The sequence below is a fragment of the Oncorhynchus keta genome, chromosome 13 (assembly GCF_023373465.1).
Source record: "Oncorhynchus keta strain PuntledgeMale-10-30-2019 chromosome 13, Oket_V2, whole genome shotgun sequence".
Taxonomy (NCBI): Eukaryota; Metazoa; Chordata; class Actinopteri; order Salmoniformes; family Salmonidae; genus Oncorhynchus; species Oncorhynchus keta.
Genome location: NC_068433.1, coordinates 19,337,135 through 19,895,049, shown reverse-complemented (window position 1 = coordinate 19,895,049; position 557,915 = coordinate 19,337,135). Strand labels below are relative to the sequence as shown.

General features: G+C 42.7%; 4 protein-coding genes across 21 annotated transcripts; 1 reads left to right on the top strand and 3 right to left on the bottom strand.

The window, feature by feature from the left end:
• Positions 1-80,666: 80,666 nt before the first annotated feature.
• LOC118392710 (adhesion G protein-coupled receptor L3-like) lies at positions 80,667-404,927 on the bottom strand. Of its 14 annotated transcripts, none has more exons than XM_052459521.1 (25): positions 404,803-404,927; positions 363,231-363,311; positions 305,096-305,295; positions 286,782-286,995; positions 246,791-246,900; positions 233,535-233,548; positions 224,408-225,218; positions 184,311-184,661; positions 180,753-180,856; positions 173,735-173,920; positions 171,141-171,179; positions 151,544-151,727; positions 139,766-139,888; positions 137,239-137,444; positions 134,824-135,000; positions 119,992-120,201; positions 117,397-117,617; positions 105,918-105,984; positions 104,648-104,739; positions 95,573-95,741; positions 95,126-95,251; positions 93,341-93,437; positions 86,482-86,610; positions 84,954-84,971; positions 80,667-83,140 (listed from the first exon to the last, which is right to left on the bottom strand). In XM_052459521.1, exons 3-25 carry the CDS (start codon positions 305,148-305,150, stop codon positions 82,152-82,154), a joined length of 4,692 nt encoding a protein of 1,563 aa, XP_052315481.1. In that variant the 5' UTR covers positions 305,151-305,295; positions 363,231-363,311; positions 404,803-404,927; the 3' UTR covers positions 80,667-82,151. The 14 variants fall into 14 exon arrangements, with proteins under 14 accessions (XP_052315481.1, XP_052315480.1, XP_052315482.1 ...); XM_052459520.1 differs by lacking the exon at positions 404,803-404,927 and adding an exon at positions 395,331-395,960; XM_052459522.1 differs by lacking the exon at positions 404,803-404,927 and adding an exon at positions 394,934-394,955.
• A 4-nt stretch (positions 404,928-404,931) lies between these two features.
• Positions 404,932-474,157, top strand: LOC118392709 (multiple PDZ domain protein-like). 5 transcript variants are annotated; one of them, XM_052459515.1, is made up of 50 exons: positions 404,932-405,073; positions 407,032-407,105; positions 409,541-409,710; positions 415,112-415,273; positions 417,717-417,856; positions 418,287-418,500; positions 419,498-419,626; positions 419,752-419,835; positions 420,012-420,116; positions 420,661-420,763; positions 420,903-420,991; positions 422,978-423,194; positions 425,438-425,518; positions 426,885-426,964; positions 427,301-427,447; positions 429,739-429,909; positions 430,382-430,558; positions 432,205-432,414; positions 433,419-433,550; positions 434,040-434,201; positions 436,393-436,740; positions 437,253-437,361; positions 437,770-437,968; positions 440,720-440,761; positions 443,404-443,499; positions 443,695-443,790; positions 444,473-444,650; positions 444,773-444,883; positions 447,354-447,437; positions 450,526-450,579; positions 452,461-452,617; positions 454,328-454,524; positions 454,831-454,922; positions 455,961-456,036; positions 456,314-456,394; positions 457,297-457,386; positions 458,122-458,196; positions 461,125-461,290; positions 462,142-462,290; positions 463,394-463,477; positions 464,699-464,892; positions 465,973-466,120; positions 466,452-466,538; positions 466,837-466,939; positions 467,025-467,065; positions 467,283-467,405; positions 471,798-471,902; positions 472,201-472,310; positions 472,517-472,640; positions 472,922-474,157. In XM_052459515.1, exons 2-50 carry the CDS (start codon positions 407,090-407,092, stop codon positions 473,066-473,068), a joined length of 6,255 nt encoding a protein of 2,084 aa, XP_052315475.1. In that variant the 5' UTR covers positions 404,932-405,073; positions 407,032-407,089; the 3' UTR covers positions 473,069-474,157. The 5 variants fall into 5 exon arrangements, with proteins under 5 accessions (XP_052315475.1, XP_052315478.1, XP_052315476.1 ...); XM_052459518.1 differs by lacking the exon at positions 433,419-433,550; XM_052459516.1 differs by lacking the exon at positions 440,720-440,761.
• Positions 474,158-518,206: 44,049 nt separating this feature from the next.
• Positions 518,207-523,414, bottom strand: LOC118391987 (leucine rich adaptor protein 1-like). The gene is made up of 2 exons (XM_035783545.2): positions 522,774-523,414; positions 518,207-520,173 (listed from the first exon to the last, which is right to left on the bottom strand). The coding sequence occupies exons 1-2, from the start codon at positions 522,981-522,983 to the stop codon at positions 519,775-519,777; spliced, it is 609 nt and encodes a 202-aa protein (XP_035639438.1). The 5' UTR covers positions 522,984-523,414; the 3' UTR covers positions 518,207-519,774.
• Positions 523,415-524,115: 701 nt separating this feature from the next.
• LOC118391986 (5,6-dihydroxyindole-2-carboxylic acid oxidase-like) lies at positions 524,116-530,029 on the bottom strand. Its single transcript, XM_035783544.2, has 7 exons — positions 529,475-530,029; positions 528,514-528,836; positions 527,586-527,790; positions 526,748-526,915; positions 526,190-526,369; positions 525,754-525,900; positions 524,116-524,853 (listed from the first exon to the last, which is right to left on the bottom strand). The coding sequence occupies exons 1-7, from the start codon at positions 529,827-529,829 to the stop codon at positions 524,663-524,665; spliced, it is 1,569 nt and encodes a 522-aa protein (XP_035639437.1). The 5' UTR covers positions 529,830-530,029; the 3' UTR covers positions 524,116-524,662.
• Between the last annotated feature and the right edge of the window lie 27,886 nt (positions 530,030-557,915).

Genomic DNA, 557,915 nt, shown 5'->3' with positions numbered 1-557,915 from the left:
AACATTCTCATGACTCAAGTCTTAAAATACATTGTAACTGCATCAGAATACATTATACCTGTGGGCTTTAGGTCATCATTCAATCTAAGCTAAACAGAGATACGACTCATTTGAATATATTTCTGAGGGTTGATGACTAGGTGTGGAAATAAAGTTCAATGATGTGTCAGGTCTTTCATTACAGAATGGTCCTGGTCTTGAATTTCTAGGATCAGGGCTGTCACGTTGGCATGAAAGATCGGGAGACAGATGCAGGAATGCGTAATAGTTTTTTTTATTAAGCCCCAAATTACGGCGTACCGTGTAAAGGCACGGGGACAAAGACCAAACAAACACGTAAGAAAAACACAGGGTTGAATCCCAAACAAAAGAGCAAGGAGTACATCGAATAAATAGCACCCATGCACAATGATTGTCACACGGGACGAGACCTGTAATAATCTGCACAATCCACAAGGGCACGAAAGCCCAAAACACACAGCACAGGTACTCACACGCAGCAACGGACATTGGAAAAAGAATCGACCCCCCCAATGGAAACCAAAGGGTGCATATATACAAATACTAATCAGTGGGAATAGGGGACAGGTGTGCGTGATGAAAGTTCCGGAGGGATCCATGACAAGGACCTGTCCATAATCTGATTCATTAAACTGATCCGGTATCAGCATTCCTACTTTGAGACGCTTGATACATTTGGCCCCTGGACTTCAAAAGTATTCTCTTACGAGACTAGCTGTACACTGAATGACATCCTGTGCTCACCAGTAGACAGATCTTCAATAAATCATGAGAACATTCAACCTAAAAAGATGTCTATTTTATTTATTATTCAAATACTATGTATTAGAAAATGAAGGGAACAGGTGGGAACCCTAAAGCATATTTTGTAACAGCCAAGTTGTTGATATTGATGATGCTGTTGATTATCAACTTGTGGCTGCATCACAGGAGGGCCGGATAAGTGTATTTTCTGTTGAGTTTTATGGCGACTATATAATTTGGTAACAACGGGACTAAGGGTTTACTGGATTCAGCGATAAATTATAATACCGGTGGTGCATTGGAGGAACATAATTATGTATATCAGCGGGATGTTTACTGAGCAGCCAGGAAACAAACAGGACTCGCATCATTGCAGCCATATGAGAGTGTTTAGTATTTGGTAAGCATTGCCTAAAACGTTTTATTCCATATTCTAGCTCGGGGGGTTGCAGAGGCTAGTCCTAGCAGTGTTTAAGTGCAGTATAAAACATGTGTATTCTCACCTATACCACCTAGGTGAGACCTCTGCTGCCCAAAAAATAGCTTCAATCAATTAAGTGTTGGGGCTCAATCCCAAGCTAGTAACCCAGTGTTAGACTTGGTGCGAGTCCCAAAAGGTACCCTGTTCCCTTTTTAGTGCAGTACTTTTGACCAGGAACCATAGGGCTCTGGTGAAAATTAGCACACTATAAAGCAAATAGGGTGATATTTGAAAACAGCCTGGATATTAGTGAAAATGCTAATGAATCTACTTCACGTTGGACCCCGACCGGTTGCACTGTTTATACAGCTGTAGGATCTTAATTTGTTCATATTCGTTGCACTTTGACCTTGTAAGTTACCCAGTGGAAATTTTAGCATGTGAATCTTGGTGGGGCAAATAAAAAATATAAAAAATTGGATGCATGCCTGCAAAGCCACTACACAACACTACACTAAACAATACATGAATTGCACTATAACGGTGACAAACGGTGCGCACAAACCGTTAGGGCCAACATAAAGCTGTCCCAACAGCAGTCCCAACACCTTACCACTGCTACACCTGGTTATCACCGGAACCTTGTCTGGCAGCGAAACATTTAGCCTCATTTACTGCCTTTAAAAAAACATAGATGATATGGCTGACGTGCTTAAACAACTGTGGTTTCTACTAACAATTGACATGTACAAACTATGGCATAATAAGGGGACGACAATATAAGACGCTATGGGTGATTTTGATTAAGACATTAATGAGCAAGCTAGGATGGATATAGTCAATATAACTATTTGTTCAGCAAATGTACAGCGCCAGAATTCAGAACATGGGCCACTCTTACAGTGTTCTCCCTGTACACAAAGTCAGAACAGTAGGATAAATAAAATAGGCATTTTAGCAGAAAATTTAAGTTCTTACAATATTCATTGATTACATTTCTCTAAAACAGGTTATAGGCTACATGTGTACCACCAAGTCAGAACAGTAAGTGAAATTAAGAGCGGAAAAGGGACCAAATGATTAGGGTGAGGCACATGGGCTACTAGCAGCTTACTACACAGCTTACTTTCTTACCTAAAGTATACAGTTGAAGTTGGAAGTTTACATACATTTAAGTTGGAGTCCTTAAAACCCGTTTTTCAACAACCCCACGTGATTTGACTTAATTTTATCTGTGGCCAATGACCTTGAGCCTTCTCGAACAGGCACTTCTAATGTAACTCTATGGCAGCACCCAAGGGACTTTAATTTTTTAGGTCTACCCTTAGATTTGGCGGTGGCGTAGTGTCCCAATGAGTGTCAGCACACTGAGCCAATCACGGCGCAACTAGAGAACATTACCAACCCCAACGCTCCGTATTTTCCACTGGCTGCCCCACCACCACAGAAAGCACTGAGCTAGGCTGAAACACCTGCATTTTAGAGCTGCCTTACTCAAGAAAGCAAAAAAGAGGCCATGTTTGTATGCGGCTTTATTAACTCAATTATTGTATAAAAAAAAAAAGATTTTTCGCAAATTGATATGTGACACGTATTAATGCCAACATAACATGCAAAACAGGCAACCTCCCCAAAAAAGAGCAGTTCTGGATGAAACTGATGCGGCATCAAAAATGAGCTAAGATGCCTGAGGACTGAGTTGCTTATTAATGAGCAAGAGGCATTCAAAAGTCAAGAAAAAATTCAAAGTGCATAATTTATGACCGCTCTCTTTACCCAGTTGATTAGTTCTAACAAATAAATGATTTACTTTCCTCGGGATACTGGTACAGGACAACTGGCACTTGTTCTCTCATCCTTAAGAGACTATGAGAGTGAGTAAGAATTGCTTAGCACCCAAGCAAGTCCTATAAACCACCTGACTAACAAGGTAATGAAGTCTCCCCTACTGCACTGCTACACCTATAGAACACACAATTAACTGGAGATCCAGACAGCAAGTTTGGTTCTCTCTCTACGCCAATCACAGAAAATTATTCTGAATTAGTCAAAAGGTGGAAAATTTGGGACAGAATTGGTAATGTAACATCTAATATTCTTTCTCTTGTTTAATAAAAATGTTTGTTAGAATTCATCCTCACACCTTCCATGCGACCGCCATTACTCTAATAACACTACAGTGGTAAAACAGTGCAGTCTAATGCCTAATTTGGATCTTTTTTTTTTATTTTTTTTATTTCACCTTTATTTAACCAGGTAGGCTAGTTGAGAACAAGTTCTCATTTGCAACTGCGACCTGGCCAAGATAAAGCATAGCAGTGTGAACAGACAACACAGAGTTACACATGGAGTAAACAATTAGCAAGTCAATAACACAGTAGAAAAAAATGGGCAGTCTATATACAATGTGTGCAAAAGGCATGAGGAGGTAGGCGAATAATACAATTTTGCAGATTAACACTGGAGTGATAAATGATCAGATGGGCATGTACAGGTAGAGATATTGGTGTGCAAAAGAGCAGAAAAGTAAATAAATAAAAACAGTATAAAAACAGTATGGGAATGAGGTAGGTGAAAAAGGGTGAGCTATTTACCTATAGACTATGTACAGCTGCAGCGATCGGTTAGCTGCTCGGATAGCTGATGTTTGAAGTTGGAGAGGGAGATAAAAGTCTCCAACTTCAGCGATTTTTGCAATTCGTTCCAGTCACAGGCAGCAGAGTACTGGAACGAAAGGCGGCCAAATGAGGTGTTGGCTTTAGGGATGATCAGTGAGATACACCTGCTGGAGCGCGTGCTACGGATGGGTGTTGCCATCGTGACCAGTGAACTGAGATAAGGCGGAGCTTTACCTAGCATGGACTTGTAGATGACCTGGAGCCAGTGGGTCTGGCGACGAATATGTAGTGAGGGCCAGATCTTGTGCTTCATTCGAGCATCTACTCTCGTCTGCATAAGGTTTCAATATTGCCACTTTTTTTTTGCGGACCTCACAGATGTTGTGGAAGCGGAAGGTGTAAATTAAGCTTCGTTTATAAGAATGTATTACATTTCTAGAGTGATTTTCATAGAATCTCAAAGCGCATCAAGTGCAAAAAAAGCAATCAAGCATTATATCATGACAGGTCAACCTTGCGTTATGGGCTCCCGAGTGGGGCAGCGGTCTAAGGCACTGCATCTCAGTACAAGAGGTGACACTACAGTCCCTGGTTTGAATCCAGGCTGAATCAGATCTGGCTGTGATTGGGAGTCCAATGGGTGGCGCACAATTGGCCCAGCGTCATCCAGGTTTGGCCAGGGTAGCCCTTCATTGGAAATACGAATTTCTTCTCAACTGACTTGCCGAGTTAAAATAATTTTTAAGAGCTAGGTTGGGGTTTTTGCAGCGAAGGTGCCTAGTCCGGTACCCGCAACGAGGGTGCCCAGTCCGGGGCCCGCAGAGAGGGTCCCCAGTCCGGGGTCGGCGGCGAGGGTCCCCACACCAGTAGTGCTACCAAAATGGGGTGAGCCAGAGGTGGAGCGGGGTCAACGTCCTGCACCAGAGCCGCCACCGTGGATAGATGCCCACCCAGACCCTCCCCCATAGGTTCAGATTTTGTGGCTGGAGTCCGCACCTTTGGGGGGGGTACTGCCACGCCCTGACCTGAGAGAGCCTTTTTATGTCCCTATTTTGGTTTGGTCAGGGTGTGATTTGGGTGGGCATTCTATGTTTTTTATTTCTATGTTTTGGCCGGGTATGGTTCTCAATCAGGGACAGCTGTCTATCGTTGTCTCTGATTGGGAACCATACTTAGGTAACCCTTTTTCCCTCCTTTCGTTGTGGGTAGTTCCCTTTGTTAGAGGCACAATATCCCTGTTAAGCGTCACGGTCATTTTGTATTGTTTATTGTTTTTGTTGGCGACATTCTAATTAAAAGGTATATGTACGCTCACAACGCTACACCTTGGTCCACTTCTTACGATGCCCGTGACACCAGAAACAGGCAATACCAAAACAAATGGTCTATTGATTCTGTATCCTCACAACAAAATCTTCAGAGCTGTAATGATTTCATGCCCCAAATATTTAAAAAAAAATTGGTGGCAAGAATTCTGTACAATAATTTTAGCTAAAAAGCACGAAGTCTTGAATCTTGCGTCATTTTATATATTAACTCATACATCCTACAACAATGCTTTCTTAGTGTCCAACAATAATTCTCTGCCCTTACCCTTGTTCTGAACACTGTCATAGCAATGGTCATGTGTTTTGGGTGGAAGAATGCCCCTCACCCCTCCGGTGTGTTTACTACCTCTGAGGGTTTAGAGCTTGAGGTAGTCACCTCATACAAGTACTTCAGAGAATGGCTAGACGGTACACTGTCCTTCTATCAGTTGTCGTGACTTTACTTTCATTAATTGGATGACTGTAATTTATTTAATCCACTAACTACATTTAATTGTTACCCGATTAAATTAATCATGCAACAATTAACTCATTAGGATTTGGGGCACCATGGAAGAAATTGTTTACCATCTCCCGAATTAAACCCTATAAGGTCTTTACCTATTTCATCGATAAACAGTAATCTTATTAATCATTACCTCTTATCAAATCATCATTCTGACCAGTCATAACCTTCTTGGATCTGCAAAAACCCCAACCTCGCTCAGTATTCAGAACTTCACAAATTTGCTAAATTATTTATATAGTAACTAACTAAATAATAACACAAAACATACACCCTTTACATGAGACAAGGGTCCCTAGTGGACTGACACAATATGATGGCTTATTACACAGAGCTGGAGAGAGGGAAGAAGAGAGAGACAGAGAAAAGGGGACACATTCTGTAACTATATTCACAAAAACCTCTTAAGGATCGGACACTTTTCTTCAATTTTCGCCTAAAATGACATACCCAAATCTAACTGCCTGTAGTTCAGTACCAGAAGCAAGGATATACATATTATTGATACCATTTGAAAGGAATACTTTGAAGTTTGTGGAAATGTGAAATTAATGTAGGAGAATATAACACATTAGATCTGGTAAAATATAATACAAAGAAAAAAAACATGTTATTTTGGTTTTTGTTTGTACCATCATCTTTGAAATTCAAGAAAAAGGCCATAATGTATTATTCCAGCCCAGGCACAATTTAGATTTTGGCAACTAGATGGCAGCAGTGAATGTGCAACGTTTTAGACTGATCCAATGAACCATTTGATATTTATTCAAAATGTTGTATCATGACAGCCCAGATGTGCCTAATTGGTTTATTAATACATTTTCAAGTTCATAATTGTGCACTCTCCTCAAACAATGATATTATTTAACTGTAATAGCTACTGTACATTGGACAGTGCAGGTAGATTAACAAGAATTTAAGATTTCTTCCCATATCAGATATGTCTATGTCCTGGGAAATGTTCTTGTTACTTACAACCTCATGCTAATCCCATGAACCTAAGTTAGGTCAACCGTCCCGCGTGGGGGGCACCGATCCTTTAGCCTTTATTCACTCTTGGTCAAAAAGAGGGTTCCCTCATGCTGACAAGCTCTCTGACCTCACTCAGGGCATGGCTTCTTAATGTGCAAAGGATATCGAAAACTATTATCTCATTAAAAAACTAAAATCACATGCCTATCTTAACATAAATTCCTTCATCACTTTTGATATTGTATTCACAACATATTGGATAAAAACTTGACAGATAAGGGGGTATCCTTTCCAAGTTACAGTATTTGGTCCACACAGTTTTTAATAACATCACAATATGACATTAGTCTTCCATAGTTCCCCACTGACCACTTCTGACATTATTTTAGAAATATTGTTCCATTATAACTTTTTGAACATTAGAGTTTTGGGCAGGAAAAAGTGTCTGTGAACAAAGACATTCCTTTGGTTGATACTAAAGAGCAAGAGAGAGAGTCTCCCTCTCTTGTAATTTACGATCAAGTGTGAACGGTCGACCATCCAGCAGCTCCCCCTCTCCCCTCTGTGGGAGAGCGAGAGGCCTGGTTATTGTCACAATCTCGCCAGTCTGATCTGACCCATTCTGATCCTCACAGGGCAGTCATTACACAGCACATATCAAAGCTGCAGGCTAAGGTTAAATCTAGACTTGGTTTCCTCTTTCACCACAGCTGCCAAACTAACCCTGATTCAGATGACCATCCTACCAATGCTAGATTATGGAGACGTAATTTATAGATTGGCAGGTAAGGGTGCTCTCAAGAGGCTTGATATTCTTTACAATTCGGCCATCAGATTTGCCACCAATGCTCCTATAGGACACATTACTGCACTCTATTCTACTCTGTAAACTGGTCATCTCTGTATACCCGTCACAAGATCCACCGGTTGATGCTTATTTAGGCCTCAGTCCCATCTATCAGCGATACCTACTGCAGCCCTCATCCTCCACATATAACACCCGTTCTGCCAGTCACATTCTGTTAAAGGTCCCCAAAGCACACACATCCCTGGGTCACTCCTCTTTTCAGTTCGCTGCAGCTAGCGACTGGAACGAGCTGCAAAAAACACTCAAACTGGACAGTTTTATCTCCATGTCTTCATTCAAAGACTCAATCATGGACACTCTTACTGACAGTTGTGGCTGCTTCAAATGATGTATTGTTGTCTCTACCTTCTTGCCCTTTGTGCTGTTGTCTGTGCCCAATAATGTTTGTACTATGTTTTGTGCTGCTACCATGTTGTGCTGCTACCATGTTGAGTTGCTACCATACTGTGTTGTCATATGTTGCTGCCATGCTATGTTGTTGTCTTAGGTCCTTCTTTATGTAGCGTTGTGGTGTCTCTATTGTCGTGATGTGTGTTTGTCCTATATATATATAGATATATAGATATATACACATACAGTTGAAGTCTGAAGTTTATATACACCTTAGCCAAATACATTTAAACTTAGTTTTTCACAATTCCTGACATTTAATCCAAGTAACAATTCCCTGTCTTAGGTCAGTTAGGATCACCACTTTATTTTAAGAATGTGAAATGTCAGAATAATAGCACAGAGAATTATTTATTTCAGCTTTTATTCCTTTCATCACATTCCCAGTGGATCAGAAGTTTACATACATTCAATTAGTATTTGGTAGCTTTGCCTATAACTTGTGTAACTTTTTTCAAACGTTTCGGGTAGCCTTCCACAACCTTCCCACAATAAGTTGGGTGAATTTTGGCCCATTCCTGCTGACAGAGCTGGTGTAACTCAGTCAGGTTTGTAGGCCTCCTTGCTCGCACACACTCTTTCAGTTCTGACCACACATTTTCTATAGGCTTGAGGTCAGAGCTTTGTGATGGCCACTCCAATACCTTGACTTTGTTGTCCTTAAGCCATTTTGCCACAACTTTTGAAGTATGCTTAGGGTCACTGTCCATTTGGAAGACCCATTTGCGACCAAGCATTAACTTCCTGACTGATGGCTTGATATGTTGCTTCAATATATCCACATAATTTTCCTCCCTCATGTGAAGTGCACCAGTCCCTCCAGCAGCAAAGCACCCCCACAACATGATGCTGCCGGCCCCCTGCTTCATGGTTGGGATGGTATTCTTCAGCTTGCAAACCTCCCCCTTTGTCCTCCAAACATAACGATGGTCATTATGGCCAAACTGTTCTATTTTTGTTTCATCAGGCCAGAGGAAATTTCTCCAAAAACATGATCTTTGTCCCCATGTGCAGTTGCAAACCGTAGTCTGGCTTTTTTATGGTGGTTTTGGAGCATTGACTTCTTCCTTGCTGAGCGACCGTTCAGGTTATGTCGATGTCCACACTATTAGGCCATGCTCACTGCATTTCCCCTCACCCTCAAAGGTCAAACTGTCAGAGTCCACACCCAGCAAAACTCAAGTCCACATTTTTTAAAAACCTTTATTTAACTTGGCAAGTCGGTTAAGAACAAATTCTAGCTCTAGGCAGGACCTCCTACAGTATATGCGAGGAGAGAGAGGAGCCTGGAATTAGCTAAAATGCAGGAGTGAAGAGTGAGTATTGTCAAAATGTCAGAAGACATAGCCACCAATCAGGATATGGAGAGCTAGGATGGAAAGCCTGAAGGACCTGACCTTGTGATTTAAAGCAATGCTGTTGGTCCCCCCCCCCTCTCTCCAAATATATCTCCATGTTTCCTTCTCTTTCTGTGGTGATGAAGTAAGGTGCTTGCACACAGGTGCTTGTTAGCAGCACTCATCCACGAGAGGAGTGTGGACAGTTGATGGACACTCTGAAGGACATAAATCGGGAGTGCAGTTGGCTCCGGTTTACACCTTTCAGTTTCTGTTCTGTCTTTCTCTCTGGATGAAAAAAAAAGAAAGACAGGACAGAAGTGGAAGAAACAAAAGCTTTCCAATAGTTGCAGTGCTTTTCTTGACTGCTGAACGGAGGAACAACATCATTGGTCTGACTCTGGAAGATGTACTCTGCCACGGCAGGGGTGAACCTGATACTGTGTGGGAGAGAGAGCAGACTTTTTCTTATTTGATATTGTATTGTATTTCTCTTCAGCACGGCTGTACACTATGGGAGAAAAGGGTATTGTATTCATAACAAAAGGTAAGAAAGGTAAGAAAGCCAGTGAAGCTTTCCAGGGAATAGTCAGGCAGTGATCTATAAATTATAGTAATGTCTTAGATATTCTACACTCTAAAAAGAAAAGGTTCTTGGAGTATCCTTCAGGGGTTCTTAAAATGTAATCTGTGGGGGAACCCCTAAAAGTTCAGAGAAGAACCCTTTAAAAGGGTTTTTCAAAGAACCCCTTTTAAGAACCCCTTTGAATGGTTCCTCGAATATCCTTTTAGGGTTCATTTTTTAACTACCATCCCCCCTATTATTATTTAATAATAATAAGCATTGTCAAAAACATAATATTTTTGCGGCAAAGCACAATAAAAAAAATCTAAATATGAGGTAAACTCCCAGCAGAGCCCCAAGTATAATGGATATATCCTCTGGCGTGTTGATGTCAGTGTTGATGTTCTCCATATCCACAGCCCAGAATGATTTTGCAGTGCATGGTGATCTAACAGGTTTCCTGTTATATTCATCAGAGGTGTAGCGAGGGTGAAGTCTGTGAATCCACTTATTTTTTTATACAAATGATTCAAAATGTACATGACAGTATTCATACCTTGGTTTTTGTGGTAAATGTGAATGAAAAAAGCTGTTTTTATAATGGTTTTCATACACATACCTTCTGCATAACGTGGAGGCCTATGGGACATTCTTTGAAGAGGAAAGGGAGGAGGATGCTAAATGTGCTCTGTATAACATAACAATACCAATTGACATTCCTTTGTACGCCTCCTCGTCTGTATACCTGCAGACATACACACAAGTGAGCAGTTCAGTCATCTGCATCCAATACAGCTTGCCTTCAACATATTCTTATAGCATACATATTCTGATAGCATACATATTCTTATAGCATACATATTCTGATAGCATTCATATTCTTATAGCATACATATTTGTATAGTCTACATATTCTTATAGCTTACATATTCTTATAGCATACATATTCTTATAGCATACATATTCTTATAGCTTACATATTCTTATAGCCTACATATTCTTATAGCTTACATATTCTTATAGCCTACATATTCTTATAGCATACATATCCTTATAGCTTACATATTCTGATAGCTTACATATTCTTATAGCTTACATATTCTTATAGCATACATATTCTGATAGCATACATATTCTTATAGCATACATATTCTTATAGCATACATATTCTGATAGCATACATATTCTTATAGCTTACATATTCTTATAGCATACATATTCTGATAGCATACATATCCTTATAGCTTACATATTCTTATAGCATACATATTCTGATAGCATACATATTCTTATAGCATACATATTCTGATAGCATACATATTCTTATAGCATACATATTCTGATAGCATACATATTCTTATAGCATACATATTCTGATAGCATACATATTATTATAGCATACATATTCTTATAGCATACATATTCTTATAGCATACATATTCTTATAGCATACATATTCTTATAGCATACATATTCTTATAGCATACATATTCTTATAGCATACATATTCTTATAGCATACATATTCTGATAGCATACATATTATTATAGCATACATATTCTTATAGCATACATATTCTTATAGCATACATATTCTTATAGCATACATATTCTTATAGCATACATATTCTGATAGCATACATATTCTTATAGCCTACATATTCTTATAGCTTACATATTCTTATAGCATACATATTCTTATATCATACATATTCTTATAGCATACATATTCTTATAGCCTACATATTCTTATAGCTTACATATTCTTATAGCCTACATATTCTTATAGCTTACATATTCTTATAGCCTACATATTCTTATAGCTTACATATTCTTATAGCATACATATTCTTATATCATACATATTCTTAAAGCATACATATTCTTATAGCCTACATATTCTTATAGCATACATATTCTTATAGCCTACATATTCTTATAGCATACATATTCTTATAGCCTACATATTCTTATAGCTTACATATTCTTATAGCATACATATTCTTATAGCTTACATATTCTTATAGCTTACATATTCTGATAGCATACATATTCTTATAGCCTACATATTCTTATAGCATACATATTCTTGTAGCCTACATATTCTTATAGCATAAATATTCTTATAGCTTACATATTCTTATAGCATACATATTCTTATAGCATACATATTCTTATAGCCTACATATTCTTATAGCTTACATATTCTTATAGCATATACATATTCTTATAGCATACATATTCTTATAGCTTACATATTCTTATAGCTTACATATTCTGATAGCATACATATTCTTATAGCCTACATATTCTTATAGCATACATATTCTTATAGCTTACATATTCTTATAGCATACATATTCTTATAGCATACATATTCTTATAGCATACATATTCTTATAGCCTACATATTCTTATAGCTTACATATTCTTATAGCATACATATTCTGATAGCATACATATTCTTATAGCCTACATATTCTTATAGCATACATATTCTGATAGCATACATATTCTTATAGCATACATATTCTGATAGCATACATATTCTTATAGCATACATATTCTTATAGCATACATATTCTTATAGCCTACATATTCGTATAGCCTACATATTCTTATAGCATACATATTCTTATAGCATACATATTCTTATAGCATACATATTCTTATAGCATACATATTCTTATAGCATACATATTCTTATAGCATACATATTCTTATAGCTTACATATTCTTATAGCATACATATTCTGATAGCATATATTATTATAGCATACATATTCTTATAGCTTACATATTCTTATAGCATACATATTCTGATAGCATATATATTATTATAGCCTACATATTCTTATATACATATTCTTATAGCATACATATTCTTATAGCATACATATTCTTATAGCATACATATTCTTATAGCCTACATATTCTTGTAGCTTACATATTCTTATAGCATACATATTCTGATAGCATACATATTCTTATAGCCTACATATTCTTATAGCATACATATTCTGATAGCATACATATTCTGATAGCATACATATTCTTATAGCATACATATTCTGATAGCATACATATTCTTATAGCATACATATTCTTATAGCATACATATTCTTATAGCATACATATTCTTATAGCCTACATATTCTTATAGCATACATATTCTTATAGCTAGCCTACATATTCTTATAGCATACATATTCTATAGCATACATAGTATAGCCTACATATTCTTATCTTATAGCATACATATTCTTATAGCTTACATATTCTTATAGCATACATATTCTTATAGCATACATATTCTTATAGCATACATATTCTTATAGCTTATACATATTCTTATAGCATACATATTCTGATAGCATACATATTCTTATAGCATACATATTCTTATAGCATACATATTCTTATAGCATACATATTCTTATAGCCTACATATTCTTATAGCATACATATTCTTATAGCATACATATTCTTATAGCTTACATATTCTTATAGCATACATATTCTGATAGCATACATATTATTATAGCATACATATTCTTTCATATTCATATTCTTATATACATATTCTTATAGCATACATATTCTTATAGCATACATATTCTTATAGCATACATATTCTTATAGCCTACATATTCTTATAGCATACATATTCTTATAGCCTACATATTCTTATAGCATACATATTCTTATAGCATACATATTCTTATAGCCTACATATTCTTATAGCATACATATTCTTATAGCATACATATTCTTATAGCATACATATTCTTATAGCATACATATTCTTATAGCTTACATATTCTTATAGCATACATATTCTTATAGCATACATATTCTTATAGCCTACATATTCTTATAGCCTACATATTCTTATAGCATACATATTCTTATAGCCTACATATTCTTATAGCATACATATTCGTATAGCATACATATTCTTATAGCATACATATTCTTAAAGCATACATATTCTTAAAGCATACATATTCTTATAGCCTACATATTCTTATAGCATACATATTCTTATAGCCTACATATTCTTATAGTTTACATATTCTTATAGCATACATATTCTTATAGCATTCATATTCTTATAGCATACATATTCTTATAGCATACATATTCTTATAGCATACATATTCTTATAGCATACATATTCTTATAGCCTACATATTCTTATAGCATACATATTCTTATAGCCTACATATTCTTATAGCATACATATTCTTATAGCATACATATTCTTATAGCATACATATTCTTATAGCTTACATATTCTTATAGCATACATATTCTTATAGCATACATATTCTTATAGCATACATATTCTTATAGCATACATATTCTTATAGCATACATATTCTTATAGCCTACATATTCTTATAGCATACATATTCTTATAGCATACATATTCTTATAGCTTACATATTCTTATAGCATACATATTCTGATAGCATACATATTATTATAGCATACATATTCTTATAGCATACATATTCTTATAGCCTACATATTCTTATAGCATACATATTCTTATAGCATACATATTCTTATAGCATACATATTCTTATAGCATACATATTCTGATAGCATACATATTCTTATAGCATACATATTCTTATAGCATACATATTCTTATAGCATACATATTCTGATAGCATACATATTCTTATAGCATACATATTCTTATAGCATACATATTCTTATAGCATACATATTCTGATAGCATACATATTATTATAGCATACATATTCTTATAGCATACATATTCTGATAGCATACATATTATTATATTCTTATAGCATACATATTCTTATAGCATACATATTCTGATAGCATACATATTCTGATAGCATACATATTATTATAGCATACATATTCTTATAGCATACATATTCTGATAGAATACATATTCTTATAGCATACATATTCTTATAGCATACATATTCTGATAGCATACATATTATTATAGCATACATATTCTTATAGCATACATATTCTTATAGCATACATATTCTTATAGCATACATATTATTATAGCATACATATTCTTATAGCATACATATTCTTATAGCATACATATTCTATAGCATACATATTCTGATAGCATACAAATTCTTATAGCATACATATTCTGATAGCATACATATTATTATAGCATACATATTCTTATAGCATACATATTCTGATAGCATACATATTCTTATAGCATACATATTCTTATAGCATACATATTCTTATAGCATACATATTCTGATAGCATACATATTCTTATAGCATACATATTCTGATAGCATACATATTATTATAGCATACATATTCTTATAGCATACATATTCTTATAGCATACATATTCTTATAGCATACATATTATTATAGCATACATATTATTATAGCATACATATTCTTATAGCATACATATTCTTATAGCATACATATTCTTACATCTTTGTTGATTGATATCCATTCAATTGTGTCCATTTTCTTTTCTAGAATGATCTGCACAAATATGAAAAGATAGATGGTATCATCATAAAACAATGTCAATTTAGATCATACAAGGGTCAAACCTTCAACATTTTTCAGTTAAGTGCCTGCACCTGCACCTGCTGTCCTTTCAAATTAAAATCAAAATGTTTCAGTTGGGTAGTTAGGTTCCTGCAAGAACCCCCAACTCAGGAGGTTCCTCGATTAACCCCACCTCCTATGGGGTTCTTGGAAGAACCTTTTGGGGGAAATGTTTAGTGCAAAGAACCCTATGGTTATTAGAAGAACCCTTGTTGAACCCCTAAATATTAGAGTGTATAGAAAGAACCTATACCAATAACAGAAATGCACACAGTCCCTTCAACAAACCAACAAGTATGAGTATACTCTGAAACACACAGGCTGTACACACACACAAGCACACACGCAACTACACACACTTGATGTATTGTCCAGGTGGATAACTGTACACAAGGGACTGACAGCTGCTGATAGGCTGGTTGTGGGCAGCACCCGGAACATGGAAGCCAAGTGCAGCATTGTCCAGGATACCGACTGGGCCAATGTTAGCATTGCTTCCATCTGTAGTGTGTGGAGCAGCTCCAAGAGCTTGGCAGTACAGAAAATACCCTCTTTGATATGAGAGGGCCCATGTTTGAAAGAGATGGTGTTAACAAGTCTCCTGGGATAGACACATGCTATAGTGTGAGTACATCTGGATGAATTATTGAAAGCAGTATTGTTTTTTTCACCATATGTGCCATACAGACCTTATTTCTGTGCTATGTCTTCATTCAAACCCCTATTCTGTACTGAGGACCTGAAATGAGTTTAGATTGGTCTATCAATTATTTAATGAGTCCATTTTTCTCATATATTTTGTCTTGGTCAATAGCTAAAACAAGGTTAACATAACTACATACCCAATTTGCCAATATTTGATGACAAAAACTGTTTTAAAAACAGTGGAAAGACTTGTTTAAGAAGTCTGTTTAAAATGTCTGTTTGAACAGTGTACAGACCTGACTTCCCACAAAGAAACATACTTTTTATTCTAAAAGCTTTAACAAGAGCAAAGTGAAGTGGGGGGATGCATATACAGTACCAGTCAAAAGTTTGGACACACCCCCTCATTCAAGGGTTTTTCTTAATTTTTACTATTTTCTACATTGTAGAATAATAGTGAAGACATCAACATTATATAATAACACATATATATTTGAGATTCTTCAAAGTAGCCACCCTTTGCCTTGATGACAGCTTTGCACACTCTTGGCATTCTCTCAACCAGCTTCATGAGTTAGTCACCTGGAATGCATTTCAATTAAGCCACAAAAACCATCAAGCGGGCTCTCATGAGGATCGCCACAGGAAAGGAAGACCCAGAGTTACATCCGCTGCAGAGGATAAGTTCATTAGAGTTAACTGCACATCAGATTGCAGCCCAAATGAATGCTTTGCAGAGTTCAAGTAACAGACACATATCAAAATCAACTGTTCAGAGGAGACTGCGTGAATCAGGCCTTCACGGTCAAATTGCTGCAAAGAAACCACTACTAAAGACCACCAATAAGAAGAAGAGACTTACTTTGGGCCAAGAAACATGAGCAATGGACATTCAACCGGTGGAAATCTGTACTTTGGTCTGATGAGGCCAAATTATAGATGTTTGGTTCCAAACGCCGTTTCTTTGTGAGACGCAGAGTAGGTTAATCAGTGGATAATCTCCACCTGTGTGGTTCCCACCATGAAGCATGGAGGAGGAGGTGTGATGGTGTGGGGATGCTTTGCTGGTGACACTGTCTGTGATTAATTTAGAATTCAAGGAACACTTAACCAGCATGGATACCACAGCATTCTGCAGCGATACGCCATCCCCTCTGGTTTGCGCTTAGCGGGACTATCATTTATGTTTCAACAGGACAATGACCCAACACACACGCTGTAAGGGCTATTTGACGAAGGAGAGTGTTGGAGGGCTGCATCAGATGACCTGGCCTCCACAATCACCTGACAACCCAATTGATGATAAATAACCTAGCTATGGCAACTATTCGTCTACTGTAGCTCATGTCGGCTTGGTTGGTTGGTGTCTCTCGTCTCTCCCTACCTCAACCTTTTGGACCTGTGATGACCTTTAATTTAGTCTGCCTTTCTTACTTTTGAAAGAGAAAAATAAAACCTTGAAGGGCTGTGAGATTATGGAGATAAGTACAGTATGTGACAAGGTGTATCACTGTCTTACTGGACACTGGATGCGAACCAGCAAACCCAACAACACAATGCATTCTTGAAGCTGTTGACATAACCACTAGCCCAACGAAACCAATGCACTTTAAATCAAATCGAATCAAACTTTATTTGCCACATGCATCGAATACAACAAGTGTAGACTTTATAGTGAAATGCTTACTTACAAGCCCTTAACCGACAGTGCAGTTCAAGAAGAAGAACATATTTACCAAGTAGGCTAAAATAAAAAGTAAGAACAAAAATGAACACAATAAGAGTAACAATAATGAGGCTTTATACAGGGGCCACCGGTACCAAGTCAGTGTGCAGGGGTACAGGCTAGTTGAGGTAATCTGTACATGTAGGTGGTGGCGAAGTGACTATACTGTACATCTAGGATAGTCTAATCGGGATAGCCTAATGTCAGCATGATTGACATATCCATTTAATAGAGATATACAACATATGAATACTGAACATACAGTATAGGCGCCGTATATATCAAGTGTCTCAGAGTAGCTGAGGCTCATTTTGGACTTTTAGATCACAATAACTAAGGCGACATGGACTGAGGGGCATTTGATCCAAGATCCACACTCATACTCTGAGATGCTTGATACATACGACCCCTTGTATTTCTGTTTGACACGTTAAAGACGACACAAGCAATGAATCTAACAGAGAAAAATTCTATAACCCGCTGGAAGGCATGTCATTGTAATCATACATCCTAATATTTGTGAACTCGGCAATGCTTTTGAGGGTTAAAATACCATGACAAGAAGTCTCGACAAGGTACACAAAACCAACTAGTCCTTATCACTATGTTAGCAGAAGTGTGTATACCACAGGTCATTTCTTCATAGTTTTTTTTTTGCATAGATGGTCTACCTGTCTGTCAACCTTAGAACTGTTTCAATGGAAACATCGATCTGTCACGTCTGGGAGTCACAAGATCTAGTGTTTATGGCGTCCATATTAGGACAGCCTCCCCCATTGAGACTTAATCTGTCCTAATATGGACACAGTATGTGTTTACTACATGACCAATACAGCCTGTACCTTGGGCTCATACACCAACTGGTTTACTGGTCTAGTACAGTTGTTCCCAAACGTTTTATAGTCCTGTACCCCTTCAAGCATTCCACCTCCAGCTGCGTACCCCCTCTAGCACCAGGGTCAGCGCACTCTCAAATGTTGTTTTTTGCCATCATTGTAAGCCTGCAACACACATACTATATGATACATTTAATAAACATAAAAATGAGTGAGAGTTTATGTCACAAACCTGCTCGTGGGACGTGACAAGGAGCTATTATAGGACCAGGGCACAAATAATGATATTATAATAATCAAAAATTTTGCTCTTTATTTAGCCATCTTACATAAAAAATTGTGGATAACTCAGCACAGGTTAATGAGAAGGGTGTGCTTGAAAGGATGCACATAACTTTCCAATGTTGGGTTGTATTGGAGAGAGTCTCAGTCTTAAATCATTTTCCACACACAGTCTATGCCTGTATTTAGTTGTCATGCTAGTGAGGGCCGAGAATCCACTCTCCCATAGGTACGTGGTAGCAAAGGGCATCAGTGTCTTAACAGTGCAATTTTCCAAGGCAAGAAACTCTGAGCGCAGTCCTATCCAGAAATCTGTCAGTGGCATCTGATTCAATTCAATTTTCACAGAACCGGTTGTTGCAATTTCGATGAGGCTCTCTTGTTCAGATATATGTAAGTGGACTGGAGGCAAGTGTTACATTGCCTCCTGCCAATCCCGCTAGCGCTCATCCTGTGTCTCTTTGACCTGGCACCACTCCCCCAGTGCTCTCTCCCTCTCCCTCTGTGTGTGTGATTGTGTGGGCGGAGACAGGTAGAGGAGATCCCCACCAGTTGCAACCTGTTCCATAATCAAGGCCTCTACTTCCACACTGACAGATCGTAATCTCTGCTCAGTCAGTCCATGTTTCTAGCTGTTTGTTCCTGTTGTGCCTGTTTTCGCTTGCTTAACCCTGTTTTCATCTCCGCTACAGTTCTGCAACTCTGACTCTGGTCCCTGTCTCCAGTCCGACTTCTCATCAGTCCTGCTACTCCATCCTGGATTCCCCACTCTATTCTCCCTTGGATTCCCCTCCGGACCTGCTTACCCTGCCCCAACACCTTGTCAATACTTTGCCCCTTGATAACCAGCGCACTTCTGAATGTAGTAAAAGCGTTACATGGTTGCTGCCCATATTATTGCATAATGCAGAAAATACACAAGAGTTCAACAAAGTAAACCATTTTCACTGTCATGTCCAAAACGCCTTTCAAGCTGTCAGGCATTCCCTTGGCAGCAAGAGCCTCTCGATGGATGCTGCAGTGTACCCAAGTGGCGTCGGTAGCAACTGCTTGCACGTGTGTTACCACTCCACTATGTCTCCCTGTCATGGCTTTTGCGCCATCAGTACAGATACCAACACATCTTGACCATCAAAGTCCATTTGATGTCACAACGCTGTCCAGTACTTAATATCCTCTCATGTTGTCCTGGTTTCTAGTGGTTTGCAGAAGAGGATGTCAGGCCCGCCACATCTATTGACTCATCCAGCTGTAACGCATATAAATCACTGGCTTGTATGCAAAGCAGTAATTGTTTCAAAACGTCTCCCTGTCACTGATGCGTCATGAAACAGTGTTGTTTGATGAAGGCATTGTCTGTGTAGTTTTTTTTTGCCTTTCCCCCCAGCATTGTCCCAGCCATATCCCCGGCAACAGGAAGAATTAAGTCCTCCACAATAGTATGGTGCTTTCCTGTCCGAGCCACTCCGTAGCTCACCATATAAGATGCTTCTAGCCCCCTCTTATTAATGGTATCTGTTGCTTTTATACATGTCGTACTACTTGAAAGACGTCTTTATTCACACTCAAAAAACTCCTGTGGCTCCACATGTCTGATTCATCCTTAGGAGCAATTTCCAAATACCTGAAGGTACCATGTTCCTCTGTACAAACAATAGTATGCAAGTATAAACACTATGGGACCACGCAGCCATTAAACCGCTCAGGAAGGAGATGTGTTCTGTCTCCTAGAGATGAACGTACTTTGGTGCGAAAAGTGCAAATCAATCCCAGAAGAACAGCAATGGACCTTGTGAAGATGCTGGAGGAAACAGGCACACTATATCCACAGTAAAATTAGTCATATATCAACATAACCTGAAAGGCTGCTCAGTAAGGAAGAAGCCAATGCTCAAAAACCGCACATGGGGATAAATGTCCTCTGGTCTGATGAAACAAAAATAGAACTGTTTGGCAATAATGACCATCATTATGTTTGGAGGAAAAAGGGGAGGCTTGCAAGCTGAAGAACACCATCCCAACCGTGAAGCACTGGGCCGGCAGCATCATGTTGTGGGGTGCTTTGCTGCAGGAGGGACTGGTGCACTTCACAAAATAGATGGCATCATGAGGTAGGAAAATGATGTGGATATATTGAAGCAACATCTCAAGACATACATCAGGAAGTTTAAGCTTGGTCGCAAATGGGTCTTCCAAATGGACAATGACTGCAAGCATACTTCCAAAGTTGTGGCAAACTGGCTTATGGACAACAAAGTCAAGTTATTGGAGTTGCCATCATAAAGCCCTGACCTCAGAATTGATAAGCTTGTGTGAGCAAGGAGGCATTCCATCCTGACTCAGTTACACCAGCTCTGTCTGGAGGAATGGGACAAAATTCACCCAACTTATTGTGGGAAGGTTGTGGAAGGCTACCGAAACATTTGACCCAATTTAAACAATTTAAAGGCAATGTTACCAATTTAAACAATTTAAAGGCAATGCTACCAAATACTAATTGAGTGTATGTAAACTTCTGACCCACTGGGAATGTGATGAAAGAAATAAAAGCTGAAATAAATGGTTCTTTCTACTATTATTCTGACGTTTCACTTTCTTAAAATAAACTGACCTAAGACAGGGAATTTTTACTAGGATTAAATGCCAGTAATTGTGAAAAACTGAGTTTAAATGTATTTGGCTAAGGTGTATGTAAACTTCCGACTTCAACTGTATAGCTCCGTTGGAAAATAAAAATGTATTGTTTGAAATGTACTGGTTTTTTTTTCAAATGTGAATCACATTTTTATTTGGCATACCCCCAAAATAGCTTAAAATGTTTGTATTGATTTGGGGAACACAGTCAATCAACAACCACAACCATATGGCCTTTGTTTTCTTCTTTATGATTGCAACAATGATGAAAACCCATCAGAAATTGCAGTAACTTTTTAATATTTTCAAAGTGGGCTATTAAATGCAAAGTTACATTTAACATTCTAAAAATATCATTGTGTTTATTTGATAGCTACCTACACAAATAGCTAGCTAGAACAAAGTGTTAATTAGATAAATTCATATCATTGTGTTTACTTGATAGCTGCCTACACAAATAGCTATCTAGAACAAAGTGTTAATTAGATAAATTCATTAAAAAGATTAAAAGAAATACAAACAAAAGATGTCCATTAAGATATAAGTCATCCCTTAAGTCTACTGGTTACAATGATTATATACTGTGTAATTTTTAAGGAATGTGACAGGAAACCTGCCCTGTACATACCACTCCAGGTAAAATCCCATAGGAATGTGTCCAACAGGGAGAGAGGTAACCCATTTGAACAAAATGCATTTATGGTGTTGTTTGGTGATTGCTTGTGTTCCCCCAAACCGATACAAACATGTTAAGCTATTTTGGGGAAATGTAGAACCAACACAGGGGAAGCAGGTAAATACATTTTCATCGTTTTTCTATAGGGTGCGTTAGGGGGATGCTACAGGCCGACCCGAGATTTTGTCAGGTTTTGTACAGCGTGAATAATTACACAACTATGCCAATTTTCACATTTCTATACCAAATCAAACAATATGGTATTTTGGGGGAGTTTATTTACTGGACGATATACAGAAGCTCAATGTACTTTCTTTAAAAGCAAAAAAAAAAAACGTTGTTTCTGGGAGGCGCTGTCCAAGGTTCTGATTTCTCTTGGCTAATCATATCCACTCTCCCCCAGTGGGATGTCTACAGTGCACACAGCAGGTGAAATCTAATAGGCCTCTACAAGACAACTAAAAGAAAATGTACCAAATATATCTGGGTTTGCTTAAAATAGTTTTAAAGATTTCATTTAACAACCACCTGGTTGTCATGCAACCTAGCTCACTTGCATTGAGTTGCCGAATTTGTTTCAAGTCTATTGTGTTCCGTCAAGTGATGACCACACTTTGATGGCTACCAATTAGAAAACAAGCAGCAGGGTTGTGAATGTAAATGTAAATTGATTAATTTATCATGTTACAAGCATGTTTTATGTTTATGTATTCGTCACTGAGTGCTCATGCTGTCAAATTCTCATCCTATTGAATGCTGTGTGTGTGTGTGTGTGTGTGTGTGTGTGTGTGTGTGTGTGTGTGTGTGTGTGTGTGTGTGTGTGTGTGTGTGTGTGTGTGTGTGTGTGTGTGTGCGTGTGTGCGTGCGTGCGTGCGTGCGTGCGTGCGTGCGTGCGTGCGTGCGTGCGTGCGTGCGTACGTGCGTGCGCGTGCGTATGTGTGTGTGTGTGTGCGTGGAGAGTTCAAAACATTTATTTAAGTGTCACTCCATAATGACACAATAATAGAACATACAGATGAAAAGAAACACATTGTGGCCCCCTCAAATTGACTTTTGAGACACTAAAAACAATCAAACACGGTGCTGGAATTACATCATCTATACACATGTATGCATAAACAAATCAGAGTACAGAGGATAGAAAGGCAGTTAGGCACTTATAAAGAAACGTCTCCATTGAAGGATTAAGTGACAGGCTTTGGCGCAGGCATTTACCTTATTGTTACCTGATAAAATTTCACAAATTTCACAAAATGTATTAGTTTTATTTTATTGTGTGTCGTGCATGTTTATCAGAATAGAATTGTATAGGATTGTAACATGTTTTTGAAAAACAACCAAAATCATTAGAACCATCAATCTGATCTGCAATCTGTTTGTAAAATCATGGATGTAATCCCATGTATTATAAACACATAGGTATTATGAACCTCAAAGGGTGGCAAGCTATCAAATGGCTAACATTTGCAACACTGCTTTGCCACAAAACTGCACCTGGGGCAGGGAACAATAATTTGTTACTAATAGCCCCATATATATGAGCCTCGCTGAAAGAAGAAAGAAAGCCTTGAGTGATAACCAGACCATGTGTCTCACTCTGATCAACGGACATATCTCCCAAATAAATCCCATCACAAGGAAACTGGCCAAACACATCGTCATGGGTCACCCAAGGTAAGTTTGCGGAGATGGGTGCTGGCTGAAGGAGCAAAATGTCACCCTCGAAATTGAAAATCTATATCTAGTGTTCACATTAGGAGACGGAATCAGATAATGGAATCTCACTCTTCTGTTGGTGAGGGACATGCCACGAATCCAGTCATTTAGGTTTTTTCTCTTTCAATTCTTTATCTTATTTTCGCCCTTCTATTTTGGTGTGAGTGCCATGGCTCAATATCTAATTATGGTACCTAAACTGATAAAAGAGGGAAGTGCACTTTGCATTGAAGAGTTGAAAGAGAGGAACACGAGGTATGATTGTCATTGTCGAAGTTTTGAAACAAAAGCATTGCGCTTTCTTTTCCCATATCATATAAAATAGTTAAGAAATTGTTGTATTTGAGAGAAATCTCTAGACCCTTTACAAATTATTCAAAATGATTCCATTTGCAATCGCAGACCTTCTAGAAGGGAACCTTGAAATGGATTACCACCCTATTTTGTTTCTACATTAAACATGTTGTACATCTAGCAATGTTCCTTGCAAACGCTACGTTGATGTCGCTATATTTGAGTGCATTAGATTAGAAAATCCATCAAGTGGCTTAGCATCATTTTCTGTATGTATTCCCTCGATATACATCTGGCTTTATATTTGAGTAAAGCTTTCAGGTTGAGTTAGTGACTTAACTTGGTACTTTACTGTACTGTGTCCTTTGTTTTGGGTACACATCAAAGGAAATAGCAGTGTGTTAATGAAGGGGCCTGTTCTCAGCGTAAGCACTCAGCGAACCCAGACACAAATGGACGTGTATTAATGTCAATTAGAATAATTGTTTAATCAATTGTTTGCCCACTTCTTCACACTTTTCCAAGGCGAGTGGTTAGATGGTGATTAGATGGTGCCTTTGATTAATTAAATTGTTTGACCTTCTAAGTTTTGTTTTATTTAAAGGGGAACTGTTCATGTTTCAGAGAAATGGTCAAATATCCAGAACAGTGAGTTTGAATAGCTATATTCTATATTAATGAAACATTATGATCAGGCAGTATAATTTCTTATGAAGCGAAGTGTTATAATGCATTATGCACCATGAAGAGAGTATTCATAATTAGTGTTACTGGTGCAACTCTGCCAGCAGGTGTTTTGAGGCCTAAGAGGGCACACAGAGGTAAAGGAGAGGTGAAAACACACGGATCTCCTGCTGTTTCATTTTTTGGCTGACAGTTGTTTGTTTTTAACAACAAAGTTTAAAAGGTGAATAAACAGTTCAAGTTTTACAATGACTAATCCACGTACAGTTTGCTCTACACATGACCGAAAACAACCTTTGCGGGAAACAATAAATCAGCGTGTGGACCGGATTTGGCACGCATTCCTCCAGTTGAAGACCCCTGAACTTGACTGTCTACACTCAACACACACCTAACCTCTGAATATAGCACTACATTTCAATATAGAAGTATAGTGAGTTTAGACCACTGAGGATTGTCACACTGTCACACTCATGTTACAGGGGGCCCAAAAGAACACTTCTGTATGTGATAGGGGTCCTTTAAAAAGAGAAATGTGTGTCAGTTTGATACATGTCTCAGTGACAGCATGGAAATTTGATCGACTGTCAGCTACAATAGTTTTTCTCCTCTTTCAAGGCAACACACACACACATGCAGAAATGTGTGTGGGCACACACACACATACACACACACACACAGGGATGCTTACAATTGTTTGCCCACGTCTTCACACTTTTCCAAGGCCAGTGCATAGATGGTGATTAGATGGTGCCTTTGATTAATTCAATCGCTTGACCTTCTCAGTTTTGTTTTATTAAAGAAGAACTTTTAATGTTTTAGAGAAATTGTCAAATATCATTAATAAGAGTGAATGTGTCTGAAAAGTTGATGAAAGATCAACGCAGGTGTGTTGCATGTAATGAGTCTTGTGAAAGAAATGTGATGAGAATATGTTATTAACTTTCCAACTCCTATTTTAAAGACAAAATAGGAAAGTAAAATCAAATAGTTTATGTTAAAATAAGGATTAGTGAAGTAAATTAAGCTACTCATGTAACAAAATGTTTTAACTACGATACATCTTCAAAATAATAGAAAATAAATCAAACAAAAGCTGAACAAACACTCAGAGAACCTGCTACACATTTTGTCCAATCAGTTTTCCTCAGGCAAAATCAAAAGCAAACCTCAACCGGGAATGAAAGATATAGGGTGCACTGTAACACTTCCCATGAATACCTCTTAATAATGCATTATAATGTAATATAAGTACATTCTGAATGCCTAATGAGGTATGCATAAGTAAGTGATAATCAACGAGTGTCACTTCCTGACCATAGAAAGCCTTTATTTTCTATGGTAAAGTAGGTCAGGGCGTGACGAGGGGTTTAGTCTAGTTTATATTTTCTATGTGGGGTTCTAGTTTGTTTTTTCTATGTTGGTGTTTTAGTATGATTCCCAATTAGAGGCAGCTGGCTATCGTTGTCTCCAATTGGGGATCATACTTAAGTAGCGTTTTTCCACCTGTGTGTTATGGGATATTGTTTTGAGTTTTTGCACATAGCATCGCTGTAGTAACGTTTCGTTTGCTATATATTTGTTGTTTTGTGAGTTTCATTTATTAAACATGTGGAACTCTATGCACGCTGCGCCTTGGTCCGACATTCATGATAACGAACGTGACAACGAGGGGCTATGTATTCTATGGAAGATAATGAACAACGTAGAAGGTGTGTTCCACGACACGCTAGTGGGGTTGATTATGTATTTTATACCATGGCTATAATTGAACACATTTGCAGGTAGCAATTTGTTCAACATCCACGGAAGTAACTCGACAAGACTTGCTAGTTTAGCTAATCAAACCATCAGTCCTAGGTTGCCATTATGAAAATCAAATTCAACAATGCCAATGTTTTCAATTTGACTTTTGCTTTAAAAAGCAGCTCAAACATAGAACATGTGAGAATGAACGATAGGGACTAAATTCTACCATGCAAATATACTGTGCGTTATAGGGAAATAATGCACGCTCTAGAATGCCCCTTCAAGTCAATCAGAAACAAGTATTCAACAATGCCATGTTAAAAAGTAGTCCTGAATGAATCGTGAATAACGATAATGAGTGAGAACGTTACATACACAGAAATATCATACCCCCAAGACCTGCCCCAACCAAAACAAACATCAAATGCATCCAACAAGTGTGTAGAGTCACAAGCTTGTTGTAGTCATTATGTGCAAGGAATACGGAACCAATTACTTAACTTTTTACAACTTTAATACAGATATAGTATAAGGAAATTCGGAACCAATTACTTAACTTTTTACAACTTTAATACAGATATAGCATAAGGAAATTTGTCCAAATACCTTTGGTCCCCTAAAATGTGGGGGACTATGTCCAAAAAGTTTTTTCTGAACAGTTCACCCGATATGGAGGAAAATACCCTCAAATTAAAGCTGACAGTCTGCAAAAAAAACACACCACAAGGATTCTTCCAGAGAAAGGGGGGATATTGCAGTGTATGTAGTATATGTGAGAGTACTACTGCCACTGCCCAAGGGCCCAGGCTTTTGTGTTGCAAGTAGTACTACTCTCACCTCTGCACTGCAGGAACCATGAATTAAGCCCTCGTTCTCGCTCTCTCCACATTGGTCTGTAATGGAAAAGCTTTGGATAGAGATCACTTCCCTCTTCCATATATGAATGATAACCATATCCGATAGAGCTTCACAGAAATCAGCTATAACAGTGGGGTGGTGTAGAGGTAGTATATCCCGATGGGGGATTTTATTGAATAATAGAATGCTATTGATTCACCAGTAAGGTATAAGGAAGGACCCATAAGAACCAGATGTACTATACGGCAGTGGTGTAAAATAATTAAGTAGAAATACTTGAAAGTACTATTTACGTCCTTTTCTGGGGTATCTGTACTTTACTATTGATATTTTTTACTTTTACTTCACTACATTGCTAAAGAAAATAATGTACTTTTCACTATATCGTTTTCCCTGACACCCAAAAGTACTCGTTATATTTTGAATGCTTAGTGGGACAGGACAGTTGTGTAATTTAGACACTTATCAAGAGAAAATCCCTGGTCATTCCTACAGCCTCTGATCTGGCAGACTCACTAAAACACTAAAACACATGCTTAGTTTGTAAATGATGTATACGTGTTGGACTGTGCACCTGGCTATCCATAAATAAATAAATAAAACAAGGAAATGGTGCCATCTGGTTTGCTTAAAATAAGGAATTTGAAATTATTTGTACTTTTACTTTTTATTTTGATACTTAAGTATATTTTAGCAAGTATATTTACTTTTCATTTTTAAGTATATTTAAAACCAAATACTTCTAGACTTTTACTCAAGTAGGATTTTACTGGATGACTTTCATTTTTACTTCAGTCATTTTCTATTAAGTTATCTTTACTTTTACTTATGACAATTGCTTACTTTTCCCACCACTGATTGATACCAGACTGACAAACACTTTGATTTCCACCGGTGGCCTTCCATCAAAGCCCATTCCTTGTTCTCTTGACAAGAGAGCTCCAGCATCTACCTGCCTCTCTCAGGTTAATATGGCTGCAGGCTAATATTACATCACTTAGCACCGCAATGCTAAAATAATCCATGCTTTGTTCTACTGTTGCGCACTCACTAAATGTTTTCCTAACACCACACACACAAGTTGCATTTGGATGTCTATAAATTCATGCAGGTTTGAAGCAGCACATATTTATGTCAAAGAGGTTTGGAACAAGAAAAGACAACAACCATACTTTTGAAGATGTTTTTTTATGGTCAATGTCTTGTACACTTCTTAGGCCAACACACAGTTAGAATTACACCTTTCTCCTTATTAGAACACTCAATAGCCAGTGGTGTAAAGTACTTAAGTAAAAATACTTTAAAGTACTACTTAAGTAGTTTTTTTTAGTATCTGTACTTTATTATTTATATTTTTGACAACTTTTATTTTTACTTCCATACATTCCTAATGAAAATAATGTACTTTTTACTCCATACATTTTCCCTGGCACCCAAAAGTACACTTTACATTTTGAATGCTTAGCAGGACAGGAAAATTGTCTAATTCAAATCGAATCAAACTTTATTTGTCACATGCGCCGAATACAACAAGTAGACCTTATCGTGAAATGCTTACTTACAAGCCCAGAACCAACAGTGCAGTTCAAGAAGAGTTAAGAAAATATTTACCAAATAGACTAAAGTAAAAAATGATAATAAAACATACACAATAAGAATAACGAGGCTATATACAGGGGGTAATGGTACTGAGTCAGTGTGCGGGGGTACAGGTTAGTTGAGGTAATTTGTACATGTAGGTGGGGGTGAAGTGACTATGCATAGATAATAAACAGCGAGTAGCAGCAGTGTACAAAAGGGATATAAACTGTCTTATGGCTTGGGGGTAGAAGCTGTTGAGGAGCCTTTTGGTCCTAGACTGGTTCGTCTGAGGGCATAGCAGGATTTCTTAAAAGCATCCGGATTAGTCTCCCGCTCCTTGAAAGTGACCGCTCTAACCTTTACCTCGATGCGGATGTTGCCTGTAATCGATGGCTTCTGGTTGGGATATGTACGTATGGTCACTGTGGGGACAACATCGTTGATGCACTTATTGATGAAGCCCGATGACTGAGGTGGTGTATTCCTCAATGCCATTGGATGCTAGTCTGTGCTAGCAAAACAGTCCTTTAGTGTGGCATCCGCGTCATCTGACCACTTCCGTACTGAGCGAGTCACTGGTACTTCCTGCATTAGTTATTGTAAGCAGGAATCTTGTGAGCAGGAATCAGCAGGATAGAATTCCTTTCAGATTTGCCAAATGGAGGGCAGGGGAGAGCTTTGTATGCATCTCTGTGTGTGGAGTAAATGTGTCCAGGATTGTTTTTCCTCTGGTTGCACATGTTACATGCTGGTAAAGATTTGGTAAAACTGATTTAAGTTTGCCTGCATTAACGTCCCCGGGCACTAGGAGTGCCGCTTCTGGGTGAGCATTTTCTTCTTTGCTTATGGCCTTATAGAGTTGGTTGAGAGTGGTCTTAGTGCCAGCTTCCTTCTGTGGTGGTAAATCGACGGCTACGAATAATATAGATGAGAACTCTCTTGGTAGACAGTGTGGTCTACAGCGTTTCATAAGGTACTCTACCTCAGGCGAGCAATACCTTGAGACTTCTTTAATATTAGACATTGCACACCAGCTGTTATTGACAAATAGAAACACAAGACCCCTCGTCTTAACAGATGTAGCTTCTCTGCTCTGCCGGTGCATGGAAAATCCCACCAGCTCTATATTATCCGTATCGTCGTTCAGCCACATCTCGGTGAAACATAAGATATTACAGTTTTGAATGTCCCTTTGGTAGGATAATCTTAATCGTAGGTCATCAATGTTATTTTCCAATGATTGCATGTTAACAAGAAGATCGGGTGGCAGTGGGAGTTTACTCGCTCTGCTACAGATTCTCAGAAGGCGATCTTTTCTTCAAGCAAATTACGGGGATCTGGGCCTGTTCCAGTGGAAGCAGGATATCCTTCTCGTCAGACTCGTTAAAGGAAATAGTTTGTTCCAGTCCGCGGTGAGTAATCGCTGTTCTGATGTCCAGAAGTTTTTTTTCGGTCATAGGAGACGCTAGCAGCAACATTATGCACAAAATACGTTTAAAAATAATTTAGACAAATTAACTAACAAAATAGCAAAATTGGTTGGGAGAATGTAAAACGTCAGCCATGTTCTTCGGTGCCATCTTATCAAGAGAACATCCCTGGTCATCCCTACTGCCTCTGATCTGGAAGGCTCACTAAACACTTGTATCATTTGTAAGAGTCTGAGTGTTGGGGCGTGCCACTGGCTATCCGTAAATTTAAATAAATCGAAAATGGGGCCGTATGGTTTGATTAATATAAGGAATTTGAAATGATTTATACTTTCACTTCTACTTTTGATACTTAAGTGTCACGTTCTGATCTTTATTTCCTTTGTTTTGTCTTTATTTAGTATGGTCAGGGCGTGAGTTGGGGTGGGCAGTCTATGTGTGTTTTTCTATGATGGGGTTTTGAGTTCAGCCGAGTACGGTTCTCAATCAGAGGCAGGTGTTGTTAGGTGTCTCTAATTGAGAATCATACTTAGGTAGCCTGGGTTTCACTGTTGGTTTGTGGGTGTTTGTTTTCCGTGTGAGTGTTTGTTGCCACACGGTACTGTTTCGGTTTCATTCATGTTCACGTTTAGTGTTTTGTATTTTCATAGTGTTCAGTTTATATCTTAAAATAAAACGTTATGGACACTCAGAAGAGGAGGAGGAATGCCGTTACACTTAAGTATGTTTTAGCAATTACATTTACTTTTTATTCTGAAGAAGATTTAAAACCAAATGCTTCTGAACTTTTACTCAAGTAGGATTGTACTGGGCAACTTTCACTTTTTTTTGTGTAGTTCACACACTTATCAAGAGAACATCCCTGGTCGTCCCTATTGCCTCTGATCATTTGTATATTATGTCTGACTGTTGGAGTGTGCCCCGAGCTATCTGTATATTTTAAAAAAAACAAGAAGATCATGCTGTCTGGTTTGCTTGATATAAGGAATTGGAAATGTTTTATACTGTTACTTTTGAAACTTAAGTATATTTTAGCAATTACATTTACATTTGATACTTTAAGTATATTTAAACCAAATACTTTTACTCAAGTAATATTTCACTGGGTGACTTTTACTTGAGTCATTTCCTATTAAGGTATCTTTACTTTTACTCAAGTATGACAATTGGGGACTCTTGCAGTCAAACTTCAATCCAAATCATTTGAGAGTATGGTGTCCATATTAACACAGCCTCGGTGGCACAAGGAGTGACTATACCAACAGGACAAGAGTAGTCAAACAACTCTGAGAATAAAATATCTTTGTCTCTCTCCGGGGGGACTTGTTTATCGGCCTGGTGCTGGCTTCAAGTCCTGGTCCCTGTTACTTCCCAAGCGTGACATTCTGGGGACGCTGGACTGGGCTGCTCATGCTCATTACCATCACCCGGACGACGTCGGAGCCACAAGCCATGGAGATCGTCACCCCGGAGACCATCACTGTCTTTCTTCAGCCACTGAGAAAACAAAAACTCCCAACTGAGTGAGATTCAGCACTTTTGTGAGGGATGAAGACATCCGTTTGCATCTATAAAATATAAAATACACAGATAGTATTTGTTGTTTAATTTCAAGCTACTTTTTATTTCTATGCATACTTGGTTAACTCCCCAGGGCATAAGAAAGTTATACAGCATGTGCTTATTACACAATAATTATTTGTTTATTGATATGTAAATAAAATGCATCAGTATGTTTCATTATTCAATGTGATTTGTATTCTAAATAAAAAATGTGGGATAATCTTTTGCTACAATGTCTCAACAATGTCTCAAGCGTTTCACTTTCATACCCTTGTCAATGTATTTTGAAACGTTTACCCTTGCATTCAGATATCTCTTTAGAGACGACACAGGCTGATCCAAATTGCTCGAGATTTAAAGTGTGATTGACATTTCAAAAACAGTCTATCGATTTGCCCAGGCTATTTCCTCTGGCATGACACGCTGTCGGTCCTGTTTGTCCCAGCAGGTAGTTGACCCATGCTACAGCATAATTGCTTATTGCCATGATCAAAGAATAACAACAGACACACTGCACATCTGAAAGTCTCATAACATTTTGCCAACACCAACAGAACCTAGGAGATACAGAGTGAACAGGATGTAAGTATTGACGTGTTGTTCATCCTGAAAGACCAGTATTTGTTTACCTTGTGTCCTGGGATATGCATACATCCATTTACAATTGCAACTCACACCATTGTGTCTCCCTCCATGCACGGAACCTTGGCGTCATCCTGAACTCAACCCTCTCATTTTCCACCACATAAGACAAGACTGTCAAATCCTAAATCTTCCACCTCCGCAACATTGCAAAGTCAAGTCCTCCCTCTCCCATCCTGCCGCTGAAACCCTCAGACATGCATTAATCTCCTCCGGTCTTGACTACTGCAACTCACTACTCTCCGGCATCAACTCACACTCCCTCCAAAAGCTCCAAATGGTTCAAATCTCTGTAGCCCAACTTCTCACCCACACTGTCCTGGCAGCACATCACCCCTGTCCTCTGTGAACTCCACTGGCTCCCTGACTCCCAACGTACTGCTTACAAGATCCTTCTTCTGACCTACAAAGCCCTTCACCACCTTGCCCCCCATAGCTCTCAGACATTCTTCTCCCCCACCAACCCACACACCCACTCTGTTCCGCCACAGCGGGCTACCTTGTCATCCTCCAGAGCTTCAGTGACAGGGCCTTCCCCAGTGTTGCTCCTAAGCTCTGGAACCACCTCCAGCCCCACGTCAAGACCAAGCCCCCCCACACACACACTCAAGCAAAGAAATACTACTAAGACACTCCCCTCTTCACCATGCTGAGCAGCACTTAACCCTTACCCTACCCTTAACCGAGTTCATATCTAAATCCCAACCCTCCCCATACACTGATACATCACAGTTATTCCCTTCATTGAGCCCACCCCTCTCTTTAGTCATGTCTTGTTTGGTCTGATGTTTTGTTTTGACTCCTGTTTTGTTGTTTTTCTTTTTCATTATTATGCATTATTATTATTATTATTTGATTATTAACTCTTAAAGGGATAGTTTGGGATTTTGACATAAAAGCCCTTTATCCACTTAACCCAGAGTCGGATGAACTCATGGACACCATTTTTTCTATTTGCGTCCAGTATGAAGGAAGGTCGAGGTAGTTTTGCGAGCCAATGCTAACTAGCATTAGCACAATGATTGTTAGCCGTTCCCGTACACTTCCAGTCATTGCACCAGCACAAGTTAGCAGTTGCGCTAGCACTAGTTAGCAACTTCCTTCAAACAGCAAGTAGATACATAAAAATGGTATCCACGAGTTAATCTGACTCTGGGGAAGTAGATAAAGGGCTTCATTGTCAAAACCCAAAGAATTCCTTTAACACCAAAAGATCAAGGATACAAAACTTACACTAAAGCACATTACATCCTTCATTTAAATATTTGATTAACATGAATGTCTTACAATACATTTCTGAGTGCCTAGAATTCTCACGTCTACCACCTTCATAATAGTACTACCTGAGCCAAGCCGGCTGTCTGTTGTCTAGTTTTTTTGTCTTATTAGGAGGTTAAATAGAATCCTTGATTGATAGTGTCTCTGTTTGTGCCATATTATACACAGGAGGATCCCACAGTGAGTAATGACAGTGCGATATCTTCCCATACCAGAGAATTCCAGCTCTGCTTTAGCCAAAACGGCTGAGTTCTGTAGTCTGAGCAGTCCCAGTACCCTGTCACGATCAAACAGAGAGATGTAGTACAGGTTATGTAAGCATGAAGCATCCTCATGAACACAGTGGTGGAATATGCTTTCAGCCTACTAGGCTTTTGTTAGAATGCGTTGCATCCCTATATCCAGGCTGTATCACAACTGGCCGTGATTGGGAGTCCCATAGGGCGGCGCACAATTGGTCCAGCGCCGTCTGGGTTTGGCCGGTGTAAGCCGTCATTGTAAATAAGAATTTGTTCTTAACTGACTTGCCTAGTTAAATAAAGGTTATATTTTAATAATAAATATCAAGCTAAAATTGGTCAAGTATTAGGGCAACACCTTGCCACCGGCAACATCTTCTGCATACATTTTTTTGTGACATATTTGATGTGATACATTTTTGGACATTTAACTCTTCGGTTTTATATTTAATGTTATGTGTTATCAAACAGTGCTATACAGGTGAACGTCAGGATGGATTTCCATACACTAGCCCAGGGGTACTCAACTCATACACTACGAGGTCCAGAGCCTGATTGTTTTCTGTTGTACCTGATAATGAATTGCACACACCTGATGTCCCAGGTCTAAATCAGTCCCTGATGAGAAGGGAACGATGTAAAAAGACAGTGGAGCTTTGAGGTCCAGAGTTGAGTTTGAGGGCAGTAGCCTATAAGCCCATTTTTAAATGCTTTAAAATACAGTCCATTGGTGTTATCTTCTATTGTTCAATTATATTTTTATTTAACCAGGCAAGGCCTAGCCCAGGCCAAAGCCAGACACCACCCTATGGGACTCCCAATCACAGCCAGATGTGACGCAGCCTGGATTTGAACCAGGTACACTGAGATGCAGTGTCTTAGACCACTGCGCCACTCCAGGACTCTTAGTTTGTCCTTCACCTCTAAGATGTACTGCTATATTTAATTCCACAAGAGGGAATGCCACCAACCCCTCTTCCTCAATTTTACCTGCATTCGGGTTTCAAAATTAGCTGTGTTCAAATCCTGCCTCAAATGAACCCTTTATCCACCTCACTTCACAGTAAAGCCGCTGGCCTGACAAAAATATTTTGCACTGCCACTCTCCAGATATTGGATATGTCACCCTCCATTGCCTGTGCCGTGGACCAATGTCAAACTCATTTTGCCCATGGTTATTTTCAGTACAGCGAGCCACACAATGGCTTTGAAATGGATGATGCTTTTCATGAGAGGAATACTGAGAGGAGTCCATATGCAGTGGCCTCAAAGGCCTGTGTTTCAAATGAAGAAAAGTCCATCTGGGCCACCGAGAATGAGAGTCACTATGTTCATCTTCTGTCAAGCAGGTTAGCATTTTTCGTCATGAATCTTTTTCTGGAGGCAGCTCTGCAGAGTGGTCATTACCTGGGACAGCTACAAAGTTATAACATCTGATTTTAAAGCGAAACCTAACCTTGCTGGTAACCCTAACCATAACCCTAACCTTAAATTTAGACCAAAATATTTTATGTTGGCTATCCTACTTCTTGCACATTGTCTCTCATGTTCTTGTTTCATTCTTGTCTCTTTGCCTGTCTGTTATATGTCTGAAGCACGTACATAACTTTATTACGATTTCCCCAAGAGGGCAAAGTTTTTTGAATGTAATTTAATACATTTATTTTTACTTCTTTTTTTTTTCTTTATGGCATTTCGAATTTCTTATAACATACAGTTTACCAAACTGACTCTGCAATGTTTATTCATCTTTGGAGACGGGACATAAGTAGAGTACACCAATAGTAAAGTAGAAACAATGCAATTAATTTTTTGTGACTTTTTCACAGTGCACTATATTTTGAGTGCTTGGGACTATATGGTTCTATCTGCAAAAAAAGATGATTCTGAGATAATTGGCTATACAGTTCAGAATCTTGTATTCTTTTGAATTTAACAACATGACAGGTATTTAGAGTACTTTATACAACGGATGGGTCTTATCCTGAATGCTGATTGGTTTAAACCACATTCCAGCTGTTATCTATTCCACAAGTTACCACTGGCTAAATCTATGACGTTAAAATTTACTCTGTTCCGCCTGACTGCGTAATCCACTGTCTCATCAGCCCAGCCAGTCAATTTTTAAACTTTATCTCACCTATAAAAACCATCTAGACATTTTCTCCCATTTCTTTTAGACTAACATTTAGTTTTCAACAGTTGAGATTTGTATAAACCTTGCTGTCTGTCTCTCCGACATTTGCAACATTGTTTCAATATCCAAATTTGATCCACAGCTGTCCGATAGTAATGAAAGTGTCTGGAGTCAGGACGAGGCAGACAGGCAGGCAGCGTTTCTCATCCAGTCTAAATCATGAATCACACTACTTTCCCCTGCAAATTTAAGGCATTATCCTGGCACCAGAGTTGCCTGCTTAATACTGTAAGTTTGTTTATTACATTTACATTTAAGTCATTTAGCAGACGCTCTTATCCAGAGCGACTTACAAATTGGTGCATTCACCTTATGACATCCAGTGGAACAGCCACTTTACAATAGTGCATCTAAATCATGAGAAAGATTACTTCTGTAAATAGAGCATTTTACGCCAGGGGGGGTTCGATTCCGGGAAGGATTGACTGTAAGTTTAGCGTCCATATATTATATTATATTATTTATCCTATCCTAGGTATTCCTTAAAGAGGTGGGGTTTCAGGTGTCTCCGGAAGGTGGTGATTGACTCCGATGTCCTGGCGTCGTGAGGGAGTTTGTTCCACCATTGGGGGGCCAGAGCAGCGAACAGTTTTGACTGGGCTGAGCGGGAACTGTACTTCCTCAGTGGTAGGGAGGCGAGCAGGCCAGAGGTGGATGAACGCAGTGCCCTTGTTTGGGTGTAGGGCCTGATCAGAGCCTGGAGGTACTGAGGTGCCGTTCCCCTCACAGCTCCGTAGGCAAGCACCATGGTCTTGTAGCGGATGCGAGCTTCAACTGGAAGCCAGTGGAGAGAGCGGAGGAGCGGGGTTTATTAGTATTATTTTCCTTACTGTGAAGACATATTACAGCATACTTTCTTTACATTTACAGGGACACAATAATGTTTTACAGTAAGGAAAATTGTACTGTAAAGCAAACTTACAAGCATTAACCAGGCAACTGGTGCCAGGATAATGCTGTAAATGTACAGTGAAATTCTACCTGAAATCGAAATGTAAGGAAAAACAATAGATGTGTACATAAAATACATTTATTCAAATTGGTAACATTAAAAAAACTAATTAACAACAGAATTGACAACAGAAGTAACAAAAAGTTAACACATATGTAACCAAATAACATAATCATTACAACACTAATGTAAAAACTATATTGTATGCCTGTGCGTGTGGGTTGTGGGGGAGAGAGAGACAAAGAGAGAGAGGGAGAAGGAGTTTAAATTGGGATGGGGTACAATCCTAAATCTTCCGATTCAGAGCTCCAACATGCAAGAAGACTTAAGTGAAATAAAAAAATGAAAACTGTAATAAGAAACATAGAAATAGTACTATATACATAATAATTGTAGCAGGGATGAATAAATTAATATCCATTGAGGTGGACATTGACCATAGGGGGAGCAGCAATCAGACTAAATTACCATTGAGGGGTGTGGAGACAAAATGAAATAAAACAATACAAATAATAATACAAAAATAAATAATTATTATTAACAACTGAAGCAGTGATGAATGTCATTGGGGTGGGAGCAGAGTAAAAGTCAGTTGAGGTGGGGGGGGGCTATTCAGCAGGGCAACTCTGTTTGGGGTAAGGTGGTCCAGAGGAGGTGAAACACACAACAGGCCAGTTTGGGCTGGAGAGCATCCAGGAGAGAGAAGTCATTGCAGCATCAGGTGTTCCTCGTGGGGCTCCGTAACAAACCTCCTCAATTCTGATTTGTCAGCTCTTCTCACTCCTAGGATAAGCATAGCAAGAGAAAGAATAGAATGAGAGACAGAGAGGACCAGGGCTGTTACAGGGAACAAGGGACATATCAAACTGGTGTCGTGTGTATGTTTACATACCTCACTAGAGGTCAAACTCAGTGAGCTCTTGGAAGAATGGGGCACGGTAGGGATTGAGGACAAACAGCTGGCTTCCTCTGGGGCGCCTTGTCATGCACTTTCTACCATCTTCAGGATTCATCATCTTGGGTTGATTCGAACCTAGAGCATCTATCCAATATAGTTTATGAAATCAATTGAAGCATTGAACAAATACCAATAAGACAGCTAGATACACCTTCTTCAAACCCGAGTAAACAAATACAACATTGCTATGGTCTACACAATATCACATATTATTTTACCGGACTCACAACATTTTCTTTTCTAGCTATGCCACCAAATGTTTGCAAACTACTGTTAAAGTGAACAGGTTAAGCTAATACTGTAACATTATGGAACAATATTTTTTTAATTAAACAAATGGTTAGCGGGAGAGGCTACAAGAAAAGCAGGACCGAGCACTCCCCCATTCTCATCGACGAGGCTGTACTGGCGTCCACATCACCAACAAACTGACATGGTCCAAGCACACCAAGACAGTCGTGAAGAGGGCACGACAAAACCTATTCCCCTTCAGGAGACTGAAAAGATTTGTTATGGGTCCTCAGATCCTCAAAAGGTTTTACAGCTGCACCATCGAGAGCATCCTGATGGGTTGCATCACTGTCTGGTATGGCAACTACTCGGTCTCTGACCGCAAGGCACTACAGAGGGTAGTGTGTATGGCCCTGCCATCCAGGACCTCTATACCAGGCGGCATCAGAGGAAGGCCCTACAAATTGTCAAAGACTCCAGCCACCCTTGTCATAGACTGTTCTCTCTGCTACCGCACAGCAAGCGGTACCGGAGCGCCAAGTCTAGGTTCAAGAGGCTCCTGAACAACTAATCAAATGGCTACCCAGACTATTTGCATTGAGTATGATATATCACGGTGACAGCTAGATGCCTAACAATATTAGTTATTTATTGTGTAGGCTGCTATCCTACTTGAAATATGGTATAATCCTGGGAGGGGAAAACTCGCCAAATTACTAGTTTCCACCGCCAACACTATCTTAGGCTAAAGGTGACCAGTGGCACTGCGCCTTATGTCCGCAAGCACCGCGATACAATATGGTGCACTGGTCATTCGCATTAGCGGTTTGCGAGTACAGCCCACAATGTGATTTATGTGTTAAATGCGGCCCGTCAATCCGAAAAAATATGCGCCATAACGGTCACGAATCTGTGATACAGCCTATAATCACAATAGTCTCTCAGTGATGTTTTTCTAGGTTGCACAGCTAGTTATCTACGAGCAATTTAGACCAGACCGTAATGGCTTTTGTCAACTTGAGTTCGCTAGCTAGCAAATGTTAGATAACCTAGTTAGATACCTGGCTAAGGAAACATGCAGTAATTCAACTTTGGCTAGCAATAAATATAATTATAAACAAGGCAATGTACCTACCCAGGCTTCTGAATTCCAGTTAATAACAGTATTTTCAGCATTTTACCCATGATGCATTGCAATCTACAGCGTGAATGCTGTGAAACACATTTATGGTATTACACTGTTTAAATGTTGAATTTAAAGAAAGGTCTTACAATGCAGCTGGCATAATTATTATGGATATATAGACCCATATATGGATATATAGACCATAGAAATCTCAATTGAAAAAAGCTACAACGAAACGAAGTGCAGCTAGTTTGCAGTCTTTCCAGTTTATGTTTGAAGTGCTTGTGTATGTCAATAACTCACCAAAAAAAATGTACCCCCCTTTTTCTCCCCAATTTCGTGGTTTCCAATTGTTAGTAGTTACTATATTGTCTCATCGCTACAACTCCCGCATGGGCTCCGGAGAGACGAAGGTCGAAAGCCATACATCCTCTGAAACACAACCCAACCAATCTGCACTGCTTCTTAACACAGCGCGCATCCAACCCGGAAGCCAGCCGCACCAATGTGTCAGAGGAAACACTGTACACCTGGCGACCTGGTTAGCGTGCACTGCGCCCTACCCGCCACAGGAGTCGCTAGTGTGCGATGAGACAAGGATATCCCTACCGGCCAAACCCTCACGACGCTAGGCCAATTGTGCGTCGCCCCATGGACCTCCCGGTCACGGCCGGCTGCGACAGAACCTGCGACAGAACCTTAGACCACTGCGCCACCCGGGAGGCCAATAACTCTGACAATATGTGAAGATTCTGTGTATCCGGAAACCACTCATTTAAAATAAATGTTTTTTTTTACTTCTGAACCCCAGAAAAGTATTTATGCCTATTCTCACTTTTGGGTTTTTAATAATTCAGATAATTCCAGGAGAACATGACCCTCAGCATTATATTTGATATATTTCAAACCCTCAATATAACCCTAACCACACTGCTAAGCATAATGTCTAACCCTAACCTTGAATTAAGACCAAGAAGTCATGTTTTCATAAACTTTTACAATATAGCCAATTTTGACTTTTCAGCTGGCCTATCTAAGGTGGGAACAGATTTCCTCTAGCCCAGCATTAACACCTTATTCAACTGATAAATAGATATCCAATCCCCTAATGAGTGGAATCGGGTGTTTTTAGTGCTGGGCCAGAAATTACTAGCCTATATACAGTGAAAACTAGTGCCGGAACAGGATCTGGCGCCTCTCAGTTTTTGACTTTATCGTTCCGGAACCTAGTTGGCCAGATCCGGTACATCTCGTGGCATGAAAAATAATTGTTACTTTTTCCAATGTAAAAATTATAATTAAATGTGATCAAAGTTCATTCGAGTTGCCTCTTTCTTACCCCCCTGGCCGTGTCTCACACAGAACTAGAACGAGATTAAGTTTCTATGATCTCTCTCCCTCTCCCTCTCTCTGCTCTGATAGACATGAGCCTGCAACCCTCATCTCTCCAGCATTGCACTTCATCATTTATTTCCTTATAGAGCCGCACAAAGGGTTCTGGAGGAGCCGTGGCACGCCTGTTAAATTGAAATAAATTTGCCAAAGTTATAGAGTTACTGCTGTCTGTTCAGAAATAAGTGAAATAATTCAGAATACCCTACTATACCACAAGAAAGCCTAAAATGTAGCCAGAGGATAAATAGCTTATTTTTAAAATAGCCTCGCTGTGGAGTGTAGCCCGATAACAAGGCATAACATACAGTCGTGAACTCGCTGAAAATCTGTCAGTGAACAAACAGCATGCAGACAAAACCAGCCTTTTGCAATATTTCAAATAGTCTACAATCACAGGGAACACATAGTTTGGAACGCAAATGGCTCCTGCTGAAAAGAGAAGACTAATCTGTCAGCTGTAGGTTACCAAAATATTTCATCAACTTCCAGATGTTGTTTTACAAAGTAAAACAAGAGAGAGAGGCTTTTGCCACGAGCATATGCCATCACCAGCAAGTGAGTTGCGCATCATTGGGTGAGTAAGTGAAACTGGAAGGCATTTTTAGGACTATAATTTCCTCCTCATAGTGTAGCATACAATGTGTCTCCACACACCTAGGCTTTTGATAGATTTAAGACAAGGTCATTTTCATTGATCTCAGATTCCCAGTTTGTTAGTGTCAAAGTAGCCTGTCATTTTGATAATTTGTGAGGTATTATGGTGCTTTCAAGACAATTGGGAACTAAGGGGGAAAAAAGGAGGTCGAAACATGACATCAGTGAGTATCTAGAAAGAGGCCAGAGTTCCCCACTTGAAATTCTGAGATGGATGACAGTTCAAAACTAATTTTCCCAATCGGAGCTTGTTTTTTCCCGATTTCCCAGTTGTCTTGAAAGCACTGAAGTCAAAGATTTCCTAGCTCCAAGTTCCCAGTTGTCTTGAAAGCACTGAAGTCAAAGATTTCCTAGCTCCAAGTTCCCAGTTGTCTTGAAAGCACTGAAGTCAAAGATTTCCTAGCTCCAAGTTCCCAGTTGTCTTGAAAGCACTGAAGTCAAAGATTTCCTAGCTCCAAGTTCCCAGTTGTCTTGAAAGCACTGAAGTCAAAGATTTCCTAGCTCCAAGTTCCCAGTTGTTTTGAACGCAACATTAAAACAAATTATGTCAATATGTAAAGTGATGAATAATTGCATGAAATGCATTTCTAAAAGGCCAAAATATTATTGGAGGGGCCTCCCGAGTGGCGCAATGGTCTAAGGCACTGCACCACAGTGCTAGTTGTGCCACTAGAGATCCTGGTTTGAGTCCAGGCTCTGTTGCAGCTGGGCTCGAACAGGAGACCCATGGGGCGACGCACAATTGGCCCAGCGTCGTCCAGTTTGACGGCAGGGATGTTCTTGTCCCATCATGCTCTTGTCCCATCACGCTCTACCCCTGTGGCGTGCCGGGCGCAGTGCACGTTGACACGGTGTACGGTGTTTCCTCCTACACGTTGGTGTGGCTGGCTTCCGGGTGAAGCGGGCATTGTGTCAAGAAGCTGGGTTGTGTTTCGTAGGACGCACGGCTCTCAACCTTCACCTCTCCTGAGTCCATACAGGAGTTGCAGCGATTGGATAAGACTGTAACTACCAATTGGGGAGAAAAATGGGGTATAAAAATAAATAATTTTAATTAATAACTATTAACAATGTAAATTAAATAATTGCTGACCCTAGACAACACATGTTTTGATTCCCTTGTGTGCAACTTCTGTAAGTGTCTCTACTCTACTGCTCTTTGCCACTACACAAATGTGATTATATGCATGCGATGCTTTATTATGAAGGTGATTTCTTTTCATCCGCAGAGCTCCCCAGGTCATCTCCCTCTAGCGCTCACTTTTTGTTTCGGGCACCTATTGATTTACAAACGGGTGAAAACTGGTGAGAACCCCCTATATATTTATACATTTTTATGTCTTTAAGGTAGAAGTTCCAATCCGAGGTCCCTGTCATCTAGTACCTAAATATAATTAATTCACTGGTGCTGTGTTCTGGATAATGTCAGTTAGTTCGTCAGGGAGTTCTGACGAAAGAGAGGGACTGAAATGCAAGCATCCAGCCATTAAAAGCGAAGCCATATTGAACCCTAATTTGTCATTTCTCCGCTAATGTGACCATTAGAAGAAATGGATAGCTATTTAATTGTCTGGCTGTAGCTATTCTTCACTGAGCCAGCTGACAGGAGTGTCAGTATCAGCTGAAGCCTTGTTGGATTGTCTCCTCTCTAGGTTATTTTGGTTTGACACTAAATGTAATTCCTCAGGTTTTCCAAACTCTGTCTCTCACTTTGGATTATATTTAGAAAGCTATGAATCATGTGAGTAGCATAATAGTGTAGCCTGACACCTGTCTCTCTGGCCATCTAAAAGGTACAGTACTTTAACCAGTTTGTTTTACTTCTCTTTCATGGACATGTTTAAAGGTCCCTATTTCTTTTTTAAGGACTCCAACTGCCAATCAAATGGCGAACGGAGAGAAGTATGTCATGTATAATCTTGTATTGACGATGCTACGTCATCTCGTCGGTTTTAACCCGCCCAGGGACCACAGATGTAAATAGCTACCTCACAATTGTGTTGTGTAAATTGGCATGTTGGATAATGTGCACTTTATCTATCTATTTACATTTTTATTCATGTAAATTGCATGAATAAAAACAGACAATGAATGAGTGAATGGCTATTGCACAAGTCTCATGTGTGATGTTATAAGAACAAATCTATAAGGACATTGAAGTATCCTAACGTCAGAATTTTGCATCAAACTGCTTGAGACATACATTTTTTTTTGGCCATTTCTGTATTCATTTGAAGTTTGTAAAGGTAATGATCTTCAGGCGAGACCTGTCAAACATGTAATCTATACATCACTTTGCCTTTGAGCAAATATTGTAATATTCTATCCATTAAAAGTTGTATTGAATATACAGTAATATCTAATTTATATGCTCTACCATGTAGATATCATGTCTTTGTGGAGCTGTGAATGCAATCATGACAAACCAGCATGCTCTTAATTATTAAAAGGCACATATTCTTTATTAGCCCCAATTATTCTCGCCGTTATACACCCTCACAGGGTGGTTCTCTCCCCAACACATGGAACCAATGAGCCGTTCATCATGTGGCCCAATCTGGACAAGAAAATGGCATTTACTGGCTTGATTAATGGGGTCGATATGGTGCTAACGGGGGGTGCTAAAACATGTCATTTTAATCATGGCAACCGCTTGTGGGAGAGATGGTGGAAATGATTTCATTACCATTCGAACAATCTAGCCACACTGCGTAAAACCCCTTGGGCCATACAGCTATGCTATGCAGACAGACATCCCAATGCATAGATGCCACAGACAAAGGAGAGAATGTGTTGAGGGAGAGCACACTGGGAACGTCTACTTTTGGTTTACATTTGGCTGAGTTGTCAGCTAACATGAATTATACGCTAATTCAACAAAAGAATTCACCATGTCATTGGATTTAGGTTCAAACAAATGGTGTGAAAAATATATAAAATCCCTTACGTTGATCACTTTTTTCAAATCCATTCAGTTTTCCACGTTGATTCAACGTCATCACAAACATTTTTAGGGGTTGAAATGACGTGGAATCAATGTTGAGTCAACCCATTTTTGCCCAGTGGGAGAGAGAGAGAGAGAAAGGGAATGAAAAGGAGAGAGAGAGAGAGAGACAGACAAAAACCCAGAGAGAGAGAGAGCTCGAATAACATAATATCCGTCATCACAGAGGTGTGTTCAGGAGAGATTAGACGGGAAATGGACAGAATGATTTTATGTTATGCTGTAGATTCAACACAGAGTTGGGGTCAAGGCCTATGCATGTTTATTGTGTGTGTGTGTGCATGTGTTTATTCCCTTTGTGTGGTGTGTGTACATCTAGATTGTTGATCAGGTGAGGTCATGGGTAACACACCCACATTAGAAAAATGTTTTTGTTCATAGGCCATACCGCAGAAATGGCTTCCCGTCCAAGCTCCATTGTATTTGTCACAAGTAATTAATTTTTATATATAAAAAACGTTATCTGGCGTGATGGAATAGGTAGGTTCATTAACCCAGGCTTTCAGGGCACTTTACAGTGTAATGGTAGATGGCCCCTCAACCGCAGAATATGCACAGGAGTGAAATGGTTCCTTTGAGATGATTGCTCCGCCAGGGGGAATAGTTTAACCCCCCCACACAAAAAAAGACAAAAGAAGTGGAATGACTGCTTTACCAGCTAAAGTCTTGGAATCCCTAAATACTTTAGCTTACCCTCCCTGCCTTTGCCTCTGCCCAGGCTGCCCAACGAGCACATCTGCAGACATGTGTGAACACCCTCTTCTTTCTCTCCTCCCCCCATCCCCTCGTCCTCTCATACCTATCCCCTCTCTTTTATACAACACCTCAATGCAACTATTTCCTATAGCCTGAACCTGTTACTTTATTCACAGTTTATTTCAAATTGACATTTCATAGACTTTAATCTCCTAGGGGACAATGGCACATTCCATCACATGGCTAGATACTGTATGAAAAGCTCAGCCCTTTTGAATGGAAGTGAGAATTAAATAAATAAATATCTAGGAGTGACAATGGAGACAGTGGATCTCTCTCTCTCTCTCTCTCTCTCTCTCTCTCTCTCTCTCTCTCTCTCTCTCTCTCTCTCTCTCTCTCTCTCTCTCTCTCTCTCTCTCTCTCTCTCTCTCTCTCTCTCTCTCTCTCTCTCTCTCTCTCTCTCTCTCTCTCTCTCTCTCTCTCTCTCTCTCTCTCTCTCTCTCTCTCTCTCTCTCTCTCTCTCTCTCTCTCTCTCTCTCTCTCTCTCTCTCTCTCTCTCTCTCTCTCTCTCTCTCTCTCTCTCTCTCTCGAGCAATTGGTTAAACAAAGGGACTTGAACTCCAGTCCCTTCACCTGTCATGGCGCAGCCCTACTGTAGGCACCTCCAGAGAGTACTTTGAGCACAACTTGTCACGCCTTGGTCATTGTATTTTGTGTTTTCGTTATATGTTTGGTCAGGCCAGGGTGTGACATGGGTTTATGTTGTTGTATTTCGTATAGGGGTTTTTGTATTATTGGGATTGCGGCTGAGTAGGGGTGTTGTATGGGCTTGGCTGCCTGAGGCGGTTCTCAATCAGAGTCAGGTGATTCTCGTTGTCTCTGATTGGGAACCGTATTTAGGTAGCCTGTTTTCGCTTTGTATTTTGTGGGTGATTGTTCCTGTCTCTGTGTAGTTTCACCAGATAGGCTGTAATTAGGTTTCACGTTCCGTTTGTTGTTTTGTATTTTGTATCGTTATTTCATGTGTCTCTTTTTCTATTAAAGTCATGAGTAACCACCACACTGCATTTCGGTCTGACTCTCTTTCCACAAACGAAGAACGCCGTTACACAACTCCCCGTTTCCTAAGTTCTCCTGAAGGCCAGCACTGCCAACCCCTGCAATCTATGGTTGCCCATGACAACCTTTATTGTTATCATTGCCAGATCGAGACCATTAGCACCTCGGTGACTAAGAAGAGATATTCATAAGTTGTTACTTGACTGGAAGATAACGGGCTGTTGTTGAGTAACACTGTTGTCTTTCAGTTGCCTGAGGCACAGGACGTCTGGCGGTTTGCTTACAGCTGATCAGCAATTATGTATTTTGTTTTGCTGCAAACAGACCTCAATCGGGTATTCTTGATGCTGACTGCTCATGATGTGCTCATTCTACTAGAATTCATACAATTTTAATGATCATCTATATCAAATGAGGAGTTGACTTCACTTGGCCTCGGAGCAAAATAGCATATTATCTTCCTGCTCGGAAAACACACAAAAAGATGCATAAAACCAGTAGAAATAAAATCAGTTCAATGTGATCCTTGAAATATATTTTTAATCCAAAAAAGTCAATTAAAATTAATTAACTCAAATGGATACCAAAAATGTTTTTAATTGTATGGCAATGACTCACACATTTCACTAACTGTGGGTCACATTTGGATAGTTTCCTGATGAAATGTCTTACTATCATGATACTTAGTTTGTTTTTAACACCCTGATCCCACAGCTTTGCTGAGGGCAAACTACCTATATTTCAGAGGTGGAATCTAAGCAGATGCTACATCAACCTAAGCTTTGACCACACTGTTGCACTTGCAATGTCATGCAGTCAGTGTTTCAAGTATCACTTTGGATGTACTGTACGTTTTATTCTTTTGTTTCTAGCTGGGTGTTACCCACGTATTACTCTCACGTAAACCTTCAAACCTTTTCCCAGATTCATACCCTGGTTTACAGTACACACTACAGAGTAAAAACGTAGCATTTCCACCTCTGCTTTTACTGCCAGAAGCTTGGCCAATCTTGGTGAAAATATAAAAATTGCCCGCTACTTTAGATAAAACCTTCAGCCCCAGATAAATCATTGATGCCGGTATATCCCTCCCCGTTGCTAATGGAGATACCTGTGGGTATAATTGTCATTATACTCTACGAGTGGCATCTCAACCATAAATTGTACACCGTGGTCTCTTGACCTTTAAGAATCCTTCGCTGTTTCACCGCAGTGATCGTCTCTGCCTGACATATGGTCGTCTGTGTGTCTGCACTGTGGGTCGGTGGACTTTTGAATGAATGAGGGAAATTTGGGGATTTTTCATCCTATGAAAGGCATGGAATCATGGAGGTTTTACCAATTAGCCCTTGAACAAATTCCAAGGAGAATGCATATTAAGTTATTCATTGTGATAGGACTGCTCAGGTTTTTCAAGTGTGCCTTTCTTTGATGCTATAATATACAAAGCCATACATGGTTTGAGCACTTAACTTGCTCGCTTTCACTTTCAATGCAATGGATTCTTTCCTTATCCTGAAACATGGCTACGCTGAAACATATGAGGGCCCACCCTTACGATGGAGAATTGTTGTCAACATTGTTTTCAGCAAGAGGCTATGGAGACATCTTCCATCTTTCAGTGACATCCTCAACTGTCCGTATGTACAGCAATTCGCTAGTGTAGAAGGCAGTTGGACTCCCAACCCATACACACAGCGGGGGGGGTCCAAAAATGATTGACGCCCTTGATAAAGAGCAACAATGACTGTTTAAAATAAAGAATTAAAACACTGTGCTATATTGTATGCCAAAAAAAGGGAAATTGTTTTATTTTATAATAAAGAGATGTTGTTTAACAAGTTGTATATATTTTTTTTAAGGTAGGGATCAAAATGATTGACACCCCTAAAAATAGTTTTAAGTAAAGTAGTCAAAAGTGTAGTATTTGGTCCCATTCTCATAGCACGCAATAACTACATCAAGCTTCTGACTCTATAAACTTGTTGGATGCATTTTCAGATTGTTTTGCTTTTGTTTTAGATTCTTTCGTGCACAATAGTAATGAATGGTCAATAATGTATTGTGTTATTTTGGAGTCACTTTTGTTGTAAATGAGAATATAATATGTTTCGAAACAATTCTACATTCATGTGGATGCTACCATGATTACGGATAATCCTGAATGAATCACGAATAATGAAGAGTGAGAAAGTTACAGAGGGTCATACCCCCAAGACATGCTAACCTGCCCTGTTATCGGTCATGGTGAAAGGGTATAATTAATTATATATTTTATACAGTCATTATTGCTCATCTTTATCAAGGGCGTGAAACATTTTGGGACCCCACTGTATTTTACACATGTCCACGTTGGTCATCCACTAAAATCAATGACGACAGATGAGGCTGGGAAAGTGAGCATGTACAGTAGCTTGCTCCCAGTGAGATGTCAGCCATATCAATACTGTCTGGATGGATCAAGTTCTTTCTATTTTCAGTTCTGAAATTTGAGGATTTTTAAGTGAAACACAGTATGAGTTCACTGTCAAAGTGGGGTTTTCATCCATACTCCTCTTCACATTGAATCTCACTGGTTCTTCATACCATGTGTTATTCACGGTGTATTTAGTTCTCATGTCACTATTGATTGTCATACCCTGGTCTGTTTCACCTGCCTTTGTGCTCGTCTCCACCCCCCTCCAGGTGTCACCCATCTTCCCCATTATCCCCTGTGTATTTATACCTGTGTTCTCCGTTTGTCTGTTGCTAGTTCGTTTTGTTCCATGAAACCTGCCAGCGTTTGTTCCCCTGCTCCTGTCTGTTCTTGCTCCTGTTTTCTAGTCCTTCCCGGTTTTGACCTTTCTGCCTGCCCTGACCCTGAACCTTCCTGCCGTTCTATCCCTTGCTCCACCTCACTGGTTTATTGACCCCTTCCTGCCCTGACCCTGAGACTGCGTGCCGTCCTGGACCTATTGCACACCCTCTCTGGATTACTGACCTCTGCCTGCCTTTGACCTGTCGTTTGCCTGCCCCTGGACTATAAATACATTTTTTTTCTTCACCACTGTCTACATCTGGATCATACCTGAAACCTGATAATTTATATTTCATTTATTACATTGTTTTATCTTCATCTTTAACACTGTCTTGTTGTAAAAATGACCCATGAGTAAGCTAGTCTGCACCTGTTGTTTACGAAGCGTGTGAATTATATTTGATACCACAATGATTACACATGCACAACACAGTAATAAGCACAACACAGATTTCGGCTTCAAGGGTTTGCAATAATACTGAGCCTTCTTGGCATATTAGTGGATGTACATGAGAGGTGTAGGTGCGAGACATATTTGAACATTCAGTATTAGTCTCTGAGCAAGGCAGCTGTGGCGGCTGAGACTTGGCTAGACTATCAGCCATTCATCTTCCCTTATCACTCTGAGTCTTCCCAGGGGTTTCAGAAATGGACAGAGAGCAATGCCTCAGGAAGGAAAGCCCAATATGGGACCATTATCTGAGCCAGTAGTGGATCACCTCAACAAACTGTCACGGTCAATGTTTGGTTCTGACATTTCATGTAAAGTTGTCCTCCCTTGTGAAATATCGTATCGCGACGGGCACAGTGGCTGTTGTTTCGCCAAATTGGTTGTCAGTGTTTTTTGTTTTGCACCACAGCGATGCTATTTTAGCTATTCTATTTTGGACACAGTTTTTCTACTCTTATTTACTAATTATATAATATACATGCACAGATTGAAACTATATGAGGTAATGTTAGACAAAATTGTATTACTAGTTTGATTTTTTTGGTACTGGGATGTTATCGACATATATTTGTATTTTTCTGTACCTCCAGGACACAGACACACACACGCACACAAACACACAGACAGAGGTTGGAGCACCTGACTTCTATAGGCTACCTGCCACCTTTAATCTTACTCTGAAACTGACTGGACAAACGACTGTACTGTGACGATGGTAAGGGATCACTTGGATAGGTGCTATCTGGCAATTCAGAGGAAAGGGATTAGATTAATCTGCTTGGAAACTATAACAACCATGTACTGTCACGTTGTATTAAAAACCAATCATTATGTCCATAGTAGTCACGTGTATGGGTATACCATTGCATAATTATGTTGCCAGAAGCTTTGAGGAGAGAAAATCATATCCAAGATTTAAATCAGTGCTAATCCCCATCCTATCTCTCACATTATTCCCCATCGTGGTTCCGCTATCTTCTCTCAACCAGCATTTCAGAAATATAAATCTCTGAAATTAATCTATGAGCGTATTGAACTGGGTGGTCTTCATTAGGACACACAACAAAAACAAGTTATATATTTTGCAACAGAACATGAGTTTCTTATTGGACAAGTCCAGGTAGTCACTCCTTGTTTCACTCACGTTTCTTCCGTTTGGTGCCAAGTGAACATCACTCTGATGTCTGGCTCAGCCCAGTGTCACAGAGAGAGTTTGTAATAGTTCTTGTTACAGCATCTAAACTTGACAGCTGTAAGATGTAAGTATTCCTCCCTAATGTGTTTCCTGTTTCTAATGTGTGTTTCAATGGAGTGTGAAACTGAAATTGATATAAATGAGACCCTGTTAAATTACATAAGTAAGAAAATATTAGTGTTTTTGCCAACGTCCCAAAAAGAGGGAGAGCAAAAACGCATCACATGTGAAACTGTCTAAATAACAATGGGTCATGGAGGTGTGGAAAGGTCCCTTTGAGCATGATCACCAGCTACTAATGAAGGTCAAGTATGCCTGCCTTTAATTCAGTGTTAGCCTAAAACCACTATTAGCATAGATCCATTATGGCAAAACAAGTATATGGACAATTATATATCAATTTCAAAACATTGCAGTTTAAGTACACATATTGCTTTCATAGCACTCACTTCAAGCTGCCCACGAGCAAAAAAATAAATTAAAAAAGGAATCATTTCCATCTAATGCCCGAAGGATTCATTATTTTTCTAACGCTTCAACTCTGCATAAACCAGCTTTGATATATATATAGTATCAGTCAAAATTTTGGACACACCTACTCATTCAAGGGTTTTTCATTAATTGTACTATTTTCTACATTGTAGAATAGTAGTGGGAACATCAAAACTATGAAATAACACCTATGGAATCATGTAGTAACCAAAAAAGTGTTAAACAAATCAAAATATATTTTAGATTTTAGAATCTTTAAAGTAGCCACCCTTTGCCTTGATGAAAGCTTTGCACATGTTTGGCATTCTCTCAACCAGCTTCACCTGGAATGCTTTTCCAAAAGTCTTGAAGGAGTTACCACATATGCTGAGCACTTTTTGGCTGCTTTTCCTTCACTCTGCGGTCAACTCATTCCAAACCAACTCAATTGGGTTGAGGTCGGGTGATTGCGGAGGCTAGATGCTGCTCTCCGTCACTCTCCGTTTTGGTCAAATAGCCCTTACACAGGCTGGAGGTGTATTGGGTCATTTTCCTTTTGAAAACATATGAAAGTCCCACGAAGCGCAAACCAAATGGGATGGCGTATCGCTGCAGCCATGCTGGTTAAGTGTGTATTGAATTCTAAATAAATCACCAACAGTGTCACCAGCAAAGCACCCTACACCATCACACCACCTCCTCCGTGCTTCACGGTGGGAACCACACATGCGGAGATCCTCCAATCACCTACTCTGCATCTCACAAAGACACGGCGGTTGGAACTAAAAATCTTAAATTTGGATCCATCAGACCAATGTACAGATTTCCACCAGTCTAATGCCCATTGCTTGTGTTTCTTGGCCCAAGCAAGTCTCTTCTTCTTATTGGTGTCCTTTAGTAGTAGTTTCTGTGCAGCAATTCTACCATGAAGGCCTGATTCACACAGTCTCCTCTGAACAGTTGATTTTGAGATGTGTCTGTTTCTCGCATGGAATAGACTTCATTTCTCAGAACAAGAATAGACTGTCAGGTTTCAGAAGAAAGTGCTTTGTTTCTGGCCATTTTGTGTATTTTTTTTGTCTACAATGACTCAGTCTGTGATCGAACCCACAAATGGTGATGCTCTAGATTCTCAACTAGTCTAAAGAAGGCCAGTTTTCTTGCTTCTGTAATCAGAACAACAGTTTTCAGCTGTGCTAACATAATTGCAATTAGCCTTTTAAAATGATAAACTTGGATAAGCTTATACAACGTGCCATTAGAAAGCAGGAGTGATGGTTGCTGATAAGGGGCCTCTGTACGCCTATGTAGATAGTCCATAAAAAATATGCAGTTTCCAGCTACAATAGTCATTTTGTTACGACAAATTAGTGAGGAGGTGTGGAGTCAGGCGCAGAGAGCAAAAGATGTGGGAAAAAACACGCTTTAATGTCCCGTAAAAATAACATGAACAAAAGTAGGAAAACAAATTATCAGAAATATAAACGGACAGCGTGAAACCCAAATACAAACAAAAATACACTCAAACAAAGAACAGACGAACAAGCCCGCACGAAACAGAAGAACAGACGAACAAGCCCTCACGAAACAGAAGAACAGACGAACAAGACCTCACGAAACAGAAGAACAGACGAACAAGCCCTCACGAAACAGAAGAACAGACGAACAAGCCCGCACGAAACAGAAGAACAGACGAACAAGCCCTCACGAAACAGAAGAACAGACGAACAAGCCTGCACGAAACAGAAGAACAGACGAACAAGCCCTCACGAAACAGAAGAACAGACGAACAAGCCCTCACGAAACAGAAGAACAGACGAACAAGCCCGCACGAAACAGAAGAACAGACGAACAAGCCCGCACGAAACAGAAGAACAGACGAACAAGCCCGCACGAAACAGAAGAACAGACGAACAAGCCCTCACGAAACAGAAGAACAGACGAACAAGCCCGCACGAAACAGAAGAACAGACGAACAAGCCCTCACGAAACAAAAGAACAGACGAACAAGCCCGCACAAAACAAGAACAGAGAACAAGCCCTCACAAAACAGAAGAACAGACGAACAAGCCCTCACGAAACAGAAGAACAGAGAACAAGCCCTCACGAAACAGAAGAACAGACGAACAAGCCCTCACGAAACAGAAGAACAGACGAACAAGCCCTCACGAAACAGAAGAACAGACGAACAAAGAAACAGAAGAACCGAACAAGCCCTCACGAAACAGAAGAACAGACGAACAAGCCCTCACGAAACAGAAGAACAGACGAACAAGCCCTCACGAAACAGAAGAACAGACGAACAAGCCCTCACGAAACAGAAGAACAGACGAACAAGCCCTCACGAAACAGAAGAACAGACGAACAAGCCCTCACGAAACAGAAGCGGGCTGAACAAACTATATATAACCCTACCCTAACAACCAAACAAGAAACAGGTGATACCAATCAGACAAAACCAAAGGAACACAGAACAACGGATCGGTGATAGCTAGTAGACCGGCGACGACGACCGCCGAGCGCCACCCGAACAAGAAGGGGAGTCACCTTCGGTAATATTCGTGACACATTTACAACATTAACAATATCTACACTGTTTTCTGATCAATTATATGTTATTTTAATGGACAAAAATGACATTTCTAAGTGACCCCTAACTATTGAACAGTAGTGTGAATCTTTTTTGTGTATTTGTATTTACTGAGTATTCAAAACATTAAGAACACCTGCTCTTTCCATGACACAAACTGTCCAGGTGAATCAAGGTCAAAGCTACACTAAATACACAAAAGTATGTATACCTCTTCAAAGTAGTGGATTCTGCTATTTCATTCACACCCTTTGCTGACAGGTGTATAAAATCAAGCACACAACCATGCAATCTCCATAGACAAACATTGACAGTAGAATGGCCTTACTGAAGAGCTCAGTGACTTTCAACATGGCACTCTCATAGGATGCCACCTTTCCATCAAGTCAGTTAGTAAAATGGCTGCCCTGCTAAAGCAGCCCCGGTCAACTCTAAGTGCTGTTATTGTGACATGGAAATGTCTACAATGACTCCACCGCAAAGCCACACAAACTCACAGAACCGCTGAGTGCTGAAGCAGATGGAAGCAAAAATCATCTGTCCTCAGTTGCAACACTCACTACCGAGTTCCAAACTGCCCCTGGAAGCAAAGTCAGCACAATAACTCTTCCTCGGGAGGTTCATGAAATGAGTTTCCATGGCCGAGCAGCCACACACAAGCCTAAGATCACCAAGCACAATGCCAAGCGTCAGCTGGAGTGGTGTAAAGCTTGCCACCATTGGACTCTGGAGCAGTGGTAATGCATTCCCTGGAGTGATGGACCACACTTCACCATCTGTCAGTCTGACAGACAAATCTGGGTTTGGCACATGCCAGGAGAACACTCCCTGTCCCAATGCATAGTGCCAACTGTAAAGTTTGGTGCAGGAAGTATAATCGTCTGGGGCTATTTTTCATGGAAATCTTAACACTACAGCATACATTGTAGACTATTCTGTGCTTCCAACTTGTCAAGATCGATATGGAAGAACTTGACAGGCCTGCACAGAGGCCTGACCTCAACCCCATTGAACATATTTGGATGAATTAGTATGGCAACTGCGAGCCAGGCTTTATCACCCAACATCAGTGCCCGATCTCACTAATATTCTTGTGGCTAAATGGAAGCAAGTCCCCGTAGCAATGTTCCAACATCTAGTGGATAGCCTTCCAAAAAGAGTGGAGGCTTTTATAGCAGCAAAGCGGGGACCAACTCCATATTAATGCCCAGGATATTGGAATGAGATGTTCGATGAGCAGGTGTCTCCATACTGTTGGTAATTTTGTTTATTTTGACGTTATGTGTATAGTGAAGCGGAAGCAGTGATATACCAAATGTTTTTCCAATGGGCACTAAAGGCGAAGTATATTATGTTGGATCCCCCAAATGGACAAAATTACTCATGTCAATTTGAAATCATGGTGGTAGTGGGTCTCTGTCCCTGCAAAGTCAATTAAGTGGATTTTCATAATTCTGACCACTAAGTACATATGTAGGATTTTAATTTGAGCCAGTTTGCGACAGCAGGAAGATAATCCTGCAGCTACAGGAAATGTGAACTAGTATGTGGAGCTGATACATTTTTCGTTAGTGCACGTCAAGTCTGAAATATCAAAGTGGAAATTAATAACTTTAGAAACATTTTCTAAAACTCAAGTACACAGTAAATTTGCATTCCCTGCTATGCAGGAAAATTCTCAGCAACAAAAGAGTGACCAAATTAAGATCCTAAATTATCACAATATTGACAACCTCGCTCCACAGCATTTGAAAGTCTAAATTAATAAGTAAACAAACTAATATTCTGGAGTTATAATTTTCTCAGCTTCCTCAGTCTGCATCCAGACTGCACTGATATGCAACAGAGCTAGATGCCAAAGCACAAAACTAGGTTATATTTTTAGCAGTTTATGAAAGAATATTTTTGGCAGTTTATGAAAGAAATCCCACATTAAAGCATGTCCACAATGATTTAATTACCTTCTAGTTGGCCTATGGGGAGCGCCATTTAATTGAAGATATTAGAGTATGAATACTAAATAAGTAGTGGCATAAATTGCCATTAAAACAAAATTAGACAGATGCTGTAGATGATATGATGGCAGCAGAGGACTCAGTTGATTTAGCACAGTCACAGATCGTCCCTCCTCTGGGGTTTGTACAGTACATGTAGGGTTTATGGAGACTAATTTCTGCCATCAGACAGATTAAAGGCCCTGCATCACAGAATCTGACTGCGGAAGTGGTTCAAAAGGCTGCTTTAGGTCGAAAACATCAGATTCAATTTCCTTCAAAATGGACAGAGGGCATAAGTAATGTTCTTGATGTGAAGATATTTTCTAAATGAGTCTCCTAAACTCGAAGGTCATCGGATTAAGTCTAACGTTTCCTCTGATGTCTGTGCTCTGTCTATGTTTTGCAAGGTTACCTCTCCGAGAGACATTGACTTCCCGCCTGTTGGACAATTCGTTGCATTGAATTAGTACCATGACAGGCCATTTTGGTTAAGCCACGTATGAACTCACAGAAGTGGGATGTTGTCAAAGGCTCAAAAACTTGTCTCGGGTTAGTATCGTCTGGAAAGAGAAGAGCATGTCCGTCCAGGAAATCGATTATAAATGAATACAAGGCATTTGAATTGAAGAAATGGCTCCCTGTGAGCTTCACTGCCATTACTTCAGGTTAGAGAGGAGAAAGACTTTTGACTGGGAACCATACCTCACGTGAACACTTTCAGACAAGACTGACGGAATTACGACACCATTAATGTTGAGAAGAGCAAAAGGTATTGCACTCAATGACGGAGGGTCAGTGTGGTTTTGATAGCCTGTGTACTAAGAAACTAGATCCACTATAAAATCAAATTCAGAAACACAGTGTCAATGATAAACCAAAACATCTATCTTCCTGCACTGCACAAACACATGTTTGGATCCACATACTCAACAAAACACGTTTATAGTTTGAAACAAACTGAACAGGTTCACAGAAAACTTTGTAGATAACTTGGTACTAGAAAAATAGAACTAAAATGAAAGCAAAATGGAAGATGTTATCCACCCTTACTCATCAAGTCTGCAAACTTAATTTTAAAGGTCTGAATTGGTTACTCGTTTTGTTATACTTTATTATTCTTTATTTTTATTAGGACCAAAGATATGATGCTCAAGAGATTTCAAATGTAAGGCTGCCACTGGCCTTTATGCTACAACCCTGTAATTATAGTGCAGGGTAGAGGGAACCCGGGAGGGAGGGCTGGGGACTAGGGAGGTGGGGGGCAGGGAGAGAGAGGGTCCTCTGGGTGGAGAGCGACCAACGGGTGGGTTTCCCTGTGGGTCCTACTTTTTATTTTTCATCCATGGGCTTACAACACTAAAGATAACAATTACATCTTAGAAAAACAATGGAAACACGAGAAATGCTCCCATGGAATTTGAAAGGCCTTAATAGTATTTCTATCAAGAGTTACAGCTGTCTTGATGTTCTAGCAAGAAAACATATTGATATAGCAATGTTCTGTCACGCCCTGGCCTTAGCTATCTTTGTTTTCTTTATTATTTTGGTTAGACCAGGGTGTGACATGGGTCATTTATTGTGTTTTTATCTTGTCTAGGGGTTTTATTAGATTAATGGGGTTGTGTTCAGTTTAGTTGTCTAGGTAAGTCTATGGTTGCCTAGAGTGGTTCTCAATCAGAGGCAGGTGTTTATCGTTGTCTCTGATTGGGAACCATATTTAGGCAGCCATATTCTTTGGGTATTTTGTGGGTGATTGTTTCCTGTCTGTGTTTACTGCACCAGATAGGACTGTTTTGGTTTTCACGGTTCTTGTTTTGTAGTTGTGTTCATGTTTGAGTTTTCCTATTAAAACCATGGACACTTACCACGCCGCATATTGGTCCTCCGATCCTTCTCGCCTCTCTTCTTCAGACGAAGAGGAGGAAAACCATGACATGTTCCAAGAAACACACCAGCTTCAAAACGACACCCATAGAATAGAGAACCATTTGTCCAAACTGGCGGCTTTTTCATCAGCCCGAAACAAAATTAAGAAACTCAATCACCATCCTTGGCGCCGACAGAGATGGCCGCCTCGCTTCGCGTTCTTAGGAAACTATGCAGTTTTTATTTTTTTTACGTGTTATTTCTTACATTAGTACCCCAGGTCATCTTAGGTTTCATTACATACAGTCGAGAAGAACTACTGAATATAAGATCAGTGTCAACTCACCATCAGTACGACCAAGAATATGTTTTTCGCGACGCGAATCCTGTGTTCTGCCTTTCAAACAGGACAACGGAATGGATCCCATGCAGCGACCCAAAAAAACGACTCCGAAAAAGAGGGAAACGAGGCGGTCTTCTGGTCAGACTCCGGAGACGGGCACATCGTGCACCACTCCCTAGCATTCTTCTCGCCAATGTCCAGTCTCTTGACAACAAGGTTGATGAAATCCGAGCAAGGGTAGCATTCCAGAGGGACATCAGAGACTGTAACGTTCTTTGCTTCACGGAAACATGGCTCACTGGAGAGACGCTATCCGAGGCGGTGCAGCCAGCGGGTTTCTCCACGCATCGCGCCGACAGAAACAAACATCTTTCTGGTAAGAAGAGGGGCGGGGGCGTATGCCTTATGGCTAACGAGACATGGTGTGATGAAAGAAACATACAGGAACTCAAATCCTTCTGTTCACCTGATTTAGAATTCCTCACAATCAAATGTAGACCGCATTATCTACCAAGAGAATTCTCTTCGATTATAATCCAAGCCGTATATATCCCGCCCCAAGCAGACACATCGATGGCTCTGAACGAACTTTATTTGACTCTTTGCAAACTGGAATCCATTTATCCGGAGGCTGCATTCATTGTAGCTGGGGATTTTAACAAGGCTAATCTGAAAACAAGACTCCCTAAATTTTATCAGCATATCGATTGCGCAACCAGGGGTGGAAAAACCTTGGATCACTGTTACTCTAACTTCCGCTACGCATATAAGGCCCTGCCCCGCCCCCCTTTCGGAAAAGCTGACCACGACTCCATTTTGTTGATCCCTGCCTACAGACAGAAACTAAAACAAGAGGCTCCCACGCTGAGGTCTGTCCAACGCTGGTCCGACCAAGCTGATTCCACACTCCAAGACTGCTTCCATCACGTGGACTGGGATATGTTTCGTATTGCGTCAGATAACAATATTGACGAATACGCTGATTCGGTGTGCGAGTTCATTAGGACGTGCGTTGAAGATGTCGTTCCCATAGCAACGATTAAAACATTCCCTAACCAGAAACCGTGGATTGATGGCAGCATTCGCGTGAAACTGAAAGCGCGAACCACTGCTTTTAATCAGGGCAAGGTGACTGGTAACATGACCGAATACAAACAGTGCAGCTATTCCCTCCGCAATGCTATCAAACAAGCTAAGCGTCAGTACAGAGACAAAGTAGAATCTCAGACACAAGAGGCATGTCGCAGGGTCTACAGTCAATCACGGACTACAAGAAGAAATCCAGCCCAGTCACGGACTAGGATGTCTTGCTCCCAGGCAGACGAACTAACTTTTTTGCCCGCTTTGAGGACAATGCAGTGCCACTGACACGGCCTGCAACGAAAACATGCGGACTCTCCTTCACTGCAGCCGAGGTGAGTAAAACATTTAGACGTGTTAACCCTCGCAAGGCTGCAGGCCCAGACGGCATCCCCAGCCGCACCCTCAGAGCATGCGCAGACCAGCTGGCCGGTGTGTTTACGGACATATTCAATCAATCCCTATACCAGTCTGCTGTTCCCACATGCTTCAAGAGGGCCACCATTGTTCCTGTTCCCAAGAAAGCTAAGGTAACTGAGCTAAACGACTACCGCCCCGTAGCACTCACTTCCGTCATCATGAAGTGCTTTGAGAGACTAGTCAAGGACCATATCACCTCCACTCTACCTGACACCCTAGACCCACTCAAATTTGCTTACCGCCCAAATAGGTCCACAGATGATGCAATCTCAACCACACTGCACACTGCCCTAACCCATCTGGACAAGAGGAATACCTATGTGAGAATGCTGTTCATCGACTACAGTTCAGCATTCAACACCATAGTACCCTCCAAGCTCGTCATCAAGCTCGAGACCCTGGGTCTCGACCCCGCCCTGTGCAACTGGGTACTGGACTTCCTGACGGGCCGTCCCCAGGTGGTGAGGGTAGGCAACAACATCTCCTCCCCGCTGATCCTCAACACTGGGGCCCCACAAGGGTGCGTTCTGAGCCCTCTCCTGTACTCCCTGTTCACCCACGACTGCGTGGCCACGCACGCCTCCAACTCAATCATCAAGTTTGCGGACGACACAACAGTGGTAGGCTTGATTACCAACAACGACGAGACGGCCTACAGGGAGGAGGTGAGGGCCCTCGGAGTGTGGTGTCAGGAAAATAACCTCACACTCAACGTCAACAAAACTAAGGAGATGATTGTGGACTTCAGGAAACAGCAGAGGGAACACCCCCCTATCCACATCGATGGAACAGTAGTGGAGAGGGTAGCAAGTTTTAAGTTCCTCGGCATACACATCACAGACGACCTGAATTGGTCCACTCACACAGACTGCATCGTGAAGAAGGCGCAGCAGCGCCTCTTCAACCTCAGAAGGCTGAAGAAATTCGGCTTGTCACCAAAAGCACTCACAAACTTCTACAGATGCACAATCGAGAGCATCCTGGCGGGCTGTATCACCGCCTGGTACGGCAACTGCTCCGCCCTCAACCGTAAGGCTCTCCAGAGGGTAGTGAGGTCTGCACAACGTATCACCGGGGGCAAACTACCTGCCCTCCAGGACACCTACACCACCCAATGTTACAGGAAGGCCATAAAGATCATCAAGGACAACCCGAGCCACTGCCTGTTTACCCCGCTATCATCCAGAAGGCGAGGTCAGTACAGGTGCATCAAAGCTGGGACCGAGAGACTGAAATACAGCTTCTATCTCAAGGCCATCAGACTGTTAAACAGCCACCACTAACATTGAGTGGCTGCTGCCAACACACTGACACTGACACTGACTCAACTCCAGCCACTTTAATAATGGGAATTGATGGGAAATGATGTAAATATATCACTAGCCACTTTAAACAATGCTACCTTATATAATGTTACTTACCCTACATTATTAATCTCATATGCATACGTATATACTGTACTCTATATCATTGACTGCATCCTTATGTAATACATGTATCACTAGCCACTTTAACTATGCCACTTTGTTTACATACTCATCTCATATGTATATACTGTACTCGATACCATCTACTGTATCTTGCCTATGCTGCTCTGTACCATCACTCATTCATATATCCTTATGTACATATTCTTTATCCTCTTACACTGTGTATAAGACAGTAGTTTTGGAATTGTTCGTTAGATTACTTGTTTGTTATTACTGCATTGTCGGAACTAGAAGCACAAGCATTTCGCTACACTCGCATTAACATCTGCTAACCATGTGTATGTGACAAATAAAATTGGATTTGATTTGATTTGTAATTCCATGTTAATCAACCCAGTCATCTACTGGCTAACAAGCTTCACAGTAATGATCAAGTACAGGATATTGAAATGATTGAATCTGAATCAGGTGAATTACTATCAGAACACAAATTAATCAGCCAACGAGTCTCCAGTCTCTATAAAGAATTGTACACCTCTGATTGTAAATCCACACCAAGCCAGATCGAGTCCTTTTAAAAAAATATAAGAACTCCTCTTCTCTCAACTGAAGAAGCGGGCATGCTAGGAGCCCAAATCTCTCTCCATGAACTCAAAACGGCATTGGATAACATGAATAAAGGCAAATCACCTGGTGGTGACATTCCTCCTGAGGTCTATTAAAAATGTTGGAACAAAGCAGGGTTGTTAAAAAACAATTATCCACGGATAACCTCTGTCATCTATTACATATCTTACATGCATCAGAAACCAAAGCTCCTCCTCGACGATGTTCCAATCCCTCAGCCATAGTAATAACAGTCAATACCTGTTATGTTCCATTCAGAATAACTATAAGTAGCAGGCAAGGTGATCCCATCTCATCACTGCTATGTTTATTGTCTATGGAGCCCCTGGCCCAGGCAAATTGACAATTGAAAGAAATTCACCAATATCTCTCAATTCTATGGATTACGTGATCTCATTATACGCCGACCATGTCTTACTTTATCTTGACAATGTATCTCAATACCTCCCAAAAGCTTTGAAGATCATACACAAATTCAGCTCCATCTCAAATCATAAAATAACATGTAAATTAACAAACTTGTAAAAAGGGAAAGATGTAGGAGGACTATCCATACCAAACTTTAAATTGTATTTCCAGTCACTAGCATCTCGTCCCATGATTCTTCCACCCCCTAACTGGTTATAGAGAGAAATATGATGTCTCCTATTGCCCTGAAAGAGGTGGTCTTTACTAATATAACTCTTAAACAAGGGGAACTATGCTTTGGTCCTATTCTTGCTCACAATTTCTATTTGGCATACAATTGAAAAACAAAGTAACTGGTACTTAAAATGGCATGCCCACACTCCAATATTTCACATTAATGCCTTGCGATCTGGAGGGCAGCCTTTTGCATTCCCCCAATGGTCCAAATCTAGAAGCCCTACCCTTGACGTACAATTGAAAATGGACAGTAATGGTTCGAGAACATTCCAACATTTGAAAAACTCATACACATTACCAGACAATGTCACGTCGGTATGAATGATTCGGGAGACAGGCGCAGGAATGCGTAATTAGATTTTTTATTACCCCAAATTACAGTGTGCCATGTAAAGGCACGTGGATGAAGACCAAACAAACACGTATACAACACACAGGTTAGAAACCCAAACAAAAGAGCGAGGAGTACCTCAAATAAATACACACACTCGCAATGATTAACACACAGAACGAGACCCGTAATCATCTGCGCAATCCACAAGGGCACAAAAGCCCAAAACACACAGCACAGGTACTCACACACACACCAAAGGACATCGTAACAATAATCGACAAGACTGTGGTGAACAAAGGGCACATATATACAAGTACAATCAGTGGGAATAGGGGCCAGGTGTGTGAGGTGAATATTCCAGAGGGTTCCGTGACAGGCAACTCCGTTTTTCTATATTTACAACTTTAATGGAGTCCCTTCGGAAACCCAACAACCAAACTATCCGATGATGGGATTTGTAAATACATGATATGGGCCCCTGAAAGGACTGATCTCTATAATATATAAACTACTTTTGGAAAGCTCATATACTGAGCAGGCAATTAAAACGTATGGTCCACAGATCTAAGTGAATCTGAACAACCCTTTAATTGGAACAGAATATGGAAAAATATGACCTTGGCATCCTGTAGTCCGAATCATCAATTTATAAGTTTGTTCACAGACTGTATTTAACACCAAGGAAAAGTTTTATGAGGAAATTGGCCCCAACTCTCAACTGTTCACTGTGTCCCCTAAATCAGGTAGGCACATTCCTTCATATGATGTGGGAGTGCCCTGCAGTTAAATGCTTCTGAGACAAAGTAACAACATTCTTTTCGAAGTGCTTTAATGTAAATATTCCATGCGTTGCATGGAATATGTTACTTAATGATGACCGCTCCGTAAATCTCTCAATCAATCAGAGACGATTATAGCTGGCTGGCAGTACTGTCACAAAAAAATATGTTGGCTCTTAGATGGCAATCGCCCCACTCTCATCCAATTCACCATGGATGCCGTTACTATTAGAAGTTAACATTGAAATGATCGACAGCGAGAATGAACGGTGCTATTGAAGGAACAATTGAGGCCTGGATAAATATACCTCACTAAAAAAAGAATGATCTCAGCTAAAGCCCAACACATGCAAATAAATAATATATAAAGCCCACATACAGTGCCTTCACAAAGTATTCACACCCCTTGATTTAAATGTCGATTTTTCTTTTGCCACTGGCCTACAAACAATAATTCATTTGTAAAATAAAAAGAATTTTTAAAGATCATAATTTCACTTTGACATTTGAGGTTATAGTGTGTAGGCCAGTTACACACAATCTGAATTTAATCAATTTTAAATAACATAACACAATGTGGAAAAGGGTTGTGAATAAGGCACTGTCCATCCCCCAAAACAGAGGCTTATCCTCTGTGATGATGAGGTATTTTCTTTGGTCAAAACATGAATTATTTGGTGAATAATGTGTCTCACAGTACTATACGGTATACTGAGCCATGTGAACGGCAGGATATTAGTACATCCATAGATATAGAACTCCTGTCTATGTATGAGTACACCACTGTTACAATTGATGCAGTTTTACTGGTCACTTGATATTACATTTAAATTCCTTATGTAATATACAGTGCATTCAGAAAGTATTCAGACCTCTTGGTTTTTCCAAATTGTGTTACGTTGCAGCCTTATTCTAAAATGTATTAAATTGTTTTTCAATCTACACACAATACCTCAAAATGACAAAGTAAATCAGGTTTTTTCAAATGTAAAATAAAATAAAATAAAAAAACACTTTTGCAAATTTGTTTAAAAAATGAATAATAATAATATTACATTCACATAAAGTATTCACACCCTTTAATCCCTTTAAGTACCCTTTAAGTACTTTGTTGAAACACCTTTGGCAACGATTACAGCCTTAAGGCTTCTTGGGTATGACGCTACAAGCTTGGCACACCTGAATTTGGGGAGTTTCTACCATTCTTCTCTGCTGATCCTCTAGAACTCTGTCAGGTTGGATGGGGAGCGTCGCTGCACAGCTATTTTCATGTCTCTCCAGAGATGTTCGATCGAGTTCAAGTCCATGCTCTGACTGGGCCACTCACGGACATTCAGAGACTTGTCCTGAAGCAACTCCTGCATTTTCTTGGCTGTGTGCTTAGGGTTGTTGTCCTGTTTGAAGGTGAACCTTCCACCCAGTCTGAGTTCCTGAGCGCTCTGGAGCAGGTTTTCATCAAGGATCTCTCTGTACTCTGCTCTGTTCATATTTCCCTCAATCCTGACTAGTCTCTCAGTCCCTGCTGCTGAAAAACATCCCCACAGCATGATGCTGACACCATCGTGATTCACTGTAGGGATTGTGCCAGGTTTCCTCCAGACCTGACACTTGGCAATCAGGCCAAGAGTTCAATCTCGGTTTCCTCAGACCAGAATCTTGTTTCTCATGGTCTGAGAGTCCTTTAGGGGCATTTTGGGACACTCCAAGTGGGCTGTCATGTGCCTTTCACAGAGAAATGGCTTCCGTCTCTACCGTAAAGACCTGATTGGTTGTGTGCTGTAGAGATGGTTTTCCTTCTGGAAGGTGCTCCCATCTCCACAGAGAAACTCTGAAGCTCTGTCAGAGTGACCATCGGGTTCTTGGTCACCTCCGTGATCAAGGCCCTTCTCCCCCATTTACTCTGTTTGGCCGGGCAGTCTCCAAACTTCTTCCATTTAAGAATGATCGAGGCCACTGTGTTCTTGGTGACTTTCAATGCTGCAGACATTTTTAAGTACCCTTCCCCGGATCTGTACATCGACACAATCCTGTCTCGGAGCTCTACGAACAAATCCTCTGACCTCATGGCTTGGTTTTTGCTATGACATGCACTGTCAACTGTGGGACCTTATATGGACAGGGGTTTGCCTTTCCAAATCATTTGAATTTACCGCAGGTGGACTCCAATCAAGTTGTAGAAATATTTCAAGGAAGATCAACGGAAACCGGATGCACCTGAGCTCAATTGAGTCTCAAAGTAAAGGGTCTGAATACTTCTGTAAATAAGGTATTTCAGTTATTTTAAATAATTTTGCAAAAGTCAAATAAATAATTGTTTTCGCTTTGTCATAATGGGGTGTAGGTTGATGAGGAATTGTTTTTAATCTAATCAATTTTAGAATAAGTCTGTAATGTAACAAAATGGGGTCCGAATACTTTCTGGGTATAAGGGCACAGGGTGAGACCCAGATGCAGACACGGGAGGTAGATGGTTCGAGTCTCTAATATTTATTATAATCCAAGGGGCAGGCAAGAGAATGGTCGTGGACAGGCAAATGATCATAACAAGGTCAGAGTCCAGGAGGTACAGGATGGCAGGCAGGCTCGAGGTCAGGACAGGCAGTATGGTCAGTCAGGCGGGTTCAGAGTAGAGGCAGGCAGGGGTGAAAACCGGGAGGACTAGCAAAAACAGAGAAAAGGGAAAAACAAGCTGGTTGACAAGACGAACTGGCAACAGACAAACAGGGAACACAGGAATAAATACCTAGGGACTAATGTGGAAAACAGGTGACACCTGGAGGTGGATGGAGACAAAAATAAAGGTGAAACAGATCAGAGCGTGACACCGGGGGTCTGAATACTTTCCGAATGCACAGTACAACTTCTTCAGACTGTATTGCTGCCAGGTTTAATTACTGGGGGAACTCGTTGAGGGATTTCCTGTTTGAAAATGTGTGAATCATTAGGCCAATCACTGTGTAGGCCTACTTCAGAGCGTATTGTAGTTTGTCTTTGACAAACCAAAGGATATATTGTAATCAATCAGTTCTAAAGCCTGATGTGGAGAGTTGATCACAACAATGATTTAAACCAACAAAAAGTCACTATTGTTATAGTCAACACTCACATATTCCGCACTGTATAATCGCTGTTATGGCATGTCGTGAATAAAACCAACTATACTACAAACTGGCCTCCCCTATTCTCTAGTCATTGGACCATTCATTTTCCTGAATCTGTAATTTGGACCTTTCACTATATCGAGCATTTATATCTTCCAAAGTCATTGGCGATGCACAGAATAAAGGGCCACCCAGCTAGATGTTAATCTGCAAAGTAAGTCTTATTTGATTCTTTTACCTCCGCAGACCTGTTACGAGGCACTAGACCAACGCACGTTAGCAGTCTTACTATTGTCTGTATTTTCTTAAAGAGCCCATTGAGCAGCTGGTATTGACTGGATGCCTGGAGAGTAGCACAGGTAAACACACACAAAGACTGTGTACACTACAACTATTTCACTGAAGCAGTCAAGGCCAAAGCCTGCTTGCTACACCCCTTTAACAGCAGTATTGCTGTTTAAACTGCTGTAACCGGTATTTTGTTGACAGCTGCTGCTACTGCATAGATCTGCAGAGAGGACATTGACAATAGGGGAGGACTATTACAGGGTGCTTGTCGGGAATTGTTATTTTTGTGTTGCTATGATAAAGCTCTTTGTCAGTGTTCAGATGCCTAGATATCTTGGTCAGTGGTGTGTTCCCAAAAAAGCGTCTCACAGACATTGTTTGTGGAGTGTTATATAAAAGGGGAAAAATATCGACATCAAAAGGAAAATGGATGCTTAGCAATTGGGAGACTAAATTACCTCAATGTTGTCCATTGATCAAATAGTCAGCAATGATCAAGTGATCATAAATGCCAGAGGGCAGTTCATCTTCCTGAATAAACTGTTTTTGTTGCTGTTGAAGTACAGATTGACTGCTTTCTGAGTCATTCGGCTTGAATGAATGACTCCCAGATGACATTTTGATGCACAAGGAGGAGAACTAGGGCAGTTACAGATAAACATTATCTATCTGTTGTCCTCTTCCATAACAAATGTCTAGCTTGAAGACAATCTGTTGTCTGATGTTTTCTTTTCAAATCTCTCTCTCTGGTGGTTCAACATCCATCTTTTTTTTTTTTTTTTTTTTTTGGGGGGGGGGGGGTATAGAGACAAATACAGCACTGTGTACATTCAGAGGGTAGCTGCTTTCTGTATTACACTTCTACCAAGTATTCATACCACTGACATACTTTTAGGATTGCAACTAAGCATCTATTTAAAATCATTTAGATTTTGTACACAGTCATTCCTAGTTATAGTCAGTTATACCCATATGCGAGTACATAAGGCAGAGGTGGGCCAACTGGTTAAATTCGGCCCGGGAGAGATAACGATTATTTTTATTATAAATGATAAAAACGTCCAGGCCACACTTGAATGTCTAAAACTAGATAGAACGTATGTAGAAATGATAATGGACTTATATTTTCAAACTGACATTTTTCTGGCCCGCAAATACATTTTTTCTGAACAAATCCAAATCTGTAGAATTTTTTTATTCTGATGTGGTACTTGAGCCTAAACGTTTGACCATCCCTGACATAAGGTGGTCCATCTCTGCAGGTAATCTGTTTATCAGGCCAAGATCACTGCAACAGGTACCCTTCCACCCTCTGATGATACTGTATGTATAACGTAATATGTCTGCAGAAAAACATGGATTCAAAAGATACCTTTTTTATTTTTTTTACATTTGCCCTAGAATAACTACTTTTGGATAATACACACCAATACAGTGTTCTGTGTAGATTCAGAGTGTATCGGAGTTCTGTTTTGCAGTTCTATCAAGTATTTCTACTTCTTGTATTCCATTGGCAGATTTCTATATGCACAAAAATAAGGTCATTTTGGTTTTGTACACAGTCATACAATACGTGGTGTAGAAAAGCACAGTCTTAGGTGAGTGAGTACATGGGGAGCTATATTTATGCAGATTTGTCTGTCTGGTCAAAATCACTGATACAGATTCCCTTCCACCCTCTGGTGGTATGGATAACTCGTTATTATGTATCCAAAGAAACCTGGAGTCAAATAAAGGTCCTATTTATCAAATGACTATAGGCGGAATTAGGTGTTTTTGGTTGGGGTCAAAATGACCCAAAATTACTTAAACACATTTTTTAAGTCCATATTGGTACAGAACCACTAAACAATTATTTAGATTTATTAAGAACAAGTTGATTGACAAAGTAATGAAAACATTAGAAGAATTTAATCATGATCAAAAATATGTCTCTGGGGTCAAAAAGAGGGTAGCTTGAGGGTTAAGAAATTCATTAATATGATATAATGTGGGAAACATAGAGCCAACATTCAAGCCAACATTTGATTTAAACAATTAACAACTGAACTTCCATAGTATACCTTAAATGAAATAAACACATTTTGCATAGCCTTTCATTTTAGACTACCCACAATGCATTACCTCAAGGTGCAATACCACCGCACAGAAATGTGTGGCAGTGGCAGCACACAAGCATGAGGAGCATCAGTTCATTTCTCTGTCTGTGTGTTTTAGCTTTAGTTCTACTTTCTCCAGAGTTGAGGAGAGAATAATGGCTTCTTACTTATTGGCGACATGGCCTGCCTCTTTCACACAGAGAGCTCTTGTTATTGAACAGATCCCGGTTGTCAGGGAGGGCCAAAGCCCTCTTCTGTGCACCAGCTCACTGACTCTGTGAGGTGACTACTGATTAGGTGCAGGAAGTGTGTCTCCTTTGTGCCGGAATGTGTGGCGCTTCAACTGGTTGTCGAGTACAAACCCAGAGGCTTTTCATTCGACAAGAATGCAAAAGAAACCGCTTGCTTTTCCAGCCTATGCCATTATGTTAAATTCCCCTTTTATTTTCAGTATGCAAGGGGCAAGACTGTGTCACAGTAAGCTTAGCTTTTAGATACATGGAAAATGCTACAAAGTATGGTTTCCAGACAATCCATGAATGTTGCAGTGTTCCCTTAAGAATTCCTTTGAAGTTCAAACAGGTGGCTGGTGTGTGTGCGCATTTGTTAATTAGGCATATGCACGTTGACATGTTGCATAATGCATGCATATAAGTCAGAGAATGGACAAACTGTCTTGTTACACCAGTTCTTGCCTCAGTTTATGGTTAACCTGTAAGGTTAAATATGATGGATTTCACCACATTATCACATCTAGTCACAGATGCCAAGCATAAGTAGTTGCATAATAAATAAAAGAAGATCAAATTACTAAAGAGCTACTGAATGGGAATCCTTCAATAACTGGATATCCTGTTAACACTATATCCTCTACACACAGCGTTTTGCACAGTTTTGACCTCGTGAATTTGTTCTGCTCCAAAAAAAAACACAAAAATACAAACTACCTACATCGTCAACATCTGAATATCTTCAAGGATGCTCTCAGATCATTGACTTCAAGCCAACAAGTCCTGTTGACTTGAAGGACAGCTCCGTATGGAGTTAAATGTGTGATGACTTAATGTATCATGCAAAGTAACAGAGCTTTGTCTAGCTTTGTCATGTTGGCATTCTGCATGTTTTTCATTTTGTATTCCAAGATAGGTGAGGCAATAATTTGATGAAAGTAAAGAGACAGAAAGAGATTTTTTTTGTTCTGATGAATTGTCTTCAATATGTCACGGGTCCAAATAACACAACCTTCCTAAAACAATTGAAATAGTACGAGGCTATATAACCTTACAGAAAAGTAATTAACCTAAACCTAACCCAGAGTGTAAGGTAGAGAGGCTAAGAACGACTCGAAAGAGTAGGCTTTCCCTTTCTTTCTCACTCTCTCGCTTTCTTTCTTTCTTTCTATGCAAACCTACTGTCTCATATTTTACACAATCTAATATAATTTACACATTCATTAATTAATCATTCACACTAGTCCAATATAGGTCTGTCTATTGGTGGCTACATTTGCAAAACAGTTTCTACCACACTGCAAAGGATTTCCAATTGAAATGAACACAATCAACGTGAAAATTACACAAGGACATGCAACCAATTAATAATTTAACGGCATTGTTCAAACGTTGATATTCAGCCTACGTGCAGATGAATCATTCCAGAAAAGCTCTGAACTGAAAGATATGGTACAATTCATATTATAACACGCACATCTCACTTGAATGCCCTTCGTTGAACTTTGAATGGCATTGAACCTTTGATCAAAATGCCACATTGTTTGCCAGACATTGTGGATTCAGAAACAAATCCCCCACTGACTTATTGATGATTAGATGAATATGAAAAATAACAAAACCAATCAATATCATACAATCTCATATCATGTTTTTTGACTCCATATACATCCTTGTAAATATGAGCAGCAGCTTAGACACAGACAAACAATGACATCTCATCTGCCCAGACACGTATGCTCACACCCCCATTCCTAGTGCCTGCATTATTGTTTGCCACTTGGTCTTAAATTGTATTAATTGTAATCGTCCACGCTATTTCAATATTGAAATTAATATTTGGGTTATTCCATTGTGTTAAGGATGGCAGACTGATTGTTTTGCGGGTTTTTAGTATATATTTTTGTCAAGATGAGTGATGAGAAGAGAATCGTCCAGCCTATTGGGTATCTCACTACAGCCCCATATGCAATGTCTTGAAATATGCAGACGGATGGATTAAAAGTTAGTTTACATTGTTTTACTTCTGACAGCCAACTTCCTAGCTCTGTTCACAACAGTCTGCCCTGTTTATTAAAGGAAATTATCAAACATTAATGAGAAGGCATTGAGATGTCAAATATTTTGACAGGAGGAAATGAGAGGTTGCGGTCCTGGATGATATTATGCAACTTCCTCCTCAGATTTCCCAGTGCAACTCTCCGAGAGGAAAATCAAATCCAGATTTAAGCAGGCTGCCGAGTGATCCAATTACAAACATGGCACAGTATGACTTCATCCTCTGCAATAGACTCTGCAGCATGCTAACATTGGCATCCGTACATCTCCAGTCCCTGTCACAAAACCAGATGTACACACATTAGCGATAGCAATGATGATCCCTTCGCAGTGGTAACCAATCAACAGAGCTCCTTGGAGAGTTCCATGAGATGTACCAATTTTGTTATCGGTCTGTTTGTGTGTGCTGTTTGGGTGCAATATATTTATTTATAGATTGAGATGGTCTGCTTGGAGTGAATATTCACATTAGTTGAAATGTGTGGTGAAACATGCATGGCATCCATTTTGTTTATGACACGGGTAATTGCTTGCTGTTGGGGTAGGTGGTAGCTTACTTGGCAAGCTTAGCACAGTTGATTCAATAATTACTTACCAGACACCTTGATTGGACTGGAAGAGGCAAGAGATCTTGAAGGTTAAAAGCAACTCTATGAAATGTCAAAGACAATATGGTGGATTTGTAAGCATGTAAAATAGGGACTGTCTCTTCGGTGACCTCTCTGGTTCTTCCTAGTTAACTGCTTGTTGTTTGATTGGATAGAGACAGAGATTTTCTGACAGAAGTGGTGTTCAACACAATTCAGCTGTGGAATACAGTTCAGTTCAACAGTATTAAAATGCTAGCTACCCTGCCATTTGTGGTTAATTCAGTCAGCTAATCCTAACCCTAAACTTTACTTTAATTTACAGGAACACTGATCATTATCAAGCAAGGTCAGCAGATTCATTTATCAGTTAATATAGTCTTTTTTTACAATGTTCTTATTAAACTGTGTGCTCTTCCATTGCATAGGCTATTGTTTGTGCTTTCTTAAAGAACACAGAAAGAACACAACCTTTTCCAAATATCTGGCAGATCATCAAGAAAATGTGGCCAATGTCTGCAGGCTGGACATTAGGAAGACTTAGAGGACACAGATGAGAGACTGCTGCTCCAGGTTTCAAGGTTTTAGAGTGCTGGCGGGGTTTCTGGACCCATCGCACCTAGCCCACTGTGACACTATCTACCGATCCAATCTACAATACGCTGAAGAAAATTGTCTAAATCCTTGGGGGGGGGGGCTTTAACAGAAAATAATTCTGCCCTTGAAACACTCAGGGCCGTCTTTTGATTAGATGATGCTATCTTTGTTTAGACTTCAGCATCTAGGGCAGGGCCTTGTGTTCATAAATTTAATAAAAATACAATTGCCCGGCCCCAGCCCCAATAAAGGCTAGTTATCTCGTCATCTTTAATTCAAAGATTATCAGTGTTGATTGGCACTTGAAACAGAGGTGGAACCACCAAAAAAAAAAAAAAATGGGCCAGTGACAATGTCAAGAATCCATCCACTTGTCAAAGCTCAGGTGTTTCGGGTCAGATTTCTTCCTATTACCTTGACTTAAGGCCAGACACCGGGTGAATACCATTAGGCTTCCAGCTAAAAATGTCTGGCCATATACCTCTATTCTTCTTTTCATTTAACTGGACTAGACAATATAACAAATGGGTAAGGTTCCCTTATTGTAAAGTGGTGCTCATTATATACACTCTATTCCAGTCCTCCAGTACCCCCAACCACAAACATTTTTGTTGTAGCCACGGACAAGCAGACCTGATTCAACTTATCAACTAACCATCAAGTCCTTAGTTGAATCAGGTGAGTTTGTCTGGGGCTACAACAAAAATGTGTGCTGTTGGGGATACTGGAGGACTGGCATTGGGAAACACTGCTTATTGTAACCATATTGATATTGCCAACAGATGTGACATATGCAATGAACACCATAATCACCACCATTAATATCTTTGATGATTAATTCATGCTATATTTTCTCTGGAAGTTAACCAGTCACTTTCTACCAAAAGAGCTAATACACGCTGCTACAAACAAGATTTTATCAAATAGCACAGTTTTATAAGTGCCTCGAATCAATGTCTGGCCTGATTTCATATACAGGGCAGCAAGTTTGTCATTGCACAAGTGGGATCCTGTTATATGCTGTTCACCCCCATGTTGTAAACTACAGTACATTCTGCAGGTCCCTGAACAGTCATTACCGGGCTGCTGGCCTGCTGGCCTGCATCTATTGTGGCCTGTACACAGTAAGAATGATCTTCCAAATTAACTGGTTGTGGGCTTCAAGGGAACGTCAGACGACCTGTTTGCCCATGGCATCGGAATCAAGCCGACTCCCAGATGACGTCGTTCTTCAACACGGCAAACATGTAAGGGTCGCACAGGACTGTGTTCGCCACCCTCAACAGTCATAAACAGGGGCGACGCAATGGTATCCTAAGGCATATTTATGGGTGAAATATGTGATAGAGGTGCCTTGGTGTACAGTTAAAAACACTTTTTTTTTTTTTTTTTTTTTTACCTAGGCAAGTCCAGTTAAAGCTACAGGATGATGCATGCCAGGAGTAGAGACTTGCGATTGAAATCCACAAGATATATTCTGGATGATTGATGTAAAACTGCATAGTAGCAGTTTAGTGTAACATAACTCCTTGCACTGAACTGAAGACATTTCCAAGTAAGCCACCGGCCTCTAAAACAGAAATGAACTTTCAGTTAGAGGACCACTAGACCAACTGGTAGAACACACCAGGTGTAGCCAAGTGGAGTGATGTTTCATCGTCAATTTAGAAATGTGTTCTCCTAAATCAACCTCACAACATTGTTGACCTGCAGTTGTTTACCCCAACTTTTTAAAAGCTCGCCAAGATAAACTGTAGCCTTGGTCATGTCTCCTTTTACAAGATGGACCAGAGGGTAGCAAACATTGACAAAATCCCCTTAAATCAATGTTATCTCAACAGAAAAGGGTAGGGAGGCAGTTTCTTTTATTTGCAAGGACTGTCAGGTCGTACCAATACACAAAACCAAGAGATGACATTGATTCATCTTTCATTTGGAATTCTGCAGAGCATTCGCTCATTGATTTTACAGGGAGGGTCAGATACGAAAATGTGCCATTTGATATATATGTCACAGCTGACCTACTCATTCACTCGTATTCATACATGACGACATACAAGTGTTCCCGAACACACACACGCACACAATGGTTTTCCCAAAACAATCTCTTCAACTGAACAGCCCGCAATCCCTACAAGTTGAACACTTCACCTTATCAACACATCTACATTGAAGCCCTATAAGCCAGGGATCATCAACTAGATTGGGTCGCAGGCTGAGTTTTTCTTGAATGGATGGTCAGGAACATAATTAAAAATCATTTGTAGACTGCAAATTGATCGCAAGAAGCCCAAACAGATATGATATTTGACTAAAACAATCGTTTCAATTATTGCTTACATTTGTATACGATCACATATTATGTGTGGGAATCGTTTGAAACAGATTTCCAAAATTAAAATCCCTTGGAACTGATTTGCTGGTGTTTTTACAGTCTTATGTATAAAAAAACACACAAAAAAAACATTTTGCTCAAATAAAATCACCCGCGGGCTGAAGTTGGTCCACGGGCCGCCAGTTATTGTCCTTCTCCTTAAGTACTTAACCAATGTCATATCTGTTTCTCACTATTCACTATAAACAACTTTATATCATATCAGCCATATATTAACGACAAGACCAACCAGAAAGTTCAAATGGTATTTTGCAAAAATATACTTATGTGACCCTCATAACACCACCAATGTCTTACTGTACTTAGAAGATAATGCATATAAAATTAGGTTCCAAACAGTGATACTCTTAAGTGCCTTTTTCTTGATTTTCTGTATATGTTCCCTCAAACCAACATAGGACAGCGGGCATCCTTTCAAGCTGCAAATTGCAATAACAAAGAGTGGTCCCACTCCCTATAGAATGTGTCTCAATTACTGACAGATATGTAATTTAGCTGTCAGACCAAGCATTGATAACTTTTTTTTATTTTTCTACAGACAACCTTGTTGTTCATTTAGTCACAGGATGCTTTGTGAACATTCACAACCAAACATGCAATATGACATTACAAAATTATAAAGTCAAATCTCGTTTGTTTCGATATGGAAGGATTTTAAGTTCTTGTTCTTAATTTTAAAGGAGAGCGAAGTTATTTTTTTCTAATGGCCGACAGGATGGGTGGCACGGACAGGCGATGGAGAGGAAGGAGGGATGAGGGGATAGACAACGTCCTTCCTTGTCAGGACCAAGGATATCTACAGTTACATGGACTGTCTTGGGGATGTGTTGTCTGAAAGGATTTTCAAGGGGGATTTTAAAGTTTGAAATTAATAATTGTGTACTTTTGCCCTCTACCAGTGGGGGACAAAAAAAAAGCTTTAATTGAATACATAAGGAGAGTTGTGTTGCCTGTATGAAGTTGTTTTTATACTAGGAAACCATTTAAAACAAGTGAATGTATGATTTATTGATTGCATAATAAGTGAAGTGGTTCCTTTGCATTTCTTTAATATTTTCATTCGAAATTGTGCACCAATATTTCAAATCCTGTCATATTAAATGAAGTGCCCTTTAATATAGACCACATGGAACAGTCAATACATATGACGTTTAATATGAATGAAGACTCACTACTAAAGTGCCAAAATTCTGTATTTTGACACACCCCTCTGTGCACACTCTAAATTCCAGGAGGATTTAACCCACTTAACCTCAAGTTATACCATCGTTGTAAAGCCCTAGTTATTTTGTTGCTTTGACAAAGTCCAAACTGTTCAGGGAAGTCAGGAACCAATACACGCAGTCAGTCAGGAAAGCTAAGGCCAGCTTCTTCAGGCAGAAGTTTGCATCCTGTAGCTCCAACTCCAAAAAGTTCTGGGACACTGTGAAGTCCATGGAGAACAAGAGCACCTCCTCCCAGCTGCCCACTGCACTGAGGCTAGGAAACACGGTCTCCACCGATAAATCCATGATTATCGAAAACTTCAATAAGCACTTCTCAACGGCTGGCCATGCCTTCCGCCTGGCTACTCCAACCTCGGCCAACAGCTCCCCCCCCGTAGTTCCTCACCCAAGCCTCTCCAGGTTCTCCTTTACCCAAATCCAGATAGCAGATGTTCTGAAAGAGCTGCAAAACCTGGACCCGTACAAATCAGCTGGGCTTGACAATCTGGACCCGCTATTTCTGAAACTATCTGCCGCCATTGTCGCAACCCCTATTTACCAGCCTGTTCAACCTCTCTTTCATATCGTCTGAGATCCCCAAGGATTGAAAGCTGCCGCAGTCATCCCCCTCTTCAAAGGGGAGACACCCTGGACCCAAACTGCTATAGACCTATATCCATCCTGCCCTGCCTATCTAAGGTCTTCGAAAGCCAAGTCAACAAACAGGTCACTGACCATCTCGAATCCCACCGTACCTTCTCCGCTGTGCAATCTGGTTTCCGAGCCGGTCACGGGTGCACCTCAGCCGCACTCAAGGTACTAAACGATATCATAACCGCCATCGATAAAAGACAGTACTGTGCAGCCGTCTTCATCGACCTCGCCAAGGCTTTCGACTCTGTCAATCACCATATTCTTATTGGCAGACTCAACAGCCTCAGTTTTTCGGATGACTGCCTTGCCTGGTTCACCAATTACTTTGCAGACAGAGTTCAGTGTGTCAAATCGGAGGGCATGCTGTCCGGTCCTCTGGCAGTCTCTATGGGGGTGCCACAGGGTTCAATTCTCGGGCCGACTCTTTTCTCTGTATATATCAATGATGTTGCTCTTGCTGCGGGCGATTCCCTGATCCACCTCTACGCAGACGACACCATTCTATATACTTTCGGCCCGTCATTGGACACTGTGCTATCAAACCTCCAAACGAGCTTCAATGCCATACAGCACTCCTTCCGTGGCCTCCAACTGCTCTTAAACGCGAGTAAAACCAAATGCATGCTTTTCAACCGATCGCTGCCTGCACCCGCATGCCCGACTAGCATCACCACCCTGGATGGTTCCGACCTTGAGTATGTGGACATCTATAAGTACCTAGGTGTCTGGCTAGACTGCAAACTCTCCTTCCAGACTCACATCAAACATCTCCAATCAAAAATCAAATCAAGAGTCGGCTTTCTATTCCGCAACAAAGCCTCCTTCACTCACGCTGCCAAGCTTACCCTAGTAAAACTGACTATCCTACCGATCCTCGACTTCGGCGATGTCATCTACAAAATGGCTTCCAACACTCTACTCAGCAAACTGGATGCAGTCTATCACAGTGCCATCCGTTTTGTCACTAAAGCACCTTATACCACCCACCACTGCGACTTGTATGCTCTAGTCGGCTGGCCCTCACTACATATTCGTCGCCAGACCCACTGGCTCCAGGTCATCTACAAGTCCATGCTAGGTAAAGCTCCGCCTTATCTCAGTTCACTGGTCACGATGGCAACACCCATCCATAGCACGCGCTCCAGCAGGTGTATCTCACTGATCATCCCTAAAGCCAACACCTCATTTGGCCGCCTTTCGTTCCAGTACTCTGCTGCCTGTGACTGGAGCAATTGCAAAAATCGCTGAAGTTGGAGACTTTTATCTCCCTCACCAACTTCAAACATCAGCTATCCGAGCAGCTAACCGATCGCTGCAGCTGTACATAGTCTATAGGTAAATAGCTCACCCATTTTCACCTACCTCATTCCCATACTGTTTTTATACTGTTTTTATTTATTTACTTTTCTGCTCTTTTGCACACCAATATCTCTACCTGTACATGACCATCTGATCATTTATCACTCCAGTGTTAATCTGCAAAATTGTATTATTCGCCTACCTCCTCATGCCTTTTGCACACATTGTATATAGACTGCCCATTTTTTTCTACTGTGTTATTGACTTGCTAATTGTTTACTCCATGTGTAACTCTGTGTTGTCTGTTCACACTGCTATGCTTTATCTTGGCCAGGTCGCAGTTGCAAATGAGAACTTGTTCTCAACTAGCCTACCTGGTTAAATAAAGGTGAAATAAAAAAAAATAAAATAAAATAAAAAGTCATTTCTGAAGATGATTATTTATTTCATGTGATTAGTGATTCATTTTAGGGTGAACAAAAAAAACAACAACCTGTCCCTCATTTTAAGGTCACCCTGTTACGTGAACTGAACTCTCGTTTTAATATGATGAGACGACTCGATTTGAAGTTGTTTAAAAAAGAAAAAAAAAGAAACAACTGAACATCTAATAATCAGATCGTAGTGTGAAAGCAGGTTCTATACATTTTCAGATTTTTTTGTGGTGGAAAACCGAGTGGGCCAGGCATAACCCGTCAACCCTGTTACCCATAGATAAGAGAGGCTAGAAATGTTTTAACAATTCACATTTTTAGCGAAACTTGCATTCAATTGCCCCATTTGCACACTTGCTTCCATTCCCCGTCACAAAGGGATTTATGGCTGATTTAAGATGTAAATTGTCATTCAGTCATCCCTGTTACTTTATTTGGCACTTATAATAGCATTACTCTAGTCATTGTATTTAAACTCTTGACATGGGAAAACATGTATTTTATTATGTTGAACGTGCTCTTCATGACAGACTGTAAAAATTGTGAAATAAAAAGTGTTTTGTTTCCACCAAGTTACACTACCTAAAAGGGACTATTCATTTGAATGCTCTTTCTTGAAACGGATAAAAGGAAAGTTATTTTCTCTTTTCCCCTGGGACCAACAGTATGAATACTGATTCAATTATTTAAGGCCCTTAGTGAGATGCCACACACTGCAGTCTCAAAATATTTAGAGCCTTCCCCCTCACAGAACGACTCATCTACAAATGAAGACTAATTTGACATTTTCTCACATTTCCAGTGAATGTGATTGATCTACCGACCCCCAAAAAGTTAATTAAAGCATCCTCCACACGAGCTAACATGCATCAGCATTAGATCATAGCCATCAACACACAAGCACACACACACAAGGCTCAGCGGTTGAGTAGTTGTGTCGATTCCAGACCTGTTTACTCATGACGGGGTCGTTTTGTGCAGCATGGCAGAGGCGGCGAGGGCCCGGGGCCCACTTATGAGCCAGTGTAATGACTCATTAATAAAGTGAATGGAGGCCAGAGTCCCTTTTTTCAACATGTTTCATTAACTCACCCACTTTGTAAAACGCCAGTCAAACTGACACGCGGCGAGGGCCATAGCTCTTCACTGCTACCCGAGAGAGATCTAAGAGGGGATCCAGCCTCATGCATATCCATGGGGAGGAAGGAAGTGTCCCTTTAGTGGCGGCGGGCTGCGAGCGGTGATGAGACGAGCCTCACACCCCCTTGTCATCTTTCACTAGGACTCGGCCATCAATCACATCTGCGACTCCATGAATACAGGATTGGAGGCGGACATTTTCTTTTTTTGTCCTACTGCTTTGAATGCATAACATGCAAAAACCAATAAAGCAAAGTAATAAGGAGAGAAGTGCAGAGTTTCAGAAACAATATATTTGATTGGGGGATATGTTACTGCTTCATATGAACTGTCAAATGCAACAGCCTACACAGCATGGAGCATATTTTATGTACAGTACAACACTGGCATGACATTCACTGTTCCAATCCAATGGCTCTTCACTATAAGCATCTTTGACACACAGTACATGTAGCTACAGCTTGCACAACATTTTATGACGCATGTCATGTCATATTGGGTCATTACCACCATCAAATAGCTGACCTTGGTCCTGTCATCAAGCATGGGAAAAGTTAAAACATCTGGAAAAGAGAAAAATGTTCAAGGGACAGTTCACCCAAATTTGAAAATGACATTGGTTTCCTTAGCCTATAAGAAGTCTATGGACAAGGTAAGACATCTATGCTGTTATTATTATTTTTTTTACATGGCCACTATAACTGCAGCAGTCTCCATACCCATTCAGTTGAGAAAGTCAATCATTTTGAAAAAAAAAAAAAAAAACATGGTCATGACAGATACTCAAGTAATAATCAATGCAAATGTTAATACAACAAAAAAAAAATGAATGATTGCTTACCCGCCTGTCTTCATAGCTCATGTCAGGGTAAACTGATGGATGTGTACTCTCTTGTTCACCCACTTGTTATCCTCCATGTTCAGAGTAAATATTATACCAGCAGTGACACATTTGCATGTATTGTGTTCACGAAATAGCTATTGAAACAGAGCTCATACAACACCTTTATATGCAAGGCCTTGCTTTGCCTTTTGGAGTGATAGCAATGTAAAAACCCAGAGAAAAACACAACCTTTGTGATAACTATGTGGTGAATCTTAATCAGTCATTTATTTGTTGGCAAACAAGTTTCACTTTTACAACAAATATTAGTTACGAGGTCATTCAACTTGGAAACCAATACAAAAATGAATAAATAAAAAAAAAGCCATAACCATAACTCACAATAAAAATGAATCTGTGCTACTGAATTCTTTACCTCCATTTTTCACTTTATTTTGTAGTTTGAACTAATAAATAAATAATCTTTTTCCCTTGAGGAAGAAAAGAAAATACATTTCCAGTTGTTTTTCTCACTAGAAACGTTCACTCTTCAAAAAAGTAAATTTGCCGAGTGCTTATTGATATTCAACGTGCTCTTTCTCTCCAGTCTCTTATAACTGATGCAGGCCAACTCATGGCTAACTTTTCAGACACTTGTAATTGTGTTCCTTCTATGGTGTGTGTGAACCATCATTCTCTTTGTATCTACACAGTGAAGAAATAATCAAACTGTGAACTAAAAATGGCTTGGAAAACATTGGTGGTTTACATTGCTGGAGAGAGAAAAATCATTTATGGTAAGTGTTGTGTTCTGTGATTTTTTGGGGGGGGTGTTATTTCGTTTTGTTGCATTGTTTTGTCGTTTCTTGAAAAAAAATGCTCATACTGGTGTCAAGACCAGCACAACAGAAAGGAAATGCTCCTAACCAACTACATTTACAGAGACAAAGGGTTGGGTGGAACAAAAATCATACTATTATGTGCAACGCTAGTATCTGTACATTTACATAGAAATATCTCATAATTCTGTTATTTGTTTTTTTTTCTCTCCCTCTTTCTCGACAATTGTTATTGTTACAGCAAAAGAAGGGGAAAAAATTAAAGGAAAAAAATGCTGTAAAGCACATGGGATTTAAAGAGGTCCTTCATGATATTGTTCAAAATCAGTTTAGTCGAACTTGCAGGAACACTTCAGCAAAAAGTGTGCTGCAATATCACTAGAGAGGAAGAAAACCCCTTAAAAAGCCATTATGGATACAGAAGTATAATAAAATAGTCTTTCTTGATTTGAACTCTACACATCTACTAGTAGCAGAATGTTTTTTGTGGCTGTTTGTAGTTCCCTTGGACTGTCAAATCGCATTTCAGAGCACGAGATTCCACCGTCCCGAGTGCTCATCTCCCCTCACACTAAGGGGAAAACATCAATCCACACAGGGTTCGGGCATCTCAACCAAAAAAAAAGAAAAGTGAAATGCACATCAATAGACTTCTCCAACATCCAACCCTGACTAGATGTATTATCCACAAAACATAACAGTTTCAATATTCTATCTGCGGTCAGTACTGGGACAGGCATCAGTTTCGATTACAGTCTTCGGGACACAGAGTAAAAAAAAAAGGCTACCACTGCCGACAATTGATCAGCACAAAGGGAACGCGTAGGGCGAAGTGGGGGGGTGGGTCAGAAAAGAAGGGGAACCACAGCGAGAAGGGATTGGGGCGGATGGGTCAGGGGAGTTGGTTTTGTAGGCCTATAGGCTGGTGACCAGGTGCGAGGGCTCCTGGGGGGACTCTTCAGGGGACAGATCCTCCTTATTGGGGGGCACGATGAACCCATCACTGCTGCCCCTCCCTAGTTGGTAGTAGGAGTGCAGCTGGTTGCGTGAGCCCAGGTTAGGCATGCTCTTGTAGTAGACATCGTCCTGGCTGGCCTCGGGGCTCTTGCCCCCTTCCGGGTGGCCCTCTCCGGCATCTTTATCGGCGAGGACGGCGGTAGTGGTGGTGGTGGTACCGGTGTCTGTGGTATCCGGTAGACCTGCCAGCACGGGCATGCTGGTGTAGAGGGAGTCCCTGGGATGGTGCAGGTGGTGGGGGTGGTGGCTGGGGGAAGTGGGCTCCACATCCAGGGTATGCTCGTTGGTGAGCAGGGGGAAGAAACTCTCGCTGTTCTCCTGCGGGATCCGCCGGCGGGACGAGGACGAGGTGGTGGTGGCCGAGGAGAAGGCTGGGTGGTGGTGGTGGGGGAGCGGAGGCTGATGTGGCGGGCCCTGGTTGTGGAGGTGGTTATGATGGAGGTTGTCTACGGGTGGCAGCAATGGGGGTCTCTGGGGCAGAAGGGGGGCGTTGGACTCTTCCCGAATCAACTCCAGGCCCAGACCCTCATCATGGAGGTGCGGAGGGAAGGAAGAATGCTCATCCAAGTCCAACGCCACATTCATCCCCATCCCCCCCAGGCCAACATCCTTGCCTCCGTTGCTCATGTTGTTCACCAGCTTGTTCATGAGGTTGCGGTTTTGCTCGGCAGAGCGGTCGTGGTTGTTCAGGTAGGAGGGGATGTAGTTAGACGTCAGCTCTTTCAGGATCTTCTTCTCCAGCGTAGTCTCCTTGTGGTTGTAGCCCCGGTCGATGATCTGGACGCAGTCGCTCATGTAGTCGGCGCTGGCAATGCTGTAGCCGTGGTTACCATTCAGTGGTAGAGTATCCATGACACTTGTATCCCGGGCATTGTTCAGGATTCCCTCTGGAGAGAAGAGAGGGATAGAGGGGAGAAGCTCATATGAGAGGGATGGAAGTAGCGGTTGCTCATTAGAATGGCCAAATGTCATCCGCTTGGACGTGTTCACACACACATTAAGCCCGGCAAAACTCTGCTTTCTTTTAAATGTGAGGCGCAACCTTCAGGGTGGCACACAGATTGTGCTATTTAGTTGAACCGTTTCACTATAACTTTGTGTTGGGTATATATGGTATGTCTACAAATGGCAGGATTCTCTAAATGGTTTAACATAGTCAGTCGATTCTAGATACACTTACCTTTTTACACACACACAAAACACAAATTCAGAGTAAAATGATATATTCAAATCGTACTTGTAATGCAATTACATTTCTGTCATGATTCTATATGTTCGGCTTGTGTTGTAGTTGGGAATAACTTTGTCCAAAGATGAGAACACTTATACATGTGTGACAATCGACAACATGTAAAGCTTTATGCACATACACTCAACGACAACAAACCACAGCCATGCATTTCATTTTAAGAGCGAGATACACAACCTACATCTCTGGACCCCAGTCATATAGGCCCCGATTTAAAAGGTTCACTCAGCAATATGCCATAATCATCTAGTGCGGGGCAACTTCCTGCAAATCAACAAAAACGGCATTTAAATCCGCCACAATGTGGGCAATGGAGATGGTGCAAATTGGGAAGAGCCAATAGTAGCAGTCTTGATAGATTTGACTGTGGTTGTTGAGATCTGTAAGCATGATGTCATACTGCTGAGTCTACCTTTCAGAAAGCGGCATCTTAAATTTAGTCGGCTATGGAATAACATAGAAAGACATAGAAAGAAAGTCCATGGTAAACTTACAGACTATGCAATGATAAATATACTGTAGACCACAGAGCAGGGTTTCCCAAATGTGGTCCTGGGGACCCAAATGGGTGCACATTTGAGCTTTTTGCCCTTAGCACTACACAGCAAATAATAACTCATCACCAAGCTTTGATTATTTCAACCAGCTGTGGAGTGCTAGGGCAAAACAACAAAACGTGCTGCCCTCAGGCGCCCCCAGGACCGCGTTTGGGAAACACTGCCATAGAGGGTAAACTTGACAATTATACATTAGGAAAGGACTTTCTGTTCTCTCATGCAGAGAAAGTTATGGATTCCCGATTGTAAAAATGTTTACGGAGATGTCAACATTCAGCCAGCCTCACACAAGGTCATCAGGATAGTTTAAATGTGTCTAAAGATAAGCCTCTTCCTCTACCTTTTTCTTTGCAGTTCAAATATTCATGTACAACGTAAAACTATGCTGGTGATGACCGAGTTCCAAGATTGGCCGACATCTGAGATGAATCCGATATCTGAGGACCATGAGCACGTCGGCTACTTTGGCCAATTTAATCTTAAATTATGGGATTACAATTATGTCAACCATAAGTGACAATGACATCTTATGAAATCAAATGGATGCACCTTGGGCTGGTCATTTTGAAGAGCATATTAAGATCTTTCAAGGCATCTCCTTTGTGAATATAGTTGACGGATATTCTCCAGAAGAGGTTAATCATTTCGGAGGAACGCCTGACACTTTGAACAGTTCATTGAACATTGTTCAATGAACAATAGTATTCACACATGAATTTAGATTGACTCGCACATTTCTATTTTGTCAGAGGAAGACCTGTGTTTTTGAAATTGGATTTCTACTTCCAAATAAGATGACTGTATTCGCATTCCCCTTCGTCAGCATAGAGTGAAAAGAAAGTAAAGCTAAGGTCAATTACATTTGGTAAGCAATGTTTAGTTTGACTCCCATACTTGTCTCTCTGTAGGGCACTTTTAGGGACAGCATGAGGAAGAGGAAAGACAAAAAGAAAAAAACACAAGTAAGCATAACAGTGACAGGTAGAAGAGACGTGCACACAGGGTTGATGATGCTTCCAGAAATGACCTCCCGTGTGTCATGTCACCATGGATACTTGGTAAACCTTTCTAAGAAACTATGATCACAGTATATTCAAAGGGGGGAATGAGTTTACATATATGATGCATTAATCTCGCTATAACATGTTAGTGATCTCCATTGCCAACAAACACTTGAGCACATGCCCCTATCACTCGTAGATGTGTTTTGCATAGACCTTTGCATAGACGTTGTAGTGGCAGTTAAGATCAAACCAAACCAAGGATTACAGTTTCTGTTCTCTTGGCCCATAGACTACTTCCCAGGTGAGCAACCACCTGACCACAAGTTGGAAAATCCTAAATGTCCCCTTTAACTTTACAGCTCAGGTGTTAAAAAAAAAATCACACCTACATGTATTTCCTGTGGTAACATTTGGGCAAAACCGTTATATTCAACTGACATGCACCAAGTCACGATAGACTTGTAGAATGTGTAAGATATGAGCAAGATTTTAACAAATGGATTAGTTCACATGCATCACTTTATTGATATTGTCATAATGATCCAGTGAGTACTATGTGAGTACCACGGTATGTAGTACTATTGAGTACTACTGTATGTAGTACTATTGAGTACTATTTTGGATTGGTTATACTCATTCATACAGTATAGTCTCTGCTGGAGTTACCGATCTGATTAAATAAAATTGAGTCCCATTTTCAGATGTGACACATTTGAAGTACTTTTAATATAATGGGCAGCAAGAATGTATTGTCTTGTCGTAGCGCCTTGATGTTGTTTTTTTGTTGGTTGTACAAACAGACTTTGAGGCACATAAGTACCAATGCAATACTGGCCATTTACATCATTGAGAATGTTCAGTCGGATTATATATAGAGTCATAAACATTCCAACATTATAACATCATGTTGTCTTATTGGAACGGGGCCCAGAGGCAGAACAGTTATGTTGTTTATACTAGTTCATCAGTAGCTCAACTTTGTATTTTTCATATTAGAATCATAGATTGGGAGGACTAACAGAAAGCTCATTTAACCAACTACCAGCAACACTTAGAAGTTAACAGACATAGGAATGTAGACGCACAGGACAACAGTGCAGCAAAACCTTAACAAGTGACTGGTGGTGTGTTCGGCTCCCAATAGGCGCACCGACGTCCCTTCCCAATTGTTTTGTGTTTGTCGCACCATTTCCCCACACTGAATTATGCATGCAGGCACATGAATAAGTTTGGAGTGTGACAAAATGATCCCCAAATGGGAAGCCACCATACACCCCCTCCCACCAAAAGCATCCAGCGGGGGGAGAAAAAAAAAACAAGAAAAGGTGATAAAGCATTTTTGTTGTTGTAGCAAACAAGTAAGCTCTAGCGACATTCTAGCGACATTTTTTGAAGGAATGAAAAGAAGGCTGGCACACCTTGCGTGTTGTACATGCCCACTGACGGGTTGTTATAGACGGCCGAATCCCCGAGCAATGTGTTATAGGGATTGTTAGTGCCATGGGGACGGAGGAGAGCGTTAGTTATAAGATGGTTAGCCATAGCCCCTGGAGCAGCCAGATAGAGACAGAGGGAGGGAGAGAGAGATGAGACATAGAGGGAGAAAGAAAAAAGAGAGACATGTCAGTCAGGCAGATGCAGCCGAGGCAATGGCAGCAATAAACATTCACACGATCATTAGGGCGAGTTGATAAACAGTTGGGCTACAGACGTGGCAAAGCTTGAAACAGGCTGACATGACCATGGTTTATCAAGACGGCAGCAGTGAGGTAGGTCATTAATGGGTTTTTTCTTTTTTCTTAATGGGATAAATGGACATTTAGCATTGTTAGCTTTGGTGTGCTCACATTCAAGACAGGATCAGCTGAGTGTGCAACAGTACAGTACGTTTAAGCATAGACCCATTCAAAGACATGACACTTCAGTAACGGACCTGAACACAACATGATCAAATCACCACCGTTGACAGATTAAGACATGTTAATACAAAAGTAGACCAGGTTTTTCTACTTTACTCTAATTTGATTTGAATACGCTATGAAAGCTTTTGGCAGGTGCCATTTCAAGGTTACTGTATTACGTTGTGTAAATGTTCTAGATCTCCCATGCATTTTGTCCAGTGAAATTCTTTGCATTCAACTTTCCCGCAAAGAAACGCCCTTAAATGAAACATCCTCATGGATGGTAGGCCCAGTTACAACGCTCATTGTAAGTCCCTTCGCACTATACCGGGCTCTTTATGCTTGACTGCCTTTGAACATAACCAGAGGTTTCTGATTCTATTTGTCCAAATGTCACCCCTGGACTATGTGGCAGTGACTGATGTCTTGGTTTGTGTGACTAATCTGCTCCCAGATCAATTCTAAACAAACTTTTTGACTTTGAGCAATGTAACTAAGTGTAGCTAGACAATAAGAATATTTGTATGAAGGAGCAGGAGGTACTGTAGTTTGGATGTGGGTTGGATTCTGCACAGCCGTTAGTGAGGAACATCTGACTGACTTTTTTTTTTTTTTTTTTGGGGGGTTGCTTCATTTTGTGAAATATTGAGAGTTACGGTATCCAGTTGCGAACATATCTGCAATAAGCTACTGTTTATATGTTATGTTCGCAAACGCCTAAGAGTTTTCTCTCTTCAGATTCAGAGCACATATCCAGATCCTAACATGTGCTCTGTGACATGCCCGATTCGACTGTGCAGTCTACCAATACCAGAGTGCGTAAATATCTTCGGAAAACATCTTTCATCTGAGGTGGAAATGCACGCCAATTAGTTCTGCCGACGCAGTATCCTACACTGTTCTCTTGCAGTGCTCTGAATCTGTCAGAGTGAGGAAGAGAGAGAGAGAGAGAGAGAGAGAGAGAGAGAGAGAGAGAGAGAGAGAGAGAGAGAGAGAGAGAGAGAGAGAGAGAGGGAAAGAAAGAAAGCAGGGGAGATAAACCACTTCTCTAACGACATATGACTCTCGTTCTTTGACAAACAGTTTCGAGGAACGACTGTCTCAATTACACATCTGAAAACGAACCGCAACCAACTCTGAATGGAGAGGTATACGTAGGACTTAAGGAAATGGCAGGAGTTGGATGATGTATGACTAATTATGATAGCTAACGTTGAGGATTGAGCACAGCTCTGTTATGCATCCTGTACTAAGTGCATCACGCACTGCGCTAATGATGACATGTTGGGAATGGGCTAACACTTACAGTATGTGTTATGTGTTGTATGCTAATTGGCCAGCAAGGGCATGATGGGAATGATACGGAGGAGATATATCGGTGCTATTGTCTTACCACATTTATTAATGACTAGAACTATAATCTACATCAGGTTCCTGCTGGGTTTTTTCTACTCCTCTGAGCGTACAGGGAACAAAAAGAGCCGACATCATAATTGCCTGAAAGACAACCTTAAGCTTAAAACACATCTTTAAGTCCAGTTGAATATCAGTTATCCAGTTGAATAACTTCACGAAGATAGTTTCAACAGGCAATCTTTCTATGAATGCATCATTGCCAGAGTATCTTCAACTCCAACACTATCTATCCCAGTGGTCATTTCAATTAAAATGGTAAAAATGGAACAAATAAAAATCTTCTTAGCAAAGAGCAATTTCTCAAGCAAGAATTTTTCCTGGCCTGTCTGGGAGTGGTCTGAGTAGGGAGGGGAACACTAAAAACTAGCTGTTATTGGCAGAAAGGTTTGGAACTGTCTTTCTTATTGATCTGTAACTAATTTACCGCCTGGTGCATCCCACCAAATCAGGCTAAAATTTCAGACGGTCTCAGACAAAAAGGGCATGATCATCATTTTCACAATTTCACAATTGTATTTTTTATTCTGAGCGGTAGAGCTTGGTCTGCATTTTGACTGTGATCTCGGCAGAGAAAAGGTTGGTGACCATGTTGATGCAACGAAGCAAAATCCTGATTTCCTCAAGCAAATTCCTTTTTTAGACATAATTTACATATGTTGTTTGATGTGTCAATTAACATGGACGTTTCCATTAGGTTATTGCTTCTGTTTGATATAATGACTATGTGCTCCTTTCTTGTTGCTGTTGGTTCTCTAATTACGAAGCCTTCCAAAAATACCAGCCTCTTTTGATATGATAAACAGCTCCTCCCCACCCCCAGGCTGCTCGCCCACTTGTGTCTGTGTTTGATAAATTGGACCATTTCCAAACCGTACCGATTGTGTAGCAATAATCGTGAATGTGGGGATAAATTAAACATGTGAGGCTATCAAGATGATTGCACGCTTCCCTCTCGAGAGGAGAGAAGTATGGAGTCAGCTGCAGTTATGTAGAGACTATGAGGCGGGGTACTGAATACCGATTCAAAAAGGACTAGCAGGGAGAGAGGCATGCTCATACACATCATTCCATAATAACATTGCTGAGAAGAGCAAGGGGGAGGTGGGATTCTATTCCCATCTGTTTGTGATGCTTTTGACGCTTCAGAAAATGATGCGTTATCCTGTGCCAGACGGAAAATGCATCCGGGCAGACTTTGTGTTTATTCGAACACTTCATACATCAGACCCGATGCGTTTCAACGCCTCGAGCGAAAACGTGTTAATTAATTTACTCCTCTCTTCCTGGTCTTCATGATAGATCTATGGCAGTGTCTTCTGGGCCTGTCCACCCCACCACGCCCCAACCCTTTCTTTCTCTCTCTCTCTCTCTCTCTCTCGCTCTCTACCCCTCCCTCCCTCCGCTAAAAGCAAATGTCTTAGGATGACGCTCGTTGCGGAGTGCCTAATTATTGAGACGGCCACACTTCCTTTCGCCGTCTAACATCAATCCGTCATCATAACTGGGCATTAGTGTCTGAGGGCAAGGGAGCGACGAGCAGATTTAGAGAGTGAGGTAGCGACATGGACTCAACCCCTCCATCAAGGGACCCCGCGACTGGAGAAGAGTCATCCCTGAGAGATGTCAGGGTGGTGGCATCATCATCTAGTGCAGATAGGATCTAGGAACCTATGATAGATGAGCACTTGACAAGTTATTCATTTGGACAGCCATCCAATATGCTATGATGTATTTCTTTATTCATTAAAAGGAGATCATTTTCACAATATTGGGAGATAAGCCTTTGTTGATGGTTTTATATATATATATATATATATATATTTAGGTGACAATTGTGTAAAATAAAGCAATTACTATTACTTTTCTGGTTTCAAACTAGTTTGGTTGACAGTTCTCATGAAGATGTGTAGAACATTAACAAACATGCTCTTGTCTAACTGTTTGTTCGGTTAGGCAAATTACATTATGCTTTAAGCATTTCATATTGACATTTACTTTGGTTCTAGGTTCCATCAGGTGCAAAATTGACCCTTTTCAAATTAATTAAAAGTGTTGTCTTAATTTAATAAATTAACAAAAACTTTGACTGCATTGTCATATTTAAAAGCTTAGCTGTTTTACAAAAGTCAAGGTCATTTAGGAAGGTGTTGAGTGTCTTTCGAGGGCCTTTTATATTTCAAGTAGAAATTGTGCAAAAATATTGGATTTTAAAAGCCCTTTAATATACAGTGACTTGCCAAAGTATCCCCCCCTGGCATTTTTCCTATTTTGTTGCCTTACAACCTGGAATTAAAATAGGTTTTTGGGGGATTTGTATATTTTGATTTACACAACATGACTACCACTTTGAAGATGGGAAATATGTTTTATTGTGAAACAAACAAGATAAAAGACAAAAAAACAGGTGAACCTCCATCCCAGGCTCAAATCTCTAGAAGACAAACAGGTTTCCCTCAAGCATTTCCCTGTATTTAGCACCATCCAGCATCCCTTCAATTCTGACCAGTTTCCCAGTCCCTGCCGATGAAAAACATTCCCACAGCATGATGCTGCCACCACCATGCTTCACTGTGGTGAAGATGTTTTCGGGGTGATGAGAGGTGTTGGGTTTGTGCCAGACATAGCATTTTCCTTGATGACGAACACCAAACGTGTTTGCTTATTTTTTCTTTAAGCACTGGCCTTTTTCTGGCCACTTTTCCGTAAAGCCCAGCTCTGTGGAGTGTACAGCTTAAAGTGGTCCTATGGGCAGATACTCCAATCACCGCTGTGGAGCTTTTTACAGCTCCTTCAGGGTTATCTTTGGTCTCTTTGTTGCCTTTCTGATTAATGCCCTCCTTACCTGGTCTGTGAGTTTTGGTGGGGGCGTTCGTCTCTTGGCAGGTTTCTTGTGGTACCATATTCTTTATATTTTTTAATAATGGATTTAATGGTGCTCTGTGGGATTTTCAAAGTTTTGGATATTGTTTTATAACCCAGCCCTGATTTGTACTTCCCCAAAACCTTGTCCCTGACCTGTTTGGAGAGTTCCTTGGTCTTCATTGTGCCGCTTGCTTGGTGGTGCCCCTTGCTGGGGCCTTTCAGAACAGGTGTATATATACTGAGATCATGTGGCAGATCATGTGACACTCAGATTGCACACAGGAGGACTTTATTTATGTAAAGTAATTATGTGACTTCTGAAGGTAATTGGTGGCACCAGATTTTATTTAGGGGCTTCATGGCAAAGGGGGTGAATACATATGCACGCACCACTTTTCAGTTTTTTATAATTTAAAAAATATTTTTCCATTTCACTTCAGCAATTTGGAATTGTGTATGTCCATAATTGTGTATGTCCATAACATGAAATCCAAATAAAAATCATTTTAAATTACAGGAAAAACGCCAAAGGGGGTGAATACTTCTGTAAGGCACTGTAGACCACATGGACTATTCTATAAATCAGATAAATAAAAATAAAAACTGAATGAAAACATACTAAAGAGCCAAAATGCAGCATCTTCTGTGACTTCTAGAAAGATTTTAACCAACTTAACCTCAAAATGTCTCCAAGTTTTCACCATCATTGTAAAGTCATTTCTGAAGAGTATCATTTATTTCATGTTATTATTGATTCATTTTAAGGTAAAAAAAACAACAACAACCTGTCCCTCATTTGAAGGTTACGTGAATTTAACTTATTTTAATATGGTGAGACTACTCTTAAAAAAACACACACAAAAACCAGTCAAATCAGCGTCAAACCAGGTGAGTTGGTTTTACTCTTTTCTGACATTTTCTGGTGTTTTGTGAAGGAAAAGTGAGCGGGTCGAGCATAACACGTTAACCCTGTTATCCATAGGTAGACAGGCTAGAAATGTTTTAATAAATATTTTTTTGGGGGGTGAAGCTTGCATACAATTGTCCCTACCTGTTGCACACAAGCAGCGTCCATTGCCCATGTCACAAGGGGGTTTATGACTGATTTAAAATGAAATCGTCAACACGGTCAGTCCTGTTACGCTCAATCCTGTTACTTTATTTGGAATTGAATAGGCACTTACTATAGTCCTTTTTTTATTTAACTTCTTGAGATGGTGTATTTTATTAAGTTGAACATGTCTATGACATATGTAAAAAATGTGTGTAGTTACACTACTCAAAAAGGTACCTAATTGGTGGAATGACCCAGCTACTAATTTTATAAAGTGATTCATAATTATTTTAGAAACAACATGACCCCTTATATATATAGTACAGGTCAAAGGTTTGGACACACCAACTGGTTTGTTCTTAGTGGGACTATCCAGGTGACAACCTCATAAAGCTGGTTGAGAGAACACCAAGAGTGCACAAAGCCGTCATCAAGGAAAAGGATGGCTATTTAAAGAATCGAAAATCTAAAATATATTTTGATTTGTTTAACACTTTTTTGGTTACTACATGCTTCCATATGTTATTTCATAGTTTTGATGTCTTCAGTATTATTTTACAATGTAGAAAATAGTCCAAATAAAAATAAAGAAAAACCCTGGAATGTGTAGGTGTGTCCAAACTTTTGACTGGTACTGTACATATAAATATGAGAAGGTGAGTTGGAGACAAAAACTTTTGTTCTGTGCACAAAACACAAAGTGGACCACCTTTTGTCGAGCAACCATGCCACGATCAAGTGTGAAAACCACCCACACTATGCTGACTTGATGGATAGCATATTTCACTGTCAGGACACTGGATGAGCATTTTGTCCCAGCACTAACACACCTGATTCAGACAATCACGGTCCAGACAGAAGACCATTATTCGTCAATCCAGACAAAAGAAAACGGCGTCTTTGTGCTTTGGCAGAACAAAAGCCGGCATATGCAATTCCTCCCTTCTTCCTTGACATCACACAAACCTGAAAACCTAAAAGTGAGGCTGGTGGGTTGCAGGGCCTTCAAGCATGCGTGGTGACTAACGGACTAATTATTATTACCTCGGTTCAACGACGCTGAGCTGTTGATGTCGCCGGTTATGAAAGATGACTCCGACTGTTTCCTGACTGTGTCGTTCCACATCCGACGGATCCGGCTCTGCAGAGGGGGAACAACACAACTAACACATCAGTGGGGTTTTGTAACGGTAATGTGAATCAGCGCTCAAAGACTAGATGGCCTCCAGTTAGAAAGTACAGCGCCTTTAGAAAGTCACATTTTGTGTCGTTGGATTTCATTGGCATTTTATGTCAACGATCTACACAACATACTCAAAGTAATGTCCAAGTGGAAGAAAAATTATCTTTATAAAAAAAAAGATGAAAAATAAAACACTAATATAACTTGATTAGATAAGTATTCCTTTTTATTCTTCTTTTCAATGTGTCATTTAGGTCATTATTGTCGAGTCAATACAATGTTGTTGATCCATCCTCAGTTCTCCCATCACAGCCATTAAACTCTATAGCTGTTTTAAAATCCCCAATGGTCTCATGGTAAAATCCCTGAACAGTTTCCTTCCTGCTCAGTTCAGAAGGATGACTCCATATTTGATGTGTCTGGGTGGTTTAATACATCATCCATAGCATAATTATTAACTAGACTATGCTTAAAGATATAGTCAATGTCAGATGTGTTATTGTTACCCATCTACCAATCAATGCCCTTCTTTGTGAGGCTTACGAAAAGCTCCCTGGTCTTTGTAGTTGAATCTGTGCTTGAAATTCAATTATTGACTGATGGGGGACAGAGAAGAAAAAAAATGTCAACCCCTATTATTTCAGTGAGTCCATGTAACTTATTATGTGATTTGCTAAGCCAAATGTTACTTCTGAACTAATTTAGGCTTGCCTAAACCAAGGGGGTGAATACTTATGCAACAACTAAATTGTAGAAATTGTAGTTGTACAACAACAAAAAACTACTGACATTATGGACTATTTTGTGTAGATCAATGACAAAAAGCTACAACGATATCTATTTCAACTTTAAAAACGCAACAAAATGTGAAAGAAGTTCAACGTGTACACTTTCTATAGGCACTGTTTTGGGTGGGCGAAGCATTGTTCACTGGCCATATAAACACACACGTCACTCTATCCAAATCTCACTTTCACGCCTTCCAACTTTTATTTTCGAGAGAGAGAACCCTACCATTGTAAGCACCCAGAGCACACCTGTTTACGATGTACTTTGCTAATTACACGTTAATTTAAAAGTCTCAGAGTTGCCGATAAATTACAGCGTGTTTACGAGCGCTTCCATTCACACGTGGTTCACAGGGACAGAAATAGGGGTAGTGGTAGGTTGTCAATGTGCTGCTGTATGTAATTCAAGGGTTAGGGATGCTGAAATCAGTTTTCATCGTGACAGGGGCTGATGGTGTACTGTTGACTATTTGTACTGTGTACTGTTAACTATTACGTAACAATGTACTATTTGATCAAGTAAATACAAATAACATAATAAAATGAATTCTCTGGTCTACACCAGGAGGTAGAATCAAGAAACAAATACATATCAGATACGCTTGGGGCGGCAGGGTAGGTTAGAGCGTTGGACTAGTGACCGGAAGTTTGCAAGTTCAAACCCCCGAGCTGACAAGGTACAAATCTGTCGTTCTGCCCCTGAACAGGCAGTTAACCCACTGTTCCTAGGCCGTCATTGAAAATAAGAATTTGTTCTTAACTGACTTGCCTGGTTAAATAAAGGTAAAATAAATAAAATAAAAAAATCAACAGAATACACTGACAGCTGAAAGAGTTGAGAAGAAAGGCGCCACCTACCTGTGACCCTGTGGAATAGCGCCCTGGTGGGCGGGAGGCTGAGCTCTTCCCAGAGCCAATGGAACTCTCCACACTCTTGCCACTGCAGCAGTGGGTACGCAGACACTTTCCGTACTCCTTACGCACCTGTGAACCACACACATTCCCATTCAGATGTAGTTAAATAACTACAATACTTTTGATTGTGAGATTGTGAGTTAACAACTTCACTTCTTTATGATGGTACGGGCAGTGAAATTAGCCTGCTCCCCATCTGAAAGTGCTTTGACCAACTCTTCTTAGTAAGAGGAGCTAAATTGTATCAAGCTTCTCAGAGTAAGAGTGCTGATTTAGGATCGGTTTTTGCTTTTAGATCCCAATTAATACGATTCCCAGATCAGCACTCCTTCTCTGAGATACTTTCTGAATACGGGCACTGGACCACAAAGGTTAGAGGGAAACACGTACCTTCTTCTGGAGGACACAATGGAAGATGAAGATGAACATGCCCTGCAGGGAGTTAAAGATGGTGAAGAGGTAGGCCATGATGACCGTGCTCTCGTTGACGTACATCAGGCCGAAGGCCCAGGTCAAGCCCAGCAGACAGAGCAAAGCGATGGCCCCAATCACCCACGACCTGGAAACACACCGTCGAGACAATGTCAACATTCTGGACGTCCTCAGAACTGACACAGGAGTACCAAATGAACTCAATGACTTTTAAGTTGCGTGCCCTCACCTTTTGTTGGCTGTAATTTCCTAAATAAATTAATGTGAATTATGCTCCTCACCATACTTATAGCTGGTTAAACTATGAATTGACAGTACAGTCTGAAATTACGTAAATATGTCATTGTCCCATGAAGCAAAAGGTGGAAATGCACAAAGTGTAAAGGTTTTGTTGAAGCTCAATAATAAAGGTCTTCGTCTGGTTCTACATTCCGAGACCAGATGCAGGAAGTGGTGACTGTTCTTAGACTTGCCACTTAGCATTCTGTCAGTAGTACACAACTCAGAAGGAACATCGTGACTAGGTGTTCACTGAAGCACAATGCAAAGAAAGATTTCAAAGCAAACTTTCAGGTTGAAAAAGTACATATTGCAAGAATTAGTTTGCAGACTTCCCCCAATCTATTTGCAACCTTGGTCTGTGAACATAGTGATGAATAATAAAGGCAAACAACAGGTGGAAATAAAATGCCCACCAGACAGACAAAAGTTCTGGACGAAGGGACGGCGGGAGGTAGGAGAGAAATGAAGTGGAAAATCGACAGAGGAAACAAATCGACTCGATATAAAATAAAAAAAGGAGTGAAATTGAATTGAATCTTGTTTTTGTCTTTTGTTATCGTCTGCTCCTCGGGGACACCTAGGATTTTTCTCTCGCTCACCTTCTTTCATGTGTTGCATCCATTACGTGTTTGAAAAGTAACCGAGAAATAGTCTTTAAAAAAAATTGAAAATGAGAGACACACTATTATTATCATCTCAGGAGTAGTAGCAGTGGAAAACTCTGTTGAAAAGTCAAGGTAACTCTCCAATATCAAATGAGTACTTGGTGTATAATGAATGTGTAAATAATAGGCGATACAGCCTGTATGACCTCAGGGCTAGCATATAAGGCATAATCACTGGAAGGCACATTGCATATGAACACATGTGAACACAGTATTTTGAATGTGGTGCCCGAGGGTTGTGCCAAAGGCCTTGACAGGTAATTAAGCTCTGAATACTTGTGCTTGTATAATCAGAAATACCTGTGCATTCAAAATCAAGGAATTTATGAAAACATAATTACTTTCTTCAAAGCTTAAATTGCACAGTACATGAGTGCGTCCCTCGTGACGAACCGGGAGATTTGGTTCTGGGTTCGGAGATGACTTCCAAGAGAAGTGCTCCTACTGTAGAGAATATTGATGTGTGCTACTATGTCTGTATGCATTCCCTACGACTTGACCCGAGAGCGTCACTTAACATTTAGTAAAGGCAGGAGGTGATATCAACATTACTCATTACTTCGTTGTGAGAAAATGAATGGTTAATGAACGGTGTGTCATAAATATGATGGTCCATTTTACTTACTTGATCTCAGGTTCGTAATCCTCATAGCTGACCGGAATAATCAAAATAAATGAAAAACATCCAATTAAATCAATAATCAAACAAAACACCAAAGCAAATCATAAAATAAAAATGATTTTGAAAGCTACATGCTTACATTTACACCCGTTGCCAAAAGTATGTGGACACCTGGTTGTCGAACATCTTTATTCAAAATTATGGACATTAATATGGAGTTGTTCCCCCCCTTTTCAGCTATAACAGCCTCCACTCTTCTGGGAAGGCTTTCCACTAGATGTTGGAACATTACTGAAGGGAACTTGCTTCCATTCAGCCACAAGAGCATTAGTGCGGTCAGGCACTGATGTTGGGCGATTGGGCCTGGCTCGCAGTCGGCGTTCCAATTCATCCCAAAGGTGTTAGATGGGGTTGAGGTCAAGGCTCTGCGCAGGCCAGTCAAGTTCTTCCACAACGATCTCAACAACCAATTCTGTATGGACCTCGCTTTGTGCACGGGGGCATTGTTATCCTGAAACAGGAAAGGGCCATCCCCAAACTGTTGCCACAAAGTTGGAAGCACATAATCGTCTAGAATCTTGTTGTATGCTGTAGCGTTAAGATTTCCCTTCACTGAAACTAAGGGGTCTAGCCCGAACCATGAAAATCAACCCCAGACCATTATTCCCCCTCCATCAAACTTTACAGTTGGCACTGTGCATTCAGGCAGGTAGCATTCTTCCTGGCATCCGCCAAATCCAGATAGGTCCGTCGGACTGCCAGATAGTGAAGAGTGACTCTTCACTCCAGAGAACGCATTTCCAGAGTCCAATGGCAGCGAGCTGTACACCACTCCAGCCGACGCTTGGCATTGCGCATGGTGATATTGTGTGAAATTGATATTGTGTGATATTTCATGAAATTCCCAACGAACAGTTATCGCGCTGACGTTGCTTCCAGAGGCAGTTTGGAACGTGGTAGTGAGTGTTGTAACCGAGGACAGTCGATTTTTCAGCGGCCCCATTCTGTGAGCTTGAGGGGCCTACCAGCTCTAGCTCTTGTCTATGGAGAACGCATGGCTGTGTGCTCAATTTTATACACCTGTCAGCAACAGGTGTGGCTGAAATAGCCAAATCCACTAATTTGAAGGGGTGTCCACATACTTTTGTATATATAGTGTAGTTAAAGGAGAGAGCTCAGGGGGACTACCACAGACACAGACAAAGACCAACAGGAAATATTTAAAAAATGGCTGATCAAATAAAACACTATACTGATTACATCCAACGTATCTCCAGCCAGAATCCTCTTGCTCTCACTCGTATTTTGTGAGTGAGTTGCAGGTGCTCAACCTAATTATCTCGGGCGTTTCCACTCCTCAATAAATACAGGTGGGTCTCGGCCTCAATCGTAATAAATGGTCCAGGTGCGATGGCAAAAATAAATGTATGAAATTACTGGGGCCCACCATTAAACATAATTTTCCCAGTTCTATCTTAATGACCTGTTGGGGGAGGCACTTCATCAAGCTGCTTTACCCCTAGACGGTCAGAGAGACAAGGGTGCAGAAAAAAAAGAGGGAAATATTGACCTGGAACTATGGACATTTTGAAAAAGGGATGGACGACTCGAACAGTGGAAATTGGATAGAGATGCCAGAGGACATAATAAAAGTAGTAGGGAGGACATGAACAGGACATAAATAGAATATTTATCATATCTTTCCTAGTTTGTATATTTCAACGTAATGAGTAGTGGATCTGGACACCGTTGCTTTTCACATCTGCAACTAAGAATTGATGATGATTGTCATTTTCCCGTGAGGGCTGTCTTGGAAGAACATGGTTCAAGGAAGTAGATGTCCCCAACAACCAGTATGTCCTCCTGCTTTCACTCTGGAAAAGTTCAAAATATGTACTTCATATGACGCCTTTCTGCATTGTTATTTAAAAACGTCTTTCAAAAGTGCATAATTTATTCCTGCATTTGATTATTTATTTAAGTTGAGAAACTCTCCTAATTAATCCCGTACCACTTTCAGTCCTACAGACCTGGGCCCAGTGCCAAAATAGCTTAAGTAGCTCCCGCTGAGCCAGTGAATACCCTCGCAATGATGCCACTCGAGTGACACGCTCAATGGTTCCACCGCCGCAAAAAGAGCACTTGTGCGCATTCACCGGAAAACGAGGGAAAAGCGTTCATTGTGTTAATAGTCGGGTATAAATATCAAAAATGAAAAGAAGCTGAGGAGTAAAGTGTTCTAATACAACAACCACATTAAATTGGCACCAATTTCCTTTTTAGAAAAGAGACAAAAGAGACAATTCTGAGAGGTGATATGCATTTCAAAGCTGATCGCAATTGGTCAATTGAGTCGCCTTTCACCTGGGCATAAAAGAGTCTCATTGGCGAGTTGAAAGGAAAGAAGAAATGCTGTGATCTACTCAGCGGGATGCTAATTGTTTAACTAAAGCCATGCATCTGAAAAATGTTAATTACCTGAAATTGTTTACTTCAGATATAAATTTAGAGCATTTGACGCAGGAACAGGATCATGTTTAAAGCAACGATACCATCTTAATTTGCATATTCTTTCAGGGTCTATTGTAGGGGGATTCCTCAACATGTAACGAACTCCTCAATTTATTTGCCATGAGGCATATACAGCACATCTACTCCCTGTGCTTTAAACAGTCATGAAAGAGTCGTGTCATGAAAAAGCGCACATTTCTCAGCATCTTGTGGACTGCAGTCATGAACGCTCAGCCATTTCCCAGACATAGGGTTCGACAAAAGTTTAGTAAAAGTTTGAGTCAGAGAGGAGAACGGCATCCAATTTGTGCCAAAGGAACAACGAAGCTAAATCTTACAGTACCAATACCAGTGGGGGCGAAAATACAACGGGTTACGCCAACACAGCACACCACAAACGGATGAGGAATTGCTAAACTACTGCCACATGGGAAAGAGTACTATGTTTAAAGGGAAGGGTAATGGGGTCCACACGCAATACAGTATATGTGAAGACATAATAGTGCAGTCCTCTGTAGAAATACGTTACATCTTACCAGTGCCATTCCACAATAATGATTCCATCATAATAACGATAGCTACCACGAGGAAGAAAATATGAAAGAAAAATAATAAGGGGTTAAAAACAAAACCAAAAATGATTCAATAAGACAGAAAGGGTACCATGCAGTAGTAATCAAAAGAAAAGAGAGTGTGAGTGAGTGAGTGAGTGAGTGAGCATGGAACATTCATTACAAAACAAAGCAACGTGATGAAATTAATGAAGTTTAACATCAAAATATAAAGAGCACAAAATATAAGAGAAAGATCCTACTTAATTACCAACTAGCAGGAGTCGAAACTTAAAAATACTAAAACATCTCCCTCAATTTTACATTGTTAGTAGCAGCCCACGTTGTTAGTCGCAGCCCATGTTGTTAGTAGCAGCCCACGTTGTTAGTAGCAGCCCACGTTGTTAGTAGCAGCCCACATTGTTAGTAGCAGCCCACATTGTTAGTAGCAGCCTAAATCGTATCGAACCTGATGATTTGGAACTGATGTGCTACAGTCCATTCAAAAGTAACCAAGAGTGTAGCCATATTTTGACAAACTGTCAGGGCAGAGGGGAAGCATTGGACACACTGACCATGTCTGCATCCCAAATTCCCTTTATAGTGCAGGGCTTTTGCCCAGGGCTCATAAGGCTCTGCGCAATAATAGGGTGCTATTTGGGACGTAGTCCTGGTGAATGAGATACATAAATCTAGAGGTAGGTCTATCAGACGCCAGAGCTGGGAGAGAAGGGGTCGTGACATTTATGGTTTGGTCTGAGAGACAGTCCGCAGGTGAGGTTTCTGATTGGCCATGGTAGACTAGTGTGATAAATCCTATGATGCAGAGAACGAACGCAGGTCAATATTCTCTCCACAGACAAACAAGGCAATGCATCTAAAAGGAACCATCTATAACTCATTCACAGTATTCTTAGACGAAATCGTAACACTTGCTTGATAAACGGCCTGGGGGAGTTCAAAAATCTTGTCTTTACTAAACTTTAAAATGTAAACATTTAAAAAAAAATGGTTGGCTTAAATTTCTCCAGTCGCCTTTAAAAACACTCAGTTGATGATGATTATCTACTCAATAACCCGTTAGGTTCAAAATCAGGTCACAGTATCAACAGCTGTTGTCAAACGTGTTAGCACTAAGATGGTTGACCTACTGTACAGGAAAACAGTGCATTCGGAAAGTATTCAAACCTCTTGCCCTTTTCCACATTTTGTTACGTTACAGCCTTATTCTATAATTGATTAAATATTTACATTTTTGTATCAATCTACACATAATACGCCATATTGACAAAGCGAAAACAGTTGTTTATTAAAGTTTTTGCTAATATTTTAAATCATTTTCTTACATAAGTATTCAGACCCTTTGCTATGAGACTCCTGTTTCCATTGATCATCCTTGATGATCTTGATTGGAGTCAACCTGTGGTAAATTTAATTGATTGGACATGATTTGGAAAGAGACACACCTTTCTATATAAGTTCCCACAGTTGACAGTGCATGTTAGAGAAAAAAAAACAACCCATGAGGTCGAAGGAATTGTCCGTAGAGCTCCGAGGCAGGATAATTCAGTTTTTCTAGAAACCCGTTTTTGAATTGTCATTATGGGGTATTGTGTGTAGATTGATGAGGTAAAAAACACAATTAATTTTATAATCAGGCTGTAACATAGGCTCTCAATAATCCTGCAACAAGAGGAAATGTGAATTATTATGTGGATTATAATATTGGACATTTTTGTAAGGAAAAATCAGTGGAAGTGGAAATGACAAACTTCAGAAGCCTTTTTAAATCTCAAACACACTAGAAGTGTAATAAGGAGAGTACTCCTGCAACAGGGCGCTCACATTAAGATCCTAGAATGAAACAAAAGCAAGCTAAACTGATGGTCATTCTTGCTATAATAAGAGTCCATAGTCGCAGAGGCACGACAGTATTCATGGCCCATTATTACATATAATCATATTTACTAACCTGGTTTTAACTGGTTGTTATTGAGTCGCGGATGTATGCACAGCTCTGGGCTTTAAACTTTGTCACACCAACATGTCTCAGACTGCTATCAATGGTATCCAACAGATTACTATTGATTCTGATACAGACGGTCCTGTCCAGTCGAGTGTTTACCCAGCTCTCCCATCAGCTCGGGATTACAATTTAGACAGGGATGTCACTCGGAGTTCACAGAGCAGGCATCCTCTGGAAAACTGGCCTCAACACCTGCTAGAATGCGAACTATATAATGTGTGTGTGTGTGGGTGCGCATAGGAATAAAGCGAGAAAGAGTGTGAGTGTGTGGCGGGTTGTGTAAAGTTTGTGTGTGTGTGTGTGTGTATGTGCACACTTGCTGAGAGTACAAGGCCAGCAGAGGCTCACTCCACTCTGACAAAAGCAGTGACAAGACGCTCGAGATGGTGCCACTAGTATCACTGCCTTAAAACACACCGATGCCACCAGTGTCTTCAAACAGGAGGACAGGTAAAATATAGAAAACAACTGGAGGATTTAGGACTGGTAGAGGCAGAGAAATGACTTTAGCCTAGCCACAAAATAAGTCTACCCTGACACCTGGTTGTAATCACACCAAGTCAACACCACAAAAATGCTGTGTCATTGTATTGACACGGCTCCGAGAGGAGAAAAGGCCCCACTGTGTCATTATGCACTAATGTTAAAAGACACGACCAACAAATTACCTTGAATTACACCACATAATGAACACTTAACACCAGCAAAGATGGGCATAAAACACAGATATGATTCAAATTTAAATGAACTAAGTCTAGGATTGACCAAACCTTCAACATTCTATCCAATTGTTATTGTGGTGATATCACAATAGATGGTTATTTTGTTTCCCAAAGCACAGTGAGTCACAAGTCATAGGCTGTTCTCTCTGCTACTGCATGGTAAGCGGTACCGGAGCGCCGAAGTCTAGGTCCAAAAAGCTCCCTAACAGCTTCTACCCCCAAGCCATAAGACTGCTGAACAATTAATCAAATGGCCACCTGGACTATTTGCATTGACATCCCCCTTGTTTTTACACTGCTGCTACTCGCTGTTTATTATCTAGACGTAGTCACTTTAGCCCTACCTACATGTACAAATTACCTTGATTAACCTATGCCCCCGCACGTTGACTCTGTATTGGTACCCCCTGTATATAGCCTCGTTATTTTATTGTGTTACTTTAGTTATTTTAGTAAATATTTTCTTAACTATTTCTTGAACAGCATTGTTGTTTAAGGGCTTGTAAGTAAGCATTTCACTGTAAGTTCTACCTGTTATGTTACAAATAACATTTGATATTAAAACACATGTATTTATACTTATTAATTGTCACTCATAAATTGCAACGCCAGTTAATCTTTTACTGCGGTGCGCTCAATCAGAGTCACACAGAGTATTTCTTGGTGTTCATACACAAATCTACTTTGAAACAAAAGTATACACCTCACACACATGGTTATGGGCTTAATAAGGAGACACCTGTATCGTGTCAGATATAGAGTTGAAATCTATTACATTGAGTTTGCATCCCAATATTACACTTTTTATGCATCACAGACTGAAATATAACAACATCTTTTGACATAGAAACACCACATTTTCAGGGTTTGAAAAAAATGATTAATTATGAAAAAAATATGAAAAACATTCCACCCTTGAGGCCAAGAGAGGGTGAATTTGGTCAATTGACTGCAGGGAAGGGCTACCAGTAGGATTTCTAATGTCATTCATATTTTCATATCCTGAGTGGCAGGGTGTGAGCAATCACGCGAGCGCACATGTACAGCACACATGCAGGCGTGCACACAAACAAACACCTCCTTTTATGAATATTCATCTGCGTGGTAACCGATGACGACAGGTCAGGTTAATTCCACCAGATTGTCTCTTGCTTGGCCTCTCCTGCAGCCGACAAGCGTGCACTTCAGATAATGAAGGACGCCTGCCGTAAGACCCGTCTCATTTGAACCCTTGCCTCCACAGCCTTTAGTGAAACTGAGAGGTTATGAACCTGGAGGACTGCGCTTCCTGCATGGCCATTCTCACCCATCTTTATGTGTTTTGAGAGGTTCACAAATAACACAGGAGTTTTTCTAAGCAGCCACACATCTCATAACTATACAGCTTCCATCTCAAAGTCTCGGCTTATTTTTATGTACATGAGATCAATCGTTCCTTATAATACCTTTGTTTTTGTTCAATTTTATTCAAATATGACTTACAGTTAACATATGTTTTGTATATGTGGCCCGGGTGGGAATTGAACCCACAAGCACCATGCTCTAACACACTGAGCCATCGGAACCTGGTTTGCCATATTAGGTTACCACTGGGATGTACAGTCCAAGCGTCGTGTGTGGAAGGTCCCAATGCCTGGAAGGACACGTGACTTACTTGATGTTGTCGAGGCAACCCGAGTCGGGTTTGAGGATGGCGGTGTGGTGGAACATCTTGTACAGCGCGATGCCTAGGAAAATCACGTTGAGCTGGGAGAATGGAGTGAAAGAAAGGAGAGAGCATAGCTTGAGATGGAGTTTGTGTGTCGTAAATGATGTTTTCATTTATTTTTAAGTCGGGGAGACATTGTTAGAGCTGGTTGAGTATGAAGTGTAGGAACAAGATGCGGTTTTCCCACTTTGCCAAATAGAGCACAACATTATATGAACGTTGTATACAGTATCACTACCACCTAGGCACTGAGTGGTGCACTGAGCTCTTTCCATGAGAGACTGGCCAGGTGAATCCAGGTGAAATATATGATCCCTTACTGATGTCACTTGTTAAATCCACTTAAATCAGTTTAGATGAAATGGTAATAGACCAGTGGTAGCGCCATCTCAAAATAGTATGGCCCCCTCGAAATGACACCAATTGAATTGTAACTCATAACACACTGTGCTGGGGAAGTGACTAGCCCTTTTCTACATCTCTTCTACTTATCCCCCCCCCCCTCCGTCCGTCCGTCCGTCCCCCCCGTTCTAGAGGGACTACGATTCCAGAAGGAGTCAGCCTTTCTTAGTGGAAGTATTCTGGCTGTTACAGAGAAAAAGCATGAGTCATGAAGTGGAAATAATAGTGTTTTGTGATTTCAGAACATTGGGGCGTGTAGAAAGAGCATTAGACATGCATTTTGGGTTTTGAAAATATCTAAGTTAGGAATTAACCCGTGTGTGTGTGTGTGTGTGTGTGTGTGTGTGTGTGTGTGTGTGTGTGTGTGTGTGTGTGTGTGTGTGTGTGTATTTTACCTCAGCCTATGTGGCTTCGAAGTGCCTGCTTGTGTGCCTGTGTCGGATTGTGTGTCCTCTCTCTGTGCCTCAAGGTACAAAGTAATAGTAAACCTAGTGTACGATTCTAGGTGGATGTTCTGGGTGAAAATCAATCATAAATCGTAGAGAGGCATCACTTGGTGACTGAATTCTAAGTGGAGATCCTCTCTCCCTCAGCAAAGACATCTCTGTCAGTTGTGCGGCAAAGCGACTAACCGCAATACTTCACAGTTCACCTCCTCATCCATTTCCCACCATGACACATGACCAGCAGTGGCTCATACCCAACGGTGTTACAGAGGAAAGTGGATGTTCTCTCTGGACCATTGAAGCAGTGACCTGGGGGGCTAAATGGGGTTAATGAGATAGTACGGGAGTGGGGAAGAAGGGACGCTTACCATAATTATCAAGGTTGCCGGTCCTATGAAACTCCAAATGAAGTAAGTGTCCAGACGAAGCCAGCACCTGGAGGGGAGAAGAAAAGAGAGAGAGTACATCATTTATGGAATATCATCATCATCATCATCATCATCATCATCATCATCATCATCATCATCATCTTGTCTTGTTTGACCATCTCTGCTACATGAATACAGAGAATGTGTGAGAGGATAGTACAGTGGAGAAAGAGGGGGGAGGGAGGGAGAGAGAGAAGGGGTTGGTGAAGAGGGAGGGAGGGAGAGAGAGAGAGAGAGAGAAGGGGTTGGTGAAGAGGGAGGGAGAAATGGAGAGAGAGAGAGAAGGGGTTGGTGAAGAGGGAGGGAGAGAGAGAGAGAGAGAGAAGGGGTTGGTGAAGAGGGAGGGAGGGAGAAATGGAGAGAGAGAGAGAAGGGGTTGGTGAAGAGGGAGGGAGGGAGAGAGAGAGAGAGAGAGAGAGAGAGAGAGAAGGGGGTGGGGCAGGGTAGAGAGAGGGCGAGAGAGAGAGAGCGAGCGGTATAAGGTGAGGCCAGCACACAGGACATACATCAACATGGAGGCTGGAATGACAAAGAGAAATGAGCACTTCAAAAACACAGTGCCGCAAGGGGGTAGGAGAGTTATGACCATTGCATGAGGGTTTGGAGGGTGGGATTTTGGAGTTTCAGTGCCATAACTGCTTAAAGGGTGTGATGGTCACAACAGAGTTATCAAAGGACAGAGTAACAAAACTGTAAAGGTGGTTCGGGGGGGTGACGTTTCCCCTAGGTACAGGTCCCCTCCCCAATCCTAAATTTAAAGCTAGAATCCTTAAAGTGCTACATCCATTTTTGGCCGAATAAATGTATGATATACCCCCCATTGATTCTTACAACTTGAGTTTAGCTCAAACCAAAATATACACTTTTCACTTTTATTTAACTTTTTTACTTTTTTTTGTTTGTAAACAGAGTAAATGTAAACAAACACTGTACAGCCTCAAAACATGGTTCAAACTATACATTTCATACCATGGATGGTCAGTCCTTCACTCTACGTCTCTGATATGATCCTGTCTGCAATACCTCCAGGCTGGTATGTTAACATGCTTATTAGGCTTGAGATCCATTCCATATCAGGAGTTGAATAGGGACACAGAAATACAGTTCATGCTTGGAAAGGTTTGCACAGAAAACAATGGAATAAATTCCATGCCCTCAACTGAATTCCATTCCCTTAATTGAATTCCATTTCCCACTCATTCCCTCATTAAGTAAAATGAAATTGAACTATCACAACCATTAACCATATGCACACTTTTACCTTTTTTTACACCATTGTGCCGACCCAAACCATACTATGCTGGCTTTCGGGTGCATTTCCTTTCACGTTGTCCTTTCCAGCAACTATGGGGGGATGTGTCAGCAGGCCAATGCAGTATGGCTCAGCTCAACTAGTGTGAAAAGGCCTATAGAGACCTAGAAGAACTGTTCAACCTCATCATGCTAAAGCTAGACTCAGCGAAATGACGTTGCAACGAGCAGCACTGGAGATATTGAGATGAGCGAGATGCTGCACTGAACCCCTCTTTACAGTCCATTACCACATCAACACATGCGCTTGCTTCACTTCTCCGGCAGGTAGTCTAGGGTTTAAGAGCTTTGGGCCAGTAACTGAAAGGTCGCTGGTTCAAATCCCTGAGCTTACAAAAGGTGAAGAGGGTATTGGGTTAAATGGGGAAGACACATTTTGGTTGAATGCATTAATTTGTGCAACTGACTATGTATCCCCTTTCCCATCACACCAATACAAGACAGTTACAATACATTATTTGGCTGATTGAACTCGAATGGGCCCAGATATGATCACACAGGGCTGGATGAACTCGAATGGGCCCAGATATGATCACACAGGGCTGGATGAACTCGAATGGGCCCAGATATGATCACACAGGGCTGGATGAACTCAAATGGGCCCAGATATGATCACACAGGGCTGGATGAACTCGAATGGGCCCAGATATGATCACACAGGGCTGGATGAACTCGAATGGGCCCAGATATGATCACACAGGGCTGGATGCCGGATGAAGGCAATACTGGAACGACAAAAATGAAGCTGATACATGACCTGCTAGCTAAATTATTAATCGTTTCATCTCCGCCACTGCTAGGTAGACCTCCATTTTTGGCCATCTGAAATGACAGCTTCTTACTCTGTCGTCATTCAGACTGACAAATAGGCAAAATGGAAGGGGCAACACTTTTTCTGTAATTCAACAGCATTTCAAGGCAGATTGAGAGGACAGAACTTGGCTTCGGACAGTGCGGGCCGTACTCGAACATTGGAAGGAAACGCAACAATGCAACTGGAGGTTTAATAATACTGTAACGTGCCACCAGTGTTCCCTCTAAGCTGCTCAATAACTGCCAGCCGGCATGAGATTGAACTTTACTAAAAATGTACACCATCTTTCCTGGTTTTAAACAGATACATTTTCACATCTACTGTGGAGACTGGGATTGAATCAACTTAATAACACTCCCTTTTAATGCAACAAACCAAATCTAACTTCAAGACTAAGTTGGTGGTTTTGATTTAGGCTGAGCCTGCTGAGGAGCCCATTGGCGTACCCTTGATCTATTTCATGGGCATCACCCTCTGTCAGTGTAGCTAGCCTAGATGCACATTTGAGATCACAGAGCAGAGCCGTGTGTAGCTGCGTGTGCACATTAGTTAGTGAGTTTCTAGCCCGGTTATAGCTAATTTGGGTCAGCAATGAGGGAGCGATTGCTTCCTGCAAGAGCATGGAACGTGTAGATATCTAGCAGTCTTTAACAAGCGAGTCAGATTTTTTGTCTTAAAGGGGCAGTGTCCTGGCTTGAATATGCAAATAAGCCAAAAGGAAGAGAGTATGAATTTAATTTTGTAAAGTGGTTTCTTGCATCATATAACACAATACAATGTAATTTTCAGTCACCTACTTGGCCAATTGTGTTACAGATCATTTCTTAAATGTTATGAAGTGATTTGAGCTTTTAGACGAAAACATCAGCCCTAAAATGGTTAATGTCAAGCCATGCATACATTTTTTTAAAAAGCCTCATGGAATGTAGGCCGACATTGAACACCACATATTGGCTATTGTAGACAATATCATAGAAGACAACAGCTATATGTGGACATGTTTTGTTGATAGGTCTACATTATTCTCAAATAGCCGCAATAGCCTATGGCCACTGTCTGAAACTGTAACTTAACACTAGAACCACCTGGCCCTACAGCCTATAAGAAGTACCTTATAGAGAAGGTTGAGAAAGTCCTACTGAAAAAGTCTATAGCCTATTTTCGACACCACTTCCAGATTATGACGCATCAACATTCTAACAGTTTAATCAACACATTTGATATATGCTATTGGAACAATAATCATTAGGTCTTGTTTAAGGATGTCTTTGGTAACATTAGAATACTAAAAAAATATTATTTAAAAATAACAATAATTGCATTTTCATTAGTTTCGGTTACTCTAGGCCCCTCAAACTCAACTCTGGACATTGAAGTCAGTCTCACTGCATTTTTCCCCCTGTACCCTTCTAATCAAGGATGATTTTTAAATCTGGGATACCAGGTGGGTGAATTGAATGATCAGGTAGAACAACAGCAGGCTGGTAAGAGCGGAATATACCTGCTCTATCCTATAAGTAAAAAACGAAATCACAAAGAAATCCTTATAATTTTGTTTTGGAAGGTCTAAAGAAACATTGTGGAAATAAGAAAATCTATTTGAAAAATCAGGATAGCATATTATGTTACCAATCTTTGCTTAGTAGCCAGAGCAATGCTGTCGTGCAAGTGCTGAATGGTAAGCGCTGATATTCTTCGAAAAAGTGATATTTAAAAATAGAGACAACATAATATTTTCACTCATCAGACTATTGTAACATCTAATTGGGTCTTTAGGCTAACTGTTATTATGTGTGAAATTCGTTTAGGTGTTGTTTAGTTTCTGTGTTGTTTAGGAGTAGTTTCGATGGGCCGGCTGTGCAGGCTGACTGGCAGCGTTTGCTTCCGCTAGCTCATCAACATGGATAGAGTAAAATACATGTTTTGCAATTTTCGTTTGCCTCACAATAAATATGATAAGTAATAGAGTTATAGTAAATAAAACAATCCCTTAACACCATCTATTTACAAAGTAAAATGTAAAAGAAAATATCAACCCACAAAGTGCACGATGAAATGATTTGCTAGAAACATGGGCGCCAACTCTGATAAATAGGCTTAACACACACTCATCATTACACTATTGTTGTTCTAAATTAAAATCAACCTCTTCACTCTCTTTGCCATTCAATAAGGCCTAATTTAATTTCAATTGTGAAGTTAAGTGCACAATTATTTCCTATTCAACTATTTATCATCCATTCAGCGAGGAGAGAGAGACTCATTAGCGCCTGGCCGGGTACCAACGTCCTACAGCACGTTGTCTTGGCGGGTTAAGTTTGGGAATAGGTGTGAGAAAATAAAACTGGTAAAAAGGCTCTAAATACTTTTCTGTTTGTGATTTTACAAGTCTGACAAATGAGCAATGTAAAATACAAACATTTAGGAAAAGTCAGGGAAGAGACAGGAAGTTGCTTTTCTTGGGGGGTGGGCGATTTTTTTATTTACAAAATCACAATGTCAGTGGCCGTTGGTCTATTGCAGTTCTCATGTTAAAGTGGGTACAGCTCAGCATTCACAGGTAATGCACGCCAGACTTTGCACAAAATGCATGCAAAATTAATGTTTCCACTCACAAGACTTGAAATCTGCTCAGTGCCGAACATTCTGTGTCACCTCGAACACGGACTACAATAGTGAGTGTTCAGAAATACATACTGAGTCCTGAAAAATATATTTATTTTCTTACATGAAATGGCCCTAGTGCAATATTCGCTCGTGTTTCAACCATATTAGGTGTCAGTAGTGTTATTAGACTACAGTCGCAGCTACAAGCTTAAATGCCTTGGCCGAGTATGTGCAATTACATCACACACCAACACTCTCTAGCACAGTTATGGTGCCAAAAGAGGCTTTGAAAGAAAATAAATACAGATGGGTTAGCTGACGTTGTCACGGAAACGATGCCCACGCTTCAATGGGGCAGAAGTCCATGAGTTGTTTTGATTCTGGATGGCCAGATAGCTAACAACACTACTTTCCATTCACAGTTTCTATGCGAGTAAAGTCATACTGTATATTTGAAGAAAATCCAGACTATTGTGATGGAAACAGGATGTTTTGGTCCAATTTAGCATTTGAGCTAACCCTAACCCTTTTCCTAACATTAACCTAATTCTCCTAACCTGCCACGTTAATTACCCTAACCCGATGCATAGGTTCTCCTAACCTGCTATGAAATGTAAAATCTGATGTTAATTTGACAAAAGCTTGATCCCTTCTAGCTATTAATGGCTACAAATGATAAGTTATGAAGAACTTCACAGGGTGGTGAAAGTGCACGGTATGAGCTTGATGCTCCTTTCCCCAAAAATTTGAGGGTGTAATTCTGGTGACATGATGATCGATGCTTGACTGACATTTGACAAATAAAATCAAAATAAACATTTTGGTTCAGACCTCAAAAGTGGTCTCCTGGTTTAAGTATTGGTGTAGAATTAAACCATCCAATTGTGTTATTTTCTATTTAAAAAGTGTGATTTTTAAGAGGAAAAAAATGGAAAGCTCACGAAAATTACATCATTTGGGAGAAATAAATGACTGAAAACGGCAACAACAAAATAATCCCGATTTTATAGAGCACTACAAATGGCACCGCTCTATGGGCCCTGGTCAAAAGTAGTGCACCATATAGGGAATAGAGTGCCATTTGGGAAACAACCAGTGAGTGTTACTTTGGTGTTACTGAGACTTGACAATTCTCCCCGTGGCTCTTATCAAGGGATAAGAGGAGATGTTGCTCTTATCACGGGATAAGAGGAGATGTGGCTCTTATCAAGTGATAAGAGGAGATGTGGCTCTTATCAAGTGATAAGAGGAGATGTGGCTCTTATCAAGGGATAAGAGATGTGGCTCTTATCAAGGGATAAGAGGAGATGTGGCTCTTATCAAGGGATAAGAGGAGATGTGGCTCTTATCAAGGGATAAGAGGAGATGTGGCTCTTATCAAGGGATAAGAGGAGACGATGTAAACGTATGCACATATCAAAATCTTCCTAAGTAGTCATTATGAAATATGCTGAAAGCGGATATTTTTTTTTTTTAAGGGAAAGGGCTGTCATTTCTGGAGAATACTCAAGCCAGCAATCCTCCGACTATCTGCATGTTCTCCTCTCCAGTCATGTCAGGGTTCTGTTTTGCTTTTTGAGCGTATCCATTTTTTCCATGTGCCGGCCTGACACTGCGTTGGTTACGACGCAAAGAGAATAGAAACCCAGGTAGCGTTTTGTCTCCCAACGGCTAGTGTTGCATACCCACATCAGTGACACTGATACACAGCAACTTGGCACATTAGTTTACCTCAGAGACACTTTGGAGAGAGGGGGAGAGACGTTTAGGTTTTCTCGAGACAAGAGAACCTAAAGAGACTTAAAGTCACGTGTGAGGACATGAGGGGCTCCACGTATGCCAAGGTGTCTAAAAGCAGTTTATCTGTAGCAAAATGGACAGAGATGCTCTCAAAGTTATAACAAACTGTCATTATTAAATGTCAGCTAAATGATCAAGTGAATTATTTAGGGTGAAATGTGAGCTATGCTGCTTTTTGGTAAGGCATTATATGAGTTCACCTCATGGTATATAATTTACAGTAGAATAGTATATTCCCCAAACCTAGGGCTTTTAAAAAAATGAATAAATTCACTGTTCATACAGAGATATTGTCCCTAACAGCTAACACAATCTAACATTAGTCTAAGAATACTCTGGCAACGTAGACTAGACTAATTTCGGTAAACAGTTGAAAATAACAGATTGTGGAATCAATTGGAACATGCTGCTATTCAAGGAACAGAAACACTTATAACACACTTACTGTTTAACTCCTGAGCGAATTAGCCCCATAACAGCCTAAATGGAACTACGCGAGGGCATGTAACAAAAAACAATGCTTTTCATTATGTTCTCTGTCACTGGACTCACTTAGAGATGTGACTAAGCAAAATCTCAGTGGCCATTTTGAATTTGTAAAGTGTGACATTTTCTCTCTTCAGTTAACAGGACAACCCATGGTCATGTTTTTATTGCTCAAATGATTATCTTCCGATTCTAGGTGGAATATTGAGCTGTGTGATGCCCAAACCCCTCCATCTCTAGCTGAGCATGTCACGCCCTGTCCGTCCCCCCCATCTCTCACAGCTGCGTATAATTGTTCCACCGGTGGCTAGAATTTTATTATTCACATGGTGCTGTGGCGACAGGCAATGGCAGCTATCGTCTCAATCCATCACCAAGAAATGTGGCTCCTGCTACACACAAATGTCTCGTGTGTGTGTGTAAGTATACACTACCATCCAAAAGTTTGGGGTCACTTAGAAATGTCATTATTTTCCATGAAAACATACATGAAATGAGTTGCAAAATGAATAGGAAATATAGTCAAGATGTTGACAAAGTTAGAAATAATGATTCTTAATTGAAATAATAATTGTGTCTACAAATCCTCCATTTGAAGAAATTACAGCCTTGCAGAACATTGGCATTCTAGTTTGCCAATTTGTTGAGGTAATTTGTTGAGATTTCACCCCATGCTTTCTGAAGCAAGTTGGATTGGCTTTAATGTTTTAATTTGACCTTTGTTTAACTAGGCAAGTCAGTTAAGAACAAATTCTTATTTTCAATGACGGCCTAGGAACAGTGGGTTAACTGCCTTGTTCAGGTGCAGAACAACAGATTTTATTTTACCTTGTCAGCTCAGGGATTCGATCTTGCAACCTTTCGGTTACTAGTCCAACGCTCTAGCATCCTGGAGTCGATTCTTCACTGTTGACATTGAGACTGATATTTTGCGGGTACTATTTAATGAAGCTGTCGGTTGAGGACTTGTGAGGCGTCTGTTTCTCAAACTAGACACACTAATGTACTTGTCCTCTTGCTCAGTTGTTCACCAGGGCCTCCCACTCCTCTTTCTACTCTGGTTAGGGACAGTTTGCGCTATTCTGTGAAGGGAGTAGTACACAGCGTTGTGAGATCTTCAGTTTCTTAGCAATTTCTCACATGCAATAGCCTTAATTTCTCAGAATAGACTGACGAGTTTCAGAAGAAAGTCCATAGTTTCTGGCCATTTTGAGCCTGTAATCGAACCCACAAATGCTGATGCTCCAGATACTCAACTAGTCTAAAGAAGGCCAGTTTTATTGCTTCTTTAATCAGAACTGTTTTCAGCTGTGCTAACTTAATTGCAAAATGGTTTTCTAATGACCAATTAGCCTTTTAAAATGATAACCTTGGATTAGCTAAAACAAAGTGCCATTGGAACACAGGAGTGATGGTTGCTGATAATGGGCCTCTGAACACCTATGTAGATATTCCATATTTCCACCTACAATAGTCATTTACAACATCAACAATGTCTACACTGTATTTCTGATAAATGTTATGTTATTTTAAATGGACAAAAAAAATTGCTTTTCTTTCAAAATCAAACACATAAGTGGCCCCAAACCTTTGAATGGTAGTGTATATGTTGTTACTCTAGGGGGTCACAGGATCACATTCCCATGGCGTGACTCTCCATGTTCACCCCCACAGACCATCTTCGCCCAACAGGCAAAACCTTTAGGAACTGACTTATAGTATTTCTTCCTGCTCTAAGGAGATAGCTGACCAGTCACACCAGATCGAAGGAAAAGGTTGAACTCTGACCTCTCAGGAGACACAACCAAGGTCATGTGGTGTGTCTATTAAAGGTTTCCCCATGATGTTGGGCGGGAAAACGCCCAACTCTTCTGTAACACAGGCAAACGATAAAGTATAGACATTTATCCCTACTCTTAAATACATTTGAAATGACGACGTGTTACGTGAAGGTATTGTCAATAAATGTGTACTTTTATACATCTACTCTGTAAAATGTGTACTTTTATATATCTACTCTTCTAAATACACGTTAGTACATATTACATATCTGGTATCATTGTGTTCTAGAATGTAAGACAAACACTTTGGAAACAATTTCATATGTACAATAAGGGCCTAAGAGTATTTTTTTTATTGTCTTATTTACAAGTCACTCTGACTCAAAGCGGGATGGGGAACTCCCCATCTCCCTTGATGTCTGAGGCCATCGGATAAAGTGTCACACCCACCCTAATAAAAACTGCACTCTGGCAGTTGGAAATTCAGTTGAAAACTCAGCCAAAAGACAGACGAATGGAGAATTGAATCGATTTGGAGGAGAAAGAGACTTGTCTTGCAGGAGGGAGAGAGAGAGGAAAGTAGGCATGACAAAGAATTGTCATTCTTGGACTGATACAGAACTCTAGGAAACGGCCTCTGAACTCAGAGGCACGTCTTCCTCACGAAGAATCGGAGATGGAACGCTTACCAGGAATTAAGAACAATGGACAGACTTTGCTGAAGAACGAATGGCCCACAAGAGTTGGTTCTTGGGCAACTTCATAGCTTGTGTGCAACACAAAGCTGACTGCGCCAATAGACAGTACCGACGCAGGTCGATGAGAAAGACAGAGAGAGGAATCTGACCATTGATTCAGTAAATTACATTCTCTGAGTTTCCTTCTTGAATATTCGTCATTGCAAAATTATAATCTTAATAGATGAATCAGTCTTTGTTTCTTTTCATTGTGTGTTTGTTTCTCTGGCGTAACAATAAATCCTAGATTTATTAAATGTGGTTCTCTCTTGCTTTGACAAATGCTGGCTCTAATACAATTAAAGACCTTATGTATCCTTTAAGATTGTTGATATGAGACTTGATGAACGAAGGCTAAACTACTAATCAGAGTTTCAAGTTAATTGTTCCCTTTGAATTAAAACGATTAATGGTGCCCTTATACCACATTTTTAATTTGAAACAGTAGGCAAATTAATGATTTAATGAAGTCAATTATCACCAATTATTAGACCACTAAGGTTCCTACAGTGACATGTACGATAAACATTTTGTGAAAACCTCTGATGCTGTTTTTTTGTTGTGTTTCTTTCCCCTCCAGATTGGCTACATATTTAGTGAGAGAGGAACAGTTTCTCTCTACTTCTGCTCTGTGTCATTGTTAGGACCGCTGGTTTATATTTCAGAGAGAAGTGCGAGAGCAAATCAAATCATTTCTCCAGTGTCTTCAGCGGGGAAACATAAGAACGCATGACAATTACATTCCCGGCGGCTCCCTTTCTCGCTCCGGCTCCGTCTAGTGCCTCATCTCTCAGTTGTACAGGAGTTACGTAAATGCTGAAGACGCTAACCACAATGGCTTGACATTCACACAGCTATGGCTTGCATTTGCCACCGTCAGGCATTTTGTTCAGGTCGGCAGAAGTTCTGCGTTAGAATAACCGTTCGGGAGTGACGAGGAGCATTAGTTATTGCAGCAGTTATTGCAATTATAACGACCACCGCAAACTGTTTTTATTCAATGAAATTAGTCAGCTGATTCAGTGCGGTTGTGTGAATTAACCTGAACAAATACATTTGGAAATAAACCAAGTTTAGTGTCAAGATAGTTGTCCCTGGTCAGAAGAAAAACTCCTACGTGCCCTTGTTTAAGTCTACCAGATGTTTCTCACTCAGGTCAGGTGTTCAGGAAACCCCTCTATCATGGGGTCATCCGGGCCAGAGTGCTGATCTAGGATCAGTTTTGCATGGAGAAGGAGGGCACCTGATCCTAGATCAGAACTCCTAATCTGAGATGCTGAGATGAATACAGACTCTGATTTAGAACGGCAGAAGAACTTCCACCATGCTCTCAAAAACCAAACAGAACGGCACAGCAGAACGTCACTACGTCTAGACAGCCGGTAAACAAAGAAACACTAACAGCAGTGGACCACCCTGCCTACACAACAGCCATAGTGAACATATCACAACCATATTGGAATAGTTCAGATATGGCCGTCAGCCTGGTATTGTGTGCCATCAGAAGGTGCTGGTCGTATGGACGACAACATGTTTGAACGAGCCATTATATCAATACGTTGACTACAATAAGTTAACACGTTATTGTTTCCCCAGTTACCGATTCTCGAGAATTGCTTCCCAAACTCGTCCTTAGGACGACCACCCTGACGTTTCACACATTTGTTCAATTGCAACCCCATTTGAATCCGGTGTGCCAGTACTGGAAAATATCAAATAAAGGAACACGCAGTGCTTGAGGAGAGATTTGAGCAACACTGCTTTAGAATGTACACCTTAGGAATGGGTTAATGGTGGGCATGGTTTAAATAACGGGGTTCTTACGGTCAGCGTTATAATGGTATGGTTCTAAAGCCGTGGTTCCATTTCCGGTAAATACTCACACTCGGTCCGTGCCATAGCTGCGGTAGTCCACGGCGGCAGACACGGCCACGATGAGCGCTGGCACACCATAACCCACCAGGTAAAAGTAGCGTTTGCGCGAGTGCTCGCTCTCGAACACCTCCACCAGCATAATGTAGAGCTGCACGCCCTCCAAGAACATCCAGGTGAAGGCCGCCAGGAAGAAGAAGTGGAGCAGGGCAGCGAACACAGCACAGGCAATCTGAGGGGAAAGGTGACACGGTACAAGGTCAAAGGTCAAATTCAAAACTTGAATGGGTTTGGCTTAGACACAGCAGAGCAAAAACCATATGCAGAACGCACACAAATGGGCACACACACACACACAGACACACACTACTTGTAACGACTGTAATGGATCAGATTATTGAAGCAACCCGGGGTGCTTTGTTCAGCGGTCATTGAAATTGGTTCAATTAAACGACTGTCAGGACCAGTGGCCATCAATGCAATTCAGGAGAGAAGTGATCTTTAAAACTGCCCACTGAATCAAAACCATCACATCTTATGAGTAGAGGGCAAAAGCAGTGTGAAAACTCTAAGATAATATACACGTTGCTTAGTCATCCATACTCTAGGGTTCACATTTATGACAACAAGTGTGTGTGTGTCTGCCACTGTTCTTATTGTGCAACATTCCTTACCTTGGAAACTACAGCTCTCACACTCACACAAACACACATTCATTAACACAAAGTGAGAACCTCAAACAACTCCCCCCCCCTGTTGATAATGACGGTGTCCTTAGTGCAGAGCTCTAGCAGGTCAGCTCAGCTCTCTAAGTGACAATCCAGCGGCGGCCATTAAATGCAGGGGGTTGACATATTGATCGCCTAATCCAGATTACCCACAGCATTTAGAGATCAGTCTACTGCTCCACGACGGGAGGGCTATTTCAGTGGGGGGGGGTGGAAAGGGGAGGCTGGGGTGAGGGTGTGTGTGGTTCTTTGATAGAAACATTGGAGCTTGAGTTGTGTCAGGTGAAGTAACAGGGTAGAACTGGGGAGAACCAAGAGAACCATGGGGAGAACTGAGAGAACCAGGGGGACCGAGAGAATCAGGGGGAGAACCAGGGGGACTGAGGGGAGAGGCTAGATGAGGGCAAAGGTCAGGGTTTACTAGCAAAGGTATCCCATGGTGTTGATTATCATTGCTAGTTGAAAGGATACATGAAAGATGTTTGTTCGCTGAGCACATTTCATATGTCTCTCCTTTATACACGTGATTGACCTATACCATCAATACATTCTATACATTACATTCCAATAAATTGATGAACAACATTGTAATGAGTGGCTCACACACATCAACGTGGATACTTAAAGCTTCAAAGCACTCATGTTCTCATGTTCAGATGAGGCATTCGAATCGGAACAGACAAAGGGGTAATTAAATTGGTTTTAAACTCTAGAGGAAACAGATACATTCAACTACCTGCAACCTTCACTTCTTTAAATTATGATAGCAGACAATTTTCCATGAACCTGGGATCCTTGCTAATGTTGACTAGCACAAATATGATATAGCATCTACAGATGCATTGTACTTGAGCGGTTCACCCTTCAAAATACACAGATGCCCTAGGAAGTGCATCGAGGTACACTCAAACCTTAATGTTCTGCTCAGACTACTGAATTGCTTTCTCGAGTGGAGCTGGCCCTCAAGAGACGAGAGAGCCACGGTGAAGCGCACGCTGAATCCTCAAGTATCCGACATGCTTTTGAAATATTCAACTGCAATAGGAAGATGTGAGCAAAACAGTTCATAAGGGTTAAGGTCAAAAGCTGATGGATTTCCTAAATTCCTGTCTCAGCTTATGCTGGTTTTCTACTATAATTTCTAGAGTCTTACTAGGGTTGTTGTGTGAACAGAATAACTTGGAAGCAAAAGTTAAACATAAGAAATGAAACTGGTTATATGGTTAACTATCTAACCGTTACCAGTGGGCCACCTCTTTTGAAGCCCTGGTTACCATAGTGGGACTCATTCGTATAACAGGCAATTGGGCACAGAACCATGTCGAATTTAGACCTGAGGAACCAGGTGTGAAACCTCTCTGGCCAATCAGTAACACTAATGAATCAAACGCCAGGTTGAAATGAAAACATGTGGGCACTTTGGCCCTTCAAGCACTAGAGAGCTGATACCCTGGATGCATTTCAATAGTCTAACGTGGCTCCCTCTCCTCGCCTCTTTTCCCTGATCAGAACTGATTTGGGAGACAGGTGACAGATCCCAAATAGACTTTGTTGCCTTCACCTATCCTGCATGTTCAGAATAGAGCATATAAAGATGACAAGAAAAGGGAGCAACTTTAGACTACTGAGATGAAGCCCCCTGACACGCCTCCCTCTGTCAACCACTGGGACCTTCGGGGCCTTAAATACCAAAATGCATGAGACATGCTTGATGCAGGTGTGTGGTGGAGTCTATCACAAGTAGAAACCTCCCCAAATGGTCAGACAAACAGAGCAACGTCACCCTAGACCCGCCACTAACACACTGCTGCCATTGAAAACAGATAGAGTCGGCTGTGTTTGTTGAGCATCATCTGTCCGGCTTTGGAGTGTTCTTACCGGTTGGTCAGCTCGGTTGATCCCCACCAGGAAGAGGGACTCTGCAATGAAGAGGCTGATGCAGAGGTTCTTGTGGATGGTGTTGCGGTCGCTCTGGAGGCCCCGGAAGAAGCAGAAGGTGAACAGGCTGATGAGCAGGCAGACCAGGGAGAGCAGAATGCCAACCCATGTGATCACATCCAACAGCAGGTCATGGACCGGGTCAGTATTCTGGGAAAGGGTCAAAAAAAGAGGAAAGAAAGATTTGAAGTATTTTATTTGACATATTTAAAATACATATAGGAGTTGCCTCAACCATTTAAGTACCACAATAGATGCATTAAAATGACCAAGGCACAATCAAATCCACTGATTTATTTCCATTGTGGTACTCGTTATTATCGAGGAAATGCATTAGATGAGATTACTGTAATTTCTCACAATTCTTCAGGGTATTTGTGTTGCAACATTCTAACGAAACTGTATTGAATCAAGATATCACTGGCCAAAATGATTGTTCAGATGACAATATGATTCCAATCTGTTTTAGTTAGACTAAATCACTCATAACCTGTCTATAGCCTCATTTTTTAGTTTTTTTATTGTATAACTTTAATTTGTTCATTACTTTAGTATATTTATAAAACATTTGACTAACTCTATTTCTTGAATTGCATTATTGGTTAAGAGCTTGTAAGTAAACACTTGTATTAGGTGCATGTGACAAATACAATTTAATTTGATATGTTATATTCACTAATACACTCAAAACTAGATGAAACTGCCGTTCGGTAGGGCCACCTCTCAACCTCTTCAGGAAATTACCTAGCTGTCACAGACAGGACCACAGATGGTGATGTGGAAATGGCATGAAAATGTGTCACCAATGTTTTTTGGCAAGGTAACAAAATGAGCCATGTCATAGAAAGGGTCACAGGTGGCTGTGAAAGGCACTATAGGTAATTTATTCAACCGCACTACAGTCAATCAATGTCATCACTGCTTTTAGTCAATGGTTTTTTTAAAGGATAAATTCCCTAGCAATTTTAAAAAAGCACCCTAAATACAGGTACAGGAAATAAGCAGGCACTATGTGGCAACAACAACAATCAAAGGGAATGTACAGTAAACCACAAGTCTGTGCACTAAAGGACAACTTAAATGAAACACAAAAAAAGTAACACATTCTTTCAATGGCAATTCTTTCAGTGTGGCGTGTTCCATTTTCCATGCATCATGCCCTCTCAAATACATTCATATTGGTGCACGATCCCAACTGTATACCTGCCTAGACCATATGTGATCTGACTATGTATATTGTACTACATTCAGAAAGTATTCAGACCCCTTGACTTTTTCCACATTTTGTTCCGTTACAGATTACATTGTTTTTCGCATCAATCGACACACAATACCCCAAAATTGCAAAGAGAAAACAGGTTTAGACATTTTTGCAGATGTATTACAAAAAAAAAAAAAGTAAATAAAACCTTATTTACATGTATTCACACTTTACTATGAGACTCGAAATTGAGCTCAGGTGTATCCCGTTTCCATTTATCATCCTGATTGGAGTCCACCTGTGGTAAATTCAATTGATTTGACATGATTTGGAAAGGCACACACCTGTCTATATAAGGTCCCGCAGTGCATGACTGAGCAAAAACCAAGTCAATTCGAAGTTATTGTCCGTAGAGCTCAGAGACAGGATTCTGTTGAGGCACAGATCTGGGGAAGGGTACCAAAACATGTCTGCAGCATTGAAGGTCCCCAAGAACACAGTGACCACCATCATTCTTAAATGGAAGAAGTTTGGAACAACAAAAACTCTTCCTAGAGCTGGCCGTCCGGCCAAACTGAGCAATCGGGGGAGAAGGGCCTTGGTCAGCGAGGTGACCAAGAACCCGATGGTCACTCTGCCAGACCTCCAGAGTTCCTCTGTGGAGATGGTTGTCCTTATGGAAGGTTGTCCCATCTCTGCAGCACTCCACCAATCAGGCCTTTATGGTAGAGTGGCCAGATGGAAACCACTCCTCAGTAAAAGGCACAAAACAGCCCACTTGGAGTTTGCGAAAAGCCATTTAAAGAACTCACACCATCAGAAACAAGATTCTCTGGTTTGACGAAACCAAGATTGAACTCTTTGGCCTGAATGCCAACCGTCAGATCTGGAGGAAAACTTGCACCATCCCTATGATGATGCATGGTGGTGGCAGCATCATGCTGTGGGGATGTTTTTCAGTGGCAGGGACTGGGAGACTAGTCAGGATTGAGGGAAAGATGATCGGAGCAAAGTACAGAGAGATCCTTGATGGAAACTTGCTCCAGAGCACTCAGGACCTCAGCCTGTGGTGAAGGTTCACCTTCCAACAGGACAACAACCCTAAGCACATAGCCAAGACAAGGCAGGAGTGGCTTCGGGACAAGTCTCTGAAGAGCCCAGACCTGAACCCGATTGAACATCTCTGGAGAGACCTGAAAATAGCTGTGCAGTGATACTCCCCATCCAACCTGACAGAGCTTGAGAGGATCTGCAGAGAAGAATGGGGGAAACTCCCCAAATACAGGTGTGCCAAGCTTGTAGCGTCACTCAAGAAGACTTGAGGATGTATTCGTTGCCAAAGGTGCTTCAACAGAGTACTGAGTAAAAGGTCTGAATACCTATGTAAATGTCATATTTCTGTTTTGTTTTGTTATACATTTGAAAAAAAAATGTAAAAACCTGTTTTTACTTTGTCATTATGGGGTATTGTGTGTAGATTGATGAGGGGAAAAAAAAGTTCAGACATTTTCGAATAAGGCTGTAACGTAACACAAAATGAGGAAAACGTCAAGGGGTCTGAATACTTTCAGAATGCACTGTATACTGTATATAGTGATGCTGTGCTATTTGAGATGAGATGCAAGACACATTTCCAGAAAGAGACAAAAAATAAAAAAATACATGTGTGTAGAGATTTGCGCTTACAACCTCATAAGGATAACATCCACACACAGAAGACACACCAAATTGATTTAAACACAATGTCCAAAAGCACGCAGTGCTTCTTGATTACCATAAAATTCCCTTCTGGCACCGTTTTTTGCCCTCATCAATCAATTATGGCCTAATCAATACCACGCAGACCCTTGTTTCATTAAGATGCAATACCCACGTCCTGCATAGTCAGCACGTTTAGATGAGGACCTCATCCAAGTTATATTGGTTATTAGTTTTTAAGGAATGCTGTGGATAGTTGGAAACTCATGTACCAACCAAATACACACATGGATCTTGAAAACCACCTGCTCTGGAGGGGTGAAAGCTGATCTAGGATCAACTTCCTCTCCCTCAATCCTAACCATTAGTTGGTGGAAATGCAAAACTCACCCACGATCAGCATCTAGGGGAAACTTCACCCTTCACCATTCGGCTCTAACATCATCATTTGTCACTAAAGTCATCATAACTCTCCAGGACACACACCTAAAATATATTCAAGATAACTGTGAAAACGTGATGCGGTCCCAAGAAACTAAGTCTCTTATGTCTAGAAAACCAGCCAATTAAGCATCCGAGACATCGTGATTTATTAACATAACGTATTTACTGCCAACCAAACACTGGTCAGCTTCAGACACTCCTCATTTCCCCACATAATTATCTTCATTCTCCAACCAGTAAGCATTCACTTCAAGGCTTTGTTCAAAATACTTCAAAGAAAACTGGTATCCGTGGTATCCGCCGTCAAAACTGACTGCTGTCCCTGCTGGGCTCGACGTTTCCGGACTCGACTACGCATGAGTAGTAATGAGGATCACAGAGGTAACACAATAGGAATAGAAACAGCTTTTCTTCTCCATAGCCTTTAGCTGTGATGAACATGATTGCACATTTGATTTACTTGCAGTGTTTCCTGAGGATGTACGTTTTGCAGAGCAGGTATTCAATCACTAGAAACGTGTGTGTGTGTGTGTGTGTGTGTGTGTGTGTGTGTGTGTGTGCAATTCTAAAGGCTTACACAATATTCCTCAAGGACAATATCGCAAATAGAGGATGCGCTCATCACTGTTTCCTTACAGAAAACACACAGTATATATTTTCACCCAAACGAGCACAGCCTTTAAATCAAACTTCCACCCGAGTCAGCAGTAGGATTCTCCACAGGGGGCGGGGTGAAAGGCTAGAGCAACCAGGGGGGATTTTTTTGCAGCAAGGGGATCTTGGTAGGAAACGACACACAAAAGGCCTGTTTAACGGGTGCGTGGAGGATGGGCTAACGCTAGCGGGGAGAGAGAAGAGAACAGATGCTGATCATTAAGGGGCTGCTGTACAATAACAGTCGACCCGCTACCCTGAGCCTCTTGATTCTCATGCCTGATGAGCCGTAGTGTATACATCAGGGGGGGGGTGAGCTGTGTGTGTGTGTGTGTGTTTCTGTCTCTGTCGGTCTCAAAGGCATCTCATGCGCTGGGTGGTGGCAGATGCAGATTGTTTGGAAAAGGGGGCCTCGGGTAGGTTGAGCTAGCGAGAGGGGGTGCTGGGTAAAAAGGAGAGGGAGGTCTAGGACGCATCCACACCTGTGTGATGGATCTACTGCAGTGACATCTCTTTGTTCTGGAAGGGTGGATGATCGCTAAGGCGCCACCGGCCACAAATATATCCTTACGATGAAGGCCCTTTTCTGGGGTCTCGCCCGGGATGGCAGCTGGCTGTCGCACACTACCGCCACAGAGCCACGGTGGCTCAACCTCAACGCTCCTCTCCTTTAACAGGCGTCCGTGGCGGGAAGGGGCACGGGGTCCCCAAAGCAGCGGACTAACTCGCTCCAAAATTCACTCTGTGTCGTGGGTGGCCTCCGAGTCATACCAGTGGATATGTTACTTACTAGGGCGGTACGCGCCTTGTGCACATTCGATTTCTCTTCCAATCTCTCCCGTCACACTTTTTTATTTCTTGAACACACATATTTTTCATTCCAGACAGATGCCGGGGGAGATTGGGTTTGTCCCTGATCTGTTACCGCGAGGCACAACATATGGCCTGCTGTTACCAGGAAATCAGACAGTGGACAAAACACTAAGAACACCTTCCTTATTATTGAGTTGCACCCCCTTTTTTGCCCTCAGAACAGCCTCAATTCGGCAGGGCGTGGACTCTACAAGTTGTCGAAAACGTTCCACAGGGATGCTGGCACATGTTGACTCCAATGCTTCCCACAGTTGTTGTCAAATTAGCTGGATGTCCTTTGGGTTGTGGACGATTCTTGATATACACGGGAAACAGTTGAGCGTAAAAAACGCAGCAGCGTTGCAGTTCTTGACACACTCAAACCAGGAATGGCACACATACCACATGTCTCAATTGTCTCAAGGATCAAAAAAAAAATCCTTCTTTAACCCGTCTCCTCCCCTTAATCTACACAGATTTTAATTGGATTTAACAAGTGACATCAATAATGTCATGGAAAGAGCAGGTGTTCCTAATGTTTTGTGCACTCAGTGTACATGTCAACTGCATTCCCTGTTGCGCTATATCCTAACACCTCCAATCAAGTCCATCCAATCAGATATCAAACTATAACAAATGAATTGCCGTTGAGACCCTTCATCCTAACAGGGGTGCCTCCACTGGGCTCTGGACGTGTCAAGATCATGTGGGCCAATGGGAGAGAGAAGATAAGCCTTCCTTCCTTGATATTCCTCAAAGAACAGCTCACAGCATGATGCCAATCCAATTAAAATGCATAAATCTACCTGGATGACACAGAGAGAGAGAGAGAGAGAGAGCATGCTTCAGTCATAAAATATGGTGGGGCAGGGCAAATGTTGTAGTAAGGGTATCAGTAGTCCTACTGAGGGGTGTCGCGCGGCGCTTTCACGTATGGGCAAGGATTTACGATCTGTATGGGACGAAGAGAGGGTAGCAAAGAGGGCACATGAATCAGGGATCTCAAACCATTTATCAGGTTTAAAGGGCCAGGAGGAGACCTTGACGTTTCTATTCAGTGCATGTGCCTAATAGAAACGTACAATGTCCTCAGCGACAATAACCGTGATATAATGCCGGCAGTAGACTATGTATGCGGCCTCCTAAGGTGGAATGCGTTCATATAGCAGTCGGGACGTGGATCTATCCAACGTCATTTTTTCCTTATGTGATGAGATGGCGTTTGACCCCAAATCTGTCGGTGACCAAGTGCTTGTCCACAATCTCAACATAGCACAGTTTAGTTCGTATAATTATCTGGGTGTAAATATGGACAATGTGGTGAGCTGGAAGATCGAAGTGGAGAGTGTCTGCTGCAGACTGCAACGCCTCTATTTCCTACATAGACTCAGTGTAATTGGAGTTGACCAGAAACGAAAGCTCCTGTTCTACTATGTGGTCATAGAGAGTATCCTGAGATGTCGTTAACAGATCGTTATCAGATTATTATTTCAGACCCCTCCCATGTCCCTCCTCCGACTCAGGCAGACGCTATAGGGTCCCTCCTTCGTCTCAGGCAGACGCTATAGGGTCCCTCCTCCGACTCAGGCAGACGCTATAGGGTCCCTCCTCCGACTCAGGCAGACGCTATAGGGTCCCTCCTCCGACTCAGGCAGAAGCTATAGGGTCCCTCCTCCGACTCAGGCAGAAGCTATAGGGTCCCTCCTCCGACTCAGGCAGACGCTATAGGGTCCCTCCTCCGACTCAGGCAGATGCTATAGGGTCCCTCCTCCGACTCAGGCAGACGCTATAGGGTCCCTCCTCCGACTCAGGCAGACGCTATAGGGTCCCCACATGTAAGCTGAACAGGTATAAGCACTCCTTCACTCCCATGGCCATCAAATACCTGAACAGCAACAAGTAAAGCTGAAGGAATATGCTAAGGATTATGTATGTGGCTGTATGAGAAGTGTATGGTGATATGGGTAATGTATGTATTAAGTTGAGAGTGTAACGTACAGTCTCAATTTTGTATACAGCAGTATTTAACCTTTAGTTAACCAGGGAAGTCAGTTAAGAACAAATTCTTATTTACAATGTAGGCCTACCCCAGCCAAACCCTAAACCGGATGACGCTGGGCCAATTGTGCGCCGCCCTATGGGACTCCCAATCACGGCCGGTTGGGATACAGCCCAGGATTGAACCAGGGTACGTGTCTGAGACAATTTCCCCCATGGAACATTAAAGTTCATCCTATACTAAATAAACAGACAGAAAAGCACATGGATGACCTCTTTTTATGAACATCAAGACACTGAGACCACAACAGGTTATCATGCCACATTAAGATTTAGAAGGTTCGAAAGCTACTCTACATAGGTGGATGGAAGTTACAAGTTATAATAGGTTCTAAGTTAACATCGTGGGAACCGTGCACACATTGACTGTGCCATCTATACTGTCCAAAGCCTAGAATGTATCACGGTATCTTCATCATTTCCAATTCAGACACCCCACCAGGACACTGATATATGGGTTTACCACCACCACCACCATCATCCTATTGAGAGGAACCATTGATTTATACCCCGGTGGTCCCTAGGGAATGGTGCTACTTACAGGTGGCTCGATATTACCTCCAGCCCAATCCCGGCCTACACGCTCACTACCTAAGTAATGGCCTGTATGTGGAGGGACAACAGGTCTATCTTTCTAAGTCTCGGCTGGGGGGGTTGTAGCTGCTATTTAAACAGTGCCTCCTCCACCCCGGGGCTGTCTTGGAAATAGAAGCTTAAATTCAAAAGGAGGGTGGTTCGATGAAGAGTGGACTGTTGATGCCTTGGAGTAGCTGGCTGGGTGGTGGGTCTGGACTATTAAGGTACTGAACCAGGAAGTCTAAAGCAGGCTTTTCCAAATGTTGGTCCTTTAGTAACACTGGTGTTATATTTGATCAACCGCTTAAATGGCATTACTGGAATGAATACGACATCACTCTGTAGAAATCAAAGGGGCCTTTGAATCTGGGGTAGCCAGGCGCTAAAATAGACCTTGGTTCTATTTGTGAAGCATGATGCGCTGCAAGTCACACCTCTCCCATCTCCTCATTGGTTTTTCCGAGCACATACCCACGTGGGTGATTGAAAGATGAATGAGGTCCACACTTGGTTGCCAACCGCTATGGAGTAGAAGGGAAAAGGAGGAGGAGACGAAGAAGGAGAAGAGGAGGAAGAAGGAGGAAGAAGAACGCGGAGAGTTTACAAGAAACTAATTAGGTTTCCCCTTTAATCTGTGGAGTGTCACAAAACTTTGTGGGTCAAAATTCTACAAAGATCCAGCATAAAAAATTGACCTTGTGCACTTCAGGTAAAATAAGAACCCAATGTTTATATCTCAGGACAAATTAGTTAGCAACAGACAGCTAGTTAGCTAAATGTCCAAGAATGTTTCGATCTTTCCCCAAATTAATATAGTTGGTGTAACGATCGCCGTAGGTGGAAGAAGAGGAGGAACAATGCGCAGCGTGGTAAGTGACCATGTTTTTAATGAAATAACTGAACACTGAACAAAAATACGACAAACAAACAGTCCTGTACGGTGAATGGAAAAACACTGAACAGAAAATAAATCACCCACAAAACACAGGTGGGAAAAGGCTACCTAAGTATGATACTCAATCACAGACAACGAACAACACCTGCCTCTGATTGAGAACCATACCAGGCCAAACACATAAACGCAACATAGAAAAACAAACATAGACGACCCACCCCAACACACACCCTGACCAAACTAAAACAAAGACATAACAAAGGAACTAAGGTCAGAACGTGACAGTTGGTTCAGAGTTAGTTTTGATATTTCAACCTGTCTGTCTGGCGGGGATAGACAAACTCAACATGTGCACGATGGCATTGAGAGGCCGGTTAGGTCGTCATGTTTGCCGCACACCACTAGTATACAAAAGATATCATTTTTTATTCTTCCATATAAACACAAAAAAACATGGTAAATTGTGGGGGGTATTGTCAGTAAGTAGTTGCTTGAAAAAGTCCAAGATTTCAGGATCAAAAACAGGATATCGAAATAATGACATGTACTGTATCACCCCTTGAGACCAAAATGGACCCGTTGGCACTTTTAGGGTTAAAAGAGATCATGTTGGATATTGACAGGAATGACGACCTGCTGGGACAAGTTGAAGCAATTCCCAACAGCCGTTGGAAACCTTAGTTCAAACAACAACCAAATGTTCTCTTTGTGAAACTTCCAGCTGGATAGAGGAGCTTATCAATAGACTTAAACAACCCTTTAAAATATTCGTTATTATTATCATAATATTTCTATGTTTGATGAGAGAGCAATTGGAGTTGACTGATTAGAGGAGATATCATACTGTACTTTGACAGACCGCTTAAGCAAACCCTCTCGAAACTCGCAATCACTTCCCTTCCCGGAGACACAAAAGCGACGTAATCTCTGACTAACACACAGCTGGTGATGGGCCATTTAGTTTCATTTGTTTACGTGGCCGACGGGTGTACTTCAGTGCGTCGGCAGGAACAGCTCACGTTGGTGCACAAAAGGCCTGAGAGGTGAGACAGACGAAAGTGACGGCACTTAATCCCTTCCCGATTGTTTTGGATGGCAGCTACCTCATTCCCTGTCGTTGACAGACACGGTGTGAGCCTTTGCCTATTGGGATATGATAGTGAGTCACACTGTCGATGGCCTTCAGGACTGTGGTGACTTTTTAATGTTGACAATGCTTCAGTCAGTACAACACTTCAATTTGCATTTGTTTTTTATTTCACCTTTATTAAACCAGGTCGGCTTGTTGAGAACAAGTTCTCATTTGTAACGGCAACCTGGCCAAGATAAAGCATAGGAATTCGACACATACAACAACACAGAGTTACACATAGAATAAACAAAACATAGTCAATAATACAGTAGAACAAAAGACAACAAAAAGTCTATATACAGTGAGTGCAAATGAGGTAAGATAAGGGACTTAAGGCAATAAATAGGCCATGGTGGCAAAGTAATTAGAGGATGAATGTGCAAGTAGAGATACTGGGGTGCAAAGGAGCAAGATAAATAAATAAATACTGTATGGGGATGAGGTAGGTAGATAGCCCATCTGTAAACTGTGAGCTGCTCTGACAGCTGGTGCTTAAAGCTAGTGAGGGAGATATGAGTCTCCAGCATCAGAGATTTTTGCAGTTTGTTCTAGTCATTGGCAGCAGAGAACTGGAAGGAAAGACGACCAAAGGACGAATTGATTTTGGGGGTGACCAGTGAGATATACCTGCTGGAGCGCGTGCTACGAGTGGGTGCTGCTATGGTGGCCAGTGAGCTGAGATAAGGCGGGGCTTTACCTAGCAGAGACTTGTAGATAACCTGTAGCCAGTGCGTTTGGCGACGAGTATGAAGCGAGGGCCAACCAATGAGAGCGTACAGTTCGCAATGGTGGGTAGTGTATGGGGCTTTGGTGACAATACGGATGGCACTGTGATAGACTGCATCCAGTTTGTTGAGTAGAGTGTTGGAGGCTATTTTATAGATGACATCACCGAAGTCGAGGAACGGTAGAATGGTCAGTTTTACGAGGGTATGTTTGGCAGCATGAGTGAAGGATGCTTTGTTGCGATATAGGAAGCCAATTCTAGATTTAATTTTGGATTGGAGATGCTTAATGTGAGTCTGGAAGGAGAGTTTACAGTCTAACCAGACACCTAGGTATTTGTAGTTGTCCACCTATTATAAATCAGAGTAGTGATGCTGGACGGGCGAGCAGGTGCGGGCAGTGATCGGTTGAATAGCATGCGTTTAGTTTTACTTACATTTAAGAGCAGTTGGAGGCCCCGGAAGGAGAGTTGTATGCCATTGAAGCTCGTCTGGAGGTTAGTTAACACAAAGAGGGGCCAAAAGTATACATAATGGTGTCGTCTGCATAGAGGTGTACCAGAGTCACCAGCAGCAAGAGCAACATCATTGATGTATACAGAGAAGAGAGTCGGCCCGAGGATTGAACCCTGTGGCACCCCCATAGAGACTGCCAGAGGTCCAGACAACAGGCCCTCCGATTTGACATACTGAACTCTATCAGAGAAGTAGTTGGTAAACCAGGCAAGGCAATCATTTGAGAAACCTGTCGAGCTTGCCAACAAGAATGTGGTGATTGACAGAGTCGAAGAGGGGGAAGAGGGGGATGACCGCGGCAGCTTTCCAATCTTTGGGAATCTCAGACGATACGAAAGAGGTTGAACAGGCTAGTAATAGGGGTTGAAACAATTGTTGCAGATTTTTAGAAAGAGAGGGTCCAGATTGTCTAGCCCGGCTGATTTGTATTTTTGCAGCTCTTTCAGAACATCAGCTATCTGGATTTGGGTAAAGGAGAAATAGTGGGGGCAATGGTGGGTTGCTGTGGAAGTTGCCGGGCAGTTGACCGGGGTAGGGGTAGCCAGGTGGAAAGCATGGCCAGCCGTAGAGAAATGCTTATTGAAATTCTCAATTATGGTGGATTTATCGGTGGTGACAGTGTTTCCCAGCCTCAGAGCAGTGGGCAACTGGGAGGAGGTGCTCTTATTCTCCATGGACTTTACAGTGTCCCAGAACTTTTTTGGAGTTCGTACTACAGGATGCAAATTTCTGTTTGAAAAACCTAGCCTTAGCTTTCCTAACTGCCTGTGTATATTTGAAAAGTTACATATCACAGGGGCTATTCAATGTTAATTCAGAACGCCACAGGATGTTTTTGTGCTGGTCAAGGGCAGACAGGTCTGGAGTGAACCAAGGACTATATCTATTCCCAGTTCTACATTTTTTGAATGGGGCATGCTTATTTAAGATGGTGAGGAAGGCACTTTTAAAGAATAGCCAGGCATCATCTACTGACGGGATGAGGTCAATGTCATTCCAGGATACCCCGGCCATGTCAATTAGAAAAGCCTGCTCGCAGAAGTGTTTTAGGGAGCGTTTGACAGTGATGAGGGGTGGTCGTTTGGTCGCAGACCCATTACGGATGCAGGCAATGAGGCAGTGATCGCTGAGATCTTGATTGAAAACAGCAGAGGTGTATTTGGAGGGCGAGTTAGTTAGGATGACATCTATGAGAGTGCCCATGTTTACGGATTTGGAGTTGTACCTGGTAGGTTCATTGATAATTTGTGTGAGATTGAGGGCATCAAGCTTGGATTGTAGGATGGCCGGGGTGTTAAGCATGTCCCAGTTTAGGTCACCTAGTAGCACGAGCTCAGAAGATAGATGGGGGGCAATCATTCACATATGGTATCGAGGGCACAGCTGGGGGCAGAGGGAGGTCTATAGCAAGCAGCAACAGTGAGAGATTTGTTTCTGGAAAGGTGCATTTTTAGAAGTAGAAGCTCAAATAATAAGTGCAAGTCCACAGATAATCAAAAAGTACATAACCATTTTCAATAGACAAAGATGGATCTTTTTTCACCTCCTTTGGCAGAGATCAAAGTTACATAATTAATTCCTCAGAGAGTCAGAGTCCGTGGATTCAAGATACACATATCTACAATACCGAGCTAGCGCAATAATCACCCATATGCTTTAAGTTCAAAGGTAAAATACAAACATGAAAGTTAAGACTGGGCAGCGTGGTGCAATCAAGAACGAGATGAGGGCCGTTATTGATGAAAGGCACCACATTAGCTGGTCTATGTTGTCTTAATAGAATTAAGAAAAAGCTCACATCATTAAATAACCAAGTTCATGCTTTTAATACAGGTTTATGTACTCGCATTTGGTCAGCTTTCAAAATGTCCAGCAGGTACAGTTCTGGTTGAAAACGGGTTGTAGAGACATCACTTCAGCCAACTACTACAGCCTTATAACGATACCTCAACTTAGTAATATCTCTCTCTAGGACTAAGTAATATCTATAATAATAAGCTGTGCATGAACAACTGAACGTATCAAACAACGTCTTATCATGAAAGCCCAAACACTTCCCGAACTTTAAAGTAGAGTAGTATTATTGTCACTTATAACTGGAACACCCTGTCTATCTGCCGGAATACAGCAAAACGAAAGATGACGGCGACAGCGGGCCTCTGCCCGCTCAAAGTGAAGATGGTAATTGCGGCATGCCAATCTGCAATCTCTCACTCAGAGGGTAATGTGTAATAACAATGCCTAGACAGAACAGCGCGATATGTTTAGTTACCATGGAGACAAAATATGGTCACTCCAATTTACGGCATTTTTGTGCTCTTTCTTCACCATTCATTAGTGCTTCCGGATTGGAATACCTTGGCAGTGTGTCAATGGATGCCTGCGTTTCCTCAGAACCAAAATGTCTTTCGAGTAGAAAAATGCAGCAATTTTGGAATTGGGGTGTAACGACTTTCCACTTTCCCCCTGAATGAACACCAGCATCCTGGAGTTTCCAAAAGGTGAGTGAATCATATGACAAAGTGCTTCTTTCACACCCATTTTGCCCTATTTTTCATCCGTTTTCTTTTATTCTGTTAAGGCCCCTAGATTATTCGCAGCTTCCCTCTGCATTCATGGCCCGGTTTGACACCAAGGCTTGAGCACACTGGCTCCCCCAAGCCAAGCGGCTTAGTGACAAACAGTAACTCCTCCTCACTGGGGGTGACCCCCTTTGGACCAAAGGGGCTGGTTGGCTGGAGCGGGGTGGGAGCTCGGGTAGAAGGGAGGTCTGTGGTTACATGGCCTTGGGCAAACTGGGAGAGACATTATAGAGTCATCCTTCCCTGCTGATTAAGGTTCACTGCCTTGGGGGGAGAGAGAAAGAGAAAGTGCAAGAAAGATGGGAGAGAGAGAGTGAGAGGGAGTGAGAAAGAGGGGGGAGAGAGTGAGAGGGAGGGAGAGAGAGAAAGAGGGGAGAGTGAGGGAGGGAGAGGGAGAGAGAAAGAGGGGAGAGAGAGTGTGAGAGAGAGGGAGAGAGCGAGGGAGAAAGAGGGAGAGAGAAAAAAGAGGAGATCTCTCCTATTATATGTTTCCTCTCTTTATCCCTCCTCTCCCTCCTCGCTTTTCCTGTGTCTGTGAAACAGCTCTGTATTTCTCTTCACTTTCTGTTGTTTTCCCAGAAGACGAAAGCGGACAATGAAGCATCCAACAGTGCAAAGAAAGAACTTCTCCCAGATCTTTTCTCCCAGGTAAAAGAGCACACACAACATATCAATTCATGCTTTTAAAATAAAATGCACCCTTTCGCTAAATCTCTTTCATACGAGTCTTTGTATCAGACAGCAACAAATAAAAGTCAAAGTAAAAAATAAAAAATGGAGTTGCAATATATTTGCTTCAATGTAACGAAATAACATTAATTGAAAAGTAAACTTGGATTTAAGCATCGCAATGAGACACTTAAAAGCACAATAACAAACACCAGCAACCCCAAATATTTTAGGAGGCGCATAAATACCATTTTTATCGTGATTGGTCTATTATACACAGAAAATGTAAATGTGTTAATTTATGCTTTCCCAGTACCAGGCTCCAACAACTTAAAGAGATGCTGATTCTCCTTCAATTCATCAACACGCGACTATCGGAACTATCGAAACATTGAATTGTGCGTTCACGTGTTCTAAATGCTTTCAAACATAGTATGTATCAAGACGACTGAACGGCAGCCTCTTAGAACTCCTGAAGGTCCAAATGCATTTTCCTTTTTTCCCCTCCATTTTCTGGCCACTCTCTCCAACTATTCACACAAGGCCTAGCACAAGGCAAGGGGACAATTACTACACAAAACACTAAAGATGCTTTCGGCACAAAAAAAAAAGCTCTTAGATTTCGATCTTAACTCTGCCATTTTGTAGAATGTGCTATGAAGGTTGCAAAACAGAGCTCTCCATCGTCTACTACTTGTGGAATGTGTATTGCTTCTACGGGATCTGAGCTGAAAGCAAACGGAATGAGGAGCCGGTGGAACAGGCCTTACCTTGACCTCCACGTGAGCCATGAGGACGGCAAAGTTAGTCAGGTGGGTACAAGAGCACGTGGTGTGAGTCCTGTTGGTGCCTAGCAACCGGCAATCCTGCGTCGACCAGTACCCCGTCATGGTCCTCTTGGAATAACTCCAGAAAGAACAGTTGGGGTTAAAGCTTTCCTTGGATTGCTGTGGGGGACAAACCACATAACAATTAGCCTATGGGCCCCTGCACAATGGAGCTAATGGGAGGAAAAACACACACATTGATTGCAGGTTGAGTCATGTTTCTTTTCTAAACGGCTCTGGCTGGGTTAAATGGAAACGCATGGGGCTAATTCCAGGTAAGCTCTCATAACCTCGACACAATGCCATAACTCCAGATCCGGACAAAATATTTCTGAAAAAAGCCCCTTAATTCCCTTTTCCCGGTGGCAGTGCAGGTTTAGTTTAATGGCGGCGGCGGGCAGCCTTTCATTGTGCTTTTCAACCTTTCACTTTAACCTTCACTGTGCGACAATAGACTGCCCCGCTGCTCTCTGCAAGGTGGCGGGCCTTAACGGCTGCCATCTCGCTGGCCCGTTTCAAAACAGTCACTTAAGAGCTTAATGCAGGTAAAGCTCGAGAGGAGAGACGTGCCGATGCATAGGAATGCCTCAAATAGTTTTCAACAGGTAAAGTTTCCTTGATGTGGGGAACCACCGTCTCTTGCAGCTAGATATTGCCGGGCCACTTCAACTGCACCTTAAATCCTGGGTGCATTTAAAGGAATTGTCCACAGCAGAAGACAATCTGGCTGCTACTGACAATGCAATCAAAACTGTGACTGTGGAACATGGGGCTGTGTCCCAAACGGCACCATAAACAGCTCTGGTCAAAAGTAGTGCACTGTATAGGGAATAGGATTCCATTTGTGACACATTCATAATCAGCAGATCCTCTCAGAGATAAACGTCCCACCTTATTCAGTTATCCTCCACACAGCCAACCAATGGCTAGTTGGATACAGTGCAGCACGGCCGTGGAATAACCAGACCAGGTGACCTTCTGTCCCATTCACGACTTTAATTAGTCCATTAAGTGCTGAGGCAAGGAAGTGAAACAATAACTAGAGGACGACCACAGTCCCCTGGGACCAGTGATCCAACACCATCTGATCTAAAGACTTTTCCTTGTAGAGCGATGGAACAAAAGACTAACTAGAGTGGAGAGCAGTACAGCCTGATCCTAGATCTGTTTATGGTGTATAGCCAAGTACTATGGTGGTGTTTGGTATGACAGTCAGTGGTGTAGTGGGGGGTAAACACAAGTAAACGCAGTTTACCCACCTTTTGCGGAAGAACGCATTGAAAGTATAAGGAGCGTTACTTTATTCACTGCAACCAAGTTTAACCACCTAGTTTCTTTACCACTACATCACTGATGACAATTAACATAGTAGTTGCCAAGATGACACAAATAGATCTGAACCCAGGCTATCCTTATCCTAGTTTTTGCCACGATTGGCATGACAATGACCATAGTAGTTGGCAAGACAGACTATGAGAAGTACGTCCTCCTATCCATTCATACTCTAGTGTACCTGCAGTTATATAACCATCCATCATCTTTTTTCAATACTCTCTAGACGAATCTTAGAATACTCTTTAAAATAACCAACTTTTCAGAAGACAGAGCAAACAGCCGTTCAGAAAAAAAGACATGTCATCACTGACAGAAGTGCGGTGGAGGGAAGCACAAACGTACTTCATAGAAGAGCACTGTTTTACTGAGATTAGAGCAGTGGGGCAAGAAGAACGTAGGGAAGTGGCAGCGGACTCCAGTTGGTCCCCATAATAACTGCATTGGCCCCAAGTGTTTGTTTGTTTCTCTCTCTCTCTCTCTCTCTCTCTCTCTCTCTCTCTCTCTCTCTCTCTCTCTCTCTCTCTCTCTCTCTCTCTCTCTCTCTCTCTCTCTCTCTCTCTCTCTCTCTCTCTCTCTCTCTCTCTCTCTCTCTCTCTCTCTCTCTCTCTCTCTCTCTCTCTCTCTCTCTCTCTCTCTCTCTCTCTCTCTCTCTCTCTCTCTCTCTCTCTCTCTCTCTGCTTTGGGCGCCGTTGGGAGACAAACCGGGGCTGTTTCGATGGAGTCGTGCGAGGGGAAGATAATGCAGCCGGGGAGGAAGATAATGCTCCGCCTATGACTAACCAGCCTTCAAGGAAGAACAATAGAACCCTCATATTAGCTCAGCCTTCCAGGTTAGACTGTTCTGTTGTAAAAATAATAGGGAGAAAATGAATGAAAACAACGTTTTGCACCGTCAATATGTTATGATAGATAAAATTGCCCCTTGAAGAAACTCAGTGAATTTCATGATAATCCCAGTGTGTGTGAGTGTGTGTGTGTGTGTGTGTGTGTGTGTGTGTGTGTGTGTGTGTGTACACGTTCTACCTGCAGGTGTTTCAAGGTAAATATGACCGGTTCAGACAGGTAGACTTTGTTGTTCTCTTTGTTGATGGCTGCGGTGATGACGGGAGAGTTGACAATGACAGAGTAGTTGGTGGCCATGGCTTCCCTGCCGAGCTTCATGCTGGCATTCTCTGTAGACAGATAGGCTCCGATGTGTTTGTACAGGACGAAGGCCATCCGGATCTCTCCTAGGAAAAATAACACATCATGGCTTTGTCTCAATTTCTTGAAAATCCATCCTCTGCTCATCTCCTCCCCTTTGTCTGTAGTGACAGGTGAAAAGAATATGGCGTAAGCTCATCATTAGGCTGGCTTTCACCAGGTCAGTTCTTTCAGATCAGAGTGATGAAGGAAAGTAGAATGAAGGAAAGGCAATTGAGACTTGAGACAGAGCCACCACTGACGAACTGAACGTGTGTGGTTAAAATGCTTTACCAAACAGTATAATGTTATTAACAGCGCAAATCAATGTTAAAGTAGCAGAGACATTAGCGCTTGAAAACCAAAAAAAATCCAAAAGTGAAAAATTACTATCTGGTCAACATATGTTTCTGTCCATAAATTAAAAAGGTTTGTAAAACCTAGACTAGGTGTGCCAAGGTTTTATATGCCTACGAGAAAACCACACACACATTGAAGAGCACAGAGTCAGCCGGAGTGCAGCCGGCCTTTGGAACCATTTTTGGGGTTAAGTGCCTGCTCCAGGGCATAACGGTGTTGGACCACCACAGTTCAATCTACAGGTGTCAAACGTTACAGTTCCACAAAGTCTTGGAGCACACAATAACCTAACCTATTAAAATTCACAACACTTAAAAATAAGGATGCATTCTGGGGTACGGTAAAAACTGCATTCATTCTTTTTTAGATTCCCAAGGATTAGAGTTTAAACTATTTTGGACAAAATACAGGGAAAATTCTTCAAACACTTTCGCTGCTCCGAGCATGTTATCAAGAGCAACAACGGTGTCGAGGCTGGAAAAAAAGACCTCTGTCGGTATGATAGGTCCATTTAATTCAACTTCAATGAAATGTCATTATTACTTTATTCCACTGACAAAGGCAACAGATACTCCTCCTAGTTTCTTCCCCCACTCCCATCGCACTACCGTATCCCTTTCCCGGCGTCTTTCTTTGGACGGTGGATGTGAACGCACACCCCTCCCACAGCGACTTGGATCACTCACTCGAGACGAAAATTCCGTGTTACCTCTCCATGAACGGGAAATAAAAGCAAATGAAGATATAATAAAGCATCGGGCACCGCTGGACATTCATCGAGAGCCAAGAGCGGTGAGCACGTGCTAACAGCCTAACTCATTTGCATGAACAAGTAATCAAGTCCAAATACGGGCCGCGGAGCTCCCGTAGGTAGCCCCGCATTGCGTATAATAGCCTCATTAAAGTTTGAAGCAGCTCTTGAACACAACTAATTCCGCAACCAGGGAGCCTCTTTTGTCCATTTGAAGTCGAGTAAAAAAAAGGCGCTTTACTTAATCAGAGGTTGTATCAGGGGTGGCCAACCCTCCTCCTGGACAACTTCCCTTCTGCTAGGCTTTCTCTCCAGCTCTTATCTAGCACACCTCATTCTACTAATTAGCTGCTTTCCATGACCTTGATACTATGCAGAATCAACTGTGTTATAACAAGATTGGAAGAAAACCCTGGTAAATCCAGTATCTCTTTCCTGGAAGAGGGTTGGTCACCTCTGCCTGAAACCAAGTGTAAGTCCTCCACCTGCTTCTAACATTTTGGCACACTTGGAATTATATTGATGTTATTCCAGGGAAACTATTCAATTACCGTGTAGCGGGTCTGTAAGTACAAGTGGTTACACTTGTACTTACAATAGCAACAACGTATCTGTCAACCAATTGAAAACGTAGAATAATTTGCAGCGTCGAACCTGCGTTTTGGTTTGAAGGCACCCCTAACTCTGCACACACAAAACACATGTTACTGGTAAGCAACCCATGCTCTTAACAGCCTGTTCGAAGCAGGTGGTAAGCAAGTATAATTAGCTGCAGGGAAGTTATATTTCTCATTCGCACCAAGCCCTGCAAAGGGACACGTTTTAAACTCCCAAGCCCCTCCTCGTAACCGTCATCGCATTTCAAAGCAGCTTACACTTTTGTTCCTATTGAATTGACCTACTTTTTCAAAATATTAGCTATAGCTAGCTAATATGCTAATAGCTAATATGAGCAAAAACAGGGTGCCACCTTTGTTGTTGTTTGAGACACGGTTTGCCCTTTTAAGATATTAGAGCCCTTCTCTCCTTTACATTTCCTATAATCTTATGGCATCAGAAAAAGAAGCAAACTATGCATGGAATTATCAATGGCAGACTTATCTCAGACAGGGATGTTCAGTCCAGAAGAGCTACTGGGTATGCAGGCACTAACTGATGGAATGGAACAAAAGCCTGCACATCTAATAGCTGTTCAGGACTGGAGTTGGCGAGCCCTGATATATATATATTTTTAATTAAAAAGGCAAAGCCATTTACCGTTTCTCCCATGTTGTTTCAAGGTGCTTGATGACAGGGAGATGGAGTTACCATGGCCGCCACTTTGTGGGAATTTCAGGTCGGGCAGATTTCCTTCCGTACTCATCCGGGCCACCTCCAGCTCTGGACAGAAGCAAATGAGAGAAAAAAAAAGGACCATTTAAAGAACATTTTTATGAGGGGTGAGAGTGTCGACAGTGATGCAAGAGAATTCCATCTGGGGTAACATTTGCAGTATATGAACGGAAACCCATGCCCCTGTCGAAACGTGTTAGCATTGAACAATAGCTTTACATTGTAACGCGAAACTCAGTTCTGCTCTGACTATATGCATCACAGCACTGGAGTTTGTTTCAGATCAGAGACAAAGCAGACAAAGGGGGAACAACAAAGTTTAAGAAACACTTGATCAAAAGATGCTCTCTTCCCCAACATCAGCTATTATGCATTACTTGATGCATTTTACAAACTTCAAATGGATTTTCAAGGAGATACCTTGTCAGATTTTTTCTCAGAAGCCTTTTACTCTGATATAATTGATTCCATTCATCAGTGGTTTCAGGGTGTGTTGAATGAAGTACATCATCCTCTGAATTCGGCAGGCTTTGAAGAGTAGAGTCCCACTGAAGCCTTCCGATCAACACTGGGCTATACACGTCTCGCAACACTTTCTTCATCGAGTTAGGAGTAACTGAGGGAGCCTGGTTGCATACTACCTTGATTCGTGTTGAAGTCCACTAACTTTTGCCAACTGAGAAAATTGGCCCTCACTTTAAGGAAGCTATCGATGTTGGGGGTGAGCTGAGAGGAAAGCGATGGGTAGATGAGATAGAGACAAATGGTGAAGACAGCCAGGTTTTGGAGAACTGGCACAACAGCTGTTGTATCTGAGGGGAGATCATAATTTGTGGTTTTAAAACTGCTGCATTGTACAGCAGAGGAAAATGAGGAGTCAATAGGAGATTGGCAGAAAAAAATCTGTTTCTAAGAGAAACTTTTCATGTGCTTGAATTTAGTTTGAGAATACAGAACAAGACCCATCTTAAAAGAGTATGTTGTCTTTTAAATTCTTCATTTGAGCTTGCCGAGTGCAATGGACCTAATGGAATAGTCCCCAAAGTGCAAACCCTGCCCACCTGTCACTCCAGACAGGCCCAATCAAACATGATAAGTATTTTAAGGAAAACCAATACTATTTGAACACAGACCTGGATAGTACTCTGCTAATTGGGAGAGATGGCATCAAATATTTCAAACTTCTTTCAACTTCTGGCTTCAAGGCCACCTCTCGAATGCTCGCACAAAACACCCACAGAGGGAAGGCAAAATCTTCTTATTGTGGCTACCCCTGAAAAAAAAAAGTTGTTGCCATGCCATGCCATGCTCTCACTTTAAGAAAGAGAACCTAGGTATTAACATTCCGAGGCACCCTCGCAACTGCAACACAATGGTGCAAGGGATTCTTTTGGAGATGGCGAGATGTATTCCTATTCAACTGGAAAGCGACAATGGCCGATATGCCGAACAATCCCAGATCAGAGCTAACTGAGTCAGTTGCAATGTTTTTCATCCCGCTGGATGAGCCATGAAAAAAAGGCTTAAGACTGGCTTTAGGCATCACACACACCCACAATAGGTGTTGATGTGTATGCCGGTTGAAATAAGACGGCAGAAATCTGTTCATAAGATCAGCGATGAGCGGGAGTGGTACACAGACACGCATGCAAACAAACAAAAGGTGGAGAGGAGATTAACACATTAGTGCATTCGGAAAGTATTTCAACCCCTTGACTTTTTCCGCATTTTCCTCATCAATTCCCACACAATACCCCATAATGACAAAACAGATGGGTTTTTTTCTTACATTCTTGCACATTTCTAAAATAAAATAACAATACCATATTTACATAAGTATTCAGACACTTTGCTATGAGACTCGAAATTGAGCTCCGGTGCATCCTGTTTCCATTGATCGTCCCTGTGATGTTTCTACAACTTGATTGGAGTCCACCTGTGGTAAATTCAATTTATTGATTTGGAAAGGCACACACCTGTTGAGACACAGATCTTGCAGCATTGAAGGTAACCAAGAACACAGTGGACTCCATCATTCTTATATGGAAGGAGTTCGGAAACACCTAGGCACTTCCTAGAGCTGGCCACATGGCTAAACTGAGCCAACGTGGGAAGAGGGCTTTGGTCAGGGAGGTGACCAAGAACCAGATGGTCACTCTGACAGAGCTCCAGAGTTCCTGTGTGGAGATGGGAGAACCTTCCAGAAGGACAACCATCACTTCAGCAATCCACCAATCAGGCTTTTATAGTGGAGTGGCCAGACGGAAGCCACACCTCAGTAAATGGCACGTGACAGCCTGCTTGGAGTTGCCAAAAGGCACTTAAAGGACTCTCAGCCCATGAGAAACAAGATTCTCTGGTCTAATGAAACCAAGATTGAACTCTTATCAGTGGCAGGAAGACCAGACAGGATCGAGGGAAAGATAAACATAGCAAAGTACATAGAGATTCTTGATGAAAAGCTCTCAGGAGCAGGTTCGGACCTCAGACAGACGAAGGTTAATCTTCCAACAGGACAACGACCCTAAGCACATAGATAGGACAACACAAGAGTGGCTTCAGGATAAGTCTAAATATCCTTGAGTGGCCCAGCAAGAGACTGGACTTGAACCCGTTCGAACATCTCTGGCGAGACCTGAAAATACCTGTGCAGCGATGCTCCCCATCCATCCTGACAGAGCTTGAGAGGATCTGCAGAGAAGAACTCCTACCCAAGAAGACGTGAGGCTGTAATCGCTGCTAAAGGTGCTTCAACAAAGTACTACGTAAAAGGTCTGAATACCTATGTAAATGTCCTATTTCAGTCTTTTAGTTTAAAAATAATTATTTTTTGCTTTGTCATTATGGGGTATTGTGTGTAGATTGATGAGGAAACAAATTATTTAATACATTTTAGAATAAGGCTGTAACGTAACAAAATGTGGAAAAAGTCAAGGGGTCTGAATACTTTCCGAATACACACACGCACGCACGCACAGATTTAGGATCTTAATTTGAGCCAGTTTGCAACAGCAGGAAAATAATCCTGCAGCACAGAAAATTATGTGGATTATAAGGAATTTATATTTGTGTAGGAGTTGATACATTTTTTATAATGGAAAATTAAGTATGAAATTTCTAAGTGAAAATGACTTTTTATCCTCAGATACACTACAACTTGTATATTTTGTGCATTGTAGGAACGTTTTCCTGCAACAGAGTGATCAAATCTGTACCTTATGAAATTATCTTCTTTCAACGCCTCATTTTCCGATGCCGCAGTCTTTAAACCACAAATGATGATCTCCCCTCAGACACAACAGCTGTTGTGCCGGCACTCCAAAACGGGGCTGTGTTCACCATTCATCTCGATCTCGTCTACCCATCGCTTTCCTCTTAGCTCACACCCAAAAATGTTCGCCAGCTTCAACCAGTCTTTAACCGCACAAAGCGAGAAAGTGTACATCAAGGCTCCCCCTGTTACACATGAACTACTCCTCACTCAATAAAGAAAGTTATCCTGCAGCAACAGGGTGATCAAATGAAGATAATACATCTGTAGGTACACACACACACAGGCTAACTAACGTTATTAGGATCTTGTTTAGTGAGGAGTACATACACTCAGTCAGTTTATTAGGCACACCACCCCTTTCAAGAAAACGGTTCACTCCTACAGACAGTGAGTCACATGGCCATGGCTTGCTAAATAAAGCAGGCAGACAGGCATCAAGACCTTCAGTTACTGTTCGATTGAACGTTAGAATGGGCAACATGAGTGACCTAAGCTACTTTAAGCGTGGTATGATCTGTGCTTGGAGCGCCGGTTCCAGTACCTCAGAAACATCCGTCATCCTGGGGTTTCCACGCACGACAGTGTCTAGGGTTTATTGGGAATGGTGCAACAAACAAAAAACATTCAGTCAGCGGCAGTCTTGTGGGCAAAAACAGCTCGTTGAGAAAAGGTCGAAGGAGAATGGCAAGAATCGTGAAAGCTAACAGGCAGACCACATACAGAAAAATAATGGTGCAGTACAACAGAGGTGTGCAGAACGACATCTCGGGAATGCACAACTTGTCGGTCCTTGTCTGGATGGGCTATTGCAGCAGACGACCACACCGGGTTCCACTCCTATCAGCTAAAAACAAGAAAAAGTGACTCCAGTGGGCACATGATCACCACACTGGACAATTGAGGTGCAAAAAAACATTGCCTGGTCCAACGAATCCCAGTTCCTGTGGCATCATGCTGATGGCAGAGTCTGGATTTGATAAAGCAGCATGAGTCCATCCTGCCGGTTGTCAACGGTACAAGCTGGTGGCAGTGGTGTAATGGTGTGGGGAATGTTTTCCTGGCACACGTTAGGGCCCTTGAAACCAATTGAGCAATGTGTCCATGCCCAGAATAATTCCGGCAGTTCTGGAGGCAAAGGAGGGTCTTACCCGGTACACCTAATAAACTGGCCATGTATTTCTGGCAACAAGAGCATGAAAACAGGAATAATATATCCTGGGTAAGCTTTTGTATTGCTTGTGAGTACTGCACGTAAAAATGTAAATGTTTCACGCACAAACAAAGGCTACAGGTACATACATTATTCAGCCGTTGCCTAGGAGAGAGCAATCGGAGCAGTGGACATGAGAGCACCAGCTGTTCTGGACGACTATATGGTCCCGCTCTTTGTAGCCAAATGTAAGTAAGTCCTTTAAACAGGTTAACATTAACAAGGTCGCAGGGCCAGACGGATTACCAGGATGCGTACTCGGTGCATGCGCTGACCAACTGGAAAGTGTCTTCAATTACATTTTCAACCTCTCCCTGACCCAGTCTGTAATACCTACATGTTTCAAGCAGACCACCATAACCCTGTGCCCAAGAACGCCAAGGTAACCTGTCTAAATGACTATCGCCCTGGAGAACATCTGTAGCCAAAAAATGCTTTGAAAGGCTGGTCATGGCTCACATCAACAGCATCATTTCAGACATTGTGGACACACAAATTTGAATACCGCCCCAACAGATCTGCAGATGATGCAATCTCTATTGCACTCCAGACTGCCCTTTCCTACCTGGACAAAAGAAAAGTCTACTGTATGTGAGAATGCTGTTTATTGACTACAGCTGGGCGTTCAATACCATAATGCCCTCAAAACTCATCACTAAAGACCCTGCGACTGAACACTCTGCAACTAGATAAGGGACTTCCAGACATGGCGACATGGGTAAGCAACAAATCTGCCAAGGTGACCCTCAACATGGGAGCCCCTCAGGGCTGCATGCTTAGTCCCCTCCTTTTCTACCTGTTCTCCCTCGACTGTGCATGACTCCAACATCATCATTAAGTTTGCTGACGACATAATGGTGGTAGAACTGATCACCAACAATGATGAGAGAATGGTCGTCAGAAACTTGGCAGCGTAGTGCAAGGACAACAACTTCTCCCTTAACGTCAGCAAGACAAAGGAGCTGATTGTGGACTACAGGAAAGGAAGGGCCGAGCACATCCAGAGCTTAAAAGTTCCTCAGATCCTTAGTGATGTGGACCCCAGCATGGTACAAACACACCAAGACAGTCGTAAAAAGGGCATGATAATGCCTCTTCCCCTTCAGAAGGCTAGAAAGATTTGGCATGGGACCTCAGATCCTAAAAAAGTTACAAAGCTACACCATTGAGATCATCTTGACTGGCTGCATCACCACTTGGTATGGCAACTGCTTGGCATCTGACCATAAGGCGCTACAGATGGTAGGCCCAGTACATCACTGGGGCCGAGCTCTCTCCACCTAGGACGTCTATACGAGGCGGTGTCAGAGGAAGGCCCTATAAACTGTCAAAGACTCCAGCCACACAAGTCATAGACTGACAAGCGGTGCAGCACAGCAAAGGCCCCTGAACAGCTACTACCCCAAACGATAAGACTGCTGAACATTTAACCAAATGGCTACTTGGACCACATGCATTGACCCCCTTTTGTTTGTCACACTGGCTCTATGCGCACTCACTGGACTCTACCCACACATACTACAGGGGCGGCAGGTAGCCTAGTGGTTAGAGCATTGGACTTGTAACCGAAATGTTGCAAGATCGAATCCCCGATGCTGACAAGGTAAAAATCTGTTGTTCTGCCCCTGAACAAGGCAGTTAACCCACTGTTCCTAGGCCGTCATTAAAAATAAGAATTTGTTCTTAACTGACTTGCCTAGTTAAATAAAGGTAAAATAAACACTGCAACACACAGACACTTTCTTCTGAGAAATGAAGGCTGTTCCATGCGAGAAATTTCCAAGAAACTGAAGATCTCGTGCAATGCTGTGTACTACTCCTTTCACAGAACAGTGCAAACTGGCCCTAACCAGAATAGAAAGAGGAGTGGGAGGCCCTGGTGCACAACTGAGACAGAGGACAAGTACATTAGTGTGTATAGTTTGAAATACAGACCCCTCACAAGTCCTCAACTGGCAGCTTCATTAAATAGTACCCGCAAAACAACAGTCTCAACGTGAAGAGGGGATTCCGGGATGCTGGCCTTCTAGGCAGAGTTTTTATAAAAAAAGCCATCTCTCAGACTGGCCAATAAAAAGAACACAGACACTGGACAGAGGAAGATTGTGAAAAAAGTGAAACCGTCATACCGCTCAGGATGGAGACGCGTTCTGTCTCCTAGAGATGAACGCACTTTGGTGCGTAAAGTGAAAATCAATCCCAGGACAACAGCAAAGGACCTTGTGAAGAAAGAAGTCACTACTCTAGAACCGACATAAAAAAAAAGCCAAACTACGGTTTGCAACTGCTCATGGGGACAAAGATCATACTTTTTGGAGAAATGTCCTCTGGTCTGATGAAACAAAATAAGAACTGTTTGGCCACAATGACCATCGTTATGTTTGGAGGAAAAAGGGGGAGGCTTACAAGCCGAACCGTGAAGCACGGGGGTGGCAACATTTTAAGGGATTTGTTTTAATCAATAATGACTAATTATGTATACATTTCAATCAGGACTGACTAATCAGAATACTATTATGTTACTGTATAGATGTATGAATTGTCTTTTAATCCTAGTACTGAATATAATGTGTGTAAATATAATCAAGAATTAGAACAATGACTGTCTGTTCCTTGGTGGAAATGAATGAACATATCGTCAGACTGGCTAGAATGCTTATCTACACAGGAAGACCTTGGCTCGGTCATAAATTATATTAAATTGGTGTGGGACGATGTGGGAAGGCATGAGATACTGCCTTTGTACCAGGGTGAAGAAGAGACGGGACAGTTCGAAAACTCATGAAGTCATTTTCAGTTTATAACCTGTGGTAAACTGTATCGTGTTCAGTACTCTGGAGAATAAACGCTGCTGATTGATTTTGAGACTGGTCTCTGTCCATTTTATGCAAATAAGAGTCTTACTCTTGGGTATTAAAACATGTAGGAATTTAATTCCTCTAACACAGCATCATGTTGTGCGGGTGGTTAGCTGCAGGATGGACTGGTGCACTTCACAAAATAGATGGCATCATGAGGGGGGAAAATTGCGTGGATATTTTGAAGCAACATCTCAAGACATCAGTCAGGAAGTTAAAGCTTCGTTGCAAATGGGTCTTCCAAATGGACAATTACCCCAAGCATACTTTCAAAGTTGTGGCAAAATGGCTTAAGTAAAACAAAGTCAAGGTATTGGAGTGGCCATTACAAAGCCCTGACCTCAATCCCATAGAACATTTGTTCGCAGAAATGGAAAAGCGTGTGAGAGCAAGGAGGCCTACAAACCTGACTCAGTTACACCAGCTCTGTCAGGAGGAATGGGCCAAAATTCACCCAAATTATTGTGGGAAGCTAGTGGAAGGCTCCACAAAATGTGTGACCCAAGTTAGGCAATGCTACCAAATACTAACTGAGTGTAAAAATAAATAAATGCTGAAATAAATCACTCCCTCTGCCATTATTCAGACATTTCACGTTCTTAAAATAAAGTGATGATCCTAACTGACCTAAGACAGGGAATCTTTACTAGGATTAAATGTCAGGAATTTTGAAAAACTGAGTTTAAATGTATTTGGCTAAGGTGTATGTAAACTTCCGACATGAACTGTATATATACACACATACAAATTGATGCCAGACACACTCACACTGCTACTACTCTTGTTAATTATCTATCCTGATTGCCTAGTCACTTTTACCCCTACCTACATGTACATATTACCTCACCTACCTCGTACCTCTGCACATTGCATCGGTACCGGTACTCATTGCATATAGCATCATTATTGTTATTATTTCCTTTTTTTATTTAGCAAATGTAACTATGCATTGTTGAGAAAGGGCTTGTAAGTAAGCATTTTAAGGTAAAGTCTACACCTGCTGTATTCGGCGCATGTAACAAATACAATTTGATTTGACATGGTTATTTTGTGGTGTCTAAATACTTCTGTATGTACATGACGGTGTGAGCACTTGGGACAGCGGGGGACAAACAAACCTCATTGGCTGGCAGACTCAACAGAGCAAACTGAAAGTGAAGGCCTAGTAAACATGTCACTGTGCACAATTAACCAGACTACCTCGATGAAGGAGAAAAAAAACACTGGTAGTTCGCCATGAGGGGATTGTTTAGTTTCCTTCCAAACAGGGCTAGGATCCCTTAATACCCAGATAAATTGAGTACCATAGACAATAAATTCCCATTTGATTTATTACCCAACGTAGGCTGCTTCATTCGACTTGTCAGACCTACATGTTAAGGTTGCCATGGCAGCAGGAGCCTAAAGAAATCCCCTTTATGCTAAGGGCGCTATATAATAACATTATCTTTCCCTAATGCTCGATACACGCTGGTCGTTTCTTCAGCTCGCAAACACGTTTCATTCACTCGCCTCCTTGCCCTCGTCATTCCCTCATTCCTTACAACTGTGTTCAACAACCGTTTGAAATGTAAACTGTTGATTTATTAAGTCCACAATTCAACAACAGTTGTTCAAAGCCTCACTGTATCTTCCCGTTTCATCCCGCAGGGGCATAGGCCAGAACATTGATATGTTTTAAGCATTTAATTTCTGTGTACATGGACGTTTTCTGCAAAAACTGACAGCTAAGGGCAATTAGGGGAGAGTGTAAACAAATCCATTATCACCCCACTGCTTTTAATATATATATATATATCAATACATATCCCCAGAAGACCCTCAGGCCTTGACCATTGATTCATTATGCACAGAACTGGGGCTTAAAAGTTACGGTATTCATATGGATATAAAGACAGTGATTTAAGATAATTAAGTCAACTTATAGGTGACCACCGACAGAAAGGTCACCCATTCCTAACCGGGCTGAACATGACCTCCATGTTTACTGGTTGACCTTTGATCTCATTTGGAATCTTCAAGAGCCCATTGGTGAATATTAGAGCACACAGGATCAATAGCCAGAAGGTTCTCTGTGTAATCTGAACTATGGATGTGTCACAAATTGCATCCTATTCCAAATATAGTGCAATAAAAATGACCAGGGCCCATAGGGTTCTGGTCCAAACATGATGCATCATACCATTTTGGTAATCTAAATAGCTATGCAATATAGACTGAACAAAAATATAAATGCAACATGTAAAGTGTTGGTCCCATGTTTCATGAGCTGAAATAAAAGATCCCAGAAATGTATGTTGCATATGCACAAAAAGCTTATTTCTCTCAAATTTTGTACACAAATTTGTTTACATCACTTAGTGAGTATTTATCCTCTGCCAAGATAATCCATCCACTTGACAGGTGTGGCATATAAATAAGATGATTAAACAACATGATTATTACACAAGTGCACCTTGTGCTGGGCCACTTAAAAGTGCAGTTTTGCCACAACACAATGCCACAGATGTCTCAAGTTTTGTGGGAGCATGCAATTGGTATCCTGACTGCAGGAATGCCTACCAGAACTGTTACCAGGAAATGTAATGTTAATTTCTCTACAATAAGCCGCCTCCTAAAGTTCTTTTTGAGAATCTGGCAGTATGTCCAACTGGCCTCACAGCCGCAAACCACGTGTAACCAAGCCAGCCCAAGACCTCCACATCCGGCTTCTTTACCTACGGGATCCTCTGATACCAGCCACCTGGACAGCGGATGAAACTGAGGAGTCTTTCTTTGGAATAAAGCACTTTTGTGGGGAAAAACTCATTCTGATTGGCTGGGCCTGGCTCCCAAGTGAAAACCATCTTGCCTCCATGGAACAATCATTGGATAACTCGTTTTACAATATATCCCAATATCTAAATTATCACATTCAGGTTCTGAAAAAACTTGAATACACTAGCTTAGATTTGGCCTAAACTCAAACACCTCAGCCACGAGCTGTTCTCTCCCTTACTGTCGGGCAGACGGTATCAGAGCATGAGGTCTGATACTAACAGGCTCAGAGACAGAAGCCATCAGACTGCTGAACACTGGAACTGGACTGACCACCTGCTCTGATTCTCCACAAATTAGCACACATGCACTCACTCATGCACCCAACCACACAGACACACACACACACACACACACATATATATACATTAATGCTACACACACACACACATATCACAACTGCTGCTCCCAGACTCTTATTATACTGCTCAGTTGAAAACTGCCCCTCATCCCCAATACATGTATAAACACTGGACTATAAATTGTGCCTTAATTATGCTAAAATGTTTATTCTATTCTACTGAGCCATTCACTTTATGTTGGTATTCAAAATACTTATTATGCAAGTTTCGTTTTGATGGTGTCCATGCGACTAATAAAACGTGAAACTTGAAACTAAACTCAAACAATGACTAAGACTCTGGATGCGTCTCAAATGGCACCCTATTCCTTATGTGGTGCCCATAGGGCTCGGGTCACAAGTAGTGCACTATATCGGTAACAAGGTGCCATTTGGGACGCAGGGGCTGCACGACTGTGCAGGAACTTAGTTTGTCCAAATTGATTTCCTTCGACGACCAAAACAAATCACATTAGGATGGCTTAAAGCTCATATTACTGGCAAACGTAGTAATCTGTTTAATCAGACGTGATTGGACAACAGCCACTGCTCTTTCAGACGAGACACTTTCCCTGCTCGTTTAGCCAGGTAAAATGTTCTAATCTTTGTGTGCACAGTATATCGTAATACAATAATACAATAATATAACATTCAGCAGACACTTTTATCTGAAGCGACTTAGAGGGGTGCGTGCATACATTTTCATATTGGTGGCCACAGCGGGAATCAAACCCACAATCCTGGCAGTGCAAGGGGTCATGCTCTACCAACTGAGCCACACAGGAAGAAGCTTGTATATTCCAGAAGTATATATATACAGTACGTCAAGAGATGACAGTGTTTGCGATCACACTGTCCTATGACGACTATGAAAAGGTTTGTAAAACATTCAGTCAATCGTGTCTCTTACACATTCCAGAAATCATGTTCTGGCAGGTTGACAGCTCCTCTTGTGTTCACCAGTGTACAAAACAGTGTCTGAAGAGTTATTTTTGCCACATCAGTAAGTTCTAACACTGTGTGTGTGTGTGTGTGTGTGTGTGTGTGTGTGTGTGTGTGTGTGTGTGTGTGTGTGTGTGTGTGTGTGTGTGTACACGACCACCTGCCTTCATGCATGTGTGTGATCAGATCGAATTGAATGTTTGTGCTTGTGAGTGGGTATTATGCCTCTGTGTGTGTACATGGGGTCTCGGTCTGTACTCACGAATGTTGTCTGTGTTCTCCTGCACGATGTCCGTCTTGAGCAGGTTGTCGGCCAGGACGAAGGCTCCTTGCTCCACCGTGTCCAGTAGCATGGTGGCTGCTCTCAGCTGCTCCCCAGTGCTCAGGTCCCTCCACGCCGACTGGGCCTGGGGCTGAAGCAGGTTGTTCACAGTCTCCACCATGGCCTGCACCAGACAACAAGGAGGGTTAGCGACATGATAGTGGAGGGGGATAACCAACCAGAACATCAGTAGGGAGTTAGCAAAGGGAAGATAACAATGGCACCAGTATGGGATAAGGAGGGACTTTAGACTGTAGAATCACCAATTGACTTGAATCATGTGTCATTTAAAAAGGGTTCGTTAACAAGGTTATGCCAGGACTTTCTAGAGGGAGAAATATCAAGTAAGGTTAGTCAAATGTATATTTATACTTCTGGAATATACAAGCTTGGTCCTGTGTGGCTCAGTTGGTAGAGCATGGCCCCTTTTCTCCTCGTCTGGAGATTGCTCTCTTTTCTTTCTCCCTGGTTTATTGGTTTCGGATTGTTCATTTGTGGGATTAGGGGAAACATAATTGAGGTTAAACTATATTAACATACAGTGTTCCTCAACGAGTGGTCGTCCTGAATAGCCGACAACAAATATTGTGTTCCACCACTGGCTTCGGAACTAAATAATGTTATATTATGATGAATGAATGGTATTCTGTTTCAGTGTGTTAATGTCGCATGGAGGATTATTGGGGGTGAATACATTCATGGAACATTCATGGAAATGCATCAGCTTGGCCTACACCTGTCCTGTGATGTATATATTGGTACGATTTACCACTGACTGTCTCCACACATTCACCACGGCTCAATGTTGCTATGAATTATGCCAGATGTTTATCTTGAAGGGGTCTGCTCATATCTAACGTCGCCCACGTTACAACATGCATACATTTGTGATTACCTTTACCTGATGTTTCTCCCTCTGAAAAGTCCTGGCGTAACATTATTAACTACCCCTTTTAAAATACCCATTATTCATGTCAAACAGTCAATGGTAAATCGTACCAGAAGAAACAATGACATTATATACAGTGCATTCGGAAAGTATTTAGACCCCATTACTTTTTCCACATTTTGGTTCATCACAGCCTTATTCTAAAATGTATTAAATTGTTTTCCCCCCTCAATCTACAGACAATACCCCATGATGACAAAGCAAAAACAGAAATATCACATTTACATAAGTAGTCAGACCCTTTACTCAGTACTTTGTTGAAGCACCTTTGGCAGCGATTGTAGCCTCGAGTTTTCTTGGGTATGATGCTTGAACCTGTTTGGGGAGGTTCTCCCATTATTTTCCGCAGATCGTCTCAAGCTTTGTCAGGTTGGATGGGGAGAGACGCTGCACAGCTATTTTCAGGTCTCTCCAGAAATGTTCGACAGATTAAAGTCCGGGCTCTGGCTGGGCCACTCAAGGACATCAAATCCAATTGTATTGGTCACATACAACATGGTTAGCAGATGTTATTGCGAGTGAAGCGAAATGACATTGAGACTTGATCGAAGCCACTCCTGCGTTGTATTGGCTGTGTGCTTAGGGTCATTGTCCTGATTATCATCAAGGATCTCTCTGTACTTTGCTACGTTCATCTTTCCCTCAATCCTGACTAGTCTCCCAGTCCCTGCCGCAGAAAAACATCCCCACAGCATGATACTGCCACCACACTTCACCGTAGGGATTGTGGCAGGTTTCCTCCAGATGTGACACTTGGTATTCAGGCCAAAGAGTTCAATCTTGGCTTCAACAGACCAGAGAATCTTGTTTCTCATGGTAAGAGTCCTTTAGGTGCCTTTTGGCAAACTCCAAGTAGGCTGTCATATGCATTTTACTGAGGAGTGGCTTCCACCTGCCCTCTCTACCATAAAGGCCTGGTTTGTGGACTGCAGCAGAGATAGGAGAACCTTCCAGAAGGACAACCATCTCCACAGAGGAACTCTGGAGCTCTGTCAGAGTGACCATTGGGTTCTTGGTCACCTCCCTGACCAAGGCCCTTCTCCCCCGATTGCTCAGTTTGGCCGGGAGGCCAGCTCTAGGAAGAGTCTTGCTGGTTCCAAACTTCTTCCATTTAAGAATGATGGAGGCCACTGTGTTCTTGGGGACCTTCAATGCTGCAGACATTTTTTGGTACCTTTCTCCAGATCTGTGCTTCGACACAATCCTGTCTCGGAGCTCTACGGACAATTCATTTAGCTCTGACATGCACTATCAACTGTGGGAACTTATATAGACAGGTGTGTGCCTTTCCAAATCATGTCCAATCAATTGAATGTACCACAGGTGAACACCAATCAAGTAGTAGGAACATCTCAAGGATGATCAATGGAAGCAGGATGCACCTGAGCTCAATTTCAAGTCTCATTGCAAAGGGTCTGAATACTTATGTAAATAAGGGCATTTCTGTTTCATTTTGAATAAATTAGCAAAATAAATAAAATGTATTTTCGCTTTGTCATTATGGGGTATTGTGTGTCGATTGATAAGGATTTAAAAATATATATATTTTAGAACAAAACTATAACGTAACAAAATGTGGAAAAAGACTAGGGATCTGAATATCTTCCGAATGCACTGTACATCACAGAACAGGTGTAGGCCAAGCTGATGCATGTAGGCCAGGCTGATGCATGTAGGCCAGGCTGATGCACCCCCAAAAATCCCTATACTCCATGCTACATTAACACATGCATGTAAACACACTGAAACAGAATACCATTTATTAATCATAATATAATATAATTTAGTACAGAAGCGAATGGTGGTACACAATTTTTGTTGTCGGCTACTCAGGACTACCACTCGTTGAGGAACACTGTCTATTAATATTGTTTAACCTGAATGATATTTTCCCTAATCCCACAATAATTTAACACAATAATCTGAAACCAATAAACCAGGGAAAACGAAAAGGGAGAAATCTCCAGACAAGAGGAGAAATTGTGAGCAACTGAGGGCAAGAGATTTGAATAGAAAACTAATTGGTCAATCTAAACTATTCCATCCCTCTGATGCAACAGAAGAAAATGCATTATAAAATCAGAAAATTCTGTACATGAATAGGTGTTCGCACAGAATTCACAGGTGCTTTTTCATTTTTTAAATCGAATAATCAAACATGAGTACTATTGAACAAAGGGTTTCACAGAACAGACTGAGAAAAATAATAATGAATCATTTGAAAGAAATCATCACAGACTCTCTGATATCCCACAGCTTCAAAGGCCAATTTAGGCCTCTGCGTTTGCAAAGACGGACGCCGCGCTTGATCGTAAATGCTCATTGGCGAGAATCTAAGGGAGAAACATCAAGCTTTTTAAGAGGGGGGGAAGATAGCTCCTCCAACATTGCACAGGGCAATACCTTGGTGTTATCCCGATGGCTACAGTTGGTTCCGTTTTGATCAATAGACTATGAAAGAGAATAGGAGTTTCAGAGTTGATTCCAGAACAGCGGGATCCAAAACCGCGGGGGTTACGAAACCTCAGGCAATGCAATGACAAAACAGCCCATTGGAGCTGCCCTACATGAATCAAACTGATTGAGATATATATAAAAAAGAAACCTGATACTATAAACATTATAAACGACATAACTCATACACATAAGAGTTATCAGCTTCCAATTAATTATGTAGATCCTTAAGACGAGTGTCTTTGTTGTGGACACAGCGGCAGCTAATCTAGACTATATCTGGTACAGAATAGACAAGAGCATGAGGAAAAGAGGTGGTTGTATTCAACTCACTAGTGCGCTGAGATGAAGGGAACATTAAATAGCACCAGCTGGCTATTCCACACTTCCCGGCGCACAAACACAGTCTTTAAACCAGGCAAGCGCCCAACTTTGATGCAATTATTCATTATCTTCAGCCAAACTCAAATCGTACCTTTTGACATTAACAGAGACGCCGAGGTTGATTGGCTCTCAATTAAGGAGCTGTTTCTCTGCAGCACTGGAATATTTTCCCCTTCGCCAGTTTAAATATGATGAAGTCTGAAACTGCAATCTACTAAGCAATCTGTCCTTCCAGAGAGTACATGCTGGAGCCATCAAAAACGTGATAAACTCAATTTTGAGTAAAGTGCAGTCTTTGGGTATGGTACCGATTAGGGTTGCATTTGCAAATCAATGCGACACAAAGCCGTATTTTGGATAGGGGTGCTCGGAAATGATAGGGCATTGATTAGTGTGCGGATTCAAGTATAAAGCCCCTCATTTTGAATCAGGAAGTCAAATGATGATGGGTTTAGCTGCTTAATATGGGGTTATGATGCTTATCTGTGGACCTAACAGAGAACAAATCAATTATGAATATAAATCTGGGTGTATTATTGGCTTCAAAATGCCGGTTTGAGGATATGGATCATCTCTGTTACATGTGCTTTGACCGAGCTACAAACCATGGAAATAAAACAGAACCATTACCGGAAGCATTATTGAGTGACATGACATCTGCGTCAATCATCTTCATGGACTTACAGCAAATGTATAAAGGGCGTAAATAAGGATATAAACGGACGTTAAAATGTGTATACAGGAAAGAGCTGTATTGTTCTACGGTTTGTTGAATGTCATTTGCCAGCATAATCAAGCAAATGGGAAAACAATATGAGAAAGCTGTATAAACCCATCTCTTCTGCCATGTATAAATGTATTATGCAATGCGTTTCTATGGGGTAACAGCAGTAAGGCCAAATACATACACACATACAGAGGGGCAAAAAAGTATTTAGTCAGCCACCAATTGTGCAAGTTCTCCCACTTAAAAAGATGAGAGGCCTGTAATTTTCATCATAGGTACACTTCAACTATGACTTACAAAATGAGAGAAAAAAAATCCAGAAAATCACATTGTAGGATTTTTAATGAATTTATTTCCAAATTATGGTGGAACCTGTAACTTCTTCTTTAAGAGACTCCTCTTTCCTCCACTCGTTACCTGTATTAATGGCACCTGTTTGAACTTGTTATCAGTATAAAAGACACATGTCCACAACCTCAGTCAAAGGACACCAGCAACAGAATTGTAGACCTGCACCAGGCTGGGAAGATTGAATCTGCAATAAGAAATCAACTGTGGGAGCAATTATTAGGAAATGGAAGACATACAAGACTGATAATCTCCCTCAATCTGGGGCTCCACGCAAAATCTCACCCCGTGGGGTCAAAATGATCACAAGAATGGTGAGCAAGAATCCCAGAACCACACGGGGGGACCTAGTGAATGACCTGCAGAAAACTGGGACCAAAGTAACAAAGCCTACCATCAGTAACACACTACGCCGCCAGGGACTCAAATCCTGCAGTGCCAGACGTGTCCCCCTGCTTAAGCCAGTACATGTCCAGGCCCGTCTGAAGTTTGCTAGAGAGCATTTGGATGATGCAGAAGAAGATTGGGAGAATGTCATATGGTCAGATGAAACCAAAATATAACTTTTTGGTAAAAATCATCTCGTTGTGTTTGGAGGACAAAGAATGCTGAGTTGCATCCAAAGAACACCATACCTACTGTGAAGCATGGGGGTGGAAACATCATTCTTTAGGGCTGTTTTTCTGCAAAGGGACCAGGACGACTGATCCGTGTAAAGGAAAGAATTAATGGGGCCATGTATCGTGAGATTTTTAGTGAAAACCTCCTTCCATCAGCAAGGGCATTGAAGATGAAACGTGGCTGAGTCTTTCAGCATGACAATGATCCCAAACACACCGCCCGGGCAACGAAGGAGAGGCTTCGTAAGAAGCATTTCAAGGTCCTGGAGTGGCCTAGCCAGTCTCCAGATCTCAACCCCATAGAAAATCTTTGGAGGGAGTTGAAAGTCCATGTTGCCCAGCAACAGCCCCAAAACATCACTGCTCTAGAGGAGATCTGCATGGAGGAATGGATCAAAATACCAGTAACAGTGTGTGAAAACCTTGAACACTTACAGAAAACGTTTCACCTGTCATTGCCAACAAAGGGTATATCACAAAGTATTGAGATAAACATTTGTTATTGACCAAATACTTATTTTCCACCATAATTTGCAAATAAATTCATTAAAAATCCTACAATGTGATTTTCTGGATATTTTTTCCTAATTTTGTCTGTCATAGTTGAAGTATACCTATGATGAAAATTACAGGCCTCTCATCTTTTTTAAGTGGCAGAACGTGCACAATTGGTGGCTGACTAAATACTTTTTTGCCCCACTGTACATACATACAGTTGAAGTCGGAAGTTTACATACACCTTAGCCAACTACATTTAAACTCAGTTTTTCACAATTCCTGACAATCCTAGTTCAAATTCCTTGTATTAGTGTCAGTTAGGATAACCACTTTATTTTAAGAATGTGAAATATCAGAATAATAGCAGAGAGAATGATTTATTTCAGCTTTTATTTCTTTATCACATTCCCAGTGGGTCAGAAGATTACATACACTCAATTAGTATTTGGTAACATTGCCTTTAAATTGTTTAACTTGGGGCAAACGTTTCGGGTAGCCTTCCACAAGCTTACCACAATAAGGTGGGTGAATTTTGGCCCATTCCTCCTGACAGACATGGTGTAACTGAGTCAGGTTTGTAGGCCTCCTTGCACACACATTCTTTTTCAGTTCTGCCCACAAATTTGCTATAGGATTGAGGTCAGGGCCTTGTGATGGCCACTCCAATACCTTGACTTTGTTCTCCTTAAGCCATTTCGCCACAACTTTGGAAGGATGCTTGGGGTCATTGTCCATTTGGAAGACCCATTTCTGACTGATGTCTTGAGATGTTGCTTCAATATTTCCACATCATTTCCCCGCCTCATGATGCCATCTATTTTGTGAAGTGCACCAGTCCCTCCTGCAGCAAAGCAACACCACAACATGATGCTTCCACCCCCGTGCTTCACGGTTGTGATGGTGTTCTTAGGCTTGCAAGCCTCCCCCTTTTTCCTCCAAACATAAAGGTGGTCATTATGGCCAAACAGTTCTGTTTCATCAGACCAGAGGACATTTCTCCAAAAAGTATGATCTTTGTCCCCTTAGGCAAACCATAGTCTGGCTTTTTTATGGCGGTTTTGGAGCAGTGGCTTCTTCCTTGCTGAGTTGCCTTTCAGGTTATGTCGATATAGGGCTCGTTTTACTGTGGATATAGATACTTTTGATACTTTTTTGTATAGATACCTGTTTCCTCCAGCATCTTCACAATGTCCTTTGCTGTTGTTCTGGGATTGATTTCTTTTCGCACCAAAGTGCGTTCATCTGTAGGAGACAGAACGCATCTCCTTCCTGAGCGGTATGACGGCTTTGTGGTCCCATGGTGTTTATACTTGCGCAGTATTGTTTGTACAGATGAATGGGGTACCTTCAAGCGTTTGGAAATTGCTCCCAAGGTTAACCAGACTTGTGGAGGTCTACAATTGTTTTTCCTGAGGTCTTGACTGGTTTCTTTTGATTTCCCCATGATGTCAAGCAAAGAGGCACTGAGTTTGAAGGTAGGCCTTGAAATACATCCACAGGTAAGGCCATAAGCAAACAAGAAAATTCTCATCCAAGGCAAACGTTAATCTCTTTTACCTCATTTCTACCAGCATGTTAAATGTGCAATCAGAGAGAAAACAATTTGTTTTATATAAAAATGTAGACCACCTTTACTCCACACAAAGAGATGCGTACAAAGCTCTCCCTCACCCTCCATTTGGGAAATCTGACCATAACTCTATCCTCCTACTTCCTGCTTACAACTCAATAAGGAAGTGGTCAGATGACGTAGATGCTAAGCAAAGGACCGTTTTGCTAGCACAGACTGGAATATGTTCCGGGATTCTTCCGATGGCATTGAAGAGTACACCACATCAGTCACAGGCTTCATCAATAAGTACATTGATAATGTCATCCCCAGAGTGACCGTACGTACATACTCCAATCAGAAGCCAGGGATTACAGGCAACATCCGCACTGAGCTAAAGGGTAGAGCTGCCACTTTCAAGGAGCGGGACTCTAACCAGGACGCTTATAAGAAATCCCGCCTGGACAAAAGGAACACCTATGTGAGGATGCTATCAGCGTTCAACACCATAGTGCCATAAAAGCTCATCGCTAAGCTAACAAATCTGGGACTAAACACCTCCCTTTGCAACTGGATCCTGGACTTCAGCACTAGGGCCCCTCAGGGGTGCGTGCTCAGTCCCCTCCTGTACTCCCTGTTCACCTATGACTGCATGGCCAAGCATGACTCCAACACCATCATTAAGTTTGCCGACAACACGACAGTGGTAGGCCTGATCACCGACAACGACGAGACTGACCTCTCTGTAGGCTGTCACCTGGCAGTATGGTGCCAGGATGACAACCTCTCCCTCAATGTGATCAAGACATAGGAGATGATTACGGACTACAGGAAAAGGCCAGCCGAGCATGACCCCATTCTCATCGACAGGGTTCTAGTGGAGCAGGTTGAGAGCTTCAAGTTCCTTGATGTCTACATCATCAACAAACTATTATGGTACAAACACACCAAGACAGTCATGAAGAGGGCACGACAACACCTATTCCCCCTCAGGAGACTGAAAAGATTTGCATGGGTTCTCAGAACCTCAAAAGTTCTACAGCTGCACCATTGAGAGCTGGTTGCATCACTGCCTGGTATGGCAACTGCTCGGCCTCCGACTACAAGGCACTACAAAGGGTAGTGCGTACAACCCAGTACATCACTGGGGCCAAGCTTCCTGCCATCCAAGACCTTTAAACCAGGTGGTGACAGAGGAAGGCCCAAACAATTGCCAAGGACTCTAGTCACCCAAGTCATAGACAGTTCTCAATGCTACCGCAAGGCAAGCGGTACCGGAGCGCAAAGTGTAGGTCCAAAAGGCATCTTAACATCTTCTACCCCCAAGCCATAAGACTCCTGAACAGCTAATCAAATGGCTTCCCAGACTATTTGCATTGCCCCCCCACTCCCATTTTTACGCTATTCTCTGTTTATTAACCATGCATAGTCACTTTACCTCTACATACATGTACATATTACCTCAGTTACTTCGACTAACCGGTGCCCCCGCACATTGACTCTGTACCGGTACCCCTGCTGTATATAGCTTGCTACTGTTATTTCTTTGTTGCTTCTTAATTAGTTAACCTCCACAGGATCGGTGGGTCCCCCGCGGGACGGTTGAGCTAACGGAGGCTAATGCGATTAGCATGAGGTTTATGTAACAAGAACATTTCCCAGGACATAGACATTTCTGATATTGGCAGAAAGCTTAAATTCTTGTTAATCTAACCGCACTCTCCAATTTACAGTAGCTATTACAGTGAAATAAACCATGCTATTGTTTGAGGAGAGTGCACAGTTATGAACTTGAAAATGTATTAATAAACCAATTAGGCACATTTGGGCATTCTTGATACACAATTTTGAACATAAATGCAATGGTTCATTGGATCAGTCTAACACTTTGCACATACACTGCTGCCATCTGGTGGCCAAAATCTAAATTGCACCTGGGCTGGAATAATACATTATGGGCTTTCTCTTGCATTTCAGAGATGGTCCAAAAAAACACAAAAAAATGCATGTTTTTTTACTTTGTATTATCTATTCCAGATGTAATGTGTCGGAGCAAACACCGTGCACCTGGCGACCTTGGTTAGCGCGCACTGCGCCCGGCCCGCCACAGGAGTCGCTGGTGCGCGATGAGACAAGGATATCCCTACTGGCCCAGCCCTCCCTAACCCGGACGACGCTAGGCCAATTGTGTGTTGCCCCACGGACCACCCAGTCACGGCTGGCTGCGACAGAGACTGGGTGCAAACACAGGGTCTCTGGTGGCACAGCTAGCGCTGCGATGCAGTGCCCTAGACCACTGCGCCACCTGGGAGGCCCCTGTGTACTTTCTGAAGACTGTGGCAAGCATGTTTAAGGATTCTAGGCAAGTAATATATAAGTCGGAGTAATTAAGCTTAGCGCCGAGTCTACAAGTCTAGCAGGCAACCTTCACAGACAAATGAGATCTACGGTTTACCCCTGGGGACAACAAACTCTTTTCACAAGAGCCTCTTATTTCCAAAGGGGGAGAGAGAGCGAGGGAGCGAAAGAGGGATAGAGAGAGCCGAGAGGGATGTACTCAAGCAGCACAACACACTCAGTGTAGCGGAGTAGAGGAGTGTGGATGCCTTACTGCAGACAGACTGCTTCTCCATCTGTCAGAAGCAGTGGTTCGGCTCAGAGAGCTCCAAACTTTCAACCACTGTTATGTTTCTGCCCCCTCCCGCCCACCCACCCACCCATCCAGTTTCCTCTGCTCTCTTGAAAGATCCAAGACACCCAGGAAACCAGCACTTCCTGGTTCTTGGCTGGTCTGGAAATGTTAATCATCAACTAGCTAGCCTACACCCCTGAATGCTATGGTTGTAACAAGCTGATGACTGGGCAAAAAAAATACCCTGTTCTAATATTTGTGAATTACATCCTTCTGTACCAACTCCCTTCTTTGAGTACTTACTGATTTGATTTTTACTTGGTTAAAGCTTCCAATACTTTGCTTTAACCAATCCGGATATCAGATCAGTGATCATTCCAGATAAGGGGTAAAGAAAGGATGCAATCTAGAAGAATCCGAACAGGGCCAACTTATCTTGCTGCAGTCATTTCAAATGAAATCAAGCTTTATTTATGCAGCACATTTCAGACATGGAATGCAACACAATATGATTCACAGGAAAAAAACAAATAAAAACTATGAAAATAACAACTGAAACATTTACTACACATCAAGAGGATAAAAAAAAAAGAATAACAATAAAAACTGAGCGACTAAAAAGCACCCCAAGGAAAAGCAGAGCTAAAAAGGTGTGTTTTACGATCTCTTTTAAAAATGTCCACAGTTTCGGTTCCCCTCAGGTTCTCTGGCAGGCTATTCGAGAGGCAGGGTGCACAGAAACTAATGGCTGCCTCTCCATGCCTCTTGGTCCTTGGCTTTGGGATAGTTAAAAGGCCAGTGCCAGAGGACCTGAGGGACCTACTGGGTTCATAACTTAAAAGCATGTCTGACATGTATTGGGGTGCACAATCATGGATTGATTTAAAAACCAATAGAATAATCTTAAAATGTATTCTAAAACTCACAGGCAACCAGTACAGAGACCGTACAACCAGTGTAATGTGTGCTCTCTGTCTGGTCTTGGTCAGTACCCATGCTGCACGATTCTGTTTGTTTTGCAGTTGACCAATGGCTTTCTTGGATAGATCAGACAGGAGAGCATTACAGTAGTCAAGCCTGCTTGTAATAAAAGCATGGATGAGTCTCTCTGTATCAGCCTTAGAGCAAAACGACCGCACCTTGGCAACGTTCATCTGGTGGTAAAAAGCTATTTTGGTCACAATCCTAATGAGTGATTCGAAATTGAGTTTAGAATCTAAAATAACACCTAGGATTCTTACCTGCTGTTTTATCCTTATTGCCTGTAAATTAAAATGTGTGGCCATATTCTCTAGCTGTGCTTTGGCTCCAACAATAATTACCTCCGTCTTTTCATGATTTAGCTGGAGGAAATTGTGAGCCATCCAAGTATTTAAATCACTAATAAAGTCTAATAATTTATCCGTGGCTCTAAAATCCTCTGGTGACACAGAAATGTTAAGTTGTGTATTGTCGGCGTCGTAGTGAAAATTAATGCTGTGGTTTCTGATAACGCTGCCAAGGGGTAACATACAGTATATAAACTGAATAGTACTAGGCTCAAAAATCAAACCTTCTGGAACACCACATGAGATATGAATTTTCTCAGAGTTATGCTCACAAATGACGACAAAAAAATGGAATAGGTCCTAAAACAATTTGAACTGGGCCATAGAGGCCAACCCACATCTCCAGTCTGTCCAGAAGGACATCATGGTCAACAGTGTTGAACGCAGTACTTAAATCCAAGAGTACAAGGACAGAGAGCTGTTTGGCATCTGTGGTGGCTCTATGATAATTTAACACTTTAACTAAGGCTGCCCACGAAAACCAGACTGGAATTTTTCAAAAATACAGTTGGCACATTTGTTATTTAGCTGTTTGAACACCAATTTCTCCAGAATTTTGCTGAAGAATGGCAGGTTGGAGATTGGCCGAAAATTGCTAATAATTGAAGAATCTAAATTACTTTTCCTCAGAAGGCGTTTTACCATAGCAGTTTTTAGTGCAGTGGGGAAAGTGTCTATGAACAGAGAGTGATTAACAATAGCTTACACTTATTCAGATTTTCTTTTTTTGAAGAAGGCGGCGGTGGGCATAGGATCGAGAAGGCAGGAAGGAGGCTTAGGTTGTGATATCACTTATCTGAGCATGTATGTCAACCAGGGAAAATAAATCCATAGTGCCTTTGCGTAGTAGTCTAGGGCAGTGGTTCCCAACCATTTACGGTTACTGTACCGCTAAGTACATTTTGCTCTGCCCAGATTACCCTTCAAGTACCCCTTCATATGCATTTTACCAGTAAGCCTATCATGAGTCTTCTGAAATACCCCCTGTGGATAGGCCAAGTACCCCCAATCTTAGCACCCCTGGTTGGGAAACACTGGGCTAGCGTACATACAGTATCAAACTTCTCATCAGGTATTGCTTGACCGATACCCAGCCTAATGTTTGTTATCTTATCTCTGAAATACACCATAAACTCATCACTTTTAGATGTGGGGGAAAGTGCACATAGGTTTGCGGTGGTAGGATTTATCACACCATCAATGGTCGAGAAGAGCACTCTCAAATGATTCTGATCATTAGTGATCAACTTAGGAAAATGAAGTTGCTTTCTCGGAAAATCATAACGGACCTGCAATTTCTCTTCCATTTATTAGTTTCCTCACTTATCCAAGGGGCTCTCAGTTTGGATGTGTCCTTTCTCAACGTTATTGGAGCTATGGCATCAATGGTTTCCCTTAATTTGCTACTTAAGTTATCAACTAAATCATCACAAGAGAAAGGCAGAATAGGTGATGGAGTATTGTTCATACGCTCAATAAAATCTGTAGCAACTTCAGAGGTAATATAGCGTTTCTTAATAATTCATTCAGTATTACCCTGTGGTATGGGCAACAAGGCAGCAAAAACACACAGTGGTGATCAGATAAAGCAACATCAACTATTGAGGATATGTCAATAGAAAGCCCCTTGGTAATAACCAGGTCCAGATTATACATGCAGGTTAGGGTGGGCCCAATAACATGTTGTATATAGTCCATAGAACTCAAAAGATTAAAATCACCTGGAGCACTACCAGACCCTGTCCGTCAGTCTCTAAAACAGTTTGCGATGTTGCTGGAAATAATCCTGGAACCCCATGCGGTTAGGGTGAATCCAGTCTCTTTTTTAAAAAAGTGTTTGTTGCTCCCACAGCAAATCAAAGTTGTCACAAAAAGAGACATTCCTGTTGTTGCAAAGTTTCTATAGGTACTCATTTAGGGCAAAAAGTCAGCTGAAATGTTCAGAACCCCTTCTGTAGCATGGGAGATAATTCATTATTCTTCCCTGTGCTAGTGAGGGTCTTTAATAAAATTGATTGTAGTCCTCCCTCAGATCGCCTAAAACCAGGGTTGTTATAACCTACGTGAGTGATGGTGTCAATACTGTGGTCACCACAGGCTCCTGGGTGACAGTGGACCGTGGTCAGTCCACAGACCGTAGGCAGGCCAAAATCTCTCACCATCGAGCTGCCCACACTGATAGTGATGGAATCCTATGGGGAAACGACCTGGTTAACTGTGGTGGCCATGGGGGAGGGTGCCACTGGGCAGCCGCCAGCTGTTGGTATACACCAAGGATCCGTGTTGACTCCCGGGGATGGTTGGTCCGTCTCATGCGGGGCAAAGCTGTTTGATAGCTGGATCTGATTTTCTTGGAAAGATGGGTGGCCACACTGCCTCATGATCTCCTGCGCCTTGCGAGTGCCCAGTCTCCCACAGGTCGCGGAGTTGAGCTGAACATCTGTCAGTTGGATTGGGACAGATCAGACCGCCCGAGTCATCGACAGCTTTGCTATAGGAGGCATTTAAAACAGATTTGGTTTGCCTGGGTTACAGCAAGGTCGGTGTACTTAGAAAACAGATTTCCTTTCCTCTCAGCCGAGCTAACAGCAGGAGGATCTCTTAAATGCTTGATGGTGGTGAATTGAGGGCAGACAAATCCTCGTCCATTTTGCAGTTAGACCTTATCTTCATCTTGTGATTGTGTGAAAATAATCCCACACCTGAAGCATTTGTGCCCAGCTGTGGATAGAAACACTGGTGGGCTAGCACTGCTAGCGTTAGCTTGCTCTATTTTCATGATGGCTAGCAGCTAACTGCTACTTAACAGGAATCTGGGACAAACTTACGGTCCCAGCCGTAAAGGCTGACCGCATCGAGGAATCCATAGCAATACAAACTTTAGCTATGATTAAAAACTATTTAATGAAAACAATTTCAGAAAAACAACAAACCGAATGTAGACAGTACACGGTTCTGTTGCACGCTCTGATTGCTATACACCAATGAAGGGGATGGAAGGGGTGGGATATTAGACTGGTGCCTGGAACTGGTCCAAGTCAGCCTGTGTGGTGTGTGTGTGTGTGTGTGTGTGTGTGTGCGCGCTGATTGATGAAATGAACTCCAGGTCGGGGAAATTGATTCTGGCTGAGCCTGAACTCCCGTCAACGGCTTAGCGGAACGGAAGAGGGATGGAGCGCAAGTCCGACTCGCACTTCCTCACTTTCCACTTCCCTTTTCCACTCATCCCCTATCTTTTTCTGGAACATGTTCGTTTGGAAAATATTATCTGCTCCTTCACTCCAATTCTGCCTCACACTGCTGGTGCCTATGGGTCTTTTACCATCATTCTTTCTATTCCCCCTCTTTTGCTCTCGCTCTCTACAATATACTCTGCAATATCATGTGGTCATGCCACAATATCAGTAGAGTATTCTCAGTGTGCTTGACCCTTCAACCCTGCTCACTCAATGGTCCTCAGTACGCGACTGCCAGCATATGCATGACCAATCTCAACAAGACACTCCAATGCTTCCTGCTTATCAATAAAGTGGACTGTGACATTTAAAAAATGCTCCAGAAATGTCCACAGCTGCGCTACATGATCCAATTGTAAATTGGTGACCAATTCAATCTACGGCTGCGCACTACCAATAAACGCAATTACTACTAATATATCCGCATTTGATAGTTCTGTTGAGGAGTGTGCGGGGCATACAACATGAAAAGAAGCAGATACACTCAAGAAAGCTAATGCAAAGGTGTGTCAATATGAAGATTGTGAAGGGAGAGTAAAACAGACAGCACCTTGTCGCAAAGTCAACTACGACCCCAAATCAAGTCTATTCACCATGCAAATTCCTAGAAATGAACTCAATAGGAAGACACTTCACGAGAAGTTCCATGGTGTCTATTAGTAGATAGATAGATAGATAGACAAAATATTGTACAGTTCTGAGGCGGAGGTACTTTTTCATTGAATGACCTTAGTTTACCGCTGTCGAACTCTGACCGTGAACAGACACGGCCCATATAACATAGCGAGGGTGGAGTCTGTAGACAGTAAACCGCAGGACAGAATGGTTGTCGGGGGTAGATAGACGGGGTAGTCTTTATGAGTATGTGGTCATTTTAACAAACCTCATCTTTTAACAAATTGGCCGCCGATAAAATGTTATAATCTCATTACGCTCTTGGACAAGGCGCCCCCCCCCCCTTCCATTCCGGTCTTTCTGAGGTCGCCTTCTACGGTGACACAATCACTAGTTACCACAATATACGAGGAAGAAGGGGAGAGGGAGTTGCGGTGAACAAGGGATCAGTACCCAATATCCTCTCTATATCCCGGAATTTATTGGTTTACGACCTTCACTCGCGCCAGGAGATACAATTCCCATTTTTAATACTCAACTCGGAGTTACTGGAGCTAGGAAAGTCATACCATGTGATAAATCCCTTAACTCCACATACACTTGGCTGAAAATCGTATCCCTTTGGAAATATTGTGTGTCGCAGCCATTTTAAATAAGGGCGTTTGACCTTAGTTTGACGCAAAGGGGATGTAATCACTGTAATTGGCCAACCATGGTGTCAAAGCACCTAAACAAGATAGTAGTTAATACACCAAAGAGGATAGAAAGCTGGGTGCCATTTTGATTATGTTTGTTCGAAATCACAGACCACAGGCCTTTTATGTATCTGATAGGGACATAATCCTTTAGGGTGAACATAGAGAGGCTGGTTTGTACTGAATGTTTGTAGTAAATGAAGGTTTAGATATTATTTTCAAAAAAGGGAGCAAAGAAAAGCTACCGACAATTCCCATGATGCTCTAGGCTATTTACAGTATATGTAGTCACTGAATACTACAATTCCTCACGCATCCACATAGACCTTATGAAGGGTTTATGTAGGCTTCATTAAGCTTTAAAAATACATGTTTAGCTTAATGTGGGACCCAATATTCTCAACACTTTCAACTAAGGTGTCTCTAGAACATGACATGTTGAATTATCTATAAATATTGGCCTACTACTGATAACCTCAAATCTCTTCCTAAGATGTTATTCAATAATGGTCTCGGGTAGATCCGGTGGCATGCAAATGGATTTGTCAAGCACCCCACATAAAACAAGATGGATTCCCTAAATCAAGATGGTGAACCAGGCTCCTCTCATCTCCATTAGAGAGCAAACACCTGCTCCATCCTCCTAACCAGCAATTAGGGGGCTAACGAGCGGTTGGGACTGCATACCTGATCACCAATCTTAATAACATCCACGCCCTCCGACGTGCACTGGTCGTCAATTCACCCAAGCCCATCATTCGCACTGCTATAATCTGTTTGAATTTTTCAAGGTATTTTTGACCCTGAGAAGACTGTGTTTAACATAACGCCTCTACCTCATTGCCAGCAATGATTGTGCATGGCGTGCTCAGCCCGGTACCAAAACAGAGGATGTGTGTGAGCCTGTCTATTTGTGTGCATGCATTCAAGTGCGTGCGTCTAGGTCTGTGCAGGCAGGTGCGGCACAAAGCCATCTGCCCTGGTTTGTTTTGTATGCTTCCACTAATCTCACTTACGTGAACCACCAGGGGCCTAGTTGGAGAAAACACTGCTCAATTTCCCTAATCAATGAAAGTCCCTCAAAGCCATGACACAGCGCAATCGATGTCTGCGTTTACAGAAGACCAGCAGATGTTGTTCCATTATTCTGGTTCGTCGAATGAGATTCCATCCCCGTTTGTTTGTCACTGTCAAGCTCAGGGAAGGTATCGAGTCGACGCCAGTGCACGGTTCAACTGTTGCCCATGTAAATTACCAGTCAAAAGTTTGGACACACCTACTCATTCCAGGGTGTTTTTTATTTTATTTTTAACATTCTACATTGTAGAACAATAGTTAGTTTTGATGTATTCACCATTATTGTAGAATTATGTAGAAAATAGTACAAATAAAGACCCTTGTAGGTGTGTCCAAACGTTTGACTGGTACTGCACACACATACAATCATGTAGACACTTGTGTGCATACACACACAAACCCACAGGTATCCATAATTAATACATTTCTTAGTCAGTGCATATAAAACAATACGTGGCCCATGTGGCTCTGTAGGTAGAGCATGGCGCTTGCAACGTCAGGGTTGTGGGTTTGATTCCCACGGGTGGGACCAGTACAAACATGTATGCACTCACTACTGTAAGTCGCTCTGTTTGGGGTTTTAGGCTGGGTTTGTGTACAGCACTTTGAGATATCAGCTGATGTACGAAGTGCTATGTAAATACATTTGATTTGATTTTGACTTGATAAGCGCATCCTCTTAATGACTCAAATGTAGAATTTGCAAAACGCCAACTGATATTCAAATGCTGTGCACACTTATACATGGTCCATAGTCTGTTTCGTACACACACACTTTCATCCACTGGAAGATGCTCAATCAAACAACCCATACGTATTCAAGTGAGTTCAGACATGCCGCAAAATAATATAATAATAATAATATATGCCATTTAGCAGACGCTTTTATCCAAAGCGACTTACAGTCATGTGTGCATACATTCTACGTATGGGTGGTCCCGGGGATCGAACCCACTACCCTGGCGTTACAAGCGCCATGCTCTACCAACTGAGCTACAGAAGGACCATATTTGAAACAATCAAATTTATGTTGCCTGACAGATGTGATACTACCGCAGACAATGTAGGACAGCATCTGTAAGCTATAGGAACCTTCTGCGGTGGGAAGCATGCATGTCACCTCATCCGGTAGCACTTAAGGTAGAACAGATTTTGATGACATTTTACCGACGAGCCGGGACATCAAATCCACACTGGAGCTCAATAAATAGCTGTGGAGGCCCTACAAATTGGGACACAAATGCTTTATGAAGAGTCATAACACCCCCCCCCCCTGTGAGTCTTGCCTGTCAGGGAAGTATTGGTGGACGGCGGGTTTTCACTTTCTTTGGTTAAAATGAGGTCACTTTTGGCTCTTAACCATATCTACTTATTACACAAAAATGTGGAAGTCGGATTTACATTTCTGGGGGGAAAAAAAAATCTTTGGGGCATTGAAATGAAATTACTTGATGGTGGCTTTGAGCGAGTGCATATCCACTGACGGTTATAACAACGTGAAAGCTGTGAGTATATGCTAGAATGACATAATCAGGTTATTGTGGTGTTGTGAACAAGTATATTGCTATAGATGATTATATATGGCTCCCTTTATTTCATCTAAGGAAACAACTTAAACGTATTGTATAGTCAGTCGGTCGTCTTGTTGGCGTCTCCAGCAGGGAAAACATACGTGACATTTCCTTCAAGCAAAAAACCTGATATCTTGTTTGACATTTATATGTAGACCATTACCTATTCAACCACGACCAGCCGAGGATCTTATAATATAGTATGCATTACATACAGTATTTATACAGTTTCTCCTATGGAGTGTTGTTTTACCATCAACAACCATCACGGCACAAACACAGTGGCATGAAGACAGCATTAACAAGCAAAACATGCTGGGAAACGGTGGCTATGTGAATTGGTTGCAGGGGTTGGGGTTTGGTGGGAGGATTAGGACATTGGGATGTGGTTAAGAGAAAGTGAGATGAGCAACAACTTGGATTTAAAAAAATGGCAACTAGCAATAGTTGCATCCACACTGATACGTTTTTTTCTTTTTTATTATTTATTATTTAACAAGGCCGGTCAAGGAACAGTCGGTTAACTGCCTTGTTCAAGGGCAGAACGACATATTTTTACCTTGTCAGCTCGGGGATTTGATCTCACAACCTTTTGGTTACTGGCCCAACACTCTAACCACTAGGATATCTGCTGCCCAAAGTGGTATGTTTAGATCCAAGTTTTCAGACACAATTTTACAAGATCAAAGTTTACTTTGATTGAGCAACAAATGCCTTCACAGCCAGGACTATCATTAGCACAAAGCGTGACATTATGGTGGGGCAACAAGTCACAAATGATGGTTACACCAAAACACAGCACCATGGCGGATGGGAAGGGTAGGCAGCTGGGTGAAAGATAAGAGTCAAAATACCTGCACGTAAAACCGGCAAGAGCGCTCTCTTTTCTGCAGCTGCAAACCACCAGAAAAAATAATCGTTAGCAAAGGGTTGACACGACATACAAGTTCCATTAGTATGAAATAAAGTGTGAAAAGAGAGAAAATAAATATATAACAAAAAGTCACCTCTTGACTTTGGCTAATTAAGACTTTCTCATTTTACATAAACTGTGTGAAAAACGGCATGCACATTAATTATTCCCTCTCATAGAAAACATCACAAAGAATCTTAGTCAATTAGAGCAGAAACAAGCCACACAGCCCAAGTGGGGATTGTGGCTGAGACATTGTTCAGCTTTCAAGTTGGAGTTTCAAGGTTACTGCTTGTACCTGTGGCTAAGTGGAGGGGAAAAAAGGAACTAAAGAAGAACTATTTAACTTGGAACCCTTGTCCCAGCAGGAGTAAAGCTAAACCTGAAGGAGTTTCGCATACCTGGGACTGATGTTAGCAGGTCAACACAGTATGTAGAGATTTCAAATTAGCACTGGAGTACTGACAGCTAGCTAGACTAGCACGTAGCATTGGGCTGGGAACAGACTAAATAAACAGAAGCCTACTTTGTTAGCCTAGCCTTGCTGTAGCGCGTAGCATAGAGGGAATGCTGATGCGCTCCTGCTTTTCTGTGATGGGTGGCATCTTCCTCATAAAGGAAAGCTCTCACTCCTTCACATCAGTCAGCCCATTTTCCTGGAAATGGTCCAGTTAGTGCCTTTCGCATGACACTTTGATCATAAAAGTGCCACAGATCTTGGTGTTTGCTAACTCAATCGGCTCCTTGTCTGCCGGCGGAGAAGCATTGTGCTCACTATCAAGGGGATCTTTAATTCTGTTAGCTCTTAGCAGATTGTGTCAAAATGATTGAACTCAGAGGTAAACACGTGCGAGAGAGAGAGAGGTGGAGCACCAGCGCTAGGGTCTGCTATGTCAGCTGGGATTAAAGGGGAAAGGATGTAGGACAGAGCGGAGAGGACAACCTTGAATGGTATAGAGAGAGTGTTAGGGGAGATTTGTCATAAGTCCTTGGTGTACCAGGTAGTTAGTGTATTTATCTAAGAGATAATGATCAAATGGGAAAAATTATATTCTCCCAGTAGTAGCTTTCCTTGTTCTAGACATTATCCTTTTTGGCATCATCATAAGAGAAGACGTAAGTAAAAAACAATATACATTAAAATGTTTTGTCATTTAGCAGACACTCTTATCCAGAGCAATTTACAGAAGCAATTAGGGTGTGCTCAAGGGCACATTGGCATTTTGTTTTTACCTAGTCGGCTCGGAGATTCAAACCAACAACCTTTCGGTTACCTGCCCAACGATCTTATCCACTAGGCTACCTGCAGCCCCTGTAGTCTAGGCTAATGTTTATTTTGACATACTGTATATTCATAGAACATTGGCTCCAGTTTTACGACAAGATTATAACAATAAAAATCAAGGATCCTCTCCCATAAAACGTAGTTTGAATTGTAACTGTTCTTAACTTTTTATTTTCAAGATGGCTACCTCGTAAAAGCCATAGATAAAGAGATCAGAAGTGCAAGCCGTCAGATTTCTCCTCGGCCCGTTGGCTATCACCATCGCCTCGCTCTCCAAGGAGGGAATGACACTTAAATCTCAATGGAGGCATCTGGCTGCATGCGGCAATTAAATAAAGTCTGTGAAAAAAAGCTATTGGGAAACAGGTGTTATTGTTCCACTACAAGTGAAGCCGCTAAAACAAATTAACGGCTGACATTTTGAATTTCACTGATGTTTGCTTTTCCATTGGTTGCGTCACATTGCCTGAGTGCCCCTATGTGTACCCAACTGTGAATTTGGGAATAATTGCATTAGGTTGGGGCTACAAAAAAACTCAGGCACTCTTGGGTTTAGAAAACAGCTATGTTTAATACATTTCCTCTGTCATTAGAAAGAAACGAGCATGGCATGAGAACCGCTTCAGACGTGCCTGGAATATCCCTATGACCTCTTTAAAAAGTCTACCTACTTTGGAATCATCCTACCCACGCGCTTGCTGTTATAATTAGTTATAACCCCAACGGACTTTTGGTAATATAAAGCAGAAAAGCCTATGCGGTGATGCTGTTAAGATATCCCCCTGCGTTTGGCTGCTTGTAGATTATGATTTTTTTTGAGGGCCCGGGCAGATCGCTAGATGCGAGAAATAATGCAGGAGATAATTTGGTATGACAGTGTTGTGGCCGGAGTACAGATCATTAAAACAATGCCCACAGTTCAGGTTTGACTGGCTTGAAATCCTTGTCTGGCCTCCACCGGTGGAAAAGAAAGTTTCAGAGATTGAAGGAAACAAAGAAAGGTGAATAAAGTCAGTTCTTCCTTCGGCTATGAATCAATTCTCATATATATCCTCCTTTCTTCATCCTGTGTCCTTGGTGGACCATTGAGCTGAACAATCTGGATAGGCGAAGCGAAAGGTTGGAAACCCTACTGTTTATGTTGCTCTCGCCTGTCACAATCTGTCAAATCAACGAGTCCCGAAGGGAAGGAGACGAGGAAAGGAAATGACACGGCCATTGCTTTTCCCAGACTGGAGGTAGAAACCTACCTTGTTGAGGCTGCGGGCTGCACTATCTTTGCCTCCAGGGGTAAGGTTCCTCAGCTGCACGTCAAGTAGGTCCACAAGCTGACCCATGGCCTTGACTGTGTAGGTGATGTCCCCTGCCTGAAGGTTACTCTTAGTTTGCTCCGATAGCTCCCTGGCAATCATGGCTGCAGTCTCTCCTGCTTTGAGCTGGAAAAACAACATACACATATTTAACCAATCATGATGGCAGACACATATTCACATTGACACATACACAGTATGCAATTAACCACTGACTATCATGCTATGTAGATATAGTACCAACGGACTGGCCATAGGGCAGTTTGGGCAAATGCAGATGGGCTGGCCAAACATGAACCCAGTTGTCCCGGTCTAAATTTGAGGTTTTGCGCAGAATTATCACTATTTGGCTTAATAATGGGGTCCTCGAGGGGAAGAAAATATGATTGGTTCAAATCTATAATATGAGGATTCAATATTTCATTCAATGTTGCTGAATGAGAGGGAATGTATAAGAATGAATGTATAAGTATATACTATTTTATGCTATTTGATTTGATTTAAAGTGGCTAGAACCAAATCTATTCCAGTCTCAAATTTGTGACAAAGTCAAACACTATTACATCATAAATAAATACAATCCTACAGTCATCCGTCTCCCTGTATCTAAACACATACTCTGCATTAAACATATTATTTTCAATATACACATTTCAAACATGACAAACGGCATTATACAAAATGTTTGAAGTTAGAAAATAATGTTTAGCATGTACAGATTTCCTGATTATATCACTATCGCCTGCAATTGAATAGTGAGGAAACGAGGAAATGTTTAATTGAATGCACACGGGGGCTAATAGACTATCAGGAAACAATTATGAAGTCAACTATCGAGACAAGTCTCCCCTAAAAGTCTATAGGCAGCGTGAAACTAACGGCTGCTAGCTTTAGGGGGAAGACATGTCACACACGGAGGATGACGCCTGTTTGAAATGAACTTTGTCTAGAGAACTTCTGTGATTGTCGTGACTGTGCTTTGGCGAGATCTTTTGGCAAAAAAACAACAACATTGATCATTCCAGTCTTTCACTTTGGCGGTCTTTAGGTATGAAATAAGTTTTTTTTTCTGCTTATCCTCAATAATCCCCCCTCTCGAGCTCAGATTGTCTGGCCCAATCCCAAATCATCCCCTAAACCCCCACGCCCTTATGCACCTGTGGAGATCTGAGATGATTTGACATTTGTAATCAATCTGATAATAGCTCGACCTTGCCTCACTAGGTGGAAGTTACACCATATTGCTTAAACCAATCAACTTATCCCCCCCCCTTCTCTTTCTCTCTCAGTCTGTTGTTGTATTGCATGCAGCAGCTCTTTATTTAGACTCCGGAGGAAGAGAAACAAATGTTTTCAAAGCACAACCACGAATCATTCCCTATGTACGCCACTTGGTTGGAGAGAGTACCTATTTACATTTTCTGAGGGAAACAATTTAATAAAACATCCCCTCAAGCCATGGATGAGACTGTCTCCGAAGAGTCTCCATTTGCCCACAAACTAGCAACCGCTTTGTAGTCGTCGTGTCTCTTGGTTTTTAAATTACAACATATAAATCTGCCAACCAGAGAGGCCTAATGATGTCTAGAGGAGTCTCATTTCATAGTGCAATGTGTTTCTGTGCTTTTAATTTATCTTGAATTGGATTACGAAAAAAATAACTTTGTGTTTCGCTTTCTTTGTTTCTACTACCCAGACATTTAATTGAATAACACCTGTTCCATTCAAATGGGAAATGTTTTCATTTGCAGGAGATTTGACTACCGTTCAGAAAGAACATTTAATCTGGTCAAAATTAGAGTGCTAAACACAGTTTGAAGACATTTCAAATCTGGATATACAGTAAAATCAACAGGGACATTGAAGAGGTGAGGTTGGATCTGATTTGGAGCACGGTTCCGAAGGTCTGCTATTCTTCCTAAGGTCCCTCTATTTTTAGAACACTTATAGCTTCCTGCATTCGATTAGCCTCGGGTTTAGTGAAGACCAAGAGAGAGCATTTGGGCTACATATATTTTGGGCCATGTTAAGGAGTCTAACCAAGTCAGACATCTGTGTTTAGTCGGCTGTGTTCGCGGATGATGCACTTCTTTCCTCTGATATTTCATACATACAGTACATTCGGAAAGTATTCACACCCATGGGCTTTTTCGCCATTTTGTTGTGTTACAGCCTTATTCGAAAATGGATTCAATTTAAAAAAAATCCTCAATCTACAAACAATACCCCATAATGACAAAGCAATGATTTTTTTTGCAAATGTATAAAAAATGTTTTTAAAATTAAATACCTTATTTACATAAGTATTCACACACATTGCTATGAGACTAAATTCAGCTCAGGTGTATCCTGTTTCCATTGATCATCCTTGAGCTGTTTCTACAACTTGATTGGACTACACCTGTTGTAAACTCAATTGATTGGACATCATTTTGAAAAAGGCACACACCTATCTATATAAGTTCCCACAGTTGACAGTGCATGTCAGAGCAAAAACCAAGCCATGAGGTCAAAGGAATTGTCCGTAGAGTTCCGAGACAGGATTGTGTCGAGGTACAGATCTGGGGAAGGGTACCAAAAAATGTCTGCAGCATTGAAAGTCCAAGAACACAGTGGCCTCCATCATTCTTACATCGAAGAAGTTTGGAACCACCAAGACTCTTCCTAGAGCTGGCCTCCCGACCAAACTGAGCAATCAGGGGAGAAGGGCCTTGGTCAGGGAGGTGAACAAGAACCCGAGTCACATTTACAGATCTCCTGACAACCATCTCTGCAGCACTCCACCAATCATGCCTTTATGGTAGTGGCCAGACGGAAGCCACTCCTCAGTAAAAGGCACATGACATCCCACTTGGAGTTTGCCAAAAGGCACCTGAAGACTCTCAGACCATGAGAAACAAGATTTTCAGGTCTGATGAAACCAAGATTGAACTCTTTGGCCTGAATGCCAAGTGTCACGTATAGAGGAAACTTAGACCATCTCTACGGTGAAGAACAGTGATGGAGGTATTATGCTTTGGGGATGTTTTTCAGTGGCAGGGAATGGGAGACTAGTCCGGATCGAGGGAAATATGAACGGAGCAAAGTACAGAATTCTTGATGAAAACCTGCTCCAGAGCACTCATGACCTCAGACTGGGGCAAAAGTTCACCTTCTAACAAGGCAACAACCCTAAGCACACAGCCAAGACAACGCAGGAGTGGCTTCGGGACAAGTCTCTGAATGTCCTTGAGTGGCCCAGCCAGGGCCCGGACTTGAACCCAATCAAACATATCTGGAGAGATCTGAAAATAACTGCACAGCGAAGCTCCCCATCCATACTTATGTAAATGTGATATTTCAGGGGGGGTTTTCTATACATTTTCTAACATTTCTTAAACCTGTTTTTGCTTTCCCATTATGGGGTATTGTGTGTGTATTGATGACATAAAAATAAATTTAAATCAATATCAGAATAAGGCTGAGTGTCTGAATAATTTCCAAATGCACTGTAGGAGTCAAAGTCTGGGACTATGTCCCAAATGACACCCTATTTCCTAGGTAGTGTACAACTTTTTAACAGATTTCGTAGGGCTCTGGTTAAAAGTAGTGTACTATAAAAGGAATGAATAGAAGCATTATGGAGAGACTGCGGTGTCCACGGCAAAGGGTCTCACATGATTTACTTGGCCATCCCTTGCAATCATTGCCTCTTGTGTTTATTAGCAGATCCAATTACACCGGCTTAATTTGCCTTTCTTCGAGAACCTCGACCCTGTGTGGACAGTGTGTGGAGTGAAGAGAAGCTCTCTTCTTCTCTCCCCCTTCTCTTCCTCTCGGTTTCTCTCTCCATCTTAATAAGAACAGCTATGGCCAAAGTAAGAAAAAGTGAGGTCTGTCACCGCTATCTCAGCCTCCCCATCTCTATCCCAATCACTCCTTCTCTCTCAGCCTCTCTCCCTCCATTCCAGTCTCTTTCTCTCCGAGTTCATCTCTCTGCGTCTTTCTGTTAATGAGAAGAACCAGGGACAGTGGTGTGAAAATAAGCGCCAGACGGAATTCTGGGACGCCTGACAGGTTGATCTCCATTTAAATTCCCTGTCGCCACAGCGACAACGAGGGATGACAGGCACATCGCTCATGCCTAATTTGCGTAATAAAGATTAATAACACTTTTGTTAAAAATGTATCCATATTCCGATAGTCACTCCCACCAAGTATGTACATAGGGGAAAAGTGTATAGGTGTCAAGTTTTGTGCTGCTTTGCGTGCGAGATGCATTCTATAATAGACTAAGAATTTGAGTCAGGAAACAGAGCGACATTATGGTAGAGGATAGAACAGAAGAGTGGAATCATCTCCATATCGATTTCAACAGAATGAAACTGAGCTGTAGTTGACACCCAAAACATCAGCCCATTCCCTCTTTACCTCACTCTCTCTTTACCTCCCTCCCTCTCTCGTCACCTCCCTCTTTCTCTTTACTCCCTCTTACCTCCCTCTCTCTTTTTACCTCTACCTCCCTCTCTTTACCTCTCCCTCTTGCTCTTTACCTCTCCCTCTCGCTCTTTACCTCCCCCTCTCGCTCTTTACCTCCCCCTCTCGCTCTTTACCTCCCCCTCTCGCTCTTTACCTCCCCCTCTCGCTCTTTACCTCCCCCTCTTTACCTCCACCTCTCTCTCGCTCTTTACCTCCCCCTCTCTCTACTTCTCCCTCCCTCCCTACCTCCCCCTCTCTCTCTACCTCCACCTCTCTCTCTACCCCCTCTCTCTCGCTACCCCCTCTCTCTCGCTACCCCCCTCTGACTCGCTATACCTCACCCTCTCTCTACCTCCCCCTCTCACTAGCTCTCTCTCTACCTCCCTGTCGCTCCCTCTAACTCTCTCCCTACCTCCCTCTCTCTTTACCTCTCATTCTCTCTTTACCTCTCATTCTCACTTTACCTCTCACTCTCTCTTTACCTCTCACTCTCTCTTTACCTCTCTCTCTCTTTTACATCCCACTCTCTTACCAACCTCTCTCTCTCTCTCTCTCTCTCTCTCTCTCTCTCTCTCTCTCTCTCTCTCTCTCTCTCTCTCTCTCTCTCTCTCTCTCTCTCTCTCTCTTTACCTCCCTCTCTCTCTCTTTACCTCCCCCTCTCTCTCTTTACCTCCCCCTCTCTCTCTTTACCTCCCCTCTCTATCTTTACCTCCCCTCTCTATCTTTACCTCCCCCTCTCTCTTGACCTCCCCCTCTCTCTCTTGACCTCCCCCTCTCTCCACCTCCCCCTCTCTCCACCTCCCCCTCTCTCTCTTTACCTCTCTCTCTACATCCCTCTCTCTCCCTACCTCCCTCTCTCTCTTTACATCTCACTCCCTCTCTACATCCCTCTCCCTCTCTTTACCTCCACCTCCCTCTCTTTACCTCCATCTCCCTCTCTCTACCTCCCTCTCTCTTTTACCTCTCTCTTTACATCCCCATCTCCCGCTCTTTACCTCTACCTCCCTCTCTCGCTCTACCTCCCTCTCCTTATCTTTACCTCCCTCTCTACCTGCCTCTCTCTCGCTCCCTCTTTACCTCCCTCTTTACCTCTCTCGCTACCTCTTTACTTCTCTCTCGCTCCCTCTACCTCCCTCTCTCGCTCCCTCTTTACCTCCCTCTCCCTCTCTTTGCCTCCCTCTCTCCCTCTTTACCTCCCTACCTCCCTCTCGTTTCCTCCCTCTCTCCCTACCTCCCTCTCTCGACCTCCCTCCTACTCTCTTTATCCACCATCTCTTTACCTCCTTCTCTACCTCCCTCTCGCTCTCTCTTTACCTCCCTCTCTACCTCCCTCTCTAGCTTTTACCTCCCTCTCTCTCTTTACCTCCCTCTCTCTGTTTACCTCCCTCCCTCTCTCGTTTCCTCCCTCTCTCCCTACCTCTCTCTCTCGACCTCCCTCCTACTCTCTTTATCCACCTCTTTTCCCCCATCTCTCTTTACCTCCCTCTCGCTCTCTCTTTACCTCCCTCTTTACCTCTCGCTCTCTCGCTCTTTACCTCTCGCTCTCTCGCTCTTTACCTCTCGCTCTCTCGCTCTTTACCTCTCGCTCTCTCGCTCTTTACCTCTCGCTCTCTCTCTTTACCTCTCGCTCTCTCTCTTTACCTCTCGCTCTCTCTCTTTACCTCTCGCTCTCTCTCTTTACCTCTCGCTCTCTCTCTTTACCTCTCGCTCTCTCTCTTTACCTCTCGCTCTCTCTCTTTACCTCTCGCTCTCTCTCTTTACCTCTCGCTCTCTCTCTTTACCTCTCGCTCTCTCTCTACCTCCCTCGCTCCCTCTCTTTACCTCCCCCTCTCTCACTCCCTCTTTACCTCTCTCTCTCTTTACCTCTGCCACCTGTGAATCCATATCCACAAAGCACTTTTTGGTTAAGGGGCTGCGATTTGCCGCTCTGGAGTGGATTATAAGTGTTATTGCCCGCATGCCTCGGGCTCCTGCGAGTTTTTTGAGATCCGATGCATTTCATAAACAGGGATAGTGATGCTACTAGTACTACTAGTGCTACTGCTGTAGCTGCAATAACCACATATTCTGTGAGTGCCTCTCCATTATAGATTTAAACACAGAATGCGTGGAGCTCTTTGAGTAACTCTTGTCCGGGGAATGAGATAGACCCCTCTGGGCCTAAAGAAAATGGCACAATTGGGTAGTGGGTGTATTGGCCAACATTGTGAACTCAATGCAGTAGGGAGGAGTGTTCTAAGGAGTGTTCTAAGACAGCTGCTTTCAACTGTGGTTCTTGGGTCTATAGTGAGTGGACATTAATTGACTATGTTCTTCTCAGCAGCGACAAAGAAAACCAGTGGAACACAGTGGCCCTGTCCTAGAGGATGGGAGGATGGGCGTCGTATCCCCTTGGTCGAAGAAGTTTCCATTGTTGCCAAGTGAACAAGTGTGAATTGCCAAGCGCGAAGTGTGTGGCCATGCGCGAGTGTGCGTGCGTCTGTAAGTAGGGACTCGTTACCTTCTGGGTGATGACATTGACCCACGGGGACGTACAGTTTCTGAGGTCGGGCCCTTGGGGGTCCCAGTATCCTCCGGGCCCCATACACAGATACATGGCCACGCCTGTGGAAGAAAACAACACTCAGAGTTAGAGGCAATAGTGCATATATCAAAGCTGTCCCTGGAGATTAACGCTATGCTACCAATGACAATTACCATGTTGGTAAGAAAACAAAAGGTTGGTCCCCTGAACGTATGTCTGGAGGGGGAGAGTTGAGGGCAGAATTGGGGTTCAACACTAATCTGAAGACCATGCTTCAGTTACCCAACAATCCCCCAGGGTAAAAAAAAAACTATTCCACTGTGAGACACGTGCTTCGAAACGACTGTTTCTCGCAACTGCTTCGTCTGTATTTTCATTGTTCATCCTCATACAATCTGTTGGTGTTTGTCCGTATGAATGTGCATGTCACGACTTTACCCCTGAAATATCACTTTCCCAATCAAACTACCATGTCCTTAAAACCAATTCAACTTAAATGTTAAAATAAAATAAATATATTTGGGGATGTTAAAAATGAATGTAATCGACTGGTTTTATCATCTACACGTTAAATTAAATAATCTACATGTTAAATTAAGTCATCTACATGTTAAATTAAGTCATCTACGTGTTAAATGAAGTCATTTCTTTTTGTGGTAGCACTTCAGGGCCTACAGAGGTATATTGGATAGTGTGTGAATCTAGTAATTAAGAGTCAGCGCACCTCCGCGTGTGTTAAACGGGTGCGACAGTTGAACCCCTGGCAAAAATACACCAAACTGTGTTCCAATTAAGTCGGAAATCCTGGAGTTCGTTACGAAAGGTCAATTAATGCTGCCTGAGGGAGACGACTGGTACGGACGGGGATGTGGAGCGACGTGTGTGTGTGTGTGGCCTTTGGGTCACACAGGGCTACTGAAAAAGGGTCCGTTAAAAATGGGACTACGCCCCTATCAGTGCTTTTACTAACTCTGCGTATAAGCGGTGATTGCGTCTATATAAACTCACACTCCCCTATGGGCCCTAGTCAAAAGTAGTGCACTATGAAGGGAATAGGGTGCCATTTGGGATGCACAGCATTTCAAAGGGGTACAGATAGAGGAAAACAGGACAAGTCCATGTGGGCTATGCCATTGATAGTGTTTATATTCAATCTGTGTATAAACTGCAATTGGGTATTTTTTTTAAACTATCAACTCCATGACAGGGGAAGAAAAACACTAGTCTCCAATTGGTACATGTCCATGGGATATAGAGAGGAGGGGGAGACAGACTGCTAACATTAACTGATATCAACTTTGACTGACACACAATTTCCTTCCCAGTCCTCCTTGGACTTCCTAACGTTTGATGGGTTTATCAGATGGGCCTCAACCTGACAGAGTGAGAGATAAAGATGGAGAGACAACAATAGAGTGAGAGAGACAGAGGGAGAAAAAGATGGAGAGAGAATGATAGAGAGAGAAAACAGAGGGAGAGAGACAGAGGGAGAAAAAGATGGAGAGAGAATGATAGAGAGAAAACAGAGGGAGAGAGACAGAGGGAGAAAAAGATGGAGAGAGAATGATAGAGAGAGAGAAAACAGAGGGAGAGAAAGACAGAAAAGATGGAGAGAGGGAGAGAATGTTGGAGAGAAAGAGATATGGTAGGGATTCAAGGAACTTTCAAAGACAGCCTGTGAGGAAACTCAAAGCCGTCCTCTACTTCGGTGGTTTTGTGTCCCTCTTGTTGTGCCGTACGCCAGAGGCGTTCAAGAGGCCACGTCGCGGGGGATGGTGTCGCCAGGTAATGAGCGTCCCCAAACCTGGTTTTAATACTTCTGGGCTTGTGATCAAAACGTATCTTAAAAATAGTAGCGCTGATCTAGGATCAGGACCCACTCCTTTCCATATAATCTTATTCATTATGATCTAAACAGCAAAACTGACCCTATTTCAGCACTTCAATGTTGATACTTTGTGAATACGGGCCCTGAGCAGCACTGGGACACAACCACTGACACCCTTGCCAACGTGGGCGCCATGTTACAACACAAATCTTATAATACATTGATACGGATTCTAATGGCAACATTCACATGCATTTCTTCCATCTCTGTTTGATATCACTCTCTCCATGTAGATCAATGCTTACTATTGACTTCAAAACTATTTCACTTAATGTCAGAGGCGCTTGACCTTCTTGGATCTTAATATGTTGGTACCAATTCATTTTGACCTGAGCTGATACCAGTTGGCACAGGAGGAGACGAAGAAACGAGTGACGTGGCGCCTTACGAACTACAGTAAGCGCCTGGTCCTCGTTAAAGAGCACACACACAACAACACTTTAGTGTTCATTAATTTGTTTCCTGGGATTGCAGAAGCGTAGGGGAGGATTCCACGTCTTGGTTCCATACGTCCTGTACCGTTGCCATCTTTAGCTTCTCTACTCTCAGCGAGTCGAACATAAGGCATATGGGAGGATACATACAAACAACAGAACATTCCTGTAAATAACCTTCAGGAAAACATTCAGGGAAACATTCAGGGAAACATTCAGGGAAACATTCAGGGAAACATTCAGGCGAGCCAAACGTCACACTTCAATATGCTTTCATAAGGAGTTGAATATTGGTAGCCGTACAGAGCTGAGGAAATCAAGGGCAGAATGTGTTTGACGACAAATTACGGGGAAACTGAAGGGGGGGGTGTTCAGGATTAATTGAGTTAACTGCATGACTACGTTTGGAGATTTACCCCCAGTGAGAAAGATCAGATTTAAGGGGAAAGCTCTGTCTTTTATTATCAGCTTCATTCCTGGGGGGCCAATTCAGGAGCTCGAAGAGGATTCTGGTTTGTCTCTGAGAGCCAGACTCATGGCCATTAGCATCCTTATCCATAATGTTCAATATTCCATACAGTGGGTTCAGTTGGTAAAACCATGGCGATAGAAAGGTTGTGGGTTTGATTCCCGCAGGGATCACTAATCCATGTTGGTGATGTTTCAGACATTCCCTACGTTGCCTGTACTACAGAGTGCTTTAGGCATTTGTTTGATGCCATAATTCACGTAAACATATGACAACACATATGACAATTAAACTGACATGTTTGTTGCACTGTCAGATAATTCCACCCCAGATAGTGAGTTGCTATATTTGACAACTACCAACTGTACACGACCATGGCGTAGGCCTATAGTGGTCTATGTACTTTTACCAGGTCCCAGTGAATATGTCATTTCAGACGCAGGGTAGCAGGTTGACGTTTATTGTCATGAATCTTGTCCTGGAGGCAGAACTGAGCGATTTCCGCTAGATGGGCAAAGTCAAAATTGGCTATATCATAAAAATGAATGAAAACAAAAAAATGACATTTTGGTCTTAAAGTTAGAGTTAAGCATTAGGGCTAGCAGTCTGGTTAAGGTTAGATTGATTTTACAACTTTGTGGGTGTGCTAGCTAGTCACCATTCTGCAGAGATGCATCCAGGTCAAGATTCATGACAATAAATGCCATCCTGCTGCACAGTATTAAGTAGAACAAACCCATTACCTATTGTTCCAGTTGGGCATGGTTGCCTGGCCACCAGTCCCTGTCTGGTCTTGGGCCAGGACACGTCTGACATGATCATGGGGTTACAGTACTCAATGCCGACGTTGGGGAGCTTGGAGGACGGGGACGACCTTGTGTTGCCCTCTGGGATATTGCCCTCTGCTGGCGGCAATGGCGGCGGCAGAGTAGTCGAGGTGGTGCGCGGTCGCTGGGCAACGGGGGACGTCGCAGAGGCCCTGGTGGTTGTGGTGGAGCTGGTTGTTGGCGTGGTCGTCATGGAAACCGTCGCCGGGCGCGTTGTAGTCCGCGTTGTCGTGGTATCCATAAAAACGATCACAGACGATGACGATTCTGTAGCAAGAGAGATGAAAGAAAGAGAATCAGTAAACCGAGAAAAAAAAAAGAGTTGCGGGAGAAATAACAGCCTTCAAAATGGAATAGGGATAGAGAAAGAGAAAAAAATAGATTCTGAGCAATGCATTGTCTTTGTTTATTCAGTCACACTACATTTAAGTCTGAGAGGCTAATTTATTTCAGGGTCAGCGCAAAAACACTCAGAGGGGTTCAATCGTTCCTATCTCCAGTGTCAGTTTAGGAGGAGATAGTTCAAACTGGATCAATTGGATCTGGCAGGCGTGGCTTGGTTGTGCAGGCTCAGTTTCTACTGAGGAGCTGGCAGACTCCCACAGCTAGGAACTCCCACAGCTAAGTACACAGGCATCCATTTCCAGCTGTGTGTGTGACTGTATGTGCGCGACTGCCTCTGATGCAGTTGTTGCAGACCCCTTGTGTTGTTGTGGAGGCTTCTGTCACCCATGATGGACCATCTCATCCTAAATCGAGGACTACACCCCTCGGTATCAGATGGATGTAGCTACAGCAGCACTGGACTGGCCTGAGGCTGCAGAGGAAACTTGGTGCTCTGCACTGGGCTGACCACTTTGTCTCCCATTCCATGTACCAGAATGTTGCCACTGGTGAGGACATGCTCACCTTTACTGTTAAGGTGAGGCTGCAAGTTCTACCAACAAAATACAACCTTATACTCTGGTACCCTGAAAACCATGATCCCTTCTGTTTTTTACACCCAGAGTTAAATGTAATGGAGTCTGTTGCACATGTTGTTAATGGTTGCAGTTCAGATTGCAGGCCTGCCTAAGAGTGGTGCATAACAACTGACTAGGTACCCTAATGCAGGAGGATAGCTGTGTGGAGGAGAAGGTACTGCTGTGTTTCAGCCGTTATGGAGGAGACTAGCTGTGTGGAGGAGAAGACACTGCTGTGTTTCAGCCGTTATGGAGGAGACTAGCTGTGTGGAGGAGAAGGTACTGCTGTGTTTCAGCCATTATGGAGGAGACTAGCTGTGTGGAGGAGAAGACACTGCTGTGTTTCAGCCGTTATGGAGGAGACTAGCTGTGTGGAGGAGAAGGTACTGCTGTGTTTCAGCCGTTATGGAGGAGACTAGCTGTGTGGAGGAGAAGGTACTGCTGTGTTTCAGCCGTTATGGGGGAGCCTAGCTGTGTGGAGGATAAGGTACTGCTGTGTTTCAGCCGTTATGGAGGAGACTAGCTGTGTGGAGAAGGTACTGCTGTGTTTCAGCCGTTATGGAGGAGACTAGCTGTGTGGAGGAGAAGGTACTGCTGTGTTTCAGCCGTTATGGGGGAGCCTAGCTGTGTGGAGGAGAAGGTACTGCTGTGTTTCAGCCGTTATGGAGGAGACTAGCTGTGTGGAGGAGAAGGTACTGCTGTGTTTCAGCCGTTATGGGGGAGCCTAGCTGTGTGGAGGATAAGGTACTGCCGTGTTTCAGCCGTTATGGAGGAGACTAGCTGTGTGGAGAAGGTACTGCTGTGTTTCAGCCGTTATGGAGGAGACTAGCTGTGTGGAGAAGGTACTGCTGTGTTTCAGCCGTTATGGAGGGGGACTAGCTGTGTGGAGGAGAGGGACTAGCTGTGTGGAGGAGAAGGTACTGCTGTGTTTCAGCCGTTATGGAGGGGGACTAGCTGTGTGGAGGAGAAGGTACTGCTGTGTTTCAGCCGTTATGGAGGAGACTAGCTGTGTGGAGGAGAAGGTACTGCTGTGTTTCAGCAGTTATGGGGGAGACTAGCTGTGTGGAGGAGAAGGTACTGCTGTGTTTCAGCCGTTATGGAGGAGACTAGCTGTGTGGAGGAGAAGGTACTGCTGTGTTTCAGCTGTTATGGGGGAGCCTAGCTGTGTGGAGGAGAAGGTACTGCTGTGTTTCAGCCGTTATGGGGGAGCCTAGCTGTGTGGAGGAGAAGGTACTGCTGTGTTTCAGCCGTTACGGGGGAGCCTAGCTGTGTGGAGGATAAGGTACTGCCGTGTTTCAGCCGTTATGGAGGAGACTAGCTGTGTGGAGAAGGTACTGCTGTGTTTCAGCCGTTATGGAGGAGACTAGCTGTGTGGAGAAGGTACTGCTGTGTTTCAGCCGTTATGGAGGGGGACTAGCTGTGTGGAGGAGGGGGACTAGCTGTGTGGAGGAGAAGGTACTGCTGTGTTTCAGCCGTTATGGATGGGGACTAGCTGTGTGGAGGAGAAGGTACTGCTGTGTTTCAGCCGTTATGGAGGAGACTAGCTGTGTGGAGGAGAAGGTACTGCTGTGTTTCAGCAGTTATGGGGGAGACTAGCTGTGTGGAGGAGAAGGTACTGCTGTGTTTCAGCCGTTATCGAGGAGACTAGCTGTGTGGAGGAGAAGGTACTGCTGTGTTTCAGCCGTTATGGGAGAGCCTAGCTGTGTGGAGAAGGTACTGCTGTGTTTCAGCCGTTATGGAGGGGGACTAGCTGTGTGGAGGAGGGGGACTAGCTGTGTGGAGGAGAAGGTACTGCTGTGTTTCAGCCGTTATGGATGGGGACTAGCTGTGTGGAGGAGAAGGTACTGCTGTGTTTCAGCCGTTATGGAGGAGACTAGCTGTGTGGAGGAGAAGGTACTGCTGTGTTTCAGCAGTTATGGGGGAGACTAGCTGTGTGGAGGAGAAGGTACTGCTGTGTTTCAGCCGTTATGGAGGAGACTAGCTGTGTGGAGGAGAAGGTACTGCTGTGTTTCAGCCGTTATGGGGGAGCCTAGCTGTGTGGAGGAGAAGGTACTGCTGTGTTTCAGCCGTTATGGGGGAGCCTAGCTGTGTGGAGGAGAAGGTACTGCTGTGTTTCAGCCGTTACGGGGGAGCCTAGCTGTGTGGTAGAGAATGTGCTTTTTGTTTCATTAAGTGTCATTGCATCAACAACCTTTAAAAATCATTTATGATGTAATGTGATTTGTGGATTCAAAAAAGTATTTAAAATGTCTAAGCATTTCTGCATAGCAAGTCAATAACATAATTGTAGCTGTGTGATTCCAAGAGGGGGAGGAGGAAGACAATGGTGTTGTAAATATGACATTGTTTTTCTTTGTCTCCCCGAGAAGCGGATTAGTGATGTGTGGGTTCAACCCGCAGTCCCTATGGTTATATCTGTGGGGCAGGCGGGTTTATAGTCATGAAATATTGTGTGGATGAAGGTCAGGTGAGTGCCAGGTGGGTTGAATAAAGAGAAAACAATACATCATTTTTTTTATAAATGTATAGTTCGTGTACAACTTATTTATTTATAGGCTACATTGATGTTTTTTCATTATTTGTAGGCTATCTAGCATTAGTGTGTAAGCCTATAAGCTTTAGGGCCTAAGTGTACGCGTGCCAAACAGCCTACACGCTAATCGCCAAATGCTTTTGGGAATGGGCAGAAAAAGTACATGTCAATCTACAGAGGCAAAAAGGACAATGTCAGTGTTTTTCAATAAAAGAAAAGCTGCGAAATAGAGAGTTTAAAATAAAGATAAGGGAGGGACAGTAATGTTTGCTCCGCAAAAGAAGCAGAGATGACAGAAAACTTTACTGATGTCAACTATACTGAACAAAAAATATAAAACGCAACATGCTAAAATATCAAAGATTTGACTGAGTTACAGTTCATATGATGAAATCTGTCCAAACAAAAAAAGCCCTAATCTATGGATTTGGTTGGTCCTAGTCAGTCCCTGGATGGGAGACCAGATGCTGCTGGAAGTGGTGTTGGAGGGCCATTAGGAGGCACTCTTTCCTCTGGTCTAAAAAATATCCCAATGCCCCAGGGCAGTGATTGGGGACACTGCCCTGTGTAGGGTGCCGTCTTTCGGATGGGACATTAAACGGGTGTCCTGACTCTCTGAGGTCATTAGAGATCCCATGGCACTTATCGGAAGAGTAGGGGTGTTAACCCCAGTGTCCTGGCTAAATTCCCAATCTGGCCCTCAAACAATCACGGTCACCTAATTAATCCCTAGTTTACAATTGGCTCAATCATCCCCCTCCTCTCCCCTGTAACTATTCCCCAGGTTGTTGCTGTAAAAGAGAATGTGTTCTCAGTCAACTTACCTGGTAAAATAACAGATAAATAAAAAATAAATAAAAATGTCACGACTGCAGAAAAAAAAGGCCTTACAATGGGCCTCAGGATCTCCTCACAGTATTTCTGTACATTCAAATCGCCATCGATAAAATGCAATTGTGTTTGTTGTCCGTAGCTTTTGCCTGCCGATACCATAACCACACTGCCACCATGGGGCACTCTGTTCACAACGTTGACATCAGCCAACCCCTTGCCAACACGACCCAATATACATGGTCTGCATTTGAGACTGGTTGGTTGTCCTGCCACATTTTCTAAAACGATGCTTGGCTTATGGTAGAGAAATGAACATTCTGGCAACAGCTCTGGTGGACATTCCCGGCAGTCAGCATGCCAATTGTGCACTCCCTCAAAACTTGAGACATCTGTGGAAATGTGTTGAGTGACAAAACTGCACATTTTAGATTGACATTTTATTGTCCCCAGCACAAGGTGCACCTGTGTAATTATCATGTTTTGTGCTTATGGAAAGTTTCTGGGATCTTTTATTTCAGTTCAAGAAACATGGGACCAACACTTTACATGTTACGTTTATATTTTTGTTCCGTGAAGATTGAAGCATTCATTTCATTCTATCGATTTAGGAAAGACAAACCCACACTGCTCTTACCAGTTTCACTGTTCTTTATTAAGCTTTACGTATTGTCCTCAAGGCCTTTGTCAAAGCTTTTGTCGATTTTGTTGAATATTGTCGATTTATGACATTCTGGTGAGCAAGGGTTTATTTAATCTTCTAGGGCAACATAATCACAGAAGATATGCTGCATGTATCTAATTATAGACAAGTTGACTAACAAATAATCTACCAAAATGGCGGAAATTATAAGCAGAAACATTTAGGCAAAAGAAAATCCTGCACCCCGACAACAAATCATCACAAAGTCGGGCAGTTATGGATGGGTTATTAGCAATTGCAGGGGTGGGTGACCAAACAGCTGACCTGTACACCACGAGCGCAGATACACATTAAAGATTCTCTTATGATCTTGTTTCCCTGAGGTCTTGGGTTAAGGGTTTGATTCTACACACAGCCCCCCACTTACACCTTAGCTATCACAAAGGCAAACACACCGTAGGCAGATCTACAAACACACACCCCTACCCCCACCACACACACACAAACAAACACACCCCCCTACATCATTACAATCCCCCATGATATGCTCATCAATCATTTCAGCTAAAGCCCACCTCCACTCTCCTCCCTCCCCTGCCCTCCCTGATTGCATTTATAAACAAGCATCTTATGAATGTGTGGTCTAAGCTTAGCTGTAAATGGTTAGGGCCAGGATGGAAAGGTCAGGCCTCATAACACTCCAGCACACAGTGGGAGGGCAGGCAAATCAATGACCCCCCCCACACACACACACACACACACACACACACACACAGAGGAAGACAACAATAACACACACTTCCTCTTATAAAGGGAGCTGTCCCTTTAAGTCTCACCTCTGTGGCCATTATCTTGTGTCTTAGTGGGCCCCAGGATATAGGAGGTAGAACCCTAGGGAAACCTGGCTCTCTGGAGAATAGAGGTTAGTTCCCATATCCACTCTGATGCGGCAATCCATTCCAAATGCAATCATGAAGCAGGCGTTTGCTCGTCTACAAATAGTTAAGTGCAGCAAAAGTGACAAGCATGATCGACGATGCTGATACCATCCTACAATAAAGGGGGATAATACAGGATGAAAACAGGGTCCTTTGTGTGGCCTGGCTGGTCTAGCGGTAATGCTGCAGCCTCTGTCTACAGTGACAACCTACTACCATTTGACACAATCTCTCTGTATCGTTTCCCACTGCCATCCTCTCTCTCTAGCTGTTCCATAAAGTTAGAAAATACCTTAAAAAGTAAATGAAGTAGTGCAGGGGCTTTTGTGTAAGTGTGAAGCATGTTACATTGACAATGTGTAAGCCTATGGTAGGGGTATTTATATCCAGCCTGGAGGTCCAGAGGTCTGGACTACTGCTGCTTTTCTGTTCTACCTGATAATTAACACCCACCTGGTGTCCCAGGTCTAAATAAGTCCTTGATTAAAGGGTAAGAATTACAAATCAGCAGTGAAACACATTCAGTGGCATTCAACAACAAACTAAAGCATCCCGCTATTATAATATACATTTTTTCTTTCTAGTGGTAAAAAAAAAAAAACAGTTTCAAGGCTTTATTCTCTCCAACAAACAGTGTGTTGAAGTGTTTTTAAGATCCTAGGTATCCGTCGACTGCTGTGGGGCTACTCCATCAATAAAGACTACATTGACAAGCATCCTATTTAATCAAACTAACAGGAGGCACAGAGGCATCGTTTCCCCTAATCGTAATGAACATTTAATGACGCCCTATAGCACTTTTTCCTGCTCACAAAACATACGTGCACATCATACTTACACGTATACAGCCACTGTTAATAACATACATTGTGTACATGTGCGCCCGCCCACACACCCGCCCTAATGTGTCACATAACGCTCTTCTTCTACCCGCCGATCAAAAGAGAACGAACGCAGAAAGAGGTCTAACGTGTCTCCCTTCGTCAAAGACTTTACCTTCGCCATCAGCAATGACAGTAACGCGTTAATGTTAATCTGTGCTACAATGCACAACGGCTCCTTGCCTCCTTCCGCAGAAATCATCACATGGAGTGATGGAGGGGAACATATCCCAGAGCACAACGTTACATCTACCTCACTTGTTCATGACGCTTTCTATTTATTCATCCATTTTTAAAGGGATAGCGATGAGCATCTCTCTAGGGTTATGTCCCAAATGGCGTTCTATTCCCTATATAGTGCACAACTTTTAACCAGAGCCCTATAGGCCTACAGTGCCTTCAGAAAGCATCCATCCCTTGACTTATTCTACATTTAGAAAATGTAATTAAAATATTAAAATCACCCATCTACACACAATAGCCCAATTTGAAAATATTTTAGCACATTTTTTGAAAGTGAAATTCCGAAACAGCTCATTTACATAAGCATTCACACACCTTTGCTATGAAACTCCAAATTGAGCTCAGGTGCATCCAATTTCCTTTGATCATCCTTGAGATGTCACTACAACTTGACTGGAGGGCACTTCCGGCCAATTCAATTGTTTGGACATGTCTATATAAGGTCGCACAGTCAACAGTGCATGTCAGAGCAGAAACTATAACATGAAGTCTAAGAAACTGTCTGTGGTACTTGTTTTGGTCACATGTCCAGGAATGGCTGAAGAATTAGCAATAACTTACCTGGTGATTTGAAAAGTCATAGTCAAATCGCTCAATAATATAATAGTTATAGCCAAAAAAATGTATTTAATTTACAATCTGTAGAAACTATGAGAATAGAAATGTTCAGAAATTTTATGAAGCATCACAGCACAGTTGAAAAAAATGGCAAACAGAAATCCAATATGGATGGTGTTAAGGGAATAATAACAACAAGAGAACAAAATATACTGTGTCTGTAAAATGTATATAGGTTCAGAACATTTGTGAAACAGCACAGTTAAAATATATGGCAAATAGAACTGGATGGACATCAGAAATAGATGGGAGAGGTTAAAGGTAGAGGAAGGGCAGCACTAAAAACAATGTATATATCATGTAACAGCTGGAAGAAGAAGCCTACGTGTTGTTGTTCATTAGTTTACTCCAATTAGGGGAGGGGTGGTAGGGTTAATGAAACACAATAAAGGAAAATATATTATAAAAATATATGCACAGTACCAGTCAAAGGTTTGGACACACCTACTCAGTCAAGGTCTTTTCTTAATTTTTTACTATTTTCTACATTATACATTAATAGTGGATTCATAAAAACTACATATATGGACTCATGTAGTAACCAAAAATGTGTTAAAAAAATTAATGAGGAATGATTTTCCAACAGTTTTGAAGGAGTTCCTACATATACTGAGCTCTTGTTGGCTGCTTTTCCTTCACTCTGCCGTCCAACTCTTCTCAAACCTTCTCGATTGGGTTGAGATCGGAGGGTTTTTGTGGAGGCCAGGTCATCTGATGCAGGACTACATCACTCTCCTTCTTGGTCAAACAGCCCATACACAGCTTGGAAGTGTTTGGGTTATTGTCGTGTTGAAAAACAAATGATAGTCCCATTAAGCGCAAACCAGATGGGAAGGCGTATCGCTGCAGAATTCTGTGGTAGCCATGCTGGTTAAGTAGGCCTTGAATTCTAAATAAATCACAGACAGTGTCACCAGCAAAGCATCCCAACACCATCACACCTCCTCCTCCATGACTCACGGAGGGAACCACACATGCAGAGATCATCCATTCACCTATTCTGCATCTCACAAAGACATGGCAGTTGGAACCAAAAATTCCATCGGTCTAATGTCCATTGCTAATGTTTCTTGGCCCAAGCATGTCTCGTCTTCAATTCGACCATGAAGGCCCGATTCAGTCTCCTCTGAACAGTTGATGTTGAGATGTGTCTGTTACTTGAACTCTGTGAAGCATTTATTTGGGCTGTAATTTCTGAGGATGGTAACTAATGAACGTATCCTCTGCAACAGAGGTAACTCTGGGTCTTCCATTCATGTGGCGGTCCTCATGAGAGCCAGTTTCATCATAACGCTAGATGGTTTTTGTGACTACACTTGAAGAAACGGTCTTTTTCCAAATAGGGCTATCTTCTGTATACCACCACTACCTTTTCACAACACAACCGATTGGCTCAAACGCATTAAGAAGGAAAGAAATTGCACAAATGTACCTTTAAGAAGGCACACCTGTGAATTGAAATGTATTCCACCTCATGAAGCTGGTTGAGAGAAGGCCAAGAGTGTGCAAAGCTGTCATCAAGGCAAAGGGTGGCTATTTTGAAGAATCTCAAATATAAAATGTATTTTTATTTGTTTAACACTTTTTTGGTTACTACATGATTCCATAAGCGTCATTCCATAGTTTTGACGTCTTCACTATTATTCTACCATGTAGAAAAAAGATTTAAAAAAATAAATAAATAAAAACCCTTGAATGAGTAGATGTGTCCAAACTTTGGACTGGTACTGTGTAAACTCAAATGTCCTCTCATTTTCAACTGTGTTTATTTTCAGCAAACTCAACATGTGTAAATATTTGTGTGAACACGGTTCAACAATTGAGACATAAACTGAACAAATTCCACAGACATGTGACAAACAGAAATTGAATAATGTGTCCCTGAACAAAGGCGGGGTCAAAATCAAAAGTAACAGTCAGTATCTGTTGTGGCCACCAGCTGCATTAAGTACTGCAGTGCATCTCCTTCTCATAGACTGCACCAGATTTGCCAGTTCTTGCTGTGAGATGTTACCCTACTCTTCCACCAAGGCACCGGCAAGTTCACAGACATTTCTGAGGGGAATGGCCAAGCCCTCACCCTCTGATCCAACAGGTCCCAGACGTGCTCAATAGGATTGAGGTCCGGGCTCTTCGCTGGCCATGGCAGGACACTGACATTCCTGTCTTGCAGGAAATCACACACAAAAAGAGCAGTATGGCTGGTGGCATTGTCATGTCAGGATCAGCCTGCATGAAGGGTACCACATGAGGGAGGAGGATGTCTCCCCTGTAACGCAAAGCGTTGAGATTGCCTGCAATGACAATAAGCTCAGTCCGATGATGCTGTGACACACCGCCCCCAGACCATGGCGGACCCTCCAACTTCAATTCGATCCCGCTCCAGAGTACAGGCCTCAGTGTAACGCTCATTCCTTAGACGATAAACACGAATCCGAACATCACCCCTGGCGAGACAAAACCGCGACTCGTCAGTGAAGAACACTTTTTGCCAGTCCTGTCTGGTCCAGCGACGGTGGGTTTGTGCCCACAGACGATATTGTTGCCAGTAATTTCTGGTGAGGAATGCCTTACAACAGGCTTACAAGCCCTCAGTCCAGCCTCTCTCAACCTATTGTGGATAGTCTGAGCACTGATGGAGGGATTGTGCGTTCCTGGTGTAACTCGGGCAGTTGTTGATGCCATCCTGTACCTGTCCCGCAGGTGTGATGTTCGGATGTACCGATCCTGTGCAGGTGTTACTGCGAGGACGATGCGAGGACGATCAGCTGTCCGTCCTGTCTCCCTATAGCTCTGTCTTAGGCATCTCACAGTACGGACATTGCAATTTATTGCCCTGGCCACATCTGCAGTCCTCACGCCTCATTGCAGCATGCCTAAGGCACATTCACGCAGATGAGCAGGGACCCTGGGCATCTTTCTTTTGGTGTTTTTCAGAGTCAGTAGAAAGGCCTCTTTAGTGTCCTAAGTTTTCATAACTGTGACGTTAATTGCGTAACGTCTGGAAGCTGTTAGTGTCTTAACGACAATTCCACAGGTGCATGTTCATTAATTGTTTATGGTTCACTGAACAATCATGGGAAACAGTGTTTAACCTGTCTTGGGCAGGGGGCGGTATTTTCACCTCCGGATGAAAAGCGTGCCCAAATTAAACTGCCTGCTACTCAGGCCCATAAGCTAGGATATGCATATAATTAGTATATTTGGGTAGAAAACACTCTAAAGATTACAAAACCGTTAAAATAATGTCTGAGTATAACAGAACTGATATGGCAGGCGAAAACCAGAGGAAAATCCAACCAGAAAGTACAATCATTTTGAAAGGCTGTTTTTCCATTGAAAGCCTATCCACCATACAAAGACTTAGGACCCAGTTCACAAGCTCTATGGCTTCCTCTACATGAGACCAGTCATTAGGCATTGTTTCAGGCTTTTACTGTGAAAAATGAAGGAGATGCGCTACTTTCAATGAGTGGACAGTGGACATTTCCAGACATGAGACATGCGTGTGATCGGGAGCGAGCCTTTCTTGTTTCTCCTTTTCTATTGACAAAGCTTTTGTCCGGTTGAAATATCATTGATTATTTATGACAAAAACAACCTGAGGATTGATTTTAAACATCGTTTGACATGTTTCTACAAACTTTTATAGTACTATTCTTTTTACTTTTCGTCTGGACTTAGTGCCCGCGCCTTGCACATTCGGATTACTGGACTAAACACGCAAACAAAAATGAGGTTTTTGGTCATAAAGAGGGACATTATCGAACAAAACTAACATTTATTGTCTAACACGGAGACCTGAGAGTGCCAACAGATGAAGATCAACAAAGGTAAGTGATTCATTTGAATGGTATTTCTGACTTTTATGACACCTCTTCTTGATTGGAAAATGGCTGTTTGTTTATCTGTGGCTTGGCGCTGATCTAACATAATCGCAAAGTGTGCTTTCGATGTAAAGCCTTTTTGAAATCTGACACAGCGGTTGCATTAAGGAGAAGTTTGTCTTTATTCGTATGTTTAACACTTGTATCTTTTATCAATGTTTATGATGAGTATTTCTGTAATTTCATGTGGCTCTCTGCACTTTCACCGGATGTTTGTTTGAGACAATGAATTTCTGGCCATAACACACCAATTTCAAATGAGGTTTTTGGACGTAAAGATGAACTTTATCGAACAAAACACACATTTCGTTCTGTCACATGAAGTCCCGTGAGTGCCCTCTGATGAAGATCATGAAAGGTTAGTGATTCATTTAAATAGCTACAGTGCCTTGCGAAAGTATTCGGACCCCTTGAACTTTGCGACCTTTCGCCACATTTCAAGCTTCAAACATAAAGATATAAAACTGTATTTTTTTTGTGAAGAATCAACAACAAGTGGGACACAATCATGAAGTGGAATGACATTTATTGGATATTTCAAACTTTTTTAACAAATCAAAAAGTGAAAAATTGGGCATGCAAAATTATTCAGCCCCCTTAAGTTAATACTTTGTAGCGCCACCTTTTGCTGCAATTACAGCTGTAAGTCGCTTGGGGTATGTCTCTATCAGTTTTGCACACCTTGCAAAACAGCTCGAGCTCAGTGAGGTTGGATGGAGAGCATTTGTGAACAGCAGTTTTCAGTTCTTTCCACAGATTCTCGATTGGATTCAGGTCTGGACTTTGACTTGGCCATTCTAACACCTGGATATGTTTATTTTTGAACCATTACATTGTAGATTTTGCCACCATGTTTGACAGTGGGGATGGTGTGTTCAGGGTGATGAGCTATGTTGCTTTTACGCCGAACATAACGTTTTGCATTAATGTCAAAAAGTTCAATTTTGGTTTCATCTGACCAGAGCACCTTCTTCCACATGTTTGGTGTGTCTCCCAGGTGGCTTGTGGCAAACTTTAAACAACACTTTTTATGGATATCTTTAAGAAACGGCTTTCTTCTTGCCACTCTTCCATAAAGGCCAGATTTGTGCAATATACGACTGATTGTTGTCCTATGGACAGAGTCTCCCACCTCAGCTGTAGATCTCTGCAGTTCATCCAGAGTGATCATGGGCCTCTTGGCTGCATCTCTGATCAGTCTTCTCCTTGTATGAGCTGAAAGTTTAGAGGGACGGCCAGGTCTTGGTAGATTTGCAGTGGTCTGATACTCCTTCCATTTCAATATTATCGCTTGCACAGTGCTCCTTGGGATGTTTAAAGCTTGGGAAATCTTTTTGTATCCAAATCCGGCTTTAAACTTCTTCACAACAGTATCTCGGACCTGCCTGGTGTGTTCCTTGTTCTTCATGATGCTCTCTGCGCTTTTAACGGACCTCAGACTATCACAGTGCAGGTGCATTTATACGGAGACTTGATTACACACAGGTGGATTGTATTTATCATCATTAGTCATTTAGGTCAACATTGGATCATTCAGAGATCCTCACTGAACTTCTGGAGAGAGTTTGCTGCACTGAAAGTAAAGGGGCTGAATAATTTTGCAAGCTGGATTTACAAGCTGTTTATCTTAAAAATGGTGTATAATACGTTTGAGGAATTTTAATTATGGAATTTCTGTTGTTTTTAATGTGGCGCCCTGCAATTTCACTGGCTGTTGTCGAGGGGGGAGACCAGAGAGGTTAAACCCTTTACAATTTAGATCTGTGAAGTTATTTGAATTTTTACGAATTATCTTTGAAAGACAGGGTCTGGAAGTTTCTTTTTCTGCTGAGATATATAGACACTGCTCAAAAAAATAAAGGGAACACTTAAATAACACAATGTAACTCCAAGTCAATCACACTTCTGTGAAAACTGTCCACTTAGGAACCAACACTGATTGACAATAAATTTCACATGCTGTTGTGCAAATGGAATAGACAACAGGTGGAAATATAGGCAATTAGCAAGACACCCCCAATAAAGGAGTGGTTCTGCAGGTGGTGACCACAGACCACTTCTCAGTTCCAATGCTTCCGGGCTGATGTTTTGGTCACTTTTGAATGCTGGCTTTCACTCTAGTGGTAGCATGAGACGGAGTCTACAACCCACACAAGTGGCTCAGGTAGTGCAGCTCATCCAGGATGGAACATCAATGCGAGCTGTGGCAAGAAGGTTTGCTGTGTCTGTCAGCGTAGTGTCCAGAGCATGGAGGCGCTACCAGGAGACAGGCCAGTACATCAGGAGACGTGAAGGAGGCCGTAGGAGGGCAACAGCCCAGCAGTAGGATGTTTGGCATTTGCCAGAGAACAACAAGGTTGGCAAATTCGCCACTGGCGCCCTGTGCTCTTCACAGATGAAAGCAGGTTCACACTGAGCACATGTGACAGACGTGACAGAGTTTGGAGACACCGTGGAGAACGTTCTGCTGCCTGCAACATCCTCCAGCAAGACCGGTTTGGCGGTGGGTCAGTCATGGTGTGGGGTAGCATTTCTTTGGGGGGCCGCACAGCCCTCCATGTGCTCGCCAGAGGTAGCCTGACTGCCATTAGGTACCGAGATGAGATGCGGTTGGCCCTGGGTTCCTCCTAATGCAAGACAATGCTAGACCTCATGTGGCTGGAGTGTGTCAGCAGTTCCTGCAAGAGGAAGGCATTGATGCTATGGACTGGCCCGCCCGTTCCCCAGACCTGAATCCAATTGAGCACATCTGGGACATCATGTCTCGCTCCATCCACCAACCACCAATCTGGGACATCATGTCTCGCTCCATCCACCAACGCCACGTTGCACCACAGACTGTCCAGGAGTTGGCGTATGCTTTTGTCCAGGTATGGCAGGAGATCCCTCAGGAGACCATCCGCCACCTCACCAGGAGCATGCCCAGGCGTTGTAGGGAGGTCATACAGGCACGTGGAGGCCACACACACAGCCTCATTTTGACTTGTTTTAAGGACATTACATCAAAGTTGGATCAGCCTATAGTGTGGTTTTCCACTTTAATTTTGAGTGTGACTCCAAATCCAGACCACCATGGGTTGATATATTTGATTTCCATTGATAATTTTTGTGTGATGTTGTTGTCAGCACATTCAACTATGTAAAGAAAAAAGTTAAGAAGAAGATTACATTCATTCAGATCTAGGATGTGTTATCTGAGTGTTCCCTTTATTTTTTTGAGCAGTATTGATGGAATATACAGTACAATCTATCTGCAATATTAAAGCTGATCTACCCCCCAATAAACAATAACAAAATTACATTGGTCAGGGATGTGACCAAGAACCCAATGACCACTTTGACAGAACTACAGTTCCTTGGCTGAGATGGGAGAACCTGCCAGAAGGAGAACAGTCTCAGCAGTTTACCAATCTTGGCTTTATGGGGTAGTGGACAGATGGAAGCCACTCCTGAGAAAAAAGGCACATGACAGCACGCCTGGAGTTTGCAAAAAGGAATGTGAAAGACTCGAGAGCATTAGGCAATAGATTATGTGGTTTCATGAGACAAAACTGTAACTCTTTGGCCTGAATGCAAAGCACTGTCTGGAGAAAAATAGGCAAACTATTCTGTCGATGTGCCCTTGAGCAAGGCACTTTTCCAGAGCCAGGTGCACAGTGTTTCCTCCGACACATTGGTGCGGCTGGCTTCCGGGTTGGATGCGTGCCGGGTTAAGAAGCAGTGCGGCTTGGTTGGGTTGTGTATCGGAGGACGCAGGACTTTCAACCTTCGTCTCTCCTGAGCCCGTACGGGAGTTGTAGAGATGAGACAAGATAGTAGCTACTAACAATTGGATACCACGAAATTGGGGAGTAAAGGGGTAAAATAAAAAATATATAAAAAATTAAAAAGTCAGTATTTGTGATACCGTATTACGCTATCCCTTCCCCATTTTTTATTTACAGGCCAAATACTTAAAGGGCCAATCTGCAGTGGAAAGAAAGTAGACACCCCATCTCGGTTTTGGTATAAAAAAAAGCGGAGGGGTGGGCCTGGAGAAATGTATCACCTCAATTTCATAGACAGAGCTATGGATGCAATTACTGACCATCCATGATATCAACATTATTGTTTTAACCATGTTAAGTGTTTCTTTATATGTACAATGTTTACAAACATTGGAGTATTACAAGCTTATCTTCTGGGTTCTGACAGGGTGTCACAGTTAGCTCATGAGGAATTAAGTTATATTATTCAAGAATCCATGGGCAAATCATTAATTTATAAGTCCAAAAATGGATGTAGCAACTACAGATTGCCCCTTTAATATTTCAGAGATATTTGCAAAGAGGAAGCAGGCAGCACAACCCAGGTCAATGTTGACCAATGAACAGACCCTCAAATATTAGCGTTTTCAAATTGCACAATGAGACTATTGCTACCATGACCATACAAAGATGAGTTCACCACATAGTATACTAACAAGGCTCCAATAGCAGATCTACATCTACATTTCGAATAAGAAGTAGGCCTAATGCTCTTTTAATATCATGCAATGCTCCAAGTTGCCGATTCTTGTATAAGAGCGTTGAATTATAAAAACCCCTTTACGGGAAAAGGATGAAATTAAGTGGTTGAAAATCTATCAGCTATTCACAAAATTATGAAAGATTTAGTTGTCCTCTTTCCCCTAGTTATAGGGCAATACTGACATCACAGGCGGCAGGTAGCCTAGTAGTTAGAGCGTGGGCCAGTAACCGATAGGTTGCTCGATCGAATACCCGAGCTGCCAATGTAAAAATCTGTCGTTCTGCCCCTGAACAAGGCAGTTAAGCTACTGTTCCTAGTCCGTCATTGTAAATAAGAATTTGTTCTTAACTGACTTGCCAAGTTAAAATAAAATAAATAAAACACAGTCACTACAGTAGGTTGTCTGAGAGCCAGGAATTATGGGTAGAAAATTATTGGGCGCCTGGAATTATTACGCGGCATGTAGACTAGTGGTTAGAGTGTTGGGCCAGTAACCGAAATGTTGCTGGTTTGAATACCCGAGCCGACAAAGTGAAAAATATGCCGATGTGTTCTTGAGCAAGGAACTTAACCCTACATTTGCTCAAGGGGCACCGTACTACTATGGCTGAACCTGTAAAACAACACATTTCACTGTGACAATAAAACATATTTTATTTATATATATATATATATATATATTTATAAAAACCAGCACAACACCTAGTGAGTCATGAAATAAAATAATGGTTACATGATGACCAGCAAACTGCTTGGCTATTGGCTAACAAACTGCTTGGCTATTGGTTAATAAACTGCTTGGCTATTCTAAGTAATGTTGTTAGGGATACGCTTATTCTAAAGCCTGTTCCCACAGTCTGCTTTAAGAGGCAGAGGAGGGCAGAGAAATAAAGAAAGCTCGACTATGTCCTTGAGCAAAGTTGTGTATTTTGCATGAAGCAATTACAGAAGGACAAACGGGTCAGTAGACACTCATGTTTTGGGAGAAGTCTCGTCTCACCACCTTTATTTACAAGGACATTTTGTTGTGCTCCGTTGGTTCCTCATTTTATCTAGGAGCAAAAAAATTAAGATCAGGGTTCAAGTTCAGCGGCTATGTGAATAGAACTGTTGTCTTCACTTTTTATTCTTAGAGGGAGTCATCCTTAACCTTATACATGGTTGCCTTGAATGCCTAAAACGTTCTGCTCAGAACAAAGAAACCAAAAAATGGCCTGGGAGATATGAGTGTGGTGCAGGGCTTGAGTGACCCATTTACTTTTGCTATGTCAGTTTAGTGTTCCTATTTCAAGCTTCACTAGGTCGGTAAAACCTCAGAATGTTATGATTCAATTGGCCAAAAGACAAGTACACTTGGAGAGGAGAAAAATATTTGGAGAGATTTTTGTTTCAAAAGTAATGTAGGATTAAAAGTAGGTTTGATCATCTCCACGTTCCCAAGTGGAACGGATCTGTGTCTGCACTACATACTCTCATTACTGGTGTCCCCCAGGGCTCAGTCCTAGGCCCTTTCCTCTTCTCTCTATACACCAAGTCACTCAGCTCTGTCATATCCTCACATGGTCTCTCCTATCATTGCTATGAGGACAACACTCCAATACACTCCTTCCCCCCTTCTGACACCCAAGTATTTCTACATGCCAGGCTGATATATCAACTTGGATGTCGACCCACCACCTCAAGCTCAACAAGACGGAGCCGTTCTTCCTCCCGGGGAAGGCCTGCCCACTCAAATAAATCTCAATCATGGTTGATAACTCCACAGTGTTGCCCTCCCAGAGTGCAAAGAACTTTGGCGTGACCCTGGACAACACCCTGTCGTTCTCTGCAAACATCAAATCAGTGACTCGCTCCTGCAGGTTTAAGCTCTACAACATCCACAGAGTACGACCCTACCTAACAAAGAAAGTGAAGCAGGTCCTAATCCAGGCACGTGTCATATCCCGTCTGGACTAATACAACTGGCTGTTGGCTGGGCTCCCCGCTTGTGCCATCAATCCCCTGCAACTTATCCAGAATGGTGCAGCCCACCTGGTTTTCAACCTTCTCAAGATCTCCCATGTCACCCCACTCCTCTGGACATTCCACTGGCTTCGACGAAGTTCGCATCCACTACAAGACCATGACCAAATGGAGCAGCAAGAGGCACTGCCCCTCCCTGCCTTCAGGTTATGCTAAACCCTACACCCCAACCCGTGCAGTCCATTCTGCCACCTCCGGGCTCTTGACCCTCCCACCCCTACAGGAGGGCAGCTCCAGCTCAGCCGTGTCCAAGATCTTCTCTGTCCTGGCACCCCAATGGTGGAACCAGCTTCCCCCTAATGCTAGGACAGCAGAGTCCCTGCCCATCTATTGAAACTCTACATTAAATAGGATACTTCAAAAATATTATCTTAAATAATCACCCTTCTCTAACTTTCATGAATCAACACTTGCACTTGACTCCCCCTCACACCCTTCTAAACTCAGCAAAAAGAAATGTCCTCACACTGTCAAATGTGTATATGTGTACATATTTGTATGAACATAAGATTCAACAACCGAGACATAACCTGAACAAGTTCCACAGCCATGTGACAAACAGAAATGGAATAATGTGTCCCTGAACAAAGGGGGGATCAAAATCAAAAGTAACAGTTAATAAAGCTGGTGGCCACACCAGATACTAAGTACTGCAGTGCATCTCATCCTCAAGGACGACACCAGATTTGCCAGTTCTTGATGTGAGATGTTACACCACTCTTCCACCAAGGCACCTTGGACGTTCACAGATATAGCTGGGGGGAATGGCCCTAGCCCTCGCCCTCCGATCCAACAGCTCCCAGACGTGCTCAATGGGATTGAGATCCGGGCTCTTCGCTGGCCATGGCAGAACACTGACATTCCGGTCTTGCAGGAAATTCTGACATGTTGATGTTTAATGGCAACTTTGCCAACATTCTTCGGCAGTCATCAAATGGAGTGCAGCTGTTCTTCCTTTTCTTATTAGAGATGCACCTATGACCATCGCTAAACCACCATCTTTAGTCCAATGTAAGAAATGCAGTTAAAAATGGAAACCCTCATCATCCAGACCAAGAAAAAGTGATTGTTTCAAATGTCAGAGATCAATTGTTAACTTCAGCCACACACTCTCTCAGAACTTGAAGACCCCCCCCCCCCCACAAATGATTTAATTAATATAAAAACTAACCCCAATACCTCCCTCATACTGCAGACTTCTTTACATGCTGCAGACGTCTTAGAAAAACACCACTCCCTTGCAACACGCCATGACGCCTGCAGATGTTTCCACCTCAGACAGAGTTATGTGCTTCATTTCAAACCAGTCCTTCCTGGCTAATTAGTATTTTCCTTTGTTTCTTGGGGCTTTACGGCAGTTACAATTAGATAAGCTAGACACTCGGTTTCAGGAATGGACCCATTATTTTGAAATTAATCCACTTTTTATGACCGATCCTTTCCATTTGAATAACAGCGATCTAGCTGCCTAGAAGACTTTACATATCGGTGAGATCAAGAGAAGAGAGGTAGGCTTTGGGGTTGGAAGGAGAGTGAGCATTACTAGATAGGGACTTGGTCAGTGAGCAGCTAAACTCAATAATCCTTCATTGTTAATATTTGAACTGTGTTCACACCTTTCTGCTTGGCTACGTGGTCTAGAGGTCGTGAAGTTCAAACTTCCCCTGGGGTTCACTTCAATCAATAGACAAGGTACTGTACATCAGAATCAAGAAATCCTAAAGAAATGTGTTTTTTTATAAGTATACAGACTATTTATACAAAAGTATGTGGACACCTTCAAAATAGTGGATTTAGCTATTTCAGCCACACCCATTGCTGACAGGTGTATAAAATCAGTCATGTAATCTCCAAAGACTAACATTGGCAGTAGAATGGCCTTATTGAAGACCTCAGCATGGCACCTTCATAGGATGCCACCTTTCCATGTCGGGTCAACAGCAAGTGCTGTTATTGTGACGTGGAAACATCCGGGAGGAACAATGGCTTAGCCGCAAAGTGGTAGGCCACACAAGCTCACAAAACGGGACCGCCGAGTGCTGAAGCAAATAAAAATTGTCTGTCCTCAGTTGCAACACTCACTACAGAGTTCCAAACTGCCTTTGGATGCATTGTCAGCACAAGAACTGTTCGTCGGGAGCTTCATGAAATGGGTTTCCATGGCCGAGCAGCCACACACAAGCCTAAGATCACCATGCGCAATGCCAAGTGTCGGCTGGAGTGGTGTAAAGCTCGCCGCCATTGGACTCTGGAGCAGTGGAAACATGTTCTTGAGTGATCAAACCAAATCAAATTTTAGTAGTCACAAGTAATTAAAGAGCAGCAGTGAAATAACAATAGTGAGACTATATACCGATACAGAGTCAATGTGCGGGGGCACAGGTCAGTTGAGGTAATATGTACATGTAGTTATTAAAGTGACTATGCATAGATGACAAAAGAATCACGCTTCACCATCTGACAATGCAGTGTACAAATCTGGGTTTGGCGGGTGCCAGGAGAATGCTACCTGCCAAATGCATAGTGCCAACTGTAAAGTTTGGTGGAGGAGGAGCTTAGTTCCAGTAAAGAGAAATGTTAATGCTACAGCATACAATGACATTCCAGACAATTCTGTGCTTCCAACTTTGTGGCAACAGTTTGGGGAAAGCCCTTCCTGTTCCAGCATGGCAACGCCCCTGTGCACATAACGAGGTCCATAGAGAACTGGTTTGTCGAGATCGGTGTGGAAGAACTTGACTGGCCTGCCACAATCTAGTGGGAAACCTTCCCAGAAGAGTGGAGGCTGTTATAGCAACAACAAAAAAATTGGACAAACCTACTCATTCAAGGGTTTTTCTTTATTTTGACTATTGTCTACATTGTATAATAATAGTGAAGACATCACTATGAAATAACAGACATGGAATCATGTTGCAACTAAAAAAAAGTGTTAAACAAATCAATTTTATTTCATATTTGAGATTCTTCAAAGTAGCCACCCTTTGCTTTGATTCCAAGACCGTGCAAAGCTGTCATTCTCTCAACCAGCTTGATGAGGAATGATTTTCCAACAGTATAACAATATATTTTGATTTGTTTAACAATGTTTTTGGTTACTACATGATTCCATATGTGTTATTTCATAGTTGTGATGTCTTCACTATTATTGTACAATGTAGAAAATAGTAAAAATGAAGAAAAACACTTCAAGGAATAGGTGTGTCCAAACTTTTGACGGGTACCGTCGGTGCATAAATTGGACCATATCGCTGTCCTGCTATTTTTGATTGCGCAGGCGAGTACTTTTGGGAATCAGGGAAAATGGATGCGAGTAAAAATAACATTATTTTCTTCAGGAATGTGGTGGAGTAAAAGTAAAAGTTGGAAAAAATATAAAATAGGAAAGTACAGATGCTCTTTAAAGTACTTTTACATCACTGATGCTACCACTTACATAACAGGCACTGACTGAGAATGGCTCCACGTGGTGATTCATTGATTGATGTACAGTATGTTTGTTTTTTCATTAACGGCGTATTACATATTGTTATACATGAATATCACAGTACCTAAGTAAACGTTAGATCCTCAAAACATCAGGTCAAAAGCAAAGCCTACGACATACTTATAAGCAAACTAAGCCAGGTATATGCATCACAACACCCGTCCATACCAATCAAACGGCGCTCAACGATACACCAAACTATTTTTGCTGTCTCAATGTATCTGTTACGGTTTTCTTCCGTCGAAAGAGAGTCGGACCAAAATGCAGCGTGGTTAGTTCGATAAATCTTTAATGAAGAAAAAAACACGAACAATACTAAAACAACAAACGGAATGTGAAAACCTATACAGCCTATCTGGTGACTACAAACACAGAGACAGGAACAATCACCCACGAAACACTCAAAGACTATGGCTGCCTAAATATGGTTCCCAATCAGAGACAACGAAAATGACCTGCCTCTGATTAAGAACCGCCTCAGGCAACCATAGACTTTCCTCGACAACCCTACTCAGCCACAATCCCAATACCTACTAAAACCCCAATACAAAAACACACCACAAAATAAACCCATGTCACACCCTGGCCTGACCAAATAAATAAAGAAAACACAAAATACTAAGACCAAGGCGTGACAGTATCCTCTCTCTATAATGACACAATTCTTGCAGCGCTGTGCCATACACACCCTCCGATGTGTTTTGGTCACACGACCCCCCCCCCCCACCCCCCAGAATGCTGTGCATGTAGTGGAGCGGGAAGGTAAATGATGTTGTTTAATGAGCCTTTTGTGGCAGGCCCACAAATCGGTCAGTGGGTCTCCGTGGTATATTTTGCATCGACACATTCGGTAAAACCCTGATATCATCTGACATGATGAGGTCATAATGGATCGAGGCTGGGTATTGTTGGGTAATTAATTCCTCATCCCGGCTCCCCGAGACTAGAGAGGTCAGCTGTAGAGGTCACATGTCACTGGGAGAAGGCCATATGCACTGGTACGTGGTTGCACACACATCCCCAGCTCGCCCACTCAGCTTCTTCCATACATACAAATTAAGCTACAATGGTATTCTCAAGCACACCTGGGTGCACACACACAGTGGTACAACAACCAACAGTTTCCTGTCAAGCCTGAAATGAGGGGTGCTGAGAGCTCACCAGCTCCTTCTCAGGGCCAGAGACAGTCTGGCTTCTGTTGCACTGCACTGTCAAAATGACCGTTGAGAGGTTGAAAGGAGGGAGAGAAGGAGGGGAGTGAAGGAGGAAGAAGAGATTCACAAGAAGGACACATTGTCTCGCTCCCGGGCAAAAAGCCTAAGGTTTGGATTTGAACATTGTCAACCGACAGAGCTGGGGCCGATTGGAAAATAAAAAGCCTCTCAGCTAGAACTCCAACACTGCTGATAACAGGCTGATTCAGACTCTTCAAAGGAAACCACAGTGGCCCAGATCAACTTTACTGATAACTCCGTTTCGGGTCGGGACTGTTATAGTTCATTCAGGGCAATTTTCGGTGCCCTGAAGTTAGCTTAAGTTGCAAGCACGACATCGAGGGAAGAAAATGCCAAAACAACAAAGGGATAGCTGAGACGATCAGTCTCTGCTTCTTTTCTAGGCAGAATATTTGGACGTTTTTTTGTGCGTGTATCAGGGGTGATGGATGGGTTGGTGTTAGGCTTAAGTGAATAATCACCTGTCATTCTCTGGAACCACACAGGTGAGCTGTGTATGATTTCTGGATCATGATACAGACTGCTGTAGATGATGAATGGCTCCTCTGGTTGAGAACAGAAAACATACGCCGCGTGATTCATAAATTCCACCACATGAATTGAATGTCTATATGTCACGTTTGTAACGGCTGATATATCAAGTCAGCCCGCTGGCCGCTGTGAGAACGAAGCAGGTTTGCCCTTCAAATAGATGTAAACACCATGTTTACTAACCGTGAGGCAAAGCACAGGCTAAATTTGAAAGTTGTGCAGGACACAAAATGGATAGGGAACAACAAGGAACTACCAGATCATCTGAAGTTGGTTGCACACTGTATTTGAATGTGACAAAGACAACAGCACAGCATGCACAATACACCATTCAAAGCCCAGTCTAGAGAGCGAGCGATACTGGCATGCGGCAAATCTCAAGCTATATTCCTTACAGGCTTCCATTGTTTCCCCTCCCTTGGTTCAGAGCAAGCCTTTGTCCATAGGAAAAATACATTACTATCGTAATCCTGAACCCTCGACACAGTCTTGTCGGTGCCTCACCATGGAAATGATTGCCCCTTTGCAGGGAGTCCATCAGATGTGTAATAGGCATCTAGGCTGTAATAAGCATGTAGGCTGTAATAGGCATCTAGGCTGTAATAAGCATATAGGCTGAAATAAGCATGTAGGCTATAATATGCATGTAGGCTATAATAAGCATGTAGGCTGTAATATGCATGTAGGCTGTAATAAGCGTGTAGGCTGTAATAAGCGTGTAGGCTGTAATAAGCGTGTAGGCTGTAATAGGCATCTAGGCTGTAATAAGCATGTAGGCTATAATAAGCATGTAGGCTGTAATAGGCATCTAGGCTGTAATACACATGTAGGCTGTAATAAGCATGTAGGCTGTAATAAGCATGTAGGCTGTAATATGCATGTAGGCTGTAATATGCATATAGGCTGTAATAAGCATGTAGGCTCTAATAAGCATGTAGGCTGTAATAAGCATGTAGGCTGTAATAAGCATGTATGCTCTAATAAGCATGTATGCTCTAATAAGCATGTAGGCTGTTATAAGCATGTAGGCTGTAATATGCATGTAGGCTGTAATAAGCATGTAGGTTGTAATATGCATGTAGGCTGTAATATGCATGTAGGCTGTAATAAGCATGTAGGCTGTAATAAGCATGTAGGTTGTAATAAGCATGTAGGCTGTAATATGCATGTAGGCTGTAATATGCATGTAGGCTGTAATATGCATGTAGGCTGTAATATGAATGTAGGCTGTAATAAGCATGTAGGCTCTAATAAGCATGTAGGCTCTAATAAGCATGTAGGCTGTAATAAGCATGTAGGCTCTAATAAGCATGTAGGCTGTAATAAACATGTAGGCTGTAATAAACATGTAGGCTGTAATAAACATGTAGGCTGTAATAAACATGTAGGCTGTAATAAACATGTAGGCTGTAATAAGCATGTAGGCTCTAATAAGCATGTAGGCTCTAATAAGCATGTAGGCTGTAATAAGCATGTAGGCTCTAATAAGCATGTAGGCTGTAATAAGCATGTAGGCTATAATAAGCATGTAGGCTATAATAAGCATGTAGGCTGTTATAAGCAGGTACGACATTTCGCCAAGCGGCCAACATCAGAGGGGCATTATACAGCATGCAAATGGCCGTTTCCAATAAAATGCTTCTGAAACAGCAGCTGAGCTTTTGAAGTAGATAAGGCAATGCATCCATGAATGCATTCCAATAAATCAGGCATAGGGAAAACATTAGCATACTTCATCAGGAGTGCTATAGTCTAGTAACAGCAGCTTCCAAACCCCAGTAACAGCAGCTCTGTCAGTCTGCATCTACCAGTTAGCCATTCTTATTCAATTAAGATGCTCTCTGTTACTATTGACAAGGCCAAGACTGGCAGGCCTTGCCCAAAACATGCCAGCCTCAGTATGAAGGTCGATGCCCATGTCTTAGGCACCCTCTGGCACACGCTGCTTCTCTGCCCTGGCCAGATGGCAACAGGTGGCAAGATTACAGCAGGCACGCCAGACAGTGGAGGGACAACGCCTTCTGTGCCGCCTCCCGTGCCCATCCTCCGCAGATGGCCTGAGTTGACAGAAGAATGATTGAGGTTGGCAACACGGACATATCCAGAGATCAAATGTTGTTGCAGTGTACCAACAAACCAGTCAAATGCGACTGGTTGTCACCGACTATAGAGATACATATTCATTTAGAGATATAATTCCAGCCAACCATCAACAAAAAGCGTCTGCTAAATGACCAAAATGACAATCGCCTAACTAAATATGTCCTTTTAAAACACCTTGATAAATGACTGATCTGTAAGTCATTTGAAATGGGCATTTTATACATTCAGAACTAATGTGTCTTACTGTAGCTAATGTAATTATTTTGTAGAATCCAGTAAGTTAGTGGTCTCTGCTAATGAATACGTTACATCTACAGTATACCTGTTATAACTCTATAACATGGTATAGCTTAATGTGGATCCCCCTGGGAATGCATGCTGGCATATTTTCATCTCTGCACCAATTTCCATCTACGCTGCAAAATGGGTCACAGGGATAATAAATGTGATGATGGGCTGTCACAATCTTCAAGAGGCACAAGGACAATTATTATGCGTTGTTGCATTACGTTACCCATATCTGCACATGCAAAAATGGGAAACGTTAGCACACGGCTACAGTGCATTTCGAAAGTATTCATACCCCCTTGACTTATTCCACATTTTGTTGTGTTACAGCCTTTTTTCTTACACACACACACACACACACACACACACACACACACACACACACACACACACACACACACACACACACACACACACACACACACACACACACACACACACACACACACACACACACACACACACACACACACCCCATAATGACAAAGTGAAAACATGTTTTTAGAAATGTTTGTACATTTATTAAAAATGAAATATAGAAATATCTAATTCACATCAGTATTCACAGCCCTTAGTCAATAATACATGTTATAATCATCTTTGGCAGAGATTGCAGCTGTGAGTCTTTCTGGGTAAGTCTCTAGGAGCATTGCACACCTGGATTTTACAATATTTGCACGTGACATTCTTTAAAAAAATCCTCAAGCCCTGTCAAGTTGGTTGTTGATCATTGCTAGATAGCCATTTTCAAGCCAATTTAAGTTTAAAAAACTGTTACTAGACCACACATGAACATTCAATGTCATCATGGTAAGCAACCCCAGTGTATATTTGGCCTTGTGTTTTAGGTTATTGACCTGCTGAAAGGTAAATTACTCTCCCAGTGTTTGGTGGAAAGCAGACAACCATGTTTTCTCTAGGATTTTGCCTGTGCTTAGCTCCATCCTGTTTTTTTTTTATCCTGAAAAACTCCCTTGTCCTTAACAACTACAAGCATACACATAACATGATGCAGCCACCACTATGCTTGAAAATATGGAGTGTGGTACTCAGTAATGTGTTGTATTGGGTATGCCCCAAACATAACACTTTGTATTCAGGACAAAAGTTAATTGCATTGCCACATTTTTTTTACAGTATTACAGTGGTTGCGCCACAAATTTTTGCGATTATACTGCGGGACATAGAGGTAATTTGTGGTTTAGTACAGTACCTTGCGTCACTACTTCATTGCTCCAGACCAGCGCGAGGGGGAGTTAGAGCACTGATTATGCTTTTGGGTCCTACTGTGTCTCTGATTGACAATGAATGGGTGACATACACCTAAATAGAAAATGATAATTGTGCACGAATTCAGTATTACTTAAAACTGTCATTACACTAAGGTTTTAATTATAATTATTTTGCTCTTACTGTAGTACTGTAGCCCACTCCCGACCGGTCACGTTGTACAGTGCCTGAGTGGCGCAACTGTCTAAGACACTGTGACAAACTGTCTAAGACACTGTGACAAACTGTCTAAGACACTAACAAACTGTGTTGCTTCAGATGCTGGTTCAATACCTGTGTCGGCCTCGATTGGGAGACCCAAGAGTAGGTTTTTGGTTTCTCTCCCTCTAAAAACAGAAATAAATCATTCTAAATAACAAACTGGCTTTATTTACAAATGAGTAACAATGTCTCACCCCATGTTCAAGAATGGCCTTTTCCATGCACATTTTACATTATTTGAAAACAAAATCTCAAAAATATTGTTATTTTTTAAATAAAGCCATGATTACAATTATTATTACTTTTATTATTACTTTAGAAAGAGGAATGGACAGCTGGTGGAATTTTGAAAAGAGGTTTTCAAACACTTGTAGCCGATTAGCAGGACAATAGACTCCTTATAGCCCGGCTACAATAGGTGTGAACATCCTCCGACCTGCAAAAAAATGACATAGTGGCTTGATTAACAAGAAGATAAGCTTTATTTTGATGCATTACCCATGCATTTTCATGAAAGTTAAATATTTATATTTCTGTAGTTTGAATTTCGCGCGTTGCAATTTTACCGGATGTTGTCGAGGTGGGTCGCTAGCGGAACACCTGCACTAGAAAGGTAAAATAATAACCAGGCTACTTCTATTGACGGAAGGAGGACAATAACCATCCAGGATACCCGGGCCAGGTTGGTTAGAAAGGCCTGCTTTCTGAAGTGTTTTAGGGAGCGTTTGACAGTGATCAGGGGTGGTCGTTTGACCATGGACCAATTTTTTTATTTAAATGTACCTGTATTTAACCAGGCAAGTCAGTTAAGAACATATTCTTATTTTCAATGACGGCCTGGGAACAGTGGGTTAACTGCCTGTTCAGGGGCAGAGCGACAGATTTGCACCTTGTCAGCAATTACAGACCCAAGCAATGAGGCAATGATCGCTGAGATCGTGGTTGAAGACAGCAGAGGTGAATTTGGAGGGCAGGTTGGTAAGAATTATATTTATGAGGATGCCTGTGTTTACAGATTTGGGGTTGTACCTGGTAGGTTCATTTATCTTTTGTGTGAGATTGAGGGCATCAAGCTTAGATTGTAGGAAGGCCGGGGTGTTAAGCATGTCCCAGTTTAGGTCACCGAACAGCATGAGCTCTGAAGATAGGGGGGGCAATTAAGATAGATGGGGGGCAATTAATTCACATATGGTGTCCAGGGCACAGCTGGGGGCAGAAGGTGGTCTATAGCAAGCGACAGCGGTGAGAGACTTGTTTCTGGAAAGGTGGATTTTTAAAAGTAGAAGCTCTATTTGTTTGGGCACAGACCTGGATAGTAAGACAGAGCTCTGCAGGCTATCTCCGCAGTAGATAGCAACTCCGCCCCATTTGGCAGTTCTATCTTGTCAGAAAATGTTATAGTTAGGGAATTACATTTCGGGGTTTTTGGTGGCCTTCCTAAGCCAGGATTCCGGGTTGGCAGAGTGTGCTAAAGCAGTGAATAAAACAAACTGAGGGAGGAGGCTTCTAATGTTAAAATGCATGAAACCAAGGCTTTTATGGTTACAGAAGTCAAGAAATGAGAGCACCTGGGGAATGGAAGTGGAGCTAGGCACTGCAGGGCCTGGATTAACCTCTTCATCACCAGAGGAGCAGAGGAAGAGTAGGATAAGGGTATGGCTAAAGGCTATAAGAACTGGTTGTCTAGTACGTTCGGAACAGAGAGTAAAAGGAGCAGGTTTCTGGGCGTGGGAGAATAGATTCAACGCATAATGTACAGACAGAGGTATGGTAGGATGTGAATACAGTGGAGCTAAACCTAGGCATTGAGTGATGAGAGAGGTATTGTCTCTAGAGACATCTATTAAACCAGGTGAAGTCACCGCATGTGTGGGGGGTGGGACAAGAGGGTTAGCTGAGGCATACTGAGCAGGGCTGGAGGCTCTACGGTGAAATAAGACAATAATCACTTACCAAAACAACAATGGACAAGGCATATTGACATTAGGGAGAGGCATGCGTAGCAGAGTGATCATTGGGTCCAGTGAGTAGCTGGGCGGGCTGGAAACACAGCGATTTAGACAGCTAGCGGGCCGTGGCTAGCAGGCAGGCAGAAGGGCCTTAGAGGGACGTTGCGACGGATGAAGTCTGTTGTAAGCCCCCTCGTGCAGTTACGTTGGCAGACCCATTGTGTTGGCTCAACAGTGGCCCGTGTAGTAAAAGGGTCCTGGCCAATTTGCAAAATAGGTATAGTAGCCCAAGAAATTGTCTGATGGACCTCTTCAGCTATCAGTTCAGTATGCTCTAGACAGATAGCGGGCCGCGGATAGCAGGCTAGCAGATGGGCATTCAGGGGACATCGCGACGGAGGAGCCTGTAGAAAAAAAAACCTTGGGCAGATAACATTGGTAGTCCAATCATGATGGATCGGCGGGGCTCCGTATCGGCAATAAAAGGGGTCCAGGCCAATTGGCAAAATAGGTATTGTAGCCTAAGGAGTGGCTGATGGACCTCTTCAGCTAGCCGAGAGATGGGCCTAGCATAGGCTAACTCCAGGCTAATTGATGCTTGCTTTGGGACAGAGGCGTTAGCCAGGAGAAGCCAATCGGATAGCAGCTAGCTAGCTGCGATGATCCAGGTGAAGAGGTTCAGAGCTTGAGGTAGGAATCCAGAGATATGGAGAAAAAAAGTCTGTCAAGCTCTGGGTTGAATTGCGCTGAGCAGACTGGCAGGAGTTCTGGCCTAAAGGTTAGCTGATGACCGCTAGCAGTTGCTAGCTGACTGCTAGCTAGTAGCTAGTTAGCTGGCTAGCCTCTGTTGGGGCTTCCGTTTCTAAAGTAAAGAAAACAGCAGATCCATACCACACTGGGTGAGGCGGGTTGTAGGAGAGTATTTTGAAGTTGGGTTTAAGAAAAATATAAAAAATATGTGCTTAGAAAAAAATATATAAAAAGATGTATACACGGGACACGACAAGACGAAGACAAAAGACACCTGACTGCTACGCCATTTTGGATTTTTAGATCTAATTTAAATTAAAGAAAGAATTATAAAGCCTATCAATGTGTAGGCATACTGTGTAATAACATCGATAATTAAATAAAGGTTCAATAAAAATTACTGTGTACTAAAAACGTGAATGTGTTTTTGCAGAGCATACAACTATGCCAACAACCATCCGTGGAGATCAGTGGAGAAAGGGCTGGACAACAGGTCGCACCTTAAAAACGCATGGTTGCCAAGAAAGCGGTTAGTTTTGCTAGATTCTTAAAATGTGTACGCAGCATGTGTGTGTTGGAATCACTTTTAAGTCTTCATTGATCTACCGTTTCTATCATAGGCCACTGTAATCGATGGGGCTCAGGGTGGTACCATTCTGCTCATCTGATGAAGGTGCACATGGATCAGATTCAAACTTTGAAGACCGAGATTGAGTCATTGAAGGCAGACCAGCAGAAAGAGAAACAGGGGCAGAGATGCGGGCGACAGCTGACGCATTGGTCCAGAGATAGGCGGCATTGGTGGAGAGACAGGCGGAGAATGACGAATTGAAAAGGGCAAGGAACGAGACTGTGTAATAATCCATGCCAGGCACACCTGTGAGCTCTGAAACTCCACCTCCAACAGGCAGTGTCAACATACTTGGCGGGTTCATCAGGTTGTCGGTTCACCCCGACATTTCCATTCCTCTTCTGACAACAGAACTTGACCAACTGCTCACCAGGCACAGCAAGGGCCATCCGGACCTTTATGCTGCTCTGCTATAGCCTAAAAAACAAATCCAGGTGGATTATATCTTCAACATGCTTTAAATTCTTTATTATCCAAACGTGAAAGCATTTACTGTACAGTACTGTATTTCTTCATCAGCCTCTTTATGCTTTCGTAAATAAAACAATGATAAAAATACTCTTTCAAATGCCAATGTTTATTTAGTCATGGCTCCATAACAAATTACTGTGGGAATAAATATCACTGAATTACAGAAATATTGGAACAAAGTTGTCTAATGAAGGTAAACAAACGGTTGCTTACTAGAAAATACTCTTTCAAACACACACGGACACGTTGTACAGCGCCATCCCAACCGTGAAGCACGGGGGTGACAGCATCATGTTGTGAGGGTGCCTTGCTGCAGGAGGGACTGGTGCACTTCACAAAATAGATGACATCATGAGGGAGGACAATTATGTGGATATATTGAAGCAACATCTCAAGACATCAGTCTGGAAGTTAAAGCTTGGTCACAAATGGTCTTCCAAATGGACAAAAAACCCAAGCATACTTCCAAAGTTGTGGTAAAATGGCTTAAGGACAACAAAGTCAAAGTATTGGAGTGGCCATCACAAAGACTTGATCTCAATTCTATAGAAAATTTGTGGACAGAATTGAAAAAGCGTGAGCAAGCAAGGAGGCCTACAAACCAGACTCAGTTACACCAGCTCTGTCAGGAGGAATGGGCCAAAATTCACCCAACTTATTGTGGAAAGCTTATGGAAGGCTACCCGAAACATATGACCCAAGTTAAACAATTTAAAGGCAATACTACCAAATACTAATTGAGTGTATGTAAACTTCTGACCCACTGGGAATGTGATGAAATAAATAAAAGCTGAAATAAATATACTATAAATCTACTACTATTCTGACATTTCACATTCTTAAAATAAAGTGGTGATCCTAACTGACCTAAGACAGGGAATGTTTACTAGGATTAAATGTCAGGAATTGTGAAAAACGGAGTTTAAATGTATTTGGCTAAGGTGTATGTAAATTTCTGACTTCAACTGTACATAAAGCTGAGTGACTCTTTCATGCCTTTGGATCAAAATAAACAAGTGCCAAAATTCTTTCTGATAGTATTTAATAAAGAAATATTTTGGTTATCCTGACCTGGACACTATGGGCTATTAGCATGACAATATACCTTTACCAACACCTCTCTGTGTTTTGATACTTTTCATTTAGAATCCTCCAATCTTCTATTTGTAATTATTGGCGGAAAGTCACGTAATATTTTTCAATATACTGTAGGCCTACCATAGACGGCATGAGTCTCACTAGTGTTGTATATTGTGCTGTTAAAAGTGGTGTAGGTCTTATTTATTTAAAGAGCATCTTGAAGTTAGAAGCAATAGGATTTGAAGCAAAAGCCTACAACTATTTAAGCACCGTTTCGCGCTTCTCTGAGACAAGCATGGGGACTGGCCCAATAGATTTTTATTTTCACTGAATCCCCGTTTGGGTATTGGTTATACTACAGTTATACAATTAGGATGTAGAAATGTTATGCTGTTAGTGTAATCTTTATTTAACTTGGCAAGTCATTTAAGAACAAATTTACAAGGACAGCCTATTCCTTCCTTCCACGACACAGGGATTATTTAGCTAAATAGCCCAGTACTGTAGCCTACTCCCGACCGTCACGTTGTACAGTGCCATATTTTCCGTTCCATCCTAGGGAAATCCAGAGGTTTTTTTGTTTTTCTTGGAATAGAAACACATTTCTTGAAATCAGTCCCATATACTATGTTCTTACAAAAAAAAGGTTGTAATTGATCTAGTACAGCCACAATTGAAGGCTATCAAATGCTTCTCAAAGATGCCCTCTGGTGGTCAAACTAGCACTAACGGTACAAGTGGTTGACACTTAAATAACATGCCATAGAATTCTGCGGCACCATGCAAGCTGTGCTGCAGTAACTGTTTTAAAGTTACCATTGGCCTCATGGTGAAATCCATGAGCGGTTTCCATCCTCTCCGGCAACTGAGTTAGGAAGGACAACTGTATCTTTGTAGTGACTGGGTGTATTGATACACCATGCAAAGTGTAATTAATAACTTCACCATGCTTAAAGGGATATTACTCAATGTCTGCTTTTTATATTTACCCATCTACAAATAGGTGCCATTCTTTGCGAGGCATTGAAAAACCTACCTGGTCTTTGTGGTTGAATCTGTGTTTGAAATTCACTGCTCGACCTTACAGACAATACTATCATTTTACACAGAGTGAGTCCATGCAACTTATTATGTGACCTGTTACGCACATTTTTACACCTAAACATATTTAGGCTTGCCATTACAAAGGGGTTGAATACTTATTGACTCAAGACATTTCAGCTTTTCATGCATTATTAATTAGTAAACATTTCGAAAAACATAATTCCACTTTGACATTATATGGGGCGTTGTGTGTGTGAGCCAGTGACACAAAAACATCAATTTAATCTATTTTAAATTCAGGCTGTAAAACAACAAAATGAGGAAAAAGTCAAGGGGTGTGAGTACTTTCTGAAGGCACTGTATGTGCTCTCACTCACTCACTCACTCACTCACTCACTCACTCACTCACTCACTCACTCACCTCCCCCTGCCACCCACCCACACACACCCACCCACACCAAGCAGGCACCAGTAGCAGGTGTCTGAGCCTAAGGCAGGGTAAATTCTCTCAAGTGACTGCCTGCACTAAGTAGGCTTGTGGACTTTCTCCTCCTCTGCTCACTGTGGCAGATTAGTATTAGTGAGACAGCCTGAACGTCCAGCTGAATTCATACGGACTCTTGTTTTCCTCTTTCATTATCTTTAGATCGTTCAATCTGTATTTTTACTATTAATGGCAAGTCTGCTATTTCAAACCTACACGTATCCATGAGAAATAGATTCACATGAACATTTAAGTGTTCCCATATTACAGTATATTGTTCATTCTTGTCTGCTCTCCCACCCCAACTCTTCTCCCTCAGATTTGTATTTTGCTTGGTGGAGTGGGCTTATAAAATAAAACTGTCAGAGACATAAAAACAGGCCTCCCTCTTTCTTCCACTTTCATATTTCCTTATTTATTGGCAATTTTCCCCCCAAAAAATTGCATGCCCCTTTGTAAAGAAGACTGTTTTGATTCATTTTATTTGCGCTCGCTCGTTCTCAAATTTTATTGAAAGAAAATGCCAGGTGAGGAGATGGAGATGTGGGCTTTTAATGTTGGGAGGGTTTGCATTTCATTTTTCAATCAAATTCAGTAAAACACATGGTTTGAATAGAGTAGTTTTGGATGTGTCATCTATCCTCGATCTGTTCTCTGGATAGATTGAGGTATCGGTTCTCCAAGAGCAATTATAAACTGGGTGGTTCGAACCCTGAATGCTGATTGGCTGAAAGCCATGGTATTTCAGACCATATACCACGGGTATGACAAAACATTTTTACTGTTCTAATTACGTTGGTAACCAGTTTATTATAGCAATAAGGCACCTCATGGGTTTGTGGAATATGGCCAATATACCACACCTAAAGGCTGTATCCAGGCACTCCGCGTTGTGCATAAGAACAGCTCATTGCCGTTGTATATTGGCCGTATACCACACCCCCCCGTGCCTTATTGTTAAATGATGCTCTTATAACTAATTGTTGATAATCGTACCACTGCCTTGCCTACAGACATACAAATTATGTCCCCTAAGCATTTGGATTATTTTCAATTTGTACAGTTTCATTCTTTTTTTTTTTTTTACCCCTTCTCCCCAATTTTCTGTTATCCAATTGGTAGTTGCAGTGATGGGATGAGACTGTAAATCCCGTACGGACTCGGGAGATGTGAAGGTCGAGAGCCGTGTGTTCTCCGAAACACAACCCAACCAAGCCGCACTGCTTCTTGACACAATGCCCACTTAACCCGGAAGCCAGCCGCACCAATGTGTCAGAGGAAACACTGTACACCTGGCGACCACGTCAGTGTGCGCGGCCCACCACAGGAGTTGCTAGAGCGCGATGGGGCATGGACATTCCTGCCGGCCAAACCCTCCCCTAACCCGGACAACGCTGGGCCAATTGTGCGCCGCCCCATGGGTCTTCCGGGTCACGACACAGACTGGACTCGAACCCAGAATCTCTAACGGCACACTTAGAAAGCTGCGCCAAAGTTTCATTCTTAAGTATGTAACATGGAATACAATGACATGTCTAGCAGCAACATTTCTGCAATATATTTGTACTATTTCCACAACATTTGATGGAATAAACATCAGTCATACAGCATATATACAGTAGCCAGAGCTGTTCTCGTCATCTTATTTCGTTGCTGTTTTTTTACCTTTAATTAACGAGGCAAGTCAGTTAAGAACACATTCTTATTTTCAATGATGGCCTAGGGACAGTGGATTAACTGCCTTGTTCTGGGGCAGAATGACAGATTTTCATCTCGTCAGCTCAGGGATTCAATCTTGCAACCTTTCGGTTACTAGTCCAACGCTTTAACCACTAGGCTACCTGCCGCCCCATCTTATTTAGTTTCATCCACCAACCAATCAGAAACAATGCACACCTACTGTATGCATCACAATTCATCATTTTAGACTATGCACCCAACCACCTCCGCGAATCAAGCCCACTACAAAAGGGGAAAAAGATAATTCCCAGAATCCCATGCAAAACACCTGTGCCCATAGCCGCGTGGCATGGCGTGCTGAGCTAAGACCCAGCTGTGGGCATTGACATGACTCCCCTGCTCCATTTCCCATGCTCCATCGCCACAGCAGCTCATGCATCGCGTGCCTATGGGGGTTTGGGAGGCGGGGTAGAGGTGGTACAGAGCCTGTGTGGTGGGAATCTTACGCAACATCACCTCGCCTGTGGTGTTAGCTCCCTGTGATTACATCATCAGTGTTCTGGTCAGTGAGAGAGCATATCCTGTGCGTATGTATGTCACCCTCATGTGTATGTATTTGCTGCCGTAAGGTACAGGTGAGGTTGACTGGTCAATTGTGTTACGCAACAGCTGTAGCAAGGCATTTCATGGAAAGTCCGCAAATGAACTGAATCCAGATGCAGTAGCTGAAGTGTGATGATGGCTAACGCATAATATCAACTCATAACATGAATCCATACGGATCAATTTGATGATTACCACACTCCTTGCACCAAATACATCAAAAATCCCATCCCAGAACCAAATAATGCACGTCAATTTACATATTGACCCATCTATCGTCATTCACTCCAGATCAGTCTGTTTATCTGGCGCCGTTTGTCTCGGACACTTCATCCATCTACTTTATCTATCAGTTAACTGGATTTATCAACTGTGTCCGTCGCTCTCTTTTCCCCCCTCTACCTTCCTATCCTCTGTCAGCAGCCTCCTTGCTCGCTCGTTTGGAGGTCAGCCCATTCCGCACCTTGGGATACTGAACTGATACTCCCTGGAGACTGAAAGGTTCATTACTCTATGCGAGAGAGAGGGGGGTGTTTGTGTATGTGTGGGGAGGAGTGAAACCAAAGTTGGCAGAGCGTCGCTAGGTAATGTTATGCAGCTTGCCTCCCAAATGCATGTAAAAGCATGGCTTTTACACTGCAATTTAATAAGGCAAGCGGCTAACAAGTGTTGTTTTTGCTTAAAAGGAAAGGTTCCCCCATTTTGAATTGTATTTTATTTTTGTGCAACTCTGAGTGATGTTCTATCGATTCCCTGGGTCATTACTTGTTTTCATGTGTATCGGAGTTATTGACGTTCACGCAGGCAGAAATCCGGCCAGTATGACATAGCACAGTGATAAAGTCGTTCTCACTTCACTGGAAGTTAATAGAAATACGTCTTCTTGATGGCAAAAACGTCTGTCATACATATCAGATTTCAATACTGGCTGATGTCATAACTCGGGAGGATGTCTTTTCTCGAATGAGCCATTAATCATATTTTTGCAATATTCCTACCTCGAGAAATGTGTAATTTAACGGAGGGTCTAGCACATTTTTCTTATTTGTCTACCTCTTTAGTCCAGGGTGCATTGCATGGGGCCCTTGCCAGATATATTATAGAAAGGAGATAGGAATCCAATGAATGAAGTAGCATTAAGCAATCCAATGAATGAAGTAACATATAATGCCCAACCCAGCAGACTGTAGACCAATCGTGTTCACGTTGTCATGCTACGTCACGCGGTTGCTAAGCTAATCGTCACGCAATCCCTTCTCAAAGTCAAATCATTCAAATCAAATTGTATGTGTCACATGCGCCGAATACAACGCCTTACCGTGAAATACTTCCTTACAAGCCCTTAACCAACAATGCAGTTCAGTGTATATGTTAAGAAACGTGCCCATTTTTCTTGTAAGTACATAACGTCACGATTCCAAAGCTATACGATATTACAGATAGCAAGTTAATTATCTCACATCTTGGAAAGGTTTTGTAAAACATTTATTTTTTATCATTTCACATTCGTGCTAATGTTGCGTGTTTGAGTTAGCGCCCAATGCATTGATGTAGGATGGGCAACGTTTACCATTGCCTCAAAAGTATATCTGCCGTTGCAAATGTCAAACTCCACTCTGTGAAGAACATTGATCTGCAGGTTGAACATGGTGAGATTGTAGACTCCTAAATTGATGTTTAAAAAAAAATTGCCTTAACTGCACTAACTAGCTGCTTCCCCTGCTGATATGTATTACTATGTGTAGCTACGTTTGCTAGCTAGACAGCAAGCCCATAGCGAGAGCTGCATTGTGGATTTTGTAATAAACTTGATCTGCAACAGATTTCCACAATGATTTTCCATGTTGCTACCAACTTTACTATAATGCCAAAATGAAACATTTGTTCACAAAAAAATATTGTTCTCCCAGTGTTATTTAACACTGTAAATTAAATGAATGAGGGTGGATTTTTCCTTTAAGCAACAACAGGGGAAGCAATTATGTGTAGCGCCTATGTGTAAACCCTATGGTTGTGTGAAGTGAAACCTCTAGGGTCAGGAATAAGTCAAATCACATAACAGAACTCTGCTGTCTTTGATGTCTAGACTAGGTTGGATATAGGCAATTCCACAGTAACATGGTGATGCGAAGACAAAGACTTTCCCTTTGAAATGTATGCCAAACAAAAACAAAATGATTGCAAAGTTAAACCATACAACAACCTGCACAAAGACTACATTTAACAATTTCCACAGAACAAAAAAAAACATTTAAATTTGCTAACAGAATGACGGTTTGTGTAGCCCCTATGGGTTGTGGGAAGTGAAACCTCTAGGGTCAGGCATACGTTAAGTCACATAACAGAACTCCGCTGCCTTTCCCGCAGATCATGAAGGAGTTGGACGCCGAGGGCTTGTCATAAGTGGTGTCCCAGGTTCCTTCTACGTGGAGCTGGCTGATGATGCGCCCATTGTTTGGCTCCGTTGCGTAGTTGACCCACAGGCCCGTTCTCGTCTACGTTGAGATCTGAGATCGATGTCTGAATTGCCGCCCCAGCGGTGCGAAGAGGTGTTTTGGTAGTTGGCGCTGATGGCCTCGTACGCTCTTGATGCACGTGCGCAGGTGGAACTTGGTGATGTTGCGCTTGCGCTCCTACAATGCGGTGAGGTAGTTTGTACGTGGTCTCCCCACTCTTGACGCGCAGGTCAAACTTGACAATGGTGTGCATGCAAAAACGTCAATCATTGGTTTTTGTTTGACATATATTTTAAAGTGAAACATCTGAGTCTCAGCAACAGACTGTGGAATTGCCGATATGCATTTCAGCTGAGATTCTGGGAAAAAAGTAATTTAATTAAAAAACTGCAGGTGACCTACATGTACATATTACCTTTAATTATTATGTATATATTAATTTTTTTAAACTTGAAACACTTATTTTTCTTAACTGCATTGTTGGTTAAGGGCTTGTAAGTAAGCATTTCCCTGTAAGGTCTACTACACCTGTTGTATTCGACACGTGACAAATAAAATGTCATTTGATTTGATTTCCACCAGTGAGGATGGTAAAGACTTCACAGACAAATAAGACGTGACACTTCAGACCAGGCTGTTAATGAGCCAGCGCAAAGAAATACCTCGGTATGTCAAAACTATTTTGGGTAGGCTTGATGACTACTTTTAAAGAAGGAGCATCGGAGGGAAGAAGTTGTACTTTTTCTTAAAAATGGTTATGGCAAGTGTAATGAGAGCAGTCATCCGTCTTTACAAAGGTGACAGGTACCGTAAGAGAGAGACAGACAAACTTTGAGAACAGACTAAAAAACGTAAACAAACAACTCTTGTAGTTCTATTAACCTTCTGTCAGAATTATATAGAAAGTAATGTCATATCTAATAAACAGCAGAAACTAGGGATAACAATTACCCAGAAATACAATCCACGTGAGAAAAAAACAACTAACCAATCACGTGACTGCAAATAAATGATTTAGTTTTTTTAACGCAAATCCTATTTTTCTCAGACGGTTCAAATGTCTTGTAAAACAACAATGTGACTGCAGTTATTACATTTTCCCACAGCTGGTGTGTGGTTTGCTTGTTTTTTTCTCTCATAGAGGGGTTTAATTAAATGGCAAAAAGAGGATGACACATTGAGGTGTCATATTCCATAGCTAATTATCACCAACCCATACACTCGCAATAGTGCTAACGTGTAACAATACACATACTTCCACTTCATTTACTCTGCTCTTTACTCTCCAATTAATAAACCCCACCAATCATAATGTCAAACGAGCTAGGAACATGACAACTGACACTCGTATGCCATGAGTATGAAAGTGAAGCCATTTGTATTCAATTACACTTATCGCAACACTGAAATGTGCTAAAATGGGCACATCCTGAACAGTGTTTCACTGACTTAAAGTAAAGACCTTTGAGAAAAGGTTAACAAATCATATGTCTTCTATCCACGCACTGTAGCCTCAACAACCTCCTTTTCTCTTCTCCTGACAGCAAAACGACTGCAAGCACTAATAACGTCTACCAAAGATACCAACATCTCTCTGAATTACCAACAAGCTAGTGAAAGACATGAAACAGGAGAGCGAAAAAATAAGAATATGTGGGCGTACCTGGTCTACCGTCCAAGGCACCAAAGTCCAGCGAGTACTTGACCACGTGGTAATTGTTCCACACGTACAGGAGGTTGTCCCGCGGGTTGTAATCCACGGCGGCAATGTACTGGTACGAGTTGGGGAAGGGGATGTCCAGGAAGCCATCTTTACTCAGCTCCGTGTTGTAGATATAGTCAATCTTGTTCCCTGTTGCCTCGTTGTCGTCGTCTTCATATACCGACTTCACCACGTAGAGAATCCCGCAGATCATGAAGGAGTTGGAGGCCGAGCGCTTGTCATAGGCGGTGTCCCAGGTTCCTTCCACGCGGAGGGTGTAGGGGTTGAGCTGGCTGATGACGATGCGCCCGTTGTTTTGCTCCGTGGCGTAGATGACCCACAGGCCGTTCTCGTCTACAGCGAGATCGATGTCAGACTTGCCGCCCCAGCGGTACGGCGAGGTGTCGTGGTAGTTGGCGTTGGCGATGATGGCCTCGCCGCTCTTGATGCGCGTGCGCAGGTCAAACTTGACGATGTTGCGCGTGCGCTCCTTGTTGAAGAACAGAGCGCCGTCGTATACTACAAAGCCTGTGCCGTCGACACGGTGCGGTAGTTTGTATGTGGTCGTGGGTCGCCCGGCGATGAAGTCCTCTTTGGAGGAGTACTCGGTCAGCGTGTCCGTGCGGTATGGCGTCCAGGGCATGTAGTAGATCTTGTCGGAGGCCTGGAGGGGGTCTTTACACCAGGCACCGGATTGGTGGTCCGACTCAAAGAGGTGTTCGCTCTGGTACACCCCTCGCAGCAAGCCGGGGCACAGGAATACTGAGGAGCCAAAATGGAGGAAAGACAATGCAGAGAGTTACTTTGGCATGAATGGGACATCAGTATTGGACTACTGCAACTAGAAGGACAAAGAAGGAAATCACCTCGACTTAAATGATCAAGACATTAACAAAGTTTACAATGCGTTAGCTTTAATACCTTGTATTGCTTTATGAATGTTCAATAACAAATAGAACAGAGAAAATACAGTGAGGCTCCAAAAGTATTGGGGCAGTGACACATTTGTTGTTGGTTTTGGCTCTGTACTCCAGCACTTTGGATTTGAAATGATACAATGACTGCAGACTGTCATCGGCAGGTAGCCTAGTGGTTAGAGCTTTGGGCCAGTAATCGAAAGTTTGCTAAATCGAATCCCTGTGCTAACAAGGTAAGAATCTGTCGCTCAGCGCATGAACAAGGCAGTTAACCCACTTTTCCTAGGCCGTCATTGTAAATAAGAATTTGTTCTTAACTGACTTGCCTATTTAAATTAAGGTTAAATATATATATTTTCTTAATAAAATAACATTTGAGGGCATGTTCATCCATATCGGGTGAACCATTACAGCAACTCTTGTACATAGTCCCTTCATATTTAGGGGACCAAAAGTCTTGGGACAAATTGATTTATTTTACAGTGCCTTGCGAAAGTATTCGGCCCCCTTGAACTTTGCGACCTTTTGCCACATTTCAGTCTTCAAACATAAAGATATAAAACTGTATTTTTTTTTGTGAAGAATCAACAACAAGTGGGACACAATCATGAAGTGGAACGACATTTATTGGATATTTCAAACTTTTTTAACAAATCAAAAACTGAAAAATTGGGCGTGCAAAATTATTCAGCCCCCTTAAGTTAATACTTTGTAGCACCACCTTTTGCTGCGATTACAGTTGTAAGTCGCTTGGGGTATGTCTCTATCAGTTTTGCACATCGAGAGACTGACATTTTTTCCCATTCCTCCTTGCAAAACAGCTCGAGCTCAGTGAGGTTGGATGGAGAGCATTTGTGAACAGCAGTTTTCAGTTCTTTCCACAGATTCTCGATTGGATTCAGGTCTGGACTTTGACTTGGCCATTCTAACACCTGGATATGTTTATTTTTGATTTTAGATTTTGCTTTATGTTTTGGATCATTGTCTTGTTGGAAGACAAATCTCCGTCCCAGTCTCAGGTCTTTTGCAGACTCCATCAGGTTTTCTTCCAGAATGGTCCTGTATTTGGCTCCATCCATCTTCCCATCAATTTTAACCATCTTCCCTGTCCCTGCTGAAGAAAAGCAGGCCCAAACAATGATGCTGCCACCACCATGTTTGACAGTGGGGATGGTGTGTTCAGAGTGATGAGCTGTGTTGCTTTTACGCCAAACATAACGTTTTGCATTGTTGCCAAAAAGTTCAATTTTGGTTTCATCTGACCAGAGCACCTTCTTCCACATGTTTGGTGTGTCTCCCAGGTGGCTTGTGGCAAACTTGAAACTACACTTTTTGTGGATATATTTAAGAAATGGCTTTCTTCTTGCCACTCTTCCATAAAGGCCAGATTTGTGCAATATACGACTGATTGTTGTCCTATGGACAGAGTCTCCCACCTCAGCTTTAGATCTCTGGGCCTCTTGGCTGCATCTCTGATCAGTCTTCTCCTTGTATGAGCTGAAAGTTTAGAGTGACGGCCAGGTCTTGATAGATTTGCAGTGGTCTGATACTCCTTCCATTTCAATATTATCGCTTGCACAGTGCTCCTTGGGATGTTTAAAGCTTGGGAAATCTTTTTGTATCCAAATCCGGCTTTAAACTTCTTCACAACAGTATCTCGGACCTGCCTGGTGTGTTCCTTGTTCTTCATGATGCTCTCTGCGATTTTAACGGACCTCTGAGACTATCACAGTGCAGGTGCATTTATACGGAGACTTGATTACACACAGGTGGATTGTATTTATCATCATTAGTCATTTAGGTCAACATTGGATCATTCAGAGATCCTCACTGAACTTCTGGAGAGAGTTTGCTGCACTGAAAGTAAAGGGGCTGAATAATTTTGCACGTCCAATTTTTCAGTTTTTGATTTGTTAAAAAAGTTTTAAATATCCAATAAATGTCGTTCCACTTCATGATTGTGTCCCACTTGTTGTTGATTCTTCACAACAATATACAGTTTTATATCTTTATGTTTGAAGCCTGAAATGTGGCAAAAGGTCGCAAAGTTCAAGGGGGCCGAATACTTTCGCAAGGTACTGTATTAGTCAAAAGTTTAGTATTTGGTTCCATGTTCCTAGTACGCAATAATTACATCAAGCTTGTGACTCTACAAACTTGTTGGATGCATTTGCTGTTTGTTTTGGTTGCGTTTCATATCATTTTGTGCCCATTTAGAAGCAAATGCTAAATAATGTATTGTGTCATTTTGGAGTCACTTGTATTGTAAATACGTTTGTAAATTAGTGTTTTCTAAACACTAATACATTAATGTGGATGCTACCATGGTTACGGATATGAATGAATCGTGAATGATACTTATGCCACTGATTAAAATTCACGATTCATTCAGGATTATCCGCACTCATGGTAGCATCCACATTAATGTAGACATAAGTAGAAACATATTCTATTCTTATTCACAATGTGACAAATACAAAATGACACTACATTATTTACCATTCATTTCTATTGGGCACAAAATGATCTGAAACACCAACCAAAACAGAAAATGCATCCAGCAAGTTTGTAAAGTCACAAGCTTGATGTAGTCATGCATGCTATGAATATGGGACCAATTACTTACGTTTCACAACTTTAATACACAAGTTAATTTTTCCCAATGCCTTTAGTCCCCTAAAATTGGGGTGATTATGTAAAAAAGAAGTGCTGTAAAATCCTCAAATTAAAAGCTTCACTTTAACCTCAGTCATTTGATCATTTAAAATCACAGCCAAAGTCCAGAGCCAAAACAACAACATTTTGTCACTATCCCAATACATGTAGCTCACTGTAGCTGTCAAACAAAGTTTGAGGCTAATATAATTTTGCAACATACACAGACACATGTACATACACACACAATGATTTCTCATTACACCAGCTATCCACATAATTACAGAAGGCATGTAATTAGTGCCAAAATCAATGTAATACAAAAAGCAATACATTCCATCCACTTATTGCATCCATCCCATCTCCTCCGAGCTATCAGTGGTTAAGGAATAACATTAATATGGACGTCTAATACAACAACAAAACATTAAAAGATTTTGATAAATAGTGCAAGCATAATTATTGGCAGCTGGGGCCCGGGAACACAACAATGACTATCAATATTAATACATGAGAATATTTATTTCATTACTTCGGACGCTGGAGATATCTTCGATCTGTGACATTATGATTTAAAATGCATCTGCGTTCTAAACTAATTATACCCTAACTGGTTTGTACTCAAATCTTATGAAGCGATGCAGCGTATGAGTCGATAGTGTGCATCCCTTGCCGAAGGTGATTCTGTTTCAAGATCGATTAATCCTGGACCGCCGACTGAGTAAATTTCAAGTTGGCCATCTTGATAAAAAGATTACATTTGAATTTAAATCCTACTCATACGAATGTAATACACGGAGCACGTAATTTATTCGGACTACAACAAAACACAGGTTTATCTAAAGGGGAGCAATGACAGTGTCTCTTGAATTTATATTTTTTTAGAGTGTTGAAGATTGACTTATTCTCTCTAAAACCCTCTAATACCATTTATATGATAACATATATAATCTTATTCCATTTAACATGCAACAAAAACACAGATACTGTTAAAAGTAGAGATAAGGTTTGAAATAGGTCTATACTTTTAAAAAGAGTGATTTGACCAGAGCATTTGATACTGATTCTAAGAGCAGCGCTGGTGTCAAGCGCTAGACGAAAGCAACAAAGCATTAGGATAACCAACTTGGGTGGAAGTGGTTAGGCTAAGATTCAGGGTGCGGTACACGAACAATAACAAAAACAGAACGTGTGCGAAAGCTTCTATGATTCTGACGGGCGAGGAAGCGGACACAGTCGGAGACAGGTTCTTCCCGGGGATTTGGGTGGAGGTGAAAGCAGTGTGCTCGGAGAAGAAAAACAAGCCTTACTCCTCTGTAACCTCTTAAGATTAAACATGTTATCTACTTGCATGTGAATAATATATGGTGGTTCCAGCCGTCGACAGCACGCGTCCCTTGGCACGCATCTAGACAAGCACAAAAATGCTAAGAGGGTCTCTATGGTTTAAGAAGTCTTTTGAAATCTAATGTGCCCGGTCGGTATTCCTCTACTGACAGGACAGAAACTGGGCTGGCTGCGTCCCATATCACACACTGATCCAAATGTAAGCTCTGGTTGAAAGTAATGCACTATATAGGGAGGAGGATGTCATTTGGGACGTACGTAGAGCTTTTGAGGAGGCTGTTAGAAATGGATCCCAACACCCCAGACAAGGAGGTAAGTGACAGTGAAGGTTATTAGAAAGGAAACAAGGAATTCACAAGTGGCGGCGAGAGAAAACATGACTTAACGATAATAATTGGTGATAATTACAAGCGTTCATTGGTCAGATATGCTTCTCTTTGCTTCAATTACCGACATTTGCATCATCTAGCTATTTAGCGGGAACTCTACTGTGAACAACTGCAAATGACTGATTCAGTGGTTAAACTAGGGTACTACATAGCATAGGTGGTAGACAGCAGTTGAAACCACAGAGATCTTATGAAGCCTATATGATCCTATATGTATACTGAACAAAAATATAAACGCAACATGCAACAATTTCTACGATTTTACTGAGTTACAGTTCATATAAGGAAACCCATCAATTGAGATACATTCATTAGGGCCTTGTATATGGATTTCACATGACTGGGCAGGGGTGCAGACATGGGTGGGCTTGGGAGGGCATAGGCCCAACCACTTGAGAGCCAGATGTGGAGGTCCTAGGCTGGCGTGGTTACATTTGGTCTGCGTTTGTGAGTCCGGTTGGACGTACTGCCAAATTCTCTAAAACAATGATGGAGGCAGCTTATGGCAGAGAAATTAACATTACATTTTCTGGCAACAGCTCTGGTGGACATTCGTGTAGTCAGCATGCCAATTGCACGCTCCCTAAAAACTTGAGACATCTGTGGCATTGTGTTGTGTGACAAAACAGCACATTTTAGAGTGGCTGTTTAATTGTCCCCAGCACAATGTGCACCTGTGTAATGACCATGCTGTTTGACCAGCTTCTTGCTATGCCACACTTGTTAGGTAGATGGAATATCTTGGGACCAACACTACACATGTTGTGTTTATATTTTTGTTCAGTATAATTCTATGGTTAAAACATAACCTGGTCTCAGAGCATTTCATATTATTCTGTATGGAAATCCGAGGCACTCGATTTACTATGATATGTTACGTTTCGTATGGTATGTATTAATTTGTGGATGTCCATAACCCATTTCATATGATATGTTATGAATTACAAGTCCTATTATATGTTTTTGCAAAATGCACAATATGTTACGAATTTGCTAAACGTGTGATATATTACGAAATCGAGCTAGCTCGCTAACGTTAGCTAAGCTAGGGGTTAGGGTTACGTTTAGGAGTTTGGTTAAAGGGTTACGTTTAGGGTTAGGGGAAGACTTAGTTAAAAGGGTTATGGTTAGGGGAAGGGTTAGCTAACATGCTAAATTGTTTTAAAACAGATATAAAGTAGTAAGCAGTTGAACAGTTGCTAATTAGCTAAAATTGTCCGTGATGAGATTTGAACTCGCAACCAGCCTACTTTCAATAGTTTTTGCCTTAAGTGACCATACCAAATATAACATATCATACGAAATTGAGTGTCTCGGATTTACGTACTCTACCGGTCCAAAATATTAAAACATTCAAATCTTTTTCTTTATTTTTACTATTTTCTACATTGTAGAATAATAGTGAAAACATCAAAACTATGAAATAACACATATGGAATCATGTAGTAACAAAAAAAATCTAAATACATTTTATATTTGAGATTCTTCAAAGTAGCCACCCTTTGCCTTGATGACAGCTTGGCACACTCTTGGCATTCTCTCAACCAGCTTCACCTGGAATGCTTTCCCAACAGTATTGAAGGAGTTTCCACACATGCTGAGCACTTGTTGACTGCTTTTCCTTCACTCTGCGGTCCGACTCATCCAAAACCATCTCAATTTGGTTGAGGTCGGGGGATTGTGGAGGCCCAGTCATCTGATGCAGCACTCCATCACTCTCCTTCTTGGTAAAATAGCCCTTACACCCTTACACAGCCTGGAGGTTTGTTGTGTCATTGTCCTGTTGAAAAACAAATGACATGCCACGAAGCCCAAATCAGATGGGATGGTGTATTGCTGCTGAATGCTGTGGTAGCCCGTTGGTTGAGTGTGCCTTGAATTCAAAATCACAGACAGTGTCACCAGTAAGGCACCCCCACACCATAACACCTACTCCTCTATGCTTTACGGTGGGAAATACACATGCAGAGATCATCCATTCATGCACACCGCGCCTCACAAATACATAGTGGTTGGAACCAAAAATCACCAATTTTGAAATCCAGACCAAAGCACATAACTTCCAATGGTCTAATTTCCATTGATCGTGTTTCTCTGCCAACGCATGTCTCTTCTTATTGGTGTCCTTTACTTGTGGTTTCTTTGAAGCAATTTGACCATGAAGGACTCCTCTGAGTAGTTGGGGTCTTCCATTCCTGTGGCGGTCCTCATGAGAGCCAGTTTCATCATAGCACTTGATGGTTTTTGCGACTGCACTTTCAAAGTTCTTGAAATTTTCTGGATTGACTGACCTTCATGTCTTAATGTAATGATGGACTGTCATTTCTCTTTGCTTATTTCAGCTGTTCTTGCCATAATATGAACTTGGTCTTTTACCAAATAGGGCAATATTCTATACACCCCCCACCTACCTTGTCACAACACAACTGATTGCTCAAACGCATTAAAATAAATTCTACAAATTAACATTTTACAAGGCACACCTGCTCATTGAAATGCATTCCAGGAGGCATCCTCATGAAGCTGGTTGAGATAATTCCACAAGTGTGCAAAGCTGTCATCAAGGCAAAGGGTGGCAATTTGAAGAATATCAAATACATTTTTATTTGTTTCCACACTTTTTTGGACACTACATGATTCCATATGTGTCATTTCATAGTTTTCAGGTCTTCACTATCATTCTAAAATGTAGAAAATTGTAAAAAAAAAAATTAAGAAAAAACCTTGAATGAGTAGATGTTCTAAAACTTTTGACTGGTAGTATACATACTAATATGAAATGCTCTGAGGCCAGGTTGTGAAAAGGTTATAGCTCAACATAACATTTTAGCCAAAGACGTTTTATGCGAGCGTCAAAATGTTGATGTGGATATTGGTTCTATCGGTGCGCCCTGAACTTAAACATGACTTGATTTCTCAAGGGCCAAAACATAAAAACAACAACTACTTCCACCAAACCGGGTCTCGGGCTCAGGTACAGTAGTAGAATATCATGTACTATCAAATATATTAACGTATGGGTGTCTTAGTACATTCTGCCATATTGACTTGGAGTCACTGAAGGTTACAGCATGTTAGGCCTATAATCTGAAATTCTGACAGTTTATTGAGCGAGGCTATTGATTGGTGTCCACACATCTGGTTTTTAATATGCTGCTGCTGAGTAACATGAACAAAATAACTTTCAATTACCTCGGAAATAGAATGTTCTGGATATATAAAGATAGTGAATGAAAGATATGGAGTGGGGTGCATGTGAAGTGTATTACGGTAGAAAGATAGGCATCCGTTTTACTATGTTAAGGGACATTTTGACAATGTAAACGCAGTGATATTGTCAAAACACTATCCGAACAATTCTAAACATTAAAATGTGACTTGTATCTGTACTATTGAAAAAAAATCTTTGCTTTGCATGAACTTCATAGAATTTCATCATAGGTTCTGTATTCTACAAGTTTCCTTACAAGTGTTGGCAGTGTTTTAGTCTAGATTGATTGACACTAGCGCCTTTTGCATTAAAAAAAAAAAAAATGGAGACCACAATTTCCATCACCAACGATATTACTTGATTTTGGACCACACCTTTTTTTATGAGAAAGAACATTACAGACATGGTTATCACTACCAGTAGACAGATTCAATTAGCAGACATGAGAAGGTCATTAAAAAGCAGATGGATAACACAAGAGAAAAGCTGCTATGGCAACCCCCATCACCAAGCAAAGCATGAATCCCAGTGAACTCTAGGTGAAATAAAGGAGTGGGCATTTAGTTACCTTTTTGTTCCACTTCTATTTTAGGCATGAGGAGAGAAAAGAAGAGAGAGAGATACAGAATAGATTAGTGATGCGATAATTGGCAGGTTTACCTCAGCAGGTCAAACACATTGGAACAATAGCACAGTGGATCATGTGGTTAGTTAGTAGCAGAGTAGTTGTGACCAAACATTCAATAACAAATCTCTGGGAAGGAAATGTGTCACTCGTCACACACAGCCTGTGGGAGAAAAGTGAGATTAAGTAATATCTTTAGAAGCGTGAACACGGCTTTGAAGCGATGAGAACTCCAAGTTGGAGAGAGGGAGAGAGAGAGAGAAAAAAACGCTAAATGACTTGTCCAGAAGTTAACTCCAGAGGCATTCATTAAAAACGGCAGAACATACGGTTGCATTCCATGTAGACTCCTTCAGTCTGGCTGAACGCTCGTTCAGGAGTCACACGAGAGGGAACACGAGTGCATCATGTGCAGATTGGAAGAACAAAAACACATTTTCTTTAAATTGATAACTGGTGATTTATCACCTGTGGGTTGATAAGGCTATAACAATTAACAGCATATGGCCACCTACATTATAGTGCTAGCAGGAGAGAAGGGACGCAAATGAAATCATTTGTTCATGTGGCAAATTCCCTTTGCAGATGCGAAACTGTCGACAACCATCACGAGTAATTGTTGAATCAATCAAAACGACAGCAAACAACTGCAAACCTGTGCCTATCTATGCTAGGGAAGCCCGACAGACAGACCAACCATGTCTATGTTTTTGTATGATTCACTTGTGTTACGTATGGATTCATGCTGCTATTCAACCTCCTCATCATTGTATACACTAGTTGTATGGTCTTCTGGTGAGGAGTGGCGGGGACTTTAACGTAGTGGCACGTAAGCCCTGTTCGCCAGCCGTGTGTGTCAAAGCCTGTAATATTACTGTACAGTTTGAATTTAAACTTTATTCAATAATCATTGTTGTAGATGCCTCTAGTCAGTGTATGCTGGAAGAGAAGGGCTTGTTTGCTGGTCTAAGACGAGCAAGCAAGTCAAAATGTATAAATATAAATGCCGTATGTAGCTAAATGATTGCAGCAATTGTTGCACTTAAAAACGACATGATCAACTAGACATGTATTTGCTGTAAGTCCCTGTGGTCTGTGCTTCAAAGTTTCCACGAGGTAAAGATCTTGGATCAGCTTCTCCTCCCCCAGTTCTAACTTTAAACATTAGTGAGTGTAATAAGGGACTGCGGTCGAAAATGAGCCGGCTGGCTAAAACTGACATTTTCCAAAATGTTGATTTAACGTGCACCGTTTCTGTAAAAAATAAAAGTAAGAAAGTAAAGTTTAGGGGCAACTTCACCCTCTTAGGCCTCACTCCCCCCTATCTGAGATATCTACTGCAGCCGTCATCCTCCACATACAACACCCGTTCTGCCAGTCACAATCTGCTAAAGGTCCCCAAAGCACACACATCCCTGGGTCGCTCGTCATTTCAGTTCGCTGCAGCTAGCGACTGGAACGAGCTGCAACAAAACACTCAAACTGGACAGTTTTATCTCAATCTCTTCATTCAAAGACTCAATCATGAATACTATTACTGACAGTTGTGGCTGCTTTGCGTGATGTATTCTTGTCTCTACTTTCTTGCCCTTTGTGCTGTTGTCTGTGCCCAACTATTTTTGTACCCTGTTTTGTGCTGCTTCCATGTTGTGCTGCTGCCGTGTTGTGTTGCTACCATGCTGTGTTTTCATGTGTTGCTGCCATGCTATGTTGTTGTCTTAAGTCTTTCTTTGTGTCGTGGTGTGGTGTCTCTCTTGTCATGATGCGTGTTTTGTCCTATATTTTTTATTTCATTTATTTTTAATCCCAGCCCCGATCCCCGCAGGAGGCCTTTTGATAGGCCGTCACTGTAAATAAGAATTTGTTCTTAATTGACCTGCCAAGTTAAATAAAGGTTAAATAAATAAACTTAAATAAATACTCCATAAGGTTCTAGTCTACAAGAGGCTGGTTCCCTGGTGGGGTTAACGGCAGGACAGGCATCTGCCCCCATGGGACTGCTCCCCTCCCCTAATGCTAGTTCTAATAAAACCAAATTAACCCCAGTTAGCAGGGCAGTTCCTCCTCAAAACTTAGGGGAAGAGAGAGAGAGAGGGCGGGGCACAGAGTGAGGGAAATGAAAGGGGGAGAGATGAGAGTGAGGCACAGAGAGAGTTAGAAATAAATTAATAAAAATGGAGAGAGGAAAGGAGAGGAAGAGAGTGAAGCATAGAAAGAAAGAAAGTGAGTCAAAACTGGATATTGAGGAAGAGAGAAAGGCACAGAGATACATTGAAGAACAAGAACAAAAGGGGAAGAGAGAGGGGGGGGGCAATTGAGAGAGAAGATTTCATTCTGTTTTCAAAAAGACTCATACTGTGCCTGACCACGGGCCGTTGATATGGCAACTCAATATATTCTGATCCCTTGTTGTTTCGTCTTGATCTTCACGAAGCGTAGGAATGATCAATTCAGCCATATTTCAGCTACAGTATATCAATGATGACCACAGCTTGAAACTGGGAATGGACGAGCACACAGAACACAAACACGGCGTGTTTGAGGGAATCAGTCGGAGCAAAGGCGAGAACTCATCTTGATTATTGAGGGCTCGTTTCCCCAGATGTTCCAGCATGCTCAACGGAGAATCTTCACATCGAAAATGAGTAGTTTGGGGTGCAAGGTGATTTCCAGATCAGTGATTCTGTGCAGTCTGACAGCAATGTAGTTGATCTCAAACAATGATCTTTTAACAACACACATTACGAACTAAATCTAGGTAAACAGACAATGTCAACCTCTCACATTAAACTCTAAATCTTCCACCAGACCATTAGCTACCACACAACATAAAGGCAGGGTGTTACTGTATTTGTTTGAGTGATCGCTAGCGGTTGCGAGGTAGGTTAACGGTCTATAACAAAGCCCGTTAGCGCTTTAAGAGATGGCGAAGCGGGATGGCGAAGCGACGGGCGACCAAGTAGCAGCGGGACACGCCGGGGATCCTCGTCGCAATACGCAGCCACGTCCCGTGGATACACGTTACCCATGTTTCCTGTCATCACTCGTCAGGACGGAATCTTCTGTGTACGTCCCCAAGGTCAAACATGAAATCTCTCGGGCTGTTTGAGATTATTTATCTAGCGGCAGCGTGGTTGGGATACTAGCGACGTAGCCGGAATATCTAAGTTCAGTGGCACTAAGATAAAAGAATGGAATGAAGGAGGGAATATGGAGAGACGGGAGAATTGATTCATATGAAAAGGCGCCTACCCCATTGTGACCTTAATACGATTTTGGTCATGGTTGTCATCGAGTCATTAAAATGCACTCTACTCTCTCTTCCCCTCTCCAAGATAAGTGCAGAGGGAAAGAAACAGAAGACAATGTAAAACAGAGTGTGCTAAGTGGACTCGCACAGCCAAGCGATCTTCTCAAAGCAGAATGGTTTATGGATATATCCTCTCCAAATCAGACTGATATGCCATGGATAGCAATGCATTTAGACAGTTCAGAGAGAGTATCATACAGAAATGTCACTTCAACTACTTTTAGCAGTACATTTATCTTGGTCACGAAGAGGACTAACCCCTATGAACCCTACTAGCGTTGGATCGACAACAGCTTCGACGTAGTACAGGAGCAGAAGTCTTCAGCGATACAACGTATGACCTTCCGGCACAGTGGAGTGAATGTAAAATGGCTTCCAGGCCAAACACAGCCTCTGCTGCACTAGAGTAGATATATTCATTGTCTATTTTCATATTTGGCCAAGGGCACAAACAGCAAGGTCTTTCCTGCTATCTGCTGAAGCAGAGGTCGTATACAATTATCCCAGAAATAGATTCCTAGTTGTTATTCCTGTAAATATATATGGGAGACATAGTGTCATGTGTTGATGGCTGTGATGGAGAAGATGGTGACAAAGGTGACGATACCTTTCGTTTCATTCTAATGTGTAAGATCATCATCTACCACTGACTATGATGTCTAATATTCAACCACAGCTGTAACTGCACTGCCATGTGTTGGCAGCAGATAGGAATTCAACACCAAGTAATTCACCATGCAAAACGCAGACCCGTCAAAAAGGGCACATGGTCTCAAGTGAATCTAATTGGTCAAGTTGCCCTATCAAATCAAATAAGCCGCTTGGACACCCTATGCATTCTTATTAGGAAAATGACGTTAATATCTTAAAAGAGAATGTCACTTTTTATGTAGAGGCATTTAGTGATTTCCATCAATATGGACAATCTTAATGATATATGACATTGCAAATGAACACTGCATATTCATTTAATGTTGAGTCATGCCCCCTCCGTCCTAAATAATAATAATACAATTTATTCGTAACACGTTTTTCAAAATACCCTAAAAAGTGTCACAGAAAAATAAATGATAATAACTGTAATCAATGAGTATTTAATACACGTACACTACTGGGCAAAAGTTTTAGAGCACCTACTCATTCAAGGGTTTTTCTTTATTTTTACTATATTTTCTACAATGTGGAATAATAGTGAAGAAATCAAATATACGAAATAACAAAAAGTGTGAGAAAAAAAATGTCTAAATATATTTTATATTTGAGATTCTTCAAATAGCCACCCTTTGCCTTGATGACAGCTTGGCATTCTCACAACCAGCTTCATGAGGAATGCTTTTACAACAGTCTTGAAGGAGTTCTCACATATGCACTTGTTGGCTGCTTTTCCTTCAATCTGCGGTCCGACTCATCCCAAACCATCTCAATTTGGTTGAGGTCGGGGATTGTGGAGGCCAGGTCATCTGATGCAGCACTCCATCACTCTCCTTCTTGGTATCCTTCTCACACAGCCTGGAGGTGTGTTGGGTCATTGTCCTGTTGAAAAACAAATGATAGTCCCACTAAGCCCAAACCAGATGGGGTGGTGTATTGCTGCAGAATGCTGTGGTAGCCACGCTGGTTAAGTGTCCTAAATAAATCATAGAAAGTGTAACCAGCAAAGCAACCCCACACCATAACACCTCCTCCTCCATGCTTTACGGTGGGAAAAACACATGCAGAGATCATCCGTTTACCCACACCGCGTCTCACAAGGACACGGCTGTTGGAACCAAAAATCTCCAATTTGGACTCTAGACCAAAGGACAAATTTCCACTGGTCTAATGTCCATTGCTCGTGTTTCTTGGTCCAAGCAAGTCTCTTCTTATTATTGGAGTCCTATGGTAATGTTTTCTTTGCAGCAATTCGACCATGAAGGCCTGATTCACACAGTCTCCTCTGAACAGTTGAAGTTGAGATGTGTCGGTTACTTGAACTCTGAAGCATTTCTTTGGGCTGCAGTTTCTGAGGCTGGTAACTCTAATAAACTTATCCTCTGCAGAAGGGGTAACTCTGGGGCTTCCATTTCTGTGGCGGTCCTCATGAGAACCAGTTTCATCATAGCGCTTGAAGGTTTTTGCGACTGCACATGGAGAAACACTCGAAGTACTTGCAATGTTCCATATTGACTGACCTTTGTGTCTTAAAGTAACGATGGTCTGTCGTCTCTATTTGCTTATTTGACCTGTTCTTGCCATAATATGGACTTGGTCTTTTACCAAATAGGGCAATTTTCTGTATACCTCCCATTACCTTGTCACAACACAACTGATTGGCTGAAATGCATTCAGATGGAAATAAATTCCTCAAATGAATTAAGGTGGCACACCTGCTAATTGAAATGCATTCCAGGTGACTTCCTCATGAAGCTGGTTGAGAGAATGCCAAGAGTGTGCAAAGCTGTCATCACGGTAAAAGGTGACTATTTGAAGAATCTCAAATATAAAATATATTTTGATTTGTTTAACACTTTTTTGGTTACAACATGGATTCCATATGTGTTATTTCATAGTTTTGATGTCTTCACTATTATTCTACAATGTAATAAATAGTAAAAATAAAGAAAAACCTTTGAATGAGTAGCTGTTACAAAAGTTGACCGGTAGTGTATGTTAGAATTAGAAAATAATAATGGCTTCTGCATAATGCTAAAGGCCTTTAGTGACCTTGTAACCCTCTTAAGCCCTCAATAGCCCTGCCCACGTGAACGACAGCTGTATAGATCTGCATTTAAATAATTAACATTTCACAATTTCATCATTAAAGCGACGAGGTGGCAGAATGGTATCATTAGGCGCTAATAGAGATTCATGGCTGAGCGGAGGCCATTTTGGTCATTTTTCACCCTCTTTCTTCCCCTCCTTTCTTCCTGTTCTCTGAACCTAGGAGGGCACAGTGACTAGACTCCCACATCTTAATTAATGACACAAATTAGAGGGCTTTGAATAGCATGTGCCTGGGGGGGGGGGGTCACGTATACAATTTATATTATTTTTCCTTGGGGGGCGGGGGAGGGGTTGGGTCACGAGTACAATTGCTCGGTCTAAGTCTCTGCCTCCTTCCGCCCCTGTCCCTCTGACTCCTTCCGCTCCTGTCCCTCTGACTCCTTCCGACCCTGACCCTCTGACTCCTTCCGCCCCTGTCCCTCTGACTCCTTCCGCCCCTGACCCTCTGACTCCTTCCGCCCCTGTCCCTCTGACTCCTTCCGCCCCTGACCCTCTGACTCCTTCCGCCCCTGTCCCTCTGACTCCTTCCGCCCCTGTCCCTCTGACTCCTTCCGCCCCTGACCCTCTGACTCTGACTCCTTCCGCCCCTGTCTCTCTGACTCCTTCCGCCCCTGTCCCTCTGACTCCTTCCGCCCCTGTCCCTCTGACTCCTTCCGCCCCTGTCCCTCTGACTCCTTCCGCCCCTGTCCCTCTGACTCCTTCCGCCCCTGTCCCTCTGACTCCTTCCGCCCCTGTCCCTCTGACTCCTTCCGCCCCTGTCCCTCTGACTCCTTCCGCCCCTGTCCCTCTGACTCCTTCCACCCCTGTCCCTCTTGTATACTCCTCTGTCTCGTTTCTCCTCTGTCCCCCATTTCTCCCTCTCCCTCCCTCCCTCCCTGCTCTCCCTCTACTTTTCTCCTCTATTGCTCTCCCTCCCTGGGAGCAGTAGCTGTGCTCTCGCATAACCTTGACAGTGCAGGAAGCCGCCAGTGTGTGTGTGTGTGTGTGTGTGTGTGTGTGTGTGTGTGTGTGTGTGTGTGTGTGTGTGTGTTTTCAAGTGCGCGTGTGTGTGTGTGAGAGAGAGACAGGTGCAAAGACTTGGCGCACAGCCAACCAGTCATACACCAGGGAGAGACAGCAGACAGACCGATAGAGGGGAAAATAACACAAGCAAAATAAATAAAGATTAAATACATTTTCAGGAACATGGACCGGAATTGGAGTAGAAATAACTTAATTTCACTTCCTGAACATGCCTTGATTCCAGAAACTTGAAATTACAGAAGGGAAGCAGGAAAGTGAAAGCAGGCAGAGGGGAAATAAGAAAGCTTTTAGCCTGGCGATAAAGAGTGTTTGGTGAGAGAACACAGAAGAAAGAGGGAGCTTCATTACACCAGTCACACTGTAGGAACTCGGATTAGCAGGGCGATATCGCAGAGAGAGACCCCAATGAGGCCAATCAGAGTGATAGCCCTGGCACTAAGCATCCCTTGTGTGCGTGCGGGTCTCTCTTTTCTTTGAACTTAGCGGCCATTTAAAAAATGTGTGTGCGTGTTCATGCCAGCATCTGCGTGTGTGTCTCTGTGTGTGTGCGTGCCTGCGTGCATACGCGTGTGCCTGTGTTTCTGCCCACGAAGGACCAAAAGATAGAGGCCAGAACGAGGACCTGATAAATTACATGGCTATTAGTGGGGGGAAAGCATTTTTTCCACATGCCCAGATTCACCTCTAACACCTCCATTTATCCACATTGGTAATCACACCCTTCCTGGGCAATTACCGACCCACTACTGGAACAATGCAGGAAAATACATGCATTAATGTCTTCTTATTTCCCTCGCCTTTCCATGTATCCTCTATGATAATTAAGTTACACACTGTATCCTTGTTGAAGTGAGAAGTCAGTGCATTCAACACTGTATTAGTATGTATTCCTCTTAGCAAGTAGCCTTCGCCTGCTCACAGTTGGTTAAAAATCACACGATGCACACAGACGACGTCATCAGTCTCTCTGGATGATGTCATCGGAAAAAACGCATCCATCTATTTGACTACAAAACATAGAAACGCACCATTTTCACGTGGTTCTAGAGATGATCAATTTGATGTTGAACATTTGGAATTCTCTTTAATCAATTAGCAACCATGCGATTATTTAATTACAAAACACAATGACTGTGGATCTGGGAGCCTAACCATGGACATAATCAGTTTGTCAGTGTTCAAACCAATGACTGTGACATTCAAGATACAAGTCATTGATTTTATTTCCCCCTTATATTTGCACACACACACACACACACACACACACACACACACACACACACACACACACACACACACACACACACACACACACACACACACACACACACAATCATAAGCTTTCCCCAGTTGCAGGGTGGTCAGCTGCCACCAAACGATATGATAGCACTGCAATCCCCCTTTCACACATTAGGATAGGTAGATATAGTCATTCAGGTGACAAGACTCCCTGTAGGTTCCCTGTAGGCTAATGCTGGTGCCTGCTGTGTGAATGCCTTATATACAACTGACGACTAAATGACTGACTGAGTTAGCTATATACTGTTTATCTGATAAAAATGAATACATATGCAATTATACATCATAGGCTAGATATTGATGCCATTACTTGCGGTGTGAATGACAGAAGGTTACACTGACACAGACAATTTGTCTTTTCCTCTTAAGCATTTCGCCAAAATGTCATCATTTTTCATCTCAAATCAGATTTGAAATCAATCTCGCTACAGGCCTCAGGGAGCCAGGCTGACTATTACAAAGTGCCTGGTCAGCCAAACAGTCCATTCACACAGGTGCTGTTTACGAAAGGTGTGACCGTGGTGTAATGTCGCCCGTAATGACACCACATTTTGTGGGGGCGGCATTGTAAACGACACCCACTCGCCGCATTGATTTCACATTTCTATCTGCCGTCTCAGCACCAGGCAGGTGCTGAGTGTTGTGCCAAAAATAATCAGTTGCTTGATTCGGTTAGGCCGCCGAACCAGTTTCTGCTTATTAAGGATTGATTGCTCGTCCATGCGGAAATAATTAGAAGCATAAATAAATAAATAAATAAAAATGGCTTATTGTCGGGCAAAAGTACGTGGCTGTGCGCCACGACGTATAGCTGAGGACTGACTGCCTCATTTCAGCCAACTCAAAAAGGTTGTGATTACATGATTATACATCTTGGCTTAGCTCGTGCACACAAGCCGTTTTCGGAGCTGGCGGGATCCCGCTGTGCATTGTGGTTTTTTTGTGTTTTTTTTTTTTACAATGTATTTATTAGCTTGCAAGAACAGGAAAGCTCCGGTTTTACCTCGTATCGGGATTTATCAGCAGAAATCAAGGTCAGTACATTCGTCATCTAATTAGTCATAGAGGAGGTAGGGAGTTGGGAAAGGCCGATGCCAGGTTGCAACCCCCTCTTTTTCCTCCAAAGGGAGTTTGGTGTTCGGCCAAACATTCCACAAGGGAAACTGACGCCTTTTCAACAGGGGGATGCGCTTTCTTTCATGACCCTGCGGGGAACTAAGGAGCACTCCGAGGTGTTATGACTATATGAATTCATTAAAGTTATGAAAGGGTGGGGTCAGAGGGCTACTGAGAAACAGAGTTGACCTCTAAAAGATTGGGTTGGGACCTGCTCGTTAAAGAACAAACATTTTGATAAGCGAGGGACGGGACTGGCGGGAGCGGAGTCTTTCTGAATCTTTCCGGAGACATGAGAGAATTTGAATCAAGGGCCAGGTTTGAATACTCTTAAAGTGTATCCTCCCTTCCTCCGTCCTTGAGCAAACCACTGATTTGACACAATGTGTGATTGGAGAAAGCAATGTGGTGACACGCTTGCACTGATCAACCCATGCACGTTATATCAGTGATTATTTCAAGGAAGGGTTGAAGGACGCGCGGCATTTTTTAAGAGTATTCAAACAGGGCCTGAGAGTCAAGGTTATAGGTCATCATCACAACAGGACGACGGGCGCATCACTCATTCCAAAAGGGTAGCCGTAGTAATCCACAAACTGCATGGCAGAGCACGTCTAAACAAGGGAAGCACAGGGGAGGTAAGTGAGTGTTCTCGCGTTGGAGGAAACACAAGTTCATGCTGACGCGAACATAAAGACGGCTTATATCATTGGCAACGTGGCAATATCAGAAAGTAGTTGTTTACCGACGAGAAGCGGTATAGAAGTAGAGTTGGTTTCTCCAAATTACTCTGTCATCATGGCACGCATGGGCTCTGCGCCAGTATGATTGCCTTCGACGCAGCACCGTCTTGTCGTCTTGGACCGTCTAGAAAAAGGAAGCTCTTTTATCTCGAATTATAATTCCGACGATTGGTCTGCATCTCTCCAAATCACAGGCAAACACAGGTGTGGCTAGCTCCCAGAATAACCGCCATTACAATTCATGGTGTGAATTGAAATCACCAATTAATCAAAACGATATCATATGGGTTCAGAGTGAAGCTCTCTCAGAGTGAAGCATCTCATTCACTACTATTGCAGGTGTGGGTCTGATGGAGCCCTTCTCCTCTGCTCATGGAAGATGGGGAGAGGAGCTGTAACTTATTCTGACAGTGCCTGCTTTCAGCACCGGAATACTGATGAAAACATCTTCCACAGGAAGAGAGAGATATAGGCAGAGTGCGAAAGAACACGAGAGAGAAAGAACAAGAGAGAGAGAACAAGAGAGAGAACTTGTCAGTGGGATATACTGTGGAGATTTTTCGGCTGGAGGAGAATTCACACCATGGGTGGCTGGTCCTCTTATTAGTCTCTCAGTCAGTCTGTCTGGTGATAGGCTGGAGATGGGGTATGGTTCTGGAGAAGGGTTGGGTGTGGAGGGCTGGTTTACCACACATTCCTCCTTATACCATCTATCTGACCATAATTGCCTCAAATCTCAAATCCACTCTTTTTCCTAACATGTTACTCATTTAACTGGCAATACGTAAAATCACAAACAAGTCAGTGCTTTTGGCCATCCTAGCTATTAGCCCTCTATGTCTTCTCAGTGTCTTGAGAAGTGCTCACATCAGTATTGCAGTACTGGAGCTGTTATAGGAATGTATTGATGGATTCTGAAATGGAGTTGCAATTGTGATGCTGGGGAGGTGGTTGTAATCACCAGTGTTTAATACAAAACAAAACACTGATTCTAAGAAAAGAGAGGGATGCTTACAGTAGGATGTGTCTGAATTCACCGTCAGGGAAGAAGATCCATTATTTGATGTGGACTGTTGAGTCCAATGCTACCACTGAACAAATGGGTTGTGGCTCAAATATATCCAAGTACTGTATGGTGGATAATCTTACGATAAGAACCACCACCATGGAAATTAGAGCTTTTTTAAAAATCCAATATATAGTTTCTGACAGGCTGCCTTTTCATTGCATAATCTCCTCAGATTTTTGTATATAGAAAACGTAGATAAAAGCACCGCAAAATGAAATAACATCTGATATGTGACATTTGTTTCATTTGAAACGCAGCATGATACCATCCATTCTCCAAAGGCACAAAGCCGGATGGCAGCAAATATAATTGTCTTTAACTGACACATCCAGTTCATTCCAAATTACAATAGCTTCTAAATCCCATGTGGTTAGCTTTTGACACATTCGGTACCACAGGCTTTCACAGCAAAAAAAAAACCTTCTCCTTTTGAGGTCAGCGAAACAATGTGGGAGGTCGTATGATAATGGCCGTGCACTTCCAGTGACCACATCCTCTCTTCCTGTTTGTCTGTTTAACCCGGTCTACACGCTGGGTATTCCATTCACACTTCAAACCTTTTCCATTTCCAGTTCACCCATGGATACCTTTGGGGTGCGTCGGTCATGCTATGATGCCACTGTGGCTGAAAGGCATGCGGTTTTCGAAGGTTTTAAAAAGGTTCAGGCCTCGGTCTCTCATCCCATATCCGACGTGTGTTTGTGAAACAAATGGCCTAGCTAGAAGCTAAGCGAATACAATCGAGTTCTGTTGGAATTGAATTGAACACGGCAGCTAAAAACCTGACTGCATTTCGAATAAAGCTAAACTTCCTTTGAGGCTAAAGGACTAACTTGGACACAGTTGGTAATATCTCCGACAGTTCCGTTAGCTCCCTTCTCAATGCTTAGAAGCGAGGCTGAATACCCTGAAAAGGATCAGTTGATGACCGATGCAATATCTTCATTTTACGTGTGTGAGCAAATCAATTGACCAATTGCAAAACATCTGGTTAACTTTCAACGTCAAATAGGGCTATTTATGTGGTTCCATCATTAAAAAGGACCTCTTCTGGCAGAGAAGTCTGTCTTGTCAGCTGTCTAAAAACACTGTTAAAAGGAAGACCAGGTGGAATAAGAATGACATCAACATTGACATGTTATGTATGGATGATTGCCTTTTGAAGTATAATACTACATTCGATCTTCATCTCGCTTGAATCCAATGCCTCACTTGTATACCAGATCCCCGTAGCAATTAATACAGTGCACATCAGAAATCTAACAACATGTATTTCTTATAAGCCCAATATGGCATGTGCTGGATTATCATTGACAATGTGTTATTCATACATGAAGATACAAAATTAGTTGGATGAAGGAGAAAAATATATCAGACATTCACACAGACATTGTCGGAGATAAAAATCGACCAGGGTTTGGAATAAAGGTAATAATTTTGACACGCTAAAGTGAATTTGAACTTTCATTTTTCACATTACATTGAGGGCACAATCGATAGTCCTGCACAATAGAGGTTACCGGAATCAGATACTGACATTTCCCAGCACCCATGCTACCGCACTTCAGACCCCTTCTTATTGTTGCATCCTTAAAAAGTGACCACATTTACTTAAATGACATAATCATACATTTTAGCATATGACAGAGTGGAGTGGCATCGCTGTTACATGAAAATTAAGCGTGATGAAGAAGGAAGTTACAATGCAGAAATCATCATGTACTATGTCACAGGCGTTGTCCCAAATGGTACACTATTCTCTCTTTAGTGCACTACTGACCAAAGTCCTATAAGTGCACTATATAGGGAATAGCGTGCAATATGGAATAAAGCGATGAACTGCTTCGAGAAACACAAGAGAATGAAGAAATACGTACTGTAGGGTACACATTCGTACTGGACTTCTAGGTACTTATAGGTTCCGGGGCAAGGGTCAGGAAATACATCTGGTCCAGCCACTACAGCACACTGGGTCCGATTATTACATCTGAAAGGGAAGAGAAAGGTCAGGTTAACTAACGGGGCATCCTGGGATTCAAACAACAAAGCAGTCAGCCTGCAATCGTTTTTTGGTCAACAGCTGAGGGACAGGGCAAGAGAAATGTTAACACTCAAATTCATAGACAGACATATGGATGCGAGGACTGACCATCCAGGATGATCCAAATGATGGTTTTACAGCATGTGTAAAACCTTACAGTGTGTGTTTGTGGATTCAGAAATACTGACAATAGAATCATAAAGTCAATATCCAGAGGTGCCCAATCATTATGTTGCTACATTGGCAAATATGATAAATATTTAGCATGTGGTTAATGAACTAGAATGAATTCCCATTTCATTTCGCTGCTCAGATTAAGAGGTCGATGCATTTGCGGGTTCTGTGGACATTGATTGCCATGCTGTCAATGGTAGAATCATCCATTTGACGAGAAGAATAAGGCTAAAACAATGTCAATATCCAAATGACACCCTATGCCCTTTATAGTGCACTACTTTTGACCAAAGGCATATGGTCCCTGGTTGAACGTAGTGCACTATGTAGGAAATAGGGTGCAATTTGGGACGTAGTCGATTTCTCTGCCGTGATATGAATTTGCACTGTGTGCAGCCTGATAATCAGGGTATGACGGATGGGGACAGGAAACAGTCGGCCGAGTGCAAAATCGGCTCAGACGCGAAAGTGCCTTCACCTCGGCTTTCATTATCAACACAATTACTTGGCTGGCAGTGTCTTACGTGTGCCATTTTACTTTTGGCATTCATCAATCAAAGCTCAACCACCACATGCACCCGATGATGTCGCCAGGCGTTATAACACCGCTTACTGCACAAAATGTACCATCACATGCTAAACCCCATCAGTCCACAGATCCCAGCAAAAAAAATGGACTTTTCATTTACAGTATCTGACCATTTATCTGCTTGTCCAGACCTTATATTTAGCCTCACATTGAATGGTTTTACCATTTTCTTTTCAGGACAACCAGGGCTACAAGCAGAACATCAAACAATTTGACATAAACAGATCCATCCATTAAGGTCCACCGCTCGTCGAATATCTCATTCCAAAATCTTGGGCATTAATATGGAGTTGGTCACCCCTTTGCAGCTATAACAGCCTCCACTCTTCTGGGAAGGCTTTCCACTGATGTTGGAACATTGCTGCGGGGACTTGCTTCCATTGAGCCACAAGAGAATTAGTGAGGTCGGACACTGATGTTGGGCGATTAGGCCTGGCTCGCAGTCGGCGTTCCAATTCATCCCAAACGTGTTCGATGGGGTTGAGGTCAGTGCTCTGTCATGAAGTTGCCCTCTTTGGGTACAGCAAGCCCCATCCCCCTCTCCCTGCCTCCTACAACTAGGCTGCTGTGGTCAGAGAGGTCGTAAATTCCTCGAAGAGAGTATCTCCTCATGGCCACAGTATAGAGACAGAGTGCATTTTCATAGAGAACAAAGGAATTTCTTCCACCTCACAGAACTTGAGGTCTGAACAACATTTATGTTCCAAAGAAGGTATAAAAGATCGGTGAAGAATCCAGCTACGAACTGGTCCGTTTGTTACATTTTGGTGAAGCTAATGGGAGACGGTGCGGCCACCATAACGCTGTTTATATAATAGCCTCAGATTTGAGGTTTACATCTAATTGTTGTATAAAATGAATGAGTGAGGAGGATACTGTTTGTAAAATTGTGTAATGTGATTTTGGACTGTTTAAAACTTCTTCGGGATAGGGGGCAGCATTTTCACTTTTGGATAAATAGCGTGCCCAAATTCAACTTCCTGCTGCTCATCCCCAGAATATAAGATATGCATATTATTAGTAGATTTGCACGGAAAACACTGTGAAGTTTCTAAAACTGTTTGAATCATGTCTGTGAGTATAACATAACTTATGTAGCAGGCAAATCCCCAAGGACAAAACATTCAGATTTTTTTGCTTTGAGGTCACTGTCTATTCAATGAGTTTTCATTGGGAAACTAGTTTTCTAAGGGACTTGTTTGTAGTTCCTCCACTGGATGTCACCAGTCTTTAGAAATTGGTTGAGGGTATTCCTTTGTGTAATGAAGAAGTACGGCCATTTTGAATGTGTGTCATTTGAAGTGGACTTTTTGAGAAGGCGAATGACTAGAAAAGTAGCGTTAGTTTGTTGTCTTCCTGTATTTAACACAGATTGTCCCGTCTACAATTTGATCAATTATTAACATTTAAAAATACCTAAAGTTGTATTACAAAAGTAGTTTGAAATGTTTTGGCAAAGTTTACAGGTAACTTTTGAGATATAGTGTAGTGACGTTGCGCAGGTTGGAACCAGTTTTTTCTTGATCAAACGCGCCAAATAAATGGACATTTTGTATATATATTGATGGAATTAATCGAACAAAAGGACCATTTGTGATGTTTATGGGACTTATTGGAGTGCCAACAAAAGAAGCTTGTCAAAGGTAAGGCATGATTTATATTTTATTTCTGTGTTTTGTGTGGTGCCTGCAGGGTTGAAATATGCAACTCTCTCTTTGTTTACTGTTGTGCTATCATCAGATAATAGCATCTTCTGCTTTCGCCTGAAAAGCCTGTTTGAAATCTGACATTTTGGATGGATTCACATCAAGTGTAGCTTTAAATTTGGTATATTACATGTGTGATTTAACGAAAGTTTGATTTTTATAGCATTTTATTTGAATTTGGCGCTCTGCATTTTCCCTGGCAATTGGCCAAGTGGGATGCGACTGTCCCGTCTATCCCAGAGAGGTTAATGAAGGAAACTCCAATTCCCTTTTGAGTTTAACTAAATCAGAGGACCGCCCATGAGCACAGTTAGGGTCGGGCATCCTGGGACAGGCCCTTTTCTGCAACTCCTGAATAAAACCCCAACTTTGAGAAATTCTCACTTGACCATGATTTTCTCCATTACGAGAGCGACTACGTGAGCATATTATAGTATTATAGATGCTGTCCTGGGATTTCCTATGATCTTCTATGGACAAGAACACCTTACGTTTTAACGACTCTTGTGTAGCTTGTGAGCTTCATAGAGTCTCAGCTTAGTGCTCAAACCATTGACTCTATAGACGTTACCGGGCCCTTTTGGGATCTGCCCTTGTCTCACAAACACCGCTCTAGCTCAGCCCACGTAAATTACACAGACTAATGGTATCTACGGACAAAATCCAACGAATCCAAATGGTACAACCCAGAAGTCCTAAGCTCAAACAGTGTTTAAAAAAGAGTTAGTCCAAAACGCACCAGCGTTACGGAGGGACTCATTGGATTAAAGTGTATTGATTGATATGATCAAATCATCTGTGCACATCAGTAGATAAAAGGTCAATGCCACAGCTAGAGGAGTTACAAGTCACATACCCTACGCACGTGAACCTCTGCTTAACATCCCTTGACAAGCTATGCAAAAATCTCTTAAACCATACAATCAAACAAAATCTATGAGCATTAACTGGCTATATGTGTAACTTATTGACTACCAAATCTACGCTCCTTACCTGGCTATATCTAAAACGTATTGACTACCAAATCTACATGCCTTACCTGGCTATATCTAAAACGTATTGACTACCAAATCTCCACTTCAATCTACTAGGTTCATCTGGCAGTATCTCAAATTCAATAACTTGTCACCAAGAGCCATTCACAATATACTATATGCCCTATGCATGAGAGTCAATCCTCTTCATCATCCTTGACAAGCTATGCATAAATCTAAAACTCATATCAAAATCTTCTGATATCTACTAGGTTCATCTGGCAATATCTAGAATGTATTTACTTCTCAACGAGGAGCCATTCATTCACAATGTAAATCAAAGAAGGTCAAGGCGCAAGCTGACACAATGATTCATGCAGTACAATTAAAAGGTTCCCTCACACCTTAATTAACATTGATTGTCCCTGGACTAATCAATCGCTCCAGTAAGGGGAGAGAGTGAAGGCAAGACTCGTTTACAACCTTGCACCTTAATGAGATATGGTCCAGAGCTTCAGCACCCATCCAGGCTTTATGGGGTCATGACCCCCCCCCCGCCATCACTCACTCACCCCGGATTAAGGGGCAAGAGCCTCCGTTAGAAATGTCTGGAGGGTCGTTTGTTCATAGGAAGAGTTCATTCCAAAGGCTATAAACGTCACTCAAATAAATAAGGTACAGGCCAATGAAAGAAGACAATTATAGAAGCCTTCCTTATCGCCAGGCAGGTTTCTCTCTCAGTTTACTATCAAGGAATGGGGTGCTCTTGTAATTGTCAGAGGTGATGGGGTGAGTAGATGTTGGGATTGGATGTCAGCTGGAGTTAGAAAGGCAAGGTCAATTGGGACAGGTATTATGGGTAAGCTCTTCAAACACAAAGGCGTACACACACACACACATATATATACTTGTGAACATTTAAAAAAAAATGTTTACCTTTATGTAACTAGGCAAGTCAGTTAAGAACAAATTCTTATTTTCAATGACGGCCTAGGAACAGTGGGTTAACTGCCTGTTCAGGGGCAGAACGACAGATTTGTACCTTGTCAGCTCAGGGATTTGAATTTGCAACCTTTCGGTTAACATACATGTACACACACACACACACACACACAGTACATTATCGTAAATACATTTTACTTGAAGAAGCAATCATGTTATTTCTCCTGTTTATCATGATTAATAGATTTAAATATACCCCCCTGAATATTTCAAGAGGAGAGCTCTCTTTACAGAAGGGCTATTATACAAAGCCAATACCATCCTCCACATAAGAGTTTATTTTTGATTAAAACATGTTGACTGAATGTCATGTCATTTCCAAAACTTTCATCATGGTTTGTAATACATTTCCTCTGGGGTGGATTAAAATATACAATACTCCACGATGTGGGTTGCACATTTAATCCCTGCCTTTACATCTGTCTTGACCAATATTCCAGTTCCCACAAGGCATTGTGGCACATCTACACAGCATGCAACTTAACCTCTATCAAGTTGCAACAGGAATGCCCCCCCCCATTCCCTATTTGCAACACTATGTTTGACCATAGCCCTATTTAGTGCACTACTTTAAACCAGGGTCAATAGAGCTCTGATCAAAAGTAGTGTACTATGTACGGAATAGGGTGCCATTTGGAACACATCCCTCGGTCTCATGTGAACTGGCTTTCTCAAAGCACATGGTACTAAAGATGAATAACCCCCCAAAAAAATACAAAATCATTAGTTAAAATTAAACACATCAAGTCCCACTTGGCACTACGACTTCACAATGACCAATTAGGAGGATAAATCAGGGTTTCAGACTCTTGGCTCAGACGCAGACCCTTTGAACTAGCAGGGTGAACCAACGGATTCGCATGGTGTTGATTGATTTAAATAAGTAATTGGGGAGGGGAAGCTGATCCGAGATCTGTACCTTGGGGGTATGCTTTGAAAAGTTTGTGGTCATACGCACATCTTTCAAACCGTAGGTGCTGGGTTAATAAGGAACACCTATGAATTCCTAGGGCAGAAATGATTAAATATTAGACTTCTCACTAAAGGCATCGGTCATACAAAAGTTATACTTTAATCCAAAATGGTTCTCTAGTAAATTATTAAGGATGTCTCACCCCATGTTCAAGAATGGCCTTTTTCCCTTTATTCAGATTAGAACTGCTCACTTTCGGTTATTTGAAAACAAAATCTCCAAAATATTGTTGCTTTTTAAACAAGCCTTAGAAAGTTGGTTGCAATTTCAGTTTATTCCACCTGAAAAAACAACAAATAGTGGTTAAACTCAAATATACTAAATTGATAAAAAAAAAAAAACATTTTTAGATTTAAAAAAAAAAGTAAAAAGGTATTTTTTTGCAAATTGCATCATAAATAGGACTGGTGGAGTTGTCACACATGCAGCTAACACAGACATATGGAAATGTCTGCTCTACCCGAAATTACAATCAACTAATTGCAGCATTACCACAAAAATGGAAGAGGCAAGTGGAAGGGGGGAAAAGTCTGTGTCGGCCCTGCATTACAGACCAAAAATGGTTAAAGAAAATTGTGATAAATAAAGAGATATACCAATTTCATTTCAGGACCAAAAAATTTACAGCTGTGCCATATAGATTGCAAAATAGTTGGGAAGAGATTTTCGATGTACTGATTCCATGGCACATGGTTTATGAATAGACACGCAAAACGACACCGAATTCAAAACTTCTAATTTTTCAATCGCAGACAATTACATGATGCAGACAATTACAACAATATATCTGCAATATTAAAACTGATCCACACCCTTGAGAAAAATAAACTAAAGAAAATATACAATAAGAAAAAACAAAAGAGAAAAAGTACACCTCTGAAAAACAGCAAGGCCAGCACACTGTTTATGCTGCCAAATCACCGCTTTAAGGAGTATTATTTGAACAGTATTCAGACCCCTCAACTTTTCCCCACATTTTGTAACTTTACAGCCTGATTCTAAAATTGATTAAATAGTTGTTTTACTCAATCTACACACAATACTGCATAATGATAAAGCAAAAACAGGTTCAGAAATATTTGCTAAATTATAATTTAAAAATGAAACATCACATCTACATAAGCATTCAGACCCTTTAATCAGCTCAATAACCTTTGGCAGCGATTACAGCATCGAGTCTTCTTGGGTATGACGCTACAAGCTTGGCACACCTGTATTTAGGGAGTTTCTCACATTCTTCTCTGCAGATCCACTCAAGCTCTGTCAGGTTGGATGTGGAGCGTCACTGCACAGCTACTTTCAGGTCTCTCCAGAGATGTTCGATCGGGTCATGTCCGGGTTCTGGCTGGGCCACTCAAGGACATTCAGAGACTTCCCCCGAAGCCACTACTGCATTGTCTAAGCTGTGTGCTTAGGGTCGTTGTCCTGTTGGAAGGTGAACCTTCGCCCTGAGTATGAGGTCCTGAGTGCTCTGTAGCAGGTTTTCATCAAGGATCTCTCTGTACTTTGCTCCGTTGATCTTTCCCTCGATCCCGACTAGTCTCTCAGTCCCTGCCGCTGAAAATCATCCCCACGGCATGATGCTGCTGCCACCACCATGCGTCATCGTAGGGATGGTGCCATGTTTCCTCCAGACGCTTGGCATTCAGGCCAAATAGTTCAATCTTGGTTTCATCAGACCGGAGATTGTTGTTTCACATGGTCTGAGAGTCTTTAAGTGCCTTTTGGCAAACTTCAAGCGGGCTGTCATTTACTGAGGAGTGGCTTCCATCTGGCCACTAACAAAGGCCTGATTGGTGGAGTGCTGCAGAGACGGTTGTCCTTCTGGAAGGTTCTACCATCTCCACAAAGGAACTCTGGAGGTCTGTCTGGGTTCTTGGTCACCTACCTCACCAAGGCCCTTCTCCCCCGATTGCTCTGTATGGCCGGGCGGCCAGCTCTAGGAAGAGTGTTAGTGGTTCCAAACTTCTTCCATTGTGTTCTAGGGGACCTTCAATGCTGCAGATCTGTGCTGACACAATCCTTTGACATCATGCCTTGTTTTTTGCTCTGGCATGCATTGTCAACTGTGGGATCTTACATAGACAGCTCTGTGTCTTTCCAAATCATGTCCAATCAATTGAATTTACCACAGGTGGACTCCAATCAAGTTTTAGAAACATCTCAAGGATGATCAATGGAAACAAGATGCATCTGAGCTCAATGTAGCAAAGGGTCTGAATACCTATGTATAAATTATAGTGTTTCATTATGGGGTATTGTGTGTAGATTGCTGAGGTAATTGTTTTATTTAATCAATTTAAGAATAAGGCTGTAACGTAACAAAATGTGGAAAGTATCAATATGTACCTTCCAAACACTTAACATGCAAGGTGTTTTGTCTAATGGAATGAAATTTCAAAATGTTCAAATTACTATGGACTATGTGATGTACAGCGTATGCTGTAAACTTGACATGTTATTGCAGTAGATCCTAAATTACTGCAGAAAAAGCAGCAAAAAAAAAAGATATAGTACATTCAGCATCTGCAGTAAGCAGTCCAGCAGAACATATAAATAAAGAAATAAACGCTTGTCATCGTCTTGTCAACTGTATGACATTGGGATAAAAACTATTTCACTTTTCGACAGACTGCGCAAAGTACCACTCGCATACTTAGTCTCAGAACACGGACAGAAAGAAAAAAGGTGATCGTATTAAGGAAGGAGAAAAAAAAAAGAGACTCATGTTGACATTAATGGCTTGCTTCAGTAAAATGTAAATTGAGTATTCACCATCTCGGGGCTTGTTTGGGGGACTCTGCTTCTTCATTTTTCAATTTGTCCACAACCCCTGCTACAGCAGCCCCCGGCCAAGCCTTCCCTCCCTACCCTTTGCCGCCTGCTCCCTCGTCTGCTGTTTGTTATAGCGGACAGATTAGGGTTTAGACAGCACAGCTGACGACGGTGGATGTGGCACAAAACGCAGAGCCCCATGTAAGCACAAATCGTAATCGCTATAATCGCTGCCTGATCCCACCGCTGCCACCACCAAATGACAATGAATGGGTTCAGTCATCACCCCATCCCCCCTCCTATTAAACAGACACTACTCTGGTGTCTGTCAAATACTGGGGCTGTGGCGTCCACTGTCGATGACACAGATTCTTCAGTGTTAGACAACTAAAATACAGGATAGTAGTCTGTATCAATCTCCTCCTTCAGTTGTCAATGAACTGAAATACTGTTTGAAATCAAAAGGATACAGATGAGTCCAAAAAGCTGTTTATGACACAATAGTCATGGATTTGAGATAAGTGACCCGTAGCATTAGCTGCACTGAATTGCTACATAATCAATGTTTACAATACTATCTTCAAGACATTTCCCAAAACAGCCATAATATGGTGCAATGACTCCACCCACAGGGACTGAGTTCTTCCTCAGGTCAGTTGCGTTTGAGGTATAAACATGTCAAAAAGAAACAAACACTTTGAATTTACTTTCACTTATTCAGAGAAAACGAGTCCCGGTTGTGTCCTCCTTGCATGTCTGTTTGAGTGTACTAGCTGGGGGAAGAGCATCACAGTGGAACACTCAGGCTGACAAAGTATCTGTTATTAGTCTGTCTCCAGTGGCAATAAGGGAAAATTGTGTGCCATGTTCTTCAGAGGAGAGAGGAGCCACAAGTCTCATCTAACCTGGTCTGGAAAGGTCTGAAATGAGAGGTGTGGATGGTGCGGTAGGGTGAAAGAGACAGGAAGAAAGAAAGGATGAAAGAGTACATAATGCAAAAAGGAAACGCTTTTATATATAGTGTGTATATTAAAGTGTGTATGGTTGCACATTTGTACAACAGTGTACAGAGCACCTTCAGAAAGTATTCACACCCATTGAATTCGTCCCCATTTTGTTGTGTTAAAGCCTGAATTATAAAAGGATTCCATTTAGATTATGTAGCACAATACCACATAATGTGGAAGTGGAATTGTGTTTCAAAATTACAAATTAGTTTAAAAAATGTTAAAAAAAGATGAAATGTCTTGAGTCAGTAAGTTTTGAACCCATTTGTTATGGCAAGCCTAAATAACTTCAGGAGTAAAAATGCGCTTGAAAAGTCACAAAATAAGTTGCATGGACTCACTCTGTATGCAATAAGTGTTGAACATGATTTCTGAATGACTACCTCATCTCTGTACCCTACACATACAATTATCTGTACGGTCCCCTCAGTTCAGCAGTGAATTTCAAACACAGATTCAACCAAAAAGACCTGGGAGGTTTTACAATGCCTCGCAAAGGAAGAAGGGCACCTATTGGTAGACATTGAATATCCCTTAGAGCATGATGAGGTTACACTTTGGATGGTGTATCAATACACCCAGTCACTACTAACTCAGTTGCCGAAGAGGAAGGAAAACGCTTTAAAAAGGTTTAATGGCTGTGATACAAAACTGAGGATGGATCAAAACATGCATTGTGTTTGTAACAAGGCACTAAATTAATACTGCAAACAATTTGGCAAATCCAACAAAACATTTCAAAATAATTATATTTTTAAAAAGGAGAGCCTGCCTGGATCTTTCATTTAAAAGACCCTTGTTCCCGTCAGACTCAACGTTTATCTTTAGCCATTCTTGTTATTTTTCTATTAATTTCAAATGTTTTTAGGCCTATGTAGCCTAATTGTATCTATGATCGTATGCCATCCATTTCTGTTTTTGATATGTTCTCTTTAAATCTGTAAATTAACCAACGATATCATGCCACAGCCGGCCATGATTACAGATACTCGTGTGTGTCCATTGACACTATATAAACTAGTGACACGCAGTGTTTATCATTATACCCTGATGAAGACAGCTTGTCTGTCGAAACGCTGGTTATTAGGTTATTAAATTAGTGCATCTGAGCTCCTAGAATGTGCAGCTGTCCTTTTTATTTTTCAAGTGTTCTTCTCTGCTAGCAGCACGTTGTCTAAACAGGTGTAGTCCAATCAAGTTGTAGAAACATCTCAAGGATGATCAATGGAAACAGGATGCACCTGAGCTCAGTTTCGAGCCTCATAACAAAGGGTCTGAATACTTACGGAAATAAGGTTTTTCCGTTTTTTATTTATACATTTCTAAAAACCTGTTTTTGCTTTGTCATGATGGGGTGTTGTGTGTAGATTGATGAGGAAAAACATTAATTTAATCATTTTTAGAATAAGGCTGTAACATAACAAAATGTGGAAAAAGTAAAGGGGTCTGAATACTTTCCGAATGCACTATGGACATTAAATATGTCTGTATTCTAAATGTCAACACATTTGATAGAATTTCTGAAAATATGTTTTCAGTTGATCATTTTGAGGTATTGTGTGGAGATGGGTGAGAAAATAAAACTAATACATTTTGAATTCAGGCTGTAACGACAAAATGTGGAATAAATCAAGGGGTATGAATACTTTCTGAAGGCACTGTAGATAGTGAGAGAGAAGTAGCAGAGATAAATGGGAAGGGAGAGGGAGGGAGTGAGAGAGAGAAAGGGGGAATAAAAAAAAGAGAGAACAAAGGAAAGGGAGCGAGAAAGAGTGACGGACAGGTCAATATCCTTGTCCCTCTGTAGGGACCCATTACGCTTTAGTGATGGTCCTCCTGTCCACAGTAGACTTCATTCATTGTCTATCCCAGCTGCACGCCACAGCATCAATCTTTTTCATTCAGCCCGTCTCCCAGCCTGGCACAAAAACCCTTTAAAAACAGCATGACCATTTAAAAAATTTTAAAAAGGTTATAATAACAATTCAAGAAGAGGCAAATGAGTCTTCTCTTTCTTTTATCCCCACACTACAGCAAAATGTCTTTAAGCAGTGACAGGTTGTTAAAACGAGAGTCAAGGACGTCGTAGAGAACCATGGTACACGTGTACTGTGTGTGTGTGTATGTGTCAATTGGGTATGGCCTTTTGACCCCTTTCACTCAATCCTTTTCGGAGTGCAAGTCATACTGTGTCTGCCATACAAAGGCGTGATAACTTGCATCTTTCCGTGGACTAAAGTCCATTCCTTAACTTGGCATTGAAACGGCATTAGTCATGACAGGGATTTTCAAAGTGCATATTATGAAGATGCCCACACGTACATGGAAAGCATCGGCAAGGTTAAAGAGTTCTCGGGCACAATACACCAACCTACACAGACATGCATGCATGAACGCATAGAGTGAGCTAGTGTTTATCTCTCTCTCTCACACACACACACACACACACACACACACACACACACACACACACACACACACACACACACACACACACACACACACACACACACACACACACACACACACACACACACACACACACACACACACACACACACACACGATAAAGGATATATTATGGAAACACCAACTACATTTATCACACAGACCCAGAGTCTTCATCATACCACAGTTGGTGGACAGCACTTCTTTTTTTATCCATTTGTCTTTTTCCGTCCTCCGACATCACAACCCAGGCTGAATGGAGATTAAAACAACGAAGCCGATAGATGGGAAAGGAATGTAAACAGTACATACAAGGGAAGGCGTGTGGGAGGGGGATTAAATGCGCTGAAGCCCTGCAGTGTATTCAAGGCTCCGTCTACCAATCTCTTCAACAAATGGGTGACCCGCATGGAGCATCACGACAAGCCACCAAGACAATCAGAACGTAAAGGAGATGCAATAAGACACATATTGTGACTTACGTCAACTCAAAAGTTTAGAGAAGTGGATGGTCGGTTAACATTAGTGAAATATCCAAATAGTTTGAGAGGAGGCAAACTGTGTGGAAGTCTTTTGACAAAAGCACTCCGGGCGACAAACCTGATGCCCTTTCTATACTGCCACAGGATTAGCTACGGGGAACTAAGCAGACGCACAAAAGTGACTGCTCAATCACTACGACTAACTTGTAACGTATTTATAAGATATTCTCTGGGACCTGAATGAATGGAGTTGTGTTACCCATAGGGTTATGAGTTGTGGGGGAATTGTGGAAACTTTGAAAGGGTCTTGATTGATTGAATCTGGGTCATTTTGATTTTAGAACGGAGGGGAGAGCACTTCTCCAAATATGAGCGGCTTGGGACTTTTTTCCCCGACGAACATAATCCTACTCAGACATTGCGACAGATTAGCGGCTTTTTATATAGTGGGTTTTGACTGCTCACAATTCCCTCTCTCACATGTTGTATTTCTAAGATAAGCCCCTGTTCATCCTGTAGGAACAGCGAGTCAACAACGAATTAGGCACCAAACCACAGAATGGACTTCGACGGTCTCTCTTCTCCCTCCCTATTTAGGGACAATAACCCAGACTGCTGCAGAGCTTGTGGGTTATTGTCTTTTAATACCATTTCATACCGAAGGGCCTATGGATGAACGAAACATATGGGTTTGAGTACTACGGCTTTATCCCTCTAGCACCGTGGCAGAAGTCCAAGACACTGTAAGCTCAGTCCGTCATAAACATATGCATTTCCTGGTACACTGATACGTGTTTTGAAGAATGGGCGCTTTCCCTAGGCCGCATGACTGAAACCACATTCCCGGAATGTAAGGGTGGGTCGGACAGTTTACAGGTCCCGATGATTGATGAGATAAATATAGCCAAGCGCTTCAAACATTCCCCCTCTACGATTTATTCAACTTTTCCATACTTACTGACTGTAGTCAGAAAGAAGTGGCTTGGCCTACGTATGATTATTCTTTTGATATGAAATATTCATAAACATTCGCAAGAGGTCTCTCAAATGCTTAACATAAATCAACATTCAGCAAGTTCTTTATCCTTCACTAACCTGGGTTGATGAACCCATTAGGTAGACATAGTACTAACCTGAACCACAACAAAAAGGGCCTAAGCTTCAGGCTAACCCCCTTGACTCTTACAGAAATGACTCAGGCTACAGATGAGAGATCTTACACAATGCACCACATGAGTAAACCGCCTTTGCAGCAGCTAATGGGGATCCATAATAAATACACAAATCTAACCTTGCTTGGCCCAGAGACTGTTGGTGCAACACAAGACCTAGGATGAGGAGAGACGAGCCAAAGGTTATGGCCAGACCTCAGGGAACAAACTCTGCTACCAGCACCTCAGCCTCGACGGAGTAACTACACACCGTACGCCTCATACAAGTGGTGGAAGGTGGATGGCGGGTATGACGGTAGCGTGAGGGACTATTGCAACGCGAGGGTGTTTTGTAAGAGATATGACTATAACACACCACAGTAAAAAACATTAAGAGGATTCTTCGGATATTAAGAATATGGGAATGTAAAATAAAAAAACGCAGCTGAAGAGGTCTGGGAATGTTGTGAAATAGAAATAGATGTGTGGCATGACTCGCGGCAGGTTGCTAAATCAGCCTTTCTGCCCCTGAACAAGGTAGTTAACCCGCTGTTCCTAGGACGTCGTTGTAAATAAACATTTGTTCTTAACTGACTTGCCTAAAAAAAATACTAAAAAGAGGGTAGGTTCGCAAACAAAAACAGACTCCAATATATTCCTTTTGACATTTTTTATGTAATGTTTTTCTACCAGCAGCAGGGGGAAAAATCTCGCCACGGAATATATGGTCAAAGCCTTCTTCACTATGTGTATTACATGCCTTAAGCCCGCCATCCTTGCTACTACAAAACCTACTAGCTACTTGCTTTGATAATGGTATTGAACCTACTAGTCTCATTCCACATCCGCCACAACTACTATAACTAACAAGCCTACATCAAGTAGTGCTTTAAGAAAGAGCATCATCTTTCATTCTAAAAATAGAATGAATCGCTCAATCCCATGACTATTGCCGACTGTGTTCAGAGTTCTTATTCTCACAGTTCTTATTCTTTTAGATCTTCCAAAAAATGAACTCTTTCAAAAAAAAAAAAAAAAAATAATGGAATTAGGTCTTTGATGTAGCCAAAGCTCTCGCTGGAAATTTAGATTTGTGCAATTTTTTTTGCTTATCATGCCCCTGTATCTATACTCTAGACGTGATTATTTTACAGCTCAGATATGAAGTTGCAGCATCCTCCTTTGATCATGACCCTTATCTTTTGAATAACTGCTATGGAGATATGAAATGAGGAAACTTCTTGGGTACCATCCAACCCTTCATAAATATGCTGTTTTACTTGACTCTTTCTCTGAAAAGCAGAAAGAGGAAGAGAGAGACCCGGACATGAAAAAAATTCAGGATATACTGCTTTTTTAATCTCGAATAAAATTTGCATTATTGCATTGCTAATATTGGTTTAAAGAGTGTTTTGCACAGCATTTCTCAATCAGACCCATCCAAGATCATCTGCAGTTGAACATAGCCCAGTAGACAAACTACAAATCTCATCTATAATGCATGACTCCCATTTCCCCAGTTTTTACCATTCTAGTTTCATCCTCGCACTGAACCGAACCACTATTGTTGACTCAAATCATCGGTACCTTTTAAATTCAAATTAAAACCATAATTTCCATATTTCCACAGACGTTTGCATGTTGCTCCATCCATGGACATGACAAAAAAAAGAATAACTAGGAACAGAGTCCTATGCAAATCATGCTGTCATACAGTCAGACACCGGCTAACTTAATAGGATTATACAATGTACACGGTACGTGCAATAGACTATATGCTCATTAAAATGACTGGTACCACCACACACTAGTCTATAAATTTCCTGCTTCTACTCTTTCCTTCTTTCTCCAAATACAATTGAGAAACAGTCAATCAAAACCAAAGCAACCGGGACAACTCCTTGGGGGCGCACGTCTAAATATCCCGCCCAATAGACGCCGAGGGAATTCTCCCACCCCTGCGCTTTCGCTCAACGCACTGCGACAACCGCCGAGATTTATTGTCCAATTTCCCTCATGTGGCTCGTTTCCCTGAATTCTGATAGGTGATGAATGTGTCAATCTCTTGTTGGGAGGTTGTCCATCTCTTTAGGTCTGTCGGTTAGAGAGCAAACAGACACTTTTGGGCCTGGGTCATTACTCCTAATAGATTCAAATGAGGTATGTTGGTGAACTTGGGAAGTGATGACTGACCCATTTTGAAATGCATTCTCATCCCCTAAACCTGGGAAGGAAAGGTTGAATACTAAGATAATGACAAACTGTATCGCAAAATATAAGTAAACAAGGTGAATAGGATAGAGTGGATTGTTTTCTTCTGTACATTTCAGGAGTTTCTACACTTCCAGTGGAAAATAGAGTAGGAGATCTTGAGCCTCTGCTTCCAAGAATACCTCTCTAATACCTCTGTCAATCTAACAAAACAGAGGCAGTCTTAATCTACAATAGGAATTAGACCACCACACAAGCATGAAACAAAGTCCATTAGAATGGAAGCAATAAGGAGGCACAGAGGGGGCTTTTTGCAAGGCTTGACGCAGACATACACATACAGGCGTAGAAACACACCCATGTCCCACAGCCAAACAACAGAAATCATTACTTGCGTATACCAAAAAAAGCTTTTTAACATATTTCGCGAAATAATGAGCCGCGGTATACATATTCGATCCGATTTAATGAGATTTTAATCTCTCTGTGTGTATGTAACTGCTTTCGCCCACAAAAAGGTCTAGGGTGTGCTTTCGAGATGGGAGGATTGAAATACGCAATAACCTCTGAATGGATTTGTTTGGTGGGGGAGGTTATCCACCGGGGTCTGCTTCAACAGATGATTTATGGTTTCCAGGATGAATTTTTCGATTCTTGCCAACAAATGATGCGGCTCCCCTCCTATCTTAGGTGGTGACGCTTGATTTATCTTCCAGGCAAAAGCCTGTAGGATTCATTCTAAGCCAGCAGCCCGAGTTAAAGTAAGCCCCAATCCGAGAGACACGGAAGAAAGTGCAGGACTGGGCCTTGTGTTTTTAGAGGTCACCTGGATATTAGTAGGTCAGCTTGTTGTGAATAATGATAATTTGGCATGTTAACATGTAAAGCGTAATTTGGCCGATTCGTTTTTTTTAAAGTGAGTCTCTGTCCTAAAGCGTGGATGGTTGACTTATCCACATTTTGTCGTGTTACAGCCTGCATTTAAATTGAGATTGTTTGTCACTGACCTACAAGAACAAAGTTTACAAATGTATTAAAAATGAAAAGCTGAAATGTCTTGAGTCTTTGTTAAAGCCTAAATAAGTTCAGGAGTAAATGTATGTACCCCACAGATTAGAGGTCGACCAATTAATCGGCATGGTCGATTAATTAGGGCCGATTTCAAGTTTTCATAACAATCAGTAATCGTAATTTTTGGACGACTCCACGATGAGACTGCGTGGCAGGCTGACCACTTGTTACGCGAGTGCCACGTCAAAAGGACCATGTGGCTGCAATGAGCCAAGGTAAGTTGCTAGCTAGCATTAAACTTCTCTTATAAAAAACAATCAATCTTAACATAATCACTAGTTAACTACACATGGTTGATGATATTACTAGTTTATCTAGCTTGTCCTGGGTTGCATATAATCAATGTGGTGCATGTTAATTTATCATCGAATCATAGCCTACTTCGCCAAATGGGTGATGATTTAAGCGCATTCGCAAAAAGAGCACTCTCGTCGCCCCAATGTGTACCTAACCATAAACATCAATGCCTTTCTTAAACTCAATACACAGAAGCACATTTTTTTAAACATGCATATTTAGTTAATATTGCCTGCTAACATGAATTTATTTTAACAGGGAAAATTGTGTCACTTCTCTTGCGTTCTGCGCATTTTCCTAGTTAAAATAAATGTGAACTGTGTGAAGACCATTTCTTACTAACAAAGACCGTAATTAATTTGCCAGAATTTTACATAATTATGACATAACATTGAAGGTTGTGCAATGTAACAGCAATATTTAGAGGTGCCACCCGTTCGATAAAATACGGAATTTTCCGTATTTCACTGAAAGAATGCACGTTTTGTTTTTGAAATGCTAGTTTCCGGGTTTTGACCATATTAATGATCTAAGGCTCATTTTTATGTGTGTTTAATATATTATAATTAAGTCTATCATTTGATATTTGATAGAGCAGTCTGACTGAGCAGTGGTAGGTAGCAGCAGGCTCGTAAGCATTCATTCAAACAGCACATTCCTGTGTTTGCCAGCAGCTCTTCGCTGTGCTTCAAGCATTGCGAAATACTATAGTGTCTATAACAACATCCAATAGTCAAAGGTATATGAAATGCAAATGGTATAGAGAGAATTAGTCCTATAATTCCTATAATAACTAGAACCTAAAACTTCTTAACTGGGAATATTGAAGACTCATGTTAAAAGAAACCACCAGTTTTCATATGTTCTCATGTTCTGAGCAAGGAACTTAAACGTTAGCTTTTTCACATGGCACTTGTTGCACTTTCACTTTCTTCTCCAACACTGTGTCTTTTCATTATTTAAACCAAATTGAACATGTTTCATTATTTATTTGAGACTACATTTATTCTAGTTATATATTATATTAAATTAAAATAAGTGTTCATTCAGTATTGTTGTAATTGTCATCATTGGTCCTCCAATAATTGGTATCAGTATCAGCGTTGAAAAATCATAAATCGGTCGACCTCTACCACAGATACAATTATGTTTAAGGTCCCTGCTCAGTCGAGGAGTGAATTTCAAACACAGATTCCACCACAAAGACCAGGGAGGTTTTACAATGCCTCACCTATTGGTAGATACTAAAAGATAAATAAAAGCAGAATTAATTAATATCCCTTGAGCATGGTGAAGTGATTAATTACACTTTGGATGGTGTATCAATACACCCAGTCACTACAAAGATACAGGCGCTCTTCCTATCTCAGTTGCCGGAGAGGAAGGAAACCACTCAGGGATTTCATCATGAGGCAAATGGTAACTTTAAAACAGTTACAGAGTTTAATGGCTGTGAAAACTGAATAGATCAACAATATTGTAGTTACTCGCCATTAGGAACCCAAATGACAAAGTGAAAGAAGGAAGCCTGTACATAATACAAATATTCAAAAACATGCACCTTGTTTACAAAAAGGTACTAAAGTAATACTGCAAAAAATGTGCCAAAGCAATTTACTTTTTACCCTAAATACAAAGTGTTATGTTTGGGGCAAATCCAATACATCATATTACTGAGTACCCCTCCCCATATTTTCAAGCATAGTGGTGGCTGCATCATGTTATGGGTATGCTTGTAATCGTTAAGGACTGGGGAGATTTTCAGGACAAAAAAAATTATGAAATGGAGCTAAGCAAAGGCAAAATCCTAGAGGAATATTATAATTGGGCAAGTATTGTACAATCCAGGTGTGCAAAGCTCTTAGAGACTTACCCAGAAGGATTCACAGCTGTAATCGCTGCCAAAGGTGAGTCTAACATGTATTGACTCAGGGGTGTGAATACTTATGTAAATGAGACAACTCTGTATTTCATTTTCAATACATTTGCAAAAAATACATGTTTTCACCTAGTCATTATGGGGTATTGTGTGTTGATGCGTAACATATATATGTATATTGTTTTATTCATTTTGAATTCAGGCTGTAATACAACAAAAGTCTAGGGGTATGAATATTTTCTGAAGGCACAGTATGTCCGCACACATACATGCTTTCAGTTTCCGCGCTTACAATCCATCATGGTGGGAACTCATTCTCATACACTCCGTTGACCGTCTCTAGGGACGCTGATCGACGTTAGCCCCTTGAACCAGGCCTGCTAAGATCCTTAACCTCCCTCAAGAGCTCCCAACCAGTCTGCCATCCCTTGCTCGGATGCCTAACTGTACCACTGTAGCTTCAGAAAGAGACGAGATGGGACAGGGAGAAGAAGGGGTAGAAAATTGCCATTGGCTTGCTCTGCTTTTCAAAGCCTCAAGTCCTGTTTGTTAAGCACAAAGAGCGATGACTGCACCCGTGAGGAGACAGAAGGAGTGATTATAATGCTTATAGCGGCCACATGCACTGCATAGCAACGACAAAAAGATAATATAATCCCTGTCTCCAGCCGGGCCGTCTTTCAGTGGCCGATCAAGACATGGAAATCTGTGAAGGAACACACACACACACACACACACACACACCTTCAAGCGTTGGATTTTTATTTATTTCCATCTGCCGTTACCACGGTAACCCCTAATGTTTTGCTTCTAGCACTTTCTTTTCTTCTCAAAGTCACCCAGAACGCAACACATTGCATTCCTCAGCTAAAGTCACCCACAACGCAACACACTGCATTCCTCAGCTAAAGTCACCCAGACCGCAACACACAGACCATATGACATTCTCCCAATCTTCTTCTGGATCATCCAAATGCTCTAGAGCAAACTTCAGATGGACCTGGACATGTACTGGCTTAAGCAGGGGGACACATCTGGCACTGCAGGATTTGAGTGCCTGGCGGCGTAGTGTGTTGCTGATGGTAGGCTTTGTTACTTTGGTCCCAGCTCTCTGCAGGTCATTCACTAGGTCCCCCCGTGTGGTTCTGGGATTTTTGCTCACAGTTCTTGTGATCATTTTGACCCACGGGGTGAGATCTTGCGTGGAGCCCCAGATCGAGGGAGATTATCAGTGGTCTTGTATGTCTTCCATTTCCTAATAATTGCTCCCACAGTTGATTTCTTCAAACCAAGCTGCTTACCTATTGCAGACTCAGTCTTACCAGCCTGGTGCAAGTCTACAATTTTGTTTCTGGTGTCCTTTGACAGCTCTTTGGTCTTGGCCATAGTGGAGTTTGGAGTGTGACTGTTTGAGGTTGTGGACAGGTGTCTTTTATACTGATAACAAGTTCAAACAGGTGCCATTAATACAGGTAACGAGTGGAGGGCCTCTTAAAGAAGAAGTTACAGGTCTGTGAGAGCCAGAAATCTTGCTTGTTTGTAGGTGACCAAATACTTATTTTCCACCATAATTTGCAAATAAATTCATTAAAAATCCTACAATGTGATTTTCTGGATTTTTTTTCTCATTTTGTCTGTCATAGTTGAAGTGTACCTATGATGAAAATTACAGGCCTCTCCCATCTTTTAAGTGGGAGAACTTGCACAATTGGTGGCTGACTAAATACTTTTTTGCCCCACCGTATATACTGTACTCTATACAATCTACTGCATCTTGATGTAATACATGTATCACTAGCCACTTTAAACAATGCCACTTTTATATGTTTACATACCCTACATTACTCATCTCAAATGTATATACTGTACTCTATACCATCTACTGCATTTTGCCTATGCTGTTCTGTACCATCACTCATTCATATATATTTTATGTACATATTCTTCATTCCTTTACACTTGTGTGTATAAGGTAGTTGTTGTGAAATTGTTAGGTTAGATTACTCATTGGTTATTACTAAGCATTTCGCGACACTCGCATTAACATCTCCTAACCATGTGTATGTGACAAGTAAAATTTGATTTGATTTGACCGCAACACACTAGATTCTTCAGTTAAAGTCACCCAGACCGCAACACACTGCATTCCTCAGCTAAAGCCATGCAGACTGCAACACCCTGCATTCTTCAGCTAAAGTCTCCCCGACCGCAACACCCTGCATTCCTCAGCTTCAGTCACCCAGACCGCAACACCCTGCAGCATTCCTCAGCTACAGTCACCCAGACCACAACACAGTCACCCAGACCGCAACACCGTGCAGCATTCCTCAGCTACAGTCACCCAGACCACAACACAGTCACCCAGACCGCAACACCGTGCAGCATTCCTCAGCTACAGTCACCCAGTCCGCAACACCCTGCAGCATTCCTCAGCTACAGTCACCCAGACCGCAACACCCTGCATTCCTCAGCTACATTCACGCAGACCGCAACACACTGCATTCCTCAGCTAAAGTTACCCAGACCACAACACACTGCATTCCTTAGCTACAGTCACCCAGACCACAACACCCTGTATTCCTCAGCTACAGTCATCCAAACCGCAACACCCTGCATTCCTCAGCTACAGTCATCCAAACCGCAACACCCGGGTGGGGGGGGTCCAATGATCTGTCAATGCAGAAGGGGGCCCTTGTCTTGCCATATCGATGGCTGACCCCTCGATGAAAGTCGTGTTGAAGGCCGGCCTACGAAACAATTAAATATTCTGCATTGGCAGATTGACGACCCCGTGACCTTCCCTATTCACGTCTCAATAATGAAAGACGGAGAGGGGAATATAATTAACCATCTCATTCAATAGTGGGGTCAGCCATCGATACAGACCCTCTTCCACTGCTTCACGCATTGACATGCAAAAAATGAGCGCCGGTCTTAAGGAACTGTCTGGCTGGATTCATGGGTGGGATTAAAAGCTCTGGGCCGGACTGAGCTCTCCTGTCTCCTCCATCCAAGTCAATACACCCAAGGGCCCTCGGCTCAGCACGGCACAACTTTGGTGTGAGGGGAAAGTCATTTACTGACAGTTAAGGTCTTAATTCACCAGGATGACACATTTATTCCTCGGACATTGGGGAGGCCGAGTGTTGGAAATAAAAGTGTGGACGTGAAGCGCTCATCTCGACTGAAATCTTTGTTAAAGAAACAATGAAACTGACATAATGATATAAAATGCCAAATATCGCGCTAATTCACCTTTTGAGAAATGTATGGTGTTTACCCATCGAACTAAATGGAAAGAGCAGGGGGTCTCCAACATCCTGTTCTGGAAAGATACTGCTTTTGTTCAACCCCAACAACAACACACCCGTTTCCAATAATCAACTATGGTCTTCAGTTTGCACCTTGATCATTCAAATCAGGTGTGTTTTTGATGGGCTGAAGCAAAAGCCCGGACAGTCAGATGTAGAGGAGTTAGATATCACCTCTCCTCGGGGACCCCCAGACGTTTCACCATTTTGATGTTGCCCTGAACTAGCTTAACTTATTCACCTAGTCAAGGGCTTGATGATTAGTTAACAAGTTGAATCAGGTGTGCTAGCTCTGGAATAGATTAAATACATGGAACGGCTGGAGGTCCCCAAGGAGAGGTTTGAGAACCACTGCTTTAGACAATGTATCATTTCTCTCTCTGTGACATTAAGTGACATCACCGGCCTCTATTACTCAGTCTCCTCTTGCTTTCAAAATATAATCTATATATGTTAGAGGAAAAACTAGACCAATATGATGTGTTTTTTTTTAGATTACATTTCCTTGACAAACTGTGATTGAGTAGAGGTGAGTGAGGGAGGCAGAGAGGTTTGTGCATGTGCGTGCAAGTATGTGTGTGTGTGTGTGTGCGCGCACATCTGTCTGTACACAGGGAGAGGTGACAGAATTTTCCTTGTATCAATTTGTTGAGCGCAGCTGAGACGTTTCACTGTCTTAATGTTCTCCATTCCAACAGGTCTCCTGAGATAAATCCTCCAAAAAACAACTATGGGGTGTGTGTTAGTCTTTTTGTCTCAGCGTTAGTTGGATGTGCATGCAGATGGTTGTCAGATGTGCCTAACTACAGGGTAAACCACGAGAGCAGTGCAATAACAGTGTACATTTTCTGCTCGAGTCATAATAACGTCAAATTAATAAGAAGTGTTGGGGAAGAAACTCTGAAAATAGAGCTACCAGTTAATTCACACTGGAAGAAATTAAGCTAAACTAATGCTACTCTTAAGAAAAATATAGCTTACTTTACTAAAGTTACTTTGAAAAAGTAGTTCACTACATTCAAGCTACTTTATAAAAAAAAGTATCAAATGCAAATCTGAAATGTCATACATGAAAAATTGCAAGAACATATCACTTTGCTGTTTCATTTAGCATTTTATTTAATAGAATGTGTATTTTAGCCTATTAAACACACAATTTCAAGTGATAATTAGACAGGTCTGACGCCAAAAAGAAAGGAAATTGCCTACATCACCTATAATTTATTTTTGCAAAGAAAGTAGTGTAAGTAGTGTAGTTCCAGTAATTAGTTATACAACTACTTCGGGAAAAAAATAATTAACTAATGAAAGCACTACCAAGATTTCAATTTAGTTCAACTACCACCAAGCTACTGCAAAATGTAGTTTAATTACTATACTCAACAAAAATATGCACAAAAAGCTTCCCTCTCTCAAATTTTATGCACAAATGTGTTGAGATCTGGAAAACTTCACCCCAGAGCAGTTGCTCCAGAAACCAATGACCTTCAACTGTAACTCTATTGGGTGTGTGTGTGTGTTGCTGGTGTTACAATAGCATTGTTAGGTCTGTTGAATTTGAAATGGACAAAAAATAAAAGCTACTACATGTAGTTAAGCTATACTGAACTACCATTGTGTTTGGGAGAGTCTCTTCTTTCCATAGAGGGGTCATAATAGTTTGTAGCTAAACCGTTCGGCTGCTACAGATGATTTTGTGAGAAGACCAATTTTTCGGGATGTCTCATGGTCTGACGAACACCACTCTAGTTCTGTCACCTTTCACCACAGGTGCTGACGTGCTACATAGGCGGATGTGGTGGATTGAGACACATCCAATGTACAGATAGATCTCTTGCTTAAACTGACAGATTTTTAAAATGGGGATTTTTTTTTTTATTATGCTAATTCTATTTCAGTGGGGGCGCGGACATTGACCTTAGGGGGTTAAACAGCATGATCATTACGCAGGTGCATCTTGTGCTGGGGACAATAAAAGGCCACTAAATGTGCAGTTTTGTCACACAATACAATAACACAGATGTCTCAAGTTTGAGGGTGCATGCAATTGGCATTGTGAATGCAGGAATGTCCACCAGAGCTGTTGCCAGATAATGAAATGTTAATTTATCTACCATAAGCTGCCTCCAACATTGTTTTAGAGAATTTGGCATTATGTCCAACCAGCCTCACAACTGCAGATCACGTGTAACAACGTTAGCCAAGGACCGCAACATCCTGCTTCTTTACCTGCAGGATCGTCTGAGACCAGCCACATGGACAGCTGATGAAACAGAGTATTTATGTCTGTAGTAAAGCCCTTTTGTGGGAAAAACACACCAAGACAGTTGTGAAGAGGGTACAACAATGCTTATTCCCCCTCAGGAGACTAAAAACATTTGGCATGGGTTCCCATATCCTGAAAAAGTTCTACAGCTGCACCATCGAGAGCATCGTGACCGGTTACATCACCACCTGGTATGGAAACCTCTCGGCATCCAACTGTAAAGTGCTACAGGAGGGTACATCACTGGGTACAGCCAAGCTTACTGCCATCCAGGACCTCTATACTAAACGGTGTCAGAGGAAGGCACAAACAATTGTCAAAGACTCCAGTCACCCAAGTCGTAGACTGTTCTCTTGCTACCACACGGCAAGCGGTACCGGAGTGCCAAGTCTAGGTCCAAAAGGCTCCTCAACAGCTTCTTCCCCCAAGCCATAAGACTGCTGAACAATTGACCAAATTGCCACCCGGACTATTCACCCCCCTCCCTTGTTTTTACAACGCTGCTACTCGCTGTTTATGAAGTATGCATAGTCATTTCACCCCTACCTACAAGTACAAATTACCTCAACTAACCTGTACCCCCGCACACTGACTCGGTACCGGTACCCACTGAATATAGCCTCATTATTATGTGTTAGATGATTAATTTTGGGGGGTTCTTTAGTTTATTTAGTAAATATTTTCTTAACTCTATTTTCTTTATGCCTCCCGAGTGGCGCAGCGGTCTAAAGAGGCGTCACTACAGACCCTGGTTCGTTCCCAGGCTGTGTCACAACCGGCTGTTATCGGGAGTCCCATAGGGCGGCGAACAAGTGGCCCAGCGTCGTCCGGGTTAGGGGAGGGTTTGGCCATCATTGTAAATAAGAATGTGTCCTTAACGGACTTATTAAATAAAGGTTAAATAAAGAAACATTATTCAATTAAAACTGCATTCTTGGTTAAGGGCTTGTAAGTAAGCATTTCACGCTAACTTTAAGCATTTTCACAACTGTTGTATTCGGCACATGTGACAAATACATTTTGATTTTAAAACTCATTCTGATTGGCTGGGCTTGGCTCCCAAGTGGGTGGGCTATGCCCTTCCAGGCCTACCCATGGTTGCACCCCTGCTCAGTCATGTGAAATCCATAGATTCGGGCCTAATGAATTTATTCCAATTGACTAATTTCCTTATAACTGTAACTCAGTAAAATCATTGAAATTGTTGCGTTATATATTTATTGAGTTTAACCTCAACACTGAGCAGCAAGAAGCTTTTCTTTTTGGGCCATTTCCTAATTGTAAATGATAGGTCTGTCGAATTTCCCTGACAGTCTAATACTGCTATTGTAACACAGGCAAAAAGCTGTATCACAACCGGCCGTGATTGGCTGTCATTGTAAATAAGAATTTGTTCTTAACTGACTTGCCTAGTTAAATAAAGGTTAGATAAAAATGTATTTAATAAACACACAACAGAGTTATAGTCGAAGTTTATTGGTTTCTGAAGCGATCTAGGTAATGATCTAGGATCAGCTTTCTCGCCAATGCTAAGATTTCCAATTAGGGGAAAATGCTAAACTGACCCAAGATCAGCGTCTCGAGGCAAATTCACCCTACACCCGTTCCGTAGCCATGTGATGTGAAAAACAAGTTCTATAAAGCCGCAACAGTGAGACTCATTCCTGATTATCCGCAGAGAGAAGAAGAAATTAAGCAGTGGTGTCGGGCAAGTTTAAATGCCTTTGGAGCATGGAAGCCAACACCGATCAGAGGAGCAGAGGTGCCAGAGTGAACTGCTGGATGTGTGGATGAGCCAAGCATTGCTCACTGCTGGGTTCAATCAATCTCTGCAGAACCACCAGTTATCATCAATGCTAATAGTGCCCATGTTGCCAAAAGAAAAGCCCTTGTAATTGAAATGGACAATAGCACAGTTGTATCTAAGGAAGCCATCACAGAAACAGACTAGAATGTCAGGTGTTATAATATCATGGCAGTGGTCCAGAAATCTGTTGACATCACAAGAGCAGCCCATACACCGGGGGGACATACGGGCCGCGGGTTTTGACTACAACATTTTAAGTGCCCATTATCACCAAGAAGAGCCAGTATCAAATGGGTAACAAGATGGGTGTCAAAATCCCCAAAACAGCTACCAAAATAGCCTGTGCTGCCACTGAAGGTGTGCACACAACACTGCTACATGATGTCACTGAGGCTCCTTCACATTTGATTTAATATTTGGGCCTCGTAACTAATTTAAACCCACCAGATGTTGTCCCTGCCAAGAGTCAACAGTAAATAACATTAGGAAACAGTGGACAGCGTCAATTACGGCGACATCCCAAGGTGACACAAACAAAAAAAACTGGATTGAGTGGAGACGCAATCTCTGGGGAAAAAGAGGAACAGGGTGCACCGGCAGGTCACAACCTCTTCTCGCTTTCTCTCCTTCTTGGTGATAACTTGTTTCCCCTCCTTTTGTGCTTAATCTTTTCGTCTCGCTTGTTCCCCTCTATGTTGCTTACACGCCCTCATTACCTCTGACTTGCTCCCTCCATCTCTTCTACTCGTTACCTCTATACCGCCCACGCTCTTTATTTGCCCTCCCCTTCTTTCAGCTGGTTGCTATAGCGACATTAAAAGGCAGCATCAAAACAACACACAACAGCGAGACAAACGCGAGACATTTTTACCATTCTGAGAGGCGGCAATAAGCATATCCCCAACAGGGCTCTCATGTCTCACTGGCCGGTGCCACTGTCTGCTGCGGGGGACATTGACAGAATTAAGTGTCATGAATAACAATGTGACACTGAGGACAGAGCTTCCCCCCACTGTGCCATATTGACATTTTCACAGTCAGGAAATAACCTGGTATAATTAGCTTTCACATGCAAGTACGGGCAGCATGAGAGGCCTGTCTCCAGACCAATATAAACCTTGAGGGAACACGTCACTGAATTTGTGTTTGGACGAGGAAAGGAGAAGGAGGAAAAGCATCTATTAGCGAGAGATGTTAGCTTTTTGATAAAACACACGTCAGGGTTGAGCGCCTGCTAAATTAATAACACTAGCATAAGCTTGGGTGGTATACCGTATACCGAGGTATTTGGAAATCATCTTTGAAGTTGTTTTTTTTTAAACATTTTATATATATATACACATTTGAATATTTAGTTTCTAACACACCCGCAGTCAACTTGTGCAATACATTAGGAGATGAAGATCTCATTCTTCATTTCACCTGTCACCATTTTTCATTATGAGGCTTACCGGTAGGTAGTCCCCAGTCACGTGGTGTTTGTTTACAAGCACACAACGACAAGAGACCGGAGCCTTGTGAGTCACTCACTGTGATGCAGCACGCGCCAGGTGATCTAGTTACAGTATGGAATTCACAACTAAATGTTGTGGCCAGCTTGATGTATTAGAATTATTAACACTAGAATCGCTAAAAGCAGTCATTTTGACTCCTCATGATTGTTATAATTTTTTTAAAGTCATGCCCCACTTGACTTTTCCTAAATAAGTCTATATAACGCATAGTCGGTGTTAGAATCTTAATATCACAAACAGAACAGGAGTTCTAGGAGATTTAGGAGGGAATGGCATTTTATTTATGGTTTTCCTGTTGCCCCTCCTTCTCCCGACAGGAAGGCCTCTCCAATCCTTCTCTCGACAGTGGAATGTGCCTTGCCCAGTTGATAATCACCCTGATAATTGCCTCGAAACTATGCCGAAACTAAATCCACACATATAACAGATTAAATAAATGAGGTAAAGTATGATGGGGAGAAAGGGGGAGAATGGGTGAGTTGATGAGTGAGTGAAGTGAAAGATGCATAATTATGTGATCAATAATTGTGAATGAAGAACAGGGCGGGGCATTCTATTGTATTGATCCATTCTAATATAAATCAAATGTTATGTACCCTATTATCAGTCCACCGAATAAAAGCAGTCTTATCAGGGTACGCTGGTCTACTTGGAGTATGCTACACAGTGAGAGCGTGCGTAAATTGTACATGCTGAAGGGTTTTCAATATCTGGGAAAATATCCATATCGGGTGTGTCCGAATGTAGTGATGATGCTTGTGAAACCTTACATTGGCAAGGGGAGAAATGTCACCGTGGACAATTTCTTCACTTCACTGTCATTGGTTGCTTGCAAAGAAAACAAGTATGGCCGGCACCATGAAAAAAGAAAGTGAGACGGTAGCTCCCTCACTGCGCAAAATAAGGCACCTGCACAGCCATTGTACTACATAACAGTGCTGAAGAATGACAAGACGAGGACAAAGAGATAACCTTAGACTATTATCCAATACAACCAAACAGTGCCTTAGGAAAGTACTCAGACACCAGGACTTCACATTTTGTTATGTTACAGACTTTTTCTAAAATGGATTAAATAAAATAAAAATTATAGGGATGCACCGATATGACATTTTTGTCCGATAACGATATCCAATATTTTCCGTGCCAAAAAAACCCTGATATCGATCAAATATTTTCAATTTTAGCAGCCTTATATTTCGTATGCAGGTCACCTTTGACATCGGTTTTGCACATCGGCATAAACTAGACAACGGGCCAATGTTAGCATTTTTTAGCTAATATTGTCAGATTCCAATATGCTCGCCGATATACCATGCATCCCTAACAATCTCCTCAGCAAATATACACACAACGGGGAAATAGGTTACCTTTTTGCAAATGTATAAAAAAATATATATTTAAAAAAAATATATCTTATTCACATACTGTAAGACCCTTTGCTATGAGACTCGAAATTGAGCTCAGGTGCATCCTGTTTCCATCCATCATTGCAATGCTTCTACACCTTGATTGGAGTCCACCTGCGGTAAATTTAATTGATTGGACATGATTTGGAAAGGCACACACCTGCCTATATGAGGTCCCACAGTTGGCAGTGCATTTCAGAGCAAAAACCAAGCCATGAGGTCGAAGGAATTGTCTGTAGAGCTCCAAGACAGGAATATGTCGAGGCACAGATCTGGGGGAAGGGTACCAAAAAAATGTCTGCAGCATTGAAGGTCCACAAGAACAGAGAGTTCTCCATCATTCTTAAATGGAAGAAGTTTGGAGTATGTCGAATATATCGACATAACCTGGAAGGCCGCTCAGCAAGGAAGAAGCCACTGCTCCAAAACCACCATAAAAAAGTCAGACTACGGTTTGCAACAGCACATGGGGACAAAGATCATACTTTTTGGAGACATATTTCTGTGTGTTATAATGTTAGAATTAAGTCTATGATTTGATAGAGCAGTCTGACTGAGCGATGGTAGGCACCAGCAGGCCTGTAAGCATTCATTCAAACAGCATTTTTGTGCGTTTTGCCAGCAGCTCTTCGCAAGCACAGCACTGTTTATGACTTCAAGCCTATCAGCCTAATGGCTGGTGTAACCAATGTGAAATGGCTAGCTAGTTAGCTGGGTGTGCGCTAATACTGTTTCAAACGTCACTCGCTTTTAGATTTGGAGTAGTTATTCCCCTTGCGCTGCAAGGGCCTCGGCTTTTGTGGAGCGATGGGTAACGACGCTTCGAGTGTGGCTGTTGTCGATGTGTTCCTGGTTCCAGCCCAGGTCGGGGCAAGGAGGGGGACGGAAGCTATACTGTTACACTGGCAATACTATAGTGCCATAAGAACATCCAATAGTCAAAGGTATATGAAATACAAATGGTATAGATAGAAATAGTCCTATAAATACTATATTAACTACAACCCAAAACCTCTTACCTTGGAATATTGAAGTCTCATGTTAAAAGGAACCACCAACTTTCATATGTTCTCATGTTCTGAGCAAGGAACTTAAACGTTAGCTTTTTTACATGGCACATATTTTGACATGGCACACATTTTGACATGGCACATATTACTTTCTTCTCCAACACTTTGTTTATGCATTATTTAAACCAAATTGAACATGTTTCATTATTTATTTGAGGCTAAATTGATTTTATTGATGTTTTATATTAATTTAAAATAAGTGTTAATTTAGTATTGTTGTAATTGTCATTATTACAAAGAAATTAAAAAAATTGGCCGATTAATCGGTATTAGCTTTTTTGGTCCTCCAATAATCGGTATCGGCGTTGAAAAATCCTAATCGGTCGACCTCTAATCTCAAGAAATCAGTCAGGAAGTTAAAGCTTCGTTGAAAATGGGTCTTCCAAATGGACAATGACCCCAAGCATACTTCCAAAGTTGTGGCAAAATGGCTAAAGGACAAAGTCAAGGTATTGGAGTGGCCATCACAAAACCCTGAGCTCAATCCTATAGAAAATGTGTGGGCAGAACTGAAAAAGCATGTGAGAGCATGGAGGCCTACAAACCTGACTCAGTTACACCAGCTCTGTCAGGAGGAATGGGCCATAATTCACCCAACTTTTTGTGGGAAGCTTGTGGAAGGCTCCCCGAAACGTTTGACCAAAGTTAAACAATCTCAAGACAACGCTACCAAATACTAATTAAGTGTATGTAAACTTCTGACCCACTGGGAATGTGATGAAATAAATAAAAGCTGAAATAAATATACTATAAATCTACTACTATTCTGACATTTCACATTCTTAAAATAAAGTGGGGATCCTAACAGACCTAAGACAGGGAATTTTTACTAGGATTAAATGTCACTAATTGTGAAAAACTGAGTTTAAATGTATTTGGCTAAGGTGTATGTAAACTTCCGACTTCAACTGCATATATATACACACACACGGTGTTATTTGAAAAAATAAATAAAGTATTCAAATGTTACCCAAGGCCTTAATAAAGTCTCAAGAAGGCCAGTTTTATTGATTATTTAAATCAATAAAACTAACATAATCGCAAAATAGTTTTCTAAAGATAAACTTGGATTAGCTAACACAACGTGCCATTGGAACACAAGAGTGATGGTTGCTGATAATGGGCCTCTGTACGCCTATGAAGATATTCCATAAAAAATCAGATGTTTCCAGCTACAATAGTCATTCCAAAAGCTCCCAGCACTTGAATCACACATGATACAGTATTATCATCATTCTGAATATATTTTAGAACAGCTTTCTATACGTTTAGGGTTGTGGGGTACGAACTGATAGAATATTCAATGCCACATCTGCGCTCGATCAAAGTGAATTATGCAACTGTGGTATGAAACATTGATCATAAGGATTGTGTCATCAGTTTTCCAGATTAAAGATTAATAGTTGACATCCCATGCATCCCCTTTCATAGACTGCCATATGAAGCCTATAGATTGAGGAGCAGAAACCATCAGCGCAGAAGTTTTGTGACAGTTGCCAAAACAACTGAAACGTCACCCCATGTAATAATAATCAAACCCATTTGAAACTAGTTAGACAGCCTCAGAGACTTTTAAATGAATCCCATACTGTAAAAGCCACCAGAGGGCCCCTACACACATTTGTCTTGAAAGCGTTACTTGGGGTAAAACCCTGTTCTTGAAACACGAGACAATTATGCATGGATGACAGGACGGGCTACCAAAAAGAAACAGACGGAGCAGGTGCGGTGACTAGAGGTGAGCGAGGGATGCCTGGTGGAAACGGGTCCCTAGGGACTCGCTTTTTGCCTGAGAAAGGAAAACAGGGAGAGAAGGGGCCTCTGCGCCTCGACTGTGGAAGCAGGTGGCTTCCACAACTATTTTCCTTCCCCTGAGTGCCGTACCCATAGGTTTTGGCCCGCGGCCACCCATTCATGTCCAGTTTCGGCCCACGGAGGGAGGGGTGTGTGTGCGCGAGTTTGAGAGAGCTAGAGAGAGAGAGAGAATATCCATAGTATGGAGTGGGAGACTATAATGTCAGAATTGAGCAACGACAAGAAGCCATCACAGTTGAACAACTTGAGTCACCGTTTGAGGACCAGGGCGCCTCGTTGGGGCTCGGCCCCTACAAGATTAGCCCACACTCTTTCCCCATCGTCTGAGTACACAGTGCCGCCTGGCCAAGCCAGCTGACATATTCAAACAACCCACATACTTACTGCGCTCCGTGACAAATGTAGTAAATCCACAGTTGTAAAGACACTGGGAGAAAAGCAGAAAGAGCACCATCGACTCCACAACTAGAAGGGCTAGCAGTGGCACAACAGAGAAATCTGACTTCAATTCTGACAAACAAACTCCAAGATGAGCTCCCGTTCTCATGAATGATTCAATATCACTGCACCACTTGGGCTAGCAGTGAGAGAGGGGTGGACAAGCTAAATAATCAGAAACTACACCATTTTCAAAGCTCATTTGAGCATAACTATTGACTTAACTCACAGATAAAAATGATGTCTTGTTTATTTGGAACTAATGGACACCCCAGAAACTCGATACTCTGGAGATGTCCTCCTTTTCTTTCTCCGACAACGGCTGTTTTCTTTTCAGGACTAAAGTACGGCTAAGTGCGCTCCGCTATGGGTGAGGTAATTCCCAAGAAAATGAACTAGTTCAGCCCCTCTAACCCCTCTAACCTCCCTCCAAACCACCTCCCACCCCCATGTCTACCTAGTTCTATATAGATGATGTGTAAGGAGTGGTAAAATATGGTACAAACAAGGAGAGGCTTTCATTACCCAGCTAATTTAGACTGGTTTAAAAATCACCCGGTTGTGGTGTAATGAAATGTGGAGCCTGGTCTGACACCTGGAGCCTGATTCATAGGGGCATAGTTTTTCAGGTGAATTCTACCATTCCACCGCTCGCTCATCAATTTCAATTAAATAGCCCTCAGCGCAAGTGATTAGTGAAGGAATTTACATCAGGGGAAAGTTATTTTTGGGGGCAGGGTGCAGGCAAGGGAGTAACAGAGAATGTAAAAGGACTGGTAATGATGTAGAGACAAGACATCAATCAGAAAAGCACGATGATGTTTTATCTCCGAGGCGAGGATGGATCAACGTAATGTTACCCAAAGGTCAAGCGAAGTCGGCCGCCCACTCCTACATAAGACGATAGAGAAATTGCCCCCTTCGGCACTTTTGCTTTGAGTTGGAAGCGGCGCGCTGTAGTAGACATCAAATAGGTGTCTACTCCTGCCTGACAATTAAAAGAAGAACAGAACAAGAGGGAAGATGGAAGGGAAAAACAACAGAGGGATTTCTGAGCGAAGGAGGAAAACCTCAGGTGGTTGCGGAGTCTGCTTCCAGTGTGCCATTTGACCAACTACCCCCAATCTGAATTAGCTCTTTCTTTACTGTTCTGGGGCATCCAAGTGAAACCCAATCCCACAGCTGACAAATGGACTGAGCTCTCCTCCTCCCGACCATTTACTTTCATTCCATTACGACACATGTTTAGCCAGTGACCGCACCGTGCAAGGCTATTCATCTGACATTCTACCACGTAAGGCCTGAGCTATGCCGGGGTTTCGTGAGGAGAATACGTAACAGTTGAAAAGTTAAAACCTCTCAAATTCATGTATTTTTTTTTAACTTCAACTTGTGGGGGGCATAAGGAAACCCAGAGGGCATTTGGAAAACAACTGCAAATGGCATCCGACACAGGGATTCTCAAACCGCCCGGCTGCTGGATTCCATCCTCTTTCTTTTTCTCCCTCTATCCTTTGAGAGTTATCAATCTGCTCTGCATAGGAAAAAAAAAAAAAAAAAATTCCACTGCCAGCTTAGGCCCTTATTTTCTTAATCACCATTAAGTCTTGTCTGGTCTATGACCTGGCCTTGCCCGTTGGCTGGAAGGTTAGACTGCCAGGCTGAATTTACTGTACCCAATTGGCCAAATGGAAATGCAGCAGGTTCTTATCAAGCCGGATGGAGAGAATGGAGGCAGGGGGGGATGAAAGACGAGAGGGGATAATGAATGTCGGGTGACTTCATCCATAGGGGAAGAAAAAGGAAAACAAATATTGTTTTCCTTTTTCCTGTGAGAAGGCAGCACATCAAAAACATGCACAGATGGAAATTGGGCTTATATTCCTTAAGTAATCATCAGACTTTGGAATTCATTTTATTGCTTGCATATTCTTTGTATTCCAAAGGGGATAGGACTTTTTCTGTCAGAGCTGTTCTCGCTAGCATGACCCTTTTACTTATTACTGGTTGTAGTCACAGAAAACCTCCCTTGGCTCAATTTCATTATCTCACATTTGTTTTGGTATTCACAACGCGCCATCATCTCATGCGGTGGTTGATGGAATCTATAATTGACAGGTGATCAACACAACCATGGTTCCGAGGGGAATAGTTTGATTAATAGTTTGTCGGCACTGCAAGACATGCATGAGTAAGGACAGGTTCGGCAGAGGCCTTATAAACTTAATACAAATATTGCTGTTGGTCTTATACAGACCTCATACAGCACACAATGTCCTCAATAGAAAACATGGACAAACTCCGCAAACTAGAGGCTGGTGATTTCTTTCTGAAAATAACCCTGCCGGTGTGTGTGCGAGAACCACATCTAAGATATTCTTTATTCAGAGATTAAATTCATGCATTAGTACATCTTAGCCGAATAATTGACTCTCAAGATTTGATTTATATGGGAAGTTCAACACCAAGCCATACTACATACTGTATATCAACCAAAATCACATATGCTGTTGTATCCATGGGTCATAATCTATTTAAAATGCGAACATACCAATTATCTACTACCAACCAAACAGTGCATCGCAACGCATGAACTGGGACACCTCCCTTTAAAAACATGAGTTAGGGTGTTGCAAAACGCCAAAAGCCTTTTTTTAATAACGTGACTTTCCCTCAGAGACAGCCAATTGATCTTAGATGAGACAGTATCCCGTTTCAGCTCGGCGAACTCCTGTTACACCATGCTTCCTCGTCTAATCCATACCACCAAAACTCAAAACGGCCAAACTTTTATGAGAAAAAGATGAGAAGTATGAGAAGTGGTAATACGCGGGGGGGATGAATACGTAATGGGATACAAGGCAGTTGGATGTAGAATCATTTTGTGCCCGGCTGAACTCTCTAGCTGGTTGTTGGGGGCAACAAGGGACGCTAAACACTCTGTAAGGACATTCCGCTTGGTTTGTGCTTTAGTGGTGTGTTCTTTCTCTCCTCAAAATATGACTAGCATTTAATGGATTCTACCACGGATGGTAACCACAGACTATGAATACCCCCCAAACATGTATTAAGAGTAAATTGTACAGTCACGTGACATGTATTCCATTATAAGCATTGGCTGAAACAACGAAAAAATCATAGATCAAGGAACCAATGCAAAATGTGCATCAACATGACTCTTGAAATACAGGAATGCCAAAACAAATGAATGCTGGATTATTTATTCTTTAAATTTAAATTGACTTGACACCTGGTTGGATATTTGCAGTGTTGTAATATACACTGAGTGTCTGCCTATCCAGCTGGTGAAATGTACGCGTACGACAGTTAAGTCAAGGGATATGGATGAGGAAGGGCATTGGAACTGAAAGGGATCTTCAGCTAATATTCTCTCTTTTAAATAAATATCTTATCAAATCCTTAAACCCTTTGAAGCAGGTCAAATACCAAGAATGACGGAAACTCGACCGGATGTTAAGATCAACGGTGAGGGAGTAGGATTTTTACTTCATATGCTCTCTCTCTCCCCCCTTCTCGCTCTCTTATCTTTGAGGAATTTAAAGTAATAAGTTTAGTTTTGTTCCGTTTCATACATTCTAGCCTGCGTATGACAAAGTGAATGAAGGCAAGAAAAACTATTATTGTACTTGTAAAAGAAAATTAACTATTGACTGAAGATCTGTAGCTTCAATCCCAAGAGGTATACAATGCAATACCCATGACATTCAACCTGCCGGTAAATGACTGGGAACTCGTGTAAAAATCACGGCACACAAGAATCACTTTTGCTACAAAAACATATTTTCCTTCAAAATGTCATGTTTTTAGCCTGCAATTATTTCAAATGTTCCGTGTTTGCCTCAACCTGGGGAGCAGACAACACTGCACTTAGCTGATGAAAGGCCAGACACTTGAACGTGTCGAGAGAATCAGCAGACCGAATGCCTCGTAGACAGAGAGAAAGAGATGGGGAGAAAGGTTCAGAGAAAAAGGGATATAAATGGGGGGGGGGTCTCGTTTTTGACCCTTTTCTCTTCCTATCAGGCGTTCCCTTAAGGTACCCGGAGAGGTCTGCAGAGATGCCGGGTGATATACGACTTTGATATTGCCGGTAATTACTAGCCGTGAAGGCCACGACGCCTTAGGGAAAGAGAGGGGGAACACAAAAGACGACAGGCGCTGGGCCGCTGATGAGAAAACGGTGGAGGGTGTTGTTCGATATCGCCGTCGCTCGTTTTTTGAAGTACGGCGTGTCGCACGTGCGTCGGCGAGATCAAACCCGGTTGATATGATAGCACCGTGTTGTTGTAGAGGACGGGCGGAAGCACTTCTGAGGAATAATCTAGCTTCACTGCAGAGTTTATTGAGGAGAGATTTCAAGAGGCTCCAAAACAATAAACCCGCATGTAGATAACTCCCGAAACACTCAATATACAGAGCTAGTTGCCAGCTAAAATTCATTGGGAAGAGTAGGTGGGCTAAAGTATGGTAATTGCCGCCAATTACGCCCAAATGAGTCCTTGTGGCATATGTTTGAATTACAATATCATTATCCACCTTCCAGTTGTAACCCGGTGCCACACACAGGTGACACGTCTTTGAGTGGCTGTGATTTTCCAGACACGTAATGGCCACTGCATGCGAGAGCATCAGTAATGACTCAGAGCCATTCATCCTGTCGGGGGCACGTTGGGAAGACAGCCTTCATTTTGAGATGCATTACGGCACTCACCGGCTCGCTATCACTCAGGCAGGAGATATTAGAACTCGCTTAAAAGACTAATGGAACCAAACACCTAGCTGGAGGAGCCTCTGTATGCTGATAAGCAACCATTTCTGCTTTTCTTTGTGTGGTGGGAGGTCATTCCATTCTTCTGAATATCAAATGGGGCCCTTTTTGAATAGTTAGGGGGAGGGGAAGGAAAAGGAAGTTGCGCTGACCAAGTGTGTACTGACTGATAGCAGGCTTGGTGATATGGATGGGTATTTCCTCGTGGTGGATGTTAGCCTGTACCTTAGTCTGACAGAGTGATACCCGCCCAGACCATGCCAGCAGGAAAGACAGGTGGCTCATGGGCTGGCAAAAAAATGTAAGAAAATCCCAAAGGAGGAACATTCCACCAAGGGGGAGGGGTAGTCTCTACAGCGTAGGATATCAAATATCAGGGAAGTGTGCCTCAGTCCCAGTGCCCATTCTGTTTGGAGGACATTCTGTACGAAGCCAATAGCCAACAACATGAAAGTAACCAACATACTTTTCATTCAAACCCCTAAAGATAGACATGAAAACAAACACTGCTGTTTTCTATTTGTTATAAAATCTAAGCTTAGTCTAAACACTTAAGCTAAATGTACTGCAATACTTAGATAATCTGATCAAAGGCAGTCAATTGTAATCAGGAAAAAGCTCAAAGAAAGAAAAATGACAAATGCTCAGAAGCATGTCAAAGTCGGCATCGGTGTGCTGAACAGTCCATTCTTCTTCTGTGTGTATTTGTCACATTATCCTGTCAGCGACATCAGACAAATCCACCAAACAAAAACGCAGAGCGAGCAGTTTTGGGGGCCCATTTTTCATCTCGTGCCGACGACCTCTGTCGTCTTTGAAGCAGCAGTTTTCCAAATTGTTGTTTGTTTTGATACTATTCCTGTTTTTGTCTTCTAATGAGCTTAGTTACCGGGTTCCTAGCAATAGCTGTACCCGCTCTGTTGCAGCCGGGGGCATCGCGCGACCGTCGCACTTTCCTACGTGCTAACTGACCCCGCGAGCGCATCCCTATTCACATGATGCTAAAGAGAACAGTGCAGTTCCCTGGTGCTGTTCTTCTTTTCCCCTGGTTGTCTTTTTGGTTGTTGTTCCGTAACTTCCTCATCTCCAGTTGGATTCATTCCGGCAGGGATTACTCTTCTGAGTGGGTGGTGCAGGAGGGAGAACGAGGGAGATGCTATGGGCCGGATCAATTATCTGACAGTGGTGTTAAGACCTACCTTTTGATCCATACTTCTCACACTAGTGTGTATCTCACCTTTGTCATGCCATACACAAAGTGGAGGGGGAGAGGCAGTTAGATAATGTGCAGAACGTCATTAGTATTCTCAAAAAGGGTAGCACATGGAACACTGGGTTTGGAAAACGGGGACGTGTCAACACTGAAAAGCAATTTAGATAAACCTTATCTCGTTGGAGTGCTCGTAACTTATTCACGACAACATGAGCGCGACAACAGCTACAAATCCTGGTGCATGTCTGCAGCTTTTAAAGAGGGCTTGAACCAAGTCACGCTGTGTATCTATGGAAAATGGTTTTACAGACAACCATTCCGACTACTTAGTAACCCAACACGGTGTATAATGATAGTCATAGCAAATTCCAAAAAATAACAATGACTGTGCTTACTTTTGTTAAATAGAGCACATTAGCTGCATGTATGCTCAAAGCCTGTATGATGTGTACATTTACAGAATGTAAATCATCAGATTATGTGTATATTCTCTTATATCACAGTCAAAGTGCTGTATACACTCTGTCTGCACTGATAAAACGGCCTCTGTTTCCCGATTTCTCCACAACGTAGCCTTAACTCTACACAACGCGCGTAGGTCTGGCAGGGGAGCTCGCCAAGGTCATATTTATTTAGACAAATAAGATTTAATGTATTCAAATTATTTCAAATGAACATTGATTTCCCATCAAAGGCAAAAATGTATAGGTGGTATGAATTTACACCCAAGACGGGCATTTATTGCGTTCGATCTGAGAATTTTCTAGACTCGTTGGAATTCTTAACCTATTCTACTGAGAACACAAGGATCGATTCACTGCCGGACAGCAAACCAAAAGAGTGTTTCATATTGGATTTCTTCAAAGGTGGTCCGTTGCAGAAGACATCATCGTAATTCCGATCTCTAAACAAAACTTTAATACCCAAACACGTCCTACTCATGAAATCCCCTTGTAATAAAACATGTCAAGTGTATCGTATACACCAGATTCAAAAGTGTATATGTCCCAAATATACACTTCTAGGACTATATATGTAGCACCTTTCATCTCATTTGAGAAAAATGGAAATCGATAACAGCGAGAGGCACCTGTAATATAAGTGGCAATCACCTCAGACTCTTAATCAAATCAATATCCAACTAAACGTAATTCAGGAATTACAAATGGAACACCAATTATCAACATAGGGGAATTGCTTATTATTTTCAATGGGGACTTGTTTCCCCCGTAACAGACAAAGTTCATTCATGAAATCCCCTCCACTCTGGTCTATGAACTCCAGACAAAGACTCAATAAAAGGTAGCCAAAATTGCAACGGCAGTATTTGGGGCCGGTGTCATTGAGCATTACCAAGCACAGACAATCTATTCATAGTAATGTAGAGACCATACGTAGATATACAGTTCTAGATTCTCACCGGCAGAAACATAGATGTACTGTTCTAGATTCTCACCTCTGGGACATGATCTTGTAGGCATCTGGCAGGTAGCAGCGCGTGTTCTCCATCTGTGCCGGGTCTGCATCGCAGATCTTGTCATCGGTGCGGCCGTAGTTGGCACTCTCGATCATGATGACGTCAGTGCCCGGACAGCGCAGCTCGATGGGGTAGCTCTCACACGACAGCTCCCTCCTCACCACAGCCATGGGAATGGGCGCTCGACTGAAAGCTGTGGGTACATAAAGAGAAAATAACGTCAGCAAACACCGATGGGTATATTACGTTTCCTACTCATTTACAGTGGGTACATTTACTATGTGGGACACGTGTGCCCGGTGAGAATCGAACCTGGGTCTCCCAATAGCCAACCTAATATCTTAACCATTAGACTGAGATAAAACAGCGAGAAAGACCGATAGATAGGCAAAGAGAAGGTAACATTAGAGCAAAGGTCACAGGTCAGATATTGGGAGGTAAGAAGCTGAGCTGACAGGGCCCTCGTTGGGGGTGGGAGACGATAACATGGCTAGAGGTTATGTGAGAGACGGAGAGATACGGCGATCAAGATCGTCAAAGAGTAGGTGGGGAGCATGTTGGTTGTGTTCATGATGACCATCCAACCAGTAATACGAATAGAGAGAGAGGAGAGAGAGATGGAGGGAAAGAGAAGTAGACAGGGAGAGGGAGTAAGAGAGAAAAGAGGCCTGACTAAAACGTCCATATGTACCACACAATAACCGCATCATCGTGTTGTTATTCAATTAGAGCTGAGGGAGGTGGCCACACCCACTTAACAGGGGAAGGTGGCAAGGGGGTAAACGAGTGGCTAGCTGCTTGCCCTCTGGCAGTATTCTAATTGTTTACCACAGGCAGCCCAATGGTAAGAGACCAGAGCCTGCTGTCTGTCTGTGCGGACGTTTCTGCTTTGCCTCTCGCCAGACGAACAGTGGAGAGACTCCAGGGGTTTGGTGTTTACAGTGGGAATGAAAAATGAGTAGGAAACGTAAACGCTGGGCTGAGTGACCATGGGGGACCGTGACAGTTATGGATTTTCATAAACACCCCTTAACAGAAGTGTCTGTGTTGCAGCGCCAACACTGGACAATGTGTACTGCAGGCATTTATCATCGGATGGAAGGGGGATAGACAGCCAGTATGTGTACTTAATGGAAGTCTCTCTCTATCCCTCTCTCCCTCTCAGTGATCTGGATCTTATTACACTTCTACTTTCAAATAATTGATGGCTGATTAACCACCGGGCACCATGGAGGAGAGAGGACACACATACATTTGATTTGCCAGTGAGGTTTCTATTACATGTGTTGAAAACAAGGCCATGAAGAGGTAGTATAGCAAGATGTTTAACGTGATACACGAGAGTTGTTGCATGAATCTTGCATGAAGAAGAATCTTTGATAAGCCACTGCCAGGTAAGCTTGTTCAATTTCAATATCATGCACCTATCTATCTAGAATACTTGAGGCACTATTTTCAAAGTAGCAGAGCGAGAGACACTTAAAGCAAAAAAAGACCCATGTACAGTGCTTTTGGAAAGTATTCAGGCCCCTTGACTTTTTCCACATTTTGTTACGTTACAGCATTCTAAAATGTATACAATTGTTCCCCCCCCTCAATCAACACACAACAAATACCCCATGAGAAAACAAAAAAAACATTTTTTTTTTTAAATGTCTGGCTAATTTGCAAAAAAAAAAAAAATATTACATAAGTATTCAGACCTTTTACTCAGTACTTTGTTGAAGCACCTATGGCGGGGATTACAGCCTCGAGTCTTCTTGGGTTTGACGCTACAAGCTTGACACACGTGTATTTAGGGAGTTTAAACCATTCTTCTCTGCAGATCCTCTCAAGCTCTGTCAGGTTGGATGGGGAGCGTTGCTGCACAGCTATTTTCAGGTCCCTTCAGAGATGTTAGATCGGGTTCAAGTCCAAACTCTGGTTGGGCCACTCAAGGACATTCAGAGACTTGTCCCGAAGCCACTCCTGTGTTGTCTTGGCTGTGTGCTTAGGGTCGTTGTCCTGTTGGAAGGTGAACCTTCACCACAGTCTGAGGTCATGAGCGCTCTGGAGAAGGTTTTCATCAAGGATCTCTCTGTACTTTGCTCCATTCATCTTTCCCTCGATCCTGACTAGTCTCCCAGTCCCTGCCTCTGAGAGACATCCCCACAACAGGATGCTGCCACCACCATGCTTCACCATAGAGATGATGCCAGATTTCCTCCAGATGTGACGCTTGGCATTCAGGCTAAAGAGTTCAAGCTTCGTTTCATCAGACCAGAGTATTTAGGTTCCATTTGGCAAACTCCAAGCGGGCTGTCATATGCCTTTTACTGAGGAGTGGCCTGACCGAACTCTAGAGCTCGGTCAGAGTGGCCATCAGGTTCTTGGTCACCTCACTGACCAAGGCCCTTCTCCCGCAATTGCTTGGTTTGGCCGGGCAGCAAACTCTAGGATCAGTCTTGGTGGTTCCAAACTTCTTCCATTTAAGACTGATGGAGGCCACTCTGTTCTTGGAGTCCTTCAATGCTGCAGACATCTTTTGGTATCCTTCCCCAGATCTGTGCCACGACACAATCCTGTCTCGGAGCTCTACAGACAATTCTCTCAACCTCACAGCTTGGTTTTGCTCTGACATACACACCTGTCTATATGAGGTACCACAGTTGACAGGGTGTCTTTCCAAATCATGTCCAATCATTTGAATTTACCACAGGTGGACTCCAATCAAGTTGTAGAAACATCAAGGACGATCAATGGAATCAGGATGCACCTGAACAAAATGTTGAGTCTCATAGCAAATAAGGCATTTCTGTGTAGATTGCTGGAGAATTGTTTTAATTATTTTTAGAATAAGGCTGTAACATAACAAAATGTGGTAAAAGTCAAGGTGTCTGAATACTTTCAGAATGCACTATGTGGAAAGGATGACACCATCCATTTTGTAAAACAATAAATAAGCAAATGTAGACCAAAAAACAAAATGGCACAGTATTTTCATAGTTCTATCCAAAGCTACATCCCATTGCATGAATGGTTACCATAGACACGTCTTCTACGAAACATATGCACTGAGAATGTCAAAATGCTGGTACTATCATAAGCGGGTGGTATGTACAATGTACCAAACGGAATTTTAAAATGCCATTTTGTCCCCACAATCCTTGAAATCAATAAATCATTTCATTTTTATCGTATTTATTTCACATTCTGTTTCATATTCTCTTGCTATGGAGTAGATCATGCTCAAAATGCAACACAACATCAATTTATAAGCAGATTGGAGTTTCATCCTATGCTTTGCTGAATAGCTTGCCTAAACATGAGTTTTTGCTCTACCGAGTACCATTGATCTGTTTCAATTCACTGGGTCAAGTAAGTGCAGTAGTTACTCTACAAGGCAAGAAGAACAAATTGATCCATGTGCAATTTTAAGCAACAGAATATGCCTTGGTTGTTTGAAATCAAAGCAATGCATAAGACAGACTTTAAAAAAATATGTTTTCACTTGTGCATCACTGGTATCACTTCTATATACACAGTGCACGCACGCACACACACACACACACACACACACACACACGGACACACACACACGCACACACGGACACACGGACACACGCACACACGGACACACGCACACACGCACACACGCACACACGGACACACGCACACACACACACGCACGCACGCACACACGCACGCACACACGCACGCACACACGCACGCACACACGCACGCACGCACACACACACAGAGAGAACCAATTACCAACAGGTATGATAGACCAACATTGAGAAAGGGAACGCTAATGGTGTTTCCATGTTATACTTGAAGATGGGAGTCGAAACTAGCAAACGCTTACTACAGCCTATGCTAAGCTATACTTTCTATGCTAACTCAACATGAAAGTATACAAAGACACCAGCATACACTTAAAATTATTCTCTAATTGTATTTAAAAGGTCTGAATAAGAAGTTGAGAATTATTTTTGACACACTTTTTTTATAGATCCGATTTTTGTACTCCCCTGATTGTCCATCGACAACTGACTGGGCTATTAGAATGACCTCAACATCCCTTGTGGATCTCGAAAAGGGACACTCACTCTGTAACCTAAAGACAAGGTAACAACACAGCATGTCAGCGAAGTGATATCTTCCTCCCACATTAAAACAAACACGGAAACGAAGCCATACAAATACATTTGGGAGACAGATTCCCTCAGCCGCTAATGTAAGCAATAACCAGATTCCCCGGCTATCAACACCAGCATCCTGCCTGTATCGCTATCTAAGTCCACACATCCATCGAGCTAAAAGCAAGATGGAGTCTCATTGAAAGTCCTTCATCTAAGCTCTCAGTTCTATCCTGTTCCACTCCCTCTCTCTCTCTCTCTCTCTCTCTCTAATACTCGAGAGGAATATCCTGCTGTACTCATCCTCCTGAGATTTCCCCCCAAGATAAGTCTCTTGACGAGCACTCTGCTGAATACGCAAAATAAAAGTAGAATTGTGGGAGAACTCGCTTGATAAATGTTAAGGTCAACTAAGATGTCTTTACTTCAACGCATCCAAAAGTGTTAATTCACAGTGAATCTACAGAGAGGAGCAAGTCATTTCTACAGACACATGCCATAATTCACAAATAAATATTCAAACAACTCAATTACTCACCAAAAAGGGCATTGGAAAGGTCATTTGAAATAATGTCGCTCTTTCCCGAGCTTTCAAATCACTCAGAGGCGGCAAATTGTAAACCAAAAGAGGAGTTTGGTTGTGGCCATTGAATGCGGATTTCCTTTAAGTAATTGGAGGAAATTGCATGTTCTCAAGAGGGCTTGCATGTAGAGCGTCACTGAGGCCCTGGGGTCATTGAAAACCAGCCCAGGCCTCCTTCCCTCCGACCCTTCTTCCTTTACTCCCTCCGAGCCACAGGGCACTTCAGCTCAGACAGAGCAGACTTGCAATGGCATTTAAAAGTCATCATTAATATCAAAACCGGGCCTTTGGGGCATTTCAGTTGATCGCCCAAGAAAAATAAAAATTGTCAGATGGAAGGGGTCAACGACTGCAAACATTAAGATTGGAGAGTTTGTTTGTGTAAATGGAGATAAACAACTTGTACCGTTGGAATTGTCCATCGTCTCTCTAAAAAGAAGGGCTGCCTCCCACAATGTACCAATGTTCTGGCTTCACATCTGTACAGATCGGTCACTGCATACATCACTGCCTTATCCGCTTGTCGCTCACATCCCGTCGACACAAAACAGTAGCAAGCAAGATGACGATGTTTTTATGAGTGCATTTCGCAAGTGGCTAGTTTGCATCACTTACCTTCACTAAAACCACTACAAAAGGTTTTTGTGATGTTCTGGAATGTCTGCCTCGTGATTTGTTGAGAGAGTTGTCCGTCTGATCATTTGCTCTGCCTTCTCGAAGTAAACAAAGAGTCCGTCATTCATCCCAGATTCTAGTCACTGTCGCCTAAGGTCTGGCTTTCCGAGTCTAGAGAGTCCTTATGCTGGCTTGTGCAATTATTCAACCTTCTCTACTGTCAGACAGTTTCCGAAAGCACCAGCATGCACCCAGTCGATGATTTGTGATAAATATGCAATCTCAATTCAAGCCCAGATTGGAAAATACACCAAATAAATACAAAGTACGAGGAAATATCATGATGCAATACAGTATTTTGTTTCCAGCTGCAAACTACACAAACCAAATCAGAGGGAGGCCAATTCAAATGAGCTCTGATTGGAATTTGAATTAACGAGAGAGGGATGGAGAAAAGCGCTGATTCAACACATCGAACGTCTGTCTCTCTTCCCCACGTCGCTGGATCTGCTCGGCCCACAAAGCGGGTGATTAATTAGTGCATGAATCATGTGGTTGTTATTTGATTAGAGCAGAGGGAGGCGGTCACGCCCACTTGCGCTTTACAGCGAATGAGATGGTGTCACCTGTGGCATCCCAAGACTGTTTATGGGGGTTAGGCCTACATCAAAAGTGACCGAAAGGTTCAAATGTTCCATTCAGTATAAATAATTGTTCATTTTTAAGTGAGAACTAGGATTATGAGTAAATTAAGTTTAGATATATCCTCAGGCAATTCAAATCTAAGGGACCTACTCAGAGACAATTATAAGACAACACTGAGCAAGATGTGCTTTTGAACAATTGCAGTTAATAAAACAAAGCGAAAACAAAACTACATACACGTAGACGTTTACTCAAACCCGCTTTGCAATGCAGGAAAAAATGTCATAGTTCATTCCCAATTATGTGTTCCGATTATGGATCCTAGATTGACTGGCCCTTCAATTCACACAGATGATTTATTGGCTTTTGACCACCTCAAACAGTGCGGTGGCAATTGGGATGAGTTGGTCTAATATGGGGAAAAAAGCAGGGTCTGGTCAGCCATTCTACTCGCCAGTGAAAACAGAGCATTTGTTTTGCTCCCACTCCTCTCCATCGACACTTACCTTTCCACATCTGGCAACACACCAAGCTCACAAGTATAGGGGAAGTGAGTTAGGCTTGACAGCACTGGCGACACGCTCAAATATGTGCCTCACCTGTCAATTTAGCAGCCGGCTGAACCAAGGGAGGCAATAAGCTCTTTCTGCATCAGAGAATTTGTGAATTAGCCCCAAGGTAAATTACAGGAGCACAAAAATCAGCAATGTCAATGGCTGGGGCTACATCGACTGCCTGAGTAACAACTAAACCTCGCTAGCTCTTGCCCTGAAACTGCAAAAGCTGTGAATTGCGCCTTTGAATTCATTAATTGGATATAGCCCATGCATGCTTGGGGATGGGACTGTGAGCAAGACAAATTGTGACAGTGGCTCACCTTACATATTCACAGTGCAACCACACAGTGGAGCAACATATGAAAGTGAGTCTCAGCGACACTCCCATTAACTGTTGATTCACACACTTGGACCTTTGAGGTGAAGTGACTTTTCCATCCAACGAAGGATCCATTTAATTAAACGATACTCCATGCATTAAAGTGCCGAACCGTAGTAGACCTAAAAACAAGATGAAAAGAAGAGAAGGTGGCTATTCAGGGGCGTCAGAGCGTGATACTCCCCTCCAATAAGCAAATTATAGTTCATGTGGAGGTCAATTTCTCTTCAGCTCAATTGAATATCAGGGATAATTAAGAGTGTGGTTCAATTACTTAATTATTCTCTGAAAAAAAATTCACGAGTTGAAGTCCATTTGACAAAAATGTTGTTGATATAGAATCAATGATCACTAATACAGTGAAATGAATGCCACCGGATCTTAAAATCCAGTAATATTGAGGACTGAATAGGGGGGAAAGTATGTTTTCCATTTTCATGCTCCACATGTAAACTCCGTTGAATTATATGTCCGGCTTCACATCTGCGAACTGCTGACTTTGTCAGATGGTCTGAGAGCTCTTCCAGAGCCGGAAGACAGCCTAGGGAGTCGGAGGCTACTGCTGTTAGTGGTGATTCACAAGAGAGAGGGAGAGTAAAAGAGCAAGAGAGAGAAATCTGGGCTTTGTTCAGCTAGCCGTCACATCGGCATTGTTCGTCTATCTCCCCCCTCTTTCCCCTGGCTGCAACCCCCGTGTGCCTCAGTGTTGCTCTGGGGAAGTTATCAGCCAAAACTAACACCCCCTCGGCCTCCTCAACCCACCCAGACACACACATTGACAGAGACACCCACACAAACCTCCAGATTTGGCATTACTATTCTTACCTCAACCTAGACACAAAGTGTAATTGAGGTAAAGAAATATATATGTTTTGCCTGTGTGAGGGGAGAAAAGGAACAGCCTTTTCTCACATGGACCACTGACACACAGCAGATGGCATCAACCAGCAACACACAGGACTGCACACAGGAAGGATAAATGCATCCCGGTAAAATGAGACAGTAAGACTCACCTCACAGTGTCAACATCTCGTCTCCTTTCTGTTGTTGGTATTTTAATCTTTCATTTTTCAGACAAGAAAAAATGTTGTCTGTATCTATCTACTTTGAACGTTCCATGACTGGATGACTAAGGGAAGTCACTTAAAATGCCATTCAACCGGACCTCCACAGACCTTTATTACGATCTAGGCCAGGGGTGTCAAACTCATTTCGACCCAGGGGCCGCATTCGGTCTTCAATGAGATCCAGTGGGCCACACTGAAAACGTGCTATATTTCCTCGCTGTCAAAATTAGCCAAAAACATGTCCTCTAGGGGAAAGGGGGATACCTAGTCAATTGACAACTGAATGCATTCAACCGAAATGTGCCTTCCTCATTTAACCCAACCCCTCTGAATCAGAGAGGTGCGGGGGGGGGCTGCTTTAAATCGCCAACCTCGTCAATGGCACCCGGGGAACAGTGGGTTAACTGCCTTGCTCGAGAACAGAATGACAGATTTTTGCCTCGTCAGCTCAGGGATTCGATCCAGCATCCTTTCGGGAATGCCTAGCTTTCATTTCAGGTGATTATTAGATAGCTGGACACAGGCAAGAAACTGTATGAATGTAGGTCCATTATAATGTCTACAGTTTTCATGTTTAAGTATTTTTAATTCAACACCCCCCCTCCAAGAAAAAAACTAAACAAATATAAATGCTGAATTGGACCAATAGGCCTTTCCAGAGGTGATAGTAAACCAACCCAAACCTTTTCCTAACCCTGAAAAGATAACATTTTGGGAGTATATTATCCTGAGGTTTTCCTATGACAAAGGCACACAGGGTTTACAAAAAAAACTCAATCTAAATCCACTGTATGTTGTAATGAATAGGGAAAACCTGCAATGTTCCAGCCTGAAAAGACATCCAAGCCTCAAGTGTATTGTATCAACTGTGCTATTGTGAGCACAGACAGCAGAGTAAACACAGCATAACTCACGCCAGTGATGTCACCCTCCTGATGACAATCACCACATAAAGGATAATAGTATCTTTAGCCACAATATGATGTGGATTGCCAATAACAGTGTATTGGAGCGAACACCAGCGGGTGAGGATCCCATCTGGCAATGTTTGTCAATGGAAACCCAGACCTCAAACTGACAATGAAAAGCACTTAATCTGTTCTGACCTCAATCAGTCGACACAGAGAGTAAACTACCATACGCTCACTCACAGTCCGACCACATCCCAAATGGCGCCCTCTTCATATGTAGTGCCCATAGGGATCTGGACAAATGTAGTGCACTATATAGGGAACAGGATCCCATTTAGGACACCATCTCTTTCCCTCTCCACCACGCAGATTGTATATTCAACAGCAGGACTGAGAGGAAGAGTCGTTTTCGGCAGCAAAAATAATAATGGATAATACATTTGACATTAAGCCCATATTGTCTCGGGATGAGAACCTGCGTTGCATTTATGAACTCTGCATGCTTATGAGAAATGTGGCAATATCTTTGTTTTTCGAGTGCGAGGGTAAGCCAAGTAAGGACAAGAGGATTCTTAACTTTTGTCTCGTTCTCCTGCTTAGTGTGAGAGGTAGTCGAGGCAACAAAGCTACGTTCACAACTGCTGTACCCTTATAGAAACTTGTTTGACTTAAGATTCATGATAAACTTAGGTCATTTATGTATTCCAATTTGCATATTCTTCCTGTCTAACGTCATTTTTTTGCTGCAGTTTAATATCCAAGGGGTAAAACGCATGAATTAATACAAATTATGGCTTCCAGCGGTTATGTTTACTTGCATAATGAAAAACACAAATTATTCAAACGTGTAAATTAAAATGGGATTAAATGCATTTCATATTTATAGCAACATCTATCACATCTAAATAGACAACAGTATCAGATGCAAGTGGTTTAGCAAACTGTTGAGAGATTGATCTGATAAATCGACAAGTACACAAGGAGTTTAAAAATTGCTGGTCCACTCCTTCGGGCATGCACACACATTTTTCTGGCACACACTTCCCCCAACATGCATGCACGCACACACACACACTTCAAGGGTTAGACAAAATATACAGGAGTCCCCCCAGATCTGTTAATTAGCAAAGATAGCATTGGGTGTTGTAGTAATGTGGGTAGGGAGGGATACCTATATACCACAGGACAGATGCTAGCTAGCGTAGCACTCATACAGGCTACGTGCAGGTTGGCACCGTTCAAACCTCTCTTACCCTCCCTCCCTTCCATCTATCCCTCCCTCTGGGTCAATAAATGCCCATGGATGGTTGGGGTCACTCAACACCCCACCCACACAATGACAGTCCCCAAAACATACAAGTATGGTGGCACCATTTAGCCCAGATGTACATATATGAGGATGTCCCTTTGTCCCTATATATTTAGGACAATGTTCAGCTAGTTTCTTGTTTACTCTAGTCTACACAAGCAGCGGAATGGTGCTGCCTAGCGTAGCTACAGCACATGTGTAGCGTAGCACCCATACACGTGCCGGGTAACAGAAAGCTCACGTTCTGCCGAGCGCGCCGAGAGTGCACAGTAGCGTGAGCAGCTAATTGAGTCGCGCGGCGCAGCTCTCCCCGAGATTATTATTAAACAAGGACCTGCCAGTCATACCGTGACACGCTGAATGAGAGAAAGAAGGGGGAGAACGATATAAAAATGAAAAGATGAGGATGAAGGAGTGAGAAGAGAAAGAGGAGAGTATAAAAAGACGAGGGTAGGAGATGAGAGAGAGGAGAGAAAGTTGGACGGGGAATAAAGGGGGTGGTGGAGGCGACAACTCCGATGCCTCGCTCTTCAGGCACCCACAGAGAGCAGGTAATCTCATTGAGCATACACTCGGTGCACAACAATGGTGTGGTGTCGCTTCGATTAGCTTGGGTGGCTACGCTACAACTGCAATAACAGCACCCAGTGAACTTCCTTTGATTCCCTTTCGCTCCCCACGTTTCAAATGGAAGTGATCACACACAAGGCTATTACGCAAAGACAAAAGGCGGGGACTTGGAATATGCATGGCGAGGGATGTTACCCACCGTGTGCACTTAACGAACCGTGATGTGAGTTGGAACGTGTCGTTGAGAGTTTTGATTTGGGGAACAGTCAGACGTAGCTAAGCAGTTCACTTGAGAATGAGGCGGTGAACATGAGGTGACCAAGTTCACGCGCACACAGTGTCGGGAACAAGGCAATTGCCTTGATAAAGGCTAGAACCTTAATATGTATAGTGCATTGCCAAAGATCTAAGTTAATTAGCGTCAACAAGAAAGGCAGTACTAACACACTTAAAATGTCTCCACACTTAATATGAGCCTTTATTCAAACAGCAGACACACATACTGTCCCCTTTAGAGGGTCTGTAGAGAGAGAGATCTCATGCCACATTGCTTGATGCTGCACTGCAGAGTGACATGCTCCTTTCCCTGGGTCTCCCGTTCCACTGCTCTCTCCTGCCCATCTCACCAGACAGAAAGGACTGCATTATCACAGTGAAAAGGGATCCCCTTCAAGTCCCCCATGCCACTGAACAAGGGCCAGTGATCAGGGAGTGTATGCGCTGTGTGTGTGGGGGGGGACTACTGGGGAATGTGCACCTGCAATGTTTCTCAGTTGACACAGTCAGTCTTTTGTGAAGTTTCTCCATTGAAATCTCAGTGGTTTTCCAGGATGAAAATAATTACAGAGCCACTCAATGACAGCTGTTAACTGCGGACTCCTCTCATTTTGGACTGTCCTGCCATCTTAGGTTGGAGACGACATACCACAGGGATTTTATGTATCAAGCATCTGAGTTGCCTTTCAGATCGTAATGATTCCGATTATTATGGACAGGGATAAAGACGGGCCAATGTTTTCTCATGGAGCAGTGGGAGAGGGAGGTTGCAATAGATCTGATGCCACACACACAAAGTCCAAAACAACTACAACCAATACCTAAAAATGAATAACTTCTTCAGGAACAGCGCTGTAGTAAATACATACAAATGATGCCTTGGGAAAAACAACAGATGTCCAAGCACTTAATTCATTTTCTTTCTCATCTTCCTGGATGTGTACTGTAACCTGTGGTGTCTGCAGGGTGAGAGAGGAGGTTTCATTCCTATCATGTCTCCCCACTCCCACAGGCATGCAGCTAACAGCCTTAAGCCGGGCCCTGGGTGGACTTAGGGGAGGACAGTGGGAGGTGACTTCACAGGGTGATCCATCAATGGCTAAATTGACAATCTCTCCAGTGGCACGACAGCTCCCGTATGGGATCGAAGGCAAGCTGTGACCTCAAAGACTGCCTGAACCATTTCTAGTGGGGAGGGGGGCTATAGTGGAGTGTGTGTGGAGGCAGTGGAGGGTGTGTGTGTGTGTGAGAAAGTGGTTAAGGGAATGTGCATGTGTGTCTCAAGATACCACTCGTCCAATCAAGAAGTACACAGATAACCTGAATCAGCGTGACCCTGACATTGTTACAAACAAAATGTGAAGGAGTAGGGCCTCCTCCTCTGAGAGAGAGCTGTGTATCTCTTCTACCCCTTCCTCCCTCGTCTTCAAACACAATTATTAAGGAAATGGAATGGGCCGGCCAGATTCCCAAACGAGGCCGCAGCTTTTCCTACAATAAAGCCCTTCTTTTGTCAATGGGCTGTATTGAATTCACTCCATGGCTGGTGTTTCACATTGAAGGCCAACCTCAGTAGCCATCCCTTTCCGTCTCTCTTATCCTCAAGGTCTACAGGGCTAATCAGTCTCACTGTAATGTTTGATCCCAGCCTTCGGTCCCAATGCAGACTTTACAATAGTTCATATATTGATTCGACGGGGCATTCGTGTTGTCCATCACTTCCTACTAAACTTAGGGTAGAGTAGAGAGTTGGGGAGAGAGTGTGTCAAGCACTTTTTTTTCAGCACTAAACTTTTGTTTCAGGTTAATGTAATTTTATCCTTTGTATTCTCGGTTTCAGAAGAAAAGAAAAGCGCTTAAATTCTCCCTCGCTGTTGAAGTGGTAAATTACAATGGGGGGGGGCAGTTTGGATTGAATGATAAATGATTAATCCTTTCCTCATTCCATTGTGGTGTAAAATAAAGGCTGTGCTGGTCTACATTGTCCTCTGAGCTCCATTAGGAACATTATCATGGTACTCTACAGTGGACCAATTGCCCCCAGGTGGGATAGAACAATCAGCTAAGAATACCAGGCTAAAGCCATTTCTCACACATAGAAACAAAGGCAAGGCTTTTATTAATTAGATGCTAAATGTGGAATCGTAATGTTCTGTGTGCCTTGTGGCAATTTTGTTTGATATGGTTATATTTTGTTGTTAGGTTGACCCTTTGACTGACATAAAATGCCACACACTAAAAAGGAATAGACCAAGAACAAATGATTGTGTCCTTGAGTTGATGTGCCTTCATTCTCAGCGGACATACTGTAGGGGGGAGCCTGTTCAGCAGGCCATCGTAGCAGTCGTAGTCTATTGGTGCTTAAACTGTTTCATGTCCAAACACGAGCCATGTGTCCCATTTCACAAAACAACAACACCAAAACAAACCAATCAATGACAATTGGCTAACGTCTACCCAGGAAGTAAAAATGTACCTCTAAAAAACAAAGGAATCCCAACCTACTGTAGCCTATTCTTTGTTTGGTCAGCACGGAACAGCATGCTCGCATGAAACCAGATTCATCATGAGATTCAAATGTAAAAGCCCATGCAAAGTACACATATCAATTTGCATGAGAAGTGCCTAAGTGCAGATAGAGCCATAATCCCTGTAATTAGGCAAAGCATACTGTATGACCGCGAGGGGTGGATTTAAAAATCGCTGCTAACGTGGTGACACATAACCAGGCAAAGAGGATGAAGGACAGCCTTGCCCCCCCCCACCCACCCACGTCGTGCCTGTGTGTGAATACAGTATGTGGCGGTGGATGAGCTTACAGGGCCAATCCTATAAAGCACTGGGAGATTTGCATAACTATGAGTAGTATGTATAGCAGGCTTTGATTGGAACACCTACGGTATCCTATCCTAGACTTTCCATGGAATGCAAATAAGCCAGATATGTGAAGGAATGTCAGTTTGTTTTAACGTAATGCTGTTTTCTAATATTAGCTTAACCATCTGGTGTGCGGTTCATACACAGATCTGTCTGCCGAGATAAATACTTAATTATGCAAATTGGATAAAGTGATTCTCTCTCTCACACAAACTCACACCATGGCTTCCATTTGTCCCTGCCTACTCACTTTTCTCCCACTTGGCCATTTTCTCCCCAACCCCTGGTCCTTTGGGCAGGGAACCCTGTAGCATTTGAAGGGTCACTCTATAATATTTATCTGCCTAGTCCGCCGGGCGCCACACGCACACATTACTCCACCTAATGTAAACCAACATCCTCCGCCACTTGACCCAGCTGTCAATATCAGTCCTCATTAAACGCCATTCAGCCCGCCACAAGCCACTTTAAAATGGCATCATCCGATGATTACCGAATTATGCAATGGGAGCCGCATTGGGGGAATTCTAATTCATTCATTTGGAAGATATATTGGGGGGGCAGTGCGAAAAAACTATAAAACTTGTGGGGGTATTTAACCCCACGGGCACAAGAGGCCCAGCGCGTCTTAATGTTGCTGTCATGTTTCACTCGGGTTCCGAGCTCTGACAGCACTTTGGCAATGGCGGAGGCAGACGATGGACGCCACGAGAACGCGAAAACCACTTTCCTCTCGAGTATGAGTAAGAACATGGTATTGATTTTGTTGCTAGGTATGGAAGATTTAAAAAAATATATATAATAATCTAATAATAAAATCCAAAATGCCAGGCAAGATATATTGGGGAATTACACCACTTAGATGATTGAATTAGAATACAAAGTAACCTGGATTATGCACATTCAGGTTATCCTAAAATAAATAATTATATGAAAATTATACACGGATGAGTTGACAATGGGTGGAACGAAGCGGAAAGACTGACACAGCAAAGAAACATTTTATTCAATAAACAGAGATATGGAATAAACTGGCATCCAATTGACAAATGTTTAATCAACCTGAATAATTTTTTCCTGACTATCTGTGCAATTTCAGTATCATCTAATGGGCCTAACAGAGTTATAGTAAGGTGTTGAGAGCAAAACACATCAAGTTATTTGTGCCCATGAATGCCAATGTGCTAATAAACTGTATTGCTCATATTGGATTCTTTGAGTAAAAGAAACATCGGGTAAAAGTCTTAACGAACCCTCAAAGAATCAAAATGTTTCCCTAAAACAAGCAGCGTTTCACTCTTGCTCTAAGCACTTTATATCCCAATTATAGTCAAAGTAAAAGCTCACTTCCAACTTTAATTCTCAAATGACCTTCAATTCTCTTTGGCAAAAGATGCTAGCGCTGTCTTCTTTTCTTGTTGACATGCGTATCACGTTCTCCGGGATACAAGGGAGAACTAAAACAACTACTCATACAATTCAGATAGAGCTTGACCTTTTACACCCTTAGTACCCCCACCTGCTCAGACGAAGCAGGCCTGTTTACGTTCCACGCTTCACAAACGCTCCATAATCACAACAAAACGGAACATGCCCCAGTAGGCTCTCTTGAAGTTTCCCCCATTTGAAATAGGAGCGGGGAAAGTAATTTGTTTAATTAGGCAAATGCAGGGATACCCTGGTGTACAGTAGTGAATGCCTCAGCACAAGGAGATTCATTAAGGGATGTCAGGTTTGGAAACGTTGAGGCAAACTATTTTTGGTGGGGTTTGTATGGAGCCAATGGGATTGGATTCGAATTAGCATATTTCTGATGGATACCCGTAGCCGGGGATGTGGGATACCCTCAGGTGACATTTCACATCGGCTGCAGGAAGCGATCTGAATTAACACACTATGCAGATGATGAGCCATGTAAATGCCTTGCAGTTAGGGATTGTGAGTGTGCGTGCCTATGTGTGTGCGAATGAGTGTGAGGTATTCCTGTGTATTCCAGTCTGTATGTCTCCCTTTATGTGCGGGTGTATGCCTGGATGGTCAATTACCTGCTAAAGCTCCGAGCTGAACAATATGCACAGGCGCACACACACTCTCATGGAAAATGTCTTCTTCCCTCTCCAGTGTGGCCAAATCCACTTCTGTATAGATGTGTGCACAGGGCTCTTTTTGTGAGAAATGGGTGTCAGTTTCACGATTCTCTTGTCTCGAGGACTCGTCCATGGGGCATTCTCCCTTTGATTTCCCTAGAATGTAATAAATATGGAATCTTTCCGGGGGTACTGCACAATCACACGCACAAAGACATGCAGGTAACTGCCAAAATAAAGGAAACTCAGACATGAAATGTCTTCGCAGGGAGTTGTGCCGCCACGAGCCAGAACAGCTTCAATGCAACTAGATTCAACAAGTGTCTGGAACTCTATTGGAGGACACACAGAATATGGTTCACATCGTTTTCACACTCATCAAACCATTCCGTGACCACAGATGCCCTGTGCATAGCCACGGTGGCCTGGACCGGCATTTTTACATATGACCCTAAGCATGATGATATGTAAATTGCTTAATTATCTCAGAACCCACACCTGTGGGTAAGCACCTGCTTTCAATATACTTTGTATTCCTCCCTCGTTTCCCTCATGTAAGTGTTTCCATTATTTTGTCATGATGAATGTGGCGTTGCAAAGGCGTTTGGCTTCCTCGTCATTACCCAATGACAGGAGAACTGTGTGTGTGTGTGTTCGCTTCTCATGTGTTTTGGAGCATAGCTTACCCTCCCCCCCCTTCTCTGTCAGCTTGTTTTGTCTGTTCTGCCTCCCTCACTCAGCCTTCCCATTGCTCCTCAACTTGGAATCCATCATTGAGTTAATCCCAGAAATATTTACAGATCCCAGCGACTCCACACCGACATTCCCCCAAGGGCATTCCCTCGTTCCCTCTCCTTACTTCAGATGGGTTTAAGTGGGAAGGGGGTCGGACAGTTGTGTACATGTTGATGTACAAACATAGGAGGCAGGCAGAGGCAGCTGTGAGCAGAGGAGACCATTTCTGCATCCCAAATGGCACCCTATTCCCTATATGGTCCACTACTTTTGGCCAGAGCCCTGATGGGCCCTGGTCAAAAGTAGTGCACTATATTGGGGAAAGGGGTGCCATTTGGGACACAGGCAGTATGTGGGTGTGATTGGAGCATATTTATGTGCTTGGTCTGAACATATTGGGAGTGGAGGGGGTTGACAAGGGATTTCCATTCCAAAGTAGGACAGTGTCCCCCGGAGGGGAGAGATACTGCGGAGAGAAAAGAAACCCCTGCGCGAGCATTACAACCAGAAGCATTCCAAAACATCTGGGACTAATCTGCTGACAGCATCTAGTAATGCATGATCTTTGCCCCACTTCAAAGAATAAACACTAAGCCACTTTGAGGCTAACAAAATAATAACCAAGACACAAAAAACAAATACTGGGTGTTATGTTTTCTGTGTCTCTTTGTGGAGAAAGAATTACGGCGCCACAGCAGTCGCAGCGTTTTTAATATGCAACCCATTGTCCGACATTTTATCTCCCAAGCTCTTTTGGCGGGTCGGCAGTAAATTTTCAGCTTCATAATGTCTCGGTTCCCTTCGGATCAATAGAGTAATACAAAAGGCAGGTGCGTGACACATCGAAGTCACGTAACACCACTCCCAATAAACATTATGGCAAAACCATTATGCGGAAGAGCTAGCTTTGATTAGCGTGCCGCTAAAGCGCAACGCCACCCAGCCAAAAGATACAGCACCAAAACAATTACATTTGCATGGAGTCTCTCGTTAATGTTTTTGCCGTATCAAATTAGCATCTTCATGGACCATTTGCGTGATGCCTCCCCCAGTTCCCAAACCCTAGTTTAAGATGAATTTAAATTACTTAATTTACTTGTCCACTGAAACAAATGGCAAGGGGAGAATGGTCAAATCTGAGGTGGTTGCAATTTGTTCAGAAGGTTAAAAAAAAATGCCTGCGAAGTGATCTCAATATCCTAATGCAGAGCCCAGTGTACCGCTCATTTCTTTATTTACCACACATTTTACTAGCTTTCCTACGTGCGTTATGTCAAAACTGTGTTAATATTTCTTTGAAAACAGTTTATATTTCTATTGTCTGGAGAGTGAGAAAAACAGAGAGTGTCAGAGAGAAAGATACTATACGTAGACAGACTGATACATAGGGGACAGGAAGGGGAGAGAGAGAGAGATTTGGGGAAAAGTGAGAGCAGAGGAAATGGAAAACAAACAAACAGTAATCAGTCACCATGGATGGGGTAAGAGAAAGACATTTTAAAATAGTGACAGACACAAACAAAGTGACACATGAAATGGGACAGCGGCATCCCGGGCTTACCCAGAGCTGCTGGCGCGAACAGGCTGGCGAAGAGGAGCAGGCGTGCAGTCAACATTGCCCCTCCGCCTGGCTGCCGATCCGCCCAATGGAGGGGTCAGGCCTTCCCTGGTGGTCCTGAAGCAAGTGTTCAGTATGCTACGGTTCCCTCCGCTGCGCCGCAGTCCTGTTACGGTCCCGTTTAACGGTCCTTAAAGCCTATCCTGAAGAGAGAGAAATGTGTTTTAGGTAGAAAAAGTACCAAATGAATAGTTGAATTCGAGTTGTGAACCTTAGGTGGTGTATAAAGACAAATAGCCAAGGAGTATTCCAACAAGGCAATGTATTGTGAAATAAATGTACTTTTTATTTCCAGTGAAGAAAACTAGCTTGATGTATTGTAACTTTAGTCGTCTCTCAGGCTACGAGTCATTCATGTATTCTTTCACCAATTGTCGGTCAATGAGATACAGCTAGTTTCTCAACATTGGGTCAGTATGACCGTGTTTGGGAGCGTTCAACCGTACAACAGTACAACAGTCATGGAGGATGTTTTGCAATTGACTTTTGTTTGTCCATGTTGTGTCAACCAGCCCCAGTTACTCCCATGTAGAGTAACACACTGCTCCACTACCACCACACACTATTCCTGTCAGTCTCAGAGTATTTTTCGGACAGTTGATGATAATTGCTACTGGAAAAGAGTCCCCCCCCCCCGTGCTGTGGGTGTGATTAGTTTGAGATTTGTCTGCAGCGGAGAATGTATAGTACAGTGCGCCACAAGCGGCCATTGTGGTATAGCCGCCTTTTTCCTCAGAAAACAAAATGGTCTCCCACGCTATTGTATTGAGCTGCAGTGACCTATGGTAAGCGCATGGGAAGGTTGGCACTGGTGAACTTGAAATACTGGTGGGTAAAATCGTGAGGCTATTGCTCGTGACCATAAAACGGGGTCATCATACACATTAAATATGTTGATGAGGAATTTTGTCAAACAAAGGTAGCATGTCAATTTTGAAACATTTGGGAATATGATACGCATAGTCTAATATTCACCATTTGATGTTGCGTCGGTTGACATGATCCATAATGTCAGGATAAAAATGCAATTGCGTCATCAAGAGGTTAAGACAGATTTAGTGAATAGCCCCCAAACTATCTATTATAGTGCATCTACAACATATCACAATACCAAATTATAATCTAGAGCTATTTAATCCAAAAGAGCACAGACAATGTTTATACCCTCTACAAATGGTATTGAGATGCTGCACTTTAATCTCAATAGAAAATATATATTTTTTAATTCTCTCGACTGACTTAAAACATTTTTAAAAAAAGGTCAAAGAGCAATCACAGTTTGACCAGGCAAACCAAAATGAATGTACCTCCACCGCAGTACTCAATCTCAATTCCCATGCATGTTGGTGATCTCATTTGGTTACGTGTTCCCTTTCTCGATAATCCCCCTTCCTCCGTTGAATGACATTTTCAGATCGCATGTACCAGCAATTATCTAATGCATAATCCCTCCAAAAATCCAAACTAGATTAAGAATAATAGATTTTGAGGACAGATATTGAACTTAAAAAACAGAGAGGGGTGCAGCCTATCAAGAGTGGCCCATTCCATACAAAGGGAATTTATAAAGGGAATTAGTTAAGCCCTGACTAGTTTTAGCAGGTTGACGGTTATTGTCATCAGCCTTGTCCTGAAGGTAGAATTAAGTGATATCCCCCTTAGATAGGCCAGCTGCAAAGTAAAAAAAAATGGCTGTATTGTAAAAATAAATGGCTTTTTGGTCTTAATTTAATGTTAGGGTTAGGCATAGCAGTGTGGTTAGTTAAGGTTAGGGCTAAGGTAAGGGTTAGGTTTAAAATCTGATTTTATGACTGTGGTTGTGCCAGAGCTGCCTCAAACAATATACAAGACGAAAAATGATAACTTGCATTGCTTAATGTCATCCACCATCAGCACACTAAACTCCCTGAACACATTGAACTCCACATATCAAAATATATTTTATTTGAAATTCTTCAAATAGCCACCCTTTGCATTGATGACAGCTTTGCACACTCTTGGCATTCTCTTAACCGGCTTCATGAGGTGGATCTGGAATGCATTTCAATTAACAGGTGTGCCTTCTTATCTTGTGGAATATTTTTCCTTCTTAATGTGTTTCAGTCAATCAGTTGTGTTGTGACAAGGTAGGGGGGTATACAGAAGATAGACCTATGGCAAGAACAGGAGAAACGACAGTCCATCATTACTAAGACAAGAAGGTCAGTCAATACGGAACATTTCAAGAACTTTGAACGTTTCTTCAAGTGTAGTCGCAAAAAAACATCGAGCGCTGTGATGAAACTGGCTCATGAGGACCGCCACAGGAATAGAAGACCCAGAGTTACCTCTGTTGCAGAGGATAAGTTCATTAGAGTTCAAATAACAGACATCTCAACATCAACTGTTCAGAGGAGACTGTGGTCTGGAGTCCAAATTTGAGATTTAGGGTCCAAATGCCGTCATTGTGAGACGTGGTGTGGGTGAACGGATGATCTCTGCATGTGTATTTCCCACCGTAAAGCATGGAGGAGGAGGTGTTATGGTGTGGGGGTGCTTTGCTGGTGACACCGTCAGTGATTTATTTAGAATTCAAGGCATACTTAACCAGCACGGCTACCACAGCATTCTGCAGCGATACGCCATCCCATCTAGTTTGGGCTTAGTGGGACTATCATTTGTTTTTCAACAGGACAATGACCCAACACACCTCCAGGCTGTGTAAGGGCTATTTGAACAAGGAGAGTGATGGAGTGCTGCATCAGATGACCTGACCTCCACAATCACCCGACCTTTACCCAATTGAGATGGTTTGGGATGAGTTGGACCGCAGAGTGAAGGAAAAACAGCCAACAAGTGCTCAGAATATGTGGGAACTCCTTCAAGACTGTTGTAAAATCATTCTAGGTGAACCTGGTTGAGAGAAATCCAAGAGTGTGCAAAGCTGTCATCAAGGCAAAGGGTGGCTATTTGAAGAATCTCAAATATATTTAGAATTTGTTTAACACTTCTTTGGTCACTACATGATTCCATGTGTGTTATTTCATAGTTTTGGTGTTCTAGAACTTTCGACCGGTAGTGTATGGGCTGTTTCGAAGACAATGCAGTGCTGAGCCCCCCCCCCCCTTCAAACCATGGTCTAGCGAGGGCAACTGGTTTAGACCATAACTCATTAATTTTGTTATGTAGGCAGTGTTTAAGGCCTGTGCATGAGGTAATGTGGAATGGCATCCCATTATTTGATGACACGGATACCCTTGCATATGAGCTAATAATTGAGAATAATCTATCTAGTGGGGGAGGTAAGAAAAATAAGATCTCAAACAGGATAAGATTGATCATCGCAATACAGGAAATTTGAAGCGTGAAATACAGGTCCCTGATCTGATTGGTGCACAGTGAAGAAAATGTCATGTCAACGTGCTACCAAGCAAGGGGCATGTTCATTATGCACCAAACGGAAGAAAATGGACTGAAACAGAAAGGGACAACCTGGACTTGTGCAATAAGAAACAGACCTTGTCATTTACTAATTCAAACTTTTTGCTAAGGTGTGCCCCAACGAACACGACCCAGCTAGTTGGAGACATTCTAAAATGGGATCTAAAAAGAAGAAAAAAAGATGGCCTGAAGGATTCATGGGGACACTATCACCGATTCCTCAGATGTCCTCTTCGGCGATGTGGCCTTTTTTTTTTTAGGAGCTCTGCACCCAAACTGTCACAAAAATACAGGAGGCTGGTCACCAGAACGACAGGGCTGCTGCTCCTGACAGGGGACAATGAGATCTAGACGGCCAAGCACCATGGACATAAGAGTCTCTTTCAATCTACATCAGTGGGGTGTGTGTGTGTGTGTGTGTGTGTGTGTGTGTGCGCCTGTCTGTTCCAAACAAAGTATTTCTCAATTATCACATTTACAGCCTTTCATTAGGGAAAATATGAAAGCAGCTAATAACGGGATTGTAACTTCAAATTATTGCATTGTGCACATTACATGCAGAACTTGCTACCTTTCAGTAATCATGTCATCACAATCATTAACACGATCTCTCTACAAAAAAAAAGTGTGAGCGTAAGTAGGAAAAGTAACCAGCCACTGAGGAACACGTATCTGAAAATGCATATTTATGAGTAAGGGCTTGGACCGGTTTCAATCCAAAAAGTAAAAGAGACTCGGTTGAAAACCCAAACTAGGTTGCCAACTCCTCTTATATTTCTGAGGAGCCTTATGATACATTATAGTGGCTGGCGTTAGAAGGGTATTTGTTCAGTTAAATTCCTTTAGATAAGGATTCCAAACTCACTGCATGCGAGCAGTAGCGCCAGTTAAAACCACTTCAATTAAACCACTTCATTACGGAGTCTCAGACAGAAAACTTTTTAATCACCGTTGTTGTTTGCCGTTATTTTAGCATTCAGCCAGCGCCAAATAGATGGATTTTAATACTTTTCTCAGGGTCTATCTGGTGAAAAGGGGAAAGGACAGTGCATGAAGACAGCAGAGGAGGAGGTGTGTGTGTATACATATATTTATATATATCCACTGATTGATGTAGTACTGTTATTAAAATTATGAGGCAAAAAATGGGAGACAAAAGATATATGGAAGTAACAAAAGAAACCGGCAAATCACTTGGCCGGCCTCGCTTGAGCGAATGTTTTAAAAAAGGAACCCGATTCAGTTCAGATCTAGGGAACGTGGAGCTACAGTGATAGCTTACCCTTCAGTTGTAATGGATAGTATTGATCCAAGCAAAAGCAATATCTAGTGTTCTCTCTTCACAAACCCTCATCCAGTTTCATCATTTAGTACCTCTTTTCTTTGTTTTAGAAAATGAAAACAAAGGTAAAAATGGAGGTAGCTAAACTAGCATAATAATATAATAATTAGGGGGTGCTTATATAGTCCTGTTTCACTGTATGTACAAGTGGGTAAGCTGTACAAGTGTGAGGTGTTTTTTTCTTCATATCCCACTTCCCCTGAGACACCCTCGGAGAGTGGGGACACAGCCAGGGTCAGCCAGTATTGACGGCGACCCTGGAGAAATTAGGGTTAATTGCCTTGCCTCATGGGCAGAACGACAGATTTGTACTTTGTCGGCTATTCGATCTAGCAACATTTTGGTTAATGGCCCAACGCTCATTCTGCCCCTGAACAGGGCAGTTAACCCACTGTTCCTAGGCCGTCATTGAAAATAAGAATTTGTTCTTAACTGACTTGCCTAGTTAAATAAAAGGTCAAAAGAAAAATGCCAGGCTACCTGCCGCCCCTACCATGCCATGCAAATGTTTCCTTGCAACAAAAATGCTAGCAAGTAGCATAGCTAACAGCTAGCTAGCTGAGTAGCTTATCAGTTCCATTATAATTTCAGTCCCTTAACATTCAACAATACGGTTTCCTTCCTTAAAAATTACCGACAAGCTATACTGAACTAAATTATAAAATCAACATGAAACAATTGAAGATTTTACTGAGTTACAGTTCATATAAGTAAATCCAGGAATTGTGTACATATCCTTGCGACATGGGGTTGTGCATTATCATGAGGTGATGGCTGCGGATTAATGGCACAACAATGGGCTTCAGGATCTCGTCACGGTATCTCTGTGCATTCAAATTTCCATAGATAAAATGCAATAGTGTTCGTTGTCCGTAGCTTATGCCTGCACATACCATAACCCCACCATGGGCACTTTGCTCACAACGTTGTCATCAGCAAACCGCTCACCCACACAATGCCTTTACAAGTGGTCTGCAGTTGTGAGGCAGGTTGTATGTTCTGCCAAATTCTCTAAAACAAGGTTGGAGATGGCTTATGGTAGAGAAATTAACATTCAATTCTATGGCAACAGCTCTGGTGGACATTCATACAGTCAGCATGCTAATTGCACGCTCCCTCAAAACTTGAGACATCTGTGGCATTGTGTTGTGTGACAAAACTGCACATTTTAGAGTGGCTTTTTTTGTCCCCAGCACAACCTGTGTAATGATCATGCTGTTTAATCAGCTTCTTGATATGCCACACCTGTCAGGTGGATGGATTATCTTGGCAAAGGAGATCTGCTCACAAAAAGGGATGTAAACAAATTTGATCACAACATTTGAGAGAAACGTGTGTCTGGAACATTTCTGGTATCTTTTATTTCAGCTCATGAAACCAACGCTACATTTTGCGTTTATATTTTTGATCAGCGTAGTTGACTAGCTTATTAGTTGCATATGAATTTCAGTCCCTCGACATTTAAATTTACTGTCAAACATCTCCAGCGTACCTAACAATAATAACCTCTTCGTGGGTAAATATTGAGATATTAAGAACAGTGGAGTTGACTGTTAGACAATTAGGCTTCCAAACACCTGCTCTTTCCTGTCTCAGAACAGCATGAAAACACTCGCTGTTTCTCAAGGGGCTCATGGTAAATCTAAATCAATATCAGTCTCACGCAAAACAATGTTTTCCCACCACAATGCACAATGGGTGTTCGTGTGTGGTTATCAAAGTATGCCTGGAGATGTCTTGCGCGTATCCAGCTTCACAAGCCCAACAGCAGGGGTCTCCAACCACCTTGCAGAGCTACCTGGCATGCAGGATTTTGTTCTAGCCCAACAGCATCACACCCCCCAGACGGAATACCAGATCGATTTTTTATTTTTTATTAAAAAAAAAAACAGGTGTGACAGTGAGGGCTGGAACAAAAGCCTGCATTCTCAGGAGCTATAAATAGCCTCTCTTACAGGATTCCTGACATGACACATTGTAAGAGTGTCATATCATGTATTTCGATGAACAGGCTAACCCAGTTGCCAAGTCATATAACTTCAGTAAGCCAAGCTGCTATGGCTCATCGTTCTAGCCTGTGGCCCTGCTTTTGCTGTCTGATGACCCCGCAATCATACCTCCCTCACTGCAATCAGTTGGCACTATGAAACTGATATCAACATCCAATCTCAAGCTGCACTGCTCCTCACTTTGAATGTGTTCCAGGACCCATCAGTAATCAGGTACGCCAAACCATTTTACATATTTGGATACAACCGCTCGTTTGCATATCATTGGCTTGTAAAACGTGATTGCCACAAGCTCCATGTTGAAAACACATGATTTGTGCTGACAAAAATGCACGACGCCACGACAACCGAACAAGTAATGCCTTGCTTTGACCGCAAACACTTCAAAACACACTTCAACAGCTCCAGTATATTTTCTCAATAATGATAGTAACAGGATATTTTCTGAAATTGCTACTTCTCCAAACTTCTAAGGTTGACCAAGTCAACGTGATTTGGGGTATCACAGATCTATAACACCCGTTTCAAAACCTAGCTGGCTAGGCCTATATTGGTATGATAATGATCAGAGTTGTCTGAAAATGTACATCACCACCTACAATTAGTTCACGTAGCTCCACAGTTTCTCCCACGCAAGGAAAATGTCATTAGGGTCGAATGAGCTTCTGCGTCCATACAATGTGAGCAGCAACAAAAGTGCAACCCGATCCTCAATGTTATCCGATGGGATCATGCTAAGAGTAATGTTACCATGCCACGCCTGCCTGAGTCACTCTCACATACACTACTTAATATGGGGTTAAATACCAACCAGACAGATTTTGTTCCATGAATACTGTAGTGCTACTTTTTATTTTACTCCTCTTGCTGATGTATTATGTAAAAAAATTATGTAGCAAAAAATATTGTCCTAAATTCATGTAGAAATACCACTTCCCTACATGGTCACAGAGGGCAGGTTTCCCAACAGAGGGCAGGTTTCCTGTATTTAGATTAGATTCAGACATGCTACTGGGAATGGACTTTGGATTGGTTAGCTCGTGTATATCTAAACTGCCTGCTGTCAGTGAGTCCTATGCCACAGCTAGCCACCGATCTAGTGGTGGCTAGTAGAAGATAATAGCGCTAGCTTTAGCCCATTCAGTTACTATGTGTGGGCACTTTCAAGACACCTGTCCATGTGTGAGTGAGGGTCGAGGTATTCGTCGGCAGAGATGTTAGCATAAGCGCGCAATCGCGAATTCAAGCGCATGCACACACAATCCCAAGGTGAGGAACACCTTTGAAAAGCACTGTATTGTCAGTAGGCTAGCGTTATTATTAGTATTACTAAACACATGCACATACTCAATGGCCTGAGTTCCATTGTCCCACCAGGCGAGAGAATAGAGGCATGCAGGAGCTGCTGTGTACAGTTCACTGAATAAATGCAGATATTCTGAGTATAAAGGCAAGGGAAATCTGCCTTGAGACACTCCTCCATTATAATGCAAAGCTCAGGCACCATCAATTTTTCCATTCTTTTTTCCCTCCCTCTCACGGAACATCCTTCCTAATGCGGCACAAATGGATGCAGGGAGGGAGAGGGTGAGAGAGGGATGGATAGATGGAGGAGTGAGGAATGGATGGATGGATGGATGGAGCAAGGGATGAAGGTGGTGGGTGTATAAGTGTGGCGTTCCAGCTCATGAATTGTCATAAGACGCCCTCGGGAGGCCTGGCTCGAGGTAAGCCATGGCAACAACGGCTGATATCGCCATGGCGCGCCAGGTGAGCGGGTGTTGCCATGACAACCACCTCGCCCTGTTTGCGATTAACTACCCTCTACAGGCGAGCCAAAACCTGAGATGATGTACTTTGCCAAAACGTCATACTAAAATATTGGAACAGGAATAAACACAATCTACCTAGCCTATTTCTTGTTGGGTTTTCTTTTTTAAACCAAAACTTATAAAATTGGCTCCCGCCATTTTAGAAGAGACAGGCAGTTTGGATTCTAGCAGAATAATACACGGAATGTAAAACTCAACAAAAACATGACCTGTCCCTGAGTCGATGCAGCCAGATATGGATTGTATAGGGTAGGGGGTCAACCTGCAATGCTGTCTGACATTACCCCAGCTGATTGGATGGACTGGGAGGCAGGGGAGTGTAATTGGCTATGACCTAGCTGACCGTTCCTGTATTGGGATCCATTCGGTCTCTGGCTGAACCGGAGACAAAAATCGGTCAAATAATATAGTCAAGAAACAACAGGAAACATGGCAACGACTAAATTGCTCACCAAGACACACACTATGAGGGCACCACTCTATTGAACTCATAGCAAAGACAAACCACCTTACTAAACACTTATGTAATGAGATATGGTGTTTTGGCACATTGCCTATTGACAAGCTGTCGCTCAAAGTTAAACGTCATCAGAGTGAGCTCTCCTTTCCTCCGTTTCTTTCTCGGTTTGACTGGCTGAGGTCTCAATTTTGTCGTCTCTGAAATATTTCCTCCGCCTGGGTTTGCATAATTCTCCATTCACACCAGACTGCGGCGTCTGCAACCAAGTCAAATTGACTCCTTAAGTCACAGAGCCATTCAAATCCATTCAAAAGGGCTGCCTGTCAGCACAGACACTTCACTCAGAGGCTGTAACGTGGGGAGTAAAACACTAATACAAACAGCAATTTTAGATGACGGGTGAATGGAAAACAGAGATTTTAGACATGAATAACATTGATCCCAATGTTGCATGTATTGCAATGTCATTATCTGATGCTAGCCTTGTGTGTGTGCAGGAAATATGGAGGGAATATTGTACAAATGTTATTGAGTGAGGGTGAGAGAGCGAGAGGGCGAGGACAGGCGAGCGAGCGAGAGGACGGGCGAGAGCGGGAGGACGGACGAGCGAGCGAGAGGACGGGCGAGCGAGCGAGCGGGGGAGGACGGGGAGCGAGCGAGGAGCGAAAGGGGAGGACGGGCGAGCGAGCGAAAGGGGGAGGACGGGCGAGCGAGAGGGGGAGGACGGGCGAGGGAGGAGAGGGGCGGGCGAGGGGGAGGGAGGGCGAGCGAGAGGGGGAGGACGGGGCGAGAGGGAGGGAGGGGCGGGATGGAGGAGGGAGGGAGGGGGGGAGGGAGGGCGAGAGAGGAGGAGGGAGGCGGGCGAGAGAGGGAGGGGCGGGAGAGATAGGGAGGGAGGGCGAGAGATAGGGAGGAGGGCGGGGCGAGAGAGGGGGGAGGGGAGGGGGGAGGGCGAGAGATGGGGGGAGGGAGGGCGAGAGAGGAGAGAGGGAGGGAGGGCGGGAGGAGGCGGGAGGGAGAGGAGGGCGGGAGGGCGAGAGAGAGAGGAGGCGGGGGCGATGGGAGAGAGGGAGGAGGCGGGGGCGAGAGATGGGGAGGGGAGGGAGGGTGAGAGATGGGGGAGGAAGGGAGGGCGAGAGAGGAGATGGGGAGGGAGGGAGGGCGAGAGATGGGAGGGAGGGGGCGAGAGATGGGGAGGGAGGGGGGGGCGAGAGCGGGGAGAGGGAGGGAGGGAGGAGAGAGGGAGGGGAGGGAGAGGGAGGAGGGGAGGGAGGGGCGGTGAGGAGAGGAGAGGGAGGGAGGGGAGGGGCGAGAGGGAGGGAGGGGAGGGAGGGAGGGAGGGAGGGAGGGAGGGAGGGCGGGAGAGAGGAGGGGAGGGAGGGAGGGGCGGGAGAGAGAGGAGGGAGGCGGGAGAGAGGAGGGAGGGGCGAGAGAGAGGGAGGGGCGAGAGGGGAGAGGGAGGGCGGGCGAGAGAGGGAGGAGGGAGGGCGGGCGAGAGAGAGAGGGAGGGCGGGCGAGAGAGAGAGGGAGAGGAGGGCGAGAGAGAGAGGGAGGAGGAGGGAGGGCGAGAGAGGGGGAGGGAGGGAGGGCGAGAGAGGAGGGAGGGAGAGAGTGAGAGGGGAGGGAGGGAGGGAGAGAGAGAGAGGGAGGGAGGGCGAGAGGGAGGAGGGAGGGAGGGAGAGAGGGAGGGAGGGGCGGAGGAGAGAGAGGGAGGGAGGGAGGAGGGAGGGAGGGAGGAGCGGGGGAGAGAGGGGAGGGGGAGAGAGAGAGGGCGGGCGCAGAGAGAGGGAGGGAGGGTGGGCGAGAGAGAGGGAGGAGGGAGAGGGGAGAGAGGAGGAGGGAGGGCGAGAGAGAGGGAGGGAGGGCGGGCGAGAGAGAGGAGGAGGGAGGAGAGGAGAGGGAGGGAGAGAGAGAGGAGGGAGGGAGGGAGGCGAGAGAGAGAGGGAGGGAGGGCGGGCGAGAGAGAGGGAGGGAGGGCGAGAGAGGAGGGAGGCGGGGCGGGGAGAGGAGGGCGAGAGAGAGGGGAGGGAGGGAGGGCGAGAGAGAGGGAGGGAGGCGAGGAGAGAGAGGGAGGGAGGGCGAGAGGAGGGAGGGAGGGAGGGAGAGAGAGGAGGGAGGGGAGAGGAGAGAGAGGGAGGGAGGGAGGAGAGAGGAGGGAGGGAGGAGGGAGAGAGGGAGGGAGGGCGAGAGGGGGAGGGAGGGCGGGCGAGAGAGGGGAGGAGGGAGGGAGGAGGGAGGAGATAGGAGAGGGAGGAGATAGGAGGAGAGGGAGAGAGGGAGGGAGGGGGGGAGAGGAGGAGGAGGGAGGGAGGGAGGAGGGAGGAGGCGAGAGAGAGAGGAGGGGAGGCGAGAGAGGAGGCGAGGAGAGGGAGGGGAGGCAGAGAGGAGGGAGGGAGAGGAGGGGAGGGAGAGAGAGAGGGAGGGAGAGAGGGAGGCGGGGCGAGAGAGGAGGAGGAGGGCGAGGAGGAGGAGGGCGAGAGATGAGGGAGGAGGAGGGGGCAGAGAGAGGGAGGGAGGGAGGAGGGAGGGAGAGAGAGGGAGGGAGGGGAGGGTGAGAGAGGGAGAGGGAGGGCGAGAGAGAGGGAGGGAGGGCGAGGAGGAGGAGGAGGGAGGAGGGAGGGCGAGAGGGAGGAGGGAGAGAGGGAGGAGGCGAGGAGGAGAGGGAGGGAGGAGGAGGGCGAGAGAGAGAGGAGGAGGGAGGGCGAGAGAGGAGGGAGGGGAGGGCGAGAGAGGAGGAGGTGGCGAGAGAGAGAGGGAGGGCGGGGCAGAGAGGAGGAGGGAGGGAGGACGGGAGAGAGAGGGAGGAGGGCTGAGAGAGGGAGGAGGGCGGGAGAGAGGGGGGAGGGCGGGAGAGAGAGAGGGAGGGAGGAGGGCGGGCGAGAGAGACAGGGAGGGGGAGGCGAGAGGAGATGGGGAGGGAGGAGGAGGAGAGAGAGGGAGGAGGGAGCTCTCACAGAGGAGAGGGGAGGGAGGGAGGGAGGGGGGAGAGAGAGAGGGAGGGAGGGGCGGCTAGGAGAGAGAGGGAGGGCGGGCGCAGAGAGAGGAGGAGGCGAGAGAGAGGAGGAGGGCGAAGGAGAGAGGGAGGAGGAAGAGAGAGAGGAGGGGGGCAGAGGGAGGAGGGCGAGAGAGATGGGGAGGAGGAGGGCGAGAGAGAGGGAGGAGGGAGGGCGAGAGAGAGGAGAGAGGCGGGGAGAAAGAGGGAGGAGGGAGAGAGGGAGGAGGGCGAGAGAGAGGAGGGCGGGCGCAGAGAGAGGGAGGGAGGGCGGGAGAGAGGAGGGAGGGCGAGAGAGAGGGGGAGGGCGGGCGAGAGAGGAGGAGAGGAGGGAGGGAGGACGGAGAGAGGAGGAGGGCGGGAGGGAGGGCGGGCGAGAGAGAGGGGAGGCGGGCGAGAAAGAGAGGGAGGGGCGAGGGAGGGAGGGAGGGAGGGCGAGAGAGGAGGGAGGGCGGGCGAGAGAGAGGAGGAGGGAGGGCGAGAGAGAGGAGGGAGGCGGCAGAGAGAGGAGGGAGGGATATATATAGAGAGAGAGGGAGGGAGGGCGAGAGAGGGAGGAGGAGGGGAGAGAGGGAGGGATATATAGGAGATAGAGAGGGAGGAGGGCGAGAGCGAGAGAGGAGGAGGATGCATGAGAGAGAGGAGGACGGAGAGAGAGAGGGAGGGAGGGCGGGCGAGAGAGAGGGAGGAGGGAGGGAGAGGAGGGAGGGCGAGGAGAGGAGAGGGAGAGGGAGGAGGCGGGCGAGAGAGAGGGAGGAGGCGAGGAGAGAGAGGGAGGGCGGGAGAGAGAGAGAGGAGGAGGGCGAGAGAGAGAGGGGAGGGCGGCAGAGAGGGGAGGGAGAGCGAGAGAGAGGGAGGGAGGAGAGAGGGAGGGAGGGAGGGAGAGAGAGAGGAGGGCGAAGGAGAGAGAGGGAGGGAGGGCGGGCGGAGAGAGAGAGGAGGGAGGGAGCGGCGAGAGAGAGGAGGGAGAGAGAGGAGAGGCAGAGAGAGAGGAGGGAGGGCGGAGGAGAGGAGGAGGGAGGGCGGGAGCAGAGAGAGGAGGAGGGAGGAGGGGGCAGAGAGAGGAGGAGGGGGGAGAGAGAGAGGGGAGGGAGGGCGGGCAGAGAGAGGAGGAGGGTGGCAGAGAGAGGAGGGAGGGCGAGAGAGAGGAGGGAGGGCGAGAGAGAGGGAGGGAGGGCGGGGCGAGAGAGGAGGAGGAGGGCGAGAGGAGGGAGGGAGGGAGGGCGAGAGAGAGGAGGGAGGCGAGAGAGAGGAGGAGGGCGGGCGAGAGAGAGGGAGGAGGGGAGAGAGAGGGAGGGAGGAGGAGGAGAGAGGAGGGAGGAGGGAGGGAAGGAGAGAGGGAGGGAGGGCGAGAGAGAGGAGGAGGGCGGGCGAGAGAGAGGGAGGGGAGGGCGGGCGAGAGATGAGGGAGATGAGGGATGGGCGAGAGAGAGAGGGAGGGAGAGAGGGGAGGGCGAGAGAGGGAGTGAGGGAGGGGCAGAGAGAGGGAGGGAGGAGGGCGGAGGGAGGGGAGGGCGGGCGAGAAGAGGGAGGAGGGCGGGCGAGAGAGAGGGAGGAGGGCGGGCAGAGAGAGGGAGGGGAGGGAGGGCGAAAGAGAGGGAGGGGAGGGGAGGGAGGAGGGGCAGAGAGAGGAGGAGGCGAGAGAGAGGGAGGAGGGGGCGAGAGAGAGGGAGGAGGAGGGGAGAGAGAGGGAGGGAGGGAGGGCGAGAGAGAGGGAGGGAGGCGGGCAGAGAGAGGAGGGAGAGAGAGGAGGGGAGGAGGAGGAGGAGGAGGGAGAGAGAGAGGGAGGGAGGGCGAGAGAGAGGAGGAGGGAGGGAGAGGAGGGAGGCAGAGGGAGGGAGGGGCGAGAGAGGAGGAGGGAGGCGAGAGAGAGGAGGGGGAGAGCGAGAGAGGGGAGGGAGGAGAGGGATGGGAGGGAGGGCGAGAGGGAGGGAGGGAGGGCGAGAGGGAGGGAGGGAGGGCGAGAGATGAGAGGGAGGAGGGAGGGAGAGAGGGAGGGAGAGGAGGGATGAGAGGGAGGGGAGGGAGGGAGAGAGAGGAGGGAGGGCGAGAGAGAGGAGGGAGGGCGAGAGAGGGAGGGGAGGGAGGAGGAGGGAGGGAGGAGGGCGAGAGAGAGGGAGGAGGGAGGGCGGGCGAGAGAGAGGAGGGAGGGAGGAGAGGAGGGAGGAGGAGGAGGGAGCAGAGGGAGAGGAGGGAGGGAGGGAGGAGGGAGGAGGAGGGAGGGAGGGGAGGGAGGGAGGGAGGGAGGGAGGGCGAGAGAGAGGAGAGGGAGGGAGGGCGAGGAGGAGAGGGAGGAGGGAGAGGGAGGGAGGGAGGGAGGAGGGAGGGAGGGAGGGAGGGCGGGCGAGAGAGAGGAGGGAGGGCGGGCGAGAGAGAGAGGGGAGGGAGGGAGGGCGAGAGAGAGGGAGGGGCGGGAGAGAGGGGGAGGGAGGGAGGGGGGGAGAGGGAGGGGAGGGAGGGGAGGGGGCGAGAGGGAGGGAGGGGAGGGTGGGCGAGAGGGAGGAGGCGAGAGAGGGAGGGAGGGAGGGCGAGAGAGAGGAGGAGAGGAGGGCGAGAGAGAGGGAGGAGGGCGGGCAGAGAGAGGGAGGGAGGGCGGGTTATGAGAGGGATGGGAGCGAGAGAGAGGGAGGGGAGGGAGAGAGAGGGAGGAGAGGGAGGCGAGAGAGAGAGAGAGGAGGAGGCGGAGAGAGAGAGAGGGAGGGAGGGAGCGATGATGCACACTTGACATTTTATTTTTACTACCATTATTATTACTTTACTATTTTACCACATATTATTTCGGGCGATTTTCATTTTTAGAGAGAGAGGGAGGGAGGGCGGCGAGAGAGAGAGAGAGGAGGAGGACGAAGCAGAGAGAGGGAGGGAGGAGGGCGAGAGAGAGGGAGGAGGGGCGAGAGAGAGAGGGAGGAGAGAGGGAGGGAGGCCGAGGGGGGGAGGAGGCGAGAGGGAGGAGGGAGGGCGGGCGGGCGAGAGAGAGGAGAATAGAATATATGCCATTTAGCTGAGGGCGAGAGAGAGAGGAGTCAGTCATGGGCGAGACAGGGTTTGGGTTGGCGGGAAGAACCCAGGAGGGCAAGCGATGCTCTACCAAGGGAGGGCGAAGGAGGGAGGGAGGGCGAGAGGGAGGAGGAGAGAGAGGAGGGAGGGCGGGCGAAAGAGAGAGAGGAGGGAGGGCGAGAGAGAGGAAGGGAGGGCGGACAGAGAGAGAGGGAGGGAGGGAGGGAGGGCGGGCGAGAGAGAGGAAGGCGGGCGAGAGAGAGGGAGGGAGGAGAGAGAGGAGGAGAGGAGGGAGGGCGAGAGGGGGAGAGAGAGAGGGAGGGCGGGCAGAGAGAGAGGGAGGGAGGGCGAGAGAGAGAGAGGAGGGAGGGAGGGCGAGAGAGAGGGAGGGAGGGAGAGAGAGAGGAGGAGGAGGGCGAGCAGAGGAGGGAGGGAGGAGAGAGGGAGGGGGGAGCGAGAGAGAGAGAGGGAGGGAGGGCGGGCGAGAGAGAGGGAGGGAGGGCGGGCGAGAGAGAGGAGGGAGGGGAGGGAGAGAGGGAGAGGGAGGGAGGGCGAGAGAGAGGGAGGAGAGAGAGGGAGGGAGGAGGAGGGGGAGAGAGAGGGAGGGAGGGCGGAGAGAGAGGGAGGGCGGGCGAGAGAGAGGAAGGGCGGAGAGGGAGGGAGGGCGAGGAGAGAGAGGAGGGAGGGCGGGTAGAGAGAGGGAGGGAGGAGGCGGGCGAGAGAGAGGAGGGAGGGCGGGCGAGAGAGAGGGAGGGCGGGCGAGAGAGAGGAGGGAGGGCGGGAGAGGGAGGAGAGGAGGGAGGGCGGGAGAGAGGGAGGGAGGGGAGGAGGGAGGAGGAGGAGGAGGAGAGGGAGGGAGGAGGGCGGGAGAGAGAGAGGAGGAGGGCGAGAGAGAGAGGAGGAGGAGGGCGGAGAGAGGGAGGGAGGGAGGGCGGGAGAGAGGGAGGGAGGGAGGAGAGAGAGGAGGGAGGGAGGAGGGCCATATTATATTTTAGGGAGGGAGGGAGGGAGAGGGAGGGAGGAGGGCAGAGAGAGAGGGAGGGAGGGAGGGAGAGAGAGGGAGGAGGGCGGGCAGAGAGAGGGAGGGAGGGAGAGAGGGGAGAGAGGGAGGGAGGGCGGGCGAGAGAGAGGGAGGGAGGGCAGAGAGAGGGAGAGAGGAGGGAGGGCGGGCGAGAGAGAGGGAGGGCGAGAGAGAGGAGAGAGGGAGGGAGGAGGGCGAGAGAGAGGAGGGCATGTGGGCAGAGAGAGGGAGGAGGGCGGGCGAGAGAGAGGGAGGGAGGGCGGGAGAGAGGAGGAGGAGGGCGTGGGTGAGAGAGAGGGAGGGGAGGGCGAGAGGGGAGGGAGGGAGAGAGGAGGGGCGGGAGAGAGGGAGGGAGAGAGAGCGAGGAGGGAGGGAGGGGCGAGAGAGAGGGAGGGAGGGCGGAGGGAGAGGAGGAGGAGGGGAGAGGAGGAGGGAGGGCGCAGAGAGAGAGGAGGGAGGGGAGGGCGGGCGAGAGAGAGGGAGGGAGGGAGGGCGAGAGAGAGAGAGGGAGGGAGGGCGAGAGAGAGAGGGAGGGCGGGGCGAGAGAGAGGAGGGAGGCGGGAGAGAGAGAGGAGGGAGGCGGGAGGAGAAAGAGGGAGGGAGGGCGGCGAGAGAGAGGAGGAGGGAGGGCGAGAGAGAGGGAGGGAGGGAGGGCGAGAGAGAGAGGGAGGAGGGAGGGCGAGAGGGAGGGGAGGGAGAGAGAGGAGGAGGGGAGAGGGAGGAGGGGGCGCAGAGATGGGGAGGGAGGGAGGGCGAGAGAGAGGGAGGGAGGGAGGGCGAGAGAGAGAGAGAGGGAGGGAGGGGGGCAGAGAGAGGGAGGGAGGGCGGGCGAGAGAGAGGAGGGCGGGCGAGAGAGGGAGGAGGGCGGAGGAGAGGAGGAGAGCGGAGGGAGGGGAGGGCGAGAGAGAGAGGAGGGATAGAGAGAGGGAGGGAGGGCGGGAGAGAGAGAGGGAGGGAGGGCGAGAGAGAGAGGGAGGGAGGGTGGGAGAGAGGGAGGGAGGGGCGGGAGGAGAGGGGAGGGAGGGAGGAGGGCGAGAGGGGAGGGAGGGAGGGAGGGAGGGAGGGCGGGCGAGAGAGAGGGAGGAGGGGCGGGAGAGAGGGAGGAGGGAGGGAGGAGGGCAGGACGGGCGAGAGAGAGGAGAGGCATCGGGCGAGAGAGAGGAGGGAGGAGGGAGGGAGGAGGAGGGTGGGCGAGAGAGAGGAGGGGAGGGCGGCGAGAGAGAGGAGGGAGGGCGAGAGAGAGGGGAGGGAGAGAGGAGGGAGGAGGGAGAGAGGGGAGGGAGAGAGGAGGGGGAGGGCGAGAGAGAGGGAGGGAGGGAGAGGCGGGAGGAGGAGGGAGGGCGGGAGAGAGGAGAGGAGGGAGGGAGGGAGAGGAGGAGGAGGGCGGGAGAGAGGGAGGGAGGGAGGGAGGAGGAGGAGGGCGAGAGAGAGAGGGAGGAGGCGGGCGAGAGAGAGGAGGAGGGCGGGCGTAGAGAGAGGGAGGGAGGGAGGGCGAGAGAGAGGGAGGGAGCGAGAGAGAGGAGGGAGAGAGGAGGAGGGAGGGCGAGAGAGAGGGAGGGAGGCGAGAGAGAGGAGGGGGATGGCGAGAGAGAGAGAGGGAGGAGGGATGAGAGACAGGAGGAGGAGGGCGGCGAGAGAGGGAGTGGAGGAGCGGGCGAGAGAGAGGAGGGAGGAGGGCGGGCAGAGAGAGGGAGGAGGAGAGGAGAGGAGGGCGAGGAGAGGAGAGAGGGAGGGGGAGGGAGAGAGAGGAGGGAGGGAGGCGAGAGGGAGAGGAGGGAGGAGGAGGGCGAGGAGAGAGAGAGGGAGGGATAGAAGAGGAGGATATGCCATTTAGAGAGAGGGAGGGGAGAGGAGACTTACAGAGCCGGGAGGTCATGTGTGCAGAGAGAGGAGGGAGGGAGGGCGAGAGAGAGGAGACCCGGGGAGGGAGGGCGGGCGAGAGAGAGGAGGAGGACCAGGAGGGCGGGCGAGAGAGAGGGAGGGAGGGAGAGAGAGAGGGAGGGCGAGAGAGAGAGGGAGGAGGCGCTAGAGAGAGAGGGAGGGAGGGAGGGCGGGGCGAGAGAGAGGAAGGGAGGGGGAGAGGAGGGATGGGCGAGAGAGAGGAGAGAGAGGAGGGAGGGGAGAGGGAGGGAGGGCGGGCGAGAGAGAGGGAGGGAGAGAGAGGAGGGAGGGAGGGCGAGAGAGAGGAGGAGGGCGGGAGAGAGAGAGGAGGAGGGAGGGGAGAGAGAGGAGGGAGGGCGAGGAGAGGAGAGGGAGAGGAGGGAGGGAGGAGGGAGGAGAGAGAGGGAGGGGAGAGGAGGAGGGAGGGATTTTTAAGAGAGAGAGGAGGAGGGAGGGAGGGAGGGACTGGCGAGAGAGAGGGAGGAGGAGGAGAGAGGGAGGGGAGGGAGGGAGGGAGGGCGAGAGAGAGGGGGGAGGGAGGGAGGAGGAGGGCGAGGAGGGAGAGGGGAGGGAGGAGGAGGGAGAGGAGGGCGAGAGAGAGAGGAGGAGGGAGGGAGAGAGGAGGGAGGGGGCGAGGAGAGAGAGGGAGGGAGGGGGGGCGAGAGAGAGGAGGAGGGAGGAGGAGGAGAGGGAGGAGGGCGAGAGAGAGGAGGGAGGGCGAGAGAGAGGGGAGGAGGGCGGGCGAGAGAGAGGGAGGGAGGGCAGAGAGAGGGAGGAGGGCGGGCGAGAGAGAGGAGGAGGAGGGCGAGAGGGGAGGGCGGGAGAGAGAGGGAGGGAGGGAGGGAGGGCGGGCGAGAGAGGGAGGGAGGGAGAGGGAGGGAGGGAGGGGAGGAGGACGGGCGAGATAGAGGAGGAGGGAGGGCGAGAGAGAGGGAGGCAGAGGGCGAGAGAGAGGGAGGGAGGGAGAGGAGGAGAGGGAGGGAGGAGGCGATGACAGAGAGAGAAGAATAGAATTTATGCCATTTACTGACTCTTTTATCCAAATTTACTTACAGTCAGGGATTTTTGGGACTACCCTGGGCATTTTTTATGCTCTAGAGAGGGATGGAGGGCGGGCGAGAGAGGGAGGGAGGGAGGGAGGGATTTATTTTATTTACGCAGAGAGAGAGGAAGGGAGGAGAGAGAGGAGGAGGGCGAGAGGAGAGAGGGAGGAGGGAGGGAGGGAGAGGCGAGAGAGAGGAGGGAGGGAGGAGGAGGGCAGAGAGAGAGGGAGGAGGGCGGGAGAGAGAGAGGAGGGCGGCAGAGAGAGGAGGAGGGCGGCAGAGGGTGGAGGAGGGCGGGAGAGAGGGAGGGAGGAGAGGAGGGCGGGCGAGAGGGCGGAGAGAGAGGGGAGGAGGGCGAGAGAGGGAGGGAGGAGGAGGGCGAGAGAGAGGAGGGAGGGAGGGAGAGAGAGGAGGAGGGAGGGAGAGGAGGAGGGCGGGGAGAGAGAGGGAGGGAGGGAGGGCGAGAGAGAGGAGGGAGAGGAGGGAGGGCGCGAGAGAGAGGGAGGGAGGAGGGCGGGGAGGGAGGGAGGGAGGGCGGGGGAGAGAGAGGAGGGAGGGCGGGCGGAGAGGGAGGAGGGAGGGAGAGAGAGGGCGAGAGGGAGGGAGGAGGGCGGCAGAGAGAGGAGGGAGGAGGGCGAGAGAGAGAGGAGGAGGGTGGAGAGAGGAGGGAGGGCGAGCGAGAGAGGAGGAGGGAGGGGAGGGCGAGAGAGAGGAGGAGCGATGAGAGAGAGGGAGGAGGCGAGAGAGAGAGGGAGGGAGGAGGGCGGGCGAGAGAGAGGGAGGAGGGCGGGCGAGAGAGGAGAGGGGGAGGGCGGGCGAGAGAGAGGGAGGGAGGAGGGAGGAGAGAGGGAGGGAGGAGAGAGAGGAGAGGGAGGCGGCGAGAGAGAGGGAGGGAGGGCAGGGCAGAGAGAGAGAGGAGGAGGAGGGCGAGAGAGAGGGAGGAGGGAGGGCGAGAGGGAGGGAGGGAGGAGGGAGAGGGAGGAGGAGGGAGGGCGGGGCAGAGGGAGGGAGGGCGGGCGAGAGGGAGGGAGGGCGAGAGGAGAGAGGGGGGGAGGAGGGAGGAGGGAGAGAGAGAGGGAGGGAGGGCGAGAGAGGAGGAGGGAGGAGAGGGAGTGGAGAGAGAGAGAGGGAGGGAGGGCAGAGAGAGGAGGGAGGGCGAGGGAGAGAGGGCGAGGAGGGGAGGGAGGAGGGCGGGCGAGAGGGGAGGGGGCAGAGAGAGAGGAGGGGAGGCGAGAGAGAGGAGGGAGGGAGGGCGAGAGAGAGGGGAGGGCGGGCGAGAGAGGGGAGGGCGGGGAGGGAGGGAGGGGAGAGGAGGAGGAGGGGCGAGGCGAGGAGGGAGGAGGGAGGAGAGGAGGGAGGGAGGGTGAGAGAGAGAGGAGGGAGGGGCGAGAGAGAGAGAGGGAGGGAGGGCGAGAGAGAGAGGAGGGAGGAGGGAGAGAGAGAGAGGGAGGGAGGGAGGGCGAGAGAGAGGGAGGGAGGGCGAGAGAGACAGAGAGAGAGGGAGGGAGGCCAGAGAGAGGGAGGGAGGGAGGGCGGGCGAGAGAGAGGGAGGGAGGGCGAGAGAGAGGCGGGGGGAGGGAGGGCGGGCGAGAGAGAGGAGGGAGGGCGGGGCGAGAGAGAGGAGGGGAGGGCGGGCGAGAGAGGGAGGGGGAGGGGAGGGCGGGAGGGAGGGAGGAGGGGGCGGAGAGAGAGGAGGAGGCGAGAGAGAGGGAGAGGGAGGGAGGGGCGGGCGAGAGAGGGAGGGAGGGGAGGGCGAGAGAGGGAGGGAGGAGAGGAGAGAGAGGAGGGAGGGAGGGCGAGAGAGAGGAGGAGGGAGGAGGGGCGAGAGAGAGGGAGGGAGGAGGAGGAGGGAGGAGAGAGAGGAGGGGAGGGAGGGGAGAGAGAGGAGGAGGAGGAGGGAGGAGGAGGGCGAGAGGAGGAGGGCGAGAGAGGGCGGGAGGGGGGAGGGAGGGAGGGCGAGAGATTTGAGAGGGATGGGGAGCGGAGGGGAGGGAGGGGAGGGAGAGGAGGGAGGGCGGGCGGGCGAGAGAGAGAGGAGGGAGGGAGGGAGGAGGGAGGGAGGGAGAGAGAGGAGGAGGGAGAGAGATGATGAGGGAGGGAGGGAAGGGAGAGAGAGGGGGAGAGGAGGGAGGGAGGAGGGAGGGCGGCAGAGAGGGGAGGGAGGGAGGGCGAGAGAGGAGGGAGGGCGGGCGAGAGGGAGGGAGGGAGGGGAGGGAGAGAGAGGAGGAGGCGAGAGAGGAGAGGAGGGAGGGAGGGCGAGAGAGAGGAGGAGGGCGAGAGAGGAGGGAGGGAGGGAGGGATAGAGAGGGAGGGAGGGAGGGCGAGAGAGAGGGAGGGAGGGAGGGAGAGAGGGAGGGAGGGAGGAGGCGGGCGAGGAGGGAGGGAGGGGCGAGAGGGAGGAGGAGGAGGAGAGAGAGAGGAGGAGGAGGGGAGAGAGGAGGAGGAGGAGGAGGGAGGGCGGGCGAGAGGAGGAGGAGGGCGGGAGGGGAGAGAGAGGGAGGGCGAGAGAGAGGAGGAGGAGGATCGAGAGAGAGGGAGGAGGGGCGGGAGAGAGAGAGGAGGAGGAGGGAGGAGGAGAGAGAGGGGGGCGAGAGAGAGGAGGGAGGGCGGGGAGAGGAGGGAGGAGGGCGAGGAGAGGGAGGAGAGAGGGAGAGGGATGGGGAGGAGGAGGAGGGCGAGAGGAGGGAGGGAGGGAGGGAGGAGGGAGAGAGAGGGAGGGAGGAGGGAGGAGGAGGAGGGCGAGAGGAGGAGGAGGGAGAGAGGAGGGAGGGAGGGCAGAGGAGGGAGGGAGGGCGGGCGAGAGGGAGGAGGGAGGGCGAGAGAGGGGGAGGAGGGCGAGAGAGAGAGAGGGAGGGAGGCGGGCGAGAGGCGGGAGGGGGAGGGAGGAGGGAGGGCGAGAGGGAGGGAGGGAGGGAGGGCGAGAGAGAGGAGGGAGGAGGGCGGGCGAGAGGGAGGAGGGAGGAGGGCGAGAGAGAGGAGGGAGGGCGAGAGAGAGGAGGAGGGAGGGCGGGCGAGAGAGAGGGAGGAGGGAGGGGAGAGAGAGAGGGGGAGGGGGAGGGCGGGGAGAGAGAGGGAGGGAGGGAGGGCGAGAGAGAGGAGGAGGGCGAGAGAGGAGAGGGAGGGAGGGAGGGCGAGAGAGAGAGGGAGGAGGAGGGCGAGAGGGAGGAGGGAGGGGCGAGAGGAGAGGGAGGGAGGGAGGGCGAGAGGGGAGGAGGAGGGCGAGAGAGAGGGAGGAGGGCGAGAGAGAGGGGAGGAGGGTGAGCGAGAGAGAGGAGAGGAGGGGGGGCGAGAGAGAGGGAGGAGGGCGGGCAGAGAGAGGGAGGGAGGGGGGCGGGCGAGAGAGAGGGAGGGAGGGGCGGGGCAGAGAGAGGAGGGAGGGAGGGCGGGCGAGAGAGAGGAGGAGGGGGAGAGGAGGAGGGAGGGGAGGGAGGGAGGGGAGAGGGATGGAGGGAGGAGAGGGGAGGGAGGGAGGGAGGAGAGGGCGAGGAGAGGGAGGAGGGCGAGAGAGGAGGAGGAGGGCGGGCGAGAGGAGGAGGGAGGGCGAGAGGAGGAGGCGAGAGAGGAGGAGGAGGGAGGGAGGGGAGGGGGAGGGAGAGGGGAGGGAGGGAGGGCGAGAGAGAGAGGGAGGGAGGGCGAGAGAGGGAGGGGAGGGAGGGCGGGAGAGAGGGAGGGAGGCGGGCGAGAGAGAGGGAGGGCGGGCGAGAGAGAGGGAGGGAGGGCGGGCGAGAGAGAGGGAGGGGGGAGGGCGGGGAGAGAGAGGGAGGGAGGCGGGTGAGAGGGAGGGAGGGAGGGCGAGGAGAGAGAGGGAGGGAGGGCGGGCGAGAGAGAGGGAGGGAGGGAGGCGGGCGAGAGAGAGGAGGGAGGGAGGGCGGGGAGGAGAGAGAGGGAGGGCGGGCGAGAGAGAGGAGGAGGGAGGGAGGATGGGAGGGAGGGCGGAGGGAGGGAGGAGGGAGGGAGGGAGGGCGGGCGAGAGAGAGGGAGGGAGGGAGAGAGGAGGAGGGAGGGCGAGAGAGAGGAGGAGGAGGGAGGAGGGGCGAGGAGAGGGAGGGAGGAGGGCGAGAGAGAGAGGGAGGGGAGGAGGGAGGGGCGGGAGGAGCGGGGAGAGAGAGGAGGAGGGCGGGGAGAGAGAGGGAGGGAGGGCGGGCGAGAGGGAGGGAGGGAGGAGGGCGAGAGGAGGGAGGGAGGAGGGCGAGAGAGAGGGAGGAGGGAGGAGGGCGGGAGGGAGAGAGGGAGGGAGGGGGGGAGGGAGGGGGGCGGGAGAGAGGGAGGAGGAGGGAGGGCGAGAGAGAGAGGGAGGAGGGAGGGAGGGCGAGAGAGAGGAGGGAGGGAGGGCGAGAGAGAGGAGGGAGAGGGAGGGAGGGCGAGAGGAGGAGGGAGGGAGAGAGAGAGGGAGGAGGGAGGCGAGAGAGGGAGGGAGGAGGGCGAGAGAGAGAGGGGAGGGCGGGCGAGAGAGAGGAGGGGAGGGCGGGCAGAGAGAGGAGGAGGGCGGGCGAGAGAGAGGGAGGAGGGCGGGCGAGAGGGAGAGGAGGGGAGGGCGGGAGGAGAGGGGGAGAGAGAGGAGGGGCGAGAGAGAGGAGGAGGAGGAGGAGGAGGAGGAGGAGGGCGAGAGAGAGGGGGGGAGAGAGGGAGGAGGGGGGCGAGAGAGGAGGAGGAGGGCGAGAGAGAGGGAGGGAGGGCGAGGAGAGGAGAGGGAGGAGGGAGGGCGAGAGAGAGGAGGAGGAGGAGGGCGAGAGAGGGAGGAGGGAGGGAGGGGAGGGAGAGAGGGATGGAGGGAGGGAGGAGGGAGGCGAGAGAGGGATGGAGGGAGGGGAGGAGAGAGGGAGGGAGGAGGAGGGCGAGAGAGAGGGAGGGAGGAGGGCGGGAGAGAGGAGAGAGGGCGGGCAAGAGGGAGGGATGGAGGGAGGGCGAGAGGGAGGAGGGAGGAGGGGAGGGAGGGAGGGAGGGGAGGAGGAGGGAGGAGGGAGGGAGGAGGAGAGAGGGAGGGAGGGCGAGAGAGAGGGAGGGAGGAGGGCGAGAGAGGAGGGAGGGAGAGAGAGGAGGGGCGAGAGAGAGAGAGGAGGAGGAGGGCGGGCGAGAGAGAGGAGGGAGGGAGGAGGGGGAGGAGAGAGGGAGGAGGGCGGGCGAGAGAGAGGAGGAGGGCGAGAGGAGGGGAGCGAGAGAGAGGAGGAGGGAGGAGGGAGGAGAGAGAGGAGGGAGGGCGGGCGAGAGGAGGGAGGGAGGCGAGGAGGAGGAGGAGGGCGAGAGAGAGGGAGGGAGGCAGAGAGAGGAGGGAGGGGAGGGAGGGAGGGAGGGAGAGAGGGAGGAGGGGCGAGAGGGAGGAGGCCAGAGGGGAGGAGAGGAGCAGGCGAGAGAGGAGGGAGGGAGGGGGCGAGAGAGAGGGAGGGAGGGCGAGAGAGAGGGAGGAGGAGGGAGGAGAGGGGAGGGGAGGGAGGGCGGACAGAGAGAGGAGGGAGGGAGGAGGCGGGCGAGAGGGGCGAGAGAGAGGGAGGAGGAGGGCGAGAGGGAGGGGAGGGAGGGAGGCGAGAGAGAGGAGGATGGGAGCGGGGAGGAGAGGAGGGAGGGCGGAGGGAGAGAGAGGGAGGAGGGGCGGAGAGAGAGAGGAGGGAGGGCGAGAGAGAGAGAGGAGGGAGGGCGAGAGAGAGGGAGGGAGGGAGAGGGAGAGAGGCGAGGAGAGGGAGGGAGGAGGAGGGGAGAGAGGAGAGGAGAGGGAGGGCGAGAGAGAGAGGGGGAGGGAGGGCGAGAGAGAGGAGAGGGGGAGGGCGAGAGAGGGAGGGAGGGCGGGCGAGAGATGGCGAGAGAGGAGGAGGAGAGAGGGAGGGAGGAGGGAGGGCGAGAGAGAGGGAGGGAGGAGGCGAGAGAGAGTGGAGGGAGGGCGAGAGAGAGGGAGGAGGGAGGGAGGGCGAGAGAGAGAGGAGGGAGGGAGGGCGGGCGAGAGAGAGGAGGGAGGGAGGGCGAGAGAGGGAGGGGGGGAGAGAGAGAGAGGGAGGGAGGGCGGGAGAGAGGGAGGGGAGGGAGGGCGAGAGAGAGGGGAGAGGAGGGAGGGCGAGAGAGAGGAGGGAGGGAGGGAGGGAGGAGGAGGAGGGAGGGAGAGAGAGAGGAGGGAGGGAGGGCGAGAGAGGAGGTGGAGGAGGGGGCGAGAGAGAGGGGAGGGCGGGAGAGGGAGGAGGAGGGCGAGAGAGGAGGAGGAGGGAGGGCAGAGGGAGGGAGGGAGGGCGGCGAGAGAGAGGAGGGCGGGCGAGGAGAGGAGGAGGGAGGAGGGCGAGAGAGGAGGGAGGAGGGAGGGCGAGAGAGAGTGGAGGGAGGGAGGGAGGAGGGAGGGAGGAGGAGAGGAGGGAGGGAGAGAGAGAGAGGGAGGGGAGAGGGGAGGGAGGGCGAGAGGAGAGGAGGGAGGGGAGGAGGGCGAGAGAGAGGGAGGAGGGAGGGAGAGGAGAGGAGGGAGGGAGGGGGCGAGAGGAGGGGAGGGAGGGGAGAGAGGGAGGAGGGCGAGAGAGGAGGGGGAGGGGAGAGAGAGGAGGGAGAGGGCGAGAGAGAGGGGAGGGAGGGGGGATGGGAGAGAGGGAGGAGGGCGGGAGAGAGAGGAGGGAGGGCGGGCGGGAGAGGAGGGAGGGAGGGCGGGCGAGAGGAGGAGGAGGGAGGAGAGAGAGGGAGGGGGAGGGCGAGAGAGAGGGAGGGAGGGCGGGCGAGAGAGAGGGAGGGAGGGCGGGCGAGAGAGAGGGGAGGGAGGGCGGGAGGAGAGAGAGGAGGGAGGGCGGGCGAGAGAGAGGGAGGGAGGGCGGGAGGAGAGAGAGAGGAGGGAGGAGGAGGGTGGGAGAGAGAGAGGGAGGGAGGGAGGGCGAGAGGAGGGAGGGCGGGCGAGAGGAGGAGGGAGGGAGGGGGCGGGCGCAGAGGAGGGAGGGAGGGAGGGAGGGGAGGAGGGGGGGAGAGGAGGAGGAGGGCGAGAGGAGGAGAGAGGGAGGGAGGGCGAGAGAGAGAGAGGGAGGGAGGAGGAGGGCGCGAGAGAGAGGGGGAGGGAGGGCGGGGGCGAGAGAGAGGGAGGAGGAGGAGGAGGGCGGGGGGAGAGGGAGGGAGGGAGGAGGGCGGAGAGAGGGAGGGAGGAGGGCGGGCGAGAGAGAGGGAGGGAGGAGAGGGAGGAGGAGAGAGAGGAGGGAGGGAGGGCGAGAGAGAGGAGGAGGGCGAGAGAGGGAGGAGGGGGAGGAGGGAGGGCGAGAGAGAGGGAGGGAGGGCGGGAGAGAGGAGGGAGGGAGGGCGGGGAGAGAGAGGAGAGGAGGGAGGGGGGAGGGGAGGGAGGGAGGGGAGGAGAGAGAGGGAGGGAGGGCGGGCGAGAGGAGAGGGAGGAGGGAGGAGGCGAGAGAGAGGGAGGGGAGGGGCGGGCGAGAGAGAGGAGGGAGGAGGGAGGGAGAGAGAGGAGGGAGGGCGGGCGAGAGAGAGGGAGGAGGGAGGGCGTGAGAGAGAGGAGGGATGGGGAGAGGGAGGGGGCGAGAGAGAGGAAGGCGGGCGAGAGGAGAGGAGGAGGGAGGGAGGGAGGGCGGGGGCGAGAGAGAGGGAGGGAGGAGGGGAGGGAGGAGGAGGGAGAGAGAGAGGGAGGAGGGAGGGGCGGCGAGAGAGAGAGGAGGAGGGCGGGAGAGAGAGGGAGGGAGGAGAGGGAGGAGGGGCGGGCGAGAGAGAGGAGGGCGGGCGGCGAGGAGAGGGAGGGCGAGAGAGAGGGAGGGAGGGCGAGAGAGAGGGAGGGAGGGCGGGCGAGAGAGAGGGAGGAGGCGGGCGAGAGAGGAGGGAGGGAGAGAGAGAGGAGGGAGGGCGGAGAGAGAGGAGGGAGGGCGGGAGAGAGAGAGGGAGAGAGGGAGGAGGAGTGATGCAGCGAGAGGAGGGAGGGGCGAGAGAGAGGAGGGCGGGCGAGAGAGAGGGAGGGAGGAGGAGGGAAGGGAGAGAGAGGGAGGGGGAGGGAGGGCGAGGAGAGAGGAGGAGAGAGAGAGGGGAGGGAGGGCGGGGAGGGAGAGGGAGGGGCGGAGAGAGAGGGGAGAGAGGAGGAGGGCGAGAGAGAGGAGGAGGAGGAGAGAGAGGAGGGAGGAGAGAGGGGAGAGAGAGAGATGGAGGGAGGGAGCGAGAGAGAGAGGAGGGAGGGAGAGAGAGAGGGAGGGAGGGAGAGAGGGAGGGAGGGGGGCGAGAGAGAGGGGAGGGAGGGGGAGGAGGGAGAGAGGGAGGAGGGAGGAGGAGGGAGGGAGGGGGAGGGAGGAGGAGGAGGGAGGAGGGAGGAGGGAGGGAGGGAGGGCGGGCGAGAGAGAGGGAGGGAGGGAGGGATGAGAGAGAGAGGGAGGAGGGATGGAGGGAGGGCGAGAGAGGGATGGAGGGAGGCGAGAGAGAGAGGAGGAGGAGGGCGAGAGAGAGGGATGGAGGGAGGGGAGAGAGAGGAGGGAGGGAGGGTGAGAGAGAGGAGGAGGGGGAGAGAGAGGGAGGGAGAGAGGAGAGGAGAGAGGGATGGAGGGAGGGAGGGCGAGAGAGGGATGGAGGGAGGGTGAGAGAGAGGGAGGGAGGGAGGGAGGGAGGGTGAGAGAGAGAGAGAGGGAGGGAGGGAGGAGAGGGAGGGAGGGAGGGAGGGAGGGAGGGAGGGTGGGAGAGAGGAGGAGAGGGATGGAGGGAGGGCGAGAGAGAGGGATGGAGGGAGGGCGAGAGAGAGGGATGGAGGGAGGGTGAGAGAGAGGGAGGGAGAGAGAGGGTGAGAGAGAGGGAGGGAGCGAGGGAGGGAGGGAGGGCGTTTGTGTATGTGTGAAGTTGCACACATTCTTATACAGTGTGCGTGCGTGTGTGTATGAATTATTCATGAATGAGTGTATGGCTGGAGTACAGGCTTTCATAGATCTACCTCAGGATCCAATGACTTCAAGTTCCAACTGACTTCCTCCCTGAATGTGTCATTCATTCCTGGTCACTATAAATGTGTCATTCATTCCTGGTCACTATAAATGTAACCATCAGAGCAGGAAATGGTGAAACAAAAATAATGCTGCGATCGGCCAAACCCAATTGGATGCCTCCGATTGGGTTGGGTTGGGCCAGTTGACCTTCGTCACCTAGCGAGCGTCTGGAGGTCTGGAGATAAGTGCCCTACTGACAAACATGGCTGACACACAGGTCAAATGTCAAAGTGGTGAATATGGCCTAGTGCTCTGCCTTTGTGTTGTCTCATAGCCCTGGGCAGTGTTGATTGACGTCTGAGGGTCTCACACGCCAAATAATACAAACTTTGAGGATTATTCTTGCAACTGAACAACGGGTGACCTTGTAGAGAGAAACAGGTATGTTTCTGGTTTGAACGCCACAAAGGTAGCTTCCACTCAACCTTTCAAAGAGTTGGAGATTCAATGTTGAGGTGGAGGCATCCGGGGATTCAGTGGAAAACTGATTGGCAAAAGTTGCATACAGTTGGGTTCAAATTGTCCTCAGTTTACTACGGATGCGCTTGTTCAAGATTGTCAGGAGCGGCTGCACAAATAGAGTAGTCCCAAATGTGCTAACCTGGCCATCTGGCACATATACTGCTTGCATATACCAATATGTAACCCTTTCTCAGAGATGGTGGTCAGCAGTCCTTGACCTAAAATACTATTCCATACCCCAAACGCTCCCCGATCCCTCCCTCTCTTAGATCCCTGAATCCAACTCATCAGAAAATTTCAGAGATAATTATCTATAATTGGAAAATGTTGTTCTTCGCTGCCAGAGGCTTAGAAGAGTGGTGTCTGCGGAATAGTTTGAGTGAGGCGAGAGCCGGGCTATCGAGCTCCCCACACCTTCAGGCATTAAAATGTAGTTTGATGGAAGCTCGATTGGGGCTGACCGAACATGTTCGCGGAGGGTGTTTTTGTCTCTAGACATCAGGAGAGCAATACTCAGTCAGGGTCTTGTCAGAGAAAAGGCACTCAGACCTGACAAATCACAAGAGGCCTACTCGGGCTTGGGCAAGGCACTCTGGGAAAGGAAAGCAGATGCTTAACATTTTATACCAGGGGGTGAGTATCATAAAGTGTAAGACTCGTTTGAAAATCCACCCACCTTGACTGTCAATTCAGTTATAATTCTGTCCAAATTATCCACTCGTTTTTCATGAGGGTGTTTAAATGGATTACCTGAATTGCAATTTACTTCCTGAATTGAGCTCAAACCCAGCTAGCAACCCCTTTAAATTCAGTTATGTGTACCTCCTTTGCTTATTAAGTGCAGTCACTCAATTACTAAAGACACTGCACAAAATAACAATTTATGGTGCTCTTGTTTAATTTAATCCAATGTCGAATAGGGTCTCTAAGTCATTAACAGCACAGTCTAAAAACACAAATATGCAAATAGGGTTTGGAGGAATTTGATTGGCGACCCCTGCCATTGATAATTACATCAGCCTCCATAATCCAACCATTAGGCCATCAGCATGGAGACAGTGTGCGCTTTGAGGAGTGGCATGAACAGCTATAGACACAGATGAACACACACAAACTGTCCGTGGACGTAGGGTGTGATAGGGCCACGGCTCTTGGCCGTAAAGAGGAACGTGTTTGCTTTTGGAGATTTCAACCCATTAAACTCTGCGAGCAGTGGTAGACCTTGGGGCAAGTCTACCGCAAACGCAGACGGTCCGAGGCAGTGGAGGACGTCCAACTAGGCAAAGAGACTGTAAACCACCGGGGTTTAAGTGCCTGGTGAATTGCAGCTTACTACACCAGGCATCCCACGCTGATCTTATAGGTCTTTAGGATTTTTAAAAAAGCACAATGCAGATTCAAATACAGGAGAGGATAGATTGCCAGTGAGGACTATTAACCATAGCTGCACAGGCAGTGAAATTAACCAAGCAAGTGGGAGGGGGGCTCAGACAGTACAACATGACGAACTGAGGCAAAAGCCATAGATGTACTAGGAGCAAGGGAAAGAGCTGACACATATTGGAGATAGTCTGACAAACACACACACACACACACACACACACACACACACACACACAAGCTTGATCTCTCTCACACACACATATTTCTCCACATTTTCTGGCCCTGTGAACCTGAGCCAGCATTCTCTAATTGACCCACTGTGTAGCAATGTAACTCCGCTTATCGCCGCAGCAAACAACCCCCCTTCTGTCTTTCATCAAACCAGACTAACGAGACTCGATGATTTTGCTTTAGGCTTTGTAGACCACACTGGACTTCCACATGGAAAGACGTTTTGCCCAGACGCCTGACATGGACGGGATAAGAGCATTGGTTGATGGCATTGGCTGTCCGGATCAATAACGCGCCAGCGCGCAGACCCATTGGCGGGGAGTTTCAGAGAGCAACTTGTATTTCATTTCGTAAGAGAGACCAGGGCCTGGAGTGTGTTAGAGGCCAGCGGCCAGACCAGAACACTTCCTTTCTCCTTGTAACGCAATATGATATCCTTACCCCAAACAAGTCACTCGAGAACTGCGATAGCTACAATGCTAATGCTAACACAAAGGAATGGAGTCTCAGCTTCTTTCCATTTATATATGCAGTGGTTTGCAATTCACTGGGTGGCTTCAGAGCCTCTCACTTGCCAATACGTAGCATCAGCAATCCAAGGTTTATATACACAGTGTACAAAACATTATAGACGCCTGCTGTTTCCATGACAGACTGACAGATAGATGAAAGTTATGACCCCTTATTGATGTTACCTGTTAAATCCACTTCAAATCAGTGTAGATGAAGGGGAGGAGACGGGTTAAAAGAGGATTTTTAAGCCTTGAGACAATTGAGACATGAATTGTGTATGCGTGCCGTTCAGAGGGTGAATGGGCAACACAAAATAATTAAGTGCCTTTGAACAAGGTATGGTAGTAGGTGCCAGGAGCACAGGTTTGTGTCAAGAACTGCAACGCTGCTGAGTTTTTCCACGCTCCCGTGTGGCTCAAGAATGCGCCACCACCCAAAGGACATCCAGCCAACTTCACAACAGTGGGAAGCATTGGAGTCATCATGGGCCAGCATCCCTGTGGAACACTTAACACTCGATATTAGGAAGGTGTCCTTAATGTTTGGTACACTTAGTGTATAATTGGCTGTTCTACACTGAACAAAAAATAAACTAGTGGGCTTTGAATGTATACCGAATCTATGGACTTCACATGATTGTGAATACAGATACCAACAGGCATACTGACTGGTTCTGATCCACTCCCCTACCTAAACAAAAGGCCACCATTTGTGACCACCATTTGCATCATGCAGTGCAACACATCTCATTGTGGCCTGTAGAATGTTGCCTTAAAAATTGGTGCTCATGGCACCCAGGGAGCAGGTGCTGTTGGTGGGGGGTTAACTGCCTTGCAGATTTTTCCACCTCGGGGATTCGAACCAATGACCTTTCGGTTACTGGCCCAACGCTCTTAACCACTAGGCTACCTGCCGTCCTGAATACAACAGTAACAGCAAATGCCATAACGCTAAGTCACCTTCCCGTACAGGGTCGTTTCAGTCCCACTGCGTCTTACATTTGATTCATTTAGCGGATGCTATTATCCAGAATGACATAGTGCATTCATCTAAAAAAGGCTAGGTGGGTCAACCACATATCACAGTCAATCTCAATCTGCAAAGTCGGAGCTAGTAAGGGGATGGCGTCTTGGACGGACGTCTTGGATGGAATCTCTCAGCACTCCATTGAAAAAGCATTGGGTCAAAACGTTTAGTGTCACTAATCCCAGAGAGAGGTCTCAATCTTTGATCCTCCCCCAAAACCATCCTGAGGCCCCCCACCCCAGGAGCAATAATACAGCCCTCTTTTTGGGGAGTCCCATTGGCTTGCTGTGTTCCTGTTAATGCCAGAGACCTCAAAGCTCAGATAAGCGGAGCTTTTCTTCTTACCCCTCTCCACTCCCTTTCTCTCTTTTTCCTTTTCTCCTCATTTCTTTCTCGGCTCAATCTGACAAGCTATATTACTTTGCCTTCGGGAGAGGGTCATCAGAAGTGGGGTAATCTTTAAAGCAAACTCTGGAAACTCTCCTCATTCCTCCTCTCCAAACCCCCACCCCTCTCCTTCCACATTGAAGAGGGGCCAAGAAGGAAAATTCATTTTCGGAGAGGGATGTGGGTATGGCACGATGAATTTAGGAGGGTAGTAGTCCATTGTCGTGCCAGAGTTCCTCTGTTGACTTCTTGGCAGCCAGCTTTGAGAGGCTCTGGGAGCGACTCTGGGAGTCTGGCATGCCTTTTCCTGGACCAGTTGGTTTGGAGGGGAGGATGGGGGTTTCTGACAGCCGCCCAAAGCACACAAATACCTCAGGCTGGCAAGTAATAACATCATCTGTGCGAGACATTACCGGAGGATTTAACATTTATTTCCCCAATATGTCCCTGTTATGAGAAAATATTATTGCATGCCCCCCCAACCCGAAATAATCATGTCAACAATTCGGACAGAAGTCAGGACTCATTTTTTGCACTCGGCAGCTACGTCCCAGTGACAACCTCAGTTGGGATTTTGACAGTTATTAAGACTGTTCAATAACATTTGTGATAAGGTTGACCAATGAGTACAAAACCATCTGTCCGGCATGTGATACCCAAGTCATCATAAGACTTAGCGTTAAATCATTTCACGCTGCATTAGAATTCAGTTGACTCAAAAATAAATGGTGAATTCAAATCATTAATATATATTAGCCATTGCACCATTTCATTTTTTATTTCCTCCATGTTGAACTATGTCCCCAAAACATGTATAAATACTGGACTAGAAATTGTGCCTTGCTGTATTATACTTATGCTAAAATGTTTATTCTACTGAGCCATTTACTTTGTTCGTATTCCTACCTTCATTATTTATCGTTGTTGCCTTGTCGAGAAGGAACCTGCACATAAAGTATTTCGTTGAATGGTGTATAACGTGTGCATCCCCCGAACATATGACTCACCCAACTTGGAACTAAGTTAGAGAGGCTGCATTGAATTCCGCACATGGTTTCAAAAATGTGATCTGTCATTCTGGAGATACAGGCTCACATATTGCTCTGCTGATATTTTCCCAGAAAAGCATTGCCCAAGTGGCCTAGAAACTGCCTGGGCACAGCTACATAGATTTTGAGTGCCTTTCGATGTTATGCCCGACTGTTTGTAATACTTCTGAATGTATGCACTGCAAAGTCAGCAGAACCAATCACAGTGTCCCAGTTCCTCTGGGGCATTGTCATTAGTCCAAGGCAAATTTCTGTAATTCAGTGCAAACATTCAGACTGGGCATCATTAAAATAATAAATAGCAGGGGTGGAATAAAAGGAGCCAGAATGCCAAGCAAGAAGGAGATCTGAATGGGACAATCAGGAAATGATCATTTCTAAATCAATATTAGCTGAATCTGTAATGGTGCCATCCTCTCATTTGGGATTCGGGAATCAAGGATGTCATGCTTTGACGCTCCAGAGTTATCGTGTTGCTACGGGTGATTGACCATGGTAACATTCCCTCTTTCTATTCATCTCCTCCATCTTCCATTGGGATGTTTTAAATGAGGATATCAGTTTGAAGAGAGAGGGCCCCAAAAACCAATGTTCCTCTTCTCCAGTGCCAAAACCACCCTGTCTAGCTTATTCACTCCCTGTGTGGATGGATGGCGGATCAATTGTTTTAACCTCTGTTGTGCCATGAGGAAGAGAAATGGCAACGACATTTTCATGCATTTCTAACCATCGTCTATAATTATCTTAGCGAGATGTCTGTAAAACAAATATAAAAAACTACAACAACAGTCTCCCTTAGAAAAATATGTGTCGGAGAGGTTAATGCAACTTCGTGACATCGGGATGTTTGGACAAATTGGATATTTGGATGAAGGTGGACGAGATGGAGGACACGGGCTACATAATCGTTGTTTCCATTTATTGTGGATTTAATTGACTTGTCAATAACTTGCTTATCGCAAGGAAATAATAGGGTTGCATAGCCAAGCGCGTCGCCACACAAATACACTGAAGTTATGAGAAGAACTGGACGAATTGAACTCGGCAAAGAAAGGCCTGCTCTATCCTTGTGTGTGAGGTTCTGCGCTGTGTTAGTGAATAGGAGGGAGTGCCGGAGTGCCAGAGATGTGTCTGGTAGAATGTGGGGCCCGCCTGTCACATTGTAGTGGGTACTTTGGCGTTTAAATATTTATCTAAGGTACCTCCAGAGTCAGGCCCATCCACACATGAATTATGCAGAACATGGATCCCTTACAAGTATGAAAAATGAAGCACTTAACACTAAGCAGTGTGCAGCACTAATACACTGGAAATAAGTTTGGAGCTACATGGAACCACATATGGTCTTTATATCCATTTCCAGCAATGCTCTCACACTCCACATTATCACACTCTACCACTCCTTTTAGAAAGTTAGACAAAGGAATCAGTTTACGGCAGTTGCAAGTGTTATGTTAATTAACAAAACGGGCAAGTAAGTCGCTTTGTGCCATGTGGCACTGTGAGACAAGGAAATGTGATATTTGTATCCGCCACCCGTCCTTGTTGTTAAGTTGTTAACTATTTATTTCTCTTTTGAACAAAGAAATAGGCCTTACCCCCAGCTACTGTCTTAAAGTGACAGTTCACTCCCAAATCAAGGTTTGTCAGATGTTTTCAGAACTCAAAATATTCACATTTTAAGATGAGTCCATGAGTCCCATGTTATCTGCTGTGTAGATATGCATTGGCTATATGCCTCAATAGCAAATGAATATTAAAGATGGAGGAAATCATTTCCCATTCATGTGGATTTTTTTTTCTTCTCTCTCTCACATCCATGTGATTTACTATCTACTTATGAGGTCTGAACACATGAACGGTCACACAAGACTGAAATTGTCAAGTGTACGGGTGTGTGACTGCAGGGGCTACATAATTTCACTTTATTTTGAATTCAAAGTCCCCAGAGAAAGATAGTTGAGTATTCAGGATATTTCATCACTATCTTAGCATCTGCTCTAGTATGGATTATAAAAAATACTTAAAGGGATACTTTAGGATTTTGGTAATTAGGCCCTTTATCTACTTCCCCAGAGTCAGATGAACTTGTGGATACCATTTTTATATCTCGGTGTCCAGTATGAAGGAAGTTAAATGTAGTTGTGAGTCAATGCTAATTAGCATTAGCGCAATGACTGGAAGTCTACAGAGACATAAAAATGGTATCCACAAGTTAATCTGACTCTGGGGAAGTAGACAAAGGGACTCATTGCCAAAACCCCAAAGGATCCCTTTAAGCTGAAAGCTGACATCACAATGGATGGAAATGGAGTCAATGGGAAAACAAATCAGACAATCCTAAAATAAAAACATTATTTCCCGTTCATTTGTATACATTCAAAGCCCACTAGTTAATTTTTGCTGCATCAGCATATCAATGTTTATGACCGAAAACATCTGGCAACAGCAGCTGTTAAAGACAAGCTCAAGCAATACTTCATGTAGAACAACAGTACAAGTCTAAAGTTTGGACACACATACTCGTCCAAGGGTTTTTAGCATAATAACAGTGAAGACATCAAAACTATTAAATCACACATATGGAATCACGTAGTAGCCAAAAAGGTGTTAAACAAATCTAAATATATTTTATATTTGACATTCTTCAATGTAGCCACCCTTTGCCTTGATGACAGGTTTGCACACTCTTGGCATTCTCTCAATCAGCTTCATGCATTTCAATTAACAGGTGTGCCTTGTTAAACGTACATTTGTGTGGAATGTCTTTCCTTCTTAATGCATTTGAGCCAATCAGTTGTGTTGTGACAAGTTGTGGTATACAGAAGATAGTATTTTACCAAATAGGGCTAAGTCCATATCATGGCAAGAACAGCTCAAATAAGCAAAGAGAAACGACAGTTCATCATTACTTTAAGAAATGAAGGTCAGTCAATAAGGAACCAATCAAGAACTTTGAACGTTTCTTCAAGTGCCGTCGCAAAAACCATCAAGCTCTGATGAAACCGGCTCTCATGAGGACCAGCACAGGAAGACCCAGAGTTACATCTGCTGCAGAGGATAAGTTCATTAGAGTTACCAGCCTCAGAGATTGCAGCCCAAATAAATGCTTCAGGGTTCAAGTAACAGACACATCTCAACATCAACTGTTCAGAGGAGACTGTGTAAATCAGGCCTTCAGGGTCAAACTGCTGCAAAGAATCCACTACTAAAGGACACCAATAATAAGAAGAGACTTACTTGGACCAAGAAACACGAGCAATGGACATTAGACCGGTGGAAATCTTTGTTTAGATGAGTCCAAATGTGTCATTCTTGGTTCCAACTGTCATTGTGAGATTCAGAGCAGGTGAACGGATGATCTCTGCATGTGTAATTCCCACCGTGAAGCACAGAGGTGGTGATGTGATGGTGTGGGGGTGATTTATTTAGAATTCAAGGCTCACTTAACCAGCTTGGCTACCATGGCATTCTGCAGCGATACGCCATCCCATCTGGCTTGCGCTTAGTGGGACTAGTATTTTCAACAGTACAATGACCCAACACACCTCCAGGCTGTGTAAGGGCTATTTGACAAAGAAGGAGAGTGGAGTGCTGCATCAAATGACCTGGCCTCAACAATCACCCGATGTCAATCTAATTGAGATGGTTTGGGATGAGTTGGACCGCAGAGTGAAGGAAAAGCAGCCAACAAATGCTCTTATGTGGGAACTCCTTCAAGACTGTTGGAAAGGCATTCCAGGTGAAGCTGGTTGAGAGAATACCAAGAGTGTGCAACGCTGTCATCAAGGCAAAGGTTGGTTACTTTGAAGAATTTAAAATATTGATTTGTTTAACACTTTTTTGGTTACACATGATTCCATATGTGTTATTTCATAGTTTCAATGTCTTCACTATTATTATACAATGTAGAAAATAAAGAAAACGGTGTCCAAACGTTTGACTGGTACTGTACAGTATGTCTATGTGGGACTGAATAATTCTGTGGTTATTCAGAAACAGTGAAGCATTGCATCATTCCTGCAGGGTTTCTACAACATTGCCTTCACAATGATCATTTATGCAGAAGAAAAACAGCCATAGGCCAATGCCTCTACAATGCTGCACCACTTCTATTCAATCAGAGCTCATCCTCAAAATTAATTTCAATCTCAAGTTAGGGTCAACAGAACAGTAATCAAGCAATGTCCTACACCCTCTGGGGTAAAATGGCCGCCTTTTTCCCCGACGCTCCATAGGCCGGCATATATTTTTCAAAGACCAAACAACGGTTACCAAGCAAATAAGTCTCTCTGGGTAGTGTATCGATTTGTTCCGCCATGATGAACAGCTGGCCTAAATGGAAATGCTCGAGCAGCATGGAGAAAGAACAGATCTTAAATCAGATGAGCTCTGTATGAATAGAAATGATTGCAGAAAGGAGGGCAAAAGAAGAAACTCGTTTGGAATTAGGACACATGCAAATAACAAATTAAGCAAGCAGTTATGATTATGTCGTTGTTGCTAGTATCTGCTTTTTACTGTAACTAGGTACTACTTAGCTAGTTGTAAAGTGTTAACACATTTAAAGTGTACATAATGGAACCATTTAAAAGTGTAACACTTCATCACTAACAAGTGTTAGCGGAAAAATGTACAAAACTAAAGTAAATAAAGATGTATGCAGTAGTTTAATGTTGCTCAGCTGACAAAGCCAGAAAGTCAGCTAATTGCATTCCAAACTGAAATGTTTATCATTGTTTGATGTAGAACATCTCTTACAATGTATTATTCAAAGAACATTTCAAAGAATGCTCCGTTTCAATATAATGTAATCAAAGAAACCTTATTTCCGGAGATTCAAATGGGGTTGGCAGCGGAATGGAATATCCACGTCTCGTTTAATAATGGAAGAAAAGGTATCTTGTTTATTTTACGTTCCTCACAACACCGGAGACAGAGGGACAGGGGGACAGAGATTGGAGCCAAAAAGCTAATTAGTGGGACTTGTCATTTACTAGTATCATTTACCTCTGGAGTGGGAGGGTAGTTCGGAATGGTTCCCCCTGTCCATTAAATCCTCTCTGTTTAGAAATGGAAGAGCACACTGCCAATATTCCAGTGTTTCAGTAAACTCTGCGGTGTGGTCGGACAAAGTCCATCATGACTTGCACTTTCCTGGGTCTGGCAGCCATAAATGCATTGCAATGGTCTGGCAGTTACACACGGCTGGTGTGCGATATCCATATCGATGGACAATGCAGTGGAAAGAACAGGTTTATGACTTGGAATATCACGGAGAGAAGCTATTTACACCTCTTTTTCTTCATTAAGGTTGGTAGAAATAGGCTGGCAACGTCCTGGGATACCGGATAATAACGTCAGCCCCTACCTTCTCTCTCTGAGGACATCTTACTTTGAGCACTGCACTGAAGATACCTTCCAAGTCCCGAGCAAAGGCCCTGAGGTGGTTCTCCAGAGAAGACCTCTCTACCTAAACACACCTACCTCATCTGCATCAATGGCATACCTGGGAATGTATTTAGCCCCTTCAAAATGGGGGGGGGGGGTATATACTTAATGCTGTAAAACCTTCATCCCTGCTTCTCTCTGTAGCATTGCATTATTATGTCCATGGCAGGCAATGCAGAAGTATACACATGAAATACATTTTATTTGATTTTGGCCCCTACTAATATATAAAGTGAACACTGGTTCAAAGTTTAGATAAAGATAAATAAAAATAAAACATTTTTCATTCTTCCGCCTACATTTTATGTCAGGCCATAGCTTATCTATTCAGTTCAAAGCACAAGAATGGGGCTGGGGACGTTTATCAAAAATGTATGATGGTCTTGCATAAATTATGCAAAGTGTTGTCCTTGTGCCAACCAATGCATCCACTGAATAATAATTACGAGAGGGACTCGGGTACATGAGTACGCAGGATGAGGCGAATGCCAACGTCCCTTTCTTACTGTGGCCAAACACGAGAGAGAGTGAGACACAGAGCGAGAGAGAGGGGTGGGATGTGTTTTAATCTGTCATTAAACATCAACAAATTGAGGTAGCTCTTTGGAACCTGTCTTGCCACTATTTGTTTAGTGCAAAGAGGACAGTAAATAATTTATATAATACTGTATAAGTGTTTATCAGCTCATAGTCCATCTCGATTTATATACTGAGAGTCAATAAATATTTTCCAAATGTTTGAACCAGATGAGCTACAAATGTTTCTTTATTTCATATTTAAAATAGGATTGGATTGGCACCAACACACATTGCTGTCGGGCAAGTCAATTAACAATCCATTACTCTATTGTCATATTTAGTGGCTTGGAAAACCAACAGATATTTACAGGGACTTTATGTAAATGCACTAGCAGAAGATAAGGTAGCTGATAGCTATGAATAAAGTCCTTAAATGTGTTCCCACTGAGGACAACTCAATTAACTTGTATAGAGAATACATACAAAAGCAATTTTTAAAAAGTGCTTTATGAACAAATACATTAACTAATTGAGAATTTACTCAACACATTCACATTAGCTAAAACACAGCCATTTTGCGAGTGGAGGCACCACAAGAGCAGTTGGGGAAACTGATTTAAATGTCATCCTCTATATTATAAGCCGAGTGGTTTGAGCCCTGAATGCAGAAAGCCATGGCATATCAGACCGTATACCACAGGTATGTATAACAACAACAAAAATATTTAACGGTCTAATTACATTGGTAACCAATCAGGCACCTCAGGAGTTTATGGTATATGGCCAATATACCACGGATAAGGACTGTATCCAGGCACTCTGCATTGCGCCTAAGAACAGCCCTTAGCCAAGGTATATTGGCCAAATACCACACCCCCTCGTGCCTTATTGCTTAATTATATAATTGCATCATTATGGAGGTGCCTAATGCAATTGCGGATGAAATGAGAAAACACCCTTTAATACTCTTGACAATAACAATTAAACAGGGTGCTGAAACTAAATGGAAATCCTGGCATAGCCACAGTCAGGATAGTTCTCGGTCATTTGCCATGCAAATGCAATTTCCTTATTACCTAATCGGGTGCCATCCCTTCAGTAAGACAATGGAGTAAGCTTTCAGGTTGATAATATCACCTTGAGACCTGTAAGTAAAGAGATTGAGGTAATTTGATGAATGTAACCAATGCTATTATCTCTTACACGCAGCCCTTTCAAGTTCAGCACAGTTCGAGCAAGGAGGGTGGAAAACAAGGGAAGCTTGGGTCGTCATTGCTTTTTCTCGGAAATTCTACATTTTCTTCTTCCTACTTTTGGTTGGGCATTTCCATTTTTTTATATTTAAAAAAAAAAAAATTATTTGTTATTTTTTACATTTTAAGTGTCAACCCTGCCTAGATTGGACTGGATGAAGGACTGATATTTCAGTGTCAGTTTGGAATGTCTGCCCACTGGGGATTTCAAAGCACATCCTCTAGCGTCAACGGTACTCATGCGCGTACGCAAACATACTTAAAATATAGAGACGTACAAATAATTCTACAACCATACAGGACAAAAAGACAGACAGACACATCTGCTCGTCTCCGAGCCTGTTGGAAGGTGTCACATGCTTGGCGTGTTTCCTAGTGTGGGCAGATGGTGTGGCACAATTAGGCCCTCTGAATCTCTCAATCATCTCCCGTACGTTGTATAAAGAGCTGGACCTAGTCTGGTTATAGCTGTCAAATACACTCACTCGCACATCTCTTTCTCTCTGTTTTTTGTCAGAATCCAACTGTCTCTATTCTGAATTCCCCTCTTTTCACCACATACTTACTCTTTCTCTCTCTCTCTCTCTCTCTTACACTCTCTCTCGCGCTCTCTCGCTCTCTCTCGCTCTCTCTCCCTCTCTCTCGCTCTCTCTCGCTCTCTCTCGCTCTCCCTCTCTCTCTCGCTCTCTCTCGCTCTCTCTCGCTCTCTCTCGCTCTACTAGTGCAGTCTGAATGCATTTCAGGATCAGATACCGAGACAATAGGCAAGCGAGTGTCACTTTCACACCCCAATTACCGTAAAAGGGACATTTTGGCCCGTATTTTGCAGAGCCACACAATGAAGGGAACGTCACAGTGGAACGCGATATCCCCTCCTGTTTGCCTTCCAGCCCAAGGCCTGCAAATACAAGGAGGAGGAAAGCCGTCCGGGGTATCCGACACCGGGCGAGGGCCATTAGCAGAGAGCGGTTAAATAAGGATACCGTTAACCGGAGTCGCTGACAGGGACAGGAAACATCTGCTGCGAACACAGCTCTCCCGTTGCCCCGGCAATCAGCCTTCCATCAAAAGGGCCTCGCGGACTCTTCCCACACAAACACAGACTTCCACGAACACAAACACAGAGAGCGCCCAGACGTCGCACCCCGCAGACGTACACAAGTGCGAGAAAATAAACAAGACTTAGACGCACGCAAAAGCACACACAGACAAACAAACAAAAAAAACAGAAAAATCTCTGAAAATACATTTGCTTCCTGTACACTCCCGTCTCATGTATTGTCCATACATACAGTACCTTGCCTTTTCTTAACTTCCCCTATGAGTCAATGTTTTCCTCTTCCTTCTCGATCGATTGATCCATGTCTTTCTCTCACCAGTCACATAAAAATTGAATTTCCACCAGATTCAAACACCTTGCTGAGCACTAGGCTATGAGCCATGTTCCGGCTGCCAATAGCACAGTTGTATTTCCCCCACCTGTGACGGCGGGGAATGATTCACCGGGGCCTGCCACACTGTATCAAGGGACGTGTGTGTACTAGAGCAGAGAACTACCTCACCTGACTGTCTGCTGCCCTGTGACCTGCAAGAGCAGTTATGAAGTACAAACAGCACGGTATGTTTATGAGCAGACATCTCACATTACACCCCGAGGGAAAACTTCAATGAGCAAAACCCAATTCGGCTGATTCCTTTTCAGCTCCTGCTGGCGCAAAGGGCCTTATAATCCAAGATCGCATACTGGTATATAAATGCAGTATTTACATTTATTGTGAGTTTAAAAATGCATAAATATGTACAAGGCATACTTTAGCATTCTCTCTCGCGCTCATTATTCTACCCATGGAGCACATCCTCGGGGTCGCATGGCGTTCTAATTTCTAATTAAGCGTGAGGCAAAAAGTTCACAGCCAGTTGTGACCTTATTCCTGTGAACAGGCCCAGTTATGGGTTCAGGGCAGTACTGGTAGCCTACTCTGGCATGCAACCCCGTCTTCTAAAAGTTGTTTCTTCCCAAGCTTCTTTCTACTCAAGAAATCCCCTCACAAAAAGACTTTGAAACTGGGCAGCCGTTAGCGTCGACACTGCCAACACCCATACAGTCAGCTTTGCTTTTAGCCACATTTGGTGCGGTTGGCAACACCTGTCCTTCGTACTAAACTGGAGAATTTGCTTTGGAAATCTGGGGTATTTCCCATACACGCTACACATGTCTATCTGTCAGAAATGGTGAAGGGGAAGAAAAAAAAACTACATGTGAGTAATACCTGGACATCACAGTTAATCTCGTCCAAAGCTGCGTACCTGACAGTGGTGTGTTGTACAACAGTTGACGGATTAGCCGTGTGTACCATAGCCGTATCGGGTATTACCGCCGCTCCGTCGACAAACAAAACACACAAAAGTGACGGCGGGTGACTAAATGTCTGTGTTTGCTTTGGGGAGAGCCGCTGTGTGGCCACAACGTTGCAACACGGGCCCACCTGTGGCCTAGGAAATACGATTCTGGGTATTTTGGGGCATTAGAGGATCATGATGAATGGGAGGATGGCCCAATACTTCTTATCTATACGCTCGGGTTACGCAAAGGACTCAGATCAGCTCAGAGAGGGGGGCCTAAGAAGCAAGGAAGCGGACGTGGGTCAAGATGTCGGGGAGGGTCAGTTGTGACAGATTCCGGATGCTTTGAATCGCCTGATAACAGTTAACCATTGACTAAGGTCAGGTAGCGTAGCATTCTTGGCCATTTAACTCACTGGTCTGTGAAGACAAAGCATGAAATCATTATTGGAGTCTCTACCAGCCCTGAGAAGTGAACGGAACACTAATCAATGAGAATGGAGGGTCTTATGCGCGAACGAGCGAGAGAATCACATTTTCATTTCCATTAGTGAGTCAATGATGTTAGCTGGTCTACATGTGCAATACTCTTGGTGACATGGTGTGTGTGCACTGGCATTCTCCAAACATTTTCTGATGGAGATGATTTTGTTATTCATTTACTCATTAAATTAGTATAGCAGAGACAATAGCCTTTCAGATACTCAGAGACTCCCTCAATCTATCTGATAAGCGCAGTTGTGTTGTTAGCAACTCGCCATTGTTCGCATGTGATTCACTGGCTGGGACCTCTCGTCCTTACGTCTTAACACTTTCCCAAAGACACCATGAAATAGTTTTGCGCAACACACGATAAAAGCGATATGAAATAGATGGTGTATTCATGGTTTTTTATAACATTTCAATGATTAGGGATAGGGGACAGAGAAATATTTGCAATATAAAGAAGACAAGCCGTACATTAGAAAAAAAGAAAAGCTCATTGCGTAAATGGTAAATCCACTAACTCTCATTCCATAAACAAACAACCTTCAGGTCTGACCTTGAAACCACCTCAGGACAACACACTGAAAGCGTAATTGAAAAGCTTGAGATTTATGTCCAGAAGCTTTGACATGTTTTTGCTTAGATTAACTTTGTACCCTAAAACATAACATGGCGATATAATCTGTCATTTAGTTGTTGGAGACTGCATGTGAACATGAATCATGTGCATGTGATTCATGTATCCTGTATGTAAAATGTTAAAGATGCACAATGCAGAAATGGCTCAGCCATTTCCAGGTTGCGAAAATTCGAATAGTTGCTTAATTTCAGTTTCTATGACAAAACAAGCCAAGTATAGTGTAAAGATAGAATCATTGCACCATCTAAACCCCTGTGAAATATTTTTGCCGGAAATATTGCATTTTCAGCTGTTTGAAGCCGGTGTACAAAACCAAAAGTAAAAGACGCAGAAACTAAACTTAAGGACGGGAAGCATAGAAATAAAAGCTCACAAGAACATAAAACAGATTGACCGCTTCTTAGATTCATTTTCAATGAGAATGACAGGTCTACAACACACATTTCTAAGTGAATTTCGTTGGGTTGTACTGCAGATTTAAGTAAGTAAATGTTAGAGCGAAAAAATAGTAATGTAGTGTAATGATAATGTCATCTAAACATACTTATGTAGTGTAATGATATGTCATCTAAACCTACTAATGTGGTGTAATGATAATATGTCATCTAAACATACTAATGTAGTGTAATGATAATATGTCATCTAAACCTACTAATGTGGTGTAATGATAATATGTCATCTAAACCTACTAATGTAGTGTAATGATAATATGTCATCTAAACATACTAATGTAGTGTAATGATAATATGTCATCTAAACCTACTAATGTAGTGTAATGATAATGTCATCTAAACCTACTTATGTGGTGTAATGATGATATGTCATCTAAACCTACTAATGTGGTGTAATGATAATATGTCATCTAAACATACTAATGTGGTGTAATGATAATATGTCATCTAAACATACTAATGTAGTGTAATGATATGTCATCTAAACCTACTAATGTGGTGTAATGATAATATGTCATCTAAACATACTAATGTAGTGTAATGATAATATGTCATCTAAACCTACTAATGTAGTGTAATGATAATGTCATCTAAACCTACTTATGTGGTGTAATGATGATATGTCATCTAAACCTACTAATGTGGTGTAATGATAATATGTCATCTAAACATACTAATGTAGTGTAATGATAATATGTCATCTAAACATACTAATGTAGTGTAATGATAATATGTCATCTAAACATACTTATGTGGTGTAATGATAATGTCATCTAAACATACTTATGTAGTGTAATGATATGTCATCTAAACCTACTAATGTGGTGTAATGATAATATGTCATCTAAACATACTAATGTAGTGTAATGATAATGTCATCTAAACATACTTATGTAGTGTAATGATATGTCATCTAAACCTACTAATGTGGTGTAATGATAATATGTCATCTAAACATACTAATGTAGTGTAATGATATGTCATCTAAACCTACTAATGTGGTGTAATGATAATATGTCATCTAAACATACTAATGTGGTGTAATGATATGTCATCTAAACATACTAATGTGGTGTAATGATAATATGTCATCTAAACATACTAATGTAGTGTAATGATAATATGTCATCTAAACATACTAATGTGGTGTAATGATAATATGTCATCTAAACATACTAATGTAGTGTAATGATAATATGTCATCTAAACCTACTAATGTAGTGTAATGATAATGTCATCTAAACCTACTTATGTGGTGTAATGATAATATGTCATCTAAACATACTAATGTGGTGTAATGATAATATGTCATCTAAACATACTAATGTAGTGTAATGATAATATGTCATCTAAACATACTAATGTAGTGTAATGATAATATGTCATCTAAACATACTAATGTGGTGTAATGATAATATGTCATCTAAACATACTAATGTAGTGTAATGATAATATGTCATCTAAACATACTAATGTAGTGTAATGATAATATGTCATCTAAACATACTAATGTAGTGTAATGATAATATGTCATCTAAACATACTAATGTGGTGTAATGATAATATGTCATCTAAACATACTAATGTGGTGTAATGATAATATGTCATCTAAACATACTAATGTAGTGTAATGATAATATGTCATCTAAACATACTAATGTAGTGTAATGATAATATGTCATCTAAACATACTAATGTGGTGTAATGATAATGTAATCTAAACATACTAATGTAGTGTAATGATAATATGTCATCTAAACATACTAATGTAGTGTAATGATAATATGTCATCTAAACATACTAATGTAGTGTAATGATAATATGTCATCTAAACATACTTATGTGGTGTAATGATAATGTCATCTAAACATACTAATGTAGTGTAATGATAATATGTCATCTAAACATACTAATGTAGTGTAATGATAATATGTCATCTAAACCTACTAATGTGGTGTAATGATAATATGTCATCTAAACATACTAATGTGGTGTAATGATAATATGTCATCTAAACATACTAATGTAGTGTAATGATATGTCATCTAAACCATACTAATGTGGTGTCATCTAAACATACTAATGATAATATGTCATCTAAACATACTAATGTGGTGTAATGATAATATGTCATCTAAACATACTAATGTAGTGTAATGATAATATGTCATCTAAACCTACTAATGTAGTGTAATGATAATATGTCATCTAAACATACTAATGTGGTGTAATGATAATATGTCATCTAAACATACTAATGTGGTGTAATGATAATATGTCATCTAAACATACTAATGTAGTGTAATGATAATATGTCATCTAAACATACTAATGTAGTGTAATGATATGTCATCTAAACATACTAATGTAGTGTAATGATATGTCATCTAAACATACTAATGTGGTGTAATGATAATATGTAATCTAAACATACTAATGTAGTGTAATGATAATATGTCATCTAAACATACTAATGTAGTGTAATGATAATGTCATCTAAACATACTAATGTAGTGTAATGATAATGTCATCTAAACATACTAATGTGGTGTAATGATAATATGTCATCTAAACATACTAATGTAGTGTAATGATAATATGTCATCTAAACATACTAATGTAGTGTAATGATAATATGTCATCTAAACATACTAATGTAGTGTAATGATAATATGTCATCTAAACATACTAATGTAGTGTAATGATAATATGTCATCTAAACATACTAGTGTAATGATAATGTCATCTAAACCTACTAATGTAGTGTAATGATAATGTAATCTAAACATACTAATGTAGTGTAATGATAATGTCATCTAAACATACTAATGTAGTGTAATGATAATGTCATCTAAACATACGAATGTAGTGTAATGATAATATGTCATCTAAACATACTAATGTAGTGTAATGATAATATGTCATCTAAACATACTAATGTAGTGTAATGATAATATGTCATCTAAACATACTAATGTGGTGTAATGATAATATGTCATCTAAACATACTAATGTGGTGTAATGATAATATGTCATCTAAACATACTAATGTGGTGTAATGATAATATGTCATCTAAACATACTAATGTAGTGTAATGATATGTCATCTAAACATACTAATGTGGTGTAATGATAATATGTCATCTAAACATACTAATGTAGTGTAATGATAATGTCATCTAAACATAATGTGGTGTAATGATAATATGTCATCTAAACATACTAATGTGGTGTAATGATAATAGGTCATCTAAACATACTAATGTAGTGTAATGATAATATGTCATCTAAACATACTAATGTAGTGTAATGATAATGTCATCTAAACATAATGTGGTGTAATGATAATATGTCATCTAAACATACTAATGTAGTGTAATGATAATATGTCATCTAAACATACTAATGTAGTGTAATGATATGTCATCTAAACATACTAATGTGGTGTAATGATAATATGTCATCTAAACATACTAATGTGGTGTAATGATAATATGTCATCTAAACATACTAATGTAGTGTAATGATAATATGTCATCTAAACATACTAATGTGGTGTAATGATAATATGTAATCTAAACATACTAATGTAGTGTAATGATAATATGTCATCTAAACATACTAATGTAGTGTAATGATAATATGTCATCTAAACATACTAATGTAGTGTAATGATATGTCATCTAAACATACTAATGTGGTGTAATGATAATATGTAATCTAAACATACTAATGTAGTGTAATGATATGTCATCTAAACATACTAATGTGGTGTAATGATAATATGTCATCTAAACATACTAATGTAGTGTAATGATAATATGTAATCTAAACATACTAATGTAGTGTAATGATATGTCATCTAAACATACTAATGTGGTGTAATGATAATATGTAATCTAAACATACTAATGTAGTGTAATGATATGTCATCTAAACATACTAATGTGGTGTAATGATAATATGTAATCTAAACATACTAATGTAGTGTAATGATATGTCATCTAAACATACTAATGTGGTGTAATGATAATATGTCATCTAAACATACTAATGTGGTGTAATGATAATATGTAATCTAAACATACTAATGTAGTGTAATGATATGTCATCTAAACATACTAATGTAGTGTAATGATAATATGTCATCTAAACATACTAATGTAGTATAATGATAATATGTCATCTAAACATACTAATGTAGTGTAATGATATGTCATCTAAACATACTAATGTGGTGTAATGATAATATGTAATCTAAACATACTAATGTAGTGTAATGATAATATGTCATCTAAACATACTAGAGTAATGATAATGTCATCTAAACATACTAATGTAGTGTAATGATAATATGTAATCTAAACATACTAGTGTAATGATAATGTCATCTAAACCTACTAATGTAGTGTAATGATAATATTGAATCTTAACATACTAATGTAGTGTAATGATAATATGTCATCTAAACATACTAATGTAGTGTAATGATAATATGTCATCTAAACATACTAATGTAGTGTAATGATAATGTCATCTAAACATACTAATGTAGTGTAATGATAATGTCATCTAAACATACTAATGTGGTGTAATGATAATATGTCATCTAAACATACTAATGTAGTGTAATGATAATATGTCATCTAAACATACTAATGTAGTGTAATGATAATATGTCATCTAAACATACTAATGTAGTGTAATGATAATATGTCATCTAAACATACTAATGTAGTGTAATGATAATATGTCATCTAAACATACTAATGTAGTGTAATGATAATATGTCATCTAAACATACTAGTGTAATGATAATGTCATCTAAACCTACTAATGTAGTGTAATGATAATGTAATCTAAACATACTAATGTAGTGTAATGATAATGTCATCTAAACATACGAATGTAGTGTAATGATAATGTCATCTAAACATTCTAATGTAGTGTAATGATAATGTAATCTAAACATACTAATGTAGTGTAATGATAATATGTCATCTAAACATACTAATGTAGTGTAATGATAATGTCATCTAAACATAATGTGGTGTAATGATAATATGTCATCTAAACATACTAATGTGGTGTAATGATAATATGTCATCTAAACATACTAATGTAGTGTAATGATAATATGTCATCTAAACATACTAATGTAGTGTAATGATAATGTAATCTAAACATACTAATGTGGTGTAATGATAATGTAATCTAAACATACTAATGTGGTGTAATGATAATATGTAATCTAAACATACTAATGTAGTGTAATGATAATATGTCATCTAAACATACTAATGTAGTGTAACGATAATATGTCATCTAAACATACTAATGTGGTGTAATAATAATATGTCATCTAAACATACTAATGTGGTGTAATAATAATATGTCATCTAAACATACTAATGTGGTGTAATGATAATATGTCATCTAAACATACTAATGTAGTGTAATGATAATATGTAATCTAAACATACTAATGTAGTGTAATGATAATATGTCATCTAAACATACTAATGTAGTGTAATGATAATATGTCATCTAAACATACTAATGTAGTGTAATGATAATATGTCATCTAAACATACTAATGTAGTATAATGATAATGTCATCTAAACATACTAATGTAGTGTAATGATAATATGTCATCTAAACATACTAATGTAGTATAATGATAATATGTCATCTAAACATACTAATGTAGTATAATGATAATATGTCATCTAAACATACTAATGTAGTGTAATGATAATATGTCATCTAAACATACTAATGTAGTGTAATGATAATATGTAATCTAAACATACTAATGTAGTATAATGATAATATGTCATCTAAACATACTAATGTAGTGTAATGATAATATGTCATCTAAACATACTAATGTAGTGTAATGATAATATGTCATCTAAACATACTAATGTAGTGTAATGATAATATGTCATCTAAACATACTAATGTAGTGTAATGATAATATGTCATCTAAACATACTAATGTGGTGTAATGATAATGTAATCTAAACATACTAATGTAGTGTAATGATAATATGTCATCTAAACATACTAATGTAGTGTAATGATAATATGTCATCTAAACATACTAATGTAGTGTAATGATAATATGTCATCTAAACATACTAATGTAGTGTAATGATAATGTCATCTAAACATACTAATGTAGTGTAATGATAATATGTCATCTAAACATACTAATGCAATGTTGGTAGACTTAGCAATGAATTTAGCTTGGACAAACATTAACTATGGTTACCCTTTTGTCCAAATAGCTTTAAGGTGGGTCATGTGGCATTCTACTTCTAGCACATTCTAAAAGCAACTGCCTATTTTCTTGTGTTTAAACAATCAAACTATATGTATTGTGTGAAATTAGAAGAAGAAGAAAAATAACTTCAAAACCAAAAGCCATTGAATCTAAACAGTTCCAATTGAATGGGCCTATAGTGACCCCCTCTTCCTGAGTTTACAGAGAGGGAGAGATTCATACAATACCCACTTGAGTTTCATTCCTCTCTTGATCTGTCAGTTCATATTCACAAAAACCTACCTCCAGCTTTCCTACGATGTAAACATATGCAACAGTGACAACCAGCAAAGGGGGGCTCGCCGTGGTAAAATAATTGTTTGGGTAAATACAGAGTGACAAGGGAGCCTGATTCAATCTGGAGGAAATGACGATCTGTTTGAAAATGTTGGTGGATTGTCGACAGAGAGAGACAGAGAGAGACAGAGAGACAGAGAGACAGAGAGACACAGAGACACAGAGACAGAGAGACAGAGAGACACAGAGACACAGAGACAGAGAGACAGAGAGACACAGAGAGACACAGAGACACAGAGACACAGAGAGAGAGACAGAGAGAGAGAGACAGAGAGAGAGACAGAGAGAGAGACAGAGAGAGAGACAGAGAGAGAGACAGAGAGAGAGACAGAGAGAGAGACAGAGAGAGACACAGAGAGAGACACAGAGAGAGACACAGAGAGAGGGAGAGAGAGAGGGAGAGACACAGAGAGAGACACAGAGAGAGACACAGAGAGAGGGAGAGACAGAGAGAGGGAGAGACAGAGAGAGGGAGAGACAGAGAGAGGGAGAGACAGAGAGAGGGAGAGACGGAGAGAGGGAGAGACGGAGAGACGGAGAGACGGAGAGACGGAGAGACGGAGAGACAGACAGAGAGGGAGAAAAGGACAGAAAGAAAGAGAGAATATACTTTCCTTACCCTGCAAACAACATATTTCCCTGAAACACAAAGTGTTAAGTTAGGATACTCCGCGAGCTGTCAAGTGTCGTCCGTCATCCGGTCCTGCCACAGTCTATATATTGATTAAGCCGTACATCACATAAACTCTACAAGACATTATTTCTAATTAAAAAGTATGCCATAAATTCGGGGCTTTATTGCGAGGGCCGTGGCGGTAAATAAATCGCAGGACTGGCTGAAACAGATTGCAACGGAGTTCTGTGTCTGTCCACGGTTTAGAGCCACCCGTTACAGGGCAGACTCGTTCCATCGGACCTGAGAGGGTCCCCTATACGCCAGGCTGGGGCTTAGTCTCCAGAAAACCACAGAAAAGGTACGATATTTGGCCTATTCAAAGTGGTCCTGAATGATTCATCATTCTGCGAGCAGGGTTTGGTGAGGCTATGACTGACAAGATGGTGCCGCTTTGCTTTCTAGATGGGGTCTATTTTTCTTTCTTCACTCACATGCGTTTTGCTGCTTCCACATGTCACAGTTAAGACGTTTTAATGTCCCCATGTTGATACGGGGATTATTTCCACTGTACCCCATGCCCAAATTGGACCAGTGAGGAGACCGGAGAAACCTGCCCCTCAAAACGCAGCCCTTCCCATTTGTCAACTTCTAATTACCTCCACGTGTGCGCTGGTTGTTATGCAGCCACTACCCTGAGTTCTCAGTCACTGAGTTGTTTATTTCTTCCAGACGGGCACAAAGGGACACCTCATTTCACAGGTGTGAGCCTGAGGGGAGGGAAGGGACGAAAATAAAATAAAAAAATATGACGATCTCAGCGACAACCTGCCTGACAACATAGGAGGGCGTGTGCCTTAACTCTTTCACTCCTATACAACCCTTTGCATACCTTTCCAGAGCGAGACTGACTACGACCACACTAAAGCCCCTTTGAGCCAAAGTGGCGGTCGGTGAGGAGGCGGCAGAGGAAGTCCCATTTGGTTAACTGACAGTTTAACGGTCTGCCATCCAACAGGAAGGAGGGTTTTGCGAGCATTTGGTGAGCATCGCCTTGGGAGAAGAAGGAACTAATGAGTGAGCTAAAAAGGACAAGATTAAGTGATCCCTCTATAAAAAGCCCAACTGTAATCTGCTCCACTCCTCCCCGTAATGTCCTCAAATGATCATCACTCCCAGTAAGCCGGCTTCAAACACTTCAAACAGAAACTGCTCAGTGACTGCTCTCGCACCTAGTCGAAGCTTTAGAAGGAGCACTGAAAGGCATTTGTGACCACGAAAAAGGAGAAACGCAAAATCTCCTAAGAGTCGTCTAAATCTCTGTAGGTGCAGTCCATCAATTACACTGGAAAATTAGGTACTATAGGGGACTCTTTCCAGCTAACCGTATATCTTTGCAACATATTCTGATGTATGAGTTTCCAATACCCCGTAATTAAGATGCCCTGTCCGAGCCAGAACGACTCATACCGCCTGCCATTCTTCAATATCTGCTTACATTTTTGTAGCTTCTCAATGGTAGTCGGTATGCACATATAGAAAAAAAGTATAAACCACAGGGTGGTTGGTGCTGGTTGAGAATCCTCAGTCATATCATACGATATCTAACAGGCCCTGTGGAATGACTGGCGGTTCCCTTTAATCTGCATCAACACATTCTAGCTGTTAGTTTACGTTAGAGTACATGATCTAGGCTCTGCATTTAGGGAGAGGCCCCCAGAAATAGGCCTACTGTAAAGTCACAATATAATATCCCCTTTCGCCATAATAGTAAATTGCCAGAAAGGTCAGGATCCCCTGTTTCTGTAGATTGATGTACAAGTCAACTTGGACAGGAAGTTTGTCTATCGCAAGCCCCCCCCTGGCCTTAATCCGACTTCACTTTGCCAATGTGTTCCCTCCCTCCCTAGTCGTCATGCGTCGGAGGCGACATGGCAGGGGGTGCGGCTTCCGGGCCGACCAATCAAGCCAAGTGGAACCTTCTGCGCACTGCACGGTCCTCTGGGATTGAGGATGCAGCGTGTGACAGAGGGGGGTAGTCAACCCTTCTTGAACACACCCCAGTCATCACCACTCTGATGACTCCATTCCAGTTTGTCTCAGAGAAAATCATTTCATGATTCAACCATGAAAGTCCCTGCATTTTCTTTCAAACAGGTGATATACGCTATATAAATGTATGTAGACAACCTCTTAAAAAAAGTGGATTTGGCCATTTAAGCCACACCCATTGCTGACAAGTGTATAAAATCAGAGTCATGCAATCTCCATAGACAAAAACACTGGCAGTAGAATGCACCGTCATAGGATGCCACCTTTTCAACAAGTCAGCTTGTAAAATGTCTGCCTTGCAAGAGCTCCTCTGGTCAACTGCAAGTGCTGTTATTGTGAAGTGGAAACGTCTAGGAGCAACAACGGCTCAGCCGCAAAGTGGTAGGCCACACAAGCTCACAGAATGGGACCGCCGAGTGCTGAAGTGCGTAGTGCGTAAAAATATTCTGCCAACACTCACTACAGAGTTCCAAACTGCCTCTTGAAGCAATGTCAGCACAATAACTGTTCGTCGGGAGCTTCATGAAATGGGTTTCCATGGCTGAGCAGCCGAACACAAACCATGTGCAATGCCAAGCATCGACTGGAATGGTGTAAAGCTCACCACTACTGGACTCTGTAGCAGTGGAAACGCATTCTCCGGAGTGATGAATCACGCTTCACCATCTGGCAGTTCCATGGACTAATCTGGGTTTGCTGGATGCCAGAACACCACCTGCCCCAATGCATAGTGCCAACTGTAAAGTTTGGTGGATGGTAAATAATGGTATGGGGCTGTTTTTCATGGTTGGGGCTAAGCCCCTTAGTTCCAGTGAAGGGAAATCTTAACGCTACAGCATACAATGACATTCTAGACAACTTTGTGGAAGGCCCTTTCCTGTTTCAGTATGGCAATGCTCCGTGCACAAAGCGAGGTCCATACAGAAATGGTTTGTCGAGATCGGTGTGGAAGAACTTGACTGGCCTACACAGAGCTCTGACCTCAACACCATCGAACACCTTTGGGATGATTGGAACGCCGACTGCGAGCCAGGTCTAATCGTCCAACATCAGTGCCCAAACTCACTAATGCTCGTGGCTGAATGGAAGCAAGTCCCGGCAGCAATGTTCCAACATCTAGTGGAAAGCCTTCCCAGCTTCCCAGAAGAGTGGAGGTTGTTATAGCAAAGGAATGACCAACTCCATATTAATGTCCAAGATTTTGCAATGAGATGTTCGACGAGAAGTTTTCCACATACTTCTGGTCGTGTAGTGTACATTGTTATTATTGGCTTGGTTTCAATCAATTTGGTCCGTACCGTGCAATTAGCCGAGGTCCCACCACACTATGCTCCATCGTTATAATGATAATCCCCCTGACAACGTGCCACCGATGGGCCACAAAACATCCATGCTGTATGAGTTGGTGATGTAATCTGGTGAGGGAAAGGAGCTGTGATTCCCTTGTGTTAGCAGGAGGAGCGAGGCAAACAGCACGGTATGCATATGCAGGCCGGGGGGACATAGGTAGACACTCAGACACAGCCAGGCTAAGAGCTGAGCAAGCATGACCGGGGGGAGAGAGGGACGGGGGGAGATGTTTCAGAAAGAGACAGAAAAAAAGAGGGAGGAAGAGAGGGGGGGTGGACAGAAAAAAAATGAAGATGGTGAAAGAGCGAGCGATAGATGTGGGTGAAGGAGAGGTTGAATGCAGTGTGGTACTACTAGAGCATAAGAAAGGACAACAAAATGAATTCAAGCAAGGACAAGGCATGTACACATTCTCTACATTAAGATATGGGGTGGTTCCGAAATACAGGTGAAAGCTATGATCCCTTACTGATGTAATTTATTAAATCCACTTCAAAATCAGTGTAGATGAAAGGGAGGAGACAGGTTAAAGGATATCTAAGTATACGATGTAGTGAATAGGATGCCATTTGGGATGTAGGCAATGTGATACATACAAAAAGACAAAAAGGGGCCAGATCTTTCTTAACAAAATTAAATCAAGGAATACACCTATTAGTTGAGTATGTTGAGAAATTATTCTATTAAATTAATAGTATTTTGATTATTTTTCACAATAGCCGAATTCTACAAAAAAATATGCCCATGCATATAATTTCAGACAATTCTAATTTGTATCATGGGGTCATGACATTTCTGCACAGAAACAAGCAATGGGGGGGCGTATCACACCCTGCGAGGACCTCTCCACCTGCTGGGGCAGAGGTGACCGTAAACATGCCTGGGCAAATATATTTCACAGTGTCGTGGTGCCACATGTCAAAAAATTCACCACTACAGATATCAAAAGTGCATCAAACGACTTGTGTCTTTTCACACATTTATGTCGAACACCAACATGTTCCTCATTTGTGGCGTTTGGTCATTTTGTTAGCCAAAGCACCAGAAGACCTGTAAAGTAAACCGTCCTCAGGTTGAATTCAAATTTGAGGACGTTGCAGACATCGCTCCATTCAAACTACTCTGCGTCATTCAGTGAGACCTAGACAACATGGCTGTCATCCCAAACTAACAAAACAAATGGCACTGCTTTAAGATAACAAAACCAAAACCTCGGAGTGCATGTGATCAGAACCCATTGGGGTCAAATAGACCTTACACTGTCGTCACTATGGTAACCTAGATGGGTATGCAAAGCATGCTGGGAAAGGTGTATGAGGTGACTAGTCAAAGGCTCCCCTCCATGTTCCCGCGGCATGGTATCTACCTCACTCTCCTTAGCGATTATGTCTCCTTCCGCCAGAATGGCCTTAAATCAAAGTGACCGCACATTAAGCAATATAAGGTGCATCAAATGAAGGTCGGGAGTTAAGATGTTTTGGAATTAAAGTAGTAATACAAGGATATAAGTTCCTTTGACACCTGTCAAAACTAATATAGTAGTTCATTTGTGAGATACACTCCTACACTCCTTTATGCTAGTAGCAGGCTCCTGCCATTACAATAGATCTGAGAAGAGAGCAGGGGAGTTGAAGTCCCAGAGATTTACATTTAAAAAATATGGCTGCATCTCAGTTGTATTTAATTGTTTCCTCATGCCCTCTGTCCTAGCCTCCTCCTCAAAAGGTATTGGAGGAAAATATCTGAGGGGAGGAACGCAAGGAATCAAGGAAATACAATTGAGATTCCCACTGTACAAGGATATCATCCATTACACATGTGCTAGCTTTAAGATACAATCCAAACATAAGCCCTTCCATACAACATACACAGAGTGTACAAAACATTAGGAACACGTGCTCTTTCCATGACAGACTGACCAGGTGAATCCAGGTGAAAGCTATGATCCCTTAAGGTCACTTGTTAAACCAGTGTAGATGAAGGGAAAGAGACAGGTTAAAGAATGATTTTTAAGCCTTGAGAGAATTGGGACATGGACAAGAGAAAAAGATGTTTGCTTTTGAACAGGGTATGGTAGTAGGTGACAGGGGCACAGGTTTGAGTGTGTCAAGAACTGCAACGACGCTGGGGTTTTTCCACGCTGAACAGTTTCCTGTGTGTATCAAGAATGGTCCACCACCCAAAAGACATCCAGCCAACTTGACACAACTGTGGGAAGCATTACCGTCAACATGGGCCAGCATCCCTGTGGAATGTTTGACACCTTGTAGAGTCCAAGTCCCGACGAAGTGAGGCTGCGAGGTGCAACTCAATAAAACACCCCACTGTTCTCCTATGTTACTCAAAAGCTTCATTGACATCTCGCGACTAATATCCCATTTAGATTTGACTCCTGTCCTTGCTTCATTTCATACTGTGCAGAGGAAAGGACTGGCTGTGACATTAATGCATATTTATTGTACATTAAAACAGGTTATCACTCAGATTACTCTTAGCATAAACGCCTGCACTGTTTTCTGAAAAACCTGTCTGAGGAGGAAATGCCATTCAAATGCTTTCGATTGCCGGGGTGCCATGTACTGTAACTTGCAAAACCTCCTGGTGCGATTCCGTGTGGAGTTATTCAAAAAAGGTGAAATGCCACCTCTTGCTGAATTTCTAAACCGCAAACGGAAACAAGGAGGGGGGTGGCGTTTACTGAAAAACGCACAGCCTGCAGTAATGGGGGAGGGGGGAAGACAAGCATAAGGTATGGGTGGAGAGGTTTTGGGGGGTTGGCGTGGGGCGGGTAGAGACTCGATGCACAGCTAAATGGAAGCCAGCTGCACTTTTGCATGATTACGCAGAAAACATAATTTGCATCAGGAAGCGCAATCCAAACATGCTTGTTGGATGTGCGTGGTTATCAACCAGAAAACTCTCCCATTGCCAAGGGGGCATTGCTTACCAGGGCTGTCCCGTAGTTTTGCATATGTTAATGAGCACCTATCATAGATAATTTCCATAACCATCAACTCATCAAATCGCACACAAGGAAACAAGTGAAATTGGACCCAATGAATGCTCGTCATCAGAATACTGTGTAGGAGACTGCATCTGTATTTCATCTTTCCCTGATGCATATTCATGCTTTCAAAGGAAACTGCAAGGTCGGTTGAATCACTTGAAGAGGGTAACTTGATATCAAGCCAATTTAAAAAAAAAAGTTTTTTTTTGAATCAAGCGTTCATGACTATCTGTTTTTGGGATCGAATTTGAGAAAACAGTGAAGAGAATTGTCTTATGATAATCGCAACTGTTTGATCTGACGAGGAAGTAGATTGACTTGTCACATACCTGGGAGTGATTCTTCTCTTGTCAAAGCTCCTTACAAATCCAGTACATCACATCTCAGAGTCTAGAACCATATATCCCATCCTAGAACAGAGAGAAAGGAACCGGTTAGAATCCAAAATGACTGGATGAGCAAAATAAATAAATAAAAGATATTCACAACACAATGAATCGATTTAATCCATGACGATGATAGGGATATGGATTAGAATCATTTTGAAAATGGCATCATTACAACTTGTTATGATTACACACATGATCATTTGCATGTATATTTTAGCTGCATATTAATGAACTGTTGGTGCATCTTCAGTTGCCCATTAGAAGTTATTTAGCAGCATCCTCATAAATGTTTCAAGTGGTCTGGGTGCACTCTGTATTGGCGATGTGTTGATTATATATGTATGAAGCGCTATTCAGGTCACATCAGCGTTTAATGGCTGATTTATTAGGACCCAACAGGGCCCTTCTGATGGCCGCCGGACAAAGAGCCTGATTTAAACTGCATTAACACTCTGCAGTAAATATCCTCATACGACATCAGCATTTTGATGACCGCTTTTTCTTTCCACCATTTACCTTTTTTGCTGAATGAACACACACACACACACACACACACACACACACACACACACACACACACACACACACCCTCTTGCTCCATTTTCTCTCTCTGTCTTTGAATCAATCAGTCTCTCGCATTTGCTTTCCCTCTTCATCGCTTTGTTTTGCTCGTTCCATTTCTCTTCCCCCGTCATTCTCTCTTTCGATCTTTCCTTCCCTCTGCACTCTCTTTCTTTTCACCTTTTGAAAAGGCTTCAGAGGTGAAGAGGCTGAGTTTAATTACAGCTGAATTAATATGATTTACGACAACTCCCCTATAATTAATTCTACAGAAATGTGTGTAATTGATTTTTAAAAATGTAAAAATACACACTCCCATGGTTTCTTTGTGTGTGTGTGAGAGACCAGCCACGGGCCAAAACATGTGTTGTCATCCTCTCCCTGGAATGATGTTATTGTTTGTGGCAGCAAAAGGAGCTGTGAAATGCATTCCCTTAAAAATTATCTTGATGGAATGTCATCCACATCGCAAACACTAAATGTATGCAGACGGCAGCTGAGGTCCACACATCTGGATCGGAATAGTAAATTATACAAAGGGTTAAATCCGAAATCAAACGAGGGGTTGAATAAGCACTAACCAAATGATAAACGCAATTTCACTCCAATTTGCTTGAACAGAAGTGTAGACTGATTGTGTGGTCTCATCTGACCAAATATATACAAGATTGTATCCTAGCCTACATCATCAAAGCAATACTACAACCTGATGGAAGTACGATATTGCAGTAATGCAGTTCTCTCATGCCTTGTTTTAGTCTGCATTACCAAACTGCCATCTTTGACCTGTTATATTACTCATGCTGTAGCTTTGAGAATGTATAGAAAATACCTGCTCAGACCAATCAATGTAACATGTCAACAGCTGTCACAGTATCGGTTTTAAAAATGAACCATTCTGAAAAGTTCATAGCAACAACACTCACTAAAATCACACTTCCGTTTGATTTGCATCATTTTAATATCAACATGTTGTACCGATGACACGGACACCCTGTACTACAAATGACCGCCTAGACCAGGATTTCCAAAACCTTTCGTCCATATCTGAAAATTCTCAAGACCAAAACCATGTGAAAAAAAACCCTATGTAATTAACAGCCAATGCTAACTTTATTTGGGGCTATGGCGGTCAATTGCAAAACATTTTTAACAGTATTCTGATTTGTCTATATTCATCATCACATACTTTTAAATGTGGGGCTTTGACAGTCAATGACGGCCAACTGCAAATTAGTCTGACAATGTGTCTTCTCACCGCCACTAATGAGATGGGTGTGTTTGATGCATGTCGCATCGGCGCTTCTCAAAGTCAGGGGGCATGGTCAACTGTGCACATTTCTCTGTGGTCACATCCAACTTGGATCGATATTTGGTTTTACGGTGCTTTCAAGACAACTGGGAATTCGGAAAAATACAAGAGAGGCCTGAGTTCCAGAGTTGGAATGCAGAGTTGGATGACCTTTCAAAATGATTTCTGAAAGGTCATCCCCCCCCACAGAGTTCCCAGTTGCCTTGAACACACTGAAATCAGAAGTTGGAGATTTGAGTTCCCAGTTTTAAATTCCCAGTGGTTTTGAATCATTTTCCTTTAGATGTTTAAGGTTAACCACATTACAATGATTTTGAGATAAAGACAAGAAATATATAAAATAAAATATATATATTTATAATAAAAATATTATAATAATTCAAATCTCCGGTCGCGACCCCACATGGGGTTGCGAACCCTAGTTTGGGAACCGCTGGTCTAAACAGTCTACACATCGTCTGGCCCAATGTTATTTCCTCACCAGTAACGCGTGTGCTTCATCGCGTACATTATTCATTAAGTCCAATCCAAATCGGAGGTTGTTGTTAGATTGGCAGACACCATATGTCAATATCTGGAGAACCAGGCTGGTGGTCAGACAGACATAGCATCTGTCAGTTATTTGAAGGTCCATTGGGGTTTGAAGAACCTTTTGCACCAGCCATATTGCACCAATCCCCCCAAGCAAGAGTTTTGCACAGTGGAAACTAGCCGAATTTACAAAGCATTATGTTCACATTGGAGCGAACATCTCAATTGAAAATGGTTTAACTTGCACGCTTAGTGGTCATGGAGAACAACTGTGTACAAATCATGGAAATAAACTCCAGCACACAAGTGATATTGACGCTCCAAATGCAGATTTAAATGGATCTTTATACCAATGTTTCTGTTTTGTTCTTCGTAAGAACACTTTACCCTCTCGTTTTCTTATCCTTCTCTGTCTGAGCTACACATTGAGGTGTTTTCACAGCCAGATATTGGATTTCTTCCACTACTTTCATCGGGGCAGAAGTAGTGGTGGCGACCAGGGATAGGAGCTTCTAAAACCTCTTCAAAGGGTTGTGAAACAGAGACAAATGTGCCTTTCATGAGGCACTTACAGGTGTCTGAGACACTGTTGTATTGCTGTGGGGAGTCTTCACAGGAGTATACACATTTATATCAATTGTCGTGCTGACTAAATAGTAACTTATCCGGAAAGCAACATTTTAGTTGAGAATACCAAACTAAGGAGAAACTTAAAAGCCGCTTTCCATCTAGGTTCATCAAGGTTCAAATCAACATCAACCAAAGAAACCGCATTAACTGAAACGTCACTTTCTTTCAAAAAAAGTCTACCATTTGTTGTCGTATCAGTTTCAGTGCATTTGTATCAGCAAATGAACAGGCATCGAGTGTGGCCTCAGGTTTGATTCATACCATGATTGCGTCCAAGGAAACAGCTATTGTACAACCCGAGATAGTGGACCTTAAAGTCTTCACAATGCGACACACATAAAAGGTTAGTCTATACTGTGTGCTGCGAAACCCAAGACCACTCACAGGCATTTAGTGCACTATACCGAAACAAGTCATATATTCTGCTGTAAGTGCTTTTATCTAGCTTTTAGCGGACTATCCAGAGTTTACAGTCCATTCATACAGCCAACTATAGCTGCTTCATTCTAGGTTTTACAGCACTAGGGACACATAGCCTAATCAAAGGGTTATCACATCAACACTCCTAACAGGCCCATATACCTTCTGCTAAAAAGAAAAACTAGAAAGAGCACACGTTTACAGACTAATGACTGACTAGTGGCTAATGGCTAACGCATGACTAATGACTGACTAGTGGCTAATGGCTAACGCATGACTAATGACTAACAACCTGTGGTGTAAAGTACATAAGTAGTACTTTCAAGTATTTTTACTTAAATAGTTTTACTCCATACATTTTCCCAAAAGTACTCGTTACATTTTGAACGCTTAGGTCATCTCTACTGCCTCTGATCTTGTGGACTCACTAAACACAAGCTTTGTATATAAATTATGTCTGAGTGTTGGAGCGTAACCCTGGCTATAGTTCAAATACAAACTAGAAAATGGTGCCATCTGGTTTGCTTAATAAGGAATTTGAAATGGTTTTCTACACCTTTCACTTTTGATACTTAGGTATATTTAAAACCAAATACTTTTAGACTGTTTCTCAAGAAGGATTGTACTGGGAGACTTGTACTCCAGTCATTTTCTAAGATCTTTACTCAAATATGACAACGGAGTACTTTTTCCACCACTGCTAACAATTGACTAATGGCTGACTAATGCAGGGTGACGGCCTGTGTCGTACACAAAAGGCGAGGCAGTCGTGGTCCCCGGAGCTCATCAAAGAGCGGCTTACTTTGTCAGCTGAGTGGAGAATGTGCTGAGAGCGAGAGAGAGGACGGGAAGTCACAGGACAGGGCTCACTAAGCCACTGTCGCCCGACCGACACACACACACACAAACAAACACACACGTTACTAGTGTGGCGTTACAAGCGACACATTAGCGACAAAACGCGGTAATGGCTGATCCTAGTCTCTCAACTCATTGGGTTGTTACAGGCCAGAACACAGCCAGAGGCTATATGGACAAGGTTAATGTAGAGAAAATGCATTGCGATTGAAGTGTCCTGGTTATGAACAGGACCAGCTTGGAGAGAGTGGATACCACACAAAGTGCTCAATTGACATTGTGTATCCATACTATGGAGTCGAGACGCCGTGGTAGTTTTGTCCATCAAATCTAATAAAACTTGCCATTTATTCATACAAACTTCATGGTTTCCAAAAACGAGTCTGCAAACTGAGTTGCATTTCTCATTGTAGCCTATATAACGACAGGCATGCAATTCCTGAAAACAAGAAGTGGGCCTAGACCTCCATGAATGTGTGTGTATGTGAACAAACAAATTTGATAACACATTTGAATATTCAAGTAAATGAGAGCTTTGTTTTAACCTACAGGTATATAACACATGGCACATATTATTCCAGTAATTCTCAGCAGGTCAAACATTATGTGCTGAGTCAGTCTAGGGGTGTTAGCAGAGGCTATCATTAGGCGTGAATGGGGAAGCAGGACAGACACACACTATGCATAGGCAACATCTGGACCCAAGGGACAAATTAAATGCAGGCTAACTGATAACAATTGACTGCGGTTGCTGGCAACCCAGACCAGAGAACGTGCAGATAGAATGTATTTTTCTGCCTCCCTTACTGCAGCCTTGTTTTCACTTTCTCTGCTCCTCACTCACTCCATCTCGCTCCCTTCTTCTGCATATTCTTATCGTTCTCCCCCCTCTCTCCATCCCTATCCGTCCTTCTCCGCCATGCTCCCTCTGCATCTTCCTATCGTCCTTCCTCTCCAATGTCAACCTCTCAAATCTCCCCCTAAGTCTTCTGCTGAGTCTTCTGTCTCCGTCCTCTCCCTGACTCTCTCTACATCTGCATGACAAAGAGTGGAGGTGGAGACGGGCGTACGCTCAAATAACACCTCCAGCCTTTTTAGATACTCTGCTGCAGTCTCCCACATGCTTGCGTCCTTAATGGCCTTATTAGTGAATGGCAGAACCTTGAACTATGCGAGATGTGTGTTACTGACGTGCTTGTCTCTGTGTGTATTGAGTGTGCAAGCAGACGGTTGTCCCCGTGTGTCCTATGATATGAATGTTGGATAAAGCGTCGAGGAGCGGAGGAGGCTTCCTCATACACCTGCTATGTTCACACAATGAGAGAAGGTAGGTGGGTGGGAAATCTGGTCGTGTAAAACGGCTTCATGCTGAAGATATATTTTTGAAAATGTATACGTCAAAGGTGCACAAGCGTCAACCCCACAATTTGTGAGTCAGAAAACATTTCCAAATACTGGCCACCTTTGTGCGTGTCAAGCAAACCAGAGGCAACCCCACAATGTGTAAAACCCCTTGTTGTAGTAGATACTACTCAAAGTGACCACCTTTGTGCGTGTTCAAGGCGAATTAGCGTCAACCCCACAATTTACAGTAAACATGCAAAACACCTTGTCGAAGGCACCTTTCAAAGATGGCCGCCTTCGCGGGTGTCAAGGCGAACTAGCGTCAACCCCACAATTTTGCCCTCTTCACCGAAGCTTGAGAGGCAAGGTGTGGGGAAAGGAACGGGTGTTTATCTTTGAGATGGAATATCATTATGGTAATGATGCTATTCTTTCTTTGGAATACATACATACTCTCAATGGGATGACCAACCTTGCGGCGGAACATAAAAGTCAATAGAGGAGAAGATTGTATGGGTGACGTTAGTGGGACTTGACACTGGAGGTCCTTCAAAGGGCTACAGCATCGTGTGCATGTACAATCAGACGTTTCGCTTTTCTCCTCCCTCACATAATAACGGCACTTTGCATCACGTTTGCAGTGCAGGGTTATATTGTCGGGCAAGGAGACGTGATCAAGATTAATGCAGACTATTAGAGTATAATACTATTGAACGCAAATACCAATATTCCACTGCAAAGGAAAATTATCTAAATTATCTAAATTATCTGAAGAAATATGTAAAGGCGTGGAGGAATAATATGCAGACATGAAACTCAACATGTGCACAAAAGCACTGCAACACACATCGACACTAAAACTGTGTTTTGGCATTGGAAATGGGTTCCAAAACAAACCTGCATCTGATTGAAACTGGGGATCGAGTTACTGGCAAGGCCCGTCTAGTGTCCTGCTTCCATGTGTAAGGAGCGGGGTCGGGCACACACAATGCTCCCATTCAGGCTTTGTGGAAGACAGCCGAGATATCCCAGGACCCCTGTAACAGGGGGGTTAGAAAGGGTGCCTATTTCTCCACGAGGTGATGAACAACGTCAAATGTACTACTACATGTAGATTGTGTCCCAAATGGCACCATATTCCCTATATAGTGCACTACTTTTGACCAGAGCCTATGGGCCCTGGTCAAAAGTAGTGCGTAGCTCACTATATAGGGAATGTGGTGCCATTTGGGATACAAACAGACACGACTGAACCTGTATCAACATCTTAAATGGGCAGCCTGACCTTGTATTGGTCTACACGTAATAACACAAGGGAACATGTCGCTCTTTTATATCACATTGTGGACAAGTGTTTAGGTCCCACTGTGATACTGTTAAATTGGCCTGTCCAGGTGAAAAATTGACATTAAGAAGAGAGGGATTAGGAGTTAAAGACACTGGACTACATATTGGAGTTGATTGGAAGTCTCTCCTCCACCCATGATCAGTGCTATTTTGTCTTTCATTAGTTAGTGGCAAATGAACTACTTCCTAATACGACACAGTATAACACAACAAGTCACCTAACTTCTACGGATAACCTTCTTGATTTATCACCGACTTCTTTTCGTATCAAGGCAGCTAGTGTGTAAAAGTCCCCCCAAAAAAAGACAACAAAAAAAAGGTATCAGACGTAATTGATCCGACAACTCCCCCATTTCCCAGTTTTGGTATTCATTTCCCATTAGCAAAAACACAAGATATGCCCTTTGACCTTTGAGGTAGTTCAATTCTGAGTAGCTCCAAAACGAATAATGGAAAATTATTTCAGTAGAGAGTATGAGCCCGTGTCTACCTGCACGCCTGCGCGCACACGCACAAACACACACACGTCGCAAATCATAGCACCGCACAAGCTGATTGACCATTTCTGTCAAAGCCCACAATGTCTGGAAGAATTACACACGGACCGCGCAGCAATACATCCTAAACGTACATCTGACAGAGGCTTTTAAAACACAGACAACGCAGGCAGAGCAGCCATCCATGCGTAAAATTGGACAGCCATCCCTCAGCCCAGGCATACATCTATGGCTGGCTTTACATGGGGAGAAGCACAATAGAATGAACTTCTGATTTAAAAAAAAAAAAAAATGTAGAAAGTAATTGAATCCGGGATTCAATAGTGCTGGATTACAGTCACAAAAACATGGCCATGTGAATTCCACGCTCAGCAGGGGGTGAACAATGTATTCATTCAAGACTGACTGATTGAATAACTATCATGTTGGTTCTACTCACAAACTATTGGGAAAGAAAGTGCGCACTTGTTTTGTATATAAAATGCTGGAATATGAATTCCTTGACAATGATAGTTATAAGATATTCTCGATCCTTTTCGAAAAATACAAGCGGACGATCTCCCATAGCAATCAATGAATAAAACGGACCGCCCAAAGAGGCATTCTGAACGGTGCCTGGAAAAAGTCAATTGGGTGTGATGCGAGAAACAACCGAGAATGTGAAAGGACTTAAGCACACGATTTACTGAGACGGCCTAATCCACTTGTAGCCATCCATCTTAAAAAAAGGCATGATGACAGTATGTGCAGAAAAAGGGTCCTGTAACAGTTTGCTACAACAGCCAATAATTCCGTATGAGACCTATAAAGGTTACGGGGGGGTCACTGAATGTGTAACCCCTAAATCCACAGGTTATCAACCCAGCAAATCACATTTGTGTTGCCAAGTTTACATTAAACATGTAGACTAAAAAAAATATATAATAATAAAAAATTTAAATAAAAATAGGGATGGAGTGATAGGCATCTCTGTTTTGGTGAAGCCCTGTTGCATTATTCTCTGCCGGTGGCTGACGCGATAAGAACTGACAGTCGACTGCTGTAAAGTGACATTGTGCCTCGGTAAACGTGTTCAATTCTTGTTAGGGGCAGGGAGAGATAAGGGCCGTGTCCTCATCGGGTAGCTAGATGCCCCTTGCTAATGTTTAGCCTGGAATACCATTAAAGCTAGCAGGAGACAGTAAATAGCAGTGTTGGTAGTAAACATTTGGGTTTCAAATGAAAACTCAACAAAACCAAAGAGTGTTTGGCATCTTCGAAATGAGAAGTCCTCAGATATATCGCCTTCTCTGAGCGTCGCCGAGGGTGACATTGTGATGAATTGCTCAAGCAGAGTCATGATTCCAGTCGTCAATAGCTTTCCAGATAAACTTGGGCAGTTTATTTTCTATGAACTGGGATATTCCGTCACAAAAATAAAGAATTCAGTCATTTCAGGCTGAAAAAAAAAGGGCCGAAGCAATCATAATGGCAGGCAGTGTGTTGTGGGTAGCGGTTCTATGCTTGACCGAGGAACATGGGGCTGCATACTAATGTCACTGGGATTCTTTGAAGCAGATTGCGAGCACTCGCTATTGGCCAATTTTCAAATTGAGCAGATTGCAAGCAAAACAACAGACAACAATTGTCTAAGTCTATACATTGCTTATGAGTGTCTGTCTAATTTACTCACGTCAATGTGCACTTTCCTTTTCCAATCCTCCTCACTTCCACAGCCAACAGAATAGCCCCTCAATTTAATGTCAGACCATGGAGAGGTAAGACTGATCCATTATGATGGTGGTGATGGTGGTTGTTGTTGTTAGGGTTTCTTGCTTAAGGTCAAATGAGGTTCAACTTTTTAATTTAGCCCAGCAACAGAATTCAACCCAGCAGTCTTGTGGGGTAACAGTATAGCACAGTTAAGCAGCGGCAGACCTACTCAGAGTTACGGATCTCTCAGTAGAGATTGTTCTGGCTCCTGTTACTCAGGTCAAAGACAGGTCGAGGAATGAGATTTTTCAGAACGAGGTGTGAGGACCATGAGATTGGATGCCGCGTTTTGCATGTCATTAAAATTGTACACGGCGCTAACAAAAACAAACTGACGGCGCATGGTAACTGACAGAGGGAGACAGATGGCTGTCGGAGAGGGGTTTCTTATGCATGAGGACTCTGCATCTGTTGGTGTGCGACTTCAGATCTCATGGCCGGGGTGACGTTCTAGCGGGGAAAGTATTGTTCATATGGAAGCAAACAAAAGCTGAGCGCTGTTATCTGTGTTCAAAGAAATCCAGCCATTTTATTTGGGGAGACCTAACTCCTGCACAATAGAGTTGGAGCCGCAATCCTACTCAGGAGGCCTTGAAAGCAATTAAGGACCCAGTCAATCTCTTGACACCCAGGTGGGGTGACACTGCTAAAATAATGGCTTCAGTTAATCAGATGGGCAAAGAGCCTTGAAGGAAAAACCAGCAGGACACTGCAGCCCCCTCAAGACCAGGGTTGGCCACCTTTGTCATACGAGAGACAACGGTACGGGACCTGGGGTTGGCAACCTTTGTCATCTGTCAAAACAGATCCAAACATCATAAAATGTGTATAAAGTGGTTGTATGGCCACAGTCCAGGCTGACTCTCCGTCCAGGCTCTTCTCAGAGACAGGCTCTAATTGGACATGATGGTTGAGAGCCTGAGAGGTGCTCTCTTATTCGGTGTGCTTTTCCCTTTTATTAAAAATTAAAGTGCGATTCGGATGCTCAATTTGCATTCAGCCAGACAATGGAGAGAAGGTTCCAATTCTCTCCACCCCCCCCTCTCCCTCCCCCTCCCCCTCTCCCTCGGCAGAGTCCAGAGCAAGATCGATGCACCAAAAGCACTTCTTTCCTGTTCAATTTCATCCTTTAGCGTCAGTACAATTAAAACTGCATCTTGACCATCTTTCCAATCCACATTTCCCCCACAACCAAGACAGTCAAAGTCATCAGTCGAACGCGGTGCAAAAAAAGCCTTCCCCGGGGCAGGAGCATTGGCATCACGTATTCCACACTCCCAATGATTAGATGGAAGGCCAGGTTATTGACCACTTCAGGATGGAGGATTCATTGGACGGAGGGGCTGTACGTTTGTAGCTAATGATGAATTTCATAGGGTCACGAGGAGCCAATCTGAAGCCAAGCAGTGGGTGGAGAAAGGTGGCCAACTCTTCCGATGGAGGTTTTGGCCTATTAGGGAAGGAGAAAGCGGCTGCCTGTTGTATTGAGGCATGTATTGGTCCGAATACTCTGTTCACGTGTCAAAGGATTCTATATTGAGTGGGGATGACAAGAGCATCAGGTGAAAGGACAAAGTTGTTTTAAATATGAGTATCAATTCAAGCCTAGTTTCAGATTGTGCTAGGCAGTCATGGAAAGACCGGATGCTTTTGTAATTAGTTAAATGCACCAATCTCACTGTTACTATTATAAATTAAATGTCAGGTTGATAAATTGGCAGAGTGCTTTTGTAACTAATACAACAGAATTTGCTCGCCATCTCACCATTTAGACCCCTTCAGCATTTCAAATGCCACATTTCAGTTTGAGCGCCAGACCTACATTATGAGTTTATGTACCGTAAGCCAACGTCACATCAGTTTATCTTGATCGCAGCGCATCAACTGACACATGTGCACTGCCATATTCCCATGTGCAGATAGAAATCAGTTAGTGACCTGGGTGTAGTGACTGCATTTAAGCTGCTGCTCCAATTATTTCTGCCCAGTTGCAATTATACGAGGCTACCCAGCTGTGTTTGACACAAAGCTGGCTTTCCGAGGGCTTACCACCACCAAAAACATAAACAAGATTAGAGACCGTAACCTTTCACATCGACTCATCTCTGACAGCGGAGCCAGTAAGTGGACATTTGGTCTCGCCAGCCGCACCACCGCCACAAACTATACAACAACAACAAAAATATTCACCACAGTGAGGTGCTTAAATGTCTTACTGCAAGGGGCTGAAAGAGAGAAAAAAAACGAGTTGCAATGTGCCTCCCCGAATTAGATTGCTTTGTGCCGGGCAAAAGTTATCTATGATTGTCATCTCAATCAATTCTGTTCATTGGGGGGGCTGTAGCCACAGGAATGGCACAGAAATATCCCGGTTGATATCACATTAAAGTTAAAGCCACAGGAATGGCACAGAAATATCCCGGTTGATATCACATTAAAGTTAAAGACATAGGACCCTGGCAGATTAAGAGCAACTTAAACTGTGCTCTATCCAAATGGCTCCGTATCCCCTCAATGACCTCTGGTCAAAAGTACTACATAGCGAATAGGGTGCCATTTTAGACAAAGACTGCTGCAACAATATCATGACTGCGAGTGCCTATTAATCATTAAGGGTGGGAGTTGAACTGTGAAGGATCAAACCTGAGCTCATAGTCTAGCTACCTACTGTAGTCTCACATTGCTCCAGTATGATAAACATGCTCATAAATTCTTTCATTGGTCTAGATATGAGCTGATATGTAGCCATCCATTTGGCATGTACAGCACTGAAAGTTTACAGTTCATCTTGACTGAATTGGTATTCCCCACCCCATTGTGGTAATTTATGAGACCATGGCCTGTGAATAACTAGTCAGCCCAGATCTGACTGCATGCCTGTGACATCAGTTGCAAGTTAACGAATTACCACAGTGCGAGCAGATGGCTGTTCGCCGGTTAAGGTAAAGCCTAGGTATCAGCTCAAGTCTTCAGGTCTCAGCCAAGGTTACTCATCACTTAATTAAACATGGTTCACCAAACCACCTCCAACACATAGCACCTAAATAAAAGTGATAAAAGCTAAATACAAATCTAACAATCGTTGTACAAATTTCCCTCCATCCATTGTTACAGCTGGAAGAAATCCTGCTGAGATCTTGCTCTGTACTACGGATGTGATGTGTAGGATGTGATGTGTCTATATGTAGGCTGTGCATAGCCACTAGTTATGGACAAGGCAGACGGAGTGAGCCTTGTTGAACGGATGTGGCTGTCAAACGTCAGGGTGAAGAGGACGGGACGTTCAGAGCGCTCTGTCGTACCGATGATAAACGGATGTAATATGGCACCAGTCACCCAGCAGAACCAGTCAATACTACTGAGCAGAGGAATGCTAGAGGGACAATGGGAGACTGTGGACCTTGTTATGGAATGACAAAAATCTAGGGGAGGGCAGTGGAGGGTGGGGGGGATCTTATTCAATACACGTTTCAACAGTCAGCCACTGGCGTACCACACACCCCCAAAACTCGGGGGGCTCCCAGATAGCATATGAACACATCATAAGACATGGTAAAAAAAAAAAAGTGAAAAAAAAGTGTATATATACATATATATATATATATATATATCAGGAAATTATCTTCATAAAACTGCACAATTTTCCCTCAGCCCCATGGCCATCCTTGGACCTTGCGGGTGAGCACTAGTCAGTCAATAGTAGTGCACTATATAGGGAATACGGTGCCATTCGGAACGAAGCCATCGTCTGGTTTAAGAATGATCGCGGAAAGCTACCACTTGATACGCAGATTTAATATAGCATTTTTTGGCAAACGCTTAAATATTTGGTGAACAAATAGGGTCTGTTACAACTTTGAAAGGCATATTTTCAGGTGAAACCATCATCAGGTTTATCCGATGTAGGGAATACCAGGAAATGAAGGCTTCTACACCACTGTGTCAACCTAAAGTAGGGGTTGTTTATTGTGGTTTAATCCTCCTGAACCATAACACCTCAACATCATTCCTACAGATCTGTAAAGAAATATTTAATTAATCAGAAAACCTGGAGACGTGAACAGACAGACAGAGACAGAGCAAGCCACACAGACACACGTTCCAGGTTAGCCCCAGCCAGAAGAGCGTGTGGCCCTCTGACCGTGAGAAGAGAGGCTGCTGGGGGTCTATGAAAGCCTGCTCCAGCCCTTGACTGAAGGTGATAGCTCTGTGTACAAGGGCGAGTGGAAAAGGCCCCCTTTTCCAGCTCCTCACCCTGCGGGGCCCCTGCCTGCGCGCCATCACAGTTATCGGCTGCTTATTATTTGGCTGAATGAGCCGGAGCGGGGCTCCTGGGGGCGCTGCTGACATAATGACTGATTACAGTCTGCGGCTCCCACGAAATCCCAACGTTGCCACCAACAGGCAGCCGGCAGCTCGGCACCGCGGGAGAGGCCAGGGGGAGCGATGACAGCCTAACTGAGCCACCTCTCTACCTGTCACGGCTGACAGAGACGCGGCTGGACACCTGGGTCACTCCGTGCCCATCACGGATTGTCACGAACCCACTACCTCACGTCTACCCCAAAGTCCAGGTTGACATATCCGGTGTACATGGCAACACTTTCTTTTATTATGACAGGAGACAGGTGGTATACATGATTTGCATGATCCCTCTCTACCTGCCTTTCAAGTTCCTGCACTCAGGGTTGCCATATCTGTGGTTTTCTAGCTAAATTAGGCTACTTGGTATACTTCAGGAAACAGCAGAGGGAACACCCCCCTATCCACATCGATGGAACAGTAGTGGAGAGGGTAGCAAGTTAAGTTCCTCGGCATACACATCACAGACAAACTGAATTGGTCCACTCACACAGACAGCATCGTGAAGAAGGCGCAGCAGTGCCTCTACAACCTCAGGAGGCTGAAGAAATTCGGCTTGTCACCAAAAGCACTCACAAACTTCTACAGATGCACAATCGAGAGCATCCTGGCGGGCTGTATCACCGCCTGGTACGGCAACTGCTCCGCCCTCAACCGTAAGGCTCTCCAGAGGGTAGTGAGGTCTGCACAACGCATCACCGGGGGCAAACTACCTGCCCTCCAGGACAGCTACACCCCCCGATGTTACAGGAAGGCCATAAAGATCATCAGGGACATCAACCACCCGAGCCACTGCCTGTTCACCCCGCTATCATCCAGAAGGCGAGGTCAGTACAGGTGCATCAAAGCTGGGACCGAGAGACTGAAAAACAGCTTCTATCTCAAGGCCATCAGACTGTTAAACAGCCACCACTAACATTGAGTGGCTGCTGCCAACACACTGACACTGACTCAACTCCAGCCACTTTAATAATGGGAATTGATGGGAAATGTAAATATATCACTAGCCACTTTAAACAATGCTACCTAATATAATGTTACATACCCTACATTATTCATCTCATATGCATACATATATACTGTACTCTATATCATCGACTGCATCCTTATGTAATACATTTATCACTAGCCACTTTAACTATGCCACTTTGTTTACATACTCATATGTATATACTGTACTCAATACCATCTACTGTATGCTGCTCTGTACCATCACTCATTCATGTATCCTTATGTACATATTCTTTATCCCCTTACACTGTGTATAAGACAGTAGTTTTGGAATTGTTAGTTAGATTACTTGTTGGTTATTACTGCACTGTCGGAACTAGAAGCACAAGCATTTCGCTACACTCGCATTAACATCTGCTAACCATGTGTATGTGACAAATAAAATTGGATTTGATTTGATTCCTTTGAAAACAATGTCGTGGGTGACAATGTATTGGTCGCAGGTTTTTGGGCTAATTCTAAGTTGCTCTGTGGCCACCATGGCAGAAACAAAAAACGTTTCTATTTCACTGTGACTTGCTGCTGCTATCAGGCAATGAGGCAGGCTGTTGCTGAGTGAGTGAGTGAGTGAGTGAGTGAGTGAGTGAGTGAGTGAGTGAGTGAGTGAGTGAGTGAGTGAGTGAGTGAGTGAGTGAGTAGGGCCGGAGGGGTGGGTGTGTGTGTTGAGAGAGCACTGCAGCCTAGTCCACTATTGGCTAAGTCACGTGAGTGAGAGGAGACAGAGCAGCACGTTCACGTAGTGACAACGTTTTAACAGTTGTAGGTAGTCTATTTAACTTGTCATTATTTTTGGGATTTCACCTTTATTTAACCAGGTAGGCAGTTTGAGAACAAGTTCTCATTTACAATTGCGACCTGAAATGGATGAGAGGGAATTTGAAATGTCAGTTATGGAACTCCCTCACCTGCTTCTGTTATGGGGAAAAGTGCTCAATGAAACTGACATTAAATGTGGAGAATAACATTTGCATTTATTAACATTTGTTGGCCATCAAGTTGCCTATCCATGTATATGCCATTGTAGGCTACTGTACAGTTTACAAGAAATATGTTGACATTACTAGATCACTGGAGTCATTACAAATCAATCTGCCACTTATGTGGTCTACCTGGAAAGGCCTATAACTTCAGTGTATTGCTGTTGTAGTCTTGTGTTATTATGCTATTATTAAAATGGCCATGTTCAGTTAAATAAATTGGAAGTTTTTCGCAATTGCCGATCAGTTCCCATAACGCATTAAATTGACATAAATCAGTCAGATTGAGCTACATGTATAAAAAATAAAACACTGGCTGCTGTTGACAAGCATATTCACTTCACATACATATTAATATTTAATTCAGTGATTGAAAGTACAACCCCATCTTTAGTAGCCTATTCCAGCAGGCTATTGGGAAACACAAGAAATTACCATAGAAAATCGCCAAGCTATTCAGCCTGTTGATTTGAACTAAAAGCAAGCTGTTAAATGGTTCTGTTTACATCTTGCCTAGGCTACTGTAGACTATCTGATATAAGACGTATGCCAATAGGCTACCTGCAACCCAAAGTTGAATTACAATCATAAACCCAGATTATAGCTATTGAAATGACAAGTCAATCTCACAAAAAAATAAAAAATGGACCGTTTATAACGGTTTGTAGTCTTAATAACATCTGGTTTGTGATATACACACGCGCACCATGGCTAACGGCTGTATCCAGGCACTGCGCGTTGCGTCATGCATTATTGCTTTAATCATAGCAGTCAAACGAGTTAAAATCCACATTGATTGATGTAAAATGATCTGGCGAGTTTAATAAAAGGGCAAATTACCTTTTCAAATATGTTTATTATGTCATAATTCACAAGAAATATTATTTTGATTTCAACCGAATGTGGCTTCGAATGTCGTTACAAATTACTTTGATATTACTTCTTTATTGGCTAGATAACGTTGGGGGAAAAGGGTTTATTGTATACATGTGGCAACTCCTGCTCTGAAAAACAACTAATTGGGCTTGTTTTCAGGCAGGTTTTGAGTGGACATTTTTGCGATACCTGGCAACCCTGCCTACACTCTTATGAATGACACACAAACACTCACACACACACACACACACACACACACACACACACACACACGTGGGCACGAGTGTCAAAATACGTATGAAAAGAGCACGACAGGGGAGGTCTGCATTGTCAATATCAACAGCCACCCTTTTCAAATGACAGAAGAAGAACTACCCTGCTTATGCGCTTTTCAGACGACGTCGGCTTTTAGGCAGTTAATAAAGTTCAAGGTAAGACAAAAACGGGTCATTTTTTAAAAACGTTTTGCTCCAGCAGGCCGCTGCATCAATCCAGGCATCTCCACATTGAAAGGTGAGTAAGGTCTGGCAGGCAAGATTATTTTGCAGTTGGCTCCGCAGCACCACAAACTGAAAGGGGAACCTTTCCTTATATACCAACCTGGGTAATTTTCATTAGACACAAAATGTTAGAAAATGGACTGAAACAGGGAGGGACTACCTGACCCTGTCCAATAATAAATGCTCATTTTTGATTCTTACAGTGTGCCATAATGATTATGATCCTGGTTCAAGAGATGATTGCAGGCACACAGTGGTTGGGACTGGAATAGACAACATCACTACTCCCATGGGCCAATCGCATGCATCATTGTGAGTGAGTGACTGCTGTTAGGAGCCTCCTGGATAAGGCAGTCTGTCCCGCTCAGTTTATATCCAATCCTATCACTATTGATTAGTGATAACTATTTGGGCTCAGACAACTGTAGCGGGAGATACTGAAATAGATTTAAAAGATGCACTCGAGATCAGATTCTGATCAAGCGAATGGATTGAGCCCCGTTGAATGTATTGGAAATGTGCATTCTACTAATTAAAAAAGGAACCTTCCACGCAATATTACACTGTATATGCATAATTCAAAACAGGAATAGTACTAAGGCCTATTGGGCTTGATAGAAATGCTTCTATTCATCATTACCTTTCAGATAACGAAGGGAAAATACAGAAGTGTAAAGGACTTTGTTTATCAACACCGTCATATGCCATTTTATGCTGAATTGGAAGACCTCAGATCGTATGGCAGATGGGCTTTTGAGGACATTGTAGTCTTGCAAAAAAAATATTATGCATTATACAAGTGTTTACTTCTGGTTATGACACAATATTGTGGATTATCGCCTCAAAAATGGACTGACACTGGCCATTGTACTGTTCTCCTGACTCAGATGCATTTGGTAACATTTCCACATGCAAATAGGACTTACTACCACTGACATGTGGTGCATTCGGAAAGTATTCAAACCCCTTGACTTTTTCCACTGTTACTTTACAGCCTTATTCTAAAATTGATTAAATTGTCCCCCCCCCCTCAATCTACACACAATACCCCATAATGACAAAGCAAAAACAGTTATCATTTGTTAAAATGTATAAACAAATTTAAACTGAAATGTTACATTCACATAAGTATTCAGACCTTTTACTCAGTACTTTGTTGAAGTACCTTGGGCGGCGATTATAGCCTCGAATCTTCTTGGGTATGATGCTACAAGCTTGGCACACCTGTATTTGGAGAGTTTCTCCCATTCTTCTCTGCAGATCCTCTCAAGCTCTGCCAGGTTGGATGGGGAGCATCGCTGCACAGCTATTTTCAGATCTCTCCAGAGATGTTCGATTGGGTTCAAATCTGGGCTCTGGCTGGGCCACTCAAGGACATTGAGACTTGCCCCAAAGCCACTACTGTATTATCTTGGCTGTGTGCTTAGGGTTGTTGTCCTGTTGGAAGGTGAACCTTCCCTACAGTCTGAGGTCCTGAGGGCTCTGGAGCAGGTTTTCATCAAGGATCTCTGTACTTTGCTCTGTTTCTTTCCTTCGATCCTAGTCTCCCAGTCCCTTCTGCTGAAAAACATACCCACAGCATGAGGATGCCACCACCATGCTTCACCGTAGGGATGGTGTCAGGTTTCCTCGAAACATGACGCTTGACATTCAGGCCAAAGAGATCAATCTTGGCTTCATCAGACCAGATCATCTTGTTTCTCATGATCAAAGTCCTTTAGCTGCCTTTTGGCAAACTCCAAGTAGGCTCTCATGTGCCTTTTACTGAGGAGTGGCTTCCGTCTGGCCACTGTACCATCAAGGCCTGATTGGTGGAATGCTGCAGAAATGGTTGTGCTTCTGGAAGGTTCTCCCATCTCAGAGTGACCATCGGGTTCTTGGTCATCTCCCTAACCAAGGCCCTTCTCCTCCGATTCCTCAGTTTGGCCGGGTGGCCAGCTCTAGAAAGAGTCGTGGTGGTTCCAAACTTCTTCCATTTAAGAATGATGGAGGCCACTGTGTTCTTGGGCACCTTCAATTCTGCATAAATGTTTTGGTACCCTTCCCCAGATCTGTGCCTCGACACAATCCTGTCTCGGAACTCTAGGGACAATTCCGTTGACGCCATGGCTTGGGTTTTTGCTCTGACATGCACTGTCAACTGTGTGACATTGTTTAGACAGGCGTGTGCCTTTCCAAATCATGTCCAATCAATTTAAATTTACCACAGGTGGACTCCAATCAAGTTGTAGAAACATCTCAAGGATGATCAATGGAAACAGGATGCACCTGAGCTCAATTTCGAGTCTCATAGCAAAAGGTCTGAATTCGTATGTAAATAAGGCATCTGTTTTCAACATTTCATAGATTTGAGGGAACAAAACTTGGAGTTTTTTATTTAATCCATTTTAGAATAAGGTTGTAACGTAACTAAATGTGAAACAAAGGAAAAGGTGTACAGTGCCTTCAGAATGTACAGTGGCGCAAAAAAAGTATTTAGTCAGCCACCAATTGTGCAAGTTCTCCTGTAATTTTCATTATATGTACACTTCAACTATGACAGACAAAATGAGAAAAAAATCCAGAAAATCACCTTGTAGGATTTTTAATTAATTTATTTGCAAATTATGGTGGAAAATAAGTATTTGGTCACCTACAAACAAGCAAGATTTCTGGCTCTCACAGACCTGTAACTTCTTCTTTAAGAGACTCCTCTTTCCTCCACTCGTTATCTGTATTAATGGCACCTGTTTGAACTTGTTATCAGTATAAAAGACACCTGTCCACAACAAACAGTCACACTCCAAACTCCACTATGGCCAAGAGCAAAGAGCTGTCAAAGGACACCAGAAACAAAATTGTAGACCTGCACCAGGCTGGGAAGACTGAATCTGCAATAGGTAAGCAGCTTGGTTTGAAGAAATCAACTGTGGTAGCAATTATTAGCAATTATGGAAGACATACAAGACCACTGATAATCTCCCTCGATCTGGGGCTCCACGCAAGATCTCACCCCGTGGGGTCAAAAGGATCACAAGAACGGTGAGCAGAAATCCCAGAACCACACGTGAATGTGTGAATGACCTGCAGAGAGCTGGGACCAAAGTAACAAAGCCTACCATCAGTAACACACTACGCCGCCAGGGACTCAAATCCTGCAGTGCCAGGCGTGTCCCCCTGCTTAAGCCAGTACATGTCCAGGCCCATCTGAAGTTTGCTAGAGAGCATTTGGATGATCCAGAAGAAGATTGGGAGAATGTCATATGGTCAGATGAAACCAAAACCTTTTGGTAAAAACTCAACTCGTCGTGTTTGGAGGACAACGAATGCGGAGTTGCATCCAAAGAATACCATACCTACTGTGAAGCATGGGGGTGGAAACATGATGCTTTGGAGCTGTTTTTCTGCAACGGGACCAGGACGACTGATCCGTGTAAAGGAAAGAATGAATGGGGCCATGTATCGTGAGATTTTGAGTGAAAACCTCCTTCCATCAGCAAGGGCATTGAAGATGAAACGTGGCTGGGTATTTCAGCATGACAATGATCCCAAACACACCGCCCGGGCAACGAAGGAGTGGCTTCTAAAGAAGCATTAAGGTCCTGGAGTGGCCTAGCCAGTCTCCAGATCTCAACTCCCTCCAAAGATTTTCTATGGAATTGAAAGTCTGCGTTGCCCAGCAACAGCCCCAAAACATCACTGCTCTAGAGGAGATATGCATGGAGGAATGGGTCAAAATACCAGCAACAGTGTGTGAAAACCCTGTGAAGAATTACAGAAAACGTTTGACCTCTGTCATTGCCAACAAAGGGTATATAACAAAGTCTTGAGAAACTTTTGTTATTGACCAAATACTTATTTTCCACCATAATTTGCAAATAAATTCATTTAAAAAAAATCATGTGATTTTCTGGATTTTCTTTTCTAATTGTCTGTTATAGTTGAAGTGTACCTATGATGAAAATTACAGGCCTCTCTCATCTTTAAGTGGGAGAACTTGCACAATTGGTGTCTGACTAAATACTATTTTGCCCCACTGTATGTATGTGTGGTGTACAGAGATGAGGTAGTCATTAAAAACAAAAATCATGGTAACCCCCCCATTATTGCACAGAGTGAATCCATGCTATTTATTATGAGACTTGTTGAGCACGTTTAAAAAAATAAGTTTTTTTTTTCACTTTTATTTAACCAGGTAGGCAAGTTGAGAACAAGTTCTCATTTACAACTGTAACCTGGCCAAGATAAAGTAAAGCAGTTTGACATATATAACAGTTACACATGGAATAAACAAACATACAGTCAATAATACAGTAGAAAAATAAGTCTATACACAATTTGAGCAAATTAGGTGAAATAAGGGAGGTAAAGGCAATAAATAGGCCATGGTGGCAAAGTAAATACAATATAGCAATTAAAATAATGGAATGGTAGATTTGACAGTAGATGAGTGTGCAAAGTAGAAATACTGGGGTGCAATGGAGCAAAATAAATAAATACAGTAGGAGAAGAGGTAGTTGTTTGGGCTATTTATAGATGGGCTATGTACAGGTGCAGTGATCTGTGAGCTTTTTGAAAAACAAATGTGCAGGTGTGGTTGGAAACCCAAGGTGTAGGGTGCCATTTGGGACACAATTAAGACATTTATCATTTGAAAACCTTTGCGATAACTTGATGGGTGGCATCTGTATTCCTTAGGCATGTGACACATTTGGCATTGTCCACCATTGTACAGTGCAGTATAGGAACTATACATTGATATTTATGATATGATGCATGCAACTAAAGCCTTTTTGATCAGCAATTAGTGGTCAGATCACGAGGTCTCCATGGTTTGGGAGGCATAAATAAGAAGTGTCATCGTCATTCATTTGTATGCGACTGCAGGTGCACTTGCTCATTACGGATTCAGATCCAAACCTGCCTTCCAAACAGGCCATAAATTAACCCAAGTCCCTCCAATTTAGCAGAAAAAGCCCTGTTTTGTTTGCGTCCCCACCACACCTCGTTATGGAAAAAACCTCCAAACATAGCAAAGCTTCAATATCAATCTTCTCCTCAGAAAACTTGTCACATTGTAAAATACATATAGACAAATGGATCACATTTTACAGAGTAGTAAAGAGGTTGATGTACTGGGGCTTCGTCGGACTATGTCAGTTTAATAGCTTCTTGGTGCCTTTTAACACCAGGAGGATCATAAGAGAAGCTAGGATTCCTTCAAATGCTAAATCGACATTTCAGGAATTATAGCCAGCATATAAATTATTTCACATCAATCTTTTTCACACTCACACGTCAGGTCGCACATACATAACTACCAAACTTAAAACTTCTGATTTGATTCATTCCTGTTGTGGGAGGACTAGGTGAATCAAAGTGGACTGATTTTAATAAACCAATGGAACTGGCAAGTTACTTTCATATAGTAACTGAATATAATTGTGTATATCACATAACTCCCATGCTTTACGTATATAACAGTTCTACACATTGTTCAGTAATACCATACAATAAATATATAACTGGTGAGAAAAGAAGTTGCCCATGAACTAGTCCTTCTAGTAGGTTTTACACCTTCGTAACTAACATTTGATTACTCCGAATGACACCATCACTTCAGATTCATTTACATATTCCAGGATACACTACATGTCCACATACTTTTAGTCATCTGCTCTTCGAGCATCTCGTTCCAAAATCATGGGCATTGATACGTTGTTGGTCCCCCCTTTGCTTCTATAACAGCCTCCACTCTTCTGGGAAGGCTTTCCACTGACGTTGCTTCCCGTTCAACCACAAGAGCATTTGTAAGGTTGATGTCGGAAGCACAGAATTGTCTAGAAAGTCATTGTATGCTGTAGCGTTAAGATCGCCCCAGACCATTATTCCTCCCCACCAAACTTTACAGTTGGCACTATGCATTGGTACAGGTAGTGTTCTCCTGGCATCCACCAAACACAGATTCGTCCGTCCGACTGCCAGATGGTAAAGCGTGATTCATCACTCGAGAGAAGGCATTCCCACTGCTCCAGAGTCCAATGGCAGCGAGCTTTACACCCCTCCAGCTGACGCTTGGCATTGCATATTGTGATCTTAGGCTTGTGTGCGGCTGCTCGTTCATGGAAACCAATTTCATGAAGGTCCCGACAAACAGTTCTTGTGCTTACGTTGCTTAAGAGGCAGTTTGGAACCCGATAGTGAGTGTTGCAACCAACCAAGGACAGATTTATTTAATCTTCAGCACCCGGCAGTTTCGTTCTGTAAACTTGTGTGGCTTATCACTTTGCGGCTGAACCATTGCTCCTAGATGTTTCCACTTCACAATAACAGCACTTCCAGTTGACCGGGGCAGCTCTAGCAGGGCAGAAATTTTACAAATTGACTTGTTGGAAAGGTGGAATCCTATGACAGTGCCACGTTTGAAGTCAATTCTACTTCCAATGTTTGTCTACGGAGAATGCATGGCTTTGTGCTCAATTTTATACACCTATCAGCAACGGCTGTGGCTGAAATAGCCTAATCAACTAATTTGAAGGGGTGTCCACATATATATAGTGTACATCAATAGAAACCCTAAAAGGTCACCCTATTTAATCAAAATGAGGGCTATTCTAAGACACTACTGTAGGTAAAAGGTGGCACTCAATCAATCTACAACAACACTCATCACGTCAAGCTTTTATCCCTGTTCTGTAAATCCATCTGCTATTGTCACAGTTACAGTAGGCCTATGAACAACAATTAAATAGAGGATGACCGTTCTGAATTGTATTTCCTTTACATCTGATGTGATTAAGGACACATGTCCATTTGTGAGCTCGGCAGCACTCAAAACCACAACGCAAATGCATCACATTCAGCGTCTGAGATACCTGGTGTGAGGTTTGAGAGTTGTAAATTGTAACACTGCTCAGACTAACTGTTTTGACCCCACCAGGGACAAGTTAACTAAGTGGCAAATTGAAGGTGGAAGGGAGGTAGCAGATTATTGAAAAACTGCAGGCTCGGGGAAAGTCAACGAGCAAAGAAATTTGACTGGGTGGGGGGGGCAAAAAATACGTAATTGGTCATGCTGGGGCCAAGCGCACGCCACACGGGTCGAGCTCTGCCCTCGCTGACATGCCACCCTCGTAGGTTTTTATTCAAATGGAATGCATAAATGACTTGAATTAATGTGACATGGCACCAGAACTCGGGAAAGATGGCCGACGGGCTATTTTTACGTGTATCGTTTCCCGTCTTTATTGGATGGACCGCAACAGCATAACGGGTTTCATTGTAGGAGTCATCTAATCAACGGGGGGGGCACATTGATTTAGAGTGATTTTATGTTCCATGATGGTCACATTCCCTACTTTTCTCTCTGCCTCTTTGACTCAACACATACGTTTCCAGTGCATGGTCTGATTGACAAGCCTATTGGAAGCAGCTAGGACAATTACCTTAACGAGAACAATTCATGAATGAATAGAATGAGCGTCCAGATTCAAATCAATGATGGCATAATAGTGGACTGTCGGCCATTGCAAGTGTACCCATAGGAGCAAAGCATTAAGTAAAAGCAGGAAGTGTACACCAATACGTGCTGTGATTTGTTGTTCAAGTCAACTGAAACTAGAGGTTGACCGATTAATCGGAATGGCTGATTAATTAGGGCCGATTTCAGGTTTTCAGAACATTCGGAAATCGGTATTTTTGGGCGCCGATTTCCGACTTTTTAAACAATTCTTTTTATACCTTTATTTAACTAGGCAAGTCAGTTAAGAACACATTCTTATTTTCAATGACGGCCTGGGAACAGTGGGTTAACTGCCTGTTCAGGGGCAGAACGACAGATTTGTACCTTGTCAGCTCGGGGGTTTGAATGAAGAACACATTCTCATTTTCAATGACGGCCTAGGAACGGTGGGTTAACTGCCTTGTTCAGGGGCAGAACGACAGATTTTCACCTTGTCAGCTCAGGGGATCAAATCTTGCAACCATACAGTTAACTAGTCCAACGCTCTAACCATTGCACTCCACGAGGAGCCTGCCTGTTACGTGAATGCAGTAGAAGCCAAGGTAAATTGCTAGCTCGCATTAAACTTATTTTATAAACACAATCATAATCACTAGTTATAACTACTAATCCAGTTTAGCAGGCAATATTAACCAGGTGAAATTGTGTCATTTCTCTTGCGTTCATTGCACGCAGAGTCAGGGTATATGCAACAGTACCGTTTCAAACGTCACTCGCTTTTAGATTTGGAGTAGTTATTAGGAGTAGTTGCGCTGCAAGGGGAATAGGGCTTTTGTGGAGCAATGGGTAACGACGCTTCGTGTGTGGCTGTTGTCGATGTGTTCCTGGTTCCAGCCCAGGTAGGGACAGGGGGGGGACGGGACGGGGGGGGAAGCTATACTGTTACACTGGCAATACTATAGTGCCTATAAGAACATCCAATAGTCAAAGGTATATGAAATACAAATGTTATAGAGAAATAGTCCTATAAATACTATATTAACTACAACCTAAAACCTCTTACCTTGGAATACTGAAGTCTCATGTTAAAAGGAACAACCAACTTTCATATGTTCACATATTGTATATTGGCACATATTACTTTCTTCTCCAACACTTTGTTTTGGCATTATTTAAACCAAATTGAACATGTTTCATTATTTATTTGAGGCTAAATTGATATCATTGATGTATTATATTAAGTTAAAATAAGTGTAAATTCAGTATTGTTGTAATTGTCATTATTACAAATAAATACAATTAAAAAAATATATAATAATAATAAGAAGAAGAAATTAAATTTAAAAATTAAAAACAAAAACAAAATTGGCTGATTGATCGGTATCGGCTTTTTTGGTACTCCAATAATCGGTATGGGTATCGGCGTTGAAAAATCATAATCGGTCGACCCTAACTGAAACTACAAAAAAATATATTCCATTGAATGAGCTTCATCAGTTAACAATTTGAATGAACATTCTACATTACTATGGAAATTATTGCATCATTATAGCAGGCAGCCACTGCAAGTGTACCCATAAGTTTACCAGTCAAATTGACTCCAAGCACATTTCCAGTCATTCTAGTTCTGTGTGTGCTGCAGGGGGGTTGCTTAGGCAACCGAAAACCTTGCTTGTTTCAGCAAGGAGCAACAAAGTTTCATCACGTTGTTAAGATTCCATGTTACCGCAGAAACGGATTTCATTTTCATGACGTCTTCAACCATAACCATCGTTACACGGTAAATTGTGCCAGCCCTAGACCCTACCCTCGTACCCTCTTCCCAACCGCATTTGGGGGCAAACTCAGCAAAGAGATAGGCGCTGGAATTAATTTGATAATCCCTGTCATAAGGGAGAAGAATGGGGTTATTTGAGAATAATGGATGGGTTAGCGAATGAGAGGGATGGTGGGATGAATGCATGTCTTCTATCACACTCACATTGCCACACACCGCATCATTCTCCTCGGTCTGACAATAGAAAATAAAAACACTACGTGACTCATAGGGCACCAAATGTGTCTGTCTGTGTGTGCTTGTGTTTTAAACCACTCAAAAACCCTTAAGAGCTCAAAACCTTTCCAGTTCCATCTTTTGTGCGGAGCCAAACGCTGATGCAGAAGCACTTAACTTGTACCACAATAACCCCTGTCATCTCACTACTCTGACCCTGCAAATCGCCCGCCTTCAATATATAAAGCCACGGCTACGGGACTCAAATATGCCTTTTGTCACTTCCTGAAAGCAAACCTTGGCCTTAATGGCTCTTATGTTCTGTATCGTGTCCATGGTGTTTCCTCTAGGCCTTTTCTTTTAAAACACTCAAACACTTCGAGGTCATCCCTTTTTCCGAGCTGCAGCATCAAGCATCCAATTGCACGACCCTATCTTTCAAACATGTCAATCGAGGAGGGATCCACCACAATGCTCTGGACACCTCAATACAGCCTCATTTTCTACCGGACTTTCCTTTTGTTGACAGTTTGTGAAATCTTTTCACCCCAACCTTTCTGTCCGAGCTCTTTGTAGCCCAGGACACTGAAAGTGTTGAGCGAGACGTGCCTCAAAAGGACCTTTACTTTCCACGGCCATGGTTCTTTTATTTTCTGCCACTCTTTTCTTCTTCTGTCACATTCCTGCCACAGACGAGTCCTGGCAGACCGGCTTGTCTCACCTTAACAGCATGATCACTCCTGTCCTGGAGACCCCAGAGAGCCAAGGCCCTCACACTGGCAGCAGGGGCCTTTTTGGCCTACATGAGTGTGTGTGTGTGTGTGTGTGAAAGAGAGTCAGGGCAGGTAGCCCGACTGTTGTTTCCTTGGCATCAGTCATTCTACCTGGTTGTATGCAAGGATTTAGCCAAGCCTGGTTATTTGTACCCATAAAAGGACATGATTGATTGCCTGGCTACCCAAACTCCTTGCTTCAGCCAAATGCCACGGACGTTAGTTTCTTCTCCGCCATGAGTCTAGATCTGAATACCTCCGACGGTTTCTAGAACACAAACATTCTAACCGTTCTGATTGGTCCCAGAAACCAGTGGGTTGGCCCAGAGCCAGGAAACACGTAGGTCAAACGGCATTTCAAAAATGTGCCATTAGTTTCGATACTCTGATTGGTTAGAGATGATCCCATTGCTGATGACTTTGTTTTGTACAACACTCCTCATTTTGACATCACCACAAACAACTTCAACGATGGCAGTCTCAGACTAAAGTATGTAAAAAATGATAGAGCAGCAGAAGAACTCATTGAGTTGTCAGGCAATATGATTGATGCTACGCTAGCATTTCTAAAGCCTTTATTCTAGGTAGAATCACAAATGTCTAACAATGCAACCGCCAGCTGCATACGGCAATCTGTAGGGATCCAAGGTCAATTTTGACAAGCCCAAGCAGTCAACGATACATTTACCCCCTCATGCCATCCAGCAACCCAAACATCTATTCCAACACCAATTTTGGCAATGACCAAATTGGCTGAAAATGCCAAGTCACATTTGGTGTGACTTAAGTGTTATTTTGGTTGGTCAGGGAAGCATTGAAAAGGGAGGGGGGCAAAAAACACAATTACCAGGTGCTGCTGGCTTCGCCTCTCTTCCTGTAATTGTTTTTCTGGCTTCTATAAAGAAACTAATTTCCCTCATTAAACACAATGTACATGGAGACAGAAGGCAGTCGGTGCAGAAGCCACAATGAACAAATGGCTTTTGATTGAAGAACAGATGATTGTACATGCAGGCACCGAGATGAATATGAATTTCACCCCCAAAAACCAGTTTGTACATGTACCTGAGCAATAAGACGCATATACTGTTACATGAGCCATGTCCCGCACCCGAACAGACAAAGGAAAATAGATTGACGTGATATTCCACAAGTTAGTGATCAAACCACTTCAACATTCCACACTCCCTCTTAATAGCTTCCCTTACTGTACCTCAAGCGGCAACGTTGTCTTAGGGCTGAATGTGATGTACAGGAAGTGCCCATTGATTTTGTTCAAAGACGACTCATATTCAGATAAATCACAACCTCTCATCCTAAAGCTATCAACTCATTTGAGCTCGGAAAATAATTAAGGCCTAGTCTGTCGCAAGAGGAAGATTAGAGTGAGACCGTGAAAGAGTGTGAGCGCCGCAATTTACAGACATCTAAATACCCTAAATAGCCTAGTAGCCTCTAGCCTTTGTAGGCTATTCAAATCGATACAAGGCCAGCACTTTTTTAACTCCAGCCAAAGCCTTAATTTACAACAGAGGAGCTATTAAGTCATATCCTATACAGTTAAATCGATGAAGAGAATTGAAGAGCTCATGTCTCAATTCATACTGTAACGGCAAATGTGATTCCACCTGCTGCGTATTAACGTTCAAAATGAAAGAACAAATCACATTAATCAAATAGACTTCAGGAAAACGCAAATACACTCACTGAGAACTAAGAACAGTGCATTTGGAAAAAAGGAAAGAAAGGAAAATGGCAAAAACAGCACACAGAATGAGATTGCTTCGGAGGACGGAATGCAATGGCAGCCCATATGGAAGTAGTCAGGATTGGTTTTGGTGAAACCTAAGTTCACCAAATTAACCCATATCATTATAAATTGACGCCATTAGCGGGAATGTGAGGCAGCGAATAGGAGGGGAGGGCTTACATCATGAGAGTGATATAAAAACAGAGGCTCTGTCCAGAGAGACAATGCAGAATAAAAGACCTCCAAGTTGAGCTGGCAAGAGCCGTTCCAACCTATACACACACACACACACACACACCATCCGGGTTAAGAGAGATAACCAGTTGTTGCGTAGTTGTTAGAGAAACGTCTCAGTAAAACCAGCTTTGTCAAGACCACAAAACGACAATAAAGACGAGGGAAACAGCCATCCTGAGGGGTAAACCATTCATAAAAAAGGTACTATAACCCTTTATAATGCTTCACAAACCATTTAAAAGTAAATGTCATACGAAACAGTAAAAGGGTATTTAGCATAAGTACTGGTTATGCCATTACACCTTAATTGCATGACTTTGATTACAAAGCATATAGGCTTCGAAGGTTTTATGAAGGCTTTGTTAAACCTTTGTTGTTCGATCAACATCATTGCGGGATCTTGTCAGCTGCATATCCTGTATACAACAGCTGTTCACTAAAACATTAGGCTCTCAGTAGGTAGCTCTCTGCCTGGCTTGTAAACATGGGTGGGACCACCTGGCTAGAATTAAACATTGATAACCATCCACCGCACCGTTGATTCAAATAACTGCTTATTAAACCCAAATAAATAATTACTTCCAAATTGGATAAATGTAGGCCTAGATTTGATCAATCAATGTGTTTGAGCTAACTGCCCAAAAACGCTTCCTTTCCTTCATTTATATGTACCAGTTTGATTGAATTCCAGCCCAGAACAAATAGATAAAGTTTGGTTTAGTGAAAAACCATCTACTAAGCCTTAGAACACCTAAAGCAGTAATGACCATAGGGAACCACTGTTTTCACACAGGTAAGGGCTCCCGAGTGGGGCAGTAGTCTAAGGCACTGCATCTCCATGCTAGAAGTCTCACTAGACCCTGGTTCGATCCCAGCTGTGATTGGGAGTCTCATAGGACAGCACACAATTGGCCCAGTCAGTGTCACTTGGCCGGGATAGCCCGTTATTGTAATATAAGAATTTGTTCTTAACTGACCTTCCAAGTTAAATAATGAATTGAAGTACCAGCTCTGGGGTGCTGTGTGACTCCCTAATTTCATTTTTTTGGGCAATAAAAGGCTGTTTACAGACAGAGCAACTGATGCTACTGACAGGATTATCAATTTTCCAGACATGTTGACTTTACTGCATAAGCGGTTGGCTAAAATGAATTAGGCCAGACATCCAGAATGCACTGCAATGGGGCGGCGCCACAACAAGAGGTAAATCAAGGTCAGCATCTCTCAATATAGTCAAAAGTGAAATCCGTCAGACATACCACCGTTGGGACACTTTGTCCACAGCTGTGGAGCAAATATTATGAAGAACGACATGGCATTGGATAAGCAAAGACAAGATACATTGAAAGTAAACTACAGGTTGACATCCAATTAAGACAGAAAGCTTCAACTGTCCTCTCGTTATTCCTCTTGGGAGGAGAATGTCAAGGTCTTCACCGTCTGAGGTAGATGGCTGTGTTAGTTTTGTTGTGGGCATGTTTACCGTACACCCACCACATTGACGATATTGCTGTAATCACGTGTCACCGCCTTGAGAGCACTTCACAGATGATGAGACAAGAATCAGCGACAAAATAGAGTGCGCGCCAGTAGACCTAGCCCTGAGTGGAATGTCTGGGAAATAACGCACAAGCAATCTAAGGTATCTGATGGGACGGATTCTAAATAAATGAATGTTACCGACAAAAATAACAAGATATATTGAAACGAGACCAAAAGGACAACTAAGATCACTGCTGTGGAGGGTTAAGAAAAGTTCTGATCAAAATGTTAGCCTAGCTACCGCTGCCCGTTTAGATTTAATATGCACGAATCAAAGCTTATCTACAGTGTTTGTCCAACCCCACAGTTTCCAGACAAGAGCCTATAGAAGCCTGTAAGCTTCATGGTAGTAAGGTAGAGGTGTTCAGAGCGGTTGTTGATAGGCCTACCTCAGGAATCACAATGTAAAATCCATCACTACATGAGTTGAAATACATTTCTATAACATTATGCAACACAACATATAACCTGTGCTCTTCGTGCAAGTGATGTTTGAGAAATAAATTAAATCAGCCCAACATGCATTCTTTGGAATGAGATGATCAACATAAATGTAACCAATTCTGGTTGCTCATAAGCCTACAGTTCATTTCTGGTGAGATGCAGAGGTGCCCCACTGCTCTGTTACTGCGTCAGTTTTTCCCCTTTAACTTGCATGGTGGCACTGAAAATGGTCAGAATTCCAAAAGCGGGACATTTGCATATAAAATACATCCATTTTCCGTTTCCCCTTGAACATCATATTGTATACAACCCCTGTTTCAAGCAGACATGGCATGCACAGGACTACCTGAACGGTTTTGCAGTATCCAACACAAACTTAATTAATTGCAATACATTCATCATCCACCTTCACAATTGCGCAAAAGCAATCGGTGCACATCCTTTCAAGATGCTCTGAAAGAAGGGTAGTGAATGAAGAAACGCACCTTGCACGAGCATAGTTCCAACCATTCCCTTCACAATAAACCATGATGCACCAAACTATTTGAAAATGTACGCATCGGTTCTCGTTTGGCTCGAGCAGGACTGACGCGCTCACTGAAAAATGCCTATTGTCTTTAATTAAGTGACGCTCGTTAATCACCGCAACTGACACCAGAAAGTATCGATATCTTGACAAAGCAATTCATTGCAAACTGCATAGCCAATAAATAATGCCGACAAGTTTATTTAAAAATCTAAGTCTAGCATCATTTGCGTTGTCGCAAACATTGGATATAGGAGAAACTGCAGGTAGCCTAATTGAAGTGCATATGCGCATCAAAATATAGACGCGGATGAAGCTAAAATCATATAGTCTACATGTTAGTAGAATATTCTTACCGTGTTTTAGAAGATGATACTGGTGAAACGATTATACCCTTCAAGTAGTCATCCCATTGAAAGTGTAAGTGATAAAATTGCTCACACAATATTGTCTTTCCCCAATGGATAGGCTATCGTACTTGCGCACTGAGAACCATGCAGATTTCAATCTACTCAGATGATCGAGGGAAAAGAACGCGATTCCCAACAATTATTTCGAATAACTCCGTTAAGGCTATAGCCCATTCTTTCACGAGTCCGGTAAGTTAATAGAAGAGCTGGAAATGTCTGTAGTATGATCCGTGTAGCCTATAGGCTACTGATGATATTGCGGGAGAAAGCCTACACAAGGAGCCCGTTCTATCTAGATGTCAATCCCTCAACATTGACACACGTCCTCTTTTGTGCAGTAGCTAGGCTACATCATGTCCTAAAGAAAAAGCTCAAAGGCGTAACATGTTATATCAACAAAACAAAAAAAGAGTATCCAAAATAATGTATTTAGCCTCTTGTTAGGAAAAGGTCCACGGCAAAGAACTCGAGAAATTGTTTCCAAAACTGAGCTCTCGGCGCATGACAAACCAAATTCGGAGCACTGCCTGAGAGAAATGCGGTCTTGACTCGACTCAAGGTAGAATGCGAGAACGGCGAGAGGCAAAACTCGGATCTGGATTGACGCTCACAACATATACTCGGGCTCCACCTAGCAGCAAAGATGGGATGAAAATGCAACCAACTACCAACGCGGCCTCTACCTGTATCGTGCTTAAATTACTCATGTCAAAGTCATATTACATTTTGTCAGGAAAATATTTATGTGTAACAGACGGCCTTACCAGACTAAGTGCGCCCTAAAACTGCTTGGTAAGGCTGTGGAAACGAGGCAATTGTCAACTGCTAGCAACACCGCTGGCCTCTATTGATCGGTATAAGCCTGTACAATTCTTAGTTTGCGCCCTTATAAAGCTGTAGGCTAATACACCGTTTTAAGATTGCTTGAAATTGTGTGACTGTGAATGTTTTCAATCTAGAAAATGTAAAGATTCAGATGATGAATTGTTTCCAAATCAATCACCAATAGCACTCTTTCTTTTACATACAAATGTTTGAATATCAATGATGTGTAGACTTTGATAGTGACGCACATTCATATTAAGTATACTGGTACACCTTAAACTAGTGCAGAGAGTGGTACATTTTTCAACAGGGCTTGCAATTGAAAAGATGAATCGTTATCTTGAGCGGCACTGCTTGCCATGCACCCCAGATGGAAATGGTTTCTGCAGTTAGTGCGCTGACCAAAACTGGATGTCATTACTGTACAGATGTAGGACCTTAATTTGATCACACGTTTGTTGCTGAAAATGTCATGTTCATGCACAGTTTAAAAAGTTTGTAATTTCCACTTTAAAATGTCATTGGATTTGCCCTAAGGAAAAAAGGTATCAGCCCTAACAAAACAATGTACACTAGCTTAATTATAATCCACATAATAATTCACATTTCTTGTTTCTGCAGAATTATTTTCCTGCTGTAGTAGTCTGGCTCAAACTAAGAGCCGACATCTGTACCAGTGTTTGAAAACCCTGTTTGCTAGCTTCTGTGTGGCTATATGCTCCCCTAAAGTATTTATTTAATTTGGCTCTCTACTCCAGCATTTTTTTATTTGAGATCAAATGTTTCATATAAGGTTGACAGTAAAAGAATGTAACCTTTTATTTGAGGGTATTTTCATACACCTGTCTACCCTTTTAGAAATGAATGCACTCTATGTATCTAGTCCCCGATTTGAATATGTTTTCTTTTTCTTCTAATTATTTGGACAAATTCACTTATAGTGTAATAAAGTAGTCAAAAGTGTAGTATTTGGTCCCGTATTCCTAGCACGCAATGACATTACATTTACATTTAACATTTACATTTAAGTCATTTAGCAGACGCTCTTATCCAGACATCAAGCTTGTGGCTCTGCAAACGTGTTGGATGCATTTGCAATTTGTTTTGGAATATGTTTTCCCAATAGGAACTGAAAGATGAATAATTGATTGTGTCATTTTAGAGTCACTTTTATTGTAAATAAGAATAGAAGATGTTTCTGGATCAGATCTGAACACTTCTACAATGTGGATGCTACCATGATTATGGATAATCATAAATTTAATGTTTTTTATTTATTTTTATTTATATATTATATATTTACCTTTATTTAAGTCAGTTAAGAACATATTCTTATTTTCACTGACGGCCTGGGAACAGTGCCTGTTCAGGGGCAGAACGACAGATTTGTACCTTGTCGGCTCAGGGGTTTGAACTCACAACCTTGCGGTTACTAGTCCAACGCTCTAACCACTAGGCTACGCTGCCGCCCCAGCAGTTAAAAAATTACAGAAGGACAAAGATCATACCCCCCCCCCCAAAAAAAAAAAAATGCTAACCTCCCCTGTTATTAGTAATAGGGGAGTATGTTTTAGGGGGCATGATCTTTGTGCATCTGTAATTTTCTAACTCGTCATTATTCACGATTCATTCATGATTATCCATAACCATGGTCGCATCCAGATTGATGTAGAATTGTAAGGAGACATATTCTATTCTTATTTACAATAAAAGTGACTCTAAAATTCCTCAATACATTATTTACCATTCATTTCGATTCTACGTCTTGGATGCATTTGCATCCAATATGTTTGTAGAGTCACAAGCTTGATGTAGTCATTGTGTGCTAGGAATATGCGAACAAATACTAAACTTTTGACCAAACTGAATACATTATTAGTGAATTTGTCCTAATACTTATGACACCTTCATATGGGGGGGATTAGAACATAAACCACATTCATTTATAAACAGTAAAACAGATGTGTATGAAAATACCCTCAAATAAATGGTGACATGCTGTACTGTCCCCTCATGGGAAACATATGATCTCAAATTTTTAAAAACGCTTGAGTATACAGCCAAATTAAAAGTTTTAGCTTCACTGTCCAAATAAATATGTGTAGGAGTGTATATAGTCTATAGCTGTAATATACTGCTGCCATCTTGACTGCGTTAAACAATACATGAAAACTGCCTGCAAAATAACATTTTCCACAAACAATCATGTGAATGTCATACCACTTATGGAAATGTCACCACATCTGAGATCTTGTACCATCACACATTTCAGAGACACAAATGAGACCGAGACAGTTTAGTAGTATAGGTCTCTATGTACAACAACACAGCACATAAGGCTACGTCCCAAATGAAATCATATTCTCTATAGTACACTACTTTGCAACAGAGGCCTATGGGCCCTGGTCAAATGTTGTGCAGTAAATAGAGAATAGGGTGCCAATTGCAGGAGAAGGAGAGACTGAGAGAGACAGAGAGGCGTGCGTCCTGTTGCTGCATCATGTTACTAACTCAGGCCCCCTCCGCTACACTTGCAGCCTTACCACTGGGCACAGATGTCAATTCAACATCTATTCCATGTTTGTTTCAACGTAATTGAATTGAAATGAAGTGGAAACTACGTTGATTCAACCAGTGTATGCCCTATGTGGTATGGTGATTATGGAGCTGTAGTGACTAGATTTAGAATAGTGAGCTTCATTGAGAGGAGGATAACATTATTGAGTCATTTGTGAATAGACAAGGGTGCATTTAAATGTATTATTACTTGTAAACACGACCATTGAGTTACTGGACAATGTATAATTGCGTGTGCGTTCCTGCCAAATACAGCTGCCAACAGTGGGGTTTACCAACACAGACAGTTAAGCACCTGAGACTATCACAAATGAACATCATAAAGTGATACATAGCACCATAAAAGCTCAATGCACAAACTTAACATGCCGCTGCGAAACTATGCCAAATATAAAGCTATTTAGGAAAATTAAGCCTTATGGGGAGATGAAGGAAACCCAATAAAGTAGGACACAATCTCGTTATGCTTCCAAGCAATTTCGTCTTGAGTGTTGACTCTTTAGTAGTACTGAATGCTTAAAGTGCTGAAACAACTGGAAGCTTAGTTGTCTACTTATTGTGGTAAAATGTGTGAATGCGCAGTTGTTTTTGTATTCTTTATAGAGGGTTGTTTTATATTTTTTAACATCAGTATAGAGATAATGAACCTAGTTTATACTACAGGGCCATAATTGTTAGGCCTTTGAGCCACTATGTCGGGTTACTCCCTTCTTACTAATTGATTGTAGGCTTTGAAGTAAGCGCAATTGAATATTATGTTTTCATGTTTGCTTTAGGCCTACTTTCTTATGGTCTGAGGTAGTGCACATAAAAGTTCTGTTGACATTTGGAAGGCATACTATACTGTTAACCAACATGGGGTGGCAGGGTAGCCTAGTGGTTAGAGTGTTGGACTAGTAATCGAAAGGTTGCAAGTTCAAATCCCTGAGCTGAGGTACAAATCTGTCATTCGTTAAATAAAATGTAGCCTACATAAAATTGATGGAGACGTGGTACATGTCAATATTTGCGAAAAAACAATGCAGTTTGTAGTCTGATGCTGACAGTTAATCGCCTGGCTGATACAAATTACTTGGTACACAGCCAGGAAGAGCTGTGACGCTACTGAGCACGTTTAAATGCGCACTAATAATTATATTTTCAACTGATTATTGCAGAATTATAGCAGAATCGGCGAAAACTCATAATCGAGGTCATTTACAGCGATTAAAACACCTGGTTTTCTGAGCAATCTTTCGAATAATGAGGACATGTAAACAGTTTAATCGCCGTTCCAGTGGTGTATTTAATCTGCGCATGTGCCAGCACCAGGTAGCGCATCCTTTCCTTTAATGCACAAGTGAAGTGAGTTTGGGAAAAACTTAAAAGTATGCATCTTGTAAATAGTTTTCACATACATACGTTATATGTCCAAACTCAGAATCAAATAGTATTTGCAAAAATAACATGGCCACTGTGTTAGAACGTTTATTTTGATTGGCTATTTCCTGCATTTTTACATACATTCTATCAGTTGCCTGATTTCAGATGTGTCCATGTAAACAGGATTATTTGGGAAATCGTTCTTCTTGCAATGCATGTAAACGTTTTACACAAGCTATTATATTAACATAACCGTGCTCACTGGTCTGGACAGGAACCAGTGAGAAAGACAGAGGAGTACCAATCGGTTAAAAAAAAGCACAGCCCCCTCTGGTGTCAGCCAAACTAGACAGCCATAGTTTGCGCCTTAATCACAGCAATAGTGTCACGATTCGAACATACCAACAGTGTAATTGCATTTGGGACACCAGAATTACATTCATTTCCAATGAAACGCTGCGTTTGTCCTGCAGCATTGATTGCTGTGCAGAAGCAATTGCAGTGTGTTCGGTTTGGTACATATGTTGGATTTATCGAATGTATGGTCAAACTGTATGCATAGAAGTCTTGACAGAAATGAAGTGTGAATATTGAACTTTGGTTGCATACATATTCAGATAAATATGCATACTATTTTGCGCAATGACACTATTGGTGTGTTCGAAGCATCATTGCGCAAAATAGTACGCATCATCATCAAGATATGTGTGCAACAAAAATTCAACATTCACCTTCTGCTACCATTTCTGTTAAACCGTCTACGCATACAGTTTCACGCATAGGATTAATAGATCCATAGTATGCACCACACAGGACGCACTGCAAGACAATGGCAAGGCAATGCTGCAAGGCAACCCCAGCGTTCCATTGGAAATGAATGTACTTCCGGTGTACCAAAAATACAATGTTGCTGTAGTTGTGATCAAGGCGTAGGTCTACCCGGTCTATTGTATTTTGTTTATGCATAGTTATTGCATTGTATGTGAATCGTGATATCATGACTATATGGAAGACTAATCATTGATTATTGGTCTAAAATGGTATGGTCCGTGTTGATGTTTTCCCATCCTGTCTAAAACCTGTCATTCCTCTTCCAGATAGGGTACGTTTGTCATACTGGCATTATATCAGGTGTGATTGAGGCCTGTGTTATTCAGAGCTCTGTTTTGAGTTGTCGATTGTTTTTCATTTATCTGAGTATCAAATGTTATTTGTCACATGCGGTGAATACCTTACCATGAAATGCTTAATTACATTAACCAACAATACAGTTTTAAGAAAAATAAAAAAATATTTACAAAATAACGTTTTTTTTAAAAGACATGTTTATATGTTTCCTGTCAATAGTTTACATCATGCTTGTTATTTTTGTTGGAAATATGTGTTCCAGAAGTTTGCCACATTTGAGCTTCTCCACTAATAAAAGCCCTTACTCCGGGCATTGCAGGGGGAACATCATGTCTGCCCCCTCACTGCACCATCCATTGTTACGGCCTTCCTAACACCAAAAGACCAACATAACACTATGTGGACAGATCAATTTACGCCTTTGTTCTTAGTGAGTCAGAATTTCATAATCAATTTGAAATGTAGTGTTTCACTTGAAATGGCATGCCCTTGTTTAAAACGGTCAATTCAATGAATGTCGGAAGTAGATATAACATTGTTGATTATCAAACAAGCCATAAATATTGACAGGGATATTTCAGTCTTTTAAATATATTCAACAAATTCGTTCACATTTGCCATCAAAACAACATAGTTATTTGTCACTCCTGCTCCCGCTCTCCCTCCCTGGCGCTCGTGGGCACCAGGCTACCCAGCATTACGCACTCCTGCCACCATCATTACGCACACCTGCTTCCCTCGTCACGTGCATCAGCGATTCATTGCACTCACCTGGACTCAATCACTTGTGTTATTTCCTCCCCTATATCTGTCTGTTCCCCAGCTATGTTCCCCACTTCAGAATTAATTGTCATACGTCTTTGTATTGCCTGGTTTTGACGCTGTTCCTGTCCTGTTCCATGTCTGTGCAAAATTAAATGTTCAACTCTCTGTACCTGCTTCTCATCATCAGCGTCAACAACAAATAATACAACATTTAAAAAATACTGGACTGGAATGAGTGTTCAGCAAGGGTCATCGATGAGCAACATCGCTACAAGAGTTACACATACAATAAAGTCCCACTTTAAATGAACAACTGGTAGACTTTATAGAGCTTTTTTTTTGCCAAACCGTTTTGCCACCCTTATGATACAGTTTCTCCATATTCTGTTACGCCCTGATCTGTTTCATCTGTCTTTGTGATTGTCTCCACCCTCCTCCAGGTGTTGCCCATCTTCCCCATAATCCTCTGTGTTTTTATAACTGCGTTCTCTGTTTGTCTGTTGCCAGTTCGTCTTGTTTGTCAAGTCAACCAGTGTTTTTGTATCAGCTCCTGGTTTTCCACAGTCTCTCTTTTCTCGTCCTCCTGATTTTGACCCTTGCCTGTCTTGACTCTGAGCCCGCCTGCCTGACCACTCTGCCTGCCCCTGAGCCTGCCTGTCATCCTGTACCTTTGCCCCACCTCTGGATTACCGATCTCTGCCTGACCTGACCCTGCCTGCCGTCCTGTGCCTTTGCCCCTGTTGCTGTAATAAACATTGTTACTTCGACACAGTCTGCATCTGGGTCTTACCTTTATCCTATGTGAATTGAGATAATGTCGGACACTTCTTTGCTAAATAGCTCTGAAGACAAAGCCCATTTCCAATCCATTTTGCTCTGAAAACAGGACGTTCTTGTTCAGTCATGCATTTGCCGATTCCTAGACAGTTTAATGTATCAACCAATAGGAGGCCAAGACGAAAGTGGGGGAATCATTGGATGAGCTGGCAGATTTGACAAGAGACAGTTCCCATTCTAGCCCAATATGTGAGATGATGGCAGTTATTTCCTCAGCAATTAGATAGGATTTCTGAAATAATAATGGCTATTATGTGCCATGATGATATAGACACGAATTAACCAAGCTGCATTAGACAATGCCAATGATGTAGATACCAATGTCAAGGTGTGCACATTCTGCACTGCGACAAGATAGTGTTAGCCCACTGAGCTAAAGCCTAGGCATTACCTCAGGGAGCTAACACACATTTTCAGGTCTCAAGCAAGTAACCACCTCAAATTCAACCACGCTATCTACATAGTTGAGCTGCTGCCCCGATCAGTGGAACAATAGTACACAAATGCCTCCCCTATTCATAAAACATACATACAAGTGTTTAATTATGTTGCTAGCCTACATTTCAATGAGTGGGAATGCATGATACTAGTTCAAATTCAAGTTGTATTAATACCCACATAGATGGATGAATTAACAAATGAATGCATTAACAAATCGATAGATGAATGAATTAACAATCTTCATGTTCCCACAAGGAAACCAACATTTAACAGGCAAATGCCTGTGTCCCCACAGGCATTTGATACATTTAACTTTGAGTAACACTCTCTCTCTCATATCAACATTTTATAAGCTTGGCACATCTGGGTCTGAGATGGAGCACATTATTCTATAAACAGGACACAGACAGAAGATCTAAACAGCACGCCGTGTCCTTTCCAAGGTGTCTGCTGAGCAGAAATGCTTTAGTTTTTTCACATTGCGATCACATAATGCCCCTACATTTGCATGCTCATCTGCACTTGGCCAATGCATGTCGTTTGTACTTTGGCCGCACATCCCTGGAATTGGAATTTGCGTGTGTGTCTGTGTGTGTGTGTGTGTGAGAGAGAGAGCAAGAAACGGAGAGACAATATCGCCGGAAGAGCACTAGCAAATGCAGCATTGGCTCTAGATGCAGCTATACGTTGAATGATTTGAGATAATGGTAAATACCAACGGTAAACATAACGTTTTAGTACTATACAATCATTAGTGTCTATAATTTAAGGGCTCTTGTCTTTATTGATAGGCATATGTACTGAAGTTTATTAGGAAACTATTCTGCACCAAGTTGAATAAGTTTCAGGACCCCTACTTTGCCAGTAATCAGAATAGCAGAGGAGATCAGCACTTCACAATGTGAAGAACAAACAGAAAGATATGGGTGGTCCTTCTGTAGCTCAGTTGGTAGAGCATGGCGCTTGTAACGCCAGGGTAGTGGGTTCGATCCCCGGGACCACCCATACGTAGAATGTATGCACACATGACTGTAAGTCGCTTTGGATAAAAGCGTCTGCTAAATGGCATATATTATATTATTATTATAAAGAGCTGGTATCTATGTTTTGACAAATGGATAAGAGTGGAGACCCTGGTTTAACATTCCTGCCAGTGACTATTTCTTCAAGCATTGATGTTACCTGCAACATTGTGAAAGACTGTGTTCAGTTACATTGCATTGCATACCCCCCAATATAACCATTATAATATTCATGCATGGGATTTTTTACATTTATTTGATTTACCTAGGCAAGTCAGTTAAGAACAAATTCTTATTTACAATGACGGCCTACCCCGGCCAAACCCTAACTGAGCCCAAGCCCATGCAATTGCAGACATGCCTGTTGCAATACCCCAACAATCCCCAATCACGTCTTTCTGAGTGTAACCTAATGTAGCAGGCGTAAATTAAACTCGTCTGAGTGCAATACATAAGATTACCTGTAGTACATTACAGCAGGCTGCACTTCAGTCCTAGTTGGCACAGTATCCACCAAGCGGCGCTTGTGATCTCCCAATAAACCTCGGCCATCTCTACCATAGACTGTCTCAAGCTCAACTCTCCGTGCCGCTATTACTGCAAATGTATGTAGAAGATCGAGTTACAAGTACGCCCCATCTTTAAACTCTTGTCTATGCGCAGTTAGCCGAAGGACAACGGGACAGGCAATATACGTCCTATGCCAGCCGTCAGACAAGGGTCAACGCCTATGTAAGTTTCCTTCGTACCTAAAACACGAATTCCAATTAACTTGACTAGATAAAAGTTAATAGGCTAATTGTTTTGGACACAAATCTAAAACTGAATTCCGAGTTCGGATTTGTGAGCAACATGTTGCTATTGTAAAGGCTACATTCTCAGCCGCTGGCTCAGTAAATGTTTCGACGGTATCTGTATTATTTTACACAGCCTATGATATTATACGGTTATAGCTTTGTGAGAATGTTTCAAGCACTTTGGGTGGTTTCGATCGTTGTCACAACATTATCCAACTTTTCTGTTTTATCTGATAACGTCGGAAACCTGTTGATTCAGTGTCCCGAAGATGAGATGAAGAAGGAGGAGTTGAGAAAAGCGGATTGTGTTCCTTGCCTTCACAGTAGCCGAGACTAGCTTCAAAATAATACAATTTAAATTCATAAACAGACACGTATACAAACAGATTTAAGTTTGAAAAACTACGACTTGAGTGAGCGAAGAACGAAACCTATGCTATAGCGGTTTTATGATTATGAATATGGACTAAGGCTTGCAAAACATACATCGAGAAACCGTTATCCATTCGCGCGTCTCGGCTAGGGCTATGCTATTTGTTTGTCCAAACCTTGTGAAAGGCCCTTCATGAAACTTGAAGTTGTTTTCATTTTGGTTTCAAATTCGTTTTTATATTGGGAGACAACAAATGCTATTGTCTGTATAAAAAGAAAAGAGTGTATTGACATTTCTTGTTGTGAAGCCTACTGATGATTACATTCGAAAAGGCTATTCAGCATTTACACCTGCACCTAACGTTAATTATTAGGCTAATATGGGATTTCAACCAATTAAATAAGGTGCCAACAAAAAATGAAGATCATCCCTCATACCGCTTCTTATTGATAATGGATGAATGCAATTAAAGGGGAAAAATGTCCTTGCATAGCCTATGGCTGGAGTGGGTATGACTAGGTTACAACTACAGAGCATTTGGTGAGACGATTTACTGTAGGTCATGAATATGCTATATTCATCTTCCAGGATTTGTACATTATTGTATCTTGATGTATAAAAAGTGTCCCAATATAAAATGAAACATCTGTCAGAACATTGACTTAATCTCCATCACTTTATCTTTCAGTTTTAAAAGTTATCATTCTTGTGCTTGGTATGGTAACACAAATAATTTATTCCTGAATGTGTTAATGAATACATGATTTACAGTAACTGAGAAGTGATATGTGGCTATTGGTTAGGCAACTGAACACAGAAGCAGAACACTTGCCTGTTATAGGCCTAATATGTATAGTAAATGGCTTTGCTAAGGCCACACAGATGCCTGACGGTAACATACATGTCACAAAGCCATCGCCAATGTCAATTAAGACCCCAGGAATGGCAATTGGCAGATGTTAATCCCTGAATAAGTGTATTAGCTCAAATACAACGTCTCCAACAAACTACATATGCCTAGTAAAGACCCTGCTTATTGTAGTGTAGCAGCTCTTCGGGCTAATGTTCCTATCGACTCAGTAAGGCCAGCAGGCTAGGCTTTTTCTTTAAATTTACGTTTTATTGGTATGTAACTGTTATGAAAGTTGTATTGTCAATTTTGTTTTGTATTTAAATGGCACTTTAAACGTGTACATGACACTGCAACAAAAATCTCCCCATGGCGACAATAAGGTCAGTAAGTAAGTAAGTAAGTAAGTAGTAAAAAAAAAAATACTCCAGGTTAAAACGGGTACTTTATATAATGTCATCTGAATGTATGAAAATTCAGAGTGGGCTGCTGAGATATTTTAAAGGTCTACTGTCAGTCAGTATAAAAACACTGGCCGGATATAAACGTTGATTAAGTAAGTACGTGATAATGAGTGATAAAATTAGCATTGCAGCAACACTCGTCATGGTTTTATGTTGATGTCATATTCATTTGGAGGGTGTGTAACACAGATATGGGTATTTTGCAGGCCTTGACTACACTCTCTGGTTGATGGGCAGCTATCACATCTACCGGGAATAAAAGACATGATTGAGACAATGGGTAAGAGATCAGTCAATTTGTGATATGTCAAAGTTAGAAAAGTGTTGATTGCTAATGTTGTCGGTTATGTGCAAGGTCTCACCAGATGAAAAGAGCGAGAGGTGTTACTGTAATGTTTCAATCAAGAGAGTGAATTTGATTGATGTTATTACGTATTTAGATAATATGTTACTCCCTAACTCTCCATCTCCCATCCAAACAGAAAGAATCCTGACTTGGCCTCTGTTATTGTAAAATCCGCCTGTGTCACTAACAAACTCAGAGTCTGAGGAGAATCCTTGTTATGAATGCTCAAACACTCAGCTACGAAAACTCAAACAAAGTACTCCAAAAGGTACAAGCAGTTAACAGAGAAATGTGTCTGTCGAGACACCCGTATTTTTGGTTTGTTTACTGTCTCTGCTCAATGAGGTACATGTTTAGGATCTGAATTTGACCTATATTGTCACAGCAAAATAACGTTTAGTCCGTCATGTTGGTTGATCGGTGGTTAGGCTATTAGCTGTACAAAAGTAGGCTACATGAAAAGTCTAATACTGTTAATATAACCGTGTGTTAGTATGGGTTTTCAGTCGCGAAGCTCATCTGCATTTCCTGCGGTGCAGAACAATTCTGACCAACAAAAGAGTGATCAAATTAAGGTTCTACATCTGTAGGCTAGCTCTCAGAAGGAACAGTGCTTTGGAACTTGTGCACGCCCTATTAGGTGTTAGTCACAGTCCGCGGTCCGCGGTCCTCTGAAATTGGCCCGTCCTCCTGGATCAGAGGACGTCAAACCCATCCTCGGCTAACAGGCTGCTCTGAGGAGGCAAGAGAGGCGAGTAGGCTTGAGTTGTTTGATTGTGGAGCTTATGCAGAGTCCAGCAAGCAAACTGTGGAGGGCCTTTTTCTCTGGTTGCCCATTCCGGGTCTGTGAGTCGAACAGCGAATCATTGATTAATTTTTTCTTTCTTCCGGTGCAAATCCAATTTCAAATCCAGTCAATTTTTATTTGTCACATGCTTCGTAACCAACAGGTGTGGACTAACAGTAAAATGCTTACTTTCAGGCCCAGGGCAGAGAGAAAGAAAATAAAGAAATAATAGACACATAATGAGTAATGATAACTTGACTATATACAAGGGGTAACATGCAGGGGTACGATGATGTAGATATGTACATATAACTAGGAATAAAGTCACAGATAGTAAACAGTAGCAGCAGCGTATGTGATGAGTCAAAAAAGGGTCAATGCAGATAGTCCAGGTAGCTATTTGGTTAACTTTTTAACTAACTATTTAACAGTCTTATGGCTTGGGGGTAGAAGCTGTTCAGGGTCCTGTTGGTGTAGAAGCTGTTTAGGGTCCTGTTGGTTCCAGACTTGGTGCATCAGTACCACTTGCTGTGCGGTAGCAGAGAGAACAGTCTATGACTTGAGTGGCTGGTGTCTGACAATTTTTAGGGCCTTCCTCCGAGACCGCCTGGTATAGAGGGCTGTACGTACTACCCTCTGTAGCACCTTGCGGTCGGATGTCAAGTAGTTGCCATACCAAGCAGTAATGCAGCCAGTGCGGATGTTGCCTGTAATCCATGTCTTCTGGTTGGGATATGTACATACGGTCACTGTGGGGACGACGTTGTTGATACATTTATTAATGAAGCTGGTGACTGATGTGGTAAACACCTCAATGCCATCAGATGAGTCCCGGAACATATTCCAGTCTGTGCTAGTGACACAATTCTGTAGCTCAGCATCAGCTTCCTCGGACCACTTCCATATTGAGCACATCACTGATACTTCCTGTTTGAGTTTTTGCTTGTAAGCAGGAATCAAGAAGACAAGAGTTATGGTCAGATTTACCAAATGGAGGGCGAGAGAGAGCTTTGTATGCATCTGTGTGTCTGTGGAGTAAAGGTGATATAAAGCAAAGCTCATAGCTACATGATTCTCATTTTCTAAACTCTATTGAACAGCGGTCGACCTTTGCTAAGCCTCGGATGGTTGACGTGTGATTTATTTTTCTCTCTCTCTCTCTCTCTCTCTCTCTCTCTCTCTCTCTCTCTCTCTCTCTCTCCAATGAATCATTCACATAGGGCTTATCACATTAGCAAGCATGTTTGGTTCTGTGTGTTAACAGGAGCATGGGTTACTCAGATGAAGATGAAAACATTAGAAATCTGCCATGGACTTCACATTCTCAGCAATAAAACCTGAATAAACACTGACAACAAATTAGGAACACTTGGATTAAACTCACAGAATGTTTTAGAGTAGCTGAAGGGGGCATGTCAACCTCCTATCTAACCAACTTATAAACAATTATAAACAATTTCAAAACACTTGTGATCAGCCTGCCTGTTCATACTGATAGCTATCCCCCTGCCGCCTCTCTCGTCCCCTTTTCTCCACATGGCTGCCGCCCCTTGCTGTCACTGAACTATGCGATGCTTTGCAGATACCCAGCGTGCCTTGCAGGCAGTGGAGCGGCTCCAGGCCAAGCTGAAGGAGCGGGGGGAGGTCCCCACTGAGGAGAAGCTAAGCTTGCTCAAGTCGGTGCTCCAAAGCCCCCTGTTCCACCAGATTCTGGCCCTGCAGAAGTCTGTCCAGCTCCTCAAAGACCAGGGGGTAAGACCAGGCCTCTCTTGGGGGTTGGGAAATAGGATCACTAAGTTCACAAAGTAGGATCACCCAGGATCAGTTAAGTAACTTTGATGAACAATATAAAATATAGATCTTGATTTTCTGGTTTTAATGTCAATGGATTGTTGGGAGTGGCGAGTCAATTTAAATATCAACTGGGCTGTTTTATCCAAGCTGTGGATATGGATATGTGTGAAAGGGATCACCCAAATTACATATGACAGCAATCCATGCTTTGGTTTTGTTTTTGTAATTTGGGTGAACTGTCCCTTTAAGAATGATGGTTAGGGTAGCCATCATTCTAACCTTTACAGGGGGTCATATAATATATGCCATTTAGCAGACGCTTTTCATAAACATGACGCAATAAAGTAAACAGACTTAACGTCGACTCCCTAATCGGTGTTTTAAGTTTTAGTCTACATTGTAGATACATGTGTTAATGGCATAGCGGCAGACCCAGCTTGTCTTTTTGCAAATAATTCACTGCCTATTCACTGGCTTAAATGTGCAATTTTAAGTTCAGGATTGACCAAGTATGGTCTTTGCTGCAACAGTATTATTATGTCTAGGAGTTAGAATGAAGGAAATTACTACTACTTATTTCAGTCTTGATTTAGTCTGCGTTGAATCCAAATCAAATGACTCTCTGTTTTGGCTTGCCTCCAGACAGACATAGCTTTTTTTCTCTCTCAAATCGTGTATTACTGTGGGCATATTGCAGTCAGAGTTCATCTGGGCACTTTTAATAAGGTTATATAAGCAGACACAGCCAGCCAAAGCCAAAAGGCCTCCTTGACTTATCCAGGACCCATGAGAAATTGAGCATTTTTTTACCCAAGAAAGAGCTCTTGTTAGGTCACTGTGGATGTATGCGAACGGGCCTGGGTAAGTGCTTGAGACAGAGAGAGAAAGTATGTGAGCTATGCAGTGGGAGGCAAAGATGCTGCTACAGCTTGTATTTTTTTCAACCCTGAAGGAATTTAGATGATAAAATCCTTGCAGACATTTTTTTGTGTGCCGGTGCTTTATAGTTTATTTCAGCAGTGTCACGTTCTTATGCACAATGTAACAACCCAATCCACACAGTATAGCATGGTTAACGGTGTTTGTGTGGCATGCTAATCTACTGTTCTTCCACCCTAATGCTTTCAAGCTAAAATAAATGTGCAATGGAGTCTATGTTTAAAGATAAAGTGAATCACAGAAAACAACATAAAAAAACATTAAATAATTTAAATTCAAATTAGTGGAACAGAGATTAAGCTGAGTGCTTGCGATACAAAGAGACGTTTCCGGCGTCATTGGGCAAAACCAATTTGCAGGAAAGACGCAGTTAGTGTTTTTGGTGTCAGTCGAAACCTAAACCCACATACAGTCTGTCTGCTCCAGCCAGTAGGGCCTAAACTGTCGGTGTCGCTATGGCGACAGGGCCTGCTCGCAGAAGAGAGAGGCCGCCACCATGTCAAGTGGGGCAGAAACAATTTCTTAAATGTGCAAGAACCAAACTGGAACTTTAATCCTCTTAGCTCGGCTGGCTAACATAGCTTGTGAATGGGACAGCAACTTGGGCTCTATGCTAACTTAGCCTAGATTACAGGGTTTTTCTGTTTACAAAGGCTAAAACCTCACTACATAGGTAACTGGCTGGATGATATGTCAGCTAGTGTGTCAACAATGCTTCTTCAATATGCTAAGCACACAATTACAAGTTCAAAAGGGCAACTGAGGATGCTATATTTCAAACAAAGTGCTTATGAAGTGTTAGCTATATATCGCTAGTCCTTGTGGATCACATTCAAACTCATCATGAGCAAACATTAGAGCCAACAAGCAAATGATATTCAAAAATAGGGTTTTACACAGTGTCTAATTCATATAATCCATTAGTCACAGAAACACAGTGGTTGCAGCCCCTTTAACGAATAGCATATCAAGGCATCCAGATGGCTTTGATGGAAATATTGCATTGGAAGCAGAGTCATTGTTGGATCAGCTAAAAAGCTATTATCCCTGAAGGATTAGACTACTATAGATCCAGCTAATCATGGTTGGGTAACGAGCTGGCCCGCCTCTGACACTCCTAGGCTCCTAGACTTAGTTAGATTTAGGGAATTCACAAAATTAGCCTCTGTTTATTTTAACAGCAGGGATGGCAGGTTTTTGGTTAGAACTTGATTGGATCAGCTTGTGTAGCCTCATTTAGGATATTTTGGACATTAGTTCTACTCAATGCAATGCATGTAACAGAATGTGACATGTAAACATGGTTTGTGTTGATATTACGGTTGCACATTTTGGGAATATTCAGTGGGAACTTTCCGTGGGAATTTACGGAAATATATGTGAATTAACGGGAATATATGTGAATTAACGGAAAAATATGCAGATTAATATTAATACCAGTTTAACGTAGATGTTTTTTGCATTGTATATATTTACCCTATCATATGGAGACAGAAACAGAAACCTTTTACCTTCATTTCATAAGTAGACTTAATTGCAAATGATTAAATCCTTCCAATAGAAATGTAAAAAAATTATTTAGTTACGAATTTAACTTTAATTAAATGAGTTGACTCTTCACATGGGATGATTTCACTGAGCAACAAAAGAAAGGGAATATCGAATGATCCCCAATGATCCATCACATTTTCCAAAAACCTTTTCAACATACATCTGTAAAATGATAGTCTAGAAACTAAATCTTTGGTTGTCTTCCTCTCAGGCTTCATGTCTTCTCCCTGGACCTCCTCAATGTTCACCTCTTGAACATCAGACTCTGAGGCCCCATCTTCATTGTCACTTTCCAACCTTGTTGAGGATGGCTCAAAAGGCCTCAAATTTGCCCGGGTGGCCACCAAATTTTCAACCCTTGTATTGGTCAGCCTGTTGCGTGTGTGTTCCCAAACAAGGACCAGTTGCGCTCTGAGGCGGCTGATGTTGGTGGGATTTGGAGGATGATGGAGGCAACAGGGGAAAGAGCCTCAGATCCACAAAGCCCCTTCCACCAGGTGGCTGATGAGATATGTTGGCACGACTGCCATATTGCATCTCCACCCCAAAGCCCTTGCTTGGAAGTGTACTTCACCAGACTGCCAAGAACCTTGCCCTCATCCAGGCCAAGGTGGCGAGACACGGTAGTGATGACACCATATGCCCTGTTGATCTCTGTACCAGACAGGATGCTCTTGCCTGCATACTTGGGGTCCAACATGTACGCTACAGTGTGTATGGGCTTCAGGCAGAAGTCTTCATGTTTTTTGATGTATTTCAGAACTGCAGTTTCTTCTGCTTGGAGCAAAAGTAAAGTGGGCAGGCTGCTTACCACTCTCTCTCAAAATACATCACCCAGGAGGATCCTCTTGATGGGGAGAGACTTGGGTCAGACTTTCTTGGAGAGACTCCTTCCCCTCCAGGAGACTGTCAAACATGATGAACACCACCCCAATGGGTGTTGCTGGGCAGTTTCAATGTGGTGCTCGTATTCTTCTCACTTTGCTTGGTGAGGTAGATTGCTGCTCTAACTTGATGACCCTTCACATACCTAACCATTTCCTTGCTTCTCTTGTAGAGTGTATCCATTTTTGTCCGTGCCATGATGTCCTTCAGGAGCAGATTCAATGCATGAGCAGAACAGCCATGGGTGTGATGTGAGGGTAGGACTCCTCCACTTTTTAGACCAAGCAGCCTTCATGTGCACAGCATTGTCTGTCACCAGTGCAAATACCTTCTGTGGTCCAAGGTCATTGATGACTGCCTTCAGCTCATTTGCAATGTAGAGACTGTGTCTGTTGTCCCTCGTGTCTGTGCTCTTGTAGAATACTAGTTGAGGGGTGAAGATGATGTAGTTAATTATTCCTTGCCCACGAACATTCGACCACCCATCAGAGATGATTGCAGTACAGGCTGCTTTCTCTATGATTTGCTTGACCTTCACTTGAACTCTGTTGAACTCAGCATCCAGAAAATGAGTAGATAAAACATGTCTGGTTGGAGAGGTGTATGCTGGGCGAAGAACATTCAGAAATCTCTTCCAATACACATTGCCTGTGAGCATCAGAGGTGAACCAGTTGCATACATAACTCGATCAAGACATTCATCAGCATTTGTCTGACTACGCATTGAGTCAACAAAAACTTCTGATTCCAGGAGGACCATGAGCTGTTGCTATCGATAAGGTGTCTGATTCATCATTTTCACCTCAAATAGAAGTAGAGGGACTTTTGTCAGAGGTTGCTTGTTGTGAGCGCTGAGTGAACTTCATGCACTTGGCAAGATGATCCTGAATCTTTGTTGCATTCTTCACATATGATTTAGCACAGTATTTGCAAATGTACACAGCTTTTCCTTCAACGTTAGCTGCAATGAAATGGCTTCACACATCAGATAGTGCCCGTGGCATCTTCCTGTAAAGATTAGGGAAAAAATGGCCAAAAACCCCAAATACAATTCCATGTACAAATAAATAGTTAGTAAGCAGTTAGATTAAACAACTCCTTTGTATGATAAATATTTTAAATTGAAACATGTATGGAAACAGGTGAATTAATAGTCCTCAGTTAGAAGGCTTAAGCAAGGTAAAACCCACATGGTAGCAAAAACTACCTAGCAGAAATTGTTAACAAGTTAGAAATAATTTAAACATACTTTGCTGTAGGCTACTATTTACTAGTTAACAAAAAAATCATGTATGTCATATAAAATATTCACCCCACCCAGTATTGTAATCAAAATTTACCAGAAAGCATGTAGTCCTTGGCTCAGACAGGGTAGTAGAGTGGGCTCAATAGCATCTCATTAGTGTGCAAGATCTTCAGAATCAGCTGTACATGTGATGGAAGAGCGCACTGCACATGTGATGGAAGAATGCACTGTGCATGCAGAGGGTTGCAATTCCATTGAATTTTGGATAGTTTAACCTAAATATGCCACAATATCTAGAATTGCATCTTATGTATCCCACAAAAAAAGCTTCACTGTTATATGCTAACTTTTTCTTAATCAATTTAAGCAAAATTCCCCAAATTCCAGTGCTTAACTTCCTATGGAAAATTTCCGGAAGAATTCTGGAAATTTACCGGAACGTTTCCGACCCTTTGCAACCCTAGTTGATATATCCCAAAATAGAACTGTAATTTTGTGGATTAAGTCTGTTTCTGGCTAGATGTATATTTCCTTCTGTCACTTGGTTACAGTGTGTGATAATCAAACAACTGCCACAAATTCAAACTATTACAGCCACAGTTTTTAGCAGCTGATGTTTTTCATACAGAATTTACAGTTTACAGAATTCACACAGTTCAAGATTGCATGTATCAGGTTGCACAACCCTGCGGTCTCGAATGCATCCCTTGTTGACTGTATTTCTATGAATGGTTTCAGGGTGGTGTCACAGCAACATTTGGCGATGACCTGAGTGAATGCTACACAACAGCCCATGCCAATGGCAGCCATCCTGCCTACCCAGAATCCTCCACTGGTACACAGATCAATGGGAAGCCATCTCCTGAGGAGTTTGAGCACATCATTCGCTCCATGGCTCAGGTAAAGAAAACCAAAAAATGTGTTGTATTGTCACGTACACCAGATAGGTGCGGTGAAATGTGTTGTTTTAGTAGTACAGTGCCCCTGGAGTAAATTAGGGTTAAGTGGCTTGTTCAAGGGCACATCGACAGATTTTTCACCTTGTCCGCTCTGGTATTCGAACCAGCAACTTTTCAGTTACTGACCCAATGCTGTAATGCTGGGCATACACTACATGATTTCGTCACAAATTTGCCACATTTTTGCCATCCCAGACTCCTATGAGCTTGGTCTAGGATGAGTATGTCGGGACTCGCGTAGTTTGAGTGGATCAAGGATGGACTGTACCGTTCTCCAGACTCCTGTCGGAGGTCCAGATAATTTTCGGACATTTTGGTTTTGCATCTTGTAGTATTAGCAGTCCTACCGCGCGATTGGACAAGGACTACTGCCAAAAGCCAGTGAGCACTTTGCATGTGAGACCAAAACAATGATGGAGAAGAGAAAATGCAACAACAACACGCAGGTTGTCACTAGTTGCCACAGCCACAGAGTCAAAATTGGCTTTATCATAAAAATCTTGATTTAATTTAAATTTAGACAAGGTTTGCAGTGTGGTTAAGGTTAGATTAGAAATCAGATTTTAAGAAGATACATTTTAGAAATAGGTGGGGTTTAGCCATAATTATGACTTTGTGGATGTGGTAACTAGTGACCCAACACGCACCGTGTGGACCGAGGTATTGGAAGACAGATTGGTGGCGCTGTGGAGAGAATGCAGCTTCCTTTTTAATATTAAAATTTTTCACATCCAATTCCCTTTGTAGAATATAAGTCCATATTGTATTGGTCTGCCAAACCATTTGTGGGTCCATATTCTGTGCCTCAGTCTCTTTTTTAAATGTTTCTGCACATAATAATGTGCACACTTATAAACCAGCTCGCTGTTTGCATGTCGGCATTTTTTTCCTTACGACAACCAACGCAGGGCAGGATCAACTAGGGAATAAACGTGTAATGTGAGCACCCACGTCTTGGGGCTAAGGATGGATGGAATGAACGATTTGGGGAAAAGGAAACCGGAAAATGTGAGCACGTCCAAGATGTTTAGATTTCAGAAGTCGTGAAGTGTATGCCTAGCATAACCACTCCAAAACTTCAATTTTGTTGCTTTTTAGACATTTTCCTGTAGACTTTATTGTGTGTTTCGGATCATTGTTTTGCTGCATAATCCAGCTGCGCTTCAGCTTCAGCTCACAGACTGACATTCTCCCGTAGAATCCTCTGACACCGAACAGAATTCATGGTTCCTTCTATTAAGGCAAGTCATCCAGGTCCTGAGGCAGCAAAGCATCCCAAACCATCACACGACCATGAGGTTCTTACTGTGGAATGTAGTGTTTGGTTTTCACCAGGCATAATGAGACACTTGTCATCCAAAACGTTCACTCAAGTTTGCCAAAAAGCACCTGGAAGCACCTGGATGATCATCAAGACTCTTGGAAGAATGTTCTATGGACAGATGATTCAAAAGTATAACTTTTTGGGCGACAAGTCGTCCAGGACCTACACTATATCAGATATTACTACAGGAGAATGTCAGGCCATCCGTCTGTGAGCTAAAGTTGAAGTGCAGCTGGGTCAAGCAGCAAGACAATGATCCAAAACACACAATCAAGTCTATGTGAAAAGGGCTGAAAATAAACAATTTGGAATGGACAAGTCCAGACCTAATCCCAATTGAGATGTTGTGGCAGGACTTGAAACGATCAGTTCATGCTTGAAAACCCACAAATGTCGCTGAGTTACAGCAGTTCTGCATGGAAGAGTGGGCCAAAATTCCTCCACAGCAACTTAAGAGACTGATCAACAACTACAGGAAGTGTTAAGTTGCAGTCATTGCAGCTAAAGGTGGCACAACCAGTTATTGAGTATAAGGGGGCAATTCATTTTTCACACAGGGGCATTGGGTGTTGTATAACTTTGTTCATTAAATAAATGAAATATGTATGTAATTGTGGTGTTATTTGTTCACTCAGGTTCCCTTTATCTAATATTAGGTTTTGGTTGAAGATCTGATAACATTCGGTATCAAAAATACTTTTTCACAGCACTGTATATTTTCTCGAGGCTGCAATTATTAAGAGGCACATATTTCGTAATAAAGTTTTTGTTTCTAATCTGACTTGACTTTTGCACAAATGCTGGCGGTTGGCACTATTTCTGTAGAAATATATCCAGAAATATCTCTTGATAATCACAAGCAAGGCTGGCTACACTCACAGTCAAGCTAGCTAAATATTCAAAGACATTCCAAGACAAGTGCACGCTACACTACACACTCTTGAGTGACTTCAAATAGACTTCAGAGGAGAGAGTATGTCTTTGATGCTGTTGTGAGAGGGGGTAAGGGGAGTGCTAATGCTGAGTGTGTGCGCCCGTGTGTTTGTGTGTTTGTGTCTAGGGGCGCTACGTGACACACATGGAGCTGGTGAAGCCGCTGTCTGGGGGCCTAGGCTTCAGCGTGGTTGGTCTGAGGAGTGAGAACCGCGGGGAGCTGGGCATCTTCGTCCAGGAGATCCAGCCCGGGAGCGTGGCCCACTGGTATGGGAAAGTTAATAAGGGTCATCCCCAGCGGATAGATCTGGTTGAAATGATGTCATTATAAACAGAAACCCCGTTTTGGCCCATTTTCCCCCCAGTTTTGGCCACTAGGTCAATAGTTGATTATCTAGTTTGTTAGTATCTCCCCAAAACCATAGTTGGTGACTACTGACCCATGTCTTTTTCGAACTGCGTCTTATTTATACAGGGAGATTATTCACAGTTCTAAGACTTTCTTGCCCATCAGAAAATCAGCTGTTCACAATCAACTATTCAAGAATGGACTTTGTTACACTGAGGCCACATCCTCATGAACTATGTTTGACTAGAGTACATTACATGTTTCCCTCACAAAATACCTGTTTTATCTCAATGCAGTTTACCAACATAAATAATAAACAAATCAATGAGCATCATCCTGTTCCCACAGCGATGGGAATCTGAAGGAGACAGACCAGATCTTGGCCATAGACGGTCAGCCCCTGGACCAGACAGTGACCCACCAGCAGGCCATAGGCATCCTGCAGAGAGCGTCTGAGCGTGTGCAGCTTACTGTGGCCAGAGGACCCATCCCTCAGCTGGCCAGCCCCGTGGTGTCCCGCACGCCCTCCGCTGCAAGCACCCTGTCTGCCTACTCCAGTGCGGTGAGGAGAATGCACACACAGAGGCCTGTGGAAGCATACACACACATAAACACACAAACATGAACACACTCACATTCTGTACATATGCACAAAAATGAACACATTCACATTCTGTACACACACTATGGTGTCCCACATTCCCAGGGAAGCTACTGTCATGCATGACCACTCTAGTGTGATGAGGAACAAACAGAAACAAATCCACCCCTCATAAACAGACAGTTGTATAATGTTAGCTCACTGGGGAACACACACACACCACAATATTCAAATTCTGTCCTTGAGCACTTACTTAGACATGCTTTGTCGACTACTACATTTTTTTTTAAACCTCCCATTTTTGGCTGGATGTGTCAATGTGTAGTTCATACATGCATAATCTACGAGGAAAATTACTGTCTTACCTCAAACGAAATCGCTCTTTTGAAAGGGACTGTGTTTCTGGAAGCTCTGCTAAGCCATTTCCCATGAATTGTCCCCCGTGTGGGCCATCCTCTTAACAATTTGAGTTCAACCAATGAGCTTCAGCCTCTCACCACTTGAGTGACAGCTAGCAAGAGGCACGTGATGCACACACAGCAGAGCTAGAGAGAGAGGGCAATGACGTGGTGCACATATCTGCACATATGTGACGTAGTACGCAATGTTCGGGGACCACTTTTGGGTTGTGAGCACGACGTCGTGAGCCAGAACTACTGGCTAAAAAGTATACAATAGTGCCGGAGAATCTCTTTAACTTATTCATTTTAGTTCCTAGTAGAGCAAAGGGACTAAAGAGCGTATCTTTATTGAACCCTGTTCTGGGTAGTTTTCTTTACATCCGTGCAGGTGGTTTCTGGAATGATGTTGCTTCATTTCCTATTCATTAGTCCTTGTTGTTCTCCTTGCGGTCAACCTCTCTTTTGCCCTGAGGGTTACACCCTATATTATAGTATGCATCCTGGAATTAATGTTTTGAGGTCCATATCGGATCCTCACTCTCTGTGTCCCTCCTTAGGCCCACTGGAATCATGTGGAGACCATCGAGCTGGTCAACGACGGGACAGGCCTGGGCTTTGGCATTGTGGGAGGAAAGAACACCGGTGTCATTGTCAAAACCATCCTGCCTGGAGGCATCGCTGATCAGGTGACTTAAATGTGATGGGTGCACCACACATTGGTATTTAAGGGTGTGAAAGCAGAAAGCTTGGTTTTTGGAAGACATACCTAGTAGTAATAACCAATGACTTTCCTACTGTACTTTGTCCTTAGGATGGGCGTCTGCACAGTGGGGACCACATCCTCACGATTGGGGACACTGACCTTTATGGCATGGGCAGTGAGCAGGTGGCTCAGGTACTAAGACTGGTTTCAGTCTTGAATCGAATTGACTACTGATAATGAGACAAAAACTTCTAAATTGTATCCCCTTTGTCCTAATTTGTCTGTAGTTCTTTCCAGTATAGCCATCAGGGACAAAGTACACTGTTTAATGTGTAATGCTGATATCAATTGTATTGTGATTGTTCCAGGTCCTGAGGCAGTGTGGTAACAGAGTGAAGCTGGTCATCACCAGAGGCCCTCCAGAGGAGACCTCCATCGTCCCAATGGCGTTGCCCACTGTCACAGAGCAACAGGTATGACACGCACGTGTTCTTTGTACAGCAGAGGCGTGGATGGGTCGCTGGTTGGGGTGGTTTTATTAGGTTAGTTGAATAAAAAGAGTATATTTACATATGACACTGTCCACCATAGAGGGCCCATGGTTCTGTCTCTTTTTTCCTCCATCTCTATTCGTCTCAGGGATCCAGTGAGTATAATTTGTGACACGTGACATCATCTGTGACTTGGCCTCAGAAGTCATCATTTTCCAAAAGGCTTAGAACTGGAATTCGCTGTCCATTATCAAGCAGTATTAGCCTTTACCCTTATCAACATATGAATGAGTACCATGACTCACTCTCCCAAACTAGACAGTATATTCAGTCTCCATAACCTTGTTGCTTGATTCATAGAATAAATAACAACTCATCTGGCTGACAGTGTGAATACATAGGTGAGGAATGCTTGTTGGTAAATTGGTAACAATTGGCCCCCGCGACTCGCCCCCTCTACTGTGCTCTCTGTAGGCCGTTTTGTAGAATGTAGAAGCTGACTCACTCTTCCTCTGTTTCTTCACAGGGCTATGAGGAAGAGGAGGCTGAATCGTTCGACGTCGGGCTGACCAAGAACGCCCAGGGTCTGGGAATCACTATCGCCGGCTATGTGGGGGACAAAAATTCCGGTAGGATTTGGCAGTGCTGTTTAATGGACTTTTGTTTTATTTACTGCAGATTCAGTTAAAGGATGTCTCTTGTACTGTATAAAGGATTCTGCTTGTTTTATGAATGTTATCCACACATTGTCATTGTGTCTATTTTCAGAGCCCTCTGGTATTTTCGTGAAAAGTATAACTAAAGACAGTGCAGTAGAGCAAGATGGCCGCATCCATGTTGGGGACCAGATCATAGCCGTAAGTGTCTATTTTATATATGTTTACGGACCTTTCTGACTTTATTGAACAGACAGAGAGATTTCAGACTTTGTTGAACAGATAGAGTTCTGACTTTATTGAACAGATAGAGTTCTGACTTTATTGAACAGATAGAGAGAGAGAAGTTGACTGTGGGGAAAGATAGAGGTTGTGCAGTAGTCAGGATTCAAACCTATGCCAACACCGTTTCTGTGTGCTGAAGGCAGCAGCCCTAAATGCTAGACCACCCCAGGCCACAATCCTCAACTTTTTGAATAATATGAAATGTACATTTGAATTCCATTCCAAAGTATAAAATAAAGTGTGCAGGGGTATCTCTCATTTTGGATCATTTGGAGCTTTATCTATTTAGATCAGGTATTCCCAAACTGGGGTATGCGCAATGCCGTCGGGGGTACGCCAAATAAAATTGTGATTCACATAAAATCACATTTTCAAACAGTCCATTTATATTTTCCAACAGAGTTATACATTTGGGTGAGTTTTTTTTCTCGGCTAAGTAGCCTCGTTTCACTGCCAAAAATGTAACTAAACCATCTAGTGTTCAGCGAAATAACAACACAATGTCAAAGACAGGTAACCTAGTCAAATAATTAACATCCAATCACACGAACCGTTACTCTCTTGTGGGAATTCCACTAACGGTCCGTATGTAGCCAAACGTAGCTGCTGCTCATGTTGGTATCTCTACTGATGGCGCAAAATCCGTGGCAGGGAGACATAGTGGAGTGGTAACGTGCGTGCAAGCAGTTGCTCCCAATGCCACTTGGGTACACTGCAGCATCCACTGAGAGGCTCTTGCTGCCAAGGGAATGCCCGGGAAGACATTTTGGACACTACAGTGAAAATGGTTAACTTTGTTAAAGCAAGGCCCCTGAACTCTCGTGTATTTTCTGCATTATGCAATGATATGGGCAGCGACCATGTAACACTTTTGCAACATACAGAAGTGCGCTGGTTATCAAGGGACAACGTATTGATACGTTTTTTTAAATTGAGAGACGAGCTTCAAGTTTTCTGACCATAATTTTCACTTGTCTTACCGCCTGCATGATGATGAGTTTCTCACACGACTGGCCTATCTGGGTGATGTTTTTTCTTGCCTGAATGATCTGAATCTAGGATTACAGGCAGTCTGCAACTATATTCAATGTGCGGGACAAAATGAGGCAATTATTAAGAATTTGGTTCTCCTCTCTGTCTGCATTAACAAGGACAACACACAGGTCTTTCCATTATTGTATGATTTTTTTTGTGTGCAAATGAACTCAAGCTCAAAAAACAACATTTGAGAGTGCGCTGACCCTGGTGCTAGAGGGGGTATGCAGCTGGAGGTTGAATGTTTGAAGGGGTACGGGACTATAAAAAGTTTGGGAACCACTGATTTAGATAATGTGTGGAGGAGTAAGGCCCCACATTTGAATAATTTAGCTCCAGTGGAGAGCTATTATTTTAAGTGTTGTTTCTTGAATGGGTATTGAGACGCTGTTCCAATCATCACGCTAAATTGACCAATTACAATGAATACAATACCCTTTCTGGGTTACACCCTGATTTGAAGCATGAGCAAATCTTCAATCATGATTTGTTTTCTATTTGTGATGTATGTTTGTCTGTTGGTTGCGATCATTAATGTGTGTCTGCCTGTGTGTCTGCCTGTGTGTATGGGTGTGTGTCTGCCTGTGTGTATGGGTGTGTGTCTGCCTGTGTGGCAGCCTGTGTGTATGGGTGTGTACGTGTCTGTGTGCTTGCCTGCCTGTTTGTGTGCTGTCCTATTGACTTGGATAGATGGCTCATGTGGCACAAAGTCTGTTTTAGCATGGACAAAGCCCTCAATGACAATGACCATGCTGGCACAGAAGCCATAATGGCACAGGAGCCATAATGGCAAAGATGCAAAGAAGAGCCCTCTATCCAACTCTATGATGTATCAATAATCTTTACATGAATGATCGCCGCCTGCAGGTGGACGGGATGAATATCCAGGGCTACACCAACCAGCAGGCCGTGGAGGTGCTGAGACACACGGGCCAGACGGTTCACCTGAAGCTGGTCAGAAGTGGCTTCCGTCCAGAGGACATCCCACCCGCTGTGGTGCCCAGTGTGATTGTACTTCCACCAACCCCAGGGGGCCGAGACCCCACACTGGAGAGAACAGATGTTGTGGACACCACCGCTCAAGGTACCAGTGGACAAAGGGCGTGGGCCGTGTTCATTAGGCACGGAATGGAAGAAAATGGACTGAAACAGGGAGAGACTACCTTAGGGCTGTCCCCGACCCCAAAAAATCTTGGTCGACCAAGAGTTGTCTGTTCTTTCGACCAATTGATTGGTCAAAATTTGTAAATGTGTATTGTTCCATATAGAGACACACCTTATGTGTTTTAATGAAAAATCAGCTATATGCACTGAGCTTGTCTGATGCTTTAAGCACGCTGTTTGATGAAATAATGAAGAAACACAAATTACTTTAGGTGGAGTCCTACCAAAATTGATTGGATTGTGCTGGGCCCGGCTCAGACTCGCTACGCTGTGTGCGCTGTGTTATTTATATATATTTTTTACAGCTCTCCTCCCTGCTGCAGCAACCACCACAGAACATCAATAGTGTTTATCGCACAGTCTGTGATGCTGAAGCTGCATCATAATTACAGCCATTTCTGAGGCTTTTCTAACAAACAAAAAAGTGTAAAGACTTTATTTCAGCAATAGCACAAGTTAAAAACAGCAGCATTTGGGAAATGACTTTATTCCGACATGTTGTGGTTGCGTGAGGCTTGGAGCTCACGGAATCAGTAGGCTATTAACCAAACACTCAAACAGGGAACAGAAGCAGGATCTGTCTTATTTCTTATCGTTCTCAACATCAATATGCCGGTTAACTTTGCTATTATGCACATAGCAACATGGTCTAGGAAAGGGCGGCAATTCAACAGCGCACTGATGTTTTTGAACTGCGGACAGCGACCGCTGTCCAATGCCGGAGAAAGCGCATTTGTTATGAACTAATATTATTTGTATTAATGTTGCGCCATTGTTCTTACATAATATAACCAAATACAATTTCAGTAGCACATGTCTTAGAGTGATGGACTGTGCCATCCCCATGGCCTCCGCAATGGGTTTTAGTCAACTCAGACAGGCGGGAATCAGACAGGTGTCTGGTGCACCATGAAAACATTTTTTTGCAACTGACTGCTCGATTAAAGAAATCTCGGTCGACCAAACAATCGACCAGTCGACTAAACGTCAGCTCGAGACTACCTGTATTTGTCCAATAACAAAACAACATTCACAAAGTGCTTTAAATGTTTTCCGTGGCGTGCTCTAATGATCCTGACCATGGCAACTGCATCTTTGATTAACAGTCACAAATACCTCCTATAACAGTAGTCTATAGTCAAGCAAAACACATTTTTATTCCATATACATTTACGTTAGTCATTTAGCAGACACTCTTATCCAGAGTGACTTACAGGAGCTATTAGGGTTAACTGCCTTGCTCAAGGGCACAGGAGATCGTACTCTGACATTATCCTTCATTCATACATGATTGAAATGGACCTATCCCCTAGACAAAATTCCCCCATATATACCTGATTTCCATGTCGTCCTGGTGCCGTATGCATCAAATGTCTCAGAGTGCTGATTTAGGATCAGTTTTGCCTTTTAGATGACAATGATTAAGGTTACATGGACAGGGAAGACCAGATCATTGACATATACACATATATTCTGAGAAGCTTCATACATACAACCCCTGATCACATCCCTGGTGACGCTGCAGGGCTGTGGCCACTTGACGACAGTACACATACCACAACAATGTCCTACTTGAATGGCTTCCATCTGTGTTAGGATGGGAAAGGGACTTCTACTTAAACCCTCTCACCACAACCACAGCTCCAGATTTAGAAGGCAGCGCCCTCCACCCTGCTTTGGAAACCCTGAACTCATTTAGCCTGTAATTGGGCCAGCGTCATAAGAACCGTAGGCGTAGGAAAATGCATTACAACACATACACACACGTGCATGCGCACGCACACACACACACACACACACACACACACACACACACACACACACACACACACACACACACACACACACACACAGGCTTACGCAGACTCACGCATACTGCCAATAACAACACAACCCTTAATGACACAGCTAGCATGTTCAAAGCTGGAACCAGGAGGAACTAAAGCAGACTTCTACACATGTTTCTGCGGTGTGTGTCTGTGAGTGTGTGTGTGTGTGTGTGTATATGTGTTTATTAACCATACAAGACACAATGCACAACCCATAACATCATAGCCATCATGTTTCGGGCTGGGAGCAAGATGACTTAACCAAGAGCTCTACAAGTGTGTTGTGTGTGTGTATGTGTGTATTAACTTGTTTGTATTGTGTACTCCGGTGCAGGTGAGAAACAGTACCAGGCATTGAGTGGGGAATCGGATGACTCCACTGTGAAGGATCAGTTAACTAAGAACACCAGAGACGGTAAGTCAATCCACCCCCCTGTTATCTGGGATCCTTTACTAAGTACAGTGGTAGAGATAATGGATCGCAATCTGTTTTAAAATATGCTACTGTCGCGATGATTGGTTTTAGGCTACTGTGTATTTCAAGAGATTTTCAGTAGCCTTTTATTCGGATAGTCCATCTGTAGATGCTCAACAAACTATCAATGAATGTCTATAGATGTTTTTCCTATTGTAATTCAACTTTCTTCTGCTGATAGTTTGTTGAGCATCTACAGATGAACTATAGACTGTGCATGTAGAGGATAAGGGTATGTTGTTTTTATTGCATAAAAGGGCAGATGAACGATGCCTTTGAAGTGATTCTTAAAGTACTCTTTCAAGTAGTGTGTTTGGAGTTGTCTAACTGTAGCCTTCCGCTTGCTGTGAGTAATTTAGTCGAAATCAGATGGAACGTAGCAGTGGCTGAATGTACTGTAATCAAATTGTATTAGTCACATGCGCCGAAAACAACAGGTGTAAACCTGACAGTGAAATGCTTACTTACAAGCCCCTAACCAACAATGCAGTTTAAAAAATACGGATAAGAATAAGAAATAAAAGTAACAAGTAATTAGAGAGCAGCGGTAAAATAACAATAGCGAGACTATATACAGAGTCAATGTGCTGGTTCGTTGAGGTAATATGTACATGTAGGTAGAGTTATTAAAATGACTATGCATAGATGATAACAACAGAGTAGCAGTGGTGTAAAAGAGGAGGGGGGGCAATGTAAATAGTCCGAGTTGCCATTTGATTAGATGTTCAGGAGTCGTATGACTTGGGGATAGAAGCTGTTTAGAAGCCTCTTGGACCTAGACTTGGCACTCCAGTACAGCTTGCCGTGCAGTAGCAGAGAGAACAATCTATGACTAGGGTGGCTGGAGTCATTAACAATTTTTAGGGCCTTCCTCTGACACCGCCTGGTATAGAGGTCCGGGATGGCAGGAAGCTTGGCCCCAGTGATGTCCTGGGCCGTTCGCACTACCCTCTGTAGTGCCTTGCGGTCGGAGGCCGAGCAGTTGCCATACCAGGCAATGATGCAACCAGTCAGGATGCTCTCGATGATGCGGCTGTAGAACCTTTTGGGGATCTGAGCACCCATGCCAAATTTTCCTGAGGGGGAATAGGTTTAGTCGTGCCCTCTTCACGACTGTCATGGAGTGTGACTGTCTGTTGGTTTCATAGTTACGTTTTAATTAGGTTCGTATTATTTTTCTGTGTTTTAAGGAGCTAAGATAACAGTATGAGTCATTTCGTTGTAATCATGTGGGACACGGCAGTTGGCTGAATGTAAGTTAAGCTTCATATTCTATTTAAGTCCATATTATATTGCTGTTTTTAAGAAGCAAAGTTAACAGAAGATGAAGAGTTGGAGCTGATGAAGAAGTGGCAGGAGACGCTCGGCCCCAGCAACAAAGTAGTGGTTAGTAAACAGAAAAAACATTCACCCAAGCCCAGTTTGTCTCTACATAATTATACATATTGTAGTTCTATTTTTTCCTGTTTTATAGACATTATTGTGGCATTTTATGGATGGACATGCACTGTTTGCAGAATAAAAACACTGTTGTATTTGTCATCATTTGGAAAATGTCAAAACATTGGTCATAAAAAAAACTCACCGACCATAATGCCACACTATGTAAATGTAATGCTGACTGTGAAAGGAAAATTGAAATAAATGTGTGAAAGCGGGATTTTCTGGAGGAAAAAAGTTTTATTTTCATGCCAACTGAGTTGTATCCAACTGTTGTGCCAGATTGCCCAGGTGGAGAAGTTCAGTGAGAGCAGTGGTCTGGGCATCAGTCTGGAGGCCAACAACGGGCACCACTACATCCGCTCTGTCCTGCCCGAGGGGCCAGTGGGCCGCTGTGGGAAACTCATCAGTGGGGATGAACTGCTCGAGGTAAGGGACACCGCCAATAGCTTATTGAATTGGCAAAATGAATACACCCCTGGTGAACAACAGTTAGCCTAGAACTTACTTACTGCTGTAACGATGTGCACTTGGAGTCGGGAAGAAAGTTCAGGGAGTGCATAATTTAATAAACAAATTTATTAAACAAGAAATACAAACAATGCACAGTCAGGAAACTGAAACAGAAACAATGATGCCAGGGGAAGGAACAAACGGGAGTGACATACAGTTGAATTTTACATACACCTTAGCCAAATCCATTTAAACTCAGTTTTTCACAATTCCTGACAATTAATCCTAGTAAAAATTCCCTGTCTTAGGTCAGTTAGGATCACCACTTTATTTTAAGAATGTGACATGTCAGAATAATAGTAGAGAGAATGATTTATTTCAGCTTTTATTTCTTTCATCGTATTCCCAGTGGGTCAGAAGTTTACATACACTCAATTAGTATTTGGTAGCATTGCCTTTAAATTGTTTAACTTGCGTCAAACGTTTCGGGTAGCCTTCCACAAGCTTCCCGCAATAAGTTGGGTGAATTTTGGCTTATTCCTCCAGACAGAGCTGGTGTGACTAAGTCAGGTTTGTAGGCCTACTTGCTCGCACACGCTTTTTCAGTTCTGCCCAAAAATTCTCTATAGGATTGTCGTGACGTTGTTCATCGAATGATTAATAGTTTGTAATTGCGTGATTAACTGAATCAAGCAATTATTAACTCATTAACCTGGGGCACCATGGGAAAACTAGTTTTTATTGAGTTTCTATTTCCCAAATTAACTCAAAGAATATCAGAATATCGATTTTACAATAGTCGCTAATTAACCAGTTACCTCTTACAATCTCGCTCTGAATGTCGTATAGCCCGTGAATCTGCACGGACCCGGGTCTCACCAATGAGTTCGTACCACACCAATCTTAGTTGAATATTTATTTACTAAAAAGTTTAATGATGATTAAAGATACACATAGACAAAACACATTATAGGCTATTGATTAGAACTTAGTATAATGGGCCAACACACTATGGCGCTTGTTACCCAAAATGGGGATTTCAAAGAGAGAGAAAAATAGAAAGTACACGAGAGAAATATACATTTGGGTGAATTTGTCAGCTATGCTTATTCTAACCCTAGCCTTGCCCCAAACTGCCGCTCTTATGGGTCAGAATATAATGATGTAATTACGTGGGGTAGACCTCCGAGGATTCTCTGCGTGGACCGTTCAAGGGACGGCTGCTCGATGACACACTTCTCCTGCGCACCTCTCTGATCGTCCTTCCGATGTCCGTGTCCTTTTGGCTTAGGAGTCTGTTCCCTCACCCTCGCTCTGGAAGGGGTCTTCTGAGGACAGACAGCTCTGTAGCTCAGAGCTCACAGCGTGGGAATGAAACAGTGTAGATACCACGATTCGATGGGAGATGGAGGCTAGGTGGTTCGACTTGAATTCACCCGCTTAGACACAGCTACTCATCCGTAGCTTGGGTAGAAAATGATTTTTTTGTCTTCAAACTTGTGTTGTGTTCTGGGTTCGTTGACTTTTTAGACCTTGGCTGCAGCGTGGGTCATGTAGTCTTGTCTGTAAATTCTATACTCACAGGTTTTATACCCTTGGGTCAGAAGTGGGCGTAACTGCCTTTAGGGCAATTCTCTGGGCGTACCAAGTTAACGAGGCAAGGTCTAGATTTTACTCAAATCCAATTTTAGACAACTAACTTAAAATTTCATCTTTAGCAAAACATTCCCTTTGATCTGGACATTTTCCAGACAACATACAATATATAAACATCAAACATATACTAGGAAAACTCTTCACATTACAATGTTTTCGTAATAACGTAATAATCTATTAACCTTTAATAACAAAACAAAAATGACATACATTTTCATATTCCATCTATCGTCATGACCACCATTGTGGCTGACGGAAACCATTGTTCCAAAGTCCCTTTATTTCATATTTAATGTTCTGAGGCTGGTTCTTCAGAGTAACAGGACAAAGGAATTTATCTGTGGCCTGAGATTTACCAGGGGCTTGAGGGGTCATAAAACCCCTATATCTTCAGACCCCTAGATCTCTCCTCCTCTGTTGAGAGATCATCTGTAGGGTTATGGTCTCCTGTAACCTGACCTGGTCAGGACAGTCATGACATGATTCAGGTCAGGGCTTTGTGAAGACAACTCCAATACCTTGACTTGACTTTGTTGTCAACGTATGAATCCCAGCCTGACTCAATATGAGTGTTGACCATTGGATGTTTGCGTCCACCCCTCTCCATCCAGGTCAATGGAATATCCCTGATTGGTGAGACCCACAAGGAAGTGGTGAGGATTCTGAAGGAGCTTCCTGTCTGTGTCTACATGGCCTGCTTTAGGCCCATCCCTCTCCTTCAGAGTGACAGGGATTCTGGCCAAACAGAGTTGGATGAATTTTCCACTGAACCTAAAATTAAGGTAATTTCCCTACACTTGATACACAAAACATGTACAATATCCATTTATAGTATATGCTATTGACATCACCATTGGTACATATTTTTTAAACGGTCAATTTTTGAGTTACTATTATAGTCATTGCATTGCATAATATTGCTCCACATAATGCAATCTAACTTGCATGGTTGGGGACAACTCTGTTTTCAGCCATATAATTCAGTAATTTCAGCAAATTAATTGTTCAGGAAGTGATTAAAAACTGAATGAAAGCCAGAAAGCCCTTCATAAAATGGTGGCTGCTGGACATACAGTAGCTCACAGTAAACAGTGTTCTGTACAGCACTTCTGCTGCCTAGCATCCAAAGATTCCCTTTGATGTGCTGCCAAAAAAACGTACAAAAATTAAACTAGCGGAGAACTAGGGGCCTATGGGCTCGGAGTGAGTCAGGAATGCGTGCGCAGGGATGATATTGAGGATATATCTCTGTAGATACAGGGAGACCTCAGCAGTTTCCTGGTTCCCGGAGGTTCCGAGGGGGCGGCAACAAGGGAAAATGTGACGGAGGAGACTCTGGGAGCTCCTTTGGCCATGTGGGAGACGGAAATACAGGACATCGAGCTGGAGAAGGGAGAGAGTGGACTGGGATTCAGCATCTTGGACTACCAGGTGGGAATTCTGAATGGGAATTCTGGGAATGATTGTCATGGGAATTATACTTGCTAGCAGGATTGGGGAGTAACAGATTACATGTAATCGGTTATATGTAAACGATTACACAAAAAACGAACTGTAATCCATTACGTTAACAGCAACAATATTGTAATCAGATGACAGATACTTTTGAAAAAAATAGATGATTACTTTTAAATTAAAAAAGGATGTTTGCGTATAAATGATGTAGCCTACGGGCGAAACGGATATTATTGATATCTACATAGCGCATTGATGTGAATCACACTGCTGCTCTCATTAAGCTATTTTTGCCTTATGGATTGTGGTTGTTGTGGATGGCTGTTCACAAATGTAGGTGAAATTAGTATTTTAACCCAATAATGGTTGAATTGAAGAAGTTAAGCTGCCTATCAAGCATTGTTTTTGCGACCAGTGTACAGCCAGTGAAAAACAACTCTTGCAACAGCTGCATAGTGCCGATCCCATCCTTTGGAATAAACTTTTTTTCCCCAACTCCTCCATGGTATTGTGCTCCATACTGTGGGGCTTTTATTTCTCAATCTAATTCGCGCTGATTCAAAAACCTATGTCCATAGGCCTAACGGACACATCCTCAAACTTGTGCCCCTTTTGGTATACTTAAACTGCTGCAAATGATAGAGAATTCAAAGTGTTTCCAACAAACTATTTTAACAATAGGCCTATAGCAAATGGAACCTATGGCACACATGTTTCACTCTTCAGTAGTGCCCAAAGCATACCAGTCTATGAGCGCAGTATTTCTCGAAACAATGAGCCCAATCAGTCCTCTATGACAACAAAATCATAAACATCCGAGTTGGCTAATAACAATTTGGCTCATCTATAATCCCATATTTCCAAGTCCTATTTTTGAAGATCAAGGGGTAATAAATGATGAATTGTAATTGCCGGAAATCTGACCGACTTTGGTTTTTAATGTAAAGATATAGCCTAATCGTGTTGTTATCTGTAGTAAAAAAGGATCAGTTAGAAGAAGCCCACATAACCATCCCATAAAGTAAAATGTAACGTCCGTTTATGGCAAGCTATGTAAACTCTAACATTGATTTATCCTGCAATAGATGTCATTCAATTGGAAATATACATTTGTGTCTTCTTCTAATGGCTCTTAAGGTGAAAGTAATCTAAAAGTAACTGAAAGTAATACCAAAGTTACGTTACTGATTACAATTTTGGACAGGTACCTAGTAATTGTAATGGATTACATTTAGAAAGTAATCTACCCAATCCCGCTTGCTCGTCAAGTGTGATTTTCCCAAATTATAGAATTTACTTATTTACTTATCATTCACATCAATTAGTTGTTGTTGTAGGTCGTTTCTGTCTTCTTACTTTGGGAGGAAGTGGTCATGTGAGCTTTAGGACCTTTGCCCTCTGGGAAATGAAGTTCAACAAATAGCATAATTGACTCATTACACTGTAATGCGCTGTATTTTTTAAACTAAATTGCTTACTCTTAGTTTTGAACACCTGATATACAGAACATTCAGAATAAACAAATCCTCCAACTGAAAGTACATAACAGATTTTAGTCCTTACTGTATAAGATTTTCTGTCGACTGCGTCCATTGACTTCACTGACACAGATCTTGTAATAGGACCCAATGGATCCGGCCAAGACAGTGATCGTGATTCGATCTCTGGTGCCAGAAGGAGTTGCCGAACGGGATGGCAGGCTTTTGCCAGGCGATCGGCTCATGTTCGTCAACAGCACCAATCTGGACAACGCCAGTCTGGAGGAAGCCGTCCAGGCACTGAAGGGGGCCAACATTGGCATGGTTCACATTGGGGTGGCCAAGCCACTGCCTGTAAGGGAACCCTATTGTGATTTTTGTCCTAAAGAGAGGCTGGTGTGTGTGTATTTGTGTGTGTGTGTGCAGGGAGGGGGTGGGGTGCAATGTGTTCTGTGTGCCTGTGGGTGTGTGTGTTATTTGTATGTGAGCGTTTGTGTGTGTGTTTTCTCTGGTGTGTGGCCACCCAATAATGAGGGCTCATCTTACAGATGGCTTGTATTATTCATGCTGATAAGGCAGTAGAGTTAGGCTGCATGCTGACTCAACTCCAATCTCCCTGACAACAGCACAAGGCAGCACAAACATCCCTGCCCTTTGTCATATTTTTTGGACTCCTATATAAATGCCTTGAGGAAGCTGTTAACAAAAGGGGTTGTTCACAAACACATTCACCACCTGAGGGATTTCTAGTCTTGTTTTCTGTGAAAATTGGCCGCATCCTTTCAGCTTTAAAGTTACATTTCTCTCTCTTGGGCTTGTCATTATGATGAGAACATACTGTAAGTTCTGGTTCTGGGATTTCAAGGTTATTGTCTTTGGGAATCCTCTGTGGTGTTATCAAGCTTTCTTGGAATGTATGGGGGGGGGGTTGTTGTATTGCTTCTCCAAATTGAGTTTGATCCTCCAATACCTTCTCCAATTTCTCCCTCTTTTCTTTATCTATCTCTCTCTCGCGCTCTCTCTCTCCGGGCATCGTATTAGATAAAATCAAGATCGAAAGGTCCTGTAAAGCAAAGCTGTGGCAACACCTTTGGAAATCGAATAACCATGTATAACTTTTTACCGAAATATTACCTTGTGATATAGTCTGAGATTCAGCCCATAATTCCTAACTACAGACAAAACCAAATCAAACCGTTAAAACACATGCTTTTCACTACTAACAACCTCATTTATATTTTTCAACAACCCAACTACAATCATATTTGACTAGAAATTTGAAACCTGTAGACAATGATTGGAATTTCCTCAGTATTATTTTCTGGGGATTTTTCCCATTTCCTGCCCTGTCTCCACAGCCATACAATGAAGAGGACAGTCCGTCATCATCCTCTGGAGTCAGTTTTTTTTTATCTTCAACACTGCTGGTTAAAGAAAGCGATGAGGAGGAGCCAGCGGAGGATCACCTTTTCCGGGCAGAGCCTGCATTGGTTAGTCGCCATTGTGGACAAGTACAAAATATGTATGCACAAAAAAGTACAAAGACGAAAAAGACCAAAAAAATGTGCGCTCAGTCGCTCTGGATAAGAGTCTGAAATGTAAATGTAAATTAACCAATGAAATCGAGGGACAAGAATAAAACGACCAATCAAAATTAAAGACACAAAATAACCATTGTAACTTTAAAATGCATCCTTTAAAATATTGTACCAAGTGCATTTAATTTAATGCAAAACTCAATAGTATCTAATCAAAATTTAGCCACAAAAAAAGAAGACAAACAATTTATGGAGTATCACTTGACTAAACTCTCTGAGACACAATGGGAAAGAACAACAATGTCCAATATCGGAGTTCGAATATCCTTTTGAAATAGCACTCATGGCACTAACAAAGCTATCCTTGAATGGATATCTCATCCATGGCATAGAGAGATATATTCACCATCTAATTCACTACATTCACATTCTTTGGTGCAGATTGACTCCAATGAGGGAGACCTGACCGATGAGAGGGCATTGGAGCATCGCTTCTCTGGCAATGAGGATGACACCTTACAGGCATCCATGATCGCCCTGCACGGCAGCACCTGCAGCGCCGATATGGACTACCAGACTACCTTGCAGTCCTCCACACCCAAAGTAGGCCAACAAACGTGCACTGTGGTTAGCTGAGTCAATTTTAAAGACATTACAGTCAGCAATTTTAAGAAAGCTTGTTACAATGCAAAAACAGTATCTGTTCCCTGTCATTTGTTTGAATTTCACTGAAGCAAGCTGCTGCCCTTTTCACGAAGAAAACTCCTTGCGTAATCAAAATAAGTTGCTTATTTTATCATACGAGGTTGACAGAAGTGCTGTGCTATAATTGTTTGACTACTTCAAACTGTCAGCTATATTGAAGTGATAAAATGTTTATGTAGTTTTTAGCCGCTTCTTTGTATGCATTTAGCTTGTTTTTGTCTCACATTTTGCATAAGCTTGTAGATCATTGTCACTCCCCAGAGTCCTACCTCCAGAGTCCTTATGTATGAATGGTTGATCGTTTTTTTTATTAGTATTTATCTATAGATACTGTACTTCATCTTATCAAGCTATTACCACCCTATTAGAATAATATGGCCCACTGCGTGCTTCAGTCCTGCTCTCAGTGTTTCTGCTGGTTGCAGTTATTCCACAGTTTCCTCTCCTAAGGATGTATTTTTTCCCAGTTTTATTGTGCCGTCTCGGATGCTTAACCTGCTTGGGAACGGGGTTCCGCTAGCATCAACAGCCAATGAAATTGCAGGGTGCCAAATACAAATCAACAGAAATCTCATAAATCAAATTTATGTATTAGGCACCATTTTCTGGTTAATCCAGCCACAGTGTCTGATTTCAAAAATCCTTTACAGAGAAAGTTCCACAAACGATTATGTTAGGACACCACCAAGTCACAGAAAAACCTAGCCATTTTTCCAGCCAAAGAGAGGAGTCACAAAAAGCACAAATATAGATAGAATTAATCACTAACCTTTGATGATCTTCATCAGATGACACTCATAGATCTTCATGTTACACAATACATGTATGTTTTGTTCGGTAACATTCATATTTATATCCAAAAATCTAAATTTACATTGGCGTGTTATGTTCAGTAGTTCCAAAACATGCGTAGTTCCAAAACATGCAGTGATTTTGCAGAGAGCCACGTGAATTTACAGAAATACTCATTAATCATTCAAATACATTTGTTAAACATGGAAATATATATAAACTTCTCCTTAATGCAACCACTGTGTCAGATTTTAAAAAATCTTTACGGAAAAAGCATTCAACATTAGTCAGAAATAGCATTATAAATATTAATTTACCTTTGATGATCTTCATCATAATGCACTCCCAGGAATCCCAGTTCGACAATAAATGTTTGATTTGTTCCATAAAGTCCATAAATTATGTCCAAATAGCTACTTAGGGCGTTTGGTAAACAAATCCAAACGCGCGTTCAGATCCAACCGAACGTCGGAACAAAAGTTCAAAAAGTTATAGTACAGGTCGTAGAAACTTGTCAAACTAGGAATATAATCAATCTTTAGGATGTTTTTATCATACATTTTCAATAATGTTCCAACTGGAGAATTTCATTGTCTGTAGAAAAGCAATGGAACTAGAGCTACCTCTCATGTGAATTGAGCATGACTGAGAACCAGGCTGCTGCCAGACCCCTTAGTCAAACAGCTCTCATCTGGCCCCCCTTCACAGTAGAAGCCTGAAACAACATTCTAAAGACGGTTGACATCTAGTGGAAGCCTTAGGAAGTGCAAAATTACCCATATCCCACTGTGTATTCGATAGGGGCTAAATTCAAAAACTACAAACCTCAGATTTCCCACTTCCTGTTTGGATTCTTTCTCAGGTTTTTGCCTGCCATATTGGTTCTGTTATACTCACAGACATCATTCAAACAGTTTTAGAAACTTCAGAGTGTTTTCTATCCAATACTTATATGCATATATTAGCATCTGGGACTGAGTAGGAGGCAGTTTACTCTGGGCACGCTATTCATCCAAAAGTGAAAATGCTGCCCCCTATCCCAAAGAAGTTAAGGAATCCCTGAAGAGATTCATTTCCATACAGTTCGGGTCTCATGAATTATATCTAGGGAGATAATACAGAGAGATATTTGGTGCATCGCGCACGATCATCTGTACTGTAATTATCGCTATTCCCCGTCAGCTGCTGATGGCTTTTCAATGGCTCATTAGGAGGAGTGCAGAACGGCGATCGAGGTAGAAACTAACGAGGTGTAACCTCCATTTCAACTCGTCATTTTTTTTCTTCTTCTACATAGCGGAGTGCTCGCCTGGACTTGTTGACTGAGCATCCCTTGGTGACGTTGTTCGGCCTTGCGGACGACACTGAACCCTTCTCCCCGGAGGAGAAGCCCATCGTTTTCCCCCTGCCAAGGAGTATTGGAGGTCACGCCCTAACGGTTGACGACAACGCACTAACTAGCTCCGATCAGTACCTGGCGCATCACTTAACCCAAATGGAGCCATCGGATCTAAATTCATACAGTCCGTACACTAACCCTGAGCCTGGTTTGAATGATTTGGGGGAGCCGGTGCAGTCTCTCCATTTTCAGGTGGAGTCCACCATGGCCGTTGAGGACATAGGGGAGATGGAAGGCTTAATGAAGGTAAACAAGCCTTGATCTGAAGAGCCGAGCCATCTTTTGTTTTGCCATCGAATGTCATTGAGTGTGCCTCGTAATCAAACAAGCATGAGTAAATTGGTCCTCGGCATTGCTCAGGAAATTGAAATGCAACAAGTTAAATTCAACCCATGTCAAAATGCACTGGACTGATCACAGGCCAATGTGAAATTGATTGGATTTTCGAGAATAATGATAACCCAACCAGTTTGAAACATTCTACTTTTTACTAGAATCACATTCCTAGGTATTACTTACTTTCATTCCTAAGGTAACGGCATCACAGAAAATATTTAAAGATGAATCCCGTCCTTACTTTGTATGTTTGATTCCTTGGCCCTCACTAATCGTTTCCACCTAACCTCCCTGGTAATTTAGATGACCTCAATTTCATTCTGTCAATATTATTCATTTTTAAATGCTGTACTTAAACTTCCTCCACAGAAATATGTTCGATTTTTTTCATGAAAACTTTTTATTGAATCGTTATTCTCAAGGGGGATGAGCCATCTGTAAAGCAGTCCAAAGAGGAAGGGGATGAGGTTATAATCACTGGGAGTCATTTTGAAAGGACAATCACTGTTGTCAAGGGCAACTCCAGTCTCGGTTTGTATTATTTCTTTGGCAATATGTTGTATACTGATGAGTAATTGTTGTATAGAGAACAGCCTTCACTTTATCAGTCTTTCGTCCTTACATACCATAATTGTATTTAAATTAGCAAAATATCTGATAATGCTTTTATGTGCTTTATATCTGTCAGGGTTGTCAGATATTACTTATTAAATGTGTTGTATTTCAGTTCATTTGGAGTATTTGTATTTCATGTAAAAAAAAAGAAAGGAAAGTAACTTACTTGGCTTATTGCGTTTAGCTCCAAGTGGAGCATAGGGGCCTCAGCTATGAATCAGGCTTGAACACATTTGACACATAATTGTGGGTAAGCGTTTTTCCTATACTGTAGGTTCCAGGTATTTGGGAATGTTGTGCATTTTGTCACTGTCATCCTTACAGGAATGACAGTGAGCACAATCAAGGATGCCTTGGGGATGTACATCCGCAGCATCATCCACGGAGGTTCCATCAACCGAGACGGCCGTCTGGGAGTGGGGGACCTAATCCTAGTCATCAACGGCGAGTCCATGGCCAACCTGACTAACACCCAGGCCCGTGCCATGCTCCGGAGACACTCCCTCATCGGGCCAGACTTGGGGTAAGGACCTGGGCTAGGGCAACATGTTCAGTGTTTTTATACCTTGTCCATGGAAACCTTGTCCATGGAAAATATCCACCTACTTCCAACACAAAGAGTGCAGATTTCACCGCAAATATATTCTCCCTAGAATCCCTACACATTGATACACACTCCTTTTCTGTTACAATGAAAAGTCAGAGGATAATATTGTGGAGACCAAAACCCTAAACTTTCTCCTCTCTACAAACATATTGTACCAGTCAAAAGTTTGGACACACCTACTCATTCAAGGGATTTTCTTTATTTGTACTATTTTCTACATTGTAGAATAATAATGAAGACATCAAAACTATGAAATAACACATATGGAATCATATAGTAACCAAAAAAGTGTTAAACCAATCAAAATATAATGTATATTTTAGGTTCTTTAAAGTAGCCACCCTTTGCCTTGATGACAGCTCTGCACACTCTTGGTATTCTCTCAACCAGCTTCATGAGAAATGCTTTTCCAACAGTCTTGAAGGAGTTCCCACATATGCTGAGCACTTGTTTGACTGCTTTTCCTTCACTCTGCAGTCCAACTAAATTGGGTTGAGGTCCGGTGATTGTGGAGGCAAGGTCATCTGATGCAGCACTCCATCACTGTCTTTGGTCAAATAGCACTTACACAGCCTGGTGGTGTATTTTGGGTCATTGTCCTGTTGAAAACAAATGATAGTACCACTAAGTGCAAAACAGATGGGATGGCGTATCACTGCAGAATGCTGTGGTAGCCATGCTGGTTAAGTTTGCCTTGAATTCAAAATTAATCACTGACAGTGTCGCTAGCAAAGCACCATCACACCTCCTCCTCCATGCTTCACGGTGGGAACCTTAAATGCGGAGATCATCCGTTCACCTACACTGCCTCTCACAAAGACACAGCGGTTGGAATCAAAAATCTCATATTTGGACTCATCAGACGAAAGGACAGATTTCCTCTGGTTTAATGTCTATTGCTCGTATTTCTTGGCCCAAGCAGTCTCTTCTTCTTATTGGTGTCCTTTAGTAGTGGTTTCTTTGCAGCAATTCCCCCATGAAGGCCTGATTCAAGCAGTTTCCTCTGAACAGTTGATTTTGAGATGGGTCTGTTACTCTGTGAAGCATTTATTTGGGCTGCAATCTGAGGTGCGGTTAACTCTAATGAACTTATCCTCTGCAGCAGATGCAACTCTGGGTATTCCTTTCCTGTGGCGATCCTTATGAGAGCCAGTTTCATAATTCAGTTTCATACCGCTTGATGGTTTTTACGACTGCACTTGAAGAAACTTGAAAAGTTCTTGAAATTTTACGAATTGACTGACCTTCATGTCTTAAAGTAATGATGGACTGTCGTTTCTATTAGCTTATTTCAACTGTTCTTGCCATAATATGAACTTGTTATTTTTTTCAAAATATAGCTATCTTCTGTACACCACCCCTACCTTGTCACAACACAACTGATTGGCTCAAGCGCATTAAGAAGGAAAGAAATTCCACAAAATAACTTTTAACAATGCACACCTGTTAGTTGAAATGCATTCCAGGTGACTACCTCATGAAGCTGGTTGAGAGAATGCCAAGAGTGTGGAAAGCTGTCATCAAGGCAAAGGGTGGCTACATTGATTACTATATGATTCCATATGTGTTATTTCATAGTTTTGATGTAGAAATGTATTCTACAATGTAGAAAATATTAAAAATCAAGAAAAACCCTTGAATGACTAGGTGTGTCCAAACTTTTGACTGGTGCTGTACATAGACACACCACTATAGAGTCAGATAAATGTCACCTGACATCACACTACATAAACGCATCTTGATCAAATATGGTCCTTTTATTTTTTTGTTTTCTGAACGATTTGCTCGCTTCTCTATAGCTTATGTGTACAATTATGATCAAGTGAAGCTTTGTAGTGTATGGCATTTGGGTAAATTGCTCCCAATGATCCCTTTAAGGCTATTTGTTCTGCATCTCTCGTAGAAACAGTTTTATTTCTCCTTTTACATCTCCCATACAAAAGCTAACTGTTTTCCCAAACCATCCAAACACACATTTAATTGAACTGATGCCTAATACACATACCTCACAAACTGGTGTGACTTTTCTGTCAGTGTGCCAGTGTTTTGTTACTTGGGCTTTGGGTTTTTTGTGGACCACAGGAAGAGTAGCTGCTGCTTCTGCAAAAGCTGATGTGGGATCCAAATAAATAAGCAAACATAATAAATAAACAAATACATATTCACAACACCTGTTTATGAACCATGCAGTAAACATTATAATGTAGTAGAAATTGTGTTAAGGAGCTCACAGTTTTCTTTTAGCCAGGTCGATAGTGGGAAATGTCATTGTCATCCAGTGTTGTGAGTCCTAGAGAGCACCTTAATATCCCTTAAAAGGTGTGCCATCCAAAGCATGATAGCATATAGGCTACCGTACATACATTTCTGATGAACACCACCAATTGAATACTGTAGGCTACATGAAGGTAGGACTTCCAGTCATATGGAAAAGCTTCCTACAGCGGTTGGACTCCAAGCACAAGACGCTCAATGGGGAAATTTGAACAACTCACTAAGGCCTTTTACATTCCTAAATTGTATTTCTCTCCATGCATTCAATGGATGCTACATTAAGTCTGGGGCACCATCATTTTCGGTATCTCAAGTCTTGCTTGATTAACGCTAAACATGTCAGTACATTCCAGTATGTTAGCCACGGTGCATAACTTCCTCTTCACCTTCTAGATCTGCTTGTGCCCCAGAGGAAGATCTGTGCCCTTTTTATGTGTGAGTACCGCTAACTCCCACGCCGACGGGTCTGCAACCAAAATCTACCACTTTGTTTCCTCTCTGTCCACATTTTCTCACTTCTGCACCCGAGTCTCATCACCTGTCCGTGGAAGGGAGTTTGATCCAGATCTAGACATTACAACACATGCTGAAAGTCAAACATACTGTAAATCAACCATACTGTATATCAACCATAGTGTAAATCAACCATATGTATATCAATAATACTGTAAATCAACCATAGTGTATATCAACCATACTGTAAACCAACCATACTGTAAATCAACCATACTCTATATCAACCATAATGTAAATCAACCATACTGTAAATCAACCATAGTGTATATCAACCATACTGTAAACCAACCATACTGTAAATCAACCATAGTGTATATCAACCATAGTGTAAATCAACCATACTCTAAATCAACCCTACTGTATATCAACCATAATGTAAATCATAGTGTAAATCAACCATAGTGTATATCAACCATAGTGTAAATCAACCATAGTTTAAATCAACTCTAGTTTAAATCAACCATACTGTATAAATCAACCATACTGTATATCAACCATAGTGTAAATCAACCATAGTTTAAATAGTTTAAATCAACCATAGTTTAAATCAACCATACTGTAAATCAACCATAGTGTATATCAACCATACTGTAAACCAACCATACTGTAAATCAACCATAGTGTATATCAACCATAGTGTAAATCAACCATACTGTATATCAACCATACTGTATATCAACCATACTGTATATCAACCATAGTGTAAATCAACCATAGTTTAAATCAACCATACTGTATATCAACCATAGATTAAATCAACCATAGTGTATATCAACCATAGATTAAATCAATCATACTGTATATCAACCATAGTTTAAATCAACCATAGTGTATATCAACCATAATGTAAGTCAACCATGCTGTATATCAACCATACTGTATATCAACCCTAGCTTAAATCAACCATACTGTATATCAACCATACTGTATATCAACCCTAGCTTAAATCAACCATACTGTATATCAACCCTAGCTTAAATCAACCATACTGTATATCAACCCTAGCTTAAATCAACCATACTGTATATCAACCCTAGCTTAAATCAACCATACTGTATATCAACCCTAGCTTAAATCAACCATACTGTATATCAACCATACTGTATATCAACCCTAGCTTAAATCAACCATACTGTATATCAACCCTAGCTTAAATCAACCATACTGTAAATCAACCATACTGTAAATCAACCATACTTTAAATCAACCATATTGTATATCAACCATAGATTAAATTAACCATAGTGTATATCAACCATAATGTAAGTCAACCATGCTGTATATCAACCATAGTTTAAATCAACCATACTGTAAATCAACCATACTGTAAATCCACCAAAGTTTAAATCAACCATACACAAACCTTAATCTGAACTGTTCATTTTTTAGAACAGATTTCTTCGCTAAATGCACTGTTACCTCTTACTCATTAATAATCAAATAATGTGGACATCTGTGGAGATTACAGTTCACTAGATTAGATAATCGTATAGGCTACATACAGCACATTGACCGCAGTCCCAACACACAGTCAATGTATCTGGAAAAGTCTCTCACTGGACTGCACCACTAACCATGGGTTTTTAACACTTCATCCTTAACACTTCATTGACATGCCTCTCGTTGACTACTGGGCATGCAGGTCCATTTGTGTGGGGTGATAACGATTGATTTTTGCACTTTTTCGTCTGCTGTATCCACGCCATCACACACTAATTCACTTATTTCTTCCTTCATCTGTTTTTGGAGGCATTTGAATTGCTGTTTGAATGAACAGGGATTCAAGTACCTCCGTGTCTGCATGTCCTAATGTTGAAGTATGAGTCATTCCATCATTGTTAGATCTGTCATCTTCACTCAAATGTGTGTGTGTGTGTGTGTGTGTGTGTGTGTGTGTGTGTGTGTGTGTGTGCTTTAGAATCAACTACGGATGATTCATTGCTTGAAACTGGGCTTACCAAAGCGGACTTATGCGCTTTTCTACTCCCTTTCCTTCAATTCTTAATATTTTGAACGTTCTCTACTGTTCCAGTAAATTAAGATTTGCTGTTCCAATTGATGTTCCCTTCAAAACTCAATGACATTATTTTGGAAATAATTCCCACACTTAATCCATTGACGGCTCACTACATTATTCATTGACGGCTCACTACATTATTCATTGGCGGCTCACCTTGGGCTCATGATAGGCAGAAATCATTGCCGGAGAAATTTACAGAGCTCATTCCTTCCCCTCCTGCAATCTTGGGCCTCAGAGGTAAATTGGACGGGGAGGAGAACAATGTAAATTGCTGAATAAATAAAAGGCTGTTTTGTAAAAAGGCTCATTCTGACATATCGGGTTGCATATGAATGCAGGCACTTCCACTTTAATGCTTTGTTAAACGATCATATCATCCCTAATGATGAATTCTGACATGCTTGCACACAAGGTTGAACTCCCGTGTCATATGTTTATGGGCAGGTTATATATTTTGGGGGTATTCGCAGTGATGATGACAAATTTTGGTCAGGTTGTTGTTCGGAGGAGTGCTGATGCTCATTGGTGTGTGTGTTCTCAGCATTACCTATGTCCCTGTGGAGTATCTGGAGGAGTATAAGACTAGCCTGGAGCAGCCTAAAGATGACATCTGCTCTGATGCACCTCTGGCACCAATGTAAGCTCAAACTTTATAAAACTTTATAGAAGCCATGCATTTATCGAAAGTGTTTTCATAACGATGCCTTAAGTAAAAGTATATGCTTTTGTTTTCCAGCATAGACCGGCTTTTCACGACATTATTTGGTTTAACTCCAGACAAAACAAGTCGATGAACAAACCACCAGGTTTACAATTGTTTATCTCTTTGCAGAAGAGGAATCCCAGAACTTCCTGAGCGGGAGGATGGAGAGGGAGAGGAGAGTGAGTTACAGACCGCCACCTTCAGTAACTGGAACCAGCCTATGAAGTGAGTAGGAAGTTGGACTTTGGCTTGGACCAGAACATAGAGTTGAACAAACAACATGCCCTTGGCACAAAGCCTGTTTTAGCATGGGCAGCGCCATTGAAGGCTTTCACTATTCACTAAAGATGGGGGTTGTACCCTCTTTCCAACTTTAATGTTATGGAAACAAAGCTGATTGGTTAAATAAGTAATAAGCAGTGTTTGGACAGCAAGCATTAGTTATACCGCTTTGGAACTGAGCTAGCGCTTGCATATATATCTAGAAGAGGAAATCAGCAAACGCTGTAGCACTCCAGGAGTAGGGTTATTGATAGCTGAGGCTAACTCAATGAGCTACAACGTTTAAAATGTCACCGATAGAAATGTAGCCAATTTGCAGAACTGACACAGTTCCCTAATCAAAATGACTGAGAATCATATCCAGTCTACCTAATTTACCGACTCGCCACAATGCCCCAATCGTTTCCATTCTCAGTTGTTGAACCTTCTGTACTGTTGTACTTCCCTGAATCTGTATTCAATAGGTGAGATTTTTACACAACCCATTTCCTCACTCAATGTCACTTCTTATTTTTACTTTGTATGCAAATATATGAAATTATAACAACCCCAACCCTGTCCCAAGAAGTGGCAAAATACAGTACCCTTTAAAAATATATTTTACAACGTGTGTTACCTCGCTCAGGGTGGAGCTCAAAAGAGAAGCGGGCAAGTCCCTTGGCATCAGCATTGTGGGGGGCAGAGGGATGGGCAGTCGCCTTAGCAACGGTGAGGTGATGCGGGGCATCTTCATCAAACACATCATGGCGGACAGCCCCGCCGGCCGCAATGGTACCCTGAAGACTGGAGATAGGATTGTTGAGGTACACCAATCAATATGATTTCACACTATAGAGATTAGCATGCATTTACTTTAACATGGCAAAATGGTAATTGCACAGTAATAACCTATGAATTACTTGTTTGTTTCTTTGGAATGTGTCAGGTGGACGGTGTGGACCTGAGTGATGCCAGTCACGAGCAGGCTGTGGAGGCCATCCGCAGGGCAGGAAACCCTGTAGTGTTCCTGGTCCAGAGTATCGTCCACAGGCCCAGGGTGAGCCCTCTAGCTCCTTGTGTTAGCCTGCTAACATGCTAGCTTACTGTGACAGCATTCTAGCCAAGTGGTCCTAGCTCCTTATGTTACGATGCTAGCTTACTGTCATAGCATTCTAGTTAAGTGGTCTTAGCTCCCTGTGTTAGCATGCTAGCATGTTATCTTACTGTGATAGCATGCTAGCTAAGTGTTCCTAGCTCCCCGTGTTAGCATGCTGGCTGTGTGGTTTATGTCTTTCAACAACAATACTTAATTTCAAATCAAAATCAAATCAAATTTTATTTGTTACATACACATGGTTAGCAGATGTTAATGCGAGTGTAGCGAAATGCTTGTGCTTCTAGTTCCAACAGTGCAGTAATATCTAACAAGTAATCTAACAATTCCCCAACAACAACCTAATACACACAAATCTAAAGGGGTGAATGAGAATATGTACATGTAAGTATATGGATGAGCGATGCCTGAGCGGCAGTAGGCAAGATACAATAGATGGTATAAAGTACAGTATATACAGTACATGTGATATGAGTAATGTAAGATATGTAAACATTATTAAAGTGGCATTATTTAGAGTGGCATTGTATAGTGACTAGTGATCCATTTATTAAAGTGGCCAGTGATTGTGTCTCAATGTAGGCAGCAGCCTCTCTGAGTTAGTGATTGCTGTTAAGCAGTCTGATGGCCTTGAGATAGAAGCTGTTTTTCAGTCTCTTGGTCCCAGCTTTGATGCACCTGTACTGACCTCGCCTTCTGGATGATAGCGGTGTGAACAGGCAGTGGCTCGGGTGGTTGATGTCCTTGATGATCTTTTTAGGCTTCCAGTGACATCGGGTGCTGTAGGTGTCCTGGAGGGCAGGTAGTTTGCCCCCGGTGATGCGTTGTGCAGACCGCACCACCCTCTGGAGAGCTTTGCGGTTGAGCCCGACAGGATGCACCACCCTCTGTGATAAAGCCCGACAGGATGCTCTCGATTGTGCATTTGTAAAATTTTGTCAGGGGTTTGGGTGATGCCAAATTTCTTCAGCCTCCTGAGGTTGAAGAGGCGACGTTGCGCCTTCTTCACCACACTGTCTGCGTGGGTGGACCATTTCAGTTTGTATGTGATGTGTATGCCTAGGAACTTAAAACTTTCTACCTTTTCAACTGCTGTCCCTTCGATGTGGATAGCAGGGTGCTCCCTCTGCTGTTTACTGAAGTCCACAATCATCTCCTTTGTTTTGTTGATGGAGATTTCCTATTCTCTCACCATTAATTATCCCATTCTAAAAGCTACTTAACCATCCTGTATCCAACAAAGACTACAGTAGCTACAGTATCTGTATATGTGACATGGCTTCAAAAGCATGACTGGCTATTAGGGCGCTTTCACACCTTGAGAGTGCGCTTTGTGAGAGGACGGATTTCAAGTGGGAGAAAGGCTTTTGCTTATATTCAATTAATTGAAAAATTCCTTGTCAGGACCATTTAATTAAAAGTTCAAAAGAAACTTAAAATGACAAAACATTACACTGACTGTATTTTTGCTGCATAATCTTGATTGGTTTGAAAGTACCATTAGCATGATTAACTAATATCCTACTGGAATTGCTACAAGGTTTGCAATCGCCGACGTACACTCAGTGGCCAGATTATTAGTACCGGGTTGGACCCATCTTTGCCTCCAGAACAGCCGGAATTATTCGGGGCATGGATTCTACATGGTGTAGTGTTCAAATGTTGCTCAATTAGTATCTAGAGACCTAACATGTGCCAGGAAAACCTTCCCCACACCATCACACCACCGCCACCAGCCTGTACTGTTGGGGCCATGGAATCATGCTGCTTACTCCAAATCCTGACTTTGACATCAGCATGACACAACAGGAACTGGGATTCATTGGAGCAGGCAATGTTTTTGCACTCCTCAATTGTCCAGTGTTTGATCGTATGCCCACTGGAGCCACTTCTTATTTTTAGCTGATAGGAGTGGAACCCGGTGTTGTTTGTCTGCTGTAATAGCCCATCCGTGATAAGGAAAGATGAGTTGTGCATTCCAAGATGCCGTTCTGCGCAGCACTATTGTACTGCACTGTTATTTGCCTGTTTTTCTCTGTAAACCCGAGACACTGTCGTGCGTGAAAAACCCAGGAGGCCGGACGTTTCTGAGATACTCGAACTGGCGCGCCTGCCACCTACGATCATACCACGCTCAAAGTCACTTAGGTCACTCGTTTTGCCAATTAAAAAATTCAATCAAACAGTAACTGAATGCCTGTCTGCCTGCTTTATATATCTAGCCATGGCCATGTGACTCACTGTCTGTAGGAGCAAACCATTTTTGTGAATGGGGTGGTGTACCTAATAAATTGTGTATATTGTGTAATATTGACATACAACTCACAATCATCAATTTGCATGCATGGTTAAAGCTTTACAGACCTTTTCCGCAACCTTCCACTAACCAGTCCAGCATGCACCTCTTCCTCAGCCCAAGTCCCGCTATAGCCCCACTTCATCACCAGTCATAGAGTACAGCACCGCTTTAAAACGCTTGCCTCATCACATGTGCCAGGTAATCTCTCTCACTCTCTCCCTCACCTTCTCTCTCTCACCCTCTCTCTCATTCTCTCCCTCTCTCTCTCACCTTCTCTCTCTCACCTTCTCTCTCTCCCTCTCGCTCGGGTTTCTTTTTATCTTTCTTCCTCTTTTGCTTTGCACATCAGTGGAGTCTATGTTGCTTTATCTCTCCATTCAGAAGTTTTCACAGACTTGCTTATAGACTACTGTATGTATGTGTGTGCAAAAAAAAAGATACCCAATAAAAAATTGGAATCGGGTTGCATCCAGGGTAAATGTTATATGCTGCAAAGGTTAACTGCTATGGTCAGGTCTGTATTGCTCTTGCCCTTTTAAATGGTGCCGTTGGGGCCCACCTACAGATCGTAATGATGCTTCCTAGCAGTTTCCCCTTTATAGCCTTCTACACTTCTCTGTCACTAGTGAATAATCCAAAATCACCCTTGAGGATTCTCGGAAACATTTGTTGTTTGGCTTCTAAGAAAGAGCTCAACTTTGATTTTCTTTCAAAAACTGGTCTCCTCGAGGACATTTATTACCAGTCACTTATTTTTGGAATCATTTGAAGAACTACAGAGGTGTTTTTACTATTGAGCCTACATTTTCTTGGTGTTTCAACTTTTGAGCCTCCAAATTCCCTTCTTTCCATGAGAGCCTTTGATAAAAATGTTGTCAGTGCCCAATCTTACTTCATTTAGACTGATTGCTTTTTCCTCCTTTTGCTGCTCAAGGTCTGCTTTTGGGTGGTCAATCATACAGTGTATAATATACTCTCTCAGTGTAAAATAGTTTATTTTTGTCCCAGTTTCCCAGACCCAGATTAATTCTACTAATGAACTCAAAAGCATGCTCAGTGGAAAATCACCATTGAAAGTGCTTTTGAGTCCAGGAATAGATTGTGCCTGCCTGGGATACCAGCTCATAAAGTTTTGTGAACTGAGAAAGAATTAAGGAACAGGAAAAGCTAAAAGAACATAATAGCCAATATGTTCAGTACCCCAAACCACAAGGTTCACTGCCATGTTGCTGTTGTGGTTTCTGGCTGGCAGGCAGAATATATTAAGTCAGCTCCTGGTTGAGAGGTGGTCAGGCTTGGGTGGAATATCGATCACCGGCCTGCCTACCTCACTGGACGCATCATTTGAGTTTTCCCTATGTGTAACGTGTACAATAACTACTCTGACAAAGGGTAATCAATACTCTAGTGTAGCCAAGCTTATACAATCACAACTCATGAAAAAAAAAACACTGATATTTTGCTCAGGCTACCGTTTTTGTTGTATTCAAACAAATGTTTTTAATATACACTACCGGTCAAAAGTTTTAGAACACCTACTCATTCAAGGGTTTTTCTTAATTTTTTAATATTTTCTACATTGTAGAATAATAGTAAAGATATCAAAACTACAAAATAACACATATTGAATCATGTAGTAACCAAAAAAAGTGTTAAACATCACTTAAAAATATATATATTTCAGATTCTTCAAATAGCCACCCTTTGCCTTGATGACAGCTTTGCACACTCTTGGAATTCTCTCAACCAGCTTCACCTGGAATGCTTTTCCAACAGTCTTGAAGGAGTTCCGACATATGCTGAGCACTTGTTGGCTGCTTTTCCTTCTGCGGTCTGCGGTCCAACTCATCCCAAACCATCTCAGTTTGGATGAGGCCGGGGGATTGTGGTCAGGTCATCTGATGCAGCACTCCATCACTCTCCTTCTTGGTAAAATAGCCCTTACACAGCCCGGAGGTGTGTTGAGTCATTGTCCTGTGAAAAACAAATGATAGTTCCATTAAGCTCAGACCAGATGGGAAGTCGTATCGCTGCAGAATTATTTGTTAGCAATGCTGGTTATGTGTGCCTTGAGTTCTAAATAAATCACAGACAGTGTCACCAGCAAAGCACCCCCACACCATAACACCTCCTCCTCCATGCTTTACAGTGGGAAATACACATGCAGAGATCATCCGTTCACCCACACCACGTCTCACAAGGACACGGCTGTTGGAACCAAAAATCTCAAATTTGGACTCCAGACCAAAGGACAAATTTCAACCGGTCTAATGTCCATTGCTCGTGTTTCCTGGCCCAAGCAAGTCTCTATTTCTTATTGGATTCCTTTAGTAGTGGTTTCTTTGCAGCAATTCCACCATGCAGGCCTGATTCACACAGTCTCCTCTGAACAGTTGATGTTGAGATGTGTCTGTTACTTGAACTCTGTGAAGCATTTATTTGGGCTGCAATTTCTGAGGCTGGTAACTTTAATGAACTTATCCTCTGCCACAGAGGTAACTCTGGGTCTTCCTTTCCTGTGGCGGTCCTCATGAGAGCTAGTTTCATCATAGCGCTTGATGGTTTTTGCGACTGCACATGGAGAAACATTCGAAGTTCTTAACATTTTCCGTATTGACTGACCTTCATGTCGTAAAGTAATGATGGACTGTCGTTTCTCTTTGCTTATTTGAGCTGATCTTGCTATGATATGGACTTGGTCTTTTACCAAATAGGGCTATCTTCTGTATACCACTCCTACCCTTGTCACAACACAGCTGAATGGCTCAAACGCATTAAGAAGGAAAGAAATTCCACAACTGAACTTTTAAGAAGGCACACCTTTTAATTGAAATGCATTCCAGGTGACTACCTCATGAAGCTGGTTAAGAGAATGCCAAGCGTGTGCAAAGCTGTCACCAAGGCAAAGGGTGGCTATTTGAAGAATCTAAAACAAATCAAAATATATTTCATATTTAATACTTGTTTTGGTTACTACATGATTCCATATGTGTTATTTCATAGTTTTAATGACTTCACTATTATTCTACATCGTAGAAAATAGAAAAAAGAAAGAAAAACCCTTGAATGAGTAGGTTTTCTTAAACATTGACCGGTAGTGTATATGGATTATTTTACTTTACTGAATGTACATTCTATACATTTTAGACATTTACCATGCAAGCCTCACCAATTTAAATACAGTATGATGTCTCACTGTTGTAAGTTCAACCTTTGCTGATATGTAATTTGATGACAATGCCTAATGGTGTATTTTTCATGTCTCCGTCCCTCTTGTACATAACAGTCCTCAACCACGGACACCAACGAGGAGAGAGTGGCACGGCGCAATAGTGACAAGGTTAGTGTCTCTATGCAACCTTCAAACCTGCATCAAATACATATGTCAAATAATTTCAAATACTTGAGGTGCTCTGGATTTAGCTCGGAGCAAGCAAACAAGCACTGCTCAAGTACTGTATTTGAAAGTGTTTGGGCGACGGTCTTTTAAACTTAGGTAATGCCTGTAACTTGACGTTGTATTGTCGTAGAAGTCTCAAACCAAATTTCCGCAGGGCTTTGGGAAACATTTTTTTGTTCATCGTGCTTTTAATGTTCAGGTCCCATCACAACGAGTGAATGTGTGATTGCATACACATGACCCTTCAGTTATCCAGTTTTAGTCCGCAATAACGAATCATATTTAGCTCATAAAATTTGGATTGTTAGTAGACCTAGCAGTTCACTCATACTCTCCATCATAGAAGTGGAGTGAAGTTTCTGCCTTTAGTTTCGCTATGATGCTGTCCTAGAAAGTCACTGACTATTCTCTGTTCTTTGTAGGAGGTTGAGTGTCACAGTAGACTATTCCTACGCCTCTCCCCAACTAACCCTTTCACTCCTACTCCGTTTAAGGTTTGTGGGTCTTTGTGTTGTCGTGCTTTTCACCTTCTATTTCCATGTATGCTCGTACGGTTGTGTTATGGAATATATGTGGAGACACATGCTGGACAGCCCTTACATGCATGCATGCTGTCCCAGCATCTTTTCACTCAACCTGTTTGAATACCTTTTTCTTTTTTTGCCTTTTGTTGTTTACAGATAGCATCGATACAAATGTCCGAATTTTGGATCTTTTTGCAAAATGTGGAAATTGAAATTGCCAAATTCATCCCCAAAATATGCAATGGTTTGATCCGGAATCAAAATGCATTTGAATTTAATTACATTTATCAAAATAGTCCATTGTTTTCCTTTGTATCCATTATCAGGTTTGTATTTTTATTTATTTCACCTTTATTTAACCGGGTAGGCCAGTTGAGAACAAGTTTTCATTTACAACTGCGACCTGGCCAAGATAGAGCAAAGCAGTTCAACACAAAAAACGCAGAGTTACACATAAACAGACGTACAGTCAATAACACAATAGAAAAGACTATATACAGTGTGTGCAAATGTAGTAAGATTAGGGAGGTAAGGCAATAAATAGGCCATAGTGGCGAAATAATTACAATTTAGCAATTAAACACTGGAGTGATAGATGTGCAGAAGATGAATGTGCAAGTAGAGATACTGGGGTGCAAAGGAGCAAAAAAAATAATAACAATATGGGGATGAGGTAGTTGGGTGGGCTATGTACAGGTGCAATGATCGGTAAGCTGCTCTGATAGCTGATGCGTAAAGTTAGTGAAGGAGATTTAAGTCTCCAGCTTCAGTGATTTTTGCAGTTCATTCCAGTCATTGGCAGCAGAGAACTGGAAGGAAAGGCTGCCAAAGGAGGAGTTGGCTTTGGTGGTGACCAGTGAAATATACTTGCTGGAGCGCGTGCTACGAGTGGGTGCTGCTATCGTGGCCAGTGAGCTGAGATAAGGCGGGGATTTACCTAGCAAAGACTTATAGATGGCCTGGAGCAAGTGGGTTTGGTGACGAATATGAAGCGAGGGCCAGCCAATGAGAGCATACAGGTTGCAGTGGTGGGTGGTATGTGGGGCGTTGGTGACAAAACGGATGGCACTGTGATAGACTACATCCAATTTGCTGAGTAGAGTGTTGGAGGCTATTTTGTAAATGACATCGCTGAAGGCAAGGATCGGTAGGATAGTCAGTTACTTTACCGACTGAATTTAACAATACAGCTTTAGGTTGTAGTCAGCTACACCTGCCATGTTGAAACTAAGCGATTGTTATCTGCCTTTTTGCCACACAACAAATCTATTTTCCCGATACTTCTGTGATGTGGCAGCCGCCAAAGCGGGAAGCGGGAAAGACATCGTCCACCACTCCTCACCTCTCTCTTCCTGTGGTTCCCCACGTTGGAGAGACAGACACGGATACTCTGACAGAGATTCCCGACAGACCGTCCCAGACAGAAGAGGAGGATAAGTTTGGCTACAGATGGAGTGAGTGTGACTCTATGAACAGATCCAGGAACAGTTTGCCTTCCTCTTAATTCTAACCATGGCCATTATGGAGGGGGGAGGACTGACCATTATGGGCAACTGCCCCCTTAATGAAAGGACCGAAGTTGGCTAACCCAAGTTATGTTATCTGGGTTCTCACATTGCTATTAGTGATCATTACACAATGAATAAGCCCATGGGCCCAGTCCAGAGACCCCTCCCCTAGCCCCTACTCCCTAGGCACTTGTGGAGAACTGGATAGATTTGAGAGGGGAAAGTCCAACAAATTCTTAAGAGGTCAATGTGCAGCTACTACCATATTTATACTCCTTTCAGATTTACAAAAATATCCACTGCACAGTGGGTAGGAAGTAGGGTTTGTTTCTAGACTATGCAATGGATTCAGATATTTCCCTTTTGGCTTGCCTGCTCCCATGTGCTAGGACCTAGTGGCCACTAGAGGGCCTCCACATTGCTATCATGGTCTTGCCAGTGCTTGAATTGGGCCGGAACACACCGGTACACCCAAAATTCTAACCGACACCAATTTCAGTCCACTTCAAGAGCTAAGTATTTTTATTTGTATTTATTATGGATGCCCATTAGTTACTGCCAAGGCAGCAGCTACTCTTTCTAGGGTCCAGCACAATTATGCCAGTTATATACAATAAAAAACAACATTACATTACATTTACAACAGATTCTCTTCACAGTCCCCTCTGTTCCATAATGTGCTTGCATGAGTTACTTGATGTGGAATGGAGTTCAATGTAAGTCTTGCTACTAGGATCCCAAGGCAAGTGAACTAGACTAGCACAGTGATATTATACCTATCCAGTTATTCAAAATGAAGTGCTTTGGGCCTTCAAACTCAACTCTGGACCTCGAAGCCAGTCCCACTGTGTTTTTTTTTCATTCCTCCCCTGCAACACCAGGTGGGTGCAATTATTTATCAGGTAGAACAGAAAAGCAGCAGGCTCCGGACCTCGTAGGGTAAGAGTTGAATACCCCTAGCCTAGGGGGTAGGGAAAGGGGTTGTTTCTGGATGGGGCCTCAGGCTCTTCTGATTACAGGCAGTGTAGTCCCTCCTGGGCCCCTGGTGTGTGTGTGTGTGTGTGTGTGTGTGTGTGTGTGTGTGTGTGTGTGTGTGTGTGTGTGTGTGTGTGTGTGTGTGTGTGTGTGTGTGTGTGTGTGTGTGTGTGTGTGTGTGTGTCCTGTGGTGATCCGATTAATGAGGTGGAGACTGGAGAGGTGAGTCAGTAGTACAGGAGCATTTAGGCATACAGCCCAGAACAACATAGATGAGAGATATAGAGAGAGAGAGGCCTGTCAGTCAGGGAGTGTAATAGAAGAATTTGACTCTTGTGAGATGTTGTATTGATTATGACTTTGCATTTGATGTTATCCTTGCGCTTAGAACCCTTTTGTTTAATTCCCATTAATGACTTCTCTGTCACATTCTTCTTATGTTTGGGTTGTGAGTGTAGTAAGTCAAGAAAAGCCAGCTTAAATCCAGCTTAAAGCCATACTATAAAATACATAGAAATCTATCCATTATAGCTGTATGTGGCTCTATTCAATCATTTCACATGTGAATTATAATTATACAACACACACAGGTTGCAGTCAAGCCCTCCGCTGTTTTTCACGTCCATCAGTATGATTTGTCAGTGTTTCAACCCATTTCAATCTATCTACTGTTCTCTACAGAGAACATCAGTCAGAGGTACGACAGCCTCCCAGGGCTTCTCCACATTATTGAGTTGGAGAAGGGGAAGACTGGCCTGGGCCTTAGCCTGGCTGGCAACCGTGACCGCTCCCGTATGAGCGTGTTTGTGGTCGGGATCGACCCCAGTGGAGCCGCCGGCAAAGACGGTCGCGTTGTGGTCGGGGATGAACTGTTGGAGGTGAGGTGCTTGGATTAGTAACTTAGTGGTCACAGATGCTTTAGATGGGTGCTCCTTAACCAGGAGTTGATGCCCAGTGGTTATTACTGTGTTGTATGGTCTGAATCAGACAAATATGACTTGATTTAGATTCTCCTCTCTGATTTGAGATCTGCGTTGAGTTTTAGTCTCGACTATATTATCTGAGGTTTGGAGGAAGCAAGCAAATTTAATGACAGTTGCTGAATTGAATAGTATTGCATCGAATTCAATTGAATAAAGTGCTATGAAGACAGTAGTAATAAGTACATTTCTGCACCCTATCAGATCAACGGGCAGATTCTGTATGGGCGGAGTCACCAGAATGCCTCCTCCATCATTAAAAGTGCCCCATCGAAGGTCAAGATCATATTCATCAGGTGGTGTATTTGAAGAAACAGGGACATATATCCCAAGTCCTTATCTCCATCCCCCAACCAAGTATTGTTTCAAGTATCTTTACCAAGTGTGAACGAGGATAAAAATGTATAGATACTGTAGCTCAGTGTTTCCCAACTCCAGCCATCCAGTACCTCCAACCATAAACATTTTTTGTTGTAGCCAAGGACAAACTCACCTGATTCAACTTGTCAACCAATCATCAAGCCCTCAATAAGTTGATTCAGGTGTTTGCTGTTAGGGGTAGTGGAGGACTGGAGTTGGAAAACACTGTTGTGGCTGAGCCCCTTCAATAGCAAAGGACTAGTTCAAGTCTAATGTGTCACCATATAAAGCCCAGTAGAGGGAGCTGTGGTGTTACAAAGGACTGATGTAAACTGATATCAGGGAAGACACAAGGGGCATCTCAATATTCCAAGATGTCTTCTTCTATTACCTGTGTTCCTATCAGTCAGGATCCGTGAAAACCCAGCTAGTTATCACACATAGACAGGCCCAAATGAATCAGACCAAAATAAGGGATTCTCGACTCACGGGCAGGAACACACACCACTTAACTCACCTGATAGCCTCAATTAGACTTGTGTGGTTTACAGACTCAGCCTGCGTCCCAATTGACTCAATATTCCCTACATCAGGGATCATCAACTGGATTCAGCCGCGGGCCTATTTTTTTTCTTGAGCGGATGATCAGGGGGCCGGAACACAGTTAGAAATAATTAGTCAACTGCAAATTGACCGCAAGAAGCCCAAGCAGATAGACTATTTGATTTAAACATAATAATTTCATACGGTCACATATATCTCTCTATTATGCGTAGGAATACTTTGGAACAAATTTCCATAATTCCATAAAGTCCAACCATTTAAGACAAGAAGTAGTGCACTGTATAGGGGAAGGGATGCCATTTGGGGCACAGGCTCTGTGATTCATATGAGCTATAAGTATCAGACAGGCAGAAAGCTGGCTGTGATCTCCTCTGATTGGTGATTTACTCTGAGTTATGACTGGTGGGCAGGAACACAGATGCTCTCAACCAGATGGCTGTGGGACCAGTGAGGGAGCATGGAGACACACTGGAGCCCCAGACAGAGGTAAACACACACACACACACACACACACACACACACACACACACACACACACACACAGGTGCACACAAAGGCATAGTACATACACACACATGCGGGCATGCACACTGACACACACACACACACACACACACACACACACACACACATGCTCACACACACATGCCACATGCATACACACATGCATATAAAATACCTTACAGTGTGAGGCAGCTCAATGACTAAAAATACACTCATATATTCTACTCTTTCAATCTCTTTATTATTCATTTTCTCACAGCTGGAAACATGTTCTTCCATTGCACCCTCGGCGATCGATGTCGACATGTTCAAATATGTGCAGCACGTCATTCTGCTGAAGGTGAGACACTCAAGACTCCCATGCTGCTCTGCTATATGCTACCTGGAGAAGCTCCCGTGCTGCTATGATTTATATAACCTCAGACCTTTTCAGGAAAAGGTTTTATTGATGAGGTCATAAAACAAAGGGAAGTAGAGAGAACCATAGTGAGAGAAAGAGAGAGAGGTAGGGGGGGTCGAAATAGCCTATTCTAGTTTAATAGGCTGGTAAAAGTGAGAGAGTGGAGAAAATGGGCCTATTCTAATTGGATAGTCTGTTATCAGAGAGCCAGAGAGAGGAGGAAGCAAATGATCGAGGAACGACAGCAATCTACCCTAGGAACTGAGAAAGAGCAGGATAGACAGACAGAGAGAGAAAGAAAAAATAAGAGAGGGGGATGTGAACCTATTCTAATTTAATGGGTCTTTTGACAAGCCAAACACCTGGATGGGAGTCTCAGCTGAGCTATCTATCCACATGGTCTATTAGAGGATCAAGGTATGAAGGTAACATCTGGTATGGGTACATACCAGACACGTACTTCCCTGTAACTTCCTCTCGCTCTACAGGAACAAAAGATCAAGATGCTGAGTGAAGCTGGATAGTGTTCATTACGGCACATCGTACCAAAACATTTTGCCATAGAAAATGTAAACAAGTGTTTCGTATTAGTCAAGTTCAGATGGTACCTCCCTGTTTCTTTAGAGTCTTTGATGCCGGTAGAACCATAATGCTCCAAAATGCCTCACAATTTAGAAAACAAACCTGTGTTGTTTCTGATCGCTATGTTCATGCTTAATGTGTCGTCATGCACATTTCATGTGCATAATTATGTTTTCAATTGTGATTCACTGTGCCTATAATTATGGTTGACAGGGAGCTATTGAGTACAATTCAAATACATTATCACCGTTTAACTCTAGGAGGAGGGTGGATTCGGCATCACTTTCAGTGAGGACACCAAGGATGGGCTTGTGATTCAGAGTATAACTGAAAAAGGACCAGCAGGAAAGGTATGTCACTCTACTGTTTCTTACTCTTCTGATTCAAAGAGGTATTCTCTATCAAAGTGTTCTGGGGGACCCACAAAGGGAGCAGGTTTTTGTTCCAGCCCAGTGCAAAACCACCTAATATTGCTGGTCACATGTGGCTCGGTTGGTAGAACATGGCATTTGCAAACGCCAGGGTCATGGGTTCAATTCTCATGTGGGACCAGTATGGAAGATCAAAATGTGAAAATGAATCTACTGTCTATCTGCAAAAATATAAATAACTAATCAACTGCTCATTAGGACCTTTATTAGTTGAATCAATAAAAGGCTGGGTTGGAACAAAAGCCTGTACACCCTGTACTACCTGCCCTATCAAGCAAAAAGGCAGTAACTGCTCATTTGATCAAAAATGAGTCAATGTCATTTTTGCTACATTAAATACATGCTTAATCATGTGGACTAGTATCCTGCCTGTATTGTAATGTGTTTTGGAGAAAATGGGGGTCATGTTAGCAGTTACTACATAAAGTTACTGTGAAACCAAGGTAAATAAAAGGCATATTTCTCAGTTCCACGCAATGAGTAGTTGCTGCCTGTTTGCTGGGTAGGGCAGAGTAGTGGTCCATGACTAGTTTTAAAGAACAATACTCTACAGAAAATCCTATTGGACAATCCTACATGTTATGCTAATTGGTTGCCCACATATTACCCATTGCAAAACATTCTCTAACACCAGTCCTGTATTTCTCTATGCAGGACGGCAGCATCAAATCTGGAGATCAACTCCTGGCTGTGGAGGATAAGCCAGTGATGGGCTACACTGTGGACAGGGTAAGAGCTGCCTCTGCAGCCATTTTAGACCCACACCCTATTCCAGGGTTACTGTATATTATCTTGCTGAGTGTTAGTTAAGTAATAAGGCCTGAGGAGGTGTGGTATATGGCCAATATACCACGGATAAGGGCTGTTCTTAAGCACGACGCAATGCGGAGTGCCTGGACGCAGCCCTTGGCCGTGGTATATGGACCATATAGCACAAACTCCCGAGGTACCTTATTGCTATTATAAACTGGTTGCCAACGTAATTAGAGCAGAAAAATACATGTTTTGTCATACCCGTGGTATACTGTCTGATATACCATGGTTGTCAGACAAAGACAATCAGCATTCATGGCTCCAACTACCCGGACAGTGGGGCAAAAAAGTATTTAGTCAGCCACCAATTGTGCAAGCTCTCCCACTTAAAAAGATGAGAGAGGCCTGTAATTTTCATCATAGGTACACTTCAACTATGACAGACCAAATTAGAAAAGAAATCCAGAAAATCACATTGTAGGATTTTTTATGAATTTATTTGCAAGTTATGGTGGAAAATAAGTATTTGGTCAATAACAAAAGTTTATCTCAATACTTTGTTATATACCCTTTGTTGGCAAGGACAGAGGTCAAACATTTTCTTTAAGTCTTCACAAGGTTTTCACACACTGTTGCTGCTGGTATTTTGGCCCATTCCTCCATGCAGATCTCCTCTAGAGCAGTGATGTTTTGGGGCTGTTGCTGGGCAACTCCCTCCAAAGATTTTCTACGGGGTTGAGATCTGGAGACTGGCTAGGCCACTCCAGGACCTTGAAATACTTCTTACGAAGCCACTCCTTCGTTGCCCGGGTGATTTGTAAGTCGCTCTGGATAAGAGCGTCTGCTAAATGACTTAAATGTAAATGTAAATGTGTGTTTGGGATCAGTGTCATGCTGAAAGACCCAGTCACGTTTCATCTTCAATGCCCTTGCTGATGGAAGGAGGTTTTCACTCAAAATCTCACAATACATTGCCCCATTCATTCTTTACTTTACACGGATCAGTCGTCCTGGTCCCTTTGCAGAAAAACAGCCCCAAAGCATGATGTTTCCACCCCCATGCTTCACAGTAGGTATGGTGTACTTTGGATGCAACTCAGCATTCTTTGTCTTCCAAACACGACGAGTTGAGTTTTTACCAAAAAGTTATATTTTGGTTTCATCTGACCATATGACATTCTCCCAATCTTCTTCTGGATCATCCAAATGCCCTCTAGCAAACTTCTACTGATGGTAGGCTTTGTTACTTTGGTCCCAGCTCTCTGCAGGTCATTCACTCGGTCCCCCCGTGTGGTTCTGGGATTTTTGCTCACCGTTCTTGTGATCATTTTGACCCCACGGGGTGAGATCTTGCGTGGAGCCCCAGATCGAGGGAGATTATCAGTGGTCTTGTATGTCTTTCATTTCCTAATAATTGCTCCCACAGTTGATTTCTTCAAGCCAAGCTGCTTACCTATTGCAGATTCAGTCTTCCCAGCCTGGTGCAGGTCTACAATTTTGTTTCTGGTGTCCTTTGACAGCTCTTTGGTCTTGGCCATAGTGGAGTTTGGAGTGTGACTGTTTGAGGTTGTGGACAGGTGTCTTTTATACTGATAACAAGTTCAAATAGGTGCCATTAGTACAGGTAACGAGTGGAGGACAGAGGAGCCTCTTAAAGAAGAAGTTACAGGTCTGTGAGAGCCAGAAATCTTGCTTGTTTGTTTGTAGGTGACCAAATACTTATTTTCCACCATAATTTGCAAATAAATTCATTAAAAATCCTACAATGTGATTTTCTGGATTTTTTTTGTACCTATGATGAAAATTACAGGCCTCTCTCATCTTTTTAAGTGGGAGAACTTGCACAATTAAATATTTTTTTGCCCCACTGTATAATTTAATGTAGAATTCAATGGCTATTAGTTCATTTTTGGTTACCACGGCAACATGCTAGCTACTTCAGTGGATGTTGAACAAATGAACACATTTCAAATGTGGTCAATTATAGCCTTGGTGTAACGGCGTTCTTCGTTTGTCGAAAGAGAGTCGGACCGAAATGCAGCGTAGTGGTTACTCATGTCTTTAATGAAATTAATCGCGATACATGAAATAACGTAATATACAAAAACAACAAAACGGAACGTGAAACCTAATTACAGCCTATCTGGTGAACACTACACAGAGACAGGAACAATCACCCACGAAATACAAAGTGAAACCCAGGCTACCTAAATACGGTTCCCAATCAGAGACAACGAGAATCACCTGACTCTGATTGAGAACTGCCTCAGGCAGCCAAACCTATGCAACACCCCTACTCAGCCGCAATCCCAATAACTACAAAACCCCAATACGAAATACAACAAAATAAACCCATGTCACACCCTGGCCTGACCAAATAATAAACGAAAACACAAAATACTAAGACCAAGGCGTGACACTTGGTATTAAAAGCGATAATCAACTCGGGGCTCTATGCGTTCTCTGAAAAATAATGCAACTCCGTGAAAGGTCAGTTCCACTCCGCTGGTGCGTCGTCGAACACACCTTTCACGTGGTTCATTATTTTCCATAGAACGCATAGCCCTTCGTTTATTATCCCGTACATTGACCATCTGTTGGGGACTACACTCTTAGAAAAAGTGTTCCAAAATGGTTCTTCGGCTGTCCCCATAGGATAAGCCATTTTGGTTCCAGGTAGAACTCTTTTTGGTTCCAGGTAGAACCCTTTTTGGTTCCATGTAGAACCCTATTGGGTTCTAAAGTAGAACCTTCTGTGAAAAGGGTTATACTTGGAGCCCAAAGGGGTTCTACCTGGAACCAAAATGGGTTCTCCAAAGGGTTCTACTATGGGGACAGCTGAATAATGCTTTTAGGTTCTAGATAGCACTTTTTTTTCTATTAATTTTTTTTCCTACATTTCAGGTGCACTCTTTACTGAAGAAGGCCAAAAGCTCAGTGAAATTGACTATCTGCACAGACAAGTCATCGCCCCTTCTCCCTCACTGTACTGGTCAGGCAACCAGCCTAGCCAGCATTCATAGAATCTCCATGGCTACCCTGGGCCAGTCTGAGTCAGAGCCAATCAGGAGTAAGTAAACCGCTTGTCATGTGTTGTCAGGAGGAAATGTGATAGATCATTAGCAATTGGGTTTATTAAGCATTAACAACCTAACTGAGGATGTTTTACACTTAAATATTGGAGCTAGTTATAACACAAAATCTGAAAGAAGTATGATTCAATCAGTTAGATAGAGCAGAGTTATATGCTTATAGGGCAAGTGCCCCCAACTTCAATACCAATCACTTGGTATAGAAATCACGTCTGTGATTGTTAGTCAATACTGTTTCTGTTGATTTACATAATGGAGAATAAACCAGATACAGTATTAAAAAAATATAATATTCAATCACTCAAATGTATTAGTAAAGCCCTTTTTACATCAATAGTTATCCCAAAGTGCTTATACACAAACCCAGCCAAAACTCCAAAGAGCAATATTACCTAAATATACCTTATACAGTAAATTTCATATTTCTTTTTTTTTATTTTTTTATTTTATGTGCTAAAATGTTGTTGTTTTTTAATAAAAAAAAAGGGTTTTGCTTTGTCTTTATGGGGTATTGTGTGTAGATTGATGAGGGGGGGAAACAATTTAATAGAATAAGGCTGTAACATAACAAAATGTGAAAAAAGTGAAGGGGTCTGAATACTTTCTGAATGCACTGTATACCTTGTCAACAGTGTCGGAAGAGATTTTAGTCTGACTTCAGCCTGGCATCGAATGGCTTCAGCCAATATTTTTGTCATTGGGGTATATTGAATGGCATGCCAATAATAATCAGAGGAGTTGGCTAAAAGCACACACAGATCTGGGACCAGGCTAGAATTAATATATTTATTTGATCCTTTCATCTCAATTTCCCACTCTCTCTCATCAGGCTCTAGCCGCTCATCTACCCCTGGTACTCTGGCTTCCTCTGACCCTGTGACCTGTCCCATCATCCCCGGCTGTGAGACCACCATAGACATCTCCAAGGGCCGCACAGGCCTGGGCCTCAGCATCGTGGGGGGCTGTGACACTCTACTGGTAGGCCAAAGACCACGACCAAGGAACTTTTCATCAAAGTAGCTCTGTGATGACTGTGGATATGACTGTGGGCTTTTGAAGTGTCCACTCGTGTTATACAATAATATCTGAACTTGTATTTCTGAGTAATCTATGACAGAACGGTTGTTGGATCTCAGTTATAAGACTGCAAATTCACAGATACTGACAAAGAATATGGGTTAGTTTGACATAGTTTTACATATATACATAGTTTTATCTGGAGTTTTAAATCAGAATTTACAATGTGTTTTTGTCCAATTCTATATTTTATAAAAATACGTAAGATACAATTAGTCCCAAGTTCAGCCACTAACAGCAGGAGAAGACCCACTACTACTTAAATAATGACACAAAGTTGAAAGTTTGGTTCCTGTGCTATTAGAGCTGCTAGTAGTATCCCGGGCGGAAATAGCTGTGGAGGCAGTGGAATGGCAAAGGAATATAGGAAGTGATGCAGTCTGTCACACACACACACACACACACACACACACACACACACACACACACACACACACACACACACACACACACACACACACACACACACACACATATACACACACACACACATACACACACACACACACACACACATATTCACACACACACACATACACACACACATACACACACACACACACACACACACACACACACACACACACACACACACACACATACACACACACACACACCGCTGCTCCTCTCTCCCCTCCATTCTGTTTGCTCAGCCAGGCCTGAGGAATAGCCATTTGTCTAGCCTCAGCCACAGGAGACAATATCCAGGCCTGGAATGTGACCATTGACCATTGACCCACCTCCCACATACACAGACTCCAGCTAATGCCAACCTGTTCCACTCTGCCTCTCATGTATTCCTGAACTCCTTTGTCTTGTCATTCATTATATTATCTTCATTTCTCTCTCTCTCTATCTGACAACGTCTCTCAATTTAATCTTCGTTCATCCCTCCTCCCTCTGTCTTCTATTTCTCCTTCCCTCCAACCACACACCTCTCCGATTTCGTCACTTGTTTCTTCGCCTCTCGCATACTCTTCTTTCTTTTGCTTCTCTTTCTCCAGGGGACCATCATCATTCACGAGGTCTATGAGGACGGAGCTGCCTCCAAGGATGGGAGACTTTGGGCTGGGGACCAGATCCTGGAGGTATTGGAACACGTTCGCTGTAGTCTCATTATGATATAAATGGCTAAACAGACCCTAGATCAGCACTCCTACTCTGAGACTATTTGGCCAGGCCCGTACATCTTCAGCAATCCCGTGTGATGGACAATATCAGATAGGAGAACCCAATCCTAACTTGAGATAAAGGCACATATTTCACTCTCTGGTATAATATTGTGTTGCAATACGTACGTGAATCTTAAGAATCTAAGGATTTGGTTCATAGTCTAAAGAAGAACTTTGCAATTTCACTTGAATCATATATAACATCTAAAATTGACCAGTCAGCATGTATAGATGGCATGATATATAGAATGACATCTTAAAAGCGATCTTAACTCTCTGACAGCCACCCCTTTGCCCTTTGCTTTGTTATGGAGACTAGGGGTGTGACTGGGGCAGTTAGTCATGGTAGCTCAGTCAACCCCTTTCAACGCACACAAACACACACACACCCTTATGACTTAATTACCCCTCCCCTCTCAGTAATTCACTTTGGGCCACCAGCCAAGCCGTAGTATTCATACTGCTCATGATAGGGTCAGGGGGAAAAGTGAAAGAGTGGCCACCCATTCTGTGGTTCAAGCAGAACCAATGTCATTAGTGACCCATTTCAGTCTGCTATGGCTATGCTAGCGCTAATGGGGCTATTTCCCCTTGATATGGACCCTTAGAATAGGTTGCGGTTCTCAGCTCTAAGCTAAGTACCTTACGAGGTTTTCAAAATGTATAGACCTACCCTCATGCTAGCTGTTGACTGTGTATGTCACGCTATTCACATCCTTCACCAATATTCGTGTTTGTCAATGTGTTTCAGTCTACAGTGTTTATATACATAGGAACAATATCAAATGCTATTGATTGTACTCTTGCTGCAACATTTTTAAATGGACAAATCTGTTTTTCTCTCTCTCTCTCGCAATCTCTCACTCTCTCTCTTTCTCTTGCAATCTCTGGAGTTCAGGTGATATAAAGCAAAGCTCATAGCTACATGATTCTCATTTTCTAAACTCTGTTGAACAGCGGTCAACCTTAGCTAGGCCTTGGATGGTTGACGTGTGATTTATTTTTCTCCTCTCTCTTTCTCTCTCTCTCTCTCTCTCTCTCAATATATATATATATATATATATATATATATATATATATATATATCTCTATCCCTTCCTCTTTCATCTCCCCCTCCCTCCCTCCCTCTCTCCACAGGTGAATGGCATTGACCTGCGCGTCGCCACTCATGATGAAGCTATCAACGTGCTGCGCCAGACCCCTCAGCGGGTGCGTCTCAGTGTTTACAGGGACGAGGCTCAGTACAAGGAGGAGGACCTGTGGGATGCCTTCACCGTGGAGCTGAACAAGAAGCCCGGCCAGGGCCTGGGCCTCAGTATCGTGGGGAGAAGGTACTAGAACCTATACGTCTTCTAGGGACGTTTGACTGAAAACATTTATGGGATTTCGTGAAATGTACCCTGCAACAAGGGTGTCCTAAAATGTACATCATAAATAATGGATGTCCTAAAATGGATGTCTGTAAGGATGTTGGAGATAAGCTTTCTTTTACTAGGATGGAGGGCCCCTCAAGTATTTAGGATGTCGAGTCATTACACAAGCCATCAGAGATTTACTAATCCCCTATTAGACTCACTAGAGCTGTGTGTGTGTGTGTGTGTGTGTGTGTGTGTGTGTGTGTGTGTGTGTGTGTGTGTGTGTGTGTGTGTGTGTGTGTGTGTGTGTGTGTGTGTGTGTGTGTGTGTGTGTGTGTGTGTGTGTGTGTGTGTGTGTGTGTGTGCCACAGGTTGTTAAGCAGCAGGGTTCAATGTGTTTGACCTTTCCTAACTCAGTGATTGACATCGGTCAGTGAATTGACTAGTTGCTCGAAAACCATATTAGGCATTTCAAGATTTAAATGTGTTTTTCATTCAACATATGGATCGAAAAAGGAAACATTCTCCAACCGGTACCGAATATAAGAGTCATAACTGGAACGGGTATCGGAACAGAACAAATTCCCAAAGATACCCAGCCCTTGCCCTAGTAGATAGACAAGCCTTTGGACCCTGCTTTACTTTAACCTACAGATCCTGAACCGCCATGTCTCTTACTGGGGTAAAACAAAAATATATATAAAAAATGGATGTCATCCAACTACAGCAGGTGGCGATAGATAGATAGATAGATAGATAGATAGATAGATAGATAGATAGATAGATAGATAGATAGATAGATAGATAGATACCTTATTTATTTACCTTTACCTTAATTATTTCCACAGCCTATTAGTTAAATACAACATTTTGTGACGACACAAACAATTATGACACTTAAAAGTACATCATTTGATTTGATCTTGTATCTATCTAACACTAACTACAAAATGCTCACACACAAATGACAGACACATTCACAGAGACACCAAGCACTCACACTAACATAACATAAACCCTGGTTCACTCGAATGATGATGTTTCTATCCCCAACAGGAACGACACAGGGGTGTTTGTGTCCGACATAGTGAAAGGGGGCGTGGTGGAGAGTGACGGGAGGCTGATGCAGGGAGACCAGATCCTGTCCGTCAACAAGGAGGACGTCAGAAATGCCACCCAGGAGTTAGTGGCCGAGCTGCTGAAGGTGAGCCTATATAGAAACCATGGGAAGTCCCATCTGGGTCAAATTAAGCCTGGTCCCAGATCTATTTTTGCCATCTTGCTAGTTACATATACATTACCACAGGTTTGGCTATAAAGCACAAACAGATCTGGGGCCAGGCTTGGTTCAATGTGTTTGTTGTCTCATATTAAGTTACAAATTGTTAATAATTTATGTATTGGGGAATTTGTTAAAGTGTGTTGTTTTGGCTCTTTTCCCATCGGTTGGTGTAGAATACGTCACTAGCATCTGTTATTTTAATGGTTTGTTTAGGTAAAAAACATTTTATGTGTTTACATGTTTGTGTTTACAGTGTGGTGTGGGACCCATAGTAATGGAGGTGGGCAGATTTAAAGCCGGGCCCTTCCACTCTGAGAGGAGGTTCTCACAGAACAGTCAGGTAAGCTGCCATTTTGTTTTCTGGACCTTAATTATATGCTGGGGACTGTTGAGGGGGCAACATTACAGCATGTTTAGATAGAAATGCATCTAACAGATATGACCCATGTAGAATAGGGACACCCTGTCAGCTCTATTCATTGAAATTCTATCTGAAACTCTGATGATTTCAGCTCACTGAATACACCCCAGTTCTTCTACTGCCATGTCCTATTGGTAGTCCTTAGTCCCAAAATGAAAAGAAGGAAAGAAACTTATGCCATTAATTTTTAAGTTTCTCTTCCCTTGTATTTGGGTAGATGAGTGAAACAGGCAGCTGCAAGGTGACCCCTCACTCTCTGTCAGCCTCCTCTGGAAGCCTCCAAGTGGACTGTCACAGCTTACAACACACACATCAGGAGTGTAAGACATTTTCAGTTAACGTGTAGTGGATTGGAAAACTGAAGCTGGCTTGATTCATTTAAGCTGTTTACTGTTGTTTGCACAGCACCGGACCACCAGGAGATCAGAAGTGTTGAATTCACGAAGGTCAGTGTTCTTTTATAATATTCATCATTATTTGGAAAAACAAAACAGTTTTTTAGCTTGTCCTTGTATTAAGATAGATGCAACATACAGATTGTACTGGTTTTTCACTACTACTGTTCCTATATGTGTTTCATTTGTCTTTAGGGGGGGTAACTTACTACACCTTGTGGTTATAGGGATTTAAGTACTTTGTGTAATTGGTTGTCTTTCCTCATAGGGCCCAACTGATTCCTTGGGCATCAGTATTGCGGGTGGAGTGGGCAGTCCCCTGGGTGATGTGCCCATCTTCATCGCCATGATAAACCCTACTAGCCTTGTTGTCCAGACACACAAACTCAAGGTGGGTTGGTACAGCAGCAGCTGTAGGGTCCTGTTAATAAGGATCTCTATAGATCGGTGTCCCACCCATGGGACAGTTGAGCTAATGTGCGCTAATGCGATTAGCATGAGGTTGTAAGTAACAAGAACATTTCCAAGGACATCGGCATATCTGATATTGGCAGAAATCTTAAATTCTTGTTAATCTATTGTTACGCGGAGTGGAAGAGGGGAACCCAAGAGCAGACTCAGGCGAGGAGACTGGGATGAGATAACCAAGGTATTTATTGAAACACAGGGGGGAGATGGATTGCAGGTCAGGGTTGCTGGAAACCAGGTGCGGAGGCTGAGGCTGGAGCGAGAGGGGTTGAGACAGGGTAAGCAGGTCCAGAGGGGAATCCAAGGGAGTAGTAGAGTGGGGAATCCAGGACAGAGTAGCAGGATGACGAGACTTTGGACTGGAGACAGGGACCAGAGTCAGAGCGGGCGGAACTGTAGCGGAGAGAAAAACAGGCAAGGAAAACAGGCACAACAGGTTCCGAATAGTATCCAAACGGCTCAAACCGTAGACTGACTGAGCAGAGATTATGATCTGGCAATGTGGAATTGGCATGGCTGAGTATTTGTAGACGTCTTGATTATGTAACAGGTTGCAGCTGGTGGGGATCAGCTCTGACTCCAGCACACCTGTCCCCGCCCACACAATCACACACAAACTGAGAGAGAGAGAAAAGAGGGAGAGAGTATTGGGGGAGTGGCGGCGGGTCAAGGAGACACAGGATGAGCAGTAGAGTGCGTTGCAGGAGCAGATGTGACATCTAACTGCACTGTCCAATTTACATTAGCTATTACAGTGAAAGAATACCATGCTATTGTTTGAGGAGAGTGCACAGTTATGAACTTGAATAGTTATTAATATTCCAATTAGGCACATTTGGGCAGTCTTGAACAAAATGTTGAACAGAAATAAAATGGTTCATTGAATCAGTTAAAAATGTTGCTAATACACTGCTACCATCTAGTGGACAAAATCTAAATTGCGCCTGGGCTGGAATAATACATGATGGCCTTTCTCTTACATTTCAAAGATGATGGTGCAAAAAAAATACAAAAAAACGGTTGGTGTTTTCTTTGTATTATCTTTTACCAGATCTAATGTCTTACATTCTCCTACATTAATTTCACATTTCCACAAACTTCAAAGTGTTTCCTTTCGAATAGTATCAAGAACATGCATATCCTTGCTTCAGGTCCTGAGCTACAGGCAGATAGATTTGGGCATGTCATTTTAGGAGAAAATTGGGGAAAAGGGGACGGATCCTTAAAGAGTTAAACAGGACAGGGCTATGTAGGCTATGTTGTTGGTTGAGTTCTAGAACCCTCATAGAAAGTCCGACTCCGCAGATCACATGGAATCAGGAGCTTCAACATGTCGACATGTTGGTCATACAAATTCCCCAAAGCTACAAATGCAAACATCAGTATTAAGTCAACTTCTAGAATATTTACAACTAAGTGTATTACCCCTTCACTTGTGGCTGGTTCACTTGGGGCGGTGGGCTATTCAGATTTGAGATTTGTGTGTGTAACTCAGATTTTTTCATAAATCGTTCAGTGACGTCAATGTGGGTTGTGGGTGAAAATTCTATCTCAAGTCTAAATACTCCCCTTAGTCAGTTTCAAGTCATCACGTAGGTTGGTCCCATTAGGCTCGAGGGCCTTCACAGCTGAAAGTGATGGCCTATGGCCTCCTGCAGAAGGACAGACAAACTAACCATTGTAGCCCCCACATACAGACTGGCAGCAGACAATACTAAAGCAGTAAGCCATCTGGGACCATATATCTAACTCTACCCATAAAATGTAACAGAATAGAGGGCCTGTGTGGATGTCTTGAATAGAATATCTATGTTGGTATCCCTTCAAAAGCCCACTCAGACCATTCCCAGACAGTCCTTGCTAAGAAGCTGTTTTTGTTTCCTTTTTACACTTTAATGGAAAACAATCACATTGGTATCCCTTCAGGGTGAACTAAAACAGGCAAGACACAAAGCAGAGGTTTTGATACATATGGTTCGCTTGCATTAGATATGACCTAAATTAATGTTATCAGTTGTTATCTCAGGGGTCGATTTAGTATTCTGTCTCTAACCCAAATATATCGATATTACAAACATCGTGTCCAAGGGGTTATGTATGACCTTACTACTTCTAATATTTGAAATCAAAGAAAAAAATATTTAACTAGGCAAGTCAGTTAATGTCACGGTCGTCATAAGGATCGGACCAAGGCACAGCGTGGTATGCTTACAGTCTCTTTTTAAAGAATGAACAAAAACACTGACCGACACGCTATACAAACTAGTGCTGACAGGCAACTAAACATAGACAAGATCCCACAACTAACAATGGGGGAAATGGCTATCTAAATATGATCCCCAATCAGAGACAACGATAAACAGCTGTCTCTGATTGGGAACCATATCAGGCCAACATAGACTTACAAAAACCCTAGATGACAAAAGCCCTAGACATACAACAAATAGGGTACCCACCTCTGTCACACCCTGACCTAACCAAAATACACTGCTCAGAAAAATAAAGGGAACACTTAAACAACACAATGTTACTCCAAGTCAATCACACTTCTGTGAAATCAAACTGTCCACTTAGGAAGCAACACTGATTGACAACACATTTCACATGCTGTTGTGCAAATGGAATAGACAACAGGTGGAAATTATAGGCAATTAGCAAGACACCCCCAATAAAGGAGTGGTTCTGCAGGTGGTGACCACAGACCACTTCTCAATTCCTATGCTTCCTGGCTGATGTTTTGGTCACTTTTGAATGCTGGCGGTGCTTTCACTCTAGTGGTAGCATGAGATGGAGTCTACAACCCACACAAGTGGCTCAGGTAGTGCAGCTCATCCAGGATGTCACATCAATGCGAGCTGTGGCAAGAAGGTTTGCTGTGTCTGTCAGCGTAGTGTCCAGAGCATGGAGGCGCTACCCGGAGACAGGCCAGTACATCAGGAAATGTGGAGGAGGCCGTAGGAGGGCAACAACCCAGCAGCAGGACCGCTACCTCCGCCTTTGTGCAAGGAGGAGCAGGTGGAGCACTGCCAGAACCCTGCAAAATGACCTCCAGCAGGCCACAAATGTGCATGTGTCTGCTCAAACGGTCAGAAACAGACTCCATGAGGGTGGTATGAGGGCCCGACATCCACAGGTGGGGGTTGTGCTTACAGCCCAACACCGTGCAGGATGTTTGGCATTTACCTGAGAACACCAAGATTGGCAAATTCGCCACTGGCGCCCTATGCTCTTCACAGATGAAAGCAGGTTCACACTGAGCACATGTGACAGACTGGAGACACCGTGGAGAACATTCTGCTGCCTGCAACATCCTCCAGCATGACCGGTTTGGCGGGGGGTCAGTCATGGTGTGGGGTGGCATTTCTTTGGGGGGCCGCACAGCCCTCCATGTGCTCGCCAGAGGTAGCATGACTGCCATTAGGTACCGATATGAGATCCTCAGACCCCTTGTGAGACCATATGCTGGTGCGGTTGGCCCTGGGTTCCTCCTAATGCAAGACAATGCTAGACCTCATGTGGCTGGAGTGTGTCAGCAATTCCTGCAAGAGGAAGGCATTGATGCTATGGTCTGGCCCGCCCGTTCCCCAGACCTGAATCCAATTGAGCACATCTGGGACATGTCTCGCTCCTTCCACCAATGCCACGTTGCACCACAGACTGTCCAGGAGTTGGCGGATGCTTTAGTCCAGGTCTGAGAGGAGATCCCTCAGGAGACTATCCGCCACCTCATCAGAAGCATGCCCAGGCGTTGTAGGGAGGTCATACAGGCACGTTGAGGCCACACACGCCCTGACCTTAGATATCTGTTTTTCTATATATTTTGGTTAGGTGATTAGGGTGGGTACTCTAGTTTTTGTATGTCTAGGGTTTTTGTATGTCTATGTTGGCCTGATATGGTTCCCAATCAGAGACAGCTGTTTATCGTTGTCTCTGATTGGGGATCCTATTTAGGTAGCCATTTGCCTCATTTGTGTTGTGGGATCTTGTCTATGTTTAGTTGTCTTAGTGCACATCAGTAGCGGCACGGTTTGTTTTGTTAGGTGAGTTTCAGCTTATTAAAATGATGTGGAACTCTACTCACGCTGCACATTGGTCTCACTCATACAGCGATCGTGACAGTTAAGAACAAATTCTTATTTATAATGACGGCCTAATATTATGTGTTTTTTACTTTGATTATTTCTCTATTGTCTTTCTCTCTGCATTGTGGGTAAGGGTTCGTAAGTAAGCTTCTCCCTCTTAGTCCACAATGTTTGCCAACGCATGTGACTGATACATTTTGATTTGAACCTTGTGACCTCTTTGTGACCTCCAGATCGGTGACATTATCGTCAGTATCTGTGGGACTGCTACTGAGGGTATGAGCCACAGCCAGGCCGTCACCCTGCTGAAGAACGCTACCGGCACCGTCGGGCTTCAGGTCAGTGAAATACTTCTCGTTCAGTCATTCTCCCAACTACAGTAAGCTTATACTGGTCTTTTAGCGACAATGCCCACTTCATCAATGATAACTGTGTATTATCTGTAGCTTGTTTGATATGGTTACTGTCATCTGTCATGTTGTCTGCAAATGTTGATTAATATTGTCTATCTCAGCGTTACTAAAATGTGAGACAAATTCCTGTAAAAGGCCAATAACTGAGCTGATGAACTGAACGATTAAACACCCAAATGACCTTTTCACATATCACTCATCTTGCAACCACAAAACCCAACAGGTGGTAGCAGGGAGTGATACCACAGTGACCGGCCCCTTTCATGAGCAGACCGCTACCGGACTCTCAGTCTCAGGTCTTACTGCTACTAGCATCTTCCACGATGACCTGGGGTACGCACACACACACCTGTCGTTCCTGTGAAACCCGTACAAAAGCTAGATAAACATCAACTAGCAGAGGAGGCTGTTGGGAGGAGCTATAGGAGGACGGGCTCATTGTATTGACTGGAATGGAATGAGCCCTTCCTCCTATAGCTCCTCCCACCAGCCTCCTCATATCTAGATATCTAATGACAACAATTCTGTTTGTCCTACAGACCTCCTCAATATAAGACCATCACACTGGACAGAGGCCCAGACGGACTGGGCTTCAGCATCGTTGGTGGCTTCGGGAGCCCACACGGAGACCTGCCCATTTATGTGAAAACCGTGTTCGGAAAGGTTGGGGAAATCTCCTCTTTTTGCTAAACATACTTTATAATTAACAAAAGCAGGTCAGTATTCTGACCTGAGATCTGCAGGGGATTTGCTTGTGCATATCTGACGTTAGAATACCTCTCATTAAAACTAAAGGTAAACCACTTCATAATGCTAAATTTGTATATTTCTTACAAGCTAATTTGAACATTCTTGAAACGTGATTTGGAGATTGATGTAATCTATTCCTTTTGAGTTGATAGTTAAAACGGTTGTAATTGAAAGTGTGGGTGTGTTTTCTCCAGGGGGCAGCATCAGAGGACGGGCATCTGAAGCGAGGGGATCAGATTATGGCTGTTAACGAACAGAGTCTGGAGGGGGTCACCCACGAGGATGCCGTGGGCATCCTGAAGAGGACCAAAGGAACAATCACCCTGACTGTGCTTTCCTAGATGCACACATAGACAAAGAATCATACCTCGAGGTAGACACACACATACACACCTAAAGAAATATATACTGTACAAGTATACTGAAATGTGAACACACACTACCATATGTTCCTAAGCGCTAACCTTGTTTTGTAGCGAGAACCACTGTGATCAATATTATTTGAAGCTACTGCGGGTAGACTGACGTATTCACTGGACACTGTGGCTCAGATCATCTATACTCTAGTTTTCTGTGCTCGGACATGGACTGTAGTGTTATGATATTTAGGGTTAATAGCCCTTGAAAAGATTTCTATAGAATGAGGGCCATTATTTAAGGCTAATGCTACTGTAAACTGCTGTCCGTCCACTTCTATATTGAAGTCACTGTGGATCTAGCGAAGAGACAGAGCAAGTCTAGACTCTTTGAATAACATTTCAGTAATTTTTGAGTAAGGTTTTATCTGTGATGCAAAGCACCTTTTCAGAAGGGACATCTGAAATCTTTGGTTTCTTGGTCAGAAGTTATACCGACCAAGTCTAAGTGTGTGTGTACGTGGTCACAGTCAGGGAACGGAGAGTGTGTGTATGAGACATTCACTGCTGCTAATGCATATGATGATGTGAAGCCTTGTTTTACACTATTTTAACGTTCAAGTATTAATCGTTTTTTTTCTGTCATGACCGTACTTTGTCATAATATGATAGAAGGTGAAACCAGCCAACTTCTATGGTCTATCTCAGTGGTCTCCAACCCTGGTCCTGGAGAGCTACTGGGTATGCAGGCTTTTGCTCCAACTTAGCACTTGCACAGCTGTTTCACATAATCAACCGTTGACATTCTTCAATATGGACCACGATTAGCCTAATCAAGTGTGTTAGTGTTGGGTTGGAGCAAAAGCCTGTACACCCGGTTACTCTTTGGTAGGAGTTGGTGCTCCCTATCTATCTCAAACATTAGCTGGATACCCCATGTTCTAGTTTCACAATAATGGATCCCCATGACGTCAGTCACACTCTTGTCACCCACTATACATGTGTACTTAGTATCTCCAGCACAGTATTGAGTTGTTCACAGGCTGAATTAATAAAATGTACCTTCAAACCCCAGTTATTGATTGATTTTCATGTGTTCTAGTTCGGTAAAGTCACAGTCCATAGGCTCTTCAGTTGTGTGGCTAACTGGTTTCTTAACAGTTGATGTGAATTCTATTGAGACTTGGTAATGAGCCAGCTGGGGGTTATTATTGGAGGCCCATGGCATGACACAAGACCCTCACATCTGACTAATATATTTTTTCATGTTTATTTATTTTGAGGATGTGCGGAGCAACTGTGGATTATATATCTGATGTCTTAATCATGGGTATGGCCAGATAATAATATATTTATTTTCAAAACCACACATCTAAGTAGAATTGTAAAGTACATGAAAACAGAATTTTGGTTGAGTTGACAACTAACGTGAATCCAACGTGAAATTTAAAAAAAAAAAAATGTCTCAATGTCATTGGATTTCAGTTAAAAGCTGTGAGAAAAAAATATGAAATTCCCGCAAGTTAACTTCTTTTCAAATCCAATCAGTTTTCCATATTGATTCAATGTAACCAAATTGAATTCTGTTTTTAAATGACGTGTCATCAACATTGATTCAACCAGGTTTTGCTCAGTGGGTTCATGCATCAGAAAGTAGTCTTGTTTTTAAATTACTTCATCCTGGGCTGTGTTCATTAGGCATGGCAGTAGAAAATGTAGCTAAGAAATAAGAAACACTTATTTTATGTTACAAATGTTTTTTGGGTGTGTTCCCTAATGAATAACCCTAGGTTATTCTATGAAGCTTGTTTTCGAGAAGGCGGTAGCGAAAGAAAGCTATCCGACTGGGCACACGCATCAATTCAACGCATATTCCATGTTGCGTCAATGTAATTTCATTGACATAACGTGGGAACAACGTTGATTCAACCAGTGTTGCCAGTGGACTGTTTGACTAGATTAACCCTACAGACAGCTGTTTTACAGCATAGCACGTGGTCCATGTGAAGTCCTCCTACACATGAAATCCTTTTCTTAAGCTGGTTTACAGAAAACAAGTGTCCAATTACCAAGGGAAGTCAAGCGGACCGGTTGAAAGGGTGAAACCTTTTGTAAGAGGTCTCTGGCTGGGCTTGTTACTGTAGATCGAGCAATGGGATGTCTGTGTGTGCATGGTCATGCTATTGCTAAGCTAAGACGTTGTCAAGGGGTTACTGATTCACAATTACATGGGAGAATGACCTGTACCCACTATCTCAAGTCAGCCAGACCTATTTAATCTCCTGCTTCCTTTCACAATTTAAGCCTAACCTGAACAAGTGCTCATTCCACCAATTGCCCCTATTCAGGTGGGGAAACTTTCCTTTTTAGACATCCATCAATTCAGGGACAACTTTGTTAGTGTAACTCTAAGAACCACAAACAAAGCATCACAAAAAAGAAAGCATGCTGCCGTCAAGCGTTAGACATTCAGAAATATGAGGTTCAAAATGGGAAATGACAACTTGTGGCGTTTCATTACTGACCTTGCACCTTTTCAACCAAAATATAAAACGATGTCAAACTTTGACAATGTGGATAATGTAGCTGGTTTGGCCAATTCTCAACATTAGCAGATTAGCCAACTTTGATATCTGTGACGTTAGCTAGCTCATCTAGTTAGCTAAAATGTCATTTTGAAGAATTGTTCTGACTTTAAAAGCACTTGAACACAATCATGTCATATTTGACTTCAGAACTGTAAATATGAGATTCCAAGGAGCATTTAAATGCATTAACAATTAGCCTATACCACCACACCAACATGGGCAATAAATCACATTGCATTTACAGTGCAATAGCTGACAAGAGTATAAACATATACATTTCCTGCATGGATTGCTACATGATTAGGACCTTTCTTCACTGTATTACTAGCTAGAATTGTCGCCTACAGCTGCTAGCCCAGTGCCACAACTCAAGAACCCAGCACATGCTATAGACAGCTGAGCTATTCCAAACATCTGCTGCTTTAATTTCCTGTGGGGTTGTAAGTTAGTTACCTAAACACTCCAGACTCAAGACACATGGGATGGCTGACTAGAGGAAAGGCTTGTCTGGGCTCGTTCCTTAGATGTATGATCAGATGTGGTGACCAGGTCACGCTTAGCTGAGCAAGGTCAGATTTCAGTGGCCTACTGTAGCGAGCGAGGTTAATGTTGTCAGGCATTTTCAGACCTCAAATGTTGAAGAGTCCAAGCCCTGTACTATATTTTGTGTAGGTCTAGTTTCAAAAATAAATTAATAGATAGGATAGGCACCAACTAAAATGATGAAATTAATATATATATATATATATGCCATTTAGCAGACGCTTTTATCCAAAGCGACTTACAGTCATGTGTGCATACATTCTACGTATGGGTGGTCCCGGGAATCGAACCCACTACCCTGGCGTTACAAGCGCCATGCTCTACCAACTGAGCTACAGAAGGACCACAAGGAAGGACCACAAGATGGACTTATCTCAACATGAGACCACTTATGAGTCCAACAAAGTTTGAATTTGGAATGAACTATCAGAAGAGTCAAGGGCACAATAGGGTCCAAAATATGAATATGATACGTTTTGACAACGATAGTCACTTCCATGTCTTCCCCAACAGACAATCGTCAACCCCTGACTAATACTTCAACCCCTGGGCATTAGTCTATGGTTGTGAAGCCAGTAACTGTCAGTTGTTCAAAAACCTACAGTATCACATCGTGGTGTGACTACACGCTGTGGACATTGAGAGGTTAAGCGAACAGAAACCGAGCGTGCCATGATGACTCAACTAACATGCCAAGGTAGGGTACGTCAGGTTACCGAACTCTCATGACATTTCAGTTCATTGCCACTTAATGAGGATTTACTCACATCGTTGGAATACCGAGGGCGTGCAGTGGGGCGGTGGAATGGATTAGAGTATAGAGCACAGAGAACGGTACTTTCCCTTGTTTCCGCAGTCTTCAGTTTGCTTATGGAATACAATGATCTCATGGGAATGCTACAGCTGAAGGGGGCCTTCGTATAAGGATGTCAGTAGCAGTACATAAGCAGAACAAATCAGTTGGACGGGCATTTTATTTCCATAAAGGGGCAAGTTTTTGTTCACAGGACCTCCTGTGTGCACTTGCTCGTGCCCAATTTTTTTTTAGCCGGTTTTATAGTAAAAACCTAACTTAACTATAATGATGTATTACCTTTTAATGTGGCATGAACAGTAACAGTCAATGTTAGATGTTTTCATCTGATTATCAAGCAAATCACACCCAAAAGTAGGTTACCTTCAAACGTTTGTCCCAAATAATTTGGGGATGCTGAAATTATTTCAACATCCAAACAGTGCACTGTGGGACTGAAACTATCTCACCAGAGAAAGATTCAGAGCAAAACAGCACCCCTCTGTCTTACTATATGTAGCCCATGTAACTGATGCTGTCAGGCCAAAAATAGTATGACATGCCCTACTCTGTTTGTCCAGACAGCATCAGAAACATGTGCTACACATACAGGGACAGAGGGGGTCTGTTTCACTCGCTCGGATGCTTTATGTGAGATTGATGAGTCTTTCTGTCAGTGCGTGTCTCGGTCAAATACATTTTCAATATTTAAATGTAGACTCTCCCCCTTAATTTGATGGGAAGCTCTCCTTGCATATCTGAGGTGGGAAATCATTTTGTTTCGTTTAGGTGTTTGTAAGATGTATAAGGCTCAAGTAGATTCGTTGGAGAAAGAAATTAGAGATCTGGAAAAGGAATATATTGTAACATTTGACGACTCAACTCTACAGAAATTTGACTCAAAGCGATTGGAATATTGTACCCTGACGACCCACAAAACCGAAAACGCACTTAGGAGAACAAAACAAAACTACTATAAACATGGAGATCAAGCAGGAAAGTTGCTTGCTTGGCAGATAAGGCGAGAGGAAGCTAGTAGAGTTATTAGCTCTATTAAGCTGCCAAATAACACAGCTGTTCAGGGTCCTGAGGAAAATAATCTAGTCTTTAGGGAGTTTTATGAAACATTGGATAGGTCTGAATGGATGCCCCTGTCACACTGCATGAGTTTTTGAACAAACTCAATTTACAAGATTTAACTGATGAGGATAGAGAGTCCTTGGAGAAAGAGATTACATCTGAGGAAATTAGGAAATCCATTTTCAAAACTGCTGGGGGAAAATCTACAGGGTTAGACGGATTCTCTATTGAATTCTATTCAAACTAATTGAGCCTCTTTGCAGTATGTTTAATTATGCCATAGAGACAGAAAAGCTCCCAGACACTTGAACAAGCACTGATCACAGTTTTGTTAAAGCCTGAGAAAGATCCTCTGCTTTGTGGGTCGTGAAGACAAATATCTTTATGGAACACTTCAGAGAAAATTATTGCAAACTCATAGGTCTTAGGTTAGATAAAGTTCTTCCTGACTTGGTTGATATAGACCAATATCAGGAGATGATTTAATATTATGCATTATGTAGAGAATGACCAAGAACCTATAGTGGTGGCTTCATTACATGCGGAAAAAGCTTTTGACTGCATAGAATGGAACTACCTGTTTGAAGTTTTACAGAGGATGAATATTGGACATCAGTATGTAGGTCTGATTACATGAATGTACAAAGGTCTGGTAGCTCAGATCCTGACTAATGGAAACGTCTCCTCCCAGGTCTCTCTATCACGTGGCACAAGACAGGGTTGTCCCGCAGTTCCTCTCCTTTTTCCTTTGGCTATCGAGCCACTTGCAGAAGCTTGTAGATTATCCATCCACGGTGTTCGTATAGGTGGGCGCAAACATCTGGTCTCATTATATGCTGATTACATTTTGCTTTACCTCACTAAACCAGAGATTTCACCCGAGCATTAGTTGACATCCTGAAAGAGTATGGGACCTTTTTGAGGATATAAAAAAATCTATAGAAGAGTATAATTATACCTTTTAACAGGGCAGCATTGCAGAACCCGATCTTAGACCAGACGTTTTCTTGGAGACCTCAGAAAATGACATATCTAGGATTGCATATCAACTGAACTATACTCCCCATCTCAAAAAGGTTAGGGAAGAATTGGATAGATGTAGGGATTTAACATTTCTTCTTATTGGGTGTGTCAATTGTGTAAAGATGAATATATTACCAAAATTCTTGTACCTTTTTCAATCCTCGCCATTTCCTATTCCCAGAGTTTTTTTCAAACAACTTTAAAAGGAAGGTCTCTTCATTTCAGTGGAAAGGGAAACCCCCCCTGGAGTGAAACACAACTGTATTCTAACCATACTCAGAAGGAGGACTTACTCTACTCTCTTCCAGTTGTTTCACGGGGCATCTCAGTTAGAGGCTGTGTGGCAAGATACAACAAGTTCACCCTCTTGGAGACAGATAGAGGAAGAGTGTCTTTCCCCTGTTTCATTGGCATCTTTACCTTATAGTAAAGCTTTGCCAGGTCTCATAAACAACCCTTTCATTAAAAACACTTTAAATATATCGATTGAAGTCTGAAAACAAACAGAAGGGCAAAGATCAATATATGAACAAACACCTTTCTATAATAACCCCCATCTTACCCAAACCCCTGAGAGATGCTGTTGCATGTTCTTGGTTCAACAAAGGAATTAAAATAACTGGTCATCTGTATAGAGAAGGTGAACTACTATCTGTTCAACAACTGGCATCTCATTTTCAGTTACCTCAAAGTCATTACTTCACGTACCTACAGGTTAGGCATTATATTGCCACTCGGCAGAGAGATAGGATTCAGCCCATGAGTAAACCTGTAACTGGTAAACTGGCTGGAGAGGAAAGAGGTAAAAGGTTTCATTTGTTACATGCACTCTAGTCTTCAAGCTCTGTTGGGGAACGATGAAGCTCTGAAGGTCTACTTTACACCAGAGTGACTGTATAAGATCAATTCTAAATATATAAAATGCTGCCCGAGGTGTAAAAAAGGGGTGGGCACATTTATGCATATGTTTTTGTCCTGCCCTGAACTAGGCAATTATTGGGAAGATTATTCAGATCTTATCACAGGTCACTTGTATGACTGTACCACTAGATCCTTCCCTTATTCGTCTTGGAGATCACTGTTCTACCAGTTATATTGTAGCGAAACGAGATTCATTAAACTGGCAGTCATTGCAGCCAATAAATGCACAGCTATTATATGGAAGAGTGACACTCCGCCAAGCAAGCAGATGTTGATAAAAGAACTAACTTCCTATGTTCCATCTGAAAAAATGACGTACAATTTACGTAATAAACCCTTAGAATTTATTGATGTCTGGGGGGACTTTCAGCAGTTTCTAGAGTCGTCACCTTAGCTGGCTCATTATTTTCTTCATTAATGTATTATTATTTGTTTTTGCGTTGAATAATACATTTTCTAGCATTGGATGTGAAGGTCATTCTGTTTCATTTTTTTGTTGTTAATCATTGAAGCTAATACCGGTAGAGGGGAGGGAGGGGAGTGTTCATGTGTTGGGGAGGGAAGGGTTTTGTACTATGTGCTCCCATGTAGCATGCTGTTTTGTGTAGGTGGAAGGAATAACGGGGCATTATCTGTGTCATATTTGCTGATGATTGTTAAGTTGTTTAAAAAATTAAAAATGCCAATAAATAGATTGTAAAAAAACAACAACAGCAAAACAAGTAGGCCCTGTGAGCAGCACCACAGATATTGAGAAGAGCAAGATGCAAGACTTATATATGCTCTCACACATCCACACAAAGTACCTGTTCATGTGCACGATTCGTTTCACGCTGTTAAAGCGTGCTACCCATGGGACCAAAATAGCGGAGAAGTTGAGCGTCACACTTCAGCGCTCTTAGTTGATGCGGACATTGACCCAATGTGCTATTTACTTTCTGCATCTACGTCATTGCTGAGTCTACCTTTATAAATATTATTTGGACGGGCAAGGAGGCACAGTAGGGTGGGCCAGGCCCCCTAAGGCCCCTCATAACGCCGGCCCAGTATGTTACAGTAGTAGTTTATGTTGCAAGTATTGACCTATAACAACCTCATCGTCTTATGATAAGAATTGACTGCAACGTTTTCACACTTTTCACACACAGACTGTCACCTTACAGACGTTACAGTGGCTAAATTCAATGTTTGGAAAGACCACATTATATCAAGATCAGTACTGTGCAGTCAGCGTGTCAACAAACCTAGCAAGATTTAGGTTTGTTTTGTCCTGTTTGAGTGCAAAACTATCAAGCAGCATAACATTCGGTCTGGTTAACCAAGAAGTGAATGGGGTAGACAGTGGATCAGAACAGTCTATGCTGACAAGCAGCCAAACGTTTTTAATTGATGGTATTTAGTTGTTGAAGTAGACAGTTCTTACACAATGATTCAAAAGGGCAATGAACTTTTGCTCCATAACGACACCGTAAAACTTAAATGGGCTCACGACCATTTCCTGTAGTGTAGGCATTTTTTCACTTGAAATAAAAGTTGCATTATTGTCATCACAATGGTATTCAGGTAACTGTTTTCTTGAAGGTTGTTATGAATGATACTGCAACACTCATAAAAGTGTCATGGCTGGTTTGCTAAAGCAACTCATGTATGCTACTAGACTACTACACTAGACAGGTAACTTTGCAGGGAGACGCTTATATTAATTTCAATTAAATCTGGGCATAAGTGTGCTGGCACCACGTGAGCCTTGCAAAAAAATATGTTCTTGTTTTATTTTCCAAACCTACTGCTTTTGCGATTCCCTAGTGCAGTTTAATAGTCACTATTCTGGTATGGAATACATTTTCCTGTTGATCTCAGACATGCCCTAACATGTCAAAAAAAATTAAGTATCACAGAACACTGATACATGTTTGCACACCAGGGCACGGCTGTTATCTTTTGCATGGATCTGGCTTCTACTTTATATGTAAGGCCTTATTATGTAGGCTACACCAAGGAAGACAGTCTACCGACCAGTTGAGCAGGTTGAGAGTGCAAAGGGTCAAAGGTCATCGCATACTGAGCCATAGTTAATTCTAATATATGCACAGACAAACCAGCGGACATAATTGAATTTCCTTAGAGGCGGTAATGAAATGTACCGAGGTACAACGCGTTCCATTAATGTCAACAGATGCCTTGTTTATTGGACAACTGTCCTGTCTTGTGAAGCAATCGCTTGTCCTTCTTACACCGTGCCTGTATATTGCCTGTGGGTTTATTACTCAGTGCTCTTGATGAAGCACTGTTTTAGAGATCAGTGAGGGCACGTGCTTGCACAATCCTCGAATTGTTGCAAGTCGGCATACATTTTGTCACTCCGAAAAGTCTTGCTCAGTCAACACAAAGGACTTAGTGTGTACAGTTCGGGTGGCAAGTGTTGACGTGTGATGCAAGAACCTAGTCATTTGGGATGACGCACCACCACCGTCATGGGTGAGATACCTATTCATAAGCGTTAGATAAGGTCGGTATCAACACTGTTTAATGAATGTAAATCAAATAACTCATAAAGTCAGTCAATGGGAATTGATGAGGGCATGTCATTTCTGTCACCTACAGTGGACATTGTCTGCCATTAGTAAACAAGTGGTTAGTTTCTAACAACTTCTTCAGTAAAAGACGCTGTATGAAAAGGCTCTCCCACACCTGCAGAACAGTTTTTTAGGTGCTCATGTCCCCGTGTGCCTCTCCGGTGTCACTTTCCAGCCCCAGACAGAGCAAAGGAACGAGAACAAGGAGACAAATACACTTTATTTATGTCCTAATTTAGATTATAATAACATAGATGATATAGCATGTCTCAGTCTCAGGCTGTCTCAGTCTCATAATAAACAAACAAACTTGCAACAACTCTGAATTTTGTGAATGCCATACTTGGCAAGGATGATAAATTGTATGATTTATGATGTTAACATATTACTAAAGCTTCTTCCTTCTTGAGTGGAGGTTTAAAGGGACAATCTGAGATTGGTACATACATTTTTGTACTTTTGAATATAGCCATTTTTTCTTGAAGTATTGACTTATAAACGTATCAACCTTATCCCAGATTGCCCCTTTAAGCTTTGCTAGTTTTATGTCTCCTGACTGTCAAATAGAGATGGGAGGTAACCAAATCTAAGGGGTGTGTCTGTGTGTGTCAGTCAAATATTGAATTGTTTGGGCAGGTTCTGTTTGAGATGGTTGTGTCCACTGACACACCCGGTTTGTGTTTCATCAACATGTTGACAATGAATTAGGTAGCCAATAGAAATAGGATCTAAATGCGACATCACATGTTGGTGTTAAATCTCTTTCTTCAACATTATGCAATAGTATTACAATCTCCATGGATATAAACATCTTCAAAGATACAACATACACATTTACACACGGTTGACATGGGTTTGGGTGGCAATGGAAAACATGCACCTGGATGATAAGATTAGCAAGTGCGCTCGTTGTTGGCACTGATTCAGACGAGACGTTGTGATGAAGTAAAGGTTCAGTCATAATGGCAACCAATCCACATTACAAACAACGGAGGCACCCAAACTGTTTACGGGGTTTATCTGCAAGAGAACAAGCTAAAATTAAATGAAATTAAAATGTTTAAAAAATGAGAAAGAAACTGGTGGTGGACAGGTGGCTTAGGTTAACAGAAGCTAGGTTACAAAAGCTTAGGTGTGTCGGGGAGGGGAGGGTGGAAGAGACCCAGTGTCATGTTGAGTTTAACGGGAAATAACACAGGTTTTTACCTTGTTATTCTCTTAGGCTTCTCAAGGATATATAATGAATAAGGATATATAATTGATATACCAATGCTTGATGTTTTTGAATGCGTTTTAACATCTTTTTTTTTCAGTTGAGGAAATTGATTGGCAAAGGATACAATCTACATTTTCATGTTTCTTCTATATATTGACCAACAGGGTAAAGCTTGACTTGACACGGTCTTAACCATGTGATATGTCATGATATAACTTGTCATAACCATCATAAGATGGCTATAACACTGTCATGCCACATATTTAGAACTGTTGTGACATTTATTGCATTATTTTATGGCTGGTTATGACACCTACGTAAGAGTGTAAAACCCATCAAATCTACCACACAAGGCAAAATATTCCATTATCAAGAGTATGTTTATCTTATATAACATTTTCTGAAACTAACCATCTTACATTTTCATTGTAATTTCACACAAATTGATGTCAGGCATGCACTTACCCCAAAATGCACAATGCTCTGTTGCTGATGACTGGGATGAATGCAGGAGCAGGATAAGTGATAGACCTATCTGGTTTATTTTATTTTTGACAGTATCATAAAGAGTATGTTCTAAGTCCAAGTAAAGTGACACAGGAGGGTCATAATGATTCTTGACACTGTTTTAAAGTGCATTTTTTTGAGTCCAAGAAAAGTGACATAGGTTGGTCAAAGTGCTTCATGATAGTGTCATAAAGTGTATTTTATGCAAGCTTTTTCAAATAAAACGTGACTTTAAAGAATTCATGAAAACAACAGCAACAAAGGACTTTACAGTAAGAAGCACACTTCTTGGCAAGGAAAATAAAGGAGGGTTGTGACACTCCTTTGTAGGTGTCATAACCAGCCATAAAATAATGCAATATATGTCACAACAGGTGTACATACAGTACCAGACAAAAGTTAGGACACATAGGGTTTTACTTTATTTTAACATTTTAGAATAATTAGTGAAGATGTCAACTATGAAATACACAGAATCATGTTGTAACCAAAAAAGTGTGAAACAAATCAAGATATATTTTATAGTTGAGATTCTTCAATGTAGCCAAAGATGAAAAAGCATGGGAGGAGGAGAGATGACTAGAAACGATTCGGTTGGACGTTTTATGTGTGGATTAATTGTCGGAGTAGAGGTCCTTGTGCATTTCAGGTAAAATAACTCAATTATTGTCTAGCAACAGCAAGCTAGCTCAATAGGACAAATTAGCTGGCAAGTGCAAGCTAACTAGCCATACATGTTTAATGCTTTTCGACCTGTCCCCAAATTAATGTAATCGGTTCAGAGTTTGTTTTGATATTTTAACCTGCGTGTCGTGATCGTGTTTGGTGTCGGGGGACAAAATACATTTATGCACGATAGCGCACGATGCCGGTTTGGGTTCCGTGTTCGACTTTTTGTCTCTTAAAGAGGTTGAAGTCGATCATCAATTCAGTAAGCAATGGTTCACTGTCTTAGCAAGATGTCTGAGGGAGATAACATTACCTACAGCAGCACAGTAAAGTGCCCTGAAGTCTGGACATGGTGTGCTGTCACACAGAGTAGAGTAATACATTGTGACAGGTTGGATGCCCCGTTGTACATGTTGAATTAGTTTAAATATACTCAAGTTAAATTGACAACCATTAGTCACGGTACAGAGATATCTAGTAGAGACTCAACAAACTGGACGAATATTTAAATAAATTGGCAAATGTAGAATAGATTTGAATTGTAATCATCCTTATGGTGAAGAACCATCCATCAATCATATTTAAGGGACTAATTGTGTAATTGCCCTTGCTTCAGTAAAATTTCTGTTGCCACTAATTTCACTCCATACCCATGTAGCTGCAGTCTCCCATTCCCATGGGCTTCTCATATCTCGGCTGATAACTGTCAGCTATGCCCTGGAAGGGAGGAGGGAGAAAATACAAACATTATGTGCTACCTTTGGTATGTTTGTCTTCTAACTACAGCTTCCAACTCATTATATCACTGCAGCCTGATAAGTCAATGTTTAATCAACCTTTTATGATCCCTGTGCGAAGTGATGTAATGACACAGCGAGCAGCGCGGTATGTTTACAGAGCTGACGGTTGGGAGACCACCAGGCTGAACACGACAGGGTCACGTGCTGCGTAACCTCGGTAAATGACCATTTATTAACCTGACAGACAATACAGTGAGAAAAGATACCTGGGAAATCGGTAAGAATGACGAACAAATGGTGGTCCAAGCAACGTTTCAGAAAGAAAGCCTTTTGATGGTATTTTTCAATAAAACTGGATGAAAAAAATGCATTTGGATTCAAGTAATCATGTAATCAAGAAATCAGGATTTAATGTATGAGAAGCGAAGCAAACTTGTATTTTCAGATTTTAACAGTGTAGCCCAAAAACTTGGTATCAATGGTCAATCTGCAATTGGAAAAACAACAAGTGGTTGGCCTGCCACTAATTTGTTAAACAGCTGAGGGATGTGGCTGGAGAAATGTAACCACTCTCAAAAGCACGGACATTTTTAACTTACATTCTTCAAAAATCAATGGCTATGTATCATTAATTGGTGTCAGTGGCTAGGTAAACAAACCCGAAGATTACAGTCTCTTCTGGTTCATATAGATCGGTTACGAGGCAAGGAAACACATATGTAATTGTGTAATTTGGGTGAGCTATCCCTGTAGGACGTCGCTGGAATAACAACCACCGGTCCAGGGATTCATCATTACGCACACCTGGCACTCATTATTACGCGCACCTGTTAATCATTATGATTCACACCTGGACTTCATTACCTTTATCATTTCCTCCCCTTTATATGTCACTCTCATGTTCGTTCACCAGTTGGTATTATTCTTGTGTACCGGTGTGTAGCCAGCCACATGGAATTGTCTCATTCCTGGTTTTGTTGTTTTATTAAATGTTTCACCTGCACCTGCTTCCTGACTCACAGCTCCATTATTACACATGTGAAGTTCGTAGGAGCACATTCAGGTTGGTTTCAAATGAAAGCTAAGAGTCTAAACAAAAATTTAAACGCAACATGCAACAATTTCAAAGATTTTACTGAGTTACAGTTCAAATGAAGAAATCAGTCATTTGAAATAAATGTATTTAAAAACATTTTAAAGGTAGTGGATCATAAAACCAGTCAGTATCTGGCATGACCACCATTTGCCTCATGTAGAGCAATACACATCTCCTTTGCAGAGTTGATCAGGCTAATTGTGGCCTGTGGAATGTTGTCTCACTCCTCTTCAATGGCTGTGCGAAGTTGCTGGATATTGGTGGGAACTGGAACACGCTGTCATACATGTCGATCATGAGCATCCCAAACAAGTTCACAGAAGTTACAAGTAAAGGTAGACCATTTAGTTATATTGTTTTTACTAATAACAATTTGGGTTACTGTATGATTCATTAAGTGATTAAAATGTGTCATTCTGTTATTGAATTGGCTACAATGGGGAATCATAGTCACAAACCACAGCTGGGTCACCTGCTACTGTCCTCCCTTCCACTGGCATACTGTTCAGCTCATAGCTGTTTTCTTTCTCTTTCTGATGTCTGGTGGTCAAAGCAAGAGTGATAAAACAGTCTGGAAAACTCCTCCCTCTCCCCTATCTCTCATCTCTCTCTCTCCAGTTAATGTCACCTCTCCCAGCTCTTACTGACACCTAGCCATGAGGCGCCTCTCTTTCCATGTACTTTAACCAGTCCCCTCACCCACTGAGCTCTGACTAACACCAGATTTCCATGGATGTTAAAAAGCAGTTGAAATTTGGTCATTCCAAACCCGAACCAATCTTGGAATGTTTCACAAGTTTCGACAGCACAGTACTTGTATTTGCATTCATTATGGACGCCCATTAGTTCCTGCCAAGGCAGCAGCTACTCTTTAAAAAAACATAACATTACATTTCGCAACAGATTTCACAACACATTAAGTGTGTGCCCTCAGGCCACTACTCTGCTACCACATATCTACAACACAGAATCCACGTGTGTCCGTGTGTGTGGAGTGCGTATGTTATTTGCGTGTGTCTGTACATGTGTCTCTTCACAGTCCCTACTGTTCCATAAGGTGTATTTTTTTAATCCATTTTTTAAAATCTGATTTTTACTGCTTGCATGATTTACTTGATGTGGAATAGTGTAGCCATGGCTCTATGTAGTACTGTGCGCCTCCCATAGTCTGTTCTGGACTTGTGTACTGTGAAGAGACCTTTGGAAGCATGTCTTGTGGGGTATGGATGGGTGTCTGAGCTGTGTGCTAGTAATTTAAACAGACAGCGCAGTGCATTCAGCTTGTGAACACTTCTTATAAAAGCAAGTCGTGATGAAGTCAATCTCTCCACTTTGAGTCAGGAGAGATTGACATGCATATTATTAATGTTAGCTCCCCGTGTACATTTAAGGGCCAGCTGTGCTGCCCTGTTTTGAGCCAATAGTAATTTTTCTAAGTCCCTCTTTGTGGCACCTGACCACACGACTGTAGTCCAAGTGCAACAAAACTAGGGACTGTAGGACCTGCCTTGTTGATAGTGTCGTTACTAGTGAGTTACTCTTCATTATGAACAGACCTCTCCCCACCTTAGCTACTGTTGCATCAATATGTTTTGACCGTGACAGTTTACAATCCAGGGTTACTCCAAGCAGTTTAGTCTCCTCAACTCCTCAGCTAAATTTCCAAGATTACAAGATTTAGTTGAGGTTTAGCGTTTAGTGAATGTTTATTTTTTTATTTTTTACATTTAGGACTAACTTATTTCTTGCCTCCCATCCTGAAACTGACTGTGACTCTTTGTTAAGTGTTGCACTGATTTCACTTGCTGTAGTAGCTGACGTGTATAGTGTTGAGTCATCAGCGTACATAGACACACAGGTTTTACTCAGGGTCATTAGTATTAGAAAAAGGTAAGCTGTCCTGGGCAACGCCTGACTTTACCTGGATCATGTTGGAGAGGCTTCCATTAAAGAACCCCCTCTGTGTTCTGTTAGACAGGCAATCCATAATATAGCAGGGGGTGTAAAAGCCATAACACATTTGTTTTTCCAGCAGCAGATGATGATCGATAATGTAAAAAGCTGCACTGAAGACTCACAAAATAGCTCCCATAATCTTTTTATTATCACATGATCTTTTTTTTATGACATTTTTTATGACATGCATGTTGAATGCCCTTCCCTATAAGCATGCTGAAAATCTGTTGTTCACTTTGTTTACTGTGAAATATCATTGTATCTGGTCAAACTTTTCCAAAAGTGTACTAAAGGTTGGTAACAGGCTGATTTGTCAGCTGTTTGAGCCAGTAAACGGTTCTTGGCTGTTATTGAGTAGCGGAATGAATTTTACTTCCCTCCAGGCCAGATAGCACACACTTTCCTGTAGGGTTAACTTGAAGAGATGGAAAATAGGAGTGGCAATATCATCAGTTTAACAACATGATATCTCAATTTACAGTACGTTTGCCAATCGGCTGTGCAGGCAGACTTATTTGACATTTCTTTTCCCAAATCCCTCAAACATAGTTTTTCAAATCCTCATCAATCCATAGGGATGTAATAGTTTTTACAGTAATTGTCTTAATGGGTGCATGCTTATTAGTAACTGGAATAAGCAATTTCATAAATGTGTCAAGTGCAGCGCCTGGTGGCTCCTCACTACACAACACAGACCAGTAATTATTCTTTACATCATCAACATAGGAATCACTACAAAACTTATTGTATGGCCTATTATACACTATATTAGGCCCAGCCTTTGGAACTTTGGTTTTCCTACATATGTCTACTGTATTGTGATCACTACTTCTGATGGATTTGGATACTTTGAATTTCATCCGATTTAGTAAAGATGTGATCAATACATGTTGATGACTTCATTCCTGTGTTTGTTAATACCCTGGTTGGTTGACTGATAACCTGAACCTGGTTGAAGGCACTGGTTATAGTTTGAAGCTTTTTCTTGAGTGGGCAGCTTGATGAAAGCCAGTCTATATTTACAGTATAGCACAGTACAGCACATTACAGTACAGTAAAGAAAAGTAAGGTATAATTTACTGTATTGTACTGTACTGTACTCTACTTTAGTGTACTGAACTATACTGTGCTGTGCTCTAATGTGCTCTGCTGTGCTTTACGGTGCTGTGCTGTACTGTCCAAACTTGTGAAATATGGACATCTATGATTGCTACAGATTTGGTCCGGACCAACCAAATTTGGTCTTGTTTGGCTCATTAGAATAATAGCCAGTGTGAAGAATAAAACCCAAACATACAAAGAAGGATGTTCTATTTTTCTACCTTTATGTATCTTTTCAGAAAACATTTGGCATGAAGAGAATGACATTCATAATGATGCATTTCTGTATAGTACAGATCCGAGACCCCTGATGTCATTCTTTTACTATCATTTTGTTACCAGGTGTTAGTCCACTTCACTTACTGTAGTTCAACAACTAAAATATATTTTTTCAAAGTCAAGGTGTCATGTCATTAGCTGACACCCCATTGTTTCTGCAGAATTTCTGCATTATTTCTGTTTTTTAAAACATTTAAAACTGATGGAGATTTTACTGTCATTCTGTTACCAAACTGTCACGCCCTGGTCGAAGTATTTTGTGTTTTTCTTTATGTATTTGGTCAGGCCAGGGTGTGACATGGGTTTTTGTATGTGGTGTGTAGCTTAGTGGGATTGTAGCTTAGTGGGGTGTTCTAGGAGAGTCTATGGCTGTCTGAAGTGGTTCTCAATCAGAGGCAGGTGTTTATCGTTGTCTCTGATTGGGAGCCATATTTAGGCAGCCATATTCTTTGGTTGTATTGTGGGTGATTGTCCTCAGTGTCTTGATGTCCTTAGTCTGTGTTAGTTTGCACCAGTTAAGGCTGTTTCGGTTTTCACTACGTTTATTGTTTTTTAGAGTTTGTGTTTTGGATTCGTGTTACGTTGTGTAAATAAACATGGATCACAATATACGCGCTGCAGTTTGGTCCGACTCTCCTTCACCTTCTGAAAACCGTGACACAAACTTTACATCTGCACTGTTCTCCGAGTTAAATTGATTTTTGTTCAATTTTCAGTGGCAAATGTTAAAAGTTGTAATTGTGCATGGAGGTTTTTGTTTACATTTGTAATTAATCGGAATCTCAGCGTCATTCTGTTAACGTGGATTTGTCCAAAACTCCCACAATGCTTGACAAAGATGGAACACTGTGTTACATAATGGACCTAACTTAGTGAAGCAAGCTACACTATTATTACAGTCCGTCATGTGTTTGTGTTTGGACTTGTTAATGGACCTACTGCATTATTAACTGATGTCAGTCTCAGCCACGTATGTATGTAAAAAATAAAGCTACTCCATTGATTGAGTGAGGGAAGTAGGCATAGAAAAACATCCCATGATCCCCCTATAGGATTTAAGCAGCTGACACCACTGTTACGGGTCATTATCATCATTCATTCATCGACTGGCTAAACCATTTAATCTGTGAGCAAAATGAGAAAGCATGGCTGCCATTCAAAAAGCAGCCTGTATAATGCCAATAAATAACTATACTGAACTGTAGACAACATTCTATATACATATATATTTAACTTAATTTTTTTTTTTTTTACCCCTTTTTCTCCCCAATTTCATGATAATCCAACTGGTAGTCTTGTCCCATCGCTGCAACTCCCGTACGGACTTGGGAGAGGCTGTAGACGACATTCTGAGTAGATCTTAGATTGGATGTTACACAGATAAACAGCTACGTTTTGAACCATTCCATGAAATGGCGTCAGTTTCAGAGTAGGTCCTACAAATCCATCGTCATCAAGTATGATACACTGTATCACCCAAGGAGTCAAGGAGATTTCTTCAAGCTTTGATCTAAATGTCTGTCCATATCTGTTTGAGGTATAGCTTGTGGAGCTTCATTGTCAATATGCTAACACTCAAATCAGACATCAAGAAGTGTAAACCAACCCTAGTTATAAAAACATAACAAACTGTTTTCTCTACAATCGCAACAGCACATAATAAACGCTTAACCCTCCATACTATTGTGGACTGTACATTTTTTTGTGGGGTTAGAAGTAAGCCATATGTCATGGTGTACTCAGTTCTGTCAATCACTTCAAGTGTTAAAATGACATATTATTGCCGTTTCCTGTTATTGTCAGGGTCAAGATAAGGGCGTTCGTCTACGGCAGTCAAAATCAGTCATTGTAAACGGCAGTCAAAACCAGTCATTGTCTTTCACATTGTAAATCCCTTCTGTTGTGTATGTCATTGTGAGGTTCGAGCCATAATTACGTCCAGATGAAAGCATATGGCATAGCCTTTAATAATCGCCACATCAAAACAACAGCTTAATCCAAGAAAGTCGTCAAGTCTGTCTTTGTAATGTTATTTATTAGCTCCCCAGTTAAAACCCCTCAGTGGCATTTTTGCAGCGATTCCGATGCAGCGTTCTATTATCGTCTTATCAGCCGAGCAGTGTTCCAGGGATGGTTTTAAGAAGTCAAAGACATTCTTGAAAGGTTAGGCAATAAGACGGACCTATAAAAAGGAAAAATGACTCACAACAGTTCCCCTACATAGGTCAAAAGTTTGGACACACCTTCTCATTCAAGGGTTTTTCTAAATTTTTTACTCATTTCTACATTTTAGAATAATAGCAAAGACATCAAAACTATGAAATAACCAGTGGTGTAAAGTAAAAAGACTTTAAAGTACTACTTAAGAAGTTTTTTGGAGTATCTGTACTTTACTATATACATTTTTGACTACTTATGCATTTTTTACTCCATACATTTTCCCTGACACCCAAAAGTACTAGTTACAATTTGAATGCTTAGCAGTAAAGGAAAAAGGTCCAATTCACACACTTATCAAGAGAACGTCCCTGGTCATCCCTACTGCCTCTGATCTGGTAGACTTCGTACATTATGTCTGAGTGTTGGAGTGTGCCCATGGCTGTCAAAGTTTAAAAAAAGTCATAAATAAGGTAATTGTGCCATCTGGTTTGCTAAATATAAGGAATTGGTTGTGTAGAATTGAGTTTTACTTGGTACATTTACTTAAGTATGACAATTGAGTACTTTTTCCACCACTGACCTTAAGTACATTTCAAATCTGAAATGTAGTGTTTAACTGGGTTACTTTCACTTTTACTTGAGTCATTTTATATTAAGACATGAAGGTCAGTCAATTCGAAGGGGGAAAAAAAGTTTCTTCAAGTGCAGTCGCAAAAAGCATCAAGCTCTTTGATGAAACTGGCTCTCATGAGGACCGCCACAGGAAAGGAAGACCCAGAGTTACCTCTGCTGCAGAGGATAACTTCATTACAGTTAACTGCACCTCAAATTGCAGCCCAAATAAATGCTTCACAGAGTTCAAGTAACTGACACATCTCAACATCAACTATTCAAAGGAGACTGCATGAATCAGGCCTTTATGGTCAAATTGCTGCAACAACAAAGAACTGCTAAAGGACACTAATAAGAAGAAGAGACTTGCTTGGGCCAAGAAACACGAACAACGGAAATGGAAATCTGTCCTTTTCTGAGTCCAAATTTGAGATTTTTGGTTCCAACCGCTGTGTCGTTGTGAGATGCAGAGTCGGTGAACAGATGCTCTCTGCATGTGTGGTTCCCACCATGAAGCATGGAGGAGGTGTGATGTTGGGGGGGTGCTTTGCTGGTGACACAGTCAGTGATTTATTTAGAATTCAAGGAACAGTTTTAACAAGCATGGCTACCACAGCATTCTGCAGGGAAACACCATCCCATCTGGTTGTGCGCTTAGTGGGACTATCATTTGTTTTTCAACAGGACAATGACCCAAAACACACCTCCAAGCTGTGTAAGGGCTATTTGACCAAGAAGGAGAGTGATGGAGTGCTTCATCAGATGACCTGGCCTCCACAATCAACCGACCTCAACCCATTTGAGATGGTTTGGGATGAGTTGGACTACAGAGTGAAGGTAAAGCAGCAAGTGCTCAGCATATGTGGGAACTCCTTCAAGACTGTTGGAAAAGCATTCCTCATGAAGCTGGTTGAGAAAATGCCAAGAGTGTGCAAAGCTGTCATCAAGGCAAAGGGTGGCTACTTTAAAGACTCTCAAAGATAACATTGTTTTTAGTTACTACATGGTTCCATATGTGTCATTTCATAGTTTTGAAGTCTTCACTGTTATTCTACAATGCAGAAATTAGTCAAAAGTAAAGAAAAACCCTTGAATGAGTAGGTATGTCTATATTTTTGACTGGTACTGTAGGTATCCCTAAATTCGAAGATGTTGAAAATGTTAAGTTCACTCTGGCTTTACAGTACATTATAGGCCAATGAGATTAAAGAAATATATTTTCTTTTGACTTGTATATACTTCACCTTACCACGCATGTAACGGTGAACACAATAATGCATGGCATTGTCCTACATAACACATCAAAACACAGGGTATCTTTTGTTAACAAGAATTTAGTATGCTCATACGCTACTGTCTTTGCAAAACATGACCTACCAGTGTATCATAGTGGCTGTGCAGTACTTCAAATCCAGTTCCACCATTTGATTTACGAGCGTACCCTGGAGAGGAAGCAGCAGGGTTCTGTCCCAAATGGCACCACATTCCCTTTATAGTACACAACTTTTGGCCGTGGTCCATAGGGTTCTGGTCAAAAGTAGTGCACTATGTAGGGAATAGAATGCTTACATTGGGGCAGACACTCGTAAGAGCTGCCATATGCCTCTTAAATAGAGTGTGACAGGCAATATACCATCTTCAAAGGGGCATTAAAACCTGTTTACACTCCCATTGCCAGGTGAGTGTTACCTCCCCATTAAATTCCATAAAACATGCAGCTTGACAACCTTGCTGCTGTTTGGGGTCAGTGGTATTGACAGTGCTTCTTGAGTTGGTGAGCAGAGGGTTGTGAGTTCACGACCATGTTGGGATAGAATTTGCATTCCTTTACACTGCACCAATCTGTTCTACTTACCCAAATGCACACATACAGTAAGTAAACATTGAAGGTGTAGGTTACGTACAGCTGCAGTCATGATTAACAACAGCCTAAACTCAATTTTGTGATGCAAATGCTGTCTGTCACCTTTGCACCGTGGAGAGTGGAATGCCGTCCGGCGTCTCCAGGCAATAATTACAGCAGAAATATGTTCACCCCGTGGATTCTTTAGTGTGGTTAAGATCATGCCATGGTGCTGGAGGCTAAAGGGTTTGAACAAGCATTTAAGATACACGCCACTAGGCTCCCGACTGGTTCGGCATAAACAAGGATATAATTAATGGCACATTATTAAAGAATATAAATACAGACAAAACACGTGCACACACACACACACATTTGTTTTACTATCTTTGTGGGGACCCAAGAATGTATTTCCATTCAAAATCCTATTTTCCCTTAAACCAACCCTTAATAAAACCAAACTAAACCGCACACACGCACGCACACACGCACACACCTGGTAACTGACTGCACTGTCTAAAGTACAGAGCATTACCCATTGAGGCAAAGGCTTTCAGCTTCTGAAAAGTGTTGTCAGTTCCATTTAAAAAAAATATCATACTTCACTTTTGCCCGTTTCACACTATAGGGCCGAACGGGACCTTACTATGCTGGTTCTAGTACAGCTTGTCTTTGCTTGGCTCACTTTGACCCAATTGTGTGCTTTTTGAACTACAAAATGAAAGGTGCCAATTCCTATTCAGTTCAGGTAGTACATCAAAACCTTTCCTACAATTTGGTGTCTACTGAACGCGACCTCGATTTGTCCCGATTGTGGTAGTAGTTGTCTATAATAGGTCTTGGCTACATACACAAGCATCCGATACTGCAGAATGAGTCCTCCTTCACTGACATTGTCTGAAATGTTCCATCAGACACGTATCAACCTGTTCACTGGATCAACAACTTAGACATGCTCAAACCTCATGTTAATCTGTTCTCCTACGGGCAAATGTCAAAGAAAGAATGATAGAATTAGATCATAATTCATAACCATAAAATGATATTGCATGAGTCTACTTTATAGACACATTAGATTAGCTATAACATCTGACAAGTCTATTTGGGTTTCTGTGCTTACTTAATCACCATTATTGCCCAAACTTCCCTTACAACATGCTTTCTCATGACCTATATCGTATTCTACCAAACCTGTAGACCCCCAGTCATTGCGCTAACGCTAGTTAGCATTGGCTTGTGAATCTACCTCTAACGTCCTTCATACTGCACGCAGATACCTAAACATGGTATCCACAAGTTAATCTGACTCTGGAAAAGTAGAAAAATGCCTGTATCACAGTATCCCTTTAAAGATGCAGTATTTGTTTTGTGCACGTTGCAGCACAGCATGCCACACTCACCTGGGTTAAAACCTGTAGGTACTAAATAATCATCAATGCTAATCACTAATCACTAATGGTGATGTGATTCAATAATGGAAAATCCTCCCACGTGTTTCTTTCTGTTGAATGGTACCCCTAAATTCTCGTATTCACATGTACATTTAAATTAGACTTGGGGGCTAGGCCTGTTTGCATTTCAATCGATGTCATTCATTCCAATGTTATTTCAATCCATTTAGGGGAAACAGCCTTATACAATAGTAGAACATGTATCTTTTGAACTTGTGTGACGCCCAATAAGCAAGTCTCACTTGTGGTTTGAGGGTTATCAGTCACCAATTGCCTACCTGAATGTTCCAGTTTGGCTAGTAGTTACTAGTTGGTATATCTGGTTGGTAAATCTGCTACGCTGTGGACAGTAGACACTCCTTAGTGGCAAATATCATAGACAAAAACATTGAGGTTGAAAATATAACTGTGTATTCCATTGAAATGCAAAATACTAACATTCTAATGAATGTTTAATACAGGAAATGCTAATTTTTTTTTGTTGCCATAATGCCACAGACAATAGCCCTCTTCTGACTACAAACGGGGGTCTTTCAGCCAACCAGTTCGTTTTGGGAATCTATCATCCTACTGTTTTCACTGGTGGGCTGTAAAGGAATTACTGCATTTTGACTAGCTAGCCAACATTCAGCAAATGGCTAATGCCAGCTACTTATATCTGTGCTTATGCCAGAATTACTTTTCTTTCTACAAACACTCAACTTCCCACTTCTGTACTGTGCTACTCACAGTAAGACTTGCTGTGCTATTTGAAAAAACTCCATATCCAAAGAGAATTAGCAGCATTTTGCATTCTTTCATCAGGTAATGAAATAATGCTTTCCTTTTCCAGAGTAACAGAAAGGGCATATATTTGAGTGATGTGTGACATCCTATTCTGTGCATCTTCTGAGATACAGTCTCTGAAGACAGTAACGAGATGTTGCAAACAAGCTGTGATGTAGAGAGAATTGAAATGAGGAAATACAGTGAAAGCTGCGAGAGAGTTACTTTCAAAAGTTTTTCACCGACATTAAATAAACTTCCACGGGGTTACATTGGGACAATGTGCCCCAGATCTTCCTGTCAGACCAATGGTTTTAACAATACTTAACAAACGTTTGCTCTGAGAACGAGAGAGAGATTCTCAAACGCGAGGCACACAACAATGTATACGTATGTAATCCCACAACATTCACACGTTCCCACATGAATGACCATTTACACATCTGACAACTAATTTGTCTTTATCGGTCTTCCCAGCCGTACGACATGTCTCAGTATCCAATGACAATGGTAAATGAGGACTGTGGTAAGGGTTAGACATCCTCCTCAATGAACAGACAAGGTGCCTGTCAGTGGGATGCATAATGCCTGTCAGTGGGATGCATAATGATTAGCCCGCCTAAAGATAATCATTAACAGTCACTGCTGAATGCCTGATTGCAATTACCTCCCCTGTTGGTCGCTGCAATGCACAGCCAGCTGGTTACGTCCCAAATGGCACTCCATTCCCTATATAGTGCACTATGCAGGGAATAGGGTGCCGTTTTGGAAAGCAGACAATGTCTCTCTGGCGTGCGTTTGAGTTGAAGTCATTGTAAATTGGCATAGAGCAAAGGTCAGAGTCCTCAGGTAATCAGAAGAAATCAGCTTGTCTGTCCAAATGTTGGTTATTAGGTTATTAAATTATTGCATCTGAGCTCCTAGAATGTGCAGCTGTCCTTTTTCTTTTTCAAGTGTTCTACTCTGCTAGCAGCACGTCGCCTAAACAGGTGTGCATTTCTTTCACCTTCAAATCAGAAGAAATCAAACACATTTACAATGTGTTGTAGAAAATGTAATAATTGCAATTATCACATCTGACCTCACTGTAAGGACCAATGAGAAATAGTCAGGGCAGTGTAGTGATGTAGGTTGAAATGTAGCTACTTCGTGTGTCTGGTAAAGTACGCTGGCATAGGGGAGGCTCAAATGCTTTACCTGCAATTGATTCAAATGACCCATTGGCTCTTTAGCCTTCTGTTCGTCGTTATTTATAAATCACACTGAATCATACTGTAGAGATGAATCAAAATTGAACAGAGTAGCAATAATAGCTAAGTAAATAAGAACAACCTCAATTCCCTAACTCTTTGCTCCCAAAAAGCATGTATTCGTTGAGTAAAAACATAACAGTACAAACCCACGACAGCAGAGTGAACATACAGAGTTGTATTTCCTCCTTGAACAGAAGAGGCCCCAGGAGTCCTATGAGTAACAGGCTGCTAAGAGGCTTTTCTCCTAAGCACAAAGAGCTGTCTGTTAGGCCAGGGGGATCCGGGGATCCCTGGAGTCAACTGGGCTATCTTCAGGGGGAGTGTATGTGCGGGCTGAGGAGGGTGGTTGGTGAGTGGCTGAGACAAATGTGCTGTGGTGGTGTCGGCCGGTGTGCGGTGTGTTTCAAACGGTTTCTAACTGTTCAACAACATGCTTACCATGGCTGGGTCAAAGGTATATTCAGAGAGGAAGGCGTGACGCGAGAGGGATAACTGGGCCCAAAATCTGCCTTCTCCAGCAAGTGGCTTATTTTCTTTGTGTGTCTTATTTGATCGAATAGAAGTTCCATAATGCTTAGGTTGTTACGAGTTTACTGATATATGTAGGACACGTCACATCCTGGCAATTCTGAGAAAAAAACACTTTATATCGGAGTTGTGCCTGTTGTTCCACACGCATATCTGCCCCCTCCCTCATACGCTAGAATGGTCCCACCTGATCTTGCCTACTCCCGACTGCCTTCAATTTTTCCCCCAATACATTTTTATGAGCAGCCACTTGAGTATCTGGTCAATATAATGGATATTCTGTGGTATGTTAGAGGTAATAAACATTGGGACGGTTCAAAATGGCCAGTAAGAGAAGAGGCTTATAGAACGGTTAAAGAGTTCAACCGCCTTTTCCATGCATTAAATTGTTTTCCTCAGCTGTAGGCAATGGTTTATGGCCACTTAACTCCTTACACTTGTGGGAATTGGCCTATAGGGATAGGGCTAAATCGAAATGTTTCTTACAGAAGAAATGCATATGCATAACCATGGTAGCAATTGAGAGGGAACAGTTTGGACATTATGGGGAAATTATTAGACTAAAAGTGAGGGCACCACAGTTCACCTGACACAAGACTGAATTCAAACATTACACCGTTGATTTTATGTGAATTTGACATTTTCTGTACTTTTCGCCGCACTTGTTGATGACAAAATCTGATAATACTCTGGATACGTTCAGTAACATGATAAGAATATTCCTGGAAAATGTTGGGTCGGTGCAACATAAAACAATAAAATGGCAAGGATATTGAGTGAGAGGTCTAACTGGTGTTTCCAAGCGGCCACACACCTCTCCAAAGGTTGCACAGTTATTTCAGTGCACTGTTACGACTCAAAGAAGAGTCTTCCACTACAAGGTGCTTTTTTGAGCTCTCATAACCTGTACTGTTGAGGAACTAGAGCAGGGTCCCTCATCAGGTGGTGATTTTATTTGGCCCCATGTTTTCTGAGCAAAAAAATAATACACGTGGGGGACAAAAAATACAGTAAAAACATTATTAAATCAAATCAAATGTATTCAAAAAGCTTCTTTTTCATCAGCAGATGTCACAAAGTGCTTATAAAGAAACGCAGCCTAAAACCCCAAAACAGCAAGCAATGTAGATGTAGAAGCACGGTGGCTAAGAAAAACTCCTAGGATCCTAGGAAGAAACCTAGAGAGGAACTAGGCTCTGAGGGGTGGCCAGTCCTCCTCTGGTAGTACATGGCTATTAAGGCCATATCGTTCTTCAAGATGTTCCTAACTTTCATAGATGACCAGTAGGGTCAAATACTAATCACAGTGGTTGTAGAGAGTGTAACAGGTCAGACCCTCAGGAGTAAATGTCAGTTGGCTTTTCATAGCTGAGCATGCAGAGGTCGAGACAGCAGGTGCGGTAAAGGGAGGGAGGGAGGGAGAGGGTCGTAAACAGCAGGTCTGGAACAGGGTAGCGCGTCTGGTGAACAGATCAGGGTTACGTAGTCACAGGCAGAACAGCAGAAACTGGATCAGCAGCATGACCAGGAGGACGGGGACAGCCAAGAGTCATCAGGACAGGTAGTCGTAAACGTAATCATAAACGCTGACACTGTATATTACAGGAGTTTCATGATATGGAAATGTGAAGTGCACATTTGGACTCACGAGGGAATGGTTTGCTTGTATGACATCAAAGCGGTATTTATTATAATCCTCAATGTCTCATCTTTGAAGATACATTGAGTCCCCACTTAGACACATTTTTCATATTTTCACTCCCTCACTGTTGTAATTTTGGAAGCTATAGTAATGTCTACATTTGTTTTTGCCACATTAATTCTATTTCAGACACCTTAAAGTCTACTGTTAAATGATATCATGTAAGCTAAAAATAAGAAATATATAAAAACATTTCCTTAAAATATATTACTTTGAGATTCCTAATGTTACTGTCCCCACAACAACAACAAAAATACTTAAATACAAATGATTTTTGTCCTTGAAACATTTAATTGAAATACTGTGGAATTCCAATCATTTCCATGGAAAACTACTTCTACTGGGGAGTGCCAATATGGCCGACCGGTGTCGTCAAAGCAACTCAATGGCCAATACATAGTACCAGCAATCCAGGATTTACTGTTAACTGTGTTCAAAAGTTTGGACTCACCTACTCATTCAAGGGTTTTTCTTATTTTTACTATTTTCTTTGTACATTGTACAAAAGTAGTGAAGACATCAAAACTATGAAATAACACATATGGAATCATGTAGTAACCCAAAAAGCGTTAAACTGATCAAAATATATTTGATATATTCTTCAACGTAGCCACCCTTTGCCTTGGACTGTCGTATCTCTGCTTATTTGAGCTGTTCTTGCCATAAGGATTGGTCTTTTAACAAATAGGGCTGTCTTCTGTATACCACCACTACCTTGTCACCACACAACTGATTGGTTCAAACGCATTAAGAAGGAAAGAAATTCCACAAATGAACTTTCAAGAAGGCACATCTGTTAATTGAAATGCATTCCAGGTGACTACCTCATGAAAGTCATTGAGAAAATGCCAAGAGTGTGCAAAGCTGTCATCAAGGTAAAAGGGTGGCTACTTTGAAGAATCTCAACTATAAAATATATTTTGATTTGTTTAACACTTTTTTGGTAACTACAAGATTCCATGTGTTTTTTCATAGTTTTAATGTCTTTACTACTATTCTACAGTGTAGAAAATAGTAAAAAGTAAAGGAAAATCCTTGAATGAGTAGGTGTGTCCAAACAATTGATTGGTACTTTACATCATTGGCAAAAACCCATACAGCGCTGTGAAGCGCAGACCCTGAGGTCTGACGTCAAAGTATAGTATGTTAGTATAAAGCCACTGTGTTCCAATTGAAGCGCTTTCAATGTCCAAATCTGCTATTTTCAACCCGCACACAGGTACGAGTGTAAAGGGCTACTGGAAGAAGATTTGAAGTATTCTAATATACTTAATTTGTACTCATCGGCTTAGTTATCCATCAGCCTCTTGTATCACGGCGCATATGTAAAACTAATTTAGGATATAATTCTAGTGTCTGCACTTTCTTCTTGGAAAAACAGAAGCCAAATAACATGAGTCTACAAAGCATCAGTGTTTTTTTGAGAACACACACCACAGAGTACAGGGGTCGTTGACAGAGTAGAGGGGTCGTTGACAGTTATTCGGACCTGCTGACATTATGCTGCTCCAAATCCCCTCTCTACAAATGATCTTCAATTTTTTTCTTCCTATTTGAATAGGGGGCTTTAGGTTGTGCCAAGGAACCATTGTCAGTATCAAGGCCTAGTCTGCCCAGATGTTAGAGGTTCCTCATGAACCAACCACTGTTTAGAGAGTCATGAGGGTGGAGTGAGGATTAGACCTGGGTTGAAATAGTACTTGAATGAATTTGAAATACTTCATCTGTGCTTGATTGAGCTTGACTGGCTTAATGGCCCAATAAAATAGTCCTAATATGGTCAACCCTGCCCATCTGGCACTCTAGGCAGAGTAGAGCAAACGCTCAAAGTATTTGAAAGATTTCAAATAGTAGTTGAACCCAGTTCTGATGAGGATTGGACACCTTGGTAGATTTTTTTATATACTACATTGGTTAGAACTGTCTCGCAATAGATTTTTTATTTTTGCGGTCTAGCCTCAAATTTGAATAGTGAATTCCTATTTCTGGCTCCCTACGACACTCCATCAAACTTGGGGCTGAAAGCGATATCTCAGACGGTAAGAAGTGGAGGTCTGTGAAAGAGGAGGATATACTGTATACTGATCCGATAAAGTTAGTTACACAATCACACCAAAACTGGATAACCACTTAGTCAGTAGTGCTAAGAGGATTTAAAACGTAAAGACACTTCTATTGCCTCCTAGACCTATAACAAATCAGCTCCCATCTGATACGATTGGGAACAACTGTCACGACTTCCACCGAAGGTGGCTCCTCTCCCTGTTCGGTCGTTGTCACCGGTCTACTAGCTGCCACCAATTCCTTTTTCTTTTCTGTTAATTTTGTCTTGATTGTTGTCACCGTGTTAATTATGGCCTATTTAAACTTCCAGGGCCCGCCTGCTTTTGTGCGGGCTTTTTCTCACTGTCAGTGGTGAAATTATTTTGCTTACGTATTTTTCTGTCTGTTATTTTCCCTGGTTTTGGGAAGATACAAGTGGGGCAAAAAAGTATTTAGTCAGCCACCAATTGTGCAAGTTCTCCCACTTAAAAAGATGAGAGAGGCCTGTAATTTTCATCATAGGTACACTTCAACTATGACAGACAAAATGAGAAAAAAAAATCCAGAAAATCACATTGTAGGATTTTTTATGAATTTATTTGCAAGTTATGGTGGAAAACAAATATTTGGTCAATAACAAAAGTTTATCTCAATACTTTGTTATATACCCTTTGTTGGCAAGGACAGAGGTCAAACGTTTTCACAAGGTTTTCACACACTGTTGCTGTTATTTTGGCCCATTCCTCAATGCAGATCTCCTCTAGAGCAGTGTTTTGGGGCTGTTGCTGGGCAACTCCCTCCAAAGATTTTCTATGGGGTTGAGATCTGGAGACTGGCTAGGCCACTCCAGGACCTTGAAATGCTTCTTACGAAGCCACTCCTTCGTTGCCCGGGCGGTGTGTTTGGGATCATTGTAAGACCCAGCCACGTTTCATCTTCAATGCCCTTGCTGATGGAAGGAGGTTTTCACTCAAAATCTCACGATACATTGCCCCATTCATTCTTTCCTTTACACGGATCAGTCGTCCTGGTCCCTTTGCAGAAAAACAGCCCCAAAGCATGATGTTTCCACCCCCATGCTTCACAGTAGGTATGGTGTTCTTTGGATGCAACTCAGCATTCTTTGTCCTCCAAACACAGATTTGAATATGTGTAAAATGATTCTACCGTACATATGAGGTCGGCCATCATTGGAAGAAAATCCATCCTGTGATACAGATACGAGGGAGTGATCTGGTTGGGAAAAGAGTGATTGGGAGCATACTTTGTGCTTCTTCCCATGGGAATGGCATCCCTGCTAAGTAGCTTCCCTACCTCTCCTTGCCCCAACCTGGGCTCGAACCAGGGACCCTCTGCACACGTAAACCACAGTCACTCACGAAGCATCGCTACCCATCGCGCCACAAAAGCCACGACCCTTGCTGAGCAAGGGGAACAACTACTTCTAGGTCTCAGAGCGAGTGACACCACCGACTTAAACACTATTAGCGCGCACCACCGCTAACTAGCTAGCCATTTCACATCAGCCACATTAAGCACTGTCAAAACATTCAAAGACGTTTTTATGAGGAAGTGCAGACAGACGGTTTGGAACAGAGGATGATGGGTGCCCCATAATGACAGAACTAGGTTCACATACAATTTGAAATCTTTCAGATACATTTAGAGTTTGCTTTAGCCTGCCTTGAGTGCCAGATAGCTGGGGTTTGCAATTTTGAACTATTCTATTTGTTCCATTGTGCAAGGCAAGCTCAATCAAGCTCAGTCAAGTATTTGACATGATATAAAATAGTATTTGAACCTGAATGACAATAATGAAACATGAATTCAGAGTCTGAATGAACACATTAATACAACGAGAGAAATTGAGCCGAAAGAGTGACGGGGACAGGGACGGGGGACAAAAACAGAACTAAAATGAAGACTTAATGAAGTAGATCGGTCAGCACCAGCACCAGCACTAGCGCTGTCGATGCTCCAGCCAGTGGTAATGGGGAGTCCTCCTGAAGTCTGACAGGATGTTTTTCGATGTCAACTACCTTCTTCGACATGTGTGTGTGTGTCTCTCAAGGGCAGTTGGATATGTAAAAAACATATTTCCATTTATCCCCACACACTTGTACAGGTTACACACTTGTTTCTCTGTCACATCTTGTCTGGTCTGGTCTGTCTCCACTGAATTGTGTGTGTGTGTGTTGTTGGTTTGAGGCTGTGTTTTTCTTCAGCCAGTCTTAAAAAGCTGCACATTGTTCTTTCCACAATGCATGGCCAGGACAGGAAAGGAGCCACGAAAGGCCAATACAATATGGGGTTCTCGATGAATTCTCTGATGGAATGAAGTTAGAAATGACATGATTGCAGTGTAATTATGTTGAATTGTAAATACATAAGATTAAACATTTTCATGAGTAATGTTTTTGTGTGTTTTGCCACATGGGAACACAGAAACATTCAAGAGTCAAATTGAATGTATTTACCATATTAACTTTAACCCAAAAAGGTTTTAACAACATGCACCTTGAGCTAATATAACCAAAGTCCAGAGTCAACTGCGGACGCCCAATGCTGTCTGTGGTTCAGGGGGGGTCGTCATGTTCTATAGGGCAGAAGATCAAATTCACTTGAACTCTGTAAGCCTGTTTATCTGTTGTTGTGGTGTCTGACCACACACTGCTGACCTGAAACTGGCCTCATTGGATCTGAGGATCAAAGGTCTGAGGTGTTGGGGTGGAATTCCCAGCTCTCTACACTAATGAAGTTACAACGTTCCACATTTGTCATATTAGGCGTGATAACAACAATTTCCAAGCTGGTGGAAATAAAACTACATGTGAAGTGAACAATCAACAATCTCTTCAAAGTAAACTAAAATAACTCCTGTCTCTTCTCTGCAATCTATTACCACTCATGATACATAAAGTTAGCTGTCAAAAGCACTGAAGGTGTCAAAGCCTTGAAACAGCCTAGTCTTTGATTCCTAATATAGCCATGTAGGGTTTCTGGGCTCGAGAGAAGTAACATTTAAAAATGTAAAAAGATCAAATTCAATGAGGAGTTTGTTTTGTTAACTGTATTTGTTTTATATATATTTTTTACAGTTGAAGCTTCCTGGCTGATGTTCCACTGTATTTATTAATCTACACAGCTCAGTGGATTGATTATCAGGTTGTGTCCCAAATAGCAGCCTATTCCCGTTAGAGATCAATACTTTGGACCAGGACCCATGGGGCACTTTATTGGGAATAGGCTGCCATTTGGGACACAGCCTCTGTATAGAGTGGTAGAGGAGAGAGAGCATCTATCCCAGACAGAAATCAAACAGGACAGACAGAGGGTGTTGGGAGGTAACCCTACAAACATCAATGTGAAAGAGGGAGTTGAAAGGGGTAGGGAGGGAGAAGGGGGTGGGGGTGAGAGAGGAAGAGAGAGAGAGAGTGGGGGAGAGAGGAGGGGAGAGAGAGAGGAGGGAGGCAAAGAGGTGAGGAACTGGAAGAGGTGGAGATAGGGGTCATGAGAGAGAGGGGGGGAGGAGATGAGGGAGAGAGGAATGAGATTATACGGTAGAGATAAGAGGATGAGAGAGGGAAAGAGAGGGAGATTATGTGAAAAATAAAGTAAATGGGAGAGAGAAATAGAGTGAGAGGAATGAAACTACATAGGCAGGGGGAAGGTCACGGGGGGGGGTCATGCTACCATTGATTTTCTGATTTTCATTACTTTGAGTTGTATCACAACATATCATTCCCTACTAACACAAATCTTCCATCATATTCCTGATATTCAATACAGCACTTTGGGGATGGGGACATCAAGATTTTAATCAAGTGGCACATTGTATAATGAGCACTTTAGATGTGACTGTAGTTGAATGCAAATCAGGCAGCCAATCAGATCTACTCCAGCTGTTCTTACCAGCTGTTCAGTGCATAAGTATAGCTAAAGGGCAGAACTGCCGCTTTCAAGGAGCGGGACTCTAACCCGGAAGCGTATAAGAAATCCCGCTATGCCCTCCAACGAACCATCGAACAGGCAAAGTGTCAATACAGGACCAAGATCGAAACGTACACAGTCTCCGATGCTCGTAGGATGTGGCAGGGCTTGCAAACTATTACAGACTACAAAGGGAAGCACAACCGGGAGCTGCCCAGTGACATGAGCCTACCAGATGAGCTAAATAACTTCTATGCAAGTAACACTGAAACATGCATGAGAGCATCACCTCTCCGCAGCCAATGTGAGTAAGACCTTTAAACAGGTCAACATTCATAAGGCCACAAGGCCAGACAGATTACCAGGAAGTGTATTCCGAGCATGTGCCGACCAACTGGAAAGTGGCTTCTCTGACATTTCCCTGTCTGTAATACCAACATGTTTCAAGCAGACCGCCATAGTCCCTGTTCCCAAGAACACTAAGGTAACCTGTCTACATGACTACCAAGCCATAGCACTCACATCTGTAGCCATGTAGCCATGCAATGCTGGCTCACATCAATGCCATTATCCCAGAAACCCTAAACCCACCTCAATTTGCATAACACACCAACAGATCCATCTCTATTGCACACCACACTGACATTTTTTGAACCTTTATTTAACTAGGCAAGTCAGTTAAGAACAAATTCTTATTTACGATAACAACTCCTTATTTACAATGACAGCCTAGGAACAGTGGGTTAACTGCCTTGTTCAGGGGTAGAACAACACATTTTTTACATTGTCAGCTCAGGGATTCAAACTAGTAACCTTTCAATTACTGGCCCAATGCTCTAACCACTAGGCTACCTGCCGCCCCCTTTCACACGTGGACAAAAGGAACACCTATGTGAGCTAAGGACCCTGGGAGTAAACACCTCCCTCTGCAACTGGATCCTGGACTTCCTGACCGGCTGCCCCCGGTGGTAAGGGTAGGTAACAACACATCCGCCACGCTGATCCTCAACACAGGGGCCCCTCTGGTGCGTGCTCAGTCACCTCCTGTACTCCCTGTTCACTTATGACTGCACGGCCAGGCACGACTCCAACACCATCTTTAAGTTTGCTGATGACATAACGGTGGTAGGCCTGATCACCGACAATGATGAGACAGCCTATAGGGAGGAGGTCAGAGACCTGACCATGTGGTGCAAGGACAACAATCTCTCCCTCAACGTGATCAAGACAAAGGAGATGATTGCGGACTACAGGAAAAGAAGGACCGAGCACACCCCCATTCTCATTGATGGGGCTGTAGTGGAGCAGGTTGAGAGCTTCAAGTTCCTTAGCGTCCCCATCACCAACAAACTAACATGGTCCAAGCACACCAAGACAGTCGTGAAGAGGGCATGACTAAACATATTCCCCCTCAGGAGATTGAAAAGATTTGGCATGGGTCCTCAGATCCTCAATAGGTTTTACAGCTGCACCATCGAGAGCATTCTGACAGGTTGCATCACTGCCTGGTATGGCAACTACTCGGCCCATCCTCCCGCCAGGCACTACAGAGGGTAGTGCGTATGGCCCAGTACATCACCGGGACCAAGCTTCCTGCCATCCAGGACCTCTATAGCAGGCAGTGTCAGAGGAAGACCCTAAAAATGGTCAAAGACTCCAGCCACCCTAGTCATAGACTGTTCTCTCTGCTACCGCACGGCAAGCAGTACCGGAGCACCAAGTCTAGGTCCCAGAGGCTTCTAAACAGCTTCTTCCCCCAAGCCATAAGGCTCCTGAACAGCTAATCAAATGGCTACCCTGACTATTTGCATTGCCCCCCTTCTACATTGCTGCTACTCTCTGTTATCATCTATGCATAGTCACTTTAATAACTTTACCTACATGTACATATTTCCTTGACACCGGAGCCCCCAGACATTGACTCTGTACCGGTTGCCCCTCTATATAGCCCCGCTATTGTTATTTAAGGCTGCTCTTTAATCATTTTGTTATACTTATCTCTTACAAAAAAAAAGTATTTTTTTTAAACTGCATTGTTAGTTAAGGGCTTGTAAGTAAGCATCTCACTGTAAGGTCTACGCTACACCTGTTGTATTTGGCGCATGTGACAAAAACGATTTGATTTGATTAGTCCACTGCGCCACTCGGGAGCCCAGTTTGGTTTGTGATTAATGTTGCTGCTGCTCTAATGCTGCCAATAATTGCTAATCAAAGCTTTCGTCAAATGCTTGAGACAGGCTTCGCTTTTTGCTTTGCTTGTGCATATTCATGTGGTTACTGCATATTCACGTGTTACAGCTTGCTAAACTAAAAATAGGTATTGGGCTCAGATTCATTGCAACACAGTCTCTGGTCCAGAGGAGGCTGGTGGGAGTGTAGTGGGCAATAATATTTGACATGTGTATATACAGTATACTGTATATGATATTATAAATACCTCACATGTGACTTGTAATAAGCAATTAGCCTATTGAAATGTTTATCTGACTCCATAAAGATAAGTAAAATATGCATGCAAACATTAGGCAATGAGTTGACATTGACTAGTAAGAATTGGTCTGAGAATGGTCTATATCAAAGGCAGATATTTAATTAACATGGTACAATTCATGGATTCACATACAAGGCATGAAGCTTAAGTAACAAGTATTAACAAGCATTACAAAGCATACTTCTAGGCATATAGATCCTCAGGTTAACTTAGAAGACAAAGCATGAACAAAGAGAGTCTTACTAGGCCAGAGGCTTAGGAGCCTAGGAAATGAAAATTGATCGCACAACCTTCCTCCGTGGACTGAATACAGAATAAGAGAGAGAATGAAGGCATTCAATTCCATTCATAACATCTGTAACCTTTCAACACAAAACCAATCACCTTTGACCAGTCAAACAATACCAAGTTTACAGTGTAACCAAGGTCCAATCTCCACAGGATGTCATAGCATCTAATAGCTTGTGTGGGGGATGAGACCAATGGAAATCAGACAGCATGCCTGAGAAGACAATAGAACCTCGTTGAGCGTAATTTAGACTTCACCCTGTCCAGATACAAGTTACCACAGAGATCATACATCCATATAGACAGCATCAGAGTTATCCCCGGAGAACAAGTTTCAGATAGATACCAAGCATGGATACGATATCATTATTCTATCACTCATTCAATAGTCAGTCCTTTGGATACTGTAACCGAGATACATTTTGTTCTCCTCAGAGGACGGAAGGGCTGACTAGTCCTTTGGCATTGGCCTTTGTTCCTGGATCATTTGCCATGCAGCCCCAGGTGACAGAGAACACAAAACGCCTACAGGAGGAGCTATAGGAGGACAGGCTCATTGTAATGGCTGAAATGGAACAAATTGAACGGTATCAAACATCCACATGAGCCCATCCTCCTATAACCCCTCCCACCAGCCTCCTCTGGTCTGGTCCTAACTGTTTATCCACTGTATGGTCACATTACATGATGGGAGATGATCTTCAAACCCAACCCTACTACAGTGATGACACGTCTGTCATTCAGTCACACGTAGCCACGTTCTATTAAAAATCTGGACAACCACATCATTATGGCATTCTGCTATACCTTGGTTTGGCCTTTCAAAATGGTGGGGGTGACACGAGCTAGGAGTCAAAAGGTCACAGTGAAGTCACCAACAGGGCCACGTTCAGTAGCCAAACATTGTTAAACGTTGCAGATAGAAAGGCCATGAATAGAGCAAACCTTCTTCTTTATTCTACATCTCAGAGAGGCATGCTTGTTCTACATAGCATATTTCTATCTGAATGTTCCAAAACATTAAGTCCTGCTAAACGTGCCCCCAGATTACAGTCTCAACAGAGGGGCAAGTCAGATCTAAAATATATCACACCCAAGGCCTAGAGTGTGTGACTAATACTGACTAATTAGCCCATCCCAAGTCAAACAGAAACATGCCTTCCAAGGACATGTATCTGCACGACTGTCACCACAATTAGGTTGTAATTATAAATTACCATCATTGTGATCTAATCAATATGCGTCTTATTAAAGAATTAGGCACATTTTTCCTCTCTGCATGCTACATTTCTGCATTAATATTGTTATGCAGCACCATATCCCCCACTATGTAATGAGCACAAATATGACAGACTAAATGAGGCGAAGAACTTCAAATCAAATCAAATTTTATTTATCACATGCGCGGAATACAACATGTGTAGACCTTACAGTGAAATGCTTACTTACAAGCCCTTAACCAACAATGCAGTTTTAAGAAAATACCTAAAAAAAATAGTAAGAGATAAGAATAACAAATGATTAAAGAGCAGCAGTAAGTAACAATATCGGGCTATCGGTACAGAGTCAATGTGCAGGGGCACCGGTGTCGAGGTAATTGGGGTAAAAATGTACATGTAGGTAGAGTTAATAAAGTGACAAGGTTGTGTCATCAGCAAACTTAATGATGGTGTTGGAGTCGTGCCTGGTCGTGCAGTCATGAGTGAACAGGAGGTAGAGGGGACTGTGCACGCATCCCTGATCAACGTGGCGGATGTGTTGTGACCTACCCTTATCACCTGGGGCGGCCCGTTAGGAAGTCAAGAATCTAGTTGCAGAGGGAGATGTTAACTCCCAGGGTCCTTAGCTTAGTGATGAGCTTTTAGGACACTATGGTGTTGAACGCTGGGCTGTCGTCAATTAATAGAATTCTCACATAGCTGTTCCTTTTGTCCAGGTGTGAAAGGGCAGTGTGAAGTGCAATAGCGATTGCATCATCTGTGGATCTGTTATGCAAATTGGAGTGGGTCTCGGGTCTCTGGGATAATGGTGTTAATGTGAGGCCTGACCAGTCTTTCAAATCAATTCATAACTACAGACATGAGTGCTACGGGTCGGTAGTAATTTAGGCAGGTTACCTTAGTGTTCTTGGGCACAGGGACTATGGTGGTCTGCTTGAAACATGTTGGTATTACAGACTCAGACAGGGAGAGGTTGAAAATGTCAGTGAAGACACTTGCCAGGTTGTCACCTCATGCTCGGAGTACGCGTCCTGGTAATGCATCTGGCCCTGCGGCCTTGTGAATGCTGACCTGTTTAAAGGTCTTACTCACATCGGCTGCGGAGAGCGTGATCACACAGTCATCCGGAAGAGGTGATGCTCTCATGATGCATGTATCAGTGTTACTTTCCTCCAAGCGAGCAGATAAGTTATTTAGCTCGTCTGGTAGGCTCGTGTCACTGGGCAGCTCTCGGTTCCGCTTCACTTTGTAATATGTAGTAGGTTGCAGGCCCTGCCAGATGCGACGAACATCAGAGCCGTTGTAGTACGATTTGATCTTAGTCCTGTATTGACGCTTTGCCTGTTTGATAGTTCGTCTGAGGGAATAGTGGGATTTCTTATATGCTTCCGGGTTAGAGTCCCGCTCCTTGAAGGCGGCAGCTCTACCCTTTAGCTCAGTGCGAATGTTGCCTGTAATCCATGGCTTCTGGTTGGGGTATGTATGTACCGTCACTGTGGGGACGACGTCCTCGATGCACTTTGCATTTATTTTTACGCCAGTGACTGATATGGTGTACTCCTCAGTGCCATCGGAAGAATCCAGGAACATATTCCAGTCTGTGCTAGTAAGGCAGTCCTGTAGTTTAGCATCTGCTTCATCTGACCACCTTTTTATAGATTTGTCAAATGGAGGGTGAGGGAGAGCTTTGTACTAGTCTCTGTGTGTGTAGTAAAGTTTGTCAATGTTTTTTTCCCTCTGGTTACACATTTAACATGCTAATAGAAATGAGGTAAAACTGATTTAAGTAAGCTAACAGGATCGAAGGCATGGTGTTAGAGATCCTTTTTATGTCTCTATTTTGGTTTGGTCAGGGCGTGAGTTGGGGTGGGCATTATATGTTTTTGTGTTCTATGTTTTCTATTTCTGTGTGTTTGGCCGGGTGTGGTTCTCAATCAGAGGCAGCTGTCTATCGTTGTCTCTGATTGAGAACCATACTTAGGTAGCCTTTTCCCCACCTGTGTCTTGTGGGTAGTTATTGTCTCTTTAGTGTTTTCCTTCTCCAGCAAATAACGGGTATCTGGGCCTGGTTGGATCATGTTAATGACATAATAAATATACTTAACAATTTTCCATAGTTTACCTTGTAAAAACCATAGGGGAAGAATGATCTTTTGCATTTTCAATGTCCTTTGATTGGGAATGTCTGTAGTACTTGGGAATGACCCACTCTAAAATCTGATAAATGTCTCAGAAAAGTTTATTGTGTGTGGAATGCACCACAATAGACTTGAGGTTAGTACGTTCTCAGAGTGGTGGGCATTTGTATATTGAGCTTCCCATAACTTTCCACAATGGAAATTGTAGTAAACTTCAGAGAAAGCATTTCTGTTCCAAACCAGAGTCTCCCATTGTTAGTCTAGCTTGTATTGCAACAGGTTAACAATACAATAACATATTCTGATGAGTGATGGGAAAGTGCTCAACTGGGGCTTATTTTACAGTAGAGATGCATTAAACATTTGGGACATTTTCCCAACACTTGTGGGCGTCACAGTTGAGAGTTCTCCAGTTATGTATGAGGAGTAATCTAATTGGTCTGAAATATTTGGCGTGGCTGTGAAGTTGACTGGCATTAGCAAATCGCAGTGTGGTTAAACTTGACATTCACAAGTATTTTTCCCGAGGAAGAAACAAGATATTAATGGTAAAGGACCACCCTTATTAAGTTTTCCACACAGGTTCATACATCTCCCAACATGCACTCCTTTATGTCTGGGAATGCGAAATGGTAGGCTGACGGTGGATCTGATTTGCTATGGGGGCAACAGATCCAAAAGCATTAGCCAAACCAAGAGATAAAGTATACAATTTGTTGAGCTAGGCATTAACACTAATACTTTGTTTAGATGTTGAAAACAATCCATCAGAAGTCTCAATGCCAGGACAACATTGCCTCGTTGATATAGCACAGCACATAGTATAATGACAGTTATCTTGTTAAATGACTTTTAAATTGACTTGGGATTTTTGTTTGAGACGTCTATATCTGTGCCTTCCTTCCTGTTTGCAGGGGCCCCTGCCTTTGCTGTACGGACCCCCTTTGATCCCCCTACTACACTAACCCATATCCTGTGTCCTGAGTGTCGCATGGTGACAGTTCCCCAGATACCACATGATATTGGTATCCCAAGCCTGGTGGCACAGGCCCAATACAGTGTCTAATTTGTTAATGGATCTCCTTTGGAAGCTCTTTTTCTCAGACGCATGTCGGTGTAATTATTTGCTCTGGAGGGAAGTAATTGGGGCCAAGCTACTTGAATGAATAAATCATTGTTTTGGACTTGTGTGATCTTTTTGACTCGGAGATAGTTAGGCCCCCTGTGTTTGTTTCCCATGCGTATCTCTCCCTTCGGATGTAGTTGAGACAAGAGCATGACTTGCCCCGTTGTGGGATCATTCCGTGTGAAACTGGAACAGAAATGCCAGAGGAAATTGTGTATCAATTGTGAATTATTATGACATTTAGTACAAAGATATGTCTTTTGGAGGAAGGATCTTTGACATAGCCTTGGCATTTCTATACAAAAGTAGTATGGAGACAGAAGTGATCTATGTTTGTATATCCCTGAAAATGTGGCCTTACCAAGGCCTCTTATAATAATATGGAATTACTATGCCAAACAGGTCCGTTTTATGACTTTTAGCTGACTCCCTTAGCTTCCAAAACAATTCTAACATCTCTCTGTGATCTGGCGGACTGCATGACGTGAATAGGAAATACAGTACATAGTACAACAGCCATGACATGACTGAAGGGAGCTGATTATTAGCAGTCCTTCTGTAGCTCAGTTGGTAGAGCATGGCGCTTGTAACGCCAGGGTAGTGGGTTCGATTCCCAGGACCACCCATACGTAGAATGTATGCACACATGACTGTAAGTCGCTTTGGATAAAAGCGTCCGCTAAATGGCATATATTATTATTATATTAGATAGCCTATTCAATCACCTGGTTAGAATATGGTTCATTAAGGTGCTGAGAAAAAAGTGGTTCTCTGAACTTTCCTGACGCTATTGTTGGGGCCTCTTTACGCTGCACTACTTTGAGGACACAAACTAGGTCCAGGAAAGATACGTGTGTGTTGTAAACAGACAAATCTAGATTCAAATATCTCTTTAAGGGATGTCCTCTGGAGGTAGTGTGGGAGACATCTACACCACATAACCCCCTCTGAGTGGTACAGTGTAAAGACAAGGCTCTTACACACCATATGTCCCTGCAAGAATTACATGAATTACCTTAAAGGTGCAATACGCAGAAATCACTCCTGCCGTTTCCTGGTTGCTAAAATTCTAATAGCTTATGTGACAAAACAAGCAATGGATAGTGTAGGGAATCATTGTACCATCTAAACCGCTGTGAAATATATTTTCAATAACAAAAAATATTGTATTTCAGCTGTTTGTAGCTGGTGTACAAAATCAAAAGTTAAAGAGACAAAAACAAAACTTAAGAACGCGAAGCACAGGAATAGAGCACATAGAACATATCTACCACTTAGGCTTGATTTCAATGATAATGACAGATCTATAACTCACGTTTCTATGTGATTTTGATAGCGTCAGTAGACACATTTTTTTCTCTGATAGCCAAATTGAAAATGGAAGGCTTTTAAAATATCCACACATTTGTGAATCATTGAGTTAATAAAAAGGTGCAATACTATGCACAACATGGTTTAGATGAGAAGCTCAATTCATAGTTTGAATTTATATACTTATTTTGTTTGTCTATATATATATATATATATATATATATATATGCTGCACTCACACATTTACATTTTAGTCAATTAGCAGTCGATCTTATCCTGAGAGACTTACAGTTATTGCATTCATCTTAAGATAGAAAGGTGGGACAACCACATATCACAGCTATAGAAAGTACATTTTTCTCAATATCTAAGGCTAGTGTAAACAGAAAATGAGCAAATCTGATGTTGAAGATGCTGTAGATCTCACTAGACATATTTTACTAATGTAAATCCACCCTTAGTTCAAGGTCCAAGGAGTAAATTAAGGGAAAACGAACTAACCATATTCAACACCTTGACTGTCTGTAAATACCGAATTCAATCTTTAAAATTGTATTTTGATTCAACAGGCTTTTTTACACTAACAAAATATATGATGTAAAAACCTGCACTTTCTTCGACATCAGATTTGCCACTTTTCTGTTGACACTGTCCTGACATTAAGAGTTGATCAAATTGAAGGAGCACGTGCACCCTGTGATTCATTGGGTTGACACACCTCTGTTGAAGGTGAACAGTAAACTGTTGAACCCCATGCTGTGTCAAAGAGAGCCCTTGTCTTTGCATTGTTTGCACTAGCAACCATCGCCATGTTTAGCTGAGTCAGTATTTAGAGAGATAGACTTGACGTGCTGAATGTTCACGTGAAAGAGACGGTCTTAGAATCTTTTGTCAGAAAGGTGCTAAGGGAATATGAGCATGTGGAGAGAAAGTAAGCTTTTAATCCCCGCCTTGGAAATACAAAATACCCAAAAACTGTACATGGGTGGTGTACCATGCCCTTCTCTCAGGAATTCCGATGCATAGAAGGGGTTATTAGCAAATCAACCTGAGGAACCTGTTCTTGTTTCTTGAAATCCTCCAATTACTTTATGATCCACTAGGTCTAGTCATTCTGTTTCCCTGAAGGGGATAGTCAAAGAATAGCCAGTGGCGACAAAGTTAAGATTCATTGACAGGAAATGATGATGGTACATTGTCTGTTTCTAATTGAATATGGTCAGAGGTCACACTGTCATTCAAAAAGGCTTTCTGGGGTGGTACGTTTGGCTTTGTTAAGCCTTGACAAGTGTGCTAAAGGCCTAAGAAGCCGAGATAAGGCAAAGTAAACCAAATAAAGCTGCTTTGCTTTTAGTCATGGAAATTTGTTGGATCGTCAAGAGTATGCTCAATTTCCCCCTCGCTTAACACCAGTACAGTGTGATCTCAGACAATATGGTGTGAGGCTGAAGAAAGAGAAAGAGCTATCATAAAAGTGTTAAACAGTATGTGACCAATACTTTATACACCCAAACATATAGCACAAAAGGCATTTTCTATGCTGCGGCTAAACACAAATCACTGTGGTATTAACTGAGATGTACTGTAATTCCTCCCAATCCTTATGCAGTGATTAATACCAATTCAATGCATTTCCTATTTCAGTTTTTAACAGTGATTCTTCACTAATCCCTTCACCTCCAATGTTAAGGAAAACATGTCACTTGAACCAATATGAAATTATATTAAACCCCTTGCAAGGGTATTTGTATTTATCTTGCATGCTGCCCATCATCAGAATTATCTGTGACTCACAGAGGCGTATGTGACCACAAAGGCTGTCTTTAACGCCAAAATAAAGTGAGAAGTGATATTGTATGCAGTTAAATAGAGTAGATCATTGTAGTCTCATGAGAAAAAAGACGTGATAGGTGATATGGGTTAGCTGCAGTGTTAAATAGAACAGATGGTGATGTCATCACTGTGTGGGAACTGGAATGTAGTGGGGCTGCTCATCGTGCCACAAGGGCCTCCGCTTTCCAATAAATATATGTACACTCCGGTCTTGAAATTCAATTATCTCCCTTAGCATCCAACAAGCCAGCGTGATGAATTAAAATGTCCATAAAACATACTGTGAGTAGCACTAATTTTGTGTTTCTGTCTTCTCTCTGACGGACATGAGTTTTTATTGACTTGATCCGACTATAATATTGTGTGATGAATACTCCCAAGGTTTAGTTATAGTAAAATGATGCTTCGTTCAGGAGAAGTTAAGTCGTTACTAAACGTGTAATCCCAAATGGTTTGCCTTCCATTAATAGTTCAACAGGTTTTAAAAAGAAAGTGAACTACCATTTACAAAATTTAGGATATGAATCGCCCTCTTCGAGTTGTTTTTTCAAGTAATCTAAAGTGTGGAGATTAAAAGACAAAAGGCCTAGATTTAATCCGATCTAGCGTTAACCGGCGATAGCCGACACCCACATAGCTGATGTTTTGGCGGTGTCGTATGTGCAACTGCATTGGAGCTGCCAAATCAGTGAGCAGCTGCTCAGTCACGAAGCCACACCCATCCCACTTGCGTTAGAAGTTCAGAATGAGAAAGTGTAGGCTGTATAGAAATAATGAAGCTCAAATTGGACATCATTAAACAAAATAATGAGGATTTCTATCTGCCTAATCGAGGTGTAGATTACTATATATCACACAGTGTTCGAATTTGTGAACAAGGCTGCATGGGATTTCTCTTAATGCGACTCTATGCAGCCAATGGCAATGTCCACTTTAGGTATAATGTCGGGAGCCTCTTGTAGATTTGACAGATCTAACGCAGTTCCAACTCCGACACAGCCAAAACAACCATTATGCGGGTGTCAGTTAGCTCGGATCTGATAGAATCTAGCTCTAACTGGGTACAATTATCTATGGTACATTGGTCAAATTGCCACATGTTGGAACGTCACTAGTCTGACAAAAATGGAGCAAGACTGCCTCATCATAAAAATCTGCATATAATCGCTTCTGTGGTTTTAATAAATAATCCAACAATTCTCTCCACTAATTGCATGTTACCACAAAATGGTCATTGTGTGAACCAGTGTGTGTGTGTGTGTGTGTGTGTGTGTGTGTGTGTGTGTGTGTGTGTGTGTGTGTGTGTGTGTGTGTGTGTGTGAGAAGGAAACTGAGAAAGAAGACCATCACAATATATTATTTATTTTACCCAACAAACCTTTCAACAACACCAATAAAAACAATAAATTACAGCGTTAAAAAGTAAGCAACATGAAACAATACTCACAGGTAATGTGAATCGACACAGAAAGTGGAGCTTCAAGCTATATCATCTTTGTACAGAAATAAATGGCATTACTTTTGTACTTGAATTTTGTTAGTTACCAGTCATTAACTAGTTGACTGGTTCAACAGTAAGTTATAAATTGTGATCGACAAATACTATCTCGTAATTAAATTAACTGAGTGTTGAGAATGTCAAGAATTCCACTTTGTAAATGGTTTGCAATTCATCTCTTGTGGTAAAACAAAACAAAAAGAGTAAAATAATGACCTTGTTGGCATGGCAATTCGACTGCCATCTGTCTAAATAAAAAAGCCAGCAGGAACAATGTATCTGTCCAATGTTAAATATGTAAGCATATAACTGTAAAAATGTATGTTTAATTTTCATTTTACTAGCTTCCATATTAGGTACATGAGCTAAAATACAGCGATTTGGCATGTTCACAAATTGCACTTGAATGATACAGCCTCTATTTGAGAGAAAACAGTATTTCTGCCGCACGAAACCAGTCCAGTCGATGTCTCGCACAGACCCGCTAATGCTCCAAATGACCACAAATTCCTTATCTACTACATTAACTTAGTTCAGATGGATGAGCGGCTAACCAAAGACATGGTATCTAAGTGAAAAAGAAAAGAAGAGACTGAGGTATCAAGACTCTTTGGAGTACAGTCAGAGTGCACTGAATGAACATTTAGTGAAAAACACATCACATTTTTGCCAATTCAGTCGTGCTGTTCTAACAACAAAACTAACAACAAAATACTTCTTAAAGGTTAGATTTGTAAGTAAGATACCCCGTCAGAGTCGCCTCAACGCTTCTGGAGGATTCAAGGGGAGGGTCTTGGTAAGAGCACTCGAACGCAACACCAAAGATGATGAGGATGAGAGTGCATTACTTTATTTTAAAAAAATGTTTGTTCCAGACCTGTTGATCGTGGTTGTAGTTCATATTGTTGGGGGCAGATAAATTGCACCTTTGTTGAATTCTCAATGATGTTTAAAGCTCTTCCGAACTGGCGACAAGTGGCTAAGGTTTAGTGAGGTGGAAATGCATCAAAAGACAAAAAAAGAATTTGGTTTTATGATACAAAATAGCACAACTGAGTAGTTGCCCCTTGTAAACCCACTTAAATGGGTTTACAAGGGGCGGCAGGTAGCCTAGTGGTTAGAGCGTTGAACAAATTCCTGAACAAGGCAGTTCCTGAACAATCACTGTTCCCCGGTAGGCCGTCATTGTAAATAAGAATTTGTTCTTAACTGACTTGCCTATTAAATAAAGGTCAACTTAAATGTCACTATAGAATACTTAGCAGCAGGAAAATAACAGATCATCAAGGGAAACATCCATGTGCTATATTTCCCACAACGAGCTCAATGAACCAGACATCATATGAAACATTTGTAATGAACTATTACCATGCCAACTCGTTGATAACGCTTGATGGCACTATTGATAGCACTATCCAAAGCAATAGTACTCATCGGAATCCACTCTGACTTGCATGGGTGGCTTGCTGAAAGTCTTGTCCTCTATCATGGGTATATCTGAGAAGAGATTAAGATCCGTTGGAGAAGGGTGGTCTGGAAGGTCCTCGGCTAACTCCTCCAACGTATCCAGATAGCTGCCCACGGATATCCCGTCCAATCCGTCACTGTTTCCGTCCTGCAGACTGGTGAAGCTGCCGCGTGGAGAGGTGTCGTCCTCGCTGTCCGTTAAGCTGTACAGGCTGCCAGTCAGGCTGCTTTCACGACTGGCTAGGCCCCCCTTGTCCTCCATCACCCATTTGATGGATTCGATGCCCTCGTTGATTGACATCAGCTGCTGCATCAGCTTGACATCGATGGCACGGAGGTGGGCCTACGTTTGGTGTTACAAGGAGATTCATTTTAGGACTTTATTATAGATTTTTACTGGCAACATTTACACACAATATCACACTTCCAACATTTAGGCCCACAATCTTATTTGTTTTCTAAATTCACTGCTTTCCTATTCCATTCTTGTGAGAAGAACATCACCAGCATGTATTTTGAGTTGGCAAAGTAATGCTGAAAAGCAAATTGTCCCTTGGGGTTTGTAAAGACACCACTCTACTCTTTGGCATGTGGACAAGGACAAAGGTAAAACAAAAAAGCATGCCACAGGAAATCACTCAGTCCTTGGCATGTAACAGCATGGTATGTGAGGGCATAGCAGGACATTCTCGCCCTCACACCCATACAGTACCACCATTGAATTATCACTTCACAATAAGATTTTCCCTGGCTACTAGTGACAAATAGACAGCCGTTTACACCAATGGACAGTCAGTAGCAGCAGTCTCGAGCCAGTCAAAAAGCATTATGCCAGATGGTGGTTGACAAGGCTGATACAATGGCCCGGACAGCTGGCTGGCTATAAAACAGTGCCATTTTTGGGAGTGGATCGTGACTAGCTCATAATGCTGCCAGTGTTTACTTACGGATATAACCTGTCCTTTATGTGTGCACAGACGCCCAGCCGGAGCATAGTGGAATTTTACAGAAGCATTAGCAGTGTCAATTAAAGTTGGCTTGAATGGGGTGGTGAATCACAAGATGGGTATAGCTAATGCAATTTACTGCTGCCTGTTTGTTAGTCATTGAAATTGAACTTCATTGATTTAGTATCTAACAATACTTACTTATGATATATGTTTAAGATATTTTCTGAACTCTGTTTAAAACTAGTTACATTATTCTGGACGTTTGTCTAAAACTGGAGTTACAGGCGACACAGGTCAACCCTGTACAGATTTGACAAACTGTTGATCCCTCCATGTATATTGTAAAGTGAACCAGTCGGTTAGCCAAATGGCCAAGAGAAAAGCAGCCTAATTGGATTGAAGAAGTGACAGCAGAGTAAAAGCCTTAGATGGCCCAAATGTGCCATTCACTATAGTAGGGTCCTAGGGAGCACAGTGGATTATACTTGTTTTAAATGTAATTAAACCGAATGGAATAAAACTGGTATTTTTCTGCTTTACTCCCAAGAGAGCATGGTGGATGTATTTCAGTCATTGTCATCAATATCATTTTTGACTGTCCAGTCAGAAGACAAAGACTAGCTTTCCTACATCACGATATGCCTTTGTGTCCGGCAAAATGCTCTCCCGAGTGGGATATCTTCTCTGTTATTATAGTTTACTGGGCCTGTCATCATAATCGTATTATGAACCACCCTTTCAATGACTTCAACATGGAAACTAACATGAGAGAGGTATTTGTCCTCAGTTGGTTAACCAGGCAATGACACAGTACCCTTCTGTACAAACTCTGTCAATTTGACCATCTGTTCAAGGGTCCTAATGCCTTGACTGACCTTAAGCCTTAAAAGGGGCGGGGGGTCTCCTCAATACAGGGGGTCAAACAAGGCAAGTAGTAGCATGGAATCCAAGTGATAATCAATTTGAATTCCAGGCTATCCTCCTGTATTTTACATTTACATTTAAGTCATTTAGCAGACGCTCCCAGAGCGACTTACACATTTTTGTTGAGTTTGGAATTTGTGTAAATGAGCGTTAATTGAGGTGAGAATTGTCTGCCTGCGTGATACCGGACAATGTATTTTTTATTTAACCTTTATTTAACCCTTATTTAACTAGGCAAGTCAGTTAAGAACTATGCATTGTTGTTGTTATGTGTAGAGAGAAAGTGTTAATGGCTTTCGCCAACTGGGTGGCATCACATCTGTAGCTGATAAGAGGGTGAGAAACATCACTTAAATCCATAGATTTATAGCTCAATACTCAATAGAATGGGTTATTTAAGAGGTGGGCCAATGTTGATCGCTTTGGTATTGAGACACCGACTCCCATTGTCTTGTTATGTATTAAATGACGGCCAGAAATATGGCAAAAAAAACTACCCTGTAGTGTGTATATCCTACTTCTATTTCAGATGGAGTGACAGTGGAAGTCAATCAGACATAAATAAGACGTGCCACTCACTATGATTTCCAATGCCTTGCGACCAGGCGGCATTTGAAGTCATCCATAAACATATGAGATGCCAAATATACCCTATGAACACAATGCCAATACAGTTGGATTGCCATCAGTCGTCTGGAAGTTACTGCATAACAATGCCGAGTTATCACATCACAGGTCAGTGAACTAACGTAACGTCCAAGTTCCATTAAAGCCTAAAGCAGCTGCAACAACTAGACTACTGCAGCTAAAAGCTTTTTTTTGTTTTCTTGTGTCGATGGTCAATTGCATTTAATGCACTGCACCAATGAATATACAGCATGGTTTTGAAGGAGCAGTGAACTGACTTGAAAAAGCCTGGGTCCGAATTGCAATTGTACCGGATTTGGATGTCTGCTTCGGTATTCAATCAACTTTATTATAGGCTTACTGCACGAAACAACTCACTGACCCAACAGCGACAGACGGACATATATTTGAAATTGCATCTTTAAGGCAAACCACAGCCTACCATTTCCTGTTTCAAAAATAATATCTTGCTCTCCAGTCGTTTTAAGTCAGCAGAGTTTGAGCGGTTCTTCGGTGTCGCCGGTTTTCTCTCCTCATGTTTGTCGTGATGATGATGTCCTCCCGCTAGGGAACGAATGAGACTTTCAGGAACATTGCGACCCAACTTTTTCTCAATGTCCTTAAAATCGGATAACACGTTGTCCTCTTCCATGATAGAATTGCAGTAAGAATATAAACGAAAAAACGATATATGCTACGTGCAGTAGAAATAACACAGAGAGCAAATGATGGGGTTCAGTGGCTTGACGGCTCCGTCTGATTTCACTTCCAAAGAAAAGGTCATAGCCCGGATGGTCTTAGTGGTCTGATGTTGAAAGCGACTTCTATATCCATAGGCGCACAGTAACACAGTTTCCCAATCCACTTCTTATCACCAACTCAAAATATAGAGTGCATTTCAAAACAAAATAGAAACAACCCCTGTTATTCCTGTAACACAGCCACTACAGACGTGAATTGAGAGATTCGGAAGTCCCTTGCGCCGGGATGTCAGCCGTGACCATTGAAACAATATTCGTACCACGGAGCGGCACAGTAGGATGACGACGTGCTGCTCAACCACACAGTTTATGACTGAAACCTTACACCCCGGACAAGTGGGACTATAAAACTACGCCTGTTTGCCGTAATGATAAGGCAATTGTCGCAGCATATATTTTTGTGTATGGTGCACAAAGTACACCCATATGGTAGCCGACAGTATTTTCAACAGTATCATCAGTTCAATCATACAACGGATTAAATTGCCATTTCATGTCAGCAAAGTAGGCTACAGTAAACTGTATTTCTGAATGTATTTGAATTCAAACCAATGTTGTGTAGCCATCCTAATGGCCTGTTTGCATACATTGTTATTAAACCAGCATAATGAAATAAATACATTTAAAAAAGCTATCTTGAACGATTTTAAAGCAAGCAAATGAACCTAAGTTTGACCTGACAATAATGATATATTTCTTCAAAGCAACACAAATTAATTGAACCCTTATTGACTCTTTTTCAAGTCGTATTGGACCTCACACTTCTACCCCCTTGTGGCAATACATGAGAATTGACATTACCTTCACAAGAATGACAAAGTAGGCTATACAACTTGAGAATCCTCATGAGAATGAGGATCCTTTCGTTTTCCCTATTCTATTAAATTACATTCTATTTGTTTCTACTTCGTCCACATAGTAATTTGCTCTCAGCTGTCATGGCACATAATAAGGAGAGAAAATGTGTATGAATCATGACATTGCCCTCCACAAGTGTTGCAGAAATCCTAATAATGCAAGACAAATTCTTAACCTTTTATTTTGTTTAATCACCAAATATTGTCAATGGAATTACAAATAAGTTCAATTTTGACCGAAATATGTTTACAAATTTACAGAAAACCATCGTTATACTCAGAATCTGTCGTTATACAGGTCAAGGCACTCCGTAAAGTAGAATGAGTGATGCAATCAATAAGATTCCATATTATGCACTACAGCAGTCAGCAGTGGTGGTAAAACTTGGCAATGGAAGGACCGCAGTGTTCAGGTTTTTGTTAGACTACATTCAACCCACACCCTGCATTGGCAACATTTGGCCACTCCCGGAATACAGTTTGTGATGCATATTCTACGGCACTTTAAACTCAATTTAAAATTATGAAAACACAACTGCTAACAATACAAAAGTTTGAACATATGTGACGCTCAGCTAAGCCTTGGTCATGATCATTAGGCACGAAACAGGAGAAAATTGACAGAAACAGGGATGGACTAATTTTATGTTACGCAAATTTTGTTGCAAAAAGCGTGCCCTTAACGAACATAACCCTGTAGTTTCACATACAGCTCAGACCACGGATTGGCCTTTGTCGTCGTCGTAGCGTTGGTACTGTTCTCCCAGCAGGGGCTGGCGGCCCTCCAGTTTGCTGTAAGAGTGGGAGCGCACGGCACATGTGGTTGCAGCAAAGATTACAGCGACGACGACCAGGGCCGCCACGATGGCAATGGTGATGATCTCAGTCAAAGTTAAAGGAGCAGCTATAGAGACGAGACAAGATTTATAACATTTACATTCATCATATGGAATGTGAAACTCGCAAAGAGACAGACAGACAGACAGACAGACAGACAGACAGACAGACAGACAGACACTTACCAAAATAGCTACAATGAAGAAACTGTAAGCATAACAAGCTATAAGCATAACATTGCATATAAAGTCAGGTCCATGATTATTGTCACCCTTGACAAATATGAGCAAAAAAACGGTATAAAATATAATAAAAACTGAGCTACAAAACAATGGGACAATATATATAAAATATGGTGGTGGATCTATCAATTTCTAAACAAAATCTCTTTCTAATTGTATTAGTATAAAATATATAATTTCCCTTTTTCCCATACAATATAGCTCAGTATTTGTATTATTTGTTTTATGCAGTATTTTTTGCTCATCTTTATCAAGGCTTCCAATAATTCCAGTCCTGCCTGACTGTATATAATAGACAAGACAAATATCCATAATGTATTTATATTGACATTATACACACCTGGCCATTCAGCCTGTATTTATATTGACATTATACACACCTGGCCATTCAGCCTGTATTTATATTGACATTATACACCCCTGGCCAGTCAGCCTGTATTTATATTGACATTATACACACCTGGCCATTCAGCCTGTATTTATATTGACATTATACACACCTGGCCATTCAGCCTGTATACACACCTGGCCATTCAGCCTGTATTTATATTGACATTATACACACCTGGCCATTCAGCCTGTATTTATAATGGCATTATACACACCTGGCCGTTCAGCCTGTATTTATATTGACATTATACACACCTGGCCGTTCAGCCTGTATTTATATTGACATTATACACACCTGGCCGTTCAGCCTGTATTTATATTGACATTATACACACCTGGCCATTCAGCCTCATAGGAGTAGCCAAGGTTCTCTGGGGCTGTAAGAAACATCTCAGCGTTGGTCACTGGAGGCCAGAAGGGAACCATGTTGTACCCCCTGTTGTGACCAATGGGGGCATTCTCTGAAGGATAGACTGCCAAATCTGCAAAATGTATCAGTTAAGAGTCAGCTTATGAACATGTGCCGCTGATGTACAAAGAAAAAATCCTGCCAGAGATAAACAAAGGGTGCATAGTAATCGTGTAATTGTTGTGTAATTGTTGTGTAATTACCATTTTACCATGTAATTTAGAAACGGCCTGTACCGCATAGTCAACAAGTACATAGAATAACATTGTATCTTCAGACAAGCAAGCACAGACAAAGCCAATACATGTAGACAACAGATCAGGTATTGAACATGAGATTGACAAGAGGATGGGATCCGTTACCAGGGGCGTGCCTCCTGAGCCACTCGTCAAAGATGGCATCTGTGAAAGTGTGGAGAAGCACGAAGATGGGGTCGTTGGGCGAGAGGTGGGTCTGTCCCCCTGTCCCGTTCAGAAACAGATGGGCCAGGTTGTGGAGGCTCCGTACCACTGGGTCGTAGTTTCCCTGGGGGGCACTATAGCCTGTGCACACAACACAGGTAGCTTGTGGATTAAATACAGGAAACTGTGTGTAGTGGATGTGAGTCTCGCCAGTAGCATGTTGGCAGGAGTACACCAGTGAAATGGGTGACGTCACACGACCTAAATCTCTCAGAGTGACTAGACTTTTGCTCTAAGACAGTTGGCTTTGAGTTGCGTGTGTTATCGTGTGCAGAAGGTTGTTGGTTCACACCCTGCTCGGGACAGAACAGAATGCACTCTGTTGCGTGTGTGCATGCGTGCGTGTGTCTCGGTGTGTATCATCATGCACAACAACCCTCAACGTTCAGTGTAGTGATATCTGTGTGTTTCAATCTGAATTACTATATCTATTGGTGTAGACCAGCAATAGCCACTCACCCTCAATGGTGTTCCTGAAGCTCTCTGAAGAGGTGGAGTAGTAGGGAGGGGTGTCAAAGGTGTTCACCTGCAGGCAGTCTGCCACATCCTGGGGCTCAGGGAGACGCTGCACCATGGGGCGGGCCACGTTTCCAGCTGGGTTCCTCCTGATGGGGGTGGTCTCAGTATCTGGGTGGAGAGAGAGGAGAGGGTTAAAAGGGTGGTCTTAGTAACCTGTGTAGACGGAATAATAAATGGGCTTGGGATGTGCTGAAAAAACACCAGGGCCATATTTAAATACTATTTAGATATTTCATTATTTTCCTTCCTTCCTTCCTTCCTTCCTTCCTTCCTTCCTTCCTTCCTTCCTTCCTTCCTTCCTTCCTTCCTTCCTTCCTTCCTTCCTTCTGGAAATCACCCTGTTGTGGAGGAGAAGGCCCCTCCACTTTGAATCTTGTTCTCTGATGGGTTTTTGAGGAGACGAGGAGAGGGGATGCAAGGAATCGAGGAAAGATGAATTGGATGGAGATAGTGCTTGGGGACTAATGTTGACAAGCTCATTGCTTCCCCTAGTGTTCTGACAAGGTGTTGCGCCAATAGCACCAACACTTGAACCAGGCTTAAGCAAGTAATGATAGTAATCAACAGGCGTCACAATATGGAATTGTTGAAGTTGATCACAGGGACACTACACGTCCCTTGATGTTCTGGTCATTTTTCAACCTTACTGAGCATGTTTATATAATCTCAGTGACGGATTTACGGATTTTAACATCTGTGCCCACAGACAACTTCTACCCACCATATAGGGGTTCTCTTCAACACTTGGAAGGATATGAGAGCACTGCGGAAGGCTTACTGTTGCAGATGGTCCCCAGTGTATCATAGTCCCCCACACTCTCACAGATCACCCTCCAGTTGGAGAAGATGGAGTTGGTGCTGATGGAATTCATATCGAGGTTGCTCCTCGCTCCCAATAGGTCATCTGTGCAGATGTCACAGGTGCTTCCACCAATGGCAAAGTTCCAGTAGGGCAGGGCAAAGGACGGGTCTTGCAGCATATCCTAAATGGAAAGTAGGGTAAGAAAAATTTACATAAAGGGCACACAATTATAATAATCATATTGTGCAATTAGAAACCCCTTAATAAACTGCAATTAAAATAGTTACAAATGGGCATAGAGGAGTATATCGTGGCTGCATTATTTCCATTCAATTGAACAAACAACATACCACAATCTCAATATTTAGTTGCAACTGATTCAATGTATTTCATTGTATGAAACAATGATTTGCCTTTATTGCTATAGTCTAATATATGGTTATGCCAAGATAATGACCAAGATAATGATCTTTGGAAACAATAAACAATCTTTGTCAGTAATGAACCAATGACTAATACACAATCCAGTAAATGACTTGGGCAACAGATGCTCTGTTGTGCCCTATTAGAAGATAAATCTAGGCTCAGACTCCTAAGCACATTTTCTGCTAAGCTTGCTTGATTTTGGCAGGAAATTGCTTCTTCTGGAAAGATATCCTCACCTTTAATATGGCACTAATTCCAACAAACAATAGGGAAAGTGAAATGACTATTGATGGGCAATACATACAGATTCAAATGGATTTGCTGGTGGTGAAAATCCATAATAGCATTAGATGATGGCCTATTAGACTGTGTTATACAATTAAATAATCAACCCGCAGTGGGTTATTTGCATTATGATGCATTATTTCAGTTCATATTTACATGTATACAGTGACATTTTGCCGGTACCCCATCTCACCTGCATGTCACGCTCAAGTTGGAGCAGGTGAAACCTGTGCCAGGTCACAAAACCGGGACCTTCATGAGAGAAGTCGACTCCGCCAAAGCTCGGCTGGCCGGCCCCCAAGAAGGTCTTGCTGACCGAATAGTAGTGGGTCCACACAAAGTAATTGTAGATGGTGATGTTCTCAAACTGCGGGGTGTTTCCATCCGGACCGAATACCTCCTGGTACCGCCTGGTAGCAATTACAATGTCCGGGTGCACCGCGCGCTTGGCCTGGTCCAGCGCGGTCACGAAAGCTCGCTTCTGATCCACACTGAGCTGCATCACGTTTCTCCGGACTGAAGGATTAAAACCAGTCATGCGTTAATGAGCACATTCTTGTGTGGGAAGAAATTGAGAAATTACCCACTGGGGACACACTGGTTGAATCAACGTTGTTTCCACGTAATTTCAATGAAATTAAGTTGAATCAACGTGGAATGTACTTTGAATTTACGTCTGTGCCCACTGGGTATAGATAGGGCAGGTAGTCTATCCATAGTACCGTTAACCTTTACGCATAGACCTACACCATTGCCTAAATATGAGGCAAACATGTCATTATATCGTACATTAAATGCAACTAAATGTAATCCATTGACGTTCGTGTCCTTGACATTTGTAAAGTTTGTATGCTTTCCATAATCCCGTGCAGAAATGTGATTTTCAACCTGTTGAGCGTCCGTACGTAAAGTACGGTGTGGCGGTGCCGTGTATAGAGGTTGCTTGTCGTAGACTATCATTTACTTATTTTAATCAACATATATATGGACTGTTGATCTCAGTTAAATCGGTTTAAGTGTGAGATTTACCACACCGCCAAATGAAACACATATTGGAGGTTATTAACCCTATGCACTTTCAATTGCGTAAAAACATCAAATCATTTGTAATGGAAACTGCAATATTTGTTTCCCAGGGGGATAAAAAAACGTACCAACAGCAACCGGTTGGTCACAGTTTAACCCGGCAAATCCATGCCTACAACGGCCACAATTATAACCAGTGAAATTCCCGTTGCACTGGCAGGTTCGATTGAAGTAGCGGATAGGCCAACGTTCACGGTCATCCCGTCCATCGTGGGGGTACTGGGGGCCGTGTGCACTTGCGTCTGCCGCTATCGAAATGCACTGACCACGTCCAGTAGCGGACCCGCAGTCGTCATTCGCGACCCCAAACGGGGATGGACAACACTGACCACTCCGAAGTCCCTCTGGAGTCACACATTCCCTCGGAAACTGCGCGCGCACAAACACTGCGCCGAAGAGCACCAGCAAGCCATACTTCCACATAGCCACGAATAGGCAAAAAGACACACACCAGAAAGTTAGTTAAATGGAAAGATGGATCACCCAATTCTCTTTCTTCAATCACACTAACGTTAGTCAGTACCTTACTCGTAACCTCATCACTTCAAAGTTATTTTTCTGTTTCAATTCAGTGCGCGTTTGTATTTCCATGCCGCCCGACCCTCTTGTACTAATTGCCCCAACACCAGCCAAATAACCCCCTGGCCTTTAAATACTGGATTTAGCGCATGACTGCCCGGATTTCTGATCTCCTCGTGATCACATCACATTTCTTACCGGACTGAGAGGGATAGAGGTTAGGTAGTCACGCACACTGTTTCACCAGTCCTACTGTGAAACATAATTTGGCATGTCACCTGTGGAAGCTATTGAATTAATGCTGTCCTCCAGTTTTAATAACCCCATCAATTAATGTTTATGAATTTCTGGACTCATTTCACCACATGTTGTCAAAAGGGATTACACTTAAATTACATGGCCACATTGAAAACCACAAAATAGAGTGACTGCTCTAAATTAGTATTACAAATCAAAGGAAGTACACTGCAACAACAAAAAAGTGTGGTCTGCTACAGTACATGGTTAGGTGTCACTTGGAATAAAATGGAACCATATTTACATGTTATTATGCCTACATATACTTATGTTGACCTTATGACTAATACAACCCACTCATCTGGATGTGATTGCAAAAGACCCCAACCTCGACCTAACGACCATTACAATAGTCTTATAATAACACAAGTCACTTTCTCACAGAGAACAGCTACACTGTCCTCCGTGATGTACTGCTTACTGTCACTCATTTGTTTCATTACACCTAGTGTCATCAGTTCAGTTGGGTTATTTATTTGCACAGATAAAACACAACTTTTGATACAACGTTAAAGGTAATAAAAGGTATGCAATGCATGAGCTCTCCTTTAGCTAATCCCTAATTGTTTACGCTCACAGGTTCATGAGTTCATGTGATCATCATACCCAAGTCATTTGACTTCTCACGCAGCACCCCTTCCTCCCTAACTCGTTCACCCCCTCCACCCTCGCTTGCCCTTTCCTCCCTGGCTCCAGTCATTCCCTCCTCATGTGAGCTAAGCATCCTCCGAGGCCCTTGTGACGGTGGCAGCACGGTATAGTGAGGGAGTCTAGTTGAATAGCTCTTACAGACCGCACGTTACTTTTGCCTCGAGGAATGGAGAGCATTCTGGACATTTTTATCCCAACTCTCAGCCGATGGCTTCATAGCCAGTTGGCATTTACATATTGTTAATGATCTTTTAGTTGGGACTGCATCGTCATCAGCTCAAACGTATTCCTCTTTCAAGATATGTGGAGTTCCATGGAGTTGGAACACATTGAGAAGACACCACCAGTGTGATAACAAACCGAAAAGAACATCACAATACATGAATCACAAAAAGGACAAAACCGAACCTGCAAGGAATATATTTAAGTGTCCCACATTATACTGTTTGCTTTGCAGTGGGTTATTCCGAGGTTATCTCCGAATACAGACAGTAGTTGTTTATTGGCACTAATTAGTAGTCATTATTTCATAATAACTAGGACATGGATGGTTTCGTCCTCCTCAGGAGGGCGAACTCCTCCTAATTAGCGAAGGGCCATTTTTCTCGGTGCTATGGTTTGATGGATAGTTGGGCGAAAACATCAGTTGAGTGCTGGGGGAAAAAAAGTCCAATGGCAGGTTTTTAGCTTTGAATTACCATATGTCTCTTTCCCACTTCAAAGCACAGACAGCACTGTTGGAAAGAACTTGGCAGAAAGCCAACATTCCTTTAAAATGCTAAACAGGTACAAAGGAATGGAGAGCCACGTCATTTTGGGAGGCGGACCGTAAGGCTGTAAGGCTGCTAAGTGTGTAAAGGAAGAAGTAATAATGAAAAAGTCAGTTTATGAGAAGAAAACACAAGTCCTCAATTTACCTCTAATTATCTCTGTAAGAGCTCAGTCAGATTGTTAGCCAATGAAAAGTTGACTTTGGAACCCACCTCATTATTTTCTTCATGTTGTCCTACAAACGAAAACTTGCCATTTTTCCCAAGTAGCTGAAGTAGAAATGATTAACAAGTACATCTAGGAGATTATTTTTGAATACTTTTTAAAATCTCTAATACTCTTTGTAATGTCCGAGTATCATTGTTTGCAAATTGAAAACGTTTATTAATAATTTAGCTATATCACATACTTTTTTTCATGCAGACCTAAAAATAGGCACATTTTTACACATCTGAGTTGGTTTGTTGCTGGTGCTCGGGAATATTTTTATGATATCTTAAAAGAAAAGAGAAACTTGCACACTGCTCTTGGCAGTATCACGTCCATTTATTCATCTTACGTATCAGCCTTCAAGTCAGGCCATTTTTACTCATCTGGCTCCCAGCAGACACACTGAAGGGAAATATTCTTAAATAGGGGTGTGAGGATAAGCAAGATGTAATCCTATTCTAATGAAATACATATGAAAATACATTCCTTAGGAGTTGTAAGATCACAGGTTTGTGTAGGGAAATGCATATTGTAGATTCATTACAGAACTTTCTTTTGATAATTTAAGAATCACTAGATCTATATCTGAATCTGTTTTGAACTGCCTTTCCTTGTTTTAAATTAAATGCAGGTGTACTGTCATATTTGATCATGTAATAATTTGATGGAATACCTATTGTCTCAAAAACAATACAACCTTATTTAGCAGTTCCTGCTTGCTGACAGTCCTGAACCGTCATTTATTCATGTAATGGTATTTCATTTCAATGTATATTGAATAATTAAACAAGCTAATGTCCTGGAAGGTAATGTTCTCATGCATGCTAGCCATTATAAGGTCACATCTCTAGGTCAGTGTTTCTTAGTCCTGGGGACCCAAAAGGGTGCACATTTTTGTTTTTGCCCTAGCATACACACCTGATTCCACTAATCAACCCATCATCAAACTTTTGATTTGTATCAACTTACAGTGGTGGCCAAATATATTGGCACCCTTGTTTTCAATTTAAATATATTTGAGAAGAAATAGAGAATTATTTAAGAAAAGTGCAAGGGTGCCAATATATTTGTGCAAGTGCATGATTGGAATGAAAGTTCATATATGGTCGAAATTCCGGCGATGCTGGGCACTCCCATTATAAATGAGGGCAATCACATACAATACATGTACAAGATAATAACAAATCCCTCCATTAGTATTGAATACATATCACCAGGGCCGTAGCCAGGGGATTTGGGAAATTGTAAGACATTTGAAGCTAATTTTGTAATGGTTTTCCTCCTCTTCGTCTGAAGAAGAGAGGCGAGAAGGATCGGAGGACCAATATGCGGCGTGGTAAGTGTCCATGGTTGTTTATTAAACACATAAACTGAACACTGCATACAAAACAATAAACATAACGAAAACCGAAAACAGTACCGTGTGGTGTAAAACACAGACACGGAAACATTCACCCACAAAACAACAGTGAAACCCAGGCTACCTAAGTATGATTCTCAATCAGAGACAACTAATGACACCTGCCTCTGATTGAGAACCATACTAGGCCGAACACAGAAAAACAACGTAGACACACAAAACATAGAATGCCCACCCAACTCACGTCCTGACCAACTAAAACAAACAATTAACGCAATAACTAGGGTCAGAACGTGACACATTTACTGCATTTCTATACAATAGAAAATCTAAAATGCTTTTTGGAGAACAGCAAAAGCAATATAAAATGACCACAGCCATTATTACATTGGTTGCTGTAGCTTCATTTACCTCAGTCGATATACAAACACATAGCCTATTCGCTATATGTTTTCCGCTACACATTAACTCACATTAACTCAGCATCGGGATTAAAAACTATAATTTAATCTGTAGCAGAACAAGTCTTTTTTTGGGACAAAAGTTAAACAAATACAACGCTGGCTCTACAGAGTTTGTTTTGTTATTGTTGCAGTTTTAAAGCAAATTTACTGCAATGCTACACATTTTTCCATTACTTATGCCATGTTAAACAAAACAGTCAACAATACAGTAGAAAAAAGAAAACAAAAAGTCTATATACAGTGAGAGCAAATGAGGTAAGATAAGTGAGGTTAGGCAATAAATAGGCCATGGTGGCGAAGGAAATTACAATATAGCAATTAAACACTGGAATTGTAGATGTTCAGATGATTAATGTGGAAGTAGAGATACTGGGGTGCAAAGGAGCAAGATAAATAAATAAATAAATAGAGTATGGGAATTAGGTAGTTAGATGGGCTGTTTACAGATGGGCTATGTGCAGTGATCTGTGAGCTAGTGAGGGAGATATGAATCTCCAGCTTTAGTGATTTTTGCAGTTCGTTCCAGTCATTGGCAGCAGAGAACTGGAAGGAAAGGTGGCCAAAGGAGGAATTGGCTTTGGGGGTGACCAGTGAGATATGAGCGCGTGCTACAAGTGGGTGCTGCTATGGTACACAGTGAGCTGAGACAAGGTGGGGCTTTACCTAGCAGAGACTTGTAGGTGACCTGGAGTCAGTGTGGTAAGGTGATGAGTATGAAGCGAGGGCCAGCCAACAAGAGCGTACAGGTCACAGTGGTGGGTAGTTGTCACGACTTCGGCTGAGGTCGGCTCCTCTCCTTGTTCGGGCGTCATTCGGTGGTCGAAGTCACCGGCTTTCTAGTCATCACCGATCCATGTTTCCTTTTTCCTTTTTCTTTTGTCTTAATTAGCGGAGAAAGTACGGTGGGATTCTGAATGGTCGGTAACCTGTTTGTTAACTTGGCTTTCGAAGACCTTAGAAAGGCAGGGTAGGATAGATATAGGTCTGTAGCAGTTTGGGTCTAGAGTGTCTCCCCCTTTGAAGAGGGGGATGACTGCGGCAGCTTTCCAATCTTTGGGAATCTCAGACGATACGAAAGAGAGGTTGAAAAGGCTAGTGATAGGGGTTGCCACAATTTCTGCAGATAATTTTAGAAAGAGAGGGTGCAGATTGTCTAGCCCAGCTCATTTGTAGGGATCCAGATTTTGTCGCTCTTTCAGATGCATGCATGCGAACATCCCATGATCAACCATTATTCCTAATTACCCTTCATTTTTACTATTCTGTCTATGTGCAGTACACACTTTACAACCTATTGGATCATGTGAGAATATGTGACTGGAGCCCACGGTCAAAAAAGCCCAGTGGGAGTCATTAACACTGAATGTAGGAGCTGTTCATTTGACTACCTCTTGGATGGAGGCCGCTATCCCCCATCCCCACATTTTCTTCTCCTCCTTCCCCTCTCTTATCCCAGTCATGTGATTATGAGAATCATTCCTTCATATATCCAACTTCACATTCATTCACAGTAGTTAAAGAGGCTATATGGAACCGTTGCCTCTGAGGGTGCTCTTGAGAAAACGAGGATCCTCTATATGAACAGAAATATTGGACAGAAAAATTGTCAGGAAGTGCAACTCCCGACACCCTTAAATGTATTGTTTGACTGAAAATAAGTATTTGTGTGGTTACATGAGATAATAAATAGATTAATATGAATTAATTCACATGATGTCTATTTGCTACAACAGGAGACACATTCTGCATTCGTCTATATAACGTAATGTCTAGCATGTTTGACTTCTGAGAAAAAGTATTATAGGTTTTATAGACCACATAAGGGTCGGTTCTTGGCCATACAGGAATGCCCTATGGTTAAGGTGGGACTGGCATACAGCATGCCTCTACTCCTAATGGGATGACCAAGCCCCATGACCAGAGCCCTGCGGTGCAGACGCCTCTTGCACATTACACCCCACTGTATCATAGCTATACTGTGGTTCTCAAGGACTGCTCCTAGTTGCCCCTAGACATTTTGGGGGCCATAAGCAAGATTTAGAATACATTTTCACTTTTAGAATTCATTTCATGCGATTCTACACATTTTGCCGTGACTTATGCCATGTCCATATGATATCTGAGTGAGTGACTTATATCTGAGTGAGTGACTTATATCTGAGTGAGTGACTTATATCTGAGTGAGTGACTAACACAATCAATTGGGCCCCCCCCCCCAATTGGGGCCCGATTTGGTCCCGATTACTACAACGTTTAGATAGCTGGCTAGACTAACTTACCTAGAAATCTCTAAAATGTTAGCTGACATGGGCTAATTGATTGGCTGTCATTGACTGACATAACAAGAGAAACTGCTGATGCAATACCACATTTCGAAATTGCACGTTGTGTAGGCTACTCTACTATGCTTTCTCTCGACAGTAAAGGCTATGAAACACAAACATTCTTTTTCAGAAATATTGCCTGCAACGGAGAGGGGTATGAGACACTGGAGCCACATGGACATAAATAATAGATTTCATATGTACATCAATTTAAAACACAATTTCTCCATTCATTTACTTATCTCCTATAGCTTGTTAGTGGCAGCTGACTGCCACAGCTGTACTGAAATGTATCAGCTAACAAACAAGCAATAAAGAGCTGTTGCCCCTGCTGCCAGTCAAGTCAATGGCAATGCAGACAAATCGCAGTGCAGATTAACTTCATGATCATAAATTAGAAATGTGTCTATTTCAGCCAACCCGTTGCTGACAAGTGTGTAAAATCGAGCACTCAATCATGAAATCTCCCTAGACGAACATTGGCAGTAGAAGTACGGAAGAGCTCAATGACTTTCAACACCGCATCATCATAGGATGCCACCTTTCCAACAAGGCAGTTTGTAAAATGTCTGCCCTGCTAGAGCTGCCCCGGTCAACTAAGTGTAGTTATTGTGAAGTGCAAATGTCTAGGAGCAACAATGGCTCAGTGTAAAATGGTAGGCCACACAAGCTCACAGAATGGGACCGCCGAGTGTATGGTGTGTAAAAATTGTTGCAACACTCACTACCAAGTTCCAGACTGCCTCTGGAAGAAACGCCAGCTCAAGAACTGTTTGTCGGGAGCTTCATGAAATGGGTCTCCATGGCCAAGCAGCCGCACACAAGCCTAAGATCACCATGTGCAATGCTAAGCGTCAGCTGGAGTGTTGTAAAGCTCGCCGCCATTGGACTCAGTGGAAACTTATTCCCTGGATTGATGAATCACGCTACACCATCTGGCAGTCCGACTGGGTTTGGCGGATGCCAGGAGAACGCTACCTGCCCCAATGCATAGTGCCTACTGTAAAGTTTGGTGGAGGAGGAATAATGATCTGGGGATGTTTTTCAAGGTTCGGGCTAGGCCCCTGACTTCCATTGTAGGGAAATCTTAATGCTACAGCATTCAATCACGTTCTAGCCTGTTATAGCAGCAAAGGGGGGACCAACTCCATATTAATACCCATTATTTTGGAATGAGATTTTCGACGAGCAGGGTTCCACATACTTTTGGTCATGTAGTGTATATTGGATTTTCTCTCACTACAGCTTTTTCCCAAAACATTCCAACCTGGCTACTAAAAGAGCATGCAGAAGATCTAGCCCTTGTCATCACACACATTGTTAACACCTCCTTCTGTCCAGGGACTGTTCCTGCTGCCTGGAAGATTGCCAATGTGTGTCCCCATACCTAAAGTGTCAAACCCATGTGCAATGAGTGACTGGAGGCCCATCTCTCTAACGTCATGCCTTGGGAAAATGCAGGAGAACTGCCAACAGTTTTATCTGAGTGCACAAATCAGTATGCTTACCTACCAAAGTCCAGCACAACTACTGCCCTTGTGAAAGCCACACACTCCTGGCTGACAGCTACAGACTCCAAAAAAACAACAATGGCGAGGGTGTTACTTGCTAATATATCCAAAGCCTTTGATCGAGTTGATCAAGCAAAGCTCCTGCAACATCTGTCTGACATTGAACTGTGTCCAAGGTTACGAGCCTGGCTCCACAGCCACACCACAGGAAGAAGGCATAGGGTGATGGCAAATGGCACTTTTAGCTCCGGGTCAGAGGTCACCTCTGGTGTGCCACAAGGGGGTGTGGTCTCGCCATATATGTTCCTCCATCACATGTCCATCTGAGAAAAGTTGTCTTCAGTGACACATTAAGTGACACATTAACCAGCTTCAAAAATGACTTTTTCATGGGCTTGGAGGCAAAGCAGCTGGAAGAGTCGGCCGCATCCAACAACATGCTCCTGAATGGGAAAAAGTCTGTGGAAATTGGGATGTGTTTTTCGAGAGACCATCCACAACCTGCACCACTAATCCTAGGAGGACAGGAAGTACCAGTAGTAACAACAACTAAGTATCTTGGTTTTCATCTAGACTCTAACCTCGGTGGTGACACACATGTGGAGCAGTCAGTGAGGAAGGCCTCAAAACGCTTGACTGTTCTTGCCAGAAATGGCCTACCCACTGAAGATCTGGTCACAGTCCATACTACACTGGTCCGGCCTTGTCTGGAATACAGTGGAGTGCTGTTAGTTGGATGCAGTAAAAAGCAGCAGGCCCAACTAGACAGGGTGCAGAGGAGGGCCTTGAGGATCATCTCCAGAGGAGAAGCAGTCCAACCACAGCTCCCCTCACTACAGTGCAGGCGAGAGCAGGCTGCAGTGCATCTGGTGAAGGACATGCATACACTTGACTATCCACTGAATGGCCTGCTCCCTCCAAAAAGAGGTAACTGCACCACAAGGCTCCTGAGAAACAGCCACAAATTGTCCTGTATAACTGCCCGTACGAACCGCCTGCGAAACGCCACTCTACCCACTGTTATCAGACTGTATAATAACACTAGCTTTTAAATGGTTCTCCAAATAGTAAAAAAAAAAAAAAAATCACATTTTAATATTTAAATTTCAAATGGTTCAATATTCTATTTATGTCACGTTTTATGTGTTATGTATTTTAAATTAGTGTTTTGCAATTATTAGTCAAGTAAATTCTGCATTTCTTCAGTTTCATCTGTGAGCAAGAATAAATCAACTCAAACTCAAACTCAATATCTGTGTTCTGATTGAAGGATTTAAAAAAATTGCCAACTTGGTGGCGCTGCCGATCAAAATTCCCTAGACAATAAAAACGAGCTAATTTTCAATGGAAAAATGTTGTATCAAAGACGTATTTTCATTGCCTCCAAATATTGCTAGTGTATCATAGCCTTTAAAGTGACAGTTTATGACCATTCTGTCATTCTATCATACAAATTTGATCTATCTTCTAAGTCATGCTTAATGACAACCGTATACAATGTGTTGCAGCGTCATACTGATTCCTGTACTTTCTGCAAATTCACTGTGTTGAAAGGAAATGATCTACAATATCTCTGACCTTTTTCGACCAATAACACAAAACATTTGGCAAGGGACAGAAGCAACACAGGGAAAATATGTAGGGTTGGAGGGCATAAGTCGAAATATGCGGGCCCAGACAACAGCTACTTTGTTACAGTACAACAATTAAGTCTCACAAAGCTGTCTACTGATAATCATACTTAGCAGTCACAAGTTACACTAACAAATGGTCCCCCTGATAATCATAGTTTTGGGTTGGCCTAGCACTTCATTTGACCAACTAAATCAAGTTGGCGCAACAGTATCGTACATTGAGGCCAAGTGGTCTTGAGGGAAAGTGATAACCAGGCCTGGGTTCACATACTATTTGAAATATTTCAGATTATTGAGCGTTTGGTTTAGACTTCTCGGAGTTCCAGGTGGACAGAGTTTGAACCTTTGGGAACTTTTCTGTTATTTCCATGTCAACAGGTAAGCTCCATCAAGCACAGCTAATGCATATGAAATCATTTAGCATATTAAAATACATTGAGTGTACAAAACATTAGGAACACCCTCCTAATATTGAGTTGCACCCCTTTTTGTCCTCAGAACAGCCTCAATTTTGTCGGGTCAAGGTGCCGAAAAGTGTTCCACAGGTAAGCTGGCCCATGCCGACTCCAATGCTTCTCACAGCTGTGTCAAAATGGCTGTATGCGTCACGGATCCCCCCGGTACTGCTGCCCAGTTCTACGGCACCGGTTCACTGAACTGGATTCATTATCATCAACCCCGGACTGTCTTGTCTGATTACAAACCTGGTTCCCATTTCCCGTGATTAGTATGTGCCCTCTGTCTTTGTCGGTGATTGTTCCCATGACCGTTGGTGGTGTGAGTACCTATGCGTTGGTGCAGCTGTTATGCTGCGTGCTTTATATATTGTGTATAACGGGTATCGTCCCGTGTTGTTCAACGAGGTTTACCCTCGCCCTTTTGTTTGGGTACAGCCCTGTTGTTTTGTATACGTGTTTGTTTTGGGTGCATTAAAAACCCCTATTGTGTATACCTGCGCCTGTCTCCAAGTCCTTTATACCAGCGTGACAGGATGTGCTTTGGGCAGTGGCCCATTCTTGATACACATGGGAAACCCAACATCGTTGCAGTTCTTGAAACACTCAAACCGGTGTGCCTGGCACCTACTACCATATCCTGTTCAAAGGCACTTAAATATTTTGCCTTGCCCATTCACCCTCCGAATGGCACACATACACAATCCATGTCTCAAATGTCTCAAGGCTTGAAAACCATTCTTTAACCTGTCTCCTCTCCTTCATCTACACAGATTGAAGTTGATTTAACAAGTGACATATATAAGGGATCATAGCTTACACCTGGATTCACATTGTCAGTCTATCTCATGGAAAGAGCAGGTTTTCTTAAGATTTTGTACTTCATTTAGTTTATTTGTTTTGTAGTGTTTTGTATTGATTCGTGTCACGTTTGTTTTATTAAACATGGATCGCAATATACACGCTGCAGTTTGGTCCGACTCTCCTTCACCACATGAAAACCGTGACACCGTGTATATCCACATCTTTTCAGAGACGAGAAGGTACAATTTTACAAAGCAAAAGTGTTTTGTACACTCAGTGTATGTCACGCCCTGACCTTAGCTTTTATGTCTCTTGGTTTGATCAGGGTGTGAATTGGGTGGGCATTCTATGTTCTTTATTCTATGTTTTTGTATTTCTTTGTTTTTGCCGGGTATGGTTCTCAATCAGGGACAGTTGTCTCTGATTGGGAAACATACTTAGGTAGCTTTTTCCCCACATGGTATTTGTGGGTAGTTAATTTCTGTTTAGAGTTTTGCACCTTTCAGGACTGTTTCGGTTATTCTCTTTGTTAGTTTTGTTAGTGTTCAGTTTTAATAATGAAAGCATATAAATATAATCCTACTGATTTATTTAATTTATTTTGACGATTTTAGCTGGTGGCGTTGGCTGTTCGTCTGCGTAAAATGTAAGCTTGCATTTTCTCCATTATCATCAAATGAATAGTATCACGCATTCACCAGCAGAGGTCAATGCATTCATTTATATCACAAATCGAAACAACTGTTTCTCATTATTGATCCCACTGTGAGTGTTAAATTCCACATCAGTTTGCCGTGATTTAGACACTGCTCTATTAAAGGGAAACACATACCTGAAAAACACAAAATCCCCTGTCTTAAGAATACTGTCATATCGGCCTGACATATACACGTATAGGTCTGAAATATATACATGACATATCGGCCTGAAATATATACCTGTCAGGCATAACATATAAACCTGTTATATAGGCCTGAAATAATAAACTCAGCAAAAAAAGAAATGTCCTCTCACTGTCAACTGCGTTTATTTTCAGCAAACTTGTCAATATTTGTATGAACATACCAAGATTCAACAACTGAGACATAAACTGAACAAGTTCCACGGACACGTGACTAACAGAAATGGAATAATTTGTCCCTGAACAAAGGGGGGGTCAAAATCAAAAGTAACAGTCAGTATCTGGTGTGGCCACCAGCTGCATTAAGTACTGCAGTTCATCCCCTCCTCATGGACTGCACCAGATTTGCCAGTTCTTGCTGTGAGATGTTACCCCACACTTCCACCATGGCACCTGCAAGTTCCGAACATCTCTGGGGGGAATGGCCCTAGCCCTCACCGTCCGATCCAACAGGTCCCAGACGTTCTCAATGGGATTGAGATCCGGGCTCTTCGCTGGCCATGGCAGAACACTGACATTCCTGTCTTTCAGGAAATCACGCACAGAATCAACAGTATGGCTGGTGGCATTGTCATGCTGGAGGGTCATGTCAGGATGAGCCTGCAGGAAGGGTCCAACATGAGGGAGGAGGATGTCTTCCCTGTAACGCACAGCGTTGAGATTGCCTGCAATGACAACAAGCTCAGTCCGATGATGCTGTGACACACCGCCCCCAGACCATGACGGACCATCCACCTCCAAATCGATCCCGCTCCAGAGTACAGGCCTTGGTGTAACGCTCATTCCATTCGACGATAAACGCAAATCCGACCGACAAAACTGCGACTTGTCAGTGAAGAGCACTTTTTGCCAATCTTGTCTGGTCCAGCGACGGTGCGTTTGTGCCCATAGGTGACATTGTTGCCGGTGATGTCTGGTGAGGACCTGCCTTACAACAGGTCTACAAGCCCTCAGTCCAGCCTCTCTCAGCCTATTGTGGACAGTCTGAGCACTGATGTAGGGATTGTGCGTTCCTGGTGTAACTCGGGCAGTTGTTGTTTCCATCCTGTACCTGTCCTGTTGGTGTGATGTTCGGATGTACCGATCCTGTGCAGGTGTTGTTACACGTGGTCTGCAAGTGCCAGGACGATCAGTTGTCATCCCTGTCTCCCTGTAGTGCTGTCTTAGGCGTCTCACAGTATGGGCAATGCAATTTATTGCCCTGTTCACATCTGCAGTCCTCAAGCCTCCTTGCAGCATGCCTAAGGCACGTTCACGCAGATGAACAGGGACCCTGGGCATCTTTCTTTTGGTGTTTTTCAGAGTCAGTAGAAATGCCTCTTTAGTGTCCTAGGTTTTCATAACTATGACCTTAATTGCCTACCGTCTGTAAGCTGTTAGTGTCTTAATGACCGTTCAACAGGTGCATGTTCATTAATTGTTTGTGGTTCATTGAACAAGCATGGGAAACAGTGTTTAAACCCTTTACAATGAAGATCTGTGAAGTTATTTGGATTTTTACGAATTATCTTTGAAAGACAGGGTCCTGAAAAGGGACATTTCTTTTTTTGCTGAGTTTATATATCTGAAATATATACATGTCAGGCCTAACATATAAACCTGTTATATAGGCCTGAAATATATACCTTAAATATATACCTCTCTGGTCTAAAATATTAACCTGTTATATAGGCCTGAAATATACACCTGACATATATACCTTTCATATCATCCTGACATATACACCTGACATATAAACCTGTCATATCAGCCTGACACATATACCTGAAATATATTTACCTGTCAGGCCTAACATATAAACCTGTTATACAGGCCGGAAATATATACCTGAAATATATACCCGTCAGGACCAAAATATAAACCTGTTATACAGGCCTGAAATATATAAATGTCAGGCCTAACATATAAACCTGTTATACAGGCCTGAAATATACACCTGAAATATAAACCTGTCAAAATATAAACCTGTTATATAGGTCTGAAATATATTTACCTGTCAGGCCTAACATATAAACCTGTTATACAGGCCGGAAATATATACCTGAAATATATACCCGTCAGGACCAAAATATAAACCTGTTATACAGGCCGGAAATATATACCTGAAATATATACCCGTCAGGACCAAAATATAAACCTGTTATATAGGCCTGAAATATATATATGTCATAAACACCTGACATATACAGTGCCTTGCGAAAGTATTCGGCCCCTGTTACGAAAAACTAAGAGTGGTGGATGGAATCAGACGCAGAGAGCAGGGTTCTGTCATTTATCAAATTTATTACACCGGTGCAACCGAAAAATGATCACGCCAACACACAGGGCGTATATAGGTTGCCAGTCCAAAACAACAGGACAAAATAGACCAGAGAATAAAGATAAGAAAACAAATCACCCCATCAAACACAGAGTAACAAAAAACAAGCCCGCACAAAATACCCAGCGGGCCTAGTGCCCTAAAATACCCTACAAACAAACCCTAATACAAAACAGGTGTACCCAATTAACCACTAACCAACACAAACGGAAAAGGAATCGATGGCAGCGAATAGGCCGGTGACGACGACCGCCGAGCCCCGCCCGAACAGGAAGAGGCACCCTCTTCAGCGAGGTTCGTGACAGTACCCCCCGACGCGCGGCTCCCGCAGCGCGCCGACCCCGGCCTCGAGGACTACCCGGAGGACGAGGCGCGGGGCGATCCGGGTGGAGGCGGTGGAAATCCCTCAAGAGGGAAGGATCTAAAATGTCCCTCCCCGGTACCCAGCACCTCTCCTCCGGACCGTACCCCTCCCAGTCCACGAGGTACTGCAGACCCCTCACCCGGCGTCTCAAGTCCAGAATAGCTCGTACTGTGTACGCCGGGGACCCCTCGATGTCCAGAGGGGGTGGAGGGAGGGTCTCTCTTCTGCCGTTCACTGGCCTGCCTGAGAGAATCCTGGACTGCCCGCCAGGTGTCTCTAGAGCACTGTACCCACTCCTCCACCGCAGGAGCCTCGGTCTGACTCTGACGCCACGGAGCCAGGACCGGCTGGTAGCCCAGTACGCATTCGAATGGCGACATATTCGTAGACGAATGCCAAAGAGAGTTCTGGGCCAATTCTGCCCACGGAACGTACCTCGCCCATTCTCCTGGCCGGTCCTGGCAATACGACCTCAGAAACCTACCCACTTCCTGGTTTACTCTCTCCACCTGCCCATTACTTTCGGGGTGATAACCAGAGGTAAGGCTGACCGAGAACCCCAGACGCTCCATAAACGCCTTCCAAACCCGGGATGTGAACTGGGGACCCCGATCGGAGACTATATCCTCTGGAACCCCATAGTGCCGGAAGACGTGGGTAAATAGAGCCTCTGCAGTCTGTAGGGCCGTAGGAAGACCAGGCAATGGGAGGAGACGGCAGGACTTAGAGAACCGATCCACAACGACCAGAACGGTAGTGTTCCCCTGAGATGGGGGAAGATCAGTAAGGAAATCTACCGTGAGATGGGATCATGGCCGTTGTGGAACCGTTAGGGGCTGTAACTTCCCTCTAGGAAGGTGCCTAGGAGCCTTACTCTGGGCGCATACCGAACAGGAGGAGACATAGAGCCTCACATCCCTAGCTAAAGTGGGCCACCAGTATTTCCCCTAAGACCCCGCACTGTCCTATCAATCCCGGATGACCCGCAGACGGTAGTGTGTGAGCCCACCGAATCAATTTATCACGGACACCAAGCGGTACGTAACTTAGACCAGTTGGACACTGTATAGGCGCAGATTCAACCCTCAACGCCTGCTCGATGTCCGCGTCCACCTCCCATACCACTGGGGCCACCAGCCGAGAGGCTGGAAGGATGGGAGTGGGTTCGATGGACCGGTCCTCGGTGTCATAGAGACGGGACAGCGCGTCAGCCTTAGTGTTGAGGGAACCTGGTCTGTAAGAGATCGTAAATCTAAAACGTGTAAAGAACATGGCCCACCTAGCCTGACGTGGATTCAGTCTCCTCGCTTCCCGAATATACTCCAGATTACGGTGGTCAGTCCAGATGAGAAAAGGGTGTTTAGCCCCCTCAAGCCAGTGTCTCCACACCTTCAGGGCCTTTACCATAGCTAGTAACTCCCGATCCCCCACATCATAGTTCCGCTCCGCCGGACCCAGCTTCTTAGAAAAGAAAGCGCAGGGACGGAGCTTCGGTGGCGTGCCCGAGCGCTGAGACAGCACGGCTCCAACTCCAGCCTCGGACGCATCCACCTCCACTATGAATGCCAACGAAGGGTCCGGATGCGCCAACACGGGAGCTCTGGTGAACAGTACCTTCAACTGTTTGAAGGCTCCATCAGCCTCTGCTGACCACCACAGACGCACCGGTCCCCCTTCAGCAGTGAGGTAATGGGCGCCGCTACTTGACCAAAACCCCGGATAAACCTCTGGTAGTAATTGGCAAACCCTAAAAACCGCTGCACCTCCTTTACCGTGGTCGGAGTCGGCCAATTACGCACGGCGTTAACGTGGTCACACTCCATCATCATCCCAGAGCTGGAAATGCGTTAACCCAGGAAGGAAACGGCTGGTTTGGAGAACACACATTTCTCAGCCTTGACGTATAGGTCATGCTCCAGCAGTTGCCCAAGAACCCTGTGCACCAACGAAACATGCTTGGCGCGTGTGGCAGAATAAATCAAGATGTCATCAATATAGACTACCACACCCTGCCCGTGCAAGTCCCTAAGAATCTAATCTACAAAGGATTGGAAGACGGCTGGAGCATTCTTCAACCCATACGGCATGACGAGGTACTCATAGTGGCCTGATGTGGTACGAAACGCTGTTTTCCACTCTTCTCCTCCCCGAATAAGCACCAGATTATACGCGCTCCTGAGGTCCAGTTTTGTGAAGAAACGCGCTCCGTGGAATGATTCCACCGCCGTAGCGATGAGAGGTAGCGGATAACTAAAACCCACTGTGATCGAATTGAGACCTCGATAATCAATGCACGGACGCAGACCTCCCTCCTTTTTCCTCGCAAAAAAGAAACTCGAGGAGACGGGTGACATGGAGGGCCGAATATACCCCTGTCTCAGAGCTTACGTGACATGTCTCCATAGCCAACGTCTCCTCCTGTGACAGTGGGTACACATGACTCTGGGGAAGTGCAGCGTTCTCCTGGAGGTTTATCACGCAATCCCACCGTCGATGAGGTGGTAATTTGGTTGCTTTCTTCTTACTAAAAGCGATAGCCAAATCGGCATATTCTGGGGAATGCGCACAGTGGAAACCTGGTCTGGACTCTCCACCGTCATGGCACCGATGGAAACTCCTATACACCTCTCTGAACACTCGTCTGACCACCCCTTAAGACCCCCTGTTTCCAGGAAATAACGGGATTGTGAATAGCCACCCAGGGAACCCCCAACACCACCGGGAACCCAGGTGAATCAATAAGGTAGAAACTGATCCTCTCCCTATGATTCCCCTGCGTTACCATGTCCAGCGGAATCGTGGCCTCCCTGACCAGCCCTGACCCTAACGGTTAGCTATCTAAGGAATCCATAAAACTCCCAACTGCGCCTGAATCGACTAGTGCCTTATGCTGAAGAGAGGGGAAAACGCAGGGGGAAAAATTAACAAAAACATGTGACCAACAGGGAGCTCTGAGTGAGTTTGGTGCTTACTCACCTGGGGTTGCCGAGGAGTGTTCCGCCGACCATCTCGACTCCCAGAGGGACTCCTCCAACACCGGTCCGAAGTGTGTCCTTTCTGTCCACAATAGGAGCAGGAGGAGCCCCCTCTGGTCCCTCTAGATGCAGCTCCTCCCAACTCCATCTGAGTGGGAGTGGGAGAGCTGGAAGGTGGAATTAACAGGACCCCTTCTGAACGCCCGCGGGCAGCTAGCAGGTTGTCCAATCGAATAGACATGTCTTTAAGTTCATCCAGGGAGAGAGTTGTGTCTCTGCAAGCTAGCTCCCGGTGGACATCCTCCCGGAGACTAGAGCGGTAATGATCCATCAGGGCCCTGTCATTCCACCCAGCACCAGCAGCTAGTGTCCTAAACTCCAACGCGAAGTCCTGCGCGCTCCTCATCTCCTGTCTGAGGTGGAACAGTCGCTCACCCGCCGCTTTACCCTCTGGTGGATGATCGAACACAGCTCGGAAACGGCGGGTGAACTCCAGGTAGTTGTCCTGAGCCGAGTCTGGACTGTTCCAGACCGCGTTAGCCCAGTCCAGGGCCTTGCCCGTTAAACAGGAGACGAGGAGGCCCACACTCTCCTCACCCGAGGGAGCCGGACGCACGGTAGCCAGGTAGAGCTCTAGCTGGAGAAAAATCCCTGACACCCAGCCGCTGCTCCATCGTACTCCTCGGGGGAGAGACGCAGTGCGCTGGACCCAGAGGACGACGTAGGTGGAGTAGGAGTTGAAAGGTGGGAGGTGTCCTTCTGGCTCAGTGGGAGCAGTTGAGATAGACGGGACCACCCATACGTAGAATGTATGACATGACAGTCGCTTTGGATAAAAGCGTCTCCCATAGACGTCGGTAGACCACTCCTCTCCCATCGTTTCATCCTCTCCATCATCTGATCCATCGCCGTACCAATCCGATGGAGGACAGCTGTGTGGTGATGGACGTGCTCCTCCATAGTGGGGAGAGGGGTGGTCCCTGCTCCTGCTGACTCCATTTCTTCGGTGCGGGCTTCTGTTACGAAAAACTAAGAGTGGTGGATGGAATCAGGCGCAGAGAGCAGGGTTCTGTCATTTATCAAATTTATTACACCGGTGCAACCGAAAAATGATCACGCCAACACACAGGGCGTATATAGGTTGCCAGTCCAAAACAACAGGACAAAATAGACCAGAGAATAAAGATAAGAAAACAAATCACCCCATCAAACACAGAGTAACAAAAAACAAGCCCGCACAAAATACCCAGCGGGCCTAGTGCCCTAAAATACCCTACAAACAAACCCTAATACAAAACAGGTGTACCCAATTAACCACTAACCAACACAAACGGAAAAGGAATCGATGGCAGCGAATAGGCCGGTGACGACGACCGCCGAGCCCCGCCCGAAAGCGAGGTTCGTGACAGCCCCCTTGAACTTTGCGACCTTTTGCCACATTTCAGGCTTCAAACATAAAGATATAAAACTGTATATTTTTGTGAAGAATCATCAACAAGTGGGACACAATCATGAAGTGGAACGACATTTATTGGATATTTCAAACTTTTTTAACAAATCAAAAACTGAAAAAGCGTACAAAATTATTCAGCCCCTTTACTTTCAGTGCAGCAAACTCTCTCCAGAAGTTCAGTGAGGATCTCTGAATGATCCAATGTTGACCTAAATGACTAATGATGATAAATACAATCCACCTGTGTGTAATCAAGTCTCTGTATAAATGCACCTGCACTATGATAGTCTCAGAGGTCCGTTAAAAGCGCAGAGAGCATCATGAAGAACAAGGAACACACCAGGCAGGTCCGAGATACTTTTGTGAAGAAGTTTAAAGCCGGATTTGGATACAAAAAGATTTCCCAAGCTTTAAACATCCCAAGGAGCACTGTGCAAACAATAATATTGAAATGGAAGGAGTATCAGACCACTGCAAATCTACCAAGAACTGGCCGTCCTTCTAAACTTTCAGCTCATACAAGGAGAAGACTGATCAGAGATGCAGCCAAGAGGCCCATGATCACTCTGGATGAACTGCAGAGATCTACAGCTGAGGTGGGAGACTCTGTCCATAGGACAACAATCAGTCGTATATTGCACAAATCTGGCCTTTATGGAGGAGTGGCAAGAAGAAAGCCATTTCTTAAAGATATCCATAAAAAGTGTTGTTTAAAGTTTGCCACAAGCCACCTGGGAGACACACCAAACATGTGGAAGAAGGTGCTCTGATCAGATGAAACCAAAATTGAACTTTTTGGCAACAATGCAAAACGTTATGTTTGGCGTAAAAGCAACACCCTGAACACACCATCCCCACTGTCAAACATGGTGGTGGCAGCATCATGGTTTGGGCCTGATTTTCTTCAGCAGGGACAGGGAAGATGGTTAAAATTGATGGGAAGATGGATGGAGCCAAATACAGGACCATTCTGGAAGAAAACCTGATGGAGTCTGCAAAAGACCTGAGACTGGGACGGAGATTTGTCTTCCAACAAGACAATGATCCAAAACATAAAGCAAAATCTACAATGGAATGGTTAAAAAATAAACATATCCAGGTGTTAGAATGGCCAAGTCAAAGTCCAGACCTGAATCCAATCGAGAATCTGTGGAAAGAGCTGAAAACTGCTGTTCACAAATGCTCTCCATCTGAGCTCGAGCTGTTTTGCAAGGAGGAATGGGGGAAAAATTCAGTCTCTCGATGTGCAAAACTGATAGACATACCCCAAGCGACTTACAGCTGTAATCGCAGCAAAATGTGGCGCTACTTGTTCGGCCTGACACATATACCTGTCATATAGGCCTGTCATATATACCTGACATATAGGCCTGTCATATTTACCTGACATATAGGCCTGTAATATATACCTGTCAAGCCTGACATATACACCTGTTATATCGGCCTGACACATATACCTGTCATATAGGCCTGACACATATACCTGTTATATAGGCCTGTCATATATACCTGACATATAAACATATATAGACTTCTAAATATACAAAGACATAAATATGTTTTTCCAACCACCAACAAAGTATTTTCGCAAACCACGTCTGTGTTAGTTTTTGAGCAATAAATTCAATATCTAAAGACTAGGCCTACTCTCAGTGTGTTATTATATGCCCTCAAAACCCTGCTCAAAGACTTTAAATGAAGAATATTGAGTTGAGTATGCCAGTTCTTCATAAAACCCTGACCTTACTCATGGCTTATATCAGTCTGCTGGGGGATTTGAAGTTGAATGTCGGATGACACGTCAATATATCCTTTATGAGGGAACAATACAGTCACAACCCATTGGCACAGACGTCAATTCAACAACATTCAACATGAATTCATTATTACTATCTGTGTTGGTGTTGTGTGACTATGGCACATCATAGTAATCCATGGACAGACACTGATTAACGGGATGTTTCACCCAAATTAGAAAATGACATCGCCCTACCCTGTAAGCAGTCTATTGACAAGGTATGACACCGATCCATGCTTTGGTTTTGTTTACCTGGCATCTGTTTCAAATGCTAACTTTTAACATTTGTTGCCCAAATCCAATGCAAGTCAATTATATAAGTATATGAACAACTTAATGTAAAGTTCTACAAAGTCGAAAAGGGTAATATGTAAACTTTTTAAGTACTTGAAAGTAACAGTGCTTCTGCAACAGAGTCGGAAACTGTGGCCATTTCAACACAGTAAGCAGAAACTGCCATGTACATAAAGTACGTGAAGAGCGTTTGTTTCACCGGGGAGGGACCTTTCCAGAACCTGGCGTCCACACCCACTAGACAGACATGTTGACAAATGAGCACAGTAGGCCCCTCTCCAAAGTCTCCTTGAATATCGGGTTACTGTCTAATTAGGGCCTCGGCCAGTATCTTAAATCTGCTGCTTTCCAATACGAAAGCACTTCAGGTGATTTAAATAGCAATAATTTAAACGGCGCTGGAGCCATGACCTGGCGTTAGCAATAAAAAACGGAGAAATACTGTCGAAACCGCCGCTATCACCTGATTGCTTTTTAACCGTCATTAGTCTTGAGGGACAGGTTTCTCAAAGCGCCGTCAGTGAGAAGTTACCTCACCAATGGGAAAACATGGAAATGAGAAAGGAATTAGAGAGAGAGAGAGAGAGAAGTAGGGATAAATCAATGGGTGGGAGGCTCGTTATGAAGCAGATCATTGCAGACAGTGTTGGTAATTAGCGTGGAATGGTAATTTAGCTCCAGATTGTGCTCGGAACCAACTGCGTTGGAAGGTTGAACCAGTCTGAGCTAATTAAAACGCGGGAGACAGAGGATGGAGAACGAAAGGGAGGTTGCCCTACAGTGTGCTCAGTCATGCCAGAGAATTCATATAATGACAAGATGCTCATGTCTCATCCCTAATAATGGGAGTCGTTGGCCCAAAGGCAGGATGGCAGGTGACAAGCTTAGGTCCAAAATAAGCCCATTCCTGTCTGGTCATGCTAGCATAGGGATTACCATAATAGGCACTGATTAAAAGTATAGCAGAATTATTAACCATTTTATTTGTCTTTATTCCGTTTTTTCTTACTCATATGTGATCACAATAAACAAATCATGTTCAAAAGAAGACACTGAATAAAGCCCTAACAAATGGCAAATAATACAAAATAGATGCCCTATATATATATGTCATTGTGAAGTATCACAATGCTGGTTGATGATACAGTAACAGAGGCCCTATAGCTGGAAAGACCAGGACCAACAAAATCCGCAAATACTGTTATAGGGTATAGGTTCATAAAGTGATTAGGGTTGCAAAATCCCCTGCTTTTCCAGAAATCCTGGTTGAAGGATTCCCGGATTTCCTCCTTATTCCCCCGTAATTCAAGGAATTTTACAACCAGACTTTCTGGAAAACAGGAGCATATTTGGAAACTAGTTGGGAATTTTGCAACCCTAATCCTAACTGACTGGACAGCTCAAACAAGAGGGCTATATGGACCACACCTTCTCCAATGGCAGCAATAAGCATACTACAGATTAATAACCAGAAAGAATATGACCAAGTAATAATCTCATCATGACCCATGGGCCTTAGAGTAACTTTTGGTGCAACAGCCTACCTAATTAAACTGTCACTGGCTAGTATATGCACAAGGTTGCACAGGGAGTGGTACGTAAATACCTACAGTAGTTAATGTGAAGTAATGCAGAAACTTCGGAGCCACTCTACTTGAAGGGTGTATAGGCCTACTAGGGCATTCATGACACCTTTTTCTACCAAATGATGACAAAAAATTAAATTTTAAATACCTTGTCGTGTCTTTGGCTATGCCAGATTATGTGATATGACTTGCTATTCTATAAAATAATTTATCCATAATTAATATAATCTGATTGAGCGAATCATGTAAATGTCATTAACTAGAGAGTCGGGCACCACAAAATAACATTTAAAGAGCTGTTATCTTCCGAATAAACTCTTAAAGACCTAGTAATATTTTACATCCATAGCAGTCAACATTAATCTTCATCTTACTTCAGTCTCATCTGAAAGTTGTAAATTCTTGGTTATCTGCAAGAACCCTGGCTAACAATTTGAATCAGCAATACAACATTGGGTTTAATCACTTATTTAATAAATACCTAACTAATCACACATAATTCAATCATAACTTGATTACAAATTACGTCATAAAGGAAAACGTCCCTAGTGGGCGGAACAGAGATGACAGCTTGTTACACAAAGGAAAAGGGTCTGGGTTGAGTGAAAGAGCGGGAAAACAGGAACAAAGGCGAAGCTGTGCTATCGTAAATACAGTATCTTATGCATTCTAAATTACCGCCATATGGAAAAGGAAAAGGAAATAAATATTTACTCTGAGCTGCGCTTCAGTAGGTTGGTGGTAGATTGAAGGCCGTGTTGTCCTTTGAAGAATGTCGCAGGTTGTCAATTGGATACATTGTAGTAACGTCATGGGTGATAGACGGGATACTCTGTCTGTTCTCTCCTAACCTGCGTTTGCAGCTGCGGTCGTTAACACAACAGCTAGGAGGTATCACTTCTGTAGTGAATAAGACTTCAAAGTTCATACCTTTCGCAACCAAAGCTCATGATGATGTTGGCTTCGTTCTGAACCATTCTGACATAGGACCGTCACCCTCATATCCTCGGAACAGAGAGTTATGTTGTGGTCAAGGGCTTATATAGGAAGGGAGAAGAGGGCATGTTTGAAAAGTTTTATAGCCCATTTCCCTTCACAGAGGCGGGCCACTGAGTGAGCAGCCCTAACTTATGAAAACCCACATCTCACATTTTAGAAGATAAAATCACATTTCATCCCATCACAAATAATTTCATATTCAAACATTTAAATTGAACAACAATTCCATGTGAATCCGATAACTCTGATGTGCAGACTTTCCACTGTAGAGTTTGTCATCTTATCATTGATGAGAATGTCTCAGATGACAACCGAACTGACATTATATTCATTAAGTACCACCGCATATGTTCATTTGTTCGGATTACCAGAATATAGTTCATTTCCCCCCACATTCTGATGTTCCCAGAATCTCTATGTTAACCACGTAAAAAAAAAATGTAACCTCAGTAGGTAAGAAAGAGGAAAAAGGGGGGGAAGAGGTATTTATGACTATCATAAACCTATCCCCCAGGCCAACGTCATGACAACATCAACAATGATTTAAGATTCATTAACCAGTTGCTGTTGAGATTAATTTACCACATGCTACTCTCTCCAACCTTGCAGTGCCCTTGTGGGCTACCTCACTTGTGCAATCTATCTTGTTGGGGCGAGTGACTCTTTGACCTTACAATGGCCAGCCCCAAGTCGTTTTATTTTTTTCTTGTTCTTCATGCTATTTGCCCCATGACTCATGCATGCTTTGTTGACTATGAACTTGCTTGTTAACCCGACCATGTGGCAGACAATGTTTGGTCCCACACTTGCAACTTCTCTATTGGTTACACAGTCTTTTGGCCTCCCATCTCATTCTAACCACCTCTTGTCAGCTTTGTATTTATGTTACCTGATGAAATTGCTGCACAATATGATCTTATTACCTTCTGATGCACATTTAAAAATATACACTGCATAGCTCTCCCTGTCCTCTGCCATGCCCTGATTGTATTAATGCTGATGATATCTGGAAATGTGCATGTACACCCTGGCCCCACTACTGTTGCTAGCCCCAATCCTGACGTGTGCTCTGATTTCTGCTCTTTTAAAAGCCTGGGTTTTCTGAACGTTAACACTAGAAGCTTATTACCAAAAATGTATCAATTGAAAGTGTTGGTCCACAGCTCCAATCCAGATGTGTTGGTCATTACTGAGATGTGGTTAAGAAAAAGTGTTTTGAACACTAATGTTAACCTTTCTGGTTCTAAACTTTTTTAGCTAGACAGATCTTCAAAAGGTGGTGAACTGGCAATATTTACCAAGGAACAACTTCAGTGCTCAGTGCAAGTCTGTCCCCAAACAATTTGATTGGCTGGTTTTAAGCATTAAGCTTTCAAATAGCTCTTTGTTCACGGTTGCTGGGTGTTATTATCCACCATAAGCACCAGTCTGTACCCTACCTGCCCTAAGCTTTCTCCTGGCCCCTTACACTAATTCTGAATTTGTCCTGCTAGGTGACCTAAACTGAATAAGTTCTAAAGCAATGGGACTCCCTAAATCTTTCTCAGGTTATTACCAATCCCACAAGGTATGACTCCAAACACCCAGAAAAGGTTACTCTCCTTGATGTTATCCTCACAAATAATCCTGATAGGTATTATTTGTGACATGATGACTCCTTGCTGTCCCCAGTCCACCTGGCCGTACTGCTGCTCCAGTTTAAACTGTTCTGCCTTATTATTATTGGACCATGCTGGTCATTTATGAACATTTGAACATCTTGGCCATGTTCTGTTATAATCCCCACCCGGCACAGCCAGAAGAGGACTGGCCACCCCACATAGCCTGGTTCCTCTCTAGGTTTCTTCCTAGGTTTTGGCCTTTCTAGGGAGTTTTTCCTAGCCACCGTGCTTCTACACCTGCTTTGCTTGCTGTTTGGGGTTTTAGGCTGGGTTTCTGTACAGCACTTTGAGATATCAGCTGATGTACGAAGGGCTATATAAATCAATTTGATTTGATTTGGTATCAGTCCGGTGTTTTCTGTAATGAACTTAGTGATCCCTGTTTTACAGCCTGTGTTCGTAATGGCTGCTCAGTTAAACGACCTGTCCTGCTAATAAACTGCCTTCCTTCATGACCTGGCCTCTGTAAATTTCTATAGAATCAGTTTGATCCCCTCTGTTCTTCTTTAAGGTTGCAGCCCCTATAATCGCTAAGCCTATCTCTAACCTTTTCAGCCTGTCTCTCCTCTCTGGGGAGGTTCCCATTGCTTGGAAGGCAATCATGGTGTGTCCTTTATTTAAAGGGGGAGATCAATCTGATCCTAACTGTTATAGGCCAATTTCTATTTTACCCTGTTTATCAAAAGTGTTGGAAAAACTTGCCAATAATCAACTGACTGGCTTTCTTGATGTCTATAGATGTCACGCCCTAATCTGTTTCACCTGTCCTTGTGCTTGTCACCCCCCCAGGTGTCGCCAATCTTCCCCATTATACCCTGTGTATTTATACCTGTGTTTTCTGTCTGTCGGTTGCCAGTTCGTCTTGTTTTGTTCAAGCCTACCAGCGTTTTGTCTCAGCTCCTGGTTTCCCTAATCTCTCTTTTTCTCATCCTCCTGGTTTTTGACCTCTGCCTGTCCTGACCCCGTACCTGCCCGCCTGACCACTGCCTGTCTCTGTCCATGATTCTGACTGCCGCCCTGTACCTTGGCCTCTGCTCTGGATTATCGCAATTTGGTTTCCGCTCAGGTTATGGATGTGTCACTGCAATCTTAAAGGTCCTAAATTATGTTACCATTGCACTTGATTCTAAGCAATGTTGTGCAGCTATTTTTATTGACTTGGCCAACGCTTTTGATACGGTAGAGCATGACATTCTTCTGGGCCGGCTAAAGAGTATTGGTGTCTCTGAGGGGTATTTGGCCTGGTTTGCTAACTACCTCAAGTGCAGTGTATAAAGTCAGAACATCTGCTGTCTCAGTCACTGCCTGTCACCAAGGGAGTACACCAAGGCTAGATCTTAGGCCCCACGCTCTTATCAGTTTACATCAACAACATAGCTCAGGCAGTAGGTATCTCTCTCATCCATTTATAGGCAGATGATACAATTTTATACTCAGCTGGACCCTCCCCAGATTTTGAGTTAAACACACTACAACAAAGCTTTCCTAGTGTCCAACAAGCTTTCTCTGCCCTTAACCCTGTTTGGAACACTTCCAAAACAGAGGTAATGTGGTTTGGTAAGAAGAATTCCCTTCTCCTCACCAGTGTGATTACTACCTCAGAGGGTTTAGAGCTTGAGGTAGTCACCTCATAAAAGTACTTTGAGAGTATGGCTAGATTTCACTGCCTTTGGTTCCTTCCCCAGGCGTCATTGTTTCTGTTTCCTGTCTGTGTTTCTTGTTCCTGTCGTGTTTCTTGTTTTGTATTATGTTTCATTTATTTATTAAAACACTCACTCCCTCAACTTGCTTCCCGACTCAGCGTACATCGTTACATTGGCAGGTAAGGTTGCTCTCGTGCAGCTAGATGGGCTTTACCATTCAGCCATCAGATTTTCCACCAATGCTCCTTATAGGACACATCATTGCACTCTATACTCCTCTGTAAACTGTCCATCTCTGTATACGGGGCGCAAGACCCACTGGTTGATGCTTATTTATAAAACCATATATCGCCTCAGTCCCCTCTATCTGAGATACCTACTGCAGCCCTCATCATCACCCATTCTGCCAGTCACATTCTGTTAAAGGTCCACAAAGCACACACATCCCTGGGTCGCTCCTCTTTTCAGTTTGCTGCAGCTAGGGACTGGAACGAGCTGCAAAAAACACTCAAACGGGGCAGTTTTATAGCCATCTCTTCATTCAAACACTCAATCATGGACACTCTTAATGACACTACTTGATGCTTCGCGTGATGTATTATAGTCTTCTTTCCCTTTGTGCTGACTTCTATGCCTATGTACCATGCTTTAAGCTGCTATTATGTTATGCTGATGCCATGCTGTGTTGCTACCATGTTGTCATGTTGTGTTGCTACCACGCTGTGTTGTCATGTGTTGCTGCCATGCTGTGTAGTTGTCTCTAGGGTCTCTTCATGTAGTGTTGTGGTGTCTCTCTCGTCGTGCTGTGTATTTTGTCCTACTTTTTAAACTTTTATTCCAGCCCCCATCCCCGCAGGACGCCTTTTTCCTTTTAGTAGGTCGTCATTGTAAATAAGAATTTGTTCTTAACTGACTTGCCTAGTTAAATAAATAAACTTAAATAACTAAATAAGCTGTTTACCCCACAAAAAGTGTCGGGGTGCCCACTTTATTGTTTAAATCCTAGAGTAATGATACATGTGGTATCTTCCCGAATATAGGGCAGAGTTTTCTCTAAATATGGAGCTATGGGTTCAGACATTGATGTGTGCCGACTGGAGAGCATGTGGTTCAGGAATGGAAGTTTCTACTTTGTAAGGGATGTGAGTGTGTGCACAGTAATGCATTTGAAACGAGCTGTTATGTTTTTGTTCCTCTGTGCATAGACTTTTGAGAATCATATGACAAAGTCGTATTCTCTTTGTGTCACGTCACATTGGAGGGAAAGAGAGTAGGCCTACTATGGATGGTTGTAACCTAATCTGTCACAAATTACACCCTATTTCGTATGTAGTGCACTACTTTTGACCATAGCTCTACACTCTTAGAAAAAAAGTGCTATCTAGAACCTTAAAAGGTTATTTGGCTGTCCCCATAGGAGGACCCTTTGAATAACCCTTTTGGTTCCATTCTACAGAGGGTTCTACATGGAACCAAAAAGGGTTCTATATGGCACCAAAAAGGGTTTTCCTATGG

Coding starts and splice junctions, on each gene's coding strand:
- LOC118392710 (XM_052459521.1), bottom strand. CDS start 305,150: ATGTTGACTGCACGCCTGCTCCTCTTCGCCAGCCTGTTCGCGCCAGCA. Junction 184,662..224,407: donor TGCCTTGGACGGTAGACCAG/GTACGCCCACAT, acceptor CTCTTGCTACAG/AATCGTCATCGTCTGTGATC. Junction 105,985..117,396: donor AGCTATGGCACGGACCGAGT/GTGAGTATTTAC, acceptor TCTCCCCTCCAG/GTGCTGGCTTCGTCTGGACA.
- LOC118392709 (XM_052459515.1), top strand. Junction 420,992..422,977: donor TTGGGGACCAGATCATAGCC/GTAAGTGTCTAT, acceptor CGCCGCCTGCAG/GTGGACGGGATGAATATCCA. Junction 454,923..455,960: donor GTCAAGATCATATTCATCAG/GTGGTGTATTTG, acceptor ACTGGTGGGCAG/GAACACAGATGCTCTCAACC.
- LOC118391987 (XM_035783545.2), bottom strand. CDS start 522,983: ATGGAAGAGGACAACGTGTTATCCGATTTTAAGGACATTGAGAAAAAG. Junction 520,174..522,773: donor TATTTTTGAAACAGGAAATG/GTAGGCTGTGGT, acceptor CACCAAACGTAG/GCCCACCTCCGTGCCATCGA.
- LOC118391986 (XM_035783544.2), bottom strand. CDS start 529,829: ATGTGGAAGTATGGCTTGCTGGTGCTCTTCGGCGCAGTGTTTGTGCGC. Junction 528,837..529,474: donor TGACCAACCGGTTGCTGTTG/GTACGTTTTTTT, acceptor TTAATCCTTCAG/TCCGGAGAAACGTGATGCAG. Junction 525,901..526,189: donor GCTCAGGAGGCACGCCCCTG/GTAACGGATCCC, acceptor TACATTTTGCAG/ATTTGGCAGTCTATCCTTCA.